Here is a 576,716-nt window from a genome sequence, read left to right as displayed (position 1 = left end):
ACATACGATGGATTCGACAAACGATGGATCGTTTGGAACGAATTACCATCGTATGTTGAGGGACCACTGTATAAATCAGTCTGATAGCACCATATGATATAAATAATGAACTGTGTGTCAATTGTGGTGCAACACTTAGGATAAGAAATGCATAAGCTGGTGCCTGCAGCAGGGGTGGACACAGACAGCATAGGGTCCCTGTGCAAAGAATGTACCTGCCCCCCCTCCCCCCCAAAAGAAAAAAAAATTGCACTGCAACTCACATTAATCTGCAGAATTAGGTGGCATAGTTTCCCCACATTAGGTAGCAGTTTCCCCGCATTAGGTAGCATAGATTCCCCACATTAGGTAGCAGTTTCCCCCATTAGGTAGCATATATTCCCCACATTAGGTAGTAGATTCCCACTTTAGGTAACATAGTTTCCCCACATTAGGTAGCAGTTTCCCCACATTAGGTAGCATAGATTCCCCACATTAGGTAGCATAGATTCCACATATTAGGTAGCATAGATTCCACACATAAGGTAGCATATTTTCCCCACATTAGGTAGCATAGATTCCCCACATTAGGTAGCATAGATTCCCCACATTAGGTAGCAGTTTCCCCACATTAAGTAGCATATCCCTCCACTCCCTACACACAGACAGACACACACACACACAGACACACACAAAGACTAACGTACCTGTCCTGCACAGTGCTTCTCCTCTTCGGCGGCGGCCTGACGAGTGACATCACTGACGTCCTCCTGCGCGGGTCTGCGTAGTGACGTCACTTGCGTGACGTCCCCCGTCAGACCCGGGTCGGCCGGCTGCAGACTCACTGTCTAAACTGTCCTCACACGCTGGTCCTCTATGTCCGCCCCTGGCCTGCAGTTCACCAGCAAACCTCTAGCAATAGTGAATTTTTAAAACACCAACACAACTGGAAGGTTTTTATGAGTTAAATTGGTATGCTTTGTCGGTCTTCTGCAAAAACAAGACAAAAACTAAAAATAACAACAACATAATCTAAAGATATTGTGATAAGGAAATCCATCTCAGCCGAGCCACATTATGGGTCTGTGCAACAAGTTGAGCTCTAAAATGATAAAACCAACAGAGTGTATGACCAGATAACGTCTGACTACAGGAATCCAGTAAAACTTTGACTTCTTTATTATTGCATATTCACATATGCCAACGCTTTTCGGATCTCACAGGGTTCTTAGATGGGGTTTACTATACACTAAAACTTAACACACATTAATAGTAAAAATAAAAATTTAAAATAGGTCACATGACTATTACATCATCTCGAAATAGCCTGCAAAACCTGGAGGGGATTCCCCACTCCTGGACTCTATTGGCAAATCTGATCTTTGTGGTTTAGCCTACAAATCCACCTGGATTTATCCTAACTATTGTACACACCGATAGGGAAACCTCTGAGGGAATGGGAACAGCCTACATACATTTTTTTTTTTTGAAAAAACTAATATTATTATTATTATTTTTTTTTTACAAATAAAATAAAATAAAATAGAAAAAAATAGGGTATATGCAGCATCTAAAATGATATAACCAATAGGGTGTACCGGATTAAAAATGAGGACAGTAAATAAAATAATAGCTCTGCATTTGTAGCAAACAAAGGTTTCCTTTGACACCCAAATATTATGAAGCCAAATCTGCTCATATGTGATTGTTGTGTTGATAATCCCTTCATATTCTCCACCATGTCTGTTTAAGAGAATATGGACACCGTGGAGGTTCCTGAGATAGAATGGCACAGATACCCCGATGGACTGGCTCTGTTACAGCGATTACATGAACATTGTCTTAGTCATGAGGACAAAAATAACCATGAAATATTCTTCTGGAGAAGTTTCAAGGCCGAGTCCATAATTTAGGGCCACGATGTTGCTACCGTATTTTTCGCCCTATAAGACGCACTTTTTCTTCCCCAAAACTGGGGGGAAAAAGTCGGTGCGTCTTATACGGCGAATACACCCCTATCGCGGCGGTCCCTGTGACCATCAACGGCCGGGACCCGCGGCTAATACAGGACTTCACCGATCGCGGTGATGCCCTGTATTAACCCTTCAGACGTGGCGATCAAAGCTGACCACCGCGTCTGAAGGGAAAGTGACACTAACCCGGCTGTTTAGTCGGGCTGTTCGGGACCGCCACGATTTCAACGCGGCGGTCCAGAACAGCCCGACTGAATAGCCGGGTTAGTGCTTACAGGACACCGGGAGGGACCTTACCTGCCTCCTCGGTGTCTTCTCCGTTTATGGATCCCCTGTATGGCCGGCGCTCTCCTTCCTCGTCATCACTTCGTCGCGTACGTGCGTCGGCGTGCGTAACGACGTGATGGCGGCGACGGAGAGCGAGGATACCCGGCCGGCAGCAGAGACGTTCCGGAGCGACGGGGACACGGCAACAGCGATGGAGCGACATCCAGGGCAGCGGTGACGGGTCCGGAGCGGCGGGGACACGTGAGTATTACCTCCTATGCAGTGGTTTTCAATCTGCGGACCTCCAGATGTTGCCAAACTACAACTCCCAGCATGCCCGGACAGCCAACGGCTGTCCGGGCATGCTGGGAGTTGTAGTTTTGCAACATCTGGAGGTCTGCAGGTTGAAGACCACTATTGGGTTCAAAATCTTTATTTTTTTAGATTTTGCACCTATAAATTGGGTGCGTCTTATACGCCGGTGCGTCCTATAGGGCGAAAAATACGGTAATTATCAAAATGTTCATTTTGTTTCAAAAGTTTCATGATATTTAATAATAGAACCCGATGCCTTAGGTCTTTGTTATTTATTTTTTTTTTTTATGGCAGATTGTATTTTTCTGGCTAACACAGCACTACACTATTTTTTATGTGCTGTTAGTGCCTTTCTTTATGTATACATAATCTAGGTAATGTATGCACTATAGATATACAGAACACTTTTTATACAGGTGTAATCATCTTTCTATTTCAATGTAGATAATGTAAGAATTATTCACTCTTTTATTTATATTTATATTACACTATTACATGTTTATATTCCCATATTACAGTAAAAAAATAAAAATAATTAGGGGTTGTCTGATGAAATTGTTGTTTACAGTATTGTCCCCAGCCTGTCTAATCAAATAAAAACTTTAAAGGGGTATTCCATGAAAAAGCATTTTATTTTTTTTTATATCAACTGGCTCCAGAAAGTTAAACAGATTTGTCATTTATTTCTATTTAAAAAAAATCTTAATCCTTCCAGTACTTATCAGCTACTGAAGTTGAGTTGTTCTTTTCTGTCTGACCACAGTGCTCTCTGCTGACACCTCTGTCTGTTTCAGGAACTGTCCTGAGCAGGATAGGTTTGCTATGGGGATTTGCTGCTACTCTGGACAGTTCCCGCGACAGGTGTCAGCAGAGAGCACTGTTGTCAGACAGAAAAGAACAACTCAACTTCAGCAGCTGATAAGTACTTGTAGGATTAATATTTTTTTTTAATAGAAGTAATTTACAAATCTGCTTAACTTTCTGGAGCCAGTTGATATGGGAAAACCAAAACATTACTTTTAGTTTACTTCTAATAAATATATGCCATGGCCTGTGTAGTCAAATTCTAGAAAGATCTTGTTATTAATAAAAGAAATGATTGTGATGGACTATATTTGAGAAGGTAAAAATGAGATAGAACAACATAAAGCAGATAAGTCAGCAAGCACTGCTCACCCACAGAATCATCATGTATCTGGACAATACAGGTTCCTTTATGGCTGCCATAAAGCAAATACAGCATTCCACCGTAAGAATGTTCTGCCAACAGTGACAAGTAGTGGCGGTAATAAGATAGCGTGCGAATGCCTCGCTGCTGCACAACCTGGACGGCCCTACACTAGACAATGCATTACAAGAGTCTCCAGTCATCTGTCTTTAAAGGGGTACTCCGGCCCTGAGACATCTTATCCCCTATCCAAAGGATAGGGGGTAAGATGTCTCACCGTGGGGGGTCCCGCCGCTGGGGACCCCCGTGATCTTGAATTCACCACTCACCTGTTTGAGCTGTATGCCGTGGTGCCAGCTCACAAACAGCCGGTTGGCAACCACGGGGCCGGAGTATCGTGACGTCATGACTCCGGCCCTGTGTGACATCACCCCCGCATGATGTCGCCCCCGCTATGCAAGTCTATGGGAGGGGGCGTGACGGACGTCACGCCCCCTCCCATAGAATTGCATAGCGGGGGCGGGGGGAGACATCACACAGGGGCGGAGTCATAATGTCACGATTCTCCGGCCTCGTGGTCGCCACCCGGCTGTTTGTGAGCTGGCACCACGGCATACAGCTCAAACAGGAGGGTGGCGAATACAAGATTGCGGGGGTCCCCAGCAGCAGGACCCCCGCTGTGAGACATCTTATCCCCTATCCTTTGGATAGGGGATAAGATGTCTGAGGGCCGGAGTACCCCTTTAAGCTGAAAATTAGGTAGCGAGACAATTGTACTACGTTCAAACAGTATAATATGTGTTTATTAAAGAAAAATCATTCACATGTAGCAGAAATAATTCCGCCTCCAGGGCATCCTGCACATTTCTAATCACAGGGTTTTGACCTTAGGCTAAGTTTCCACTTGGGTTTTTTTCTGGCAGTTTTTGGAATACCGCCACTGCAGTTTTTGAGCCAAAGCCAGAAGTGTATTCAAAAGGAATAGGAAATATAAAGGAAGGACTTATACTTCTCCTCCCTTATGGATCCTCTTCTGACTTTGACTCAAAAACTGGCAATATGTGGCAATATTCCAAAAACTGCCAGAAAAAAAACCCAAGTGGAAACTTAGCCTTACCGATGTGTGAATACGTCTGGATTTGCTGTGGAGATGAAAATTTTGAAGTGTATTTTCTTCCACCATAGTGAGGCGGATTTTTTACCTCATTAAAGCACCAGATATGGGGATAGAAGCTGTGGACAGACGGGGCCTTGCGATGCGGGTGCAAAGTGTTTGGGGGGCTGCACTGAAGGTGTTGGTCTTAATTTCCCCTGGGGCATTCCATAATGTAGGTGCCAGGTATAGGGGAGATCTGAGGTGCCCTGATGACCATGTGCGGAATGATAACACCAAACACAGGAGGTTCTGATCAAATAAAGGCACCCTCCCTCTTTACTTAATCTTAATGCAATAAAGTTCTACAATTTTTTTTGTAGAGATAAGGCAGCACAAGTGGTAGGTGTCCAGAGCAAGCAGCACCCTGTAATAACCCTAAGGCGAGGTCTTTGTCTTCCTTCTGCTCTGTAACTTTGCACATTGGCAGTTACAGTGCATTTACTTTTATTATCCATGGGGGGGGGGGGTACTTTAAACTGTTTGGCTCCTGGCAGGGTCCCTGAGACTTGTAGTTCTGCGCGACATTGCAATGTTCAAACCTATTGGATATAGACATTTGAGATGTAGTTCTTCCAGATAGTTGGATGACTAGGCCCTGCCCGAAGCCCAATAGGTCCTAGATGGCAGTGAGATCCTTGTGATACTTCTGCTTCTGGCTAAAGAAAGGTGTAGACCTCTCGGCTACTGACACTCAAAGAGAGGTATCCTTTTTGGACTTTGGACATGTATTGGTAGTCCAGGACCATTCTGCATACCGGGTTTGGGTTATGGCTTCACACTGGTCCAGGGTAGTCTTAAAGGGGTACTCCTCTGCACAGCGTTTGGAACAAACTGTGGTGCCGGGAGCTCGTGACATCATAGCCACGCCCCATCATGACATCATTGCCCTGCCCCGCCATGACATTACACCCCACCCCCTCAATGCAAGTCTATGGGAGGGGGCGTGACAATTGCTGCCTTTCCTGGTAAGTTCGATTCCTGTAACCTGAATGATACTTGCAGACTCTGGATTTCTGCCCAGTAAGTTCAGACACTTAGTTCGCGGAAAATTCATTTATACGAGCCAATATTTAAATAAGACCTTTTCAGTCCGGGACGTTCACATGCGATTTTTACGAAACCATCTTGGCAGCTCCTCAGCCACCTGTGTAGTCGAGAATCTCTAGTGTGTAAGAACCAGCCTTGTTACTATGGCGCTTAAAGGTGAAGTTACACCTGCCAAATATGGTTTCCATTTCATTGGCTGGAAGGGCGCAGAAGGATTTTATTAGTCTCTTTATTATCGATCATAAATCAAAAAGAGAACAGCCATAATATTTTACCTGTTCATCGTAACATAAGAGAATTTTATTAGAACTGTGGAGCTACCTCTTTTGTGAATGCAAGCGGAAATCTCAGTTTTTCACAAAATATCGGCAAATTTACGGTAATAAGGTACAGTTACACAATAAAATAATTATATTTAATATTAGGTTTATTAATTAGACAAAGATTTGCCACAATTATTAATAGGCCCGGGCACTTTAATTACATTCAGCATCTTATCAGCTTGTTTTATATTATTATCACTAGTCTTAAAGGGTTACTTGGATACTCTAGCGTTCTGAACGTTTTGTTGAGAACGCTCGGAGTCGGAGGCCGTGATCGCAAAGTCACGCCAAGCCCCTCCACTCTTTTCTATGGGAGGGGACTTGTCGGCCAACATGCCCCCTCCTATAGACATGAATGGAGGGGGCGTGGCGTGATGTCATGAGGGGGCGTGTCCGTGACATCACAACCACTGCTGCAGGAACCCAGCATTTGATTATAATGCCAGGTGCTGCAGGACGTCGCGGGGAGCCCCAGCAGTGCGACCCCCACGATCAGACATCTTATTCCCAATTCTTTGGATAGGGGATTAGATGTCTAGTACCCCTTTAATGAATTTGCACCAAAGTGTAAATTTTAGATTTTTTTTTACTTGTAGCTAATTATTTTATTTCACTTCTAGGCAGAGCTATAGCTAGCTACCACAGGCAAGCCCAGAGAGTTGCACCCCCCCCCCCCCCCCCACACACACACACATAAAAAATTAATTTAAAATGAAAAGTTAAAAAAGTTATCATACAGACTATAACTCAGAAGCAGTACAGGATAACTAATGTAATGTATGTACACAGTGACCTCACCAGCAGAATATTGAGTGTAGCTCTGGAGCATAATACAGGATGTAACTCAGGATTACGGGAAGTAGCGCTCTCCCGACCCTTACAGAAACTGCAAGATGTCAGTGAATAGTAAAGTAGTCTCAGGATTAACTAATAGTACGGGATTCTTGAAAAGGTCCAGATCAGGGATCCTGGAGGTCGTCAGATCCTTTTACTCTCACCTCTTGGGAAGGAAGGATCTAGATCGAGATAAGATATCAGCTTTCTTGGCTGAAACCGTCCCTGAACCAGGAGTAGACCCCTCTCTTGACGTTTTGACAGAGATGATCTGGGAAGAGGAAGTCAGGATGGCGATTGATGGGCTTGCCCTCAAGAAGTCACCCGGTACAGATGGCTTAACATCTGAGTTCTATAAGACCTTTAAGGACACTTTGGTTCCCCTCTTGACTGAGGTATTTAATGAGTGTTTCTCCTCGGGCACTCTGCCGAAGTCAATGAGGAGGTCAGCACTGATCATCTTGTCAAAGGGTAAAGATACATCCCTCATTGAGAATTGGCATCCCATAGCACTTCTCAATGCGGACAGAAAGATTCTGGCTAAAGTACTGTTTAATCGGCTGGTGAAGTTTGCACCCCGGCTCCTTTCGGGGGCTCAGCATTGCTCTGTTCCAGGCCGCAGTACATTTAGTGCTGTGCTCAGTGTCCGAGAGGCAGTGGAGCAGGGTAGGGCTGGCCACAGGAAGGGGTACTTGCTTTCCTTGGATCAGGCAAAAGCATTTGATTGGGTTAACCATGAGTACCTCTGGTCTGTTCTTCTGAGATATGGCCTGCCGGGGGGGTTGTTAATTGGCTTACAACCTTGTATGTAGTGAGAGTTTCCCGCTTGTGAATGTGTGAATGGTTGGATTGGCCGGTCTTTTGAGGTTGGGTCTGGCGTTTGTCAGGGTTGTCCTTTGAGCCCATTGATGTGCGTGTTTGCAATTGATCCTTTCATTAGGAGGATTGATTGTGGACCATTGGCGGGGGTGAGAATGGACCTGGTGGTGCCGGAATTGGCTCTGAGGGCGGTAGCGTATGTTGATGATGTTACCGTGTTTGTCTCCTTACAAGAGGATAAGTGTGAGAGTCTCTGGCTTGGAGGGGGAGATCCTGGTTTTGATCTCCCGTACGCCGTTCCAGAGCCCCAAGAATCTGCAAAAGTCCTCGGCATCGAATTTGGCCAAGGGGATTACCCCAAACAAAAATGGGACAGCAGGCTTAAGATCGCCGCTCAGAAGGTGGATCAGTGGAAGGGTTGGTCTTTGACCCTCCGGGAAAGGGTTAACATTATCAAAACATTCCTGCTCCATTTGTTGATATATCTGGGCAGTGTATGCATGTTGCCAGAACCTCTCTGGACCCGGGTCTACAGTGTGTTCTTCCAAATGTTATGGGGGAATAGACTGAACCTAGTGAGGAGGGAGGTTACTTAATGTACGAGGAGACTAGTGAATACCTTTCTTAATATTGCAAACCTCTAGAGGGCTCCTCCGTAAGTATCCTCCTGTAGGGGATTGTTTTGGCCTTTCTTCCAGGAATGGGAGACAGGAGGGCAAGTGAAGGATCTTCCTACACCACATGGGCATCTCCCGGCTTATGCTACCCCAGTTCTGAAGGTTATTTGTCTGTGGAGTCTGGGGATGTGGGAGATTAAAACACTGTCTAGGAAATTCCTTGATAAAAGGGTCCTGTCTTCTCATTTCCAGAGGCCATTGGCGCTCAAGGATTGCCCAATCTGGATGTTGGTTTAGGGCTTTCGAATTCTATCAGGATCCCCTTGAAGTTTTGGGACTTGACTTGGCGCTGCTTCCATGGGAAACTGTGTGTGAGGGACAATCTGAAGTGCAGGAGCTCTGAGGACCGGGGATGTCCCTGCGAAGAGTGTGGAGGCATGCTGGAAAGCATGGAGCATTTTCTGCTTCATTGTCCCTTTAACACAGAGGTTTAAAACAGGGTGGGTGCTTCCATCGGTTTGCCTAGGCTGGCCAGTCTCTCCTATGCGAAATGGGCCTATGGGGCATTCAGAAACATTGAAGGCTGGGACCGGTGCACTTTATTCCTAGTTAGCTCAGTGGTCAGGTATTTCACGTGGAATGCATGGTGTTTAGTATCGACGCAGCGTAAAATCCTCCCTGTGGGTGAGGTGGTTGGGAACATATTGGGTGACCTGGTGAAGGTGCGTTCTCTGGAGTATGAGAGGCTGGGTGCTGGCAGGGCTTCTTGTCTGTGGAGGGGCTTTGCCTTTAAAGTGCTTTACCCTGTTGTCTCCTTCCCTGGTGGTAGGCTGATGCTGGCACATTAGTCTTTTAGTTTTGTGCTGTAGGTATATAGTAATATAGGGCTTGCAGGCGCTGAACTTGGGCTTCGTGTGGCTGGCAAGCATCATTGTTGTTTGTTTTGTAAAGTTTGTACTATTTTTGTATATATTTCCGTTTATGTATCTATCTATCTATCTATATATATATATATATATATATATATATATATATATATATATAGTGTTTCTATATTTAATGTTTGTATATATTAGCATATATATTAGCATATTATTATTTTTTTCTAGGGGTTGGTTTATCACATTGTGTTGGGGTATAGTTTAGGTTGGATGGTGGGAGAAAGGGGGGAGGGGGTTTCTATGGGATTCTATATATACAAAAAAAATCCTGTACTGTTTCATGGACGTCTGTTATCATGTATTGGCAGCATGGGATGCGGGACCAGCTCAGGGCCAAAAAATTTTAAAAAAATTGTATTTTCCGTGTGTGGTATTTTGTTGGTTTGTGACACAAATTAATTATTGATTATTTATTTATTTTGGGTGAGAAAAATGCAACCGGGCCAGAGGGTTTTAGTTTAATTATTAGTATTAAGGTTATAATTATTATTATTATTATTAAGTATTGTTTAGTAGTTTATATTTGTGGGGTTGTTGTCATTGTGGTGTGTTTGGTGAGAATGTGGCTGGACCAGGAAATACTTTGATAGACATTTAACCCCTTCATGACCCAGCCCATTTTCACCTTCATGACCTGGGCATTTTTTGAAAATCTGACCACTGTCACTTTAAACATTAATAACTCTGGAATGCTTTTACTTTGTTTTTTCGTGACATATTCTACTTTATATTATTGGTAAAATTTCACTGATATTTGCATCCTTTCATGGTAAAAAATCTAAAAATTTCATGAAAATTTTGAAAATTTTGCATTTTTCTAACTTTGAAAGTCTCTGCTTGAAAGGAAAATGGATATTCCAAATAAATTACATATTGATTCACATATACCATATGTCTACTTTGTGTTTGCATAAAAAAATTGACAAGTTTTTACTTTTGAAAGACACCAGAGGGCTTCAAAGTTCCGCAGCAATTTTCCAATTTTTCTCAAGATTTTCAAAATCGTAATTTTTCAGGGCCCAGTTCAGGTTGGAAGTGGATTTTAAGGGTCTTCATATTAGAAATACCCCATAAATGACCCCATTATAAAAACTGCACCCCCAAAGTATTCAAAATGACATTCAGTAAGTGTTTTAACACTTTAGGTGTTTCACAGGAATAGCAGCAAAGTGAAGAGAAAATTCTAAATCTTCATTTTTTACACTCGCATTTTCTTGTAGACCCAATTTTTGAATTTTTACAAGGGGTAAAAGGAGAGAAATCACCCTAAAATTTGTAACCCAATTTCTCTCGAGTAAGGAAATACCTCATATGCGTATGTAAAGTGTTCGGCGGGCACAGTAGAGGGCTCAGAAGGGAAGGAGCGACAATGGGATTTTGGAGAGTGAGTTTTTCTGAAAGTGTTTTTGGGGGGCATGTCCCATTTAGGAAGCCCCTATGGTGCCAGAACAGTGGAGCCCCCCACATGTGACCCCATTTTGGAAACTATACCCCTCATGGAATTTAATAAGGGGTGCAGTGAGCATTTACACCCCACTGGCGTTTGACAGATATTTGAAACAGTGGACTGTGCAAATCAAAAATTTTATTTTTCATTTTCACAAACCATTGTTCCAAAAATCTGTCATACACCAGTGGGGTGTAAATGCTCACTGAACCCCTTATTAAATTCCATGATGGGTGTAGTTTCCAAAATGGGGTCACATATGGATATTTATTGTTTTGCGTTTGTCAGAACTGCTGTAGCAATCAGCCACCCCTGTGCAAATCGCTTCAAATGTACATGGTGCACTCTCCCTTCTGGGCCTTGTTGTGCGCCCCCAGAAGGGAGAGTGCATATGGGGTATCTCCGTAGTCGAGAGAAATTGCATTACAAATTTAGAGGGTCTTTTTTCCCTTTTACCTCTTGTGAAAATGAAAAGTATAGGGCAACACCAGCATGTCAGTGTAAAAAATTTATTTTTTTACACTAACATGCTGGTGTAGACCCCAACTTCACCTTTTCATAAGGGGTTAAAGAAGAAAAAGCCCCCCAAAATTTGTAAGGCAATTTCTCCCGAGTACGGCGATACCCCATATGTGTCCCAAAACTGTTGCCCTGAAATACGACAGGGCTCCAAAGTGAGAGAGCGCCATGCGCATTTGAGGCCTGAATTAGGGATTTGCATAGTGGTGGACATAGGGGTATTCTATGCCAGTGATTCCCAAACAGGGTGCCTCCAGCTGTTGCAAAACTCCCAGCATGCCTGGACAGTTAATGGCTGTCCGGCAATACTGGGAGTTATTATTTTGCAACAGCTGGAGGCTCCGTTTTGGAAACAGTAGCGTACCAGATGTTTTTTTGGGGGAGGGGGGGCTGTGTAGGGATATGTGTATATGTAGTGTTTTTCACTTTTTATTTTAGGTTAGTGTTAGTGTAGTGTAGTGTTTTTAGGGTACAGTCACATGGGCAGAGGTTCACAGCAAGTTTGCCGCTGGAAGTTTGAGCTGCAGCGCAAAATTTGCACCATCTCAAACTTGCAGCACTCACTGTAAACCTCCGCCCATGTGAGTGTACCCTGTACATTCACATTGGGGGGAGGGGGCAAACATCCAGCTGTTGCAAACTCCGAGCATGCCCTTTGGCTGTCCGTGCATGCTGGGAGTTGTAGTTTTGCAACAGCTGGAGGAACACTGGTTTGGAAACACTAAGTTAAGTAATAAAAAAGTGTTTTGCAACCAAACTTAGTGTTTCCAAACCAGTGTGCCTCCAGCTGTTGCAAAACTACAACTCCCAGCATGCATGGTCTGTCAGTGCATGCTGGGAGTTATAGTTTTGCAACAATTGCAACAGCTGGAGGCACTGAGGTAGGAAACGGACAATGTTTCCCAACTAGTGTGCCTCCAGTTGTTGCAAAACTACAACTCCCAGCATGCCCAGACTGCCCAGGCATGCTGGAAGTTGTAGTTCGGCAATATCTGAAGGATCAGATGTTGCCGAACTACAACTTCCAGCATGCTTGGGCAGTCTGGGCATGCTGGGAGTTGTAGTTTTGCAACATCTGGAGGTCCACAGTTTGGAGACCACTGTATAATGGTCTCCAATCTGTGCTCTTCCAGATGTTAGAGAACTACAACTCCCAGCATGCCTGGACAGACTGAGCATGCTGAGATTTGTAGTTTTCCAACATCTGGAAGAGCACAGATTGGAGACCATTATACAGTGGTCTCCAAACTGAGGACCTCCAGATGTTGCAAAACTACAACTCCCAACATGCCCAGAAAGCCAAAGGCTGTCTGGGCATGCTGGGAGTTGCAGTTTTGAAACTCCCAGAGGCAGCAGTGAGATCGCTTTACGGCTCGGACGGGTAAGTGACGCCGGGGACGGGTCAGGGACACTTAGCAGAGCGGTGTGTGTCCCGATCCCCGTGATCGGGACTCACACACTGCGCTGCTATGTATTCTGATAGCGAAACGCTGCTGTCAGCTAGTCAGATTTGACCAGCTGATAGCAGCGATCGCTGGGGGGGGTGGGGGATGAAACCCCCCGTGGTCGCATGGTAAGATGGCTGGCTATCAGTGATAGCCACCATCTTTCCGGGCGCTGGGGGATACCGCGAGTAGCGGCAAAAATGTTCATGACGTACCTGTATGTCATGGGTCGGGAACACCTTGCCACTCATGACGTACAGGTATGTCATAGGTCGGGAAGGGGTTAAGGACTTATATGGACTCATTACTTGTATATATTGTATGTTGTTTGTATTATTGTTATGGTGTTGTTTATAATTGTTGTAATGTTTTATATTTTTAAATAAAAGATCTATAGGATATAAATCGAGATTTTCCTAGCTTGTGACGGAAAATATTAGTTATATGAAGACAGGAGGCGAGTATCTTATGCATTAATCTTTCTTTATTAATGCCCATAGCAGAAAAAATTCACTATTCAATGTAAAGAAAATGAACAGAAACTCAAACTACAACTCCCAGCAGTCCTAGGGCCACAGTGACCACTCCCAACCCTGTAGGCCCTATATAAGGACTGCCTCATAATAAATCTTCCTCTTTCTGTATGCGAATTGCCGCTGCATCGGAACCAAGAATTCCAAGCGGACGTCACCGTAATCCACCAGACTCGTCGACCAACCGGCCCGGCATCACAGCTTCCGGAGGCAAACTGGGGAACTTCAACTTCGTCCCAACGGGGACCCTAGATAAACTAAACGCATTCGACCAACAGGTCATCCGTGCACAGGAACCAGCTGCCGTGATCAGTACCCTGAAAAGAAAATGTAGAAACGTAATAGGGGTGGGTAGGGAGGGAAGATACTCGCCTCCTGTCTTCATATAACTAATATTTTCCGTCACAAGCTAGGAAAATCTCGATTTATATATCAGACAGGAGGCTCATATCTTATGCAGGTTCAAAGCATAAATACATACAAACATAAGCAAAAACATCATAAAACCGACATGGAGACATGTTCCTCCGGTCTGAAGTAGAAATGGCGAAAGGTAGACTCAGAAGACCAGTCGGCCGCCATTAAAAGATCAGCAAGGGAACCACCCGCCGTGACCACTTTAGTGGCCATAGCTCCCCTGGACGAGTGTGCCCCAAAAAGGGACACGTCTATGCCCGCCATCTCCATGGCGGATCGGACCCACCGCGCCAGAGTTGCGGAGGTGACCGGATGATGAGGCTTGACATAAGAGACAAGGAGTTGAGAAAAGTCGGGAGAACGTAGCTCGGCAGTGAGCGACTCGTAAGTTTGAAGGCAACGAACAACGCAGAGACGAGGATGTGCCGGAAAATAAGGGTAGAAAACTGAATGTAAACCCGTTTTGGTCCTTCGCAATACCGAGAAGTTTACACCTTGAGGCGAGAATTGACGCCTAGAGATGTCCAGGGCTTTAACATCCGAGACTCTCTTGATTGAGACCAAGCATAATAGGACCGTAAGTTTGTAGGACAACAGGCGCAAGGAAAGCGCCTCATTGTCCTCCCATCCAGAGAACATATCAAGCAATCGGGAAACATCCCAAGTGGATTGATATTTAGGACGTGGAGGACGCTTAAATTTGATGCCTCGCAACAACCTACACACCAACGGATGTTTGCCGACCGGCAATGAATCCACAGGGTAGTGATAAGCGGAAATTGCCGACCGGTACACATTGATGGAGCTGAATGATTTACCGGATTCAAAAGAATCCGCCAGATAATTCACCACTATAGATATAGGTGCTTGTACGGGATCAACCTGTCGTTGATCACACCAACGCACCCAAAGTCTCCAGGCTGAGCGATACGCCGATCGAGTCCCGGGGGCCCAGGCCAGGGCGAGGAGGTCCCTAGCTGATTGAGAAAGGTCGCCGTCTGTGTCTGGCACCCTGAAACCAACCACACTAGGAGAGTCAGGTTGCCCTCCGCCACCAGAGGGTGGATACTCCTGGTTGGGTTGGAAAGAATCTGCGGGAAAATCGGCAGTAACCTGGGACAATCCACGGTCATCCCCAGAAGGAGGGGAAACCAAGGCTGTGTCGGCCACCAGGGGGTGATCAACACAATTGTCGCCCTCTGGTTCGCTAGGTGTAGGAGAACCTTGGGGATCATGGAAAACGGGGGGAACGCATAATGAGTCCCCTCTGGCCATACTTGGCGAAAGGCGTCGACCGCAGCTGCCTCTGGGTCCGGCCGCCAGCTGAAGAATCGAGGTAGATGATGATTGAGGCGCGAGGCAAAGAGATCTATGCTCAACGGGCCCCAAAGGAGATTCAGCTGAAGGAAGATGGAACGATCCAGACGCCAGTCGCTGGAGTCTAGGAGATAACGAGAATTCCAATCGGCCACCGCATTGGAAACCCCCGGAATATATTCCGCCAACGGCACAATGTTGCGGGAGAGACAAAAATGCCAAAAATCCCTTGCGATGTCGGCAAGGATTTTGGATCTGGTGCCCCCTAGGCGGTTGACATACTGCACCGCCGCAACATTGTCCATGCGTAACAATACGCAGCAATTGGACACCTCCGACAGGAAACTCTTGACGGCAAACGACGCCGCCAGAAGTTCTAAAGCATTGATGTGAAGGAGGGATTCCTCCGAGGACCAGGTCCCTCCCGTAGCGGCATCTACGAAACGATCGCCCCAGCCTATGCGGCTCGCATCCGACTCTAGAATGAAGTCCGGATTGGAGTTGAAGATCGTCCTGCCGTTCCATTCGACGGCATGGCGTAGCCACCACCGCAATTCTGCCTTGGCCTCCGCATCGAGGGGTATCTCGTCTGCATACTTGAGACCTTGTCGTAGATGAAGGATTTTGAGTCTCTGGAGGGCCCTGTAGTGTAGAGGGGCCGGGAATATGGCCTGAATAGAGGCCGCCAAGAGACCCACCAGGCGAGCCAGGGTCCGCAAGGACAAATAGCCTTTGCGCAAAACTGCCCTGATCTCTTTGCGAATGAGAGCCAACTTCGCCTTGGGTAAGCGCAATACAGCCTGATTGGTGTCCACCAAAAAACCCAAAAATTCCAGCTCCTGGGCTGGGGCAAGAACTGATTTCTCGTGGTTGATTAGAAATCCCAGTCCCTGTAACAGGGAAATCGTCCACCTCAAGTGGAGAGAGGCTTGATTTTTTGAGCGAGCCATGATGAGGATGTCGTCCAGATAAATGATCAGACGCACCCCTCTGCTCCTCAGGGAAGCCACCACTGGTTTCAAGAGTTTGGTGAAGCACCATGGGGCAGACGAGAGACCGAAAGGAAGGCAAGTAAATTGCCACATCCGATCTCTCCAGAGGAAACGGAGTAGTTGTTGTGAAACCGGGTCCATGGGAACGGTGAGATAGGCGTCCTTTATGTCCACCTTCACCAGCCAGTCTCCCGTTTGCAGAAGGTCCCGAAGGCAATGAATGCCTTCCATCTTGAAATGTCGATAGGCGACATGCTGGTTGAGGTCCCGAAGGTTTATCACGGGGCGGAATCCGCCTCCTTTTTTCTTGACAAGGAAAAGGTTGCTGACAAACCCCGGGGATGACGGACTGACTTCTACGACCGCCCGTTTGGACAAAAGGTCTTGCAGCTCTTTGTCTATGAGAATAACATTTTGTTGTGAAAACCGGATGGGAAGTGGTATTACGCCCAGCTCCGGAGGGGTTAGAAGGTCTATGTGGTAACCCGTTATAGCAGTGAGAATCCACGCGTCTGCCGTAATCGCAGACCAGGCGTGGATAAAATACTGTAGACGGCCCCCCACAGGAATTCGTGACAGTGGAATGGGTGGAACACTTACCGGTAGGTGGGCGAGATCGGGGGTATCCTCTGCCTCCACGGCCGCGCCACGGTCTGCCTCTGGGAGGGAAGAATGGCTGCGCCACTGGCATGGTATAGGAGGGTGGAGCCTGGGGATACAGAGGTGGAGCTGTTGTCCTAGGGTATGGCCTGTATGAAGAGGTCCGGCCGGCAGAACGGCCCCTATTTCTGCCGGCCCGGGGAAAAACCTTGTTGGCTCCTGATTTCTTTAGTGAGGTTTGGGCCTTGTCCAGACTATTGAAAAGCCCAACGAATTTATTAATATCCTTAACCAGGTTATCCCCAAAAAGCATACCCTCTGCCGAGGGTCCTGGTTCAGTCTCGGCTAGGTGGGTCAATTGCGGGTCAAGCCGCATAAGGATAGAGTGCCTGCGTTCAGTAGAACACGCTGTATTGGCGCTGCCAACAAGACATATGGCCCTTTGGGCCCACCCGCGGAGTTGGATCAGATCTACGGGTTGATCTGCCGCCGCAGCTTGTTCTGAAAGGTTCAGGATCTTTGTGAGTGGGCCCAATAGGTCTAAAATACGATCCTGGATGGTCTTTAGAGACCGTTCTATGCCTTTTTTCGGGAATTTTCAGGTATTTGGCTAGTATAGGGTCTACCTCTGGGGTAGCGACCACTTTCTTTGGAATGAAAGGTCTGGGGCATTCCGCCCGTAATTTGTTACGGTTAGTCCTTTCAATGGCCCTACGTGCCCAGAACTCCACATACTGGGATACATGAGGTAGCGCCAGAGTGAGGGTGGGATATCGCGTCTGGGTGGAAAAGTGGTTCACCTAGGGCATCTAGGATTACCTCACCCTGTGGTTCAGGGTCGGCGTTAGAGGTGAACGCCGAGGGCCCAGCATCCTCATCATGGGAATCAGACTCGGAGACCGAAGTCTCGCCCGATTCATTATCTGAATCCTCGTCCGAGGGTTCTACATATGAATCGGGCTTGGCCCGCCTGGCGGACCTCTGCCTCTTTGGTAACTCCCTGAGGCCCAGGGGTAGTTTAGAGTCTGTAGGATGCATGGGTCGGCAGTCCATGGGGGGAGCTGCCTGTGGCATATTATTTACTTCCCCTGCCGGGGAGTCAGAAGCCGCAACTGTATGCTTCCTTTTCTGGGAGGCTTTACCCTTTTTTGAAGGCGGCTCATCGCTGTGGGACAGCGGCATAGGGGTCAAAGACAGCACCTGATGGGGGCCTGCTGGAGCAATAGCTGAGGCCAGGGCTGCTTGAACGGACCTATTAATGAGTTCTTGAATTTGGGATGCACTCATGAACTGTGCTGTATCTAAGGTTAATTCATCCCCCCCAGTGGGAGCAGATGTGGAAGCATCAGTCATGGTAACTAGTTGTAATATCTGCTAGGATAGGGGAAACTGACAGTCTAACAAGTATCCTGACAGTTATTAACTAATAACAGTCTATTAACTATTGAGCAAACTGAGCTTACTGAGCAGACAAGTCCAGGCTCCGATCTCCTCACCGTTAGCACTGCACTGGCGCTACGGTGGGAGGAGAGCCGAAGATAGAGAAAAAACCAGGGACGAAGTCTCACGAGACTACGTCTCCTGGAACCACTATTGGCTCCGGCAGGGACTGCCCACTGATACGTCAGTTGGGTCCGCCCTTAGAACCAGCAAGGGCCGCGCCGAAAGACGCGGCCTGACGCGAGGACCCGCCCCCCGCGCGCGCGCGAAAGAGCGAAGAAGAAGGAGGACGGGAAAAAAGGCGCAAAGATAAAATGGCGGAAGGAGACAGAGAAAAACGGGGAGAAGGTAATAGAGGGGGAAAAAGGCCCCGCGAAATGTCGCCACAGGTAGCGAAATATCGATATATTAATAATAATAACGAAGTACATAAAAAAGTATATATATGAAAATAGATAAAATATAATAAGAATATAATAATATAAATAAAATATAATAAAATATATCACTACATAGCGAGGGAGAAGGGCCAAGGTACCTCCTCCAGGCTATATAAGCGCCAGACAAAAACTGCAAATATAGATTAAGAATATGGAATTACTTATCTGAAATCTGCTATGAGCAGAAAGAAAGAGGAAAATTTAATATGAGGCAGTCCTTATATAGGGCCTACAGGGTTGGGAGTGGTCACTGTGGCCCTAGGACTGCTGGGAGTTGTAGTTTGAGTTTCTGTTCATTTCCTTTACATTGAATAGTGAATTTTTTCTGCTATGGGCATTAATAAAGAAAGATTAATGCATAAGATATGAGCCTCCTGTCTGATATATAACTCAAGATCAGCAGAGAACAAATAATGTAATGTTTGTACACCAGTGATTCCCAACCAGGGTTCTGCGGGCTCCAGCAGACAAATTAAAAAATACTTTTTTTTTTTTTAAATCTCCCGCCCCGGCCGGCGCCTGTGAATCACAGTGGCGCAGGGGGGGAAGGGAAGCCTGCGTGCGCATTGCGTGTACGTGCACACTGCGTACACAGTGTCCCCCTCCCCCTGTGGCACCATAAGTGAGTCACAGGCGCGCAGGTTGGAAAGGGGATAAATGTATTGGGGATGGTGCGTCGGATTCTTCCCGGCCCCCCGGATTCTACCCGGCCCGCCTGATTCTACCCTGCCCGCCTGATTCTACCCGGCCCCCCGGTTTCTACCCGTCCCACCTGATTATACCCGGCCCTCTGAATTCTACAAGCCCCCCCGGATTCTACCGGGGCCCCCCAGATTCTACCCGCCCCCCCTGGATTCTTCTTGGCCCCCCGCAGAAGAACGTTGAAAAACAGCTCAGCTTAATTAAGGTAATGCACCCTCTCCCCTCTGTCACCCCTGTCCACCCACCTTTGTCACTCCTCTGTTACCCGCTTTTACCCTTGTCCACTGTCACCCATGTTCACCACACCTCTGACCACCCCCTCAATCTACTCCCCCTATCACCAATGTCCAACCCCCAATATTCACCCCTCTATCCCTTTGTCACCCCTGTCCACCTCTCTTTCACCCCCTATGCCCCCCTGTAACCCATGTACACTCTTCTACACCCCTCTGTCACCCATGTACACCCTTCTGTCACCTATGTACACCCCTCTGTCACCCATGTACACCCCTCTGTCACCCATGTACACCCCTCAACACCCCTCTGTCACCCATGTACACCCTCTGTTACCCATGTACTCTTCTCTACCGTCCTGTCACCCATGTACACTACTCTTCACCCCCAACACCCCTGTCACCCATGTACACCCCTCTATCACCCTCTACACCCCTGTCACCCATGTACAGTCTTCTACACCCCTCTGTCACCCATGTACACTCCTCTACACCCCTCTGTCACCCATGTACACCCCTCTGTCACCCAGGAAGAAAACAGTGGGGGCGTGGGCAACTTTACAAGTGACAAGAAGGAATATGCGAATATTCACATATGCACATATGCGAATATTCACATATACAAATAATCACATATGCGGAAAAAAAGAGAATATTTGCAATTTCGAATATGTAGCAAATATATTCGCAATATTCCCGCTCAACACTATTTGTCACCCATGTACACTCCTCTACACCCTTCTGTCACCCATGTACACCCATCTATCACCCATGTACACCTGTCTACACCCCTTTGCCACCCATGTACACTCCTCTACATCCCTCTGTCACCCATGTACACTCCTCTACACCCCTTTATCACCCATGTACACCCCTCTGTCACCCATGTACACTCCTCTACACCCATCTGTCACCCATGTACACTCCTCTACACCCCTCTGTCACCCATGTACACTCCTCTACACCCATCTGTCACCCCTGTACACTCTTCTACACCCCTCTGCCACCCATGTACACTCCTCTACACACAGGGGTCAAGTCCTGGAAAAAAAAGTGAGGGAACTCACCCATGATTTCCACTCAAAGGCTGGTCCTGCAGGACACCTGTTAATGGGCATGGTCTTCCTGCTGTGGAAAAAGTGCAGGAACTCAGTTCCCACACGTTCCTGCAAGACTTGACCCCTGTCTACACCCCTCTGTTACCCATGTACACTCCTCTACACCCCTCTGTCACCCATGTACACCCTTCTGCCACCCATGTACACTCCTCTACACCCCTCTGTTATCCATGTACATTCCTCTCCACACCTATCACCCTTGTACACTCCGCTAAATCCGTCTGTCACCCATGTACACTCCTCTACACCCCTCTATCACCCATGTACACTCCTCTAAAACCCTCTGCCACTCAAGTACACTCCTCTACACCCCTCTGTCACCCATGTACACTCCTCTACACCCCTCTACCACGCATGTACACTCCTCTACACCCCTCTGTCACCCATGTACACCCCTCTGTTACCCATGTACACTCCTCTCGACACCTGTCACCATTGTACACACCTCTACACCCCTCTACCAACCATGTACACTCCTCTACACCCATCTGCCCCCATGTACACTCCTCTACACCCCTCTGTCACCCATGTACACTCCTCTACACCCCTCTGCCACCCATGTACACTCCTCTACACCCCTCTGTCACCCATGTACACCCCTCTGTTACCCATGTACACTCCTCTACACCCCTCTGTCACCCATGTACACTCCTCTACCACCCATGTACACTCCTCTACACCCCTTTGTCACCCATGTACACTACTCTTCACCCCCAACACCCCTGTCACCCATGTACACCCCTCTATCACCCTCTACACCCCTGTCACCCATGTACAGTCTTCTACACCCCTCTGTCACCCATGTACACTCCTCTACACCCCTCTGTCACCCATGTACACCCCTCTGTCACCCAGGAAGAAAACAGTGGGGGCGTGGGCAACTTTACAAGTGACAAGAAGGAATATGCGAATATTCACATATGCACATATGCGAATATTCACATATACAAATAATCACATATGCGGAAAAAAAGAGAATATTTGCAATTTCGAATATGTTGCAAATATATTCGCAATATTCCCGCTCAACACTATTTGTCACCCATGTACACTCCTCTACACCCTTCTGTCACCCATGTACACCCATCTATCACCCATGTACACCTGTCTACACCCCTTTGCCACCCATGTACACTCCTCTACATCCCTCTGTCACCCATGTACACTCCTCTACACCCCTTTATCACCCATGTACACCCCTCTGTCACACATGTACACTCCTCTACACCCATCTGTCACCCATGTACACTCCTCTACACCCCTCTGTCACCCATGTACACTCCTCTACACCCCTCTGTCACGCATGTACACCCCTCTGTCACCCATGTACAACCCTCTGTTACCCATGTACACTCCTCTCCGCACCTGTCACCCTTGTACACTCCTCTACATCCCTCTGTAACCCATGTACACTCCTTTACACCCCTCTATCACCCATGTACACTTCTCTGTCACCCATGTACACTCCTCTACACTCTGTTACCCATGTACACTCCTCTCCACACCTGCCACCCTTGTACACTGCTCTACATCCCTCTGTAACCCATGTACACTCCTCTACACCCCTCTATCACCCATGTACACTCCTCTGTCACCCATGTGCACTCCTTTACACTCCTCTGTCACCCATGTAAACTCCTCTACACTCCTCTGTCACCCATGTACACTCCTCTACACCCCTCTGTCACGCATGTACACCCCTCTGTCACCCATATACACCCCTCTGTTACCCATGTACACTCCTCTCCACACCTGTCACCCTTGTACACTCCTCTACATCCCTCTGTAACCCATGTACACTCCTCTACACCTCTCAATCACCTATGTACAGTCCTCTACACCCCTCTATCACCCATGTACACTCCTCTACACCCCTCTATCACCCATGTACACCCCTCTGCCACCCCTGTACACTCTTCTACACCCCTCTGCCACCCATGTACACTCCTCTACACCCAGGGGTCAAGTCCTGGAAAAATAAAGTGAGGGAACTGACCCATGATTTCCACTCAAAGGCATGGTCTTCCTGCTGTGGAAAAAGTGCAGGAACTCAGTTCCCACACGTTCCTGCAAGACTTGACCCCTGTCTACACCCCTCTGTTACCCATGTACACTCCTCTACACCCCTCTGTCACCCATGTACACCCCTCTGCCACCCATGTACACTCCTCTACACCCCTCTGTTATCCATGTACATTCCTCTCCACACCTATCACCCTTGTACACTCCTCTAAATCCATCTGTCACCCATGTACACTCCTCTACACCCCTCTATCACCCATGTACACTCCTCTAAAACCCTCTGCCACTCAAGTACACTCCTCTACACCCCTCTGCCACCCATGTACACTTCTCTATACCCCTCTATCACCCATGTACACTCCTCTACACCCCTCTGTCACCCATGTACACTCCTCTACACCCCTCTGCCACCCATGTACACTCCTCTACAGCCCTCTGTCACCCATGTACACCCCTCTGTTACCCATGTACACTCCTCTACACCCCTCTGTCACCCATGTACACTCCTCTACCACCCATGTACACTCCTCTACACCCCTCTGTCACCCATGTACACCCCTCTGTTACCCATGTACACTCCTCTACCCCCCTCTGTCACCCATGTACACCCCTCTGTTACCCATGTACACTCCTTTCCACACCTGTCACCATTGTACACTCCTCTACACCCATCTGCCACCCATGCACACTCCTCTACATCCCTCTGTCACCCATGTACACTCCTCTACACCCCTCTGCCACCCATGTACACTCCTCTACACCCCTCTGTCACCCATGTACACCCCTCTGTTACCCATGTACACTCCTCTCCACAACTGTCACCATTGTACACTCCTCTACACCCCTCTGTCACCCATGTACACTCCTCTACACCCTTCTGCCACCCACGTACACTCCTCTACATCCCTCTGTCACCCATGTACACTCCTCTACACCCCTCTGTCACCCATGTACACTCATCTACACCCCTCTGTCACCCATGTACACCCCTCTGTTACTCATGTACACTCCTCTATACCCCTCTGTCACCCATGTACACCCCTCTGTTACCCATGTACACTCCTCTCCACACCTGTCACCATTATACACTCCTCTACACCCCTCTATCACCCATGTACACTCCTCTACACCCATCTGCCACCCATGTACACTCCTCTACATCCTTCTGTCACCCATGTACACTGCTCTACACCCCTCTGTCACCCATGTACACTCATCTAAACCCCTCTGTCACCCATGTACACCCCTCTGTTACTCATGTACACTCCTCTACACACCTGTCACCCATATACACTCCTCTACATCCCTCTGTCACCCATGTATACTCCTCTACACCCCTCTATCACCCATGTACACCCCTCTGCTACCCATGTACACTCCTCTACACCCCTCTGCCACCCATGTAAACTCCTCTACACTCCTCTGTCACTCAATACACCCCTTTGTCAGCCATGTACACTCCTCCACACACCTGTGACTCATGTATACTCCTCTATACCCCTCTGTCACCCATGTACACCCCTCTGCCACCAATGTACACTCCTCTACACCCCTCTGCCTCCCATGTAAACTCCTCTACACCCCTCTGTCACCCAAGTACACCCTTTTGTCAGCCATGTACACTCCTCCACACACCTATCACCCATGTACACTCATCTACACTACTCTGTCACCCATTTACACCCATCTATCACCCATGTACACCCCTTTGCCACCCATGTACACTCCTCTACCCCCTCTGTCACCCATGTACACCCCTCTGTCACCCATGTACACCCCTCTGTTACCCATGTACACTGCTCTCCACACCTGTCACCCTTGTACACTCCTCTCCATCCCTCTGTTACCCATGTACACTCCTCTACACCCCTTTATCACCCATGTACACCCCTCTGCCACCCATGTACACTCCTCTACACCCCTCTGTCACCCATGTACACCCCTCTGTTACCCATGTACACTCCTCTACCCCCTCTGTCATCCATGTACACCCCTCTGTTACCCATGTACACTCCTCTCCACACCTGTCACCATTGTACACTCCTCTACACCCCTCTGTCACCCATGTACACTCCTCTATCACCCATGTGCACTCCTCTACACCCATCTGCCACCCATGTACACTCCCCTACATCCCTCTGTCAACCATGTACACTCCTCTACACCCCTCTGCCACCCATGTACACTGCTCTACTCCCCTCTGTCACCCATGTACACCCCTCTGTTGCCCATGTACACTCCTCTCCACACCTGTCACCATTGTACACTCCTCTACACCCCTCTATCACCTATGTACACTCCTCTACACCCATCTGCCACCCATGTACACTCCTCTACATCCCTCTGTCACCCATGTACACTCCTCTACACCCCTCTGTCACCCATGTACACTCATCTATACCCCTCTGTCACCCATGTACACCCCTCTGTTACTCATGTACACTCCTCTACACACCTGTCACCCATGTACACTCCTCTACATCCCTCTGTCACCCATGTATACTCCTCTACACCCCTCTATCACCCATGCACACCCTCTGCTACCCATGTACACTCCTCTACACCCCTCTGCCACCCATGTAAACTCCTCTTCACTCCTCTGTCACTCAATACACCCCTTTGTCAGCCATGTACACTCCTCCACACACCTGTCACTCATGTACACTCCTCTATACCCCTCTGTCACCCATGTACACCCCTCTGCCACCAATGTACACTCCTCTACACCCCTCTGCCTCCCATGTAAACTCCTCTACACCCCTCTGTCACCCAAGTACACCCTTTTGTCAGCCATGTACACTCCTCCACACACCTATCACCCATGCACACTCATCTACACTCCTCTGTCACCCATTTACACCCATCTATCACCCATGTACACCCCTTTGCCACCCATGTACACTCCTCTACCCCCTCTGTCACCCATGTACACCCCTCTGTCACCCATTTACACCCCTCTGTCACCCTTGTACACTCCTCTACATCCCTCTGTCACCCATGTACACTCCTCTACACCCCTTTATCACCCATGTACACCCCTCTGTCACCCATGTACACTCCTCTACACCCCTCTATCACCCATGTACACCCCTCTGCCACCCATGTACACTCCTCTACACCCCTCTGTCACCCATGTACACTCCTCTACACCCCTCTGTCACCCATGTACACCCCTATGTTACCCATGTACACTCCTCTCCACACCTGTCACCCTTGAACACTCATCTACATCCCCCTGTTATCCATGTACACTCCTCTACACTCCTCTATCAACCATGTACACCCCTCTGCCACCCATGTACACTCCTCTACACCCCTCTGTCACCCATGTACACTCCTCTACACCCCTCTGTCACCCATGTACACCCCTCTGCCACCCCTCTATCACCCATGTACACACATGTACACCCCATGTACACTCTTCTACACCCCTCTGTCACCCATGTACACCCCTCTGTCACTCATGTACATCCCTCTGTTACCCATGTACACTCCTCTACACACCTGTCAACCATGTACACTCCTCTACACCCCTCTATCACCCATGTACACCCCTCTGCTACCCACGTACACTCCTCTACACACCTGTCCCCCATGTACACTCCTCTACATCCCTCTGCGACCCATGTAAACTCCTCTACACCCCTCTGTCACCCAAGTACACCCCTTTGTCCGCCATGTATACTCCTCCACACACCTGTTACCCATGTACACTCCTCTACACCCCTCTTTCACCCATGTACACCCCTCTGCCACCCAATGAGCACTCCTCTACACCCCTCTGTCACCCAAGTACACACCTTTGTCAGCCATGTACACTCCTCCACACACCTGTCACCCATGTACACTCCTCTACACTCCTCTGTCACCCATGTACACCCCTTTGTGACCGATGTACACCCCTCTGTTTTGTTGGGAAACACTGTTGTACACAGTGACCCCAGCAGCAGTATAGTGAGTACAGCTCTGGCATATAATACAGGATGTACTGGATCAGTACAGGATAAGTAATGTAATGTATGTACACAGTGACCCCACCAGCAGAATAGTGAGTACAGCTCTGGGGTAAAATACAGGATATAACTTAGGATCAATACAGGATAAGTAATGTAATGTGCATTGAACCTTGGCACCAGGATGAAGACCAGGGCCAGGGCTCAATACATCACAATGACACTCAGCCTATCACTGGCCAAGGCCGACGATTAGCTGAGTTGCAGTTTGATGCATTGACCATGGGCAACAAGGAAGAAGAAAGCAGCGGAGGACTGGAGTGGCGATGCAGGGGCACCAAAAGAGCAATGCCAGGTAAGTCCAGTTTCTTTTATATCATACTAGCTGAGTACCGGCACTGCCTGGTTTTTCCTACCTAATCCTTGTAGGGGAGGAAAAGCAAATGCTGTCATATGCTGTCCTCAAATCCTGACCCCCATATCCCCACCTCATGTCCTACCCCAAATCCCCTCCTCTTATTCCGACCTCATATCCTGTCCTAATATCCCATCCTCATATCCCGTCCTCATATTTTGTCCTCATATTTTGTCCTCATATCCCGTCCTCATATCCCATCCCCATGTCCCACCTCATATCCCGACCTCATATGCCATCTTCATATCCCGTCCTCATATCCAGACCTCATATCCCATCTTCATGTCCTGTCCTCATATCCCATCCTCGTGTCCCGTCCCCATATCCCAACCTCATATCTTGTCCTCATATCCCGTCACCATATCCGACCTCATAACCTGACCTCATATCCAGTCCCCATATCCCACCTCATATCTTGTCCTCATATCCTGTCCCCATATCCGACCTCATAACCGGACCTCATATCCAGTCTCCCATATCCCAACCTCATATCTTGTCCTCATATCCCGTCCCCATATCTGACCTCATAACCTGACCTTATATCCAGTCCCCATATCCCACCTCATATCTTGTCCTCATATCCTGTCCCCATATCCGACCTCATAACCGGACCTCATATCCAGTCTCTCATATCCCACCTCATATCCCATCCCAATATCCTGTTCTCATATCTAATCCTGGTTTCTAATCCTCATATCCCATCCTCAGGTGGGGCTGAGTTGTGATGAAGATATTGTAAACTGAAAATAAAAGGGGTGTGGCTTAAAGGGTGGGTGTGTCTTTTCAAGATGGGGCATGGAATGCGGGGAGGGTGCAGCTTGCCAGCCGGACTGAAGCATTCACCAGGAGATGCAGAATGGAGCTTGTGGAGTAAGGCACCAGCAGTCCTTATTACTAAAGTTATAGGGGTCAGAAGATGACAATTTTAAACGTAAACATTTTCCTGCATGTAGTTATGATTTTTTTCAGAAGTCGACAAAATCAAACCTATAAAAGTAGGGGATCATTTTAATCGTATGGACCTACAGAATAAAGAGAAGGTGTATTTTTTTACCAAAAAATTTACGATGTAGAAACAGAAGCCCCCAAAACTTACAAAACATTTTTTTTTTCAATTTTGTCTCACAATTATATTTTTTTCCATTTTGCCGTAAATTTTTGGGTAAAATGACTGATGTCAATACAAAGTAGAATTGGTGATGCAAAAAATAAGCCATCATATGGATTTGTAGGTGCAAAATTGAAAGAGTTATGATTTTTTTAAGGTAAGGAGGAAAAAATTAAAGTGCAAAAATGGAAAAACCCCTGGTCCTTAAGGGGTTAAACTAGGGACTGGGGGGGAGGGAACCTACAACATAGAGGGGGAAAATAGTCTATACAGAGAGGGGGGGAATCATTAATGTACCTAAGGGTTGGAGCAGAGGGAAGGGTTAGAATAGTTAATAGGGATAGGCTTCATAGGAAGAAAAAACATACACCTTTGAATTGCATGTAGACTAATACCAGAAGTCTAACCAATAAAACTGACAAACTGGAGTGGTTGATGTCTGAGGAGAATTATGGCATAGTGGGTATATCAGAGACTTGGTTAGACGATAGCTCTGACTGGGCGTTCAACATACAGGGTTATAGCCTATTCAGGAAGGATCGGACAAAATGGAAAGGGGGAGGAGCTTGTCTTTATGTGAAATCGAGTCTAATGTGTGGAGTCACTATGGGTAGAAATATATGGAGATGAATATGATATGGAACAGGAAAAAGCAAATATATTAAACAAATTCTTCTCCACTGTATTCACAGTGAAATAGGTGAAATACAGCAAGATAAGATAAATTCCCCAGTACAGGTCACCTGTCTAACCCAGGAAGAAGTACAGTGCCGCCTACAAAAAATCAAAATAGACAAATCTCCAGGTCCAGATGGCATTCACCCCCGTGTTCTAAAGGAATTAAGTAATGTAATAGACAGACCCCTATTTTTAATATTCAGGGACTCTATAGTAACAGGGACTGTTCCACAGGACTGGCGCATAGCATATGTGGTGCCAATATTTAAAAAGGGGTCAAAAGGTGACTCCAGGAATTATAGGCCTGTTAGTTTAACCTCCGTTGCATGTAAATTGTTTGAGGGTTTTCTAAGGGATGCTATTTTGGAATATCTTGATAAAAATAAATGTATGACTCCATATCAGCATGGCTTTATGAGGGATCGGTCCTGTCCAACTAATCTGACCGGCTTTTATGAAGAGGTGAGCTTCAGACTGGACCAGGGGCAATCGCTGGATGCCACATGATACCGTGCCACATAAAAGGTTGGTGCATAAAATTAGAAGGATTGGGCTGAGGGAGAATGTGTGCAAGTGGGTAAGTAACTGGCTCAGTGATAGGAAACAGAGGGTGGTTATTAATGGTACTTATTCTGATTGGGTGACTGTTACTAGTGGGGTACCACAGGGTCCGTCTTGGGTCCTGTTCTATTAAATATATTCATTAATGACTTTGTAGAGAGGTTGAATAGTAAAGTAGCAATCTTTGCAGATGGTACTAAACTCTGTAAAGTGGCAAACACTATAGAGGACAGTGCATTGTTACAAACGGATCTAGATAGGTTGGAGGTTTGGGCTGGGAAGTGGCCGATGAAGTTCAACACTGATAAATGTAAGGTTATGCACATGAGGAAGAATAATCCGGGCTGGGATTATGTATAAAATGGGAGAACACTTGGGAAGACTGACGTGGAAAAGGATTTGGGAGTCTTAGTTAACAGTAAATTTAGCTGTAGTGACCATTGTAGGGCAGCTGCTGCCAAGGCAAATAAAATCATAGGGGCATAGATGCCCACGACAAATAAATAATTCTACTGCTGTACAAATCACTAGTCAGACCACACATGGAATACTGTGTACAGTACTGGGCACCAGTGTACAAGAAAGATATAGTGGAGCTAGAGAGGGTTCAAAGACCCGGCAACAAGAATAATACGGGGAATGGGAGGACTACAGTACCCAGAAAGATTATCAGAATTGGGTTATTTAGTCTAGAAAAAAGAAGGCTTAGGGGAGACCTAATAACTATGTATAAATAGGGGGCAGTACAGAGATCTCTCCCATGATCTATTTATACCCAGGACTGTATCTATAACAAGGGGGCATCCTCTACGTCTAGAGGAAAGAAGGTTTCTACACCAGCACAGACGGGGTTCTTTACTGTAAGAGCAGTGAGACTGTGGAACTCTCTGCCAGAGGAGGTGGTCATGGTAAACTCTGTAAAATAATTTAAAAGGGGTCTGGATGCATTTTTGGAGAATAATAACATTACAGGTTGTGGATTCTAGATCTACATCAACTCAGTAGGGACTCATTCAGGTTATTGGTTGAACTTGATGGACTCTGGTCTTTTTTCGACCTTATGAACTATGTTACTATTATGTTTTGCTATACACATCTTTATTCCCATTGTGTGTATTGGAACTAAACCAAAAAAGGGAGGAAAAAAAGCAAATTGGACATAATGTCACACCAAACTCCAAAATTATTGGCACCCTTAACTTAATATTTGGTTGCACACCCTTTGGAAAAAATAACTGAAATCAGTCCCGTCCAATAACCATCAATAAGCTTCTTACACCTCTCAGCCAGAATGTTGGACCACTCTTCCTTTGCAAACTGCTCCAGGTCTCTCTTATTGGAAGGGCACCTTTTGCCAACAGCAATTGTAAGATCTCCCCACGGGTGTTCAATGGGATTTAGATCTGGACTCATTGCTGCCACTTCAGAACTCTCCAGCACTTTGTTGTCATCCATTTCTGGGGGCTTTTTGACTTATGTTTGGGGCCATTGTCCTGCTGGAAGACCCAAGATCTCGGACGCAAACCCAGCTTTCTGACATTGGGCTGCACAGTGTGATCCAAAATCCGTAATCCTCAGATTTCATGATGCCTTGCACACATTCAAGGCACGCAGTACAACCCCAAAATATCATTGAACCTCCACCATATTTCACTGTAGGTACTGTGTTCTTTTCTTTGTAGGCCTCATTCCATTTTCGGTAAACAGTAGGCAAAAAGCTCTGTCATGGTCTCATCTGTCCACAAGACGTTTTCCCAGAAGGATTTTGGCTCACTCAAGTTCATTTTGGGCAAAATGTAGTCTTGCTTTTTTAAGTCTCTGTGTCAACAGTCGGGTCCTCCTGGGTCTCCTGCCATAGCGTTTCATTTAATTTAAATGTTGATGGATTGTTGGCGATTACACTGATCAGTGGAACCTGATTATCTTTGGAACTTGTTTGGGGTTGCTTATCCACCATCCGGACTATTCTGCGTTGACACCTTTCATAAATTTTTCTCTTCCGTCCACCTCCAGGGATATTAGCTACAGTGCCATGGGATGCAAACTTCTTTATAATGTTGCGCACTGTGGACAAAGGCAAATCTAGATCTCTGGAGATGGAATTTTGGTTCTCAAGTCCACAGACAGTTCTCTTCTTCTCTTTTTGTTGTCCATGCTTAGTGTGGCACACACAGACACCCAATGCAAAGACTAAGTGAACTTCTCTCCTTTTTATCTGCTTTCAGGTGTGATTTTTTTATTGCCCACACCTGTTACTTGCCCCAGGGGAGTTTAAAGGAGCATCACATGCTTGAAACAATCTTATTTTTCCACAGTTTTGAAAGGATGCCAATAATTTTGTCCAGCCCATTTTTGGAGTTTGGTGACATTATGTCCAATTAGCTTTTTTTCCTCCCTTTTTTTGGTTTAGTTCCAATACACACAAACGGAAATAAACATGTGTATAGCAAAACATGTGTTACTGCAATCCTTTTCAGTGAGAAATACTTCATTTTCTTGAAAGATTACAGGAGTGTCAACATTTACGGCCATGAATGTATATGGTGGCACTGACAGGCAGGTGGGGGGGCAGCAGGCCGGTGGGGAGGATTACCTTGGTGGGTGGCAGCAGTGGCAGGTGTTTTCAACATGAGGCCTGCTGCCTGGTGCCACGACATTCAGCAGCAGCTCAGGAGGGCCCAGGATGCGATGAGGCACTGACGAGGGCGCATGCAATCTGCCGCACGCTCCTCTCTGCCGGCTTGCCGGGAACTGACGTGACGTGACATCCCACTGGCCAGCTCTACTCCCTGGGAGGTAAGCAAGTGTGTGCCTCTGCTCCTTTACAGAGGCACAGTTGCACCTCAGGCGACCAAGCCCGCCCACTGCAGTGGCCGCCTTGGTCCTGGGAAAAAAAAAAAAGGGGTACCATGTCTGTGCACTCTTTATTTACAGAGGCTGTAGCTGTGCCTGAGGCAACTGCCTCAGTCACTTCATGGCAGCTATGGCTCTGCTTCTAGGTTTTATCTCAAATAGCAACGGCCAAGGTTGTGTGGCTGACAAATTCTGTAAGTTGTGTTATTCAGTCAAGATATGTTAGTTTTATTCAGGGTCTGTATGTTGTCAGTCATGTTTTAGAAGTATATGAGTCCTTTTGCAAAGCGAGATGGACTTGCTGTGTCAGGCAGCACCCAGGTCGCTACTCCTGTTATTACTCATCCACACAGGCTGCTGAGATTAAACGTAGCACTGGAAGGATGAGGCAACTCATAGTCAGGACTAGCAGGTGGTCAGGATTGGCGGCACATATGTGTGGTCAGGAAAGGTAACAGGAGGTCAACAGGCAGGCGGCACAGAAGCAAGGTCAGGTCACGCAGCGGAAAGTCAGAACACAGGCAGGGCTAAACACAGTAATGCTTTCTCTTGGGCACTAGGCAAGAGATAGAGGGAGGTGCACAAACTTATAAAGAAGCTACAAGTGCAATCACTAATTAATGGCGCACTGGCCCTTTAAATCTCAGAGTTCCAGCACACGCGCGTCCTAGGAGGCGGGGGCATGTGTGCCGGGGAATATAACCAGCAGAGAAGCCAGCAGGAGCAAGGGATAAGTATCGGCCCGAGATTCGCATACGGGCGCGTCCCGCGATGCAAATCCCGGGCCCGCTGGAGGAAGGAGGAGGAAGAGAGCACTCAAGGCCAGAGTGAGTGGCCAGAGCGCTCGCCGCAACTAGGGGTAAAATGCTAAAAAGCACATGCTTGAGTTAGTCTGGCCTTGGCCAGGAAAGTGAAAGCAAGTGTATCTACAGCTCTCACATTTTCAGTGGGAGTTTACTTCCAGCTACAATTTAGCACAAGGCCACAAAGCTGCAACTTTTCTAGCCTGTCCCGCTACAGGGGTATTGCCACCAAAAGCAGTAGCATAAGGACTAAGGTATGGGTATCCTCTGGGCCAGCGTAGTCAAGTGACGGACTAACATCTGGGGATCGCCTTCTGGATGTCCTCAAAGATAATGGTGTTTCATAGCAACTGAAAGAAACATAGGTAAGGGAGGGGATCTTTCCATATTGTACCACAACACTCACCCCCCCATAAAGGCCCCTGAAGCATGCAATCACATATTATTAGACTGTAGCTAGTGCCAAAGTACAGCATTACACCAAATCCTAACTAACCTTGGACAAGTGTATCCTGAATACCGCGAGGAACAAGCCAGGGCAGAAACTCTGTAACCTCTAAAGCAGCATGCATTACAAGGGGGAAGCAAGTCTAGTACAAAATCTTAGTCTCAAGTCAAGTTATAAATCCTAGTCACAAGTCTAGTAGTCTTGCAAGTTTTGCAAGTCTAGTAAAGTCTTAAGTCTTCAGATTCAAGTCTCATCCCATAGGAGCAATAAAGAATAAGCCATGCCAGGCACATCATAAGCCTTTGAGTTTTGCATGTACCACCAGGGATAGGGAGTCAGTTTACATCTCAGGAGGACTAATTCTTCAAGTCAAATTACTCCAGGACTGTGACAGTGACACGTTACCAGGTACTGCTAAACTACCAAGTATATATCAAGAAGTATGCTCATTCTGTATGGGATTTGCCCCACAAGTAAATAACAAGTTCTCTATAAATCCTGGCTTTTGAGGTATTCTTTTCCTGGGACCTTGATACCTATATTATTTTCATTGAAGTAGTTGTTTGTGGGAACCATCATCTAATTCTAGGGTTGCTTCGCTCTTGCCACCCATACACTATGTCCAATCATTCTTTAGCGGGTATGGGATGGTCAAAGTCAATGTAGAAAATATATTCTGATGGAATCAATGGCCAAAGCAAGAAGAAGAAGACTTTTAAGGTTAAAAATACCATGTGGTTGACAGTTGATAAAATAAAGACAACGCGGTTCAAAGGTAATATGTCACTCTCTATGTGGCATTCTTCATACTTAGAGTCCCATGGCAAAAAAAAATGTATGCAAATGTTAAAGAACAAACAGATTAAACCAATGCGCACCTAAGTGCTGTTATCTTCTTTAAAGATGTTGATAATAAATGGAAAAAAGGTTTGCTCACCTTATGATGTTGTACTTTGAGCACAACACCATGAATCCCTTAATTTCCACATGCAGTGGTATGTCGAGGACTGCAGCCCTCATACAGCTGGTGGGAGACGGTCTTCACACTGTGGAAATGGGAAAGAAGATTCTTCTCCAATAAAAAGGAGCTGCAAGCGGCGCTCTCCTCTCAGTTTTCCAGATGTCAGGTATATTTAGGCCAGGGGTGTCAAACTCAAATTCATCGGGGGCCGCTTCAGCAGTTTGTTCACCCTCAAAGGGCTGGTTGTATCTGTAAGTCCCCCCACATACCGTATATGCCGGCGTATAAGACGACTGGGTGTATAAGACGACCCCCATATTTTACAGTTAAAATGTAGAGTTTGGGATATACTCGCCATATAAGACTACCCCTCCTACTGCAATGTACAGTACCTTGTAGTTCCCCCACATTAGGTAGGTGTTACGCCGAGCACTCCGGGTTCCCGCTCCTCCCTGGAAGGGCTCGCAGCGTTCTCCTGTTCGCAGCGCCCCGGTCAGACCCGCTAACCGGGATCGCTGCGATAATGTCCCTAGCCGTGATGCGATCTGCGATCCGCTTACCAGACTCGTTCCCCGTCTGTGCTGTCCCGGCGCGCGGCCCCGCTCCCTAGGGCGCGCTGGCTCTCTAAGATTTAAAGGGCCAGTGCACCAATGATTGGTGCCTGGCCCAATCTGTGTAATTAGCCTCCACCTGCTCCCTGTCTATTTAACCTCACTTCCCCTTCACTTCCTTGCCGGATCTTGTTGCCATTGTGCCAGTGAAAGCGTTCCTTGTATATCCCAAGCCAGTGTTCCTGACCTCTTGCCGTTGCCCCTGACTACGATCCTTGCTGCCTGCCCTGACCTTCTGCTACGTCCGTCCTTGCTCTTGCGTAATCCCTTGTACCACGCCTATCTCAGCAGTCAGAGAGGTTGAGCTGTTGCCGGTGGATACGACCTGGTTGCTACCGCCGCTGCAAGACCATCCCGCTTTGCGGCGGGCTCTGGTGAATACCAGTAGCAACTTAGAACCGGTCCGCCGGCACGGTCCACGCCAATCCCTCTCTGACACAGAGGATCCACCTCCAGCCTGCCGAATCCTGACAGTAGATCCGGCCATGGATCCCGCTGAGGTGCCGCTGCCAAGTCTCGCTGACATATCCACGGTGGTCGCCCAGCAATCCCGACTGATCGCCCAACAAGGTCACCAGCTGTCGCACTTGACTGCCATGCTACAGCAACTTCAGTCACAGCTACAGCAACAACCATCTCCTCCGCCGGCTCCTGCACCTCCTCTGCAGCGAGCGGCCGCTCCTAACCTCCGCTTGTCCCTGCTGGACAAATTTGATGGGGACTCTAGACTCTGCCGTGGTCTCCTGTCTGGGAAGGCCCTGTCATGGGCCACATCACTCTGGGCACCTCTCTCACAGTATCCTTTGCAATCTACCCCTGTGCCTCCCACCAAGGAGGCTATGCAAGTGGATCGGTCTCGCCTGACCCATGAGGAGAGGACTCGCCGCAGAGATAAAAATTTATGTCTGTACTGCGCTAGTACCGAACATTTCTTGGTGGATTGCCCTATTCGTCCTCCACGTCTGGGAAACGCACGCACCCAGCTCACGTGGGAGTGGCGTCTCTTGGTCTGAAGTCTGCTTCTCCACGTCTCACTATGCCCGTACGGATTTCTCCTTCTGCCAACTCATCCTTCTCAGCTGTGGCCTTCTTGGACTCTGGTTCTGCGGGAAATTTTATTTTGGCCTCTTTTGTTAATAAGTTCAACATCTCTGTGACCCGTCTCGCCAAGCCACTCTACATTTCCTCGGTCAACGGAGTGATATTGGACTGCACTGTGCGTTACCGCACAGAACCCCTGCTCATGAGCATTGGACTGCATCACGTAAAAATTTAACTTTTTGTTTTGCCCAACTGCACCTCTGAAGTCCTCCTTGGTCTGCCATGGCTCCAACGCCACTCTCCTACCCTTGACTGGACCACCGGGGAGATTAAGAGCAGGGGTGCTTCTTGCCACAAAAAATGCCTCACGTCTGCTCCCAGTCCCGTCAGTCAAATCTCAGTGTCTCCTCCTTTAACTGGTCTCCCCAAGGCCTATCAGGACTATGCTGTGTCTCCTCCTCATAGCCCCCGTCCTGGTAACACTCTGCCCCGTGCCAAGCTTCACCCTCTTCCCCCCCTCCCCACTCCCACGCCTTCTGGTTTGCCCGCGCTTGATGAGGTTTCCCGGGACTTCTCCACCATCTGGAAAGAGACTCAAAAATCCCTCATACAGGCCTCATCCCGGATGAAGAAGCATGCCGACAAAAAAAGAAGAACTCCTCCTGTCTTTGTTCCTGGAGACAAAGTGTGGCTCTCCGCCAAGTATATCCGCTTCCGTGTCCCCAGTTATAAACTGGGATCACGTTATCTTGGACCCTTTAAAATCAAGTGCCAAATCAATCCTGTCTTCTACAAACTTTTTTTCCCCCTTCTCTCCGTATTCCTAAAGCTTTTCATGTCTCTCTCCTTAAACCGCTTATCCTTAACCGCTTCTCTCCCAAGGTTGTTGCTCCTACTCCTGTCTCCGGGTCCTCAGATGTCTTCTCGGTTAAAGAAATTCTCGCGTCTAAGACGTCTAAAAATTTCTTGTAGATTGGGAGAATTGCAGCCCTGAGGAGAGGTCATGGGAACCCGAGGATAACATTCTTGACAAGGACCTAATTCACAAATTTTCAGGTTCCAAAAAGAGGGGGAGACCCAAGGGGGGGGGGGGGTACTGTTACGCCAAGCGCTCCGGGTTCCCGCTCCTCCCCGGAGTGCTCGCAGCGTTCTCCTGTTCGCAGCACCCCGGTCAGACCCGCTGACCGGGAGCGCTGCGATAATGTCCCTAGCCGTGATGCGATCCGCGATGCGGGATGCGCCCGCTCTCGATTCGCATCCCGGCCCGCTTACCAGACTCGTTCCCCATCTGTGCTGTCCCGGTGCGTGCGGCCCCGCTCCCTAGGGCGCGCGCACGCCGGCTCTCTAAGATTTAAAGGGCCAGTGCACCAATGATTGGTGCCTGGCCCAATCTGTCTAATTAGCCTCCACCTGCTCCCTGTCTATTTAACTTCACTTCCCCTTCACTTCCTTGCCGGATCTTGTTGCCATTGTGCCAGTGAAAGCATTCCTTGTGTATCCCAAGCCAGTGTTCCTGACCTCTTGCCGTTGCCCCTGACTACGATCCTTGCTGCCTGCCCTGACCTTCTGCTACGTCCGACCTTGCTCTTGCGTAATCCCTTTTACCACGCCTATCTCAGCAGTCAGAGAGGTTGAGCCGTTGCCGGTGGATACGACCTGGTTGCTACCACCGCTGCAAGACCATCCCGCTTTGCGGCGGGCTCTGGTGAATACCAGTAGCAACTTAGAACCGGTCCGCCGGCACGGTCCACGCCAATTCCTCTCTGACACAGAGGATCCACCTTCAGCCGGCCGAATCCTGACAGTAGGCAGCATGTTCCCCCACATTAGTAGGCAGCATGTTCCCCTACATTAGGTTGGCAGTATAGTTCCCCCCACATTAGGTAGGCAGTATAGTTCCCCCCACATTAGGTAGGCAGCATGTTCCCCCACATTAGTAGGCAACATGTTCCCCCACATTAGGTTGGCAGTATAGTTCCCCCCACATTAGGTAGGCAGTATAGTTCCCCCCACATTAGGTAGGCAGCATGTTCCCCCACATTAGTAGGCAGCATGTTCCCCCACATTAGGTTGGCAGTATAGTTCCCCCCACATTAGGTAGGCAGTATAGTTCCCTCCACATTAGGTAGGCAGCATGTTCCCCCACATGAGTTGGCAGCATGTTCCCCCACATTAGGTTGACAGTATAGTTCTCCACACATTAGGTTGGCAGTATTGTTCCCCCCACATTAGGTTGGCAGTATAGTTCCCCCCACATTAGGTTGGCAGTATAGTTCCCCCCACATTAGGTTGGCAGTATAGTTCCCCCCACATTAGATAGGCAACATGTTCCCCACATTAGTTGGCAGCATGTTCCCCCACATAAAGGTTGGCAGTACAGTTCCCCCCACATTAGGTTGGCAGTATAGTTCCCCCCACATTAGGTTGGCAGTATAGTTCCCCTCACATTAGGTAGGCAGTATAGTTCCCCCCACATTAGGTAGGCAGTAAAGTTCCCCCCACATTAGGTAGGCAGCATGTTCCCCCACATTAGTTGGTAGCATGTTCCCCCACATTAGTTGGCAGTATAGTTCCCCCCACATTAGGTTGGCAGCACCCCCCTTCCTCCCTCCCCACAGACATACAGCCTCCAGCCATATACAGTGTATGGCTGGAGGCTGTATGTCTGTGTGCTGCCCCCACTGTGATCCAGTCACCGCTCCTCCGGCCCGGGGTCACAATCTACTGCTATGGCCTATGGACCATAGCAGTAGGTGCCAGGACCGGTCGAGCGGTGACGGAACGCTGAAGAGAAGAAGATAACGCACCGATGGTCACTTACCAGGCCCGGCCAGAGAGCATCCTCCTGCGATGATCCTGCCGTCCTCTTTGTCCTCCCGCGTCTCTATGGTTGTACGCATGGGACGTCACTGACGTCACGTGCGTACAACCATAGAGGCAGAGGACCGAAGGAGGATCGCTAGAGGGCAGACGTTGGTGAAGGCTGGCGGCCGGCGGCGACTACGCGGACCACATGACGAGGTCTGGCGGGCCGGATTCAGGCCGCGAGCCTTGTGTTTGACACCCGTGATTTAGGCAATTAGCAAGTAACCGACAGGAAACGGACTTGCTAAAATACTCAACAAATTAAAAAAGGTTTATTGGCTATGCACATGCGAATGGACAATGCGTTTCGAGGGGCAGGACCCCCTCTTCGTCAGGTCCTCTGATTGGAGGCTAGGTGTGACCTTTTTATATCCACCTGAGCCCGCGAAAATCATACAATAATAATAGTAACATAAATACATCCAATTAAATACCATTCTGATATGATAAAAATGATGTCCATGAAGATAAAAAATCATTAAAATCTTATACACCATTATAATACTTGATACAAAGTGATAAAACCATAGCTTCACATTGCAAGCCGCAAAAATACTGGGCGGTCCGCTTTCGGAGCGCTCACCCGTGGCTGTGCACATTGAGAAGCCTTTTTCTTTTTTTAATGGTTTCAATGATTTTTTGATCTTCATGGACATCATTTTTATTATATCAGAATAATATATCAAAAGGTTTTTTTTGATGAAAGGTACCCTTTAAAGATATAGATCAAAGACAGAGCTGGAGACATTTGAGGCTACAGCCACCCTAACAGTGTTCAAAAAATTCAAAGGTGACCCTGCTCTGGGACCAGTGGCGTTGCTAGAGTTGGTGTCACCCGGTGCGGTAGAAAATGGTGTCACCCCCATACGTACCCCCTCCCCCCAGTAAGTTTTTAGTCTGTTGTGACAGACACCACTGTTGTAGCGCATTGTGAGAAATTCCAGTATAAATAATCAGATATACCAGTTGCCACAGAATGGGAAACTGTTAAAGAAGTTTTCACCATTGAAATATACAGCTCCCAGAATTACTTAAAGGTGTACTCCACTGGAAAACATTTACTTTTATATCAACTGGTGCCAGAAAGTTAAACAGATTTTTAAATTACTTCTATTTAAAATCTTAATACTTACAGTACTTATAAGCTGGTGTATGCTCCACAGGAAGTTGTGTAGTTCTTTCCAGTCTGACCACAGTGCTATTTGCTGACACCTCTGTCCATGTCAGGAACTGTCCATGTCAGGAACTGTCCAGAGGTGTCAGCACAGAGCACTGTGGTCAGACAGAAAAGAAATTAAAAAAGAAAATAACTTCCTGTGAATCGCTTATACAGCAGCTAATAAGTACTGGAAGGATTAAGATTTTTAAATAGAAGTAATTTACAAATCTGTTTAACTTTGTAGCACCAGCTGATTAAAAAAAATGTTTACCAGTAGAGTACCCCTTTGAGCAGTGGTGAGGTTATGCTGGGAGTTGTAGTTTCACTGACCTAACTGTAGAACTGACAAGTGACTACAGCTCTGATAGGACATAGAGAGGAGAATGTACAATGATATCAGTGACTACAGGTGACGTCTTCTCTATAATGAGGAGAATACACAATGATATCAGTGACTACAGGTGACGTCTTCTCTATTGTGAGGAGAATACACAATGATATCAGTGACTACAGGTGACGTCTTCTCTATTGTGAGGAGAATACACAATGATATCAGTGACTACAGGTGACGTCTTCTCTATTGTGAGGAGAATACACAATGATATCAGTGACTACAGGTGACGTCTTCTCTATTGTGAGGAGAATACACAATGATATCAGTGATTACAGGTGACGTCTTCTCTATTGTGAGGAGAATACACAATGATATCAGTGACTACAGGTGACGTCTTCTCTATAGTGAGGAGAATACAAAATGATATCAGTGATTACAGGTGATGTCTTCTCTATAGTGAGGAGAATGTACAATGATATCAGTGATTACAGGTGACGTCTTCTCTATAGTGAGGAGAATCTACAATGATATCAGTGATTACAGGTGACGTCTTCTCTATAGAGAGGAGAATGTACAATGATATCAGTGACGTCTTCTCTATAGTGAGGGGAATACACAATGATATCAGTGATTACAGGTGACGTCTTCTCTATAGTCTTCCCTTATCTAATTCAGATGGTACATACCTCCAGGACTTGTTCCAGCTAAAACTTCTCTCTGCAGAATGTGACGCCCAGACGTCTCCTCACTATGTCAGCGGATTCTCATCCTCTATATGAAAACAATTATTATTATAAACCTGACAGACACTGTATCCTCTAAATATAATACTACTATACACTACACTCTTTGATTATAAACCTTCCATACACCATACCCACTGAATATAATACTACCAACCACACACTGTACATTCTGAATATAATACCAACACATACTGTACCCTCTGAATATAAATCTGCCACATACTATACCCACTGAATATAGTACTACCACATACTGTACCCTCTGAATATAATACTACCACAAACTGCGCCCTCTGAATATAATACTACCACAAACTGCGCCCTCTGAATATAAATCTGCCACATACTGTACCCTCTGAATATAAATCTGCCACATACTGTACCCTCTGAATATAAATCTGCCACATACTGTACCCTCTGAATATAAATCTGCCACATACTGTACCCCTGAATATAATACCGCCACATACTGTACCCTCTGAATATAAATCTGCCACATACTGTACCCTCTGAATATAAATCTGCCACATACTGTACCCTCTGAATATAAATCTGCCACATACTGTACCCCTGAATATAATACCGCCACATACTGTACCCTCTGAATATAATACTTAGAGATGAGCGAACTTACAGTAAATTCAACTCATCACAAACTTCTCTGCTCAGCAGTTGATGACTTTTCCTGCATAAATTGGTTCAGCTTTCAGGTGCTCCCGTGGGCTGGAAAAGGTGGATACAGTCCTAGGAGACTCTTTCCTAGGACTGAATCCACCTTTTCCAGCCCACCGGAGCACCTGAGAGCTGAACTAATTTACGCAGGAAAAGTCATCAACTGCCAAGTCGAGAAGTTCGTGATGAATCGAATTTACTGTAAGTTCACTCATCTCTAATAATACTACCACAAACTGCGCCCTCTGAATATAATACTACCACAAACTGCGCCCTCTGAATATAACGTTGGCATACAGTGCACCCTCTGAATATAATACCACAACCGCAGTAACACCCCTCAACATCCGTTAGCTGATGCTATTACCACGGGAGGGGGGTATTGGTGGTGTTGCTAGTGGATGATGGGGGTGCTACTACTGGGGGGGGGGTGTTGCTGGAGGATGATGAGGGTGCTACTGGCCATCCCCCCTGGCAGTATCACCCCCATCATCCATCCGCAGGATCATCCTCCTGGCAGGAGCACCTCCATCATCCACCATCAGGATCTGCTGATGGAGGTGCTGCTGGGGGGGGGGGGTGTGTTGCTGGTGGATGATGAGGGTGCTACTGCCAGGGGGGGGAGCATTAGGTAGGCAGCAGTGCCCCCACATTAGGTCGGTCGCAGTTTCCCCACATTAGGCAGCATAGATTCCCCACATTTGGTACCAGTTCCCCCACATTAGGGATGTACCAGTTACCCCACATTAGGGATGTACCAGTTACCCCACATTAGGTAGCAATTTCCCCACATTAGGTAGCACAGATTCCCCACATTAGGTAGCAATTTCCCCACATTAGGTAGCATAGACTCCCCACATAAGGTAGCATAGACTCCCCACAGGTAGCATAGACTCCGCACATCTGGTAGTAGTTTCCCCACATTAGGCCGCAGGTTCCCCACAATGGGTCAAAGTCTCCCCACAATAGATCGCTGGTTATACACCCCCCCCCCCCCCCACACACACACACACAGTCAGAGAGACAGACACACGCACACAGAGTCACATACACACACACACACACAGTCACACACACAGTGTCACACACACACAGTCACACAAGCATAGATAGAGACAGACACACACACACAGTCACATACACACATACAGTCACACACACAGTCACACACATAGTCTCACACATAGTCTCACACACACACAGTCTCACACAAGCATAGATAGAGACAGACAGAGAGACAGACATACACACTCACCCATCCAGCGCAGTGCTCCTTCTCACCGGGCGCCGTGCGAGTGACGTAACTCACGTCCTCCTGCGCGGCCATGCGGTGTGACGTCAGGCCGGCGCAGACGTGGGAGCGGAGGACGGGCACAGTGCTGGTGAAGGTGAGGGGAGGGTGATGACGGACGGGCGCAGAGTGAAGGTGAAAGAGGGGGGGGGTGATGACGGACGGGCGCACCGCACACACAGCGCAGGGGGGGGGGGGGGGGGGGGTGGTGCTGACGGATGGGAGGCCGGTCGGGCACAGATGGGGGGGGGGGGGTTGGGGTGCTGCGGAGCGTCTTGGTGTCACCCCATTAGATTGGTGTCACCCGGTGCGGGCCGCACCCCCCGCACCCGGGTCGCAACGCCACTGTCTGGGACACCCAAACAGTGTTCAGAAAATTAAAAGGTGACCCTGCTCTGGGACACCACATCCAAGACTTCCCCCAAAAGGTACTGCCATTGGGTACTGCTTAATGCAGTGCCAAAGGACCCTCATATCTTTGTCATTTAACCCCTTAACGACAAGCGCCATAAATGTACGTCCTGGTGACGTGGTACTTAACGCACCAGGATGTACATTTACGTCCTAGGCATAACCATGGGCATCGGAGCGATGCCTGGATCATGCGCAGCAGGTCCCGGCTGCTGATCGCAGCCAGGGACCCCCGGTAATGGCCGACATCCACGATCCCGTGGATGTCCGCCATTAACCCCTCAGATGCCGTGATCAATACAGATCACAGCATCTGCAGCATCACGGTCACTTATTTTCCCTATTTCACCCCCAAAAAGTGTTAAAAAATTTTTTTATATACATATTTGGTATTGCCGCGTGCATAAATATCTGAACTATTAAAATAAAATGTTAATGATACCGTATGGTGAACGGCGTGAACGTAAAAAAAAAAAAAGTCCAAAATAGCTGCTTTTTATAACATTTTATTCCCCAAAAAATTAATAAAGATTGTATTAAAAGTATTACATAAGCAAATATGGTATCAATAAAAAGTACAGATCACGGCGCAAAAAATGAGCCCACATACCACTGCTTATACGGAAAAATGAAAAAGTTATAGGTCTTCAAAATAGGGGGATCTTAAACATACTAATTTGGTTAAAAAGATTGTGATTTTTTTTTAATCGAAACAGTAAAAGAAAAGTATGCTATTGCAGGTATCATTTTAATTGTATTGACCCAAAGAATAAAGAACACATGTCACTTTTACCATGAATTGTACGGCGTGAAAACAAAACCTTCCAAAATTTGCAAAATTGCGGTTTTCCTTTTAATTTCCCCACACAAACAGTATTTTTTTGGTTGCACCATACATTTTATGGTAAAGTGAGTGATGGCATTACAACGGACAACTGGTCGCGCAAAAAACAAGCCCTCATACTAGTCTGTGGATGAAAATATAAAAGAGTTATGATTTTTTGAACGCGAGGAGGAAAAAATTAAAACGTTAAAATAAAATAAAATGCGTCCTTAAGGGGTTAATGAAGTGACCAAGTAGGAAATCAGAGTACATCTTTTGCGACTACTGTTGCAAAAGTACAACTCCCAGCATGCTCTGGTTGGGAAACACTGTCTTAATGCAATGTAAATGCACAATAATTTCTGCAAATGTACGATTGCTACCTACGAGGAGATGAAGTCTGGTCTTGTTTCTCATAGATCATAGAAAAAAATAGCATTTTGTAAAAAAAAATAGATTTTGTATTTCTCAATAAAAAGTGAGCAAGTAGAAAGCTATGCGCCTGTAAACATAACAGGTGGTTTCACTGTAACCGAATGTCGACTTGCTCCGTTGCCCGGCACACACTCCCTATTACGTAATTCTCTCTCATCAGTTAACAACAACTGGGAAGCTTCTCATTTATATGGTTTCTATAATAAATTTTCAGATAACACCAGCAAAATGTTCTAAATTTATTACTGAAATTTGTTTTAGGAAAAGGTCTGATATAACTAAATACCATGTATAATACTGATTTTATTTTATCACATAAAATATATACACATTAGTTAAAAAAAGAAAGAAAGAAAGAAAGAAAGAAAGATGAACTAATGAATGACAACCATTAACAAGGGGATTGTGGGAGATTTATAAAAATTAGACAAAGAAATTAAAGTTAAGAAATATAACCTTAAAAGTACCTTAAAGGGGTACTCCTGAGGAAAAAAAAATGGAAAGGTAAACATATTTGTACATTTCTTCTATTTAAAAAAAAACTTAAAGGGGTACTCCACTGGTCAGCGTGTGGAAAAAACTGTTCCGAACGCCGGCGCTGGGAGCTTGTGATGTCACAGCCTCGCCCTGTCATGCTGTGACGCCCCACCCCCTCAATGCAAGTCTATGGGAGGGGGCGTGACAGCCATCACTTTCTTTCTTTGCCTAGAGCTTATAGAAAGCATTATTGTGTTTGCCCTGCCGTGTTCTGACCTTCTGCTCCGTGACCTGACCTTGCTCCTGTGCCGCCTGCCTATTGACCTCCTGCTATGTTCCTGACCACGCACCTGTGCTGCCTGCCCTGACCTTCTGCTATCCTGACATCTAGTTGCCATATCCCTTCTGGAGCCGGGAGCTCGTGACGTCATAGCCCCACCCTGTCATGCTGTAAAACCCCACCCTCTCAATGCAAGTTTATGGGAGGGGGTGGGGTGTGACAGCATGACGGGGCGGGGCTAGGAGGTCATGAGATCCCGGCTCTAGCGGGAGCTCCCGGCTCTAGCTCTGAGCAGTGGAGTACCCCTTTAACAATTTCTGTACTTATCAGCTGCTGTATACTCTAGAGGAAGTTGTGTAGTTCTTTCCAGTCTGACCACAGTGCTCTCTGCTGACACCTCTGTGAATCTTCTTCCATAATTACTTTATTTTTCATATTACACTGCTGGATACTGTCCGCACAGATCTGATCTGTATGTATTCTTATGTTGGATGAAGAGATTTTAGTATATATCAGTGTTAATCTAACCCACATTTTGCATGAATACTACTGAATACATTCTATTTCCACTTATATAAAATCTATATGATGATTCTGTAATTGCACGAGCTCCTCCTGTCATTGCCTTGTCAGGACTATATGTTATTTGTCAGAAGACACTCTATGGGTAAAATTAACAAAGAGCACTTCATGTACCTTCACAAGAGCTATATCGCCGGCCAATGTGTCAAAGCTATTTTCAGATTCTCAGTTACACACTCGCTGTATCTCGTTGTGATAACGGGGAAATGGAGGCCGCTGATATATAGCACCTGAACACGGGGCAGCGATGTGTCGGGGCATGGCAGACATCAGTCACACTTACTAAGGCATTGCCAGTGCTTCTGGGAAAATCACTTACAGCAAATGTGGCACTATAGTGCTGTATAACGATTGTACGCAGATACGTGGAATATTCCTGTTTATTTTTGTTACTTTGCTTTACTGATAGCAAAATAAATTGGGGAGGTGCAAATATTTTAACTTCTGTAGACATTATTAAAATTGGGTAGACCTGCTATGGTCTTCTAGGTTTTCTTATCTGCTGAAGCTAGATTGAGTCACTATGACCGACTATTAAATGTTGGCAGCATCCAAGAGCTTAATACAAGTGGCTGCTGAAGAATTATTATCACTTCAGTAGGTGGATAAAAAGTTTTGCATAGCAATATATTTCAGGTTCAGAGAAGCACTCCAGCTCATTTTTGTTTAGCTTATATAGTGGAATATGGGCTGTTATTAGAGAATAATTGTAACACTCACGGTAGTAGTGGATCAGCTGTACCTGTGGGGATGATGACGTGGGCCGTACCAGGGAGCCGAGCCTAAGGTGCCGCTGGTTTTCTGCAGAGCCTGCCGTAAAGCAGGATGGACTTGCTGTGGCAGGCGGCACCCAAGTCGCTACCGCTGGTATGATTCGTCCACACAGGTTGCTGAGATGTAACGAAGCACAGAAGGGATATGGCAACTCGATGTCAGGATAGCAGAAGGTCAGGGCAGGCGGCACAGGTGCGTGGTCAGGAACTTAGCAGGAGGTCAATAGGCAGGCGGCACAGGAGCAAGGTCAGGTCACGGAGCAGAAGGTCAGAACACAGCAGGGAAAACATAATAACGAAGCTCTAGTCAAACAAAGATTTGGAAAGGAGTGGTGGGAGGTACAAATACTTATAACAGAGATATAGGTGCAACTGATAATTAAGGGGGCACTGGCCCTTTAAATCGAATTGCACCAGCGCCCCCTAAAGGATAGGTATGTGCATGCATTGAGGAGCCGGAGACAGCGTGGGGTAAGGAGATGCCCAGGACTCACATGCGGGCCAGTCCCGCACAGCGAGTCCCGGAGTAGAATGAGAGACCAGGGCGCTGCTCGGAACAATAATGTAGATGCTCTTGTACATGCCAGGTACTTACCTGTTTTAGTTATTGTGGCAGGCATGGTTTTTAACCTTTTCTGATTACAATTACATCACTGAAGCCTACATTTCACGTAAATCCTCTGGCTGAGGGTGTGGTAATTGATCACTACACCTGGTCATCTAATTAGCCTACTAGTGCTGGAGTTTACCCAGGTGAAATCATTAGACTCAAGTAGGTTGAGGTCAGTTCACATCATGTGCAGTTTTTATGCATTTTCTTATTCAAATTACTTTTTTTTTATGATCAAGTAGTTTTAACTATAATCACAATTGAGGTTTTCTTACAAAGATTTGAATTTTTTTCAGGCTCTGCTCTCATGTTGAATTTCTACTACATTTTTCATATGCTTTTATTGCCTTTTGACTGTTCCCACTGTGATTTTCTAAAATCTCTGTAAAGATGACAAATTTTTACAGTGATTTGCAATATAGGGTTATTTATCCTGCACAGTGAATGACATAATAATAAATATCCAATGCCAGAACTGCTGTTTTTTGGGTACCTTGCCAATCTTTAAAAAATAAAAAAAAATAAAAAATATCAAAAACATGTATGTATCTCAGAATGGTACCAATAAAAACTACATGTCACCCCATGGTAAATAAATTCTCACAGAGAACCATGAATGAAACATTTTTTTTTTTTTTTTTACACAAAAAAAATGCTGCATCCTTAAAGGAGTATTGCAGTGAAACATAACTTATCCTGTATCCAAAGGGGAGGATGCCTCCAGCTGTTGCAAAACTACAACTCCCAGCATGCCAAGACAGCCAAAGGCTGTTGTTGTAGTATTGCAACAGCTGGAGGCACCCTGGTTGGGAAACACTGGTGTTACTTATGGACAAGCTAGGTCTGTCAGAGCAAGAGTGGCACTTGGCTAATAGAAGAGTTCCGAGAAGGAAGCCCTGTCTATGGTGTGACGTCCATATACCCCAAATACGTATCCAAGGTTAGACAACACCTTAAAACCAAGGTACAGATAACCAAGTGTGTGAGCTAACAAATTGCATTAGAATAAAATAAAATTTAAACGGAGAAAACATTCTATAGCAGAAAAGTGTGCTTATACATATATATATATATATATATATATATATATATATATATATATATATGTCCAGGTGACTAAAACAGCTTTGCATAGCTTCCAATATGGCAGACTATTGCTATAGGTCACAGCTCTGGAGCACAAACTGCTGCATTAGTAGCAGGGACATGCACACATTGACAAGAAAGGGGGCTTGAGCCCTGCCCTTTTGACACTGGGCAATGAGGCATCATTACGTGGGCATTTAAATGGGTACTCCGGCCCTAAAACATCTTATCCCTTATCTAAAGGATAGGGGATAAGATGCCTGATCTCGGGGGTCCCGCTGCTGGGAACCCCTGCAATCTAGCATGCAGCACCCGCCTGTGAGCACTGCAGGAAGAGCTGGAGGCTCCAAGTCTTATGCCTCCCGACCATGCGGACGGAGTATCGTGATGTCACGCCCCGCCCCCTCAATGCAAGTCTATGGGAGGGGGTGTGACGCCCCCTCCCATAGACTTGCATTGAGGGGGCGAGGAATGACATCACACGAGGCGGAGTCGTGATGTCACGATACTCCATCCCCGTGGTCGGGAGGCATAAGACTTGGAGCCTCCAGCGCTTCCTGCAGTGCTCACAGGTGGGTGCTGCATGCTAGATTGTGGGGGTCCCCAGTGGTGGGACTCCCACGATCTGATATCTTATATCCTATCCTTTGGATAGGGGATAAGATGTCTTAGGGCCGGGGTACCCCTTTAAATAATGAATTATGAGAAGTGCCCTTTTTTTCACTTCAGGCCCGGCCCCTAAAAATGTCTGTGCATGTCCCTGACTAGTAGGGAAAATGTTGTGTGGTCTATGTAAATAGGAGCATATGGAAAATCTCAACATTGTAACAGTTTTTTAGGCAGAATTCTGCACTGTACTTAATAAAGGCTCTCTATATGGCCACAGTTCCATAGTAATGTTCTGGCTCGGTTTAACTGGCCTTGAGGCGGTTTAGCCCTATAAATAGTTAGAATCTGTTTAGTATATTTGCAGTCACCCAATGGAAATGTACACCAAAGTCCAATCGCACAATTCCCTTAATCCTGGCTTCCTGGCCTGCGTTTATGGTCACCTGTAGACCACCATTAATGGTCCACTCCAGGCCACAGCTGGTTACATATGGTTCGGAAGTGTCTGGGAACAGCAATAACCCATGGATATTGTAGAAGCTCCAACACTTGATCTAGCCCGTGCATCTACAGTATTACTTTTATGTAATTGTCAGTGTTTCCCTTTCTGGAACACATCACAGGGCAGGGACGAACGGGCCCCTAAAAACAGACTTACGCTTACAATTCAATAATGTTTTTTAATTTACATTTTATAGCCGCTGCAAACCCACCAGGCTTAGATTTCAATAGTAATATATGTTCCATATGTGGGACGCGCACAGTTTAACCATGGGATTCCAACTCATTAAAACAGAGACATTCACCTAACACTTATTCCACAAGATTCACACGTGCGCCATGCCAGCGGGGTTATTAGTCCGTGTATCAGTATCTTCAATGAATTGTGTTTCCATAAACATGGCTCGGTGTAGTAGTGATGTCATCGATATATTAGGCTAGATGAGAGGGTGTAAATGAAATAATTTGTATGCTGCCGTGATGGAGGCTTTAGTCAGGCAGCTCTTTCCAAACTATTTCCTCGAGGCATTCACCATCTTAGGCTGACTTCACGTTGCTTTCGAGGTTACTGTCAAAGATATATGATTGTAAATAGTCCTGATGAATACCTCCAGTGGGATCCACTGATCTGTGTCCTTGCATAGACATACAGAGGGTGAAATAAGTATCGGACACGTCACCATTTTTCTCACTATATACAGTTTCTTTGAAACAACAAAACCTGCTTATTTCTGGTCTTTTTGAAGTTCTACACAAGTGTTCTTGGCTCTTGGACAGCTCTTCTGATTCTTCTTCTCTCCTCTATTGTGAGGAGCACATGGTCGAGGCAAATTTATGGTGAAATTATTGTCTTTCCGCTACCGTATTGTGGCCCCAACAGTGCTCAGTGGGACATTCAGAAGCTTAGAAATGCACCTGTAACCAACGCCATTGTAATGTTTTACAACAATTAGGTTGTGAAGGTCTTGAGATGGGTCTTTGCTTTTACCCATCATGAGATGTGTGGTGGACCACCGGCGTATGGCGGGACCACGGGTGTAGCGGTGTAGGTGGTGGGGTCAGATGGTATTAACTCCTGGGGCAAGATGTTGTTAACCCCTAGTGTTCGTGATGCCAGAGTGATTTTCGGGTACAGGAACCACACGAACAGTATCTCCGCTATTCCAATGGCTAGTGGTGAAAGAATAGTCCACGACCAATTATGGTTTAACAGAGGCTTTGCTGAGTTTAAGACAGATGGTATTATCTTCACAGCTAGGCCAGATTCCCAGAGAGGTGGCCAGGAACACAGAAGCTCCTCGCAGCTTGCGGAGACCAATTGTACTTGTAATAGACTTGAGACAATTATCTTAAAGCTTAACTATATGCAGGACTTGACTATTTGTAGTGAAAGCAGACATAGACTTTTGACTTTATGGAATGACTGTAGCGTTATGGCCTTCCAGATGCTGGTCACTGGTATTGAGACATCTGTACTGGCTGGTTCTCAGTAAAAAAGAGAAGAGAGTGAATTGTAATGGCCGCCTCTTTATATAGTGGAGGGCTGGTCTAAGCTGCGGGTCATATAAAAGCTGGTGCTGTCTGGGAGAACATGTGACAACATATCACGTGACTGTATAACATGACATGTGACAGACTTACAGGTCCTTGAGACAACCTCTCACAGGTCCTCTGCTCTATCTATACATTAGGATCCTGTCTATACATTAAAGCAGTATACACAACATTTTGGAAACAACAGGGGGAGACCCTGCAGGGGAGCCCCCAGGTTACTGAGGATCTCAACCTGACAGGGCCTAAGGATAGTGCAGGACCATGTCCTGTACTGGGACATTACAGATGTGTCTTGTGTGACACCTTGGCAATGAGACCTTTTTTGTAGCCAACAGTTGGGAAATTATTTAATTTGCACTGACAAGGGGCTAGATTGCTTTTTAATTGTTAGATTTTAGCTATTGTCTTGGCTTTCCATGCCTTGATGCACCTTTTTTATTTGCTCAAAACTTGTTCACTGTGTCATTTCACTTTATTACGCATAATTTAATTTCTGAGCTTATTTTTTTTTTGTTTTCTTCCTATGTAAGGATTACTTGGGTTGTTACCAACATCTAGTGAAAATTTTATGTCTATAGCACTTTTGGAAATATATTTAGTGAGAAAAATGGTGACGTGCTCAATACTTCATCTTGTGATAAACATCACACTATGCAGTAAACATTACATATTTACTACCAGAACACTTTTTGGCATATGTCGGGTTAGTTATGCCCCATATTTATGTTATATATGCTGGGAGCTTTTCAGGCAAATATGCCGAATGGAGAGGAAAAAAACATTATGTGAACAGACCCTCAAAAACTAAAGCCGGTTGTATTTGACTCTATACAAAAATTTCCATGGGACAATAATGTACCAATTTCATGGCAGCAGAGCTACATCAGCCATGTGGTTAGATTACACAGGTCCTGGGGGAAGGGGGAAATTCACCGACCACCTCTGTAGAGTTGCTCAAAAATAGCTCATAAACAGCGTAAATGCTAAATAAGCTTTAAAGGGCACTCTCATTAAAATTATTTTTGCTATTGCACTCCTTATAGTAAATAAAAAATATTTCTAATGTACTTTGTTTAAAAAAATGAGGTTTTCTATGTTTTATTTGTGTTAAAAAAAACTACCACTAGGTGTCTCCCTATTTGTCCAGAGCGCATTTTCCCAGATTTTTTGCACAGACTTTGGACTCCTGCTGGCCTGGCAGAAGTTTTAAGGGGAACTCCCCTAGAAAAAAAAATTCTAAATTAACTGGTGCCAAAACGTTAAAAATGTTTTTAAATTACTTCTATTTAAAAATTGTAATCCTTCCAGTACTTATCAGCTGCTGTATGCTCCACAGGAAGTTCTTTTCTTTTTTAATAGTTTTTCTGTCTGTCCACAGTGCTCTCTGCTGACACCTCTGTCCATGTCAGGAACTGTCTGGAGCAGGATAGGTTTGCTATGGGGATTTGCTCCTACTCTGGACAATTTCTAAAATGGACAGAGGTGTCAGCAGAGAGCACTGTGGTCAGACAGAAAGGAAATTAAAAAATAAAAAGAACTTCCTCTGGAACATACAGTAGCTGATAAGTCCTGGAAGGATTAAGAGTTTTAAATAGAAGTAATTTACAAATCTGTTTAACTTTCTGGCACCAGTTGATTAGAATTTTTTTGTTCAGTGAAGTACCCCTTTAAAATCAGGAAATGCTGAGGGGGGTGTGTGCTGCTTTATCCAATCATAGCTCATCTCACACACTGAACTGCTCTGGGCTGTGTGTAGCAGAGTGAGGGAGGAAGTTCTCCCCTGTATGGCTTCAGATGATGTCACGCCTGCTGGGGAACGCCCCTTCCCAGTCTGTGAATCTGACTGAGCAGAAAATACAGAGCAATATCAAGGTAGAAAACTAAAAAATAATAAAAAAATAAAGGCAGGGGGTGGTTTATTATGATGGGGGCAGTGACCTGGGAGGATTAAAAATGTAACAGCATCATGAGAGGTACTCCACAAAAAAAAAAAAAAAAAAAAACATGGCCTTAGTCTGTTCAAGATTTTACCCAGCAGAGCAGTGGTTTGTTATTGCCAGCCATATGGAGTTACCAAGCTGTCTCCGTTACCAGGGTGCCTACTAGTGGTCACATTGATGTCTGAGAGTTGTGGTTATTTCTATTGTCAATAAATGAAAATAATCTAATACTGGAATATTTACCAATTACAGCTACGTCAATGGTCAACATCATTGGTAGGTTAGATGTTCACACCGGTGTGGTGCTCTGCGACGCCCATTGTTGCTGTGGTGATTTGTCTGTGGGCTGGTGTGGCCCAGAGCCGGGAACTTGGTCACTGGCCACTGGGTCTTTTCCCCTATAGACGGCGGTGGGCCCAATTGCTCAGAAAACACAAATGGCTCCTCGTATGGTGTTACCTTGTGAAGATTTGATCTATTAGAACACCTTTAATGTACTCACTTATATTAATGCTTCTATCTAGAGCCCCATGGTTTCCTGTAAAAATCAGAATAGGAATACAGTATCATTTTTAGAATGTGCTACTTTCACAGATGTTGCTAATCCCGTTTGTCATGACCGCCAGAACTTGTGTCTTGAATATACTTTTTGAGTGCTGATCTAACTTTTTACAACTTTTCCACATGTTAAATCGATACATCTTTCCCACCATGATAGTATGTGTTACCATTCGAATATTTTATAAGGTATTAAATTGGTTTAAGCTGAATTGTGTAAGGAAAATGAGTTTCCTATTGGAATTAGTCATAAAGCAGTCAAGCTGTTGTGGTCAGGGACCACTTTAAATTTACTTCTGCTCTTAGGTGATAGAGTCACCACGGCTCCCCGAATACCTCAACTTCTTTTATTCACCCTGTATATTATACAACCATGGAATTCGAGAAGTTTTATTCCTTTTTTATTGTTTGTTTGTTTTTTTGCATGAGCGTTTTTCAGTAAACTTTATATATTTTTGAAATTTTACTTACAGAGAATCCTTTCATAGACAGCAGTGCAGCCTGTGGCTCTCTGATAGTATTCCTGCCCTCCATATAGTAGGTTCTAAGATAGAGATGTAGTGAAAAAAAAAGGTTTGGCAAAATGACATATAGTTGGAACCCTCCAGGAATGTCAGAGTCATAGACGGATCCCTGCATCACTCTAAACATTTATGGCGCGGACAGGTGGTAGTTCCTGCACAGAACCATAAATGTGTGGTAAGGGGATGGTGCATGATCTGAGGCTCAACATGTGCCATCACTTTGGAAGGTATTTTGTGAAAGAGAAAAGGAAGACCGGAAGATGGCACCTTGAGTGTTACCCTAAAAATAGAGTGCCCCCTTTCAGGGGTTAAATATATGTAGTGCCAATGAATATTAGATACAAAAAGTAACCTTACCATTAGGCTCTCGGAGTCCCCAAAATAATTATCAGTGGAGGCCAATAGACTTTATACCATATGGCCAATGATGCGTTTTGGGATTATAACCCCTTTCTCAGATTGGCATGGGGGGTTCTCTTAAGGTACAGGGTAAAGGAAGTTCACACCAACTTGAGACTACGAGAAAAGGTGACAAACAGTTTAGAGAGTCTCTAGGGGTGGCTACGACTAGTTTCACTCTTAAATAACTTTGAGTTGTATTTTAAAGATACAGTCCAATATACGTTGATAATTCTAAAAAGGGATTTTCGGGTTGACTTTCCCAGATGACTAAGGCTGTTTAGAAGTTTTCTGTTACTGCCAGTACTATGCGCTACTACTTAGTAACAAAGTATGGAAGGTAAAATACAAATAGAGAAAAAGAAACACAGCCGCACATCCACCATTTGTATTTTGATCTACTTGCTTCTCAGCATAAATTCAAAAACTGACAGGTTGTTATTATACATTTTGATCAAAAAAAGTACAAGCCCACTCGCCACATCAAGGCAACCTATTCAGAGTGGGTCCCTGATTTATGCTTTGGCTGTGAGGTGGTGTGGCCCGGAGCCAGGGGCTTGGTCGGGCAGCAGTGGGGTTGCCTGGCCACTGGGTCATCCCCCCTGTGGGCATGGTGTCGCAGTGGCGGTGGTCGCCGCCCGCCCAGGCGGCGACCACCGCTACTGCAACACCATGCCCACAGGGGGGATGACCCAGTGGCCAGGCAACCCCACTGCTGCCCGACCAAGCCCCTGGCTCCGGGCCACACCACCTCACAGACAAAGCATCACAGTAACAATAACCACCACTGAGCACCACACCAGTGTGAACACCTACATGTGCTCCTGCAGAGAGAATGCTAGGAGGAATCCCATGTGCAATCTCCTGGTAATTAAAAACGCTTGGGCCGAATGGGGGGAGTGGAGTGCTGGCTTTGAAAGAGGGGCGAGACTACAATTGTCCCTCTGTGGGCATGGTGTCGCGGTGGCGGTGGTCGTCGCCCGGCACTATGCCAGTGTTAGGTTAGGCACCCACTCTGAAAAGGCTGTCTGGGCATGTTGGGAGTTGTAGTTTTTCAACAGCTGGGGGCACTGTGGTTGGGAAACACTGCCCTATAGTATGAATACTTATACACTAAAACCTATCTGTTGTACAAGTTCTCCCTGTACATATGCTGTACTTCTTGTATAAACTATACCTTAACACTGTACTTCATTTTTCCATTAGTGTTTTGTCTGTAGAGAACTCGCTAGGATAAGATGCCAGAAAACCCCTTAAGTCCCAGTCTAAACAGTATAAAAGTAAAACTGTCTGAAAACTGCATAGAAGTAATTGGGAAAGACATGAATACTTCTCGACATCACACATTTGGCTGCTATAGCAAAATACTATAAAGGATAAATGCAGGAAAAATGTCAAGTGTAAGGTAGTGTTTAGATGTGGTATTTAGCCCCGTGATGGGCTACAGGTACAGTATGTGCACAATATGATCTCACAGGCAAAACAAGTGTATTTTTGTTGTATAATGGGTCATTTCATTTTGACTATAACCTGTTATCTGAGTATAGCTATAGGTTATAAATCAATATATTATTCACATATTACCATTTGCTAAATAGTTACCCCATTTATTGCTAAGAATAAAAAATTTAAGGCATTAAAATCTTTGGAATAAAAACTGTCACACAGACATGTCACAAGTTTTGATCAGTCGGGGTCTCAGTGCTTAAATCCCAGATATAGGGGGAGATTTCTCAAAACCTGTGCAGAGGAGTGATGCAGTTGCCCATGGCAACCATTCAGATCGCTTCTTTCATTTTTAAAGAGACCTGTGAAAAAGGAAAGAAGCAATCTGATTGGTTGCTATGGGCAACAGCACCATTCTTCCTCTGCACAGGTTTTGATAAACCTCCCCCATAGATCGGCAGCGTGCTTTACTCCTCGGATCGGCACTCAGTCCCTCTGATTGTGGTAGTTGGGCTCCATAGACTTGCAATCAGCCAGACTGAGTGCCAAGCCAGGGAGTGAAGTGCGTGTTTCACTTGGCTATATCTGGAGATCGGTCAGTGTCTCAGCACTGAGAGCTTGACTTATCTGAGTATAGCTATAGGTTATAAATCAATATATTATTCACATATTACCATTTGCTAAATAGTTACCCCATTTATTGCTAAGAATAAAAAATTTAAGGCATTAAAATCTTTGGAATAAAAACTGTCACACAGACATGTCACAAGTTTTGATCAGTCGGGGTCTCAGTGCTTAAATCCCAGATATAGGGGGAGATTTCTCAAAACCTGTGCAGAGGAGTGATGCAGTTGCCCATGGCAACCATTCAGATCGCTTCTTTCATTTTTAAAGAGACCTGTGAAAAAGGAAAGAAGCAATCTGATTGGTTGCTATGGGCAACAGCACCATTCTTCCTCTGCACAGGTTTTGATAAACCTCCCCCATAGATCGGCAGCGTGCTTTACTCCTCGGATCGGCACTCAGTCCGTCTGATTGTGGTAGTTGGGCTCCATAGACTTGCAATCAGCCAGACTGAGTGCCAAGCCAGGGAGTGAAGTGCGTGTTTCACTTGGCTATATCTGGAGATCGGTCAGTGTCTCAGCACTGAGAGCTTGACTAATTAAAACTTTTTACATGTTGAAAGAGGAAGGGGGGGGGGATTACCTACCTGCTGAGAAGACCTACCTATATATTTGGGAACTTCATACCCTTTCCCACCCAAACCAACTACCTCTCTCAATCATCCTGCTTACCTACCTACTAAGCAGGGCACTGAGGTAAGCATTAATTGGGGCACTATGGGTAGGGAAAAAGTTGAGGAATGTCCTAGAAGCTTATGATAGTCTATTTGGCATATTCTGTGTAGATTAGTCATGGTTGAAAATACTTAATTGCAGTAGACGCGTTTCAGGGTACTTAGATATTGACCCTTTCTTCAGTAGGTCGATATCTAAGTACCCTGAAACGCGTCTAGGAGGTGGATGCCATCTACATGTGCGTCTTTTCACTTGGCAGTTGCAGATCTAATCTAGTATACCTCGCAGAGGATTTATGCGGCTAACACTTACGGCTCCTATTCCATCTCCACTCCGGTGAGGCCGTTGTTCCAGCAGAGCTCTCAGTGACGTCACACGCCAACTCCACGAGGCCGAGATACTGGAGCGCATCAGAGAACCGGCAAACAGCTCTTGTCCCAGATCGGGTACTAACGTGGACTGCCTAACATCAGATACCGGTGAGCACATAACCCTTATTCTTAAAGCGCTTCTATAATCCTGTGCGCACAGATGGGCAGCTTAAACAACAGGTCCGGTGCAGTCCGGACCAGCTACTATCATCACCGGCAACATCTTTAGTCAGCGCCTGCCAGCGCAGACAAATATTGGCTTTTATAGTTATAGAACTTTTAATATCTCTGCCGCAATCCTGATACACTTTCATATCAGAAGGACAATACTGCAACATTGTTTCATAACAATTGCCATTCATCTTTATTGAAAGAACAGTTTTGTGATACATTACTAAGTGACATTTATACCTTTACAGTGAACCATTTCTTGCTAGATATTTTTACTTGTTATCTGCTATATGAACGCACATTAGAGGTATCAGTAATTATTTTAGTGTATTTTATTTTATTGTCTGATCCCCCCATAGGGCCCTGTGAGGGGATCTTCTTAATAATACCACAATTTTTATAATTAATGTGATATTATAATAAATACTACTGTTAATTGAAGCACGATCTGTCCCATTCATTATAAATACTATATACACTCTCCTTGAGGTTTTGGGTAAACATTTTGCTACTGAACTTTTTCCTCTTGCACCTAGGGTATAGGTGCCTACCCAATTTAACCTCGGATCAGTGTATTAATTGTGAGCTGCACTTATCCTTTTTCTTTAAATTTGATTTGTAAATTATTTCTATTTAAAAATCTTAATCCTTCCAGTACTTATCAGCTGCTATATGCTCCACAGGAAGTTATTTTCTTTTTAAATTTCCTCTCTGACCACATTGTTCTCTGCTGACACCTCTGTCCATGTCAGGAACTGCCCAGAGCAGGAGAGGTTTGCTATGGGGATTTGCTCCTATTCTGTACAGTTCCTAAAATGGACCGAGATGTCAGCAGAGAGCACTGTGGTCAGACAGAGAATAAATTCTAAAAGAAAAGAACTTCCTGTGGAGCATACAGCAGCTGATAAGTACTGGAAGGATTAAGATTTCTAAATGGAAGTAATTTACAAATCAGTTTATCTTTCTGGCACCAGTTGATACATTTTTTTTCCAGTGGAGTACCCCTTTAATGATGTGGTACAATTTTTTGCCCCTTATATAGTGGTGTTAGTGGTGATACTGGGCTCTGAATAGTGGTTTTATTTAGTAGTTTTATTTTTTAAACCCCATTCCTTTTTAAAATAATGCGTACACCCCTGGTGAGTAGCATGCACATGCCGCATACATCATGGGCCAGATTGGGAGGGGGGGGGGGGGGGAGAAATAAGTTGCCCTGCCCTGGGTGCAGCCAGCTAATGCCACGCCACTGACTCTATACTAACAATACCTTAGAGGAGAAGTCTCATACCTCGAAGTACAGAAAAATGTATCCCCTATCCATAGCCCCCCCCCCCCCCAATCTCTGCTCTGGGGGAGGCCCAGGGCTCCATACAGGAGATCGAGGTGGGCCCCAGCAGTCGGACCCCCCAAAATCTAAAACTTATCCTCTATCCTTCAAATAGGGGATACGTTTTTCTGTACTACCAGGTATGAGACTTTTCCTTTAACCCCTTAAGGACCCGGGGTTCTTCCATTTTTGCAATTTCATTTTTTCCTCCTCCCCTTTTAAAAATCATAACCCTTTCAATTTTGCACCTAAAAATCCATATGATGGCTTATTTTTTGCGTCACCAATTCTACTTTGCAGTGACATCAGTCATTTTACCCAAAAATCTACAGCTAAATGGAAAAAAAGATCATTGTGCTACAAAATTGAAGAAAAAACGCCATTTTGTAACTTTTGGGGGCTTCCGTTTCTACGCAGTAGATTTTTTGGTAAAAATGACACCTTATATTTATTCTGTAGGTCCATATGATTAAAATGATTTTGTTGTACTTCTGTAAAAAATCATAACTACATGCAGAAAAATGTATTTGTTTAAAATTGTCATCTTCTGACCCCTATAACTTTTTAATTTTACCACATATGGGGCGGTATGAGTACTCATTTTTTGTGCCGTCATCTGAAGTTTTTAGCGGTACCATTTTTGTATTGATTGGATGTTTTGTTCGATTTTTATTCATTTTTTCATGATATAAAAAGTGACCAAAAATTTGTTTGGCCTGAGACATTACATCACTAGTCAGGTATTCAAAGGGAGCTTGCCTGCTTCAATGGGTGGAGCACTGGATGACAATTCCACAGGGCTGCAGGTAATTGTAGTTTTATGAACAGCCCGCATAGCTCAGGTGTGCTACAAAGGGAGGGGTGACTGATGTGTGGGAGGGAGAAAAGTGAAAACTTACAAACAAGGGAGCCTGGGATTTGCAGTTGGAGGGAGGGAACGCCAACAGGAAATAGCCAGTTCACGAAAAGAAATCAGCAGCATTATGGTGGACTCACAACATGGCCATTTAGCCCAAGACAAGTATGGATCCTTTCTAAGCATGTCCATTACTGTCCGTCAGGTAAGTACTAAAATCACCTTATGGTGGATAACCCCTCTAACTCTCCCTACAAACCAAATAAAATTGGATATTTAGCTTGTCGTACGTTGTAACATTTTCCAGAGAGGTCGGCAGCCTGTTCATCCTCAGCATCTGCCGAACCCTAATTACAATCTATACCAAACACTAACAATGTCAGTGTCCTGGGATGATTGGAACAATGTTTACATTAATTCCAGCACAAGATATACATTGTTTCAATGGGAAAAGCTCCACATTAAACTATGGCTTGCAGAAATACTTATTCCTTCCAGAGGAAGTGGACCCAAAGCCAACAAGATGTTTGCAAAGGCCCGGGTTGTCTCTGTAGATCTGCCAAGACTCATGGATCTAATTTATATCAAGGCTTAAACTGTAGGACTGGCGCAAGAAGAGTAAAAATATGATTTGTTACCTCGTTTTCATATGTATGTCTCAAATTTTACAAAGTCTTAACACCTAATGCAGGACGTAGTAATGAAGTTTATATGCTACGAAAACAGGTCACGGCGTGGACTTAGTACATAATGAAAATGCGTGTTTCTATCCTCCAGATCATGCCTGATAGAACCCTTCCTAACTACAACAATTATTTCTGCACATCAGAAGGACATGTGTTAACCACAGGGCTGTAAAACTCGTGTTACTTGGACTGAAGTCTGTTACATAACAAGCAGAGCAAAAAAAAAAGTCTTATTAGGAGGCTATGGCGAAGCTTCAGCATATACATTGGATACAACACAAATATATTATATTGTTGGCTATTTGGGTCCAAAATGAATTTTAAAGGGGTTGTCCAGGAAAAAACTTTTTTTTATATATATCAACTGGCTCCAGAAAGTTAAACAGATTTGTAAATTACTTCTATTAAAAAATCTTAATCCTTTCAGTACCTATGAACTTCTGAAGTTAAGGTTGTTCTTTTGTGTTTAGGTGCTCTCTGATGACACGTGTCTCGGGAACCGCCCAGTTTAGAAGCAAATCCCCATAGCAAACCTGCCAGTATTATTAGGCACATTAAAAGGGTACTCCGCCCCTAGACATCTTATCACCTAGGATAGGGGATAAGATGTCTGATCGCAGGGGATTGGGGGGTAGACATGAATGGAGGGAACGTGGCGTGACATCATAAGGGGGCGTGGTGTGACCTCCCATTTCCTCATAAAGCCCGAAGGGCTACTGACTCTATACTAATTATACCTTACAGGAGAAGTCTCATACCTCGAAGTACAGAAAAACGCATTCCCTATCTGCAGGGGCTCACCACAATCTCCTGTACAGGGCCTCTTGATGCGCCGTTATCCACCATAAGGTGATTTTAGTACTTATCTAACGGACAGTAAAGGACATTCTTAGGAAGGATCCATGCTTATTTTGGGGCTAAATGGCTGTTGTGGTCCACCATAATGCTGCTGCTTTCTTTTTGTGAACTGGCTATTTCCTGTAGGAGTTCCCTCCCTACAACTACAAATCCCAGGCTCCCTTGTTTGTAAGTGTGAGTTCACTTTTTGGACTTATGGGATAAGCATAAGGCTATCCTTCATATAAAATAGGGCCAGGGACTATTGATATGATTCAGAATATTGGGCAGGCTAGATGGACCAAATGGTTCTTATCTGCCGACACCTTCTATGTTTCTATGTTTCTAAGATCTTTCATGTAATATGTCTGGTTATAAAACTTAGACTTTTATAAATATATGACTAAAATTGTATTAGTGAGTGACAAAAATAAGATTAAAACCCCAGTGACTATATTAGTCACTAATATAAGATGCATGAGCATCATAGACTGGGGTTTTAATCTTATTGTTGTAACTCACCAATGCAATTTTAGTCATATCTTAATACAATTCTAAGCTTTATAACCAGATATATTGTTACATTATGCGCTCCGGCCGCACACGCTGGCCGTGAGCGCATGGTCCTGTTACCTGCTGCTGCCGGCTCCCAGTCCATCACTCACATGGTGCTTCTCCTGCCGCAGCCTCTGCCTCACTGCTCTGGCACATGTGTCCCCGTCCCCTAGGGTGTGCGCGTGCCGGAGCTTTAACATTTAAAGGGCAAGTGCGCTCATTTGTGTGATTCGCTTGTGGCTCATTTATATATTACTCCACCCTCCTCACTCCCCTGACGGATCTTTGTTGCCTTGAGCCTGAAAGAAAGCATTCCTGTTTCTGCCTTGCCATGTATCTGATCCTTTGTGACCCGACCTTGCTTCTCTGCCGCCTGCCTATTGACCTCCTGCTACGTCCTGACTACGCAACTGTGCCACCTGCCCTGATCTTCTGTTATCCAGACTACGAGCTGCCTTCTCCCTCCTGTGCCTCGCATCTCCTCAGCCGCCTGTGTGGTCGAGCCGTGCTAGGGGCAGCGACATCCATCCCGCTTCCTGGTACGGTCTGAGTCATCTGCCACACAGGTCCAGCAGATCCACATCCACCGGGGTTCCTGTCTTCTGAAACATGAGTGTTACACATATTACACTATACATTGTCTGGTCCCGTACCTTGTTTGTCTGGGGGCATATATTGTTGGTATTTGATTATAAGAAAGAGAATGCTGAGAAGGGATCTCTAAAGCACAGGAAGTGTCAGCTTATTGTGAGGCTCAGTGTCCAGAGTGAAAACTGCAAGATTTCAGGATCATTTTTTAATATAGATACTGACTTGGAATATAAAAAATAAAACACATATATTTTTTAACTAAACAATAAGCCAATAAAAAAAAATTACGAAGACATATTCCCTTTAAGTCAGCCCAAATGTCTGTCCATGTCCACTCAGTCCAGCAAGGACCAAGAACCAGAACAAGTTACGTGCAACCATCAGCGGATTTGTTTTGGATGTGCGTCTCCAAGTTTTGAGGGTGTTTCTAATCATTGCTGAGCATTTTTAAATCCCATTGTTTGGACTGCGGAAGATCAAATAATATTTCTATTTCTCTTGACTACTGTCTCAGTGTATACTCTGTGCACCGAGCCTATCATGTGAGACACCTGCAAGCTTTGATTCCAAGAGCGGTGAGCTAATCTGTTTCTTTTTTCCAGTATCTCATAATCGATATAACACAAAGTTGAACCACAATTTCATCCTTTAAAAACTCCTGAATACAGTCAAGAAAAATATTCTCCCATTCTTCTTATAAACAGCTAGTTACAGATTGTAATTGTTCCGTTGTGGCAAATTTAAGTACCAAAATATTTTAATTAAAAAGATTTTTTGTGCAGGTATGCTGTGTTTAGACACTTCCAAGGAGAAATAGACAAGCATACAACATAATATTTTGAAGTTTATTCTTCCACTAGCTGAGTACCCGTCGTTGCCCGATTTTTCCTTTCTAATCCTTGTTGGGGAGGAAAATAAACAAAGAAGAAAGTTTTTGACCTCATATCCCGTCCTCATATATTGTTGTCATATCCCAACCCCATATCCTGTCCTCCTTTCCCGACCTCCTATCCTGTCCTCATATCCCGTCCTCCTATCCCGGTCCTCCTATCTCGATCTCCTATCCCGACCTCCTATCTCGACCTCCTATCCCGACCCGTAATATGTGTACCAGGTATTGAAATATCTCCAGCCGTACAGAAGTTATGTGAGAACATACATTTCCCATTGATTTGCATGGGACTTTAAACAAAAACCCAGACACTCACAAATAAGGGTAGTTAAGGGTTAAATTAACTAACCTATATTTTAAGTGGACATATAAGTATCATGTGACCAAGTATTATCGAAATATCTCCAGCCGTTTGGAAGTTTTGCAGCAATATATATTTCCCATTGACTTGTATGGGACTTTAAACATAAACCCCACCCCTGGCAAATGGAGGTGAGTAAGGGTTAAATAACCTATCCTATGTTTGTTGTTGACATATAAGTAACATGTGTGCCAAGTTTCATGGTAATATCTTTAGCCGTTTGGACGTTTTTGTGGAACATTCATACATACATATATACACACATTGGCCTTCATTTACTACTAGCTGAGTACCCGGCGTTGCCCGGTTTTTCCTTCCTAATCCTTGTTGGGGAGGAAAATAAATAAAGGAGGAAGCTTTTGACTTCATATCCAGTCCTCATATATTGTTGTCATATCCCGACCTCCTATCCCGTCATCATATCCCGACCTCCTATCCCGACCTCCTATCCCGTCCTCCTATCCCGACCTCCTATCCCATCCTCCTATACCGTCCTCTTATCCCGTCCTCTTATCCCGACCTCCTATCTCGACCTCCTGTCCTGACCTCCTATCCCGACCTCCTATCCCGTCCTCCTATACCGTCCTCTTATCCCGTCCTCTTATCCCGACCTCCTGTCTCGACCTCCTATCCCGATCTCCTATCCCAACCTCCTATCTCGACCTCCTATCCCGTCCTCATATCCCTTCCTCCTATCCCGTCCTCCTATACTGACCTCCTACCCGACCTCCTATCCCGACCTCATATCTCGTCCTCACATCCCGTCCTCCTATCCCGACCTCCTATGCCGACCTCCCATCCCGTCCTCATATCACTACCTCCTACCCTGACCTCCTATCCCCGTCCTCCTATCCCGACCTCCTAACCCATCCTCATATCCCGTCCTCATATTGCGACCTCCTATCCCGACCTCCTATCCCGACCCGTAATATGTGACCAGGTATTGAAATCGCTCCAGCCCTACGGAAATTATATGGGAGCATACATTTCCCATTGATTTCCATGGGACTTTAAACAAAAACCCCGACCCTCACAAATGGGGGTAGTTAAGGGTTAAATTAACTATCCTATATTTTAAGTGGACATATAAGTAACATGTGACCAAGTATTATCGAAATATCTCCAGCCGTTTGGAAGTTATGCAGTAACATATATTTCCCATTGGCTTGTATGGGACTTTAAACATAAGCCCCGCCCCTGGCAAATGGGGGTGAGTAAGGGTTAAATTACCTACCCTATGTTTGTTGTTGAGATATAAGTAACATGTGGCCAAGTTTCATGGTAATATCTTTAGCCGTTTGGAAGTTTTTGTGGAACATACATACATACATACATACAAACACACACACGTTGAGTTTTATATATATATATATAGATTGCAAACATGTTTTGTCAGGTTGTGCGCCAGAAATTCTGTCTGCGCCCGATTTTGCGCAAGAATTGAAAAAACCAGACTAACTCTCCATTTTGCGAAGAAAACACGAAAAAGGGGCGTGGCTTTTGGGGAAAGGGGTGTGGTCTCAGAAAAGGGGCGTGTTCCCAACATTTTCACAAAAACCCAACATATTTACTAAAGTTTCCACATTAAATGTAGTGGATTTGAGATGAGGAAAACCGGACAGATCAGAGCATGTGTAAAAAAAAGCAAAGTGTAGGGAAAAGTGGAAAATGTAGGGAAACCTTAGTAAATACCTCGGGAAAAAAATTGTAGGGAATTAAAACCCACAAAGAAACCTACACAACACTCTAAGTAAATGAGTGCCATTGAGTTTTATATCTATAGATTACATAAAAGCACTGACAATACACTGTGGAAAGTTGCAGAGGAACACTCAAACGCGTTTCGAACACACCATTCACTCTATGAACAAGAACTCTGTTCTAAATGTGTTTGGTAACTCTGAGTGGATGTGCATAGTGTTTTGTCAGTGCTTTTATGTAATGGAAACATAAACTTTAAGATTTTATCAGCTGAGGGCATGAGATGGTCTGTTACCTCCCGGAAGTATGTGAAGAAAGCGAGCCGCCTGTGCACTGTTTGGACCATTATTTTTCAATTGAGCTTGAACGGGCCTTTCACGAGTACATAGTGTGCTTAGGAACTCTATAATGGCCATCACCCTGATCTAGAACAGGGACAGTTATGTTAGAAACTAAAATAGCTGAAAATGGCTAGAATATTTATTGACAGATTAAAACACTCTCAAACTGGGAAAAAATTTTTTTAATTATACCCACCTTCTCTGGTCCCCAGGCAGATCTGTCCTGACAATCCCCGTCCCAGCTGAAAAGCGATTCCTTTTTTTCGGTTGTACTTAACAAGAGCTCCGGCTCAACCAGTCACTGGGTGTAGCACTGACTGACCTTAGCATGTGATTGGCGAGTGGGCACTTCCTGCATGTTGATGGGAGGACAGGAAGTGATTCTAAGCTGGGACTTTCCAGATGGATTTGGTGGGTGATCAGGACAGGTATGTATCTTTATTTTTTTCACTTTTAACCTGGCAAGAGTTTATACACCAGTTATGTGACATGGGACAATCCCTTTAAGAATCACGCAGTATGGTGCAAGAATAGGAGTGCAACATTTCCATCCAGTTGTCTAACGTAAATAACAACGTGAAGTGCTGGCACCACTATACACTGTAATAGTAATATACTGTACAATGCCTAAGTAGCAATGCGTGCCACAGTACGTAACAACCACCATATAGTGCTAAAATTATACCAGTATACTGCATACTGTAGTTTCCAACAGTTTTGGAAAAAGAGGGCAGTGCCCACCTTAGCAGATGATGCTTGGACAGGGTTCTTGCATCCCTGGGCATTTTGTGCATGTTCCTGGGCATGATGGGGGTGGTTCCAGGCAGGCTGTAAATGTCCTAGGATTATGCATGGTTCAAAAATAAAAATCTAAGAACCTATATTGCTATACAAATAATATTAAAGGAAAAATGTCATTCTGTTCACCCGCAGCCAATACAAGCCAATACACTGGGTTATAGAGCTGGTGAATAGTGTTGAGCGGCATAGGCCATATCCGAATTTGCGAATATTCGTGAATAAATGGACGCATATTCGTAATATTCACGTGTTATTTTCGCGTATGCGAAAATTAGCATATGGGAAAATTTGCATATTAAGAAACTAGCATTAGTGAAAATTCGCATATGCAAATATTCGCATATGCGAAAATTCACACGCCAGACTCGCACAGTAGTATTAGAGCCTTCTTTACATCACAAAAGCTGGAAGCAGAGAGGGATGATCACTCTGATGTAAACTGTGGAAAAAAAAAAAACGAGTATTCGTAATTACGAATATATAGTGCTATATTCGCGAATTCGCGAATATGCGATATTCGCGAATAAGATTCGCATTGCGAATATTCGCGAGCAACACTACTGGTGAACAGCTTTAAAAAGAGGGGTCACTTACCTAAATGATGCAGTGGATTAAAGTTCTGCCTACCCTTTAGCTGCATTGCTACAGTGTTGTTGTGCACAGTGGAGGTAGAGAACCAGCTCGCCAAGCTCCCCTGACTCCTCTATACACAGTGCTATCCCCGCCCATCTGATAAATATTCAAATTTTTTTCACTAGGACATGATTGCGAAGAAATTAGAACATTCATCAGATGGACGGGTGTGGCACTGTGTATAGAGGAGGCAAGCTTGTTTTCCGTCACCATTGGGCACACAATACAAGTAGCAACGCAGCTACTGGGAGGTAGTGTTGCTCACGAATATTCGCAATTCGAATATTATTCGCGAATATCACATATTTGCGAATTCGCGAATTTCGCGAATATAGCGCTATATATTCGTAATTACGAATATTCGTTTTTTTTTTCTCTTCACAGTACACATCACAATGATCATCCCTCTCTGCTTCCAGCTTGTGTGGTGTAAAGAAGGCTCTAATACTACTGTGCGAGACTGGCGTGCGAAAATTCGCATATGCGAACATTAGCATATGCTAATCTTCGCATATGCGAATTTTCGCGAATACTAATTTTGTATGGGCTAATATTCACATATGTTAATTTTCGCATACGTGACTTTTCGCATATGCGAAAATAAAACGAGAATATAACCAATATGCGAATATTCGCGAATATATGACGAATATTCATCCATATATTTGCGAATATTCGCGAATTCGAATATGGCCTATGCCGCTCAACACTACTGGGAGGCAGAACTTTTAATCTGCTGGACCGATTTATGTAAGTGACCCCTCATTCATCTAGTATAAACCAGTGTATTGGGTTTAGTGCCGGTAATCAGTCTGTCAGTTTCCCTTTAATATAAACTGTGTGGCACTTAGGATCTTTAAAAGCCATGACATCTATGACAAGGGGAATTAGTGTCACCCGCACTTACCTGTTGGTAACCTGAAAACGATTCTTACCTATCCCCGATCTGTGGTCCCATTCCTCATCTTTTTTAATCCAGTGGCAAGCTTGGTGCACGGCAGGAGCACGGGGACCTCAGCACTGTCAGCATGCTCCTGGAGGACCACTCATGCATCAAGCCTGCAGCTGGAATAAAAAGCATAACAAATGAAAGGGACCACGGATCGGGGATAGGTAAGTATCGTTATCATCAGTGTCACCTACATGTCACCTACCAGCATGCACTGATAGGTTAGTGCGGGTGAAACTGATGACAGTTTCCCTTTAAGCAAAGCCAGCCAATGCACTCTTACCAACAGTACTGATTTTTGGGGCACAATCCTGTGAACCGGACCAAGGCAGGGTGTGTACTAACTCTGTTCACATATGGGCATTAGGAGGGCATTTCACTTGGTCTGGGGCATTCACAGATGTTCAGTGATTTCCATGTTGGTAAGTAAGCTAATGAATGCTGTAGAATATACAGGCTGCACACCTCTTAGATATATTTAAATTGATTCAATAGTCATGTGATCGTACATCCTTATCAGGTAGTTGTCTGCGATCTGATTAATGATCGTCTCCTTGTGAGGAGTCTGAAGAGCTCACAATGACTCCATCACTTTCCCATCCGTCTTCATGTGATGATTTTATGACTCATTTCAGATGATTTTATGAGTTTTGAAACAGATAATAAAAATATATGAAGTGTTGGTCCTTGAAGCTCCGTCTGCATGGTGTCTGCTGAAATGTAAAACCTTTTAAAGTAAAACATAACATCTATAGAATGCCTAAAAGTCATATTGAATTAAATATTTAAAGTACACTCTAATGACTGGAATTGGTCTCAAAATATATCTAACTTCCCTGAAGGGGTTCTCTTAACCCCTTCCCGACCTATGACATACCTGTACGTCATGGGTGGCAAGGTGTTCCCGACCCATGACATACAGGTACGTCATGGATATTACTGCCGCTACTCGCGGCATCCCGCAGCGCCCGGAAAGATGGTGGCTATCACTGATAGCCAGCCATCTTACCGTGCGACCACGGGGGGTTTCGTCCCCCACCCCCCCCAGCGATCGCTGCTATCAGCTGGTCAAATCTGACTAGCTGATAGCAGCGTTTCGCTATGAAAATACTTAGCAGTGCGGTGTGTGAGTCCCGATCACGGGGATCGGGACACACACCGCTCTGCTAAGTGTCCCTGACCCGTCCCCCGGCGTCACTTACCCGTCGGAGCGGTGTCCCGAGCGGTCCCGGCGTCCTCCGTGCGGTCCTGGCTGCGCTGCGTCCCGGAGGTGAGTTTGCAGCAGCAGTGCGGCATCTTCATTGGCAGCAGTGAGATCGCCGTAAAGCGATCTCACTGCTGCCTCTGAGAGTTTCAAAACTGCAACTCCCAGCATGCCCAGACAGCCTTTGGCTTTCTGGGCATGCTGGGAGTTGTAATTTTGCAACATCTGGAGGTCCACAGTTTGGAGACCACTGTATAATGGTCTCCAATCTGTGCTCTTCCAGATGTTGCAAAACTACAAATCTCAGCATGCTCAGTCTGTCCAGGCATGCTGGGAGTTGTAGTTCTCTAACATCTGGAAGAGCACAGATTGGAGACCATTATACAGTGGTCTCCAAACTGTGGACCTCCAGATGTTGCAAAACTACAACTCCCAGCATGCCCAGACTGCCCAGGCATGCTGGAAGTTGTAGTTCAGCAACATCTGATCCTTCAGATATTGCCGAACTACAACTTCCAGCATGCCTTGGCTGTCCGGGCATGCTGGGAGTTGTAGTTTTGCAACATCTGGAGGCACACTAGTTGGGAAACATTGTCCGTTTCCTACCTCAGTGCCTCCAGCTGTTGCAATTGTTGCAAAACTATAACTCCCAGCATGCACTGACAGACCATGCATGCTGGGAGTTGTAGTTTTGCAACAGCTGGAGGCACACTGGTTTGGAAACACTAAGTTTGGTTGCAAAACACTTGAAAGTTTATTACTTAACTTAGTGTTTCCAAACCAGTGTTCCTCCAGCTGTTGCAAAACTACAACTCCCAGCATGCACGGACAGCCAAAGGGCATGCTCGGAGTTTGCAACAGCTGGATGTTTGCCCCCTCCCCCCAATGTGAATGTACAGGGTACACTCACATGGGCGGAGGTTTACAGTGAGTGCCGCAAGTTTGAGATGGCGCAAATTTTGCGCTGCAGCTCAAACTTCCAGCGGCAAACTTGCTGTGAACCTCTGCCCATGTGACTGTACCCTAAAAACACTACACTACACTGACACTAACCTAAAATAAAAAGTAAAAAACACTACATATACACACACCCCTACACAGCCCCCCTCCCCCCAAAAAATGAAAAACGTCTGGTACGCTACTGTTTCCAAAACGGAGCCTCCAGCTGTTGCAAAATAATAACTCCCAGTATTGCCGGACAGCCATTGACTGTCCAGGCATGCTGGGAGTTTTGCAACAGCTGGAGGCACCCTGTTTGGGAATCACTGGCGTAGAATACCCCTATGTCCACCCCTATGCAAATCCCTAATTCAGGCCTCAAATGCGCATGGCGCTCTCTCACTTTGGAGCCCTGTCGTATTTCAGGGCAACAGTTTTGGGACACATATGGGGTATCGCCGTACTCGGGAGAAATTGCCTTACAAATTTTGGGGGGCTTTTTCTTCTTTAACCCCTTATGAAAAGGTGAAGTTGGGGTCTACACCAGCATGTTAGTGTAAAAAAATAAATTTTTTACACTGACATGCTGGTGTTGCCCTATACTTTTCATTTTCACAAGAGGTAAAAGGGAAAAAAGACCCTCTAAATTTGTAATGCAATTTCTCCCGAGTACGGAGATACCCCATATGTGGGCACAAAGTGCTCTGGGGGCGCACAACAAGGCCCAGAAGGGAGAGTGCGCCATGTACATTTGAGGTGATTTGCACAGGGGTGGCTGATTGTTACAGCAGTTCTGACAAACGCAAAACAATAAATATCCATATGTGACCCCATTTTGGAAACTACACCCCTCACGGAATGTAATAAGGGGTGCAGTGAGCATTTACACCCCACTGGTGTATGACAGATTTTTGGAACAGTGGTCTGTGAAAATGAAAAATAAAATTTTTGATTTGCACAGTCCACCGTTTCAAATATCTGTCAAACGCCAGTGGGGTGTAAATGCTCACTGCACCCCTTATTACATTCCATGAGGGGTATAGTTTCCAAAATGGGGTCACATGTGGGGGGGTCCACTGTTCTGGCACCATAGGGGCTTCCTAAATGGGACATGCCCCCCAAAAACCCTTTCAGAAAAACTCACTCTCCAAAATCCCATTGTCGCTCCTTCCCTTCTGAGCCCTCTACTGCGCCCGCCGAACACTTTACATACGCATATGAGGTATTTCCTTACTCGACAGAAATTGGGTTACAAATTTTAGGGTGATTTCTCTCCTTTTACCCCTTGTAAAAATTAAAAAATTGGGTCTACAAGAAAATGCGAGTGTAAAAAATGAAGATTTAGAATTTTCTCCTTCACTTTGCTGCTATTCCTGTGAAACACCTAAAGGGTTAAAACACTTACTGAATGCCATTTTGAATACTTTGGGGGGTGCAGTTTTTATAATGGGGTCATTTATGGGGTATTTCTAATATGAAGATCCTTAAAATCCACTTCCAACCTGAACTGGGCCCTGAAAAATTAAGATTTTGAAAATCTTGAGAAAAATTGGAACATTGCTGCGGAACTTTGAAGCCCTCTGATGTCTTCCAAAAGTAAAAACTTGTCAATTTTTTAATGCAAACACAAAGTAGACATATTGTGTATGTGAATCAATATGTAATTTATTTGGAATATCCATTTTCCTTTCAAGCAGAGACTTTCAAAGTTAGAAAAATGCTAAATTTTCAAAATTTTCATGAAATTTTTAGATTTTTTACCAAGAAAGGATACAAATATCAGTGAAATTTTACCGATAAAATAAAGTAGAATATGTCACGAAAAAACAATCTCGGAATCAGAATGATAAGTAAAAGCATTCCAAAGTTATTAATGTTTAAAGTGACAGTGGTCAGATTTTCAAAAAATGCCCAGGTCATGAAGGTGAAAATGGGCTGGGTCATGAAGGGGTTAAAGGGGTACTTCGGTGGAAAACTTTGTTTTTAAATCAACTGGTGCCAGAAAGTTAAACAGATTTGAAAATGACTTCTATTAAAAAAAATCTTAATCCTTCCAGTACTTATTAGATGCTGAATACTACAGAAGAAATGATTTTCTTTTTGGAACAGAGAGCTCTCTGCTGACATCATGAGTACTGTGCTCTCTGCTGACATCTCTGTCCATTTTAAGAACTGTCCAGAGAAAATCCCCATAGCAAACATATACTGCTCGGGTCAGTTCCTAAAATGGACAGAGATGTCAGCAGAGAGCACTGTGGTCATGAGGTCAGCAGAGAGCTCTGCGTTCCAAAAAGAAAAGAGTTTCCTCTGTATATTCAGCAGCTAATAAGTACTGGAAGGATTAAGATTTTTTAATAGAAGTCATTTACAAATCTGTTTAACTTTCTGGCACCAGCTGATTAAAAAAAAAAAAAAAACACATTTTCTATAGCGCAGATAAATGTATGAAATATGTCGGTGTGTCTCTGACCTATGCTCTTTATAGCTATATTCTGATATTGGAAGAAGGGCTTCTTCATTGTTATCTGACAAAGTTCAATACATAGCATGGCCCTTCCAGAGATCATTCCAGTTAAAAAAAATATACAAGATGCTCCAGCCTGATGGACAGGTACAGATGTTAGGGGCGATATCACCCGGCGAATATTATTATTACTGTCTGGAAACATAATAATCCACTGAGGGAATTATCTCAAATATCTATCAACAGAGTTCTCCTGGTAAACCATGAATTCATCCTGTTACATGATGGTCGTCCCTTTGGGAATATGCATCTTATTATTTTAAGTGGTTTTTAGACACTCTTTGCATGTGGGTTTATTTAATATATGGAAAGGTTAAAATGAAGCATTACTCACCTGCCTGATCTTTCACAGCTGCTGTTCCACCGATTCCTAACTGATCTCCTCTTCATGGTCCTCAATATACGGGAAATGGCCGGAGATGCCTACTCTATGTCAATTACTGGTTGCCTTGGATGATTGGGGGGGATTTGTGTGTTGAGATGATACCTGGGGCAGAACTACCACAGTAGCAGCCATAGGGGGTGCTATAGGGCCTACAATTCCTGGGGCCCAAGCCAAGAATACAATGTCCAGCCAGGCTCCGAATAGAACAGGGGGTTGGTTACATGTTTTTATATTTTATTTAACTCATGGCTATAGAGGAGGGGGATGCCTGAAGAAGTATGGGCCATAAATGTATTAGTATTCTCTGCAGTCTGTGGGAATAGCCATAATGGTGGTCTGGATGATAAAGAAGAGAACATCTACAGTCAGAGAAGAAGTCACCCAATGGAATCACCAGATGAAATGTTTATCAAGTGTTTTGCGACCTAGTCTGATCAGTATAACATGGTTGGAGGAAAAAGTTACTATGGGGACTATAGGGATAGAATAAGGACTAGTGATAAGCAGCAGGGGCCATATTCGAATTTGCGATATTTCGTGAATATATTGACGATTACTATGTTCGCGAAATTCGCATATGCGCTATGCTCATTCACATAAAAATTTGAAAAAAAAAAAAATGAATATTCGTCATTACGAATATATAACACTATATTCTAAATATTCGCTTAATCGCAAAGTGCCGATATTCTCAATAGAAATTCGCATTACGAATATTTGTGCTCAACACTAATAAAGACATGGAGATCAGCAGGTGCCCCTAAATATATCACCAGGCTGCATGGAAGAACATGACTGAGCCAGAGCTGACTTGGGTTGGAATTAGCAACTTAAAGGGGTACTCCACTGGGCAGCGTGGAACTTAATGTTCCGTGCACTGTTTTCCACTCTGTGGGGGTTGCCACGCCCCCTGGTGATGTCAAGACCACGCCCCCTCAATGCAAGTCTTCTCCCATAGACTTGCATTGAGGGGGCGTGGGCGTGACATCACGAGGGGGCGTGGCAACCAGCAGTGCGAAAGACAGTGCTCGGAACATTTAGTTCCACGTTGCCCAGTGGAGTACCCCTTTAAACAGGATTAAAGTTCTCTGGGAGAACCAAGGCTAGCTAAAATTCTGCAGGCAGCCTTCCTGCCAATAAATAAATGTACTACTAGTTGGCAGCAAAGAATAAAGTTTAACCATTGCATATCTTAATATAGACAATCTACAGCCATTCTACAACCTAAATACTTCAGCATATTGTAGGTGGGTACAGGGGCACTGCAATAATGCCTAATTGGGAACAACCTAACAAATACTAGTTCTGGCGATGCACTGTTAATACTTACACATCTTGAAAAGATGTGTAAGTGTAAATGAAAAGGTTTATTATAACTGGAGGGGGTCATACATTTATTTATTTATTTTTTTACTTGGAACACTCTAGTTGGCCAAATATAGTGTAGCTAAAAAAGGGTCTCTCTCACTCTGGAGGACCCTTTCTGTCCTGATCGCCAGGGACACTTCATGATCAGCTTATTGTTAATTGGGTACTCCGGTGGAAAATAAATGTTTTCAAATCAAGTGGCAGAAATTTAAACAGATTTGTAAATGACTTCTATTTAAAAATGTTAATCCTTCCAGTACTTATCAGCTGCTGTATGCTCCAGAGGAAGTTTTATAGTACTTTTCTATTTGACCACAGTGCTCTCTGCTGACACCTTTGTCCATGTCAGGAACTGTCCAGAGCAGAAGCAAATCCCCATAGCAAACCTCTCCTGCTCTGGACAGTTCCTGACACAGACAGAGGTGGCAGCAGAGAGCACTGTTGTCAGACTGGAAAGAACTACCCCTTTAACCTCTTACGGACCAAGGACGTACCGGTGCGCCCTGAGTCCTTTCCCTTTCTATAACATGGCCCCGCGTCATAGCGGGTCGGGCCCGGCTGTTGTTAGACCGGGACCCGTGGCTAATAGTGCACGGCAATGATCGCGATGCCGTGTGCTATTAACCCTTCAAAGTTGAATGCCGCGTCTAAAGTAAAAGTAAATCACTGCCGGTTAGCTCAGGGGGCTGTTCGGGATGTCCGCGGCGAAATTGTGGCATCCCGAACAGCTCTGGGACACGAGGAGGGTCACCTACCTGCCTCCTGGTGTCCGATCGCCGAGTGACTGCTCAGTGCCTGAGATCCAGGTATGAGCAGACAAGCGGCAGAATCATTGATCACTGGTTTCCTATGAGAAACCACTGATCAATGTAAAAGATCAGTGTGTGCAGTGCTATAGCCCCCTATGTGAGCTATAACATTGCAAAAAAAAGTGAAAAAAAGTGAATAAAGGTCATTTAACCCCTTCCCTAATAAAAGTTTTAAAAAAAACTGTGTAAATAAAAATAAAAATAAACACATGTGGTATCGCCGCATGCAGAAATGTCCGAATTATAAAAATATATAATTAATTAAACTGCACGGTCAATGGCGTACGCGCAAAAAAATTCCAAAGTCCAAAATAGTGTATTTTTGGTCACTTTTCATATCATGAAAAAATGAATAAAAAGCGATCAATAAGTCCAATCACTAAAAATCACGGTGCAAAAAATGAGCCCTCATACCGCCCCATATGCGGAAAAATGAAAAAGTTATAGGGGTCAGAAGATGACAATTTTAACGTATACATTTTCCTGCATGTAGTTATGATTTTTTTCAGAAGTCCGACAAAATCAAAACCTATATAAGTAGGGTATCATTTTAATCGTATGGACCTACAGAATAAAGAGAATGTGTAATTTTTACTGAAAAATGTACTGTGTAGAAACAGAAGCCCCCAAAATTACAAAATGGTGTTTTTTTTTTTTTTTCAATTTTCTCTCACAATGATTTTTTTTTTCGTTGCGTCGTAGATTTTTGGGTAAAATGACTGATGTCATTACAAAGTAGAATTGGTGGCACAAAAAATAAGTCATCATATGGATTTTTAGGTGCAAAATTGAAAGAGTTATGATTTTTTAAAGGTAAGGAGGAAAAAATGAAAGTGCAAAAACGGAAAAACCCCTGGTCTTTAAGGTGTTAAAAGAGACCCTTCCAACAAGTGCCAATTGTCCAAAGCACAGAACAAATTTAAGAGGGCGCCATTATCCTATTGCTTATTTCTAGCCCCTATGATAACTTCATGGAACATTGTGATGCATAGATAACAGGGGATGTAGTGTTACCCTCAAATATTTCTGTCTGTCTAACAGAAACCTCAGGAAATGGAATTTCTTGGTTGCCTGTATCCTGCCGTGTGTCATCCATGTAGACAACTACTTGGTTACTTGCAGGTTCTTCTGTGTGGGTGGAATCATCCTTAGATGTGGACAGACACCTACTTTTATTCTCCAGTTCTCAAAATACTATAATGCCAAATTAAACTTTTTGACTACTTGTTGGCCAACCTTACGGAATGAAAACATTGATCTAAAAGTATTGCTATAAAAGCTATAGAACTCGGATGTACTTCCACAGAGGAAAAAAAAAAGTAACATCACACCCTATTAGGCTGATGTGAGGCAGATACCATACGGGAACGTGTTGTTAGTCAATGTCAGCAGGTCGCTCGCTTGACCAAAACTGCTGATGCAGTCAATTGCCAATGTATGTGTGACAACTCCGTCTTTCTCCAACTCCTTACAAGTAATATCCTGTCTGCAGAATAGTTACATAATTCATCACAACCGATGCCGAACAATGTCATCTTCATCTGGGTATAAACTTGGATACAATGCAGAACCTAAGGATTATTCACTTAAGATCTATCTAGCGCCATGGCCCTCAGATGTTGCGAAACTTGCCGGACTGCTGGTGTAAGAAAAAATAAATGGGATGTCCTGGGCAAGTCAATTCATTGCAGTCACTATTACAATCGAGATGAGGTTACGCTCATTCCTTAACTATTTTTTTTTTCTGCATAAGGCTATGTTTCCACTTGTTTTTTTTTTTTTTTCTGGCAGTTTTTGGAAAACTCCTACTGCAGTTTTTGAGCCAAAGCCAGAAATGTTTTTAAAAAGGAATAGGATATATAAAGGAAGGACTTACACTTCTCCTCCCTTATGGATCCACTTCTGACTTTGGATCAAAAACTGCAGTGGCAGTTTTCCAAAAACCACCAGAAAAAAAACTAATGGAAACTTAGCCTAAAGGAGTCAATAAAACTTAGAAAAACATGATAAAGGAGACTAAAAATGTGCGGTGTCCTGGTGCGGAACACCCTTGTCTACCTGCCCTGTTAGGTGGATGGCAGCTTATGTGCCCGCTTCTCGCCCACAGCTCACTGTAGTGTATTTTGTCACTTGTCTTTAGTGCATTTTCATTGTATAGTGTAATTGCAGTCTATTGTCAAGGAAAGAGTTAATATTGTCACCTTAGTCACACCAGCCACTAGTCTACACCAAACCCCTGCCTGCCACAAATGCAAACCTACTAATCAAGTTTGATCCAGACCAAGGTAAAACAATGACCCCGAGATAAAAAAAAATTATATATATATATATATATATATATATATATATATATATATATATATACTGTTATCCATGTATCAATTGACCGTATACAAAAACACATAGTATGGACAAAAGGATTGGGCCACCTACACTTATACTAATAGGAGCTTTTAGGAAACCCCCTTCTTAATCCCCTTCTTCATTAATATGGAGTAAATCCTAATATTTTCAGCCACAGCTGCTTCCACTCTTCAGCCAAGACTTTCCACAAGATTTTGAGGTTTTTATGAAAATGTTGAACAAGAGGGCATGGCTCCCAATCTTAGTTCTAGTTCATCATAAAATTGTTGGATGGGATTGAAGTCAGTGATCTGTGCAGCCAGTCAAGATCTTCCACACTAGACTCCCCCATCCATGTCTTGATGTATCTGGCTTTGTGCAATGGGGCGCAGTCATGCCTGAACAGAAAAAAGAGCCAAACCCAAACTGTTCCCAAAAAGTTGGAATTGACGATTGTCCAGAATGTCTTGGTATGCAGAAGTATTTAGATTTTCCTTCAATGAAACAAGGCCAAACCCTGATAAACACCATATATCATTATCTCTCCTCCACCAAACCTTAAAGGGGTACTCCGCTGCTCAGCGTTTGGAACAAACCGTTCCAAACGCTGGAGCCGGCACCGGGAGATCGTGACGTCATAGTCCCGCACCCTCATGACATCACTTCCCGCCCCCTCAATGCATGTCTATGGGAGGGGGCGTGACGTCTGTCACGCCCCCTTCCATAGACTTGCATTGAGGGGGCAGGGTGTGACATCATGAGGGGGCTATGACGTCACGAGCTCCAGGCGCCGGCTCCAGCGTTCGGAACAGTTTGTTCAAAACGCTGAGCAGCGGAGTTCCCCTTTAAAGTTGGCACAATACAGTTGGGCAGGTAACGTTCTTCTGGCATTCACCAAACCCAGACTTGTCCATTGGACGTCCAAATAAAGAAGGATGATTCCCCACTCCACCAAAGTCTAGTGGTAGCCTCAGGGGTCAAGTCCTGGGAAAACAGTGCGGGAACTCTTCCACTCAAGGGCTGGTCCTGCAGGACTCCTACTAATGGGAATAGTGTTCCTGCTGTGGAAAAAGTGCAGGACCTCAGATCCCAAGCGTTCCTGCACGACTTGAGCCCTGGTTAGCCTGCTTTACACCACATCCTCTGACTTTGTTTTGTTTTTTGGTCATATAAAGCTTGCACGCAGCTGATCAGCCATGGCCAAATCATGAAGATGCTGGCGTGCAGAATTTTTGTGCTGATTTTATTGCAACATAAGGTTTGGTCTCTGCAGTTATGGAGTCAGCAGAGCATTGGCGACTTTTATCCCAGCCGTCAGACACCAACATACCCCACCCCAAACCGACCCCCCTCCTGCGCGATCCGAATACCACTTTGAGAATTACCTGTGCTAGCACACCTATAGAGTCACATATCCCAAAAATCTGCTTGCCTGCACGCTCCCTTAGGCCTTGTTCACACTGCAAAACTTCCAAGCGGAATCCGGCGGAAAACTTCTGCTCTGGAAATTCTATTGCAGCAGAGTCCCATTGTTTTCAACGGGATTCTGCTGCTCCGTGCATCGGGCAGAATTTCTCTGGCAGGAAATTCCGATTCAGGTGTCTGCTACAAAAATGTACATGTTAATTATTTCGGCGTCTGTGGAGACTGCGCATTTCTGAGCCGTTCTAGTGCTGGTGGAACATGCAAATATGCGTAATGCCTGCCCTTGTTTTCCAGGTGGACATTTTGCACATTTTCCGCCATGTGAACATACCCTTAGGGGGATCTCACTGCAAAGAGATGAATACAGCTCCAAATGAACACAAGGATTAATCGATTTTGAGTAAGTTAATAAAGTCACTCACTAGTGCAGTGTTTCCATACCAGGGTGCCTCCAGCTGTTGCAAAACTACAACTCCCAGCATGCCCGGACAGCCTTCGGCTGTCCGGGCATGCTGGGAGTTGTAGTTTTGCAACAGCTGAAGGCTCCCTGGTTGGAAAACACTTCACTAGGTGATAATGTCGTTGTTGTTCTGGAATTACTTCCGTTACTTCCTCGTGCAGAGATGGCAGCATTATATAAACTTAGCACTGTGGCCAGATGTCTGATATTGTTCTAGTTTTTGTAAAAGTCATCCGCCGTGTCTACTGCGAAACTCTCGACTTGTCATGTCTGGTGAAAGCCTGTATTGTCTCCTGACTCATCTACAAACAGGAATGCACTGTTTACATCTCAAACATATTTATTTGCGCCGAGAATTTCCCTTTTTTTTCTCCTACAAGACTCCGTCCTTCTCATGAAGAGGGTTATGGCGTGTGTATACAGCTGCATACATAAATCTAAAGACTCCGGTTGATCTTTTTGTATTTACTTAAAAGGTACAGTAAAACAAATGGCCTCCGTGCATGTCAAAAATGCGAAATAACTTTGGTCGCTCCTGCGAATGTTGCTTTAAAGTTCATCCTTCTCCCGAGCTATGCCGTACCCTACACAACCCTGCCGAATTCTACCGGGGGATTCAAAATTGTAGTAAAAGTAACCTCCGTGGAAAATGGCCAGTGACCGGAAAAAAAAAAAACTAGGCCGGGTTGTGTGGAATGGTATGACGTATTTTACGATAAATCTGTCGTAAGCCATTCAGACTGCATCTTCTTCAGGAAACTGACGGCAAACCAAAACACGGGGAGAGATCTATTAAAACCTGTGCAGAGGAAAATTTGAGCAGTTGCCCATAGCAACCAGTCAGATTACATCTTACATTTTTCAAAGGCCTCGCTAAAAATGAAAGAAGTGATCTGATTGGTTGCTATGGGCAACTGGTCTACTTTTCCTCTGCAGGAGTTTGGATAAATCTCCCCCTGAGAGTTTGGCATTGATGTGCAAGTCCGACTGGAAGAGTACATGATGGGGCGACCTTTCACCACAGTGAGAAGGTCAACCCCACAACGTTAGAATTTGGGGCTTAGAAATACTATGTACTCTCATTGAATTAATGAGTTACAGTCTCTTCGTTTTTTGCCAAGGACGCTGTCCCTTGTCGTTCCTGCCTATGCATATCATAGGTACGGCCAAAGATAGACTATCAGCAGGATAATCACTTTCCCGATACTGTAATCAAACTCTACCAGTAGGTTGGATTGGCCGTGTCAGAAACAACGATTCTCCAATGTTACGCTAGCCTCCATGATCACTAGATCTAACACCTTGTGACTTCTTTCTGTGGGGGGCTACATCAAGGACTCAGTTCATCTGCCATCCAGTCACATGATCTGGAAGACCCAACACAAGGCATCACATAGACAGTGGAGTCCATACTCGAGAAGATGCTGGCAGCGTCTGGACGGAACTTGACCACCGCCTAGACATCTGCCCAGGGCTAGCTCCACCTATAGGCAAAAAAAGCAACGTGCAACTAACCTAATAAGGGGCATGGAACATCTTAGCTATGAGTAAAGATTAAAATAATTACACTTGTTTAGTCTTGAGAAGAGATGTTTACGGAATTATATGATCAATGTATATGAATGGCCCATACAACAAATATGAGGAAAAACGGTTCCTGGTTAAAACCCCTCAAAGGACAAGGGGCACGCCCTCTGTCTGGAGAAGAAAAGGTTTAGTCTCCAGGGGCAACACACTTTCCTTACCTTAAAGGGGTATTCTAGGAATTTATTTTATTTGACTATGCTACAGGGGCTGTAAAGTTAGTGTAGTTCATAATATAGTGTCTGTACCTGTGTGTGATGGTTTTCTCACAATTCTTCTGTGATTTTCACCCCAATATTTATTTTTAACAGCATACAAAATGACTGTTGTCTCAGATTTTTCCAAGGTTGCAATGCGGCTGAGACCTGACTCACTAGTCAGCTGATGACAGGGAGCCTGTCTGCTTCAATGGATGGAGCGATCGCTTGGTGGGAGAGAGATCAATCTGTCTAATGCAACAGCAGCAACAGCTGTAGGCACCCTGATTGAAAACCACAGGTCTTTTTAATGGATGCAGCTCATTTATGTTTCAATGGGTGGGGTTGCTGATGTGTGGGAGGGAGGAAAATGGAATTGTGGGATTTGTAGTCAAAAAAGAAAAGTCAAACAGGAAATATCAGTTTCCAAATGCTAGTCACATTGTTATGGTAATCTCACAACATAGCCATTTAGCCCCAAGACAAGCACAGATCCTTCCTTAGCATGTCCATTACTGTCTGCCAGGTATGTACTAAAATCACCTTATGGTGGAGAACCCCTTTAAGAACTGTGAATTTATGGAACAGTCTACCTCGGGAATTAGTCACAGCAGGAACAGTTGAAAGCTTCAAAACAGGGTTAGATACATTCCTAGAGCAAAATAAGATTAATGCGTATGCTGAAATATAAAATCACATCCCTTCCCTTCATCCCACCATACCCCTTCCCTTCCATACCTTGGTTGAACTTGATGGACGTATGTTTTTTTTCAACCATACTATGTAACTAACTATGTAATGGACTGAGTCAAGGGGGCAGCCTAGGGTGGCAAAAATCCTTGTATCAGCCCTGCATCTGCCATATCACCAATGAAATCACTAGGTACGTTCACACATACAGGATCCTGCACAGATTTGATGCGCAGTATTTGTAACTGCAGATTAGAAGCTGTGATCAGTCATTTAGTTTACATTCAAATCTGCAGCAGAAAATCCTGTGCATCAAATCAGCCTATGTGTCAATGTACCCTAAACATTTGTAGTATATACTGTAGATAAAACTTGAATAGATAATAGCCCTCATTTACTAAGAGTGGAATGTAGTTTTTTTCGTAATTTTTTTTCTCTCTCAACAAGTATTTTTCCATGGTATTTACTAAGTTGGTGCTTTTCCCTACATTTTGCTTTTTGTACACATGGGATTTCCAAAGCTCAAATCCACCATATGTTATGTGGGAACATTAGTAAATTTGTATCATCTTTTCATTTTGACAGGGACATGCACGCTTTCCAGGGCCACCATCCATTTTCCGGAGGCCATGCCACTTTTCCAGGTTTTTTTGTGTAAAAGTGGAAAATTGTTCAGGTTTTGGGGATTTTTTTAGATGCAATATCTGGCGCAGGCAACATGCGACACAATGTTGGATTGTTGGATTACCTTTAGTAAAAATGAGGGAAAATGTGTCTTTTCAGGATTTTGAACCAGAAGTTGTAGGCTACCTTCCAAGACATATGGTACATCAATGGACCCCAGAGATAACTGTAGTTTAATAAGTGTGGACATGCTAAAATACTTTGGAAGACATCTGTGGTGAATTTAAAAGATTATAAATTTATTGTACCATAAATTATTGACCTACATTACAATTGTTGTGCTAGTGCAGCAAAAATGAGCACCACCCCTGCCAAACCCAAGGCCCACTTTCTAGGCTTTAATACTTCCGGTCCTTTATCCCTTATGTAACAGGGAATTGGAGGTGTCTATCTACATCCCTGTGGTCCCTTACCCTTGTTACCTCTCTGCGCTCGGCTGACTGATTTTGAGCCTCTGCTACCTGGGATCTGGGGTACATTTCTGTGGCAGTGCCTCCACCCAACGAATCCTCTGGGGCCTGAATTTTGAGGTCCCATTGGGAACATCTTCTGACACAAAGCTAACTTGAAACTAACTTTGTATTGCATAAAGGAAAACAACCATGCAAAACATAATAAAACAGAACAGTAAAATATAGTATAGCACAGTGTTTCCCAATCAGGGGGCCTTCAGCTGTTGCAAAATGTTCATATGCCTTTAAATGTTGTTACCAAGTCATGTAACCAGGGAAGGTGTCAGTGTCCAGGTGACTTGTGGTTGACCTATGGGAGTCTTCCAAACTGCTCCCTTAAAAACAAGGGAGGAGCTAGTTAGTTTCAGTTTAGACCTTGTTGAGCTACAGTAGAGTCAAGACCTGAGAGTGTCTGGTGCTCTGAGGGAGACCTAGGCCTAACCACGCAGCCACGCTTCAATCACCAAGTGCCCCTTCAGGTGAACGTCAAAGCCTGGTAAGCAACCACAGGGGTGAAGTCTAGTCAGTCATAGTCAAGTCAGTCAAGTCTGCTAAAGTCAGCGTTGGTCTGCATAATTCAGTCCAAGTCCACTACAAGTCCCAGCGAGTCCCTGGTCATCTCCTTGGGGCTAACGGAGTTGTAAAGACTATTCCATCTGTTTGCCTCAGTAAAGCTGCCGTTGTTCCATAACTTTGCATCGGAGTGATTATTTGCCCCGCGCCTAGCCCAGGAACCAGTAGCCATACCTCAGGTGATGTAGAGGATAACCACTCTCTGGCGTCACGAACACAAGCGGTTATTGCCATCTGCCCCTAGGGTAATAACATCTGTCCTTCATCACACCCTCACTACACAGTGTTACTAGAAGTAGGATGAAACTCTAAAAATGTCAATAAAAAGGAGATTAAGATCTTTTATATGTATGTGAGTTGAGGGTGCCCTTTTGTGGAACAGGGAAGGAAGGGTTTCAGGCCTACCCTTCCATAGGCTGTAAATCAGGTCAGTCCAGCTTTAAGTTTCCTCTTCACTATTCACAAAGGAAGACAACTACCTCCTATAGCTTGTTACCATGTAAATCAATTTTAAAAGGGGTACTCCGCCCCTAGACATGTTATCCCCTATCCAAAGGATATGGGATAACATGTCTGATCGTGGGGGGTCCCGGCTGGATCTCTGGGCTGCCGCTGTGGTGTTACAGTCACGGAAGCCTAGGGCCCATCCCATGCCACGGCGGAGATTGCGGGGGTCCCCTGTGGTCAGACCACCACGATCAGATATGTTATCCCCTATCCTATAGTTGACAACATGTCTAGGGTCGAAGTACCCCTCCCCTTTAAACCTTTAAAGAGACTTGAGTTATCAGTCAACCGAGACATCTACATGTAGACTGCATAAAGGGGTACACCAGTGGAATTTTTTTTTAAATCAACTGATGCCAGAATGCTAAACAGGTTTGTAAATTACTTCTATTTAAAAATCTTAATCCTTCCAGTACTTATCAGCTGCTGTATGCTCCAGAGGAAGTTCTTTTCTTTTTGCATATCTTTTCTGTCTGACCACAGTGCTCTCTGCTGACACCTCTGTCCATGTCAGGAAGTAGTGGCGTTGCCAGGGTTGGTGTCACCCAGTGCAGTAGAAAATAGTTTCACCCCATACCTACCAACACCCCCCCCCCAAGTAGGTTTTTAGCCTGTTGTGACAGACGCATGTGTAGCGCATTGCGAAAAATTCCAGTATAATAATCAAATATACCAATTGCCACAGAATGGGAAAGCACTAAAGAAGTTTTGACCATTTAAAACTACAGCTCCCAGAATGACTGAAGCAGAACTTGCAAGTGACTACAGCTCTGTTAGGACATAGAGAGGAGAATACACAATGATATCAGTGACTACAGGTGACGTCTTCTCTATAGTGAGGAGAATACACAATGATATCAGTGACTATAGGTGACGTCTTCTCTATAGTGAGGAGAATACACAATGATATCAGTGACTACAGGTGACGTCTTCTCTATAGTGAGGAGAATACACAATGATATCAGTGATTACAGGTGACATCTTCTCTATAGTGAGGAGAATACACAATGATATCAGTGACTACAGGTGACGTCTTCTCTATAGTGAGGAGAATACACAATGATATCAGTGATTACAGGTGATGTCTTCTCTATAGTGAGGAGAATACATAATGATATCAGTGATTACAGGTGGAGTGATTACAGGTGACGTCTTCTCTATAGTGAGGAGAATACACAATGATATCAGTGATTACAGGTGATGTCTTCTCTATAGTGAGGAGAATGCACAATGATATCAGTGACTACAGGTGACGTCTTCTCTATAGTGAGGAGTATACACAATGATATCAGTGATTACAGGTGACATCTTCTCTATAGTGAGGAGAATACACAAGGGTATCAGTGACTACAGGTGACGTCTTCTCTATAGTTAGGAGTATACACAATGATATCAGTGATTACAGGTGACATCTTCTCTATAGTGAGGAGAATACACAATGATATCAGTGACTACAGGTGACGTCTTCTATATAGTGAGGAGAATACACAATGATATCAGTGACTACAGGTGACGTCTTCTCTATAGTGAGGAGAATACACAATGATATCAGTGACTACAGGTGACGTCTTCAATATAGTGAGGAGAATACACAATGATATCAGTGACTACAGGTGACGTCTTCTATATAGTGAGGAGAATACACAATTATATCAGTGATTACAGGTGACGTCTTCTCTATAGTGAGGAGAATACACAATGATATCAGTGACAACAGGTGACGTATTTAATATAGTGAGGAGAATACACAATGATATCAGTGACTATAGGTGACGTATTCTCTATAGTCTTTCCTTATCTAATTCAGATGGTACATATCGCCAGGACTTGTTCCAGCTAAATCTTCTCTCTGCAGAATGTGACGCCCAGATGGCTCCTCTGATCCTCTATATGAAAACAGTTATTATTATAAACCTGCCAGATACTGTATCCTCTAAATATAATACAGTAGAATCAACGGACACTCTCGAGGAATAAAAAAGTATTCGCTATTGAGAGATGTCCCTTATTGGGAAAAAGGCTCAAAATTCTTCCTAATTGACAGAATACTGTTCTGTACTCACTCCAGAGTATAATTACCTATAAAGCATGATAAATAGCAATATTACAGTTACCTTATTACCTTACCTTATCTCCCCCCATGCATCATTTCATACCCCCTTTTATACCCTGTGCCATCTTATTCCCCTGTGCCTTGTGCCAAATTATCCCTCCTTACCCCCTGTGCCACATCATTTTCCCTTGATCCCCCCTCCCTGTACCATTTAATTCTTCAATAAAGCTGCTTGTAACGAAGTGCTGGACCCTCCGTACATACTCTCTTCAATATTGGATGCCTTGCCGGGCACCGGTCCGAGCATCGTAGATCAGGGAAGGTGAGCTGGATCACTCACTTGTTTGTACCATTTCATTCCCCCTTCATTACCCTCTGTGAAAATGTATCACCCCCCCCCCCCCCTTTATGAAGTGGCAAAGGGGGATAAAGGGGGAATAAAATGGCACAGGGGGTGGTAAAGACGGGGTGATGAATTTGCAAAGATGGCTATGAAAGGGGGAATTAAATAGCACAGGGGGGATCAAGAGGAAATGATGTGACACAGGGGGTAATAAAGGGGGGGATGATTTGGCACAGGGAAATAAAGTGGCACGGGGGAATCAGGGAAGAAGGAGGTTGAATGATGTGGCTGACGGATGCACAAAAGCTGGTGCTGGTGCTTCTGCACGGATGCAGCGGGGACCTGGGCCCCTTACTGGGGTATTGGCTGTACCCCCTGACAGCGGCCCTGTGTACAAGGTAGGGTCGAAACATAACCCTGGTTGTCCCTTATTGCAGGTGTTTTGTCCTCTAATGCAAGTGTTTTGTCTCCTATTGTCCCCTATTGGGAGTGTTTTGTCCTCTAATGGGAGTGTTTTGTCCCCTATTGTCCCCTATTGGGTGTGTCCGCATCCGCTATTGGGAATGTCCCCTATTTGGAGGTCGCAAATACATTAAGTATTATGGGACTCTGCCGGCGATTAAAAACTGTCCGCTATATGGAGGTGTCCACTAAGGGAGATTTCACTGTACTACTATACACTGCACTCTTTGAATATAAACCTTCCATACACTGTACCCTCTGAATATATATCTGTCACACACCTTACCCTTTGAATATAATAGTACCACACACTGTACCCACTGAATATAATACTACCACACACTGTACATTCTGAATACAATACTACCACACACTGTACCCTCTGAATATAATACTATGACAAACTGTACCCTCTGAATATAATACTACCACACACTGTACATTCTGAATACAATAATACCAAACACTGTACCCACTGAATTTAATACTATGACACACTCTACCCTCTGAATATAATACTACCACACACTGTACATTCTGAAAATAATACTACCACACACTGTACATTCTGAATATAATACTACCACACACTGTACTCACTGAATGTAATACTATGACACATTGTACCCTCTGAATATAATACTACCACACACTGTACATTCTGAATACAATACTACCACACACTGTACCCACTGAATTTATTTCTATGACACACTGTACCCTCTGAATATAATACTACCACACACTGTACCCACTGAATTTAATACTATGACACACTGTACCCTCTGAATATAATACTAACACAAACTGTATATTCTGAATATAATTACCACACACTGTACCCTCTGAATATAATACTAACACACATTGTACATTCTGAATACAATACTACCACACACTGTACCCACTGAATTTATTAGTATGACACACTTTACCCTCTGAATATAATACTACTACACACTGTACACACTGAATTTAATACTATCACACACTGTACCCTCTGAATATAATACTACCACACACTGTACATTCTGAATATAATTACCACACACTGTATCCTCTGAATATAATACTTCCACACACTGTACATCCTGAATATAATACCAACACACTGCACTCTCTGAATATAATACTACCGCACACTGTACATTCTGAATATATTACCACACACTGTACCGTCTGAATATAATACTGACACACACTGTACATTTTGAATATAATACTACCACACACTGTACATCCTGATTATAATACCAACACATACTGCACTCTCTGAATATAAACTTTCCACACACCATACCCTCTAAATACAATGCTACCATAAATTGCGCTCTCTGAATATAATGTTATCACACACTTTACCCTCTGAATAAATTACCACACTGTGCCCTCTTAATATAACCTTGCCATACAGTGCACTCTCTGAACACAATACCATAACAGCAGTAGCACCCCTCATCATCTGTTAGCTAATTAACACTGGAGGGGGGGATTGGTGGTGTTGCTGGTGGATAATGGGGGTGTTACTGCTGGGGGGGTGTTGCTGGTGGATGATGAGGGTGATACTGCCCCCCCGGCAGTAGCACCCCCATCATCCATCAGCAGGATCATATACCTGGCAGTAGCACCCCTATCATCCAAGGGCAGGATCATATACCTGGCAGTAGCATCCCCATCATCCACCAGTAGGATCTGCTAATGGGGGTGCTTCTGCTTGGGGGGGGTGGCTAGTGGATGATGAGGGTGCTACTACCAGGTGTGGAAAAGCACTAGATAGGCAGCAGTTCCCCCACATTAGGTAGGTAGCAATTTCCCCACATTAGGTAGCATAGATTCCCCACATTAGGTAGCAGTTGCCCCACATTAGGCAGCCTAGATTCCCCACATTAGGTAGCATAGATTCTCCACATTAGGTAGCAGTTTCCTCACATTAGGTAGCAGTTTCCCCACATTAGGTAGCACACATTCGGTAGCAGGTTAGGATAGTTTCCCCACATTGGGTAGAAGTTAGGATAGGTAGCATAGTTTCATTAGGTAGCAGTTAGCATTAGGTAGCATAGTTTACCCACATTATGTAGACGTTTTCCCACATTAGGTAGCAAAGTTTCTCCTCATTAGGTAACAGTTTTCCCACATTAGGAAGCATAGACTCCCCATATTTGGTAGCATAGTCTGTGCTATCGGACGGGTGGCCGGACGCAGCTGAATACCAGGGGGGTGGGGGTGCTGAGCATCATGGTGTCACTCCATCATGCTGGTGTCACCTGGTCACTTCCCCACTGTCAGGAACTGTCCAGAGCAAGAGAGGTTTGCTATGGGGATTTGCTCCTGCTCTGGACAGTTACTGACATGAACAGAGGGGTCAGCAGAGAGCACTGTGGTCGGACAGAAAATACATTCAACAAGCAAATAACTTCCTCTGGGTCATACAGCAGCTGATAAATACTGAAAGGATTAAGTTTTTTAATAGAAGTAATTTACAAATCTATTTAACTTTCTGGCACCAGCTGTTTTTTTATTTTTTATTATGTTTTCCATCGGAGTACCCCTTTAAGAGTTTTTTCTCCTGAGAACATCTCAGAAAACTCTATTTGGTGCTGTGCCTCCCTACCCTTCTTCTCTCATCCCTGTCTACCAACCTACCCCTCTGTCTTCACATATTTATCTATGGCAATTGTCCTTTCTAATCACAAATTCTTACTTCTTATTAAGGAAGATTCATTTTGAGGATTGAACAAAGTACCTGCATCAAAGAAAAATGCTATTAATATGCCTGTCTAAAGGTTTGGTATCCACCATGCATTTCTAGACCTGATCAATGGTCTAAGGCCTACGACCCCAAACTGTGGACCTCCTGCTGTTGCACATGCTAGGAATTGTAGCTTTGCAAGATATGGAAGTCCACAGTTTGATGACCACTGGTCTTCGGGGTATAGACACTTATGACTGATGATACTGAGATTGTAAACAATATATCTAACTGGCCTTGTGGCTTCCGGAAGGTTTTTCCCATGTGAGGTATAATGGCCACAGTCATGAGTTTTTGCTTTTTTGCTGGACAAGATCTAACCTAGATCTATTATCTTCCTAGGTTCAATCTAGACTTGTCACGTCCATGGGGAAGATGATGAACTGAAACATTTTGCAATATGATTGTGTAATGTCATGTACAATAATAGGTAAATAATATTTCGGTTCTCCCCATAGGTCTCACATGATGTGGTCTAACCATTATTGGTCATGCATAGGAAAAAGTGTGCAATTTGCAGGAACCGGTGACCAAAATAACATTAAAGGACAACTGTAGTGGTCAAAAATCCCTGCCCAAATGTTCCCCAAACAAAAGCTATACAATTCAGTCAATTAGTTCTATTTACCTATATGCAGCCGTTTCTGAGATATTAGAGTTGCCAGCATAGCCCAGTAGTCCTGCGTCCGTCCCCTATTCATTACATTGCAGCCGCCATCTTGGGGACGGAGATCTCTTCCTCCCAGCAGTGTTTATGCTCCCCCTAGCCTCTGTCAGCTCCTCCCTGCTTATGCATATGCATGAGCGGGTGCTTTGTGAGGCAGCCATAGGCTCATCCTCAGAAACGCCCCTATCTGTAAGATTGAAGCAGGGGGAGAATGAGGACGTCCACAGCTCCTCCCCCCTCCCCTGCTCTGTCTACATAGGACCTCACTTATCACGGGGAGGATTCAAGTTATCACGGGGGAAACACAGAGCAAACCACAGAGCAGGGAGGGGAGGACGTGTGTGTGAAGGAGACATATTACACTGCACGGGCTGGTGGTGTATACAGGGAATAAATATCATACTGGGGGGGGGGGGGGGGACTACTGAATGACACATGCTGGGAGTTGTAGTCCCTGTTATGTGTGTGTATGCCAGTGTTTTCCAACCAGGGAATGCTGGGAGTAGTAGTTTTGCAACATCTGGAGGCACCCTGGTTGGGAAACACTGGTGTTTGAACTACAACTTCCAGGAGACTACAGATATACAATATAGGTGTTGGTGAACTACAACCCCCAGGAGACTACAGAGATACAATATAGGTGTTGGTGAACTACAACCCCCAGGAAACTACAGAGATACAATAGAGGTGTTGGTGAACTACAACTCCCAGGAGACTACAGAGATACAATACAGGTGTTGGTGAACTACAACTCCCAGGAGACTGCAGAGATACAATAGAGGTGTTGGTGAACTACAACTCCCAGGAGACTAGACATACAATATAGGTGTTGATGAACTACAACTCCCAGGAGCCTACTGATACAATAGAGGAGTTAGTGAACTACAACCCCCAGGAGACTACAGAGATACAATAGAGGTGTTGGTGAACTACAACTCCCAGGAGACTACAGAGATACAATATAGGTGTTGGTGAACTACAACTCCCAGGAGACTACAGAGATACAATAGAGGTGTTGGTGAATTACAACTCCCAGGAGACTACTGAGATACAATAGAGGTGTTGGTGAAGCAGAAAGCTGTCAGGGCATGCTGGGATGTGTAGTCTTGCAACAGCTGGAGTCATCTCTGCAACTCCAAGCATGCACATACAGCAGAAAGCTGACAGGGCATGCTGGGATTTGTAGTCTTGCAACAGCTGGAGGCAGCACTGGAATTCCCAGCATGCCCGAACAATAACTGGGCATGCTTGGAGTTGTAGTTGTGAAAAAGATTGAGGACCCCTATCAGGACAGTTTTAAAGACAAACAATTATGTTTTTTACCATTTTTACTTTCACTCTCCACTTTCCAGTGCCAACACTGTTGATTCTAGCTATGGAGACTGTCTGTCTATATAGTTAGGATCTAACATGAGCACGGAGGCAGCTGCTTCATCACTGGACAGGAGCCAGCATGGGGAGGGGGAGATAAGCAGAAGGGGAGGGTATACGCATAGGGGAGGGAGATGTGGGCGTTACAATATAAAAATTTGCTCGGGGGATAGAACAAGGGGAGGGCAGCATCTTGCATAAGGCATGATGGGAGATGTAGTTTTACTTTCACTTCTCCTCAGTAATTCGTGTGCTAATAACAGGAGAACGGCTGGGCCAATTTTGACGAGGGAGACATTGTTGGAAAGGTCTTTCAAAGAGCTATTAAAAAAAGTTTTTTTGCCCAGCACTGCAGATGTACTTTAATTTTGCACATTTCCTAAGCTGGAATATGTTATACTGTAGGATCAAATTTGTCAAACACTTAGAAATTACAGATGTGCTTTGTTCTTTTATACTCTCATAGAACAAAACAAATCTTTAATTCCAAAATGTTTGACATACTTGATTCTATAACATTGGAAGGAAAATACGCAGCAGCAAATTTGCAGCAAAAAATGACAGGTGTGACCCGAGTAGGGTCACACGTGTCATATTTTGCTGCAAATTTGCTGCTGCGTATTTTCCTACCCATTGAAGTCAATAAGTAGCAAAATGCACAGCTGATTTTGCTACCAATTGACTTCAATGGGTTGGGAGATACGCAGCAGCCAATATGCAGCAACATATGCTATGTGTGACCCTAGCCTTAAACTATATCTTCTTGCCTTTAAAGGGGTACTCAGTTGATAGACATCTTATTCCCATAGTAACCAATCACAGCTCAGGTTCAATTTCTTTAACTGCTCTGGAAAAAAATGAACCTTTTCCGTGATTGGTTGCTATGGGCAAAGTCGAAGCGGCGCTCAATTGGTTGCTATGGGCAAAACCAGACAGTTGTCCTCAGATAGAATGATATATCTGGACTATAGGGGGGGATTTATCAAAACCTGCATAGGGAAAAAGTGTTCCAGTTACCCATAACAATCAGATCGCTTCTTTCATTTTTTAAAGGGCTTTTCAAAAATGAAAGCAGCGATCTGATTGGTTGCTATGGGCAACTGTTCAATTTTTCCTCTACACAGGTTTTGATAAATTTCCCCCATAGTGTCTACTACAGTGCCCAAATCAGAGGGGGTTATTAATGAAGCCTTTTACCCTTGTCTTCCTGGGTAAATTTGTTGCAATATTTTGTCACAGTGCGTTTTTTTGTGACTTTTAGTGTGAGTTTTCATATACAGTGACCCCCCCGAAATTCGATGGCCCCGACATACGATCATTTCAACATACAGTGGCCTTTCAGAGGCCATCGCATGTTGAAGGCAGCATCATTGATGCTTTTGTATGTCGGGGCCATCGCATAAACGGCTTTCCGGCAGCGCGGACTACTTCAGCTGCCGCCTGATAGCCGTTTACGGTGCCCCGTGTGGTCCACTGACGATCACTTACCTGTCCTCGGGGCTCCGGCACGTCCTCTTCGAGATCCCCTCCATCGTCGACGCTCTCCATTGTCGTCATGATGTCGCTGCACACGCCGTCCCGTCATCCAATAGGAGCGGCGTGCGTAGCGACGTGATGGCGAGGATAACAGGGAAGCAGAGGCCTTGCCGGAGCGTCGGAGACAACCCGGGGACGCATGGAGGGCGACATCCAGGGCAGCGGTGACGAGCGGGGACGGTCCGGAGCAGCGGGGACAGGTGAGTACAACTTCCTATATCAGTGGTCTTCAACCTGCGGACCTCCAGATGTTGCAAAACTACAACTCCCAGCATGCTCGGACAGCCGTTGGCTGTCCGGGCATGCTGGGTGTTGTAGTTTTGCAAAATCTGGAGGTCCGCAGGTTGTAGACCACTGTCCTATACTTTACATTGCACGGATCCCTCAACATACAATGGTTTCAACAAACGATGGTCCATTTGGAACGGATTACCATCGTATGTTGAGGGACCACTGCACGTACATTCGTGTGTTTTGCTGTGGTAGACATGTTTTGAGTTGAGTTTTTGCAGTGGCCAGGAAATTCTGAAACTGCGACTTTTTAAAAAAGTTGCATAATCTGGCGCAAAGCACCCGAAAGGGCGCAAATCACCACCAAATAAAAAAATAAAAAAAACAGCATACAAGCTTACTGTGGACAGCATTATTAAAAAGTTGCACAGGTTAAAAAGTTGCACAATGGAATGCATGGGGTACTGATGTAAGAAATGTGATCAGCACCAGATTTATCACAAGCCTTGTACCATGTAAAACATCTGGTGCAGGTACACGGTTTCCACCACATGATTTAATGGAGTAAAAAGACGTTCATCTACACACTTTTCATGATTACCCAGAATGTCTAATAAGAGTCCAAGACCCAAGACCCAAGACTGCCGGTGACTTTGTGTGACCCTACCCTTACAGTGCCAGAACAAAAACCTCATAAAAGTCTTAACCACAGTCCAACAATATCCGTGGCAGACTCGAATCCCATTAAAGTCCAACCACAGTGCCACCATAACAGTGCCAGGCCAAAAGCTTGATTATAGAGGCATCAACAGAGCCCTCATCAGTGCAGGTCCTAATGCCCCCTATAATACCAACTAGAGTAGACTTACTCTCTAACAGTGCTCCGATAAGTATACTGTACACCACAGAACACAATTGGAATTATCTGTGGTGACACGGGGGTGCAAGGAATTCTTATCACTTTTCCTTTTTTCTGAGCCGGTGTAGATGGTATTACACACAGTACGGAGCAGAGTAGAAGGGATGCAGTGTAACCCTTGGGAGCCCTGTTGCCTTGCTGTGACTTGATTGATATACACATTATATTTGAGACTGGAAGATACCCCACGCAGACAGGGTTCTGACAAGGTCCAATTACTATCACCACCAGGGCTTGACTCACCGATGTACGGGGAACACTTGCAGAATGGCGGGGCTGACTTGAGAATATATTTTCTTTAGGCTTCCCTCAGGATTCTCCACACACTTCTTCCACCTCCTTTCCACACTGTGCTCAGCACTGGTCTGGAAGTAAACTCCAACTAGACTTGGGCAACTCTTTCCCCACTACACTATATAGAAGAGAACATGGGGGTTCTCATTGGGCAGACAGGTTCACCTGATTATCACTGCATCTCTTACTTAGGGTACGTTCACACTATTGAATTTCCGTGAGCGGTGATCCGCGGAAGACCCATTCACACTGATGTTAAGGTTCACTGGTGGTAATTCACGCAGTGTCAACGTACCCTTAAAGGCACAGTACATGAGTAACATGATGAACATAACAAATACAAGAGCAGCAGGCATGCCCAAGGAGATCCACAGCCCTCAGGACAGCCTTACGTGCTGGGACACCACATATCCATAATGCCATCTTTGGTGTCAGCCAAAGTTTTCCATTCAATGTATGCAGTGTGTACTTGGAAGCTCCCCACTTCTGTGCTCCCAACTTGGGCTTAAATGTAACTTCCAGCAGTGAAGTAAAGAAGTATACAGAAGTCTTTTGACACATGCATCTCTCTCTATGATCGCCAGTAGCACATGATGAGCATTACTGCTGACTAAATTGACTCCCAAGGCAAGAAAAGCAGCTACACCAGTGGTCCCAAACTATGGCCCTCCGGATGTTGCAAAACTTCAACTCCCAGCATGCCCGGACAGCCACCGGCTGTCCGGGCATGCTGGGAGTTGAAGTTTTGGAACATTTGGAGGTCCACCACTTGAGACCAATGAGCCACACCATCAGTCAATGTCTTTCCTGTCTTTGTCTTAGCGTTGCTAGCTCAGATAGCGCCAATCGTTTACAAGTAGCCCTGTCGAGTGGGAAATATGGAAATCATTTGTTGGCCGAAACGGAGAGAAAAGAAATGATTTTAAACTTACATGGAGGACACTATCTCTGAGGCAATGTAATAGATCAATGTCAAGAATCCGGAACGTATAGTCAGACAGACAAAAGACAAAAGTGTCAAGAGGTCAAAAACAGGATGTCAAGTAGACACCAAAGACTGTGAAGAGACTCATAGGTCAATCAAGATGAGGGATGAACATAGGATACTGGAGGAGGAAAGGTCCTGACTAGTTGCACAGGTCGGAGCATTAACCCCTTCCTAAGGCTGGGTTCACACCACGTTTTTGCTATACAGTTCCCGTATACGTTTTCAATTTGAAAACCTTACGGAACCGTATTGAAAAAAGTATGCATTGACTCTCCATTGAAAACCGTATGCCAAACGATGCATCCGTTTTGTGTCTTGTACGGTTTTGTTCATTTTTTTTCCTGTACCCAAAACCGCAGCCTACCACGGTTTTTGGTCCGGGTAAAAAACCATATTAAACCGTATACTTTTTTTTTTAAAACATGGGAGCCATACAGAACTGTATGTGTGTACAGTTCCATCCGGTTTGCACCATACAGTTTTTGACTTTGCAGTTCTTTTCCTAGAATTTCAATCAAACGAGTGGAACTTCATTCATGACGGTTTTTAACATTTTTTATACAGTTTAGTCCCGTTTTGAGGAATCCGTTTTTCATCAAAAACCTGATACGGGAACTGTATTGCAAAAACGTGGTGTGAACCGAGCCTAACTCGTTGTTACGCCGAGCGCTCCGGGTCCCCGCTCCTCCCCGGAGCGCTCGCTTCACTCTCGCTACCGCAGCGCTCCGGGCAGCTCCACTGACCCGGTGCGCTGCGATACCGTCTCCAGCCGGGATGCGATTCGCGATGCGGGTGGCGCCCGCTCGCGATGCGCATCCCGGCTCCCGTACCTGACTCGCTCTCCGTCTGTCCTGTCCCGGCGCGCGCGGCCCCGCTCCCCCTAGGGCGCGCGCGCGCCGGGTCTCTGCGATTTAAAGGGCCACTGCGCCGCTGATTGGCGCAGTGGTTCCAATTAGTGTGTTCACCTGTGCACTCCCTATTTATACCTCACTTCCCCTTCACTCCCTCGCCGGATCTTGTTGCCATTGTGCCAGTGAAAGCGTTTCCTTGTGTGTTCCTAGCCTGTGTTCCAGACCTCCTGCCGTTGCCCCTGACTACGATCCTTGCTGCCTGCCCCGACCTTCTGCTACGTCCGACCTTGCTTCTGTCTACTCCCTTGTACCGCGCCTATCTTCAGCAGCCAGAGAGGTTGAGCCGTTGCTAGTGGATACGACCTGGTCACTACCGCCGCAGCAAGACCATCCCGCTTTGCGGCGGGCTCTGGTGAAAACCAGTAGTGACTTAGAACCGGTCCACTAGCACGGTCCACGCCAATCCCTCTCTGGCACAGAGGATCCACCTCCTGCCAGCCGGCATCGTGACAGTAGATCCGGCCATGGATCCCGCTGAAGTTCCTCTGCCAGTTGTCGCCGACCTCACCACGGTGGTCGCCCAGCAGTCACAACAGATAGAGCAACAAGGCCACCAGCTGTCTCAACTGACCGTGATGCTACAGCAGCTACTACCACAGCTTCAGCAATCATCTCCTCCGCCAGCTCCTGCACCTCCTCCGCAGCGAGTGGCCGCTTCAGGCCTACGACTATCCTTGCCGGATAAATTTGATGGGGACTCTAAATTTTGCCGTGGCTTCCTTTCTCAATGTTCCCTGCACTTGGAGATGATGTCGGACCAGTTTCCCACTGAAAGGTCTAAGGTGGCTTTCGTAGTCAGCCTTCTGTCTGGAAAAGCTCTGTCGTGGGCTACACCGCTCTGGGACCGCAATGACCCCGTCACTGCCTCTGTACACTCCTTCTTCTCGGAAATTCGAAGTGTCTTTGAGGAACCTGCCCGAGCCTCCTCTGCTGAGACTGCCCTGTTGAACCTGGTCCAGGGTAATTCTTCCGTTGGCGAGTACGCCGTACAATTCCGTACTCTTGCTTCAGAACTATCCTGGAATAATGAGGCCCTCTGCGCGACCTTTAAAAAAGGCCTATCCAGCAACATTAAAGATGTTCTGGCCGCACGAGAAATCCCTGCTAACCTACATGAACTCATTCATCTAGCCACTCGCATTGACATGCGTTTTTCCGAAAGGCGTCAGGAGCTCCGCCAGGATATGGACTTTGTTCGCACAAGGCATTTTTTCTCCCCGGCTCCTCTCTCCTCTGGTCCCCTGCAATCCGTTCCTGTGCCTCCCGCCGTGGAGGCTATGCAGGTTGACCGGTCTCGCCTGACACCTCAAGAGAGGACACGACGCCGCATGGAGAATCTCTGCCTGTACTGTGCCGGTACCGAACACTTCCTGAAGGATTGTCCTATCCGTCCTCCCCGCCTGGAAAGACGTACGCTGACCCCGCACAAAGGCGAGACAGCCCTTGATGTCAACTCTGCTTCTCCGCGTCTTACTGTGCCTGTGCGGGTATCCGCCTCTACCTTCTCCTTCTCTACTATGGCCTTCTTGGATTCCGGATCTGCAGGAAATTTTATTTTGGCCTCTCTCACCAACAGGTTCAACATCCCGCTGACCAGTCTCGCCAGACCTCTCTACATCAATTGTGTTAACAATGAAAGATTGGACTGTACCATACGTTTCCGCACGGAGCCCCTCCTAATGTGCATCGGATCTCACCATGAAAAAATTGAGTTTTTGGTCCTCCCCAATTGCACTTCCGAAATTCTCCTTGGACTACCCTGGCTTCAACACCACTCCCCTACCCTGGATTGGTCCACTGGGGAGATCAAGAGTTGGGGCCCCTCTTGTTCCAAGGACTGTCTTAAACCGGTTCCCAGTACTCCCTGCCGTGACCCTGTGGTGCCTCCTGTAACCGGTCTCCCTAAGGCCTATATGGACTTTGCGGATGTTTTTTGCAAAAAACAAGCTGAGACTTTACCTCCTCACAGGCCTTATGACTGTCCCATTGACCTCCTCCCGGGTACTACTCCACCCCGGGGCAGAATTTATCCTCTCTCTGTCCCAGAGACTCTTGCTATGTCTGAGTATATCCAGGAAAATTTAAAGAAGGGCTTTATCCGCAAATCTTCCTCTCCTGCCGGAGCCGGATTTTTCTTTGTGTCCAAAAAGGATGGCTCTCTACGTCCTTGCATTGACTACCGCGGTCTTAATAAAATCACTGTAAAAAAACGCTACCCCCTACCTCTCATCTCTGAACTCTTTGATCGCCTCCAAGGTGCCCACATCTTTACCAAACTGGACTTAAGAGGTGCCTATAATCTCATTCGCATCAGAGAGGGGGATGAATGGAAAACGGCATTTAACACCAGAGATGGACACTTTGAGTATCTGGTCATGCCCTTTGGCCTGTGCAACGCCCCTGCCGTCTTCCAAGACTTTGTTAATGAAATCTTTCGTGATCTCTTATATTCCTGTGTTGTTGTATATCTGGACGATATCCTGATTTTTTCTGCCAACCTAGAAGAACACCGCCAGCATGTCCGCATGGTTCTTCAGAGACTTCGTGACAATCAACTGTATGCCAAAATGGAGAAATGTCTGTTTGAATGTCAATCTCTTCCTTTCCTAGGATACTTGGTCTCTGGCCAGGGACTACAAATGGATCCAGACAAACTCTCTGCCGTCTTAGATTGGCCACGCCCCTCCGGACTTCGTGCTATCCAACGTTTTTTGGGGTTCGCCAATTATTACAGACAATTCATTCCACATTTTTCCACCATTGTGGCTCCTATCGTGGCTTTAACCAAAAAGAATGCCAATCCTAAGTCATGGCCTCCTCAAGCGGAAGACGCCTTTAAACAGCTCAAGTCTGCCTTTTCTTCGGCTCCCGTGCTCTCCAGACCTGACCCATCTAAACCCTTCCTATTGGAGGTTGATGCCTCCTCTGTAGGAGCTGGAGCGGTCCTTCTACAGAAAAATTCTTCCGGGCATGCTGTTACTTGTGGTTTTTTTTCTAGGACCTTCTCTCCAGCTGAGAGGAACTACTCCATCGGGGACCGAGAGCTTCTAGCCATTAAATTAGCACTTGAGGAATGGAGGCATCTGTTGGAGGGATCAAGATTTCCAGTTATTATTTACACCGATCACAAGAACCTCTCCTATCTCCAGTCTGCCCAACGGCTGAATCCTCGCCAGGCCAGGTGGTCTCTGTTCTTTGCCCGATTTAATTTTGAAATTCACTTTCGGCCTGCCGATAAGAACATTAGGGCCGATGCTCTCTCTCGTTCCTCGGATGCCTCGGAAGTAGAGCTCTCTCCGCAACACATCATCCCCCCTGACTGCCTGATCTCCACTTCTCCAGCCTCCATCAGGCAAACTCCTCCAGGGAAGACCTTCGTTTCTCCACGCCAACGCCTCGGAATCCTCAAATGGGGTCACTCCTCCCATCTCGCAGGTCATGCGGGTATCAAGAAATCCGTGCAACTCATCTCTCGTTTCTATTGGTGGCCGACTCTGGAGACGGATGTTGTGGATTTTGTACGAGCCTGCACTGTTTGTGCCCGGGATAAGACTACTCGCCAGAAGCCCGCTGGTCTTCTTCATCCTCTGCCTGTCCCCGAACAGCCTTGGTCTCTGATTGGTATGGACTTTATTACGGACTTACCCCCATCCCGTGGCAACACTGTTGTTTGGGTGGTCGTTGATCGATTCTCCAAGATGGCAGATTTCATCCCTCTTCCTGGTCTTCCTTCAGCGCCTCAGTTGGCAAAACAATTTTTTGTACACATTTTTCGTCTTCACGGGTTGCCCACGCAGATCGTCTCGGATAGAGGCGTCCAATTCGTGTCAAAATTCTGGAGGGCTCTCTGTAAACAACTCAAGATTAAATTAAACTTTTCCTCTGCATATCATCCTCAATCCAATGGGCAAGTAGAAAGAATTAACCAGGTCCTGGGTGATTATTTACGCCATTTTGTTTCCTCCCGCCAGGATGACTGGGCAGATCTTCTACCATGGGCCGAATTTTCGTATAACTTCAGAGTCTCTGAATCCTCCTCCAAATCCCCATTTTTTGTGGTGTACGGCCGTCACCCTCTTCCCCCCCTCCCTACTCCCTTGCCCTCTGGTTTGCCCGCTGTGGATGAAATATCTCGTGATCTTTCCACCATATGGAAAGAGACCCAAAATTCTCTTTTACAGGCCTCATCACGCATGAAGAAGTTTGCTGATAGAAAAAGAAGAGCTCCCCCCATTTTTTCTCCTGGAGACAAGGTATGGCTCTCCGCTAAATATGTCCGCTTCCGTGTCCCTAGCTACAAATTGGGACCACGCTATCTTGGTCCTTTCAAAATCTTGTGCCAGATTAATCCTGTCTCTTACAAACTTCTTCTTCCTCCTTCTCTTCGAATTCCTAATGCCTTTCACGTTTCTCTTCTTAAACCACTTATCATCAACCGTTTTTCTCCTAAGTTTGTTTCTCCCACTCCTGTTTCCGGCTCCTCGGACATCTTCTCCGTTAAAGAGATACTGGCCTCCAAGAAGGTCAGAGGGAAAACCTTTTTCCTGGTCGATTGGGAGGGTTGTGGTCCCGAAGAGAGATCCTGGGAACCTGAGGACAATATCCTAGACAAAAGTCTGCTCCTCAGGTTCTCAGGCTCTAAGAAGAGGGGGAGACCCAAGGGGGGGGGTACTGTTACGCCGAGCGCTCCGGGTCCCCGCTCCTCCCCGGAGCGCTCGCTTCACTCTCGCTACCGCAGCGCTCCGGGCAGCTCCACTGACTCGGTGCGCTGCGATACCGTCTCCAGCCGGGATGCGATTCGCGATGCGGGTGGCGCCCGCTCGCGATGCGCATCCCGGCTCCCGTACCTGACTCGCTCTCCGTCTGTCCTGTCCCGGCGCGCGCGGCCCCGCTCCCTAGGGCGCGCGCGCGCCGGGTCTCTGCGATTTAAAGGGCCACTGCGCCGCTGATTGGCGCAGTGGTTCCAATTAGTGTGTTCACCTGTGCACTCCCTATTTATACCTCACTTCCCCTTCACTCCCTCGCCGGATCTTGTTGCCATTGTGCCAGTGAAAGCGTTTCCTTGTGTGTTCCTAGCCTGTGTTCCAGACCTCCTGCCGTTGCCCCTGACTACGATCCTTGCTGCCTGCCCCGACCTTCTGCTACGTCCGACCTTGCTTCTGTCTACTCCCTTGTACCGCGCCTATCTTCAGCAGCCAGAGAGGTTGAGCCGTTGCTAGTGGATACGACCTGGTCACTACCGCCGCAGCAAGACCATCCTGCTTTGCGGCGGGCTCTGGTGAAAACCAGTAGTGACTTAGAACCGGTCCACTAGCACGGTCCACGCCAATCCCTCTCTGGCACAGAGGATCCACCTCCTGCCAGCCGGCATCGTGACACTCGTGCATCCTATCTGCCTTGTTCCCACAGTCAGCAATACCTGTGCCTAATCGGCCACGTATTGTACAGACTGAAATGGGGGGAAAATAAATGGCAACTAGCTCAGTCGGCTGATAGGGTCCAGATCAGCTGGGAGCACAGATAGAGGTTGGACGTCCTACTTCCATCTGTGTGATCAGCGCTTCTTTACTGCCCCACAGCCTGCGGTAATGGAGCAAAAAAGTTTCATCATAGATTTTTATGGTCAAATAAGGGCTGTCATTACAAAGACAATACCTGGCAAAAAAAACAAGCCTTCATATGGGTCTGTAGATGGAAAAAAAGAAAGTGTTATGGCTATTAGAAGGCGAGCAGGAAAAAAGTGCAAAAGTAAAAAAAAAAAAAAAATGATGTTCTCTACTACACACTCAACAGTATACTACACACCAGTGGTATAATGATCATGGTCACAGCAGTCGCAATCATGATGGAGCTCCCTGGCACCGTCCACTATGAGAACTAGGCCACTGACTGCTGCCGCACTACCTGGCTGATCTGCCAGCACCAGATGCTTTAAAGTGTCATTAACAAAACTTTTTATATAATGTAGATAATACCATTATATGTATATTTGTAATATACATTGGTTAAAAATGTGTACATTCTTGTTCCTACAGCTACTGTCTGTGTGTTTCTGTGAGGAGTCCAAATACAGGAAATGTGGGTGGACAAGCATGGCTCTGTACACTGAGGACAAGCAGGACTCTGTACACTGAGGTCAAGCAGGGCTCTGTACACTGAGGACAAGCAGGGCTCTGTACACCAAGGACAAGCAGGGCTCCGTACACTGAGGACAAGCAGGGCTCTGTACACTGAGGACAAGCAGGGCTCCGTACACTGAGGACAAGCAGGGCTCCGTACACTGAGGACAAGCAGGGCTCCGTACACTGAGGACAAGCAGGGCTCCATACACTGAGGGCAAGCAGGGTTCTGTACACTGAGGACAAGCAGAGTTCTGTACACTGAGGACAATCAGGGCTCTGTCCACTGAGGACAAGCAGGGCTCTGTACACTGAGGACAAGCAGGGCTCTGTACACTGAGGACAAGCAGGGCTCTGTACACTGAGGACAAGCAGGGCTCTGTACACCGAGGACAAGCAGGGCTCTGTACACCGAGGACAAGCAGGGCTCTGTACAATGAGGACAAGCAGGGCTCTGTGCACTGAGGACAAGCAGGGCTCTGTACACTGAGGACAAGCAGTGCTTTGTACACTGAGGACAAGCAGGGCTCTGTACACTGAGGACAAACAGGGTTCTGTACACTGAGGACAATCAGGGCTCTGTACACTGAGGACAAGCAGGGCTCTGTACACTGAGGACAAGCAGGGCTCTGTACACTGAGGACAAGCAGGGCTCTGTACACTGAGGACAAGCAGGGCTCTGTACACTGAGGACAAGCAGGGCTCTGTACAATGAGGACAAGCAGGGCTCTGTGCACTGAGGACAAGCAGGGCTTTATACACTGAGGACAAGCAGGGCTCTGTACATTGAGGACAATCAGGGCTCTGTACACTGAGGACAAGCAGTGCTTTGTACACTGAGGACAAGCAGGGCTTTGTACACTGAGGACAAGCAGGACTCTGTACACTGAGGACAGGCAGGGCTCTGTACACTGAGGACAGGCAGGGCTACACCTACAATGATAAATGCTTCACTTACACCTACAATGATAAATGCCGGCCATAGTGCTTAATAATATCTGTCACATAGTGACAAACAGCACATATTACACAGCGGCACTATTGTAACATTAGGAATTACAGGGGAAGTCACCAACCCACACCTCCTAACAGCACAATCTCTAAGGGGATTTTCTGCATGTCTGTTTTATAAAATTTTTACTCTTATAATTATTATGTTATTTATTATTGTACTAGGTTTCACTTGGTCCCACCATTGTATAGGTTAAATAAATATTGTCAATTTTTACCACAATATGGTCTGATCATACTACTTACTTGTGATTAGAGATGAGCGAAGTTAGAGTGATTCGATTCGTCACAAACTTCTCGGCTAGGCAGTTTCTGACTTAAGCCTGCATAAATTAGCTCAACTTTCAGGTGCTCCGGTGGGCTGCAAAAATTAGATACAGTCCTAGGAGAGAGTCTCCTAGAACTGTATCCACATTGGGCATTTGGGCATTTTTTATGGCATTTTTGGAATTCCAGCCATACATAGTATATGTCTACTTATTATGACTATTTATACTATGTTTAGATTTTTTGAAGAGGAATAAATGTCTTGCAAAGAAAAAGAAAACAAACAATTGACAAGCTGCTAAACCCAGTCATCACCCATCTCCACCACTTTGGGAGCACAATATATTTTACATGGAATTTTCTCTGAGGCAATTTCCACAATAACATAGTAACATAGTTCATAAGGTTGAAAAAAGATCAGAGTCCATCAGGTTCAACCTATATCCCTAATGAGTCTCTATTGAGTTGAGTTGATCCATAGGAAGGCAAAAAACCCTCATACTAGCGGTAAAAATTCCTTTCTGACTCCAAATATGGCATCAGAATAAATCCCTGGATCAACGTTCTGTCCCTATAAATCTAGTATACATAACCAGTAATGTTATTACTCTCCAAAAATGCATCCAGACCCCTTTTATTTTCTTTTACAGAGTTTCCCATGACCACCTCCTCCGGGAGAGAATTCCACAGTCTGACTGCTCTTACAGTAAAGAACCCCCGTCTGTGCTGGTGTAGAAACCTTCTTTCCTCTAGACGTAGAGGATGCCTCCTTGTTATAGATACAGTCCTGGGTATAAATAGATCATGGGAGAGATTTCTGTACTGTCCCCTGATATATTTATACATAGTTATTAGGTCGCCCCATAGCCTTCTTTTTTCTAAACTAAATAACCCTAATTCTGATAATCTTTCTGGGTACTGTAGTCCTCCCATTTCCCGTATTACTCTGGTTGCCCGTCTTTGAACCCTCTCCAGCTCCACTATATCTTTCTTGTACACTGGTGCCCAGTACTGTACACAGTATTCTATGTGTGGTCTGACTAGTGATTTGTACAGCGGTAGAATTATTTCCTTGTCATGGGCATCTATGCCACTATTGATGCACCCCATGATTTTATTTGCCTTGGCAGCAGCTGCCCGACACTGGTCACTACAGCTAAATTTACTGTTAACTAAGACTCCTAAGTCCTTTTCCACGTCAGTCGTCCCAAGTGTGCTCCCATTTAATACATAATCCCAGCCTGGATTTTTCCTCCCCATGTGCATTACCTTACATTTATCAGTGTTGAACCTCATCTGCCACTTCTCAGCCCAAACCTCCAACCTATCCAGATCCATTTGTAACAGTGCACTGTCCTCTGTTGTGTTTACCGCTTTACAGAGTTTAGTATCATCTGCAAAGATTGCTACTTTACTATTCAACCCCTCTACAAGGTCATTAATAAATATTTTAAATGGAATAGGACCCAATACTGACCCCTGTGGTACCCCACTAGTAACAGTCACCCAATCAGAATAAGTACCATTAATAACCACCCTCTGTTTCCTATCACTGAGCCAGTTACTTACCCACTTACACACATTCTCCCCCAGCCCAATCCCTCTCATTTTATGCACCAACCTTGTATGTGGAATCGTATCAAATGCTTTGGGAAAATCCACTTATAGAACATGCAGCGATTGCCCCTGGCCCAGTCTGGAGCTCACCTCCTCATAAAAGCTGATCAGGTTAGTTGGACAGGACCGATCCCTCATAAAGCCATGCTGATATGGAGTCATACATTTATTTTTATCAAGATATTCCAAAATAGCATCTCTTAGGAAACCCTCAAACAATTTATATACAACCGAGGTTAAACTAACAGGTCTATAATTCCCGGGGTCACCTTTTGACCCCTTTTTAAATATTGGTACCACATTTGCCATGCACCAGTCCTGGGGAACAGTCCCTGTCACTATAGAGTCCATGAATATTAAAAATAGGGGTCTGTCTATTACATTACTTAATTCCTTTAGAACACGGGGGGGAATGCCATCTGGACCTGGGGATTTGTCTGTTTTGATATTTTGTAGGCTGCACCGTACTTCTTCCTGGGTTAGACAGGTGACCTGTACTGGGGAGTTTATGTTATCTCGCTTTATTTCACCTGGCATTTCATTTTCCTTGGTGAATACAGTGGGGAAGAATTTGTTCAATATATTTGCTTTTTCCTGATCCCCGTTTATAATTTCTTCCTCATCATTTTTTAAAAGGCCTACACTTTCATTTTTGACCTTTTTGCTATTTATATAGTTAAAGAACATTTTGGGGTTAGTTTTACTCTCTTTAGCAATGAGTCTTTCTATCTCTATTTTTGCAACTTTTATCTGTTTTTTACTTTTTTTTACATTTTTCTCTATAGCTTTTTAATGCTTCTTCACTGCCATCCTGTTTTAGTAGTTTAAATGCTTTATTTTTGTCATTTATTGCTCCTTTAACATTTTTATTCATCCTCATTGGTTTTCTTTTATTCCTGACCCTTTTATTCCCATAAGGTATATACATCTTACAGTGAGAATTTAAGATATTTTTAAAAGTCTCCCATTTAATGTCAGTATTCTTGTTTTTGAGGACATTATCCCATTTTATATTGTTAAGGGCTTCTCTAAGTTGATCGAACTTAGCCTTCCTAAATTTCATTGTTTTTGTGGCCCCTCGAGAGATTCTCTTATTGAAGAACAAGTTATAATATATTATGATCACTATTTCCTAGGTGTCCTTCTACTTGCACATTAGTTACTCTATCAGGTCTGCTGGTTAATATTAAGTCTAGTAGGGTGCCCCCTCTGGTAGGGCCCTGCACCATTTGGTACAGATAATTGTCTTTAGTTATAGTCAGAAACCTGTTTCCTTTATGAGATTCACAGGTCTCAGTCTCCCAGTTTATATCAGGATAGTTAAAGTCCCCCAATATTATCAAGTCATTTTGATTTGCTGCCTTGTTTACTTGCCTCAGTAATTGATCTTCTGCCTCTTCCATTATATGTTTGATGGCTTATAGCAAACCCCTATCAGAATTATTATTTTTTTATCTCCATTTATTTCTACCCATAATGACTCCACATTTTCGTTTCCCTCCCATATATCCTCCCACAGTGCGGCCTTCTGATTGAACTTTACATAAAGACAGACTCCTCCCCCTTTCCATTTTGTCCGATCCTTCCTGAATAGACTATAACTCTGTATGTTGACCGCCCAGTCACAGCTCTCATCCAACCAAGTCTTTGTTATACCCCCTATGTCAAAATCCTCCTCAGAAATGTTCAACTCCAGTTCGTCAGTTTTATTGGACAGACTTCTGGCATTAGTTAACATGCAATTCAATGGTGTATGTTTTTTTTCCCTATGATGCCTATCCCTATTAACTATTCTAACCCCTCCCTCCGCTCCTCCCCCAGGTACATAATTAAATCCCCCCCCCCTCTATCTACACTATCTTCCCCCTCTATGTTGTAGGTTCCCTCCCCCCAGTCCCTAGTTTAAACACTCCTCCACCCTTCTAGCCATCTTCTCCCCGAGCACAGCTGCACCCTCCCCATTGAGGTGCAGCCCGTCCCTAAGGTAGGGCCGGTATCCGTCAGCGAAGTCGGCCCAGTTCTCCATGAACCCAAATGTTTAGTTTTCGAAGGAGAACATTTTGTATGGAGAGATGACTGCAACAAGACGACTTTAACTTTTGCAGACATTTCTGTAATGTCATCACTGATCATATTCAGATCATATATATATTTTTAATAACCTAGCTGAGCTGAGTTGTCCCTTGGCACAAGCCTTTCACATTTCTTTTGGTATAGTGTCTGGATACAAGTGCCCAAGCCAAAAAATTGCCCACTCCCCTGTGGTGCCAATATCTGACCGTGTCTATCCTTGACAATGCCTCTCACTGTAATTATCACAACTACATACAGTGCTGGACTGTAACAACTGTATTCTTCTATCCAAATACAACTGTATTCCTCCATCCCAACACAACTGTATTCTTCCATCTCAATACAACTATATACTGCCATCCCAATACAACTGTATTCTTCCATCCCAACACAACTGTATACTGCCATCCCAACACAACTGTATTCTTCCATCATATTACAACCGTATACTTATATCCCATTACAATTGTATACTGCCATCCCAATACAACTGTATTCTTCCATCCCAACACAACTGTATACTGCCATCCCAATACAACTGTATTCTTCCATCCCAACACAACTGTATACTGCCATCCCAACACAACTGTATTCTTCCATCATATTACAACCGTATACTTATATCCCATTACAATTGTATACTGCCATCCCAATACAACTTTATTCTTCCATCCCAACACAGCTGTATTCTTCCTTCCTAAAACAACTGTATTCTTCCATCCCAATACAATTTTATTCTTCTATACCATTTCAACGGTATTCTTCTATCCCAATACAACTGTATTCTTCCATCCCATTACAGTTGTATTCATCCATCCCAATACAACTTTATTCTTCTATCCCAACACATCTGTATTCTTCCATCCCAACACAACTGTAGTATTCTATCCCAATACAACTGTATTCTTCTATCCCAACACAACTGTATTCTTCCATCCCAATACAACTGCATTCTTCCATCCCAACACAACTGCATTCTTCTATCCCAATACAACTGTATTCTTCTATCCCAATACAACTGTATTCTTTCATCCCAATACAACTCTATTCTTCCATCCCAACACAACTGTATTCTTCTCTACCAATACAACTGTGTTCTTCTCTACCAATACAACTGTATTCTGCTATCCTAATACAATTGTATTCTTCTATCCCAATACAACTGTATTCATCCATCCCAATACAACTTTTTTATTCTGTCACAACACATCTGTATTCTCCCATCCCAACACAACTGTAGTCTTCTATCCCAATACAACTGTACTCTTTTATCCCATCACAACTGTATTCTTCCATCCCAATACAACTGCATTCTTCCATCTCAACACAACTGCATTCTTCTATCCCAATACAACTGTATTCTATCCCAATACAACTGTATTCTTCTATCCCAATACAACTGTATTCTTCTATCCCAATACAACGGTATTCTTCTATCCCAATACAACTGTATTCTTTCATCCCAATACAACTATATTCTTCCATCCCAACACAACTGTATTCTTTTATCTCAATACAACTGTATTCTTCTATCCCAATACAACTGTATTCTTTCATCCCAATACAACTCTATTCTTCCATCCCAATACAACTTTATTCTTCCATCCCAACACAACTATATTCTTCTATCCCAATACAACTATACAAGGATCTGTACAATGGTACAAGGATCCCAATACAGCTGTATTTTTCTCCACCAATACAACTGTGTTCTTCTCTACCAATACAACTCTATTCTTCCATCCTAATACAACTGTATTCATCCATCCCAATACAACTGTATTCTTTTATCTCAATACAACTGTATTCTTCTTTCCCAATACAACTGTATTCTTTCATCCCAATACAACTCTATTCTTCCATCCCAATACAACGTTATTCTTCCATCCCAACACAACTGTATTCTTCTATCCCAATACAACTGTACAAGGATCTGTACTGGGACCATTTTTGTTTAATATCTTCATTAGTGATATTGCAAAAGGTCTTGATGGTAAGGTGTGTCTTTTGCTGATGACACAAAGAAATGTAACAAGGTTGATGTTCCTGGAGGGATACGCCAAATGGAAAAGGATTTAGGAAAACTCAAAGAATGGTCAGAACTCTGGCAACTGAAATTTAATGTGGATAAGTGCAAGATAATGACACCTGGGGCGTAAAAACCCTTGGGCAGAATATAGAATATTTGACACAATCCGGACCTCTGTATCTGAGGAAAGGGATTTTGGAGTAATTATTTCAGAAGACTTAAAGGTAGGAAGACAATGTAATAGAGCAGCAGGAAATGCTAGCAGAATGCTTGGATGTATAGGGTGAGGTATAAGCAGTAGAGAGAGAGAAGTGCTCATGCCGCTGTACAGAACACTGGTGAGACCTCACTTGGAGTATTGTGCGCAGTACTGGAGGCCGTATCTCCAGAAGGATATATATACTTTAGAGAGAGTTCAGAGAAGATGCTAGTACATTGATTTCAGGATAAAACTTACCAGGAAAGGATAAAGGACCTTAACATGTATAGAAGAAAGAAGAGACAGAGGGGATATGATAGAGACTTTTAAATACTTAAAGGGAATCAACACGGTAAAGGAGGAGAGCATATTTAAAAGAAGAAAAACTACCAGAAGAGGACATAGTTTTAACCCCTTAAGGACCCGGGGTTTTTCCGTTTTTGCATTTTCGTTTTTTCCTCCTTACCTTTAAAAATCATAACTCTTTCAATTTTGCACCTAAAAATCCATATTATGGGTTATTTTGTGCGCCACTTATTCAACTTTGTAATGACATCAGTCATTTTACCCAAAAATCTACGGTGAAACAGAAAAAAAAATCATTGTTAGACAAAATTGAAAAAAAACGCCATTTTGTAAATTTTGGGGGCTTCCGTTTCTACACAGTACATTTTTCGGTAAAAATGACACCTTATCTTTATTCTGTAGGTCTATATGATTAAAATGATACCCTGCTTATATAGGTTTGATTTTGTCGTGCTTCTGGAAAAAATCATAACTACTTGCAGGAAAATTTGTAAGTGTAAAATTGTCATATTCTGTCATATTTTTCCGCGTACATGGCGGTATGAGGGCTCATTTTTTGCGCCGGGATCTGAAGTTTTTAGGGCTACCATTTTTGCATTGGTAGGACTTATTTCTTTGCGCGTACGCCATTGACCGTGCAGTTTAATCAACGATATGTTTTTATAATTCGGACATTTCCGCACGCGGCGATACCACATATGTTTATTTTTATTTACACAATTTTCTTTTATGGGAAAGGGGGGGTGATTCAAACTTTTAATAGGGGAGGGGTTAAATTATCTTTATTCACTTTTTTTTCACTTTTTTTTTGCAGTGTTATAGCTCCCATAGGGACCTATAACACTGCACACACTGATCTTTTACATTGATCAGTGGTTTCTCATAAGAAACCAGTGATCGATGATTCTGCCGCTTGACTGCTCATGTCTGGATCTCAGGCACTGAGCAGTCATTCGGCGATCGGACAGCGAGGAGGCAGGTAGGGATCCTCCAGCTGTCTTGTAAGCTGTTCGGGATGTCCTGAGCTAACCGGCATGTTTTCACTTTCACTCTAGACGCGGCGTTCAACTTTTAACGCCGCGTCTAAAGGGTTAATAGCGATCAATGCCGTGCGCTATTAGCCACGGGTCCCGGCCGTTGTTAGAGGCTGGGCCCGACCCGCTGTGGCCCCCCGTTATAGATCGGGAGCAGACTCATGACGTACGCGTACGTCGTGGGTCCTTAAGAGGTTAAATTAGAGGGACAAAGGTTTCTGCAGTAATATCAGGAAGTATTATTTTACTGAGAGAGTAGTGGATGCATGGAATAGCCTTCCTGCAGAAGTGCTCGCTGCAAATACAGTGAAGGAGTTTAAACATACATGGGATAAGCATAAGGTTATCCTTCATATAAGATAGGGCCAGAGACTATTAACAGGATTCAGATTATTGGGCAGACTAGATGGGCCAAATGGTTCTTATCTGCCGACACATTCTATGTTTCTATGTAGTCTTCCATTCTATTACAACTGTATTCTCCATTCCCAATTAAATTGCGTTCTTCCATCCCAGTACAACTGTATTATTCCATCCCAATACAACTGTATTCTTCTACCCCAATACAACTGGATTCTTCCATTCCAGTACAACTGGATTCTTCCATCCAAGTACTGCAGACAGAGGTCACTGTTAGCCCCTCACAAGCTAATTAAATTATATTATATTTTGATTAAATTAGTTCTTTATTTTTAATTATTTAAGTACTAGCTGAGTACCCGGTTTTTCCTACCTAATCTTTGTGGGGGAGGAAAAGTAACAAAGGAGGAAGCTTTTGTCCTCATATCCCGTCCGTAAATCCTGACCCAATATCCCTTCCTCATACTCCGACGTCATATCCTGTCCTCATCCTGTCCACATATCCTGACCTCATATCCCGTCCTCATATCCCCACCCCATATCCCTACCCCATATCCCGACCTCATATCCCATCCTCATATCCCGTCCCCATATCCCCACCCCATAGCCCGTCCTAATATCCCGACCTCATAACCTGACCTCATATTCCGTCCCCATATCCCGTCCACAAATACCGACCTCATATCCCAACCTCATATCCAGTCCTCATATCCCGACCTCATATCCCGTCCTCATATCCTGTCCTCATATCCCGTCCCCATAGCTAATCCTCATTTTTAATCCTTATATCCCGTCCTTAGGTGGGGCTGCATTGTGGTAAAGATATTGAAAGAATGAAAATAAAAGGGGTGTGGCTTAAAGGGTGGGCGTGTCTTTGCAAGATGGGGCATGGAATACCAGGAAATGCAGAGCGAAGCTTGTGGAATAAGGCACCAGAAGTCCTATATACTTGCAGGGGACTTTACATATGGGGGTAGGTTAGGGGTTAATTTAACTATTATATTTTTTTATTTGACATATAAGCAATATGTGTACCAGGTATTATTAAAATGTCTCCAGCTGTACGGAAGTTACGTGGGAACATAGATTTCCCATAGATTTGCATTGAACTTTAACCAAAAACCCCGACCCTCACAAATGGGGGTAGGTTAGAGTTAAATTAACTATCCTATATTTTTAGTGGACATACTGTATAAGTAATGTCACCAAGTTTTATCGAAATATCTCCAGCTTTTGGAAGTTATGCAGTAACATATATTTCCCATATACTTGAATGGGACTTTAAATAAAAACCCCGCCTTTTGCAAATGGGAGTGAGTAAGGGTTAAATTACCTATCCTATGTTTGTTGTTGACATACAAGTAACATGTGGCCGAGTTTCATGTTAATATCTTTAGCCATTTGGAAGTGATGCTAGAACATACACACATACATATACACACAAACACTGGCCCTCATTGACTATTGCAAACCCGACATGTTTTGTCGGGTTGTGCGCCAAATTCTTTTGCATTGCGCCAGAAATTCTGTCTGCGCCAGATGTTGCGCCAGAATTTGCACCAGAATTGAAAAAACCCTGACTAACTCTCCATTTTGCTTAGGAAACCCGAAAAAGGGACGTGGCTGCTGGGGAAAGGGGACGTGGTCTCCAAAAAGGGGCGTGATCCCAACATTTTAACAAAAACCCAGCATATTTACTAAGGTTTCCACATAAAATGTGGTGGATTTGAGCTGAGGAAAACCGGACAGATCAGAGCAGGTGTAAAAAAAGCAAAGTGTAGGGAAAGTGGAAAATGTAGGGAAACCTTAGTAAATAACATGGAAAATAAATTGTAGGGAATTAAAACCCACAAAGAAACCTACACAACACTCTTAGTAAATAAGGGCCAGTGAGTTTTATATACATAGACTATCTAAGTACCCGGCTCTGCCCGCTTTTTCCTACCTTATCCTTGTGGGGGAGGAAAAGCAACAAAGGAGGAAGCTTTTGTCCTCATATTCCGTCCTGAAATCCAATCTCCATATCCCCTCCTCACTTCCTGACCCCAAATCCCCTCCTCATATTCCAACCTCATATCCTGTCCCTTATATTTTGTCCTCATATATAAACCTCATATCCCGTCCCCATATCTAGACCCCATATCCCGTCCTCAAATCCAGACCTCATATCACGTCCTCATATCCCATCCTCATATCCTGTCCCCATATCCCAACCTCATATCCGGTCCCCATATCCCATTCCCACATCACGCCCTCATATCCCATCCACAAATCCAATCCACATTTCTAATCCTGCCCTCATATCCCTTCCTCAGGTGGGGCTGCATTGTAGTAAAGATGTTGTTAGCTGAAAATAAAAGGGGTGTGGCTTAATTGGTGGGCGTGTCTTTGCAAGATTGGGTATGGAATGCGGGGAGGGTGTGGCTTGCCAGTGACTGACGCATTCACCGGGAGATGCAGAGCGGAGCTTGTAGAGTAAGGTACCAGAAGTCCTATATATATGTAACTTGAAACAAAAACCCCATCCTTCACATATAGGGGTAGGTTAAAGGTTAATTTAACTACCGTATATCCCGGCCTATAAGATGACTTTTTAACCCCGAATTTTCTTCTGAAAAGTCGGGGGTCGTCTTATACGCCGGGTATTGAGGTCCGGGATAGGAAAACTTCTGATTATCTGCCCGGGCCGGCTCCTGTGTGTGGCTGCAGGCGGGGGCCGGCCAGAGCAAGTAAAAACTAATACTGTATACTAAAAACCAGGGTGCCTCCAGCTGTTGTGAAACTACAACTCCCAGCACGGCAAAGGCTTCTATTCTGGGGGGCAATTTCACAGTAAGCTAATTCACCTGAAAAAATATGTTTTTAGGAGTGTGTGAGGAAACCGGAGTATTTGGTATAAATCCACAACCCACCATACAAACTCAGATGTTTGCAAATGTCCTTGGGCGGATTCGTCCCCAGGACCCATTGCTATCAGGCAACTGTGTTAAGCACTTCAGTGGCGATAGATGAATGGATGGATGGATGGATAGATAGATAGATAAGCAAAAGGGGTAGAGCAGCACAACCTCCAAAGAGAGCGACGGGTGCAGGCGGTAAAGGTCCCAGGTCCAGGGTCCCATAGATATCCACTCCAAAAAACAAGAAGCCGCAGCACTCCAGTAAGGTGAATAAGATTTATTGACCCAACATCAGGAACAACGTTTCAACTGCCCAATTGCAGTCTTTCTCAAGCTTGAGAAAACTGCAATTGGGCAGTTGAAACGTTGTTCCTGATGTTGGGTCAATAAATCTTATTCACCTTACTGGAGTGCTGCGGCTTCTTGTTTCTTGTTTTTTGGAGTAGATAGATAGATAGATGGATGGATGGATGGACGGACGGATGGATAGATAGATAGATAGACAGACAGACAGACAGATAGATAGATAGACACCACTGAATTCATCCTGCAGAACCAGTCTGGTGCTGATGACTTTTGGAAGAATTTCTTACTCTATACTATATTCTATACTTACATAAACCCGTTATTACAATGATTAATTACTAACTAATACGTGGCATCTTACTGTGCCACAATGTAGCCAATAACAATGAATGTGAAAAATGACCCTTGTCTACAGCTCGGAAGGTCATACAAGGATGTTTACAGGAACTACATATGAGAAATAAATCTATACATTGCCAGCGAGAGATTTGGGCTGTCAGGAACAAAGAAAGTTTTGTCTCTACATTCCACAGATGCTCATTTGGAAATTATTAATGTTCTGAGAGATCTTTTAGGAGAATCAGAATATCTGAAAATTATCTATTGTATCTATTTATCTATCTATTGTAATGTCAGCGCTCCGGCCAGACACGCTGGCCGTGAGCACTCTCCTGCCTTGTCCCCGCTGCTGGCAGGGCCGGGATTTGCATCGCGGGATGTGCCCGCATGTGAGTCCCAGCCCATCACTCACCTCCCTGGTCTTCTGTGTCCTCAGCCCCGGTGTACGCGCCCCTGCCTCCTAGGGCACGCGTGGACCGGAGTTAATACATTTAAAGGGCCAGTACACCCTTAATTAGTGTTTTCACCTGCACCTTCCCTGTGGGGTATCTGCACCTCCCACACATCCCTGCCAGATATTTGTTGCCCTAGTGCCTCAGAGAAAGATTGTGTGTTCCAGTGTTCCTGTTTATCAATGTCCATTGTTCTGTGTCCTTACCCCGCTACTGTGCCACCTGCCCTGTCCATCCACTATCTTGACCACATCTTGTCTGTATCCCTCTGTGCCATGCTTTATCGCAGCAACCTGTGTGGATGAGTCGTGCCAGGGGTAGTGACCTGGGTGCCACCTGCTGCAGCAAGACCATCCAGCTTTGCGGCCGGCGCCTTAGACTCCACTCCCTGGCATGGCTCACATCCTCATTCACACAGGCCCAGAGGACCCACCACCTGCCATGAGCCTTGCAGTAAGATCCGGCCATGGATCCCACTGGGGTGCCTCTGCCAGATGTTTCAGATGTCTCCACCGTCGTGGCTCAGCAGTAGCAGCGGTTAGCACCTCAAGCGCAACAATTGATCAACTTTCTGCTATGGTGCAACAGCTTCTTGCCGCTCAGCAGCAACAACAGCAACCGCAGCAGCCACCTGTGCCTGAGCCTCCTCCTGTGTCAGCTATTTCTTCCGGATCAAGCTTCACTTGTCCTTGGCCTCAAAGTTTGATGGAGATCACAAGCTGTGTAGAGACCTTGTGACACAGTGTTCTATGCATCTTGAACTCATGGCCAATCAGTTCCCTATGGAGCATGCTAAAGTGGTTACTCCTCTCTGGGATCGTAATGATCTGGTCTCCCCGAACCTGCTGGCCTTCCTTGCAGAAATCCGCAAAGTATTTAAAGAACCCACGCGAGCCTCCTCTGCCGAGGCGGCTCTTATAACTCTTTGTCAAGGTAATTCCTCTCACACACTAGCTTCTGAACTGGCTTGGAACGATGAAGCCTTGTGTGCCACCTTTAAAAATTGACTTTCCAGTAAAATCAAGGATGCTCTCGCTGCACGAGATCCTTCGACTAATCTCAGTGAACTCATCCATTTAGACACTCATATCGACGTGCGTTCTGCCGAGAGGCAGGAAAAACTTCATTTGGAAAGAGAACCTGCCCCGAACATGGCAATTTCTCCGACTGGCTCCTGTGTTCCAACTTCCACCTTCTTTGCCTCCTGCTGAAGAGGCTATGGAGGTGGATCGCTTTCACCTAACGCATCAGGAAAGATCCCATCGATGCAATGAGAAGTTGTGCTTATATTGTGGCAGTCTGAAGCACTTTCTCAAAGACTGTTCTATACGTCCTCCGCATCCTGGAGAATGCTTGCATCTTGGACAAGTAAGAGTGGCGTCCCTAGATATGAATATTACCTCTCCTCATTTGACCATCCCAGTACAGGTCATTTCTTCTGCCAAGATGTCTTTCAGTGCTTCTGCTTTTTTGGATTCTGGTTCTGCTGGCGACTTCATTGGTGCCTCCCTGGTTCAGAAATTTCGCCTTCCAGTGTCCTGTCTTGCCAAGCCCTTGTACATTTCCTCTGTTAATGGACAAAATTTGAACTGTAAAGTGCTATATAGCATAGGACCTTTCATCCTGCAAGTAGGAGATTTGCATAAGGAAAAAATAGAGTTCTATGTGCTGCCACATTGTACTTTGGAGCTTCTTCTTGGTCTTCATTGGCTTCAATGTCATTTTCCTCAACTTCAATGTCATTCTCCTCATTCTCCTCACAGTTTTGCAAAAATCATTGTCTTGTGCTGATCCAGTCTAAAACTCTTTCTTCACCTCCTCCTAGGCCTGCTAACAAAAACTTCAGAGCTGACACTTTCCAGGTCCTCCAATGTTACATGTTTGAATTCCACGCCAAGGCATAATATTCCACCAGTCTCCTGTAGCTTCAGTCTATCTTGAACAAGTTCCACCTGGAAAATCTTTTGTGCCTGCCTAACTGAGACATAAAGTCTCGAATTGGGGACATTCTTGTTTGCTGCCCTGTCACCCTGGTAAACGGAAGACTCTTCTACAGAAACCTGCGGGCCTCTTACAGTCTTTGCGCATTCCTGATACCCCTTGGTCTCATAGTGTTAAGAACTTTATTATCGATCTGCCACCCTCCTACACTCCGGAACCTTCTAAATTCCAAGAAGAGGGGGAGACCAAGGGGGGGGGGGGGTAATGTCAGTGCTACGGATGTACACACTGGCCGTTAGCGCTCTCCTGTCTTGTCCCCGCTGGTATTCGCATTGTGGGACGCGCCTGCATGCGAGTTCCAGCTCGTCACTCACCTCCTTGGTCTTCTGTGTCCTCAGCCCCGGCGTACGTGTCCCTGCCTCCTAGGGCATGTGTGCACCGGAGCTCATACATTTAAAGGGCCAGTATGCCCTTAATTAGTGTTTTCCCTGCACCTTCCCTTACAAGTATCTGCACCTCCCACACATCCCTGCCGGATCTTTGTCTTTGTTGCCCTAGCGCCTGAGAGAAAGCTTGTGTGTTCCTGTTTATCCTTGTCCCTCACCCTTGTCCTGTGTCCCTACCCTGCTACTGTGCCAACTGTCCTGTCCATCCACTATCCTGACCACATCTTGTCTGTATCTTTCTGTGCCATGCTTTATCCCAGCAACCTGTGTAAATGGGTCGTACTAAGGGGATGCCAGGGTATATCTCATATCTATCTATCTATATATCTATCTATCTATTTATCTGTTTATTCATCTATTTATCTCATATCTATCTATATCTATTATCTCTATCTATCTTTCTAGCTATCTCATATCTATCTATTTCATTTCTATATATCTTTCCTAGCTATCTATTTATCTATCTTTCTCATCTCTATCTATCTCATATCTATCTATTGATCTTAAATTTTACAATGCTTTATGAGGTAGGTTAGCAGCAAGAAAAGTTTTTAGAGAGATCAGTGCTGGTCAACTTACCTAATGACTTCATCCAACACCCGAGGGCTGCACTTCACATACAACTTCCACGTGTAGCAGAGAGGTGACCACAAATGTACAATCTCTCTCTGTTAACATTACAGAATCTCTGCTCGGAAATTCGAGAATTTGGGAACCTGTCACAGGGAGCGTGATCCTGGCACACTGGAATTTTCTCGGAATCACTCGGGCATTTCAGAGAAATCCTAGTTTAAGGAAGCCGCTAGGACCTGGGTAAGTAGTCATGGTAACAGTCCCAGCGGCTACTTCCCACCTAGTTGGCCCTGAGTGACTCGTCTCTCCCTATCTGTGTTAAGGGATAGATGTGTCATTCAGTGCTGGCGGCCATTGGGACTGCTCCGATGACTAGGTGTGTGGGTCCAAGCGGCTTTTTGGAAGTTTGATTTCTCTGAAACGCTTAGGTGGGATTGTTACTCCTGTACCTGTCTTATGAGCAGCTGTACTTTGAGCAGCATAAAACAGGTGACGGTACCTTTTAAAGCAACTCTTTAAGGGACAGTGACCAATTATTCACTTTTTGTGACCAATTGTTCATCTGCTTAACAAGAGTAATATTCCACTCTACGATAAATAGACTGAGTTATAACTGGATTTGCACAGAAGTTCAGAAAAGTTCTAAGTTCTTTCCATGTTATCCAATTATACGGAATTCTCATTCCTGCACTCCATCTCATAGGAACAAAACTTTTGGATAGAGGATTATTGGGCTTAAAGGACATTATCAGGTTCAAGGGGTACTCCACTGGCCAGCGTTCGGAAGTAAATCTTCCGAACTTTGTTTTCGCACTTCGGGGGGTTGGCCATGCCCCTCATGACATCCCGTTTACGCCTCCTCAATGCAAGCCTATGGGAGGGGGTGGGACGGCCGTCATACCCCCTCCCATAGACTTGCATTGAGGGGGCGAGGACGTGATGTCATGAGGGGTGTGGCTAACCCCCGCAGTGCGAAAACAGTGTTCGGAACATTTACTTCTGAATGCTGGCCAATGGATTACCCCTTTAACTTCTCCACCCTGTCATGTGACATTACCATCTACCTCCCTGAGGGGCTATTACTCCTAGCTAGCCTGCAGTACAACTCTCAACATTCCCTGTGTGTATCATATTAGGTCTAAAACTTAGCAAGGATGAAATCTGCACTGAGTTTGTATGTTCTTCTTGTTTTTCTTCTCAATTGAACATTCTAATTGATTCCTATAACCTATCTACCCCAATGTATATGTATCTGAGGAAGGGAAATTGGATGATGTACAATGCTGCAGAATATGTTGGTGCTATATTGGCAGTGGAAATAAATACAATAAGGACTATGAGGCTGCTTGAGGGCAAGTAGGAAAATAGTAAGGGCCCAACCCCCAATATGAAGAACACTGTACAATGTTATTTTGATCACTGCCCATGGGAACGTGATAAGAGACACAGAGGTCAGTAGGTGAAGTTTGCAAATGTTCTCCGTGTGTTTACATGGTAGATAGGCCATGTCACATATCATCAAGTACATGAGGCCTTCACACAGAGCTCCTGAACCTAATGCTACTATTCTTGGGTTAGTAATCTGGTAATTCTCAGACCACCTACAGTATAGGCCACTGGCAACACCTCTCAGAGACATCACTTCTGAACATCATGAATCCTCTTCTCCACGAAGAGCCAAGGATCAAATTGATACTAAAGGATTTTATGACTCTCACTTTAAGATAACAACCTACAGCCCTGCACCCTAGTAACAAAAATCAGAAAATAAATTGGCCTCACATCACGTCCTCACCTATCGTTCTCAAATCCCGTCCTCACTTCCCATCTTCATTTCTTGACTTCAAATCCCGAACTCACAACCCGTCCTAATATCTTGTCTTCATATCTCGTCCTATTATCTCGCCCTCATACCCTGTCCTCATACCCCGCCCTCATACCTCGTCCTCATATCCCAACCTCATATCCCGTCCTTATATCCCTTCCTCATATGTCATCCTCATATCCCCTCCTCATATCTCGTCCTCATATCTCATCCTCATATACCGTCCTCATATCCCATCCTTATATCCCGTCCTCATATCCCATACTCATATCTCATCCTCATATCCTGTCCGTATATCTCATCCTCATATCCTGTCCTCATATCCCGTCCCCACATCTCGTCCTCATGTCCCAACCTCATATCCCGTCCTCATATCCCTTCCTCAAATGTCATCCTCATATCCCGTCCTCATTTCTCATCCTCATATCTTGTCCTCACATCCCGTCCTCATATCTCATCTTCATATCCCGTCCTCATACCCTGCCCTCACATTCCGTCCTCAAATCCTGTTCTTATATCCCCTCCTCATATCTTGTCCTCATATCCCGTCCTCATATCCTGTCCTCATATCTCGTCCTCATATCCCATCCTCATATCTTGTCCTCATATCCCGTCATCATATCTCGTCCTCATATCCCGTCCTCATATCCCGTCCTCATATCCTGTCCTCATATCTTGTCCTCATATCCCGTCATCATATCCCGTCATCATATCCCGTCCTCATATCCCGTCCTCATATCTTGTTCTCATATCCCATCCTCATATGCCGACCTCATATCACCTCATATCCTGTCCTCATAGGCGTAATATCCTGACCTCATATCCCGACCTCGTATCCTGTCCTCATATTCCGTACTCATATATCGACTTCATATGCCATCCTCACATAGTTACATAGTTACATAGTTACATAGTTAGTACGGTCGAAAAAAGACATATGTCCATCAAGTTTAACCAGGGAATTAAGGGGTAGAGGTGTGGCGCGATATTGGGGAAGGGATGAGATTTTATATTTCTTCATAAGCATTAATCTTATTTTGTTCCAGGAATGTATCTAATCCTGTTTTAAAGCTGTTAATTGTTCCTGCTGTGACCAGTTCCTGAGGTAGACCGTTCCATAAATTCACAGTCCTCACGGTAAAGAAGGCGTGTCGCCCCTTGAGACTAAACTTTTTCTTCTCCAGACGGAGGGAGTGCCCCCTCGTCCTTTGGGGGGGTTTAACCTGGAACAGTTTTTCTCCATATTTTTTGTATGGGCTATTAATATACTTATATACGTTTATCATATCCCCCTTAAACGTCTCTTCTCAAGACTAAACAATTGTAACTCCTTTAATCGCTCCTCATAGCTAAGATGTTCCATGCCCCATATTAGTTTAGTCGCGCGTCTCTGCACCCTTTCTAACTCCGCAGTGTCCCTTTTATGGACAGGTGACCAAAACTGAACAGCATATTCCAGGTGAGGCCGTACCAATGCTTTATAAAGGGGGAGTATTATGTCCCTGTCCCTTGAGTCCATGCCTCTTTTGATACATGACAATATCCTGCCGGCTTTGGAAGCAGCAGCCTGACATTGCATGCTATTCTGTAGTCTGTGATCTACAAGTACACCCAGATCCTTCTCTACCAGTGTCTCTGCCAGTTTAATCCCCCCTAAGACATACGACGCATGCAGGTTATTAGTACCCAGATGCATAACTTTACATTTATCCACATTGAACCTCATTTGCCAAGTGGATGCCCAGACACTTAGTCTATCCAAGTCATCTTGTAACTTATGCACATCCTCTATAGACTGTACCGTGCTACAAAGCTTGGTGTCATCTGCAAAGATAGAAACAGAGCTGTTAATACCATCCTCTATATCATTGATAAATAAATTAAACAACAGCGGTCCCAGTACTGAACCTTGGGGTACACCACTAATAACCGGGGACCAATCAGAGTACGAATCATTGACCACCACTCTCTGGGTACGATCCATGAGCCAGTGTTCAATCCAGTTACAAACTAAAATTTCCAAACCCAAAGACCTTAACTTACCTGTCAGAAGTCTATGAGGGACAGTATCAAACGCTTTAGCAAAATCCAGAAACACTATATCCACAGCCATTCCTCTGTCAAGGCTTCTACTCACCTCTTCATAAAAGCAAATTAGATTGGTTTGACAACTTCTATCCTTAGTAAACCCATGCTGGCTATCACTTATAATACAATTATCCCCTATGTATTCCTGTATGTAATCCCTTATAAGTCCTTCAAACAATTTACCCACAATGCACATTAAACTTACCGGTCTATAGTTTCCTGGGGAAGACCTAGAGCCCTTTTTGAAGATTGGCACCACATTCGCCTTGCGCCAGTCCCTTGGCACAATACCAGACACCAGAGAATCTCTAAATATCATGAACAGGGGTACAGATATTACTGAACTTACCTCTCTAAGAACTCTTGGGTGTAGTCCATCCGGTCCTGGGGATTTGCTTACATTTATATCACTTAACTTACCTTGTACCATCTCTACATTAAGCCAGTTCAGTACATTACATGATGTGTTACCAGCACTGACCTGGCCAATGTCAGCTCCTCCTTCCATAGTATATACAGAACTAAAGAACCCATTCAGTAGCTCCGCCTTCTCTTGATCGCCTGTGACAACCTCCCCATTATCATTATTAAGGGGTCCTACATGCTCTGTCCTTGGTTTTTTTGCATTTATATATCTAAAAAAATATTTAGGATTAGTTTTGCTTTCTTTGGCCACCTGTCTCTCATTTTGAATTTTTGCTGTTTTTATTACATTTTTACAGATTTTATTAAGCTCCTTGTACTGTTTAAATGTTATAGCTGACCCATCAGATTTGTATTTTTTGAACGCTATTTTTTTGTTGTTTATTGCTCTTTTAACATCATGTGTCAGCCATGTAGGATTTAGTTTAAATCGTTTATATTTGTTCCCCTTTGGTATATATTTAGCTGTATAGTTATTTAGAGTTGATTTAAAGATGTCCCATTTACCTTCTGTATCAGTATTTGAGAACCCCTCCCCCCAGTCTATGTCCTGTAGTTCAGCCCTCAGCCCAGGGAAATTTGCCTTTTTAAAGTTATATGTTTTTGCCTTCCCCGCCTGTCTTTGTTTTCTACATTTTAAGTCAAAAGTAACTATATTGTGGTCGCTATTACCAAGGTTTTCCCGCACAGTTACATTACCAATCAGCTCTGCGTTGTTGGAAATGATCAGATCCAACAAGGCATCACTTCTTGTTGGGTCCTCCACAAACTGGCCCATAAAATTATCCTGCAATAAATTTAGGAATTGTCGCCCCTTTGTAGTTTTAGCCAACCCCGGACCCCAATCTATATCTGGATAGTTAAAATCTCCCATTATTACCACTGTACCTGCCCGGACGGCCCTCTCTATTTGTTTATACAGCCGACCTTCTATCTCTTCAGTGATATTAGGGGGTCTGTAGATTACACCAAATACTATTTTTTCAGTATTTCCCTCCTTTTGTAATTCTACCCACAATGATTCCAAATCCTCAGAATCATCACACACTATGGCATCGTTCACATTGACTTTCATACCACTTCTTACATACAGACAGACTCCACCACCTTTTCTGTTCATTCTATCCTTGCGAAACAATGTAAACCCCTGCAGATTGACAGCCCAGTCATGCGAGGAGTCCAGCCATGTCTCAGTGACCCCAACTATATCAATATGTTCCTCCAGTATCAAGGCCTCAAGCTCCCCCATTTTATTTGCTAGGCTTCTGGCATTTGTGAACATACACTTTACATTTCCATCCTTTATGTTATTGGGGTTAATGGGATTCAAGGGTGTAAGTTTTATTTTCCTATGAAGCCTAATCCTATTAACTATTCTAACCCCTCCCTCCGCTCCACCCCCAGGTACATTTATAATTCCCACCTCTCTATCTACACTATCTTCCCCCTCTTTGCTGTAGGTTCCCTCCCCCCAAGTCCCTAGTTTAACCCCTTAAGGACCGGGGGTTTTTCCGTTTTTGCATTTTCGTTTTTTGCTCCTTGCCTTTAAAAAATCATAACTCTTTCAATTTTGCACCTAAAAATCCATATGATGGCTTATTTTTTGCACCACCAATTCTACTTTGTAATGACGTCAGTCATTGTGCCCAAAAATCTACGGTGAAACGGGAAAAAAAATCATTGTGAGACAAAATTGAAAAAAAAAAACGCCATTTTGTAACTTTTGGGGGCTTCCGTTTCTACGTAGTACATTTTTCGGTAAAAATGACACCTTACCTTTATTCTGTAGGTCCATATGATTAAAATTATACCCTACTTATACAGGTTTGAATTTGTCGCACTTCTGGAAAAAATCATAACTTCATGCAGAAAAATTTATACGTTTAAAATTGTCATCTTCTGACCCCTATAACTTTTTTATTTTTCCGTGTATGGGGCGGTATGAGGGCTCATTTTTTGCGCCGTGATCTGAAGTTTTTAACGGTATCATTTTTGCACTGATAGGACTTATTGATCGCTTTTTATTCATTTTTTCATGATATAAAAAGTGACCAAAAATGCACTATTTTGGACTTTGGAATTTTTTTGCGCGCACGCCATTGACCGAGCGGTTTAATTAATGATATATTTTTATAATTCGGACATTTCCGCACGCGGCGATACCATTTATGTTTATTTTTATTTTTATTTACACTGTGTTTTTTCTTTTATGGGAAAAGGGGGGTGATTCAAACTTTTAATAGGGAAGGGGTTAAATGATGTTTATTCACTTTTTTTTTGCACTTTTTTTTTGCAGTGTTATAGGTCCCATAGGGACCTATAACACTGCACACACTGATCTTTTACATTGATCACTGGTTTCTCATAAGAAACCAGTGATCGATGATTCTGCCGCATGACTGCTCATGCCTGGATCTCAGGCACTGAGCAGTCATTCGGCGATCGGACAGCGAGGAGGCAGGTAGGGGCCCTCCCGCTGTCCTGTCAGCTGTTCGGGATGCCGCGATTTCACCGCGGCTATCCCGAACAGCCCACTGAGCTAGCCGGCATGCTTTCGGTTTCACTTTAGACGCGGCGTTCAACTTTGAACGCCGCGTCTAAAGGGTTAATAGCGCGCGGCACAGCGATCAATGCCGCGCGCTATTAGCCACGGGTCCCGGCCGTTGTTAGAGGCCGGGCCCGAACCGCTATGACGCGGGGCCACGCCGTGGCCCCGCGTTATAGATCGGGAGTGGACACATGACGTTCCAGTACGTCATGTGTCCTTAAGGGGTTAAACACTCCTCCACCCTTCTAGCCATCTTCTCCCCAAGCAAAGCTGCACCCTCCCCATTGAGGTGCAGCCCATCCCTACGGTAGAGCCGGTAACCGACAGCGAAGTCAGCCCAGTTCTCCATGAACCCAAACCCTTCCTTCCTACACCAGCTTCTGAGCCACTTGTTTACCTCCCTGATCTCCCGCTGCCTCTCTGGTGCAGCTCGTGTTACTGGTAGTATTTCAGAAAAGACTACCTTGGAGGTCCTTGCCTTAAGCTTGCGGCCTAAGTCCCTGAAATCATTTTTAAGGACACTCCACCTACCCCTTACTTTGTCATTGGTGCCAATATGTACCATGACTGCTGGGTTCTCTCCAGCCCCGCCCAACAACCTGTCAACCCGATCCGCGATGTGCCGAACTCGTGCGCCAGGCAGACAACACACTGTTCGGCGATCCCGGTCTTTGTGACAGATTGCCCTGTCTGTCCCCCTAATAATTGAGTCCCCCACCACTAGTACCTGTCTGGCCTGCCCTGTACTCCTCCCTCCCTTCTTACTGGAGCAGACACCCCCCTGGCGGTCAGAGGCGGTATCCTACTGCAGTTCTGCTAGCTCTGTAATGGCATCCCCCACATCTGCCAAGCGGGCAAACTTGTTGGGGTGTGCCAGTTCAGGACTAGCCTCCCTGACACTTTTTCCCCTACCCCTCTTTCTAACTGTAACCCAGCTAACTGCCTGACTGTCCTGCAACTCCGTCCCACTGTCCTCCCCCACCTCTATTCCCGAGAGTGCCTGCTCAGTGAGCAGGAGACTCCTCTCCATGGTGTTAATTCTTCTCATTGTTGCCAGTCGCCCCTCTAGATGCAGGATCTGGGCTTCCAAACGGACAACTAGCACACATCTCGCACAACAATATGCACCCTCAAACTGTTGTTCAAGGATTGCATACATTGAACAGGATGTACATTGGACTGCATTTTCCAACATGGAGGCCATCTAATTATGGGGATTTCACAAATGTATAGGAAAAAACAGACAGTCAAAATTACACTGAAAATTTTTTGTAGACCTTGTGGGTTCAAAAATTAAAACTCACAGCGATCTCAACCTCCTGCTTTCAAACTCCAGTTTTTGAAACTCCTCTTTCACGCCCCCTCTTACACAGCAACACTCAGAAAGAGCAAGCTCTCAATAAGAGTCCCAAGCTAAGATTTATACACCTGTACCCAATCTACTCCTCCTCCCCCTAGAGGTGGAACAGAGAAAAAAAAAAAAAAAAAAATGAAAAAGGGTGTTTAAACTCTAACAGTTATCCCACTATGTGCAAAAGAGAAAAACTTACCCAAAATATGAATGTGGGCTATAGGCAGTTGCACCCACTCCACAGATTCACTCCGCACAACAGATAATCACAGTTTTTGAAACTCCTCTTTCACGCCCCCTCTTACACAGCAACACTCAGAAAGAGCAAGCCGTCATAATATCTTGTCTTCATATCCCATCCTCATATCCTGCACTTATCTCTCATCCTCTCATCCCGTCTCCCACACTAACTATTCTCTGCACCTGCCAGATAGTTGAGAGAAGAAAAAAAACACCCTAACAAATGGGGATGGGTTAGGGTTAACGTAACTACTATATTTTTAGTTTACATATATTTTAAGTAGTGTCACCTATAAGGCAATATAACAAAGAATATGTTGCCGAGGCCACCGACAGGGAAAATTCAACACCAACAACAAAAGCGTCAGCAACAACGATGTATGAAACATTACAAAAGTTTATTTATTGAGAATAAAAAAATGCATCATAGCAATTAAAAAGCACAGTGTACACAGCTGGAAGAAAAGGCAGAAACATACAGGCTCAAGGTAAGGGGTATATGAATGCAAAGAACACTGACAAACGTTGCATAAACAAGGGACTCACATGAAAAGATGCAGACCATGCAATAAAGTTCAATATTTGAGTACAAATGCAACAGCAGTCAGAAAGAATTACAGAGGTATATTACCACAACCAAGCCATGTAGTTACCTGCACCTACCCCAACGCACGTTTCACGCCAATGCGCTTCGTCAGGGGGCGTGGCTATTCCTGGATACAGGTATTCTATTTATATGGTGGACTGACCTATCCCTAACTAGTGACCATGAAAGACATACAAATGCACCGATCGTTATCTACCGCCTAGAGGAAGTGGTAATATGCAAAGCCATACCTAGTTCAAAGGAATGAAAAACTAGCGCCATAATGGTGCCGCGCGATCCCGGAAGTGACTGCAGCCATGTGATCGTATCGGTCACATGACCGGAGACACGCCCGTGTGATGACGCGGAGGTAAACAAAGTCCTGTGTGTCAATAATGAGCGCCGGGAGGATGGAAGCAAAACATAGCGCGAGGCGCATGCGCATGTGTGTTCAGACCGAACTTAGACAAAGTGAAGAGTGCAAATAGTGCTGAAGTGGAACATGCAGTGCAGGTGAAAAAACAGTGAACAACAGGTGCACCATACAAAATATTAAATATTAACAAGTTAATACCTACCTGAGGTGATTGCTGTGTAAAGAAAATTAATTATAATGTGTGTAGCCAATGACTGGATGTGACTAGATAAAGTGTATGTCAGTCGAATGTGAGTGAAGAGAGTGAACGTGGTCTAAGGATAATGTGAATGTACTATAGACTGTGTGTGACTATGTGAAGGTGAGATAAGTGCCATAAGTGAACGTGGTGTACGGATAATGTGAGTGTAATATAGACTATGTGTGGCTATGTGAAGGTGAGATAAGTGCCATGTGTTAATGTGAATATAACATCACACAGCATAGTGGACAAGTAATAGAATGTGGTATTAAACCACATCAATAGTGAATGAATAGTAAACAATTCATTATTGAAATATAAATATATTTAAAAAAATATATATAAAGAAATTCTCTATATATATAAAATAAAAAATTGTAGATGAATTATTCTATAGAGAAACGAATACATGTACACACATATATATATATAAAAAAATATAATATTAAAATCTGTAAGGGTGCATGAAGAATCAATGCATCTAGACACATACAAAAAAGTGCAAATGCAGATAGTGGATGCCGCCTAGGCGCAAATAATACATGGCTCGGTTGCTGATTAGTAAACATATTGGCGGCAAGAAGATATGGGGTGCATTGTACAATGAACAGTCCAGTGGGAAATGGTGCCCATCCAGCATGGAACTCTAGAAATAAAGAGAATAAGAGACAAAAGAGAGAAGGAAATAAAAATTAAAATAAGATTATTAAAAACCTATAAAACCAGAAATAAACGACTGGGAGCAGACCAAAAATACAGAATACACGTGTGATGGTTATATGAAGGGGGCATAACTAATATAGTCATTGAGTCCGGCAGGTTGCATGGTTTTAAGTTTCACAATCCATCTGATTTCCCGTTGTGCCAACAATTTTCTCCACTCACCTCCTCTGGGACTGATGAAGATCCTATCTATTCCTCTGAACCTGAATCCTGTGGGATCACTGTTATGGTGTGTCTTGAAGTGTCTGGGAATGACGGTAAGACTGGATAAATCCTCTTGATTACTGGCGGCTGCTATGCCTAGAACATGTTCCCTAATACGTCTTCGGAACTCTCTCGTGGTCATGCCAATGTAAATAAGTCCACAGGGACATGTTGCATGGTAGATAACTCCGACAGTGTTACATGTGATATTATGTGTAATCCTGAAGTTCTGTTCGCCACTAGAGTCAAGAAAATGGGTATCATCAGCCACATTTTTACATGCCACACATTTGCCACATGATTTACAGCCCCAACGTGGGCCCTTATTGTCAGGTATCACTGTCATAGAGGGTCCTGTATAGTGGCTATGTACCAGATTATCTCGAAGATTCATAGATCTTCTATATGTGACAGATGGATACTTCTGGATATACAATTTGAGGATAGGGTCCACCGTCAGTAGATCCCAGTATTTGCCCAATGCATTTCTCACTTCATTAGATTGTGTATGGAATGTGGTGATGAACCTCACCTGATCATCCTTGTTGTTCTTGGGTCGAGTTTGGAGTAGCGTGTTCCGGTTAGCAGCTTTGGCTCTGAAATAGGCTCTCCGGATAGCATGTTCTTCATAGCCACGGTCACGGAATCTTTGACTTAATTCTCTTGCTCTTTTCTCAAACGATTCTTCAGTCGAACAAATGCGACGTATGCGTAGGAATTGACCAATAGGGATACTCTGAATGAGTTTCCTAGGATGGGAGGAATTGGCATGAAGAAGTGAGTTAGTGGCCGTACTTTTCCTGTATAGATCCGACTGTATGACCCCACTATCATCTACCTTAAATGTAACATCTAGGAAGTCCATGTTTGTCCGTCCGTACTTGAAAGTAAGTTTGATGTTCTGATCATTTCTGTTGAGATCTTCCATGAATAGGTTCAGTTCTTCCACCGTACCTTTCCATATATTTTAAGTAACGTGTACCAAGTTTCATTAAAAGATCTACAGCCATTTGGAAGTTATGCTGGAACATACACACATACAAACATACATACATACACATGTTATATATATATATATATATATATATATATATATATATATATACATTACATAATAAGGAGACTGTTACTTCAGAGTTTGTTTCCAAGTTTAATAAATTGATTTTCGATGTAGTTTATAAGGTCGAGAATACATTTAAAACAAAGAGAAATTTGGCCATGTGAATGGGCCCTAAGGGGGGTTAGGGATAAGGGTTGGATAAGGGTTCAATGTATTATGGATGAAGATATCTGTTATTTCGCAATAACCCTATAGATGGTGAAAGTTAAAACCCCAAATTAAAACAATGATTGAATGGAGTTTACTTTGTCTAAGAAAACAATGTGCAAGTAAAACAAATACTGTGGTATTTCCTCCTCTGCTGGTCGCATTAACAACGTGGTCGATATTTCGGACAAAGTAAGTTGTGAAAATCTGTTAAATCGCAGGTCGCCATTATTTACATGGGGGTCAGTTGATTCTGGTTCCAGGCTGATGATGGTAACGCTTTGACTCTGGTGACAGGACTTTCTTTCCATTGAAGGATAATTATTTAAGTAATGTGTTTGGAGTTTTCTTGACCAGTGATAAATGAGCGAAAGAGCTGAAGGTCCCAAAGTAAAAGCAGCCCTGCATTTCCCCAAAAAAAGACAAACAAGCAATGTCCTGTGTCAGGTCTAAAATAGAAGGACTAAATGGAGGAGCTCAAGTGCTTTCCTGAGAAACACCACAAGGGGGTCTCCTCATCTAATAGGTTTCCTCACAAGGACTCCGTACGCCACAGCCTCCTCATCCATCATCTGTCGCTGGGCTGATGGCTGGAGGCTCAGACTAAAAGAAGAGAGATTGTCTGTCCTCGTAGAACATAAACCAAATATCCTGCGCTGAACAAACACAACTCTGAGAATCAGAAGAGGGGAACGATAGGAGAACGCGCTTCTATGTACTCATCCATGAACCCATAAACAATAACAGCTTTTATAGGTTCTGCACAGTCATTTACAGACACAATGAGATGGATTTGCTAAAAGGTGTCATTTCAGTCACAGGAGATGAATGGTTTCCCGAGGGTGAAAAATGACTCTCGGCCGAGTTATTTCAGGCAGTTAGTAAATCACTTTTGTTGGATAATATTGGGACTGGTTAAGAGCTTTGTAAACAGGGACAACAAAATGAAGGGGGGGGGGGGGGGTGTCAAAAGCTATCATCCTTGAACAAGACCCTCAATCTCGTTCAAGATGGCCACAGCTGGCTCCAAGTGTACGTGGCACCTTGGGTATGAGAGTCAAAATGCCCATTCCCCTCACCCACCATTTACCTTGTCTTTGGCTGGACAAGTTCATTGTATGTTTATCCTGATTGGCATGGGCCACCACAAGCCCTACTGGCTCTGGCATCTAGACATGTTTGCCTGGTGACTAATGTGAACCCTGATAAACCCTCACAGGATTTTAAGGGTATGACTTCGCTATTCCAGGCACAGATTTCATTGGTTTTCTACATTCCTTCCAAGTGTACATGGGTCCTTGGGTAGGAGAGTCCCAATGCCCATTCCCACCCCCACCCTCTACTTTACTTTTGGCTTGACAATGCATTGTATGTTTTATTTAGATTAAAATTGGCCGCCACAAGCCCTATTGGCCCTGGTGGCTGATGCCATTCCTAAAGAGACAGTCTATGGGTATAAATTTAATTCTCTACTATTCCTAACACAGGTTTCATTTTTCTACATTCTATGATGTTCCTTCCGTGTTGCCAGTGGGACATGATAACCACAGGGATGTTTTTGCACATTGTCCATATGAACAACATGTCATCACTTAAAGGGGTATTCCAGGAAAGTATATTGTTTTATATCTCAACTGGCTCCAGAAAATTAGACAGATTTGTAAATTACTTCTATTAAAAAATATTAATCCTTCCAATAATTATCAGCTGCTGAAGTTGAGTTGTTCTTTTCTGTCTGGCAAAAAGGGCTCTCTGCTGTACATCTCTGCTTGTCTTGGGAACTGCACAGAGTAGGAGAGGTTTGCTATGGGGATTTGCTTCTACTCTGGACAGTTCCTGAGACAGGTGTCAACAGAGAGCACTTAGACAGAAAAGAACAACTCAACTTCAGCAGCTCATAAGTACTGAAAGGATTAAGATTTTTTTATAGAAGTAATTTACAAATCTGTTTAACTTCCTGGAGCCAGTTGATATATAAAAAAAAGTTTTTTTTTACTGGATAACCCCTTTAACATTGTCAACAAAGTATGTCAGAGACGACCGGTGAAGTTTATTTTAATAACTACTAATCTCTAAGGTGGAGATTTATCAAAACATGTCCAGAAGAAAAGTTGCTGAGTTGCCCATAGCAACCAATCAGATCGCGTCTTTCATTTTTTAGAGACCTTGTTAAAAATGAATGAAGCGATCTGATTGGTTGCTAAGGGAAACTGGTCAACTTTTCCTCTCCCCTAAAAGTCGATAAACCCCTTTATGGACAATTTGTGTCTACCGGTGCCCAGTAACCCCACTACTCCCACTGAAATGACCATCATGAGCAATTTTGGATAAAAGATTTGATGCTCATCATGGTTTCATCATATTTTTACTGTAGGTGGCAGCAAAAACTCAAATGGAACTGCAATGTGCAGCAATCCCGATATCAAATGTATGAAGGAGCTGTTAAATGATCTGCGCATTTCAGGTCACATGACCAGATGTGTATAGTGTTCTATTACTGTAGAAGAACCCACACAGATAACGTCTGTGAATAACGTAATGAAACTCATTTACCATTCTAATCTCCATACATTTTTCCCATTGACATCTCTAGGGAATGTAAAATAAATATACGCTGCAAATGTAATGAATTGAAAACACATTGATGAAAACATTCACTAGAAGAAAATCAAAGCTGAGCAATAAATAAATGGAAAATCATATTTTCCATGTACTAAAATGTAGCAAAATGTGTGTGGTGCTGCATGTAGAAGTATGGATAGAAACTAAAACCCTTCCCTTCAGGGCACCTTGACTTTATACCAGTGTTTCCCAACCAGGATGCCTCCAGCTGTTGCAAAACTACAACTCCTAGCATGCCCGGACAGCCAACGGCTGTCCGGGCATGCTGGGAGTTTTAGTTTTGCAAGAGCTGGAGGCACCCTGGTTGGGAAATACCGCTTTATACTGTCTACAGAACTTACTTTTCAACTTGTTAAAGGGGTACTCCACTGGAAAACATTTTTTTTTATTTAAATCAACTGGTGCCAGAAAGTTAAACAGATTTGTAAATTACTTCTATTTAAAAATGTTAATTCTTCCAGTATTTATCAGCTGCTGTATGATCCACAGGAAGTTATTTTCTTTTTAAATTTCCTTTCTGCCTGACCACAGTGCTCTCTGCTGACACCTCTGTCCATTTTAGGAACTGTCCAGAGTAGGAGAAAATCCCCAGAGAAAACATATGCTGCTCTAACCAGTTGCTAAAATGTACAGATGTGTCAGCAGAGAGCACTGTGCTCTTGATGTCAGCAGAGAGCTCTGTTTTCCAAAAAGAAAAGAAGGTCCTCTGTAGTATTCAGCGGCTAATAAGTACTGGAAGGATTAAGATTTTTTAATAGAAGTAATTTACAAATCTGTTTAAATTACTGGCACCAGGTGTTTAAAAAAAAAAAAGTTTTCCACCAGAGTACCCCTTTAACGGGGCTCTTTACTTTAGACCATTACTACCTGATAGAAGGCTCCATTGAGAATATGTTAAAGGATATTGCAGTATTTTTTCTTAAGCCTTTGATAGGTGTCAGCAGAGAGCACTGTGGTCATGATGTCAGCAGAGAGCACTGTGGTCATGATGTCAGCAGAGAGCACTGTGGTCATGATGTCAGCAGAGAGCACTGTGGTCATGATGTCAACAGAGAGCACTGTATCCCAAAAAGAAAATTATTTCCTCTGTAGTATTCAGCAGCTAATAAGTACTGGAAAGATTAAGATTATTTAATAGAAGTAATTTACAAATCTGTTTAACTTTCTGGCACCAGTTGATTAAAAAAAATAATAAAAAATAATAAGTTTTCCACCGGAGCACCCCTTTAAGATTCTCTAGCCCTTTATGTATCAGCACACACCTTTCTAATAACCAAGAACATCTAAGATTCCAGAACTGATGAAGAAGTGTCATTGATGCCAGAGTTTTCCAAATGTAGGGTCATGAACCCAGCTGTCCCCCTCACCCATTGCCTCCCTCTGCTTCCCTTGTAGATTGTAAGCTATTGCAGGCAGATCCCCTTTTTCCCTCTATATAATTCTGTTATTAACACTGCTTCACGTTTGTGTAATTTAAAGGGCTACTCCGCTGAAAAAAAATATTATTATTATTTTTAATCAACTGATGCCAGAAAGTTATTCAGATTTGTAAATTACTTCTAGTAAAAAAAAAACTTAATCCTTCCAGTACTTATTAGCTGCTGTATACTACAGAGGAAGTTATTTTCTTTTTGAATTTCCTTTCTGTCTAACCACAGTGCTCTCTCCTGACATCTCTGTCCATGTCAGGAACGGTCCAGAGCAGGAGAGGTTTGCTATGGGGATTTGCTCCTACTCTGGATAGTACCCGACATGGACAGAGGTGTCAGCAGAGAGCACTGTGGTCAGACAGAAAGTACATTAAAAAAGAAAAGAACTTCCTGTGGAGCATATAGCAGCTGATAAGTACTGGAACGATTAAGATTTTTTTTTTTTTACAGAAATAATTTACAAATCTGTTTAACTTTCTGGCACCAGTCTCCTAAGACTGTAACCACCGTTTCCAGCCCACCGGAGCACCTAAAAGCTGAACTGATTTATGTAGGCCAAAGTCAGCAACCGCTGAGCCGCGAGGTACATGCAGATTTGAAGTACTGTAACTTCGCTCCTCTCTAAAACTGAGCTCTGGAATCAAGAGTGTTATAAATAAATGAATAAATTATAATAATTTTTTAATAATAATAACAACAACAACAACAATAATAATAATAATAATAATAATAACGATAATAATAATAATAATAATTTAATAATAATTTAATAATACTAATGATAATAATAATAATTTAATAATGATAATAATAATAACTATTTAATAATAATAATGATAATAATAATAGTAATAATAATAATAATACTTATTATTATCATTACTACTACTACTACTACTACTAATAATAATAATAATAATAATAGCAATTTAATAATAATAATGATAATAATAATAATTATTATTATTATTATTGTTATTATTATTATTATTACTACTACTACTTAATAATAATAATAATAATAACAATCTCTGCCTCCCTTCTGCGCTGTTAGTGCACTGCAGCAATGTCGCCCAACCGCCCTCATTGTCTGCAAAACCAATAGTTCTCAGAGCACCTGTCTGTACCCTCCTAATCTACACGACCCGCGTGCCCCAAATAGATATATATATATATACGTTGCGCCTGTCATTGTCTCGCCGTCCAATCCCCACAAAAGGATTTATCGATTGTGGTAAAACAAATCCCAGGAATCTCTTCATTGAGTCATTAAGCCAATAAAGGCGTCACCTTCCCTTCCATTGTGTCTCTGGCTTCGCCCCCATAGGCTTCTCAGGTACCTGCACAGAGCAAAAAAAAGAAAAGGGAAATTATAAAATAAAAGAAATCCTACAGAAAAAAGCGCAAAAGTCTTTAGGATTGAATCCGCTGACAAGGACAAACTGCCTTATTCTTCAGCTTGTCTGGGGCTGTTAGTTGTTGTGTAGAATAAGCCTGATTGAGGTCATGCATGCAGCCACTTTGTAAACTGATATCTAAAACCACCAGCTATGCTTTGCATAGGGGCGCACTCGAATTCCTGTCAAGCCATCTCTTAGGCTGCTGCTTCCAGCTTGAATGCCTTAATGAAACTCTGAGGGTCTGAGTGGAAATAACAGATCTGCTGCAGCCGGGAGCGCAGGCGAAGGGAAACGGGGGGCTTTCCTATGTGTGCAGCCGACTGGTTAATCTTTAGACTGCAAATGAGGAATAGACAATAGATGGTGGGCTTCTCGGCACTAAATATAATATATCTATTGGAGCTGAAGACATCACAAGGGTGAAATCCAAATTGTGCAGCTGGACAACTTCCCCACCACTTCTCCTCTTCTGCCTTTCGAGGAAACTTCACCTACATATACCGAATATTTTAAGGAATTCTGCAACGGGATGGCATCTGGAATTTTCTTCGCCCTTTGCCTCGCGTTGATGGCGAGCGTAGAGGGAAACGCGCAGAGGAAAGGGACGGACGGCAATGGGAGACGATACAACCGCATCCAGCACGGGCAGTGCACCTACACCTTCATCCTCCCGGAACATGATGGGAATTGTCGCGAGGGCACCACCGCCGCCGCCACCGACCAGTACAACACCAACTCTCTGCAGAGGGACGAACCGCCAATGAATCAGGATTTCCCGTCCCAGAAAATCCAACATCTGGAACATGTGATGGAAAATTACACTCAGTGGCTGCAAAAAGTAAGTGACCCCACTCATTTTCGGACGTGGAGCTGCACCTTTAAGAAGGTTTGGAATGCTTTCTTATTTTGCTAATAATAGTGCGAAGGAGACGGGATAACAGCGTTTTGAAGTTTTGTTTCTTCGACCGGTCTTGGGTTTCACTTGATGGTTACTGTGTGTCTTATGCTTGGAGTTTGGAGGGGTGCACCAGGAGTGACTCCGGGAGGAGCAGCGATTATAAATAATGTCTTATCTCTATATATAGAGCGGCAAATGTCACCAAACATACCTGGGGCACAGGATCAGGGCAGGAGGTAACCTTTGGGAAGACTCGTGTATGAGCCGGAGGTGGATGAAGGGGGCTCATTGTGATCTCAGGCTGATCAGTACTGGAACGTTTAATAATGGCAGCAGAATTAAAGGGGACAGAAGCTTTTCGGGTCAGGGCTGCACTGGATCAGCTGAGATCGGAGGCGTCACCTCAGGGGTCTGAAACTGTGGCCCTCCAGATGTTGCAAAACTTCAACTCCCAGCATGCCCAGACAGCCGTTGGCTGTCTGGGCATGCTGGGAGTTGAAGTTTTGCAACATCTGGAGGGCCACAGTTTCAGACCACCGCATTCCATGGTGCTCACTAATATCTATGGGGTTAAGGCATGAAACACAATGGGGGGAGATTGATCAAAACCTGCCCAGAGGAAAAGTTGCCCAGTTGCCCATAGCAACCAATCAGATCGCTGCTTTCATTTTTGAAAAGGCCTCTGAAAAAGGAAAGAAGCGATCTGATTGGTTGCTATGGGCAACTGGGCAACTTTTCCTCTGCACAGGTTTTGATAAATCTCCCCCCAATATGTACTACTAGAGGCATAGGGGGAGATTTATCAAAACTTGTGCTGAGGAAAGTTGCAGAGTTGCCCATAGCAACCGATCAGATCGCTTCTTTCATTTCTAACAAGGCCTCTGAAAAATGAAAGAAGCGATCTGATTGGTTGCTATGGGCAACTGGGCAACTTCCCCTCTGGACAGGTTTTGATAAATCTCGACTAGAGAGGAGTCCTGATGGAGAATGTCATCTGATGCTTCACAGAAGACAATAGAGAATAGCTAAACAAAATCTGAGGATATAGCACCAACATTGGCTGTAGCAATGTACAGTGTCCAACAGTCCTCGTAAGTTAGCGACATCTTTTTCTGTACACCCCAATTACATTTTAATATGCATTTGAAATAAAAGTGAAGTTTTAGGGAGGGTGCTTCAAATAGGGTTTTGCACCCCCACCTGGAGCAGCCTCTAGGTGTGGGGTTTGGATATTATCTTTTACGTACGTCACTTCTGCAATATGTTACTACAACAATACAGTCTGTGTCTGTAGATGAATGTAGCAGAGCAGTGTTTGCCGTCTGGTATAGCACATGGTACAGTATGATATCTGAGGTACTGCACTGGACTGGAGAGCCATGCTTTCTGAAATTAGATCTATCTATCTATGAGATATATATATATATATATATATATATATATATATATATATATATATAGTAGTAATCTATCTATCTATCTATCTATTATATATAAACAGGAGAATACAGCAGAACACTGCTAGCAGAAAGATACAGATAAAACATGAAATGCTATACAGCTATAGTGCAGAAAATGAATACATTGAAGTGCTTTGCTCACCATATATATATATATATATATATATATATATATATATATATATATATATAGTAGTAATCTATATATCTATCTATCTATTTATTTATCCCAGATTTAGTTTTTCTCCCCATTTGTGATTCTATGGATAATCTCATATCCCATCTCATATCTATCTATCTATCTATTATCTATCTCATATCTATCTATCTATCTATCTATCTATCTATCTATCTATCTTTCTATCTAATATCTATCTATCTCATATCTATCTATCTATCTATCTCATATCTATCTATCTCATATCTATCTATCTATCTACCTATTATCTATCTACCTATTATTTATCTATTCATCTCATATCTATGTATCTCATATCTATCTATCTATCCATCTCATATCTATCAATCTCATATCTATCTATCAATCTCATATATATCTCATATCTATCTCATATCTATCTATCTATCTATCTATCTATCTAGCTGATATCTATCTATCTATCATCTCATATCTATCATCTCGTGTCTATCTGTCTATATCTATCTATCTATCTCATATCTAGCTCTCTCATATCTATTTATCTATCTATCTGATATCTATCTATCATCTCATATCTATCATCTCGTGTCTATCTATCTGTCTATATCTATCTCATATCTATCTAGCTGTCTGTCTATATCTATCTCATATCTATCTATCTCTCTCATATCTATCTATCTGATATCTATCTATCATCTCATATCCATCATCTCGTGTCTATCTATCTGTCTATATCTATCTATCTATCTATCTATCTCATATCTATCTATCTCTCTCATATCTATCTATCTATCTGATATCTATCTATCTATCTATCACCTCATATCTATCATCTCGTGTCTATCTATCTGTCTATATCTATCTCATATCTATCTAGCTGTCTGTCTATATCTATCTCATATCTATCTATCATCTCTCTCTCTCTCTCATATCTATCTATCTATCTATCTATCTATCTATCTATCTACAGTATCTATCGCACCTGATAGCCTAGCCTGTATATAGTCTTCTCCTCCCTGTATGTGCAGTGACAGGTCTTATCTATAGACTATAATAACCTGCCATCATTCCCCCTGAGCAGTCAGTCAGGTCAGCGCTGGTACATGGACTGTTTCCTACCATCAGACCTGTGTATACAGACATGTTATCCCCATATACATTAGCATTGTAGTGTAGGAGGCCTCTACACATATGTAAGCTGTTAGGTACTATATATAATGATTTGTGTAGCTGCAGGCATGTCATTGCTGTAATAGCTTTGACGCCTGACCCTGCATGTTTTACCGTATGGTCTGCAGGTTACACTCAGCTATGGTTACTAGTGGCCACTAGGGACCTACTGAGATTTCTGTTTTGTATGTTAAAAACTTACACATCTAAGAACATGGCTGTAAACTTAAAGGGGTATTCCAGGCCAAAACTTTTTTTATATATATATCAATTGGCTCCGGAAAGTTAAACAGATTTGTAAATTACTTCTATTAAAAAATCTTAATCCTTTCAATAGTTATTAGCTTCTGAAGTTGAGTTGTCGTTTTCTGTCTAACTGCTCAATGATGACTCACGTCCCGGGAGCTGGGCAGTTCCTATGGCGATATTCTCCCATCATGCACAGCTCCCGGGACGTGACATCATCACTGAGCAGTTAGACAGAAAACTTCAGAAGCTAATAACTATTGGAAGGATTAAGATTTTTTTATAGAAGTAATTTACAAATCTGTTTAATTTTCCGGAGCCAGTTGATATATATATAAAAAAAAGTTTTGGCCTGGAATACCCCTTTAAGTTTACAGCCATGTTCTTAGATGTGTAAGTTTTTAACATACAAAACAGAAATCTCAGTAGGTCCCTAGTGGCCACTAGTAACCATAGCTGAGTGTAACCTGCAGACCATACGGTAAAACATGCAGGGGCAGGCGTCAAAGCTATTACAGCAATGACATGCCTGCAGCTACACAAATCATTATATATAGTACCTAACAGATTACATATGTGTAGAGGCCTCCTACACTACAATGCTAATGTATATGGGGATAACATGTCTATATACACAGGTCTGATGGTAGGAAACAGTCCATGTACCAGCGCTGACCTGACTGACTGCTCAGGGGGAATGATGGCAGGTTATTATAGTCTATAGATAAGACCTGTCACTGCACATACAGGGAGGAGAAGACTATATACAGGCTAGGAAGGCTGTCCGGGCATGCTGGGAGTTGTAGTTTTGCAACTGCTGGAGGCACCCTGGTTGGGAAACACTGACATAGGGACAATGGCCGCCAGATACAGCAGAACAGCAACCGATCAGAGCCCCCCATGATATCACAAGCTGACCCAACATGTTAAGAAAATATTTGCTTTCCCTCTCGCCTTTGCATCTGTGAATTTTTAAAGGACACATTTGACCCTTAAAATTAACTGTATCCAGATTATACTCCGCATGGCTGGGGGGGGGGGGGGGGGGGGCTGGGGTGTAGAGTTTAACCCTTAGTGGGGGGGGGGGGATTCACTGTTAAGCATAATTTACATAATAACAACTCTTATTATTTATTTTCTATATTCATTTTCATCATTACTTATATTTCTTTTTTTTTTCTTTTTATATAGTAGTCGTTCTGTCTATTAATTTAACATATATTTATCTGCCTATCTAATCTATTATCTATGTCATATCTACTTATTCATCTATATATTTGCTTATTCATCTATCAATCTTCTATCTGTTACACGTGTAGATTAACACCTGCCATTACCTCCAGTACTTGCTGGCAGCAGGAGCAATGGATCCATGCCGGATTTTAGTAGTTTGTGGCTGCTGGAGTAGCTTGTGCCTCCCAATGCTGTTTTAATAACCATCTTCCTCTGTGCAGGTTCTGGTGATTTTGCTCTGTTTTTCAGTCTGACTGTTCTCTCTGTCTCTGTGTCTCTGTATGTTGTCTGAATAGTTTCTGTATGGTGTTGGTGGTCAGTATTTTAGTTGTTGAGATTTTTTCACGTTCGTTGTTTTCGTAAATCACTTTGCAAGTACTACTACCCCCATCATTGACAATAGAGATGAGCGAACTTACAGTAAATTTGATTTGTCACGAACTTCTCGGCTCGACAGTTGATGACACTTCCTGCATAAATTAGTACAGCTTTCAGGTGCTCTGGTGGGCTGGAAAAGGTGGATACAGTCCTAGGAGACTCTTTCCTAGGAATGTATCCACCTTTTCCAGCCCACCGGAGCACCGGAAAGCTGAACTAATTTATGCAGGAAAAGTCAGGAACCGCCGAGCCGAGAAGTTTGTGATGAATCGAAGTTACTGTAAGTTCGCTCATCTCTAATTGACAATCATCCTAAGAAAGTAGCTGTGCGATCTCTGTTCCTGTTCACTGTAGCCATCATCAGACAGTGGTTGCTCCACCAGCCTGAAAACATTACTGTTCCTATCAGCCACGATTATTATGATGATTAGTGCTCATTATTTCTCACTTTTGACAAGCTTGTTTGTATTTATTGTGCATTTACTGGTGAGTCTTCCTATCCTGCTCTACCATTAAAGGGGTTATCCAGGGAAAAACTTTATATATATATATATATATATATATATATATATATATATATATATATCAACTGTCTCCAGAAACTTACAGATTTGTAAATTACTTCTATTAAAAAAATCTTAATCCTTTCAGTACTTATGAGCTGCTGAAGTTGAGTTGTTCTTTTCTGTCTAAGTGCTCTCTGATGACACCTGTCTCGGGAACTGTCCAGAGTAGAAGGAAATCCCCATAGCAAACCTCTTCTACTCTGTGCAGTTCCCGAGACAAGCAGAGATGTCAGCAGAGAGCACTGTTGCCAGACAGAAAAGAACAACTCAACTTCAGCAGCTGATAATTATTGGAAGGATGAAGATTATTTTTATAGTTGTCATTTACAAATCTGTTTAACTTTCTAGAGTCAGGTGATATATATAAAAAAAAATGTTTTTTTCCTGGAATACCCCTTTAAGACCTGGGGGTATCTGAGTACGAGGAACCATTATTAGGAACTAGGAAGATGGCTTCTATAGGTGAAGTCTGGAACTACAGTCTAGTGACCTGTTAGTATTTGTTACATTATCAACTTTCTATGTATCTATTTCTCTCATATCTATCTATCTATCTATCTCATATCGATCTATCTATCTCAGATCTATCTATCTCATATCTATCTATCTGTCTATCATCTATCTATCTCATATCTATCTATCTATCTATCTCATATCTATCTATCTATCTATCTCATATCTATCTATCTATCTCATATCTATCTATCTCATATCTATCTATCTATCTATCTATCTCATATCTATCTATCTATCTCATATCTATCTATCTGTCTATCATCTATCTATCTATCTCATATCTATCTATCACATATCTATCTATTTATCTATCTATCTATCTATCTATCTGCCTGTTATAGCTTAGCAAAGATTTAGCATATATCGTTTTCAGCCATATACTGCATATGTTATTTGTTTTTATGGTAAAGCTGGATTAGCCAATATAGTCAGTATTATATATTTATTTTCCACCTAACTTTCTGAAAAAAATCTGTCTAGTTATGCACGGATATATCCTCCCCCGTTGTATAACTAGACATCTTTGCCTTTCAGGATTCCAAAAAGGATGAATTCCAACCCAGATTATTATTCCATTTTTTCGAGTTTTTGGCTCTGTAGGCATTTGAGATTTTTTAATAAAATAAAAAGGGCTTCAAAGTGACAGGGTTGAACCCCCACAGCTGGAGCTTCACCCTTCTCAATTGTCATCATACACGGAGCTTGATTTGCATTAACCGTGTGTTGTTGTGTCTAAGCCCCGTATAATGAAAACCTCCATCTGACTTGTTATGAATTGAAAATGATCCACCGGGGGTTAATAGCGTTTGATCTGTCCGCTTGTGTTTATAAGCCGGCGTGATGAAAACTGACACAACATTGCCTGACTGGCACTTCAAGGAACGCACCATGGGAAGGGACTGTGCCGAGGTGTTTATACTGTTCCACAGTTCTGTAATGACATGAAGTGAATATTTGGCAGCACAGTAAATGGAATTGTTTACGTTATCCTGATAGCTAATGGTGCGCGGCGCTTTTAGGGGATAGCCACCACCTCGCCACTTGGAACATAATAGATTGCTTGCTGGTTGGACGCTGGGTGATGGGATTGTCAGTTCATTTTACATCAAGCTTTATCTGCAGTGTATATAATGCTGTTGGAATCGGTTCCATGCTGAGCCCCGCGGTGTCTGGAAACGTCAGCTCTCAGGACACCACCAGGCATCGGGCAGATTGTTGTTGGCACTTCGACTTGTATTTTGACAGTCAGATATCAAATCAAAATCACATTGAGGAACCAGTTGGTTGATTACATTGTTCTCAAAATGGAAACAATGTTTCACTATCTGTTACATGATATGAGCGTGATATATATATATATATATATATATATATATATATATGTATCATGTGTAATTATCAAACAAAAGAAAAGGGTTTTAACCATGGCACAGCTGACACAAAAGCTTCAATCGCGCACATTCCCTAAGCCGACTTCTTTTAATGTTAAAGGGGTACTCCGCCCCTAGACATCTTATCCCCTATCCAAAGGATAGGGGAATAAGGTGTCTGATCACTAGGGTCCCGCCGATGGGGACCCCTGCGATCTCCCTGCTGCACCCGGCGTTCGTTTAGAGCGTCGGTTGTAGCGCCGGAGGCTCCTGATGTCAACGTCGTGCCCCACTCGTGATGTCGCGGTCACGCCCCCTCAATGCAAGTCTATGGGAGGGGGCGTGACGGCTGTCATGCCCCCTCCCATAGACTTGCATTGAGGGGGCATGGCCGTGACGTCACGAGCCTCCGTCCTGCATAGCCAGTCATCTGGCAACGGACGTCTGGGATGCTGCAGCCGAGATTGTGGGGGTCCCCAGCGGTGGGACCCCCGCATACATCTAATCCCTTATCCTTTGGATAGGTGATAAGATGTTTAGGGGCGGAGTACCCCTTTAACAGCAGTGAGTAACCTTTCCAATGCAGTAAGTAATAAATAAAGAAAATCGGAGCACTCACCAAGGAATATCTCAATTGCTTTGTTTTATTGCAGATAACTTATAATCTTATAATGATACATCAATAGCAGTCGGCTGAGGGGTGTTGTATATGCAGGGTAAATCACGGAGGCAACAGGCTGTTTCACGTAACTTTGCTGCTTTTTCTGGCCGTGATAAGAGCCAGAGTCCCATGAAAGTGTGTGCTCAGAAATTACTGGTGCAGCAGCCTCCCTTTTTTTTTGCAATGGGATTCTGATGCACTGTGTGCACACTGCTGAATTTCCACTGCAGGAAACTGGAATTCTGAACTCCGAACTCTGTCAAAAGAAATATCTTGTACATTCTACACTGCTCAAAAAAATAAAGGGAACACTAACACATCCTAGATCTGAATGAATGAACTAATCGTATGAAATACTTTCGTCTTTACATAGTTGAATGCGCTGACAACAAAATCACCCAAAAATTATCAATGGAAATCAAATTTATCAACCCATGGAGGTCTGGATATGGAGTCACACTCAAAATCAATGTGGAAAACCGCACTACAGGCTGATTCAACTTTATGTAATGTCCTTAAAACAAGTCAAAATGAGGCTCAGTAGTGTGTGTGGCCTCCACATGCCCGTATGACCTCCCTACAACGTCTGGGCATGTTCCTGATGAGGTGGCGGATGGTCTCCTGAGGGATGTCCTCCCATACCTGGACTAAAGCATCCGCCAACTCATGGATGTCTGTGGTGCAACATGGCATTGGTGGATAGAGCGAGACATGATGTCCCAGATGTGTTCAGTCGGATTCAGGTCTGGGGAAGCCAGTCCATAGCATCAATACCTTCCTATTTCAGGAACTGCTGACACACTCCGGCCGTGTGAGGTCTAGCATTGTCTTGCATTAGGAGGAACCCAGGGCCAATCGCACCAGCATATGGTCTCACAAGGGGTCTGAGGATCTCATCTCGGTACCTAATGGCAGTCAGGCTACATCTGGCAAGCACCCAAAGAAATGCCACCCCACACCATTGCTGACCCACCACCAAACCGGTCATGCTGGAGGATGTTGCAGGCAGCAGTACGTTCTCCGCGGCGTCTCCAGACTCTGTCACATGTCACATGTGCACAGTGTGAATCTGCTTTCATCTGTGAAGAGCACAGGGCGCCAGTGGCAAATTTGTCAATCTTGGTGTTCTCTGACAAATGTCAAATGTCCTGCACGGTGTTGGGCTGTAAGCACAACCCCCACCTGTGGACTTCAGACCCTCATACCATCCTTATGGAGTCTGTTTCTGACCGCTTGAGTGGACACATGCACATTTGTGGCCTGCTGGAGGTAATTTTTCCGGGCTCTGGCAATGCTCCTCCTGCTCCTCTGCGGTCCTGCTGCTGGGTTGATGCTTTTCTACGGCCTTCTCCACATCTCCTAATGTACTGGCCTGTCTCCTGGTAACGCCTCCGTGCTCTGGACACTACGCTGACAGACACAGCAAACCTTCTTGCCACAGCTCGCATTGATGTGCCATCCTGGATGAGCTGCACTACCTGAGCCACTTGTGTGGGTTGTAGACTCCGTCTCATGCTACCACTAGAGTGAAAGCACCGCCAGCATTCAAAAGTGACCAAAACATCAGCCAGGAAGCATAGGAACGGAGAAGTGGTCCGTGGTCACCACCTGCAGAACCACTACTTTATTGGGGGTGTCTTGCTAATTGCCTATAATTTCCACCTGTTGTCTGTTCCATTTGCACAACAGCATGTGAAATTGATTGTCAATCAGTGTTGCTTCCTGAGTGGACAGCGTGATTTCACAGAAGTGTGATTGACATGGAGTTACATTGTGTTGTTTAAGTGTTCCCTTTATTTTTTTGACCAGTGCATTAGTGGAATCCTCTTGGCAGAACCAGGAGTGGAACCTACAAAAATGACTGACCTCGATACTGCTCTACGATCCAACACAAATGTCCTACACAGGTACTGTAGGTTTAATGGTGTAATTGTGCCAGCTCAAATGAAGTGCCTATGACTGAGCTGTAATACTGTGGTATCCTAAAGTTTTGTTCACTACTGACAACTGTTTTAGTCTGGGTTCACATATGTCCGGTGTCCGGCACAGTTTTCCTCCGGCATGCACCGGAGGGAAACTGCTGCTAGAACTGATCCCATTCATTTGAATGGTACAGTTTACAAACATCCAGCGTCTCAGTTTTGACGCCGGATGGTTAGACACACCGGAGGGCACCGGACAGGGGAAAGCAGCTTGCTGAGTGCCACACAACTGACGGCAAGCTGTCATCGGTTGTGGCATCAGTTACGTCAATATGTATGTCGTATGCCGTATGCCGGACATATGTGAACCCAACCTAAGAAATCCAAAGTAACAGATCAAAATTGAAATATTAGAGGTATTTTTTTTTCCATGATGTGATGGCATATGATAGAAACCTTTAAAAGGGTATTCCAGGCAAAACCTTTTTTTTATATATATCAACTGGCTCCGGTAAGTTAAGCAGATTTGTAAATTACTTCTATTAAAAAATCTTAATCCTTCCAATAGTTATTAGCTTCGGAAGTTTTCTGTCTAACTGCTCAATGATGATGTCACGTCCCGAGACGTGAGTCATCAGAGAGCAGTTAGACAGAAAACAACAACTTAACTTCAGACGCTAATAACTATTGGAAGGATTAAGATTTTTTAATAGGAGTAATTTACAAATCTGTTTAACTTTCCAGTGCAATTCAGCGCAGATAGAAGCCGATCTTCCGAGGGGCCGGGCACCGGTGACATGGACAGAGGTGTCAGCAGAGAGCTCTGTGGACAGACAGAAAATAAATCCAAAATAGAAAAGAATTTCCTCTGCAGTATTAAGCCGCTAGTAAATACTGGAAGGATTAAGAATTTTTAATAGAAGTAATTTACAAAGAAACCAGAGAGTAGAAGTATCCCCCTCGAAAGAAAAGAAAAAGACAATCATATTTAAAACATTTTACTTTACACTGTGCTGGTCAAGTTCTTACCCAGAATCACATGACTGCAAGACAACAATGCTAACCATTGAGATGCTCCTACCATAGTCCTAAACATCTGTGGATAGTGGATCATCTCTAATGACTGTCATAAAAATTTTATGGTTCCATAATATATGTAGAAAAATGTCTCCATAAGACCACCAGACCAGTTTTTCACTTTCACCATACACTATGAATGCTGACCATCTTCTTTGAGATGACTTGAAGACCATTTTTTATTGAGTGGTTGTCTCAACGAGAATTTGTTGTCCTGTTTCCACAAGTGGTCTGGCATGCTCCTAAAGTGGGCCATAAAAATTAGATTGGACCTAGATTAAAGTTGACCGAACCAATTTCAGGGAAACTGGCCAACCATCTAATATAGTGGCCTTCAACTTTCCCTTGATAGTAGATATTCAGGGAGAGAATGATCAAGCATGTACATTGATGACAGATTTTCACTTTAACCACACACTATGAATGCTGACCATCTTCTTTAAGTTGACCACCCCACTTGCAGACCGTTTTAAATTGCAAACTTGCCCAGTCGTCTCAACGAGGATGTGTTGTCCTTTGTTTCCATCAGTGGTTTAGCATGTTACTAAAGGGGGCCATAAACATTAGATTGAACATAGATTACAGTTGGTCAAACCAATTTCAGAGAAATTGGCCAACCATCTAATGCATACAGTGACCTCCAACTTTCCTTTGATGATAGATGTCTGGGAAGAGAACAATCAAGCATGTAGAGTGATGACAGATTTTAAGTCAACTATGTAAACCATTGAGATGCTCCTACCATAAGTCCTAAACATCTGTGGATAGTCGATCATCCTTTAATGACCATCATAAAAATGCAATGGCCCAGAACTATCTAATCTTAGACCAATACACAACTTCCATAATATATGTAGAGAAATGTCTCCATAAGACCACCAGACCAGATTTTCTACTTCCACCACACACTATGAATGCTGACCATCTTCTTTAAAGGGGTACTCCGCTGAAAAACATCTTATCCCCTAATCAAAGGATAGGGGATAAGATGTCCTATCATGGGGATCCCAGTGATCTCTGGTGTGGCACCACAGTCATCCGTGTATGGAGCGAACTCTGCTCCATACCAGATGACTGGCAACTACAGTCGCCAAGACCCCTCCATTCATGTCTAGCCATCACGCCCCCTCCCATAGACATGAAAGGAGGGGGCATGGTTTGACGTTACAAATGCAGAAACTCCAAGCTTCCATGTTCCGGATGTTTTTCGGTGGAGTACCCCTTTAAGATAACCACCCCTAAAAGATTTGTTGTCTTTTGTGTCCACCAATGGTCTGAAATGTTCCTAAAGTTAGCCATAAAAAATTTGATTTAACATAGATTAATGTTGGCTTAACCATTTTCAGTGAAATTGGCCAACCATCTAATATATACAGTGACCCCCTAACTTGATGGTAATTGTCTGGGAAGAGAACATTCAAGCATGTTGAGGGATGACAGATTTTCACTCCCACCACACACTATGAATGATGACATCTTCTTTGAGATGACCACCCTAGTTGAAGACAATTTTTCATTGCAAATATAGAAAGTCGTCTCAAAGAGGATTTGTTGTCTTTTGTTTCCACCAATGGTCTGGCATGTTCCTAAAGTGGCATGAAAGAAAATCAATATGGCACTCCCTTCGGATAGGTGCACAAGTAGGAATCCCTTTCCGTATCAAATCTTCGTGAATAAACCTGGCACTCAAATTTATGATGCGTAATAAAATGTTATGGTACAATTTATTGTTAACGTTTCGGTCTTTCCTGAACTTCATCAAAACATGCCGGCCGAGTGTCGTGCTGTACGAGAATGTTGTGGTGACCTACATCACCGCCACATTCTCCTATTCTCCTACAGTATGGCACTTGGCCGTTTACTTTCATTTCTCCTCATTCCTCTCCGCAGTCTGAAACGACCGAAAGCAGGACCAAAACGTTAACAATAAATTGTATATAAGACAAATAGACACAGATACTAGTCCGGCACTGCGTCCCACCTGGACCCGTACTTCACCTCCAATCAACCAATAGCTCTCAATATATTAGAATACGACGTGGTGTTCAGACTAAAAGTTCAACAATAAACATAGGCATCCAAGAAAAAAAGAATGTCAGCACAAGATACAGGATGATAGACATAGGAGGGGGGTACCACAAGGCGACAGCACTGTTTAGCTTGCTAACAAGCTTCAACGGGCTTCTTAAGAGGCCCGTTGAAGCTCGTTAGCGAGCTAAACAGTGCTGTCGCCTTGTGGTACTCCCCATGTCCATCGTCCTGTATCTTGTAATATGTGAGTATTGCTAATAAAGAAGAAATAGACCAGAAGATTGGTGGGTGTCGACATTCTTTTTCTCTTAGATGCCTAAATTGTATATAAGGACTGCACAATAAAATCTGATTACACATCATAAATTTGAGTGCAAAGTTTATTCACGAAGATGTTCCTAAAGTGGGCCATGAATATTAGATTAAACATTAAAGTTGGCCAAAACAAATTCAATGAAACTGGCCAACCATCTAATGGATGCGAGTGGTTGTCTCAAAGAGGATTTGTTGTCTTTTGTTTTCACCAATGGTCTGGCATATTCCTAAAGTGGGTCATAAACAGCACCTTGAATATAGGTTAAAGTTGGCCAAGCCAATTTCAGTGAAATTACCCAACCATCTAGTGTATACGATGACCTCTCGATGACTCTCCATTGGATATCGGAGGAAAGAACAATCAGGGATGTTCAATGAACAGTGTCTGGTGATGAACAATTTTCATCTGTAGACAGTTTATCTAGATTCTTCAGATAATGTTTGTGTCCTATACCGTAAGAATTGGAGGTGATTTAAGGCCCTGTCCTCCACAGAGATGGTTAAGATATTCTTGTCTGGTCCTAGATCAACTGTATTACTGATTCTGAGTCATTCCTGTAAATGTTTCAATGGTTTTATTCCAAATATAATTGTATCCAATGTTCGGTTTGGCTGAATATTTTCAGTGGGAATAGGTATTTCTTTTCTCGGATACAAAAGATCATAATAAAAACTAATAATTTCATCTCCGTATCTGGGAACCATTAGACCTATTTTTATCTATCTTCTCCGAAGAAGAAACTAAATTATAATAACTATTAATTGATTGGAGGAAATGAGCGGAGAGAACACACATGGGGATAATACAGGATTCCAAGAGAGAGAAGGAAAGGGAATAAAGAAGAATCATTGTGTACTTTTTGTCACAGATAAGAGACATTTTCCATGTCTAGATCTGGCTGTCATCATGCGACAAGCTTGGAGGAACATTCTCTTGGAGATATCGTATGGTCTCACCACAAGCCATAATAGGACATGCTTCATGTACAGTTCACGTTGCAAGTGTCTCATCTTCATGTCTTTGCATTCCTTGTGTTTCATTTGAGTAACCAAACAATGGAGATGATAATGTTGTATATTCCTTACATAGTGAAATGCAGATAGAATTTCATTTTATGTAGGGGACACAGACCTCAAGAAATAAACAGGGTAAGCCGAAGTGCTTAGATGAGGAAGGAGCAGTACTGAGGGGCATTCATGGCTTGTTCTGTATAGTCTATTAAAGAGAATTAGGATAATACTGCGGCATATTATGGACCGTATGTGCAGATGAAACTCAATAGTTTTACAAAAATGACTTTAGATGAGATCATTGGGAATGACTCTTGCTTTCAGAAAAGATGAATTGTGAACTTCTCCAACCAAGTCAAAGAAGATGTGATTTTTTTTTTTTTTTTTTTTTACGGTGGGGTACTCCGGCGGGGGAAAAAAAAGGATCAACTGGTGCCAGAAATTTGTATATTACTTCTATTTAAAAATCTTAATCCTTCCAGTGCTTATCAGCTGCTGTATGCTCCACAGGAAGTTCTTTTTTTAATTTTATTTCTTTTCTGTCTGACCACAGTGCTCTCTGCTGACACCTCTGTCCATGTCAGGTACTTTCCAGAGCAGGAGCAAATCCCCATAGCAAACCTATCCTGCTCTGGACAGTTCCTGACATGGACAGAGGTGTCAGCAGAGGTGGTCAGACAGAAAAGAAAAAAAAAAAGAACTTTCTCTGTAGTGTACGTCAGCTGATAAGTAATGGAAGGATTAAGATTTTTAAATAGAAGTAATTTACAAATCTGTTTAACTTTCTGGCTCCAGTTGATAAAAAAAAGAAAAATTAAAATATTATCCCCCGAAGTACCCCTTTAAGGACATATTCAAAGGAAAGGTTCCCCTTTTATAAAGTAATATCGGCCCATCATAAGGCACAAGTTGCCTCTGGCTTGTTATTATCTATCTGGAAATGGGCCTGTAAGAGTTGGTATTTGAGGGGTTCCCCTTAAAGCTTTACTTTTCTTTGTCTTGTACAGTACAGAGGCACAAAATGCTTTGCGGTTACAACTCTCTTCTATGAAGTTAATATAAATGGTTGCAGTTCACTTAAGGTGGCACAAATGCTTGAATATTCCAGAACAGCCTTTAAAGAGGTACTCCAGGGGAGAAAATGTCTTTATATCAACCAATGCCAGAAAATTATACAGATTTGTAAATTACGTCTATTTTAAAATATTAACCCTTCAAGCACTTATCAGCTGCTGTATGCTCCAGAGGAAGTTGTGTAGTTCTTTCCACAGTGCTCTCTTCTGCCACCTCTGTCCATGTCAGAAACTGTCCCAAACAGGAGAGGTTTGCTGTAAGGATTTGCTCCTGCTCTGAACAGTTCCTGACATGGACAGAGGTGGCAGCAAAGAGCATTGTTGTCAGATTGGAAAAGACTACACACTTTCTGATGGGCGCAAAAGTTGAGTAATCAAGTACATTGCTTAAAGGGATTGTCTGCTTTGGCCGATTTCTTTTTGTTTAGAAACATCACCCCAGCTATTAGCTAATCTTAGGCTTCCTGTGTCCAGTAATAAAATGTAATCTGTGGGTAAATTGATAACAAGAGTTCAATCCAACTTCAGCGCCACCACAGGGGAAATGAAGTATTACACAGTTCTTATTGAAATCAGTGGGCTGTCCATGAAATGCACAGACTTGTTGGGACCACCAGACCAAGTAACATCTACTCTTTCTTGGAAACACAATTTCAATCTGTTAACTCCTTAAAGCGGTTCTCCATGTTGGATGATACCTATGTATTAGAAAAGCCCCTTGAAAATAAGCAGATCACAGATTGTCCACCTTCTAGGACTCACCCATTCATCAGACGTAATCTGTGCATAATCCTAGCAGCAAATGGTGAATTACTCGACAGCCCCGCCACAGGAGAAATTAGGTGTTACACTGTGCCCATTCAAATCAATGGGTTCCATAATGGCCAGGACAGACCAGATCCTCCAGAGATCTTTGTAACTGCCCAACACAGAGATTAGGGTCTACACACCCACTGATGGGGAGAGATTTATCAAAACCTGTCCAGAGGAAAAGTTGCTGAGTTGCCCATTGCAACCAATCAGATCGCGGCTTTCACGCTTCAAAAATGAAAGACACGATCTGATTGGTTGCTATGGGCAACTCAGCAACTTTTCCTCTGGACAGGTTTTGATAAATCTCCATGGACACCAAATTTAGGACCCAGAATCAGTCCCTGCTCTGTCTACACCAGTGGTCTCAAACTGTGGCCCTCCAAATGCTGCAAAACTTCAACTCCCAGCATGCCCGGACAGCCGTTGGCTGTCCAGGCATGCTGGGAGTTGAAGTTTTGCCACATCTGAAGGGCCACAGTTTGGGACCACTGGTACACATAGTATGAAACTCTGTTAAGTTGGATAATACAATGAATCTCATCTCCTCTCTTGTTTTGATCATCAACCTTCTAATTGTCTTATTCCCTTCACTTAGGCAATACATTCTTTCATTTTGTTCCTGGTGATCATTCTTTTCCTATTTTCCCATACATGTTCCTAAACATCACTGTCTTTTTCAATGACCTTGGGCCGCCCAGAATGTACCCAAGATAGGATAAAGGTTTAGACTTCTTATTTGTCCTCTAAGTGAAAGTTAAGGCTTTGGTCAAGGGGGTCCACTTGTTTGTTTTCCTTTCCATCCATCGTTTCTCGAACGTCTTTGCCAACATCATTGTCCCTTTCCTTCTTCTTTATTATCCAGCTTTCTCATCCATCAAAAGCCATAAAAGAGCCCTTGAATGAAGAACAATCGCCTCAGCTCTCCATTGACAATATGGGAATCCCTTAGCTTAGCGCCATGTTACGTCTTGCCATAGACTTTGTGAAACTCTCAGCTCTGGTGAAATCATCAATAAGGGTGCATTCACACGGCCGTTTGCTCCCGTTCCGTTTAAAAAAAAAAAACGGATAGAAACAGCTGATCAAATGGGTATCCATTTTGAAGTGTTTGTAACTGTTTTTAAAAACTGTTTTGTTTTTTTTAAATGAAAAAATCAGCCACCTACAGACTCCTGCAGCCAGGACTACTACTACTCCCATTATGGAACAGACTTGTTTCCATGGTGGGAGTAGTAGTTCCTGGCTGCAGGAGTCTGCCATCCGCTAGGGAGGCTACATTAGTGCTTGTACTACTACCCCCATCATGGAACAGACTCTGTTCCATGATGGGGGTAGTAGTACAGGGGCTGAGGGATTGATCGCACCGGGTCTCACTTCTGAGACCCGATCCGATCAGAAGTTATTAAGCAGGGGAGCGGGCGGCATGGTCCGCAACCCTGCTATCACCGATGTATTTTACTTTCATTTCTAAATTCTCCGCGGGGAGCTCTGAATGGCCTGTACTGAGGAGCCAATCAGGGCTCCCCGCAGAAATTTTTAAAGTGGACAATTTATATTAAAAGCGCTGTGGGGGGCAAGATATATAGCGCTATATATCTAGCCCCCAGCGCATTTATAAAGATATAACCCCGCCAGTGCAAAAATATATACCCCCGCAGTATATATGTGTGACCCCCACCAGCGCATTTATAATGTAACCCCCGCCTGCGCCTTTATAATGTAACCCCCGCCTGCGCCTTTATAATTATATACCCCCCGCCAGCTCAATTATCAATATATACCCCCCCGCAAGCGCATTTATGTGACCCCCCGCCAGCGCATTTATGTGACCCCCCACCAGCGCATTTATGTGATCCCCCACTGGCGCATATGTCATTATTGCAGCGCGATGTATGAATAGTATTTTACTGGCAGAGCATCGCACCAGCCGCTGCCAGCGCGATGCTGCTGATAGAATACTATTCATACATCGCGCTGCAGGGGAATATTATATAGAAGTGCAGTGGGGCCAAGCTGGGAGTTGTAGTAGTGAAACAGAGGGAGGCACCCTGTATTGGTGAACTAAGGGCGGAAGTCGGCCTCCCCAGCAGGCATCAGTGACGTCGTGCCTGCAGGGGAAGTTTGCCTGGTAAGTGAGCACACTACCAGGCAGACAAAAAGGCATTTCTAAGATTATAAAAAAAAATTTAAGGCAGAAAAGGGGTTAGGGATAGATGGGCAATAGGCAGGGATTGAAAAGAAGAAAAAAAAAGGATGGTGGGAGCTACTCTTTAATGATTCTCGTTTTTCCAAAGGAACATTTTGTATTGATGTTGTATCTACTTTCTGTACACAGGGACAACAATGCATGGAGCGTTATATGATCATTTATGTTCCAGTACTGTACTTGTTTGATTGTTTTTCTTTTATTGAAGTACTTACATCCATTGTACTGTTTTTTTTTCTCGGGTAACTATATTTACCAGTGTGGCTTATAATTTAAGTGAATGCACATGTTCTGGTTAGCTAATTTAATAGGCATGTTGTCTAATTTTGCCTGAATTCTACATGGTTTTTGTTAAGAGTTATTCACATTCACACATCAATCATTTCCGAAAGTTATAAGGAGAAATTTGGCAAAAATTAACTTATCCCCTATCCAGAGGATAAGGGATAAGAAGTTGATCATGGGGGGAGGGGGGGGGGGGGACTCCCGCTATCTCATGATCGGACCCTGGCACTTAGTGAGGAGAGCGTGCTGCAGACGGCAAGCACTCCATTAATTTATATGGGAGCGCTGAAAAGACCCGAGTGCATCCGAGGCATCATCCGCGCTTCCATAGAAATTAACTGGTAGACGACACACGTTCCTCACTGAGAGAGGTGGGGTCATGTATCGAAGATCATGGGCGCGTCACAGCGGTTGCCCCCCCCCCACAATCATCTCCTTATTATCCCCTAACTTTTGCTGGAGTTCTCCATTAAATTATACTATAACCATATCTGGGATTTTCTTAACCTGGGGCAAGAGTTTAGTTTGCTGCCCTAGGCCTGTATCTTAATGCACAGGGAAAAGAAAAGGACATGTTGGTACCCCAATGGCAACTGGGGAACGTACCCCATAACCACCCAGATACAACAGTATAACAGAGGACCTCATAGCAAAGACATTGGGACCTCCTCCAAAGCTTGTTAGCACCATTATATCCCTTATCACCTGAGAACTAAAGATTTAAAGGGGTACTCCGGCACCAACACATCTTATCCCCTATCTTAAAGGATAGGGGATAAGATGCCTGATCGCAGGGGTCCCGCCGCTGGGGACCCCTGTGATCTTGCATGCCACACCCCGTTAAAATCAGTCCCCGGAGCGTGTTCGCTCATGGTCTGATTTCTGTCGATCATGGGGCCGGAGCATTGTGATGTCACGGCTCCGCCTTGTGTGATGTCACGCTCCGCCCCCTCAATGCAAGCCTATGGGATAGACTTGCATTGAGGGGGCAGGGAGTGACGTCACATGGGGGCGGAGTCATGACGTCACGATCTTCCGTTCCCGTGGTCAGGAGCCAGATCCTCCAGCGCTGCCAGAAGCAGATACAGGTGGGTGCTGCATGCTATATTGCGGGGGTCCCCAGTGGCGGGACCTCCGCGATCAGACATCTTAACCCCTATCCAAAGGATAGGATAAGATGTCTAGGGGTGGAGTATCCCTTTAAATGGGTTTTCCTACTAATGAAAAAGATGGCTTCCTGGTGATCTCCAGCCTGTACAGTGAAACCTCTTCTAAGACAACAATTCTAAAAAGAAAAATATATGGTCCAGTGTGGTGGATAATAAAAATGTTTAGATTTATTTGTACTAGACATACCATGTTCTTGACCCTAGACATGTCATCCTGTGTGTCTTGTGCTCTGGATTATAAGGAAGTGTAAATGGTGATAGGTGAATCAATTCAGATTAGTTCTAAATTTCTCAGAAACATTTGTATTCAATATGATTAGATTTTTTGTGCGATTGTTTTGCTTGGAATCTTGCTGAGTGGTCAGACATATGCCGTATGCCTGGGCGCTCTGCCCTGGAGCCATAATAATAATACTCACCTTCTCCCTGCTCCTGTCTGTGGCCAAGCAGAGGCCGGCATCTTCCTCTACAGCCTCTAGTAACCATTTAGTGATCCCTAGAGCACAGCAGAGTTCCCTCTGCAATGCTCTAATAATAACAAGTATTTTTTATAAAGCACTGCATTTTGATATCAGCTCATGCCCCTAAGCAGTAAAAAGCAATGCACTGTGTATCACCACTTAAAGGGGTACTCCACTGGAAAACATTTTTTTTCTAAATCAACTGGTGCCAGAAAGTTAAACAGATTTGTAAATTACTTCTATTTAAAAAACTTAATCCTGCCAGTACTGATCAGCTGTTATATGCTCCACAGGAAGTTATTTTCTTTTTGAATTTCCTTTCTGTCTGACCACAGTGCTCTCTGCTGACACTTCTGTCCGTGTCATGAACTGTCCAGAGTAGAAGCAAATCCCCATAGCAAACCTCTCCTGCTCTGGACAGTTCCTGACATGGACAGAGGTGTCAGCAGAGAGAACTGTGGTCAGACTGGAAATACATTTTTTTAAAAAAGAAGAGTTTCCTGTGGAGCATATAGCAGCTGATAAGTACTGGAAGGATTAAGATTTTAATAGAAGTAATTTACAAATCTGTTTAACTTTCTGGCACCAGTTGATTTAAAACAAAATATTTTTTCCAGTGGTGTACCCCTTTAACTTCTTATACTCCATGGGCTGAGCCCCCTGCACCTGACTCAAGGGATATAGGGCCAAATTGGAATTGGTCTAGAATCCCAAACATATTTAATTGCTCAATTTCTGTGAAACGTCCTGAACTGTCCTGAAATCTTGGAAGGTTCACTTATCAACAAGTGCAACTAAAGTGAAAAAATGCTGGACCACATATTCCTCTTTATAAGTGTCATATGGGAGCAAAATCCAATTCAGAAGACCACCCTAATTCAGGACAGATTTTTCTGCAATTGATTTTCAGATGTTGTATATATTTTGTATGGTAGCATTTTATTTTAGGAGTCATAGAAAAGAGGCAATTCTGAGCCACGGAACAGCAATTGCAATAAAACAGTAGAAATCTAGGAGTGCAGTGATTCCAGCGATGTGGTATGGGGGGGGGGGGGGCTAAACGCGTGAATAAAGATTTGCATATGCAGTAGATGTGTAGAAAAAATCACGAAGCACTCACCATCCTTCTATTACTTCCTGCTTTATTGCACTTCATCTGTATAGACACTTGAAACAAGGCTGGGTTGTGCAGGGAGGGAAGACAGGTGCGGGGGGGGTTATCGAGACGACAGAACTGTTTTGCGTCAAATGACGGTTCTTCCGGCCTCCTTGGAGGCCGGAAGAAGCGTCATTTGACGCAAAACAGTTCTGTTACCTTGATGACCCCCCGCACCTGTAACATTATGTATATTCGATTTATAGGGACAGAAAGTTGATGCAGGGATTTACTCTGATGCCATATTTGGAGTCGGGAAGGAATTTTTACCTCTAGTATGAAGGTTTTTTGCCTTCCTCTGGATCAACTCAGTAGGGACTCATTAGGGTTATTGGTTAAACTTGATGGACTCTGGTCTTTTTTCAACCTTATAAACTATGTTACTATGTTACAGATGAAGTACAATAAAGCAAGAAGTAATAGAAGGATGGTGAGTGCTTCGTGATTTTTTTCTACACATCTACTGCATAGTGTGGGGGACACTGATCAGTTTGACGCCTACCATGCCCGGATCCGCCCTGCTGTTTGGCCGAAATCTTTGATTTTCTGTATATGCTAATTAGGTGCTAACTGGCACAGGCAGAGTAGCGGGCACTCTGACGTCAGCGCCGCTTGTCCGCAGCACCGCCCAGCTTATCAATATTCCTCCCCTCCCTCCACCTCTTCCTCTTCTCCCTGCTCTTTAACCTCTTCAGGACGCAGGGCGTATGGATACGCCCTGCATTCCGAGTCCTTAAGTCCTGAATTCATTCAGCAGGCATCGCGGCATATCGCCCAGGGGGGTCATTATGTCCCCCCATGTCTGCGATGGCAATTCAGCCCAGCGATCTGTGGCGGATTCCGGGTCAATCAGGTCTCCAGTGACCCGGTGACCCGGAATTACTGGCTGATCGGGCCGTCTCCGACTGTACCCTAAAAACACTGCACTACACTAACACACAATAAAATAAAAAGTAAAAAACACTACATATACACCCCCCCTACACCCCTACACAGCCCCCCTCCCCAATAAAAATGAAAAACTTCTGGTACGCCACTGTTTCCAAAACTGAGCCTCCAGCTGTTGCAAAACAACTACTCACAGTATTACCAGACAGCCACTGACTGTCCAGGCATGCTGGGAGTTTTACAACAGCTGGAGGCACCCTGTTTGGGAATCACTGGCGTAGAATACCCCTATGTCCACCCCTATGCAAGTCCCTAATTCAGGCCTCAAATGCGCATGGCACTCTCACTTTGGAGCCCTGTCGTATTTCAAGGCAACAGTTTAGGGTCACATATGGGGTATCTCCGTACTCGGGAGAAATTGTGTTACAAATTTTGGGGGGTATTTTCTGCTTTTACGCTTTTTAAAAATGTAAAATGTTGGCGCAAACAAGCATTTTACATTTTACATATGCAAAAGTCGTGAAACACCTGTGGGGTATAAAGGTTCACTTAACCCATTGTTACGTTCCTCAAGGGGTCTAGTTTCCAAAATGGTATGCCATGTAGGTTTTTTTTTGCGGTCCTGGCACCATAGGGGCTTCCTAAATGGGGCATGCCCCCAGAGCAAAATTTGCTTCCAAAAAGCCAAATGTGACTACTCCTCTTCTGAGACCTGTGGTGCGCCAGCATAGCACTTTTCACCCCATATGGGGTGTTTTCTGAATCGGAAGAAATTGGGCTTAAAATTTTGGGGGGTATTTTCTGCTATTACCCTTTTTAAAAATGTAAAATTTTTGGGAAAACAAGCATCTTAGGTACATTTTAATTTTTTTTTTTTTACATTTGCAAAAGTCATGAAACACCTGTGGGTGTTACATTCCCTGAGGTGTCTAGTTTCCAAAATGGTATGCCATGTGTTTTTTTTTTTTTTGCTGTTTTGACACCCTAGGGGCTTCCTAAAGGGGACATGCCCCCAAAAACCATTTCAGAAAAATGTTCTCTCCAAAATCCCCTTGTCGCTCCTTCCCTTCTGAGCCCTCTACAGCACCCGCCAAACACTTTACATAGACATATGAGGTATGTGCTTACTCAAGAGAAATTGGGCTACAAATACAAGTAAAAATGTTCTCATTTTACCACTTGCAAAAATTCAAAAATTGGGTCTAAAAGAACATGCGAGTGTAAAAAATGAAGATTTTGAATTTTCTCCTTCACTTTGCTGGTATTCCTGTGAAACACCTAAAGGGTTAAAACACTGACTGAATGTCATTTTGAATAATTTGGGGGGTGCAGTTTTTATAATGGGGTCATTATATCGAGTTTGAAAATTTTGTGAAAAATTTGAAAATTGCTGCTAAACTTTGAAGCCCTCTGGTGTCTTCCAAAAGTAAAAACTCATAAATTTTATGACCCAAACATAAAGTAGACATATTGTATATGTGAACCAAAAAAATGTTTTTTTGAATATCCATTTTCCTTACAAGCAGAGAGCTTCAAAGTTCAAAAAAGGCTAAATTTTCATTTTTTCATCAAATTTTGGGATTTTTCACCAAGAAAGGATGCAAGTTACCATAAAATTTTACCACTATGTTAAAGTAGAATATGTCTCGAAAACACAATCTCAGAATCAGAATGATAAGTAAAAGCATTCCAGAGTTATTAATGTTTAAAGTGACAGTGGTCAGAATTGCAAAAAACGGCCGAGGCCTTAAGGTGAAAAAGGGCTAAGTCCTTAAGGGGTTAATGAAGAGGGAGAGGCGGAGGGAGGGGAGAAATATTGATGAGCTGGGTGGTGCTGCGGCCAGCGGAGCTGACATCAGAGTCCGAAGTAACCCCGCCTGTGCCAGTTAGTACCTAATTAGCATAAACAGAAAACCACTGGTTAGTGCGGGGGGAGCAAGCTGACAGTTTTCCTTTAAGAGGATCATCCATGTGGTGGTTGTTTCCAGCAGGTCTCAATGTGCATATGTATCCTTATTACTTCAGACCCTGGATATCTAGGTGACCTAATTTTGTTATGGTAACATGACCAGATGTATAAAATAAGTATAAATTATGAGATCATCTGATACTATTTTATCAGAGCTATTTATTTCTTCAAATGTTTGGTTCCCTTTTGGCTATCTCTTTATTCGATCCTCCTCTCCATTATAGTCAGTCAATAAAGAACCTTTAAAAGGACATGCCAAGCCTGATAAATACAATAATAGAATTATTGACCTTAGAGTTTTAAGCAGAAGAATTGGATATTAAATCATTAAAATGGGATAAACAAAAACATGTCTGCCATAGATGGGGAGTCTTGTCTCCTGCTGACACTGGCTCCCAACCAACACAACACTCAATGAGCTTACACAGCTAATCCATTTATCTTTGCTGAAAACACAGACGCCAAGTCATTGCTACTTTATTTTTATGCAAATGCAATTAGATGAAATATTCCATAATGGCTGCCTGGGAAGCTTTTTACATGCCATAAAGTGACATTGAAGTCATAATTACTCCATTAAAGCATACCAAATATGGTTCCACACGTCAGATTTCTTGTATGGGTGGTAATGTGTCTTGTTACTATGTAAAAGTATTCTTCAGGAAAGAGTTGACTATGAAAATCCTAAACCTTCTAGAGTTGTAAAGAAAGAACAGATAAGGGGGCACAATGTGGTAAGGAACAGTAGACGGCTTAAAGAATCTGTTGACTACTTTATTGTGAAGACTTGCAGACACTAGACGTCTTTTTTTTCCCATGACATTCCATGCCTTTGTAGTGTTGAAACATTGAAGAGATATGATTAACTCTCAGTAAATTGGTGATCCTCGAAGTGTGGGGAAAACCTCGGCCGTGAGGTGTCCTACAGTTCATGATAATTTTCGGCATGCCACCCAAGAGCCTCAGATTCTGATGGAGGGATTTTAAGCTTAGATTGATTCTAATTTCTTCTGTATAGATAAGCACAGCAAAGGCATCTAGAAGACTGGGACCACAGTGGTGGTCTCTGGGACATCATGACTCCTACTTACATTGGTACCATTATGGGGCACAGTAGGAGATTTGGATGTAAATCCCTGGTGAGGCCTCAAGTGATTTAACTTCCAAGATTCTGGTTTCATAAACTCTGCTCTTACTATTACTTACAGTCTGTTAGAGCTGACCATTGAAACATTCCCTTACTGAGGGCAGTTTTCCGAAGGAACATTTTGGAAGACTTGTGCTTATGCCCAATCAGAACAAGCAGAGCTGCCGATAAATGCTTCAGACCAAGGGAAAACAGCCTTAGCCTGAGATGCCAGATTAGCTTGATTTATTATTTGGTAATCTGTGAATACTGTCCTTATCCTACTGTAGCTTTATGGTCCTGGAGTCCTGGCTCGATACATCCAAAATATAGACACAATATTGGTTCTTTAGCTCCACAATAAGGATGCTGGACACTATAGACTCTGGACAATATGGACACTGATGGGCTTTATGATGGCATAGGATGGCACCGTGAAGAAGGTTAAGAGGATAAAAAGGTAAGAAATCTCTTATTAATAACAGTGGACTGTAGGTATTATGTTGGCAGTAGACCTAACTCTTTCTTTGTCCAATACATCACAAGATCTGAAGGACATGGTACACTATTTGGTACTATGTCAACATAGGACGTGTACAATGACTTATTGGGTGCACAGTAATTTAATATTTGGGCACCATGTATACACTGACTTATTGATTGAATAGTAATTGACTATTTGGGCACCATGTGTACACTGACTTATTGAGTGCATAGCAATTGACTATTTAGGCACTTTTTACGAGATGTGGACTATATTTGTCCCAATACCTAGTCGTTATAGCACTATATAGAAAATGTTGGATATGATGTTGACCCAGGACAATAATATGTGATCACTGGCAACATGAACATAGTCGTTGACTCTTGGCTTTTTGTGTATGATGGCATCATTTGGCATGATGTGGGCAACCTTTGACTCTTTAACTATATAGACACTGTTTGCAATGTTAACAAAGTATATCATTTTCTAGGCACCAAGACATGAATAGAATGAAGTTTAAAAATATTTTACCCCTCACTTCTCTCTTAGAGAAAAGTCCTTTATGAAAAGTCTCCAAATGGATTCCAAGTATTACGGTTTGTCAGTAATTCTCCTCTGGCTCTACTTATCCGTTAAACTTGTTTATTTAATGTAATTGTTGTACCATAGAATGATGAACAGCACATCCTAAACGTAATGCAACACCCATTACATTACCCCTATCTCTAATGTGGTTTCAAATCGATGCTAATTTTTGGGGAATTATGTTCATTTTGTTCATGGCCTTAGTTGTTTATTCAGATGTACGAGCAATCACACCATGATGAATGGGGCTATTGGTATTGTATTTATTTGTTCAGCTTCTAAAGAAATTGTCCTCATTTCAAATCGCCATTAAAAAATATAGTATTTTACTTTTAATAGCTTTTTTTTTTTTTTTTACGCTAAACGATGTTTCGTTAAGTCACTGTGAATTAAGATACCAATATGGCTTCTACTATTATTACTAACTACCAGAACTAATACCTGATCATTTAGTTTGGGTAAAAGTTACGTTATATTGTTGTTACTTGAACTGGAAAGTTCTTTCCACAATTACACTGATCAAATCTAAGTTACCAAGTTAGATTGAGGTAATGGTCCAATTAAAATGCAATGTAAATAAGCAGAAGAACGCAGCAGACCAAGTCTAATTCGATCATATTTTCTTCAGCTACAATAGGAAGTCATGCTGTGCGATAGTCAAGCAATGTTACCTATGAATCGGCTGAACTAAACTTAATACGTGCTGTCAGCGCATTGTTACGACTCGATTGCGTAGGATGTACAGTTTTCGGGAATTACCAAATGTCGCCTTTTTCTTGGGAATAGGAGGAAAATGTAGTGGAATAATATTTTAACAAATTAACTGTCTGCCTTTGCTTGTTTTTTTTTTTTTTTTTGTGAATCGATGATAGAGACCTTGTGCTGATAGTAAATTAGAAAAGCATTAATTTGTTTGTTTATTTATTTGCTTATCAAATTTTTCTTCGAATCAGTACCGGGGTGAAAGGGGGGGGGGGGGGGTTATCTATTTGTATGGTATGCTGGCACTACAATGTCAAGAGCAATGTCGGACCCCATGATGGCCAATGTTATAGCCTTTTTCCAGGAACATATAGACACAGTCTGTAGCATAGGCTCAATAAAGGGATTCAGATATTGAGTAATATTACTGCAAAAAGGCACAGTTTGTGGCACTCACCCACTGTGTAGTAGATGAAACAAGTACTTTATTACACTTGCTTAACCTGTTAAGGACGCAGGGCATACAGTGGGGCAAAAAAGTATTTAGTCAGTCACCAATTGTGCAAGTTCTCCCACTTAAGATGAGAGAGGCCTGTAATTTTCATCATAGGTATAGCTCAACAATGAGAGACATAATGAGAAAAAAATCCATAAAATCACGTTGTCTGATTTTTAAAGAATTTATTTGTAAATTATGGCGGAAAATAAGTATTTGGTCAATAACAAAAGTTCATCTCAATACTTTGTTATATACCCTTTGTTGGCAATGACAGAGGTCAAACGTTTTCTGTAAGTCTTCACAAGGTTTTCACACACTGTTGCTGGTATTTTGGCCCATTCCTCCATGCAGATCTCCTCTATAGCAGTGATGCTTTGGGGCTGTCGCTGGGCAACACGGACTTTCAACTCCCTCCAAAGGTTTTCTATGTGGTTGAGATCTAGAGACTGGCTAGGCCACTCCAGGACCTTGAAATGCTTCTTATGAAGCCACTCATTCATCGTCCTGGTCCCTTAGCAGAAAAACAGCCGCAAAGCATGATTTTTTCACCCCCAGTAGGTATGGTGTTCTTTGGATGCAACTCAGCATTCTTTCTCCTCCAAACACGACAAGTTCTGTTTTTACCAAAAAGTTTTACTTTGGTTTCATCTGACCATATGCCATTCACCTAATCCTCTTCTAGATCATCCAATGCTCTCTAGCAAACTTCAAACACGGCCCGGACATGTACTGGCTTAAGCAGGGGGACACATCTGGCACTGCATTATTTGAGTCCCTGGCGACGTATTGTATTACTGACGGTAGCCATTGTTAATTTGGTCCCAGCTCTCTGCAGGTCATTCACTAGGTCCCCCTGTGTGGTTCTGGGATTTTTGCTCACCGTTCTTATGATCATTTTGACACCACGGGGTGAGATCTTGTGTGGAGCCCCAGATCGAGGGAGATTATCATTGGTCTTGTCTGTCTTCCATTTTCTAATAATTGCTCCCACAGTTGATTTCTTCACACCAAGCTGCTTGCCTAATGAAGATTCAGTCTTCCCAGCCTGGTGCAGGTCTACAATTTTGTTTCTGGTGTCCTTTGACAGCTCTTTGGTCTTGGCCATAGTGGAGTTTGGAGTGTGACTGTTTGAGGTTGTGGACAGGTGTCTTTAATACTGATAACAAGTTCAAACAGGTGTCATTAATACAGGTAAGGAGTGGAGGACAGAGAAGACTCTTAAAGAAGAAGTTACAGGTCTGTGAGAGCCAGAAATCTTGTGTGTTTGTAGGTGACCAAATACTTATTTTTCCAAGGAATATACCAATTTATTAATTAGAAATCCTACAATGTGATTTTATGTTTGTTTGTTTTTCTCATTATGTCTCTCATGGTTGAGGTATACCTATGATGCAAATTACAGGCCTCTCTCATCTTTTTAAGTGGGAGAACTTGCAAAATTGGTGGCTGACTAAATACTTTTTTGCCCCTCTGCACTTTCACGCCCTCGTCCTGTTAAAGTGTGCTCACGAGCTAAGCACGCTTCAAACCCGGTGGGTCTCGACTGCTGTCATCAGTCATTACCCAGGGTTAATGCCGGACACTGCCGATCGGGCCGAAGCTCGGCATTAACCCTTAAGACGCTGCAATCACAGTTGATTGCGGTGTTTAAATCGAAAGTAAAAGTATCCCGGCAGCTCAGCAGATGTCCGGGCATGCTGGGAGTTGTAGGTTTGCAACATAAACTTGTGATTATATTGCAACGAGTGGCGTTCAGCTGGGCACTATATGGACTCTCTATGAGCACAGAATAGCAATATGTAGACACAATTATATCTTGCATTATATGCAGTTTTTTTTATATGCAGTTGTGTTAACACATGTAATTACACTTTTCAATACAATTGGGAGCATAGGACCCTAATATCTATAATGTCTATGGCCTTTTTTCCAACCAATGTTCCTCCAGTTGTTGCAAAACTGTCCAGACATTCTGGGAGTTGTAGTTTTGCAACAGCTGGAGGCACACTTGTTGGGAAACACTGGTCTATGAGCACTAAATCTTACCTGTATTGATACATTGTTGCAAACTATAAGGACAGAAGCTGCTCCGAAAATTGTCTAGATTGGATACAACCAGGTTTTGGAACAAATTCAATTTATTTATATAAAATTAAACTTTTGCCCAATATTATGCTGTAGTACTTGTACTTGCTTTATGTACTTTACTAGTGCTATATAAAAAGTAACATAAAATATATATATATATATATATTTTTTTAAAACATCTTTGTTTTCATATACAAGATTACTTTGGTTCGGTCTGTGAAAAATGTGCGGTGGAAACCAGATTGCAGCTTAAGCTGCCAACCCCGACGTTAAGGAATGATTTATGTGCAATTAGATGACGGACTCATTTAAACAAGGAAAACCACTTATTTCTCCATGTCACTCTCTTACTGAATTTTTACAAAGGATCACACATCTGGCTCGACTAAAAGAGAGCGAAGTGAAATGTGTGTGTATGTGTGTGTGGAATAGGTATATGCGATGCTAACAAATGTATCATTCATTTAACTTTATGTTGGGTTTTGTTAAGAACAAAAAATACAGTGATCCCTCAACTTACAATATTTCCAACACACAATGGTCTTTTCTGGATTATTGTAACTTGAATCCAGATTAAACATACAATGCTACAGACAGTCCAGATCTGTGAAACATGTTAAAGGGGTACTCCTGTGAATTTTTTTTTTTTAATCAACTGGTGCCAGAAAGTTGAACAGATTTGTAAATTAGAAGAAAAGGAAAAAAAAGGGTGCAAGTGCAGCTCACAATTAATGTGTAGACACTACCTGAGGTCAACAGGGCATGCAACTATACCACAGCTGCAAAAAATAACGAAATATGTATAGAAAAATATTGCCCGGACCTTCCAAGGTAGTGTGATTTGATTGAATAGACAATAGATAACTGGGTCGTACTCCAATAATAATTCAATGGTTATTTATTTAAAATGTATAGTGCATTACTCCTCACAGGGCCCTTGTGAGAAAAAACACATATAATAGATGTACAAAATTAGATATACAAGATTAAACGATCTTAAAATGTAAAAATATTATAAAAATATATCACTGGCATATAAAATAGCTCTATGTAGACGAATTCATATAACGTCTTTAGGGTATTGTGAAGATATAGTATAAATGTCCTTTTGTGTGGCAATAATAAATCAAAGTGGATACTCTGTTACCGGTCCTGGATGATGTGGCTCTGTTAGCTCCCGTGCCCAGATAGCAGTCAGCGGTCTTAGATAGTACTGTGGCTTTAACTCTCAAGGTCCAGGTGTTATGCGGTAGTGGTCGTCCCAGGCTGGTGGCACTGGCAGGCGCCGATGGTGTATTCGCCGGGAGGCCGTGCGCAAGCAAGCGCCGATGGAAGATTTGTCAGGAGACCAAGCGCTGGCGGGCGCTGATGGTATCGATCTCCTCACCGCTGGACTTGGAAGCCGGAGACTACACGCTGGGTAGATGGAGCTTGCCTCGTGTAGATGGCGTGTGACGTCAGCTTGAGCCGGAGCTGACCAGGTAAAATCAGGACCAGACACTAGTCTAGATCGACTAGTGCGTAGGAGATCCACAATGTGATGAATTTGCTCCGTGAGCTATAGCTTATGTTCATGAAGAGCATAAATGCCAGTGAGCAAGATTAATGTACAGGACTAGACGCGTTTCAGGGTTCTCAAATACGACTACTTTTCTCAGTAGCCTGGGACGACCACTACCGCATAACACCTGGACCTTGAGAGTTAAAGCCACAGTACTATCTAAGACCGCTGACTGCTATCTGGGCACGGGAGCTGACAGAGCCACATCATCCAGGACCGGTAACAGAGTATCCACTTTGATTTATTATTGCCACACAAAAGGACATTTATACTATATCTTCACAATACCCTAAAGACGTTATATGAATTCGTCTACATAGAGCTATTTTATATGCCAGTGATATATTTTTATAATATTTTTACATTTTAAGATCGTTTAATCTTGTATATCTAATTTTGTACATCTATTATATGTGTTTTTTCTCACAAGGGCCCTGGGAGGAGTAATGCACTATACATTTTAAATAAATAACCATTGAATTATTATTGGAGTACGACCCAGTTATCTATTGTCTATTCAATCAAATCACACTACCTTGGAAGGTCCGGGCAATATTTTTCTATGCAGATTTGTAAATTACTTCTATTAAAAATCTTAATCCTTTCAGTACTTATGAGCTTCTGAAGTTAAGGTCGTTCTTTTCTGTCTAAGTCCTCTCTGATGACACGTGTCTCGGGAACCGCCCAGTTTAGAAGCAAATCCCCATAGCAAACCTCTTCTAAACTGGGCGGTTCCCGAGACACGTGTCATCAGAGAGCACTTAGACAGAAAAGAACAACCTTAACTTCAGAAGCAAACCTGCTTAACTTTCTGGAGCCAGTTGATAAATAAAAAAAAAAGTTTTCTCCTGGATAACCCCTTTAATTTATTTATTTTACAAAGCACAGCATGCTCTAGATATGGCATCTTTTATGGCATTTTGTCTGTTGGCCTCACTTTAAAACTGTAAAAATGAAGGAAAAACACATACAAAATTGATCATTTCAAAATAATTTAAAAGTTAATAATAATATTAATAATAATACTAATAATAACAACTACAACAATAGTAACAATGTGTAGGAGGCCTACCAGAGATTATTCTGTTAATAAGACAAACCCTATAACAACAAACAGAAAATACTTTCAAATGAGCAAAATAATATTGTGAAGAATCCTTTCCGCACGCAAACGTTTTGTCATGAGGAAGTGGAGGCTTAATTCGGCACATTCCCCGGCTAACTCTGATGGCTGCAGCTCTGTGTATACTTCTATGGGAACACAGGCAGTGATAGAATTTAGAAGGAAACTTTAAATTAGTAAATTGTAATGATGAGTGAATCGATTTGTCATGAACCTGATCTGGTCTGACTTTTAGAATTGTTAGAATTGTCAGCTGCACATCCATGATGAGAATCTCCGGTTCCACCATATCCCAGCGGTGATCTATTGCATGAGATCTGGTGACTGTGGAGGCCATTGGAGTCATGTGATCTCATTGTCCTGTATGAGATGATGTCATGTGACCTCATTGTCCTGTATGAGATGATGTCATGTGACCTCATTGTCCTGTATGAGATGGTCATGTGACCTCATTGTCCTGTATGAGATGATGTCATGTGACCTTATTGTCCTGTATGAGATGATGTCATGTGACCTCATTGTCCTGTATGAGATGATGTCATGTGACCTCATTGTCCTGTATGAGATGATGTCATGTGACCTCATTGTCCTGTATGAGATGATGTCATGTGACCTCATTGTCCTGTATGAGATGATGTCATGTGACCTCATTGTCCTGTATGAGATGATGTCATGTGACCTCATTGTCCTGTATGAGATGATGTCATGTGACCTCATTGTCCTGCATGAGATGAAGTCATGTGACCTCATTGTTCTGTATGAGATTATGTCATGTGACCTCATTGTCCTGTATGAGATGATGTCATGTGACCTCATTGTCCTGTATGAGATGATGTAATGTGACCTCACTGTCCTGTATGAGATGATGTCATGTGACATGGGGCATTATCCTGCTGTCCACTGTGGTCATAAAAGAATGGACATGGTCAGTAACAATATACAGGTACGCTGTGGTGTTTATACCAGGCTCAACTGGTCCTAAAGGGTTCAAAGTGTGCCAAGAAAATGTCCCCCACACCATTACACCACCACCAGCCTGAACCGCGGACATAAGACAGGATGGATCCATCGTATTGTTTAGAACAAACTCTGACCCTGCCATCTGAATGTCACAGCTGGAATCGAGACTCCTCAGACCAGACAATGTTCTTCCAGTTTTATATTGTCCAGTTTTAGTGGCCTCTGTGATTTGTAGTTTCAGTTTTATGTTCTTAGCTGACAGGAGTGGCCCCCGCTGTGGTGGTCTTTGCTGCTGTAGCCCATCTGCTTCTAGGTTGGACCTGTTGTGCAGTCAGAGATGGTATTCTGCATACCTTGAATGTAACCAGTGGTTATTTAGATAACTGCTACCTTGCTGTCATATTAAACCAGTCTGCCCATTCTCCTCTGACAACTGCGCTCACTAGAGACTAGAGATGGGTGTGCGTGAAAATGCCAGTAGATCAGCAGTTTCTGAAATACTCTGACAAGTTACTTCTGTCCCCTTCTTCCCTATTCTTATGCTCGGTTGGAAATCATCTAGTTGTCTTGACCACATCTACATGCCTAAAAGCATAGAGTTTCTGCCGTGTGATTGGCTGATTAGCTATTTTTGTTAACAGGGAATTGAACAGATGTACCTGATTAAGTGGCCAGTGAGTGTAGATCACAAATCATGTACTTTTTATTTTTCTCATATCTATCTATCTATCTATCTATATATCTATCTATAACAGTGTTTTCCAACCAGTGTGCCTCCAGCTGTTGCAAAACTACAACTCGCAGCACTCCCAGTAGTAGAGTAGTAGTTTTGCAACAGCTGGAGGCACACTGGTTGGGAAACCCTGATTTATCCTTTATCTATCTATCTATCTATCTATCTATCATCTATCTCATATCTATCTATCTATCTATCTATCTATCTCATATCTAACTATCTATCTTTCTCATATCTATCTATCTCATATCTATCTATCTATCTATCTATCTCATATCTATCTATCTATCTTTCTCATATCTATCTATCTATCTATCTCATATCTATCTATCTCATATCTATCTATCTATCTATCTATCTCATATCTATCTATCTCATATTTATCTATCTATCTCATATCTATCTATCTATCTATCTATCTCATATCTATCTATCTATCGTCTATCTCATATCTATCTATCTATCTATCTAGACAAAGAATAAGTTGGCCAGCACTATTGATTCCTAACTATTATATGGACCTGGCTTGCAGGTGCAGGCTGCTGGGCTAAATATACAGCAACAGGAGAATACAGCAGCACACTGCTAGCACAAAGATATAGATAAAACATGAGTAAATAGATAAAACATGAAAAGCTATACAGCTATGGTACAATAAATGGAAATATAAAATTATGAAGTTATGAAATAGTGAGGTACTGACTTATCCTTTGTATGTATTGTACATACGGGGGAGTGGCTGCCTCCATGTTGGCTCTTGCACCCCACCCACCTCTATTAGGTGTATATAAGGTGTCTTGGATGTTTCAGGTCCTGCAATGCCTGCTGTACTGTTCACACAGAGGCATATTCATAGTGTAGGGTCCATCCCAATGAGATCACCTTACCGTGGTGGGACGGTCCATGCTATTTGGCAACCAAATTGCAAGCTAAGTACCTCATAATTTCATAACTTCATAATTTTATATTTCCATTTATTGCACCATAGCTGTATAGCTTTTCATGTACTCTTTGTGCTAGCAGTGTGCTGCTGTATTCTTCTGTTGCTATCTATCTATCTATCTATCTATCTATCTATCTATCTCATATCTATCTATCTATCTCATATCTATCTCATATCTATCTATCTCATATCTATCATCTATCTATCTATCTATCTCATATCTATCTATCTATCTATCTATCTATCTCAAATCTATCTATCTATCTCATATCTATCTATCTATCTCATATCTATCTATCTCATATCTATCATCTATCTATCTATCTCATATCTATCTATCTCATATCTATCTATCTATCTATCTATCTATCTCATATCTATCTATCTCATATCTATCTTCGATATATATCATATCATATCATATCTATCTATCTATCTATCTATCTATCTATCTATCTATCTATCTATGTACACATACGGAGGAGTGGCTACCTCCATGTTGGCTCCTGCACCCCACCCACCTCTATTAGGTGTATACAAGGTGCCTTGGATGTTTCAGACCTTGCATGCCTGTTGTACTGTTCACACAGAGGCATATTCATAGTGTAGGGTCCGTCCCAGAATGGGGTCACCTTACCGTGGTGGGACGGTCCACGCTATTTGGCGCCAAATTTGCAAGCTAAGTACCTCACTGTTTCATTATTTTATAATTTCATAGTTTCATATTTTCATTTATTGCACTACAGCTGAATAGCTTTTCATGTTCTATCTATATACTCATGTTTTATCTATATACTCATGTTTCATCTATATATCTTTGTGCTAGCAGTGTGCTGCTGTATTCTCCTGTTGCTATCTATCTATCTATCTCTGAATACATGAATTGGGAAGGTTCTGAAGCAATATCGTAAGCGTGAAAAATTCTCCACAAGAAATGATCTGTAGCCAACATTTCTGACACTTGGTAACTATCTCATACATGTAACAGTATCACATGGCTCTTTAATTTCAGTCACATGATGTGTAGATTACATAATCGTTACCTTACCATGAACGCTTACTCGGCAGGACGGTGTTATAGGAAAGTTGGCTGACATTGAAGCAATCAAAGACCTGGAATGAAGTGAACAACACAGCAGGGGTAAAGTACATGGTGTATAGTGAAGAAGAATATACAAGCAGACATAGGACATACAGCAGGAACATGTTAAAAAGCAATTTGAGAAGGAAAAAAAATACATTTTGTTTTGTATTTCATTTCTTGCTAAAACCTTCCCTAACCCTACAGTAGTGACATTTTAATATTAAAATAGCCGGAGATGAACACTGGCGGCGCATAATTATAGTAAAGGAATAAAAAATGATTTGTGGGCCGTAACTCAAGATTCGAACCCTCGTACTAACATTTTGGTCACTTTTGGAATCCAGGCCAAATTCCAGTAGTTTATGTAAAAATTTTGTCAACTTACTTTGGCTAAGACATTAAAGACTCTATTCTATTCTGACATTTCTTGAAATTGCATATAGCCGCGACCCTAAATATAGCGTGCGATTCAGTAATTGACGATAGGAGACGTGATTATGGATGGATTTACCACTGTGTCTGAAATAGAATGGGGGGAGGGGGGGGGGTAGATGCCATAAAATGTTGTTATATTTAGAATTGCCTCTTGGTAGAATCGTACAGTAAGATTTAGTTTGCTGTCCTATCAATGTATCTAAACATCCATGTTCTGGCTACTCGTAGGACCCAGTTTCACCTTCTATTATCCAACAGTCCATTGATTTTAATAGGAATGATGCAATGCTTCTTCTCTCCTGTGGTGGCGCTGCACTGGAATTAAACACTTTGTTTTAGGTTCCATCAATGATTGTACCTGATTACTTTGATACCTGGCAGTGGAATTTACTTGGTTGGGTGGGATGCAGATGGAGTATGTACCCTGGATACTGGAAACTCACCAATAAGCCACTGTTGCCTAAAGTAGAGTGGCTTGGTGTCTCCCCGGTATCCAGGGTACATACTCCATCTGCATCCCACCCTCCCAGGTAAATTTCACTGCTAGGTATTAAAGTAATCAGGTACAATTATTCATGGAACCTTAAAACAAGTGTTTAGTTCTGCCATAGCGCCACAACAGGAGAAAAGAAGCATTACATCCTTCCTATTAAAATCAATGGACTGTTAGGGTAATTAAAGGGGTACTCCGGTGCTTAGACATCTTATCCCCTATCCAAAGGATAAGGGATAAGATGCCTTACCGCCGGAGTCCCGCCGCTGGGGACCCCCGTGATCTTGCACGCGGCACCCCGTTTGTAATCAGTGCCCGGAGCGTGTTCACTCCTGGTCTGATTACGGTCGACCACAGGGCGGGCGGCGTGTGACGTCATGCCTGCACCCCCATGTGACATCACGCTCTGCCCCTCAATGCCTGCCTACGGGAGGGGGTGTGACATTGAGGGGCAGAGCGTGACGTCACACGGAGGCGCAGGCGTCATGTCACACGCCGCCCGCCCTGTGGTTGCCCGTAATTAGACCCGGAGTGAACACGCTCTGGGGACTGATTACAAACGGGGTGCCGCGTACAAGATCACGGGGGTCCCCAGCAGCGGGACTCCCGCGGTCAGGCATCTTATCCCCTATCCTTTGGATAGGGGATAAGATGTCTAAGCACCGGAGTACCCCCTTTAAAGGGGCTCCAGAAAGTAACAGATTTGTAAATTACTTCTATTAAACAATCTTAATCCTTTCACTACTTATGAGCTGCTGAAGTTGAGTTGTTCTTTTCTGTCTAAGTGCTCTCTGATGACACATGTCTCGGGAGCTGTCCAGAGTAGAAGCAAATTCCCATAGCAAACCTATTCTGCTCTGTGCAGTTCCTGAGACAAGCAGAGATGTCAGCAGAGAGCACTGTTTCCAGACAGATAAGAACAACTCAACTTCAGTAGCTGATAATTATTGGAAGGATTAAGATTTTTTAATAGAAGTAATTTACAAATCTGTTTAACTTTCTGGAGCCAGTTGATCTAAAAAAAAAGTTTTTTTTTTCCTGGAATACCCCTTTAAAAAGGTAAAACTGGGTCCTACAAGTAGCCAGAAGGCGGTCAGAGCATAGAATAGAGGTCCATATATATATATATATATATATATATATATATATATATATATATATATATATATATGAAAAAGCTGAAGTTTTATTCCAACACTGATGGTGGAATAACACTTAAAGGGGTACTCCGGTGGAATTTTTTTTTTCCCAAAATGAACTGGTACCAGAAAGTTAAACAAATTTGTAAATTACTTCGATTGAAAAACTTAATCCTTCCAGTACTTATCAGCTGCTGTATTCTCCAGAGGAAGTTGTGAAGTTCTTTTCAATCTGACCACAGTGCTCTCTGCTGACACCTCTATCCATGTCAGGAACTGTCCAGAGCAGGAGAGGTTTGCTATGGGGATTTACTCCTGCTCTGGACAGTTCATGACATGGACAGAGGTGTCAGCAGAGAGCACTGTGGTCAGACTACAAAAAAAAAACTTCACAACTTCCTCTGGAGCATACAGCAGCTGATAAAGTACTGGAAAGTTTTGTATTCTTTAATAGTAAAATTCTGTTTACATTTCTGGCCCCAATTCACTTGAAAAAATTGTTTTCCACCGGAGTACCCCTTTAAACTATTTATATATTTTGATACCGCTGATCTTTGCTGTAACCACATTCTGGCTGTTTGGCACCCTGGTTGCTCGTCTTGCATGGAGGATGTTGTCTAGTGCTGGTTCTTCTACAACAGTGGTCTCCAACCTGCGGACCTCTAGATGTTGCAAAACTACAACTCCTAGCATGCCCGGACAGCCAACGGCTGTCCGGGCATGCTGGGAGTTGTAGTTTTGCAACATCTGGAGGTCCGCAGGTTGAAGACCAATGTTCTACAATATCATGTGGGTCCTACAAGTAGTTATCAATTGGTAGAAGGTAGGTTCAATGTGTACGGACAACCTAATGCCCCTGTATTAGAGAGTTTTGGGCTGCACCATGCATTGTCCATAGTAATCTCTTCCATCCTGTGTTACAATAGACTCCTAATGCTGCTCATCGGAAGACCTCTATTTCGCCTTCCTTGCCCCATTGTATGACATAACAATGGCCGTCCTTTACACTGAAGAGTGGTTGGTCTTCTTTAGAATTCCAGAAGTGAATCTTTCTTCTCTATTCTCTCCATTAATAGTCCCTCTTGTTTCCAGACCTTGGTTTCTTTCCTTTTTTATTTTTTTCCACAAATCCACCGCCCTGAGGTCATACGCTGGCACATGCTTTCTGAAGTCCCTGCCAGTATCCTGACATATTTGGTATCATGCTGTAACCTTAATCTTGATAAATCGAAGTGATGGTTGGAAAATAAAATCCTCATCATCTTGGAATCATAAGATTAGATTTGTTGACACGCGGGTTTTGCACATGATGGTTGTAGATTCGAGGCCAAATAAAGTACATTTCATTCCAGGACTTAGAAGTTTACGCACTTCATATCCATTTAATCTGGCTTTACTTTCTGGTGCTACTTCTAATTCCCAAATGCCAATGTAATGACAAGTTGTTATAAGAAGTTCCTCATTGCTTTTTTTTTTTTTTGAAGGTCAAGAGATGGTTCAGAATAACCATTTGGTAGTCGGCTATGCTTAAAGAGTACCCGTCACCAAATAAAACTTTTAATATAGTGTTCCTTGTGTAATTAGCAGGCACTTTCCCATTCATTTGCTGTTAAAATTATCAACATAAATATGTTTAAAATGTAGTATAAAAAAACATCCACTAGGTGGCTCTGTTCTGTTTCCTGCCACAATTAATACTGTACAGTGAGTTCGGTCTCCTCCCGGCCTGGCAGGAGTCCGAATCCAGGAAGTGTTTCTCTGCATGGAGCTTTATTGTCAGCTGCACAGAAAGTGAAAGCTCCACAGATTCTCGCAGAAAGCCACACAGACTGACAGCTGTGTAGCCTCACTGATCTCTGCACAGACTGAAACATGCACAGAGCCTGAGGTCTTCTATTTATCACAGCACTACAACATGAGGGTGGAAGTGGTCCCCCAGCAGGCTTCAGTGATGTCATGCCTGCTGGGAAACGCCTACTTTCTCCTGCTTTGAAATTGCCCTATGCGAGGAAGAATAAAGGTATGATACACAGCTTGTTAAAGCTTGAAATTGTTTTTAAGAGCAGGAGAAGTGTTAGGAGTGGGATGTCCAGTACAGGTACACAGTCCTGTACTACCTGCAGGCCCTGTCAGGTTGAGTCTCTCAGTGACCTGCAACGACTCCCCTTGTTCTCCTGTTAATTTAGTAAATGTGGTATATGTTCCTTTAAGAGCATAGACAGGATCCTTATGTCTATATAGTATACAGGACATGTGGAGGTCTCAAGAACCTGTGAGTGAGTTGGTTACATGTTATGTTAAGTCACATGATCTGTTGTCACATGTACTCCCAGAGAGCACCAGCTTTAACCTATGACCCACAGCTTGACCAATTGGCTTTAGTCCAGCCCCCCCACTATATAAAGGGGTGGCCATATTAATTCACTCTCTTGAGTTATGTGCTCATAGCTGCAACATCTAAGTCTTTGCTGAAGCAGCTACCAGAGATCTCAGGACAAGTGTTCAGCATCTGGAGTACCAAAAAGCTACAAGTCTCTCAGTAAGTCTGCAAGTCTATGTCTGCTGTCACTACAACTAGTCGAATCCTGCACATAGTCAAGTCAAGTCTAATTACAAGTCAAAGTCAAGTTTATCACAAGTATTGGTCCAGCAAGCTGCGAGGTCCTCTGGGTCCTGGCCACCTCTCTGGGAATTCTGGCCTTAGCTGTGAAGATAAGTACACCTGTCTTCTACTCAGTAAAGCCTCCATTTACCCCTAACTGGTTGTGGATATTTTATTCACTTCTAGTCCGTGGGATAGTGGAGAATCCGGGTGTGTGGTATTCCGGAACCCGAAAACCACACTGGCGTCACGAACACATAGGGTTTAATACCATCCAACCCCCGGGGTTAATAACATCTGATCCCACCACTCTCACTGCAACATCCGTGGTCCCGCCATTCACTGCAGTGGCGCACCACAGGAGTAGTTAGGAAACATAGCCTGAGGTAGTTGATAACAGTATAGTTGGTGGCAGGTACTTTTTTATTTATAGACTTATGAATGTAGAAACTAGGCAGCACTGCTAGATTCCCTTATGGCCTACGCTCAATGGATGCAGGTCAATGCTAAAGGCTGTGAGGTCAAATTAAATAAGGTTGTAGTCTAGAGGTGCTAGTAAATAATGTAGGCCGAAAATGTATTTAAAAAAAGTAAGTGCTAAGCACTAAAAAGAATCCTGCACTCACGGCTCGACAGATGACTTCAGATTCCAAGCGTGGATGGACCGGACAAGGCTGCAGTTCCAGCAGCCTCGTCCAGTCCATCCACGCTTGGAATCTGAAGTCGTCTGTCAAGCCGTGAGTGCAGGATTCTTTTTAACGCTTAGCACGTACTCTATTTAAAAAATGTATAGACTCTTTAAGAAGTTGTTTGGGAAGAACTCCCCCAACATTGAGTAGCTTTTTTCCAGTAGAGTTTCCCATATAATTATAGAGTCTAATATAATACTTATAGAAATATCTCATAGGAAAACATTAATTCTGATACTAAAACAGCTTAATGTTTCCTTTTAATCCCTTTTTGGATCGTACTAGTAATCCAAATTGTATGGATTTTGGCATTAAGTATGTATCTAGAATTCATGGCGCTATTTCATTTAGTCTAGAATTCTTATGTAGAAACACTGTGGTCTTTTTGATGAGTAATGAAATGCTCAACCACCCAGTATGCATTGTCCAGGCTACTACATAATAGCCGGCTCTACTTGTACTCTGGAGCATGAACTCTGGACCTGTCCCACTAGCAGGGGGTCTACTCGAGAGAGAACACAAAATCTTTATATAGATCTACTACACAGGCTATTAATACAATGAAGCATCTATATTCAACACATGGTGATGGTTTCAAGAACTCAAATCTTTTTCAATTTCTATATTTTTCCTATACATATATTGTGTCGAAAATGCAATCTGAACATAGTCACCCTATATTGATGATGGGGGTTGTAGTACTTGATATGTCACATGAGTGTGCAGTTCTTTAGAATGCACTTTAGTTTTAGGAGGAAGATGTACTTGATCACTAGTCACTGCCCTTTGTGAATTGTGCTTCACACCCAGACTTGTATCTTTTTACAGTTTTGTTACTTTCGTGCTATCCATATACTTGTAGGTCTACTTTGGTACTTTGTTGTACATGTCTCTTGAGGATGTAGACTGAATTTGTGATGCACTAGCTTGTGCCCTAGTTTACTAAGCAAACTGACTAGCATCTTCAGGGTGGTGAACTCTAGTAAATGTGCAATATTGCACTCCACTTAGGGTGCGTTCACACGGCCGCCTGTCCCCGTTTTTTTCCCCGTTTAGGTTACGTTGTTGCTGCTTGTAAACGCATTACAAACGGTTGTAAAATAATCCCATTGATGTCAATGGGATTTGTTTACAATGCTTTCACATCCGTTTGCATCCGTCTCCGTTTTTTATTTTTTACGGGAAAAAAAATGGTGCATGCCTTATTTTTTTCTCCCATCAAAGAAAAATGAAAGAAAAAAGGGATACAGTAAATTTAACAGTGAAGTCTATGGAAAACTGAGGAGTCTTTAATGTCATCCGTTTGCATCCGTTTTTTGATCCATTTTTACTCTGTCACTCTGGCCGTGGTCCTGCCCCCTCAGCTTGATTGACGACATCATTGCTCGCCTCCTTAAGCAGATGCAGGACCTGGTAGGTATAACTCCCCGTGCAGGGTACTACTTACGGGACAGCTGGGGAGAACTTTATAACTTCATATCCTCACCATCCTTGGGCCGTTTTTGCCCCCAGGGATGGCGAGGATAACGTGGTAAAATCTGCTGCTTGGTTCCCTTTACCAAAAGGGTGCCAACAATTCTGTCCACGTCAGCACAATATTTCAACTATATTATATTAGAATGTAATAAGCTGTTTTAATGTATTATGTTCATTTGTTTGACTTTTACATAGGGGACGGTGAAAGTGTCTTAAGGTGATGTTGACCCCTTGGTAATGGTCCTTTCTGCCCTCCCTATAATAGAGCTCTAATAATTGGAGGATACTGATCCTGGTTCTTTTCCTCCTAATTTATCTTTTTTAATATGTAGCATAGTTTCATAGTGTTTATTGAGTTATTATGGTTACGTGACATCATTACGACATCATTCCTCACAATTGTCTAGAATTGCTTGACTGGTTGAATGCTCGACTGCCCTGGAGTAGCTCTGGATAAGATTTTGAAATAGTTCCGAAAGATAAGTGAATTTTAGATTTGGTTTCCTTCCCATAATTATTAATCTACGGATGTGAAGTAATATCTTTCATGTTCAGACAGAATTCTGCAAATATATTTACCTTTCTTTAGAAGCTTAATACAATGACTGGCTTACTTAACACATGCAGCCACAAAGACTAATCCTAGACATTACAATGTGTTCTTGTTTGCTTTTAGTATGCTGGACTGTTCATTGCATCCGCCAGTTTGATCTGACAAGTAGTGTCCCATTTACTTGTATTTAAGCCTCTGGACAACATCCACTTGGAGTTATTTTGGAACATTAAAGTCTGTTGAATATAGTTCTATTATTTCAGCCCAAATCTGTTCCAGTCACCATTGGCTTCACTTCTCTTTCTTGTTATATGAATCATAAAAAGCACTATGGTAAATCATTGGTAATTCAGGTCGATCCTGTTAATATTCTAGTTTATTGGATGTACTAATACATTTAATAGATTGAATACTGTTACTAACGGCATTAGAGGGGATTTTTTTGTAAACAAATATTCTTAGAATATGCAAATGTGTGATCAGTGGGAGGGTATGATCACCAGGCACCCAAGTGGTCTGCCGGATGAAGGGACGGGGTTCGACAGTATTCGGCATTGTTTCTGACTTAACAACAAGTGGTTGCAGTGTTCTAGTGAGGTGATATTTGGGGCTTCTTGGAGCATAAAACATCCCAATTTATAGTAATTAAACATTTTCTGTTATTTCCCACAAAATCCCTTACCACTTAAAGGGGTACTCCGGTGCTCCAGCGTTCTGAACATTTTGTTCGAAACGCTTGAAACCAGAGGCCGAGATCGTGACGTCATGACCCCACCCCCTCGTAATGTTGTCACAAGGGGTGTGGTCATGACATAACGACCACTGCCGCAGGAACCCGCCATTTGTTCAGAACGCCGGGTGCTGCGGGAGATCGCGGGGACCCCAGCAACGAGACCCCCATGCTCTGACATCTTATCCCCTATCCTTTGGATAGGGGATAAGATGTTTAGCAGCGAAGTACCCCTCAAATGGTCCAAATGATAATGTGTATCTGGAAGCCAGAGTAAACTTTCTGGTCACACATGCTTAGTTGATACACAAGTAACTATAGAGGGGGAGCTGTTTGTCTATGAAAACAGTAGATGATGGGAACTAGGAACTAATGTGTGAGGATCAGCAGTGAGGGAGCACAGTATGCAGTGCACAATAATGGAGATGTGCTCTTCAGTAATCAGGGCGATACAGGTAGAGGAGGACAGCCTGGGGTAGATGTCAGCAAAGCATGATGGGAATTATAATCTACCCATATAGGCTGCTGTTAAAGCCATGCCAACTCATGGAGGCAAATCCTCACAGTATGGAGCCAAAATCAGAAGTTGAGATTACTTTTGAAAAGGTCACAACTTTTTTGGGACTTATTGAGTATTTACTTTTTAATCATTCCAAAAGATAATCCCTAAATTGCTGGCAACAGGGGGCACCTCCGCCATTCAGCTGTTGGGCACCCAGACTATACAGTACAGCGGCTAGGAGCCCTACACCATCCATTGTATAGTGGCAATGCTGGGTAACTGCAGCTTAGCTCCCATTGAAGGGAATAAGAGCTGAACTATAATTACCCAAGTGGAGTTTTACTGCTATTTATGTTATCCATTCCAAGCCCAGCTAATAAAGACGTTACAGGCAATAACATCAGCAACTGCTATATTTTACATATATAAAACTGTTGTTGGCATTTGTGAGTGTGGGGGTGTATGGTTGGCAATGACAACTTCTCACACAGTCCAGGAGTAAAGTCCAAACGTAGCTTTATATTAAGTCCATTAAACGTTTACGAGACTAGGAAGAAAATAAACTTCTCATGTGGGATCTACCTGAACTCTGAGGCAGGTTTTTCCCATATTTACACACATGGTGAGTATAGTACTCACTTGGGTCAGCCATGTCCATGTGGACTAGAAGCATGGCACAGACTGAACTCATTTCAGACTTTTTATAGCCCAATAATGATCCCGGCACTTTCACCTGAGTGTGTCTGAGAACAATTTGGAAATTCTGTACTGGAGGAAGAGTGGGCCCACTTCCAACCACTCTACTATTCCATAAAAATCTAGGCCCATAACAAAACTCTTATCAAAGTCTAGCAAACAAGATTTTCTGATGAAACCCCACTTTCCAGGTGTGGTGATGGTGTGATGAGGGCAGATGGAATTATCCTAGGGGCAGATGGCATTAATCCCTTACATAGTTACATAGTTACATAGTTAGTACGATTGAAAAAAGACATATGTCCATCAAGTTCAACCAGGGAATTAAGAGGTAGGGGTGTGGCGCGATATTGGGGAAGGGATGAAATTTTATATTTCTTCATAAGCATTAATGTTATTTTGTTCCAGGAATGTATCTAATCCTGTTTTAAAGCTGTTAATTGTTCCTGCTGTGACCAGTTCCTGAGGTAGACCGTTCCATAAATTGAAAGTCCTCACGGTAAAGAAGGCGTGTCGCCCCTTGAGACTAAACTTTTTCTTCTCCAGACGGAGGGAGTGCCCCCTCGTCCTTTGGGGGGGTTTAACCTGGAACAGTTTTTCTCCATATTTTTTGTATGGGCCATTAATATACTTATATACGTTTATCATATCCCCCCTTAAACATCTCTTCTCAAGACTAAACAATTGTAACTCCTTTAATCGCTCCTCATAGCTAAGATGCTCCATGCCCCATATTAGTTTAGTCGCGCGTCTCTGCACCCTTTCCAACTCCGTAGTGTCCCTTTTATGGACAGGTGCCCAAAACTGAACAGCATATTCCAGGTAAGGCCGTACCAATGATTTATAAAGGGGGAGTATTATGTCCCTGTCCCTTGAGTCCATGCCTCTTTTGATACATGACAATATCCTGCCGGCTTTGGAAGCAGCAGCCTGACATTGCATGCTATTCTGTAGTCTGTGATCTACAAGTACACCCAGATCCTTCTCTACCAGTGACTCTGCCAGTTTAATCCCCCCTAAGACATACGATGCATGCAGGTTATTAGTACCCAGATGCATAACTTTACATTTATCCACATTGAACCTCATTTGCCAAGTGGATGCCCAGACACTTAGTCTATCCAAGTCATCTTGTAACTTATGCACATCCTCTATAGACTGTACCGTGCTACAAAGCTTGGTGTCATCTGCAAAGATAGAAACAGAGCTGTTAATACGATCCTCTATATCATTGATAAATAAATTAAACAACAGCGGTCCCAGTACTGAACCTTGGGGTACACCACTAATAACCGGGGACCAATCAGAGTACGAATCATTGACCACCACTCTCTGGGTACGCTCCATGAGCCAGTGTTCAATCCAGTTACAAACTAAAATTTCCAAACCCAAAGACCTTAACTTACCTGTCAGATGTCTATGAGGGACAGTATCAAACGCTTTAGCAAAATCCAGAAACACTATATCCACAGCCATTCCTCTGTCAAGGCTTCTACTCACCTCTTCATAAAAGAAAATTAGATTGGTTTGACAACTTCTATCCTTAGTAAACCCATGCTGGCTATCACTTATAATACAATTATCCCCTATGTATTCCTGTATGTAATCCCTTATAAATCCTTCAAACAATTTACCCACAATGCACGTTAAACTTACCGGTCTATAGTTTCCTGGGGAAGACCTAGAGCCCTTTTTGAAGATTGGCACCACATTCGCCTTGCGCCAGTCCCTTGGCACAATACCAGACACCAGAGAATCTCTAAATATCATGAACAGGGGTACGGATATTACTGAACTTACCTCTCTAAGAACTCTTGGGTGTAGTCCATCCGGTCCTGGGGATTTGCTTACATTTACATCACTTAACTTACCTTGTACCATCTCTACATTAAGCCAGTTCAGTACATTACAGGATGTGTTACCAGCACTGACCTGGCCAATGTCAGCTCCTTCTTCCATAGTGTATACAGTGTATTTGTGACGCCAGGGCATGGTTTATTGTTACGCCGAGCGCTCCGGGTCCCCGCTCCTCCCCGGAGCGCTCGCTACACCCTCGCTACTGCAGCGCCCCGGTCAGATCCACTGAGAGGGTGCGCTGCGATACCGCCTCCAGCCGGGATGCGATTCGAGATGCGGGTGGCGCCCGCTCGCGATGCGCACCCCGGCTCCCGTACCTGACTCGCTCTCCGTCGGTCCTGTCCCGGCGCGCGCGGCCCCGCTCCCTAGGGCGCGCGCGCGTCGGGTCTCTGCGATTTAAAGGGCCACTGCGCCGCTGATTGGCGCAGTGGTTCTAATTAGTGTGTTCACCTGTGCACTCCCTATGTATACCTCACTTCCCCTGCACTCCCTCGCCGGATCTTGTTGCCCTTGTGCCTAGTGAAAGCGTTCCCTTGTGTGTTCCTAGCCTGTGTTCCAGACCTCCTGCCGTTGCCCCTGACTACGATCCTTGCTGCCTGCCCCGACCTTCTGCTACGTCCGACCTTGCTTTTGTCTACTCCCTTGTACCGCGCCTATCTTCAGCAGTCAGAGAGGTTGAGCCGTTGCTAGTGGATACGACCTGGTTACTACCGCCGCAGCAAGACCATCCCGCTTTGCGGCGGGCTCTGGTGAACACCAGTAGTAACTTAGAACCGGTCCACTAGCACGGTCCACGCCAATCCCTCTCTGGCACAGAGGATCCACCTCCTGCCAGCCGGCATCGTGACAATAGATCCGGCCATGGATCCCGCTGAAGTTCCTTTGCCAGTTGTCGCCGACCTCACCACGGTGGTCGCCCAGCAGTCACAACAGATAGCGCAACAAGGCCATCAGCTGTCTCAACTGACCGTGATGCTACAGCAGCTACTACCACAGCTTCAGCAATCATCTCCTCCGCCAGCTCCTGCACCTCCTCCGCAGCGAGTGGCCGCTTCCGGCCTACGACTATCCTTGCCGGATAAATTTGATGGGGACTCTAAGTTTTGCCGTGGCTTTCTTTCACAATGTTCCCTACACTTGGAGATGATGTCGGAACAGTTTCCTACTGAAAGGTCTAAGGTGGCTTTCGTAGTCAGCCTGCTCTCTGGGAAAGCTCTGTCATGGGCCACACCGCTCTGGGACCACAATGACCCCGTCACTGCCTCTGTACACTCCTTCTTCTCGGAAATTCGTAGTGTCTTTGAGGAACCTGCCCGAGCCTCTTCTGCTGAGACTGCCCTGCTGAACCTGGTCCAGGGTAATTCTTCCGTTGGCGAGTACGCCATACAATTCCGTACTCTTGCTTCTGAACTATCCTGGAATAATGAGGCCCTCTGCGCGACCTTTAAAAAAGGCCTATCCAGCAACATTAAAGATGTTCTGGCCGCACAAGAAATTCCTGCTAACCTACATGAACTCATTCATCTGGCCACTCGCATTGACATGCGTTTTTCCGAAAGGCGTCAGGAGCTCCGCCAGGATATGGACTTTGTTCGCACGAGGCGTTTTTTCTCCCCGGCTCCTCTCTCCTCTGGTCCTCTGCAATCCGTTCCTGTGCCTCCCGCCGTGGAGGCTATGCAAGTTGACCGGTCTCGCCTGACACCTCAAGAGAGGACACGACGCCGCATGGAGAATCTCTGCCTGTACTGTGCCGGTACCGAACACTTCCTGAAGGATTGTCCTATCCGTCCTCCCCGCCTGGAAAGACGCACGCTGACTCCGCACAAAGGTGAGACAGTCCATGATGTCAACTCTGCTTCTCCACGTCTTACTGTGCCTGTGCGGATATCTGCATCTACCTTCTCCTTCTCTACTATGGCCTTCTTGGATTCCGGATCTGCAGGAAACTTTATTTTGGCCTCTCTCATCAACAGGTTCAACATCCCGGTGACCAGTCTCGCCAGACCCCTCTACATCAATTGTGTTAACAATGAAAGATTGGACTGTACCATACGTTACCGCACGGAGCCCCTCCTAATGTGCATCGGACCTCATCATGAAAAAATTGAGTTTTTGGTCCTCCCCAATTGCACTTCCGAAATTCTCCTTGGACTACCGTGGCTTCAACGCCATTCCCCAACCCTGGATTGGTCCACAGGGGAGATCAAGAGCTGGGGTACCTCTTGTTTCAAGGACTGCCTTAAACCGGTTCCCAGTACTCCCTGCCGTGACCCTGTGGTTCCCCCTGTAACCGGTCTCCCTAAGGCCTATATGGACTATGCTGACGTATTTTGCAAAAAACAAGCTGAGACTCTACCTCCTCACAGGCCTTATGACTGTCCTATTGACCTCCTCCCGGGCACTACTCCACCCCGGGGCAGAATTTATCCTCTGTCTGCCCCAGAGACTCTTGCTATGTCTGAGTACATCCAGGAAAATTTAAAAAAGGGGTTTATCCGCAAATCCTCCTCTCCTGCCGGAGCTGGATTTTTCTTTGTGTCCAAAAAAGATGGCTCCCTACGTCCTTGCATTGACTACCGCGGACTTAATAAAATCACGGTAAAGAACCGCTACCCTCTACCTCTTATCTCTGAACTCTTTGATCGCCTCCAAGGTGCCCACATCTTTACCAAACTGGACTTAAGAGGTGCTTATAATCTCATCCGCATCAGGGAGGGGGACGAATGGAAAACGGCATTTAACACTAGAGATGGACACTTTGAGTATCTGGTCATGCCCTTTGGCCTGTGCAACGCCCCTGCCGTCTTCCAAGACTTTGTTAATGAAATTTTTCGTGATCTCTTATATTCCTGTGTTGTTGTGTATCTGGACGATATTCTGATTTTTTCTGCCAACCTAGAAGAACACCGCCAGCATGTCCGCATGGTTCTTCAGAGACTTCGAGACAATCAACTTTATGCCAAAATGGAGAAATGTCTGTTTGAATGTCAATCTCTTCCTTTCCTAGGATACTTGGTCTCTGGCCAGGGACTACAAATGGACCCAGACAAACTCTCTGCCGTCTTAGATTGGCCACGCCCCTCCGGACTCCATGCTATCCAACGTTTTTTGGGGTTCGCCAATTATTACAGACAATTTATTCCACATTTTTCCACCATTGTGGCTCCTATCGTGGCTTTAACCAAGAAGAATGCCAATTCTAAGTCATGGTCTCCTCAAGCGGAAGACGCCTTTAAACGGCTCAAGTCTGCCTTTTCTTCTGCTCCCGTGCTCTCCAGACCTGACCCATCTAAACCCTTCCTATTGGAGGTTGATGCCTCCTCAGTAGGAGCTGGAGCGGTTCTTCTACAAAAAAATTCTTCTGGGCATGCTGTTACTTGTGGTTTTTTTTTTTCTAGGACCTTCTCTCCGGCGGAGAGGAACTACTCCATCGGGGATCGAGAGCTACTGGCCATTAAATTAGCACTTGAGGAATGGAGGCATCTGCTGGAGGGATCAAAATTTCCAGTTATTATTTACACCGATCACAAGAATCTCTCCTATCTCCAGTCTGCCCAACGGCTGAACCCTCGCCAGGCCAGGTGGTCTCTGTTCTTTGCCCGGTTTAATTTTGAAATTCACTTTCGCCCTGCCGATAAGAACATTAGGGCCGATGCTCTCTCTCGTTCCTCGGATGCCTCGGAAGTAGAGCTCTCTCCGCAACACATCATTCCTCCTGACTGCCTGATCTCCACTTCTCCAGCCTCCATCAGGCAAACTCCTCCAGGGAAGACCTTCGTCTCTCCACGCCAACGCCTCGGAATCCTCAAATGGGGTCACTCCTCCCATCTCGCAGGCCATGCGGGCATCAAGAAATCCTTGCAACTCATCTCTCGTTTCTATTGGTGGCCGACTCTGGAGACGGATGTTGTTGATTTTGTGCGGGCCTGCACTGTCTGTGCCCGGGATAAGACTCCTCGCCAGAAGCCTGCTGGTCTTCTTCATCCTCTGCCTGTCCCCGAACAGCCTTGGTCTCTGATTGGTATGGACTTTATTACAGACTTACCCCCATCCCGTGGCAACACTGTTGTTTGGGTGGTCGTTGATCGATTTTCCAAGATGGCACATTTTATTCCTCTTCCTGGTCTTCCTTCAGCGCCTCAGTTGGCAAAACAATTTTTTGTACACATTTTTCGTCTTCACGGGTTGCCCACGCAGATCGTCTCGGATAGAGGCGTCCAATTCGTGTCAAAATTCTGGAGGGCTCTCTGTAAACAACTCAAGATTAAATTAAACTTTTCTTCTGCTTATCATCCTCAATCCAATGGGCAAGTAGAAAGAATTAACCAGGTCCTGGGTGATTATTTACGGCATTTTGTTTCCTCCCGCCAGGATGACTGGGCAGATCTTCTTCCATGGGCCGAATTCTCGTACAACTTCAGAGTCTCTGAATCTTCTTCCAAATCCCCATTTTTCGTGGTGTACGGCCGTCACCCTCTTCCCCCCCTCCCTACTCCCTTGCCCTCTGGTTTGCCCGCTGTGGATGAAATAACTCGTGATCTTTCCACCATATGGAAAGAGACCCAAAATTCTCTCTTACAGGCTTCATCACGCATGAAGAAGTTTGCTGATAAGAAAAGAAGAGCTCCCCCCATTTTTTCTCCCGGAGACAAGGTATGGCTCTCCGCTAAATATGTCCGCTTCCGTGTTCCCAGCTACAAATTGGGACCACGCTATCTTGGTCCTTTCAAAATTTTGTGCCAGATTAATCCTGTCTCTTACAAACTTCTTCTTCCTCCTTCTCTTCGTATTCCTAATGCCTTTCATGTTTCTCTTCTTAAACCACTCATCATCAACCGTTTCTCTCCCAAACTTGTTTCTCCCACTCCTGTTTCCGGCTCTTCGGACATCTTCTCCGTAAAGGAGATACTGGCCTCCAAGAAGGTCAGAGGGAAAACCTTTTTTTTGGTCGATTGGGAGGGCTGTGGTCCTGAAGAGAGATCTTGGGAACCTGAGGACAATATCCTAGACAAAAGTCTGGTCCTCAGGTTCTCAGGCTCCAAGAAGAGGGGGAGACCCAAGGGGGGGGGGGGTACTGTTACGCCGAGCGCTCCGGGTCCCCGCTCCTCCCCGGAGCGCTCGCTACACCCTCGCTACTGCAGCGCCCCGGTCAGATCCACTGACCGGGTGCGCTGCGATACCGCCTCCAGCCGGGATGCGATTCGCGATGCGGGTGGCGCCCGCTCGCGATGCGCACCCCGGCTCCCGTACCTGACTCGCTCTCCGTCAGTCCTGTCCCGGCGCGCGCGGCCCCGCTCCCTAGGGCGCGCGCGTGCCGGGTCTCTGCGATTTAAAGGGCCACTGCGCCGCTGATTGGCGCAGTGGTTCTAATTAGTGTGTTCACCTGTGCACTCCCTATGTATACCTCACTTCCCCTGCACTCCCTCGCCGGATCTTGTTGCCCTTGTGCCTAGTGAAAGCGTTCCCTTGTGTGTTCCTAGCCTGTGTTCCAGACCTCCTGCCGTTGCCCCTGACTACGATCCTTGCTGCCTGCCCCGACCTTCTGCTACGTCCGACCTTGCTTTTGTCTACTCCCTTGTACCGCGCCTATCTTCAGCAGTCAGAGAGGTTGAGCCGTTGCTAGTGGATACGACCTGGTTACTACCGCCGCAGCAAGACCATCCCGCTTTGCGGCGGGCTCTGGTGAACACCAGTAGTAACTTAGAACCGGTCCACTAGCACGGTCCACGCCAATCCCTCTCTGGCACAGAGGATCCACCTCCTGCCAGCCGGCATCGTGACATTTATCCTCTACGCCACCTGAAGATATACCACTGGATCCTGAGCTAGGCACAGGGGCAAATAATGACTCTGACGCCAAGTTACGGAACAACAGCAGTTTTAATGAGTCTGACCGATGTAACAGTCTATACAGCTTGGCTTGGCCCAAGGAGCTGACCACTGACTTCAGAGACCACAGGGCTCACTGGGACTTTTAGTGGACTTGGACAATTTGATGCAGGGCCAAGATACTAACTTAAGACAAACTTGACTTGGACTGACTATGTCAGACTTCACCCCATTTGTAGCTTACTGTACCAGGTTTTGACTTTCACTTGTGGGGCAGTAGACTTGTGGATTGGTGGCTGCGTGGTAGACTTTGGGCTTTCTTAGGACACCAGACACTCTCTCAGGACTTGTCCTCACTGTAGCTCAGCAAAGACTCAAAAAGAAAAAGGGCTTATATGGGGAGACCTATATATCTGGAGGGGTCCTATATGTCACCCTGTAGGTCACATGGTCACTGGTAGCTTCCTTGGTTACAATCACATGACAACAGTACTCAAAGGCATAGAACAATTATGTACATTGCATTGGATAACATATAAATTATTTAACTATTCAGGGCGCACAGGTGAAGGGGAGGCCCAGGGGTCACGGAATGGAGTCTGCCTGACAGGACAGCAATGGTACAGGGATGTAACTCCTGTACTGGGCCACCTCACTGGATTCCTTTATCTCACCCAGTTAATGAATGTGGGGGCTCATGCTGTGTAGAACATTATGCAACACTTGTCTCACTACAAAAATGTCCGACACCACCTCAAATGGTTCCAATGTTGATGCAGTGTAGAATACTAGAATGCTGTATTTTTTTACAATGTTTTACACTGTTTTATCTGTCAACAAAACATCCATAGCTATATACTGTGTGTCACAGGTCCATGAGCACAAGCTGGCATATTGTCTTTCATGCCGCATAGCACGCATTCATGATACGGCCAGTAATGAGGGATTCTTGTTATGTAGCAAGGCCCCGAGAGAAGACCTGTCATCTTTTTAATGATGGCCTTACACATGGTATTGTCATCAGCAGTTTTACTCCCTGAGGAAGCCAAACGGCGAAACGACGTTGGGGTACTGGTGTTGTGTAGGTAGGTACACTGTCTATGTCTCCCAGCCTGTGCTTTGTGAGTGGGGAAGCCTTATGGTAATGCTGATACTCTGTGCTCTAATTGCACACCATTACTTGCCTTTCCCCTTTCTCCTGACCACTCGCTGGAGGCTATGTATGCAGTGACCTCCTTATTTAGGTTAGCTTTGTTTTTTGGTGCAATCTTTTACATGACTGTTATGTGTAACTTATAATTATTGTTATACTGGTGGCCCTACTCTGTAGTTAAGAATAACTATGTCATATTTTGCACTTTTGCATTTATACTAACCAACAAAATACTACCTGCCTTACCAACTCCTTTTTTGTCTGGCTATACTGTCCCTTTTAATTGTTTTTATTAAATGATGTTCTCAATAAAGTTTACTATTTATGTATAAAATTGGTGTTCCAGTGTGTATATAGGATTTTATTGTTAGTCATCAACACACTCGACTTTAAATATATTGGTATTATTTTGCCCTTTCTTTGGATTTATTATCAGCAGTTATAGCCAAACCCAGGAGTGGAACCAATACAGAAAAACACTATAATGGAAAGATTTGCACCTTTTCCTGTGTTGTAGACCCACTTTTGGTTTTGGCTACTGACCAAAATGAGCTCCAAAATTAGGACCTAATACTAAAATAGTAAATAGTAAAATTATCTCCCATCCATATAATAGGGGATGACTAACTAACTGCGGTGGATCCAGCCTCTGCACCCCCTTAACCCCCATCGCTAAACCCCCCTGACCCCGCCCCCCCCGCTCAATTTTGAGTACAGGGAACCAAATCTCCCGTCAGCATGTCACCCCTCCATTTATCCTCTATGGGAGCTTTGGAGTACAGTGTGCATGGTTCCCATAGAGGATGAATGAAGCAGCAATATATTATATTATTAGCATTTTATTTTGACGGGAGACTCAGGTCCCCATTCTGGATGTCATCGCTTCTGACCTCTAGATCAGTTTCTTATCCCCTGTCTTTTTTAGCTGGGTTCATATATATTATTTTGTTGAGTATTAGGTCGTCATTTTAAAACTCATTTTGGTCAGTAGCCAAAACCAGGAGTGGGTCCAAAACACAGGAAGAGGTGCAAAACTTTCCATTATAGTTTGTCTCTGTATCGTTCTATTCCTGTGTTTGGCTAAAACTACTGATGACAATACCATGTGTAAGGCCATCATAAACAGATGACAGGCCTTCTCTCGGGGCCTTGCTACATAATAAGAATCCCTCATTACTGGCCGTACCATGAATGCGTGCTATGCGGCATGAAAGACAATACGCCAGCTTGTGCTCATTGATCTGTGACACACAGTGTATAGCTATGGATGTTTCGATGACAGAGCAACCAGTGGGAAACATCGTGAAAAATACAGTATTCTACTATTCTACACTGCATCAAGATTGGAACCATTTCAGATATGGGAACTGATTCTTCCATTAAATGGAGCTGTGGGACACCCACGTGCATAACTGTTCATTAATTCTCTATTGGAGCCATACATTCTGTACTCGCGGCTCCCATAGAGGTTGATTGTAATGGCAACACGCTAGCGGAAGATCCTGTTCTTGAGATCGCAACAGGGGGGATGTGTCTGGGATCTAGGGACCTGCAAAGACTGCACCACCCCACGATCAGATAGTTATCCCCTTCCCTCTGGATAGGGAATATAAATTTACAAGATGGAAAACGGCAGAATGGCCGCTCTGCAAATTTCTTGGTGGACATTGCGCAGACAGTGGGCGCTGGTAGAACATGCTGGCACTAGTGTGGTGTCTGGGGTGTTGCAAGGATTTTGCAGGGTCTGGTGGTATTAACCCTTACTTGTCGTGACGCCAGGGTGCGGTTTGCTTAGTATTAGAGGTCCTGCCACCAACCGGCCCACAAACGGCAGGGATAATAAATGGAATGTCCACAGCAGAATTTATGAGAACTGGAAACTTTTACTTGAACTTTTCTGCAACAGTCTTTACAAGTATACAGTGTCTCTCGAGGTAACCAGGATGCAGGTTCCTCACAGGCTTTGCTGGGACGGATAGTCTTTAGCTTTAAGCAGGCCACTGTGCAACTAATTATAAGATTTGAGTAGGATAGTAGTCACACAGGATTTGTAGGTTGAGCTTTATAACTAACGGTTTTAGTGGCTGCTGGTCCTTTAGGCTTTGGCCTAGTTGAGATGCATGAAGATATGCTTGCTTTGGATCTGGGAGATAAAAGAGTGAATTAACAGATTACAGCCCCTTATATACTAAGGGGGCTGGACTAATCCCATTGGCTTCAAAACCTGTAAGTCCTGAACCCAGAGAACTCTGAGTACATCACATGACATTAACACATGACCCCGGAAGGTCCTTAATATCTATACAACCATTATAAGATATCATGTGACCTGGGTAGGTCCTATACATTTGTACACTATACAAAAATACATTTATATGAGGTGACCAAGGGGCAAGCCCTGCAGGAGAGCCCTGTGGAATGGAGGGATTCTAGCTGAGGGGACTTTACACAGGGACAGGACAAGGTCCTGTACTGGGACACCACACTAGGACCGCTTGGACAGTAGTGGTGCTAATTCTGAAAGAGAGAAGTCATGTTTTTCTAATATTGAACAACCCCTGGTTTAGTAGAGTCAGAAAGGCTATATTACTATGACACAGTGAGTTTTATTTAAAGGGGTATTCTAGAAGTTTTTATTCTTTTGACTATGCTACAGGGGCTGTAAAGTTAATGTAGTTCATAATATAGGCCCTCATTTACTATTGCAAACCCGACATGTTTTGTCGGGTTGTGCGCTAGATTCTGTCGCATTGCGCCAGAAATTCTGTCTGTGACATAATTTGCGCCAGAACTGTAAAAACCCCGACTAACTCTCCATTTTGCTAAGAAAAAACTAAAAAGGGGCATGGCTCACGGGAAAGGGGCGTGGTCTCCAAACAGGGGCGTGTTCCCGACATTTTCACAAAAACCCAACATATTTACTAAGGTTTCCACAGAAAATGTAGTGGATTTGAGCTGAGGAAAACCAGACAGATCAGAACATGTGTAAAAAAAAAAAAAAAAAGCAAAGTGTAGGGGAAATAAAGTAAAACGATATGCATATTATAAAGCAATGAAGCACAAGTAATGGCCTCCTGTAGACAGGCCACCTGTCCCCTGATACAGATCATTGATCCTCTTCTTAGCCAACTTGTAACAGCGAGTAGCGGACACACTGTTCCTTAATCCTATTACATGTAGTTATTTAATGACAGCTCCTCATTTGCAGAAAATATGCGCCCCCCCCCCCCCCTCCTCCTCTTCAGAACTTCAGGAATTTTTTCTCCTTACCTTGAACGTTAAAATCGTGGCTGATTAAGTCAGAAAAAGTTTTGGCCGAACCTCACCATTTCCTGCAGTAAAGTCTCTAATAAATAGATCCTGTGGTTCCGCCGCTCATCTGGTAACATTCGGAAAATGATCGCGAATGTGCAAAAAGCGACTGAATAATTGTGAATAATTGACATTCAATCAGGAAGGAAAATAACACAAATCTACATCTAAAACCTCACTGGATAGAATGTATGTTACATGTCAATAGCACATTTCTAATAAAGACTGTATAAATAGTGACGGCATCACTGGGGAATTTCGCCATCGATGTTTATACAGGTATCTGCCAGGGCTAATATCAGATTGTGGTCTTAGGCCCCATACACATCATATTTTACCACTATGAGCCCATTGTCGGATGGAGGCCCCCATCTGGTCTGTATACATTAGTATACCACAAAAAGTTGAGTAGGAAAGAAAGTGGTAGGCAGAGGCGTCACTTATAATTTCTAGGCCCAGATGCAAATCCTGCAACGAGGCCCTATGTGCCTTTTCTAATACCGATCTCTTATGGGGCAAATGTGCTTTGGGGCCCCCTTAGGCAACAGGACTCCAGTGCGACTGCTACCTCTTCATCCCCTATAGTTATGCTCCCTGGTGGTAGGCTACACTTACATATCCAGGGTTCCAAATTATAAACGTGCCCGTTAATCGGATACCAAACAAGCCAATGGATGATCCAAGATATGGCGTTCTACAACAAGTCTTCCCAGCTGCTGTAGCACATCATAGTACCCAGCTAAGGCTAGATTCACATCTGAAACTAGCTCTATGATTATGGTATACATTGGAAATCAGTCAACCTGTACAGTGGGAATCAAAAGGTTGGGCACCCCAGGTAAAAATTTGTATTAATGGGTATGGGTGTGAATCGCCAAGAAATTGTCGATACGATTCGAATCGCAATACCAGTGTGGCAATTCGATATATATCCCGATATATCGCGATACCGTCTAGGTGGCGATACATCGCGATATATCCCGATTCTGTCTAAAAAAACAATGTCTTTCACACTTCTATTAAAACTTTATTTATTTATTTTTTTATACACTTTATTAGTCTTTTATGAATCATTGGATTCCTCAGACAGATGAATAGAGTTCTATTGAACTCCATTGATCTGCAATCCATTGATAGAGCCTGGTCCAGCCAGGCTGTATCAATGACAGAGCCACAGAGAGCAGGGAAGCAGAGGTAAGCCCTCCGGCTACCTCCACAGTGGATCGCCCGCCCGCAATCGCACTGCGGGGGGGCGATCCACCCCACTAGAGCACCAGGGAGCAGTCACAGATCCCTTTAGATGCCACTGTCAGCTTTGACAGCGGCGATCTAAAGGGTTAATAGCCAGCCACGGGCGATCGCCGCATGCTGGCTATTAGCGGCGGCCCCCGGCTACTGAAAACAGCTGGGGGCTGCAGAGTATGGAGTGGGCACGAGTCGGGAGCCCGCTCCATACACACTGCAGAGCACCGCATGCTGGATATTAGCGGCGGTGATGCATCAGCGGCCCCCGGCTACTGAAATCAGCCAGGGGCCGCAGAGTACGGAGCGGGCACGAGTCGGAGCCCGCTCCATACACCCAGAGCGACGCCGCGTCACATCCGGCTGACAAAATGTGGAACTTGTATCTCCTGATGCCCGGGACATGCTGTTCTGGGCGTCAGGAGATACAAATTCCACATCCCTAAAAGAATCGATTCAAAAATATTTTGAATCGATTCAGTATCGGCAAGTGAAAAATCACGATAATCGCGAGAATCGATTTTTTCTTACATCCCTATTAATGGGCATAAAGAAGCCAAGGAAAGAAGGAAAAATCTCCAAAAGGCATCAAATTACAGATTAGACATTCTTATAATATGTCAACAAAAGTTAGATTTTACTTCCATCATTCACACTTTCAAAATAACAGAAAACAAAAAAATGGTGTCTGCAAAAGTTTGGGCACCTTGCAGAGTTAATATGTTGTACTGTCCCCTTTGGCAAGTATCACGGCTTGTAAACGCTTTTTGTAGCCAGCCAAGAGTCTTTCAATTCTTGTTTGAGGTATCTTTGCCCATTCTTCCTTACAAAAGTCTTCCAGTTCTTTGAGATTACTGGGCTGTCTGTCACGCACTGCTCTTTTAAGGTCTATCCATAGATTGTCAATTATGTTGAGGTCAGGAGATTGTGAAGGCCATGGCAAAACCTTCAGTTTAAGCCTCTTGATGTAATCCCTCGTGGATTTCGAGGTGTGTTTAGGATCATTATCCATTTGTAGAAGCCATCCTCTCTTTAACTTCAGCTTTTTCACAGATGGCATCAAGTTAGCATCCAAAATTTGCTGAAATTTTATTTCATCCATTTTTCCTTCTACTCGTGAAATGTTCCCTCTGCCACTGGCTGCCATACAATCCCAAAACATGATTGATCCACCCCCATGCTTAACAGTTGGACAGAGGTTCTTTTCATTAAATTCTGTTCCCCTTCTTCTCCAAAAGTACCTTTCCTCATTTCGGCCAAAAAATTCAATTTTCACCTCATCGGTCCACAGAATTTGTTTCCAAAATGCATCAGGCTTGTCTATATATTCATTTTCAAAGTTCAAACGTTGATTTTTGTGGTGAGGACATAGAAGAGGTTTTGTTCTGATAACTCTTCCATGAAGACCATATTTGTACAAGCATCTCTTTATAGTGGAATAGTGTACCACAACTCCAGTGTCTGCCAGATTTTTCTGGAGGGATTGTGCAGTCAAACGTGGGTTTTGAATTGTTTTTCTCACAATCCTGCGAGCTGTTCTGTCTGATCTTTTTCTTGGTCTTCCAGATCTTGCTTTAACTTCCACTGTTCCTGATGACTGCCATTTCTTAATTACATTCCGAACAGAGGATATTGACATCTGTAAATGTTTTGCTATCTTCTTATAGCCTTCTCCAGCTTTGTGAGCGTCAACTATTTTCAGTTTCAAATTTCTAGACAACTGCTTAGAAGAACCCATGGTGCGGATTGTTGGGGCAAGGTGATGATTGAGAACAATCCATGACACTGGCAGGTCTCAGCTTTGCAAAGGGGGCAGTGCATGCTATAAATTCTGCAGGGTGCCCAAACTTTTCCAGACACCATTTTTTTGTTTTCTGCTATTTTGAAAGTGTAAATGATGGAAATAAAATCTAACTTTTGTTGACATATTATAAGAATGTCTAATCTGTAATTTGATGCCTTTTGGAGATTTTTCCATCTTTCCTTGGCTTCTTTATGCACATTAATACAAATTTTTACCTGGGGTGCCCAAACTTACCGACACACAGAATACTATAACATTTTGTTCATACTAAGGATTCAGTGTACTGAAAATAGTCTAAAAAGTGCCAACATTTGACACAATTGTAAGCATATACAGGGAAGTTTATCAAAACCTGTGTAGAGGAAGAGTGGGGCAGTTGCCCATAGCAACCAATCAGATTGCTTCTTTCATTTTTAAAGAGGCCTGTGAATAATGAAAGAAGCGATCTGATTGGTTGCTATAGGCAACTGCAATGCTCTTCCTCTACACAGGTTTTGATAAATCTCTTGTGGGACTTAGAGCTGTGGGCACCAATACTTTTGAGTCTCATAAAAAAAAAAAAAAAAAAATATATATATATATATATATATATATATATATTTGGAGGGGTATTTATAAACTGGCGGCAGAAGTTATCAGGCTGTTCGAAAATCTGGTGGATGTTACCACTGTCTATTCAGTCTGCACCACTTTTTAGGTGGTATAGTTAACTCTAGAAATGGTTAGCTGAACTCTATAAAAAAAAGTTCTGGTTCTGACCAAACTAGTACTGTCCAAAGCTGTACTTCATTAATATCCCATAAACCAGTGTTTCCCAACCAGGGTGCTTTCAGCTGTTGCGAGACTACAACTCCCAGCATGCCCGGACAGCCGTTGGCTGTCCGGGCATGCTGGGAATTGTAGTTTCGCAACAGCTGGTTACACCCTGGTTGCGAAACATTGTCATAAACACTAAGATCCCTAAAATCCCTGTATAACACTGTAAGGTCACCTAGCAGTACATCTATGTACTTCTGAGCTGTTTTTAAAGGGGTACTCCGATGGAAAACTTTTTTTTTTTTTTTTTTAACCCCTTAAGGACCGGAGGTTTTTCCGTTTTTGCATTTTCGTTTTTTGCTCCTTGCCTTTAAAAAATCATAACTCTTTCAAATTTACACCTAAAAATCCATATGATGGCTTATTTTTTGCGCCACCAATTCTACTTTGTAATGACGTCAGTCATTTTGCCCAAAAATCTATGGTGAAGCGGGAAAAAAATCATTGTGCGACAAAATTGAAAAAAAAACGCTGTTTTGTAACTTTTGGGGGCTTCCGTTTCTACGTAGTACATTTTTCGGTAAAAATGACACCTGATATGTATTCTGTAGGTCCATACGATTAAAATGATACCCTACTTATGTAGGTTTGATTTTGTCGGACTTTTGGAAAAAATCATAACTACATGCAGGAAAATTAATACGTTTAAAATTGTCATCTTCTGACCCCTATAACTTTTTTATTTTTCCGTGTATGGGGCGGTATGAGGGCTCATTTTTTGCGCCGTGATCTGAAGTTTTTAACGGTACCATTTTTGCATTGATAGGACTTATTGATCACTTTTTATTCATTTTTAAATGATATAAAAAGTGACCAAAAATGCACTATTTTGGACTTTGGAATTTTTTTGCGCGCACGCCATTGACCGAGCGGTTTAATTAATGATATATTTTTATAATTCGGACATTTCCGCACGCGGTGATACCACATATGTTTATTTTAATTTTTATTTACACTGTGTTTTTTTTTATTGGAAAAGGGGGGTGATTCAAACTTTTAATAGGGGAGGAGTTAAATGATCTTTATTCACTTTTTTTTTCCACTTTTTTTTTGCAGTGTTATAGGTCCCATAGGGACCTATAACACTGCACACACTGATCTTCTATGTTGATCACTGGTTTCTCATAAGAAACCAGTGATCAACGATTCTGCCGCATGACTGCTCATGCCTGGATCTCAGGCACTGAGCAGTCATTCGGCGATCGGACAGCGAGGAGGCAGGAAGGGGCCCTCCCGCTGTCCTGTCAGCTGTTCGGGATGCCGCGATTAGCCGCGGCTATCCCGAACAGCCCGACTGAGCTAGCCGGGAACTTTCACTTTCACTTTTAGCCGCGCGGCTCAGCTTTGAGCGCGCGGCTAAAGGGTTAATAGCGCGCGGCGCCGCGATCGGCGCTGCGCGCTATTAGAGGCGGGTCCCGGCTTCACTATGACGCCGGGCCCGCCATGATATGACGCGGGGTTACTGTGTAACCCCGCGTTATATCAGAAGAGAAGGACCAATGACGTACCGGTACGTCCTTGGTCCTTAAGGGGTTAATCAACTGGTGCCAGAAAGTTAAACAGATTTGTAAATTACTTCTATTAAAAAATATTAATCGTTCCAGTTCTTATTAGATGGTGGATACAGAGGAAATGATTTTCTTTTTGGAACACAGAGCTCTCTGCTGACATCACGAGCACAGTGCTCTCTGCTGACATCTCTTTCCATTTTATGAACTGTCTAGAGCAGGAGAAAATCCCCATAGAAAACATATGCTGCTCTGGACAGTTCCTAAAATGAACAGAGATGTCAGCAGAGAACACTGTGCTCGTGATGTCAGCAGAAAGCACTGTGTTCCAAAAAGAAAACAATTTCTTCTGTAGGATTCAGCAGCTAATAAGTACTGGAAGGATTAAGATTTTTTAATAGAAGTAATTTACAAATCTGTTTAACTTTCTGGCACCAGTTGATAAAAAAAAAATAAATAAATAAATAAAGTTTTCCACCGGAGTACCCCTTTAAGGCAACATGTATGGCTATTAACCTCTTAAGGACCCATGACGTATGCGTACGTCATGAGTCCCGGTCCTGCGATATAACGCTGGGTCACACGGTGACCCCGCATCATATCACGGCGGGCCCGCCGTCATAGTGAAGCCGGGACCCGCCTCTAATAGCGCTCGGCACTGATCGCTGTGCCGCGCGCTATTAACCCTTTAGCCGCGCGCTCAAAGCTGAGCCGCGCGGCTAAAAATGAAAGTAAAAGTGCCCGGCTAGCTCAGGGAGCTGTTCGGGATCGCCGCGGTATAATCGCCGCATCCCGAACAGCTGTAGCACAGGAGGAGGTCTCTTACCTTCTCCTGTGCTGTCCGATCGCCGAATGAATGCTTCAAGCCTGAGATCCAGGCTTGAGCATTCAATCGCCGAAAACACTGATTGATCCATTCCTATGGAGATGGATCAATCAGTGTAAAAGATCAGTACATGCAATGTTATAGCCCCCTATAGGAGCTATAATATTGCATAAGAAAAGTGTAAAAAAAATCATTAACCCTTTCAATTATCCCTTCCCCTAATAAAAGTTTGAATCACCCGGCATTTCCAAAAATAAAAAAAACATTATGTAAATAATAATAAAAATAAACATATGTGGTATCGCCGCGTGCGGAAATGTCCGAATTATAAAAATATACTGCTTTTTAAATCACTCGTTCAATGGCGTACGCGCAAAAAAATTCCAAAGTCCAAAATAGCGCATTTTTGATCACTTTTTATACCACAAAAAAGTGAATAAAAAGTGATCAAAGAGTCTGATCAGAACAAAAATAGTACCGCTAAAAACTTCAGATGACGGTGCAAAAAAAATGAGTCCTCAAAGCGCCCTGAACACAGAAAAATAAAAAAGTTATAGGGGTCAAAAGATTACCATTTTAAACGTATAAATTTTCCTGCATGTATTCATGATTTTTTTCGGAAGTGATACAAATTCAAACCAATACAAGTAGGGTATCATTTTAACCGTATGGACCTACAGAATAAAGATAAGGTATCATTTTTGACAAAAAATGTACTGCGTAAAAACAGAAGCCCCCAAAACTTACAAAATAGTGTTTTTTCATCAATTTTGTCGCACATTGATTTTTTTTCCCATTTCACCGTATATTTTTGGGTAAAATGACTAATGTCATTACAAAGTAGAATTATTGACGCAAAAATTAAGCCATTATATTTAATTTTAGGTGAAAATTTTTAAGAGTTATGATTTTTTAAAGTTAAGGAGGAAAAATTGAAAATTAAAAAACGGAAAAAGCCCGGGTCCTTAAGGGGTTAAACGTATAGTACCCAGTGGTTATTAACAGGATGAATAAAACCACACTGCACTAGAAGATTTTTATGCTTTTTAAAATTAATGTACAAGAAAATTTGTAGGCAGATGTCTGCTGGTGTTTATGTGCACACACAGGTATCAGAACAAGCAATGGCTTTTCCCTCGTGATCCAAAAATTATATTTTTTTGTGGAAGTTGCAACAGGTTTTCTGCTGTAAAGTGAAGAAGTGGTGTTTTTTTTACAAGTTGTAAATAATGATTCCTATTTTGGGGCATAGCAACAGGAGTGGTATCTAAGAAAGGTCTCAAAACTGACACAAAAACCTCTGTTCGGCTTATTCAGTTAGTGTAAAACAAAAAATAACCTGTCACACTTAACTTTCAATTAAAACAGATTTTTGCACTGACAAAACAGATGCAGAACACTCTCTGCTGCTTTACTACAATTATTACAGTATATATGTTTGGTCCTACTTCTATCTCTGTTGTTCACTGTATACTGTCCCTCACAGACATCTTCACCTAATACCTACTAGCTCTAAAATGGCTGCTGAAGCTATGTGCACAGGCTTTTATAGTGGCTCTGGCATCATGTTAAAGGGGAACTCCGTTGAAAACATCTTATCCTCTATACAAAGGATAGGGGATAAGATGTTAGATCGCAGGGGTCCCGCCGCTGGGGACCCAAGCAATCCCCAGGCCAACAGCTTGCAACTTCCGCGTTCGTGATGTCACCCCATGCCCCCTCCATTCATGTCTATGGGAGGGGTCATGATGGCTAGTACATAGCCATCATGCTTCCTCCCATAGACGTGAATGAAGGGAACATGGCGGCTGGCATCACCAGTCATCGAGCACGGAGCAGAGTTCGCTCCATGCACCGAATGACAGGGGTGCCGTGCCAGAGATGGGGGCAGGACCCCCGCGATCTAACATCTTATCCCCTATCCTTTAGATAGGGGATACAATGTTTTCAGTGGAGTACCCTTTTAAAGTTCAAGTTCTATCTGAACCAAACTTTTAGCAAAGTTCTGACTGAAATTGGGTTCTTCAGGTTCGGTTTGCTTATCTCTGATTAACAATAGAGCTTTTTTGCCACATAGTATAGAAAATTTTGCACAATTTAACCGCTGCACACTTGCCTAGCCCTTTTTTCTGAGGCCAGGCGCCTTTTTTAGAATAATTTGTGAACAGGGCGCTAGCAAGGTAAAATTAATTTGAAAATGTGTGTGACGCACCACCAAAACTAGCGCAAAGTACACATAGAAAACTATGAATTCTGTTTCGAATATCCCCCAAATATGTTTGCAAATATACCGAATGTAATCACTTTAATCATAAATGGAGGGCTAGTTTCAGATGTGAACTTAGCTGAAAACTGATGACCCTGTGGGGGCAGGACATGACGAAAGGTTATGATGCTTATTATTACTAGACTAAACTGTGTGGGGAAATTAGACAAGCAGGGAATGCTGGGAGCTCTGCAGCCAGTTTAAGTGGGTTGTTGATGGTCTACAGCAAATAGTGGCACTTGACATTTGTTCCCTTTAGTGTTAGGTCAGTGTGGCACCTGCCTGTGCTTGGTGCAAGGAGTTGCAGTACTAGACATAACCACAACCATATGTTTGGCGCTGTGTCTAAATAAACAATGAAGACACTGTGCTCCAGTGAGCTCCTTCATTCAGCTGATTGGGGGAGGAGTCACACATATTATATTCCTTATTCTTTATTCATGTAAATGAGAGGAAACCATGATGGAGATTTTCCATGGAGAGCGAAGCTCTTACTATAACAAGTAATAGGCAATCCCAGTCTGTTAGCGATTATCGGCAGAACTGCGCCATTTTCCTAATCACTTTGATCCCATTTGGATAATTTATTGTGTACTTGATCCTACATGGAGGGGAATGGAGCTCTTGTCTTCTTGGATTCAGGACTGAACAGCTGCCCATACTTTACAATGGAAGCCTTTTTTCCGCTATTTTTGGACAACTACTAAATGTTCCTCTTACAATGAATGTGCAATTCTGTTCAGAAGATAAAAAACCAAAATTACAGGTTTTGGGTGAGATGCACTGAAATTTTATCCACAAGGAATTCCTCTGCTCATGTAGGGATTAGTGGTTTGTAATGAAGGGGGAGAGGGGGAGGGCGTCGGGAAAATGCTTCAGTCTGTCCTTAGCCACAGACATAGACATTTACATCATTATTGATTTGGAAGCGATGTATTATGTGGATCAGGATAGAGATTTCTCTGTGGCCTTTACTCTGTACATGTCTATATTACTATGTTTATCAGTTACTACTTAAAAAAACTAAACAAAAACAAAACAAACAAACATGAATTTGTACTGTATTTATATATGTATATATATATATATAGTTTCTCCAAACGACTAGATCACAGTCCATGCAATAGAAGAAGAATGGCGCAGAATTTATTCCTTCATGTCCAACAAAACAGCAACGTTTCAGCTCCTCAATGGAGCTTTTTTCAAGCAACTCATGCTTGAAAAAAGCTCCATTGAGGAGCTGAAACATAGCTGTTTTGTTGGACATGAGGGAATAAATTCACCGTTATTTTTTGTATTTTTTGAGTGCTGAGCCATTCTTCTTCTATATATATATATATATATATATATATATATATATATATATATATGCCGAGACCCCTAATTTCAACCCAAAATCCCAGGAAAAGTTATTGACTCGAGTATAAGCCTAGGGTGGGAAATACATCATCCCCCCTGTCATCATCCAGACCCCCGTCATTAACATCCTCATCATCATCACCGCCTGTCATCATCCAGACCCTCATCATCATCACCTGTCATCATCCCACACATCCCCCCTTCATCATCCCCTTGTCATCATCCCCACCCCCCTTCATCATCCCCTTGTCATCATCCCCACCCCCCTTCATCATCCCCTTGTCATCATCCCCACCCCCTTCATCATCCCCTTGTAATCATCCCACACCCCCCCTTCATCATCCCCTTGTAATCATCCCACACCCCCCCTTCATCATCCCCTTGTAATCATCCCACACCCCCCCTTCATCATCCCCTTGTAATCATCCCACACACCCCCTTCATCATCCCCTTGTAATCATCCCACACCCCCCCTTCATCATCCCCTTCATCATCCCACACCCCCCCTTCATCATCCTCTTGTCATCATCCCATACCCTCCCCCTTCATCATCCTCTTGTCATCATCCCATACCCCCCCTTCATCATCCTCTTCTCATCATCCGCCCTCAGTGGTCTTCAACCTGCGGACCTCCAGAGGTTTCAAAACTACAACTCCCAGCAAGCCCGGGCAGCCATCGGCTGTCCGGGCTTGCTGGGAGTTGTAGTTTTGAAACCTCCGGAGGTCCGCAGGTTGAAGACCACTGCGGCCTTCGACATCATCCAGCCCCCTCTCACCCCCCTTTAGTTCTGTACAGTACTCACCTCCGCTCGGCGCTGGTCCGGTGCTGCAGGACTGTCCGGAGAGGAGGTGGTCCGGTGGGATAGTGGTTCCGGGCTGCCATCTTCACCGGGGGCGACTCTTCTCCGCGCTTCCGGCCCGGAATAGAGGCGTTGCCTTGACAATGACGCAGAAGTACGTTGGCAATGAACGTACCTCTGCGTCGTTGTCAAGGCAACGTGACTATTCTGGGGCCGGGCCCGAAGCGCTTAGAAGAGGCCTCCCCGGTGAAGATAGCAGCCCGGAACCCCTATCCCACTGGACGACCTCCTCACCGGACAGCCCTGCAGCACCGGACCAGCCCCGAGCGGAGGTGAGTACTGTACAGAACTAAAGGGGGGTGAGAGGGGGCTGCATGATATCGAAGGCCGCAGTGGTCTTCAACCTGCGGACCTCCGGAGGTTTCAAAACTACAACTCCCAGCAAGCCCGGACAGCCGATGTGTGTGTGTGTATATATATATATATATATATATATATATATATATAATAATTAAAAAAAATATATATATATATATACATTAACTTTGTAAATATATACTGTGGTGTCCCGGTACCGTATTGCATACCATACCTTGTATGGCGGTACCCAAAGTTAGAGTTACTACGTTCAGGTATTGTCCCCCAGGTGGGACAGCCTGTGGTCACCACTTTTGTAATGTTTAAATGTATATATTTAATATAATGTATATTAGTATGCTTACCTTGATAGGGTCGCAGGACCTTCGGTCATGTGACTATGTTAATTCCTTCATGGTATGTTGGAGGACCTTTGGAGGTCCTTGGGTCACATGTTTACCCATAACTCTTTGTACAGAAGATTGTCAGTTGTTAGGGACCAGTGAGCTTAAGTCCAGCCCCTGCCCATATAAGGGAGCTGTAGCCAATGATCACTCTCTTGGGTTGCTGCTCTCGTGGATGCCGGACTATTAGGACGGATCTGCGCAACTTACAAAGACAAGCTAGGCCAGAAGCCTGCCGGCCTCAGCCTGAAACTAAACCGTGAGTTAAAATCTCAATCCCCGCTAAAGCTAGCTTGATTACTGAACCGAATCTAAACCCCTAAATCCAGTGGATCAGCGCAACAATTACCTTCCTAAGCTCAATAGGTCCCACGAGGTCCCAACCACTTGTCAAGCTCTAATAGACTTTGTTATATGGACTGTTCCTGTTCTTTATTGCCTAAAATCTTCAGTAAAAGTTCAGACAAGTTTCTGCAAATCTCCGGTTGTGGACAATCAATTATTTCCTATCTCCCTATCGCTATTGGGAAGGGTGGCGGTAGTACAAGCATACAGAGAATAGCCCTCACCCTGGCGTCACAAATAGAAGGAGTTAAGCAAGCACCCTTTAGTAACCGCACAGCTACACCCCCATATACCCTACAGCCCCCAAGCTACCACAATACCTTATCACGTACTACACTCCTTTACTTCAGTTTTCTTACCTGCAAACAGTGCTGGAGGCATGGATGTAGCTTCATTGGCCTTCTGCATGCTCTTCTGTGTCTTCTTGGTCAGATGCAGAGGCGTATTGTTATGCACTTCTCCAATGTTCGCACATCTATGTAAAGTTTACATTGTTCATATACTCTTAATGCCCTGATAAATTTGAATTTTGCTGTCAGATAGTGGTTGTCTTGCGACAAGATCAAGAGTTCGCAAGCTTTTTGCTATTTGAAACTAGCCCATAGGCTTATAACCAGGGGGTAGGGTTGCCACCTGGCCGGTATTTTCCTGGAACAGCCGGTATATAAGGCCACCCTGCCGGTATTTTTATGTTAAAAATACCAGCAATGCAATGGACGGTATTTATCCAATCAATCCTCCAACTCCTGGAATGTTGAACCATAACCTATACCAGTGTTTCCCAACCAGAGCGCCTCCAGCTGTTGCAAAACTACAACTACCAGCATGCTCGGACAGCCAAAGGCTGTCCGAGCATGCTGGGAGTTGTAGTTTTGCAACAGCTGGAGGCACCCCTGATTGGGAAACACTGACCTATACTATATACTACTATATAGTCCAACATGCTGGGAGTTGTAGTTTTCGTTTGGGGCAGCTGCTGAGCCAAAGGCTGTATCAAGGCATGCTGGGAGTTGTAGTTAGAAACTGACTTTAACTCCCCCAAAAAAGTGATCAAAAAGTCACATCAAAACTAAAATTGTACTGTGAAAAACTACAGATCGGGGCGCAAAAAATGAGCCCACATACAGTCCCATATAAGGTGAAATTAAAAAAAAGTTATATGTGCAGAGGAAAAGTTGCTGAGTTGCCCATAGCAACCAATCAGATCGCTTCTTTCATTTTTGAAAACACCTCTGAAAAATGAAAGAAGCGATCTGATTGGTTGCTATGGGCAACTCAGCAACTTTTCCTCTGGACAGGTTTTGATAAATCTCCCCCATAGGGGTTAGACTAGGACAAAATTTCCCCAGCATATATATCCTATGATATTATGCATACATAATTAATTATGCAAATTATCATGGCCGGTATTTTTTTTTTTGCAAGACAAGTGACAACCCTACCAGGGGGTCAAGTCCTGGAAAAAAGAAAGTACAGGAGCTCACCCAAGATTTCCATTCAAGGGCTGGTCCTGAAGAACTCATGCTAATGGGCAGGGTGTTCCTGCTGTGGAAAAAGTGCAGTAACTCAGTTCCCACGCGTTCCTGCATGACTTGAGACCTGTTTATAACATGGGGCACCCTACAAAATTACAGGTCCTTTTATCAGTTCTATTTCATCCCAACCCTGTGAGAGTGAATCCTGTTTTCTGAGGAGTCTAGGCTTAGCTAACATAGTGTAAGGAGGTCAGGATCGGCCTAGCGCCCTTTTCTCTAGAGTAGGCCCCCTGGGTATGTTTGGAGCTCAGCCCCTGCTGTATTTTGCCAAGCACCCTGCAGATTGGGCATCGCAGAGCTTCAGAGTATAGCAATTGTGAGGAACTCCACCAGGAGCCAAATTGTGTGAACCCCCCACCTGGTTTGGTGGCTTAAAGGGGTACTCCGGTGGGAAACTTTTTTTTTTAAATCAACTGGTGCCAGAAAGTTAAACAGATTTGTAAATTACTTCTATTAAAAAATCTTAATCCTTCTGTACTTATTAGCTGCTGAATACTACAGAGGGAATTATTTTCTTTTTGGAACACAGAGCTCTCTGCTGACATCTCAAGCACAGTGCTCTCTGCTGACATCTCTGTCCACTTTAAGTACTGTCCAGAGTAGGAGAAAATCCCCATAGCAAACAACATATGCTGCTCTGGACAGTTCCTAAAATGGACAGAGATGTCAGCAGAGAGCACTGTGGTCATGATGTCAGCAGAGAGCACTGTGTTCCAAAAACAAAATGATTTCCTCTGTAGTATTCAGCAGCTAATAAGTACTGGAAGGATTAAGATTTTTTTTTTTTTTAATAGAAGTGATTTACAAATCGGTTTAACTTTCTGGATCCAGTTGATAAAAAAAAAAAAAAAAAAAAAGTTTTCCACCGGAGTACCCCTTTTAATCCAAATTATATGCTGTTAGCTGTGGTACCTGACACATCTACAGCCAAATGTACCATCATTTGTGAAACAATAAAAGCAATGTATTTCCATATGCGCCTTTTCTTAGCTGAATGAAGCCCTGGGAGTCGGGCCTATACATGTATGTACTATATAAACATACTGGGGATCCTGCAGAATAGTAGCATTTGTCTGACAGATTTGCTTTTAATGCCCCTGAATATATTTATACAAAATGTCTGACACTTTTTGCTGTATTTAGACTGAGCCATTTAGTCTACACCATATCTAATTATATGCAGAGGGATTGCCAGTATTCCATGAACATAGGTGGTAATTGACTTCACTGCAGTCTCCGTAGTTACAAGTGAACATTACAAAAATTACTATTTACATAAAGAATTCCTTGAACCACTTTTTCCAGCCATTAAAGGTATTATAATGTATGGAAACATGTTCTCCAACACAAAATCTTAACTTCATAACTCTAATCTATTATATCGATAAGGAAAGTTGGGTAACTTCGATAAAGAGCTTGTAGTACCACTTTGGGAATGATAATTCTTAAAAACATTGCAGATTTTAGTTGATCCACCAGTTTGTTCTCCAGGAGATAAGGCGCCATCAGAGTCATCTGGCAGCAGCTTACCTCCCCTTGCCTAATTCACAACACATGAACATTTGGAGACAAATAATCATGGGTACGGGATGGATAGGAGAGACAGCTGTTGGTCCAACAAACATTCAGCCATCAACTATTGAAGGTGTATAGGCACCTTTACCGAATTAGTATTGTTCCACCAACACTTATCCCTGAAGTCCAACTGCTGAGGTGATTTTGAGAACAGGGGTCTTGAGTCTTTCGTCAAAATGAAGAAGTGGTCGTGCACTCTATTGACTTTCTATGGGGCTGCCAAAGATAGTCGAATAAAGCACTTGGCTGTCTTGGTCATTCCTATAGACGATAAATAAATTCTGACAAATTTTCTTCTACGTCTATGCAGAGGATTAGGAATTATTTATCAGAAAAACTAAGATCCAACTTCACAAAAGAAAGAAGAAAAAATGAATCAATGAAAAATGTTATTTTTAAAGGGGTACTCCGCCCCTAGACATCTTATCCCCTATCTTAGGGGATAAGATGTCAGATCGCCGCGGTCCCGCTGCTGGGGAGCCCTGGGATCGCAGCTGCGGCACCCCGCTATCATTACAGTACAGAGTGAGTTCGCTCTGTGCGTAATGACAGGCAATACAGGGGACGGAGCAGCGTGATGTCATGGCTACGCCCCTCGTGATGTCACGGCCCGCCTCTTTCAATACAAGTCTATGGGAGGGGGCATAGCAGTCGTCACGCCCCCTGCCATAGACTTGCTTTAAGGGGACGGGCCGTGATGTCACAAGGGGCGGAGCCATGACATCACGCTGCTCCGTCCCCTGTATTGCCTGTCATTACGCACAGAGCGAACTCACTCTGTACTGTAATGATAGCGGGGTGCCGCAGCTGCGATCCCAGGGCTCCCCAGCAGCAGGACCGCGGCGATCTGACATCTTATCCCCTATCCTTTGGATAGGGGATAAGATGTCTAGGGGCGGAGTACCCCTTTAAGGTAAAAAATACTAATTGGTGTTCAAGGGTAGAAGAACCTATTCATGTTAAGAAAGATTACCCCACATTCTAATTTTATTCAGGTACCACTGCTTTAGTTTAATTAAATATGGTGCTCATCTCCAATAGTATTGCTGTATTATATAAAAAAAAATTGACACTTAAAGGGGTACTCCACTGGAAAACAAAAAATTTTAAATCAACTGGTGCCAGAAAGTTAAACATATTTGTAAATTACTTCTAGCAAAAAATCTGAATCCTTCCAGCACTAATCAGCTGCTATATGCTCCACAGGAAGTTCTTTTCTTTTTTAATTTCCTTTCTGCCTGACCACAGTGCTCTCTGCTGACCCCTCTGTCCATTTTAACTGTCAAGAGCAGGATAGGTTTGCTATGGGGATTTGCTCCTACTCTGGACAGTTCCTAAAATGGACAGAGGTGTCAGCAGAGAGCCCCGTGGTCAGACAGAAAGGGAATTCAAAAAGAAAAGAACTTCCTGTGGAAAAAATATCAGATAATAAGTACTGAAAGGATTAAGATTTTTTTAATATAAGTAATTTACAAATATGTTTCACTTTCTGGCACCAGTTGATTTAAAAAAAAAAAAAAAAGTTTTCCAGTGGAGTACCCCTTTAAGAAGATAACACAGACACATATCTGTCAGAGCAGAGACTGACAAAATACAGAACCTTGGAAGAAGCTATGAGGGAGTCTGACACTGACAAACAGCACAGTCTGTCCCAGTACTCAATATCCACAGCATAATTCTTCCTAGGAAATATATTATTTATTTCCTTTACTTCCTTTACTATTATATTGCCAGACAATTCCTCCATGATCTTTATCTTATATATACTCCTTTTAACCTTATTGTTTTGGAATTGTAAGAACAATCCAAACTTCATTTTGTGTTCAACTTAGTAGCTGTAAAGGACCATGAGTCAGGCTCCGACTTATCAAAAGTAACAAAAGTGTAAGTTGTCCTTATCTAGAATTCCCATTAATGGTCATTAGGAAATGCAAATTCTTCCCAAATGTTGATGAATCTTTGGTTTATCTCCTTTCTTTTAAGTGATGGATTTGTGGCTTTATTTTATTCAAAACCTTTTGCCATGTATCACAATTAAAAAGCTGACAGTGGACATTAAGACCAAGTCTAAGGCAACAAATTGCCATGAGAGTATCGGTCAAGTATGTGGCGGTGACATTTTTACAGAAATAGTCAATTTGTTGTATTTTTTTTTTTTTTTTTTAGTTCAGATAGAAGTCCACTTTTCCAACTAGAGGCTGACTTCAATGAATCAGAGTTCACTAACATTAAAAGAAACAGCTTCGGTGCTGGCAGACCCTCAGAACAGTCCAGACAATGCGCTTTGGCAAACAACATTGCTCTTCGCCCTGTGAGACCAGAATTGGTGGTCTCATGTTCGTATATCCAAAATATGCATAAAAAAGCAAGTAATGGGGCACTCACCTGTTATAGTGTCCGAAATACACTTTATTCCATAAATACAGGAGTGTAGATATACACGAGACAGGTGCAGGGGTCAGATGACAAATGTGAGACGAGGGAGTAGAAAAGGAAGGGCTACAATTGTTTCACATTTAGTTAGCGCTTCATCCCGCCCAAACATGGTCCGGACGAAGCGCTAACTAATCGTGAAACAATTGTAGCCCTTCCTTTTCTACTCCCTCGCCTCACATTTTTCATCTGCTCCCCTACACCAAACTTGGGCTGGACAAAGCGCAAACTAGTCATGAAAAAATTGTAGCCCTTCCTTTTCTACTCCCTCGACTCACGTTTGTCATCTGCTCCCCTACACCAAACTTGGCCTGGACGAAGCGCTAACTAATCGCGAAACAATTGTAGCCCTTCCTTTTCTACTCCCTCGCCTCACGTTTGTCATCTGCTCCCCTACACCAAACTTGGCCTGGACGAAGCGCTAACTAATCGCGAAACAATTGTAGCCCTTCCTTTTCTACTCCCTCGCCTCACATTTGTCATCTGCTCCCTTGCACCAAACTTGGCCTGGACAAAGCTCTAACTAATCGTGAAACAATTGTAGCCCTTCCTTTTCTGCTCCCTTGCACCAAACTTGGCCTGGACAAAGCTCTAACTAATCGTGAAACAATTGTAGCTCTTTTTCTACTTCCTCGACTCATGTTTGTCATCTGCTCCCCTGTCTTGTGTATATCTACACTCCTGCACTTATGAAATGAAGTTTATTTCGGAAGCTACATCGGATAGGCGCTCCATTGCTGTTATTTTTTTTTTTTTTAATGAATTTAGAGTTCAATGGATTCTTGGGAATGTCAGCCTTATGCCGGCTCAACCAAACTTAAGATCATTAAAAACAAGGGTCTGTTTGCCGCTCCCCATACCCCCCTTCCTAAATAAAATTAATCACCTGGTTATGGTAATTTATTCATTTTATATATTTGTATGCAGAAACATGTTGTTCATGTTCAATACAGAACAATGCAGGTCTACTTGGTAGATTAAGGAGCTGAAGATCAGCCATAATGTTTCACTCCCCTTAACCTCACCACCAGTGTCATCACTATGAATGGTGATAGAGGACTCCATTTTAATACACACATATGCGTAATTAGTTGAGAAAATATCACTCAGCCTTTCTAGAGGTTATTCATGTATCCCCATCTGTCTGGTGAGATCTAAGCCTACTTAATTGGAGAACGTCTAACACAGGGGAGCCATTTAGATGGAATTGGCCCTACGTGACATAAAAGACAATACTCGGCATTCATCCTACAGATGTTCTATGTATATACTTGAGTGATCTCATTAGCTCTCCTTGTCTATGTCCAATATTCAATAGTCCACTGTCTCTTCATTCTAGATCACTAGTGAGAAAGGAGCTACTTACGCTCAATGGTGTCCCATAGATGAAGGTCTGGAGTGCTAAGGTGCCATGAATATTGATTGCGGGGACTAACACTCGGCATGAATGGGGTAGTTCGGGGTATTTAAGGAAAATTACTTTAGGGAGCGAGGATTAAAGTCTTAGTATTAGAGGAAATAGGAACAATAACTACTGCAAGTTTTATGGTAGGTGACTAAGTAGAGTAAAATTCTGTTTATTATTACGACAATTTTCTATTTAGGAAGTTGTACATCCTTTAATTTCCTTTAATAAGTTGCTGGTTAGAAAGGTCATAGAGGTAAGAATTATGGGGCTTTAAACTCTAGGGCCCCCACTCTGTCTAACAGCCAAATGCTCATTAAACCAGCAGCTATTTTCCTGCCCTCCCAATAGAGGGGCCTGCCCGATTTGGCCAAGCTTGCATGGGTTCTCATTAGGGGGGAGAAAGCTGCAGTCAGATACCCCTAATGGTGGCTTATCTCTCTTCATAACAAAGGATTCAGGCATTAAAACTCAACATTCCCAATCGTATTCTCCAATATCTTCTGTTGGGGAGTGTTGGTAATCTCCCCAACATGTACTGCCTTGGAAATCGGCTCCATTCAGACATTGGAAGAATAAAGGGTTGTCATGTTCAAGAACTGCGCTTTTTTAAGCTCCATTGGGATTATGTCATGATCTTACAATACTTGTGCCTTGTAGCAGGATGAATGCATAGAAACTACATAGATCAATACATTGGAGAATAGAATATAACCTCTGCTACTTGTGTGCACACAGCCTGCACTATATCACAAGTGTATTTTGCATTAACACACACCACCTCTTCTGGTTTCCTTTATGCAGTCGGGATTTGCCGTGACCTCTTTTAACCAGAAAATGTTTGTTTGTTTCCAGATTTATCACTGACTTTCTGATTGGAACGGTCAGGCCTCATCTCGGTATCAGACAGGAAATAAACATTTACATAAATTAATTGAGATGGGAAACCATTGGGCCGGAGATGTCACATCGTGAGGAAATGGAAGAAGGTTGTGGATATTTTCCCTCTGTTGTTCCGTCTATACACATTAGCCTGTCCTTGGGGGATCCCAATATCTTCTTATATTTTTCCTGGGTGATGAGTGGTGAACTGCTTAATTATTCCCCAAAATAAATAGCCTGGAGCAGTAACCCTTACCCTTCTAACTGCATCGTAACATGCACAGTTGATCACAAGATCCTTGACTTGTCTATGGACAAAGTGATTGGGAACAGTGCAATGTACTGTGTGATATAATGTTTTCTTCTGTGGAGTTCTTTGTGGGCTATTAAATTATAAATGTAAAACAAAAATAGAGAAACTGAAACATAGCCGCACATCCACCATTCGTATTTTGATCTACTTCTCAGCATAATTTCAAAAACAGTTTATTAGTATACATTTTCATAAAAAAGTACAAGCCTACTCGCCATGTCAATGCCACCTTATCAGAGTGGGTCCCTAACCTAACACTGGCGTAGCCCCGGTCGGTGACCACTTACCCCGTAACACCAAGCCCACAGGGGAAATAACCCAGTGGCCAGGCAGCCCCACTGCTGCCCGACCAAGCCACCAGCTCAGGGCCACACCACCCCACAGACAAATCATCACAGCAACAATGGCCGCCACAGAACACCACACCAGTGTGAACACCTACCATATGCTCCCTGCCGGGGGGCTAGGAGAGTGCTAGGAGGAAACCCTTATGCAGTCTCCTGCTAATTAAAAATGCCTGGGCCGAATGGGGTGTGTGGAGTGCTGGCTATGAAAGAAGGGAGAGACTACAAATGTACAACACAAATAGAGAAACAGAAACACAGCCGCACATCCATAATTTGTATAATGATCTGATTGCTTCTCAGCATAATTTCAAAAACTAACAGGTTGTTAGTATACATTTCCATCTAAAAGTACAAGCCCTCTCGCCACGTCTATTAAATGATAACTTTTGGCCAATGTATTTAAATGACAAATTCAGCTCCCATCCGTAGATGGAAGAATAGTAACTTTTCCTCTTCTATCTAAGAAGCAAGTATTGCCATCTGCTGCTGGATCCCTTCCAATGTTGATAAATAGCAATGGCTTTGACTCTGGAAGAGTTAACTCAGTTCCCATGGAGTGGAATTTATCACATTTCTGGAATTAATTGATAGATAAGCCCCCCTTCCCATCGCATTTACCCTAATCCTTTAGGAGATGGCACAATCCTCGGTGACAGGCTGCAGAGCCTGGGCTTTTTCTTGTGTTGTCTTAACATTTACAATAGGTTTTGGGATCCCAGTTTTATTAGAAAAGAGTGTGTACGTCCACTACATCTGGTGAGTTCACCCATGCCGGCTGTATACAGTAGTTATTAGGCTGTGGAATGAATAGCAAATAGCTTTCACAGAAGAGAAATATAGAAATAAAAGAATATTTCAGAAACAACGTCAATGACACTGAGAGCTTTATAATGTATAAATGATCTATTGGCTACTGTATGTTATAAAAAGACGCGTGATGACATATTATATCATTACAGGGTTATATCATTGTTGTGGCAGAATTCATAGAACATGGTGACAGGACAATATTTTTTCAGTTATTTATTTAATTATTTATTTGTTTGTTTGTTTAATTCTATTTAATTTTTTATGAGGCTTGTTATATTTTTAAGTTTTTAATTTTTATAGTTGGCTACTGTGATGGCCTTCAGTGGCAGTCACCCAGTCTTATCCATGTAGGAGACCAAGAATATATTCTTAAAGGAGTAGTCCGGTATTGAAAACGTTACCCCTATCCTAAGGATAGGGGATAAGTTTCAGATTGCGGAGGGTCCAACCGCTGGGCCCCTCCACGATCTCCTTTACGGGGCCCCTGGCTCTATGGCCAGATAGCGCACGATGCAGCGGCCAACACTCTATACAGTGCTATTGCAGAACCAGAGAGTGCTGAAGGCAGCGCTCCGGCTCTGCCATAGCGCTGTATTGAGGGGGAGTGGGTCAGCCACCGCTTTGTGCGGTGGTCGGCACACGCTATCTGGCCGTAGAGTCGGGGGCCCCATATAGGAGATTGCAGGGGGCCCAGCGGTTGGACCCTCCGCAATCTGAAACTTATCCCCTATCCTTAGGATAGGGGTTACATTTTTCAATACTGGACTACTCCTTTAAGAATATATTCTTGGTCTCCTACATGGGTAAGACTGGGTGACTGCAACTGAAGTCCATCACAGTAGCCAACTATAAAAATTAAAAAATTAAAAATATAACAAGCCTCATAAAGCCTTGGGTAAAGGGATACGTTTTCAATACTGGAATACTCCTATAAGACCTCAACAAAGGAAAAACTCAGATTCTGTAATGAATTAAAGGGCGGGAGCCCCACGATCAGACATCTTATCCCCTATCCTTTGGATAGGGGATAAGATGTCTAGGGGTGAAGAACCCCTTTAAGGGCAAACATACCATAGCATACCACACCATATAGGTAGTGGTCTCGAACTGTGGCCCTCCAGATGTTGCAAAACTTCAACTCCCAGCATGCCCAGACAGCCGTTGGCTGCTGGGGGTTGAAGTTTTGCAATATCTGGAGGGCCACAGTTTGAGACTCTTGCCCTGGCGAATAGCAGATGCCGCTAGTGAAGGTAGCATCTGCTCTCATTTTTCCCTACAGTGGCCCCTACAGGAGAAATATGGTATTACATGCCAGTCATTCTAATCTATCGGCAACCATATACTACTTGGCTGAGCTAAGTCCTCCAGGGCAGAAGCTGCTCTTTCAATAGGGTCTCTGCTCTGGCTAACAAAAGGGGAGACCCAAACACATTTCCCATATGTTCTAACAGGGCATATAGAACATATGGGAAATGTTAGAACATATGGGAAATGTGTTTGGGTCTCCCCTTTTGTTAGCCAGAGCAGAGACCCTATTGAAAGAGCAGCTTATGCCCTGGAGGACTTAGCTCAGCCAAGTAGTATATGGTTGCCGATAGATTAGAATGACTGGCATGTAATACCATATTTCTCCTGTAGGGGCCACTGTAGGGAAAATTGAGACCAGATGCTACCTTCACTAGCGGCATCTGCTATTCGCCAGGGCAAGAGTCTCAAACTGTGGCCCTCCAGATATTGCAAAACTTCAACTCCCAGCAGCCAACGGCTGTCTGGGCATGCTGGGAGTTGAAGTTTTGCAACATCTGGAGGGCCACAGTTTGAGACCACTGCTCTACCACTATATGGTATGGTATGCTCTGGTATGTTTGCCCTTAAAGGGGTTCTTCGCCCCTAGACATCTTATCCCCTATCCAAAGGATAGGGGATAAGATGTCTGATCGTGGGGCTCCCCCCCGCTGGGTACCCCCAAGATCTTCCTGCTGCACCCGGCGTTCGTTTACAGCATTAGGTGCAGCGCCGGTGGCTTGTGACATCATGGCTGCGCCCTGCTCGTGACATCACAGCTACGCCCCCTCAATGCAAGTCTATGGGAAGGGGCGTGGCGGCTGTCCCCATAGACTTGCATTGAGGGGGCGTGGTCATGACATCACGAGCGGGGCGTGACCGTGACATCACGAGCCTCCACTCCACATCACCAGTCATCTGGCACAGAGCGAAGTTCGCTCAGTTCACCGGATGTCTGGGTTGCCGCAGCCGAGATCTTGGGGCTCCCCAGCTGCGGGACCCCCGTGATCAGACATCTTATCCCCTATCCTTTGGATAGGGGATAAGATGTCTAGTGGCGGAGTACCCCTATAACCCTCACAGTGACTTGTTTGGGTTAGCGAGCATAAAGTATGGTGGAACATAAGGGGTTTGTTAGACTGTAGTCTTGGCTGCAGTTCCCACCAGGCCCATCTTGTCCCAACCCCCTATAGCTACAACTCTGCTTCCAATATAATCTATCAACCAACGTAAGGTGCCCAATAAAGACATTAGATGACTCTCAGTTGTGGTTCATGTAATTTATCCCATGTTCCCAGCATCCTATGTAAGATTATACCACAAGCTATATCTGTACTTTTGGGGTAGATCGCACATTGTGGAAGAATTCGCTTTGTAGTGGTGTTTATAGGCTGGAGGCCCCATTCCAGATATCACGGATACTCTTAATTTCCATGTTTCAATGTGTAGATTTGCATCCATTTCCATATCATTTTTTGCACTACCCCCACGGCTCGGAGCGTATAGGAAATTTTGTCTTTACCGAGCCTGTCATAACACATTAAAACCATATTGCAAGCTGACAGTGGTCCAACGTTCCTAAATCCATAGCATTCCTATAAAGCCCGGCGGACACCATAATTCTCTTTGCTTTGGCGATTCGGGCTCCATAATCCCCAGTAATTTACAGAAGCCTTAGGATAAGCCGATCTCCTATCTCCTTTTATACGTTTCTTATAGCGCAGTGAACACAATTTTCTTCATTAGTGAGGTTGAAGTATATGAACCTTGACTGATTGGATCCCTATAAAAACAACATTATCTCAATGGAGAAACTCTTAGCCTAAACCGGGCTTCAGCATTGTGGATACATTCACAGATCTCAGCGGGAAATCTGTATTTCTGGAGGGTCTTTGGCAGCGGCGGAGGCGTCCATAGACTTGATGAGATCAAGCTGTGTGGTTTTGTGGGTTGAGAGTCGGAGGTGCGAAGTAATGTACTGGTGGTTACGGCCCTTTAAAAATCTAAATCAAATGAATGAGAAGAGAAGTATAACTGTTTCATAAGGAAAATCCCTTTTGCCTCCAACTCTTTTTTTGATCCTTTTGTTCTTCTTGCACTGGGTTTTGCCTGAGCCTGAATAGGATTTTGTTAGGTTAATTAAACATATACTATATACATTTAGTTTTAGCTATATATATATATATATATATATATATATATATATATATATACTATATACATTTAGTTTTAGCTATTTTTTCAGGGGATTTTAATGTTTTTTATTAATTTTTTTATGTTTTTTTTTTTCGAGACAACAGGTTTTCTTCTACAGTATGTAAGAATATAATGGTTTGATAAAGTGTGTTGTCTATTGGGTTATAGGGTATGTTGACACTATAGAATCGAGCGGAGATTCCATCTGGCTGCCCTGTACCTAGGCTTGCCACCTGGCTGGTATTTTACCGGCACGGATGGTATTTTGGCTACCCTGACGGTATTTTAATATTAAAAATACCGGCCATGCAATGGCCGGTATTTATTCAATCAGTCCTCCAACTCCCCAGAATGTTGCACCATTTACTATACCAGTGTTTCCCAACCGGAGTGCTTCCAGCTGTTGCAAAACTACAACTCTCAGCATGCCCGGACAGCCGTTGGCTGTCCGGGCATGCTGGGAGTTGTAGTTTTGCAACAGCTGCAGGCACCCCTGGTTGGGAAACACTGACCTATACTATATACTACTATACAGCCCAACTGAGCTACAGGCTGTTTCAGGGCATGTTGGGAGTTGTAGTTAGTAACTTACTGCAACTCCCGAATTTAATACAAATAGCGATCAAAAAGTCACATGAAAACAAGAATGGTACTGTTAAATACTACAGATTGGGCGCAAAAAATTAGCCCACACACAGCCCCGTATAAGGAGAAATAAAAAAGTTATAGGGATCAGAATAGGACAAAATTCCCCCCACATGTGTATCCTGTGATGTTACGCATATATAATGAAGCATGCAAATTAGCATGGCCGGTATTTTTTGGAAAAAAAAGGTGGCAACCGTACCTGCGCCATCACCATTGACGGCAATGCAGAGGAACATGTTCATTCTTTCGGCAGATCTCTCTGCCGCTGAAATTTCGCAGAAGACCCATTCACAGTAATGCAAAGGTTCACAACGTAAAATTCCGGAGTGCAATTCTGCACATGTAAATTCCGTAGTGTGAACACATGCCATATAAAAAATTCAAGCAAGTGTCCTAGCTAAGGATTTTTTGGCATAGAGTTAAAGGTGACTCTGCTCTAAGAAGAGACTCTGTTATCCATTCTGGAGATTGCAGGGGGTCCGAGCTGTTGGACCCCCCCCCCCTCCCCTTTTAACCACACACACATATGATTTTAAATAGAAGAAATTTACAAATCTTTTTAACTTTCTGCCACCATTTGATTTAAAAAAAAAAATGTTTGAGTACCCCTTTAAGTGTCTGAATGGTCAGTTCCCTTGAGTACTCCTTTAAAGTTCTAAGAGATATGGGATAACTATTTGATAGTGTACGTGTGTGTGTGTGTGTGTGTGTGTGTGTGTGTGGTTGGGGGGGTCCAACTGCTGGGACCCCCTGCAATCTCCAGAATGGGCAACAGAGTCTCCCCTGAGCAGGAAGCCACCTTAGCTCTAGTCATTCTCCATGGGAACTGCTGAAAATAGCTGAGAACAGCGTTCAGATATCTTTGGTGGCTCCCATAGAGCACAGCCAAACATTCATGTGTTGTATATGTGGAGAGAAGGGGTAAGCTGCAGCCAGACAGCTCTGAAACCAGTTTATCCCTCCTAGAAAAATAGGGTCTGACTGTCGAAATCCAACATGTCAGGTCCTCCTCTACACTGACATCCACCTCAGATAGCCAGATGGACCTGCCGAAAGTGGATCTAAGGTGTAGGGGCCTACTGTCTGTAGCCTATGACATTAGCCTATGAGAGCTGTAGCCTATGAGAGCTAGCCTATGATAGAAAAGAGACTTGTGCTGTCGGGTGGAACCTAAAAGCAAAGTGTTCCCTTCCACCACTGATCTACCTCATAGCATACTAGGAGGGACCGTGCTCATAGTTGCAAAACTACAACTCCCAGTTGTATGCATATATATCTATCTATCTATCTATATATATATATATATATATATATATATATATATATATATATATGTAAAGTGGACCCTCAACATATGATATTAATTGGTTCCAGGAAAACCATCATATGTTGAAACCATCATATGTCGAGTACATATGTCTATGTAAGAATGATAATTGGTTCTGGGGCCTCGGAACCATTGTATGTTGAATACATATCTCTATGGGAAACTGCTAATTGGTTCTGGGATGACCATTGTATGTGGAGTGTATGGGGAGTGTTTAACAAACCAGGGTGCCGCCAGCTGTTGCACAACTACAACTCCCAGCATGCATGTACAGCCATTGACTGTCTGGGCATGCTGGGAGTTATAGTTTTGCAACAGCTGGAGGCACACTGATAGGGAAACATTGATGTATGGGGTGTATAGTGTGTCTATGTATTGTATGTGATGTGTGACATCGCATACAGTACTGTGCAGTTCTTTAAATACGTTCATGGGGGACAGAATGTCCTCCATTACCATCCTGCCGACTACAGCTCTATAGGAAAGGAAGGGGAGGGCAGCCAGCAGCTCATTGGATGCCTGCAGCAAGATGCTGCAGGCTATTGGCTATGGCTGCACTGGGGGGGCGGGGCTTACACGGAGCTCACAGTGGAAGCCTGCGTGAGTTAGCAGGACAGCATGTGAGTAACAGGAGGCAGAACGGGGCACACGGGGCACATTATACAACTATCTGTCAGTTACTGAAGTTGTCAGCGCTGTCAGATAGCTGTTTGTATGATGGCCCCGACACACAGCAGCATCATATGTCGAGGCTGCCTTCAACATACGATGGGCTCTGAGAGGCCATCATATGTTGAAATGATCATATGTCGAGGCCATCATAAGTCGAGGGATCACTGTATATAGATATGTATATATATATATACCAAGTACTGGGGTTGTGGTTTAACAAAAGCTGGAGGCACCCTGGTTGAAAAACACTGCTTTAGTTTTTTCTTTTTTAATGAAGCAGAATATGGCTGCTGGTTAGTTAGGGTTAATATTCGGGCTGGTAGGAAGCTGTTCTGTAAAACCATAACTCATCACAAGTGGGTAGATTACCTGCCGTCCTCCATACAATCCATCATCTCCCTCCCGGAATATTTCTCATTCCTACCTGTAACCTCTAATCCTTCTGTAGTAAGCAGAATATGACATAGGTTAACACGTTACCTATGCTCTGCTGACATATATAAATCATAAGCGGCCTGCTCCAGCAATTATATATATACGTACTTCTCACCAGTCTGAACGGCAGAGGTGTTGTTGTTGGTATATATATGCACAAAAATCTAAATTTTTTTACTTAATTCTACAATTGTTAACTAATGCGATTTCTAGTGGGTCTCAGTTCCACCTAAGTCGACTACATCTGCTGCATAATATGAACCAAAAGTAAGTGCATGTCCTGTAAGGAGAAGAAAAATCCTTTTACATTGTTTAACTCAACCCCAATTTTGTGTGAGAGAAAAAAGTGCTAAACTTTAGTATGTATAAGGAATAGGAATCCATCAAGCCTATATATATATATATATATATATATATATATATATATATATATATAGTGGCAGTGTGGCAAGGAAAGGGTGTATTTCCTTGGCTGAGGAGTACACAGCCCGAGCTATGAGTGGCTCAAAGAGTGACATGAATTGTGAGTAGAAGGTTGCAGGGGACATATGCTTAACCGCCTGAGGGAAGCTCAGCGGTTGTTAGTCAGGAAAAGCTGATCTGTTTAGTCAGTGACCAGACGGTCTAGGATTTTGTTTTGTTCCTGCTTTTTGTTTATTTCTTTCCCTGCAACCTGTCTAATAAAACTGGCAAGGGTCCAGATTTGCATTATAAGCATTTGTTTGCTGGTTTATTGAGAAGAAACGCATCCTGTGGCGTGGTCCAGGACGATCCCAGAGCTAATCCCCAAGACGGACTGTCACGATATATATATATATATATATATATATATATATATATATATATATATATACACATATATGTGTATATATATATATATATATATATATATATATATATATATATTAGTTAGGAGTAGGTATTACAGGTATTACAAGATACTGCAACTACCGATGATTTTGCTTTATATATATATATATATATATATATATATATATATATATATATAATTTATAGATAGATATGCATTCATTCCTTTTGCATTTATTGAGATGTTTCAGAGTTTATGGTGTTCACTAGAGATGAGCGAACTTTTCAAAAATTCGATTTGGCCGATTCCCCAAATTTTCCGAAAAAGTTTTGTTTTGATCCGAATATTTTTGCGGCAAATCTATTTAAAAAAAGGCTATTTCTAGCCTACATGCAGTCTCTATAGGGGTATAGAACACTTTGCTGTGTTATAAAACACATATGGAGTGTGCTGGGGTAGTGAAATAATACTGTTATTCAGAATAACATGCAGATTACCGGCATCGCTCTTAGAATCACTGCCGCACAGCAGCACAATGACAGAGCCTGGTGGTGGCATCAGTGTCAGGAGACCATATAGTGACTGAATGACACAGCGAGGAGGTGTTGGCAGCATGAGGAGACCATATAGTGGCTGAATGACACAGCTTGGATGAGGCTGAAGCATGAGGAGACCATATAGGGACTGAATGACACAGCGATGAGGTGTTGGCAGCATGAGGAGACCATATAGTGGCTGAATGACACAGCGATGAGGTGTTGGCAGCATGAGGAGACCATATAGTGGCTGAATGAGACGGCGTGGAGGTGTTGGAAGCATGAGGAGACCATATAGTGACTGAATGACACAGCGAGCGTGGAGGTGTTGGCAGCATGAGGAGACCATATAATGGTTGAATGACACAGCGTGGAGGTGTTGGCAGCATGAGGACACCATATAGTGACTGAATGACACAGCATGGAGGTTTTGGCAGCATGAGGAGACCATGTAGTGGCTGAATGACACAGCTTGGATGAGGCTGAAGCATGAGGAGACCATATAGTGACTGAATGACACAGCATGGAGGTGTTGGCAGCATGAGGAGACCATATAGTGGCTGAATGACACAGCTTGGATGAGGCTGAAGCATGAGGAGACCATATAGGGACTGAATGACACAGCGATGAGGTGTTGGCAGCATGAGGAGACCATATAGTGGCTGAATGACACAGCGATGAGGTGTTGGCAGCATGAGGAGACCATATAGTGGCTGAATGACACAGCTTGGAGGTGTTGGAAGCATGAGGAGACCATATAGTGGCTGAATGACACAGCTTGGAGGTGTTGGCAGCATGAGGACACCAACTTAAATTCACCTACTTTAAAAGTAGACAGTATAAACCCTGTTCCAAATAATTATGCAGATGATATATTTCTCATTTACCTAAATGATTGATGTAAATAACAGTCATCATAATTCTCCTATTATCAACTATTAAGAGTACAATTCAAAATTTATTGAACAAACCTCCGAATGATAACAATATTTTTTTTAACATAAAAAACTTACAATGCACTGTTCCAAATTATTACACACAGTAAGTTTCAAAACACTTTATAGGTTGTAAAGAACTGAAAATTGTCGTTTGTTGTATTTGCGGCATATTTACTGAAATCAAAAGCTATTTCAGTCAAACTTTTACAAAATGTTTTACTTTTTAAACATTTTAACAGGTCACATTACATTTTAACATAGGACCCCTTATTTGATAGCAGCTTCACAAGTCTTGCATCCATTGAGCTGGTGAGTTTTTTGACATTTTCTGCTTGAATTTGTTTGCAAGATGTCAGAATAGCCTCCCAGAGCTGCTGTTTGGATGTAAACTGCCTCCCACCCTCATAGCTCTTTTGCTTGAGGATGCTCCAAAGGTTCTCAATAGGATTGAGGTCAGGGAAGGATGGAGGCCACACCATGACTTTCTCTCCTTTTATCCTCATAGCAGCCATTGATGCAGATGTATTCTTTGCAGCATGAGATGGTGCATTGTCATGCATGAAGATGATTTTATTACAGAAAGCATAGTTCATCCTTCTGTACCAGGGAAGAAAGTGGTCAGTCAGAAACTCCACATACCTTGCAGAGGTCATCTTTACACCTTCATGGACCCTAAAGGGAACAACCAGCTCTCTTCCCATGATTCCGACCAAAAACATAACTCCACCACCACCTTGTTGGAACAGGGTGGCGTCCACCAACCATCCACTACTCCATCCATCTGGACCATCCAGGGTTGCACGGCACTCATCAGTGAACAGGACTGTTTGAAAACTAGTCTTCATGTATTTTTCTTCCCAATGCAGCCGTTTCTGTTTGTGAGCATTGGTTAGTGGTGGCCGAATAGAAGGTTTATGCACAGTTGCAAGACTCTACACTTTGATGTCCGTGGGAATCCAGAGGCACCAGCAGCTTCAAATATCTGTTTGCTGCTATGTAATGGTATTTTAGCCGCTGCTCTCTTGATCCGATGCATGGATAGGGCAGAAATCTTCCTCAATGTGCCTTTATCTGCACAAACCCATCTGTGCTCTGAATCAGCCACAAATCTCTTAATAGTGTGATGATAACGCTTAAGTTTTCGTGAAATATCTAATATTTTCATATCTCATCAAAGGCATTGAAGTATTTCACTCTTTTTGCCAGCAGAGAGATCCTTTTTCTTCCCCATATTGCTTGAAAATGGTGCTTTGCCTAATAATGTGGAACACGCACCTTTAGTAGTTTTTCCTTAAATTGGACTCACTTGGCAATCTAATTATTACAGGTGTCCGAGATTGTTGTCAGTGATCAAAAGAGCCCTGAGACACAACGCCATCCATAATTTAAATAAAAAAAAAAAAATATTTAATCTTTGTGACACTTAAACAGAATTTGCATAATAATTTGGAACAGGGTGTAGATTGGTCACTATTGGTTTTAAATACCTTTCATGCACACTATGTATATAGACTATGATTAAGAGCAAATGGGGTGCTAGAAACGCGTCAGACTAACTTTGACTTGCAATAGGTGAAATAAGTACTAAAGATGTCACCATTTTTCTCACTATATACTGTTTCTTTGAGATGACAGTACCTGCTAATTCCAGGTCTTTTTGAAGTTCTCCAAAAGTGTTTTTGGCTCTTGGACAACTCTTCTGATTCTTCTTCTTCTCTCTCCTCTGTCAGGTATATTGTGAGGAGCACCTGGTCAAGGCAAATTTATGGTGAAATGATTGTCTTTCCACTTCTGTATTATGACCCCAGTAGTGCTCACTGGGACATTCAGGAGCTTAAAAATGCCCCTGTAACCAACGACATTGTTATGTTCTACTACAATTAGGTTTTACCCATAATGAGCAATAACATATTTGCGGTGGTCCGACTTGAAAGCCACACCCCTCCCACAAAGCCACACACCCTTCTTTTTTAGATCCTTTTAGTGCATCAGTCTGGCTTGCAAGTCACTCCCATTCCCATGAAGCCATGTCCCCCTTCTATTTTTGACCTACAATCTCTTCATCACCTGAGGACAGGATATGAGGTTGGGATATGAGGTCCAAATTTAAGGACAGGATATGAGTATGGAATATTAGGATGGGATATGAGGATAGGATATGAGGATAGGATATGAGGACAGGATATAAGATTTGAATATGAGGTCGGGATATAAGGTCCAAATGTAAGGATAGGACATGAGGATGGGACATGAGGATGGGATATGAGGTCGGGATATGAGGATGGGATATGAGGTCCAAATGTAAGGACAGAATATGAGAATGGGATATGAGGACAGGCTAATAGGATGGGATAAGAGATCGGGATATGAGTCTGGATATAAGGACGGGATATGAGGATGGGATATGAGGAGTGGACAAGAGCTTTTCTTTTCCCACAAGGTTTAGGTAGGAAAACCAGGGCAACGCCAGTTGCTAGTTTTTTTTTATACAAAATTGAAGCTAAAGGTATTGTGTAGGCCAGTGGTCTCCAAACTTTGGAGACCAAAGAACACTGGTATAGGCCACAGAGTACTATGGATGCTGTATCACAGATCTGAACAACATATTTATGACACAACCTGGGCACAGATACAATGGAAAAAGATCATATGCCCTAGTTCCCTGTAAATCTGTAATTTTTTACTTGATAAAAGAACAAAAATCCCCATGTGATAACCTTGTGTAATATAAGAACACATTGTATGCCTTGCTGAAAAAGAAAAGAATGAGTGATTATGAAATGTTATCTATGTGAAATCTGTAACATTTATTGTGGAATGGGAAAGCTTTCCTGCAGCCTCCATTCAGGTATTCAGCCCTAGTTTTCCTTAAATATTTACATTGTAGTCATTCCAGTAATGAAAACCGCTGAGGAAAGCAAATACACGAGCTTTTAGAGATACCGATGCTTTGTCAATAATTACTAAAGTGACTTGTTATAGGAAAGCCAGGGGATATTTTTACTGACTGCCATGTGTGAGACTTCATTACTGGAGCAGATGGAACCATCATTCTTGGCCCTGGGCATGCGTCTTAGGAAATTGTAAACAAGTCTTTTCTCGTATTAGGTTTGCTTCCTAAATGCTTCAGGAAAGTACGTTTTATGTAGAGGAAAGTGGGCCAAGAATACATCTGCGGGCTGTATGGGAGCAATCTCTAGAAGTAGTAGTCGGAGTAGTATCAATTATGTAAATGAAAAATATCTCTCCGCACAGTACGTTAAAGGGTTTGTTCCATTATTATCTTTTTTAAGTCAGACAAAACCAAATTTTTCAGTTGGATTTTAAATATATGAAGACAAAAGAGGTAGGGAGGCACTCGAGTCTTCAGCAATATACCTTTATTGAATACTGGTCATTACAATGCCTGGCCGGGCCAGGCATTGTAATGACCAGTATTCAATAAAGGTATATTGCTGAAGACTCGAGTGCCTCCCTACCTCTTTTGTCTGGATGTTGATCTATTTTCTGGATGAGCACCGAGAGTAAGCAACGCAAAAGGGTCTGTGAGTAGTGACTGAAGTACGAATTAAGGCCTCTTTCACACTATGAAATAGTTCCGTTTAGGAACTTCCGTCACCAGTTCCGTCACTATATCGGCGAAACCCGGCCGTTACAAAACCCCTGACGGCCGTGGCTAAATCGCATTGCAGCCTATGGGGTTTTCTAACTGCCCGTTTGCACCCTTATATGCCCGTAATTCATTACGGGGGTGTTATACAGTGACGGGACATCGTGGCGGAAAAATGATTGCATGCAGTAATTTTTCCGCCACGGTGTCCCGTCACTGTATTACGCCCATAATAGGCTGCAATGCGATTTAGTCATGGCCGTCAGGGGTTTTGTAACCGATATAGAGACGGAACTGGAGACGGAAGTTCCTAAACGGAACTATTTCATAGTGTGAAAGCAGCCTAAGTCCAGTAGTGGCAGTGCCAACAATGAACTGTATTCTCTATTATGCTATTTAAAATATATCACTATAACATACTTATGGCGACCCATTAGGACACATAACATAGAGACAGGGTCGTGACATAACGACAACGTCCCCCATGAATTCACACCACGCCCCCTCAAGGCAATGCAAGTCTATGGGAGGAAGCGAGGCAACTGCCACGCCCCCTCCCATAGACTTGCATTGAGGGGGCGTGGCCGTGACATCACAACCCCCGCCACCGGTTCCAATCATTCGGAACAAAATGTTTTGAATGCCGGGGCAGCGGAGTACCTCTTTAATGGAATCCAGGATAATATAAAGCAGTCAATAGGGAAGAATCCAGTAGAACTCCTTATGATAGTACCTGCCAGATTTACTATGCAGAACCCAACAATGAGATCCCGGTTCTTTTGCTTGCTGGATTACACCAAATCTGAGCCGTTCATCTCAAACAAGTTTTATTAAACATTGTACAGTTTAGAAGAGCCAATACTTTGTGGTGATCCTTAATGATTTGACCTATTTTATCTCTCGCCGTCGGGTTAACAAGACAGAGGCCTTGCTGTATCGGAATGAGCCTATTCAAAGGGCCTTCATTATAGTTTAGTTGCATGCTTGAGTAGGGAAGAAAAGGATTTAGGTCTTGGATCATCTCAGTGTGAGATTTCCTTCAAATTGTAAAGTCTAAACTCTTTCAGGGGTTTTAGGTCAGAATATGGATAAAAATGCAAAACAGTCTGGACCGGTTCCCACAATCACGCACCCCTGTAGATGATCCGGGAGAGTGGTCTCTGCTGCTGTCGGCGCTTTTCATGAACACTTTCTGCAGCTTAGGCAGTAGAAGAGATAAGACACCTTCAGGTCCTCCTTACAGATCACTCATCAGAGATCGACTATCTATAATGGACGGCTCCTGTGCTGCCAATAGAAGTCGTCTCCCGGTGCCGAGCTCCAGCGCTGTTCTGCAGCATGTTTTATAGAGCTTGGTTAAGTAAACATCCTCAAACAAATCAACCAGAGAGAGCTTAAAATAAACAGTGCTACTGTGCCAAGATCATAATTGCTTGCACATTGGACTCTTTACCCCCCCCCCCCCAAGGAACCGGCCTTCACATCTAAAACGGTTTTCTCGTCGTGACCGTAATTGTTTTGAAATCACAGCTTCCCAAGTTCTGAAGGATGTTTACATTTTTGGAATTTTTGTCAGCAGATTATACAAGACCCTCACTCTCAAAATACATATTTCCCAATGCAACGCACTATGGATGAATTGACTGAACCCAGAAAATGTTATGTTCACAAAACCGGACGTTTTCGTTGAGAACATAAATACAATAAAGCCTCAGGAATATATCTGTATGATACAGACTACTTCATGCTAACTAGAACCTGTAGTACCTAAGTTATCCAAGTACCAACATGTTCTAATATGAGACCACCCCAGGGCCTGTAGACATGCAAATTATTTCTTTCTTTTTTTTAAATCTTCCGGAGGATCTGATGGTTATTTCGATCATACCAATCCTTGAAACATTATTGTTGCTTAGCAACAGCACACTACTGTAGGTAGGCCCATAGTAGGAACAAAGTTGGGCTCTGCTTGGATGATGGTTCAAGTCACCATGCCATCAGTATGGAGCCTTCGGCTGTCCGGGCATGCTGGGAGTTGTAATGTTCAAACAGCTGGATGCACCCTGGTTGGGAAACACCGCTGTAGATTCTTGGAAACCCTTTAAAGGGGTACTCCACTGGAAAAAAAAATTTTTTAATCAACTGGTGCCGGAAAGTTAAACAGATTTGTAAATGACTTCTATTTTAAAATCTTAATCCTTCCAGTATTTACCAGCTGCTGTATAATACAGAGGAAGTTCTTTTCTTTTTGAATCTCTTTTCTGTCTGACCACAGTGCTCTTTGCTGACACCTCTGTCCGTAGCGTGAACTGTCCAGAGTAGGAGATGTTTGCTATGCAGATTTGCTCCTGCTCTGGACAGCTCCTGACATGGACAGAGGTGTCAGCAGAGAGCACTGTGGTCGGATAGAAAAGAAATTCAAAAAGAAGAGAACTTCCTCTGCATTATACAGCAGCTGATAAGTACTGGAAGGATTAAGATTTTATAATAGAAGTAATTTACAAATATTAAGATTTTTAAATAGAAATAAATTACAAATCTGTTTAACTTTCTGGCACCAGTTGATTTAAAAAAAAAAAAAAAGTTCCACCGGAGTACCCCTTTAACCCATTAAGTGCCATAGGCTTCCTACCTCAGAGCATGGAAAGCAGGTACTAATCCTGAGGTAATGGTAGAAAAGATAAAGTGGTCCGGCACTAACAGGACTAAGGCTATAGGTAACTAAACTGTGACAGTGGAGAGCTTTAGGAACCCCAGAGATGGCGTTGACTAGTGTTGCTCGCGAATATTTGCAAATATAGCACTATATATTCGTAATTGCGAATATTCGTTTTTTTTTTATTTTATTTTTTCCACAGTACACATCACAGTGATCACCCCTCTCTGCTTCCAGCTTGTGTGGTGTAAAGAATGCTCTAATACTACTGTGTGAGACAGGCGTGCGAATTTTCGCATATGCAACAATTTGCATATGCTAATTTCTGCATATGCGAATTTTCGCTTATGCTAATTTTCGTATATGCGATTTTTCGCATACGCGAATTTTCGCACATGCGAAAATAAAACGCGAATATTACGAATATGCGAATTTAGCGAATATATGACGAATATTCGTCCATATATTCGCGAAATATCGCAAATTCGAATATGGCCTATGCCGCTCAACACTAGCGTTGACTACAGTGGTGCAAAATCCAACAGAGTACATGTACAATTCCAATAAAGAAGACAAGGCTGCACTCACCATCCAATGGAACTTAATTAGAGGATACCAGGCATGTCAAGCAGGTGTGGTGGTGGAGGCGGGGGACGTGACCGGGACAGACTGTTTCACGCTCTCACAGCGCTTCTTCCAGCCGGTATACCGGCTGGAAGAAGCACTGTGAGAGCGTGAAACAGTCTGTCCCGGTCACGACGTCCCCCGCCTCCACCACCACACCTGCTTGACATGCCTGGTATCCTGTAATAAAGTTCCGTTGGATGGTGAGTGCAGCCTTGTCTTCTTTGTTGGAAGTGTACAGGTACTTATCCTGTTGTAGTCCTCCAATGACATGGAAAAGTCTGCCTATTGGCGTTCACACTGGTGTCCATAGGTTGTAAAATAAAATCTGAAGAAGTTATATCTACTGTATATGACAGTTGCTGAGTATTATATTTCTTTCGTGAGCTTCCAATTATGAGCAGCCCTAACACAAAGTGGCATGATGGGAGTTGTAGTTATGCAACAGCTAGACGCACACTGGTGGGGAAACCCTGATATAGACCCTAATGTGCTACAATATTGTATTTGTATTTAACCGGCGTGTTACCGTACCCTCTTCTAAATCAGCTTGCACTGTACCTATTATTGACGACTTTTCCTCCCTAGATACAAAATGACTAAGAATGAAATAGTAAATTGTACTGAGCTGCCAAGCCATGACAGAATCCTCAGGTGTAATTCACTCACAGTCACTGTAGCTTACGGTGTTAATAACTTTTCCACCTGTTTTACATCTTTCCACCGACTATGGGATTTCTGTTGATATATAGCCAACATCTAAAACCCCTACAAAAGGAAGTAAAGTGCAGCAAATATTTCCGAAAATTTATAGTTACAAGCAAAGAGAAAACTTTTATTCTATAGCTACAATATTGGTGTAATCGGTTGTAAAATATAGAATTTCCCTATCTTATATATCAAAAGGGGTCCCTAAAGGTGTGGGGTCCTACCTCTAGGAAAACTGTGAGATGTTTTCTACCCCACAGCGGGTATTAGATGGAAGATCTCTTCCCAGCAAAATAATAATAAATTGTAAGGGGGAATATAAGGCCCAAGGGAAGTGCTTTAAGATGTAACCTTTGTTATTTCCTTAATAAAATATACCAAATTTTGTGACCCATTAAAATAACAAATTAAACGTAAGTACCAATTGTACCAATTGTTGCATGCCCAACGCGTTTCTACTGCGTAAAGCAGTTTCCTCAGGGGGATGGTGTTGGCACAATTACGGTAGTTATCAACTGTATATTTAGGTTAGATAACCAAGTATAAATTGTGCTAAATGGGTCAACGACTCCTTACTGAGAGCATAGCCATAGCATCCAGACAGACACTCAAGGGATAGGTGGCTGTAAAACTATATAACAGTGGTCTCCAAACTGTGGACCTCCAGATGTTGCAAAACCACAACTCTTAGCATGCCTGGACTACTATACCATAGTCATACTTTCAGTCTTTCCTGATAAGTTTTAGGCCTTCTCCATTTTAGGCCACCATCTTTGGGCTCAATCTATTTTACCACATATGTGGGGGAAATTTTGACCTATTCTGACCCCTATAACTTTTTATTTCTCCTCATACGGCCTGTATGTGGGCACTTTTTTAACAGTACTATTTTTGATTTGATGTCACTTTTTTATTGCTTTTTTCTATTAAATTTGGGAGTTGCAATTGGTTACTTACTACAACTCCCAGCATGCCCTGATACAGCCTGTGGCTCAGCAGTTGCCCCAAATGAAAACTACAACTCCCAGTCCCAGCATGTCGGACTATATAGTAGTATATAGTATAGGTCAGTGTTTCCCAACCAGGGGTGCCTCCAGCTATTGCAAAACTAGAACTCCCAGCATGTTGGACCATATAGTAGTATATAGTATAGGTCAGTGTTTCCCAACCAGGGGTGCCTCCAGCTGTTGCATAACTATAACTCCCAGCATTGTTGGACCATATAGTAGTATATAGTATAGGTCAGTGTTTCTCAACCAGCGGTGCCTCCAGCTGTTGCAAAACTGCAACTCCTAGCATGCCCGGAAAGTCGTTGGCTGTCGGGGCATGCTGAGAGTTGTAGTTTTGCAACTGCTGGAGGCGCTCTCGTTGGAAAACACTGGTATAGGTTTTGATGCAATATTCCAGGAGTTGGAGGATTGGTTGGATTTTTAATATAAAAATACAGACAGGATGGCCATAACACTGTCTTTGCTGGTAAAATTCCGGCCAGGTGGCGACCCTAGTGCTAAACCAGATCTCACCTGGAAATAGGAAATCCACCCGCACGGATGGTCTGGAGCAAGACCACAGCAGCAATGCAAAACAAACAAAGGCTTTCAGCTGGCCAGATCCCTTAAAGGGGTAGTCAGGGCTGAAAAACGTATCCCCAATCCTAAGGATAGGGGATAAGTTTCAGATCGCGGGGGATATGACTGCTGGGGCCCCCCGGGATCTCCTGTATGGGGCCCCGGCTTGCTGGCCAGATAGCGGGTGTCGATCATAGCACGAAGCGGCGTCCAACACGCCCCCTCAATACATCGCTATGACAGAGCCAGAGATTGCCAAGGGCAGCGTTCCGGCTCTTCTAGAGTTGTATTGAGGGGGCGTGCCCGCCGCCACTTTGTGCGGTGGTCAACATGCCCCCTTCCTGCGGGCTGCCGGGGCCCCGTACAGGAGATCGTAGGGGGCCCCAGTGGTCGGAGCCCCCGTGATCTGAAACTTATCCCCTTTCCTTTGGATAGGGGATATGTTTTTCGGTACCAGATATCTCCTTTAACACAATAGGCTTTATTTCAAATCTTTAAAAGCTTATTCCATACAAAGAGAGACATGTTAAAAACTCTGATGCGTTTTGACCATAGTGGTCTTAATCATGATCTATGACTAAGACCACTATGGTCGAAACGCGTCAGAGTTTTTAACATGTCTCTCTTTGTATGGAATGAGCTTTTAAAGAAATAAAAGAAGGCCTATGGTTTTAAGGAATCTGGCCAGCTGGAAACCTTCATTTGTTTTGGCAATATCTTTATGTTGGTGAGGTGTCTAGGACTGAACATGGTATTCCAGATTATAGAGGCCTATACAGCCCTACAGTATATCTGCTGTCTCTCTTACATTTTATTATTTTTATGCTGTGATTTATTCATTTATACCTTGAATCATTTTTGCTCACTTAAGAGCTTTTGTGTTCTGTCTAAATCATGTTGTAAAGTGCGGAGAAATATGAACAATCTGCAAATTAGGAATCATTTATTGAGTCTGTGTATCACCTGATGCTTTCCTATTGCCTGATTTATTACGAGGCGCACTCCTCTTAAAGGGGTACTCTGGTGGAAAACTTTTTTTTTTTTTTAAATCAACTGGTGCCAGAAAGTTAAACAGGTTTGTAAATTACTTATATTAAAAAAATCTCAATCCTTCCAGTACGTATTAACAGCTGTATACTACAGAGGTTGAATTTGAAGCTGAAATCTATGATAGCTCAGAGCTAGCAAACATTTTAGAAGCACGGAGCAAGGACGGCTGCACTGCCTGATTTCTTAATGGGGTATTCCGGTGGAAAACTTTTTTTTTTTTAATCAACTGGTGCTAGAAAGTTGAACAGATATGTAAATCACTTCTATTAAAAAATCTTAATCCTTCCAGTACTTATTAGCAGCTGTATACTACAGAGGAAATGCTTTTATTTTTGGATTTCTCTGATGTCACGACCACAGTGCTCTCTGCTGACCTCTGCTCTCCTTTTTAGGAACTGTTATGAGCAGCATATTTGCTATGGGGATTTTCTCCTGCTCTGGACAGTTCCTAAAATAGACAGCAGAGCTCAGCAGAGAGCACTGTGGTCGTGACAGAAGAGAAATCCAAAAAGAAAAGCATTTCATCTGTAGTATACAGATAAGGGTCAGATCACAGGAGGTCTGACCCCTGGGACCCGCAGTGATCTCGACAAGAGGAACCTGAGTCTCAGCTTGTAATGGACTAAGTTGCATATGTTCCCAGTCGCTCCTGTGGAGATGCCAAAAATAGTCAAGTGCTGTATTCTGCTATCTCTGGCTGCCCCACAACCAATAAGTAGAGTTAAAGCACACATGGGGCTTTATTTCAAGGTAAGACTTGACTCTTCATTCTGTAATGGCTCCGATACACTGCTCACACTGCTTCTTACTCTCTCTCCACTTACTTTTCTCCCATCTCCCACTTCGCCCCTCCACTGTGTAGACTGTGTAGGCAGTATGTATCTGATCCCTCAGTGAGTTGCACAGACAAGACAGTTGCACAGACAGTTAAGCTGTGTTACTAGACAAAGTAGCCCAATAAAAGGAGACAGTGGCATTTTTCTCTGCTAAGATATATTACAAAGTTTTGTACTTTAGCTTTTATTTATCCAAAGTCTGTCGAAACATCGGCGACAATTTAATCTCAGAAGCCAAAGTAATTGCAAATACAGATGTGATATGATATAAAAGAACTACACTGGAGGCTGTAACTGAGGATCGGCTAATGAAAAGGAAAGAAACTGTAAATGAGTCGACTTTTTCTGCTGATTATTTACATTACACGTGGTGCGATATACGTGACCCTTCATGTTAATGACGAAGCCTAAAGATCAGTCTAATCCTCATCTTCTGTGTTATAATCCAGCCAAGTCCATGAGAACGCTCACAGCCAAAATAAACTGGATCGAGATTGATGGAGTGCAGGAATTTCTTATGCGAGAAGAACATCAGATCTGAAATGTTGAATTTCTAAATTGATAAAGTATACAGAAAACACAATGTTTCAATAAGCTTCAAGATTCTGTGTTCACAGTGAGATATACGCAATTACCCTCTTACAGCAGCAGGATCTCAACTAATGGAAATAAAACTACAAGGTACAGCAAGTCTTTTAAGGACATAGCAGAATTAAAGGGGTACTCTGGAGGAAAAAATTGGTTTTCAAATCAACTGGTGCCAGAATGTTATACAGATCTGTAAATTTCTTCTATTTAAAAATCTTAATCCTTCCAGTACTTATCAGCTACTGTATTTTACAGAGTAAGTTGTGTAGTTCTTTCCCGTCTGACCACAGTGCTCTCTGCTGACACCTCCGTTTCAGGAACTGTCCAGAGCAGGAACAAATCTCCATAACAAACCTCTCCTGCTCTGGACAGTTCCTGACAGAGGTGTCAGCAGAGAGCACTGTGGTCAGACGGGAAATAACTACACAACTTCCTCTGTAGTATACAGCAGATGATAAGTACTGGAAGGATTAAGATTTCCGAATTGAAGTAATTAACAATGTACAATGACACCAGTTGAATTGAAAACCTTTTTTTTCTCCAGGGTACCCCTTTAAGTACTATTGTGTAGGACTAAAACTTATTATTAACTTCTTTATGTATCCTATAAGTAGTGTTGAGCGGCATAGGCCATATTCGAATTTGCGATATTTCGCGAATATATGGACGAATATTCGTCATATATTCGCTAAATTCACATATTCATAATATTCAGGTTTTTTCGCATATGCATAAATTTGCATGTGCGAAAATTTGCAAATGCGAAAATTCCCATATGTGAAAATTTCTGAACTTTATAGCAAGTATACCAGTGTAACTTGATAGCAACAGCAGAAGGGAGGGATGAATATTCGCAAATATTCTCATATGCGGATATTCGCCCGGCGGTCTCACACAGTAGTATTAGAGCCTTCTTTAGACCACACAAGCTGGAAGCAGAGAGGGGTGATCACTGTGATGGGTACTGTAAAAAAAAAAAATACAAAAAAAAAAGCAAATATTCGTAATTTTGAATATATAGTGCTATATTCGCGAATATTCGCAAATTCGTGAATATGCGATATTCGCAAATAAAATTTGAATTGCGAATATTCGTGAGCAACACTACCTATCAGGACCTGACACATAATAATACACAATGGCCCTGATTTACTATTGTAAACACAACCTTTTTTGTCAGGTTGTGCGCCAGAAATTCTGACTGCGCCAGAATGTGCACCCGAATTTGCGCCAGAATAAAAAATAAAAAAACAAAGAACTCTTCATTTTACTGAGAGAGCCCTAAAAAGGGGTATTGCCGCCTGGAAAGGGGGTGTGGTCACCAAAAAGGGGGCGTGTACCCAACATTTATTCACAGAAAATGTGGTGGATTTGAGCTGAGGAAAACCCCACAGATCAGAGCATGTGTAAAAAAAGGAAAACGTAGAGAAAAGCACAAAATTTTGGGAAACCTTAGTAAATACTGTTAAAAAAAAAAAAAACACAAAGAAAACTACTCTCCGCTCTTAGTAAATCAGGGCCAATGTGTTTGCATATTGTTTGGTGGATGCTGAGAATCACCAAGTTGATAGAATGCACATGCAATCCTAAAAGACTAAATATGAGCTAGTTGTAAGCCAGGTCAAGATAGAAGCATGTATGCCGGCTGCCAGGTCTGTGCTGGTGGGAACAATCTGATAGAAGGCTGACTTAGTTCTAGTTTAGAATAAGAATGTTTAAAAAAAATTGTCTTGTCCCGGGAGATAAAGAACAAGGATAGGCTACGAATAGCTGGACTAGGGTAATTACCAAATGGCCTTCAATGCCTAGATGGCATGGGGTCATACATGTTAGATCAGTGTTTCCCAACCAAGAAGCCTTCAGCCATTGCAAATCTACAACTCCCAGCATGGCCGGACAGCCTCCGGCTGTCCGGCCATGCTGGGAGTTTTAGTTTTGCAGCAGCTAGAGACACCCTGGTTGGAAACACTGATCTAAAATGTATGACCCAATGCCATCTACAGTTTGAATACCTTTTGTTAACAACCCTTGTCCAGCTTCTCATTCTCTCTGCACTTACTTTTCCCCCCACTCTTCCTCCTCCCCTCTGTAGACTTGTTTAGACAGTATTTTATCTGATCCCTCAGTGAGCTGTACAAACAAAAGGAATTGAGATGTGTGAGCTGCACGAACAATATGAATTGAGATGCGTTACTAGAGTGAAGTTTAGAAACTAAGGTGTAATCCAGCTCCCCCCCCAAATAGGCACCCGGACCTGACTTGGAGTCATCCCACAATATTGTAGAGAAAAAAGGAAATGTCCAGCTCCAACTCCTGAACAGAACTCTTCATTCAGTTGCCATAGGAAACATCAAACAGACTCAGGTAACCTGATGCGTTTCGGCCTCAGAAGGCCTTAGTCACACCAAGGCCTTCCGAGGCCGAAACGCCTCTTGTTACCTGAGTCCGTGTGATGTTCCCTATGGCAACTGAATAAAGAGTTCTGTTCACAAGTTGACGCTGGACATTTCCTTTTTTTTCGCCACAATAGAGTGAACTTTAGTACACATAGATGAAAGTAGCCTGAGAAAGAGGCATTTTTCTCTGATAAGATATATAACAATGTTCCTTACATTAGCTTTTATTTATGCAAAGTTTGTTGAAACATCTGCAATAATTTAAACCCAAAGGTCGACACAATTGTGGATACAGATACCACATGATAGAAAACAACTTCACAAGAGCCCCCCCCCCCCCTCATATATACATATATATATATATATATATATATATATATATATATATACCTGGCCAAGTGTCCATGTGTTCTCAATGATGAGAGATAAAAAAGATGTTGCCACACTATCATGATGGTGGCTTATCTTCTCAAGAACAAACTCCTCCGCAGTGCCATCACAGGAGAGATTAAGAATTACACAGTTACTTGAAATGAAAAGGCAGTCTGCATATTCTAGGGATACTTAAAGAGATGCTCTTTAAATCCAATCAATGATCTCACCTATAGTTGTGGGGCTACCCTCTACTAAATGGGCACTGTCAGAATCAAACACTTTATATGTTAAACATCTTGGCAACACATCAACCTTTTTAATATACTTCATAAAAAAAGTGTATCTGCTTTTACAGAAAGCACGGCTTATAAAAAAAAGACCACTAAGGGTCCCCATACCATCCAGAACATATAGAGCATCATCTTTGTCCCAGCTGAAACACAGGCTGGGAAAAAGTCCAGTAAGTAAGGGTGGGACTAGCACTCCTCTGTGCTCACTCCTATCCTATCACACTACAGAATGAAAACAGAGAGGAGGGGGGTTACAGAGCAGCCTGCAGTGATTGGATGAAGAGACTCAGCACAACACAACAGACTCAGGGAGGAAGTGAATGCATGGTGAGTAAGGGCGGGCTCAGTGCTTGCCTCAGACACGCCCCTTCCTAGGCAGTGGATTTCAGAATGAGTTAGCAGCAGAACAGAGGGATTTGTGAGCCAAATACAGAAGCTGGACACATAAAAAGACATGTAAAGAATTTACATGACCCTGTGAGTAACATATAGAAGCATTATTTTTGCTTGGTGTGCTTTAAAGAGGCATTCCGGCCTTATATGGTACATCTTATCCCCTACCCAAAGGATAGTGGATAAGATGTATGATCGCAGGGGTCCCGCTGGGCGGGACCCCTGCGATCATACATCTTATCCCCTATCCTTTGGATAGGATATAAGATGTATAAGGCCGGAATACCCCTTTAACCTAGAGAATTGTGATTTCTACACAATCCCTTCAAACCTTGAGTAAATGCTGCCCGATAACATTCAGCTCCATTTGTAAAGTGAGTCCTCTACAGCATATTACAGGAACCTTCTCTACGAGCTGTGAATCTGCCAATGCTTTGCATTGGATAGGCCTGCAGGCCCTGCTGTAAACACATGGAGGCCAATATGGATTTCATTATTTGCGTTACCCTCTGAGACACGTTGTGGAGGACCGTTCTTTTTTATTTTTTTTCAAGCTGTTATTTTAATGGATAATGGAGATCTAAAAGCAGAAGATATTGTTTAATACAGAATAAGTATGTGCCATAGAACCTATAGCCAATACTATGACTATTGCTGGATTGTTTCACACGGTGCGGCTATACACTCCAGCTGGAGGTCTGAGGCCTGGATGTGGCCCACATGGGGATTTTACTTGGCCAAACTTTTATTGTATTTAATGATTGTATTTTAGTATTATTCATATATGACAATGAAAAAACACAATGCTTCCCCCCATGGTCTTACCAATAATGTTTTTGCGCGGTATAATTTATTATGTAACTAAGTGTATTATATTATTATTTTCCTTGTGTTATATAGTGTATATACAATAATAAAGGTCTGGATAGTAATTGTAAAACAGCATTTATTTTATAGATGATCATAAAAAATAATTGCACGCTATAAATCCTGGATCTTGTATATACACTGGGTCTGCGATTGTCATACAGCAGAAGAGGTAAATTTACAGGTTCCAGTATTCATGGCAATGAACAGAATACATTTTATTGAAATATCTGTTGGATATGCTACATGCAGCCTTTAATATGGTTTCTTCTGTATCATATAGTATATGGAAGAATAGTGTTGAGCACGAATATTCGTAATGCAAATGTTTATCGCGAATATCGGCACGTAGTGATTTCATGAATATTTAGAATATAGTGCTGTATATTCGGAACGACAAATGTTCTGGCTTTTTTTTTTCACATGCAAATTTTTATGGGAATTTTCCATAAAATTAAGTGAATGAATATAGTGAATATGTGAATTTTGAGAACATAGGACGAATAATTGTCAATATATTCGCTAATTATCGCAAATTCGAATATGGCCCCTGCTGCTCATCACTATGGAAGAGGGCCTATTGGCCCTTTGCTCTATTGGCCCATTGGCACCTGAAGTTACAATATGAATTGGATCCAGGATTAGAGATGAGCGAACTTACAGTAAATTCGATTCGTCACGAACTTCTCAGCTCGGCAGTTGATGACTTATCCTGTGTGAATTAGTTCAGCTTTCAGGTGCTCCCGTGGGCTGGAAAAGGTGAATACAGTCCTAGGAGACTCTTTACTAGGACTGTATCCACCTTTTCCAGCCCACCGGAGCACCTGGAAGCTGAACTAATTCATGCAGGATAAGTCATCAACTGCCGAGCCGAGAAGTTCGTGACAAATCGAATTTACTGTAAGTTCGCTCATCTCTATCCAGGATGATCAATGTATATTGAAACCATTTTATGTTGAGACCATAACTCTATGGAAACCTGAGAATTGGTTCTAAAGCCCCCCAAATGAGGATTAAAGAAAAATAAGTAGATAAAGCAAGTCCTTCCATATAAAAGTAAGAAAGATCTGCTGGAGCTGTAATCACTGTCTATGTAGAGGACAGGAGCTTCTTCAGGGTCCTGTACAGTACACAGTGTCCTAAAAAAGTAACATGGAGCCGCCCTCACCTGGTATCCAAAGGAGAAGCTAATCCTGGGACAAGTATAGAGTAGTACAGAACCTGTAATACCTGCCTGTACTGTAGGGGGCGCTACCAGACACCAGTCAGTGCATGCACTTCAGTAATACAGGGGTTTTACCAGTGAATGCCATTCTGATTGGTCAGTTCTTTCAGCCATTGACACATTTCACAGATCTGGACTGTCCATAGCATTGTATGTTGTGTGTGGTCTCAAGTTACAATGGTCCAGAAATGACTATTATGTGTTGAAAATATTGTAACCTTAGGCCACTGTAAGTCAAGGGACCAGTGTATATATTGCAATGTTCTGTAATCCTCTGTAAATATATATATATATATATATATATATATATATATACATATATAGTGCAGTGCAGTCAGTGCAGTGCTCCCTTGTTCTTGTACAGAATATATTGTGCTCTTTTACTCCATATATATCCGTAAATCATTTACAGTACACAGCCCTATTTAGGTAAAACCATAAATTATCAGGGTAGAGATAGCAATCTCACCTGATCTCTGTTGCCTGTGGGGGCCCACTGTCACATTAGAAAAACACAGTGCTATAGATAGCACATGGTGGGTGGGGATGGGGGGCATACAGAGCATTGCGACCAAAAAGCTTCAAGTGAAGCCTCTGTATATTGATAATAGGAAATGATTGTTTTGTCTCATTTTTGTGTTCTTTCAACATTTAAATGACAAACATGCCCAAGTTATTAAATTAGTTCATGCATGCGAATCTCTTCATTTTTGGCTGAACTTCCTAGAATGCAATTTACATTTACAGTCTATTTGGGTTCCCGGTTTAGCTTACATCAATTTTGGTCGGTTATTGAGATTAGATAGATGTTGAGAACAGTTGGTAGCAGCATCTTATTGTTCTCTCTTCTCTGTGGTGAACTTAAAGGGGTGGTCAAAACTGATATGGGGGGACTGGGTGAAATAGCTTTCAGGCAATCAATAGGTTGGGCATGATCATTCCTCTTAACCTCAACATCTGGCATCAGGTCCCAATTGGGTTACACATTTAGAAGAGTGTTCAATATTGCAGCTATCACATGTGTACAGAATAATGGGGCCAATAACCACATGACTTTGTAGGTAAAACTACCATATTACCAACAAATATTTTCCAGCATTAGCAACTGCATGTTGGCGTGATTTCATCCAGATGTGGTAGCTGCACTGTTGAGCCTTATCTTTAAGTACCCATACACCTTAAACAGCTGTCAGCCAAACATCTGTTTACCTGATTCCTCTTGTGGTGGCTTATCTTACAGAAAACAAAAGGATTGGGAAGTTGGAGGAAAGTCGGGAGCCCTCTTTACACATTATATGATCAGTCAGTCCCACCAAAATCTGCGCGTTGGATGACTTTTTTCCCTAAAGTTTACAATGGCCTTTACCCATCAGAGCGTTGTCTATTTCAATCAAACCTATTAACTCAATTATTTAAATCTAAACTATATGGACAGCTTTTCTTGATGTTACCTGACATGTTCCATACAAATTGGGGAAAAACTTTGTTTAAATAACTTTTATCTATCAATTATTTTACATGTATTGCTTGGCCAACGTCAAATGTCTTAAACTGTTCAGATAATTTGGTACGACCGATATTCTTTAGATGACAATTTAAGGCTTTGTTAGGTTTGTCATCAATGGTGCAGTTGGCACCCAGCAGGAATGTACCGTAAATCTTATCCCGAAGGCCTTCAGTGATCTTGGCACTAAGGATAACCAAATTAAATTTTATTGACATCTTCCTCAGTGTCCAAGTTACCAGCACCCTTTAGGACCATTATTGTCATTTTTTAGCAAGTAGATAACATCAACCTACCATAATAGAAGTGATGTGTTTGTAACAATAACAATCTTTTGGATTGATGCCCTTCCTTGGGCTATATTTTGTGTAACTCTCGGCCTAGTACAGTTGTGAATCCATCACAAAATGAAGCCCGAGGGATAATGCCAGCCCGAATATACAATTTCCTAATCGTCTACAAAATTGGAATGTTATGGATCATTCTTGGGGGATGGGGAGGACCTCCCAGACTGGCACCCATAATGCTTGTCTGCCTGTAATGTCCCAAGTGGGCAACACAATGACCCTAAAATAACAACTTAGAGTGGAAACATATTTTAAAAATATTTGAAATCTATGTGTACATACTACTGACCAGATGTTTTAGACTTGGAGATCATAGAGATATGAGTAGTCTTTACGTAGAACAGGAAAACATCTTCTCCTCTATGGCCAGCTTTACACAAGAGAACGTCTTTTTAGTAGCCTGTATATGCTGTGCTTTTGGTTTCCTTTATTTTGACCATATAATAGAGTCTATTTACCCATCAACTTTTCATTGTATCTGCTGTCATGAATGGTAAGAGCCCATTCGAGAGACTTCCTTGTCTTCTGACTTTTGATGATGACCTAAGGGCCCATCAGATGAATTCACTGAGATCTATAGTCGGACACAGGAAGTAGCAAATTTCACATACAACAGGACTTAAGGACTTAATATAAAAGCTAGAAATAAGAAAATGTTAAAGTGAGAAGATACATATTTTTCTTAATCTAAATGTACTTTGTACACACTATTGTACTGTTTTTTAACACTTTTCTCACAATAAAAAAATATTTCTAGTAAAATAAAACCTAGACTGTTATTTGGCCTGGACACTTTTGGTTTTTGGTTGGTAATTAGATTTTTAGAGCATAAGGACAATTGGTGGTGTCCCAGGACTTGTAATGAATTTAGCTCAGGAGGCTTTTTGTCTCACTCTCGGTGTTCTGTAACATTATACGCATTGTTCTTTTATCTCACACTTAAGGAGAAGTGTTAATGGAAGTGCTTTGACATTGCATTTATTGGGGAAGAAAGCCGTCTGGAGGAACATTTCTTTGAAGGCAAAGGTTTTGTCCTTTTCACTTAGTATCCAGACAACCAGAGATATTCTGAACGAAGAGTCCAAGGCGCATCTTGAAGACTACAGGACATATTATGTTACTGGCTGGAAAACTAAGCAATTCGGAAATGATAAATCCCGAGGTCATACATTAGCTTAATTAAATAATTTCCTGTTCTGCCTATCAAGTGAAATACATAGAATTTGACCCTCCAATGGGGAATATAAAAACATAATTGCTGTGCGAGGCTTGGAAAACACTTACAATTTGTAAGAAACTCATTGAATCCTGATAAAATGTTATCATTAATATTACACATTCAACATTAACCCGTTTGTGTCTTATATTTTACATTTTTTCAACTCTACTTTTGTTGACTGTTATTTTGTTTGTTTAGAGCACTTGAATATAGTCACAAATGTACAAAATCAGTCTGAACTGTAATAGAGTAAACTTGAAGATGACTAATAAGGATCATGCATGATAAATAAATATTATTCTGGGGCCTGTAAAAAATAATAGGAAAAAATGCATACTTATCAAGCTCCAGTTTGCTACTAGCCCCCCCGCAGCTCCTATCCAACTCTTGGGTCCCTAATTTTAATTTTTTCTTCCTGCTTCCAAGAGGAGCACTTGGTGTTGGACCAATCACTGGCTGAGACTGAACAATGAGGCTAGACCTGCTAGAGCGAGAGTGTGTCCCCCCCAATACACATGCAACTTCATCCTAAGGGTGAGATTTATCCAAACCTATGCAAAGAAAAAGTTGCCAAGTTGCTTATAGCAACCAATCCAATTGCTTCTTTCATTTTGCAGAGGCCTTGCTACAAAACAAAAGAAGAGAGCTGATTGGTTGCTACTGGGCAACTGGGCAACATTTCGTCTGGACAGGTTTTGATAAATCTCGCCCTAAGTGTGCATGTGTAGGAGGGGAGCAAGCTGTTGCCAGACATCTTTGGTAGTGGCTTATTTCCTCAAGCACAAAAGGATTTTACAATTGAAGTCTAGCATGCCCGATCCTTTTCTACCCTATTAACTGCTGTTGATACCACAAGGCTACTATATATATACATATATATATATATATATATATATATATATACAAATGTAGCCAGCCTCACTGCAATCTCTGATGAATTCCCTGAAGAATTTTTACAGAACTCGTAAAGTTGAGTTAAATTATGTCAACATGTTGCACAAACCTAATTTTAACATTACTCCTCAGTTACTGGACCCAATGCACTATAAAACAAAAATAATATTAAAATAATAATAACAATCTCTGGTGCATTAGGATATCCCAACATTGTTGTGTTAAAGGGGTAATCCACTGCCCTAGCGTTCAGAACATTTTGTTCCGAACGCTGGGTGCGGGCTGTGGGGATTGTGATGTCAGGAAAAGCCCCCTTGTGATGTCACATCATGCCTCCTCAATGCAAGTCTATGGGAGGAGGCGTGGCATCTGCCATAGACTTGCATTGAGTGGGCCTGGCGTGACATCACACGGGGCATATCCTGACATCACAACCCCCGCAGCCCAGACCCAGTGTTTGGATCAAAATGTTCCAAATGCTGGGGCAGTGGAGTACCCCTATAATGCATTCAAGATTACTATGGCTATATTTGTATTAGAAGGATGACCGGTCCACTTAAAATCAGTGGGTTCAGACAACACTTTTCTTATGGGGTGGCCACTGGCCAGCTCTAGAGTCCACTATCCCACATAGACTATGCCAAACCTATTACCAATAAAGTAATTTCTTTTTTTACTTCATGTGGGAGTTTAGCTCAGTAGAGATTAGCAAACAGTAGTAAACATCAATAGGAGACAGTGATATAATTCATCTTCTGCTCCTCTTACTTTTCTAATACAGAAATATACAGCTTGTATTCACGTTGGCACGAGGCAAAATCTGCTTGTCAAATAATAATTAAACACTTTAGTTTGCCCTCCCTTTACAAGTTGCCTACTACTGGACACCTGACAAGGTGGAGAGCAGTACAGACCTTAGGATTTCAGGCAAAGTTCCTCACATGGACTCTCTAGGTAGACTAACTCTCCCTTAGTTTTAAAGCTCAATGTTGAGCTGTTTTCAGCACCTGTGCTGTTGTGGGCTCGGGTGAAAACTTGGAGTCACCCCAGGAAGCAGAATGACAGTCCCCACTACCAAACCTGCCTTTCCATCCATAAAAAAAAGCTTAATCTTGCCAGGTATTTAACTCTTTCCCCCATTATGCGTTTCCTGAGTAAGATATGTGCTTTCTGGAAAATGATGTCCACATACGACAGGTTCCTTGGAGGAATAAAACGATCCCTGACCTCACCTGTCACCATCTCAGTACAAGACCAGAATGCTAACTAAGGACTAGGAGGACATAGATTACACATCGTTAAACTTTGTAGATATGAACTGATTTGTTTTTGATCTTTGAAAGAACTGATCAGTGGGTGCAAACCTTAAGACAACCTCAAATAACCTTATAAAATTATATGTTGCTATAGTTGGCTAGCGTAAGTATTTTCCTAATCAAGGAGTCCTGAACCTATAGACTCCTACAGCTTAGCAAGTCCTGGAGAAGGCTGGTTGTGTCACGATGCCGGCTGGCAGGTAGTGGATCCTCTGTGCCAGAGAGGGATTGGCGTGGACCGTGCTAGTGGACCGGTTCTAAGCCACTACTGGTTTTCACCAGAGCCCGCCGCAAAGCGGGATGGTCTTGCTGCGGCGGTAGTGACCAGGTCGTATCCACTAGCAACGGCTCACCTCTCTGGCTGCTGAAGATAGGCGCGGTACAAGGGAGTAGGCAAAAGCAAGGTCGGACGTAGCAGAAGGTCGGGGCAGGCAGCAAGGATCGTAGTCAGGGGCAACGGCAGAAGGTCTGGAAACACAGGCAAGGAACACACAAGGAACGCTTTCACTGGCACTAAGGCAACAAGATCCGGCGAGGGAGTGAAGGGGAAGTGAGGTGATATAGGGAAGTGCACAGGTGTAAACACTAATTGGAACCACTGCGCCAATCAGCGGCGCAGTGGCCCTTTAAATCGCAGAGACCCGGCGCGCGCGCGCCCTAGGGAGCGGGGCCGCGCGCGCCGGGACAGAACAGACGGAGAGCGAGTCAGGTAGGGGAGCCGGGGTGCGCATCGCGAGCGGGCGCTACCCGTATCGCGAATCGCATCCCGGCTGGCAGCGGAATCGCAGCGCCCCGGGTCAGAGGACGTGACCGGAGCGCTGCCGCGGGGAGAGTGAAGCGAGCGCTCCGGGGAGGAGCGGGGACCCGGAGCGCTCGGCGTAACAGGTTGCATATGTTACTATTTCTTACTGGGCATATGATCACAATTATTACAACCATATAAAGTCTTTGGCCAATTTTATTTTATTATGTCTTGAGTAGAGATGAGCGAATCGAATCTGACAAATCTGAATTTATTATGAATTTAAGGAAAAATATGATTGCGCAAATCGCTTCATTAAACTCCATTTAGTGCAGTCCAGGCTCCAGTGGCCGGGCATCTAAAATGGCGGATCCACATGTGAGGACATGGGGCATGGAATCCTGGGAATGCGGGAACAAGGGTAGGCGGGATGACCCTGAATCACACGCAGCATGCAGCCAGCCACCCCTGTGATGTCACAGCTCTATATAATCGGCAGCTATCTTGCGGCTAGTCACATCAGCGTTCTATTACAGAGAGAGAGGGACAGACAGCAGTGTGTGTTGCTCAAAAAAACATTTTTACAGCAGCGATCCACCTCCCAGTCACATCAGCGTTCTATTGCAGAGAGAGAGGGGGACAGAGAGCAGTGTTTTGCACAGAAAAGCTTTTTTTACAGCAGCGATTCACCTCAAGCCCAAATCCAGCCTAGAAGTACTGATGGGTAAGGGAGTGAGATTGAAAGAGATTTTGGGTGTAGTACACAGCGACTGTGTGCTGCAGCACTGGTGTGTACAACAACTGAAAAGCTAATAGTAGCCAGCCAGTTAGGGTGAGCAGAGCACTAAAAGCATATTGTCCTCTATTAAGTGCAACCTGTGCATACATCTAAGCGGTGTACCATTTTGTTCCGGTTAAAGTCTTAAGGGCCTATATACTGCAAAAGGCCAGCTTAAAAGTATACACCTGCTGGTGTTGTAGACAAATACTGTTTTTAAGCGTACTGGAGCGCATTGTCCTCTCCTCATAAGTGTACACCACATATGTAAATCTAAGTTGTGTATCACTCTGTTCCTGTTAAAGTATTAAATGCGCACTGTCAGATACAAAAACTTTTGATATGTTGTAAAGCATGCAAAACCAATAGTTTTTCAATTGCGTTCATTAGAAAATTTTCAGTATTTCATACTGAAAAAGACAGTCAAACAACTGCCCCCCCCCCCCCAGTCTGTTTGGACACATACTAGTCCTGCTGTGTCCATGCAGAAAGCATACTAAGGGAGGGGGCGGAGACCTGCACAATGAGGCCATGCCCCCTCCCTTTGAGAGGAATTCAAGCAAGTGAGATAAATTAAGTGTAATAAAAACATAAATAAAGGTGCTAGACACATAATTAGACTTACATGGTCAGGATTAGGTACTGAGTGATATATAAAAAAATATTTAGTTGGATCTGACAGGTACGCTTTAAGGGCTTAGATACTGTGTAAGGCGTTGTGTTGTAGACAAATACTGTTTTAAGTGTAGTGAAGCGTATTGTACTCCTCTCATATACGCACTAAGTATGTCAGGCAGAGAAGTGCCAAGACTTGCACAGAAGAGTGGCAGAGGCCTAAATTCATCAGGCAGAGGTCGCAGCAGACTAGGGGCGAGTGGCAGCAGGAGTTGCAGTGAGAGGCCTGAGCTCCCGGTATCAGCTAGCGGTCGTGTCTCGACCAGCAGCCTATCTGACGTCATCGATTGGTTAACACGGTCATCCACTTCATCGCAAGTGACATCTGAAACCCCCAGTGAACCCAGTGGGTTCCTCAGATACAACCCTCAGTTGGCATGGCCCGGGAAATTTGCATGCACTTCAGCCACTCATACACCGCAAAGCACACCCTCCTTGAGCTGCAGCGGTATCTGCCAGCATATTTTGATTTGCGACGTTTCCAAACGTTGGAATTCCCCCTCCATATGTTGGACTGACTATATGAACAGAGAAAAGCCATCACCGATTTCTTGATGATCCAAGCGGATAGGGGGACTCCCCTGTATAACTTCAATGTCAACCGATGGCTGGTCAGGGCATTGGAGACGTGGCGCCTACATCTCACGGCCACATGAGCCCTGTGGGGGCTGAACTGGAGGAGTAGGGGGAGGGGCACAGTGGAGCCCAGCGAGATGGACATTTTTCTAGTCATCTGACAGGAGAGGAGGAGAAAGAGGAGGTTACGAGGATTACGAGGAAGGGTTACGAGGAAGACGAGAGGGTTACGAGGAAGACGAGACAGTGGACCCAGACAAACATGGCAGTATGCAGTGGAGATGGAGGCAGGGAGTCCCTCCGAGTCACTTGCACAAATGGTATGATGCATGCTCACTTACTGCCGAATTGTCACCATTCGGCAGCGGGATGACTTCTGGCACTCCACCTTATTGGACCCTCGCTACTGGCACAAAATGGGGGCCTTTTTTTTACACCCACTGAGAGGGAGGACAAACTGACCTACTACTGAGACATCCTATTTAGTCAGTTGGCCAATGCCTATCTGCGCCATTGTCCATCCTCTCGCAGGTCTGATTCGGCGGGGCCCTCTGTGCTCACCTTCCACTGCCAATGCTGCTGGGGAGTGGTGGGGTGGCAGGAGCAGTACCAGCTCCATCAGCAGCAACCTGAGTCTACAGTCGCTTATGAGTAGTTTTCTTCACCCGCATAGTGAGCAACTGATCATCAGCAGGTAGACCTGGAGCAGGACCTGAACCAGCAGGTGGTGGCATACCTTGCCATGACCATGCCAAAACACCTTGAAGATCCGCTGGACTTCTGGGCAGCCAAATTTGATTTGTGGCCGCAACTAGCAGAGTTTGCCCTGGAAAATCTGTCCTGCCTGGCCAGTAGTGTGCCATCAGAGCGGCTTTTTATTGTGGCGGGGGCCATAGTAACCCCAAGGAGAACTCGTCTGTCCACGAAAAATGGGGAGAGACTGACCTTTGTGAAGATGAATTGTAGATTGACCATGGTGCCACACCAACACTTCACAAATATGGACAAATACAAAACATATTATAGGTGCTGCTCCCCAGTTACAGACATTCCTCTGCATCAGACCACAAGTACGTATTGAGGATATGCATTAGCTAAAACTTAACTTTTCTTAGAATAAAATATATGTACCCCAACATTTTTTTAAATCAAACAAAAGGAAAGGTGTGCAAAAAACACCATGTGCCACCTAAACCACCAAGTATTGATGTGATGCAAAGACCTCTAAAAGGGAACAACATATGGTCCATTGTAACCGTTGGGGCTAAAAACATCCCCTGTAAGGCCCTACTATCGCATTATTATTTCCCTTCTTGGCAAGTGTTACTCGCCCCAAAAAGAGCGGCCCCACACAAGAACCTCTCCATATTTCCACCTACAAACACTGCCATTTCACAGGGTTTTTAGGTGGAAATAGAGTTTCCTGTGTGAAGCCGCCATTTTTAGGGCGAGTAACACTTGCCAAGAAGGGAATTAAAGGAGTAGTCCAGTCCTGAAAAACGTATCCCCTATCCTAAGGATAGGGGATAGGTTTGAGATTGCGCGGGCGGGGGGTCCGACCGCTGGGGCCCCCCGCGATCTCCAGTACGGGGCCCCGGCAGCCTGCAGGAAGGGGGCGTGTTGACCACCGCACGAAGTGGCGGCCGACACACACCCTTAATGCAGCGCAATGGCAGAGCCGGAGAATGACGAAGGCAGCGCTCCGGCTCTTTCATAGAGTTGTATTAAGTGGGCGTGTCAGCCGCTTCGTGAGGGTGTCAACACGCCCCCTTCCCACGGGCTGTTGGTGCCCCATACAGGAGATCAAGGGGGGGGGGGCAGCGGTTGGACCCGCCGCGATCTGAAAGAGAGAGGTTCCTGTGTGGGGCCACCCTTTTTAGGACGAGTAACACTTGCCACGAAGGGAATTAATAATGCGAGAGTAGGGCTTTACAAGGCAAGTTTTTACCCCCACCGGTTACAATGGACCATACATTGTTCCCTTCCACCTTTTAGAGTTCTTTGCATCACATCAATACTTGGTGGTGTAGGTGGCTGTCACGATCACACCCTATCGATCCAGCTAAGACGCTAGAGAGAGTGTGATGGTGCAAGGGTTAAAGCTGCCAGACCTCTGGGTATCCACTACAAGTCCCAGCAAGTCACCAAATTAACCCTTAGATAAACGTGTTTTACCAGAGCCTCCTTCAGAAAGGTGAGCTCATATATTTAGAGACCAGAGCTGATTAATTAAACATTTAATCTGATAAAAGGTATCACAGTGCTGACTATATAAAAATACAGAAACAAATGACATACAGTTACAAAAATATATAAAGAGTTTAGCAAGACAAGTTCACAAAACAAAAGATGAAGTTCTTACAGCATGATGGTATCAGTCCATGAGAGTGAGAGTCCAGCTGTTCTTAGGATGGTCTTGTCAGCTTGTTGCACAGCATTGAACACCCCGAGTCTAGCATTGTTAAATATTATATATCTGCCTTTTTGGAGGGAGACTCCATTCCCCCCTCCCCTCTGATCCCACCAGGGGGCATCTCTGTCTCTGGCCCTCTTATCTGGTTGATTATATGATAGGACCAGAGTGCATGACTTCAAAGGAGATGTAAACAAACAGCTAGACCCCCAATAAAATGCAATACACAAAACACAGACTGAATGACCTCTCACCCATGTCTTGGATGATCCATCACACACAGTTATAATTATAATACACATGTAGGATTTTAATAATCAGGCCTTGGGCCTGACAGTGGCACATGGTGTTTTTTGCACAACTTTCCTTTTGCTTGATTAAAAAAAAAAAAAAAAAATCGGGTACATATATTTATCCTAAGAATAATATTAAAATTAAGTTTTACGTAATGCATATCCTCAATACTTACTTGTGCACACTAACACTTTTGCAAAAGAGACGGTTTTCTTCTGCCTACCTGCCTCAGCTACTATTCTGATCCTGCCACCAGCCTGATGCCACACATCTGATGCCAAGTTCTCCTTTTTTCACCCAACTTTGTCACCAGGTACTCGTTTTCACTTTCAGTACTCCTGATACTGCTGTCCAGGCTGTCTCATACTGCCATCATATGTTTTCCTCATGCTGATGCCTGCTCCAGGCTGTCTCATTCTGCCATCATATGTTCTGATGCTGATGCCACCTCCAGTCTGTCTCATTCTGCCACCATATGTTCTCATGCTGCTGCCACCTCCAGGCTGGGTCATTCAGCCACTATATGGTCTCCTAATGCTTCTGCATCCTCCACGCTGTGTCATTCAGGCACTATATGGTCTCCTCATGCTGCCACCACCTTCAAGCTGTGTCATTAAGCCACTATATGGTCTCCTCATACTGATGCCACCCTCAGGCTTTGTCATTGTGCCTCTCTGCAACAGTGATTCTAATAGCGACACCTCTAGTCTGCATGTCACATTGAATAACAGTATTATTTCACTAACCCAGCACACACCCTATGCATGTTACAGCAAGGCAAAGTGTTCTACACCCCTATTGAGGCACTCTGTAGACCACAAATAGCCGTTTTTAATACAGATTTGCCGTGAATAAATTAGTACCGGACCAAATTTTTTCGGAAAATTCGTCAAATGAGCTGAATCCAATTTTAAAAAAATTCACTCATCTCTAGTCTTGAGAATTAGAGAATACTCTATGTATTCAATAAGACCATAATGATAACATAGAGATTGTAGGTTTACAGATATAGCAATGGGATAATCGCTTGTTAAGTGCATGCCATTCCATAATCACTGATACATTCTTTGTTCTCAAAACCGCAATATAATTGGAAACAGTGTTTTGGGAGAAGCTATTTGGTGCTTATCTTGATTAATGTGTTTAATTGTTGATAAGAGTGAAAGGTCACATGATATGCATGTTAAATGTCTGCGAGCTGACGGAGCACAAACATGACCTGACAGTGCCATCACACTCTGTTCCCTTTAAGGATTAAGACTAATCAATCGCTTAGAGTAGGATAGTAACCTGATTTGTGAGCCTTGTGTACTCCCTGTACTTTAATATGTTTTTAATGGGTTTTAGAATGCAAAAGACTTAAATGGTCACTGTCAGATACAAAAACTTTTGATATGTTGTAAAGCATGTATAACCAATAGGTTTTGCAATTTCTTTCATTAGAAAATGTTCAGTCCAAGTATTTTAATACTTGAAGATCCATGTCCGGGATCGAAATGCGTTGCAAATAAAACCCTATTAAAATACTTGGGGACCAGCGCCTTCATTTAGAGGAACTCTATTTCCAAAAATTTCCATTTTGCACTTCCACCGGATAGACTGAGGTCACACCGGGAAGTTACTAGTGGCAGCAGTCCGGCCCTTTCTCTCTCCAGACGCTACTGTAGGTGTTGTGCCCTGAGCGCAACACCTAAGGGTAAGAACACATCTTTGTCTCCTTTTGGACACACCCGCTAAACGGTCCCCACTAGGGGCGCACCTCTTGTTGCTTTTTTCTCCTTTCTATATAAATTCAAAGCATCATCTTCTTCACACTGATTTTAATATCCTATTTACACTACGGAATCTCTGCCTGACAGAACAATCAGGCGCTAGAATCGCTCGGAAATGCCCAGTCTCCTATGCATTTCGGAGCGGAGTCACGTTCATTCTTTCGGCAGAGTCTGAATTCGGAATTTCGTTGTGCAAATTCCGTCGTGTGAATAGCGCAGCAAGATTCCATCGAAACAATATGAGGCTGCTGCCCTGTATTTTCTGCATCACAATTCTGGAGCTGAATTCTAAATATGTCCAATCTAAATGAAAACTAAACAGGTTATATTTATCTCCAACACATAATAAATTTGGCGCACACAATGCATTCCACCATTTTAGCTAAATTTCTGCCACAACTATGATGCATTTTGCTTCCTTCAGTGGGCTCAAACTGTGGCTCTCCAGATGTTGCAAAACTTCAACTCCCAGCATGCCCGGACGGCCAACGGCTGATCTGATTGGTTGCTATGGGCAACTCAGCAACTTTTCCTCTACACAGGTTTTGATAAATCTCCCCCGTTGTCTTTTTATTCACAAGAATTCTGGCCACTGGAAACTATAAATGACAGAAGTAATCTCCATCACTATAGAGCGTGAGTCATTATGTTCTTCTCGGCCCCTAATGTAAGTGTCTGGAGTTTATTTCACTGTTTGTTCTGCCCCATTGAATTAGTGACTAGGAAAGTTCTATGAAAAATCTCAGCACGTAAACCGGTTCGGGATATGACAGATTATTCCAAGATATATGTGGCAATTAATTACTGTGTAATTACTATCAGGAAGACGTCTGGGATAATGACTTGCAGGTTACTGTTTCTCTAGAACTGGATGCAAAGCGTGGGCCTTCAAAGAGTACTGTGGAAATGTTACTCATACAGCAAATAATGCCCAATTGTCTAAAATTTTAAGGGGTACTCTGACGGAAAACAATAAGTTGTCTAATTGCGGGGCCCCCCAATGGGGACACCCGTGATCTCCGCTGCGGCACCCCTGTCATCCGGAGCGAACTCTGCTCCATGCTGAATGACTGGCGACCACAGCCCCCACGCCCCTCCATTCATGTTCATTCATGTCTACCTACTAGCCGCCACAGACCCTCTCATACACAAACGAAGAAAAAAGTACACCATATAGCACACACCCGATCTCATGAATATAACCATCTTTATTGATTTAACACAAGACATCATTTACAACATGTCCAATCAGACAAATCCCTGTTAAAAACATTTAAAAGACACATGAGTGCCTCTCCCAGGGCACCTGTATGTATAGCGTCTCCTGCACTGCCTCAAAAACCATATTAGTGGCTATTTGCAGAGAATACCAATTCCAGAACAAATACAAATGTATAAATCTACCCCCACTAACAGATGTTAACAATAATACGACCTGACAATCAGCAATCCCACAGTTAAATGTAGGGGTAGGATGGATACTGGAGGTGCAAAAGTCAGACGCAGTAAAGTTAGTAATGGTGAATCAGGTGTCCTCCTGAACCCCACACGTTCCGTCACGGGGTAGCACCCCAGTACTAATGTATTGTAGCTGAGCCTGCTTGTGTTTTAGTGTCTTACACCCCCTACCATAGACATAAATGGAGGGGGCATGGCATGACATCACGTACACAGAAGCTCCAAGCTTCCGTGTTCCGGATGCCGCCACTGCCGGCCCGGAGATCGCGGGGGGCCCTAGCGGCGGGACCCCTGTGATCAGACATCTTATCGACTATCATTTGGATATGAGATAAGATGTTTTCCGGTGGAGTATCCCTTCAAAAGAGAAGGTTTCATTAAAGTGTACGCTATCTAAGGTTTAAAAATTCCAAGGTTTAAAAACTTTTGACATGTTATAATGACATGTCAGAAGTTTTAATCAGTGGGAGTATGGGTGATGATACTCTTCCCCCACACACTCGCAAAAACTAAGCTTAGCTGAGAGCTATCCCCCCCCCCCCATTTCTGCTTGGTTCTCCCTAAAAAGCCAAATGAGTGGTGTACAGAGGTCATGGGCTGTTCCTGAGGACTACTATAGTGTAATCCCAGATTTGCTATCTAGTGGCTTGCTGGCATTGTTACACTGCCTCAACATGTTTTAAAGGGTTACTCCACCCTAGACATCTTCAAAAAGCATAGGGGATAAAATGTTTGATAGCGGGGGTTTGGCTGCTGGGACCCCCACGATCTAGGGCCTGGCACCTCGGTGTTCTGAACATTATGTTCAAAATGCTGGTTTCGGGTGCCTGTGGTCATGATGTCATGCCCCCTACGTTTATGTCTATAGGAGGAGGCGTGACGGCTATGGTCGCGTGATAGGGGATACGATGGATAGGTGGTGGAGTACCCCTTTAATACATTGTCCTACTTAGTATTAAAGGGGTGCTCTGCCCCCAGGCATCTTATCCCTAATCCAAAGGAGATAAGATGTCTGATGGTGGGGGTCCTGCCACTGGGGACCCCCGCAATCTCCGTGCTGCACCCAGGGTAGTTTAGAGAGTTGGGTTCAGCACCTGAGGCTCGGCATGTCACGGCCACACCCGCTCATGATGTCACGGCCACGCCCCCTCAATGCAATTCTATGGGAGGGGGCGTCACGAGCGGGGTGAGACTGTGGCGTCATAAGCCTCCGCGTGGCATCTCCAGTCATCTAGAATGGAACGAAGTTTGCTCCGTACATTGGATATCTGGGGTGCCGCAGCCGAGATCTCCAGCTCAGACATCAGACATCTTATCCTCTATCCTTTGGATAGGGGATAACATGTGTAGGGGCAGAGGGGCTTTTATTGTGCATGTTATATTATTACATACAAATTCTGCAAGATTCTTACAACAAATAGGTTTCCTCCTGCTGGTGTTTCCAGGCGACCCTGTCTCAGGTACAAAAAACTAGAACCCATGGGTCTTCATCTAAGCATCTGGCAGAATGTTTTAAGACTTAACATAGCTAAATAATCATCTCTGACATGAACTACATGTGTAATCTCCATAGAAGTCTCCTTACGGGAAAGCATTTTATGTCAAGATGGACGGAATCGAGTAGGGTTTAAGAGTTTAAGTAGATGTTCCATTTAGATCTAACAATTACAATTTGTCATGGTTGAAGACGTTTAGCTTTAAAGCATAGTTAGATTGCAGTCCGTGTCTGTCTTAGTATTGCCACAGCGGCATCACATTCTCTAATTGGCACGTCTCCATGCTGGCAGCCTGGGAATAACACTGGCATTCTATAGCTGTGCACTGACCTCAAAATGGGCCCCGGTTTCACTGTAAGACGAGTTTTTTCTTTTTCAGGGAAAGATGTATCAAGGCTATTTATGTTAATGTACTTATTATTTTCTTGCAGAAATGTTCCCTAGTCTAGTACATTAGGCTTTATCTTTTAATATGAAACTTTTTCTGTAGTTTAAGAGTTTTATGATGTTGCTAAAGTTTCAAAATCTTTCATAAATCCAGAGCCCCGAACAGCATTGTGAATTACCGAACATTCATCTAGTGTGACCCATAAAGACCCTCTGCCAAAAATCACTGCATCAGAGGTGACAACACAAAGGTTTGTATGAATGGAATCTGTCCCAGCAGTCAACACATCTTATTTGCTGCAAAGTTATTAGAAGTAACTAGCAGAGAATCTGCTAGAAATATTATTACTGAATGGCATTCCATATGAAGTTTAAATTGGAATACCTAGAAAGAGTATGAATAAGTAGGGATTAGGGTTATTCAGCTGAGGGTTGACCTAAAAACTGTATATACATATATCCCGGACTCAGTATACAGTTCCGTCTACTGATTTGAATATACTTAGGAATCCTATAAGAGACATGGATATTCAACAGCAAAACAAAAGGTTGCATGAACATAGAAGCAGATATTTATTGTAAGAGCAATTCGACTATGGAACTCTCTGCCTGAGGAAGTTGTCATAGTGGATGCACTCAAAGAATTTACAAGGGGCCTGGATATCTTTCTTGAGTGAAATAATATTATTGTAACAATACCAGTTGGTCACAAGATGGCAGAAATTGACGTCACTTTTCCTGGGTACCTTCTAGTACTCAAATACCCCCAGGACTTACAGTAGAGCCAAACTGTGTAACAATCAGACCCTTGCAAGAACAAATATATGAAATCTCATCAGTATATGAAAGAACCTGAAGGATGATGGTAAAGAATTATGGCACCAATGAATTATGAAGATTATGGTCAAGATGGAAGCAAATAATGAACAAACCTATAAAAAAAAAAGTAGCTATCCTCGAATGTTTCCCAAGGTCTATCCTTGTACAGTGACCATAACACCAGACAACACTGACCCTCACTGACCCCATAATTTCCTTAATGGAAAATGAAATCTACAAGAGTAATAAAAATAGGATCCAGAGACAAAAACGACTGAGCAGTACAGAATGGCTGAGCAGTACTGAGCCAAGGATTAAATGAAAAAAGGTTAAACGGGCAAAAACAACATCAACTACATAATACAGGTACAAGGATTCACAGGAATCCAGAACCAACTGGAATGACTTAGAACAAAACTAGGCAAGAACTACAATAAATACTAGGTTCTAAAGTACAGAAATACTCTATAATGCGCACCACACTGCAAAAGTCATGGATCTTTGAAACTAGGGTAAGCAAGCAAAATTATGGTTTGACAGATTTGAAATAGGGTAGGACTTTTTGCCTATAATAATGACTATTGGTTTCTGCCTTTTGCCATCTGTCTTTTTGACACCCTTTGGATCAGAATGATAGGCTGCACTGAATGGACTTATGTTTCAACAATATAAACTATTTACTCTAAGATAATGGGACATTTGGCTTGATGAAACCGTTCTAAAAAAGATTAAATGGGTTCCCTATGTTTTCAATAATCTATACAGCGGTCCCTTAAAGGAGTACTCGGGAATATGAAAATGTATCCCCTATACTAAGGATAGGCGATAAGTTTCAGATTGCAGAGGGTCTGACCACTGGGACCCTCCGCGATCTCCTGTACGGGGCCCTGGCTCTCTGGCCAAATAGCGCTTGTCAACCACCACACGAAGCGGCGGCCAACATGTCCCCTCAATGCAGCTCTGTGGTAGAGCCAGAGATTGCTGAATGCAGGGCTCCAGCTCTCCCATAGAGTTGTATTGAGGAGGCGTGTAAGCCGCAACTTTGTGCGGTGGTCAAACACACCCCCTTTCTGCGGACTGTCAGGGCCCCATACAGCAGATCGCAGGGGGTTCCCAGCACTCAGACCCCCCGCAATCTGAAACTTATCCCCTATCCTTAGGATAGGGGATAAGTTTTCATATCTCTGTTTGTCAAATCATTGTTTGTTAAAACCATTGTATGTTAGCACCATATCTCTATGGAAAACTGGTAATTGGTTCTGAAGCCCCAAAATGTTATTAAACAGGAAAAAGTGACAATTAAATAAAACATAAGCAGAAAACTAATATAGATAAAGCAAGTCCATACATATAAAAATAAGAAAGATCTGCTTGGAGCTGTAATCACTGTCTATGTAGAGGACAGGAGCTTCTTCAGGGTCCTGTACAGTACACAGTGTCCTAAAAAAGTAATATGGAGGCGCCCTCACCTGGTGTCCAAAGGAGCAGCTATCCCTGGCACAGGTAAAGAGTAGTACAGAACATGTAATACCTCCCTGTACTGTAGGGGGGCTCCACCAGACACCAGTCAGTGCATGCACTTCAGTAATACAGGGGTTTTACTAGTAAATGCCCATTCTGATTGGCCAGATCTTTCAGCCATTGACAGGATTTGCAGATCTGGACTGTCTGTAGCATTGTATGTTGTGTATGGTTTCAAGTTACAATGGACCAGAAAAGACTATTGTGTGTTAGAAATATTGTAACCTTAGGCCATTTCAAGTTTGGGGATCACTGTAATAAGCTGCAAACAAACAGTGGAAGGCATTTAGTTGAGAGGGAAGTGTGGTGGACCACCGGTGAATGGCGGGACCACGGGTGTAGCGGTGAGAGTGGTGGGATCAGATGGTATTAACCTCAGGAGCAAGATGTTTTTAACCCCTAGTGTTCGTGACACCAGTGTGGTTTTAGGGTTCCACAACACCACACACCCAGCTTCTCCGCTATCCCAGTTGCTAGTAGTGAAATGAGAATCCACAACCAGTTATGGTCAAACAGAGGCTTTACTGAGTATAAGACAGATGGCATTATCTTCACAGCTAAGGCCAGATTTCACAGAGAGGTGGCCAGGACCCAGAAGGACCTCACAGCTTGCTGGACCAATATACTTGTAATTAACTTGACTTGAGATTGGACTTGACTTGACTATGTGCAGGACTTAACTAGTTTCAGTGACAGCAGACATAGACTTGAGACTTACTGGAATGACTGTAGCTTTTGGGGTCTTGCAGATGCTGATCACTTGCACTGAGATTTCTGGTGTTTGCTGTGCTCAGTAGCAGTTAGAATCTGAGATGAATTGTAATGGCCGCCCCTTTATATAGTGGGGGGCTGGACTAAAGCCCATTGGTCAAGCTGCGGGACATAGGTTAAGCTGGTGCTCTCTGGGAGAACATGTGACAACAAATCATGTGACTACATAACATAACATGTGACAGACTCACACAGGTCCTTGAGACCTCCCACAGTACCTCTGTACTACCTATACATAAGGATACTGTCTAGGCATTAAAAAGTGATATACACAACATTCTGTAAACAACAGGGAGAGACCATGCAGGGGAGCCCCCCAGGTCACTGGAAAGGTAGTACAGGACCATGTCCTGTACTGGGACATTACAGAAGCATATTTATTAGGATGCTTCCACACTGCACAGTCCTAAACAGAGTATATATTTAGTATGTTGTATGTAGGTTCCCATGTGGATACAATAAACTGTATATATATAGTTGGGATCAGAATGTGCACAGTAGCAAACAAGATTGGTGGTAATCTTGCAAGATGGTCTTGATTTTAATGCATAGTCAAGAGAAGTGTTTCCATGTGACAGCTAAAGAACACGGACATGATATTAGAAGATCAAAGTTAGTCACCATAAGGCCCAAATCAGACATAAATTCAAACAAAGAGGTATTTGGAAAGTCTTATCCTCTCAGGTGTGTAAAGGAACCTTTGGAAGGTCTCTTGACTAGTAAGAATATTAAGATTGTAACAGTATATAAAATGCATTTCTGTATCTTGACATCAAGAGGAATACATCAGCATCTGTACATTATCTACAACAGTATAAGAAATAGATCAACATGGTTTGCATTATATTATTGGATAGATAACAATGATAAAGCTGGAGATCAAAAAAGACCTACACCAAGCAAGGTCCTGCCAACAAGATGGTGCTGCGTTCCGTTCTGAACTGTATTTAAGTAAATGGAATTAAATAGATCCTGACTAGTCCACAGCACTTAGATAGATTATCTTGTAGTACGTGATACTGTATATTTTCATAAAAGCCGACACAATGTTTCACCATGTGAGATTTATATTACCTTATCCAGCCTGCGGCCAAACGTGTACTTACTTTTCTATATAATAGAAATAATAAAGTGCATAAGTTATATAAGTGCAGATCGTCCGTCAGGTTTTGTGCTCGTAGTTCATGTTTATACTATAGGGCAGTGTTACCCAATCAAGTCGCCTTCAGCTGTTGCAAAACCAGGGGTCAAGTCCTGGGGAAAAAAGTGTGGGAACTCACCTAAGATTTCTACTTAAAGGGCTATTCCAGGAAGAAAAACTTTATATATATATATATATATATATATATATATATATATATATATATATATCAACTGGCTCCTGAAAGTTAAACAGATTTGTAAATTACTTCTATTAAAAAAGCGTAATCCTTTCAGTACTTATGAGCTTCTGAAGTTAAGGTTGTTCTTTTCTGTCTAAATCCTCTCTGATGACACCTGTCTCGGGAAACGCCCAGTTTAGAAGAGGTTTGCTATGGGGATTTGCTTCTAAACTGGGCTTTTCCCGAGAGGATTTAGACAGAAAAGAACAACCTTAACTTCAGAAGCTCATAAGTACTGAAAGGATTACGTTTTTTTAATAGAAGTAATTTACAAATCTGTTTAACTTTCTGGAACCAGTTGATATATAAAAAAAAAGTTTTTTTTCCTGGAATACCCTTTTAAGGGATTCTTGCTAATTGGAAGTGTTCCTGTTATAGAAAAAGTGCAGAAACTCAGTTCCCATGCATTCCTGCAGGACTTCAGCCCTGTGCAAAACTACAACTCCCAGCATGCCCTGACAGCCGTTGGCTGTCCGGGCATGCTGGGAGTTGTAGTTTTGAAACAGCTGGAGGCACCCTTGTTGGGAAACACTGCTATAAAGGACGACAGCCCCATAGACTTACATTTTGAGGCTGTCCAGGTCACATGACACGGGGCTGGAAGAGAATTACATTTCTCTACGCTTGTTCTTGTGGTCGGTCTGACTCCAACTCCAACCGATCAAAAATGTTGATACGTCTCTTTGACATATCGATTTTTTTTTCATGGCAGTGCCTAATTAAATGGGCACAGTCAGATTCAAAAACGTATATGTTGCACATTTTGGCAAAACATTAATCCTTTCTAATATACTTCAAAAATGTGATTTTCTTTTTATAGAAATACAGTAACCCCCCGAAATGCGATGGCCCCGACATATGATCAAATCGACATATGATGGCCTCTCAGAGGCCATTGCATGTCGATGTCAGCATCGACATACAATGCTTTTATATGTCGGGGCCATCGCATTCACAGCGCAAAATGCTTAAGCTTCTGTCGGATAGCAGTTTAAGCATCCCACACAGGTTTACTTACCTACTCCCGCTGCTCTGGGTCCACTTCGCGATCCTCTGGAGTCTTCTGCATCTTCTCCAGGGTCCGGGCCTCGCTTTCCGGCATCGTTATTACGTCGCTGCGCACGCCGGCCCGGTGCAGCAACATAATAACGTCACCAGAAAGCAAAGCCCGGACACCGGAGAAGATGCGGAAGAAGCCGGAGGATCCTGAAGAAGATGCCGGAGCAGCGGGACAGCATCGGGAGCCCCTGGGAGAGCATCGGGAGCGGTGAGGACGCGGTCCGGAGCGGCGGGGACAGGTGAGTATTAAATGCACTTTTTACATTGCACGAATCCCTCAACATATGATTACCATCGTATGTTGAGGGACCACTGTAATAGCTTATAAAATAAAAAGACCACTAGGGGTCCCCATACCACCCAGAACATAATCCTGTCCGGCTGCAGCATCATCCTTATCCCATCTGAAACACAGGCTGGGACAAAGTCCAGGAAGTGAGGGCGGGACTAGCACTCCTCTGTGCTCACTCCTGTCCTATCAGACAGCAGCATGAAACTAGAGAGGAGGGGGTTACAGAGCAGCCTGCAGTGATTGGATGAAGAGACCCAGCACAGCAGACTCAGGGAGGAAGTGAATGCATGGTGAGTGAGGGCGGGTTTAGTGCTTGCTGCAGACACGCCCCTTTCGAGAGCAGCGGATGACAGAATGAGCACCTGATAAGTACTGGAAGGATTACGATTTTTAAATAAAAGTAATTTACAAATCTGTTTAACCTTCTGACACCAGTTGATTTTTAAAACAAATTTCCACCGGAGTGCCCCTTTAATTCAAATAAATGGGGTGCCCATGTTATGCTCTGAAAGGCTAACTCTGCAGTTATCATTTTACAGCATCTTGGTGGAGAGGTGACCGTATGGAGGCTATCAGTCTATACAAATATGAAGTTTAGGGAACCTCTGTCCTGTATTTTAGAGTTTTTCTTATAGGGAGTAGGTTTTTAGTTCCTTGTTAATAATTCGAATAACATTCTGTGTTTTCTACATAAAGTTCTGTTCTTCTTCTGAAATTTATAGCAACTGTTTTCCAAATTACATGATGGGACCGTAGATAGCGAGCGATATCTTGCCAATGGACCCGCCAATGACCCTAATGAATCTCGGGATATTCTTAGCTAGAACAGGAAATAAGTTCTTTCTGTGGAAACGATCAGGTCTGATATCCAGAACGTTTACATTGATTCTCCAGAGCAAGACATTAAAATGTCCAGAAAGTCACAGAAGGGAATGGATGGAGACCATTTGTATCTTCTGAAATAATCCAGAAATTTCATGGATTATGTTTATAGTTGAGCTTGTCACTGATTCTTTTAATAAAAGTTTAAGTTTTATCGTCCTTGGGACCGATCCAACGAACACTGGATCCTACCTGAACATTATTAGTTGTACTGTTTGTTTGAATACTACAGAGAAAATTATTTTCTTTTTGGAACACAGAGCTCTCTGCTGACATCATGACCACAGTGCTCTCTGCTGACCCCTCTGTCCATTTTAAGAACTGTCCAGAGTAAAAGAAAATCCCCTTAGCAAACATATGCAGCTCTGAACAGTTCCTAAAACGGACAGAGATGTCAGCAGAGAGCACTGTGGCCATGATGTCAGCAGAGAGCTCTGTGTTGAAAAAGAATATAATTTCCTCTTTAGTATTCAGCAGCTACTAAGCACTAGAAGGATTAAGATTTTTTTTAATAGAAGTCATTTACAAATCTGTTTAACTTTCTGGCACCAGTTGATTTAAAAAGAAAGTTTTCCACTGGAGTACCCCTTTAATACATTTGGCACATTTTAATCCATTGTACAATAAATCTTTCTCCACATTTCTACCTTCAGTACATCTAATATACATCTAATATCTAATCATCCCTTGATAAAATTTGTGGTAACGAAATGTATGTCGGGGCTGGCAGGATCCAGGTCTTATAAGATGGGTAAGATATATTCATTGCCACGGATCAATTACCATTTATAGTGGGGAAGTGCATTAGAAAGCATGGTAGTCACTGGAGCCTGTGTACCAGCCGTCACCAGTAGGGGCACACTGCATTTTATATTACTATCTAGTGAGACATTGCATATAGCTGATCCCACCTTCTAAGTACAATATTGTGATCTATACTGTTTGACACCTTCATCCTGCTTTTATAAGTGGTCTGTCTTATAACATCTGTGTTTTAAACCATTTTAATATTGGATATAAATAAAAGTGACGTTTTTTGCAATGGCAATGCTTGGTTTCTCTTTTGCGGATAATGTCTTTTTTAAAGGGGTACTCCGCCCCTAGACATCTTATCACCTATCCAAAGGATAGGGGATAAGATGTCTGATCGCGGGGTCCCGCTGTTGGGGACCCCCGCAATATTGCATGCGGCACCCACCTGTTTCTTGTCCGGAAGCGCTGGAGGGTCTGGGTTGCGACCACAGGAACGGAAGACCGTGAGATCAGGACTCCGCCCCCCGTGTGATGTCACGCCCCGTCCACTAAATGAAAGACTATGGGAGGCGGCGTTCCGTTCCTGTGGTAGCGACCATGCCCCCTCCCATAGACTTGTATTGAAAGGGGCGGGCCGTGATGTCACGAGGGGCGGAGCGCCGGCCCCTGTATTGCCCGTCATTACGTGCAGAGCGAACTCACTCTGTGCTGTAATGATAGCGCAGTGCCGCAGCGGGGATCCCAGGGCTCCCCAGCAGCGGGACCGTGGCGATCTGACATCTTATCCCCTATCCTAGGGGATAAGATGTCTAGGGTCGGAGTACCCCTTTAAGTGTCTAGCTGACATTTATGTGTCTAGCTGACATCCACTGCTCAGGAAGAGGCATGTCTGAGACAAGTATTGAGCCCACCCTCACTCATTATGCATTCACGTCCTCCCTGAGTCTTATGTGCTGTGCTGGATCTCTTCATCCAATCACTGCAGGCTGCTCTGTAACCCTCTTCTCTTTTTTTTTTAGACAAGAGTCTGACAGACAGGACAGGAGTGAGCACAGATGAGTGCTATTCCTGTTCACTTCCTGGACTTTGTCCCAGCTTGTGATTCAGCTGAGACAAAGATGATGCTGCAGCCATACAGGATTATGTTCTAGATGATATGGGGACCCCCTAGTGGTCTCTTTTATAAGCCATGATTTCTATGAAAAAGGAGGTAAAAATGTATGAACTATATTAGAAAGATTAATATTTTGTCAAGATGTACAACATATAAATAGTTTTTGAATCTGACAGTGCCCATTTAATAGGACATCTTTTCACTATACAATGAATAAGCTTCATGTATTCAAAGCTGGAAATCCCTTTAGTTGGTGAAAATTATAAAATGTATTTGTGCTTGTGAGCCCTCACGGGCAGGATCCTCTCTCCTCTGTATCAGGCTGTCCTTTACTTTGTTCATGTCTATTGTGCTTAATTTTATGTTGTGATATATATTTTAATCCCTTATGTATGTACAGCACCGTGGAAATAAGGGTGTTCTAAAAAATCAATTAAATAAATAAACAAATAAATGCCTAGTATAATTACTATTAATAATAATACTACCGTATATACTCGAGTATAAGCCGACCCGAATATAAGCCGAGGCCCCTAATTTTACCCCAAAAACCCAGGAAAAGTTATTGACTCGACTATAAGCCTAGGGTGGGAAATACATCATCTCCCCCATCCTCATCCAGACCCCCGTCATCATCATCCCCCCCCTTCATCATCACCGCCTGTCAATCCCTTCATCAGTGGTCTTCAACCTGCGGACCTCTAGATGTTGCAAAAACTACAACTCCCAGCATGCCTGGACAGCCATCTGCTGTCCGGGCATGCTGGGTGTTGTAGTTTTGAAACCTCTGGAGGTCCGCAGGTTGAAGATCACTGCGGCCTTCGTCATCATCAGGAGCATTGATCCCTGTGCGACGTCGTCAAGGCAATGTCACTAGTCCAGGGCCCGGACCGAAGCACGGAGAAGAGCCGCCCCGGGGAAAATGGACAGCCCAGAACGACTAACCCTCCCCACCGGACGGTCCCCGCAGCATAGATGGCCCGGACCAGCTCACCCTAACTTCCCGCCGAGGGGAGGTGAGTTCAAAACAAAAGGGGGGGGGGGGGGGCTGGATGATGACGAAGGCCGCAGTGGTCTTCAACCTGCGGACCTCCAGAGGTTTCAAAACTACCACAACCAGCATGCCCGGACAGCCGATGGCTGTCCAGGCATGCTGGGAGTTGTAGTTTTGCAACTTCTGGAGGTCCGCAGGTTGAAGACCACTTATAAAGGGATTGACAGGCGGAGAGTTCACTCAAGTATAGGCCGAGTGGGGCGTTTTCAGCATGAAAAATTGTGCTGAAAAACTCGGCTTATACTCGAGTATATACGGTAATACAAAGTATAATAATGATAATAATAATAGTAGTAGTAGTAGTAGTAGTATTAGCAGCAGCAGCTGTTGCTGTTGTTAATAAAAATAATAATAATTTAATACAAGCTCCCACTACAGCCATAGCATATCTATACTTACAATACAAACACTTTCAAGTAATTGTTACTCTTAAAAAATGAAGAAAAATGTTTTTATGATATGAACCATAATATAATCCTGCCTCGGCCCCTTGGTGTCAGATTAAGCCTTTTACTTGCCAAATATCACAGGAATTACATTATTTTTAGCTTCGAGTTCAGCTGAAATGTTGCAGACTGATCTGTGGTCACCAAAGAAAATATTTGCATCTGTTGTTTTTGTACAAGTAAATATGCAGAATGTGTCTGGAACCTTGTAACCGCTGGAAGACTAAGGGGACAGGGGACTCCTCATGTAACATGTCCCACAGATTTATCACCTACACCGTGAAGAGGACAAGAACAGGGACAAAGTGATCAGTCCTAAATATTTCACAACCAATGGGGACAAAGCAAAATGTAAGGTATGTATTAACAATGCTTGTTCCTTACATAATCCTGCACAACAGGTTACAAGGCCCTTAGTCGATCTTTTCGAACTTCTCTGCCAAATAGCCTTAGGCCCATGGTTTTTGGCTGCACAAAACATCACAGTCCTGTAGAGAGGTCTCCTGAGCCCCCGTTGCTCTTGGATGACTGCTTTTCGTATATAGTCAACTGGGAACCTGTTGTGGCGAAAATCACAAGTTCTGCATACGTAGAACTTTATCGAGTGTTGAAAGCATGCATTGTAATTCCATGAACAACAATAGTCCATGCCAGAACGTATATGGCTTCCATGAGATCTGGCCTCCCAATGGGTGATCTTGGGTGGCGGAGAAACCACTGGTCCTGGGTCTACGAAATAAAAATGGTTTGTAGTAGGAGTCCCCTACTCTAAATCATACTGCACCTTGGAGGCCTCCAAAATTCTACATATGAGAAGATCTTCTTGTGATGACATGGTCCTCTATCTAGGATCCAAGTATTAGCCAGAACCCACCCTATGTCTCCCTTTAATGCACTTAAAGGGGTATTCCAGGAAAAAACTTGCTTTTATATATCAACTGGCTCCAGAAAGTTAAACAGATTTGTAAATTACTTCTATTAAAAAAATCTTAATGCTTTGAGTACTTATGAGCTTCTGAAGTTAAGGTTCTTTTCTTTCTAAGTGCTATCTGATGACACGTGTCTCGGGAACCGCCCAGTTTATATGAGGTTTGCTATGGGGATTTGCTTCTAAACTGGGCGGTTCCCGAGACAGGTGTCATCAGAGAGCACTTAGACAGAAAAGAACAACCTTCACTTCAGAAGCTCATAAGTACTGAAAGGATTAAGATTTTTTAATAGAAGTCATTTACAAATCTGTTTAACTTTCTGGAGCCAGTTGATATATAACTTGGATTAAGATAGTGGTCTCCAAACTGTAGACCTCCAGATGTTGCAAAACTTCAACTTCCAGCATTGAAGTTGTAGCTTTCAAGATTTGTATTTTTGCGAATTCATCCACATATCACACTTGATAAATTTCTGACTACTGCATGCACAAGCTGAATAAAAAATTGCAAAAACCACTTGAGATTCAGGGATGTTAAAAATTTGCTCAATTTTTGCACAAAGTGAGAAAAAATAAGCGAAAAATATACAGACGAAAAAACTATGATACATCCCCCCCACAATGCCCATCTGAAGTCATGTACTTTGGCGACATGGAATAAACTTTGCTTCACGTGCACATTTTCTATAAAAAGTGTTTTCTAATTTTTTTTTCACATCCAGGTATTTCTTACCCATATTAGGATTGTTCACCTAATACCAATACAATAAGGCTATGTCCACCCGGAAAATTTCTGGTGAACATTCGGCAAACAGCGGGCACTTGGACCACTCAGAAATGCGCCATCTCCATAGACAGCAATGCATTTCCAAGTAGATTCTGGATATAGAATTGGCAGGGCCGGTCCTACAATGGGTCTCGGTGGATGGACTTGGTGGACCCAGGCAGCACCTTCACAGGGCTGGCACATTGCCGCCCCAAGAAGATTTTTGACCCCTTTGCGACCCATGACAGACCTAGTCCGTCATGGTGATGCTTAGGGTGTATGGAGTGGGCTCTTGACTCCAGTACACTCCATACACGGTGACCTCCAACTGATTTCAGTAGCTGGGGGCTGGCGTTAATAGCCGACATGCGGCGATTGCCGCGGGCGGCTGATAATCCTTAAGATCACCGCTGTCAAAGCTGACAGCGGCATCTAAAGGGACCTTTAATCTGTCCCTGGTGGTCTAATGGAGTAAATTGCGGATTTCACGGGGGGGGGGGGGGGAGTGATCCACTGTGGAGATAACTGGAGCGCTTACCTTTTCTTCCTAATGGTCCATGGCTCTGCATTTGATGGAGCCTGGCTGGACCAGGCTCTACCAAATTATTGCAGATCACACAGATCAATGAAGTTCTATGGAACATCACTGTTCTGTATGAAGAATCTACAAATCTACTGATTCCTCCTAATAGTACCCTAAGGGATTAATATAAAGATTTGCGCACACTTTGATTCTATTGATCGCTGTTTCCCAGCTACCGTTGTGATTGAGACTCAATTCTTCAATTTGAAAACTAGAGCAAAAGCCTTTCCAGATCTGATAATGGAGGAAAGTTCTTTAGTTGAAAGTAAGAAAATACTTTCTGTTTTTAGACTCCCTGGTAGATATTCATCTTGGAAGTATTTTGTTTTGGCAAAAGCGATAAGATAAAGATGCAGTCTCTAATTCGGAGAAACAAACAGATTTTTCAGAGAGATGAAAGAGAAAATTCCAAAGCAAATGTTATTTAGACTCCCTGTCATGATAAGGAACGAGCACAGGCCGCTTTTTATTAGCAATACATTGGTTGTCTTTTATATTGGTGTTATATTTTAGGGTTATATCATAGAGCCTAGGTCCTGTCGACCTCCAGTTGTTGTAAAACTACAACTCCCAGCATGCCCAAACAGCCAACGGCATGCTGGGAGTTATAGTTTTGCATAGAGGATCATAGTGTTTGCACTGAGGATCATATGATTCACCGGTTATCATGTCATCAGTGTACGAAGAAGCAGCAGGGCGGATGGTATGTGGATTGACAGAATAGACAAAATTTGCAATTTATCTTGGTTACCCTTCTACGTAGACTGTGATTCTGTGATGCTGGCGCTTTGAAGTCTAGAAGAAGATGAGCACAAATTGCGTAACTGGTTTTGATCAGATCGGATATCAAATTACTTTCACTGCTGTAGACTTGGATGCTGTTTATAAGAATATCCCCAACATCAAAAATGTTCCCCTCTCCAAAGGACAAAGGATAGAATGCTAATGGGTGAGGGTCTGACTTCTCGGACCCCCACCGATTCTTGGAAAGAAAGAAAATGGAGTGTAGTGAGAGTGCATGGCCACCACTCCATTCAATGTCTATGGGGCTTCTGGACAATGCCAAGCACCGAGATCAGCAATGTTCAAAAGCCCAATAGAAACCTAATTATTACAACTCTATACATACTATACAACATTTTTTATGTGATTCTGCATTGACAAGCTTAAAGGGAATAATGCTCATGGCCTCAACTGTCACTAGCTACAAAGGCTTAGGCCATGTTCACATGGTGGAAATTTAGCGGAATGTCCACCGGGAAAAAAACGTTTTCTTGGCAGACTTTCCGCAAATAGCGGCAGCTGGCTTGAACATGCCAGCACTAGGACCACTCTGTGACGTAGGGTCTCAATAGATAGTAATGCAGTTCCGAGTGCATGTCAATTCCTTTTGTGTTAGCCGGAATCTGAATTTCGTCAGCAGGAAATTCCACTGTGTGCACAGTGCAGCAGAATAACATTGAAAACAATGGGACTACAACAGAATTTCGAAGTGGAATTTTTCAACCCGGTTCCACTTGGAAAATTCCTTGTGTGAACATGGGCAAAGAGGAAACGACACCTAGTGCAAACTGTCCTAAGATTTGGCTAGCATTATGACAATTTCGGCAGAGCCTAATCTTGATGCTGGGGTATGAAATTTCTTCTTGGCCAGTCTAGGGATTGATTATTAAAGAGTCTGGTATGGGATCTGATAATTTAAAAGACTGGGGACTGATGATTTAGGGGGCATCTGCTCAGGGGTCTAAATGTATAGCGGTCTAATAATTTAGGGTTTTAGGATATGGCAATTTATGGGTCTGTGTATTGTGTGTGGGGGTATTTAAGAGTTTGCTGTAGGGACCAACTATGCTAAAGATATTAAAGGGGTATTCTGAAGAGAAAATATAATATTAAAAAGGGCTTAGGATGAAATAATAAGGAAAGATCCTCTGACGGTGCTTGTCCCTACTGCTGAGTGCTTCTTGCTTTCTTCTTGACACTTATTAAATGCTCTTTTTAGTCAATCTCAGCCAGTGGTTGACTGAATGCTGATATTGACAATGCTACCTAATGTGGGGAAACTGCTACCCAATGTGGGGAAGCTATGCTACCTAATGTGGGGAAACTATGCTGCCTAATGTGGGGAACTTATGCTACCTAATGTGGGGAAACTATGCTACCTAATGTGAGAGAACTGCTACCTAATGTGGGGAATCTATGCTACCTAATGTGGGGAAACTGCTACCCAATGTGCGGAAACTATGCTACCTAATTTGGGGAACCTATGCTAGCTAAAATGGGAAAACTATGCTATCTAATGTGGGGATACTATGCTACCTAATGTGGGGAACCTATGCTACCTAATGTGGGGGAACTACTGCCTACCTAAAGCTTTTCAATCCAAGAATTTCACTCTTGGACCCTGGCAGCACAATGTCTTTGGCAGGCCCTGTCCTCAGCTAATGAATGATAGCACTCTAAACGAAAGTGCACATAAGCATACATAAGCATATAATTAACGATAAAATTTAAGTCTTATCAGGATGTCTAAAGTCTTTACCCCGTGTTAGTAAGAAAACTTCTCTTGTTGGGATGATTTGAAGGTGTTCCATTATGACCATCTTTGTCTATATCATGGGTGTCAAACATGCGGCCCACAATGAATATTTTTGCTGCCCGAGCAGAGCCAGTGGTTGCACGGCGGATCCCCCCATCGCTATTAAGGACATCCCTGTGTCCCGAAAGATGTTTTAGGGACACAGGGATACCCCCGTCAATTCTCAGTGGCTCAGCGTTAGGTTTAAAAGCGCAGGGGCCTCCGGGAGATAGTGCACCCGGGACGTCACTGACCTCCCGTGCGTGCGCCCATAGCAACAGAGGCACGGAGGAGCGGAACATGGAGGTGGAATACATGCGCTGGCCAGCATGGTAAGTGACCAGCAGCACGACAGCTTCGGTGCTCAGACCACCACTCCTCTGATCCCGGGACCTACTGCTATGGCTGGACCGGAGGAGTTGTGGTCAGAGCACTGAAGTGGGGCAGTACACAGGCATACAGTCTCCAGCCATACACTGTATATGGCTGGAGGCTGTATGTCTGTGGGGGAACTATACTGCACCTAATGTGGGGAACTATACTGCACCTAATGTGGGGAACTATACTGCACCTAATGTTAGGGAACTATACTGCACCTAATGTGGGAGAACTGTACTGCACCTAATGTGGGGGAATTGTACTGCACCTAATGTGGGGGAACTATACTGCACCTAATGTGGTGGAACTATACTGCACCTAATGTGGGGAACTATACTGCACCAAATGTGGGGGAACTATACTGCACCTAATGTGGGAGAACTATACTGCACCTAATGTGGGGAACTATACTGCCAACCTAATGTGGGGAATTATACTGCCAACCTAATGTGGGGAACTATACTGCCAACCTAATGTGGGGAACTATATTGCCATCCTAATGTGGGGAACTATACTGCCAACCTAATGTGGGGAACTATACTGCACACCTAATGTGGGGAACTATACTAAACACCTAATGTGGGGGAACTATACTGCACCTAATGTGGGGGAGCTATACAGCCAACCTAATGTGAGGGAACTATACTGCCAGCCTAATGTGGGGGAACTATACTGCACCTAATGTGGGGGAACTATACTGCACCTAATGTGGGGGCCTCGTATTGACGTTCACTCACGTCACGTCACGCTCCCAGAATTTAAGGGCTGGCGTTACTACGTCCTTTTTTGGATGCGGCCCACATAAACTTAAACCTTGTTTTTTTTTTGGGGCCAGGTTAGCATTTGAGTTTGACATGCTTTGTCTATATGAATGTCAAAGAGAAGAGTTTCCTCAGGAGCCCCACTATGAGAGCCTATGCAAAAAGTGGGTCTTGCTGTGGAGTGGAGCCTTGTGCAGAATTGTTTTCTCAATCCCGATCCAGCTAGATTTCCAGCCATTAACGCCCACTCCCTTAAGGTGTATGTTTCACTCCTGCCAGTTCCCACAACATGTGTGTCCAATTCCGCCTGGTAACATAGCATGTGTGTCCAATCCTGCCTGGATGTTGTGGGACCCGCTGTATGTATGTGACATCCCCCTAAACCTGCCCCCAAAAGACTAAAAATCAACTGTTCCCACAAGTTTCATATTTGGTCCTGCGGGACACACAGGATCCCAAACCCATTGTGGTTCACTATTCTGGAGCACTCAGTGTGATAATGTATTATATGTCCCCTTATGTCCCCACGAAAAGACACCTGGTATTTCTACAACTCTGTTAGACCTCCCCCCTTTAAAGCATTAAAGGAGAACTCCAGAACATAAAAATTGTCCCCCATAGTGCCGGCAGTAAAAAAAATAAAGATGTACATACCTTCCTCCGCTCCCACGGGGCCTTCGGTAACCGGCTCCGGCCTCCGCCGTGATCCTCTTCCTGGTTGCCGGTCGGAGAGTCTTACTGTGCTCAGCCAATCACCGGCCGCATTGAAGTCCCGACTCGGCCGGCGATAGGCTGAGTGGCAGTGTGACGTTAATTTTTAATGCCGGCAGTATGGGGGACAATTTTTATATTCCGGAGTTCTCCTTTAAATACTCTTAAAAGTTCTTCTGGGTAATTTTTTTTAAGATTAATAGTACTGACAAGGATGTAACCGCCATAAAGATATAGAGAAGGTTCCAACACAATAGCAGGGTGGTTAGGCACTGCTAACTTCTCTAGTGTAAACCCTTACGAACCTAGACTGCAGGGGTGACCTCTGCTCGTTCTCAAGGGGGTGCTTATCCAGAACATTTCGTGCAGTATTGATAAATAATCCAAAATAGAAACAGATAACTCACCTATTTGTCGCGTTATTCTTCTTTATTAACTTGGTGCAGATATAAAACAGTGCAGCGGGGTAGACAGACAAATGATCAGCGGGATCTGTACCTGACGGCAACAGCCATTTCCTGCGTGACTACGCACTTCCACAGGCCGGTACCGGCCTGAGGAAGTGCCTAGCGATGCAGGAATCCACTGTTGCCACAGGTACATATCCCACTGATCGTTTTTCTGTCTCCCCGATACCGGCCTGAGGAAGTGCGTAGTGACACAGGAAATGTCTGTTGCTGTCAGATACAGATCTCGCTGATCGTTTTTCTGTCTGCCCTACTGCACTGTTTTTTATCTTCACCAAGTTAATAAAGAACAATAGCACTACAAATGGGTGAGTGCTATCTGTTTCTATTTTAGATTAGATTAAGAGAAGGCATTTCGGGCCAGTCATAAAAATTCACTTCTTCACATTTTTTATTTGCAAATGTCCAATATACATAAAAAACAACCAATGCCATAGTATTTCCTATTACCGTCCAGCTTTTTCAATTTTTCTGCCTTTACCTGGTTCGTAAAATTTTTATATGTTTGTATTTTTGTACCGTGTCTGCCAAATTAATTTATTAATTCAGGTCTATTTCTAGTGTAAAAACGTCAGATAAAGTTGAGTAGAAAAACACATACTTTGTATGCATTTCAGATCAACTGCACTGAATATCCCCCAAAGTGCAGTGAGGGCTTGGCAGCCTCTCCAGTTGGGGGGAATCAAAGTTTAGAAGAAACCCAGAGTTCCCTCCCCTACATAACACCACTGGCGGCATGTCAAAGTTTATTGAGACATGAGCCAAACATGAATTCAATAACAATGGAAGGTTACTGTAAGCAGAATGTAAGATATATCACTGTGATCTGTGTGACCACATGTTTGGAGTCAACCATCAGGGCTGAACGTGGTGCGAATGAAACCCAAATACACTTATTATATATATTGGACATGATTTTTCTGCGAAGTTAGAAACAGAAACAGTAAAACTTCATGACTGCTGTGATTTCTTTATTTTATTTCTTTATTTTATTGTTTTTGTGAATAACTGTGTTCATACTAACACTGTTTTTTCTTTCATCATTTTTAAGTTGTGTTCTATATCTTCAAAGTTTTGAGAATATTGATTATATATTTTGGGGTTTTTTAGCATTTGATTTGGAAGTTTCTCTACTCTATTACAATATGATGTCTTTTGAGTCCCCCCTGTTGTTATCAGGTATTTCCTTGTTGGTGTTTAGCTGTTGTGTGTTTGTTGTTTGCACTTTATCTGATTTATTCTGCGAGACTACTACTCCTTGCTAAACTTCTACTGCCATAGGCCATTGCCATTTGCTTATGTATTTGATACAAACTTGTGTGATTTTCTTGACGATTCTTGGTGGGTTTTTAATATTCTGCCCTACCATAAGTCCTGATGGCATCTGAGTATTGGGAGTCATTGTGAGGAACCAGGAAAGAAGACTGCTAACCTGGTTCTTCAGTCTACTAACCCGTCCTCATTGTTACAGGGACAAGGAACTGAAGTACGTGATGACAGTGCGTATGTTGGTGCTATATAAGCAATGGGAAATAAAATAAAGCAATAACAGACATTGTACAACAATAGACTATTTTTATCTTCTACAAAGGGTAGAAATGGGGGTGAAGACAAGTGCAAGGACCTTCCTGAGTATGAAATAAAGTAGCTTCATTTTTAGTTTTCTAAGGGGACTTTTTCCTCTGACATGTTGACACCTTTATACAATGAAGCCTCTTTGAAACAATAACCAAAAATGTCATTAAAAAATGTGATCATCTTGATAGGGGGGCTAAATTGCATAATATATGGTAAATCCGAACATCCGTCACATGACATTTGGACTGGTCTATCCAGTGGTTTTACTGCAATACATGCTATAGGGAAAGTGCAGGGAAAATAATTGTTTTAGGGGTCAGAAGAGGACAATTTTAAGTATATTCATTTTCTTTCAAAAAGTTCAAATTAAAATAAAACAAATCCCATATAAATTGGGTATCATTGTAATCATAATTGCCTACAGAATAAAGGTAGCATGTAATTTCTTAGCATAAAGCGCACTGTGTAAAAACATAAAACCCTAAGTATGTTAAACTGCGGGGGGGTTGTGTCTCCATAAAAAAAAATTGTGGGAGGGGGGGGGGGGCTTTACCATTGATTTTGTGGTACAATGAGCAATGCCATTACAAAGTATAATTGATTCCACATAAAACAAGCCTGCATATAACCTAATTGGTTAAAAATTCTAAAATCTATGGTTATTAAAAGATAAGGAGGAAAAATCGAAAATGCAAAAAGGAAAAAATTGCTGTGTCCTCTAAGAGTTAAAGATCAAAAATTTTCAAAAATAACACAAAGGAAAGAATTAAGATAAATAAAAATGTGGACCTGGCTTGGAAGGCAATGTGTTAATAAATATACCACAGATTACCGTGTGCGAGTCAGAATGTCTCCAGATCGAAATAAAAGTTTTTTTTTTATAGACCCTGTATTTGGCACTATTATAGAATTCATATTGGATTAAAGGTTTTGGAATTTTCTTAGTCAGAAATAAACCAGACTGATATTTCTATTATTAGAACCCCAAAGTGTGAAATACCTGTAGGGCAACTATATTGAGAACAGCTGAAAATATGGACTGCAGCTAAGAACTGTCTGCATTTATTGGGGTATGGTATAGAAAGCAAGTACACAAGCAGACAAATTCACTTTACTAATATTCATTTTTTATATGGTCTGTATTAAAAAAAATTGAGAAACTCTACTTTATAATCTGACCTTCCTTACATCCTTCTATAGCAAAACAGAATGACCGTAAATTCAGGAGTTAGTCCGGCGCAGAGAGGAACCATCAGGGAGCCAGATACAATCAATGGATTTATTAGATGCAACGCGTTTCGCTGCGCATGCGCAGCTTCATTCATGCCTGATGAAGCTGCGCATGTGCAGCGAAACGCGTTGCATCTAATAAATCCATTGATTTTATCTGGCTCCCTTATGGTTCCTCTCTGCGCCGGACTAACTCCTGAATTTACAATCATTCTGTTTTGATTCTACTTCTACCCAGGAGGGCTGCAGCGGACCAATACATATATTCATTCTATGCTTTACCTTGTTGTGTGTGGGCGCACAACCAACTTTGGTAAGTGGCTTGGGAATTACCTTCCCCTTCCCCCCACTAACAAGACCTGCTGATCCCGCACATGAGGCGCCTTCATCCCTCTCTCTATATCCTTCTATATAGGAACACGATGAGGGAAGAAGAAGGTGAAGCCGGGAAGTGATGCCCGCGCTGCTCTGTGTCCGGTGAAATCTGTAAAGGCTCTGGAGTCAACGATAGTGGTAGATCCAACTTTATTTCGTTCACACAACGCGTTTCTGGATGTAAACCCTTTCATCAGGCGTGATCACGCCTGATGAAAGGGTTTACACCCAGAAACGCGTTGTATGAAGGAAATAAAGTTGGATCTACCGCTATCATTAAGAAAGTTGGATCTACCACTTCTTCCCTCATCTTGATTCTATGCTTATGCTATCGGTTTGGGAAGCTGCAGCAGCTTTATTCATTTCTACATGCCTTTGTAAGTGTTGTGCCGGAACTAGCACAACCTTTCCGGGTGAGCACGTTTCCTCTCTTCATGCATCCCCGTGCAACACAGTTGATCCAACACAAGGAAGCACCTTTGTTTTTTGTCTTTCTATATAGGAAATAATAGAAAATATATGACAAAGGTACAGACCTGTACAGACCATTTTGTAAGTTTCAATACTGGAGGGAATTTTTACCTAAAGTGAAAGCGAAAATAAATATTACCAGTCAGTTGTCCTCTTCTGTAACTTTATTGACCTGTTGCAGCTCATACAATGTTGAAGGGTTACTCTGGCCAAAGACATCTTATCCCCTATCCAAAGGATAGGGGATAAGATGTCTGATTGCAGGGCGGGCCCCCCCGCGATCTCTGTGCAGCACCCACATTCTATGCCGGGCTGCTGCTCCGGTCTAGGAAACTTCTGTGTTTCCGGGACTGGAGACGTGACATCACGCCACGCCCCCCTCATATTGTCATGCCACGCCCCCTCCATTCATGTCTATGGGCATTGTGTGACGTCATGTCTCCAGTCTCAGAAACACAGAGGTTTCCGGGACAGGAGCAGCAGCCCTGCATGGCATGTGGGTGCTGCACGGAGATTGCAGGGCCCCCACGATCTCTGTGCAGCACCCACATTATATACAGGGCTGCTGCTCCAGTCTGGGAAACCTCTGTGTTCCCGGGACTGAAGATTGAAGAGGAAATAAGATGTCTTTGGCCGGAATACACCTTTATCAACTGGTGCCAGAAAGTTCCTGACACTGATAGGTAGCGGCAGAGAGCACTGTGATTAGACTGGAAATAACTAAACAACTTCCTCTGGAGCATACAGAAGCTGATAAGTACTGGAAGGATTAAGATTTTTAAATAATAGTAATTTACAAATCTGTATAACTTTATGGCACCAATTGATTTGAAAACATTTTTTTTCTCTCCAGAGTGCCCCTTAAATTTCCAATTCTTTAAGCCTGCTGTTTGTTGGGATGTGAGGTAAAAATTGGTTTAATATTAAAACCAGTAGTCAAAAGAAATGTAGCAATTTCTCAGTGGAGCTACAATTCACAATCCTAAAGGGCATTTTGGTGACAATTAGTGTTGGGGCGCGAATATTCGCAAGTAAAAATATTTTTTTTCACAGTACACATCACAGTGATCATCCCTCCCTGCTTCCTTGTAAACAAGGCTCCAATACTAGTTACTGTGTCAGATTGACGGGCGCCCAAAAATTTGCATATGCATATTGATCCCTCACTTCTTTTAGCTCTTTTATCACTCGATATTGCGCATGCAAATTTTATGGTGAATGCGCATGCAAATTTTATGGCGCATAGTGAAAAAAGGCTGCGGATATGCAAATGTTGTGAATATTCATCCATTTATTCGAAAAATACCGCAAATTCGAATATGGCCTATGCCGCTCAACACTAGTGACAATATGATTGATGACCTATCCACCACCAGTGATCACCTGTTCTGCGCCCGACACTACACAGTGAATGGGGTCAGAAGCCCTGTGCCCTTCATTGTATAGTGGTGGCAACAGATAACTGCAGTTCAAGAGCTGAGACGCAGTTACCTGGCACCACCACTATACTATGAATGGTGCAGTCCAATTCAGAGTGTAGTATGGGCACCAAAAAGCAGATTGGCAGGGATGCCGCTGATTAAAGGTTGATGGCCTATCCTGTGAATAGGCCATCATTTATAAGGCTTCGCTAAACCCCTTACATTTTTATGTTAATAGTATTGCACACTATTAGGCAGGATACAGCCCATTGGTGACAATTTATCAGCTGAACATCGCTCGTTCGAAACTTTGCAACGTCTATTTGAAAGGTGGGCATTGCGTTATGGTGTATTCGCTCTTCTCCTTGTTTGTGTCCACCATTTGGGATACACTGCTCTGCACCCCGATATGTATGGTCTTTCAGACATATATAGATATATATTAGATATGTCGTCGGTTTGACACTCTCTGCTAGTGTTGGGCGCGAATATTCGCAATGTGAATATTTATCGTGAATATCGCATATTCGCGAATTTGTGAATATAGCGCTAAATATTCGCAATTACAAATATTCTCATTTTTTTTTCACAGTACACATCACAGTGATCATCCCTCCCTGCTTCCAGCTTGTGTTGTAAACAATCTCCAATATTAGTTACTGTGTCAGAACGGCGGGTGGCCGAAAATTTGCATATGCAAATTTTCATGCATATTGATCCCTCCCTTCTTTTACCTCTTTTATAACGCGATATTGCGCATGCGCATACGAATTTTATGGCACATAGTAAAAAAAAGGCTGCAAATATGCGAATTTTGCGAATATATGATGAATATTCGTCCATATATTCGCAAAATATTGCAAATTCGAATATGGCCTATGCCGCTCATAGTTACATAGTACGGTCGAAGAAAGACATATGTCCATTCAGTTCAACCAGGGAATTGAAGGGTAGGGGTGTGGCGCGATATTAGGGAAGGGATGGGATTTTATATTTCTGCATAAGCATTAATGTTATTTTGTTCCAGGAATGTATCTTATCCTGTTTTAAAGCTGTTAATTTTTCTTGCTGTGACCAGTTCCTGAGGTAGACTGTTCCATAAGTTCACAGTTCTCACGGTAAAGAAGGCGTGTCGCCCCTTTAGACTAAACCTTCTTCTCCAGATGGAGGGAGTGCCCCCTCGTCCTTTGGGGGGGGTTTAACCTGGAACAGTTTTTCTCCATATTTTTTGTATGGGCCATTAATATACTTACATACGTTTATCATATCCCCCCTTAAAGGGGTATTCCGCCCCTAGACATCTTATCCCCTATCCAAAGGATAGGGGATAAGATGTCAGATCGCCACGGTCCCGCTGCTGGGGAGTGCGTTCTGTGCGTAATGACGGGCGATACAGGGGCCGGAGCAGCGTGACGTCATGCCGCTGCCCCTTGTGACATCACGGCCCGTCCCCTTAATGCAAGTCTATGGGAGGGGGCGTGACGACCGCCACGCCCCCTCCCATAGACTTGTATTGAAAGGGGCGGGCCGTGACATCACGAGGGGCGGAGCAGTGACGTCGCGATGCTCCGGCCCCTGTACCGCCCATCATTACGTGCAGAGCGAACTCGCTCTGTGCTGTAATGATAGCGCGATGCCGCAGCGGGGATCCCGGGGCTCCCCAGCAGCGGCACCGCGGCGATCTGACATCTTATCCCCTATCCTTTGGATAGGGGATAAGATGTCTAGGGGCGGAATACCCCTTTAACCCCTTCCCGACCTATGACATACCTGTACGTCATGGGTGGCAAGGTGTTCCCGACCCATGACATACAGGTACGTCATGGATATTACTGCCGCTACTCGCGGCACCCCGCAGCGCCCGGAAAGATGGTGGCTATCACTGATAGCCAGCCATCTTACCGTGCGACCACGGGGGGTTTCGTCCCCCTCCCCCCCCCAGCGATCGCTGCTATCAGCTGGTCAAATCTGACTAGCTGATAGCAGCGTTTCGCTATGAAAATACTTAGCAGCGCGGTGTGTGAGTCCTGATCACGGGGATCGGGACACACACCGCTCTGCTAAGTGTCCCTGACCCGTCCCCCGGCGTCACTTACCCGTCGGAGCGGTGTCCCGAGCGGTCCCGGCGTCCTCCATGCGGTCCCGGCGTCCTCCATGCGGTCCTGGCTGCGCTGCGTCCCGGAGGTGAGTTTCCGGCAGCAGTGCAGCATCTTCATTGGCAGCAGTGAGATCGCCGTAAAGCGATCTCACTGCTGCCTCTGAGAGTTTCAAAACTGCAACTCCCAGCATGCCCAGACAGCCTTTGGCTTTCTGGGCATGCTGGGAGTTGTAGTTTTGCAACATCTGGAGGTCCACAGTTTGGAGACCACTGTATAATGGTCTCCAATCTGTGCTCTTCCAGATGTTGCAAAACTACAAATCTCAGCATGCTCAGTCTGTCCAGGCATGCTGGGAGTTGTAGTTCTCTAACATCTGGAAGAGCACAGATTGGAGACCATTATACAGTGGTCTCCAAACTGTGGACCTCCAGATGTTGCAAAACTACAACTCCCAGCATGCCCAGACTGCCCAGGCATGCTGGAAGTTGTAGTTCAGCAACATCTGATCCTTCAGATATTGCCGAACTACAACTTCCAGCATGCCTTGGCAGTCTGGGCATGCTGGGAGTTGTAGTTTTGCAACATCTGGAGGCACACTAGTTGGGAAACATTGTCCGTTTCCTACCTCAGTGCCTCCAGCTGTTGCAATTGTTGCAAAACTATAACTCCCAGCATGCACTGACAGACCATGCATGCTGGGAGTTGTAGTTTTGCAACAGCTGGAGGCACACTGGTTTGGAAACACTACGTTTGGTTGCAAAACACTTGAAAGTTTATTACTTAACTTAGTGTTTCCAAACCAGTGTTCCTCCAGCTGTTGCAAAACTACAACTCCCAGCATGCACGGACAGCCAAAGGGCATGCTCGGAGTTTGCAACAGCTGGATGTTTGCCCCCTCCCCCCAATGTGAATGTACAGGGTACACTCACATGGGTGGAGGTTTACAGTGAGTGCTGCAAGTTTGAGATGGCGCAAATTTTGCGCTGCAGCTCAAACTTCCAGCGGCAAACTTGCTGTGAACCTCTGCCCATGTGACTGTACCCTAAAAACACTACACTACACTGACACTAACCTAAAACAAAAAGTAAAAAACACTACATATACACATACCCCTACACAGCCCCCCTCCCCCCAAAAAATGAAAAACGTCTGGTACGCTACTGTTTCCAAAACGGAGCCTCCAGCTGTTGCAAAATAATAACTCCCAGTATTGCCGGACAGCCATTGACTGTCCAGGCATGCTGGGAGTTTTGCAACAGCTGGAGGCACCCTGTTTGGGAATCACTGGCGTAGAATACCCCTATGTCCACCCCTATGCAAATCCCTAATTCAGGCCTCAAATGCGCATGGCGCTCTCTCACTTTGGAGCCCTGTCGTATTTCAGGGCAACAGTTTTGGGACACATATGGGGTATCGCCGTACTCGGGAGAAATTGCCTTACAAATTTTGGGGGGCTTTTTCTTCTTTAACCCCTTATGAAAAGGTGAAGTTGGGGTCTACACCAGCATGTTAGTGTAAAAAAATAAATTTTTTACACTGACATGCTGGTGTTGCCCTATACTTTTCATTTTCACAAGAGGTAAAAGGGAAAAAAGACCCTCTAAATTTGTAACGCAATTTCTCCTGAGTACGGAGATACCCCATTTGTGGGTGCAAAGTGCTCTGAGGGCGCACAACAAGGCCCAGAAGGGAGAGTGCACCATGTACATTTGAGGCGATTTGCACAGGGGTGGCTGATTGTTACAGCAGTTCTGACAAACGCAAAACAATAAATATCCATATGTGACCCCATTTTGGAAACTACAGCCCTCACGGAATGTAATAAGGGGTGCAGTGAGCATTTACACCCCACTGGTGTATGACAGATTTTTGGAACAGTGGTCTGTGAAAATGAAAAATAAAATTTTTGATTTGCACAGTCCACCGTTTCAAATATCTGTCAAACGCCAGTGGGGTGTAAATGCTCACTGCACCCCTTATTACATTCCATGAGGGGTATAGTTTCCAAAATGGGGTCACATGTGGGGGGGTCCACTGTTCTGGCACCATAGGGGCTTCCTAAATGGGACATGCCCCCCAAAAACCCTTTCAGAAAAACTCACTCTCCAAAATCCCATTGTCGCTCCTTCCCTTCTGAGCCCTCTACTGCGCCCACCGAACATTTTACATACGCATATGAGGTATTTCCTTACTCGAGAGAAATTGGGTTACAAATTTTAGGGTGATTTCTCTCCTTTTACCCCTTGTAAAAATGAAAAAATTGGGTCTACAAGAAAATGCGAGTGTAAAAAAATGAAGATTTAGAATTTTCTCCTTCACTTTGCTGCTATTCCTGTGAAACACCTAAAGGGTTAAAACACTTACTGAATGTCATTTTGAATACTTTGGGGGGTGCAGTTTTTATAATGGGGTCATTTATGGGGTATTTCTAATATGAAGATCCTTAAAATCCACTTCCAACCTGAACTGGGCCCTGAAAAATTAAGATTTTGAAAATCTTGAGAAAAATTGGAAAATTGCTGCGGAACTTTGAAGCCTCTGGTGTCTTCCAAAAGTAAAAACTTGTCAATTTTTTAATGCAAACACAAAGTAGACATATTGTATATGTGAATCAATATGTAATTTATTTGGAATATCCATTTTCCTTTCAAGCAGAGACTTTCAAAGTTAGAAAAATGCTAAATTTTAAAAATTTTCATGAAATTTTTAGATTTTTTACCAAGAAAGGATACAAATATCAGTGAAATTTTACCGATAAAATAAAGTAGAATATGTCACGAAAAAACAATCTCGGAATCAGAATGATAAGTAAAAGCATTCCAAAGTTATTAATGTTTAAAGTGACAGTGGTCAGATTTTCAAAAAATGCCCAGGTCATGAAGGTGAAAATGGGCTGGGTCATGAAGGGGTTAAACGTCTCTTCTCAAGACTAAACAATTGTAACTCCTTTAATCGCTCCTCATAGCTAAGATGTTCCATGCCCCATATTAGTTTAGTCGCGCGTCTCTGCACCCTTTCCAGCTCCGCAGTGTCCCTTTTATGTACAGGCGACCAAAACTGAACAGCATATTCCAGGTAAGGCCGTACCAATGCTTTATAAAGGGGGAGTATTATGTCCCTGTCCCTTGAGTCCATGCCTCTTTTTATACATGACAATATCCTGCCGGCTTTGGAAGCAGCAGCCTGACATTGCATGCTATTCTGTAGTCTGTGATCTACAAGTACACCCAGATCCTTCTCTACCAGTGACTCTGCCAGCTCAACACTACTATCTACTTATATTTAATTTACCCTTTTCCCACTGAATGTTTACCGGGATGTCACTTGATACCGCCCTGTCGTGCGCCTCAATCAGAAATGCTCATTACCATAAATGACTATTTGGAAGTTAAGTGAGACTTTCACATCATCCGTAAGTATTTTAAGCCTAACGGCCCCTGGATGTGGAGTCGGCAAAGCTTTTGATGATTCATTTCGGAGGGGGGGTAGAGATTGACATGGGAAGTTTGCTCATTTAATGGCTGCTTGATTCTTTGCACCTAAGCACTTTACATGTCAGTGATGTGGAATAATATAACATTATTGGCGTTGCTGGAGGTTCTGCCCTGATTGTTGGATTCCTGTGGTGACTGTGTGAAGTTCTCAGACACTGTGCACATTTATTCATCGCAAGTCACACACTACGCGCCTTTGTCTGGGGTCGCCACAAGCAATGTTTCTCCGGCAATGCTTCTATCATGTAATTTTACCAAATTGTGTTGATAATTATTATTATTTTTTTTTTTTATTCTCTAATAGAGATGAGGCTTTTTTGTGTCTGTTAAAGACGTGTAGCCTGTAACGCGACGGTATAGTTCAAAATCTGTTTTTCCCAACCAGAGTGCCTCCAGCTGTTGCAAAACTACAACTTCCAGCATGCCCGGACAGCCAAAGGCTGTCCGGGCATGCTGGAAGTTGTAGTTTTGCAACAGCTGGAGGCACCCTGAATGGGAAACACCATATGGTATGATTGTATTTCAACATATCATGAGCAGAGGTAGCAGTCCCACCGGGGCCCCAAGGCACATCTGCCCTATAAGAGACCAGTATTATAAATAGCACAAAAGGCCCTAATTTTGCATTTGGGCCCAGAAGCTACAAATGACACCTCTGTCCGTAATAAAACAAAACAAACTAGTGTTGAACACAAATATTCGTAATGCAATTTTTTATTGCGAATATCGTCTCTTTGCGATTTAGTGAATATTTAGAATATAGTGCTATATTTTCGTAATGAGGAATATATATATATTTTTTTTTTTTTTTTTTTTTTGGGGGGGGTTCACATGCAAATTTTTATGCAAATTTCCCATGCAAATTTTTGCATTGGAAAAAAAGTGGACGAACATAGCGAATATGCGAATTTGGCGAGCATAGGATGAATAATCGTCAATATTTTCACGAAATATCGCAAATTCTAATTTGGCCCCTGCCACTCATTACTAAACAAAATTTAAAGGGTAGCTCCCACCATCACTTTTTTTCTTTTCTGTCCCTGCCTATTACCCATCTATCCCTAACCCCCTCCCTGCCTTTAATTTTTTTTTTTTACATATTAAAAATGCTTTTTTGTCTGCCTGGTAGTGTGGTCACTACCAGGCAGACTTCCCCAGCAGGCACCACGTCACTGATACCTGCTGGGGACGGCACTTCCGCCCGTAGTTCAGCTATACAGGGTGCCTCCAGCTTTTTCCCCACTGCAACTCCCAGCTTGCCCTGACATCTATTGGCTGTCAGGGCATGCTGGGAGTTGTAGTGGGGAAACAACTGGAGGCACCCTGTATAGGTGAACACCGGAGCACATCACCCGCCGCGCAGCCCGCAAACCCCCCCGCCCCCGGCCCGTCGCGCCACTCAACTCACTCCCCCTCCCTCTTAGTTCACCCAGAGTACTCCCTCCACAGCGCGCAGCCCGCAACCCCCCCCCCCCCCCCCCCCCGGCGCTCCGCTCAACCCACTCCCCCTCAGTTCACCTATACAGTGTCCCTCCAGGCTTCCCCACTAAAACTCCAAGGGCATGCTGGGAGTTGTAGTGGGGGAACTGGAGGCATACTGTATAGGTGAACAGTATACATAATACAGTGAACATAATACTTTACCTTGTCCCCGAGCCTGCGCGCGTCTTCTTCCTTCAAAGCGCTCGCTCCCGCCTGTCTGATTGACAGGCGGGAGCGAGCACAGGAGTGATTGAATTTCGACTCGTTGCCAGGCTTCAACGAGTCGAAATTCAGTGGTGACGTCACTGCTGAATGCATTCGGCCACTAGGAGGGCGACCCCTAGTGGCCGAATTTAAAAGTGATTTTAAACTGTTTTAAAATCACTTTTTTTTATTAAAGTATATTAGAGATATGTTGTAGTACTGAAGTACTACAACATATCAATTTTTTGTTTTCATGACAGTGCCCATTTAAGATTTTTCTCTTAAAGTTCCCACAGAATCCCATATTCATTTATACAAAACTGAAGACATTCAAGGTCAACTGGGGCAAAAGGTTAAACAGATTTGTAAATTACTTCTATTAAAAAAAATCTTAATGCTTCCAGTACTTATCAGCTGCTGTATGCTCCAGAGGAAGTTCTTTTCTTTTTGAATTTCTTTTCTGTCTGACCACGGTGCTCTCTGCTGACACCTCTGTCCATGTCAGGAAATGTCCAGAGCAGGATTGGTTTGCTATGGGTATTCGCTCCTGCTCTGGAAACTTCCTGACATGGACAGAGGTGTCAGCAGAGAGCACTGTGGTCAGACAAAAAATGAATTAAAACAGAAAAGATCTTCCTCTGGAGCATACAGCAGCTGATAATTACTGGAAAGATTCAGATTTTATAGAAGTAATTTACAAATCTGTTTAACTTTCTGGCACCAGTTTATATATATATTTTTCACTGGAGTACCCCTTTAATACAGAGTGGCTCCATAGATTTCTATGGGTGACATAAGTTACAGTTTCTGAGACCCAGTGTAAAATCCGTAACAGGCCTACTATGTCTTCTATGTGCCATTTATAGTACTAGTGTCTTCCCATGGGGCATAGGCTTGTTGAGGCCCCGATGTGACTGCTACGTCTGCACCCTTTATAGTTACACCCCTGTGTATCGTGTTCTGTACAGCTGGAAGCTTTCACAGGGTCATATTACAACAGTAGATGAACTATCATAGTTTATTTATTTGCTATATAAGGTGATGATTCCTCTGTGCTTGCTCCAGAGCTGTAATCTGTGACTACAGTTTAGCTACAGTGCCTACAGAGAGTCCAAGGTAGTCTAAGACACGCCTCCTGCCTCCACATTGGTTCAGGGATACAGATGTGGAAGGTGGGAATCCTGGCAGGGTTTCCCTTAGTCTTCCAGTAGATAACCCACTTCGGCACTTAGAGCGCTGCACCGGCGGTGTGATGACATGGGAGTCGGGTGTAGCTTCGTATTTAACTTTCATAAAAAGTGGTAATACATAAAGGACTACGCGTTTCGGAGGGGCTCCCTCCTTCCTCAGGTTAGGTTGAACCTGAGGAAGGAGGGAGCCCCTCCGAAACCACTTTTTATGAACTTAATAACTTTTATTAACTTAATAAAAAGTTAAATATTAAGCTACACCCGGCTCCCGTGTCATCACGCTGCCGGTGCTGCGCTCTAAGTGCCGAAGTGGGTTATCTACTGGAAGACTAAGGGCACCCCTGCCAGGATTCCCACCTTCCACATCTGTATCCCTGCATTGTCCACCACATTTTTTTTCCCTATATCCTTCCACATTGGTTCAGGCTGCTGCTTTCTCCCGCCTCCCTGCAGTTCAGCCTCCTCTGATTGGTTTCTGTGTATATACACAAGTGTGCCACAGGACAATGTATGTTTGCATGTCTGTGTATCTGGAATAGGAACGTGAGTTTCTGAGCCCACCGAGAAAACAGGGATCATCTCTATACATTGCTGACACATTTTTTGGCTCTCTAGAAACAGTGAAGTATACAATTTAACAAACAGAGTAGCATAGTATTTTATCATTTTGATCTCTGGCAATAGATTTTTAAACATTCACCGCGATCTCCCATACGGGGCCCCGGCTCTCTGCATAGAGAGCGCGTGCCGACCACCGCACAAGGCGGCGGCTGACACGCGCCCTCCATTTACTGCTATGGGAGAGCCGAAGCGCTGCCTTCGGCAATTTCCGGCTCTCCCATAGCAGTGTATGGAGGGGGCGTGTCGGCCGCTGCTTCGTGCGGTGGTCAACACGCCCTCTCTAACCAAAGAACCGGGGCCCCGTACGGGAGATCGCGGGGGACACCAGCGGTCGGACCCCCCACGATCTGAAACTTATCCCCTATCCTTAGGATAGGGAATACATTTTTAAATCCCGTAGTTCTCCTTTAACTAAGAATGCATAATGACATGTGTTCTCTGGCATTCACGGCTGCTTGTTAAATTAGATCAGCTAATTAGCCTCACTCCCTTGATAAAGTAAGCACGGACTGATGAAACGTCGGGGTGCGGATGGCTAGCGGAGTGAAGTCAAAATTTGTAAAATTCTACCCAAACCTTATTGTATAAGCAAGCAAATGTGTTACCCCCAAACATTGGGGTAATGAGTATCCCAACCTCTAGAATTTCAAAAATATCCTTATATTGTCCCATCAAAGAAACCAAATATGATAGCACATTATCCACCTCGTGATATTTTGCAATTTTAAAGCAATAAAATACCTAAAAAAATCAGGCAGTGGCCAACCCCCTTCGTGCTCAGTTAACGTTAACGATAAATATTTTATTCAAGTTCGTTTCCTGCCCCATAGTAGTGAATTTAGTAGGGAAATAATAGCTTGGAATAATTTTTCAGATACCCACACTGGCGAGGCATTCAGTACAAACAGGATCTGAGGAAGTTACATCATCTTAATGATTGAGGCCCTATCTGCCATTGGTATGGGGAGTCTAAGCCATGTGTTAATTTTAGTTTTCATTTTATTTAGAAAAGGATATAGGTTCTGATCTGGAAAGAGGGCCGGATTTATTCCAACCATTACCCCCAGATATTCCTCAATAGTATTATTGGGCTCCATAACATTCAGCCAGGCCCCCAGCCCACTATTAATCATGTCAAAGGGTATCATGCTCGACTTGGAACGGTTAAAATTACCAAATCTTTCAATGAACTGCATGACTTTTGGAATCAATTTATCAGAATTTTGCAACTTAAGAAGAAGATCATCTGCGTACATTAGAAGTTTGCTACTCTTCCCTTGTAAGCCAAACCCCTCTATCTCCTTCGTCTGCCTAATAGCTATTGTGAGGGGTTCAATAAACAGAAGGATAAAAGGGGAGGGGGGGCAGGGGACACCCCTGTCTGGTCCCTCTCTCCAATTTGAATAGTTTTGTCTGATTCCCGTTAACCATGACTCGCGCTGAAGGATGATCATAAAGGACCTTAACCCATTCCAAAAAACTACCGCCCAACCCAAACCTCTCCATCGCATGCCAGAGGTAGCTCCATTCCACCCTGTTGAAGGCATTCATGGCATTTATCAACAGGATGGAACGGAGCTCTCCGCCGGCATCTGAATATTAGCAAATAATTTGCTTAAATTATCATGAATATAACGTCCCGGCACAAAACCAGTTTGATCTGGCCTGATGATTTTATTACAGACTTTAGCCAATCTCATTGCCAATACTTTGGTGACAATTTTGGCGTCTGAATTTAAAAGGGAGATATATCTGTATGAGTCAGTTCTGAGAGGGTCATTACCTTTTTTTAATAGCAAAATTATATGCACTTCACGCAAAGACTTACTGATTCATTACTGATTCAGGATTCATTAAAAATATTTAAGAGAGCCAGCAGGAGCACCTCCCTGAATTCCACGTATTCCCCAAAGGGAAGGCCATCTGATCCTAGAGCTGAATCATTTATGGCTGTGATCTCTTCCAGACCAAAACATGGCACTTCGTATTTAAAAAAAATAATAATAATAATCATTTATAAGTGACCCATTCTCCACATTCTCAGTGGCAAAGCTCCTCAAAATATTTTTAAATAATTTGTTGAATCTGTTCTAACTTATTGACCACCTCGCCTCTCTCAGTACGAAGGGCCCTGATATATGTTTTCTGTTGTTGAATCTTAATAACATTTGCTAAAAGCTTACCAGGGTGCCCCCTTTACAGAACCATATTTGACCCTGAAAGAAGAGCCTGTGCTGGGCCTTTAAGTTTACAAAATTAGTGAGCTTGTCTTGGGCTTCTTTCATCGAAGCAAATTTCTCAGGCCCAGGGTCCAGTGCATGCTCTACTTCCGCATCCCTTACTCTCTGTCTTAGAACCTCTTCCTCTAACCTAAAACATTTCTTTTTATATGAGATCTCCCTAAACAGAAGGCCCATCAAGAAGGCCTTCCCAGTGTCCCAGACTAATTGAGGGGAGGCTGAGCCGATATTGTTCTCAATAATTAACTTTAACTCTTTTAAAATTTGATCCTTTCTGTCAATGATAGCCAGCCAGTGTGGGTTCAGACGAAAAGCTTTACTAAACCCAGGCCTATCTTCCACTTTAATATTCATTATCAGTGGGACATGATCTGAAACTGTTCTACTCCCATATGAAATTTTATTTATAAATTTTAAGGCCCCAGCATTACAGAATGCCAAGTCGATCCGCGAGGCAGTTCTATATGAGGCACTATAGCAAGAGAATACCCTATCATCTGAATGCAATTCCCTCCAGATATCTATCCAATGTAATTCTGAAATGACACGACTGAGCTGAGATTGTTTTCCCTGTGATGGATTTGACAGTGCCTCCCCACTCCACTTGTCCCTAACCAAATCCATTGGTCAGTTGAAATCCCCTAGTAGGTAGAGGGGAAGATCCTTCCACCTCCTTAAAAAGGTCAAAAGTGGTATAACTGTTAAAAGGGGGGGGGGGGGTGTTTATGTAAAAAAGGCTAAAAGCATCTCTTGTTGCTCGACTAACAGATATAAAAAGATATATCTGCCTCGCGGATCCACCACAGCCTTTTTTTTTCAGTATACTTAATTGATCTATGCCGAGTAATGTGAACAAAAACGCATGATATTCCAACCCGGACCATCTTTTTTAAATCTTGAACGCTGTTTCTGAACTGGCATGAGTCTCTGAAAGACAAACTATAGCTGGCAAGACCATTTGCCTGAGAGAAAGTGGTCCCATTGCCTGTTTTCAAAGCCCTCACTGTCCAACCATGTGGCAGCTTCCTGTGACGTATTAAAAAAAGATACTTTGTCCTTATATTCAACCCTTGGCTTTGATGAATACAGCAGGGAGAACCAGATCCCGGCTGCTCCCATCCGCCGTTTACATTCTTTAAAGGAAACTCTGGCCCACTTTGTCTCTTCAGAGAAATCAGGATAGATAGCGATTTTATTATTATCCAACATGATTTCTCCTTGTTCCCTTTATTTCCGTAGCAGTAGATCCCTGTCTTGGAAGCACAAAAATTTTACCAAAACAGTACTTGGGGGCATACCAGGTAGGGGGGTTTCGCAGGAACCCTGGCACGTTCTATAGCAAAATTAAAGGAAAAAGTTTGGGAGCCAAAGATGTCTAGCAACCACTTAGTACAAAAGCATATTAGATCTCCTTTTCCAAGCCCTTCAGGGAGGCCAATTATTCTGACATTGTTCCGCCTTGCTCTGTCCTCCATATCAGCCAGCTTTTCCTGCATTTTAAGTTTTTTTTCTTTTAGATCGTTTGATGACAACTTTATGGTGGCAATTTCTTGTTGGAGGGTAGAAACTAGATGCTCCATATCTGACAGTCTCGGTCTAATCTTGTGCATATTGTCTCTTATAAACGTAACCTCAGTTGCCAAAGAGTCCATTTGCATTGTCAAGTATTTTAAAGCACAATTACTTGCTCTCACTTCATTAGGAATAGATTGTCAGACCTGGGGACCTTCTGACTCCTCCTGGGGGTTTTCCTCCTCCTCCCCCACACCAGAGATGTTCTAGTATTGCGGCCTTTAACTGTAGCTGGCGATGCTTTAAGAAACGTATCTATTTAGTCAAAAGCATTGTGTGTCTTAGGTGGGCTCCCTCGACCTTCGTTGATTTTGTTTAGGAGGCATATTGTTAGTCTGTACCATTTTACAAGGAAGTTGATCTTTTAGCGGTGCCAATCCCCCTTTGTTGTATGCAGTTTGGTTTGAGACACTGAACTGATTTAGGTAGGAATCAACTGGGATTGACTGAGATGGGACTGTGAATGCACTCAGTATGGGTCCCAGTCATCTGGTGCAGGATTTGTCCCAGCGACTGTCTCACGCTCCTGGGGCAGCCAGATCTGCGCCACCCCATCGTGGCCGCACCAACCCACCTCGCTGGGCATCTGGCCAGTTCCATTGGGCAGGCACCTGCTCCCTGCCGTTGCCCGCCCGTGGATCGCCGCCCTCCACCGCAGCTTGGTAGCGCTGCAGACCCCAATCTACGTCCATCACCACTGCGCGCCGTGTCGGGCGGACATACTGGCGGGGGGGAGGGGGTACAAGGCAGGATCAGAGCCAGGATCATAGGTGAGAGGGAGGTGGTGGATGGGGAGGGAGGACACGCTCCCAGCATCCTACGTCATGACGCACCAGGTGACTTAGCCAAAGGATTATCTGGTGGGCCAAGGCTTTGACACAAAAATGGGCCAGGTCCAGCACATGAGAACCCCATTTAGAGATGACATTGGGACTAATCACTCGCTGATTCACAAATAACCTATTGGATCTTGTTGATGTTGATATACGTACAATAATAATTAGGGATCTCCCGATACCATTTTTTTAAGACTGAGTACGAGTACCGATACTTTAATTCTAGTACTCGCCGATACCAAGTACGAGTACTTTTATTTTAAAGGGAATCTAACACCAGGGTGACCCGGTTTCTGGCGCTGCTTACCTGCTGATATGTGGTTTCCTTGTTGTGTACAATGGAGGCGGCTGCTGTAGTATGAGCCAAGATTTCTCTCTTCTCCATTGGGCAGAACAGGGAATTTGCATTGGCAGTGAGCAGCGGTAGAAACCAGGTCACCTGCTGTAAGATTGCCTTTAATAGTAGGTAGTAGCCCCTAGTAGGTAGTATAGTTAAATGCAGACATTAGTAGCAGCCCCCCTGTAGACCGCAGCTGCACCCCTGTACACCGCAGCCCCCCCCCCTTGTAGACAGTGCCCCCTTGTAAACAGCAGCCCTCCCTTGTAGACAGTGCTCCCTTGTAAACAGCAGCAGACCCCCCCTTGTAGACAGTGCCTTCTTGTAAACACCAGCCCCCCCTTGTAGACAGTGCCCCCTTGTAAACAGCAGCAGACCCCACTTTGTAGACAGTGCCTCCTTGTGAACAGCAGCCGCCCCCCCCTTGTAGACAGTGCCCCCTTGTAAACAGCAGCAGACCCCCCTTGTAGACAGTGCCCCCTTGTAAACAGCAGCAGCCCCCCTTGTAGACAGTGCCCCCTTATAAACAGCAGCAGCCCCCTTGTAGACAGTGCCCCTTGTAAACAGCAGCACCCCCTTGTAGACAGTGCCCCCTTATAAACAGCAGCAGCCCCCCCCCTTTTAGACAGTGCCAGTGCCCCCTTGTAAACAGCAGCAGCCCCCCCTTGTAGACAGTGCCCCCTTGTAAACAGCAGCCCCCCCCCTTGTAGACAGTGCCCCCTTATAAACAGCAGCAGCCCCCTTGTAGACAGTGCCCCTTGTAAACAGCAGCACCCCCTTGTAGACAGTGCCCCCTTATAAACAGCAGCAGCCCCCCCCCCCTTTTAGACAGTGCCCCCTTGTAAACAGCAGCAGCCCCCCCTTGTAGACAGTGCCCCCTTGTAAACAGCAGCCCCCCCCCCTTGTAGACAGTGTCCCTTTGTGCCCCCACGGTAGTTGCTCACCTCCAGTTGCTGCCCCGCATCCCTGTTCTGCGTCCATATCATAGCCTCCTATGGAGGAGCATGTGACATATACGTCACTCCTCCTTCCTCCGTAGCTTTATGCTGGGCGCAGGGGAGGAGGTAGAGTGACGTGAGTGTCACATGTTCCTCCATAGGACGCCATGATGCAGATGGCAGAACGGGGATGCGGATGGCAGAACGGGGATGAGGACGGCAGAACGGGGATGCGGACGGCAGAATGGGGCAGCAGCCGGGTATCGGGACATCCCTAATAATAATAATAAAAAGATTTGGGTGTTATTAAATGTGACTAGGCGAATATTCTGCATAGATGGAGGGTGGGATTATTTTCTTATGAATTATTATGCTTTAAAGTACATTATTGAATTCTCCTCATGCTTATATATCTTAAGACAACATTGTTTTGTGGATATTTATACAATATGGTCTTCGTGGCTTTGTATAGTGAGCAAATATGTATCCAAAGTGCTGACAGGGGATTTTACACAACTAAAAAGTTTGTTTGCTTACACAAATCTTCTCTTTGCTAACTGGAAGGTTTAAAGAATTGTAGTTAGAATTCCCATCATCCATTTATGTGCCACATTTACAATAGTTTGGCTAATCTCCCTTTCACTTTAGACTGTTTTCATTTGTTCAACCAGATGTCCTCAAGATGCAAGTAAAGTCTTTGGTGTTTGTCCATGAACTATAACAGGCAACAATGGCATATGGAGCCATTCCAATTTCTCTTCATGCATAAATACGTCTCAGAACGTCTCCGAATGTTTAAATTTGTTACGGTATGTTAATAATAAAGCCTTACCTGCATCCGGAGCGCTAAACTTTACAAGATGGGGCTGATTGTAAGGTTCCGTTTGGTCGCCTATTGCAGTCAAGCAAAATGTGCTCAATATTTCACTGACACTAAGTGTTCCATTTGTGCGTGCGTCTTGTTATTTATTGTAATAGTGATTAATAGGAATAATGAGGGTTGTATTTTGGAAGTGATTTTTATTGAGAACAAACACCAAGGACATTGCGGGTTAGATCAATGTTCGTCAAGACAATGGGGTCGTCCATCTATTTCAGTAGGGACGGGTAATATCACTATGGTAACAATACAATGAACGACTTGATGTTCGTCCAACATAAACACAAGTACATAATGGAATATTCACTTCTACCAAGGGATCTTTAAACAAAAATTAATAATCGACAAAGTAAAAGCCAAGTAAGTGCAAACGTTTTTGAATTGAATTAATGTAAGGTTCTGCACATTGGGAGGAAAAATCCAGACTGGAAATATGAATGAGAAATCCCTACGTACAACTGATATGGAAAAGGACTTGGGAGTTTTAGTCAATGTCAAATTTACCTGTAGTGACCAGTGTCAGGCAGCTGCTGCCAAAGCAATTAAAATCATGGGGGGCATTAAAAGGGGCATAGATTCCCCCAACACGGAAATAATTCTACAGCTGTACAAATTGCTAGTCAGACCACACATAGAATACTGTGTACAGTACTGGGCACCAGTGTACAAGAAAGATATAGTGGAGCTGGAGAGGGTTCAAAGACGGGCAACCAGAGTAATACGGGGAATGGGAGGACTACAGTACCCAGAAAGATTATCAGAATTCGGGTTATTTCATTTAAAAAAGGCAGTATATATTAAGGGGCAGTACAAAAATCTCTCTTCCATTACCTATTTATACCCAGAACTGTATCTATAACAAGGGGGCATTCTCTACGTCTAGAGGAAAGAAGGTTTCTACACCAGCACAGATGGGGGATCTTTACTGTAAGAGCCTATGGAACTCATGGTGAACTCTATAAAAGAGATCAGGAGGGGCCTGGATGCATTTCTGAAGAGTAATAACATTACAGGTTATGGATACTAAAAGAAGATACAAAGAAAATCTGACATCACCTTTAAAATTACCCATGGTTTATAATAAGTACTGGGTAGTAAAGTCAAGAGGAAAAAAATGATGGAATTCAATACTGTAAAAACAATATCAGTATAATCTAAATGTTACATAAAAAAGTAAACAACCTAAATTGACAATATGTAACACTGAGTGGTTCTTCTTGTCCTCCAGTTGTAGATACAGTATGATAAGATCTTCAGCTGGTGGGTTTGTTGGGTTTTCTAGACATACCATGCCGAGTGTTGTAGAAACATGGTCCATCCCTTATCAATTTTCTACGGTTCAAATTTCTTCTATCGCTTTATGTTCTCCTATTTACGCTGTCTGCAGTCAACCCAGTAGGGTCCAAATAGATAACATCTTGTTCCAGTGATATACGCTTTCACAACAAACAAGCCATTGTGTTTGGAGAGGCCAGTGTATCTGATGGAATAATGTAATGTATACTCCTGGGTTGGATTTTCCGTGTTGTACATTCCTTTAAATATGGTGCATGTTTTTCATTTTGTCACAACATATTAAAGTCTGCGATCAATGTGTAAATATTGTTGTAAGAATATATTTGGTGGAAAAGTAACATAGCTACATTTAATCTCTTGTTGAAGTACCACGTCCTTGTGATATTTACACGTGCTGACAAAACTGCGAACAAGATCAGTGTATTTGTTGATAAGGTAAGGAGGGTAAAAAAGCAAATGGAACTAATCTGTGGTAAAACCTTATATGATGTTAAAAGTCCGGTCACGAACGTATACCACAGGCATTCTGGGATCATGACCAAAAAAGTGTATGAGTCTCAGATGGTCACTAATGTGATGACTGAAAGCAGTGAACGGCCATCAGTTTACATTAAAATTGTTGTATCCCCTTAAATACAACTGTAAAATATGATCTGGGATAAAATCATAAGGGTCACATTTCATTTTGAAGAATGATCTCAGATTTTTTTTTTTCTCTCTTTTCTGTTCATTCATATTGTGTAAATTTTGCTGAGTTTATGCAAAAATTCTATTGTTCTCTTTGCATGCATCAATATGCAAAAAATATTATTATTAATATTCCAATTTTTGCTGTTTTGTAGGAGGATATAATCTATCTATTTATCTATTTATCTATCTATCTATCTATCTCATATTTATCTATCAATCTATCTAAATCTCGACCTGTGTTTATGGGACTTCCAGTACATTCCTTGATCGCGTTACTTGCAAAGCTTTGGCATATATCTTTAAGAGGTATTCTGGAACTATTTTAATACTGATGGCCCTACCTTATGATTTTCCATCAATATCTGATTAGTGGGGGTCCACATTGATCAGCCTGGTGCCAGAGCTGATAGTAGTTGCCAAACTTATAAAATGACCTTTGTATTTCTAACTCAAGTGTCAAGAAGGTGGGAATAAGCTTCTCAAATGCCACAGCCTGACACACCTTCCCGCTTGCCCTTTTGAGTGCAAGAAAAGAGACTCGCCAGGCTGTGGCACTTGAGCAGCTGGGCACCACCTGCTTGACACTTGGCTGAAAAACAAAAAAGGGATTTCAAAAAGGTTTGGAAACCACCATCAGCTTCAGGAAAGGTATAGTTTTCTTTTATACCCTAACTGCTATTGAACAGCAAATACAGCTGAAAGATCCCCTTTAAGTGCCAAGTCATATGATGCACACAGCTGCCCTGGTCCTAGATTGTACAGTAATGTACTGTAGGCTATTAGATTTACTGGAGTTGATGTAAATGTTTAATTCTAAGTAATGCTTGGTGGAATAGACAGAGGTACGTAAATAAGAAATAATAATAAGCTGAGACACTTTTTACAGATATATATGTGTTTATCATCTGGGAAATAATGTTATTTTCTTTTGTTAGATTCAATAACTGGAAAATATTAGGTAAAGAAAGTTGTATTTGTTGTAGACGATGGCCTTTATTTACTATTGTAAATCTGACCTGTTTTGTCGCATTGTGCACCAGAATTTGCGCCAAAAAATGTAAAAACTCGAACAACTGTCCATTTTACTCAGAAAACCAGAAAATGGGGTATGGCTGCTGGGAAAAGGGTGTGCGGCTGCCAAAAGGGGCGTGCCCCCAACATTTAAAAAAATTCCCAATATCTTTTAGTAACGTTTTCACAGAAAATGTGGTGGAATTGAGCTCTGGAAAACTCCACAGATCAGAGCATGTGTAAAAAAAAAAAAGCAAAATGTAGGGAAAAGTGAAAAACATAGGGAAACATTAGTAAACACAGTGAAAAAATACTTGTAGGGAATTAAAGCCCACAAAGAAAACTCCACTCCACTCATAGTCTGAAATTAAACATAAAATTACTAATACACAAATAATATCGCAAATCTGAAAAAGTAACTGCACCCTTATAGGGGAGATTTATCAAAATCTGTCCAGAGGAAAAGTTGCTGAGTTGCCCATAGCAACCAATCAGATCGCTTCTTTTTCAGTGGCCTTTTCAAAACTGAAAGAAGAAATCTGATAGGTTGCTATGGGCAACTCAGCAACTTTTCTTCTGCCCAGGTTATGATAAATTTCCCCCATAAACTTTATTGCATAGGACTGTAACTTGATGTCAATCATTTAGACCCCACTTGCTTAATAAACATTACTTTACCATAAGAGTATGTTCACACTATGGAATTCAGTGAGGAAAATCTCCAAAATTGGTGTTTATTGTCAAAGCAATTTGCTGAAATAAAGTCTCATTGACTTAAAGGAGTACTCCGGCGCATACTTTTTTCCTTTTATCCCGTCCGGGCTGCAAAATAAAAGAAAACACACTTTCTCTTATATGCCAAAGAGCCCCCGGAGCTCCGGTACACTCCGGTACAGGTGTTCGGTCCCCGGGCTGTATTCTTCTTACTTCCTGTTAGCCCGACACGTCACACGGAGCTTCAGCCTATCACCAGCCGAGGCGGGACATCGGGATAAAAGGAAAAAAGTGCGCGCCGGAGTACTCCTTTAATGGCTTTTACTATTGAATTTCGATGGAAGATTGAAGATGATAAATCTTCCACCAGAATCCGAATCCTCATCGTAATTTCTGCCTCAGGACTTCCGCTGTGTGAATACAGCAGAGGAAAATCCATTGATGTCAATGAAAGTGTAATGCAAGGCAGAATCCACGAAGAATTCCTTGCGAACATTCCTATTAAGCAACACAGTTTTTAATTAATGTCATAAAGAAAATTCAGAATAAGGATATGTTCACATGGCAGAATTCCGTGCGGACATTCCGCTGCAGTAGAGTGTCATTGATTTCAATGGGATTCTGCTGCACTGTGCACTCGGCAAAATTTACATGGCAGAGGTTTCTGCAATGGAAATCCCATATTTCAGTTTCCAAAGAAACAATAGACATATATTTTCTTTCTGCAGATTTCACTTGGAAATGCATTGCTGTCTATGGAGACGGCTCATTTCCAAGCGGTCCAAGCGCCGGCATGTTCTGCTGACACCCGCTTTCTGCGGAATTTCCGTCCGGAAAATTTTTATCCAGACATTCTGCCATGTGAAAATAGTGTGAGAACAGTGCCAGAAATACTGAAAGGGTTACAAAATGATCTCAAGGATTCTTTAAATGGGCACTGTCCTTAGAACTAATTTTTGCTATTGCATTCCTTATAGTAAATAAAATAAAAAATATCTAATGTTCTTTGTTTAAAAAGAATTAAGCTTTCTATGTTTTATTTGTGTTTAAAAAAGCTGCCACTATGTGTCTCCTTACTTGTCCAGAGCACATTTACCCCTCTTGCACTGACTTTGGACTCCTGCTGGCCTGGCAAAAGTCCAAAATCAGGAAATGCAGTCTGGAGTGCTTAGGGGGGTGTGGGGGGGGGGGGGGGGGAGGGTGCAGCCTTAGCCGATCATAGCTCATCTCACACAGAACTGCTCTGGGCTGTGTGTAGCAGAGTAAGGGAGGAAGTTCTCTCCTGCATGGCTTCAGATGATGTCACGCCTTCTGGGGAACGCCCCTTCCCAGTCTGTGAATCTAACTGAGACTGAGCAAAAAGTATAGAGCAATATCAAGGTAGAAAATTAAAAATAAATAAAAATAAAGGCAGGGGGTGGTTTATCAAGATGGGGCAGTGAACTGGGAGGATTATAACATTTAACAAGATCATGACAGGTACTCTTTAAATGAAGCCATTATTTTGGAGGATGAATGGAACTATGTAGAAGAGTGGTCTCAAACTGTAGCCCTCCAGATGTTGCAAAACTTCAACTCCCAGCATGCCCGGACAGCCGTTGGCTGTCCGGGCATGCTGGGAGTTGAAGTTTTGCAACATCTGGAAGGCCACAGTTTGAGACCACTGATGTAGAACCTACCTAGAAGTTGAAGGCCAGCTAACATGTGCAAAAGAAAAGCAAAAAATCATCCAGGAAGTCACAAAATAATCCCGGAAGAACATGTGGAAGACGACGGTCCATCTAAGTGAAGGTCGGTTTTCATAACTTCAAAGAAAGGAAATATGGAATTCATGAACAGGGAGGAAACCAAAGTTATCTGGATAAATGAGTCAACAGTAAAGTTCTCAAAGAGTTTTGTTTGGGCAACTACAAATAATTTGGATATAAAAATTCAGCCGAATCCAAATTTTATTTTCCCAGGGATTTTTGAGCACAAGATACAGAGACTTTGCTATAAACAGGATTATTTTGTTAATTCTTTCCTCCAGTTGTCGGTATTCAGTATTATACAATTAAATGGAGACTCATTTTCCTATTGTAATAATGCTTTGAGGCGGTGTTCCATAATCTGTGGCTCACCGGCTATTGCACCTCTGTAACTCCGAGCGGGCCATGACATTCATTCTATATTCTATTCTTATACGAAAAAGTGGGATTTCACTGTATCCAAGTGATCAATACACAGCTGGAGTATAATATTGAGGAAAAAATATCCTCACACTTCTACCACCATCCTGTCATAGAGAAGAATGTTTTTAGAAATATTTTGTTAGTTTTAGCAGAAAGACGCAGTTGCACGGACTGAAGTACATAGCAGCGCAACCAGGGCTCAAGTCCTGTAGGAATGGGTGGGAACGGAGTTCCTTTACTTTTTTCACAGCAGGAACACTGTTCCCATTAGCAGGTGTCCTGTAGGACCAGCCCTTGAGTTAAAATCCTGGGTGAGTTTTTTCCCAAGACTTGACCCCTGACTGCAACGTACGTAGGAGCTGTCCTGGGGATGGTGCTGCAGCACATTCAAGGGATCAGGGCTGAGTATAGTTGAGCTGCAGTACCAGGCGCAACCTCACTTGTCTGGGGGTCGCTATACAAGGTACACCAATGAAGGGGGTGCGGCACCTCATTGAGCTCTGTTGTGTCTTTCTTCTGCTGATCATGGAAGTCAAAGGGGTACTGATGTTTCTAGCGATAGTGACAAGATATACGTAGGTTTATAATTCTTTACTGGATTTCACACACGTGATCATGACAATAGGCTCTTTGGCAGTGTTGAGAACAGATACCAGTCTCTTTAACAGGGTACCAAACAATCTCCAAGATGTAGCCAAGAGCAGACTTTCTGTAGTGCCCTGTATTGTTCAAGGAATCACTAATTGTTGCCAATTTGCGTTGCATTCACCAAGGCGTGGTTGTGGATTTACACAAATGGACATGGTCACCTATGCAGTGGATTTACCACAGTGTACCCCTGTTAGCAGGTGTAAATTGTAGTGGTAATCTACGCCAGTTTGGTGCTAGCATTTCTTTCTGAGGCTTCATTTACCTCTTAATAAATCTAGTGCGATTTTACATTGGCGGAGGTCTACTTAAGACCGGCATATGAAACGTTGTTCTTAGTATATCCCATCAAGTGGTCTGGTTAACCAAGTACTTCAGACTCCCTCATACACTCTGTCAAGGAGCAATGACTTATGATTCAGGCCTCCATGGTTCAGACAGGCTATGTTTATTTGGGCTGTAAGTGTTGGTATTCAGGATCATGGCACTGCTGATGCTGTGTTGGCTCACATTGTATCTTCCCACTCTGTTGGTGTCAAGGCTGGCGGTGCTGCACCGGAACTCTGGCTTCCGCGGATGGTGTGATAAGCATAGAGCTTGCTGCTGATGTTGGGACTCCAAAACTAAAGTCAGAACACTCTGTCTTCAAGGACACAGACACAGGAAAACTAGTCCCTACTATAGTCCTACTGTAAGGAGCACCTAGTTCTGCTGAGCATTGTAGTGCAGGAGACTGTGAAACTCCTTCCGGACACTGAATCAGTGGTGGGCACTATACAAGAGCTACAGGACCACCTTGATCCTACACTGATGGTTTAGCCTAAGAATAGAATGTAATCTGTATGACCAGCTTTATATATATATATAACTTTTCTACATTTATGGTTATTTTTAATGGTAGCAGTTTTGAAATGCCAGGGGATGACTCTCACATTCTATGGAATTTTTAAAGGGACTTGACAGCTTTTTTCCCCCCCACAGTATTTCCTTTGTTTGTATAAAGGGTATTATATCCTGTATAACAAATCTGTCTCCCAAGAGTGAGCAATATGTCTTGGTGATATAACTCTCATACAGACATCTGCTTCTGCTTCAGAGGATGGAGGAAAGCCACTACCCAAGGCTCAGTAGAACTGTAATAAGCCATAAACGTGCTAATGATTATGCAGCTTATACTAAGGGCTACTGCACATGGGCACGAAGCCTGGACTATAGTACATGAAGATCGTATGGACCATTAGCACAAAGGTGCACGGCCTCCATGTGCTGCTAAATAGGGCGTCATATTATTAAGGTATTTTCCCCTTGAAGAAAAAGGGTGTGCCACCACGTGAACCTGGAAGCCACATTGGAGAAACTAGGTACTGCCCTGTTATGGAGCTGTGTGCATGAGGCCTTACGCTTTATCATCTGCAGGATCCCCTCTGTGTCTGAATGTACTGCTCAGGAGACAATAATATGCTTTTACATTTTCTTTTCTTTCCTGGGAAATTAAGGTTCTATAGAAAAGCCAATGCAATATATCAGTGACCTGCAGACAGGTATCCTTTGAAGTATACTTCTAATCCTAAATGAAATTTATAATGAGCTCCAGAATCCCTGAGTTCAGTGATAGCATTTGGTCATTTCCCATGAAGATTAACCATTCATTCTCTAGACCTAACTTTCTGAGAAGTAATTGTCTATAGACGGCCATACACATTAGCTGTAATATTACAGTTGAACAACCATTGAATAAACAGTTATCTGATGAAAAATTATTCTCTTGATGCAGTCCATAGACATATGTGTCTGTATTGGCCATTATAGTGGTTACTACTGGTCATACATGATCAATGACATTGGGCAAAGGGTGAACATTCTTTTACTGATGGTTGATGTAATGGCTGGTTGTGCCTTACACAAAGCACTGGCAAGGGCCAGCTCTGCCTATAGGCAAAATAGGCAGCCGCCTAGAGGGCCCTCTTGATGGGGGTGCCACTCTGCCCGCCTCAAGAAAGTTAGACAGCCATTATCTCTACCAGCTCAGCCAGCAGCACCACCATGACCCCCCTCTAATGTGTGGCACCCCAGTAGTAAGGACATTACTTAAGGAGGGGGCTTTTTACAGTGTGTCACCCCAGTAGTAAGGAGATTACATGAGGAGGAGGTTTGTTACAGTGTGTTACCACAGTAGTAATCTAATTACATGAGAAGGAGGTTTGTTACAGTGTATAACCCCAGTTGTAACGTGATTGCATGGGTAGGAGGTTTGTTACAATGTGTCTCCCCATTAGTAAGGTGTGACATGTCAAAGGGCGGGCCAGTGGGTGGAGTCAGAGGACAGCAAAATTCCCTTTTGCCTAGGGTGGCAAAAATCCTTGCACCGCCCTGAGTACTGGTGACCATCATACAAAATAACTGAAACATTACCACAAATCTTCAAAATTGTAGTCAAGCATTCATGCATTCTCAGTTGAGAGAGGAGGGGTAAGCCTTTGCCAGACTACAATTGCACTAAAAATTGGCCATGCTTAATCCTTCTCTCTCTCAAGAGTTGGGAGGCTGGTCTCACTGAAAATGGTCGATGCACCCAACTTGTCTAGTTTGTTTGGTCGCCTTAAGATCTACTGTTGTCACTAATATTAGCTCTAATAGAACAAATGTATTTGTTAGAGTCGATCAGATAGTCCATTCCACTCACTCCCTCAGATCTCCCAAGGATCAAGAACCGTTATAGAAGCATTATTCTCTTCATGCCTGTAGAGTGTGACTATGGATTCGGTATCATTGGCCAAATAAACAATGTCCTGCACTGTGACTAACAAGACTGACCTCCCATAAGTTTATAGCCTATAGGATACACATTTTAATAAATGAATTAATAAAATTAATTAATTAATTTATTGCTGTTAAACAAGAAGAAATTCACCAATAATAAAAAAAAAAAAAAAAAAAAAAAAAAGAATCCCTGATGAGTCCCAGGGCATAAACCAAATCACAATAGCCCTTTGGTGGGTGACCTCCTCCGGGAAACAAAATCCTTTATCAAGGGACCCTCTAAAAAGTAACTTTTATTTACTTCCTTTAAAAATTGGGGAATAATCCTCCAATGAACCTAGCCGTCTCTCACACCATTTAGCACCCAGTGGTTCTTAACCTTGTTGGAGGTACTGAACCCCACAAGTTTCATATGCGCATTCACCGAACCCCTCTTAATTGGAAAAATTAAATGTGATTTTTTCAAATTCAAGACATAGGTTTTATATATTTAAGTATATATTTATACATAGATGCACAAAATGAACAAAACCATTAAGAACAAAGAACAATACCATGAAAACCTGATTTTCACACAAAAACATAATGAATATTTACTGCAAATCAGTGACTTCTGCTGTTGTCTTTCAGAGACCAGTTCAGAAATGTGCAGCTTTACCTTGGCAAGTGCCACTCTCATGTCATTTTCGCAACAATGGCAGTGTTCCCCTACATTAGGCAGGCAGTGTTCCCCCCACATTAGGCAGGCAGTGTTCCCCCCACATTAGGTTGGCAGTGTCCCCCCCCCCACATTAGGCAGGCCGTGTTCCCCCCACATTAGGCAGGCAGTGTTCCCCCCACATTAGGCAGGCAGTGTTCCCCCCACATTAGGCAGGCAGTGTTCCCCCCACATTAGGCAGGCAGTGTTCCCCCCACATTAGGCAGGCAGTGTTCCCCCCACATTAGGCAGGCAGTGTTCCCCCCACATTAGGTTAGCAGTGCCCCCCCCCCACATTAGGCAGGCAGTGTTTCCTCCACATTAGGCAGGCAGTGTTCCCCCCACATTAGGCAGGCAGTGTTCCCCCCCACATTAGGCAGGCAGTGTTCCCCCCACATTAGGCAGGCAGTGTTCCCCCCACATTAGGCAGGCAGTTTCCCCCCCACATTAGGCAGGCAGTGTTCCCCCCACATTAGGCAGGCAGTGTTCCCTCCACATTAGGCAGGCAGTGTCCCTCCCACATTAGGTAGGCAGTGCCCCCCCCACATTAGGCAGGCAGTGCCCCCCCCATTAGGCAGGCAGTGCCCCCCCCCCAACATTAGGCAGGCAGTGTCCCCCCAACATTAGGCAGGAAGTGCCCCCCCCCCCACACATTAGGCATGCAGTGTACCCCCCCCACCCACCCACATTTGGCAGGCAGTGTCCCCCCCCCCCCACATTATGCAGGCAGTGTCCCCCCCACATTAGTCAGGCAGTGTCCCCCCACATTAGGCAGGCAGTGTCCCCCCCACATTAGGCATGCTAGTGGTCTTCAACTTGCGGACCTCCAGATGTTGCAAAACTACAACCCCCAGCATGCCCGGACAGCCGTTTGCTGGGAGTTTTAATTTTGCAAAATCTGGAGGTCCACAGGTTGAAGACCACTGATGTAGGCAGTGTTCCCCCACAGACATACAGCCTCCAGCCACATACAATGTATGGCTGGATGCTGTATGCCTGTGTACTGCCTACTTCAGTGCTCCGACCACCGCTCTGGCAATAGCAGTAGGTCTCGGGACCGTGGTCGGAGCACCGAAGATGACGTAACGCTGGTCACTTACCAAGCTGGCCAGCGCACGTCTTCCTCCTTCTCTATCCTCCGGCCCTCGGCGCCTTTGTTTCCATGGGCGCACGCGCGTGCGGCAGCCCTGCGTTTTTAAACTTAACACTGGGCCTCAGGGAGTTAAAAGTGATGGGGGGAATTGCCCCGTTGCTACAGGACAGGCAAACACCGTCTCTGCTCAGGGCCCCAAGCAATTGCTTGGTTTGCCTGTCCTGTTGTGACCTCCCCCGCCGAACCCCCGGGACTGACTCACCGAACCCCTGGGGTTCGATCTAACCCATGTTAAGAACCACTGATCTAGGTATTATATTGGAAGTGAGGTAGACAGTCAATCGACATTGGGCTTTTAACTTTGCATATGTTGAGTTTATTGGAGGATTCTTCCATAATTTTAAAGGGAAGTTAATGAAAGTTACTTTTCAGAGGGTTCCTAGATATAGGGTTTTTTTCCAAGAGGAATATTACCCCCCAAAATGGCTATTGTAAACAAGAAGAAAATACACAAAGAAGGGGCTAGTTTCTCTCCCTACTTGTATTTCAGTAGGGGAAGAGAACTTTCATTGATGGCCTTTCAATAGTTTATCTATGGGGCAGACTAGTAGGTCAATAATTTGTCATAGGTAGATGTCTGACCTGTCTCTCCTAGCAAAATCCTTGATCCATTAAAGGAGATATCCAGTGCTGAAAAACGTATCCCCTATCCTAAGGACCCGCGATCTCCTGTACGGGGCCCCAGCAGCCCACGGGAAGGGGGCATGTTGACCACCGCACAAAGCAGTGGCTGATACACCCCCTCAATACAACTCTATGGCAGAGCCGGAGCGCTGCCTTCGGCAATATCCGGCTCTGCCATAGCGATGTATTGAGGGGGCGTGTCGGCCGCCGCTTCGTGCACCCACTATCTGGCCAGTAAGCTGGAGCCCCGTACAGGAGATCGCGGGGGGCCCAAACTTTCGGGCCTAGACCAGTGATGAACAGGCAGCAGCACTTAACCAAAAATTGTATCCCCTCTACTGATATCCAATTTCCCGGACCCCCAACAATCAAACCATCATGTTCCATTCATATTGCAGTAAATCATATACCCAAGCTGGTTACCTTATAGCGGTTACGGGATTACTATACACAATCTTCCAGGATGTGATGACAGAAGAAAAGTTGGAAGCATTATTATCATCCAAGCTCATCATTTATATGAATTGCAGCACTTATCCATCGTGACCCGCGAAGCCATTCATTTTCTGGAAATTACAGTATAATGACAGATACAATACAATTCAGGATTCTAAATGGAACGCTTGTGATAAAAGCTGAAAAATAATATTTGATAAAGGAAAAAGCCTCAACACGTATATGTCTCATGCTGAAAATGATCCCTTCATCCATAAAAATAAATGGTATTTTCTTTCAATATTCTTGTAATTTCTTCCTTGGATCTGAGCCTGTTCGGCTGTAAAAAGCCCCAAATTTCCAAACCTTTGCTCCTTAATCCCCAAGGCGGCTCTTCTAAAGACAAAATGATTCTGATGGAAAAAAAAATAAACTTGCACTATCTAATTCCACATTTCTTTCTTTTTTCTAATTTTTTTTTGACAAAATTAAACCTAGAAGAATATTATTAAACTAAAGGTTTGGGCTATTTGTGATTTTACATGCAACCTGGCACAATCCATATCCGAGACAAGACAAAGTTGGGTGGATAATGCTGATCCCAATATATCTATTCCTAAGGTTACTATTTTGACTACCACCATAGCTTTGACATCTTTTGTCTTCCAGGGACTGAACAATTAACCCACCAAAATGTTAACAGAGCCCCATTCTGCCAATAAGACCATTAGTAGAAAATGAGGTTGTGATTTTTGTTATACTCTCGTCCATTCAGTGCTCTCCCCACATTACTCTGTACACTTCATCTCCCTAAGCCATTTCTGTGGCTCATTTTGCAATGGAGCCTTCTACTCTTGGTCCCCATAACCACTTATTTAGTTACTACATTAATTGCTATAATGTTGCTGAGGAATATAGAGAAGATGGGGTCCTATTGCAAAAATGGTAAATGCAGCCCATTATGCCATCACATTCCACCCATTTGGGATTAAGCACAGAAGTTTGACTAGGGGGGAGAGGTAAGAAGTCCCCTGTGGGTAAATCACTCTGGACATTCTTTAAATAGCATGTTCTGATGGTGTTAGGGCTTCTTAGGAAATGCACTGACTCCATAGGCCACATTGCATTTCCGAGCAGATTCTGCCTAAGGGTCGTGTCACACGGAATGGATCTGCGGCATATTTTACGCTGTGGATCTGCCAATGATGACCCTACAGTGTGCCTACAGCTGGGCGTGCTTGTATCGCCAATCCGCCGATACGAGCAGACACACAGCGATCACAGTGTACTCTACTCGCACACAAAGCAGCTGCTCTCGGCCTAGCTCAGGGAGCAGGGGAAGCGACCGCAATGTCTGTGAATATACTGCGCATGCGTGAGGCAACTTTATGATCGCTATGTGTCTGACCGTAGCGGCATATTGGCACTATGAGCAGGCAGGCACAGCTGGAGGCACACAGTAGGGTCCAACATCGGCGAATCCGCATTGTAAAATACCCCTACCTACCTCTACCCTAAAGAATGAACGTCTTCATTATTTTCAGAGGAGAGCAGAATCAGAGTTTTCACATTGGAATCATTTGACACGGGGATTCCGCCATGTGCACGGCGCCGCAGAATCGTATTGAAAACAAGAATCCCATTGAAAACAACCGGTAGATTCAGTTCGGAAATTCCGCCTTGGGAACATAGTCTTAGCCTTACTCCTATAGTTGCCAGTGTTACATAAACGTGGTCACAGTTACTGTATATAGCAGAATTATGGGTGACATATTGGGGGAGATCTATCAAAACCTGTGCGGAAAAAAAGTGTTGCAGTTGCCCATAGCAACCAATCAGATGGATTTTTTTAAAGGAAGGAAGTGATCTGATTGGTTGCTATGGGCAACACCTCAACTTTCTCTTTGCACAGGTTTGAATTATTTCCCCAACTTCTTTTTATCCTTCCCTACACACTTCAATGGGTTTCCCATCCAAAATGAATGTAGCATTTTTCACAGTGTATAGCCAATGACAAGTGAACAGCCCATAGGTTAACATTAGCTCATGCTATAGTCTTCAAAATATGGTAGTGATATTGGGGAAGTGTGGTGGCCCAGTACAGGAGTTGTCCTCGTGTACACGTGTCCGTCCTGTGTGGTGGATTCCCTTTCAGTGTTCCCCTGGCTCCACGTCCCTCCTACAGACTCTAAAGTGTTAATAATGTCTTATGTTATATGCTGGTTATATTGTTGTTAAGCCAGTTCAGTTGTAAGCTGAGGTACAGTCTAGTGAAGACCTGAGAGTTGTCTGGTGTTCCTGAGGGAGATCAAGGCCTAATCACGCAACCACGCATCTACTACCAGTAACCCCTGCGGGTGAAAGTCAAAGCCTGGCGGTAAGCACAAATACAGGGGAGAAGTCTAGTCAAGATAGTCGTGTCAATTACTCAAGTCAGTGTGGGTTGGATTACTCAGTCCAAGTCTACTACAAGTCCCAGTGAGCCAACAAGCTCCCTAAAGTTCACTGAGCATATCCTTGGGCCTGAACTGAGCTGTAAAGACTTTACCATCTGTCTGCCTCAGTAAAGCTGCCGTTGTTCCATAACCTTGCATCGGAGTGATTATTTGCCCCACGCCTTGCCCAGGAACCAGCGGCCATACCGCGGGTGGTGTGGCGGATAACCACGCCCTGGCGTCACAAACACATAGGGTTAAAACCATCTGCCCTAAGGGTTAACAACATCTGCCCTTCCGACACCCTCACCACAGAAGATTTGTCAAATCCTGTCCAGAGAAAACGTTGCCCAGTTCCCATAGCGACCAATCAGCTTGCTTCTTTCACTTTTAACAAAGCCTCTGCAAAATGAAAGAAGCCATCTGATTGGTTGCTATGGGCAACTGGGCAACTTTTCCTAAGTAAATACACTTTTGTGAAAGTGGCCTAACTCTTAAGTATTTACTCGAACAGACGCACCAGGGGAACGGATAGATCGTCTTGCATTAGTCTCCAAACTGTGGACCTCCAGATGGTGCAAAACTACAACTCCCAGCATGTCCCAACCACTTCTCAAGCTCTAATAGACTTTGTTATATGGACTGTTCCTGTTCAATATTGCATAAAATCTTCAGTAAAAGTTCCGACAAGTTTCTGCAAATCTCCAGTTGTGGACAATCAATTATTTCCTATCTCCCTATCACTCTTGGGAAGGGTGGCGGTAGGGCAAGCGTACAGAGAATAGCCCACACCCTGGCATCACGAATAGAAAGGGTTAAGCAAGCACCCTTTAGTAACCGCACAGCTACACCCCCATATGCCCTATACCCCCCAAGCTACCACACTAGCATGCCTGGACAGACAACAGCTGTCCGGGCATGCTGGGAGTTGTAGTTTTACAACAGCTGGAGGTCCACAGTTTCACCACCACTGCCCTAATGGTTCTTGTTTAATTTTTCAAATATTTTAATTGAGAAAAATCAAATGATAAATACTCATCTAGTGAATATGACATTGTTTATGGGCTGTGTTCTCCTTAATGTCAGGTCCAGTTGAAGGGGTACTCTGCTTGGAAAGTTTTTTTTTTTTTTTTTTTATCAACTGGTACAAGAAAGTTAAACAGATTTGTATATTACTTCTATTAAAAAATCTTAATCCTTCCAGTACTTATTAGCCGCTAAATACTACAGAGGAAATTATTTTCTTTTTGGAACACAGAGCTCTCTGCTGACATCTCTATCCATTTTAGGAACTGTCCAGAGCAGCATATGTTTGCTATGGGGATTTTCTCCTACTCTGGACAGTTCTTAAAATGGACAGAGATGTCAGCAGAGAGCACTGTGCTCCTGAGTCAGCAGAGAGCACTGTGTTCCAAAAAGAAATTCATTTCCTCTGTAGTATTTAGCAGCTAATAAGTGCTGGAAGGATTAAGATTTTTTTATAGAAGTAATTTACATATTTGGTTAACTTTCTGGCACCAGTTGATTTAAAAAAAAAAAAAAAAAAAAGTTTTCCACCGGAGTACCCCTTTAAGGATCTTAATTGAACAATTAAAGGACTGTCATATATATTTAGAAATCCTACGATAAGATTCCTTGTGCCTCTATAATGCTGCAATATAATACCTGGGACGGAGGACGCAGCGCGGTTACATACGCACCGATCTGATAAACTCTGGTAACATGGCTCACTTTTCAAGGGCTCAGTGTTGTCATGATATTTGGGAAAAGGCTTTCTCAAAGTTATGACACCAAATGCGTGCGAGTTATCGTAACCTAAACACATGTCCTGTTTATTTATACATTTAAGTCCATGTTTTACTGTCCAGTCTTCCCATGCATCGCCCCCACCACAGGGATAAATCCCAGCAGTGGGCTTCTTGTGATTATTTTCAGGGTCTTTTCCAGGGGGGGGTCGGGGTGTTATGGGTGCGGTAAGTGACATTTAATGGATATTGACATATTGCAGTGACAAGTAACACGTTATGAGCCGTGGTGGTCCAGGAGCTGAGAGCCACACTAGACGCTATGCCCCCTGTGCTGTGTATAGGGAATCTCATGGACTTTTTATCAGGTTTGTTTGGGAAATGTATTATTGTTGGTTTAGGTCAGTGGTTTCCAAACTGTGGCCCTCCAGCTGTTGTAAAACTACAACTCCCAGCATGCCCGGACAGCTGTTGTCTGTCCAGGCATGCTGGTGTGGTAGCTGTGTAGGGCATATGGGGGTGTAGCTGTACGGTTACTAAAGGGTGCTTGCTTAACCCTTTCTATTCATGACGCCAGGGTGTGGGCTATTCTCTGTACGCTTGTCCTACCGCCACCCTTCCGAAGAGCGATAGGGAGATAGGAAATAATTGATTGTCCTCAACCGGAGATTTTCAGAAACTTGTCGGAACTTTTACTGAAGATTTTATGCAATATTGAACAGGAATAGTGTTGCTCGCGAATATTCGCAATTCGAATTTTATTCGTGAATATCACATATTCGCGAATTCGCGAATATTTGCGAATATAGCACTATATATTCGTAATTACGAATATTCTTTTTTATTTTTTATTTTTTTTTTCACAGTACACATCACAGTGATCATCCCTTTCTGCTGCCAGCTTGTGTGGTGTAAAGAAGGCTCTAATACTACTGTGTGAGACTGGCATATGCGAAAATAGAACGAGAATATTACGAATATGCGAATTTAGCGAATATATGATGAATATTCGTCCATATATTCGCGAATTCGAATATGACCTATGCCGCTCAACACTAAACAGGAACAGTCCATATAACAAAGTCTATTAGAGCTTGATAAGTGGTTGGGACCTCGTGAGTCTAAGGAGCTTAGGAAGGTAATTGTTGCGCTGATCCACTGGATTTAGGGGTTTAGGTTCTGTCCAGTAATCACACTAACATTAGCGGGGATGGAGATTTTAACTCACGGTTTAGTTTCAGGCTGAGGCCGGCAGGCTTCTGGCCTAGCTTGTCTTTGTAAGTTGCGCAGATCCATCCTAATAGTCCGGCATCCACAAGAGCAGCAACCGAAGAGAGTGATCATTGGCTACAGCTCCCTTATATGGGCAGGGGCTGGACTAAAGCTCACTGGTCCATAACAACTGTCAATCTTCTGTACATAGAGTTATGGGTAATCATGTGACCCAAGGACCTCCAATGGTCCTCCAACATACCATAGAGGAATTAACATAGTCACATGACTGAAGGTCCTGCAACGCTACCAAGGTAAGCATACTAATATACATTATACTAAATATATACATTTAAACATTACAAAAGAGGCGACTAGGGGCTGTCCCACCTGGGGGACCCGACCTGAACATAGTAACTCTGACTTTGGGGACCAGTATACAAGGTACGGTATGCAATACGGTACCGGGACACCACACTGGGAATTGTAGTTTTATAACAGTTGGAGGCAGAAGCGTAACATGTAGCTTCATGGCCCCAATGCAAAATCTAGAATAGGGCCCCATGTCTATTGTGTAACATGTATAATACTGGTGTTATGGGGTAGAAGTGCCCTTGGGCCTCCTTAGGCACCAGGGCCCCGGTGCAACTGCTACCTCTGCACCCCCTATAGCTACGCCTCTGACTAGTGGGCCACAGTTTGGAGACAACTGGTGTAGGAAGGGGTGTAGCTATAGAGGTACCAGTGGTAGCCATCGCACCGGGGCCCCAAAGCACATCTGCCCCATAAGATACCAGTAATATAATTGGCATATGGGGCCCTGTTTCAGATTTTGCATTGAGGCCCAGAAGCTATAAGCTACACCTCTGGGTGTAGGCAAATGATTCGTTCATTCTTCAGGCAAAATTCTGCTGGACTGCTTTGCTGTCTATAAGACTCATCCGCCTAGTCCTACCGCCAATCTTCTCAGCGGAGCCTGCTGTAAGCAGACATTTAAGCGGAACTTTAATGGCTGAACAGGGGCATAACTATAGAGATAGCAGAGGTATCCTTCGCACTGGGCCCTGGTGCCTAAGGGGGCCCCAAAGCACATCTGCCTCATTAGAAACCAGTGATATAATTGTCATATGGGGCCCTGTTGCAGATTATGCACTGGGACCCAGAAGCTACAAGCTACGTATTCTGCGGCTGAATGTGAATGAGCCCGTAGGCCTAATGACCAGAAATATTGCAGTTTTTATTTTGGTTTATTTTAAAATATAGACCAGTGTTTCCCAACCAGCGTGCCTCCAGCAACGATAACTTCCAGCATGCCCAGACAGCCCGTGGAGGCACACTAGTTGGAAAACACTAATATAGACAGTAAAATGGAAAATTAGAAAAAAAAGCATCACCAAAAATTATTTAAAAAAATTTTGATATAAGAAGCTTGATTTTAATAGGACTTTTCCAAATAGGAATTTTCTGATGACACCTTCCCTTTAACCTCTTAAGGACCATTTTGGCCTTAAGGACTCAGACAATTTAATTTTTACGTTTTATTTTTTTCCTCCTTGCCTTCTAAAAATCATAACTCTTTTATATTTTCATCCACAGACTAGTATGAGGGCTTGTTTTTTGCGCGACCAGTTGTCCTTTGTAATGACATCACTCATTATATCATTAAATGTATGGCACAACCAAAAAACACAATTTTTGTGGGGAAATTAAAACGAAAAACGCAATTTTGCTAATTTTGGAAGGTTTCGTTTTCACGCCGTACATTTTATGGTAAAAATGACATGTGTTCTTTATTCTGAGGGTCAATACAATTAAAATTATACCCATTATTACATACTTTTATATTATTGTTGCGCTTAAAAAAAATCACAAACCTTTTAACCAAATTAGTACGTTTATAATCCCTTTATTTTGATGACCTCTAACTTTTTTATTTTTCCGTATAAGCAGCGGTATGAGGGCTCATTTTTTGCGCCGTGATCTGTACTTTTGCGCACTGCCGCAGATGCTGGGATCTGTATTGATCCCGGCACCTGAGGGGTTAATGGCGGACGCCCGTGAGATCGCGGGCGTCCGCCATTGCCGGCGGGTCCCTGGCTGCGTTCAGCAGCCGGTATCAGCCGCGCATGACACGGGCATCGCTACCAGAAGGCACACTACAATGTGCGAGTTGCAGTATACTCGCACACCACGGGAGCTCTCTGCCTAGCTCAGAGCAGGGAGAGCATCCGCGATGTGCAAGTACACCGCGCACATCGATGTAGTGTGTCTGCTCGTAGCGGCATATTGCCGCTACCAGCAGGCACATGTAAAGCCAGCATAGAGCGGGGCCTTCACCAGCGGATCCGCAGCTAAATACGCTGTGAAAATCCACGCGTGTGAACGTACCCTTAAGGTCAAACACTGATTTGAATGGCAGATGTGTCCAGCTAATTTGCATACTTTATTCCCATGGAGCACTCCATATGCCAGTTTGGTGGTCTTCATGAGGAGATTCACTGCCCTCTTATTTCCACCATAAATATAATGTGATAACAGGAAAATATTTAGAACAGGTTAAATCTTTGGAGGTACAAACGTCTGATGGCAATCTGCCCATGCCAAGATTTCCACCCCAGATGTAGTTATGGCTCGAAGCTATCAAAAAGGCAACCTAAAAGCAGACAGAATGTCAAATTTACCCTAGAATTTGAAGGATCCATTCCTTGGACTTTCATCCACTACCCTACAGAAATCCATATCCATAACCAGACAGAACATTAAATTTACCATACAATTCGAAGGATCTATGCTTTGGATATTCATCCAGGGCACGAATCCTTAAAAACTCTATGGTAAATTTGACATTCTTTCTGGTTTCGGGTTTTTATAGGGCATTGGCTAGGTAAGGGTCTTTTAGTGCCTTTGAGCCAAGGCTACAGCTGGGGGTAATTTGCTGGTATGGACAAATCAGATGTTTGTAGCTACAAAGATTTCACCCATTCTCAGTATTTTGTTGGATGTTGAACGAGATGGGTAGTATGTCTCCTTGAAGAAACAGTCAATCTGGATTATGGAGTCCTGCAAACCATGCAATGCATGCAATGGGGAAAAAGTATGCAAAGTAATTCTCTTCTGGAAGCAAGTACCCATCTTAATTTACTCCACCAATTGAGAGGAGTCCCGCTTAGCAATCGCAACAAAGACATCACACACAAGTTAAAAATCAACAAGTTGGGGCCAACTTTCAAAGGGGAAAAACTCAACAGCAAATCCCATACTAAGCCATTAGAGTGAGTGGGAATGTTTATCCTGTCTGACACCAGAGAATATATGGACTCTGTCTGTCTTCTTCCTAGCCTGGCCCCTCCCCCTCTTACCGCCTGTATGCTCCACCCATGACAGGCCTCGCCCTCTCATCTCTGCCTGTTCTTGCAGTACAATATAAATGTGCAAATAATTGGGATCTACTGATCATATTTTGGAAATAAAGAAATGTCTTCCAGAATGTAAAACTAATTGTTTAGGCAAAATAGCCAAAAATGGGAAAACCATACAAAGAATTTGCACTTTTCTAAATTTACCTTTTAGGTCATGAGACCTAAGATATTCCATAGCCTTTTCCATTCCAGTCCTAAGTAAAACAAAAGATGACTAGTAAGTCATCCCATCACTGTAAAGTGTATCATGTGAGAAGCTCGGCTTAGCTTTTCTTTGACAAACTCCACCTTGCTAGATCGGGAGTTGGGATCCCAATCTGTGTCCTCACCGCCGGAGCTGTCTACACACATTAGCAGCAGTAAATCTCTATCCAAATAGTTACAAAACAGCAAACACAGAAGGCCAGACAGTGATCATAAAGCTCTTCATTACTACAACAGCAATAAACCTCCCAGAATATTGTTAAGACATTGAAGATTATCCTGTTTTTACTATGACCTCAACCAAGACACAAGATGCAAGGAAACAAAGTCTTTAAAATGACATTAACAACTAAAAAATGCTGACAATCAAACAGGACAATTATATATGTTATTGTGTATGATAATAATAATAATAATAATAATAATAATAATAATATAAACCTTAGTGGACATTATAAGAATATTACAAATCAACAAGACGTTTAACAACCATTTTCTCAATGTAGCGATTAAAGGGGTACTCCGGTGGAAAACATTTTTTTTTTAAAATCAATTGGTGCCAGAAAGTTAAACAGATTTGTAAATTACTTCTATTTAACCCCTTAAAGGGGTAGTCCAGTGGTGAAAAACTTATCCCCTATCCTAAGGATAGGGGATAAGTTTGAGATCGCGGGGGGGTCCGACCGCTGGGGCCCCCTGCGATCTCTCTGTACGGGGCCCCGGCTCTCGGCCCAGATAGCGGATGTCGACCCCCGCACGAAGATAGCGCCCACAATACATCTCTATGGCAGAGCCGGAGATTGCCGAAGGCAGAGCTTCGGCTCTGCCATAGAGTTGTATTGAGGGGGCGTTTCGGCCGCCGCCTCCTGCGGAGGTCGACACGCCCCCTTCCCGCGGGCTGTCGGGGCTCCGTACAGGAGATCGCAGGGGGCCCCAGCGGTCGGACCCCCCGCGATCTGTAACTTATCCCCTATCCTTAGGATAGGGGATAAGTTACTCACCACTGAGTCACCACTGGACTACTCCTTTAAGGACTCAGCGTTTTTCCGTTTTTGCATTTTCATTTTTCCTCATCACCTTCTAAAAATCATAATGCTTTCAATTTTGCACATAAAATTCCATATTATGGCTTATTTTTTGCGCCACCAATTCTAATTTATAGTGACATCAGTCATTTTACCAAAAAATCCACGGTGAAATGGAGAAAAAAAATTAATTGTGCGACAAAATTGGAGAAAAAATGTCATTTTGTAACTTTTGGGGAATACCGTTTCTACGCAGTGCATTTTTCGGTAAAAATGACATCTTATCTTTATTCTGTAGGTCCATACGGTTAAAATGATACCCTACTTATATAGGTTTGATTTTGTCGTACTTCTGGAAAAAATCATAACTACATGCAGGAAAATTTACACGTTACAAATTCTCATCTTCTGACCCCTATAACTTTTTTATTTTTCCGCGTACGGGCCAGTATGAGGACTCATTTTTTGGGCTGTGTTCTGAAGTTTTTATTGGTACCATTTTTGTATTGATCAGACTTTTTGATCGCTTTTTATTCTTTTTTCATGATTTAAAAAGTTGCCAAAAATACGCTATTTTGGACTTTGGAATTTTTTTTGCGCATACGCCATTGACCGTGTGTTTAATTAACGATATATTTTTATAGTTCGGACATTAACGCACGCGGCAATACCACATATGCACACACTGATCTTTTACCCTGATCCCTGCAAAGCCATAGCTTTGCCTGTAGCTCAGGCTTGGAGCAATCAAAAACCGATCGGACGTGACGGAGCAAGGTAAGGGGTTCTCCTCTCACTTTCTAGCTGATTGGGACATCGCAATTTTATCGCGATAGTCCCGATCAGCCCCACTGAGCTGCCGGAAAGCTTTTACTTTCGTTTTTGATCGCCGCGTCTGAAGGGTTAATAGCGCGCGGCACAACAATCTGTGCCGCACGCTATTAGCCCAGGGTCCCGGCTATCATAACCCGCCGGGATAGACCTGGTATGATGCTGGGTCACGGCGTTACCCCGATTTAAATACCGAGACCGAGCGCAGGGCCCTGCGTCCTTAAGAGGATTAAAAATCTTAATCCTTCCAGTATTTATCAGCTGCTGTATAATACAAAGGAAGTTCTTTTCTTTTTGAATTTATTTTCTGTCTGACCACAGTGCTCTCTGCTGACACTTCTGTCCATGTCAGGAACTGTCCAGAGCAGGAGAGGTTTGCTATGGGGATTTCCTCCTACTCTGGACAGTTCCTGACATGGACAGAGGTGTCAGCAAAGAGCACTATGGTCAGACTAAAAAGTATTCCAGAAAGAAATACAACTTCCTGTGAAGCATACAGCAGCTGAAAAGTACTGGAAGGATTAAGATTTTTAAACGGAAGTAATTTACAAATCTGTTCAACTTTCTGGCGCCAGTTGATTTAAAAAAAAGAGTACCCATTTAAACTAAGACAGTGGTCTCAAACTGTGGCCCTCCAGATGTTGCAAAACTTCAATTCCCAGCATGCCTGGACAGTTAACGGCTGTCCGGGCATGCTGGGAGTTGAAGTTTTGCAACATCTGGAGGGCCACAGTTTGAGACCTCTGGACAGAGCAAAATTCATCATAGTTGTGGCAGAAAGTTTGCCAAAACAGTGGAATGCATTGTTCGTGCCAAATTTATTATGTTGGAGATAAATATAACCTGTTAAGTTCTTAGTTTACATTTAGATTGGACATATTTAGACTATTAAAAAAAAACAACTGGTGCATCTTTAACCCCTTAAGGACCGAGCCCTTTTTCACCTTAAGGACCGGAGCGTTTTTTGCAATTCTGACCACTGTCACTTTAAACATTAATAACTCTGGAATGCTTTTATTTATCATTCTAATTTCGAAATGGTTTTTTCGTGACATATTCTACTTTAACTTAGTGGTAAAATTTTATGGTAACTTGCATCCTTTCTTGGTGAAAAATCCCCAAATTTGATGAAAAAAATGAAAATTTTGCATTTTTCTAACTTTGAAGCTCTCTGCTTGTAAGGAAAATGGATATTCAAAATAATTTTTTTTTGGGTTCACATATACAATATGTCTACTTTATGTTTGCATCATAAAATTTATGAGTTTTTACTTTTGGAAGACACCAGAGGGCTTCAAAGTTCAGCAGCAATTTTGAAATTTTTCACAAAATTTTCAAACTCGCTATTTTTCATGGACCAGTTCAGGTTTGAAGTGGATTTGAAGGGTCTTCATAGAAATACCCCATAAAAGACCCCATTATAAAAACTACACCCCCAAAGTATTCAAAATGACATTCAGTAAGTGTATTAACCCTTTAGGTGTTTCACAGGAATAGCAGCAAAGTGAAGGAGAAAATTCAAAATCTTCATTTTTTACACTCGCATGTTCTTGTAGACCCAATTTTTGAATTTTTGCAAGGGGTAAAAAGGAGAAAATTTTTACTTGAATTTGAAACCCAATTTCTCTCGAGTAAGCACATACCTCATATGTCTATGTTAATTGTTCGGCGGGCGCAGTAGAGGGCTCAGAAGGGAAGGAGCGACAAATGGTTTTTGGGGGGCATGTCACCTTTAGGAAGCCCCTATGGTGCCAGGACAGCAAAAAAACACACATGGCATACCATTTTGGAAACTAGACCCCTCAGGGAACGTAACAAGGGGTAAAGTGAACCTTAATACCCCACAGGTGTTTCACGACTTTTACATATGTAAAAAAAATATTTTTTTTTACCTAAAATGCTTGGTTTCCCAAAAATTTTACATTTTTAAAAAGTGTAATAGCAGAAAATTCCCCCCAAAATTTGAAACCCAATTTCTCCCGATTCAGAAAACACCCCATATGGGGGTGAAAAGTGCTCTGCTGGCGCACTACAGGTCTCAGAAGAGAAGGAGTCACATTTGGCTTTTTGAAAGCAAATTTTGCTCTGGGGGCATGCCGCATTTAGGAAGCCCCTATGGTGCCAGAACAGCAAAAAAATAAACACATGGCATACCATTTTGGAAACTAAACCCCTCGGGGAATGTAACAAGGGGTAATGTGAACCTTAATACCCTACAGGTGTTTCACGACTTTTGCATATGTGAATTTTTTTTTTTTTTTTACCTAAAATGCTTGGTTTCCCAAAATTTTTACATTTTTAAAAAGGGTAATAGCAGAAAACACCCCCCAAAATTTGAAGCCCAATTTCTCCCGATTCAGAAAACATCCCATATGGGGGTGAAAAGTGCTCTGCTGGTGCACTACAGGTCTCAGAAGAGAAGGAGTCACATTTGGCTTTTTGAAAGCAAATTTTGCTCTGGGGGCATGCCGCATTTAGGAAGCCCCTATGGTGCCAGGACAGCAAAAAAAAACAAAAAACACATGGCATACCATTTTGGAAACTAGACCCCTCGGGGAACGTAACAAGGGGTTAAGTGAACCTTTATACCCCACAGGTGTTTCATGAGTTTTGTATGTGTAAAAAAAAAATTTTTTTTTTTTACCTAAAATGCTTGTTTTCCCAAAAATTTTACATTTTTAAAAAGGGTAATAGCAGAAAATACCCCCCAAAATTTAAAAGCCCAATTTCTCCCGAGTACGGCGATACCCCATATGTGGCCCTAAACTGTTGCCTTGAAATACGACAGGGCTCCAAAGTGAGAGCGCCATGCGCATTTGAGGCCTAAATTAGGGATTGCATAGGGGTGGACATAGGGGAATTCTACACCAGTGATTCCCAAATAGGGGGCCTCCAGCTGTTGTAAAACTCCCTGCATGCCTAGACAGTCAGCGGCTATCTGGCAATACTGGGAGTAGTTGTTTTGCAACAGCTGGAGGCTCCGTTCTGGAAACAGTGGCGTACCAGACGTTTTTCATTTTTATTGGGGAGGGGAGGGGCGCTGTGTAGGGGTATGTGTATATGTAGTGTTTTTTACTTTTTATTTTATTTTGTGTTAGTGTAGTGTAGTGTTTTTAGGGTACAGTCGCACGGGCGGGGGTTCACAGTAGTTTCTCGCTAGCAGCTTGAGCTGCAGCAGAAAATTTGCTGCAGCTCAAACTTGCAGCCGGATACTTACTGTAATCCTCCGCCCATGTGAGTGTACCCTGTACGTTCACATTGGGGGAGCGAACATCCAGCTGTTGCAAAACTAGAACTCCCAGCATGGACGGTCAATCAGTGCATGCTGGGAGTTGTAGTTTTGCAACCGCTGTAGGCTCCGTTTTGGAAACAGTGACGTACCAGACGTTTTTCATTTTTATTGGGGAGGGGGGCTGTGTAGGGGTATGTGTATATGTAGTGTTTTTTACTTTTTATTTTATTTTGTGTTAGTGTAGTGTTTTTAGGGTACAGTCGCACGGGCGGGGGGTTCACAGTAGTTTCTCGCTGGCAGTTTGAGCAGCGGCAGAAAATTTGCCGCAGCTCAAACTTGCAGCCGGATACTTACTGTAATCCTCCGCCCATGTGAGTGTACCCTGTACGTTCACATTGGGGGGGGGGAGAAACATCTAGCTGTTGCAAAACTACAACTCCCAGCATGTACGGTCTATCAGTGCATGCTGGGAGTTGTAGTTTTGCAACAGCTGGAGACACACAGGTTGTGAAACACCGAGTTTGGTAACAAACTCAGTGTTTTGCACCAAGTGTGCCTTCAGCTGTTGCAAAAGCTACAACCCCCAGCATGTACGGACAGCGGAAGGGCATGCTGGGTCTTGTAGTTATGCAACAGCCGGAGGTATACTACATTGGCTGGGGATGCTGGGGATTGTAGTTATGCAACAGCTGGAGACACACTGGTTTACTACTTAACTCAGTGTGCCTTCAGCTGTTGCAAAACTACAACTCTCAGCAATCACCGACAGCCAACGGGCATGCTGGGAGTTGTAGTTATGCAACCACCAGATGTACCACTACAACTCCCAGCATGCACTTTAGCTGATTGTGCAAGCTGGGAGTTGTAGTTACACAACAGCTGAAGGTACACTTTTCCATAGAAAGAATGTGCCTCCAGATGTTGCAAAACTACAAGTCCCAGCATGCCCATAAGGGCATGCTGGGAGTTGTGGTGGTCTGTCTCCTGCTGTTGCATAACTACAGCTCCCAGCATGCTCTTGTTGCATGCTGGGAGCTGTTGCTAAGCAACAGCAGGAGGCTGTGACTCACCTCCAACGATCCACACTGCAGGACTGTCCCTCGCCGCCACCGCTCCTGAGGCCCCGATTCCAACAGGGATGCCGGGGATCGGGGTCCCCAGCACCCGGGGTCGTCTTCCCGCACCCGCTCACGTCCTCCGGAAGATTTATTTATTTGTTCATTTATTTATTTAATTATTTATTTATTGTATGTGCTTTTTTTAATTTTTTATTGTAAAGTGCTACGGAATCTTTTGCGAAAAATTATTATTAAAGGGGTTATCCAGGAGAAAACTTTTTTTTCATATATCAACTGGCTCCAGAAAGTTAAAAAGATTTGTAAATTACTTCTTTAAAAAAAAATCTTAATCCTTTCAGTACTTATGAGCTTCTGAAGTCAAGGTTATTCTTTTCTGTCTAAGAGCTCTCTGATGACACGTGTCTCAGGAACCACCCAGTTTAGAAGAGGTTTGCTATGGGGATTTGCTTCTAAACTGGGCGTTTCCCGAGAAGCGTGTCATCAGAGAGCACTTAGACAGTAAATAACAACCTTAACCTCAGAAGCTCATAAGTACTGAAAGGATAAAGATTTTTTTTAATAGAAGTAATTTACAAATCTGTTTAACTTTTTGGAGCCAGTTGATATATAAAAAAAAAGTTTTCTCCTGGATAACCCCTTTAATAATAATTTTTCGCAACAGATTCCTTAACACTTTACAATAAAAAATAATATATATATATATATATATATATATATATATATATATATATATATATATATATAAAAAAGTTTTTTTCCTGGATAACCCCTTTAACCCCTTAAGGACACATGACGTACTGGAACGTCATGTGTCCACTCCCGATCTATAACGCGGGGCCACGGCGTGGCCCCGCGTCATAGCGGGTCGGGCCCGGCCTCTAACAACGGCCGGGACCCGTGGCTAATAGCGCGCGGCATTGATCGCTGTGCCGCGCGCTATTAACCCTTTAGACGCGGCGTTCAAAGTTGAACGCCGCGTCTAAAGTGAAGCCGAAAGCATGCCGGCTAGCTCAGTGGGCTGTTCGGGATAGCCGCGGTGAAATCGCGGCATCCCGAACAGCTGACAGGACAGCGGGAGGGCCCCTACCTGCCTCCTCGCTGTCCGATCGCCGCATGACTGCTCAGTGCCTGAGATCCAGGCATGAGCAGTCATGCGGCAGAATCATCGATCACTGGTTTCTTATGAGAAACCAGTGATCAATGTAAAAGATCAGTGTGTGCAGTGTTATAGGTCCCTATGGGACCTATAACACTGCAAAAAAAAAGTGCAAAAAAAAAGTGAATAAACATCATTTAACCCCTTCCCTATTAAAAGTTTGAATCACCCCCCTTTTCCCATAAAAGAAAAAACACAGTGTAAATAAAAATAAAAATAAACATAAATGGTATCGCCGCGTGCGGAAATGTCCGAATTATAAAAATATATCGTTAATTAAACCGCACGGTCAATGGCGTGCGCGCAAAAAAATTCCAAAGTCCAAAATAGTGCATTTTTGGTCACTTTTTATATCATGAAAAAATGAATAAAAAGCGATCAATAAGTCCTATCAATGCAAAAATGGTACCGTTAAAAACTTCAGATCACGGCGCAAAAAATGAGCCCTCATACCGCCCCATACACGGAAAAATAAAAAAGTTATAGGGGTCAGAAGATGACAATTTTAAACGTATTAATTTTCCTGCATGTAGTTATGATTTTTTCCAGAAGTCCGACAAAATCAAACCTATATAAGTAGGGTATCATTTTAATTGTATGGACCTACAGAATACATATCAGGTGTCATTTTTACCGAAAAATGTACTACGTAGAAACGGAAGCCCCCAAAAGTTACAAAACAGCGTTTTTTTTTAAATTTTGTCGCACAATGATTTTTTTTCCCGCTTCACCATAGATTTTTGGGCAAAATGACTGACGTCATTACAAAGTAGAATTGGTGGCGCAAAAAATAAGCCATCATATGGATTTTTAGGTGTAAATTTGAAAGAGTTATGATTTTTTAAAGGCAAGGAGCAAAAAACGAAAATGCAAAAACGGAAAAACCTCCGGTCCTTAAGGGGTTAATATAATGAGGGGGGAAAAAATTCAATATTAAAAAAATAAATAAATATATATATATATATATATATATATGTATATATATATATATATATATATATGGATATGCTTATTTTTATTTCCACATTATTATATTTTGTTAACGTCACCATCATTATTTTATCTTTACTTTGTGTTTTTTCTTCCACATTGATATACATATAGATTTTATTCTCTACTAATTGGCTTAGGCACATCATTTATCATTGCAGGTTAAGTGGCCTATAAAATATTGTTAAGGTAACTTTATATTTCACAACAAGGAGCCTGTAGAAAGAAAAAAAAATAGCTAAAAGGAAATCCATTAAGAAGCCCTCATAAGTCAAAGAGGGGCAAACCATCTGTAAAATAAATGTTTACTTTTCCCATGGGCAGATTCTGAGCCGGCACTTTGAAATAAATAGAAAAAAAACCTTGATTGTAAAATAACATGTTATCATTCCGGAACGCGACAACAGCGATAACATTAAAAGGCCTCGTACCCACCGATGTACAGGATATAATCCGCATAGGTTTATGCCATTACATTTTCTGGTTTTAAGTCACTTTCGCAATTAGTTGTTTTTTGGGGGGGAATTCTCTCGCATCAATTTCTATTTCCCGTAGCTTATATAGTGCCAACATATTCCACAGCTCTGTACAGCCCACACAATTCCCCATCTCAGACACACTGGGGCTTATTCCATGGGAAATCAATTAAAGGGTTATTCCGGCCTATGACATCTTATCCCCTATTCAAAGCATAGAGAATAAGATGTCTGATCGCGGGGGTCCAACTGCTGGGCCATTATGCCCCCTCCCATACACATGAATGGAGGGGGTGTGGCGTGATGCCACGTCTCCGTCTGGGAAAACCAGACTGAAGAAGTACCTGGCACAGAATGCCGGGTGCTCCACGAAGACCGCGGATGGACCCCCACAATCAGACATCAGACAGATAAGATGTCTAAGACTGGAACACCCCTTTAACTTATCAGTATATTTTAGGAGTGAGGGAGGAAACTCATACAAACATGAGAACAAACTAAATGTCATCCTTAGTAAGAGTTTACTATTGTAAAGTTCAAAAAAGCCCGAACAACTCTCCATTTTACTCAGAAAACCCTAAAAAAAAGGGTGGGGGCGTGGCTGCAAGGGAAAGGGGGTGTGGTCGTTGAAAAGGGGTTTGTCCCTGCCATTTTTTTTAAATCCAATCATATTTACTAATGTTTCCACAAAACATGTGTTGAATTTGAGCTCTGGAAAACCCAACATCAGAGAGCAGTATTAAAAAAGCAAAAGGTAGAGAAAAATTAGTAATTACCGTGAAAAAATAAAAACTATATTCCACTCTTAGTAAATCGGGGCCATAATGTACTTCTAAAGACAGTGCTCACATTTTTAAGGCGTCCTTTCAGAAAAACGTACAGTAAATAAAATGCTTGCTTTTATTTTCATTTTCAGGCTAGGTCTCCACACAGTTTTTTTTTTCTGGCTTTTTTTTATTTTTATATCTGCCACTGCAGTTTTTTGAGCCACAGTCAGAAGTGGATCCAGTAGGAAGGGAAATATAAAGGAAGGATGTATACTTCTCCTTCCTCATAGATCCACTTGTGACTTTGGCTCAAAAACTGCAGTGGCAGATATCCATATAACTGTAGAAATCTAGCCTTAAAGGGGTACATTTTGTTCAGAACGCTCAGAGTCGGAGGCCTTGATGGTGACATCACTCCTCGTGATGTCATGTCACGCCCCTTCCATTCATGTCTATGGGAGGGGGCGTGTTTGCTTACACGCCCCCTCCCATAGACATGAATGGAGGGGTCATGGCCGTGACTTCACGACCACTTTGAGTTTGTTTGGAACACCTGGTGCTGCAGGTGATTGTGGGGGGGCTCCAGAAGCAGGACCCCCGCAATCAGACATCTTATCCCCTATCCTTTAATTAGTGGATAAGATGTCTAGCAGCGAAATACCCCTTTAAGACGATAAAAAAATTAAGCTGTTGGGATCTACAGTGATCATCTCTGAAGGTAATCCTGGCTGCAAGTGTTTAATTTCCCTGCAGCGCCGCCACAGGGTAAATGAAGCATTACACAGTGACCATTAAAATTAAAGGGGTATTCCGGGCAAAAACATTTTATCCCCTATCCAAAGGATGGGGGATAAGATGTCTGATCATCACGGTCATCACGCCCCCTCCCATAGACATGAATGGAGGGGGCGTGGCGCGACATCACGTCCCCAATCCCGGAAACCCGGAGGTTTCCAAAACTGGAGACGCAGCTCCCGCATAGAAAATGGGTGCTGCAGGGAGATCGCGGGGGGCCTGCTGCTGGGATAGGGGATAAAATGTTTTTGCCCAGAATTCCCCTTTAAGGGGATTCCTATGTAATGTATGGACCATCTAGGTCCTCCAACAAGACACTCTTTGTAGATGTTCTCCATAGATGATGACCCTGAACAAAAGATTCCCCTTTATCAATTCTCTTTATTAAATTCCCTAAGAGGATATCTCACGAAGGCTTTTCTGAACCAGAACACTCCTCCATATACAAGACAAAGCAAAATCCCTCCTGTGGTTAGTGGATTCAACCAATAGAGCATTCCAAACAAGAACATGTATGAGACACGATTCTCCATGAGGACTTCCAAAAACATGAATCATCGGCAAAGAACAAACGTTGCACTTGATTTCTCTTGGGAACAGGAAATATATTTTCTTTTCCAAACATCTAATTCTAACAAATTACAAATTATCAGTTTCCTTTCCCCTTGGCCCTTGGTCCATGATGACCTTGTTACAATTCATCAAGTGAATAAACCTTAATGTCCGGGTTATATAGAAGACTAACTCTAAGGAGCTGAAGGCAGATTTACTGGATGCACAGTGATCGGCATCTATGCTCTGTATACATTCACATAATTATTAGGTAAATGTGCTCGTTGAATACGGCTCATACACTCAGTCATACCATGCACACGCTACAGCACTTACACGGTACACACGGTCATAGCTTATACGGTGCTTCACGCATCTCGGTACACATGTCCATAGCGTTACACGGTACAGACGCTCATAGCATGCTGTGTTATACATTTGTAGTATTCATGTTATGTGACCACACAGCATTCTCTCAGGGCATACATACTTTAGATATAATACGATAATGTAAGTTTGATTGCAGCATGTTACACGGGTCATTAGCTTGCATCACTTGCACGTTCACGACCACGCATGATGCTTAGTTCGGTTACACACAGATGTCGATGCTAGAATTTACAGACATACTCCTGACGGTCCCGTCACATCGATACATTCAACAATACACTCTCACTACTATTGCCGTCACCCTGCGCAGGTGTTAGACGTTGTAACCACACACGTGTCTTCCACACGTCTGTTAGTTCACCGGAAGTTCCGAATACAACCACTTTCTAATGGTGTGATGTACGCCACCAAGTCAGTCTCACTCATTGCCACCACACAGTATCACGGGCATATGCCACCACGCAGTTATACTGGTTTCCCGCAGCTGATAGGTTATACAGGTTACTGGAGTAGTTGCACCCTGGTAGTCACCAAGTCAGTATCACGATCACATGTTAGCACTATACGTTGACATCTGATAGTCAGCCTCTTCAATAAATTGTCGCAGACACGTCTCAAGCAAATAACATCATGACACATATGTTGGGACACATTCCCAACATACGGTACACCTTCAGAGCAACATCATCTCGACAGACAGATGGTTGTTTACCCACTATGCCTGCCACGTCCGGTGAGGGTGGCACCACACAGTTAGTTGCTACTGACACGTCTTCAGAGCAATAAGTATACGACACACAGGTGGTTGTTTACCTGTTATGCCTGCCATGTCTGCAGGGGTCGGTATGACGCAGTTAATTGCTACTGACACATCTTCAGAGCAATAACTATACGACACATAGGTGGTTGTTTACCCGTTATGCCTGCCACGTCCGCAGGAGTTGGTATCACGTAGTTAATTGCTACTGACACGTCTTCAGAGAAAGAACCATACGACACAGGTGGTTGATTTACCTGTTATGCCTGCCACGTCTGCAGGGGTCATTATGACATAAATAATTGCTACTGACACGTATTCAGAGCAATAACTATACGACACATAGGTGGGGGTTTACCCGCTATGCCTGCCACGTCTGCAAGGGGAGGCACTTCACAAGTTATTGTTACTGACACATCTTCAGAGCAATAACATTACAACACACAGGTGGTTGTTTACCCTTTATGCCTGCCACGTCTGCAGGGGGAGGCACCACGCAGGTTATTGTTACTGACACATCTTCAGAGCAATAACATCTTGAGTCATAGGCTGTTGTATACCCGTTATACCTGTCACGTCAGCAGAGGGATGCACCACGTAATTGATGCTACTGACACGTCTTCAGAGCAACAACATCACGCTTCACAGGCTGTTGTATACCCGTTCTACCTACCACGTCTGCAGGGGAGGGCACTGCGTAATTGTTATTACTGACACGTCTGCCGAGCAACTACATCACGACACGTAGGTGCTTGTGTATGCTTCATACCTGCCACACCTGCAGGAGCATACACTGCGAAGGTATTGTCACGGACACGTTTGTTTTCACAGAAATAATTTCATGACACACAGGTGGTTGCAAAGAACGGAAATATAATAAATAAGATAAAATTAAAGAGCCTCAGGTCCATAGCCACAATGACAATGACGCAACGTAGGATCTGACACGTCCATATTCACAATGGTACGCGGGATCTGTTTAGTCCACAGGCATGATGGTTCACGTACAGAACCCTAGCGCCTATGGGCATGTAGGTTGCGCAGGGACTGGTCATGTCTACAGGCATGATGGCCATGTAAGGATCGGTAAATCGCAGCGGGACGTCACTCCCAAGATCACTGAGTGGGCAGCTAATCAGTTGAAGGTATGGTTTAGTCAGGCAAGTTGCTTATTCGAGGGTAACTGATTACAAGAGATATGGCTCCACAAGGTTATCATCACCAGGTCTGTCAGGTAGCATGCTGTGTGTCACTTTTTAACAGTTTATTTTTGCCCCCTTTTTATTCCTACCAGGTTCATTTTTGCCCACTAAAGGCGTGCCCTCCATCGCGTTCATTGGGCACAAATCTGACCGTTAGGTTTAGTGTAATGTTTCCATACAGGTACGTATGTATTACTATAACCACGAGCACGAGTGTGAAGCCCCGAACACAAGTGGGAAGCCTAGTGGCTGAATTTGTGTGAGGGGCGTGAGTATCTCCGCCCCCCCCCACACGTCCAGGCGGGGCGTCTTGTAGAGATAAGTAGGGGCGGGGGTATATAACACCCCTGCTCCTAGGGGAGGGGCGTTCAGGATGTCCGTAGGACCCCTCCCAACCCTCCCTCTTTTTCAAATAATCACTACAGGGCATGCCCACTAAAGGCGTGCACCCCGTCGCGGTCATTGGGCACAAATCTGACCGTTAGGTTTAGTGTAATGTTTCCATACAGGTACGTATGTATTACTATAACCTCGAGCACAAGTGTGAAGCCCCGAACACAAATATATATATATATATATATATATATATATATATATATATATTTATTTATTTATTTACACCAAACATGGTTAATTCAACTCTGTGCAGGACTGTATTTTTCATAGTATGACTTCCAATATGAATAGTATGTATAGAGTGACTTCTAATATCTATAGTATGTATAGTGTGACTTCTAATATGTTTAATATCTATAGTATGTATAGTGTGACTTCTAATATGTTTAATATCTATAGTAAGTATAGTGGGACTTCCAATATGTTTAATATGTATTGCATGTATAGTTTGACTTCCAATCCTCTTACATATCCTGATGTCCTTTTATAGCTGGAGAACTACATAGTGGACAATATGAAATCTGAGATGGTCCAGATGCAGCAAAATGCAGTTCAGAACCAGACCGCAACCATGTTGGAAATAGGAACGAGCCTTCTGAGCCAAACTGCGGAGCAGACGAGGAAACTTACAGACGTGGAAACACAAGTAAGTGAGCGTGTAAGTGTGCAAAAATCATTGGCCCTGCTTATAATACCTGTCCATGGGTTGTGTCTGGTACTGCATCTCAGCTGTAGAGAAGAGAATGAGGCTGAGCTGCAATACCACATACAGCCTGTGGACAGGTATGGCACTGTTTTTGAAAGAAAGCAGCCAAAACAGAGAAAACAATGGGACTCTGTTGCAACAGTTTTTCCGCCGTGTGAACATAGCCTCATGCAGACATAGCAGAAGATGTGCGGCTGTGCGTGGCTAGTAGTAGCGGCCACTATTTTGAGGAATTTTTATTTAAATGAAACTCAAAAATTTTGATACATTTTTGGGAAATTTGGAACAAATTCAATAACATTTTTGCTTATCTCTAGTTCATGGAATAGTAAATATCAGAAGAGCCCCCATTTAATATTTTACTCTCATTCCTATACACACCCCTGTAAATGTAACTTAGAAAATGTATCCTGAAGATGGAAAAGTGAAGTGGATGGTGGCGGCGTAGAGCGCCTTCCCTTGTTCTAGTTCTATGCCAGTCATTAGGTATAGTGAATGTACCATTCATCTGTGGGTTAAGGTCACCACGTAAACTAAACAACATTTCAGTTCAAATAAACATGGGGGCTGATAGCTGCGGGCGATATGCCTTATCTAAATACATTACTCGGGTCTATTAATCCTTCTTTGAACTGAATTATTAATTTCCTATTGAGTGCTCTTGTGCGTAGATTTATTTTGCTTGTGGAAATACTACACTGGCTTCAGAGTAATTGCTGCGACATTCACACTAATTCTCAATGAAGACAAACAAGCAGCAATGTTTTCGTCTTTTCTTAGCTGAACGAATTTCTTGCTAAGAAAATGTAAAAAAAATGTTTTCAAGGTAGCAATTAGATAGAAATAAATACAATAAACCCTAGATACAATAGATACAAGAGATGCATACTTATAATAATAATAATAATAATAATAATAATAATAATGCTCATAATACACATTCATACTCAATAGTCATACAGCAGCCTTCATTTTCTTACATCACAACTGAAACCATGTGTTTCATTACAGTAACTTGGTCATGTGATCACCAGTCTGATTTTTCAAACTTTTCAGTGCTTAAAGGGGTACTCCGGTGGAATTTATTATTATTATTTTTTTCAAATCAACTGGTGACAGAAAGTTATACAGATTTGTAAATTACTTCCTATATAAAAATGTAATCCTTCAAGTACTTACTTATCAGCTGCTGTATGCTCCACAGGAAGTTGAGTAGTTCTTTCCAGTGTGACCACAGTGCTGACACCTCTGTCCGTGTCAGGAACTGTCCAGAGCAGGAAAATCCCCATAGCAAACCTCTTCTGCTCTGGACAGTTCCTAACACGGACAGAAGTATCAGCAGAGAGCAATGTGGTCAGACCGGAAAGAACTACACATTTTCCTCTGGAGCATACAGCATCTGATAAATACTGCAAGGAAGACAATTGTTATATAGAAATAATTTACAAATCTGTATGACTTTCTGGCACCAGTTGAATTGAATACATTTGTTTTTCACTGAAGTACCCCTTTAAAGTGTCAGAACAGGATGTCAGTTCTGGGTCAGCTGACTTCCTGTGAACTACAGGATGATGTAATCGCCTACTAAATCCTTCCTACCAGCTCTCAGACCCCTCCCTATTCAGCTCCATATGTATGTTGCTTCTGCTGCTATCTCTATGGGATCAGGATCTATAGTAAATAAAGAACCTCCCCCCGAGGAGGTGTTCACACACTGCATGTTTACATTTTCAAAAAAATCTGATTTGTCCAAAATGAACTTCTTAGGATCCATTTCAGATTTGTTTACTTTCTGTCCCTGTTCACAGAGCAGCCCGGGGGTAAATGGTAATGTTGTTTGCATTGCAGCTTCCATTCACTACATTCACCCGATCCAGCCATTCAATGTATTGTACAGGAGCAGGAACATCTGCCCTTTGATAGGAGTCCCCGCTCCTGTATACACTTTAGGTGATATTCACAGAGCAACAAGTGGACATTCTAATGAGGATCTAAATCAAAATGAATCATAGATTGGCCGATTCGGACCCCAACCCTTTTCGGGAGATCTGCACATCTCTATTTGGGAAAAACACAGCTATGTTTTTCTTATCCTGCAAAACATCTTTAAAAAAAAATAAAAAATTAGTGTCCCACGACTATAAACCATAATCCTCGTTTTCTAATCAAATCTACAAAACTATCTATGACTGCCGGATGATGGATTTTTGGACGGCACTGTAATAGTCATTGGTTTCCAAGCAAAATATGAGAACTCTATTATTAAAATATGGATTGTTTAACCCAAACAATTACGCAGAATGTGGGACTCGGAGCGCAATACGCCAACGACAACCCATGCCGGTCCCAAGATTTAACACGCGTTTTGGTTTTCTTTCAACAGTCTGGTTCAATCTGAAGTTGCAGCAATTATTTGATCATTTAGCAAAAGCAAATCCGATGTTTTTTTAGTTCCCCGGATCCCTCGGCTACATCAATACTGCCCAACTGTAGATTTAGTCGTACGAAACCCTTGTGCAAAAATAAAATACGACAATCAAACCTGACAGGTCTCCCAGGCCAATGTGTCATCAAATGAAGCTTTCTCTAGGACCACCGTGAAAATACCAGGGGAGATGGAGAACTGCAGGTTTATAATAACATTTACTTATGGTTCAATGACATACAGTCTTAGCCGTAAGACTCTCTTACACTATCACACTGGGCTTGTTTGCTTTCCATCACATTTTGTTAGACTAGGTTATATATTTTCATGCTTCTATCACTAATAATGTAAAACGACAATTTTATATATCGCAGTTATTTTTTCTCTTTTTTTTTCCAGGTTCTCAACCAGACGTCCAGACTAGAGATTCAGCTGTTAGAAAACTCATTATCGACCTATAAACTAGAAAAACAGCTTATTCAGCAGACGCACGAAATTATCAAAATCCATGAAAAAAACAGGTAATCCCATCTCCGTCATGATGTATAACATTAGCTAAAGACAATGATTAAAATATAGTATATCTCTATCTATCTACTGTATCTATCTATCAAATAAAATAAAATAAATTATATATATATATATATATATATATATAAATATCTCTCTCAAAGACACATTTGCGAGCACTAACACTTTGTCACATGTTACTTCTATACCTCACATACAACATTTCTGTCTCTTTGGTACATGTTACTTATATGTCAAATAAAAATATATGATAGTTAAATTAACCCTAACCTACCCCTTTATGTGAAGGATGGGGTTTTTGTTTCAAGTCCCATGCAAGTATATGGGACTTCCGATACCTTACTCCACAAGCTCCGCTCTGCATCTCCTGGTGAATGCATGAGTCCAGCTTACATCATCAGCAGACTACCACTTAGACTTTTGTGATGTAATCTCTAGCTGTAATCCCTTCTACCTTTTATTAGAATGTTATTATCAGCAGCGGCAGTTTACTGCTTAGGCCAGAGCTGCTTATATGATGTAATTCCTTCCTTGCTTTGATTCTTTCTGCGCTCATGGAACAGTGCAAAGCAAATGGATCAATACCGTACTGTAAATTACCCCCCAGCACAGTGAAAGCCTGTTCTGTTCAGTTTGTTCTTTTTTAGCAGCACCATGTCATGGCATTGCAGAGAGAAAGAAGTAGGTGCTGTCCTGTGATTAGGCCAGATGAGGAATGGAAAGGAAGTGCCTGTTAGAGTAATGCTAGAAAATAGCCTAGCTCTAGTCCCATCACATTAACCCCTTAACGACGAGCCCCATAAATGTACTTCCTGGTGAGCTGGTACTTAACGCACCAGGACGTACATTTGCGTCCTAAGCATAACCGCGAGCATCGGAGCGATGCCCGGATCATGCTCGGCAGGTCCCGGCTGCTGATCGCAGCCAGGGACCCGCCTGTAATGGCGGACACCCACGATCCTGCAGATGTTCACCATTAACACCTCAGATGTCGTGATCAATACAGATCACGGCATCTGCAGCATCGCGGTCACTAAAATGGATGATCGGATCGCCCGCAGCGCTGCCGCGGCGATCTGATCATCCAGCACGGCAGACGGAGGTCCCCTCACCTGGCTCCGCTGCCTTCCCGGTGTCTTCTGCTCTGATCTGCCTTCCCGCAGACCAGAGCAGAAGATGACCGATAATCCAGATCAGTGCTGTGTCCTATACATAGCACTGAACAGGATTAGCAATCGAGTGATTGCTATAAACAGTCCTCTATGGGGACTATTAAATTGTAAAAATAAAAGTAAAAAAAGTAAAAAAATAAAGTAAAAAAAATGTGAAAAAACCCTTTCCCCCCAATAAAAACGTAAATTGTCCCATTTTCCCTATTTCTCCCCCAAAAAGTGTTAAAAAATTTTTTATATATATATTTGGTATCGCCGCGTGCATAAATATCTGAACTATTAAAATAAAATGTAAATGATCCCGTACGGTGAACGGAGTGAACGGAAAAAAAAAAAAAAAAAAGTCCAAATTAGATGGATATGGATAAAAAGTTCTATATAAGCAAATATGGTATCAATAAAAAGTACAGATCACGGTGCAAAAATGAGCCCTCATAACACAGCTTATACGGAAAAAAGGAAAAAGTTATAGGTCTTTAAAATAGGGGAATTTTAAACGTACTAATTTGGTTAAAAAGTTTGCGTTTTTTTTAAGCGCAACAGTAATGGGAAAGTATGTTATCCTGGGTATCATTTTAATCCTATTGACCCAAAGAATAAAGAACACAAGTCATTTTTACCGTAAATTGTAGGGCGTGAAAACAAAACCTTTCAAAATTAGCAAAATTGCGGTTTTCTTTTTAATTTCACCACACAAATAGTATTTTTTGGGTTGCGCCATACATTTAATGGTAAAGTGAGTGATGGCATTACAACGGACAACTGGTCGCACAAAAAACAAGCCCTCATACTAGTCTGTGGATGAAAATATAAAAGAGTTATGATTTTTTGAAGGCGAGGAGGAAAAAACAAAAACGTAAAAATTAAATTGTCTGCGTCCTTAAAGGGTAGCTCCCACCATCCTATTTTTTTTTGCTAGCCCGTCCCCCCTCCCCTGCTATGGCACTAGCCCGTTCACTCCTCCCCCCCAACCCCCCCCCCCCCCCTCGCCCCGCATACCCCGTTCCCTCATTACACTTTCAGTTACTGCAGTGTCCGGCAGCGGGTGTGCATGGACAGCGGCGGCAACAAGGCGACGGTGGCGATGTGCGGGAGGAGTGGCCTCCCAGCCAGTGGCCGGGGAGCCAATGCACTCGCTCCCGCCTGTCTGATTGACAGGCAGGGAGCGAGTGCAGCCTAACTGAAAAAGGACTGATTGCCACTCCAAAATCAGTCCTTTTTCAGTGGCCGGTTTTTAAATGTAAATTAAACCTTTTTAATGAAAAAAAAAATAATGAAAGTATATTAGAGATATGTTGTAGTACATAAGTACTACAACATATCAAAAAATAAAGTTGGTGACAGTGCCCATTTAAGGCCCAAATTGCCTGCGTCCTTAAGGTTAAATGTAGAGAATGATAAACAGCTGTGCCCCATGAAATAGACTCCCAGGGCCTCAATAATAGCAGTGAGAGCACTAAAATCACCTTGTCATCTTGACAACTCTAAAGGGTTAAAGAGATACTCTGGTGATTTAGCCCTATGCAAAATCTGCTTAGGTGGGAGGGTTTTTTTTTTTCACTGTCCCCCTCCCAGAGCGAGTTCTAAATGGGGTTTAATCACCAGAGTACCCCTTTAATATAACAAAACCAGGAAGGTTTTTAAAATTCTTTTGAAAGCACAAATAACACCTTCAGAGATTACTGCATTATAAGGTTAGCTCCCTCTAGTGGAGGCTATAGGTTGTTATAATGTTGTGTTTTAAACCTTCTATTTGCCCTTATGAGTTAATTTTATCAGAGTCTGGACCAACTGGAGGATTGTTTGGTACTTTTTTGGGCCAGTCCAAGTTTGGCTTAGTGATGTCAGTGATTATTGTGTGATATAAAGAAAAAAGAACATATATTACATGATAAATGAATTTATATTAATTTATCATGCACTAAATAATATATTATTATGTATTATGTTGTTTTACAATTTATTTAGGCTTTTCATACTTTTTTCTTTCCATTTCCCATGGTAAGACTAGTACTGAGATCTGTTTAACCTACTGATAAAAGTGAAGACAGTACCAGACTGGGATAGTAAAGGAAAGATTTAGTGATATTGTTTGGTACATTAAAGACAAGAATAATGTGTTCATAATTGATTTCTCATGAGGAATCTGTTTAACTGGAAATTACACAAACCAATAACTTTCAATAAGAAAAATTGGCAAGAAATTATAAAACGTGCAGCCAAGACTATGTCTGCCCACGGTGTGATCCAGACAGTTTTCTTTATTGTCTATTCTATTATTGTTAAATGTTGCCACTTTATATGAGATTTTTCAGGTTTTATTAAGATAAGATGTAAAGAAATATAATTTTATGATAGATAGATAGATAGATAATAGATATGAGATAGATAGATAGATAGATAGATATGAGATAGATAATAGATATGAGATAGATAGATAGATATGATATATATATATATATATATATATATATATGAGATAGATAGATAATAGATAGATAATAGCTAGATAGACCAATAGATAGATAAATAGATATTAGATAGAGATAACCTTAAACTCCTTTGTTTTAATTTAATATCTGACTGTTTTCAACATCAAAGACCATTCAGTGTCACGTTAGAATTCCTCTGCTATTGACTTCATTGCTTCCCCCTTGATGAACTTAGCTCAGAGAAAGCCATGATGCATGTTTACAAGTTTTTTTCATGTGAACGTACCCTAATAGGGTCACTAATACACCTTATTAATAGTACTGTTCACCTCATATGAACCAAAGGGACATTTTGGGTTCCCACAAACTTCAAGACCAACAGTAGGTGTGACGACTTTTGTAACCTCTATACAGTGCCCCCTCTCCAAAACAATCTGATCACAAGTTGTCCGCTGTTAGTGTGGTATCCATGAGTACAATGAGTGTCACGGTGTAGGCCAGCTGTTAGGAGCAGTTCTACAGATATGTATGTCATGTATAAAAAGAGGCATGGACTCAAGGGACAGGGACATAATACTCCCCCTTTATAAAGCATTGGTACGGCCTCACCTGGAATATGCTGTTCTGTTTTGGTCGCCTGTTCATAAAAGGGACACTGCGGAGTTGGAAAGGGTGCAGAGACGTGCGACTAAACTAATATGGGGCATGGAACATCTTAGCTGTGAGGAGCGATTAAAGGAGTTACAATTGTTTAGTCTTGAGAAGAGACGTTTAAGGGGGGATATGATAAACGTATATAAGTATATAAATGGCCCATACAAAAAATATGGAGAAAAACTGTTCCAGGTTAAACCCCCCCAAAGGACGAGGGGGCACTCCCTCCGTCTGGAGAAGAAAAGGTTTAGTCTAAAGGGGCGACACGCCTTCTTTACCATGAGGACTGTGAATTTATGGAACGGTCTACCTCAGGAACTGGTCACAGTAGGAACAATTAACAGCTTTAAAACAGGGTTAGATACATTCCTGGAACAAAATAACATTAATGCTTATGCAGAATTATAAAACTACATCCCTTCCCCTCATCCCCTTACACCCTTCACTTCAATTCCCTGGTTGGACTTGATGGACGTATGTCTTTTTTCAACCATACTAACTATGTAAGACTATGTAAGACTATGTAACGTGGCCAGCTGATGTGGCTAACCTGATGCCCCCTGTGTGTCCAACAACCCTTTCTTCAACTGAATTGTCCCCTTAGTGCAAAATGCAGGAATGAGACTTCTGGACACGAGGATTATGTGAAACTTGAATGAGTTACTGTGCACAGATAGTACAATGCAGTTGTTTTAGCACAGTGTGGAATGTTATAGTCTTTGATGCAGAGTAGTTGGTCACCGTCCAAGCAGATTTACCGAGAAGTGCTGTAAGCATGGGTAAGTGTAGTGACCAATACAGATGGAGACGGAAAACAGTTTCATGAACTTCTCTACTAGTGAGGATCTACACAAGTTGGCTTATAGTGGTGCAACACAAAACCTTGTTGTGGCACAGTACCCGAAGGGATATTTTCAATGATATGATAGCCACCCAGCACTAACTCCGACCTTAGGTCACTGAAGAGATTAGTGTATGCAGAGGAACCATTGTTTAGCGTTATTTTTCTCAGACTCAGGCAAAGATCCTTAGAGTTGAAGACTTGAAGCACTTTATCCTCACAGCAAGGACTGAGACAAGACAGTGACTTGCTTGTGGATGGTTCTAACTCATGCAGGATAAATCTTAGTAATATCACTTTTTAGGCCTAGGTGTAAGTATACACTAGCTAGAGTAGAGCTAGAAGATGTTGTTATGGTCAGAGCTAAACCTCAAATAGTTTTTAGGTCCACCCCTCTACTGGAAGAGGGGCCTGGACTAGGTACTCTTCCCACAGACCTCATTGGAGTCATAAGCTAGGGAGCATCATGTGACCAATGCATCATTCATCTGATACAACAGTAATACAAATTTTAACTTTCATACTCTACAGTGTAGGCTGTTGATGTAGTGCAATGCACAAAAGCAGATTCATGCAGTTTGCAAATGGCAGTGACAGCAGGGTATGTGGACTTTATGGCAGCTGTAATGAAAGGAAGTCAATTGACAGTCTCTTGTACAATATGGTCTTCCTTAAAGACTAGAAACTGCATACAGAGGTATGTGAGGTGGGAGCACAGGGCACAGGGCACACTGCACCCCAAGTGACAGATGTCTGAGGATTAGAGGGTAGCTCAACTAAAGGAGTTAAATTTCTTTCCTCTAGTGCTGAGGTACTAGTCTGGCCTGGCCAAATGTAGGTATGGGGGTGCTGCCAAAAACATTAGTGCAATACTGTCCACTACAGTAGAACACTCTTTAGCCATACAATTGGTGTTGGCATGGCCATCATTTGGTGTTTGGCTTTATCCATTAGTCGACAGCAGCTCATGCCGAATCCTATTGGTGTTCAGCCGGTGACATCAGATGAATGCCAGAGGCCCAGAGAAATGGAGAGCCTATAGCTTGTGTAGAGTATTAAAGGGAGAACTGAGCAATACATACTATCTATTAGCTTTCATCTTTAATAAAGTTTATTTGCCCCTTCCACCATCCCACATGTGAGTTAGCTCCCCCTTTTTTTGTCTAGAATGGAAATGTGTGAAGTGGGGGAGTTAATTATATAACCCTGCCCACAAGGGGGCACCCTATTAAAAACCTGCATCTAAACATCCCTGACCCTAGGCTTTTCTCCCAAGCTTAGGGTCATGGTTAGGTTAGTTTCCTGTCTTATCCTGACCTCAATCAGTATAGTAGGTGATAAAAACTTTCCATTTTCTATGTAGTAGGACGTGCCATACTCCAGACATATGTTGTTCATTAATGTTTCTCAGTATCACAATGAGTCTCTGTCATTTGCAGTGATAAAACAATGGATCCCCATGTATATTTCCATACCGCTCATAAGAAATCCAGAATAGGGCTGAATGTGCACGTCTGCCCCACATCCAGACAAAAGCCGCGCACACAAAAGATTGGCAGCTGCTCACACTAGGTGCTTTGTCCTGGGGACGTGTAGAAGGATCAAAGCGGAAAATTCTCTCTTGCAGAACTTGTTGGCGATTCTTCCTATCACCCCGTTTTTTTGTGTCTTGTCACTTGCTGTAAATGCTTATAACACAATCTGCTGGCTCTTTGTCTGGGATCACAGTTCAGTAATCCAGGCTAGAAATTTCAGCTTTTTATTAAGTTCTATGACATACACTTGGGATGGATTTTTATCAATCCTTACTGCTGATAAATGGTGTGAAAGGTCACACATTCCTGCACAGATTGGTGTGCAAAATGAGGCTTGCTCAGAAATCTGCAACTTATTTTTGGGCCAGATAACTGGCATGTAAGCCTTGATAAATCCCTCTCCCTCCCCCACTAAGGTATATACACCAGTGGTCTCAAACTGTGGACATTCAGATGTTGTAAAACTTCAATTCCCAGCATGCCCGGACAGCCAACGGCTGTCCGGGCATTCTGGGAGTTGAAGTTTTGCAACATCTGGAGGGCTAAATTTGAGACCACCGATGTAGACACTGGATTCACATTTGTCCGGCAACCGGCATAGCTTCCCTCCGGTGTTTACTGGAATAAAACTGATGCTAGAAGTGATCCCATTCGAATGGGACAGTTCAAAATCATCTAGCGTCCATTTTGACGCCGGATGGTTGGACACACCGGATGGCACCGGACAAGGGAACAGAGCTTGCTGTTGTCATCGGTCATGGCATCAGTTGCGTCGCGATCTAGGCTGAGTTCACCTATGCTGGACGCCGGACATTTGTGAACCCAGCCTCACACACTCATATAAGCTTGTTTGTTGGACATCCCATTCGAAAACCAAGGCAATAGGCCCCTGTTCCCACAATAACAGCTTCCACTCTTCTGGGAAGACTTTTTCAAAAAGTCTTCAAGTTATTCTGTTGAAATCTTAGCTCCTTTAGCTCAAAGAGCCTTTGTAAGGCCAGTAAGATGGTCAGGCTAACAATTTGTGTTTTAGATCGTTACAGAGGTGTTTGATGGAGTTAAGATCGGGGTCTCTGCAGACACTTGAGTTCCTCTACAACAGACCTATCGAGCCAAGCCTTTATCAACCTCACTTTCTGGAATGGACAAGAGCCACCCCCTAACTGTAGCTTTCAATGGAAATAAGCATTCAAACCATAGAAAAGAAACTCCACACCATCATCCCATCTCCATTAAATTTAACAGTAGGCACCATACGTTCTAAGGAGTAGTATACTCCAAACCCAGATTAATCCACCATTACAGAGAATACATTTACAGAGTGCTCCAGAATCCAGTGGTGTAGAGTAAAGTTGCCTTACTCCAGCACCTGCTTTTCTCCTGGCATGGTGACCATAGGCTTGTGTGTACTTGACGCTCCCAATGCACAATTCTTCTGCTGATGTCACATTCAGAGGCAGCTTGAAGCTGTGTAACAAATGGTAGTGTTGAGCGGCAAAGGCCATATTCGAATTTGCGATATTTTGTGAATATATGGACGAATATTTTTCATATATTCGCAAAATTCGCATATTCGCGGCCTTTTTTTTTGACTATGCACCATAAAATTTGCATGCGCATTCACCATAAAATTGGCAAGCGCATGCGCAATATCAAGTGATAAAAGAGCTAAAGGAAGGGAGAGATCAATATGCGCGATAATTTCGGGTGCCCGTCAGTCTGACACAGTAACTAGTATTGGAGCCTTGTTTACAACACAAGCTGGAAGCAGGGAGGGATGATCACTGTGATGTGTACTGTGAAAAAAATGTGAATATTCGTAATTGCTAATATTTAGCGCTATATTCGCAATATTCGTGATTTCGGGAATATGCGATATTCGCGATAAATATTCCCATTGCAAATATTCACGCCCAACACTAGTGAATGGTGCAATTTTTACGCATTACACAATTCAGCAGTCGGCAGTAGAGATGAGTAACATTCTGAGGCGATTTTTCTCAGAATTGTATTTATCTGAATCTGATTTTTTTTTTAAGTTTCAGATTTGGGGGAATTGCAATGTTAGCAATGCCGCTAACATTTGTTGGGCTGGGCGCAAAGCAAATTTGTGTCACCCAAAAGTAAGTGGTGATGCTTAGGGCATTTCTGCTTACACTTACAGCTTTGCTCTGCCCCCAATGAATGTAACGGAGCAGAGAGGCAAACTTTTGTCATTTGAGAGTAGTCCTTGCTCCTGTACACATGTGAATGCCCATCAAAGTAGATTAAATTTGATGGCCACTTTGAGTAAATACTCAGAACTCAGCTAATTTTTAGTCAGCAGACTCACTCTGTGAGTCTGTGTTCTACTACTTCATTGGTCGGAAAAAGAGAGAAAAATTAACACGAAAGCGCCCCTGGTGAAGTATGTTAGGCACAGGTTTAGAGATACTGATTATAACACTCACCCTGTGGTGTTGCGCTCAGAGCACAACATCTGAATGTGCATGTAGAATAGAATGGGGTCCTGCAGCTTGGTTCCGCCAATCCAAGATATCATCAAATTAGAAAGAATCTGAAAGGCTGCACTTTTTTTGGATGCAGACTTTTCCCAAAAAATTGCAACCTTTCAGATTCTTTCTAATTTCCGTAGCATTTGAGGACACATGAGGACACATGGTTTGACAGCAGTAGTGCATGGACCAGGTTTTCAAAAATGCAAGTCACTGGGGTCTGGCGCTTTGAAAAAGTTCAGTTTTTATGCCTTTTCTGCTGCCTACACTACCTGGTTAACCAAGGCAGATCTAGCAAATCAAGAACTTGTGGCAAAGATGGCATCACAAATGATACCAGATTATGTGCCTATGCATATTATGTGCTATGAAAGGGCAGTTGTCAACAATGAGCTCATACGTTGGGTGAAAAGACTTACTGCATTTCGGTCGGGTTGGATTTAATGATGCCATCACCCACACTCCAATTATGAAGACAGGACTAAGCTAAGCACAACCTGTACATCTATGAGTAGGTTCAGTGCTAGGTGTAAGTGTAAGGTGTGGTTATCTACACTGACACGACCACAGACCAAATTAACAATAAATAGTTGAAACCACATTCAACCAAAATTCATTTTCACTGTAGCCTGTCAATGAGATTTTAGGCACATACTATATAGTCTTTGGGCTGCCATTAGAGTTGAGTGAGCTTTCCAAAAGTACAGCTCGACAGCCTCCCTTAACTTTTGGCGGTGATATGGTTTCAAGTAGTGAAAGGGTTAACTCTTTTGTCACAGTAAACCAGCAAATCTGTTGGTTTACTGTAATTTCTTGCTGGGCTGAGTGCTATGCACCAGTCCAATAAGGAAGAAGTTAATTAGCGCTACTAAGCAGTGTTAGTTAACTTCTTGGGGGGGGGGGGGGGGGGGGATGTATACATTATACAGACAGTTAAAGGTGTACTATGGCACTTTTTATTATTAATCCTCCATGCCTGGGCTGCAAAATGAAACAAAACAAACTTTAACTCACCTGCCTACATTCCCCCCATTGCTCCGATATTGGTGTCCTGTTCTGCAGTCCATGTCACACTGCTCGTCCGCAGCAATGTCCCACAACGGGGGAATGTAGGAAGGTGAATTAAAGTTTGTTTTGTTTAATTTTGCAGCCCGAACACGGAGGATTAATAATAAAAAGCACCATAGTACTCCTTTAAGAAAGCCATACTAACCACCTTGTTTCTGGTCCCGGCCTCTTCTTGTGTAGTCCCGCCTCTAGTGATGGTGTCATTAGGGGGCAGAGCTAAACATTGAGAGACCCGGACCAATGATAAGATATAAGATAATTATCACTTTCTTCACTGTATACATTATACATATATTATGCATATACCCCCTTCCCCCAAAAAAGTCAACTAAGCAGCCCTAATAACTCCTTCCTTGCTGGGCTGAGCTGTACATACAGGTACCAGCGGCTGGCAATGTTCGGAAGTTCATCCAGCCGCGAACCCTCCCAATGTTAGGATCAAATCTGAGTTCGGGGGGGGGGGGAACGACTTGGCTCCATTAACTCTAGCTGACATCTATCGGCTAATACAATAAACAACTTCTAGTTCTGCTCATTTCTTCTATTTATGTCTTCCCCACCCTTACGCTGTCCTAAGAAAAAGTGTCAGTGTTGCCCAAAGCAGCCAAAAGCCAACTCTAATAATTCTTATACATGAGGCCCATTGTGGTTTTTAGCTGGCGCTTCTATTCGCTCCTCCTCATTCACCAAGTTTCCAGATTCCTTGTGGTCATTTTTATTACACCACTTGCTTTATTGTGTTGTACTATTGAAAACTTTAATAGACATTATTGAAACAGGAAACTACAACATTTAACCCCTAGAGGACCAGAATATATATTTCGTTTTTCCCTTCTGGCATTTCAGTCATAACTTTTTTTTTTTTTTTTTTTTTTTTGTTCCATTTATCTTTGAGGCTTTGTTCTTTTTTTTTCTTACAGTACCAGTTGTACTTTACGTAGGTGCCATTTTTTCATACATATACATTAGCATTCCATTTATGATTTTTATTTGGTAATGCTGCATGAAAAATTGGCTTTTAGGTTATGCTATACATAGTCATTATACACAATTTCACATAAATGTATATCATTTAATGTTTTTAGGAATGTATTTATAATAAAGTTTATTTATAGTAAAAAAATGCATATTTTTGCTTTACAGATTTTCTGTTCTAAAAGTTTTTATTGATAGAATTTCAAACAACAAATAACAAATAAATGGACAAAAAATCAGCAAATACAACTTTACATTGCTAAAAACATAAAATTATATAAAATAATTTTTTTATATGCATTAGCATTTAGTGGGAATTTTATATATTTACATATTGATGCATTAGCCGAAGACCCAGTGCTGTCTGCCTATACTAGTTTAAAGCCTACAGAGGTATCAATGAGGAAATCTCTGCCATCAACAGTGGTGTGTTTCCCATACTTTCACACTTTCAAAGAAATGTTCCAGGTACTTTTACCAGTGCCAATCCTGTCTGTGCTTAATTCCTGGTTTTCATCCTTTTATTGTTTCTAATTCCCTTGTTTAGTTTTCACACACTGCATGCAGTTCATGGAGAAGGAGGGACATTCCCTTGCTTGCCCTCTCATCTCATGTGGGATCTTCCTCCCTCCCTCCTTAGAGCTGATAACTGGTGGCTCTGTGAGGCTTTATGACATGCCCCCCAGCTCAAAGCACTGGTGGATAGACAAGACAGGAGCCTGCACAGAAGCCCACACTTTCTGTATTTTGTCTCAGCTGAGAAACACAGGCAAAAACAGCAAGGACAAGTAGGTGTTCTGGACAGAGGCAGGACCCCTAGTGGTAAGAAGTATAGAGTGTTTTTGCCCAGTATATATTGCAAATATTCATATAGGCCCTTATTTACTAAGAGTGTTGTGTAGGTTTCTTTGTGGGTTTTAATTCCCCACAATATATTTTTCACAGTATTTACTAAGGTTTCCCTACATTTTGCACTTTTCCCTACATTTTGCTTTTTTATACACATGCTGTGTTCTGTAGGGGTTTTCCTCTGTGAAAACCTTAGTAAAAATGTCGGGTTTTTGTGAAAATGTCGAGAACACGCCTCTTTTCGGTGACCCCACCCCCTTTTCCTGATGGTCACGCCCCCTTTTCAGGTTTTCTAAGCAAAATGGAGAGTTAGTCAGGGTTTTTTCAATTCTGGCGCAAAATCTGGCGCACATCCCGACAAAACATTTCGGGTTTGCAATGGTAAATGACAGTGCCCACTTAATGCTAATTGTGACAATTACAGGGCTAAACTTTGAGAGGAGATTGGTGGTTTTGCCAATTGTCATAAGTGAGGGTATTACAGCCATTCCTTCACTCCTGACCACAACGGCACACTTGCAGTGCCAGCACGATCAACATGAAGTAGAGTAACCCTACTAATCTCAAAACCCCCAATGGCTGCTGCTCAGGACGATCATACTCACCTTATATCCTCAACCCATAGCAAAAAAAAAAGGAATGAATTACAGTTTCTGAGAATTTGCTGAAAGTTTTATACAATTGATCATAAAAAGCCAGGGAACCGTTTGAAAAACATATAAAAAAAATGTAAGATAATTTAGAAAAACAGTAATAGGAAATGAAAATGATAGACATCTTGATTCTAATCAATTGTATGAAATCATATAGCGCTGAATACTGATATAAAGGCAGAAGTGTCCCATACTTGTCACTACCAATATAGCCAGATTGTTTTTTGTTTTTTATTTACAAAAATTAATAAATAAAAGGTGTCTGCTATTTTCTAAAACCAGCATCATTTCTGTACACAGTTGTGTCTGGGATCATAGATCGACCACCATGACATAAATGGCGCTGAGCTACAATACCCGTAGATAAGACTGGTGCTGTTTTTAGAAAAAGAGCAGACACCTTTAAAAAAAATATATAAAGAATATATATATATATATATATATATATATATATATATATATATATATATATATAAACAGTCTGGCTATATTGATAGTGACAAGTATGGGACGTATCTGCCTTTATGTCAGTATTCAGCTCTATATGATTTCATACATTTGATTAGAATCTAGATGTCTATCATTTTAATTTCCTATTAATGTTTACCTAAATAATATTACATTTCTAATATGTTTTTTCAAACGGTTCCCCGGCTTTTATTTAAATGATCAAATCTATAAAACTCTCCGCTTCTATGGAAGAATAACATCAGGATCTGGATACTTTCAGGGAGTAGGACCATTCAAGGCCAATACAAATATCATTCCTATTCCACAAACTAAAATTATTCCCCTTATCAATGATGACTTCAAAAACAGCTTTCATTTCCATCCAAATCCCCCGAAGGCACCAGATAAATGAACGCCATTTCTACATAATCACCCACTTGTAACTGGAACTGATAGTTTTTTTCGCTCATGAAAAATGATAACAGTCTGAAATAAATCCCGGATAATTATTTTGGCAAATCATACAATAGAACACGTTCAGCAAACTGTTCGCTTTGGACATGGATGAACATTCAATATTTAGATTCAAAACTAAAGTTGAGCTAATATCATTTACATTGTGTATAGAGACCCATTTGTTATATGGACTGTCTACCCCCATCTTTGTTATAATTTATAATTTGTTATAATTTAATATATGGAATGTCTTTGTATTCCTTATAGGATTCTTTGAGATATAGAATCGATCATCAAAATTTAGTGGGCGTCCAACTTTCAGCATATTTGATGATCAGCTGAATAAAGGATCTACGTGCAGCTCTACAACTGGATCAGTGCCATACTTATAGTTGTGGCTGTGCCTGGTACTGCAGCCCACTATAGCTCAGTCTCATTTAAAGAGGTACTCCGGCGCTAAGACATCTTATCTCTTATCCAAAGGATAGGGGATGAGATGCCTGATCGCGGGGGTACCACCGCTGGGGACCCCCGTGATCTTGCTCGCAGAACCCTGTTAGAATCAGTCCCCAGAGTGTGTCCGCTCTGGGTCAGATTACTGGCGATCACGGGTACGGAGCATTGTGACGTCACGGCTCCTCCCCTGTGTGACATCACGCTCTGCCCCCTCAATGCAAGCCTAATGGAGGGGGCGTGACAACTGTCACATGGGGCGGAGCCATGACACCCCCTCCCATAGGCTTGCAATGAGGGGCGGAGCATGATGTCACACGGGGGCGGAGCCGTGACATCACAATGCTCCATCCCCATGATCGCCAGTAATCAGACCCTGAGCCACCACGCTCAGGGTCAGGGTCTGAGCAGGACCCCAATCAGGCATATTATAGAACTAAGCTGTAGTACCAGGTTGAGCAACAACTGGATATACAGAGTTGTTCCCAGGCTGTTTCCAATGGAGTGTTATATATAGCTGAGAGTTTAGCACAAATCAGTTCTGGGCAAAATTTCACAAAAAAAAAAAAATATTTGTATTTGTTGAATCTGAAAAGTTTGTGATTCATTTAGTCTCTGCTCCTGTACACTTACCAGCCCAGAAATTTTACCTCAACTGTATGCATGGAGACTTCACTACATTCGTTGGGACAGGCACTCTGCACCTGTCCCAGCAGTGGTGTACTGTACTGGAACAGGGACTCTTACCTTTGACAGGAGTCCCTGCTCCTGTACATACTTTGCATGAGCAATCTCAGGGCTGTCAGATTACTTTGGGATCTGAATTGGAAGCAGAATGCTAAACAAATCTGACAGTCAGATTCATTGTCTTTGACCAAAAATTTATCTTGAGATCAGAGGAATAATTTGTAGCTTATGGGCTGCGACGCAAAATCTGCAACAGGGCCCCATGTGCCAATTATAATCCTGGTCTCTTATGGGGCAGATGTGCTTTAGGGCCCCCATAGGCACCAGGACCCTGGTGCGACTGCTACCTCTAGCTACACCCCTGCTTGGGATATTTGCTTATCACTAGCTATAGTCTTTTTAGGAATGATGGACGTTGGTCCCCACTTATCTAATATTTTAAGCATTAGCCAACAATGTCAATGTGTTTCAAGGGGGTAACCAACTTTAGACAAGGCTTTTTTAGATTGTTCCATAGAAAGTAAGTAGTTTGCAAACAAGTGTTTTGTTCGTTTACAGTATTGCCGCAGGAGAAAGAAAAGAGGAAAATTATGTACAGATGCATTAATAATAATAAGAGGGATAATTTACTATTGTCCTGTCTGTAACTTCTGCTTGTGTCGCTGCCTCGAGCTCAATAGTGTTTTGCACGCCATAGAACAGCAGAGAGGACTCTCATGGCAAATCTGTGCTGTGTGAAGACAGTGAGTAGTTAGAGTGCTACCTTACACTGTATAATAGAGGGGCATGAAGACAGCTTTAGGGTATGTTCACACAGCGGAATTCCGCAGTGTGAACATAACATTAGTGTGAATGGGTCTCCGCAAGACCTGCTCACACTGCGGAATTTCAGCGGTGGACAATTCCGGTGCTGAAATTGTTCAGCGCAAAGAAAGAACATGTTCATTCTTTGCGCGGAAGTCCGCGAGCACTGCATAGCCGTCAATGGTGATGGCTCAGTGCCGCGCGGTCCTACCGCCGCCTGCCAGTCTGACTCTCCGCTGAATTCTCTCGCTGAACTGTAGCGTGAACATACCCTTAAATGGAGGTAATGTCTGAGCATGAAAAGCAGAATATGTCCCTTGTAGTATATTGATTGTCGGGAGAGAAAAAAGAAAACAGGGGGCGCTCCCTAGTAACATATGTCAAATAGTGTGCACCCTCCACCACAGCAAAGTGATATACTGACCTGCTGAGCTGCTACACCTCGGTGTACAACTCTATAGGACGATGGATTGGGTGTATAGAAGAAAGGCACTCCGACCAGAAACCGAACTCTAAGAACAAAGTCTATCAAAGCACAGCCGCAATAGAGACTAAAAACAGTCTAGGAGGTACAGCACAGAGACTTGGAGGTAATGAAGACCCAGGGTAGCACAGAACAACATTATTTTATTTATATTTTTTACAGTAAGGACTTAGTTCAAAAAATAAAATAATGTTGTGCTGTGCTAGCCTGGGTCTTCATTACCTCCAAGTATCTGTGCTGCGCCTCCTTGACCGTTTTTTATCTACCGTATTTTTCGCCATATGAAACGCTCCGGCAAATAAGAAGCACCCAATTTTAAAGGATGAAAATCTAGAAAAAAAAGATTCTGAACCAAATGCAATGTAAAGTATGGGACAGTGATCTTCAACCTGCGGACCTCTAGATGTTGCAAAACTACAACTCCCAGCATGCCCGGACAGCCAACGGCTGTCCGGGCATGCTGGGAGTTGTAGTTTTGCAACATCTGGAGGTCCGCAGGTTGAAGACCACTGGTATAGGAGGTAATACTCAGGTGTCCCCGCCGCACCGGACCCGTCACCGCTCGTCACCGCTGCCCTGGATGTCGCCCTCCATCGCTGTTACCGTGTCCCCGGGGTGTCCCTGTCGCTCCGGAACATCTCTGCTGCCCGGTATCCTCGCTCTCCGTCGCCGCCATCACGTTGCTACGCACGCTGCTACGCACACCACTTCTATCTCCTGACAACGAAGGAGAGCGCCGGCCATGCATGGGATCCCGGCACGGAGCAGACACCGAGGAGGCAGGTAAGGGCCCTCCCGGTGTCCTGTAAGCTGTTCGGGACGCCACGATTTCACCGCGGCGGTCCCGAACAGCCCAACTGAGCAGCCAGGTTAGTGTCACTTTCGCTCCAGACGCGGCAGTCAGCTTTGATCGCCGCATCTGAAGGGTTAATACAGGGCATCACCCCGATCGGTGATGTCCTGTATTAGCCGTGGGTCCCGGCCGTTGATGGCCGCAGGGACCGCCGCGATAGGGGTGTATTCGCCGTATACGGCCGTATAAGGCGAAAAATACGGTATATTGTGGGCAACATAATAAAAATGAAAAGTAACTTATTTACATCCATTGTGGCCTTACCTGGAAAGGATTAGACACATATAGATACTTTCTAATAAAATGAAAAAGCTGGAAGACGCCACTGCAGGAACTGTTTTTCAAACAGGTGGTAGGTTTATTCACCCATGCAATACAAGTGATGCGACGTTTCGACCTCAGCTGAGGTCGAAACGTCGCATCACTTGTATTACATGGGTGAATAAACCTACCACCTGTTTGAAAAACAGTTCCTGCAGCGCCGTCTTCCATCTTTTGCATTTTATTGGAATTTTGACCATGGTCAGGCCATTGAAGACTGAGCATCCACTCACTCGTAAAAGTCACCACTGTGCTCTATCCATCCTGTGTTTTTTTTCTATAGATACTTTCCTATATTTTTAGTAGTTTGCTAATTTATTTATTTGTTGCATATTGCCTAAAAAAATACCTAGACTATATAAGATATATAGAAGGACCTCAAAAGAATAAGATGATTTTTGGAGATGCCTTTTGCCCTGGGTAATATAAAGGGGTCTCAAATAATAAATAATCTCTCACAATTCACTAATATCATATTTTACGTAAATGTGTATGATTATTTGTAGTAGGCCCAGCTGTGTTTATTTGTACAGGGCTCAAGTCCTGCAGGAACACGTGGGAACTGAGTTGCTGCACTTTTTCTACAGCAGGAACACCTGCTGTAAATTTACACCATTATGTTCACTGTGCTGCATAATATAGGTAAGAAAAGGGGCATGGCACATAAAGAAAGGGGGTTGAGGCCTAAAACCTAGAATAGACAATGCAAACTTAGAATAAATAGTCTACCGATTCACCAGACGTATCTTCTATTAAAACAAATAAACACACACACGAAAAAAAAATATATACTAACACCATTGGTGTTGTTGGCCCATAACAAAGTCCACTTGCAGCATGCTGAGGTCTGGCTGTCCAGATTAAATAATATAAGTATTAACACATTATTAAAGGCAACAAATCATCAGAGTTTACCATATATAACACTTTGCAATATTTTATATATGGTAAAATTTGTATCCTCACCACTCCTGGGGGACATATTTGCCACCAGGGATGGTGAAAATATAAAGTCCCCCCAGCCGCCCTGCAAGTAGTCCCCTGGGTGGGGACTTATACTTACCAGCAACCATTGCTCCCCCGACACTCTGGTTGTGCCCCCCCCCATCGGCTTGATTGACAGCTTGCGTCATCGTTCTGCTCCCTAAGCGAAGCGACAGAACCCGATAAGTATAACTCCCCACCCATGGGACTACTTGCCGCGTGGCCGGGGGTGCTTTATAATTTCATCTCTCCACCATCCCTGGGGGCAAAAAATGTCCCTCGGGGATGTTGAGGATACAGATGTTACCATATATAATGTGTTGCCAAGTGTTAAATATGGTAAAATCTAATAATTGCTTCCTTTTAACCTTTTTTAGCTGTGATTCCGATTTGTCAACTACAATAAACAAATCAAAGCAAGTAAACAAGCAATACATTAAAAAAAAACTGCAAACCCCAACACAGTACAGGCTCAGTAGATATCATAAAATTCTGGGCTGAGGCCACCCATGCATGCTCTTCACTCCAATTCATTTAGATTCATCATAAGAGAGAATTGGAAAAAATGACTAATATTTAGTTATTTCACTATACCCCCAATTTTACCCACAACCACTTCTTTTGCTTCAATTCTTTTAAGCGAATGAATAACTTAGCCGAGCAAACTAATGCTATAAAGCTGAATGTCTGGTACCCAGACAACCCACATTCCATTTTTAGAGTGCCCTGGACATCGAGCAACTTGTGTGTTCTGGAAATCTGTTTCCTTTTACACAGATTAATAAAGCAAACATGAAGTAACCAGTCAGACAGGCGAAGCTTTCATAAATTTTCACACTAGCACAATTCAGTTCTACATGAATGTCCTAGTCAGGTGATAACCCGTCCCCATATGTTACAGGAAACAATGCTTCTGGACCTATCAGACGGGCCTTTCCGAGGAAAACACATTAAATCACCATGACCGGCATAAAATACATAATTCTTCATGGAAATATAAAACATAAAATAGAAACATAAATCTTATTTTGAACTCGATAACTTGTCCTTATAGGTAACAATAACATTAAAACAGTGTATATATCTCAATACAAGCGCTGTAGGTCCTTTATGGGTCTGAATATATAGATAATAATTTATTTACCCTAAAAATTACTAAACAGTTTCTGATATCTAGGATGTATCTAGGTATAGACATTTGGTATGTACTTGGCCGGTGCCCCATTTAATAGCCACCAGCACCAAGCAACTTCATTGTCTGGTTCATGGTATATAGATAAAAGACTACAGGAGCAAACTGAAAAGCGTGGTGGACATCATTGTTGGCAAATGACCTTCTAGACAACAATAATGGCTCTTTCAAAACACTTTATGATGTCCATCTGGAAAGCTTCAAATAAATCTATAGTACGCTATTAACCAGACAGAAGACAAAAGTGTAATGTCCGTTTTTGTGTTTTTCTATTTTTCAGTTTTGGTGTCTGTTCAGACACTGGGTTGTGTCTGGGCAGTTTTCTTTGCTATTCTCCCTGGCTAGAGAATAGTTAATGCTATTAGCCAATGGCAGCTTGGGTGTGGTTTTAAAATCTGAGCTCTGCAGGTATTTTCTGCTGTTGATTAGTTCTTACTCTGATTATGACTGTCTGTCTGTTAATATCTGAGTTTTTACCATGGTTACATTCCTGTTATGATTATGATATATATATAGATTTAGTCTGCTTGTTTTTTAGTACATCTGCCGGTTTTTAGGACTATGTATGTCCGTCCTGCTTAAACCTTGTTGTCTTGGTCTGTGTTCACACTGTTAGTCTTGTGCTTGTACCCGTGCTTAGTATTTAGTATTCCTGCTTAGAGTCCTGACCCATATTCCTCCATGTTATGGAGTTTGGTTTTGTATTTTCCTGTTTTGTATCCTAACCTGTATTCCTCCATGTTTTGGAGTTTGGCTTTTGTGGAGTGTGCCTGCTGGCTTGGAGTCTATTTGGCATTGGTATTGATGTCCCTCCATGTTTGGAGTGGGGAGTCTAGTTTGTTCTTTGTTTGTGTACAGTGTCCAATGTTCTATGTTTCCTGACCTGTTTAGTGTTTGACATTCAGTTCATCTGTTCATCCCCTGCATCTCCTGGTTTTGTCTGCTGTATACTTATTCCATATCTAGTCTTGTTCATTTATTCACATCTGCCACTAATCTTGATTAGGGTTTCTGAACTGCATGTTAGTACACTATATCCTGCCCTGTTTGTATATTTATATCCTTCCTGCTTTATCTGGTGGTTTGGTTGTTTACCTGTTACGTTTCTGACCTGTCCCTGACTATGTACTGTATTATTTTTGTACCTTTATGCCCGTTGCACTTAACACAGGAAGGGACTGGCCCCAAGTTGTCAATCCGCCATTTAGGGCGGATGGGCAAGAAGGCAGGGAGAGTGTTTCTAGGGACAGCTTAGGGCTCACTCTCCCTGTCCACCCCCGGTCATGACAAAAAGAGTTCCCTTTTGGCAATATTTGGCTGCTATATGTCAAAGTTGCAATTTTATTTTTCTTGCAGGGCATAATGTACCATACTGAGCTATTATTTGCAGAGGCATCTAGATAAAAAATATGAATACTGCCAAAGTATACATTTTGACAACATTGTAGTCTAGATGTGATAGATGCCATTAAGTGGTATCCATTAAATGTATACATCTGAGGTACATCGGGAAGTCCTACTGTTGAGTCCAACCTGTTAACTCACACTGCAGAATATTGTGCAGAAAAAAAGCCTAATGCTCTGTTTGCTCTGTCCGTCATAGAACACAATCAATGTTGCCACGATGGATCATCTTAGAATCAAAATGATGCCTACTGAGACCCCATTGAGAAAATGAAGACATAAGTTCTGTGAAGGCTTTGTTGTTTCTCCAGCAATAAAAGAAATGATCAAAAAGACACACTTTGTATGATAAATTTGTCACCCACTAATACTCGCAGAAGTTACTTTAATTAAGTCATTAATTCATTCATTCCTTTTTATTGTTACTTTTGAATAAGAAGACTTTTTTTTAAAAGAACATATCATGTTGTGATTTCAGTTGATATCATGCAGTGGTCAGGAATTTATCATGCGTGACTTTTTAGTTTGTCACATAATTTGGCGCAACTGCGCTAACTGATGTGAAAATCTACACCACACCTGAGTTGGCTTACAAACTGACCATGGATAGCATTTTCCAAAAAGTCGCACATTTGTCGCAGGAAGCATCATACAAAGTGGAGCCCTTGGGGAAGGAATGAAGCAAGAGCATGGACCCAAGGGGACAATCGTTTTGATTTTGCTTGAAGAGACCTCCCCATAAGTTTTTTTTTGGTGGAGATATAACCTCAGGACCACTTCTTCCTTGTACTTTATTTCTTAAAGGGCTACCCTTATACATCTTATCCCAGCATTCGTTTAGAGATTCTGATGCAGTGACGGAGGCTCGTGACGTCACGGCCATGCCCCCTCAATGCAAGTCTATGGGAGTGGGCATAACGGCCTTCACGCCCCCTCCCATAGACTTGAATTGAGGGGCCGTGGCCGTGATGTCATTAGCAGGGTGTGACCATAACATCAAGAGCCTCCTCCCCACATCGCCTGTCATCCGGCACGGCGAAGTTCGATCTGAGCATGGGATGTTAAGGGGAGGGGGTGCTGCAATCGAGATTGCGCGGGACCCCCGCGATCAGACATCTTATCCCCTATCTTTTGTATAGGGGATAAGATGTCTAGGGGCAGAGTACCCCTTTAAGTCTCATTCTATATCCTCGTGCCTCATTCCTTGGACATGGAGTGTTATGTGAGGAACTTTTCACCACTAGGACAAAAAAATTTACATCATCAGGAGAATTCCTCTTCATAGACCCTTCTGAAATGTAGACATGGAAGGACATTTAATAGAGTGCAAAGTGAATTGACTAAATGCCTGTATGGGTTAAATAGACACAAATGAGTAAATAATAGATCATACAGAGAATACCCCTGTACATGTGCACATATTTTAATGGATTTTCATATATATAGGCAGGGGGTAGGCCTCCCCATTAATGGCAGCCCCATAAATAGGCAAACAACTCTCATAAAAGTATTTGATTTAAGTATGTTTCCATATTGTATTTCATTTTACAGAACGGCCATGTGTTCTTAGTGTTATTGTCTCCTGGATGAAATTTCTGGGTTCCTTAGTCATGGCTTGCTGTTATAGAAGGTAGGAAGTCCTCACAACAGGGGGCTTACAGTATAATTGTACTGTACGACTAAAGATTTATAGACGCCAACGTTACGGGACCATTCTGCCGAGCAGGTGCCACTGCTTGATGCCCGATACACCTGGAAATTGTTATGTATGGATTATAACTATACGGACATAGGTCTCTTTAAGCCAGTGGTGCCCCCGCTGGGACTGTAAACGAAGAATGAAATGAATGTGTTTGCTTATAAATAATAAATTACAGTTATAGGTGTCTTATGTTGTCTTTTTCCTACTGGGATATTGTTTTGGATGTCTGGAACTTTTGGATTTATAGTGAATGAATAGTACACCAGTGGATTGTGTATCATATCTACATACAGTAAACCATAAAATATGGAATCTTCTAGGCTTTTATGCTAAGAGTTATGTGCAGGATTAGGTAAACTTCACGTTCCTCCTATGTAAGTTATTCCTATTTATTATATCTCTGTACTGGCCCCAACAATGACTGAAGATGGTCCTGGTCACTACTAAAATAAATCCACCAATAAAGCAACTAATATTAGTGATCTTATTGTGTAAAATTATCCTCAATAGTTTACAAAGTTAGAAAAAAAATAAAAAGGAAAAAAGGCCTTTTAAGTTAATGTTATAACCCAACTGTTTCCGGACTACTGCCTGTCATCCTGTGCCTTGTAGTCCATCTGGACTGACCCCTGCTTGACTTCAACTACCCCTGTCTAATGTTGTACTGTTTTCTGGTTTTGACTCTGACCTACCTGACTCTGTTCTATCTGTCTATTTCTCAGATTGCAGTACACCTACTATGTGCTCCCTACTCTGTTCCTTTGTTAACCCTTAGTGTCCTGACCTGTTCCCTGACCTCTGTATTGATTTTGTTTTTGTTTTGTTGACATTACTACATCTGCACCTATCCAGCATAGGGACCATCATCCAGATAGGGGGTCTGTTGCTTAGGGCAGAGCATCAGGGCCCATAACAACCAATCACAGCTCACATAGGCTGGCCCTGATAAAACTGGTGGGCCTTTTTGAATGCTCTTGAGTATATATTGGGGCAATATTCATTAAGAGCTAACTTGAAGGATATATGAATGGACAGTACAGAGATCTTTCTAGAATCTTTTTATACCTAGCTCGGTAAACCATGACAAGGGGGCATCCTCTACATCTAGAAGAAAGAAGTTTTCACCATCGTCATAGACAGGGATTCTTTACTGTAAGAGCAGAGAGACTATGGAACTCTCTGCCATATGATGTTGTGACGTCTGACTCTATAAAAAAAAAGTTCAAGACGGGGAGGCTGGATGTTTTTCTTGAAAAATATAATATTACAAGTTATGGATGCTAGATTTATGGGGCTATAATGTTGATCCAGAGATTTATTCTGATGTCATATTGGAGTCGGGAAGGAACTTTTTCCTCCAATATGGGGCAATTGGCATCAGCATCAAGGGGGTTTTGTGCCTTTCCCTTGATCAATACAGTAGGGTTATAGGTTGAACTTAAAGGGGTACTCCGCTGATCAGCATTTGGAACAAACTGTTCCGAACGCTGGAGCTGGTGCCCAGAGCTTGTGACATCATAGCTCCGCCCCCTCATGACATCATGTCACGCCCCCTCAATGCAAGTCTATGGGAGGGGGCGTGATGGCTGTCAAGCCCCCTCCCATAGACTTGTATTGAGGGGGTGGGGCGTAATGTCATGAGGGGGCGGGGCTATGATGTCCCAAGCTCCCAGCTCCAGCGTTCGGAACAGTTTGTTCCAAACGCTGAGCAGCGGAGTACCCCTTTAATGGACTTTGTGTCATCTTTATAAACTATGTATCTATGTAACTATGCTTAGTGGAGGGCCTTAGAGGCAGGTTTAACACATGGAACATCTTTTTTGTTGTTCTTCGTAGCCCTTTGTCATGTGTAGCCCATTCAAGCCCTGCACTGGGCAAAATGCAGGATCATGGTTTTTCCTTTAAGAAAGCTGCTTGATGGTCTTATTACACATATGGAGCTTCTTTATATATCTCATTATCAGCAATTGTCTTATATAGTAAAACAGCTGGTTTTGATATATATGAGTATTACGGGAGGAAGGGTGAGCTAGCATGTCGAGAAGAGAGTGTCATCACTTCAGAGAGCGCTGTGACAGTCCTCTGACTGATGTCAATGGACTTGACTCCAAGTCTCCATGAAGAAATAGTAGTCGGTGATCGTAGCTACAGCATTGCATTTCTACAAAGCACGTCCTGTAACTTCAGAAATGAAAGGTAATACGAATTGTGTTGCAGTTTGTCATATTTTGGAGAACATAATAGAGGATAATAGCAAGCCAGAAAAAAAATAGGACTCCAGGGGAACTTCCAACATTAAACTTGTTCTCATCACGGAACATAGGAAAAAGCTTCCAATTTAAGACGTGAATTCAAGGTCGAAAAAAAAAAAAGATTTATACATTCCAAATGCAAAATGGTTCTCCATTCATAGACTTTTATAATAATAATTTTTATTCATACATTATAGTGCACACATATTCTGCAGCGCTGTACACAGCTTGTCATCACTCGAAATGGTCTTTGTTCTCACACTGGGGCTCACAATCTAAATTCACCTATCAGTATGTTTTTGGAGTGTGGGAGGAAACCGGAGAACACCCACACAAACTCAAGGAGAACATACAAACTCATTGCAGAGATTGTCCTTGGTCAGGTTTGAACCAAGGAACCCAGTGCTATCGGATTCTGTCCATAAACACTTATCTCTTATCCACAGGATAAGGATAATTGTCTGATTGTGAGGGAAAGAAATTCAAAAAGAAAACAACTTCATGTGGAGCATACAGTAGCTGATAAGTACTGGAAGGATTAAGATTTTTTAATAGAAGTAATTTACAAATTGTTTGGAGGTCACTGAGGACCTTGCTGCACGCAGCGTTAGGGGATATAGTTCCTTGAGTGCTCTCCCAATTTCCTTGCCTTGTTGTTTATTAATTTACAAATCTGTTTAAAGGGGTTCTCCGGTGCTTAGACATCTTATACTCTATCCAAAGGATAGGGGATAAGATGCCTGATCGAGGGAGTCCCGGCGCTGGGAACCCCCGGGATCTTACATGCGGCACCCTGTTTGTAATCAGTCCCCGGGGCATGTTTGCTCCGGGACTGATTACCGGTGACTACAGGGCGGGCGTCGTGTGACGTCACGCCCCGCCCCCGTGTGATGTCATGCCCCGCCCCTCAATGCAAGCCTACGGGAGGGGGCGTGATAGCTGTCACGCCCCCTCCCGTAGGCTTGCATTGAGGGGTGGAATGTGACAATACACAGGGGCGGGGGCTTGACGTCACACGTCGCCCGCCCTGTAATTGCCGGTAATCAGACCCGGAGCGAACATGCTCCAGGGACTGATTATAAACGGGGTGCCGCGTGCAAGATCCTGGGGGTCCCCAGCGGCGGGACTCCCTCGATCAGGCATCTTATCCCCTATCCTTTGGATAGGGGATAAGATGTCTAAGCACCGGAGAACCCCTTTAACTTTCTGGCACCAGTTGATTAGAGAAAAAATATTTTCCACTGGAGTACCCCTTTAACACCCTTGACTATAATGGAGCATAGTAACAATACCATACACATCCCACAGACAGGCGTAGTGTTGTTTCTAAAAGAAGTCAACCATAGCTTGTGTCTGTTTCAGCTCCTCTTCTTTGAAGTAAGTGGCATTTAGTCACAACTCCAAACACACAACCCATGTAGAGGTGCGGCACTGGTTTTGGAAGAAAGCAGCCATGTTTTTTTTTTTTTTTTTTATCCTGGACAACGAAAGAGCAGAACTCAGAGCTCTCTTTCCATCTGTCCCAGACACCAATCTGGAGTTTCGTATTGTAACACGTTGACCCTTTTTTTTTGTGCAGCTTGTTGGAGAACAAAGTTTTGGAAATGGAAGTCAGACATAAAGTTGAACTGGATACACTGAAGACGGAGAAGGAGACATTACAAGGTTTGGTGTCCAGACAGAACCACATCATTCAGGAGCTGGAGAAGCAGCTGACCAAAGCCACCACCAACAACAGCATATTACAGAAGCAGCAGATGGAGCTGATGGACACCGTGCACAACCTGGTCAAAGTCTGCTCCAAAGAAGGAGGTTGGTAACATTTCAGCTTTAGTGAGTCTATATATGTCAGGGTTTCCCAGGCAGGGTACCTCCAGCTGTTGCAAAAATACAACTCCCAGCATGCCCGGACAGCCTTTAGCTGTCCGGGCATGCTGGTTGTTGTAGTTTTGCGACAGCTGAAGGCATCCTAGTTACCAAACACTGGGTTAAAATGCTCCAGTTTTACTCTTTACTTACTGCTGATCCTGTCTGTCTTAAGTCCTAGTTTTCATCCTTTTATGGCTCCTTATGTTTGCTTACACTGCATGCAGTTCACTGAGGAGGAGGGGCATTTTCCCGTTTGCCCTCACATCTCATGTGGGAGCTTCCTCACTCATACCTGGATGCTCTGTGCACTTAGGCTCTGCAATATGCCCCCGACTCACACAGCAGGCTGATTGACAAGACAAGAGCCTGCACAGAGCCATGCTTGTCCTGCCCACACTGTATTTTGTCCCAGCTAAAACACACAGCCTTTGGCTGTCCAGGCATGTTGAAAGTTGTAGTTTTGCAACAGCTGAGGGCATCCTGGTTGGGAAACACTGATCTGGAGGGTGGGGCTTAAAAATATCCAAGGACCTCAGTCAGACACAGCATGAAAAACTGCAATATCTTACTACAGTTACATACCACTAAGGCTATGTTCACACAGCGGAATTTCCGAGCAGAATTACGCAAGACGATTGCGCTCAGAAATTCAGCTGAAGCAGAGTCCCTGTTAGCGGCAAGGAGGTAGTAGATCTGCTGAGCCTCTGTGAATGATGGCTTGGGCCATGTCAGGGAGCGGAGTCTAAGGTGCCGCTGGTTTTCACCAGAGCCCCCCGCAAAGAGGGATGGACTTGCTGTGGCAAGCGGCACCCAGGTCGCTACCCCTGTCATGACTCATCCACACAGGCTGCTGAGGAGAAAACGTGGTACAGGAAGAATATGGCAACTCATAGTCAGGATAGCAGAAGGTCAGGGCAGGCAGCACAGTAGCGAGAACAGGGACGTAGCAAGAGGTTAGTAGGCAGGTGGCACAGGAGCAAGGTTAGGTCACCGAGCAGGTAGGTCAGGAACACGGTAAGGCAAGACACAATAAATGCTTTCACTAGGGCGCTGGGCACACAAAGATCCGGCAAGAGGTAGAGGGATGTGCACATACTTATAGAGAAGGGACAGGTGCAAACACTAATTAAGGGTGCACTCTCCCTGGTGTGAGAACACAGAGTAAACAGAAGAAGGAGGAGGTGAGTAACGGCCCCTTCAATGTTTCTGCAAATTCTGCTTAGAAATGCATTGCCGTCTGTGGAAATGGCTCATTCCCAAGCAGTCCTAGCGCATTCCAAGCAGTCCTAGCGCAGCCGAAACAACCAAGTGTGCGGAATGTCTGCCTGTTTTTTTTCCGGGAAGACATTCTGCCCATTTTCGGCTGTGTGAACATTGTCTAATGGTCTCATCTTAGTAAAGTTGCAACTCTATATTAGTCAGTAATATATGGCTGAATGCCATTTGCCAAAGGGATTATCTAACTAACTTTAACCTATCTGAAGATCATAAAAGGGGTACCCAGAAGTAAAAAGAATATTTTCAGACCAACTGGCACCAGATGCTTAAACGTATTTGTAAAGTACTTCTATTTAAAAATCTTAATCCTTCCAGTACTTATCAGCTGCTGTATGCTCCAGAGAAAGTTGTGTAGTTCTTTCCAGTCTGACCACAGTGCTCTCTGCTGACACCTCTGTTTGTGTCAGGAACTTTCCAGAGCAGGAGAAAATCCCTATACCAAACCTCTCTTGCTCTGGAAAGTTCCTGACACAAACAGAGGTGTCAGCAGAGAGCACTGTGGTCAGACTGGAAAGAACTACACAACTTCCTCTGGAGCATACAGCAGCTGATAAGTACTGGAAGGATTACGATTATTAAATAGAAGTAATTTACAAATCTGTATAACTTTCTGGCACCAGTTGATTTGAAAACATTTTTTCCTCTAGAGCAGTGGTCTCCAACCTGCGGACCTCCAGATGTTGCAAAACTACAACCCCCAGCATACCCGGACAGCCTTTGGCTGTCCGGGTATGCTGGGAGTTGTAGTTTTGCAACATCTGGAGGTCCACAGGTTGGAGACCACTGCTCTAGAGTACTCCTTTAAAGGGGTACTCCGGTGAAAACCTTTTTTCTTTTAAACCAACTGGTGGCAGAAAGTTAAACATATTTGTAAATTACTTCTATTAAAAAATCTTAATTCTTCCTGTACTTATTAGCTGCTGAATTCTACAGAGGAAATTATTTTCTTTTTGGAATGCTCTCTGATGACATCACGAGCACAGTTCTCTCTGCTGACGTTATTATAATAATAATAATGCTTTATTTATTTATTGTTATCCTTAGTGTGATTTGAACCCAAGTCCCCAGCACTGCAAGGCAGCAGTGCTAACCACTGAGCCACCATGCTGCCCTTAGCATACATCTGCTATGCATGGTTGCTAAAATGGACAAATATGTCAGCAGAGAGCACTGTGCTTGTGATGTCATCAGTGTTCCAAAAAGAAAGGAATTTCCTCTGTAGCATTCAGCAGCTAATAAGTACTGGAAGGATTAAGATTTTTTAATAGAAGTAATTTACAAATATGTTTAACTTTCTGCCACAAGTTGATTTAAAAGAAAAAAGGTTTTCACCGGAGTACCCCTTTTACTCAATGCCTTAGCCAACTGTGCTATCTACAATATTTCCCCTCCCTATATGACTGACATTTCATATATTGAATTCATTTGTACATTGACTACATTTCACCATGTAGTAATACATCAAGGAATGGCGCTTACTACATTCGAGAAAACAGACTTGAGCCGTATAATTTATCAGAACTAACTTAAGGTCAATTGCATAAATTCATATACCCCCTTATCTTAAGAAATATAGAATTATAAATATGATATGCAGCATAACACAGTAAAAATAATATATCTAGGTCACCACCTAAAAAACAATAACTCAGCAGACATAAGTAGCGAGGACGTTGACATCTTTTGTTCCAGGAAACCATCCAAGTAGCTTATGAAAGTATTACCATGTGTTTTACATTGTGTTTGATAAAGGCAAATTGCTCATGTTAAACTGTCACAATGATAGATTCATTCAATCAGAACACAATGAAACACCCCGCAAATGTTTATAGGTCGTAAGATCCGTAACCGCTAGAGCCTGCTGGTATACAGCAATGCATGGGACTGTCTGTCGGATTGTATAGGGTATACACTAATGCACAGAAGGACTGGAAGATGAGGTCAGGTCATATTTCACGTATGTAAGCATTCATGGCATGAAATCCGGAACAAGGCATCTATTACTACTTACGTATATTACATTGTTTTACTAAAATATATAGTATTTCATGTGTATGTTATATGATAGATGGATAGATAGATAGAAACAAGAAAACAGCAGCCACTGATGTGAAATATATACCGTATATACTCGAGTATAAGCCGACCCGAGTATAAGCCGAGACCCCTAATTTCAACCCAAAATCCCAGGAAAAGTTATTGACTCGAGTATAAGCCTAGGGTGGGAAATACCTCATCCCCCCCTGTCATCATCCAGACCCGTCATTAACATCCTCATCATCCCCTTGTCATCATCCCACACATCCCCCCTTCATCATCCCCTTGTCATCATCCCACACATCCCCTTATCATCCCACACATCCCCCCTTCATCATCCCCTTGTCATCATCCCACACATCCCCCCTTCATCATCCCCTTGTCATCATCCCACACATCCCCTTATCCCACACATCCCCCCTTCATCATCCCCTTGTCATCATCCCACACATCCCCCCTTCATCATCCCCTTGTCATCATCCCACACATCCCCTTATCATCCCACACATCCCCCCTTCATCATCCCCTTGTAATCATCCCACACCCCCCCCTTCATCATCCCCACCCCCCTTCATCATCCCCACACCCCCCCCCCCCTTCATCATCCTCTTCTCATCATTCGCCCTCAGTGGTCTTCAACCTGCGGACCTCCAGAGGTTTCAAAACTACAACTCCCAGCAAGCCCGGGCAGCCATCGGCTGTCCGGGCTTGCTGGGAGTTGTAGTTTTGAAACCTCCGGAGGTCCGCAGGTTGAAGACCACTGCGGCCTTCAACATCATCCAGCCCCCTCTCACCCCCTTTAGTTCTGAGTACTCACCTCCGCTCGGCGCTGGTCCGGTCCTGCAGGGCTGTCCGGTGAGGAGGTGGTCCGGTGAGGAGGTGGTCCGGGCTGCTATCTTCACCGGGGGCGCCTCTTCTCCGCGCTTCCGGCCCGGAATAGAGCCGTTGCCTTAACAACGACGTATCTGCGTCGTTGTCAAGGCAACGTGACTATTCTGAGGCCGGGCCCGAAGCGCTTAGAAGAGGCCTCCCCGGTGAAGATAGCAGCCCGGACCACCTCCTCACCGGACCACCTCCTTACCGGACAGCCCTGCAGGACCGGACCAGCGCCGAGCGGAGGTGAGTACTCAGAACTAAAGGGGGTGAGAGGGGGCTGGATGATGTTGAAGGCTGCAGTGGTCTTCAACCTGCGGACCTCCGGAGGTTTCAAAACTACAACTCCCAGCAAGCCCGGACAGCCGATGGCTGCCCGGGCTTGCTGGGAGTTGTAGTTTTGAAACCTCTGGAGGTCCGCAGGTTGAAGACCACTGCGGGTGGGGGAGTTCACTCGAGTATAAGCCGAGGGGGGTGTTTTCAGCACGAAAAATCGTGCTGAAAAACTCGGCCTATACTCGAGTATATACGGTATGTGAAATATGACATGTTTTACCTTGCAATACTGCTATAGTGAAAAATAGAGGTTCTTAGCTTACCATTTGGCCAAATCGTGTACCATCCCACCACAATAAGTGGGATGGTACACAATATCTGGCCAAATGGTAAGCTAAGAACCTCTATTTTTCACCATAGCAGTATTGCAAATAAAAACATGTCATATTTCACATATAGTTTTGTGCTATCAGTGGCTGCTGTTATCCTCTTGATTGTATTTGTAGTTTAGCCGCAGCAGCGTGCATCTGTATACTTATTTCATACAATAGTTGTATATTAGGATGTGCTGACCAGTTTTTGGTTTTTAGATAGACAGATAGATATAAGATAGATAGATAGGAGATTAATAGATGATAGATATGAGATAGATAGATAGATGATAGATATGAGAGATCTGAGTTAAAGGGGTACTCCCGAGGAAAACCTTCTTCTTCTTTTTTTTTTTTTTTTAACCAACTGGTGCCAGAAAGTTAAGCAGATTTGTAAATTACTTCTATTAAAAAATCTTAATCCTTCCAGTACTTTTTAGGGGCTATATACTACAGAGGAAATTCTTTACTTTTTAGATTTCTCTGATGTCATGACCACAGTGCTCTTGGCTGTCCACTGCTGTGCATTTTAGGAACTGTCCATAGCAGGAGAAAATCCCCATAGCAAACATATGCTGCTCTGGACAGTTCCTAAAATGGACAGAGATGTCAGCAGAGAGCACTGTGGTCATGACATCAGAGAAATCTAAAATGTAAAGCATTTCCTCTGTAGTATACAGCCCCTAAAAAGTACTGGAAGGATTAAGATTTTTTAATAGAAGTAATTTACAAATCTATATAAAGTAGAAAAAAGATGGTGGCTATGGCACCTAACGGTCTATTAAAAAATGCAATGAATAGAATTATAAGAGGTCCCACAATTATCCAAGAAAATGTATAGTGGTAGTTCATATACATGAAAAATGTCCTGCGTAACAGTGGTGCCTGGACAGAATAAATGCAGTACAAAAAATACCAGTAATAAAGAAAAAGGGTCCGGCAACTCACAGTAAGACGCTAGCTGCTAGTCGACACGAGGTCCGTCCATGGGGCAGGAGAAAGTGAGGGAAGCTCAGGAGGCCTCCTGAGCTTCCCTCACTTTCTCCTGCCCCATGGACGGACCTCGTGTCGACTAGCAGCTGCCGTCTTACTGTGAGTTGCCGGACCCTTTTTCTTTATTACTTGTAATTTACAAATCTGTTTAACTTTCTGGCACCAGTTGATTAAAAAAAAAAAAAAAAGTTTTCCACGGGAGTACCCCTTTAAAAGATACAACGAACAAAAGATAGATAGACAGATATTTATGTATGAGATAGATATGAGAGCGAGATCTAAGAAAGATATATAGACAGATGGATAGATATAATAAGTATAGGTTGATACATACATAGCACAATGGATAGATAGATAGATATTAGAAAGATAGATAGATAGATAGATATGTGTAATCTGAGATAAAAGATACATAGAACGATAGATAGATAGATAATAGTAAATATGATGCAGCACTCCACAAGTTGCAAAAAAGGTGGTTTTATTCCATCATGTGCATAGACAACGTTTCACCAGCCTCACGCTGGCTTTTTCAAGTGAATCATAGTGATACTGGTGGGTATTTATAGACCGCCCACCAGGTCATGTGACATAGGTAATACATGATTGACATATGTAAACAAAGAGGTCATCAGAGAACATTGTGCAATCAATATCATATATATACAGTGTTACATACATATATAAACATCCGATAATCATCTGATATAGAGATACCGGTATTAAGCATAATAAATCAAAGTGCACTGGTAGTGATCTGTAATTACGTGACGAGATGTGAATGCCTTCCGGGGTCCTGCCGCGACGTATCCCGATCACAGGCGCCAAAGCGCCGGAAGTGGTGTGCGCATCGCTGTAGAGTAGAAGCATTTCCGGGTCCGGATGGGACATAACACCAGGAGCGCGTCCTCGCATCCATGGCAACCCGACTCCGGACCGAGACGTCTTCACTGTTGCAGTGGTGTACAGCAACTCTAAAGCTTAAAGGGGCCAGTCAGGCAGAGCACTAAAAGCCATTGTCAGCTGCTATTAGTGCTTAATAATACTGTACTGGGCTCTACTACACAGCAATTCTGTACTGCTGCAGTTGGATGTACAACAACTGTAAAGCTAACAGGGGCCATTAGGGTGAGTACGAAAAGGTATAGCCACCTGATTACAGTGCCTAATACAGATTGTGTAGCAGAGTTTATTGTCCTCTTATAAGTGTAACCTGTGTGTACATAGGTGGTGTACGTTTTTTTCCCCTGAAAAACTAATTTTGGCCTAGTTACTGTGAAAGGCCAGCCAAAGTTACCCAATTTTTTCTGTAGCCTTATACAGTTTGTAGTGGAGCGCATAGTCCTCCTCTCATAAGTTTAAACTGTACGTACACCTATGTGGTGTCCTTTATATATTTTCCTGTTAAACTAATTTGGTCCTAGTTACTGTGAAAGGCCAGCCAAAGCTACACACTTGTTTCTGTAGTCTAGTAGTGGAGCGCATTGTCCTCCTCTCATAAGTGTAACATATACACACACAGCTGGTGTATAAGATTGTCAGTCAGAGAAGTGCCAGGATGTGCACAGAGGAGTGGAAGAGGCCTAAAATCATCAGCCTGGGAGCAGTCCCTGTCCTCCCATTGCCTCTGTCCTATGCTGTTCCTTCCCCCACAGAAGTATCGTATGCTGTGGGTTCAGCTCCTGAGGCCGACACTGTTGAGGAACCTGAGGAGGACATCAGTGACGTGTAGACACTAGTTGATGATGATGAAGCTGATCGCACTTGGGAGCCGGGTGCAGAGGGGGCTTCATCATCATCAGGAGAAGAGGGTTGCAGGTTGCTGAGCCAGCAAGGTGGCATGGTTGGCAGTCAGCATGGTGGCAGAAGTGTCTGGAGTCAAAAGTGCCTGGGTTAGATGACCTGCTTTGCGGCAGCCTACCATCCTGGGAGGTAGTGGAACAGGGGTTCCTGGAGTAGCAGTCAATCAGTGCAGACTGTTGGGGGGAAAATCAGCTACTCGGCGGTGTGGCAGTTTTTCATCAACCATCCGGAAGATGTTAACCTGGCTACTAGCAAGATGTGTCAGCAGAAGGTGAAGCATGTTGGCACCACGGCCCTGCGTCAACATATGCAGCATCACCGTAAAGCGGCCTGGGAGAACCGTGGCGCCAATGTGGTGGTCCAGCCTGCTGCACCACCCAGTGGCACGCCACTCCCTGTTTCAGTCAGCCAGGGCTCCACCCCCTCAGCCGAAGGGAGCTGTGTGTCATACCCTCCTTCTGTCGCTCCAGTTGCTCCTGCTCCTCCTACTTCGAGTCAGTCATTCCACCAGCAATCCATCAACGAAGCCATGTCCAAGAAACAACAGTATGTGCCCACTCCAACAGTGCAGAAGCTGAATGTGCTTTGGTCCAAGTTGCTGGTGTTGCAGTCCCTCCCTTTTCAAGTGGTGGACTCTGCACCTTTCAGAGAACTGATGGCTTGTGTTGAGCCAAGATGGAGAGTCCCAAGCCGACATTTCTTTGCAAAAAAGGCAGTACCAGCCCTGCACAATTTTGTGGAAGAGAAGGTTGGCCACTCCTTGAGCCTGTTGGTGTGTACCAAAGTGCTAACTACGGTCAGGGACAATACATGTCCTTTATGGCCCACTGGGTAAATGTGGTTCCTGCACATCCACAACAGCAACTTGGACAGGTCATGCCGCTTCCGCCTCCACGATCTCAGGCCGTTGGTCCTGTGACAGTGTGCGACTCTTCCTCCTTATCCTCCACCGTGTCCTCAGCCTCCACTCCACGTACAAATCTCAGTGCCCCTCCAGCATACCATGTGTGCAGGGCAAGGTGGTGTCACACTGTTCTTCACATAGTTTGCCTTGGTGAACAGAGTCACACAGGGGAGGAACTGCTAAAAGTCATTCATCAAGAAATCGAATCATGGCTTACTCCAAGAAAGCTGGAAGTTCAGTCACTCGTACACCGCAAAGAACACCCTCCTTGAGCTGCAGCGTCAGAACGGCATCCCCCAACATCCAAAGCATAGAGGATAAGATGTCAGATTGCGGGGGTCCCACCACTGGTGACCCCCGGGATCTCGGCTGCAGCACCCCACTGTCACACAGAGCAAACTCATTCTGTGTAATGACGGGCAATAAAGGGGCAATACAGGGGCCGGAGCATCGTGACGGAGTGCCATCACGCCTGCTCTCATAGACTTGCATTAAGGGGGCGGGCCATGACGTCACGATGCTCCAGCCCCTGTATCGCCTGTCCTTACTCACAGAGCGAGTTTGCTCTGTGCAGTAATGAAAGCAAGATGCTGCAGCCAAGATTGCGGGGTTGCGGGGATAAGATGTCTAGAGGCAGAGTATTCCTTTAATGTCAACCAGTGGCAACTCATACGTAACACCTGCCGTTTGCTCAGGTCCTTTGAGGTAGCCACATTATTAGTCAGTCACCAGGATTACAGGATGAACAAAATCATTCCACTGCTTCATTTTCAACAACACCTGTTGTAAACAATGGCTGGTCAGGGCACTGGAGACGAGGCGCCTACATCTCACGGCCACATGAGCCCTGTGGGGACTGAACTGGAAGAGGAGGGGGAGGGGCACAGTGGAGCACAGTTTAGGTTTCGCGAAATGGCGTTTTTCTAGTCATATGACAGGAGAGGAGGAGCAGGAGCAGCCAGAGGAGCTACAGGGTGATGAGGAAGACGAGACAGAGAACCCAGACACATCATGGCTGTATGCAGTGGAGATGGAGGCAGGGAGTCACTTCAAATCACTTACACAAATGGCACGATGCATGCACACTTGCTTGCGTAGTGACCGCCAAATTGTCACCATTTGGCAGCGGGATGACTTCTGACTCTCCACCTTATTGGACCCTTGCTACCGCCACAAAAGGGGGGCCTTTTTTACACACACTGAGAGGGAGGACAATTTGACCTACTACAGAGACATCCTACATAGTCAATTGGCCTATGCCTATCTGCGCCATTGTCCATCCTCTCACAGGTCTGACTCGGGGGGCCCTCTGCGCTCACCTTCCACTGCCATGGCTGCTGAGGAGGGGTGGGGTGGTAGGAGCAGTACCAGCTCTATAAGCTTCAGCCTGAGTCTACAGTCGCTGATGAGTAGCTTTCTTCACCCGCATAGTGAAGCTACTCATCAGCAGCAGGAAGACATGGAGCAGGACCTGAACCAGCAGGTGGTGGCATACCCTGACATGTCCATGCCAACACACCTTGAAGATCCGCTGGACTTCTGGGCAGCCAAACTTGATTTGTGGCCGCGACTAGCAGAGTTTTCCCTGGAAAAGCTGTCTTGCCCAGCCAGTAGTGTGCCATCAGAGCGGATATTTAGTGCGGCGGGGGCCCTAGTAACCCTCAGGAGAACTCGTCTGTCCACGAAAAAAGTGGAGAAGCTGACCTTTGTGAAGATGAATCAGGCATGGATCAGCCAGGATTTCCACCCACCAATGCCTGATGGATCAGATTAGATTGACCATCGTGCCACACCAACACTTCACAAATATGGATAGTGCAAAACAGATTTAAGGTACTGCTCCCCAGTTACAGAAATTCCTCCGCATCAGACCACAAGTAAGTCTAAAATGTAACTTTTCTTAGGATAAAATAAATAGACCACAATTTTTTTTATATATCTAAGAAAAGGAAAGGTGTGCAAAAAACACCATGTGCCACCTACACCACCAAGTAATGATGTGATACAAAGACCTCTAAAAGGTGGAAGAGAACAACGTATGGTCCATTGTAACCGGTGGGGGTAAAAACTTCCCCTGTAAGGCCCTACTCTCGCATTATTAATTCCCTTATTTGCAAGTGTTACTTACTCTAAAAAGGGCGGCCCCACACAGGAACCCCTCCCTATTTCCACCTAAAAACAGTATTATTTCACTAACACAGCAAAGTCCCTATGCGAAGGAAAAGTGTTCTACACCCCTGTTGAGGCTCTCTGTAGCCCAGAAATAGCCGTTTTTAATAGCGATTTGCCGCAAATAAATTCGGACTAAACCAAATTTTTTGTGAAAATTCAGCGAATTGGCCGAATAAAATTTTCCAAAAATGTGCTCATCTGTAATGCTGACCAGTTTTGTGTTTTTAGATAGATAGACAATCAGGTAGGTAGCCATGCCCCAATGCATATTCTGCTATTCAGATCTATTTGTTTCCATAGTTACAGACTACAAACAAAGGCAGTGTAGTCTGAATTTAGAGGCATTCTCCTTTTCATCTGTCCCCTACTTTTTAGTTATCTGCAAAATGCTTGTTAGCCAGTAATATGGAACACATAGAAGGTAGTTATATTTAGTGTAGCAAGATCCAACTACACAAGGTTGGTTTTTAGTCTGTTACCATGGATACACATTAACCGAAGATACAAATTGCTGACATGTTTTAATTAAGACTATTTGCAAACAAATTAAAATGGCTATGAAGGTGGGAGGTAGCAGACCTCTATCGGCCCTTACATTTTTGCAAAGTCTTTCCCTGGCCAAAATGGTTGGAAGTAGACAACGATAGCTTGTAGATAAATGCAGAGTAAGTGGAAAGAAGACAGACATTGAAAGAGACAAGGAAAGAGGCCTCTCAATATGATCAGAGTCAGATAGATGACATCTCACAGACATTGTAAGGAGAAAGACAAGATGAAATGTGTAGAACATAACAACACTGGTCTTAGTCCAAGTGTGAATGTCTCTGCACTTCTTCTGGCGAGATATTACTCTGAACAGGGTGTAAAGACCAGATAGTGATTTACTGTTTGTATCAGAGCCTGAAGAAGGGCTGAGCAGACTTGACACATTTCATTTGTTGGACCCAAGTGAATGTTTTGTATCATTTATTTTTTTTTAAAACCACAAAATACTTCTAAAGCACAGGCAGTCTCTTTACTGAGAGCAGCTGATCTGCGCCCAATACCTTTCACAACAGTAATAAATATTATTAGGAGCGAAGAAGAAGATCAGAACCAGAACCAACTAGGACCTTTATTATACGTATAACATGTATACAAAAAAGAAGGTTGCAGCAGCACTCTTGGTCAAAAAACTGAGGCTCTTAGCGCACTTTTTGATCAAAACACGGAGGTGGTCTCATTTCGGATGGGACCCTAACACTCATTCCACTCACCTCTGCTGGGCATATGGCCTCTGACTGGGTGACATGTTGGATCCACTATCAATTTAAAAAACCTCCTGTGAATAGGGAGGGGTGCATGGCTACAGAGAGTGCCACTCACCCTAAATTGATCAGCAAAAACAAAAAGATAAATAGTTAGCACAACTACCTAATAAACGGGTGCACGCTGCTTTGGCAAATACTAAGTATACAAAAAAGAAGAAAGGATCCCATCCGAAATGAGGCAACCTCCGCGTGGTGGATGGGGGACACATTTTGATCAAAAAGTGCGCTAAGAGCCTCCATTTTTTACCAAGAGTGCTGCTGCAACCCTTTTTTTTAATATACTCAGTATTTGGCACAGCAGCGTGCACCCGTCTATAAGTTGGTTGTGGGGGCTATTTTTCCTTTGGTTTTTGCTGTATAAGTAAAACATACTTTGCTTAAAGGGATATTCCAGAGGATAAAAAATGTTTTTCAATTCAACTGTTGCCAGAAAGTTATATGGATTTGTAAATTGCTTCTATTAATCTTAACCCTTCCAGTACTTATCAGCTGCTGTATGTTCCAGAGGAAGTTGTGTAGTTCTTTCCAGTCTGACCACAGTGCTCTCTGCTGACACCTCTGTCCGTGTCAGGAACTGTTCAGAGCAGGAGCAAATCCCTCTACCAAACCTCTCCTGCTCTAGACAGTTCCTGACACGGACTGAGGTGTCACCAGAGAGCACTTTGGTCAGACTGGAAAGAACTACACAACTTCCTGCAGGATATACAGCAGCTGATAAGTACTAGAAGGATTAGAACTTTAAATAGAAGTAATTTACAAATCTGTATAACTTTCTTGCTCCAGTTAATTTTGAAACATTTTTCCCCTCCAGAGTACCCCTTTAAAGGGGGTAGTCTAGTTTAAGAATCCCATTTGCAAACAGGGAGTTTCACTTTCACTATCAGGATAGAGCATATATAGCTAATCAATGGGGGTCAGACTGCTGGGACAAGAGCAGAAGTCAATTGTTCCCTTAGGGGGAAGTGGTTTCCAAACTGTAGCTCTCCAGACGTCGCAAAACTAAAACTCCCAGAATGCAGATCTTATTGCACAACTTACTGTCAGGAAAGAAATGAAATTGTAGCCGCAGTAAAGATTATAGAATGCTTTATTTACCAAGTTTTGTTAGGGTGAGTAGGGGGATCCTTTGGAAAGGACATTTTTCCAGGGGTTTCCTTAAAAACGTTGGGAGCCACTGGTTTAGTAAATACCATGGAATAGCTTGAAGCTCCCACTTACCAGTAAAGCCGCCAAACAATGCTAAGAATGTCAAAGTCCTGTTAGTGAACTCCTGGACCTGTCACGTGTGACAATAAGGCCGTGTTGACAAACAGTCTCCCTTTGTAGGTCACAGAATCAATCCAGAACGGCGTGAAAATATACGTAAATGGAAATGACAGAAAACGTTGGGATTAATGCCATGCATCACATGTGCATTGCCCGGTATATAAAAGTATAGCTATACAGCCTTCAGGTGTGCTGTCACGTCCCTCAATACATATGAATGAAGCTTTTGCTACGTCTATTGTGAAACAGTTTAAAGGATGCTCAAATATAACAATTACCAGAGATCTTTCATTTTATTTTATTTTATTTGAAATTAAAAATTTGGAAGAAAAGTAAAATTCTTAAAAAAAAAAATAAATAAATAAATTCAAATGTTTTATAAACAAAACCAATCTGCCTACCAAGATAGTATGTCGTGCCGTAGTACAGTTTTCCCTTACATCTGCATAGGCTTCTGTGTGACCTGAATCCCTTAATAGCTTTCGAGGGCCCTACAGCTTTGGTATACGTGACAGCTTACAATGATCTGGTCCATTGCTATTGAAATGTTTTTTTTTACTTTCCCACCGGGCAGTGTTGACTCATGTCAGAGCAGAACATTCACATTTTACTATGGATTCTCATGAGAGGTTTCATTGTAAGCAATGCCATATCATTGTTCCTTAACGTAGCTTGGTGTACAAAATGGTACAGATGAGTTTGTCATTGGCTGAAACTAAATGTCTATTAGTTGAAGCAGTGCTTTTTAAACATTGTGCCTCCAGCTGTTACAAAACTACAACATCAAGCATGCCCTGACACCATACCTGGTGCATGTCGGGACGGTGGCGGTGGGGAATCGGTAAAGTGAGTAACTTGGTTTATTGAAAATTATCAGATTTACCTGCAGTCCTATGCACAATACGTTAGACGGAGATGTGCCAAATACCTAACTCCTCTTATAATGCTTCTGACAAACCCAGCACTGCTACATCTAGAAAATAAGTTAAAAGGGTACCTTGTAGGAAAAAAATAATTCTAAGCAACTGGTGCCAAAAAAATTATACAGATTTGTAGACTACTTCTGTTTATAAATCTTAATTCTTCCAGTACTTATCAGCTGCTGTATTCTCCAGAGAAAGTTGTGTAATTCTTTCAAGTCAGACCACAGCGATCATTGCTATTACCACTGTTCATGTCAGGAACTGTCCAGAGCAGGAGCAACTCTTCATATGAAACCTCTCCTGCTCCAGACAGTTCCTGACACGGACAGAGGTGGCAGCAGAGAGCACTGTCGTTAGACTGGAAAGAACAACAAAACTTTCTCTGATAAGTACTGGAAGGATTAAGATTTTTAAACAGAAGTTATTCAAAAATCTGTTAAACTTTCTGGCGCTGGTTCATTTGAATTTTTTTTTTCCTGTGGAGTACCCCTTTAAAAACTCCCTCTTAACAGTTAACCGCTGCTAAAAACTATGTAACTCACATAAAACTGAACCTATGAGAATCTTTCAGTCTACTAATCTCCAGTAGATCCACAAGTCGGGTATTTTACGAAGTCAACAACAATTTTATGTGAACAAAATAACTTTTTACATTTCCCCGGTGGCCGAGCGCAGAAGAGGAGCCTATAAACCAAGTGGGAACGTAACAATCCCATAAAATACTCAACATGTATCTGTATCTTTACAAGCAACTCAATCCCCGACATGATAACGTTTACACATTTCTGACTGGAAAAAAAAAATCTGAATTATTTCCGAATTATTTCGGAGGTTTACCGTGTTATTCTGACTTTTTTTTTAATTAAACCACCCATGAACTTTGGGAAAGACTTCTAAATTTTTTGCAGACTGTCTAGAAAACTCCAATATATGCTCGGCTTTAGGCAGATCCCCCGAGCTGAAGGTTTGTGGTAGGTGACACCGTGACCGTAAGTGTTGCTGCTGTGTTTACCGTGATCCATTGACACCTGGTCATCATTTCCAAGTATTATACAGATAAATGTCTAATTCCCTCCTTGGAGGAAACAAATAAGATACCACACATATGTCTACGAAATGCTGCAATAAAAAACAGATGCCGAGCGTCTATAGGAAAAAAGAATGTATCCACCGTTATATCCTTGGAAGAACGTCTCCTAAAGATACTGACACGTTACTATGGAATGTTCATCCCTACGGAACGTATTAATCTGGTTAAAGTTTCCTCCCGTGGGGACGTCTCCTTAAACACACGATAACATATATGATTGACTGTACATAGAGTTGCAACTTTACTATGATGAGATGGGGACCATCTACAATAGGTTCAGTCTGTCTTCCGGTTATTATAATGTATTATATTATTGTAGCTTTACATGTAGGGTATGACGGAGGTCTCTGAACTCACCCCAAAAAATTATTTTGAAGGCTCACCCACTAGATTAGTGTTTTCCAACCAGGGTGCCTCCAACTGTTGCAAAACTACAACTCCCAGCATGCCCGGACAGCCAACGGCTGTCCGGGCATGCTGGGAGTTGTAGTTTTGCATCAACTGAAGGTGAAGGTGAAGGTGAACGTACGGGTACACTCACATGGGCGGAGGATTACAGTAAGTATCCGGCTGCAAGTTTGAGCTGCGGCAAATTTTCTGACGCAGTTCAAACTGCCAGCGAGAAACTACTGTGAACCCCCACCCGTGTGACTGTACCCTAAAAACACTACAGCTCTCCACCGCCGCCTCAGTGCACGGACTCGTGCGGACACCACGAAGACGAACAATAGAAATAGAGGAATGTCCAGCACAAAGCACGATGCAAGGTGTAAATTTATTGAAGATACACACAGCAAACAGCAACACGGATCATGGAGTAAAGTGACGCGTTTCAGCAACCTTAGTCGCCTTAGGTATGACTAAGGCGACCAAGGTTGCTGAAACGCGTCACTTTACTCCATGATCCGTGTTGCTGTTTGCTGTGTGTATCTTCAATAAATTTACACCTTGCATCGTGCTTTGTGCTGGACATTCCTCTATTTCTAAAAACACTACACTACCAAAAAATAAAAAGTAAAAAACACTACATATACACATACCCCTACACAGCACCCCTCTCCAATAAAAATGAAAAACGTCTGGTACGCCACTGTTTCCAAAACGGAGCCTCCAGCTGTTGCAAAACAACTACTCCCAGTATTGCCAGATAGCCGTTGATTGTCCAGGCATGCTGGGAGTTTTGCAACAGCTGAAGGCACCATGTTTGGGAATCACTGGCGTAGAATACCCCTATGTCCACCCCTATGCAAGTTCCTAATTTAGGCCTCAAATGCGCATGGCGCTCTCACTTTGGAGCCCTGTCGTCTTTCAAGGCAACAGTTTAGGGCCACATATGGGGTATCGCCGTACTCGGGAGAAATTGTATTACAAATTTTTTTGGGGGTATTTTCTGCTATTACCCTTTTTAAAAATGTAAAATTTTTGGGAAACCAAGCATTTTAGGTAAAACATTTTTTATTTTTTTTACATATGCAAAAGTCGTGAATCAGCTGTGGGGTATTAAGGTTCACATTACCCCTTGTTACGTTCCCCTAGGGGTCTAGTTTCCAAAATGGCATGCCATGTGTTTTTTTTTTTTTTTTGCTGTTCTGGCACCATAGGGGCTTCCTAAATGCGGCATGCCCCCAGAGCAAAATTTGCTTTCAAAAAGCCAAATGTGACTCCTTCTCTTCTGAGACCTGTAGTGCGCCATCAGAGCACTTTTCACCCCCATATGGGGTGTTTTCTGAATCGAGAGAAATTGGGCTTAAAATTTTGGGGGGGTATTTTCTGCTATTACCCTTTTTAAAAATGTAAAAAGTTTGGGAAACCAAGCATTTTAGGTAAAAATTTTATTTTTTTTTACATATGCAAAAGTCGTGAAACACCTGTAGGGTATTAAGGTTCACTTTACCCCTTGTTACGTTCCCCGAGGGGTATAGTTTCCAAAATGGTATGCCATGTGTTTTTTTTTTTGCTGTTCTGGCACCATAGGGGCTTCCTAAATGCGGCATGCCCCCAGAGCAAAATTTGCTTTCAAAAAGCCAAATGTGACTCCTTCTCTTCTGAGAATTGTAGTGCTCCAGCAGAGCACTTTTCACCCCCCATATGGGGTGTTTTCTGAATCAGGAGAAATTGGGCTTCAAATTTTGGGGGATATTTTCTGCTATTATCCTTTTTAAAAATGTAAAATTTTTGGGAAACCAAGCATTTTAGGTAATTTTTTTTTTTTTTTACATATGCAAAAGTCATGAATCACCTGTGGGGTATTAAGGTTCACTTTACCCCTTGTTACGTTCCCCGAGGGGTCTAGTTTCCAAAATGGTATGCCATGTGTTTTTTTTTGCTGTCCTGGCACCATAGGGGCTTCCTAAAGCGACATGGACATGCCCCCCAAAAACCATTTGTCGCTCCTTCCCTTCTGAGCCCTCTACTGCGCCCGCAGAACACTTTACATAGACATATGAGGTATGTGCTTACTCATGAGAAATTGGGTTTCAAATACAAGTAAAAATTTTCTTCTTTTTACCCCTTGCAAAAATAAAAAAATTGGGTCTACAAGAACATGCGAGTGTAAAAAATGAAGATTGTGAATTTTCTCCTTCACTTTGCTGCTATTCCTGTGAAACACCTAAAGGGTTAATACACTTACTGAATGTCATTTTGAATACTTTGGGGGTGCAGTTTTTATAATGGGGTAATTTATGGGGTATTTCTAATATGAAGACCCTTCAAATCCACATCAAGCCTGAACTGGTCCATGAAAAATAGCGAGTTTGAAAATTTTGTGAAAAATTGGAAAATTGCTGCTGAACTTTGAAGCCCTCTGGTGTCTTCCAAAAGTAAAAACTCATACATTTTATGATGCAAACATAAAGTAGACATATTGTATATATGAACCAAAAAAAATGTATTTTGAATATCCATTTTCCTTACAAGCAGAGAGCTTCAAAGTTAGAAAAATGCTAAATTTTCATTTTTTTCATCAAATTTTGGGATTTTTCACCAAGAAAGGATGCAAGTTACCACAAAATTTTACCACTAAGTTAAAGTAGAATATGTCACGAAAAAACAATCTCGGAATCAGAATGATAACTAAAAGCATTCCAGAGTTATTAATGTTTAAAGTGACAGTGGTCAGAATTGCAAAAAACGCTCTGGTCCTTAAGGTGTAAAATGGCCTGGTCCTTAAGGGGTTAAAGGGCGACTCAGGTGGAATTTTTTTTTTTAAATCAACTGGTGCCAGAAATGTAAACAGATTTGTAAATGACTTCTATTAAAAAATCTTTACCCTTCCAGTACTTTTTAGCAGCTGTATGCTACAGAGGAAATCCTTTTCTTTTAGAATTTTTCTTTTTTGTCTTGTCCAAAGTGCTTCTGCTGACACCGGATGCCCGTCTCAGGAACTGTCCAGAGCAGCATAGGTTTGCAATGAGGATTTTCTCCTGCTCTGGACAGTTCCTGATACGGGCACCAGGTGTCAGCAGAAGCACTGTGGACAAGACAAAAAAGAAATTAAAAAAGAAATAAATTTTCTCGGTAGTATACAGCTGATAAAAAGTAATGGAAGGGTAAAGATTTTTTTTTATAGAAGTCAATTACAAATTTGTTAAAATTTCTGGCACCAGTTGATTTAAAAAAAATAAAAAATAAATAAAAAAAACTTCCTGGATACAGCAGCTGTTGAAGGGATACTCCTGTGGAAAACAATGTTGTTAAAAACAACTAGTACAACTAGCTTTAAAAAGTTCTGTATCTTACCTTTATTCTTGCTCACAATTTCCCAGCAGGAGAAAGTGTGTGTTTCCCAGCAGGCATGACATCACTGAAGCCTGCTGGGGGACCACTTCTGCCCTCATGTCGTTGCAGTACTGTGATGAATAGAAGACCTCAGGTCCGTGCAGATTTAAGTGAGGCTCTCCTGCAGCTTTCCATCTGTGCAGCTTTCTGTTAGAATCTGTGGAGCTTTCACTTTCTTTGCACTTCCTGAGTTTGGACTCCTGCCAGGTCGGGAGGAGACCAAACTCACTTTGTTAATTGTAGTAGGGAACAGAACAGAGCCACCTAGTGGCCACTTTTTATATTACATTTTAAACATATTTATGTTGATAATTTAAAAAGCAAGTGAATAGGAAAGTGTCTGCTAATTACACAAGGAACACTATATTAAAAGTTTTATTTGGTGACGTACTCTTTAAACAGATTTGTAAATTAATTTTATTAAAAAAAATCTTAATCCTTCCAGTACTTATCAGCTGTTGAAGTTGACTTGTTTTTTTCTGTCTGACAACATTGCATATCTTTTGGATATGTCTTCAAGTGGATATGTTTTTTCGATAGGTCTTCAGTAGATATGTATTTTGGATATGTCTTAAGGATATATCTTTTGGATATGTCTTCAGGTGGATACGTATTTAGGATATGTTTTCAGGTGGATATACCTTTTGAATATGTCTTCAGGTGGATACGTATTTAGGATAAGTTTTCAGGTGGATATACCTTTTGGATATGTCTTCAGGTGGATATACCTTTTGGATATGTCTTCAGGTGGATATACCTTTTGGATATGTCTTCAGGTGGATATACCTTTTGGATATGTCTTCAGGTGGATATACCTTTTTGGATATGTCTTCAGGTGGATATACCTTTTTGGATATGTTTTCAGGTTGATATACCTTTTGGATATGTCTTCAGGTGGATTTACCTTTTTGGATATGTTTTCAGGTGGATATTCCTTTTGGATATGTCTTCAGGTGGATACGTATTTAGGATATGTATTCAGGTGGATATACCTTTTGGATATGTCTTCAGGTGGATACGTATTTAGGATAAGTTTTCAGGTGGATATACCTTTTGGATATGTCTTCAGGTGGATTTACCTTTTTGGATATGTTTTCAGGTGGATATACCTTTTGGATATGTCTTCAATTGGATATATCTTTAGGATATGTATTCAGGTGGATATACCTTTTGGATATGTCTTCAGGTGGATACGTATTTAGGATATGTATTCAGGTGGATATACCTTTTGGATATGTCTTCAGGTGGATACGTATTTAGGATAAGTTTTCAGGTGGATATACCTTTTGGATATGTCTTCAGGTGGATTTACCTTTTTGGATATGTTTTCAGGTGGATATACCTTTTGGATATGTCTTCAATTGGATATATCTTTAGGATATGTATTCAGGTGGATATACCTTTTGGATATGTCTTCAGGTGGATACGTATTTAGGATATGTATTCAGGTGGATATACCTTTTGGATATGTCTTCAGGTGGATACGTATTTAGGATAAGTTTTCAGGTGGATATACCTTTTGGATATGTCTTCAGGTGGATATACCTTTTTGGATATGTTTTCAGGTGGATACGTATTTAGTATATGTCTTTAGGCGAATATGCCTTTTGAATATGTCTTTAGCTGAATATGTCCTTTGGATATGTCTTTAGGTGGATAGTCTTTTGCTGAGCCTTGTGCTAGCTGTGCTCCGTACTGGTCCTCCAAAGGGTCAAAAGTTGATAAATATTTTGTCAATATATATATTCTTCATTGATCCTGTGTGTTGGAATTACAATACAAAGATAAGAAGCCCTATGACAGCCATTCATTTGTCTTCTTTTTTCTTCCCTCTACATTTGAACCACTGTAAAGTGAACCTATCATCCCGAACCAAAAATAGTTTGGGTGGTCTCCGGTGGCTTATTTTTTTTACACCCCACCAGCACTGATTGATGGATTTCTTTTTTTACTTAAACAGGGAGAGAATCAATCAAGGCTGGTGGGGTAGGGGGAAGCTGGCAGGTTCAACCCCAATGAATTGAGGTTAAGATGGTATGAAAGATAATATTAGGAAGGGGATATAGATTGGGATGCTTTGTTTTTTGGAATGGCAAAAGGGGGGGGGGGGAGGGCACATCATGCGGCATCAGACATATTTACCCATTGGTTTTTCTGCAATGAACACAAATAAGTAAAAAAAAACTACATTAGGTTTTAGTAGATGGATTTCAATTACATACATAATTTTGTAATTGTTTTAGGAGAAAAAGTCATGAATACTAAAAAGTTTTTAATATTTTGGTTTAGTGCCCCAACAATCTCCACCTTGTCAGTTATTGTCTCCAGGATCATTACAATATGCACTGATCCCTGCAGCATAAATAACTTGGTTTATGAGAAGATTTATTATTATTAGCGCTGCTGCAGAAACCGAGAGACACCGAAGGGATAAGTCACCAACACAATAAAAATAATTCTAGAACCAAAGGGGTAAAATCTGAGAAACATGCAGGAAATGTATCACCATGAGGTTCCATTTATAGTAAATGCATTATACTGGCAGGACATGGAGTTGGTCAAAATTGTGCAGGGTCTGGTTCAGACCGGTCATAAATAGTCAATGTAATGACCCTCAGACTGAAAAAACTGGACAAGGAAGTTCTCAAGTCCCTAAAGTCCTATTGTGAAAAAATATACTGTCCCAATCAGTCTTTCCTGAGTCCTCCTGGTCTCGGCACTGACAGATGGACTGAAACCAATAATTTCTTGCCATAATTGTTCCAAAGGGGGTTGAAGGTTTAATACAAGTCTCTGAGCTTCTAGGTTATGTAACTCTACGGTAATGTCTTCTTCAAGGTTTTATCTCAGCGCAGACGACTTCTTTAATCTAAGAGGCGCCAAAGTGCTCAACTGATCTAGACAGGTTCATAGCCATTCAGATGTCCAGGTGATACATACATAACGCACATTGGCCTGTCTGCACCTCTCTCTATCTAAGCAGGGGATTATCTATATATATATATATATAAAACTCAACCTGTATGTGTATGTGTGTATGTTCCAGCATCACGTCCAAACAGCTATTAACATGAAACTTGGCACACATGTTACTTATATGTCAACAACAAACATAGGATAGGTGATTTAACCCTTACTCACCCCCATTTGCCAGGGGCGGGGTTTATGTTTAAAGTCCCATACAAGTCAATGGGAATACTTGGTCACATGTTACTTATATGTCCACTTAAAATATAGGATAGTTAATTTAACCCTTAACTACCCCCATTTGTGAGGGTCAGGGTTTTTGTTTAAAGTCCCATGCAAATCAATGGGAAATGTATATTCCCACATAACTTTCATACTGCTGGAGATATTTCAACAACTGGTACACATATTACAGGTCGGGATAGGAGGTCGACATAGGAGGTCGACATACGAGGTCGACATAGGAGGTCGACATAGGAGGACGAGATAGGAGGACACGATAGGAGGACCGGGATATGAGGACCGGGATAGGAGGACGGGATAGGAGGTCGGAATAGGAGGTCGAGATAGGCGGACGGGATAGGAGGACGGGATAGGAGGACGGGACAGGAGGTCGGGGTAGGAGGATGGGAAAGGAGGACAGAATAGATGGATTGGATAGGAGGACGGGATAGGAGGACGGGAAAGGAGGACGGGAAAGGAAGATGGGAAAGGAGGACGGGAAAGGAGGATGGGAAAGGAGGACGGGAAAGGAGGACGGGAAAGGAGGACAGGAAAGGAGGTCAAGATATGAGGACGGGATAGGAGGACGGGATAGGAGGACGGATAGGAGGACGGGATAGGAGGGCGGGAAAGGAGGTCGAGATAGGAGGACCGGAAAGGAGGTCAAGATAGGAGGACGGGATAGGAGGACAGGATAGGAGGACGGGATAGGAGGTTTGGATATGAGGTCGGGATAGGAGGTTTGGATATGAGGTCGGGATATGATGATGGGATAGGAGGTTGGGATATGACAACAATATATGAGGACGGGATATGAAGTCAAAAGCTTCCTCCTTTGTTTATTTTCCTCCCCAACAAGGATTAGGAAGGAAAAACCGGTCAACGCCGGGTACTCAGCTAGTCCTATATAAATTTCAAAGCCACAAAAGATATCTGGAAACAAAACAATATTTTTAAAATATTGTATGCAAAGTTTCTTCATTTTTATATTAGATCTATTTCACATATAAAAAGAATTATACTTTAATGATAGACATAGGGGGTGGGAAGTATTATATATGTATCCCCTATTCACAGGACAGGGCCCCCGCGATCTCCAGAACAGGGACAGTCTTTTATCTTTATCTCCAGGCCCCACATTTTAAAATAAAATGGTCTTGGTAGTGACGGCCCACTCAGCCAATCACCAGCTGCCACTAAGCCAATCACCGGGAAATCCCCTCGGCCAGTGATTGGCTGAGCGGCTGAGACCAGTTCATCTCGGAATGTGGGAGCTGGAGCGCTCGAAGATAAGATAGGGGATACAACTTTAATACCCAAACACCTTTAAAGTGTACCCGTCACTTAGAAAACTTTTAACATGTCCTAGTGAAAAGTTTTGATCGGTGGGGGGCTGATTGTTCTGCCAATCAGGACATCGAGCCGGGAGAAGTCTGCACTGCTGCATGTTCCTCTCCCTGCATTGTGTCACAGGATCGAGGCGAACCATAGACTAACATTATAAAACCTCCTCGATCATGTTACACAGAGTCAGGAGAGAATGCCCTGAGTGCGAACTTCTCCCGGCTTGTGCTCCTGAACAATGGTGGTCTGAACACTGAGACCAATCAAGATTTTTTCCAAATAACAGTGCACATTAAAATAATCCCTCAACTGTGCACGGGCACTCTGGGTTTATGTAGAGATGCAGGCACGTGAGGCTGCCCCGTGCTTTTCACTAAAATCTATGCCAGCATGGAGCTGGTGTAGATTTTAGCTACACTTTATGCCTGTTTGCAGGCATAAATTATAATACATTTGGTGCATGAGTCACTCCACACCTCCTTCATATGATGCCACTCCCACTTTGTGCCATACCCCACCTACTTAGTGAGCGCAGCACAAAGTGTTAAAAAAGTATCAAGGTGTAATGTATATCATTGTGCAAACTTTTAGAAAAAACACAAAACATCGGTCTCCAGAATGATAAATCCCCCCCCCCCGCCTTGAAGGGTTCCTGTCGCTAAATAAACTTTTCTAAACTAACTCAGACTATGTTCCCTAACCACTCCTAACATAACCCCCCCCCCCCCCCTCCCCCCTGTAAAAATCCCTCTTCTTGCTCAAACAGTGAGCTGTCGGCAGGAGGATGTGAGCGTGCCCCAGCAGGCACTACGTCACTGAAGCCTACTGGGGGGACCTCTTCTTCCATCACTTTGCAGAGGAGAGCAGCGGGGGCTGTGCGAATGAGCCTGAATTTGCAGAGCCCTGCTTGTCCTCACTGCACAGAGCCCCGCTTGTCCTCACTGAACAGAGCCCCACTTGTCCTCAGTGAACAGAGACCTGCTTGTCCTCAGTGTACAGAACCCTGCTTGTCCTCAGTGTACAGAGCCCTGCTTGTCCTCAGTGTACAGAGCCCTGCTTGTCCTTGGTGTACAGAGCCCTGCTTGTGCTCAGTGTACAGAGACCTGCTTGTCCTCAGTGCACAGAGACCTGCTTGTCCTCAGAATTACAGAGCCCTGCTTGTCCTCAGTGTACAGAGCCCTGCTTGTCCTCAGTGTACAGAGCCTTGCTTGCCCTCAGTGTACAGAGCCCTACTTGTCCTCAGTGTACAGAGCCCTGCTTGTGCTCAGTCTACAGAGCCCTGCGGGGTAAGCGAGTGAGCACAGCGCTCCTGCCTGTCTAATTGACAAGCAAGGAGCTGCGCTGAGCTGGTCATGTGCTCAGCCAGCGGTCTGCAACTTCAGACTCACTGCCAGGCCAGCGTGAGTCCGAAATCAATGCAAAAGCTTGAAACCAGGGACTGCTAGGGAGACCCCTAGTGGCCACATTTTAAAAATGTAAAAAGACATACAAGGAAGCACTATATATATATATATATATATATATATATATATAGAAAATGAACAGTGAGTGAATAGCCTGAAACCATTGAAGTGGAACGTGTGTTTTTATGATCTGTTTTTATTACATACACCATAGTCAGCATTTTGTCTAGTGGGAAAGCGAAGTCTAATATTGTTGTTTTATTATTGCTGATTTTCTAATAACAATGAGCTTTCATCTAATGTATACTCTGTGCTTCTAAATATTAATGTTGGAATCGGAAGAGGCACAACATCTCACATAGGTCTGGTCAGGACTTTCTCTTCCCATGATAAAGTCTTTGTTATTTCTGCTGTATATAAGGTGCCGTTGTTTTTTTGTACCCTGCCGTGGGATAACTTGGCGCCTCCATACAATGTATAAGACAATACAAAAATGACATCAATTCCAGATGTTAATTTACTGTATGGAACAGTCAAAGGGGAAGATGTTCTTAAACATTATCCATCTCCAGGTCCAAATCACAGTTATGGCCGGAGAATTTCCTCTTATATGTGACATACGTCTGCCTCCCACTATTGTTCTGAGCTAAGACAGGATTGAATACAGAATATCTGCAAGACATAACAAAACCAACAAAGTGGATTCTATCAGTCACCATACAAATTACCTATTCTTTCAGCTGCAAAAAAGTGAATTTGCAACATCTGGAGTGCAACAGTTTGAGACCACTGTTCTACATTTAGGCTCCTGAGGGTAGATTGGTAATTTATCACACATTGATAGCCTATCCTAAGGATACAACAGAGTGGAGCTATTTGTCACCAGGCAGTTTTGTCTAGGATATGCATGGAATAGTATGGGAACAGGTCTTTTCTCCTTTACCATATTATGCTGACAGATCAACAACTGTAAGACTTTTAGATCCCTCCTATGATCCATTAAAGGGGGTTATCAACCATAAGGTAATTTTATTACGTACCTGGCAGACAGTAATGGACATGCTTAGGAAGATCTGAGCTTGTCTTGGGGCTAAATGGCTATCTTATGCTATTACCATAATGCTGCGGCTATCTTTTTGTGAACTAGCTATTTCCTGTTTGAGTTCCCTCCTTCCAACTACAAGTCCCATGAATTCATGTTTGTAAGTGTGAGGTCATATTTTTCTCCCTTCCACACATCAGCCACCCCACCCATTGAAACACACATGTGCTCCCTTCCATGCAATAGACCAGTGTTTTCTGACCAGGATGCCTCCAGCTTTTGCAAAACTACAATTCTTGCAGAATGATCTCCCTCCCACCCAGCGGTCGCTCCACCCATTGAAGCAAACACAGGCTCCCTCTGATCACCTGACTAGAGATGTAATGTCTCGGGCCACACTGCAACCTGGGAGAACCTGAGACCACACTCATTTTGTATGCTGTTAAAACTAAACATTGGGGGAAAAAATCACAAAAGAATTGCGAGAAAACCATCAAACACAGGTACAGACACTATATTATGAACTAGACTATCTTTACAACCCCTGTAACATAGTCACTTAAAAAAAATGCCTGGAATACCCCTTTAAGTATATTAAAATGGTCATATTCAGTGATATCAGATGCCTGGTTGTGTACGTGAGTGTTATGCAGGAAATCTTAGGTTTTCTACTGCTATGTATCATTTACCGGCAGCAGCACACGTACGCTGTTCTATTGATGAGTAGATGGGAGTTTTTGCTTTATTCCACATTTTTCTTCGGTTTACGACATCCTTCCTCTGACTACAAAGGTTTTCTAGAAAGTCCACTTAAGTTGAAATGAAGCAGAACCTTGGTCTTGTCATGTTACGGGTTGTGATCAGCATCCTGTGGATTCTCAGTCTTATTGAGGTCTTCAGGAGCCGGACATGAATGGTCAGTGTGGTCCGAGGCCTATAATAAACCATTTGTCCCATCTGGCGATCACATTTCCACTAGATAACTCAGTGTAGACACAATGACAGATGCTGCTCCTATATACAGTATTTACTCAGACACCTGCAAAGTTTGCCAAGCACTTATGTCATGTCAGTAAATAACAATGGATGGGACAGCATGTGTGAACTTTTCGGAAATCACCTTTTTCAGGCTGGGTTCATGCTAAGTTGTTTGGTCAGTATTTTTAGACCAAACCTGTGTGGGTTCAAGACAGAAAAATCTGAAAATCTTTTCATTAGGGTATCCTCACACTGCCTAAAAAATATGAGTGTATTCATTCCATAATTCCATGCATACTTTTGTCCATAAATTAAAAATCACCCATTTTTTTGGCAGGTTACAGACAAAAAATATTTCTGAAAATATGGTCGAAACTAAAATACACCTGTAATTTTTAGAAGCAGTCTGAATATACCCTTATTGTTTTTCTATGTATTCGTTCCATGCTTTTGACCAAAAATGCTGACCAAAATATTGACTAAAATATTGTGTGTGAACCCAGCCAAAGAGCGTCAAGAAGAAATCGAAAAGGAGTTTTGCCCTTACTACCTAGGTTTTTCAAAGGTTCTAAATACAGAATAGTCAAGAAAATTTTAGGTATTATTACCTAAGTATCAGACTGACCATAGATAGTTAGATGGATGGGTAGATACTGTAGATAGACAGTGACTACAAGTCCCAGCAAGGCAACAGGCTATCCTTGATCACTCTGCACTTGCCTCTGCACTAAAGTCTGTACTTTGACAAATTTAACAACTTCTGCCTCAGTAAACATAGTTATCTGTAACCTAGTGCCGGCGTATTCATTACCCCGCGCCTGGCCCTCGGAATGTGGAGGTTAACATTGCCCTGGCGTCACAAATTGCACCATACACCAATATTCAGCCACCCCACCATCATCACCAGGAGATGCCACAGATAGATATAGAGAGACAGACAGACAGATAGATATGAGATGATAGATAGATAGATAGATAGATAGATAGATAGATAGATAAAAAAGGATAAGTTGGCCAGCACATACTGATACCAAACTATTGCATGGACCCGGCATACAGGTGCACGCTGCTAGGCTAAATACACAAAAACAGGAGAATACAGCAGCATACTGCTAGCACAAAGATACAGATAAAACATGAAATGCTATATTGCGACAATGAAAAAATGAAAAATTGAGGTGCTTTGGTCACCATTTGGCCAAATAGTTTGGACCATCCCACCGCGATAAGGTGGCCTCATTGGGATGGAGCCTACACTGTGAATGTGCCTCTGTGCAATCAGTTACCAGGCTTGTAAGGTCTCAAACATCCAGGACCTTATAGGATGGGTAGGGTGCAGGAACCAACATGGAGGTAGCCACTCCCCCATATGTATAACACAAGAAAGGATAAGTTGGCCAGCACATACTGATACCAAACTATTGCATGGACCCGACATACAGGTGCACGCTGCTAGGCTAAATATACACAAACAGGAGAATACAGCAGCACACTGCTAGCACAAAGATACAGATAAAACATGAAATGCTATGTTGCTACAATAAAAAAAATGAAAAATTTAGGTGCTTTGGTCACCATTTGGCCAAATAGTTTGGACCATCCCACCGCGATCGCGGTGGGATGGTCCAAACTATTTGGCCAAATGGTGAGCAAAGCACCTCAATTTTTTATTTTTTTCATTGTAGCAATATAGCATTTCATGTTTTATCTGTATCTTTGTGCTAGCAGTGTGCTGCTGTATTCTCTTGTTTGTAGATAGATAGATATGAGATAGATAGATAGATATGAGATGATAGATAGATAAATAGATAGTTAGATAGATATGAGATGATAGATGGATAGATAGACAGACAGACAGATAGATAGATAGATATGAGATAGATAGAAGCCCTGACCACTATAGAGGATACGTTGTAAATTGATTGGCCTCCAGTCTTTGCACTCAGTGTTCTGCTGACCACAGCCTCTAATACCCACTGGGCAGGTTTTTAATGGACCCTAAAAAAGTTTGAACTTTTATTATTTATAGGTGAGTTCATTCCGGAATTTTTTCTTCTTTCATATTCATTTGATATCACTGCATTTGTCAGGTTTTTGCACCACCATAAATTTTTGTACCTCTCTATGGTTCATTGTTTGGATCCTCCTTTTGGTTTTTGATATTTTTTAAAAAGCAAAAGTGCCTGCCCAGTTATCTCCTAGCCCAGTGTAAATTGATTGGTGTAGACCTACAGATGACAAGAAGGATATTCACCTAAACCATTGTCTTCTTCTCTCGCTTCCATTGAATCTACATCTTATGTTTTTATTTTTTTGCAGTTTCCATAAAGAATTCGAAGAGAGAAGAGGAAAAACCGTTCCGAGACTGTGCAGATCTCTATCACGCAGGGTTCAACAAAAGTGGTGTATACACCATATATATCAACAACGTATCTGATCCCAAAAAGGTAAAGACTTTTACTATATCTAGAAAACTGAGCCCTGTTCCCACATCTCATTCACGTTTTACTAAAAAGCAGTGTTTCCCAATCAGTGTGCCTCCAGCTTTGGCAAAACTACAAGTCCCAGCCAACGGCTGTCCGGTCATGCTGGAAGTTGTAGTTTTGCTACAGCTGGAGGCACACTGTTTGGGGAACAATGTCTTATCTATATATATGTATATATATATATATATATATATATATATATATATATATATATATAATAATCCTAGACGCAGATTATTTACAGGACCTTCAATGGAGCAAAACTACCCAGCAGTAAATGATAGTAAAACATGACTGTCACTTTGTGTATGTTATGTCCATTCACTGACAGGGCCTATAAAATCAGATCTCACCGAGGGGAATACTAATGTAACTGGATTCCGAAAAATACCAAGGTAAAAGTTCAGGAAAACCTACCTAAAACATCCAACTTGTTTGACTTTGCTTTGAACTTTAAAAGTTCTATCCTATTTCTTCTTACTACCTTTTATACAGTTTTTACCTTTTATACAGTAATATATATGTGTATATATATATATATATATATATATATATATATATATATATATACTAGCTTAGTACCCGGCGCTGCCCGGCATTTCCTTCCTAATTCTTGTTGGGGAGGAAAATCAACAAAGGAGGAAGCATTGAAGCATTTGACTTTATATCCCATTCTCATATATTGTTGTCATATCCCAACCCCATATCCCGACCTCCTATCCCGTCCTCATACCATGACCTCCTATCCCGACCTCCTATCCTATCCTCCTATCCAGTCCTCCTATCCCATCATCCTATCCTGTCCTCCTATCCCGACCTCCTATCCTGTCCTCCTATCCCATCATCCTATCCCGTCCTCCTATCCCGACCTTCTATCCCATCCTCCTATCTCGACCTCCTATCTCGACCTCCTATCTTGACCTCCTATCTCGACCTCCTATCTCGACCTCCTTTCCCGACCTCCTATCCCGACCCGTAATATGTGTACCAGGTATTGAAATATCTCCAGCCGTACAGAAGTTATGTGGGAACATACATTTCCCATTGATTTTTATGGGACTTTAAACAAAAACCCTGACCCTCACAAATGGGGGTAGTTAAGGGTTAAATTAACTATTCTATATTTTAAGTGGACATATAAGTAACATGTGACCAAGTATTATGGAAATATCTCCAGCCGTTTGGAAGTTATGCAGTAACATATATTTCCCATTGACTTGTATGGGACTTTAAACAAAATCCCCGCCCCTGGCCAATGGGAGTGAGTAAGGGTTAAATCACCTATCCTATGTTTGTTGTTGACATATAGGTAACATGTGGCCAAGCTTCATGTTGATATCTTTAGCCGTTTGGACGTGATGCTGGAACATACATACACACATACATACACACACATACACACATACACACACATACACACACATACATACACACATACACACACACACACACACACATACATACATACACACACACACACATACATACATACATACATACATACACACACACACATACACACACATACACACACATACATACACACATACACACACACACACACACACATACATACATACACACACACACATACATACATACATACATACATACACACACACATACACACACACACATACATACATACATACACACATACACACACACACACACACACACACATACATACATACATACACACACACACACACACATACATACATACATACATACACACACACACACACACGTTGAGTTTTATATATATAGAAGTAGTTATACCCCCCCCCTCTAGCTCTATCTGTATACTGCTGCTGATATCGCTATGAGATCAGTATATATGGTAGTTACACAAAAAAAGAGAGGAAGTCGGCACTACTGAGCTTGTGGATTAGAGTCACTCGCAATAGTAAAAAGGCAGCAGTCCCATGTAATATCTAATAATACCACAGTGTCTCCGGGTGCTCACTTGATCAAAGAACAGGTCCATGCAAAACAACATCAAGTATAGTTGTGAATAAGACAATGGCACTTTCTATGTACTGTAGAAAATAATCCAGCTTCTTTATTTAGTTTCAAAACATCAGGCCATAAAAACGAGGAAGCAGAATGAACGGATATATGGTAGTTCTACACCTTCCCTGCCAGCTCTATATGTATACTGCTGCTACTAACTCTCTGGTATCATGATATATATAGTATTTACATACATCTTTCCTGAGGTTGGGTTCACAGTTCATAGTTCAATGTATAAATCATAAGCAGTGAGCTTGTGAGCTCCAGCTTTTTATGTCATTGTCCTGCCAAAATTGTGAATTCTGTAAAGTATGCAGTCATAAAGTCAAACAAACATGTCTACTCATTGGACAAGATGAGAGGGTTCGTTATCATTCACTTGTGGCTACAAGACCTGATAGAAAAAGCAGCTGACTACGGCATGTGCAAGGGCTTCTCCAATTGGCCAGTGGCAGCTTTATGTTTGCTATTGAAACCGATTTCTGCAGCAAAAAACATGTGGTGTGAAGCTCCTTTCCCATTGACTTATACGGGAGGCAGGGAACTGTGCAGAAAAGAAGTGACATGTCACTTCTCCTCTCCATGGTTACACGCTGAAGCACTCATTCAGACAAGTTGGAAACTTCAGTACCTGTCCAGAGCAGGAGAGGTTTTCTATGGCGATTTGCTCCTACTCTGGACAGTTCCTGATATGAACAGAGGTGGCACTGTGGTCAGACTGGAAAGAACTACACAATTTCCTGTGGAGCATACAGCAGCTGATCAGTACTGGAAGGATTAAGATTTTTTAAATAGAAATAATTTACAAATCTGTTTACCTTTCTGGAACCAGCTGATTTGGAAAAAAAAAATATTCTTCAAAGTACCCCTTTAATTTTTGCCAGAAGATTTCCCTTAATATAAACTAATTTACAGAACGCAATACATACAACTCTTATTTCCTAATACAGTGACCCCCCCGACATACGATCATTTCAACATGCGATGGCCTCTCAGAGGCCATCGCATGTTGAAGGCTGCATCAACATACGATGCTTTTGTATGTCGGGGCCATCGCATAAACGACTATCCGGCAGCGCAGACTGCTTCAGCTGCCACCGGATATCCATGTACGGTGCCCCGTGAGCTCCGGTGACGATCACTTACCTGTCCTGGGGGCTCCGGCACGTCCTCTTCGGGATCCCCTGCATCGTCGGCGCTCTCCATCGACGTCATCACGTCGCTGCGCACGCTGTCCCGTCATCCAATAGGAGCGGCGTGCGTAGCGACGTGATGGCGGCGACGGAGCGCGCAGATGTGGGGGAAGCAGAGGCATTGCCGGAGTGTCGCGGACAACCCGGGGATGCGGTGACAGCGATGGACCGCAACATCCCGGGCAGCGGTGAGGAGTGGTGACGGTCCGGAGCGGCGGGGACAGATGAGTACAACTTCCTCTAACAGTGGTCTTCAACCTGCGGACCACCAGATGTTGCAAAACTACAACACCCAGCATGCCCGGACAGCTAACGGCTGTCGGGGCATGCTGGGTGTTGTAGTTTTGCAACATCTGGAGGTCTGCAAATTGTAGACCACTGTCCTATACTTTACATTGCACGAATCCCTCAACATGCGATGGTTTCAACAAACGATGGTCCATTTGGAATGGATTACCATCATATGTTGAGGGACCACTGTATACTCATTATTCCAATTCCTTCCTCGAGAGATGACCTAGGGGAGCGCAGCTGCAGAGGGGATTACTTCTGTCTCCTCTCTGGAAGAAGGCAACATCCATACAATCCATTCCTTGGCACATACTCCTCGCCCGTGTGAGTTGGCAGAAACCCCTCCAGCAGCTGCGGCCAGGGACCGGACTATTACGAGTATATTAGCAAATTAGAGTTATGTGTTTATTTAATAGAGCTGCATTGATGCCCTTCCAAAGAACCGCTTCAGTCTTAGAAGAACTCGGGCATCACTAAACGTGGCTCATTGCCCATTACCACTTCTGGCCCTTCCATTTGTAACACCTGCTTTATACTTTACCGATCCACAAATAAACTCTTATAAATTACACGTTTTCCAAACTCCAATTTCAAAAGACGCCTCGGTTTCTAATAAGAGGCGGCTGGTTTTACTATGTGTCCACTGTCGGCACACTGTTTTATTACACAACGATTGTTGCTTATTTAGGATAATCTGAGAAAGTGTCAAAAGGGCAGTTGGATTATGGGGAAGTGTGTTTTGTGCACGCTAGATTTAACATTGTACCAACACATGAGCCCCCGTGCGTGGAGCCTGGTAGAAGAAGCCGCTCGGCTAATAAATCAGGCCAACATATGGAAGCCTGGGACTTTCCAAGTATTTATACGCTGAGATGTAAGCAATGGATGGGCTCATATATTTGTACCACCCAACCACTTCTTAAATCCCCCTGGATTATATCCAGAATTGTAAACCAAGGAATGAACACTAAATACAGTAACTTCTATAAAGGCCACCAAGTAGTCACTAGTCTACAACAACATGGCTGCCTTACCCGCATTAGCAAACTTTAAGATATCAAGCATGGCAGATTTGTTTTTGTTCTTGATGATTTCAAGATCAGCGCAGATCAGGAAGTTCTTGTTTGGATGTAGTGAAGGTTCTAATAAAGAGTTCATTGGAAATTCAACACAGTATTACCGTATATACTCAAGTATAAGCTGAGTTTTTCAGCACGATTTTTCGTGCTGAAAATGCCCCCCTCGGCTTATACTCGAGTGAACTCTCCGCCTGTCAATCCCTTCTCAGTGGTCTTCAACCTGCGGATCTCCAGATGTTGCAAAACTACAACTCCCAGCATGCCCGGACAGCCATCGGCTGTCCAGACATGCTGGGAGTTGTAGTTTTGAAACATCTGGAGGTCCGCAGGTTGAAGACCACTGCGGCCTTCGTCATCCATCCAGACCCCCCTTTAGTTTTCAACTCCACTCCCCTTGGTTGGGAAGGAAGGGTGAGCTGTTCCGGGCCATCTATGCTGCAGGGACCGTCCGGTGGGGAGGGTTAGTCGTTCTGGGCTGTCCACCTTCACCGGGAGGTCCTCTTCTCCGCTCCTGGCCGGCCCCGGACTAGTGACATTGTCTTGATGACATTGATGACATTGTTACTATGCATGAACGTCCCTGTGCATCATCGTCAAGGCAACGTCACTAGTCCGGGGCCGTCCCGGAGTGGAGAAGAGGGCCTCCCGGTGAAGATGGACAGCCCGGAACGACTAACCTTTCCCATCGGACGGTCCCTGCAGCATAGATGGCCTGGAACAGCTCACCCTTCCTTCCCACCGAGGCGAGGTGAGCCAGGTGTTTCAAAACTACAACTCCCAGCGTGCCCGGACAGCCGATGGCTGTCCGGGCATGCTGGGAGTTGTAGTTTTGCAACATCTGAAGGTCCGCAGGTTGAAGACCACTGATGAAGGGATTGACAGGCGGTGATGATGAAGGGGGGGAATGATGACAGTGGTCTATATGATGACAGGGGGGATGATGACAGGCGGTGATGATGAAGGGGGGATGATGACAGGGTGATGATGAAGGGCGGATGATGACAGGGTGATGATGACAGGCTGATGATGAAGGGTGGGATGATGAAGGGGGGATGATGACAGGGTGATGATGACGGGGATGTTAATGACGGGGGTCTGGATGATGATGGGGGAATGATGACATGGGGGGAAGATGTATTTCCCACCTTAGGCTTATAGTTGAGTCAATAACTTTTCCAGGGTTTTTGGGGTGAAATTAGGGGCCTCGGCTAATATTCGGGTCGGCTTATACTCAAGTATATAAGGTAGGTCTCATTTAGTTCTCCAAATACACAGAGAATTTATCATTCATGACAATAAGGGGGGGGGGGGGAAATGCCACCAAATGTTTCTTTATTGCTTTCACACATGTTGATGATGTCACTGTTTTTAGACCAGTATGAACTGTGTTCATTTGTATACAGATCTGCCCTCTAGTGGTGACAACACTCAGATAAGATTTTTATATCAACTTGTGTTTAAAAAACAAACAAAAAAAAACCAGGGGATTAACACTATGGGCCTCATTTGCTTAGACTTTTAAGAGTAGATTTTATAGTTTTTTTATGTAGCATATGTTGTGCCCCAGAATTTATGACAAAAAATCCAAAAAACCCTACTAACTAGACACTTTTTTCGGAAAACCCTACAAAGGGGCATGTTCATCAGGGAAAACGGGACTGTCTAAAAACAAAAACAAAAACTACATTTTCAAAAGAAAACTACAAATTTACTAATGTATCCACATAAATTGTGGTGAATTTGAGCTCTGGAAAACCAGATAGCTCAGAGCATGTGTAAAGAGAGCAAAACACAGGTAAAATTGCCAAATGAAAGACACAATAGTAAATACTAAAGAAAAATACACATAGAAAACTACACTCCTTTCTTAGTAAATAAGAGCCAATGTGCGAAAGAAATGGAAACATTTTGCCTACTAATGGTGGGTGGACTACCAGGAGGGGTCCTGTGCATGAAAACGTGACAAAGCTTTATTACTTTGCATCATTGGCTCAAAGGCTGCAGCAAAAAAAAATAAAAAAATCCTGGAATACTCCTTTGAAGGGTGTAAAAAATTGTGTTTTATTGTTTTTGACTACACCCTGTTCCAAATATTATGCAAATAATATAAGTGTCACAAAAATTTAATATTTTGTTTTTCAGTTTAACTCATGGATGGCATTGTGTTTGAGGGCTCTTTTGATCTCAGAAAACAATTAGTAATGAGGGGCAGGGGCCATATTCGAATTTGCGATATTTTGCGAATATATGGACGAATATTCATCATTACGAATGTATATCACCATATTCTAAATATTTGCAAAATCATGAAGTTCCGATATTCGCTGTAATAATTTGCATTTCAATTATTAGCACTCACCACTAAAAACAATCTCGGACACCTGTGATAATTAGATTGCCAGGTGAGCTCAATTAAAGGAAAAACTACTAAAGGTGGATGTTCCACATTATTAAGCCGAGCACCAAAAATGTAATTGTACTCTTAATAGTTGATAACAGGAGAATTATGCTGACTGTTATTTACATCAATTACTCAGATAAATGAGAAAAATATAATTTGCATAATAATTTGCAACAGGGAGTATTTATATAATTTAAGACAACTTTCTGAGATCGGAATACCACTTTAAGGCCAAAATACCAGAAACAGAAGCAAAATAACAAACCTGGAAAACACTAATAAATCTGGATTAGGCTAAAGCCAGAATAATTACCTTCAAATGTCAGTTTTTTTTGTCTGGAGCCAAGAGGTATGTTCTAGTTGAAGTCTCTGAATAAGTCTACAGGGTACTGCTATCAGGAATTGGTCAATGCCAATAGACTTTCCAAGGAAAAGACAGTATGGCATCAGAGTCTTCCTGGATAAAACATTAGTGGCAGGTTTTCCAGGGATATAAAGATTGGACCATTTGTTCCTATTAGTGGGCTAGAGTTAAATGCATGTACTAAAGACGGGCACCACTGTGAAGGTAAAGAATGAGGTGCTACCAGTGGCTACAAACAAAACTGTGAATCAAAAGAAGGAAAAGCTAGCCACTATATAAGGATGCACACCACAATGTGTACTGTAAAAGGATGCATTGTTAAATGGGCACTGTCATTTGCAAAAACTTTTTTTTATATGATGTAGATAATAACATTATATGTACTGTATATTTGTAATATACATTGGTTAAAAATGTGAATATTTTTGAGGGAAAAATGTTCTATGCTTCTTACCACTAGTGGTCCCTCAACTGTCCAAAACACTGTCTTGTCCCTGCATCTATTGCCTGGGGGAAGACAAGCAGAGCTTTGTGCAGGCTCTTGGCTTGTCAATCAGCCTGCTGTGTGAGTCAGGGGCATGTCACAGAGCCTCAGTGCACAGAGCTCTACCTGTCCTCAGTGTACAGAGCCCTGCTTGTCCTCACTGTACAGTGTGCTGCTTGTCTTCAGTGTACATAGCACTGCTTGTCCTTAGTGTACAGAGCCCTGCTTGTCCTCAGTGTACAGAGCCCTGCTTGTCCTCAGTGTACAGAGCCCTGCTTGTCCTCAGTGTACAGAGCCCTGCTTGTCCTCAGTGTACAGAGCACTGTTTGTCCTCAGTGTACAGAGCCCGGCTTGTCCTCAGTGTACAGAGCCATGCTTGTCCTCAGTGTACAGAGCCCTGCTTGTCCTCAGTGTACAGAGCCCTGCTTGTCCTCAGTGTACGGGAGTCCTCCTTGTCCTCAGTGTACAGAGCCCTGCTTGTCCTCACTGTACAGGGCACTGCTTGTCCTCAGTGTTCAGTGCCCTTCTTGTCCTCAGTGTACAGAACCCTGCTTGTCCTCAGTGTATAGAGCCCTGCTTGTCCTCAGTGTACAGAGCCCTGCTTGTCCTCAGTGCACAGAGCCCTGCTTGTCCTCAGTGTACAGAGCACTGCTTGTCCTCAGTGTACCGAGCCCTGTTTGTCCTCAGTGTACCGAGCCCTGCTTGTCCTCAGTGTACAGAGCCCTGCTTGTCCTCAGAGTACAGAGCACTGTTTGTCCTCAGTGTACAGAGCCCGGCTTGTCCTCAGTGTACAGAGCCATGCTTGTCCTCAGTGTACAGAGCCCTGCTTGTCCTCAGTGTACAGAGCCCTGCTTGTCCTCAGTGTACGGGAGTCCTCCTTGTCCTCAGTGTAAAGAGCCCTGCTTGTCCTCACTGTACAGGGCACTGCTTGTCCTCAGTGTTCAGTGCCCTTCTTGTCCTCAGTGTACAGAACCCTGCTTGTCCTCAGTGTATAGAGCCCTGCTTGTCCTCAGTGTACAGAGCCCTGCTTGTTCTCAGTTTACAGAACCCTGCTTGTCCTCAGTGTACAGAGCCCTGCTTGTCCTCAGTGTACAGAGCCCTGCTCGTCCTCAGTGCACAGTGCCCTGCTTGTCCTCAGTGTACAGAACCCTGCTTGTCCTCAGTGTACAGAACCCTGCTTGTCCTCAGTGTACAGAATCCTGCTTGTCCTCAGTGTACAGAGCCCTGCTTGTCCTCAGTGTACAGAGCCCTGCTTGTCCTCAGTGTACATAGCCCTGCTTGTCCTCAGTGTGCAGAGCCCTGCTTGTCCTCAGTGTACAGAGCCCTGCTTGTCCTCAGTGTACAGAGCCCTGCTTGTCCTCAGTGTACAGAGCCCTGCTTGTCCTCAGTGTGCAGAGCCCTGCTTGTCCTCAGTGTACAGAACCCTGCTTATCCTCAGTGTACAGAGCCCTGCTTGTGCTCAGTTTACAGAGCCCTGCTTGTCCTCAGTGTCCAGAGCCCTGCTTGTCCTCAGTTTACAGAGCCCTGCTTGTCCTCAGTGTACAGAGCCCTGCTTGTCCTCAGTGTACAGAGCCCTGTTTGTCCTCAGTTTACAGAGCCCTGCTTGTCCTCAATTAACAGAACAGTTAGGTGTAAGCTTTTAGGAGTGAGGTATGATGTTCCCAAATGAGATGTGAGGGCAAGAAAGAAAATGCCTCCTCCTCTGTAAATTGCATGCAGCGTGAACAACTTAAAATGGGAATTAGGAGCTATAAAGGGATGAAAACCAGGATTTAAGGCTGACAGGTTCACCACCAGTTAAAGAGTGATCCTTTAACATTATTTTTTATCTCATGACAGGTACACTTTAACCCATTTTTTTCCAACTAGGATGCATCCAGCTGTTGTAAAACAACTCCCCAAAGGCTTGTCAATCAGCCTGCTGTGTGGGCTAGGGGCATGTCACAGAGCCTCAGTGCACAGAGCAGTCAGGTGACAGTACTGAGGAGTGAGGGAAAAAGTTCCCTCATGAGATGTGAGGGCAAGCAAGGGAATGCCCCCTCCTACTCAGTGAACTGCATGCAGTGTGAGCAACATAAGGAGCCATAAAGGTTAAAAAACAGGATTTAAGACAGACAGAGTAAACCTTTGCAACAGCTGGGGGCACCCTGGTTGGAAAACACTGCTTTGATCTCTCCTTGGAGACATAGTAGTCAAAAACTGCTAATTCTGTCCCAAAAATAAAATGACACCTACTTTTGACAAATTAGTGCAATTAAATTATTCACCAGTCAACAGTGATACTGTAAGCACAATGTAAATGTGTGTTACACAGATGTAAATGAGCCTAGGGCTTCTGGGATAAAGCTTTTCCCATGATTTGGTTACCACGTCTTGTGAATAACAACTAGGCTTCCCCAGTTAATGGTCGCAGTCTCCTTATCTAAGTTCATTCTTGCATAAATGCTAATATGCATTCAGTTATGTGCTACAAAATGAACCCAAAACATCCAAAGTACGAATTATAAAGCTGAATGAATTAAAAAAAATGGATACACTGCATTCTAAATGGACTCGCTTACTGGAACCGACAATTGTATACGGAATAGTCATCTATTACAGACAAGGACCTGGGATGAAAACTGTTCTGCCCTTCTTTTATTTTTGGCAAGAAAAGTAAGGGCAAAAGGCTCAAGTGCACTACAAAGCCAAAATACTTCAGCTCTGGAGTTCTTTCCCTTGGCTAAAGAGTGAGAATTGACTGCCAATTTCAAAATAACAGAGCTTTATGGTGCCTAGGAAATACTGCCATACTGTGCCCTAGTAATATCAAATATACTGCCTGATAGTAGTGCTTATATAATGCCAGGGTAATACTGCTCAGGTTCCAGGTTCTTGTTTAAGATTTAAGATCACAATGCACCAAATGTTAAAATAGCACAGGTCTACAGTGCCTAAGTAATAATGCCATACAGTGCACAAGTAATACCAACATATACTGTATAAATAGTAGCGCTTATACAATGCTCCATGCTTAGGTTCCATTTTCTTTTCCTAGGTTTAAGATTGCCATTCCCCTTCCAATTCCAAAGTAACAGAACTTTGTGGTGACTACGTAATACTACCATACTGTGCACTAGTTATGCTGATTAAGTAATATTACTTATATAATGCTAAGGCAATACTGACATATACTACATTATGATGCCTGGGTAATACTGCTCAAGTTATAAGTTCCTTTTCTAGGTTTGGGATCACCATGCACTTCAGTACCAAAATAACAGAGCTATATAGTGCCTAAGTGATACCGCCATGCTGCATACTAATAATTCTGATTAAGTAATAGTACTTATATATTGCCTAGGTAATACTAACATATATTGCCTACAATATATGCTTATATCCTGCCTGCTTTGTATTGCTTAAAGGGGTACTCCCATGGAAAACTTTTTTTTTTTTTTTTTTAAATCAACTGGTGCCAGAAAGTTAAATAGATTTGTAAATTACTTCTATTAAAAAAATCGAAATCCTTCCAGTACTTTTTAGGGGCTATATACCACAGAGGAAATGCTTTACTTTTTAGATTTCTCTGATGTCATGACCACTGTGCTCTCTGCTGACTTGTGCTGTCCATTTTAGGAACTGTCCTGAGCAGCATATGTTTGCTATGGGGATTTTCTCCTGTTCTAGACAGTTCCTAAAATGGACAGCAGAGGTCAGCAGAGAGCACTGTGGTCATGACATCAGAGAAATCTAAAAAGTAAAGCATTTCCTCTATGGTATATAGCCCCTAAAAAGTACTGGAAGGATTATGATTTTTTTAATAGAAGTAATTTACAAATCTCTTTAACTTTCTGGCACCAGTTGATTTAAAAAAAAAAAAAAAAGTTTTCCACGGGAGTACCCCTTTAAATTCCAGGTTCTTTTTTTTGGCAGGACATCACTACAATGCATGCACGAGCCCTGTCTACGGATGTAAGAGCCACTGTTTGCATCCTTTATGACAACCTTGTTTGCCTATGGCAAATAGGTCATGTGAAAAGGGGTATCCCAACGAGATAACCCATTTCATTAATGCATTATAATACATTATCTTCCCAAAAGATTAATTTTATATTTTTCTTATCTATTTTAGGTATACTGCAATATGGAAACTGCGGGTGGGGGCTGGACGGTAATCCAACACAGAGAGGACGGAACAATAGATTTCCAGCGAGGATGGAAAGAATATAAAGTGGTAAGTGCCAAAAACTAGGTACAAAAATAGTAGTGTTGTGGGAGCCCAGGAAATAGAAATTTGAGGGATCGTCAACATTGTCTGGTCTCAGCCCCAGTTAAGATTCGGCTGCCTGGCTTACAGAGCAGGAGCTACACACTTCAACAGAACCAGCCTGCCTGAGTCCGGTATGGTCATCATCTGTGCCCGGACTACGGTGGAGATAGGATAGGCACATAGCAGCGAGGGAAATTCATGCTTGTGGATTTACTATGGTCAGTGAATTGTGGAGGAACAAGCAACCGTCCCCCTGGCTTTTGCGAGCATTATGAAGTACTAGTGGTTATATTGCCCCCCCCCCCCCCCTCCCCATACATTGATTGTTAATATTCAAGTGTGGTTTTTGTGGGAGCTACAGCATTATAATTTTTTCATTGTGCTACACACGGAGCTAAATAGGGGCCATTGTTGAGGAGGAAAATCTTTGTATACATTAGCCAACGTTATTTTGCATGGGCAGTTTTTGGTGTACTCTAATCCGGTGCATTGCCGAAAAATGTGATTTGCCATAGAATGAGATGGTCCGCCTCCATCACATCCTATTGGCTCACTCTTGTCACGTGACATATTTAAACGTCACGCATCGATGCGCACAGCAGTGTCAGTTTGGCTATCACAGGGAGAGGATCTCCTCTCTCTGTGATAGCTGAAGCTGCACGGAGCTCTCATGGCCTCTGTGGCCCGACAGAAGTTCACACATGTATGCAGCTCATACGGCTGGCTCATATACATTTACTGTTGATCCACAGCACTATCGGGATCCCGATGCCCGATGGCGCTGTCATCAGTGTGCGTCCCCGCGAGCGCCCCATGCCCGCAGCTCTACTTCCCGTCCCCCGCAGCTCTACTCCCCGTCCCCCGCAGCTGTACTCCCCGTCCTCCGCCGCCCGCAGCTGTACTCCCCGTCCCCCGCAGCTCTACTCTCCGTCCCCCGCAGCTCTACTCCCCGTCCCGTTAACGCTCAGGGAGTGGGGAACAGAAAGTAGAGCATCGGGCGCAGGTTAAGTTATTCGCGTAGTGCTACTTTACCTGCGCCCGATGCTCTACTTTCTGTTCCCCGCTCCCTGAGCGTTAACGGGACGGGGAGTAGAGCTGCGGGGGACGGGGAGTAGAGCTGCGGGGGACGGGGAGTACAGCTGCGGGGGACGTGGAGTAGAGCTGCGGGCGTGGGGCGCTTGGGGGGACGCACACTGATGACAGCGCCATCGGGCATAGGAATCCCCATAGTGCTGTGGATCGCTCCCTGAGCGTTAACAGGGGACGGGGAGAAGAGCTGCGGAGGACGGGGAGTAGAGCTGCGGAGGACGGGGAGTAGAGCTGCGGAGGACGGGGAGTAGAGCTGCGGGGGACGGGGAGTAGAGCTGCGGGGGACGGGGAGTACAGCTGCGGGTGACGGGGAGTACAGCTGCGGGCGTGGGGCGCTCGCGAGGACGCACACTGATGACAGCGCCATCGGGATCCCGATAGCTCTGTGGATCAACAGTACATGTAATAATAGAGTAAATGTATATGAGCCAGCCGTATGAGCTGTGTAAATGTGTGAGCTTCTGTGGGGCCACAGAGGCCATGAGAGCTCCGTGCAGCTTCAGCTGTCACAGGGAGAGGGGATCCTCTCCCTGTGATAGCCAAACTGAGACTGCTGTGCGCATCGATGCGTGACGTTTAAATATGTCACGTGACAAGAGTGAGCCAATAGGATGTGATGGAGGCGGACCATCTCATTCTATGGCAAATCTCATTCTACGGCAATGCACCGGCATCCAGGACTCACAATTATCTTTGGAGGTGATATTAAGCATTTAGGTCTAACGGGACTTCAACATACCACTGGAGACCTCCCACAAAGAAGAAAACCCACAGTTATTTCTTTGTGTTTCTATTTAACTTTGCTTGCTATGTGATATATGTCTGTTCATTGGTTATGATATATAGAATGGAATAAGTTATTATACAGATTCCTCCACCGTACTACCTGGGCTAAAAATTGTAACCTCTGATGAACCATAAATATACGGGGAAACGCGTCGGGTGTAAAAAGGGTGAATTATAGGGGATTGAGTAGAGTCTTCTTATACTGAGACCTGTGACTCTGTATTCATTTTATAGTGATTATTGACATAGATTTTAATTGTTTTCAATAAAAGTTGTTACATTTTAGCTAATTTTTGGTTGGTCTTTTGATAGTAATGAGCTAAATTGGATTTGTGGTCCATATTTCAGTGATTGTTTGGTAGACAGGCTTGATCGCTCAGGTCCCGCTGCTCCTGCCTCATAACATCACAACTGCGTCACCGCCCCTCCATCACCAGTGTGTCACCCCAATAGTAAGGCGGGGCATGTCAATGGGCGGGTCAATGGGCGGAGTCAATGGGGCAGCAAAATTAGCTTTTGCCAAGGGTGGCAAAAATCCTTACACCAGCCCTGATCAAGAGTATATGTTATAAAAGGTACAAAGGTAGCAGCTACACAAGGCCAAAAAGTCTCCCAGCCAAGCCAAATGAGAAGGCTCAGTATTAGTAATGCACATGGTAGAATGGGGTTTGTCACGTTTGCAGTGGGCCATGGAACTTCAAGATATGCTGCTATAGATTCCTCACCTTGTAAGGCTTGGTTCACATAAGTCCGGCATCTGGCATAGGTGACCTCAGCCTAAATCTAGACACAATTGATGACAAGTTGTATGGCATCCAGCGTCCATTGTTTCTGGGCAATGGACAGGGGAATGCAAGCTGTGCTTCCCTGTCTGGTGCTCTCCGTGGTATCCAACCATTAAAATTGAGACTCTGGACGATTGTGAACTGTCCCATTCAAATGAATGGGATCAGTTCTAGCATCAGTTTCCCTATGGTGCACGCCTGATATATGTGAACACAGCCTAAGAATTCTGCACAGTATAAACTTCCATTCCATATGTATGGTCCGAGTCAGGATATGTACAGGAGCATTGCAAGAATATATGGAGGACATCCAGAAAATAATTCACATTTCACCCATTCATAGTATAAAAGAAATTTACAATAGGTCATGAAATGTAAGAATGGACCAGGAAAACATGGAAGCGTTTGCTGCCAAGGATTTGCTCCAACATCCCACTCAGGAAGCTTAATTTTTCAATCTTCTTTGGTGAATAGCTGAACAGAGAGTTCTTCCTTTTGGCACAACCAAGTCGAGACAACTCTTGTTGTTATTCCACTGCTATGAGGAAATTAATTCAACCAATATATTATATATTTTTTTTCTCTCTAAATGTATATTTCCTTTCTAGACTGTACAGGTTTGCTGAAGCTGAATGCTGATCCAGCAAATCTCTGTAGCTTCTGTTATGTAAGCCATAATGCAGGCATGAATATAACCTCTGATTTACAGTATTGACAGACTGGTATTTGCCACATAAGAAACAGTTTATCTTCATTTTTTTTTTGTCATATTTGGCTTAAAGGGGTACTCCGGGGAACTAAACCCATATCTCATTCTTTCCCTCTTACCAACCTATGTATTTGTCTAAATATCATTCATTAGCTATATAGAGCAGTTTCCCTCTTTCAGCTGTCACTTATATGCAACAAGTGAGAGGAAAATGTCATTTTCAGATCCACTTTGTCTTCTCAGTGAGACCTAGCCCCCTCCCTTCAAGACAACACCACCTGATTTCTGTCTGATTTCTGTTTGGTCTAGAGCGCTGGCTTTACAACCACACCTCCCCTCCCTGTCTGAGAGCTTGTGAGCTGTGAGAGAAGAGCAGTAAAGATTCTCAGTCCCAACTGAGCACATAGCTGCTATTTTCCTGTGTAGATCTAATCACTGATTGCTGCTATTCAGACTACAGCATGATTTATTGCTGGAGGAAGGATAGTCTGAAAGAAAATACATTTACAGTGTGTGAGCTGCAGTGTAAGCCTGCACACAGATAGTGAAAGAAGTTGGCTGACAGCCATTACACAGAGCTGCGCTGACTTCTGGGAGTAGTAGTCTGTGCTGCAAATAAGGAAAAAGTATTTAGGAGACATCAGGGTCCAGAGGAGCTGCAAAAACCACATGAACAGGTATTGTGGTGGCTTCGGGGAATTTTTATGATTCTTAACTTCCCTGGAGTACCCCTTTAAATTTGAATTTGAACAGATTCCATTCTAACCATCTGTTAAGCCATGTTCAGATTTTTTTTTTGCAGAATCTCTGTGCAGGTTGAAGAAAGTATCTACACCTACACAGCTTTAAAGGGGTACTCCACCCCTAGACATCTTATCCCCTATCCAAAGGCTCGTGACGTCATGACACGACATCACGCCCCCTCCCATTGACTTGCATTGAGCGGGTGTGGCCTTGATGTCATGAGCGAAGCATGGCTGTGACGTCACGAGCCTCCGCCCTGCATCGCCAGTCATCTGGCCTGGAGCGAAATTCGCTCTGTGCAGCGGATGTCTGGGATGCTGCAGCCGAGATCGCGGGGGTCTCAAGCAGCGGGACCCTTGCGATCAGACATCTTATCCCCTATCCTTTGGATAGGGGATAAGATGTCTAGGGGTGGAGTACCCCTTTAACCTTAAAAAGACAAGCTCAGCTCTACTACATCTTCATTGATAGTCCCAGGATTTCACAGCTCATATAGATCAGTTGATCATTCATTATAATCTCCTTTCTATTCTTTTCATGGGAAATTTGACTGACGTCTCCTTTGGGTCTGGGATAAGCCGCTGGGGCTCTGCCAAATTCTGGAATTTTGATGAACTAAACACAACTTAGCAGCCTTTTATGTGATATCTGAAGCCGGATCATCTTGGTAGATTTTGTTCTGTAACAGTCAAAGGTTGCCAGTCCCTTGCTTAGGTCATCCCCAGGCATACGATCTCCAATGATGTCAGCCAATTTTGTCATTGAGCTTTAAGCGTTCCCTGGCAATGCTTAATTTGATGTCTTTCTCTGATAGTTTGTGAACTTAACTTTGGAGCCAGTTCTGTCCTATACTAAGCACCATTAGAAGCAATTATGGTACAGCCGATGTCTGTTTTACATTATTTGATACATTGTGCTGCGTCGTATTACTTTTAGGAATCATCATTGTAGTTGGTACGTTGCCATGAAATATAGACTGACTAGTCTTTAATGCTTGAGGTAGAAACCTGACTCAAGGAGAATAAGCAGATGTCGGTAGATCTAAAGATTGCCATATATACTATAGTCATGGTTGACAAATCACAGAACATTTATTATTTGAGACGTTAATGTATCTATAGATATAATTCTTCAAAGGGGGGGGGGGGGGGCTTTCTTTCCTAGATACAATCTCTTTTTTTAACATAATTGTCCCAAAACAAAATTGATATTCTAGTTTCTTTCTGATCTCCAGCAACCACCTGTGGTCTGTGGTGGAACCTGGCAGGAAGGTTTAAATTGCTCTACAGCGCCACCACATAAAAAATTTATTATTGCACATTTTCCATTTTAAATGGTTATTTCCACCATATAACATTGAAGAATGTTACAATGATATACCAAATCACTATGATTGGCGGGGGTTAAACCTCTGGAAGCCTTGATCCATAAAATGAAGAGGATATGGAAAGTCTTCTGCAGAATGCATGCAACTAAACGCCTGCCCTACCTAAGTAGAGTACAACCATCCCTCCCATCACTCATATATATATATAACATTGACAATTTTTCTGGACATGGGACACAGTGACAGCTTTTATTAACTGTATAACATTCAGTTTAACTTGGATAACCTTAATATACCTGTTTATCAAAAACCGAGGTGGATGAAGCTCTCTGCCATCGACTTCTTCACCACCAGCTGTGACTTGGGAAATTGAGGCACTAAAACAAAACAAAACAAAAAAAAAAAAAAATGATCAGACACTTACATGAATAAACCACCATCACCACAACCTGAAAGAACCATAGAAAATTAAAGCTTTATCTGTTCGGCCAGCGGCAGGATACTGGTGAAACTAAAAGCACAGTATTCGGTTGCTCGAGACTAGCGCCAGAAGCTCTATTTAAGTCTATGGGACTTCCGGGACGGAACATCAGGCAGTCCTGCTGATGATGTGAGTATCGGCACTAGTCTTGGGCAAAAGGATAGCACTTATTTTTTATTTTTTTTTGGAACAAAACATGTATAAGATTACAAAAGTACAAAATGGGGATATAAACAACACATAGAAGGACAAGGGGTATGTGGGTGAGTAGATATATTATTTACCAATTCTGATAAGTCTATGGTAGTAGTATGGAAGTAGGGTCATATATCTAGTCACTGGGTGGGCTAGTCTCTGCGTGGGCTAGCCACCCCCACCCAGCACAGCCAACCAACCACCACACTAAGCAGCCTAATAAGCTGCATCCAAGGCCCCTAGTACCTTAAAGCGTAACACTCATTACCTAATCCTGACCATGTACCTCTATTTTTATGCCTCTATCACCTATTTTTATTATTAAAAAAATACCTCTTTTCATTAATTTCCTCTCAGAGGAAGGGGGCATGTCCCTCCCTTGAGGTGGTGGGAGGTGATTGGTGTGTCGGCTCATTGCAACCTTGTCCGGGAGTTATCCCTTGTCCATGACTCATGGACAAGCTGATGCTGCTGCAGGACTGGTTAGTGTCCCAGTAGGTATGGGGACCCCTGGTGATGGGATTTTCAGGGGCTGTTTTCTTTATTAAATATTCTACATTTTTTAAACAACCATATTACATAAGGTCTTTAAGTTTAATCAGTAACAACATATAAAAAGTTCTTGGGTCTGACAGTGCCCATTTAACTGGTCCATACCCACCACCAAAGGGATGCTAGCTGGTCGGGCTGTTAAACTCTGTCTAACCCCTGAACTGCAAAAACATGCAGTTTGTGGCCCCTATGTGTAAACGACCAGGTACCATCCAAACTGGCCATTCCGACCGATTGAAGGGAACAGTCCTGTAGTCACTACATAGGGGGGGAGTGTTGCCGTGCAGGGGAAATCAGTAAATAAATCTTAATACTTTTTAGGTGCTGCAGCCGCAACCTTCTAAAGCTGCGGATTGTAGCCATCCACTAAGGGTCTATACACACACGGCGGAATTTCCGCTGCAGCAGAGTCCCGTTGAATTCAACCGGATTCTGCTGTTGTGTGCACAAGGCGGAATTTCCGTGCCCAGATGTTTCCAGCACGTAAATTCCTTTTCCCATGTCCACACAAAGAATGAACGCGTTCATTCTTTGTGCGGATTCTGCACAGAATGCAAAACCGTCTATGAGATGGCGCATTCCATGCGGTCCTAGCGCCGGCAAATTCTGCCAACACCCTGCACTGTACGGAATGTCCGCACAGTGATTTTTCGTGCAGACATTCTGCCGTGTGAACGCGGCCTCAGGGATTCCGCACTCCCATTCACACTTCTGAATTTCCGCAAGCGGAAATTCAGAAGTGTGAATGGGAGTGCGGAATCCCATAGAAGTTTATGGGATTTAATTTGAGGCGAAAATTCTGCTGTGTGAAGAGACCCTATGAATATGAAAAAAATAAGCCAACACCAAGGCAGGAGATGTATGGTTATATCTGTCACTCTCCCGTATCTGCAGAATACAGATACAAACTATAGTAAGGACTAAATATAATTGTATTAAAGGAGAAATCTAATCTCTCCAGCACATGAGTCATTGTAACAATAAACTCTCACATCAAAAAGATTTCAAACTACTTTGTAATAGTTGAAGTGAATTTGTGCTACATTGTAAGAGATACTATCAGCCGAGAGATGAATTCATGTTTTATATGGGGGTAATTACTTTAATAGCCGCCCATAGACTCCCATTACAGGTAACTAAAATGTCAGGCTGTCTGCTCTCCAGCTGATAAGACACTTGTATTCATAAAATAACACAGGGGATGTGTTAACGCTCCCAATTCGGGAAAATTACATCAGTCTCTCAATGAAAACATTGATGGCTCTGTACAGGTGGCGGCTTTTATGTTCTGTCTTGCATTATATTTTGCCATGATGTTAGCAAAATCGAGGCAAAAATAGCGCTTTTTTTTTTTACTACAATGGCACAATTTATGCCACAAATTGGGGTCAACCACCTGGCAACATTGGGAATGTCGGCCTCACTAATCAAAACTGGCAAAAACGAAACCAGCCCGGTTGCCCATAGCAACCATGTACAGCTTTCATTTTTTCCAGAGCAGCTTCACTTTAAATTGGTTGCTATGATTTTTCTTTATTAGAAAGTTTTGACAATTGAAGCAACCTGGCCCAGGGAATCATCTGTCTGCTTTTTCCATAGCAACCAACCACAGCTCAGCTTTCATGTTTCCAGAAGAATTTAAAAAAAGGAAAGCTGAGCTGCAATTGGTTGCTATGGGCAACAAAGACAGTTTTCGTCTCGGACAGATTGATACATCTGGGAAAGTGTGTTATTGTTACGCCGAGCGCTCCGGGTCCCTGCTCCTCCCCGGAGCGCTCATGGCGTCTCTCTCCCTGCAGCGCCCCGGTCAGACCCGCTGACCGGGAGCGCTGCACTGACATTGCCGGCGGGGATGGGATTCGCACAGCGGGACGCGCCCGCTCGCGAATCGCATCCCAAGTCACTTGCCCGTCCCGGTCCCCGGCTGTCATGTGCTGGCGCGCGCGGCTCCGCTCTCTAGGGCGCGCGCGCGCCAGCTCTCTGAGACTTAAAGGGCCAGTGCACCAATGATTGGTGCCTGGCCCAATTAGCTTAATTGGCTTCCACCTGCTCCCTGGCTATATCTGCTCACTGCCCCTGCACTCCCTTGCCGGATCTTGATGCCTTGTGCCAGTGAAAGCGTTTAGTGTTGTCCAAGCCTGTGTTACCTGAACTCCTGCTATCCATCTTGACTACGAACCTTGCCGCCTGCCCCGACCTTCTGCTACGTCTGACCTTGCCTCTGCCTAGTCCTTCTGTCCCACGCCTTCTCAGCAGTCAGCGAGGTTGAGCCGTTGCTAGTGGATACGACCTGGTTGCTACTGCCGCAGCAAGACCATCCCGCTTTGCGGCGGGCTCTGGTGAACACCAGTAGCCTCTTAGAACCGGTCCACCAGCACGGTCCACGCCAATCCCTCGCTGACACAGAGGATCCACTACCTGTAAGCCGAATCGTGACAGTTATGTTTAGTGCAGATCCAACACAAATTCCTCCAATATAGGCAGAGTCAGAGAGGCGCTTGAAACCAAGGTAAAGGTAAAAACTTCTACTTAATTCCCACATTGCAACACGTTTCGCGGAGGTTCCGCTTCATCATGATGCCTGATGAAGCAGAACTGTCACGATGCCGGCTGGCAGGTAGTGGATCCTCTGTGCCAGAGAGGGATTGGCGTGGACCGTGCTAGTGGATCGGTTCTAAGTCACTACTGGTTTTCACCAGAGCCCGCCGCAAAGCGGGATGGTCTTGCTGCGGCGGTAGTGACCAGGTCGTATCCACTAGCAACGGCTCAACCTCTCTGGCTGCTGAAGATAGGCGCGGTACAAGGGAGTAGACAGAAGCAAGGTCGGACGTAGCAGAAGGTCGGGGCAGGCAGCAAGGATCGTAGTCAGGGGCAACGGCAGGAGGTCTGGAACACAGGCTAGGAACATACAAGGAAACGCTTTCACTGGCACGATGGCAACAAGATCCGGCAAGGAAGTGCAGGGGAAGTGAGGTGATATAGGGAAGTGCACAGGTGATAACACTAATTGGAACCACTGCGCCAATCAGCGGCGCAGTGGCCCTTTAAATCGCAAAGACCCGGCGCGCGCGCGCCCTAGGGAGCGGGGCCGCGCGCGCCGGGACAGGACTGACGGAGAGCGAGTCAGGTACGGGAGCCGGGGTGCGCATCGCGAGCGGGCGCTACCCGCATCGCGAATCGCATCCCGGCTGGAGGCGGTATCGCAGCGCCCCGGGTCAGTGGATCTGACCGGAGCGCTGCAGTGAGGAGAGTGTAGCGAGCGCTCCGGGGAGGAGCGGGGACCCGGAGCGCTTGGCGTAACAGTACCCCCCCCCTTGGGTCTCCCCCTCTTCTTATAGCCTGAGAACCTGAGGAGCAGACTTTTGTCTAGGATGTTGTCCTCAGGTTCCCAGGATCTCTCTTCTGGACCACAACCCTCCCAATCCACTAAAAAAAAGGTTTTCCCTCTGACCTTTTTAGATGCCAGAATCTCTTTGACGGAGAAGATGTCCGAGGAGCCGGCAACAGGAGTGGGAGGAACAGATTTGGGAGAGAAACGGTTAATGATAAGTGGTTTAAGAAGAGAAACGTGAAAGGCATTAGGAATACGAAGAGAAGGAGGAAGAAGAAGTTTGTAAGAGACAGGATTAATCTGGCACAAAATTTTGAAAGGACCAAGATAGCGTGGTCCCAACTTATAGCTAGGGACACGGAAGCGGACATATTTAGCGGAGAGCCATACCTTGTCTCCAGGGGAAAAAATGGGAGGAGCTCTTCTTTTCTTATCCGCGAACTTCTTCATGCGTGATGAAGCCTGTAAGAGAGAATTTTGGGTCTCTCTCCATATGATGGAAAGATCACGAGAAATTTCATCCACAGCAGGCAGACCAGAGGGCAAGGGGGTAGGGAGGGGGGGAAGAGGGTGACGGCCGTACACCACGAAAAATGGGGATTTGGAGGAAGATTCAGAGACTCTGAAGTTATACGAGAATTCGGCCCATGGTAGAAGATCTGCCCAGTCATCCTGGCGGGAGGAAACAAAATGTCGTAAATAATCACCCAAGACCTGGTTAATTCTTTCTACTTGTCCATTGGATTGAGGATGATATGCAGAAGAAAAATTTAATTTAATCTTGAGTTGTTTACAGAGAGCCCTCCAGAATTTAGACACGAATTGGACGCCTCTATCCGAGACGATCTGCGTGGGCAACCCGTGAAGACGAAAAATGTGTACAAAAAATTGTTTAGCCAACTGAGGCGCTGAAGGAAGACCAGGAAGAGGGATGAAATGTGCCATTTTGGAGAATCGATCAACGACCACCCAAATAACAGTGTTGCCATGGGATGGGGGTAAGTCAGTAATAAAATCCATACCAATCAGAGACCAAGGCTGTTCGGGGACAGGCAGAGGATGAAGAAAACCAGCGGGCTTCTGGCGAGGAGTCTTATCCCGGGCACAGATAGTGCAGGCTCGCACAAAGTCCACAACATCCGTCTCCAGAGTCGGCCACCAATAGTAGCGAGAGATGAGTTGCACAGATTTCTTGATGCCCGCATGACCTGCGAGATGGGAAGAGTGGCCCCATTTGAGGATTCCGAGGCGTTGGCGTGGAGAAACAAAGGTCTTTCCTGGAGGAGTTTGCCTGATGGAGGCTGGAGAAGTGGAAATCAGGCAGTCAGGAGGAATGATGTGTTGCGGAGAGAGTTCAACTTCAGAAGCATCCGAGGAACGAGAGAGAGCATCGGCCCTAATGTTCTTATCGGCAGGCCGAAAGTGAATTTCAAAATTAAATCGGGCAAAGAACAGAGACCACCTGGCCTGGCGAGGATTCAGCCGTTGGGCAGACTGGAGGTAGGAGAGGTTCTTGTGATCGGTGTAAATAATAACTGGAAATCTTGATCCCTCCAGCAGATGCCTCCATTCCTCAAGTGCTAATTTAATGGCTAGAAGCTCTCGATCCCCGATGGAGTAGTTTCTCTCCGCCGGAGAGAAGGTCCTAGAAAAAAAACCACAAGTAACAGCATGCCCGGAAGAATTTTTTTGTAGAAGGACAGCTCCAGCTCCCACAGAGGAGGCATCAACCTCCAATAGGAAGGGTTTAGATGGGTCAGGTCTGGAGAGCACGGGAGCCGAAGAAAAGGCAGACTTGAGCCGTTTAAAGGCGTCTTCCGCTTGAGGAGGCCAAGACTTGGGATCGGCATTTTTTTTGGTTAAAGCCACGATAGGAGCCACAACGGTAGAAAAATGTGGAATAAATTGTCTGTAATAATTGGCGAACCCCAAAAAACGTTGGATAGCACGGAGTCCGGAGGGGCGTGGCCAATCTAAGACGGCAGAGAGTTTGTCTGGATCCATTTGTAGTCCCTGGCCAGAGACCAAGTATCCTAGGAAAGGAAGAGATTGGCATTCAAACAGACATTTCTCTATTTTGGCATAGAGTTGATTGTCACGAAGTCTCTGAAGAACCATACGGACATGCTGGCGGTGTTCTTCTAGATTGGCAGAAAAAATCAGGATATCGTCCAGATATACAACAACACAGGAGTATAAAAGATCACGAAAAATTTCATTAACAAAGTCTTGGAAGACGGCAGGGGCGTTGCACAGGCCAAAGGGCATGACCAGATACTCAAAGTGTCCATCTCTGGTGTTAAATGCCGTTTTCCATTCATCCCCCTCTCTGATGCGGATGAGATTATAAGCACCTCTTAAGTCCAGTTTGGTAAAGATGTGGGCACCTTGGAGGCGATCAAAGAGTTCAGAGATGAGAGGTAGGGGGTAGCGGTTCTTAACCGTGATTTTATTAAGACCGCGGTAGTCAATGCAAGGACGTAGAGAGCCATCTTTTTTGGACACAAAGAAAAATCCGGCTCCGGCAGGAGAGGAGGATTTACGGATAAAGCCCTTTTTTAAATTTTCCTGGACGTATTCAGACATGGCAAGAGTCTCTGGGGCGGACAGAGGATAAATTCTGCCCCGGGGTGGAGTAGTGCCCGGGAGGAGGTCGATAGGACAATCATAAGGCCTGTGAGGAGGTAGAGTCTCAGCTTGTTTTTTGCAAAAAACATCCGCAAAGTCCATATAGGCCTTAGGGAGACCGGTTACGGGAGGAACCACAGAGTCACGGCAAGGGTTACTGGGAACCGGTTTTAGGCAGTCCTTGGAACAAGAGGGCCCCCAACTCTTGATCTCCCCAGTGGACCAATCCAGGGTTGGGGAGTGAAGTTGAAGCCAGGGAAGTCCAAGGAGAATTTCAGAAGTGCAATTGGGAAGGACCAAAAGTTCAATCCTCTCGTGATGAGGTCCGATGTGCATTAGAAGGGGCTCCGTGCGGAAACGTATGGTACAGTCCAATCTTTCATTGTTTACACAATTGATGTAGAGGGGTCTGGCGAGACTGGTCACCGGGATGTTGAACCTGTTGACGAGAGAGGCCAAAATAAAATTTCCTGCAGATCCGGAGTCCAAGAAGGCCACAGCAGAGAAGGAGAAGGCAGATGCAGACATCCGCACAGGCACAGTAAGACGTGGAGAAGCAGAGTAGACATCAAGGACTGTCTCACCTTTGTGCGGAGTCAGCGTACGTCTTTCCAGGCGTGGAGGACGGATAGGACAATCCTTCAGGAAGTGTTCGGTACTAGCACAGTACAGGCAGAGATTCTCCATGCGGCGTCGTGTCCTCTCTTGAGGTGTCAGGCGAGACCGGTCGACCTGCATAGCCTCCACGGCGGGAGGCACAGGAACAGATTGCAGGGGACCAGAGGAGAGAGGAGCCGGGGAGAAGAAACGCCTCGTGCGAACAGAGTCCATATCCTGGCGGAGCTCCTGACGCCTTTCGGAAAAACGCATGTCAATGCGAGTGGCTAGGTGAATGAGTTCATGTAGATTAGCAGGGATTTCTCGTGCGGCCAGAACATCTTTAATGTTGCTGGATAGGCCTTTTTTAAAGGTCGCGCAGAGGGCCTCATTATTCCAGGATAATTCTGAAGCAAGAGTACGGAATTGTACGGCATACTCGCCAACGGAAGAATTACCCTGGACCAGGTTCAACAGGGCGGTCTCAGCAGAAGAGGCTCGGGCAGGTTCCTCAAAGACACTTCGAATTTCCGAGAAGAAGGAGTGTACAGAGGCAGTGACGGGGTCATTGCGGTCCCAGAGCGGTGTGGCCCAAGACAGGGCTTTTCCAGACAGAAGGCTGACTACGAAAGCCACCTTAGACCTTTCAGTGGGAAACTGGTCCGACATCATCTCCAGGTGCAGGGAACATTGGGAAAGAAAGCCACGGCAAAACTTAGAGTCCCCATCAAATTTATCCGGCAAGGATTGTCGTAGACCAGAAGCGGCCACTCGCTGCGGAGGAGATGCAGGAGCTGGCGGAGGAGATGATTGCTGAAGCTGTGGTAGTAACTGCTGAAGCATAACGGTCAGTTGAGACAGCTGTTGGCCTTGTTGCGCTATCTGTTGCGACTGCTGGGCGACCACCGTGGTGAGGTCAGCGACAACTGGCAGAGGAACTTCAGCGGGATCCATGGCCGGATCTACTGTCACGATGCCGGCTGGCAGGTAGTGGATCCTCTGTGCCAGAGAGGGATTGGCGTGGACCGTGCTAGTGGATCGGTTCTAAGTCACTACTGGTTTTCACCAGAGCCCGCCGCAAAGCGGGATGGTCTTGCTGCGGCGGTAGTGACCAGGTCGTATCCACTAGCAACGGCTCAACCTCTCTGGCTGCTGAAGATAGGCGCGGTACAAGGGAGTAGACAGAAGCAAGGTCGGACGTAGCAGAAGGTCGGGGCAGGCAGCAAGGATCGTAGTCAGGGGCAACGGCAGGAGGTCTGGAACACAGGCTAGGAACATACAAGGAAACGCTTTCACTGGCACGATGGCAACAAGATCCGGCAAGGAAGTGCAGGGGAAGTGAGGTGATATAGGGAAGTGCACAGGTGATAACACTAATTGGAACCACTGCACCAATCAGCGGCGCAGTGGCCCTTTAAATCGCAAAGACCCGGCGCGCGCGCGCCCTAGGGAGCGGGGCCGCGCGCGCCGGGACAGGACTGATGGAGAGCGAGTCAGGTACGGGAGCCGGGGTGCGCATCGCGAGCGGGCGCTACCCGCATCGCGAATCGCATCCCGGCTGGAGGCGGTATCGCAGCGCCCCGGGTCAGTGGATCTGACCGGAGCGCTGCAGTGAGGAGAGTGTAGCGAGCGCTCCGGGGAGGAGCGGGGACCCGGAGCGCTTGGCGTAACAAGAACCTCCGTGAAATGCGCTGCATTGTGGGAATAAAGTAGAAGTTTTTACCTTTACCTTGTTTTCAAGCGCCTGACTCTGACTCTGCCTATATTGGAGGAATTTGTGTTGGATCTGTTGTCTGTGAAAGGTGGAGCGGCTGCTGGTACTTCATATCATATGCATTCTGATCCATGGTTGTACTTGGATGCAGTACAACCCTACTTGGTAAGCACAAATTCACATTCTGCATTACCCGTATACCTTGTGATATCACACTACAGAGCGCCTCCTGCTCTGTTTTTTTATTCATGCTTAGTGCAAGGCTTACGAGGGTGGACCATGACACATTAGGGGGAATTAAAAAAAACAAAAACAAAACTGTCCTGCTTCCTCATAACAACCAATCACAGCTCAGCTTTCATTCCTTAACAAGCTCTGGTAAAATTAAGCTGTCATTGAGTGTTATGGAAAAGCAAGACAGTTTTTGTTTATTTCTCTCAGTGATTCAAAAACATCTCGGTGTCATGCTCCACCCCTCAGGCTCTGCAGTAGGCACGACACAGTGTATCAGACTGTTTCTTTAAAACCAGTTCATTGTTCACAACTTACCTACCATGGTATTAAAATAAGTATGGTACCCCATACTACATATGACCTCAAGTACCCTTCTCTAAAATATTGGATATAATCTGATCTTCAGCGATGGCATACTTTACCTGCAACATAAAAAAAATAAAAGAACGCAATAGAAGTGTGCAGGGTGTAGTAGTAAAATCATACTCAACAGATTATATTGCCCTAAGGCTAGAATCTAGCCATAGGACAATATAATCTGTTGAGTATGATTTTACACAGGCATTGGGCTCCGACCCATTCAGGGTTCATTCTTTTTTTTTTTTTTTTTTTGCACCGAAATGGGTCAGAGCACAACTACCACCACCTGGTCCCAACAGATCCCATTGACTTGAATGGGGTCCATTGGATGTCTGGTATAAAAGATCAGTCATGTAGTACAAATTGTTCTGTGCATTTTTTACAATAAATATTCAAAACTTTTCATGCCTAAGAAATTTACATCAGAACTAGTACCCCACATGATCCTATTTTCCTTTTCTTTTTGCAAATTTCTTTTTTTTATATAGGTAGATGTCACTTGATCAAATGTCCAGCTTTCCTAAGCTACAATATCCCTTACAAACGTTCTTCTTTCTACTAAAACATAATGACATTACTGAGAAAAGACCATAGAGAGCCTGGAAAGGGTACTCCACTTTAGATCAACTTATTCCCTATCCACAGGACACTGGATAAGTGTCTGATCACAGGGGGTCCGACCTCAGTGACTCCCAACACCCACCCACTCCCAATCTCCGGAACTCAGCCCCGTCTCTCACTTCTAAACATTCTTTCTCCCCGTTGAGCACTCCACAACACCAACCCCACGTTCCGAGAGGGCCTCCTTGTGCTGAACAGTGACAACCTGCTCAGCCAATTACCAGGGAGCTTTATTTATTTATTTATTTGCTTGTTTATTTATTTATTTTATATAAAATATATTTTATCTGGGGTTTCCATGATTTTATACAAACTAGGCTCTGCTTGCAATTTCCATATTTTGTTTTTGTTTAAAAGCCAAAAATACATAAAAGACATGAAAAATGGCCATATTTCATTACAAAAAAATGTTTTGCTTGTATTGTGCCAATTAAATTCTGCAAGTTATTACTTCAACTTGCTTATAGCTTCTTGCTAGGCATTTCACAATCTTTACTTCTGAGCCATGCCTGCAATTATACAGTGTCCATTCATATCGTTGTGCTGTAATTCCCAATAGTAGTATGCAGGTTGGATTACGGAATGACAAGTCACTAGGTGACCATATATAAAGTTATATGAAGTCAGTAACCAAGGCTATATACCATGTTTCAGGAGGAAGAGCAGCTCTCGGGTACAACATGCTGCTCCAACGCTGCATAGACCAGTGGCCTCCAAACTGTGGACCTCCAGCTATTGCAAAACTACAACTCCTAGCATGCCCGAACAGCCGCTGGCTGTTCGGGCATGCTGGGAGTTGTAGTTTTGCAATAGCTGGAGGTCCACAGTTTGGAGACCACTGGCCTGGACCAACAGCTATATTATTAAAGACAGGCCTGTCAATTCAATGTGAAATGTAAAATAAGTCATTATGACCTTGTAAAAAATCATTAAAGAATTACATTTTTTTTATTTATTTTTTTGGGTTCTCAGAAGATAAATGTGCATTTTCTGCTGCTTTCTTTCTCTAGGGGTTTGGCAGTCCATCTGGTGAATTTTGGCTGGGGAACGAGTTTATTTTCGCAATAACCAGCCAAAGGCAGTACTCGCTGAGGATTGACTTAATGGACTGGGAAGGCAATCAGGCGCATTCACAGTATGACAGATTCCACATAGGAAATGAAAAACAGAATTACAGGTAAGAAACGCTGTGGTGTTACCGAGTTATATATCAATCCGCAAAACAGCTCGACATTCTCTCTCTCTCTCTCGTAATTACTCTAATAAAATAAGAAACCTCCGGAGGATCGAAACATAAAGTATGGAAATTCATTAAATGTACATGACATAACTCACAGAACAAAGCAAATACAACTCTGTAGCAGGGACAACACTGTACATCCTAATGGCATTCTATGGGCACATACACAGGCAGAGCAGTGAGGGGTGGAGTGCCAATCAGGATCTTTCCCCCTCCCCTTGATCATTATTTTATAGTAAATTAATATATATATATATATATATATATATATATATATATATATTAATTTACTATAAAATAATGATATATATATATATATATATATATAGAGAGAGAGAGAGAGAGAGAGAGATATATATACACATATATTATCATTTTTATTTATTTATGTGTTTATTTGAATGATGAATAATACACACAAAAATACTTAAATACATTTTCTATATACATTTCTTGCTGTTTCCAACATCTATACTTGTCTTCCATTACATATTAAAGGGGTATTCCAGGAAAAAAAAACTTTTTTTATATATATTAACTGGCTCCAGAAAGTTAAACAGATTTGTAAATGACTTCTATTATAAAATCTTAATCCTTTCAGTACTTATGAGCTTCTGAAGTTAAGGTTGTTCTTTTCTGTCTAAGTGCTCTCTGATGACACGTGTCTCGGGAACCGCCCAGTTTAGAAGCAAATCCCCCATAGCAAACCTCTTCTAAACTGGACGTTTCCCGAGACACGTGTCATGAGAGAGCACTTAGACAGAAAAGAACAACCTTAACTTCAGAAGGTCATAAGTACTGAAAGGATTAAGATTTTTTAAGAGAAGTAATTTACAAATCTGTTTAACTTTCTGGAGCCAGTTGATATATAAAAAAAAGGGTTTTTTTTTTGCTGGAATACCCCTTTAACCATTGTTTAGTTCTGGTAGATAAGAATCTATCCTGATCATCAAAAACTGCACATGTTGTAAGGGCTCATTCAAACTACGGAATCGACACAGAGATTCCATCTGTCGCCAGATCAGAGATGAGCCATCTCTATAGACATTAAAGGGGTACTCAGGTGCAAAGCTATTTTTTTTTTTTTTTTATCAACTGGTGCCAGAAAGTTAAACAAATTTGTAAATTACTTCTAATTCAAAATCTTAATTCTTCCAGTACTTATGAGCTGATCTATCCTCCACAGGAAGTTGTATTTCTTTCTGGGGTTCTTTGTCAGTGCTCTCTGCTGACACCTCTGTCCATGTCAGGAACTGTCCAGAGTAGGCGCAAATACCCATAGCAAACCTCTCCTGCTCTGGACAGTTCACGATACAGACATAGGTGTCAGCAGAGAGCACTGTGGTCAGATTGAAAAGAACTACAGAAAGAAATGCAACTTTTTGTGGAAGATACAGCAGCTGATAAGTACTGGAAGGGTTAAGATTTTTAAATAGAAGTAATTTACAAATCTGTTTAACTTTGTGGCACCAGTTGATTTAAACATTTTTGTTTTCCACCAGAGTACCCTTTTAATGCATTTCCAAGTGCAGTTCATAGAAACATAGAAACACATAGAAAGATAAGAACCACTTGGCCCATCTAGTCTGCCCAATATTCTGAATACTATGAATAGTCCCTGGCCCTATCTTATAGGAAGGATTTTGCCAAAAGAATGAACATGCTCACTCTTTCGGTAGAGTCTGGGATCTGGTATTTCCGCTGCAGAATTTTGGTAGTGTGAATGGTGCAGCAGAATGGCATTGAAAGCAGTGGGAGGCTGCTGCACCATATTTTCTGCAGCAGAGCTCCAGAGCGGAGTTCCACTTGGGAAATAGGCAATGTAAAAGGGATTAATGGCATCCTAGCATGACCGGACAGCCGTTGGCTGTCCGGCCATGCTGGGAGTTGTAGTTTTGCAACAGCTGGAGGCAGCATGGTTGGGAAACACTACTCTTCGATATAAAGTTTTTGGGGGGATCCCTTTACATATTTTCCTGCATTTTATTATGTCCTAGTACATTTTTTTTTCCAATTTTATTTTTTATGGAAAGATTTTATATGTTAAAATTTATGTTAATAATTTATGTTGATTTCATGTTAATATTTTCTGTTGATTTTCTGTTAATATTTTCTGTTAATATTTAATGTTAATTATAAAATGTCCTAGTAAATTTTACCCAAAATAGTATTCTTTTTTTTTGTGTGCATTGAGCTACTTTGGAATAGCTGGCATAAGTAATTGCTTCTCCTAGAGTCCTTAGCATTTTCTGTATAATTTTTTTCCTTTAGAGAGAGGTGAAATGTCGGCTCATGTTCCTTGTGATTCCCTGACCTGCGGTCTCTTGTCTGACGGTCCTACAAGCCTCTTCACAGTGTCAGACATGACTACATCAATTGGAGCTTAAAAGGATGGAGCAGTCAAGTTTCCCCCGCTCTGTATTTAACATACCCCTCACTTATCTGATTCTAAGCTCTTTCTTCGAGGTATCAAGTAACAGTCACTTGAAAACCAATAAGCCATTTCCATCCTGAAGGGTTTACATCTCCCCTTTAATAATGTCGACTTTAAAAGACAATTTATTCTCCTCCCTATTCTCATACAATAATGACTTTCCCTGGTGAAAAGGTTACTATAGGGACCCAAATCTCCAGGCGTCTATGAAGGAACAATTTTTTCTAGCTTCTCATGGCTGGTTTAAAAAAAATTCTATGAAAAATGCTGACTTAAGAAATCACGGCACGTCTGGAACATGGATGTGAATTTAGAAATATCTAGCCCTTTTGAACGGTTACTAAGAAACTGATGTTAAGAATCTTTGTGGGTGTTTGGCGCAAATAAGATAGTGATAAAGCTGATAGACGTGTGAGCATTATGCTAATATGGTCACTGCTTGCCTCGTTCTATTGCTTATGTGTATAGGATATGCATGGAATATTGGCACGTCTTCTACTGAGCAGAATGAAACCTTTGTCAATTCAAAATTTACTAGTGTTCAGTGTGAATATTCTAAATGCAAATTTTTTCAGCGAATATTGGCACTTCGCGATTTCGCGAATATTTTGAATATAGATATATATTCGTAATGACGATTTATTCTTTTTTACCCGAATATGCGAATATGCAAATATTCGTGAATATCGGCACTTCAGAGGACACTGATCCCTCCCTTCTTTTAGGTGAAAGATATAACCACGCATGCGCACCATGCGAATTTCATTACGAATTTTAGCATGGAACAAATTAAGAGCGAATATGCAAATAGGCCAAATATTCGTTCATATATTCGCAAAATATTGTGAATTCGAACATGGCCCCTGCCACTCATCACTAAAATTTACTAAGAGATGTATTAAAGAGAAGAAAAATTAATGGCCTATCCTTAGGATAAGCCAACTGTAACACTACCTGTCCATGCCCGCTGTAGAACTGAACATCCTGGTGGGCACAGTCATTTAGTTACCTTTGTTCCTTTTGCCACTGATATTAAATGGGAAAAAAAAAAAATCGAATCAACTGGTGCCAGAAAGTTACAGACTTGTAAATTACTTCTTTAAAAAAAATCTTAATCCTTCCAGTACTTATCAGAAACTGTATGCTCCAGTGGAAGTTCTTTCCTTTTTGAATTTGTGTAGTTGTGTAGTTCTTTCCAGTCTGACCACAGTGCTCGCTGCTGCCACCTCTGTCCATGTCAGGAACTGTCCGGAGAAGGAGAGTTTCACTTTGGGCATTAGCTTCTGACCTGGCCTACTCCTGGATTCTGCCTTTCTTTGTTCTCCTGGTTCTGATCTGGGGCTTCTTCTGTCCACGCTTTAGTACAACAGTATGTCCATGTTATCTTATGACCATGATCATGTTCTATGCTCCAAATTACATTCCTGGTTCCACAATCCTGTTTTACACTCCATGGTCGGCATTTATCATTGTAGGTGTAAGTGAAGCATTTATCATTGTAGGTGTAAGTGAAGCATTTATCATTGTAGGTGTAAGTGAAGCATTTCTCTACACATTTTTTGTGTGCTGGTAATGTGAAGGAGCACCAAATTTATTAAATGGTCACAGAGCATTTGATAAATTTTGTGCAGATCACATTTTCTGAAATTTCTCTCTTCACATGAACCAAAAAGCTAAGTCTAAGCTGGTGTAGTTTTAGAGACTTTTCAGTGGCTTTGCACCTTTTTTGTGCCTTTTCAAAAAAAGGCGCAGTTGATAAAACCCTTCCATATCATGTGTATTGCCAGAATCAGTGGATTGTAACTCCAAATCAGCAGAAATGTGTAAACAAAAAGGCACAAAAAAAGGCTCAAATAAACCATGCTTGCGCTTTTTTTGCACCTTTTCTAGGCACAAAAAACAGTCTAAAGACAATTATAAATGTCGGCCCATGTTCTTGTGCTGGATACACAGTTCCAGAACATGATCCAATCTGATCTTGTATCTATATTTTCAGCACTGCTGCAGTGCTTCTTCGGTTGTCAACTGATAACAATTCTAGGGAATATGATCTAGGGATCCTCCTAAATCGATACCTCCTGGCAGGGAGGGTGATACCAGATGAAATTTTAGACACCACACTACAGTCATCTCAGTACCAATCCAGCTGCAGCTACTTAACTCTACCTAATACACACTCCAAGCATGATCGAGAGATGCCTCCGGCCTCTAGGTTGTCTGCCATTACTTCCTGTGGAAGGGCCAGCTAAGATGGCATGTTTTAGTACGTGTGTGTTGTGGCAATAACAATTTACGATTTTTGATGCCAGGGTAACGTTGACCTCCACGCTCCAAGGAACAGTGACTTCCTGGGCCAAGCGCTGGGGTAATAATGACCACAGATGCAGGGTTACAGAAACTACAAATTTTTTGCAGAAATGTACAGGAAGAGTTCAAACAGTAGTGCAATGTTCACTAGAGTATTTTGCAGGGATCACAGTTGGTTCAGGGCACTACAATAAAGGACCTCAGACTTTTACTCTTAAACCCAACAGCCCAGCAAACTTATCCAGCAAACGGGTCAAATTTGGCAGTGAGATTAACGGGTTGGTAAGAGACAAAAGCAAATTATCTGCAAAAAGGCTGGATTTATACTCGGTAGAGCCAATCCTCACTCCCGAGACATCCACATGTTCTCTAATTGATGCCGCCAGGTGCTCCATCACCAGGGCAAAAAGCGCTGGAGAGAGGGGGCATCCCTGGCGAGTGCCCTGTCTAAGAGAAATGGGCTATGGAGTTGTTGAGGAAGTTTTAGATAGGTGTTGGGGTAGAGTAAAGAAGGTGTAAGATTTGAACAAAAGGGCCAGAGATGCCAAACTTAGTTAATACCAAATACAAATAAGACCAGGTAACAGTATCAAAGGCCTTCTCAATATCTAAGGCCAAGGCCAACATAGGAGTTGACAAAGTATGAAACCAATGGATAAGGTTCATAATTTTCTGAATATTGTCTGGAGCCTGTCGTCCCGGAATGAACCCCACTTGGTCCATATGTATAAGTGATGCAAGGAAGGCATTAAGACGAGAAGCGAGGATAGAAGTAAGAAGCTTGGAATCTACATTAAGAAGAGAGATAGGGCGATAGTTAGCAGGAAGAGATTGGTCCTTAAGAGGTTTAGGCAAAACAGTAATAAAGGCATCAAGAAATTCAGGGGAAAGGGAGGAGCCAGACATGAGAGAGTTGAAAAAGGAAACGAGGTGCAGAATTAAAAGAGAGGACATTTTTTTAAAGCACACAGCAGAAAAGCCATCAGGACCGGGGGACTTGCCAAGTTTAAGATGATCAATCGTTGCCTCCACTTATTCAGCAGTTATTGGTGTGTTCAAGCTATCCCGGTCCGTAGCAGCAAGAGAGGAGAGAAAGAGAGTCCAAGTAAGAAGTGAGTGAAGAAGAAAAATTTGGGGGGGAGAGTAGGAGCAGTATAAAGTTGGGAATAAAAAGAGGAAAATGATGAATATATACGGTCAGGATGAGAGGTGCGAAGACCAGGAAGCAGCTGGATGCTGTGAACACGATTAAAGAAGGTAGTTTTCTTAAGCATAGCTGCCAACAAGCGATCTGGCTTATTAGCCGACTTTTAATATGTGGCACCAGTCCACCTAAGCACCTTCTCTACTTTTGTGGATAATAAGGCATCCAGCTGTGTCCTTGTATCAGCTATAGATTTATAAAGATATGGAGAGGGGTCCTGCTGGTGGGAATAAGACAACTTCAATAATTTGGCCTCTAAGGCCGTTTGGACTCTTATCCAATTACGCTTAATACCCGTAGCAACGGGAATCAAATGTCCTCGCATATAGGCTTTATAAGCCAACCGCTTTCTGAGGTGTTCCGGGGGGGGGGGGGCGCTCCACTAAGGCAATACGTTCCTGGCCTAATATATCTCGGACCTCCTGTAGGGTGCAAACCTGGTAAGTGCGGTCATGCAACCGAAAGGACAATGAAAAGGGGAAACCCCATCTATATTTGGCCTGCTTCCGCTGCAACGCTAGTGTTACCGGACGAAAGTCCCGGCAGCAAACCAATGTAGATGAAGCCAGGTCGGAGTAGAGGTGGACCCCAGGTAAAGCCGGGAGATTTACCCCAGGTAAAGCAGTTAACAGCATATCACACACCTCCGGGTAGTGTAATTTCAAAATGACATCCCAAGGCAGGTTGGGGTTTCTAGATTTAGCAAGGGCCCTGTGGATACGGTCAAATCTGAACAGCTCCGGTTGTTGAGGGGTCAGCTTGTAAAATAAAGAGGTTACCATTTTCATGACATCCAGTTCAGATTCTGGTAGCCTTCAAATCCGTAATTTGGCCCACCAGGACAGATTCTCAAGGACCTCTAGTTTCATCTCAAAGACTCGCAATTGGGCCGCATGGTCATCCAGGTCGCTTCGGTCATCCTCCGCTGCATCTGCCAAAACGTCCAGCTTTGCTTCTGTGTCAGATACTCGTCTTCCCAGCTCCTGTATCTGGGATGTGAAGTCTTTCACTGCTTTGGCTAGAGCTGTGTGGAACAGTTGCTTAATATTCCAAAACATGGCTGCTGGAGTGATGTCTTCGGTCTCTAGGGGATCCTCCCCCTCTGATATGCCTGCTGAAGAGGCCATGCGGGAAGCTGCCATATTGGACCGGGTGCTGGACCAGAATAAATCCGGTATAGATTGGGAAAGGGCTTGCGAATAGCAAAGTGACCCTTTCCTGCTGGACCGGGACATGCTCGCTTGGTGGGTGGAAGGTTGTGGTGGAGCTGATAATCAGCATGTAGTGAGGCTAATTAGACACGAGTGGCACAGAGCTCACATAATCTGCGTCCTTCCCTGTGAGCTGCGCACATGCGCCCCAGGGGTTGTTTAACTTTTAAGAGATTTGGGAGCTGACAGAAACTGACTCTCCTCTTCACATAGGTATCCAAAATCAGGGCTTACCACCAGGTGAGAAGTGTAGATTTATGGACCAGAGTTGCTTGAGGCTTTCTATCTCCTATTACCCTACTTCTTGGCTAATGAGGTCCGTGGGCTTCCTTGGCTCTTCTCCCCACTGCAGACTTGCTTCTAACTGGAATGGATGTCCTGGTCGGCGGGATACTGTAAAGGGTGCTGTAGCTCTGAAGCAATGTAGTGCAGCAACTGAAATTTCTTTAGGCCTGTCCTCATGTGGTGAGGTACAGGTCCACATCAGAGGTCTGGAGGTGACTTCCACTCTTTTCCCCTCCTCTGGCAAACTCCACCCAGTCTAGCAGTTTTGAGGGAGGCAGGGCCGGCGCTTAGGTTAGCTAAAGCAAGCATGTGATCCCCTAAGCATCCTCCTGCATAGACAAGTTAACCCCTTAGGGCACAGTAGCATAAAAGTACATAGACAATATAATACAAGGCAATAAATAACACATTTACACCTGAGTAGTGGGCCCTGAGAAGACATGCTAGGTGACATTCACCTGACTGGTCAGGAAGACAGGTGTGTCCCGCACCGGGACACCACACTTCCCATCTTGAATTCCCCATAAAAACTTCTCTAGTAGTTTACCTGCAGTAGTATATAAAACACATCATGACATCTCCATGGGTGAAGCAGCCAGATGACAATCATTACTCTACCTTATCGAAAAACCCAACTATACGTCTATTGCAGTGCTCTGAAACTGTGGCCCTTCACGGCTGTCTGGGCATGCCGGAAGTTGGAGTTTTGCAACATCTGGAGGGCCACAGTTTCAGACCATTGGTCTATTGGAATGTCCAGCTGAAATATGGTCAACATTATAGAGGATGAGATGAGATATCTTTTAAGGAGCAATTTTTTAAAGCTTTTTTTACCCGTCTAGACATTGGGGAAATGCTAAGACAATGCCCGTCAGCTTCCTGATAAGATTCTCATTTTTCAACTCAGCTTCATGGACTTTTCGAAAAGCCAAAGAACATCCACAGTGTATTGACACAGATGCCTTGGCATCCATATAAATACAAGTTGTCCACAAACAGTATATGCCAATTATTCTTCTGGGCCTCTTCTATGGTTACAGTCCATTGATGCCAGTAAACAGAAATTGTGTTTATGCTGGAACGGTTTCTCTAATATTTGTAATATTTTTACATAGAAGAATTTGTTTTAATTTCTAATACGCATAAACTCGAAGGCCTAAAGTTTGGATAAACAATTTCCTCTCACTTATCACAATAAATCCCTCATATAACATCTTTGCTGAAGGTTACAAAGTCGACCCGAGAAATGTTTCTTTATGAACTCATGCTGTTTGTTACATCATTTTTTTCCCTGTTATTTGTATTCTTTCACTGTGATTTTCTGTTAGTTTTTACAAAAAAATCTCAGGATTAAGGCTTAAGCTTTTGTTTCGAAGCCAAGTGAAGTAGTATGAGACTTGGATTCTGTTGAAACTAGGAAATATGCTATAAATTGGTGATATCTGATATATTGTTATGTTTTAATTTTGCATGATTGTATGCATGGGGAGATAGGGATTTCATTCTGCCGCAGATATCAAAAGGATGACAAAAAGTTCACAATGTGTGCAGATCCTGATATACAGTGTGAAGCTTTTTACCTCAGCCACTTGAGCTGCATACATCCCTTTATTCCTAATTCACAGGTTGCTTTCATTGCCTGCCATGTTACAGACCCAATAGAACTGCAGCACATTCCCCAGTCACTATCAGGGCCGGCTCTGCCTATAGGCAAAATAGACAGCCGCCTAGAGCGCCCTGTTGACGGGGGGGCGCCGCTCTACCTGTCGCCAGAAAGTTAGACAACCAGCATCTGAACCATTCACTCAGCCAGCAGCATGAGTTGGAGGTTTGTTACAGTGTGTCACCACAGTAGAAAGCTAATTACATGAGGAGGGGGCTTGTTGCAAAGTGTCACCCCAGTACTAAATTTGGGGAGGGCCCTTGGGCAGAGTCAAGGGGGCTGCAAAATTAGCATTTGCCTAGGGTGGAAAAAATCATTGCACCATCCCTGGTCACTATAACTAAAAAACAGTTAATGTACACTATATCTACCTCTCTTTATTTCCCTCTCCACCATTAGTACATTTCTACATGCTGCTTAAAGGAGTACCCGCAAAACTTATCCCCTATGCAACCCCTGCAATCACCTGTACGGACCCCAGCTCACCTGCCAAGTAGCACGTGTCAACCATCGGACAAAGCAGCGGCCAACACGCCCTCTCAATGCAGCTCTATGGTAGAGCTGGATATTTCCCGAATGCAGCGCTCTGGCTCTCCCATAGAGTTGTATTGAGGAGGTGTGTTAGCCGCTGCTTCGTGTGGTGGTTGAACACCCCCCCCCCTTCCTGTGGATTGCAGGGACCCTGCACGGGAGATCGCGGGGGTCCCAGCGGTCGGATCCCTACGATCTGAAACTTTTCCCCTATGCTTAGGATAGGGAATAAGTTTTCATATCCCCGAGTACTCTTTTAATGCTGAAGCTGCTGTAATCTCAGGACTTTATTAACTAAAATGTTCCCATGATAGACTCACAGACCGGCTTCAATTGCATATTTGTGTAAAATATTCTATCTATCTATTTGTATTCTTTTATATCTTTCTATCTATCTATCTACTATTCTCTCGCACAGTGGCGTTGCTAGAGTTGGTGTCACCCGGTGCGGTAGAAAATGGTGTCACCCCCATACGTACCCCCTCCCCCCAGTAAGTTTTTAGCCTGTTGTGACAGACACCACTGTTGTAGCGCATTGTGAGAAATTCCAGTATAATAATCAGATATACCAGTTGCCACAGAATGGGAAACTGTTAAAGAAGTTTTCACCATTGAAATATACAGCTCCCAGAATTACTTAAAGGGGTACTCCACTGGAAAACATTTACTTTTATATCAACTGGTGCCAGAAAGTTAAACAGATTTTTAAATTACTTCTATTTAAAATCTTAATACTTACAGTACTTATAAGCTGGTGTATGCTCCACAGGAAGTTGTGTAGTTCTTTCCAGTCTGACCACAGTGCTATTTGCTGACACCTCTGTCCATGTCAGGAACTGTCCATGTCAGGAACTGTCCAGAGGTGTCAGCACAGAGCACTGTGGTCAGACAGAAAAGAAATTAAAAAAGAAAATAACTTCCTGTGAATCGCTTATACAGCAGCTAATAAGTACTGGAAGGATTAAGATTTTTAAATAGAAGTAATTTACAAATCTGTTTAACTTTGTAGCACCAGCTGATTAAAAAAAATGTTTTCCAGTAGAGTACCCCTTTGAGCAGTGGTGAGGTTATGCTGGGAGTTGTAGTTTCACTGACCTAACTGTAGAACTGACAAGTGACTACAGCTCTGATAGGACATAGAGAGGAGAATGTACAATGATATCAGTGACTACAGGTGACGTCTTCTCTATAATGAGGAGAATACACAATGATATCAGTGACTACAGGTGATGTCTTCTCTATAGTGAGGAGAATACACAATGATATCAGTGACTACAGGTGACGTCTTCTCTATTGTGAGGAGAATACACAATGATATCAGTGACTACAGGTGACGTCTTCTCTATAGTGAGGAGAATACACAATGATATCAGTGACTACAGGTGACGTCTTCTCTATTGTGAGGAGAATACACAATGATATCAGTGACTACAGGTGACGTCTTCTCTATTGTGAGGAGAATACACAATGATATCAGTGATTACAGGTGATGTCTTCTCTATAGTGAGGAGAATGTACAATGATATCAGTGACTACAGGTGACGTCTTCTCTATAGTGAGGAGAATACAAAATGATATCAGTGATTACAGGTGATGTCTTCTCTATAGTGAGGAGAATGTACAATGATATCAGTGATTACAGGTGACGTCTTCTCTATAGTGAGGAGAATCTACAATGATATCAGTGATTACAGGTGACGTCTTCTCTATAGAGAGGAGAATGTACAATGATATCAGTGACGTCTTCTCTATAGTGAGGGGAATACACAATGATATCAGTGATTACAGGTGACGTCTTCTCTATAGTCTTCCCTTATCTAATTCAGATGGTACATACCTCCAGGACTTGTTCCAGCTAAAACTTCTCTCTGCAGAATGTGACGCCCAGACGTCTCCTCACTATGTCAGCGGATTCTCATCCTCTATATGAAAACAATTATTATTATAAACCTGACAGACACTGTATCCTCTAAATATAATACTACTATACACTACACTCTTTGATTATAAACCTTCCATACACCATACCCACTGAATATAATACTACCAACCACACACTGTACATTCTGAATATAATACCAACACATACTGTACCCTCTGAATATAAATCTGCCACATACTATACCCACTGAATATAGTACTACCACATACTGTACCCTCTGAATATAATACTACCACAAACTGCGCCCTCTGAATATAATACTACCACAAACTGCGCCCTCTGAATATAAATCTGCCACATACTGTACCCTCTGAATATAAATCTGCCACATACTGTACCCTCTGAATATAAATCTGCCACATACTGTACCCTCTGAATATAAATCTGCCACATACTGTACCCCTGAATATAATACCGCCACATACTGTACCCTCTGAATATAAATCTGCCACATACTGTACCCTCTGAATATAAATCTGCCACATACTGTACCCTCTGAATATAAATCTGCCACATACTGTACCCCTGAATATAATACCGCCACATACTGTACCCTCTGAATATAATACTTAGAGATGAGCGAACTTACAGTAAATTCAACTCATCACAAACTTCTCTGCTCAGCAGTTGATGACTTTTCCTGCATAAATTGGTTCAGCTTTCAGGTGCTCCCGTGGGCTGGAAAAGGTGGATACAGTCCTAGGAGACTCTTTCCTAGGACTGTATCCACCTTTTCCAGCCCACCGGAGCACCTGAGAGCTGAACTAATTTACGCAGGAAAAGTCATCAACTGCCAAGTCGAGAAGTTCGTGATGAATCGAATTTACTGTAAGTTCACTCATCTCTAATAATACTACCACAAACTGCGCCCTCTGAATATAATACTACCACAAACTGCGCCCTCTGAATATAACGTTGGCATACAGTGCACCCTCTGAATATAATACCACAACCGCAGTAACACCCCTCAACATCCGTTAGCTGATGCTATTACCACGGGAGGGGGGTATTGGTGGTGTTGCTAGTGGATGATGGGGGTGCTACTACTGGGGGGGGGTGTTGCTGGAGGATGATGAGGGTGCTACTGGCCATCCCCCCTGGCAGTATCACCCCCATCATCCATCCGCAGGATCATCCTCCTGGCAGGAGCACCTCCATCATCCACCATCAGGATCTGCTGATGGAGGTGCTGCTGGGGGGGGGGGGGGGGGGGTGTTGCTGGTGGATGATGAGGGTGCTACTGCCAGGGGGGGGAGCATTAGGTAGGCAGCAGTGCCCCCACATTAGGTCGGTCGCAGTTTCCCCACATTAGGCAGCATAGATTCCCCACATTTGGTACCAGTTACCCCACATTAGGGATGTACCAGTTACCCCACATTAGGGATGTACCAGTTACCCCACATTAGGTAGCAATTTCCCCACATTAGGTAGCACAGATTCCCCACATTAGGTAGCAATTTCCCCACATTAGGTAGCATAGACTCCCCACATAAGGTAGCATAGACTCCGCACATCTGGTAGTAGTTTCCCCACATTAGGCCGCAGGTTCCCCACAATGGGTCAAAGTCTCCCCACAATAGATCGCTGGTTATACACCCCCCCCCCCCCCCCCCCCACACACACACACACAGTCAGAGAGACAGACACACGCACACAGAGTCACATACACACACACAGTCACACACACAGTGTCACACACACACAGTCACACAAGCATAGATAGAGACAGACACACACACACAGTCACATACACACATACAGTCACACACACAGTCACACACATAGTCTCACACATAGTCTCACACATAGTCTCACACACACACAGTCTCAGTCTCACACACACAAGCATAGATAGAGACAGACAGAGAGACAGACATACACACTCACCCATCCAGCGCAGCGCTCCTTCTCACCGGGCGCCGTGCGAGTGACGGAACTCACGTCCTCCTGCGCGGCCATGCGGTGTGACGTCAGGCCGGCGCAGACGTGGGAGCGGAGGACGGGCACAGTGCTGGTGAAGGTGAGGGGGGGGGTGATGACGGACGGGCGCAGAGTGAAGGTGAAAGAGGGGGGGGTGATGACGGACGGGCGCACCGCACACACAGCGCAGGGGGGGGGGGGTGCTGACGGATGGGAGGCCGGTCGGGCACAGATGGGGGGGGGGGGGGTGCTGCGGAGCGTCTTGGTGTCACCCCATTAGATTGGTGTCACCCGGTGCGGGCCGCACCCCCCGCACCCGGGTCGCAACGCCACTGCTCTCGCAGATGACATGAGTAGGGAGGAAGTAAAAGGCTGCACTTGTGCTGCATACATGATTTCTAATTCACTAACAGTAAGTTGCTTTTATTGCCTGCCATGTTACAGACCCAGTAGAACTGTAGCCCAATCATTAGTCACTCTTGCTACAAAACTGTTAACTTACAATCTATCAACCTGTTTTTCCTTACCTCTCCACCATTTGCACATTTCTACATGTTGATTAATGCTGAGGCTGCTGTAATCACAGGACTTTATTAACTTAAAAGTCTCCATTATATACTCAAAGACAGACTGCAATTGCATATTTAGGTAAGATATCCAAGGAATTCTATTTATCTTTCTATCTAGGTAAAACGGAATTCAGCAGTACTCCGGTATCTATCTATCTATCTATCTATCTATCTAACTACCGACCTACTTTTGCATCTGACAGAAGTAAGGCGGAAGTAAAAGGCTGCAGTAAATCTCTTTCCATTATGCCCCATAGAATTAGTGGAGTGTGCAGCCTGTAAGTAAATAAAGCAAAGCACAAGAGAAAAAAATTGCACACTGCGGTGAATATCTTAATTTAGCAGCATGAGCACAACACTTAAAGGGGTAGTCCAGTGGTGAAAAACTTATCCCCTATCCTAAGGATAGGGGATAAGTTTGAGATCGCGGGGGGTCCGACCGCTGGGGCCCCCTGCGATCTCTCTGTACGGGGCCCTGGCTCTCCGCCGAGATAGCGGGTGTCGACCCCCGCACGAGGCGGCGGCCGACACGCCCCCTCAATACATCTCTATGGCAGAGCCGGAGATTGCCGAAGGCAGCGCTTCGGCTCTGCCATAGAGTTGTATTGAGGGGGCGTGTCGGCCGCCGCCTCGTGCGGAGGTCGACACGCCCCCTTCCAGCGGGCTGTCGGGGCTCCGTACAGGAGATCGCAGGGGGCCCCAGCGGTCGGACCCCCCGCGATCTGCAACTTATCCCCTATCCTTATGATAGGGGATAAGTTGCTCACCACTGAATCACCACTGGACTACTCCTTTAAGTCATTCCAGAAGGAGCCCTTCCCTTCAGCAAGCCTGAGAAAATATGCATTTGCAAAAAAATAGATGTAAGGTAAAAGACTCCAAATTAATACAGATATCACTTACAGCACTGTCATGTTAAAGGGGTACTCCAGTGGAAAACATTATTTTTTTTTTTTAAATCAACTGGTGCCAGAAAGTTAAACAGATTTCTAAATTACTTCTATTTAAAAATCTTAATCCTTTCAGTATCAGCTCTTGTATGCCCCAAGAAGTTCTTTTCTTTTTGAATTTATTTTCTGTCTGACTACAGTGCTCTCTTCTGACACTTCTGTCCGTTTCAGGAACTGTCCAGAACAGGAGAGCTTTGCTATGTGGATTTGCTCCTTTTCTGGTCAGATCCTGACATGGACAGAGGTATCATCAGAGAGCACTGTGGTTAGACAGAAAAGAAATTAAAAAAGAAAAGAACTTCATGTGAAGCATACAGCAGCTGATAAGTACTGGCAGGATTAATAATTTTAAATAGAAGTAATTTACAAATCTCTATAACTTTCTGGCACCTTTTGATTTAAAAAAAATGGTTTCCACTAGAGTAACTCTTTAACCCCTTAAGGACCAAGGACGTACCGGTACGTCCTTGGTCCTGCTCTCCCGATATAACGTGGGGTTACACAGTAACCCCGCGTCATATCACGGCGGGCCCGGCGTCATAGTGAAGCCGGGACCCGCCTCTAATAGCGCACAGCGCCGATCGCGGCGCCGCACGCTGTTAACCCTTTAGCCGCGCGCTCAGAGCTGAGCCGCGCGGCTAAAAGTGAAAGTGAAAGTTGCTGGCTAGCTCAGTCAGGCTGTTCGGGATAGCCGCGGCTAATCGCGGCATCCCGAACAGCTGACAGGACAGCGGGAGGGCCCCTACCTGCCTCCTCGCTGTCTGATCGCCGAATGACTGCTCAGTGCCTGAGATCCAGGCATGAGCAGTCATGCGGCAGAATCGTTGTTCACTGGTTTCTTATGAGAAACCAGTGATCAATGATGAAGATCAGTGTGTGCAGTGTTATAGGTCCCTATGGGACCTATAACACTGCAAAAAAAAGTGGAAAAAAAGTGAATGAAGGTCATTTAACTCCTCCCCTATTAAAAGTTTGAATCACCCCCCTTTTCCAATAAAAAAAAACACAGTGTAAATAAAAATAAAAATAAACATATATGGTATCACCGCGTGCGGAGATGTCCGAATTATAAAAATATATAATTAATTAAACCGCTCGGTCAATGGCGTGCGCGCAAAAAAATTCCAAAGTCCACAATAGTGCATTTTTGGTCACTTTTTATATAATTTAAAAATGAATAAAAAGCGATCAATAAGTCCTATCAATGCAAAAATTGTACCGTTAAAAACTTCAGATCACGGCGCAAAAAATGAGCCCTCATACCGCCCCATACACGGAAAAATTTTAAAGTTATAGGGGTCAGAAGATGAAAATTTTAAACGTATTAATTTTCCTGCATGTAGTTATGATTTTTTCCAGAAGTCCGACAAAATCAAACCTATATAAGTAGGGTATAATTTTAATCATATGGACCTACAGAATAAAGATAAGGTCTCATTTTTACCAAAAAATGTACTACGTAGAAACGGAAGCCCCCAAAAGTTACAAAACAGCGTTTTTTTTTCAATTTTGTCGCACAATGATTTTTTTTTCGTTTCACCGTAGATTTTTGGGCAAAATGACTGACGTCATTACAAAGTAGAATTGGTGGCGCAAAAAATAAGCCATCATATGGATTTTTAGGTGCAAAATTGAAAGAGTTATGATTTTTTAAAGGCAAGGAGCAAAAAACGAAAATGCAAAAACGGAAAAACCCCCGGTCCTTAAGGGGTTAAGACCTGGATTAACCCCTTCAGTAGACACCCCCTTTAATAGAATATTGTACATCGGTCCTCATCATACTGGCCAGCATTTATCCTTGTCTTTAGACGTTTTTTTGTGTCTAGAAAAGGCGCAAAAATGGTGCAAGCAGGGTTTATTTGCGCCTTTTGGTTCACAAATTTCTGCTGATTTTGAGTTGCAATCCAGTGATATTGTCCGGCCAATGACTCTGATACAGAAGAATTTCAACGAAGAACATGTTACGAAGACATTTGTATTAGGCTTCTGGTTCTAGGTAAAGAAGGCGACACCTTCTCAGTATAGCCGTGCCAGCTGGTTAACCGTGGTATTTAGTAGTTAAAGGCTAAGTATGCAGCAAATATGCTTACCATGTGTGATGATTGCTAAATAATAAGATTTGTATATAACAAAAGTCATGCAGTGAAATAAAGGTCTTGTCCTTAAGAGTTTGGCAGTGGACGCGAGTACTTGGCCTGCGTACGGGTGGTAATCAGAAGTTCACTACATGATTCACAAGTGATGCCAGGGGACCAGAAATATGTCGAGCAGTCTGTTTATATTTTACAGAGTGGCACATAATTCTTCTTGGCACTTGGATTAACACTGTATAAACCTATGAAATTCCAGGCCCGTTCTCATCTAAAACAAATAGCAAGATCAGGGCATGATGGGAGTTGTAATTCTTCAGCAGCCGGAGAGCCACATGTTGGAATACACAGGTCTATTAGATAACGCCCCCTACTGTAAATAAGTATATTAGAAATCACTGATGAGTTCAGTAATGATTTCAATAACTCAACCTATGTATGTACAGTATATATGTATGAGTCCAGCATAACTTCCAAATGGCTGGAGATATTTTGATGAAACCTAATACACATGTTACTTATATGCCAGGTAAAAAGAATGTAGAATTAATTCAACCCCAACCTAATCTCTTATGCTAGGGTGGGGGTGTTTTGTCTGAAGTCGCATGCAAGTCTATGGGACGTCTGCTAATGATGCCTTAGATTTCTTTTTTTGCAGAGAGAAATGGTGGAGATTTATCAAAACCTGTTCAGACAAAATGTTGACCAGTTGCCCATAGCAACCAATCAGATTGCTTCTTTTATTTTTCAGAGGCCTTTTTTAAAAATGAAAGAAGCGATCTGATTGGTTGCTATGGGCAACTGGTCAACTTTTCTTAATCTCCCACAATCTTTTGATGTCTGGGCAGCTGCAATGACAAGTGATGCTCGGTTCACCTTTTTAGCCCAAAAAAAAATGGATGTATTTTTAAAATAATAAATGTTATATGTTATTGAAACGATAGTGAGCCAAAAATAGAGCAAAATATTTCCCCCAAAAACTGACTGCTGTAAGAGGCTTAAAAATTGCCCTGTTCTTAATTTTACTGAGATACCGAATATACTCAAGAATAAGCAGAGTTTTTCAGCACGATTTTTCGTGCTGAAAACACCCCCCTCGGCTTATACTCGAGTGAACTTCTCCGCCGATGGCTGTCTGGTCATGCTGGGGGTTGTAGTTTGGCAATATCTGGAGGTCCGCAGGTTGAAGACCACTGAGTGATTGACAAGCGGTGATGATGAAGGATGGGGGGAATGATGACGGGGTGATGATGAGGGGGGATGATGACAGGGTGATGATGAAGGGGGGATGATGAAGCGGTGATGATGAGGGGGTGATGATGACGGGGTGATGATGAGGGGGGGATGATGACGGGGTGATGATGAAGGGGGGATGATGACGCGGTGATGATGAGGGGGTGATGATGACGGGGTGATAATGAGGGGGGGGAATGATGACGGGGTGATGATGAAGGGGGGATGATGACGCGGTGATGATGACGGGGTGATGATGACGGGGTGATGATGACGGGGGTCTGGATGATGACAGGGGGGATGATGACATGGGGGATGATGTATTTCCCACCATAGGCTTATAGTCAAGACAATAACTTTTCCTGGGTTTTTGGTGTGAAATTAGGGGCCGTGGCTTATATTCGGGTCGGCTTATACTCGAGTATATACAGTATTCAAAAACTGGCTAATTCTGAGGAAGTATTAACTTAGACAGATAGGGGGATATTTATCAAAACCTGCCCAGAGAAAAAGATGTCCAGTGGCCCATAGCAACCAATCAGATCGCTTCTTTCATTTTGCAGAGGCCTTGTTAAAAATGAAAGAAGAGAGCTGATTGGTTGCTATGGGCAACTGGGCAAATTTTCCTTTGGACAGATTTTGATAAATCTCCCCCATTGTATGAATGCACCATCTTATGTATGATTGCACCATCTTATGTATGATTGCACCATCTTATGTATGAATGCACCATCTTATGTATGATTGCACCATCTTATGTATGATTGCACCATCTTATGTATGATTGCACCATCTTATGTATGAATGCACCATCTTATGTATGAATGCACCATCTTATGTATGAATGCACCATCTTATGTATGATTGCACCATCTTATATATGATTGCACCATCTTATGTATGAATGCACCATCTTATGTATGAATGCACCATCTTATGTATGATTGCACCATCTTATGTATGAATGCACCATCTTATGTATGAATGCACCATCTTATGTATGAATGCACCATCTTATGTATGATTGCACCATCTTATATATGATTGCACCATCTTATGTATGAATGCACCATCTTATGTATGAATGCACCATCTTATGTATGATTGCACCATCTTATGTATGAATGCACCATCTTATGTATGAAAGCACCATCTTATGTATGAAGGCACCATCTTATGTATGATTGCACCATCTTATGTATGAATGCACCATCTTATGTATGATTGCACCATCTTATGTATGAATGCACCATCTTATGTATGATTGCACCTTCTTATGTATGATTGCACCATCTTATGTATGATTGCACCATCTTATGTATGAATGCACCATCTTATGCTCTCTACTCTGTTTGCACCACCTTTTATCTGACTGATTTAAAACCAAACATTTTTTGGTACATATTATCATTATTTGTTGTTTTTTTTTGCACTGTTTAAGCCCGCTTCATGCTCCCTTTAAAAAAAAAAAAAGTGGCAAACATGGTGCAAAAATGTAAAAATCAGGTGTAAACTATTTGCACCACACATTTCAGCCAGATTTTGTGTAGAATATGTGGAAATAAAACAGTACAAAGAATGCAAGCGCTCTCTATATTGACAGCTTCCCTGGCTCCGCCTCTCAGCATTGATTGACATCTGCAACATCCAATCTGGAGAGATCTAGAGCTGTCAGTAATAGCTGAGAAGGGGATCAGGGAAGCTTTCAATACAGAGAGCTCTAGGGGCGCCTTTCGGCTGTGGCGCTTATAGAAGAAAGGGGGGGGGGGGCATAACAAATATCAATATGGGCATCTATTTATGTCCCCCTAGGTCTGGTGTTTATTTTCCATTACTTTCCATGAACCATTGGACAATACCCCCCTCCATTAATTTGCTGACAATGCAGTTCCCTGGAGAGAGGAGTTCTGCACAGTTTCTTACCAATAGTGAAAGGAATGGGACAAACCAGGATGGGGCCCCTCACTTCATGGGCACCATAGCAGCCACAAGATCTGACACTATGGTACGTACGCCCTTGCCATAACTGCAGCCAGGACATCAAAAGACATTTTCTTGGTCATGCAACCCGAAACACAAGGTATCATTACACTCTCATCCCCGACCTCTGTATAGAGCTGTCAACAGTTTCGCTAATATACTTTGTTTAAAGGGGAACTCCTGTGGATGGAAACAAGTGGAAAACAAATATTTTCAAATCAATTGGTGCCAGAATGTTAAACAAATTTGTAAATTACTTCTATTTCAAAATCTGAAGCCTTCCAGTACTCATCAGCTGCTGTATGCTCCAGAGAAAATTGTGTAGTTCTTTTCAGTGTCAGGAACTGTCAGGAACTGTCTAGAGTGGGAGGAAATCCCCATATCAATTCTACATAGACAGAGGGGTCAGCAGAGAGCACTGTGGTCAGACTGAAAAGAACTACACAACTTCCTGTGGAGCATACAGCAGCTGATAAGTAATTCCAGCAGCATACAGCAGCTGGATATAATTTACAAACCTGTTTAACTTTCTGGCACTAGTTGATTAGAAAAACATTCTTCCCCACCGAAGTTACCCCGAGGAAACAGTGGACACTACAGGTCAGTTAAAAATGAGTCTTTACAGGATTTACTAAATATATGTTATAGACATGGCAATGTCCAATTATCATGGACTTTTTCCCTACCGTTTTTTCCTACCTTATCCTTGTGGGGGAGGAAAAGCAACTTAGGAGGAAGTACTTGGCCTCATATCCCGTCCTCATATCCCATCCTCATATCCCGTCCTCATATCCAGACCTCATATCCCGTCCTCATATCCAGACCTCATATCCCGTCCTCATATCCAGACCTCATATCCGTCCTCATATCCGGACCTCATATCCCGTCCTCATATCCGGACCTCATATCCAAACCTCATATCTCTTTCCTCCTCTCCGGTCCTCCTTCTCTGTCCTCCTATCCCGTCCTCGTATCCCGTCCTCCTATCCCGACCTCCTATCCCGTCCTCCTATCCCGACCTTCTATCCCAACCTCCTATCCCATCCTCAGGTGGGGCTGAGTTGTGATAAAGAGATTGTAGGGTTAAAATAGAAGAAGGTGTGGTTTTGTGGAAGCGGGCATTACTTGCAAGCCGGACCAATGCACAAAAAAGGGTAGAAAATTAAAGGAGTGTGGCTTAAACGGTGGGTGTGGCTTTGTGAGATGAGGTGTGGCATGCGGGAGGGGTGTGGCCTGACTAACGCATTCTCCAGGAGATGCAGAGCAGAGCTTGGAGTAAGGTACTAGAAGTCCTATATACTTGCATGGGATTTAAGACAAAAACCCCATCCTTCACATAAGGAGGTAGGTTAGGGTTAATTTTACTATCCTACATTCTTACTTGACATAAAAGTAACATGTGTACTAAGTTTCAACAAAATATCTCCAGCCATTTGGAAGTTATGCTGGAGCATACTTTTCCCATAGACTTGCATGGGACTTTAAACAAAAACCCCGACTGTCACAAATGGGGGTGGGTTAGTGTTAATTTATCTATCGTATGTTTGTTGTTGATATTTAAGTAACATGTGACCAAGTTAGATGGCAATATCTTCAGCTGTTTGGAAGGGATGCTGGAATATACATACACACATATACACACACACACATACACATACATACACACATACATACATACATATATACATACACACACATACATACATATATACATACATACATATATACATACATACATATATACAGACATACACACATACATACATACATACACACATACATACACACACATACATACATACATATATACATACATACATATATACATACATACATACACACATACATACACACATACATACACCCATACATACATACATACATATATACATACATACATATATACAGACATACAGACATACACACATACATACACACACACATACATATATACATACATACATATATACATACATACATATATATACATACATACACACATACATACATACACACAAACACATACATACACATACACACATACATACATACATACATACACACACATACATTCACACATACATACATACACGCATACATACATACATACATACACACACATACGTTCACACATACATACATACACGCATACATACATACATACATACAGACACATACATACACACATACATACACACATACATACATACACACACATACACATACATACATATACGTACATACATACATACACACATACATACATACACACATACATACATACATACATACACACACATACATTCACACATACATACATACACACATACATACATATATACATACATACACACACATACATACACATACATACATATACGTACATGCATACACACATACATACATATACGTACATACATACACACATACATTCACACATACATACATACATACACACATACATACATATATACACACACATACATTCACACATATATACACATACATACATACATACATACACACACATACATTCACACATACATACATACATACATACATACATATATGTACATACACACATACACACATACATACATTGGGGGAGATTTATCAAAATCTGTCTAGTGGAAAGATGCTGAGTTGACCATAGCAACCAATCAGATCGCTTCTTTCATTTTTCAGAGGCCTTTTCACAAATGAAAGAAGCAATCGGATTGGTTGCTATGGGCAACTCAGCAACTTTTCCTCTTTACAGATTTTGTTAAATCTCCCCCATTGATATATATATATATATATATATATATATATATATATATTTATATAAAATATTATTATTGTCAATATCTAATACAATGTTTCCCAACCAGGGTGCCTCCAGCTGTTGCAAAACTACAACTCCCAGCATGCCTGGACAGCCGAAGGCTGTCCGGGCATGCTAGAAGTTGTAGTTTTGCAAGAGCTGAAGGTGCCCCAGTTGGGAAACACTGATCTACTATATTGGCAATGTATCCGCACTCTATATTGTTCTCCATATTATCTCGCTTCAGCGTTCCATCCTGACGCGTACACGCTGCTCTGCTGAGCTCTACATTACGGAGGTATTTTTGGGCCCCGCTCCTGTGGTATGTTGTAATGAAGGCGGCGATGATGGAAAGATGGGTAATAGTTGGGATATTTCCTGCGTCAAGGCTTAGGTTACATGTTCATATTACGTTACACGATGTAGGGTGGACACTGAGATAGTCGTGCAGCTTAGGAAAATGATAACAATAGCCAAAGCAAGGTCAAATAAACCTCCAGTGCTTGGAGCGTAGTGTAAGATACACATAAAGCGGAGCGGATTTTGTCATCTGCGGGATATTATATTCAGCGTACTGCATTTTCATATCACCATGCACAAAAAAATGCTTAACAAGGATTTCCACTTAAAACATAAAATTGGCCACTTATAAATAAATCCTTTTTTATACCACACAGTGGCATTCATCTTCAGACCACCCTCACCCCCTACTACCCCCACCAGCACCACCAGTGCCCAATCAATCCCATGCTAAAATCATGCAGACAGCATGGTAAACCTTACTTTCCGGGACATCACAATTAATTGCCTATTTACAGGATAGGCCATCAATTGCTGATTCGCAGGGTGCCAACAGCTGGCATCCCAGTGGGCCCCCACATTATACAGTGAATGGTGGCATTCATTGTATAGTGGTGACATTGGATAACTGTAGCTCGGCTCTTAGTTACGTTAAAGGGGTTAACCACCATAAGGTGATTTTAGTACTTCCCTGCCAGACAGTAATGGACATGCTTAGGAAGGATCTGCGCTTGTCTTGGGGCTAAATGGCTATGTTGATAGATTAACATAACACTGTAGCTATTTTTTTGTGAACTGGGTATTTCCTGTTGGACTTTGTTCTCAAACTACACATCCCATAGTTCCATAGTTTGTAAGTGCGAGACACATCAGCCACCCGACCCATTGAAACACAAATGAGTTGCATTCCATTCAAAAGACCAGTGTTTTCTAGTCAGGGGGCCTCTAGCTGTTGCAAAATGATCTCTCTCCCCCGCAGCATTCGCTTCACCCATTGAAGCAGAACAGACTCCCTCTGATCACCTGACTAGTGATGTCACATCTCAACGCACTCTAACCTGGGAAATCCCGAGACATGAGTAATTCTGTATGGTATTAAAAATAACTATTGGGGCGAAAATCACAGAAGAATTGCGAAACCACCATCACAGGTACAGACACTATACAGTATTATGAACTACACTAACTTTACAGCCCTTGTAGCATAGTCAAATAAAGAAATTCCGGGAACACCCCTTTAATGAGAGCTGAGATGCAGTTACCCAATACTGCCACAATACAATTATGGTATTGTTCACTGTATTATACGGAGCTCTGAACAGCTGACCCATGGGGATGCCGGCCAGGTGTCCCATCCTGTGGATACACCATCAGTGATAAGGTTTTGGATAACCCATTTAAGCTAAAGCTTCTTTAAGATGGTTCTCAATCATAATGTCCCGAAAAACCTCCTAAAAGAGGTACTCTGGTGGAAAACATTTTTTTTTTTTTCAGATCAACTGGTGCCAGTAAGTTAAACAGATCTGTGAATACTTATATATAATCTTAACCCTTCTAGTACTTATCAGCTGCTGTATGCTCCACAGTAAGCTATTTTCTTTTTGAAATTCCTTTTTGTCTGACCATAGTGACACCTCTGTCTATCTCAGGAACTGTCCAGAGCAGTAGAGGTTTTCTATGGGGATATGCTTCTACTCTGGACTGTTCCTGACATGGACAAAGGTGGCAGCAGAGAGCACTGTGATCCGACTGGAAATAACTACACAACTTCCCGTGGAGCATACAGTAACTGATAAGTACTGGAAGGATTAATATTTTTTTATAGAAGTAATTTACAAATCTGTTGTACTTTTTGGCACCAGTTGATTTGAAAAATAATTGATTGCCACCAGAGTTTCTTCTTAAGCCTCTTTAAAAGTGTTAATTCAAACTTAGCTCTTCATGGAATTTGCCTACTTATTGGACCCTCACCTACCACCAAAACCATACTCTCCACACACTCTAGCCAGGAATTCAGCCATTTCTATAACCCTCACACTATGTGTGAGGCTACTGTGTGTGTAGCAGACAGGGGTGTAGTCAAGAATGTGTAGTGGGAGGGAGTTGGCTTCATTCCTAGTGTACAGCAGGAACAGGAAGTCTGTTACGGGATGTACTCTAGACAGGAAGTTGGCCTATTAAAGAATACAGAGCAGACAGTTTGCATTAAAGGGGTATTCTGTTTTTTTTTTTTTATTTGACTATGCTACAGGGGCTGTAAAGTAAATGTAGTTCATAATATAGTGTCTATACCTGTGTGTGACTGTTTTCGCACAATTCTTCTGTGATTTTCACCCCATTATTTATTTTTAACAGCATACAAAATGTCTGTTGTCTCAGATTTTTCCCAGGTTACAATGCGGCCGAGACCTGACTCACTAGTCAGCTGATGACAGGGAGCCTGTCTGCTTCAATGGGTGGAGGGATCGCTTGGTGGGAGAGAGATCAATCTGCAACTAATGCAACAGCTGTAGGCACCCTGATTGAAAAGCACAGGTCTTTTGAATGGATTCAGCTCATTTATGTTTTATGGGTGGGGTGGCTGTGTGGGAGGGAGGAAAATGGAATTCTGGGATCTGTAGTCAAACAGGAAATACAAGTTCCCAAAAAGCTAGCCACAGTGTTATAGTAATCTCAGAACATAGCCATTTAGCCCCAAGACAAGCGCAGATCCTTCCTAAGCATGTCCATTACTGTCTGCCCGATACGTACTAAAATCACCTTATGGTGGTTAACCCCTTTAAAAGTGCAAAGAGCAGTAAAGACCAGAAAAAAGGTAGTAAAATAACTTTATCAATATATATGTTAATTTATTAGACAGTGGAAAATAAGTGCCTTTGTCAGAAAACCCCTTAAAATAAAGAGGTTTTCCACTTTTAACAATTCACACTTGTGAAAGGACGCCTAAATAATAAACTGACCACAAAGGATCCAGAGTGATCAGTTGTAATTTGAGGGAATCCCTAGTGCTCAGTTTACCTTTAGCGCCGCCACAGGAGAAATTAGGCATTGTACATTGCCCATTTTCATCAATGGGTTGTAAGTGTAATTCCTCCTGAATTCTCCGCTCCAAATTAATGCGCATCTCCTCTGCCCATTGACTTTAATGTTATTTCCGCTGTCCTGTTCACTTTGCGGAAATTCTGCTAGCGGAATTCCGACGCCGAATTCCGTTCCGCTTGAAGAAAGAACATGTTCATTCTTCAAGCGGAATCCGATAGCAGAAATCAATAGAAGTCAATGGTAAAAACAAATTCCGCCCGACATCGTTTTCACGTGGAATTTGTGCAGAATTTGCGTGGAATTAGCGCGGAAATGGCTGAAAAACCCTTCACTTCTTTCTCCCCCATTTCCGCGCGCAATTGCACGCGTAATTCCACGCAAATCTAGTGCAAATTTTACGCGAAAATAAAATTATTTTTTTCCGCCCGTAAATTTTTCGACATGAATTCCTCTTGATGAACGCACCCTAAGGCTGGGTTCACACCACGTTTTGTTAAATACGGTTCCCGTATACGGCTGGGAGGAGGAGGGGCGGGGCTTAATCGTGGCACCCGCACTCAGCCGTATTCGGGAACTGTATTTAATGTATGTCTATGAGCCGACCGGAGTGGACCGCAGCCTCTGGTCGGCTTCGTTTTCGGCCGTATGCGGTTTCCCGACCGTAGGCAAAAACGCGGTCGACCACGTTTTTGCCTACGGTCGGGAAACCGCATACGGGCGAAAACGAGGCCGACCGGAGGCTGCGGTTCACTCCGGTCAGCTCAAAGACATACATTAAATACGGTTCCCGAATACGGCTGAGTGCGGGCGCCGCAATTAAGCCCCGCCCCCCTCCTTCCAGCCGTATACGGGAACCGTATTTAACAAAACGTGGTGTGAACCCACCCTAATGTAGGGCAAGGCAGGTCCTCCAGAGCAATAGATGACTATCCTGCACAGTAGACACTAACTATATGCGTGTTTCCCAAGCAGTGTGCCTCCAGCTGTTGCAAAACTACAATTCCCAGCATGCCCGGACAGCCAACGGCTGTCCGGGAATGCTGGGAGTTGTAGTTTTGCAACAGCTTGAGGCACACTGCTTGGGAAACACTGCTATATTACATAAACATAAAGTTCAAAATTGATTAAAATGTTATGAAGAATAGACCTATAAGGTGGCCTGTTGGAGTTCCATCAAAGTTTTAGTGATGCACGTAGGACCCCTGGTAGGTAGTGTGAGCAGAGCCTTATCTGAGGCTGAGGTGCAGTTATTTTGGCCCATATCTGAGCAGGAAGAAATCACACATATTTAAAGAAGAATGATTGATGACCTTATTACCCCTGTGCGGCTTCAGTTCTCGCGCACCTCGCTGAGCCTCTAAGCTGTACTGAGTGATGTCTCCACTAAATGACAGGACCAAATGGGCGACATTTACCACAGTGACAGCTCCTCAACATAGGAGGCGTGCGCTGGATTACTTATTTCTATTGCAATTTCTATTGCAAACATTTTGGGAATTTACAAACTGGCACTTGAACATTTGTATGAAACATTTTCTTCTCTATGTTTTCTCCAAAAATAGATGTTTTGTTTTACATATACAGTGACCTACCATGGCCCCGACATACGATCATTTCAAGATGCGATTGCCTCTCAGAGGCCATCGGATGTTGAAGGCAGCATCATTGATGCTTTTGTATGTCGGGGCCATCGCATAGACGGCTATGTGGCAGCGCAGACTGCTTCAGCTGCCACCGGATAGCCATTTACGGTGCCCCGTGTGGTCCGCTGACGATCACTTACCTGACCTCGGGGCTCCGGCGCGTCATCTTCGGGATCCCCTGCATCGTTGGCGCTCTCCATCGTCGTCATCACGTCGCTGCGCACGCCGTCCCGTCATCCAATAGGAGTGGCGTACATAGCGACGTGTTGGCGGCGACGGAGAGCGAGGATGCCGGGGAAGCAGAGGCCTTGCCGGAGCGTCGGGGACACCCCGGGGACGCGGCGACAGCGATGGAAGGCGACATCCAGGGCAGCGGTGACAAGCAGTGACGGTCTGGAGCGGCGGGGACACGTGAGTATAATCTCCAATACCAGTGGTCTTCAACCTGCGGACCTCCAGATGTTGCAAAACTACAACTCCCAGCATGCCCAGACAGCCGTTGGCTGTCCGGGCATGCTGGGTATTGTAGTTTTGCAACATCTGGAGGTCCGCAGGTTGTAGACCACTGTCCTATACGGATCCCTCAACATGCGATGGTCTCTACAAACGATGGTCCATTTGGAACGTATTACCATTGTATGTTGAGGGACCACTGTACATATATATATATATATATATATATATATATCTTAAAGCTGGAGATAGTTTAATAAAACTTGGTAATATTATATGTCAAACAAAAATATAGTAGAGTTAAATGAGTCCTAACTTACCCCCATTTGCAAGGGTCGGGGTTTGTGTCTTACAAGTCTATGGGACTTTCGGTAGCTCCTCCACAAGCTACTTTCTTCATCTCCCGGTCGATCCAGATTGCAAGCCACGCCCTTCACTCAATCCATTCCTCCTCCTAAAAGCCACGCCCCTTCTATCTCCGCCCTGTTTTTTTGTTTTGTTTTGGCTCAAAGCCGAAAACACCCTTTTTGCCCGATACACCCACATCACAGGTTCTCCGCCCACAATCTCTTCATCGCAGTTCAGACACAAGCCCAACATCTCCGGGTGAATGTGTCAGTCCTGCTTGAAAGCCACACCCCCTCCCACAAGCCACTCCCCTTCCCACAATTCTCACTTGCAAAGCCACGCCCCATTTTATTTTCATTCTACAAATTCTTCATCACAGCTCAGTCTCACGTGAGGTAGGGATATAAGAATGGGATATGAGGTCGGGATATGAGGACCAGATATGAAGTCGGGATATGAGGACAGGATATGCAGATGAGATATGAGATTGTGATCAGGGGTGTATCTATAACGGTAGCAGAGACAGCAGTCGCACCCGGGCCCGGTACCTAAGGAGGCCCGGTACCTAAGGAGGCCCCAAAGCACATCTGTCTCATAAGAGACCAGTATTATAATTGTCTCATAGGGCCCTGTTTCAGATTTTGTATCTGGGCCCAGAAGCTACAAGCTACACCTCTGGTTGTGATATGAGGTCAGGATATGATGACCAGATATAAAGTCGGCATATGAGGACGAGATATAAGGATGGAATATGAGGAGAATATTGGGCAACACCACTAGTATATGCTTAAAAATAGAATTTTTTGACGCCTACAATAGGGTGTATGGAAATTGATTTTGATACAGGTCCTTGTAAACCTGTTTTTAAAGCAACAAATACATTTATAGGATGTCATGGATAGGCTGATAATCTCAGCTGGTGATTTTCCCGCATTAAGACATTAAAGGGGTACTCCGGTGGAAAACTTTTTATTTTTATTTTTTTTAAACGAACTGGTGCCAGAAAGTTAAACAGATTTGTAAATGACTTCTATTAAAAATAATCTTTATCCTTCCAGTACTTATTAGCAGCTGTATGCTACAGAGGAAAATCTTTGCTTATTGAATTTCTTTTTTGTCTTGTCCACAGTGCTCTCTCTGCTGACACCTCTGTCTGTGTCGGGAACTGTCCAGAGCAGCATAGGTTTGCTATGAGGATTTTATGCTGCTCTGGACAGTTCCTGATATGGGCATCAGGTGTCAGCAGAGAGCACTGTGGACGAGACAAAAAAGAAATTCAAAAAGCAAAGCATTTCCTCTGTAGCATACAGCTGCTAATAAGTACTGGATAGGTAAAGATTTTTTTTAATAGAAGTCATTTACAAATCTGTTTAACTTTCTGGCACCAGTTGATTTAAAAAATAAATAATTAAAACATTCTACCGGAGTACCCCTTTAAGACTTTCTTATTGATTCAAAACCCCGGCTAAAACATGATGAGCAGTCAGTCTAATGGATGGGAGTGTTGTCCCTATAGATACAATATTTCTGCGCATTCAGTGTACAGTGCCATTGTTTTGAGTAACACTATCTCCTGAACCTAAAAAACAAAACAATAAAAGCAGTTTTGCAAAACAGAATATATTAAGTGCACAAAACCACACGGGCCAGGGTGACATCTAATAGTGCGGAACAAAAGAAAAAAAACATTTATAATTCATGATTGTTTTTTTTAGCATTTCCTATTAGAAAAGTTAACAATTAGAATAAAAAAATAAATCAAACCACATTTAAATGGGCACTGTCATATTTAGACCCCAACCAATCAATAAAGTCGGCAGAAATGTGTTCTCTCCCAGGTTTGTATCACATGACAGACATTATGGACAGTGGGGCAAAAAAATATTTAGTCAGCCACCAATTGTACAAGTTCTCCCACTTACAAAAATGAGAGAGGCCTGTAATTGTCATCATAGGTATACCTCAACTATGAGAGACATAAGGAGAAAAAAAATCCATAAAATCACATTGTCTGATTTTTAAAGAATTTATTTGTAAATGATGGTGGAAAAAATATTAAAGGGGTACTCCGGTGGAAAACCTATATTTTTTTTTTTAAATCAACTGGTGCCTGAAAGTTAAACAGATTTGTAAACGACTTCTATTTAAAAAATCTTTATCCTTCCAGTAATTTTTAGCAGCTGTATGCTACAGAGGAAATTCTTTTCTTTTTGAATTTTTTGTCCCTTTTTTGTCCCACAATGCTCTCTGCTGACACCTGATGCCTGTATCAGGAACTGTCCAGAGCAGGAGAAAATCCCCAGAGAAAACCTATCCTGCTCTGGACAGTTCCTGACATGGACATCAGGTGTCAGGAGAGAGTACTGTGGACAAGACAAAAAATAAATTCAAAAAGAAAAGAATTTCCTCTGTAGCATACAGCTGCTAAAAAGTACTGGAAGGGTAAAGATTTTTTGTTAAATAAAAGTCATATACAAATCTGTATAACTTTCTGGCTCCAGTTGATTAAAAACCTTTAAAGGGGTATTCCGGGCAAAAACATCTTATCCCCTATCGAAAGGATAGAGAATAAGATGTCTGATCGCTGGGGGCCCACCGCTGGGACCCCCCGCGATCTCCCTGTAGCAGCCCGCATTCTATGCGTAGCTGCGTCATTCATGTCTATGGGAGGGGGCGTTGCGGCCGTTACGCCCCCTCCCATAGAAATGAAAAGAGGGGGCGTGGCGTGACGTCATGTCCCCATCTCGGAAGCCCGGCGGTTTCCGAAACTTCAGACGCAGCTACGCATGGAATGTGGGCTGCTGCAGGGAGATCAGACATCTTATCCCCTATCTTTTCGAAAGGGGATACGATGTTTTTGCCCGGAATACCCCTTTAACCTTTATTAACCTATTATCACTGGATCTGGAGCAAGGGCCCTGCTCAGATACCAGCTCCTGTATTTATTTATTTGCTATTTTATATGAAACCAGCTACATGGTATTTCTCTATTTATATTTAGGTATTATACACCTTACTATATTCAGTTCATTCCTTGAGGCCTGATTTCCATTTCACTAGCTTTTATTTCTCTCGGCACTTTGGGTATAGGACAACTCTGTACCTCGGGCTGAGCTTAGCCTACCATCATGTAGTCTGTAGCCACCCAGTTTACATTTTATTATGGAACATGCAAGTCAAACTATAGTAAAGTCATTAGGATATAGACATATGGGGGGGGGGGGGGGGATTTATCAAGGCATTTACACAGTTTTTTTGTGTATATTTGTCACCAAAATGTGTGATTTGTTTGTGCGACTTTTAGTGGCACGCCGGCCTGCACGATTTTTCACTGAACAGATGTTTTACAAGAGATCTGCTTTTTACTTTGCAGTGGTCAGTGATTTATGATGTGCGACTTTTCTAAAAAAAAAAAAAATCGCAGATTAGTCGCACAGCCTTCAATTACACAAAAAACCTACCCCAGAACAGACCTGGCTTACAAAACTAGCTTTCAAAAAGTCACACAAAAGTTGCAGAGAAGGGGGCCATACAGAGTGGTGTACTGAAGTGAAATTTCACAAAGATGTGTACTAGCCCCATATTTATCACAGGCCCTGCACCATTTAACCCCTTAACAACCAAGGACGTAAATTTACGTTCTGGTGCGGTGGTATTCAGCGCACCAGGACATATATTTACGTCCTGTACATGAACGCGAGCATCGTAGCGATGCTCGGATCATGTGCGGCTGGTCCCGGTTGCTGATCGCAGCCAGGGACCCGCCGGTAATGGCCGACATCCGTGATCGCATGGATGTCTGCCATTAACCCCTCAGATGTCATGATCAATACAGATCACGGCATCTGCAGCTCTGCGGTCAGAAATATGGATGATCGGAACGCCCGCAACGCTGCCACAGCGATCCGATCATCCAGAACGGCGCATGGAGGTCCCCTCACTTGCCTATGCCACCTTCTACGGTCTTCTGCTCTGGTCTGAGATTGAGCAGGCCAGAGCAGAAGATGACCGATAATACTGATCAGTGCTATGCCCTATGCATAGCACTGAACAGTATTAGCAATCAAAGGATTTTTTTTTTCTCCTCTCTCTCTCTCTCTCTCTCTCTGTGCCAGAAGGTGGGGTGGGGGGTATTAATAATGAGTAGGTATACTTTTCGAATGCAGACTAGTATAAGCATGGCTATATGGCCTTCTTCCTTTGATTGGTGTTGTTATGTATATCTGAATCGTATACTGTAATTTTTTTAATTTTATATTTAAAAACAATAAAAGATATTTAATAGAAAAAAAATAAAATAAAAAAAAGGGATTGTTATAGATAGTCCCCTATGGGGACTATTAAAGTGTAAAAATGAAAGTTAAAAAAAATAAAAATAAAAAATAAAAATTAGAAAAATCCCCTTCCCCAATAAAAATGTCAAATGTCCTTTTTTCCCATTTTACCCCCATAAAGTGTAGAAAAAAAATGTATACACATATTTGGTATCGTCGCGTGCGTAAATGTCCTAAATATTAAAATATAATGTTATTGATCCCATATGGTGAACGGCGTGAATGTAAAAAAAAAAAAAAAAGAAAAGCACAAAATTGCTGCTTTTTGTCACATTCTATTAAAAAAAAAAAATGTAAAAAAATGTATAAAAGTTTTATATACATAAATGTGGTATTAATAAAAAGTATAGATCATGGCACAAAACAATTGGCCCTCATACCGCCACTTATATTGAAAAATTTAAAAGAATTCAAATTAGAAGGATTTTAAGCATACTAATTAGGTTAAAAAGTTTGCAATTTTTTTTAAGCGCAACAATAATAGAAAAGTATATAATCATGGGTATCATTTTAATCGTATTGACCCACAGAATAAAGAACACATGTCATGTCATTACTGTAAATTGTAAGGCGTGAAAACAAAATCTTCCAAAATTTGAAAAATTGTGGTTTCCTTTTAAATTTTCCCACATAAATAGTATTTTTTGGTTGCGCCATACATTTTATGGTAAAGTGAGTGATGTCATTATGCAGGACAACTGGTCGCGCAAAAAACAAGCCCTCATACTAGTCTGTGGATGGAAATATAAAAGAGTTACCATTTTAAGAAGAAAACGAAAATGCAAAAATAAAATTGGCCTGGTCCTTAACCTCTTAATGACGCAGGGCGTATGGATACGCCCTGCATTCCGAGTCCTTAAGGACGCAGGGCGTATCCATACGCCCGTGGGAATTCCGGTCCCCACCACTAGCCGGTTGGGGACCGGAGCTGGATGCCTGCTGAAATCGTTCAGCAGGCATCCCGGCATATCGCCCAGGGGGGTCATTATCACAATTCAGTCCAGCGATCTGCGGCGATTCCAGGTCAATCGGGTCTCCAGTGACCCGGTGACCTGGAATTACTGGCTGATCGGGGCCGTCTCTGACGGTGGGGTTTTTTGCTGTTCTGGCACCGTAGGGGCTTCCTAAAGGTGACATGCCCCCCAAAAACCATTTGTCGCTCCTTCCCTTCTGAGCCCTCTACTGCGCCCGTCGAACAATTAACATAGACATATGAGGTATGTGCTTACTCGAGAAAAATTGGGTTTCAAATACAAGTAAAAATTTTCTCCTTTTTACCCCTTGCAAAAATTCAAAAATTGGGTCTACAAGAACATGCAAGTGTAAAAAATGAAGATTATGAATTTTCTCCTTCACTTTGCTGCTATTCCTGTGAAACCCCTAAAGGGTTAAAACGCTTACTGAATGTCATTTTGAATACTTTGGGGGGTGCAGTTTTTATAATGGGGTAATTTATGGGGTATTTCTAATATGGAGACCCTTCAAATCCACTTCAAACCTGAACTGGTCCCTGAAAAAAAGCGAGTTTCAAAATTTTGTGAAAAATTGGAAAATTGCTGCTGAACTTTGAAGCCCTCTGGTGTCTTCCAAAAGTAAAAACACGTCAATTTTATGATGCAAACATAAAGTAGACATATTGTATATGGGAATAAAAAAAAAATATTTGGAATATCCATTTTCCTTACAAGCAGAGAGCTTCAAAGTTAGAAAAATGCTAAATTTTCAAATTTTTCATAACATTTTGGGATTTTTCACCAAGAAAGGATGCAAGTTACCACAAAAATTTACCACTATGTTAAAGTAGAATATGTCACGAAGAAACAATCTCGGAATCAAAATGATAACTAAAAGCATTCCAGAGTTATTAATGTTTAAAGTGACAGTGGTCAGAGTTGCAAAAAATGGCCGAGTCCTTAAGGTGAATAAGGGCTCAGTCCTTAAGGGGTTAAGGTCAAAATGGGCTTGGTCCTTAAGGGGTTAAAGGATAAGTATCACAAAGAAAAATGTATCCCCTATCCTTTGGATAGGGGATACGTTTTTCTTCGTGATACTTATCCTTTAATTAATTTGGTGCATGTACACTCCAACTACACCATGAAAACCTGTGTATATAATCAGTGCTCCTACACTGACTTTGATAAATCTCCCCCATAGTGACGTAAGGCAAGTCAAAAAATATGCGGGGTACATTTCATGTACCATGGGCTGTTTAAAAAAAGTTCACTTTCTGGTGAATTCTGGGTGGCAAATGTTGCATAAAAGTAGTAATAGATACTACAGTATTTATAGAATGATATGCATAGGACATCATCAGTAGGGTCTATGGGGTTGTTTGTGAATCAGCCCATGAGAAATAGGCCCAAATGGTAAGTGATTGACTCCAAAGTCACCAGTCAATGGAACATTTGGGCCCATAGATGCGTCATAGTCTGGGTTCTCTGGAGGATCCATCGGACCACTGGTGGGCCAATCCTACCCTCTTTAGTAACACCAAGTTAGCAATGATAACATAATACTCAGCTTTTTTGTCTTCACCCTCTTAATATATTTCCTTGACATACTCAGCTCGGCTGTCATCAACCAGCATTAGCGGATAAATGGGTTTGTCTTGGTAAAACAATGATTTCAGTTTCCTGTGTTTATTTGTTTTAAAATTCGGTTCCATTTGATGAAAATTCAAGTGTTTGAGTTGAGAGTTTTCGGCAGACATCAACACGGCATCACTTGATATCTTGTTAACAACACAGTAGTATTACCCCATAACAAACCACGTCAAAACACAAGAGCCGATCCGTAGAGCGAGAAGAAGCCATGACATATGGTCCCACTATTCTCTTGTTTATTATTCCAACATGGTATAATCCTCCATCTGACTACGATTATTGCAGATTGCACAATGGCACATAAAATTAATTTCACGTAAGGCATCGGTTCCATCTTAATGGGAGAACCCCTGTAACCTATACATTCTCACAGACGCTACAAGAAATAACCTCTGTAAAATGAGAGTTACCTAGAGATATAACGTGTGCTCTTATGAATCCACAACAGTGGTCTTCAGACTGGGGACCTCTATCGATACAGTGGAAGCCGATGTCCATCCATTCTCTAAGGCAGTGGTCTCCAAACCATGGAACTTCAGATGTTGCGAATTGAGAATTTGTTGAGAATTAGATCTCTCAGCAATCATGAAAAGAGCGGCAGCGTGCAAGTTGGACCACCATGCCATTTATTCTTTATGGGACTTCCATACATTGCCGAGTACTGAACTTAGCTATGTTTGAAAGTCCCGTGGAAAGTCAATAGAGTTGTAGCCAATGCCTATTTATTCCCTAAGGCAGTGGTCTCCAAACTTTGGACCTCCAAATGTTGCAAAACAACTACTCCCCGCATGCATGAAATGAGTGGCAGCGTGCAAGATAGACCACCATTTCATTTATTCTTTATGTGCCTGAACTCAGCTATGCTTGGAAGTCCCATGAATAGTCAATAAGTAGCTGATGCCGATCCATTCCCTAAGGCAGTAGTTTCCAAACTGTGGACCTCCAGATGTTGTAAAACTAGATCTCATGAAAGGAGCGGCAGCATGCAAGTTGAACCATCATGCCATTTATTCTTTATGGGACTTCCGTACATTGCCGAGCACTGAACTCAGCTATGTTTGAAAGTCCCATGGATAGTCAAAAAGTGGTAGCCGATGCCGATCCATTCCCTAAGGCAGTGGTTTCCAAACTGTGGACCTCCAGATGTTGCAAAGCTATAACTTCCAGCATGCCCAGTCAGCCAATGGCATAAGGCATCAGTTTAGAAATCTGTATCTTAATGGGAGAATCTCTTTAACTTATACAGTCTCACAGACTCTACAAGAAACAACTGTAAAATCGGATTTACCTAAAGATATAAGTGTGCTCTTATCAGCCTACAGCAGTGGTCTCCAAACTGTGGACCTCCAGGTGTTTCAAAACTACATCTCCCAGCATGCATGAAAGGAGCAGCAGTGTACAAGCTGGACCATCATGCCACTTATTCTTTTGGGAACTTCCGCATATTTCTGAGCACTGAACTCAGCTATGGTCTAAAGTCCCATGGATAGTTAATAGAGTGTCAGCCGATCCATTTCCTAAGGCAGTGGTCTCCAAACTGTGGACCTCCCAATGCTCAAAAGTACTACTCCCAGCAAGCATGAAAGGAGTGGCAGCGTACAAGCTTGACCATCATGCCATTTATTTTTCATGGGACTACTGTACATTGCCAAGCACTGTACTCAACTATGTTTGGAAGTCCTATGGACAGTCAATAGAGTGGTATCCGATGCCGATCCTGATCCATTCACTATGGCAGTGGTCTCCAAACTGTGGAACTCCAGATATTGCAAAACTACAACTCCCAGCGTGCATGAAAGGAGCAGCAGCGTGCAAGCTGGACCGCCATGCCATGTATTCTTTATGGGACTTCTGAACATTGTTGAGCACTAAACTATGCTATGTTCAGAAGTCCCATGGGTAGTCAACAGAGTGGTAGCCAATCCATTCCCTAAGGCAATGGTCTCTAAGCTTTGGACCTCCACAACCCCTAGCATGCATGAAAGGAGTGGCAGCGTGAAAGCTAGACCGCCATTCCATTGATTCTTTATGGGACTTCCAAACATTGCCAAGCACTTAACTCAGATTTGTTTAGAAGTCCCATGTATAGTCAATAGAGATGCTGAACCATCAGAGGTTGCAATGCTAAAACTCCCAGCATGCCCGGACAGCCGTTGGCTGTCCGGGCATGCTGGTAGTTTTAGCTTTGCAACATTTGGAGGTCCAAAGCTTGTTGACCACTGGCCTACAGGGACTATATTGCGGACTCATATAGTACATATGTTCAAAAAACAATAAAAATGCTATTATTTTGGGAGGAAAAAGTTTACTCCATAGTCCTGTTTACGCTGGCCCCATTCTAGGACTTCTTTCTATAGTAACCTTACGCTGTGCGAGCTGTTACATCACTTATACAGTCTAAAATAACATAGACTTTGAAGACCATCGGCGATCTGCAGCTTCAGCTCTTTTCATCTATCCCCCAAAGTCTTGTTATGTTGATACAGTAAATTGCAGCCAAAATCTTGGAGGTGTTAAATGGCTGTTATCATTTCCAGCTGACTACTGTAATGAAACACTATAATTCCTAGGTGGCTTTAAGCCTCGGAGCAATGTTCCATTAATGACATGTAATGTTTTTCGGCAGCGTTAATTCGGAGCTTACTGTACATGCTTTCTAATGACTTATGTTTCTGTTCGTAAACCACAAGGTCATGCGAAGAAGTAAAAAGCGACTAATAGAGATGAACTTGACTAATCACAGCCTAATGGCAATAATAGTCAAGGTAGCGGGTGCCAAGATATTCCAGAAAGTGATTGGAAAATATCTGACTAGACAACAGTGCCACTCTAGTCTATAGCCTCTGTCTGGTATTGCAGCTTAGCTCATTTTTTTATGGGCAAGAGTTGGGGTGCATCCGAGTGAAAAAAGTTGCATTTTTTTTTTAATTTAACGCAACATCTTTAAAGGGGTTTTCTCAACATAAAGTGACTTTAGTACTTACTAGACAGTAATGGACGTGCTTAAAAAGGATTCGTGCTTGTGTTGTTGGTGAATGGCTGTGTCCTGAGTCCCCCATAATGCTGCTGACTTGTTTGTGTGAAACAGCTATTTCCTGTTTATGTGCCCTCCCTCCAACTACAATTCCAAAGAATCTTTGCTTCTAGGTGTGAGGTGACTTATCTAACACATCAGCCACCCCATCCATTGCTGCACACTTAGGCTCTCTTCCAGGCATGCTGCACTTGAAACTAAAATTCCCTGCAGCCCGGTGGAAAATGATCTTCAACCATTGAAGCACTGCCATGCTCCCATTCAACACTTGACTAGTGATGTAATTTCTTGGGCTTGCACTGCAACCTGGGAAAAGCCCAAGACAACACTCATTTTGTATGCTGCTAAAAATGCTAAAACCCCTTTACATTGATGAAAGATACTTAGGATAGGCTTTAAATTTATGGCTGGTAAATGTGTGACCCAAAGGATCCCCACATATGAGCAAAAGAGGCCATGACAGTGCCTACATTGTGGCTGCGTTTGGTACTGCATCCTTGTCCTGTTAACTTGAATGGACTGAGCTATGGTTCTAGATAAGTATAGAAAGAATACTGGCATCCTGGTTATCTTCAATGAAATGTAGCTTTTTCTAAAGCCTAAATGGCGCAAATGTGGAAAAACACATGATTCTGCTCTTGTCATATATGATACTACAATGCACTCTTATTAAGAGATGTCTGTGGTCAATACAAACCTTTGCTCTTTTTAGTATTTTGAAGACATTGCTTGTCTTGTCTCAATATTAGTTTTATGCAGTTCCTAACTATTCACATACATGGTTTTAGGCAATTCCTAACTAATCACATACATATTCGATTCAAGCCAAAGGTTTAGTCTCATTTTAAAAACCTGTTTTAAAATAACCTACTTGGAAACTTTGATTAAATACAAAAAAATCCAATTTGGGATTTCCATCTAGTGCTTGGCGGGGAGATCGGCCATAGAAAGTATCCCTCATTCTGGAGGACCTGGAATGAATGATTTCAATAGGCACAGTGTAATACTCGAGTTCTCCAGTGGTGGCACTGTAGGGAAGATGATTGTTTGGGGTCTCGGCAGCAGGATGTAGGAGTGGATAGAGTTTGGCACTAGGACTGAGACACTTCTGCATAAATCATGAAACTTCTACTGTTCCCTATAAAATGTTCAGATGGATTGGGAAATTGGAAAAGCTGGAGTACAAATTGCTTTAATCCCATGCTAACAGTTCTACATGAAAACTTCACTTTAAAGAACTGTATCAGAACTTCTGAAGATAGGGTAGGAAGGCTTAAAGGGGTACTCCGCTGCTCAGCGTTTGGAATGTCATAGCCCCACCCCCTCATGACATCACGCCCCCTCCCATTGACTTGCATTAAAGGGGTATTCCAGGCAAAAACTTTTTTTATATATCAACTGGCTCCGGAAAGTTAAACAGATTTGTAAATTACTTCTATTAAAAAATCTTAATCCTTCCAATAGTTATTAGCTTCTAAAGTTTTCTGTCTAACTGCTCAATGATGATGTCACGTCCCGGGAGCTGTGCATGATGGGAAAATATCCCCATAGGAGCTGCACAGCTCCTGGGACGTGAGTCATCAGAAAGCAGTTAGACAGAAAACAGCAACTCAACTTGCAATGTCAGGCTGCTGCTTCCAAAGCCAGCAGGATATTGTCATGTATCAAAAGAGGCATGGACTCAAGGGACAGGGACATAATACTCCCCCTTTATAAAGCATTGGTACGGCCTCACCTGGAATATGCTCTTGAGTTTTGGTCGCCTGTACATAAAAGGGACACTGTGGAGCTGGAAAGGGTGCAGAGACGCGCGACTAAACTAATATGGGGCATGGAACATCTTAGCTATGAGGAGCGATTAAAGGAGTTACAATTGTTTAGTCTTGAGAAGAGACGTTTAAGGGGGGATATGATAAACGTATATAAGTATATTAATGGCCCATACAAAAAATATGAAGAAAAACTGTTTCAGGTTAAACCCCCCCAAAGGACAAGGGGGCACTCCCTCCGTCTGGAGAAGAAAAAGTTTAGTCTCAAGGGGCGACACGCCTTCTTTACCATGAGAACTGTAAACTTATGGAACAGTTTACCTCAGGAACTGGTCACAGCAGGAAAAATTAACAGCTTTAAAACAGGATTAGATACATTTCTGGAACAATATAACATTAATGCTTATGAAGAAATCTAAAATCCCATCCCTTCCCCAATATCGCGCCACACCCCTACCCCTTAATTCCCTGGTTGAACTTGATGGACATATGTCTTTTTTCGACCGTACTAACTATGTAACTATGTAACTTCAGAAGCTAATAACTATTGGAAGGATTAGGATTTTTTAATAGAAGTAATTTACAAATCTGTTTAACTTTCCGGAGCCAGTTGATATATATATATATATATATATATATATATATATATATATATATAAAAGTTTTGGCCTGGAATACCCCTTTAAGAAGGCTTGACCATGATAACACGAGGGGCGTGGCCAACCCCCCGCAGCGCGAAAACAGCGTGTGGAACATTTAGTTCACAACAATGGCCAGTGGAGTACCCCTTTAATAGCTGATCACATGTTACTTCCTGCTTCTTCTTTGCGCTGTGTTGCTGGGGACCTCGGTCTGAGACATTTTATTTATGGAAACGGAGTGAGGCAGGAGAAATGGAAGCTGAAATTGCGCTGTCAGGGAAGGAGGTAGGATGGATCTAAAGTAATGATAGCAAACTGTTTACTCCTGTACAAAGTGCACGCAACGCATTTCAAAACCCATTCTTTTTTTTTCATCAAACATTATTATTTATGAAATATCTGAATCTCTTGGGGACACCATTTCTGCTCCTGGCCCCCTAAACCTATAGGTCCCATAACAGTTGCCTGGCCAGAATCTATTGGGGGTACACCATTGGTAGCAAACACAATCTGATAATTGCCTTTACTATATAATGGCTTTACCGTTCTTACATTTACCATTCACCTATCCAGCGGAATAAGCCCAAGATTTAGTAGGGATTATTAGAGTGCTTTCTAATGAGAACGCTCACAATCTATCTACAGCAGAGAGGTTGCAGAAGGGAACAAGAGACATTTGTAAATCATATTTATGAGTATAGCCAAGCCCCACTCCAGACTCTTAAGCAAACATTTTAATGCTAAAATAAACCAAATGAAAAATAAACTGATACGATCTATAAAGAGTAAGTAAAACAAGCAGTAATGCTTCATTAAGTCCTTGTGTATTCAGGTGATTTTTTTAAGACTGTTTTGAGACATTTGCAGTGAAGCTCTTGGAATAAATCCCCTTACATCATATTTCTTGTGTTCTCTGCTTACGGATACAGTCATTAAGAAAGTTCTTCAGTATGGAGGCTTCCGGAGGATCACCTGAAGTAAACATCCAGAATGAGGCCTAATCGAGCTCCTGGATCCCAAAGCGAAATGTGTATGATGTGCTGTTTAGTAATACTCCTACCTGGTGGGGCCAATCAGAAGAGGGTACACCCTCCATCTTTATAGAACACTGTTATAGAAACATAGAATGTGTCAGCAGATAAGAACCATTTGGCCCATCTAGTCTGCCCAATATTCTAAATACTATGAATAGTCCCTGGGCCTATCTTATATGAAGGATAGCCTTATGCCTATCCCTATCTTATATGAAGGATATCCTTATACCTATTCCTGTCTTATATGAAGGACAGCCTTATGCCTACCTCTATCTTATATGAAGGATAGCCCTTGTACCTATCTATATCTTATATGAAGGATAGCCTTATACCCATCTCTATCTTATATGAAGGACAACCTTATGCCTACCCCTATCTAATATGAAGCATAGCCTTATACCCATCTCTATCTTATATCAAGTATAGCCTTATACCCATCTCTATCTTATATGAAGGATAGCCCTTATGCCTATCCCTATCTTATATGAAGGACAACCTTATGCCTACCCCTATCTAATATGAAGGATAACCTTATGTCTAGCCCTATCTTATATGAAGGATAGCCTTATACATATCCCTATCTTATATGAAGGATAGCCTTAGGGTGCGTTGACACAGCAGAACACACGCTAAATCTCCACTCGCGGAATTCAGCGAGCGGAGATTCAGCCTGGCAGCCACCGTCGGCGTTAGGACTCCGCGGCACTGCGTCGTCACCATTGACTGCTATGCAGTGCTCGTGGAATTCCGCACAAAGAATGAACATGTTCATTCTCTGTGCGGAAAAATTTCAGTGGCGCTAAAAATTGCTCAGTGTGAATGGGTCTCGCGGAAACCCATTCACACTGATGCAAATGTTCATAAGTGTGAACGCACCCTTATGCTTATACCATGCATGCTTAAACTCCTTCACTGTATTTGCAGCTACCACTTCTGCAGGAAGGCTATTCCATGCATCCACTACTCTCTCAGTAAAGTAATACTTCCTGATATTACTTTTAAATCTTTGCCCCTCTAGTTTAAAACTATGTCCTCTTGTGGTAGTTTTTCTTCTGTTAAATGTACTCTCCTCTTTTACTATATTGATTCCCTTCATGTATTTAAAAGTTTATATCATATTCCCTCTGTCTCGTCTTTCTTTTTAGTTTAGTATCTTCTCTGAACTCTCTCTGGAGTATCTATATCGTTCTGGAGATACGGCCTCCAGTACTGCGCACAATACTCCAAGTGAGGCCTTACCAGTGTTCTGTACAGCGGCATGAGCACTTCTCTCTTTCTACTGCTTATACCTCTCCCTATACATCCAGGCATTCTGCTAGCGTTTCCTGCTGCTCTATGATATTGTCTTCTGAGTCTTCTGAAATAATTACTCCTAAATCCCTTTCCTCAGATACTGAGGTCAGGACTGTCAAATATTCTATATTCTACCCAAGGGTTTTTATCCCCCAGGTGCATTATCTTGCACTTATCCACATTAAACTTTAGTTGCCAGATTTCTGACCATTCTTCTAGTTTACCCGAATCCTTTTCCATTTGGCATATCGCTCCAGGAACATCAACCCTGTTACAAATTTTTGTGTCAACAGCAAAAAATACCTTAACATTAAAGGGGTACTTTGCTGCTCCATGTTTGGAACAAACTGTTCCGAATGCTGGAGCGGGCGCCGGGAGCTCGTTACATCATAGTTACTCCCCCTCATGATGTCATGCCCTGCCCCATCAATGCAAGTCTATGGGAGGGGGTGTGACAGATATCACACCCCCTCCAATAGACTTGCATTGAGGGGGCTGGGCGTGACGTCATGAGGGGGCGAGGCTATGATGTCACAAGCTCCCGGCGCTGGCTCCAGTGTTTGGAACAGTTTGTTCCAAACGCTGAGCAGCGGAGTATCCCTTTAAGCGCCTCTGCAATATCACTGATAAAGATATTAAACAAAATGAGTCCCAGTACAGATCACTGAGGTACCCCACATTGTGAACTTTGTTTTTATATAATGTTTTCATTGGAAACAGAAAAGGTCGGAGGAGTAGTAATTGGTTGTGTCTCAGCGTGTCATGTGACTTGCATCGCAAAAGAAGGTGACTACTGTATGTAAAATAGTGATGTCATTTGTTTTTTTTTTGTAATTTGTTTTGAAAAGAAATAGTTAAAAAGAGTGCAGAAACTTTTTGAGCATCCCTCATAAACACAGGAAATATCATCAGTAAGGTCTAATAAATTAGTTGTGAGTTATCCCATAAAAAATAGATCATAGTGGGAAGTGTTTGGCTTCAAATTCATCTCTAAGGGTGCATGCACACCACGTTTTCACGCTACGGTTGCTGGATATGGCGGGGGGAGGGGAAAACCGTACGCTCCCGTAGCCCAGCCGGACCGACACCCTAATCCATTGACTTTAATGAGCCAACCGGAGTCACCGTTTTACTCCGGTCGGCTCATGTTTGACCCGTATCCGGTTTTCTGACCCGACCTCAAAACGTAGTATACTACTGGGGTACGGGTGTGCACGGTTTTCCCCTCCCCCTGCGGATCCGGTACCCGTAAAGTGAAAACGTGGTGTGCATGCACCCTTAATGAGGATTTCTTCTAGAGGGTCTTTGGGAGACCTGTTATATTAGTGATCCAAATATTATCAGAACCTGGGCCTTCTAGGAGACCTTCAGGTGTCTGGTGTGCCAGTTGGATCTTATACCAGCTCTATTCCTTATGTCATATTACAAATCCATGTCATGTGGTTCCACAATACCTCTGATCCATTCCTCTGTGTGCATCCAATCTTAAGCAAAGGCCCTAGAGGGTATTTCCTCATGCATTGTTATTATTATTATTATTATTATTATTATATTTTTGTTATATTATGGAAGTATTCTTTCCAAAAAGTATTGCCTAAAGGTCTGTAAGGGTGTGGTCACATATGCCTGGCAATCCAGTAAAGTTTACCTTTTTGACTACAGCATTTTTTAATCTGGCTACTTGACAGGTCCAACATTAAGCCCATAGGTCTGACATCTTGCATCTTTTGAGCTAATGGAGTGCCTGAGAGACACCAGGAACAACTCACTTAGCTTTTTGCATTCAGTAATACAAACTAGGGTGGCTTAAAGGGGTACTCTGCCCCTAGATATCTTATCCCCTATCCAAAGGATAGGGGATAAGATGTCTGATCGCGGGGCTCCCGCTGCTGGGGAGCCCCACGATCTCTGCTACGGCAACCCAGATATCCGGTGCATGGAGCAAACTTCACTCCATGCTGGATGACTGGCGATGTTGGGCCCATGACATCACAGTCACGCCCCGCTCGTGACGCCATTGCCACACACCCTCAATGCATAGACTTGCATTGAGGGGGTGTGGCACAAGCCTCCGGCACTACACCTGATGCTCTAAACGAATGCCCGGTGCAGCGGCGGGACCCCCGCGATCAGACATTTTATCCCTTATCCTTTGGATAGGGGATAAGATGTCTAGGGGCAGAGTACCCCTTGAAGATTGGTGGACATGTGTGAATATACCTTAGTATTGGTATTGCTAGACTTCTGCTTTTGCCATTTTTGGACGACAGTTGTGCATGAGAGTTCTCACAAACAACACAAATACATCTGATCTAACCAAGAATCTGAGCATGACCTATAACCACTAAGTACTGACTATGGAACACAAATTTGACAGGACAGAGAACGGTGCTGGTGTGGGCTATGAGGCACAGGGATAGGAATTCCTAGAATATTTTCTACTATCCAGGAGGAATAGTCAACAAAACATTTTGGTTTAATGACCATTATCTAAAATTCCAGACAAGACATTGATGTGATTTAATTGAAGCATTAACACATTAGGAAAGGGGGTGTTGGAACACATTTTTCATGTTGTCTATATATTTATGTATTTTACTCGATGAATTCCACCGAGGACGCCTAAATGAATGCATCATTTGGAAGCGACTAAGTTCAAGGCTACTTTTCTGGCAAACTTGTAATCTCAATGTCACTATTTGGGGCCCCCCGGTGTGATTACCTCTATGTTATTGAGACTTTATTTGGGCCAGCTGGCATCTATCATCTTTAGGAGTTCAACTAAGCATAGACTGTGACCTGATAATGAATCCCCAGTACAGTAAGTGCTCAACAACCGTGACCTCTGACTAATTCATCGCATTAATGAAATGTTGCATTCTATTGTGCTTTTTACATCAGGCATGCCTAAAATATCTGCAACCCAAAAAGATTCTGGAGACAAAGAAAACAATTTGTTGAGGGCTCCAATTATGCAACTTCTTTCAAATATTTTTTTTTTTTTTTTTTTAATAATTCAATTTTGATTTTCAAATTTCATTTTAAAGCTACATTTTAAAAAATGTCTCCAGAGTTAGGAGCGGATAACAACTTTACTAATTGTTTGGTTTGCAATGTAGACTTTGTGGCTTCTGTAGAATTAGAAAGGAGTTCATTAGGGGAAGTGTATGTTGTGTTTTATACACTTTTAATTAACAGAGGAGCCATAAACGTAAAGCAATTACTATGGCGTCTAATTAGGATGGTACCGTAAAAAGAGACGAAGGTAGATTCTGTATGATTAAAGGGACCTTTTATGTGTATTCTGGAAATGTGGCAATTTTATTTAATGAGATTAGAAAAAAATATATGACTGTCCTGTCATTAGGAGACATATTACAGCAGTAGACACAGAGTTACCAAGTAACTTTGGAAGAAAACCAAATTGTTATTCTTTTCCATACATTTTTTTTTCTTAAATTGTATAGCTTCGTCTATTCACTTTTTATTTTTTTTTCTTCTTCTATCCATCATTAACATCAACATCCTAAAATCCTTAAGGAAACTGAAAAAGTATTTTCTGATTGTAAATTTATTTAGATATTTTATTTTAATCAGTACCAAGAAAAATTAGTAAAAAAAAATTCATAAAATACATATTTTTTTCAGTAAAGGCATTAAAGGGGTGTTCCCACAAAGGATACCTATCCACACTTACCACAGGAGGTCCCTTGTCTGCAGTCAGACATGGAAGCTGCCATTCCATTCAGTGATGAAGATAGTAGAGAACAGCACTCAGCTGTCTTAATTTTGTCCATAAAATTAAATGGACCCCTGTTCTTGTGATCAGTGAGGGGACCTTCACCAATCAGACATTTATCACCTATCCTGTGGATAAGTGAGTAAAGTCCTTTGTGGACCTATATACTACTAAATTACCTCGGCATGGGGTGCTGCTGCAGTGACTGTTCCATGAAAGAGGATGTCCAGCATAAGAAACAACCTGTGTATGGTGTCAAAAAGTATTATATAGCATCTTACTAAAATAATGTTTTTAGGCATAGTGCAGATATCTGTGCTCTCTCCCTTGTAAGCTGTGATGTCATGTCCCCTTCTCCTTCTGTCAGCATGAGATTAAGGCAGTGATGTAAAGAGGGGGGGCACTAGTATTGCAGCTAATTAGATATGAGACGCATTAGATAAGGCAACAGGAAGCCGTTCTCACAGTAGTTTCTATGAGAATGGACTGACTGCTGCATTATCTAATGAGTCATAAATCTAATCAGCAGTAATACCAGCTCCTCCTTCACCTCACTAGAATGGTATGCATTCTGTTGAGTAACTTGAGTATGTAAACAACTACAAAAATTAGTAAATATATTTAAAAGGAAAAATGAATGCTTCATGTCCAGTACTACCAGACTTTGATGTACAAATCTTTTGTACAACACCCATAGACATATATTGGCTCATACAACACCTCCTTTTAATCCAAGGTCATAATGAGATGTCATATTCCCCTACCTGATGTATTATGAAAGTATACCTCCTTTGCAATGCTGCTATGAAAGAGTATGCAACACGATATGGCAGCACGCAGAATGTTAAGGCTCAGTAATACAGTACCATAAGAACACTATGTGCAACTCTGCAGGCTTTTTGCACTCAACTCAACAGTCCAGATGAACCATCATAAATCTTTACCGAGTCTCTAGTTAACTTCATCCTTGCAAAAGTAAAAAAAAAAGTAGAGAATGTGGATGGGGGGGGGAGGGGGGGGGGGAGGCAAGCTCAATAATACCAGATTTCACATAGCCTTAAGTACTTTCCACCACAGTTTTGCTTTTCAACAGTTCATTTGTGTTGTTGTCAGTCTGATTGTCCACAGTGTTTGTTTTCCTTGTATCCGTAGATTTACAGTCGAGTAATTGTAAGCATCTGTGCACCGAGCAGCCACTTCAATGGGCCGGATCGGTGACCGGTTATATGCTGACAATACATTTTTGTAGGTTCTTATGTGCTTTCTTTACAGGCTACAAATGATGGGACAGATTTACTAATGATGTTTGTTACTGTGTAAATGTAGACCAGACAATATGAGGATGCACCAAATTTATCCCAGGGGCTTAGGTTGCATGATGACTTTGGCACATCTTTAGACTCTTCTAGCTTAATACCACCTATCACTTGGCTTGGATTTTGCACCATTTGTTTTGCAGCTCATGCTATGCCCTGTCCAATAGGCCAGAACAATCTAATGCCACGTCACATTCTCTTGTTGAGCAAGGCTCAAAAGGTGTCTTACAGTGTCTAAAGCACTTAAAGGGGTACTCCACCCCTAGACATCTTATCTCCTATCCAAAGGATAGGGCATAAGATGTCTGATCGCGGGAATCCTGCCGCTGGGGACCCCCACAATCTCTCCTGCAGCACCCGCTTGTCATCAGCTGCACAGAGGAAGATCGCTCCGTGCTGATGACTCACGATACAGGGGTGATGTCACGACCCCTCCCCTTATGAAGTCAAGCTCCACCCTGTCAATGCAAGTCTATGGGAGGGGGCGTGACAGCCTTTGGATAGGGGATACGATGTCTAGGGGCAGAGTACCCCTTTAATGATTGCGGTGCACGGCATGTATTCCAGTTTTTGAGCCAGAATTCTGGCTCATTCAAAAACTATACTGAAATTCTATACTGAAATTCTGGCCTATGGCTCTTGGTTTTCCGAAAAAATTAGACCTGCGTAGAAGTAGAAAAAGAACATTTACATGTACCCTGCCAATCTGAAGAACGAGTGCATTACCCCAAAACTGTATACAATAAAAAATAAACTTTATCTTCACATCCATGGTCTGGTTGTGCTATTTCATGGACATCCAAGCACCTGGTTATAAGGTCAATTTTATTCCTCTTCAAAAAGTTTCCTAAGAATTAGGCTCAGTCATCTACCAGGCTGATGGATAAGGCAGTTCTACTGTCTTCTCCGCTTGGTGCTCCTGCTCATGCTTTATTAATACATAGTCATAGCAGGGCTGCTATACAGGCTTAAGTAAGTGGCATGCTGGGCATTGTAGTTTTGGAACAGCTGGAGGCACTCGGGAGGGGAAACACTGGGATAGAAAAAAAAAATTTAGGCCATGGTCAATTTCACCAGGTTAAAAAAGTGTCAAAAAGGAGTGAGACCTGATATCATCAACTTGTCAAGAGTTGACAGGAACGCTTTAAAGGGGTACTCCAGTAGAAAACAAATGTTTTCAAATCAACTGGTGCCAGAAAGTTATACAGATTTGTAAGTTTCTTCTATTTAAAAAACCTTAATCATTCCATAACTTATCTGCTGCTTTATGCTCCAGAGGAAGTTGTGCAGTTCTTTCCTGTCTGACCACAGTGCTCTCTGCTGACACCTCTGTACATGTCAGAAACTGTCCAGAGCAGGAGCAAATCCCCACTGAAAACCTCTCCTGCTCTGGACAGTCCCTGACACAGAGAAAGGTGGCAGCAGAGAACACTGTGGTCAGACTGGAAAGAACTACTCAACTTCCTCTGGAGCATACAGCAGCTGATAAGTACTGGAAGGATTAAGATGTTTATATAGAAATAATTAACTTTCTGGCACCAGTTGATTTGAAAACATTTGTTTTCCACCAGAGTACCCCTTTAAGGCATTACATAACTTCATGATAGAGTAAGTTAGATCCAAATGCTAATAAAGTACCTTTGACATGTTAATACCGGTCTTGTTCTGGCCGTGTCCCTAGTGACAGCAGAACCGAGCAGACAGTAGATATCTATCATTGTGCTTATCATGTTGTGAAAATGTTATACGTATTTTGTTAAGGGAGACTAAAAGTCTCCCCATAATGTGGCAGCGGAGCGGCGGACATATCTGCGGTGACTGGAAATGCGTTGAGGTTACACAGAACTGTTGTCTTAAATATGACTATGGATTCTTATAAATCTTCCAGAGGAGAATAATTGCATCATAATTTTTTCTTGTATGTTGACAGGGATTGTTTAAGTGGAAACGTAAGATTTGGTTCATCTGAATTTGTTCTCGACCACAAAACTTGGGAAAGAGTTAGACAAATATCTTTATTTTTATTAGACTTTTTAATTTTTTTTTTTATTTCAATTTCCACGTCAATGATGATTTATGGGCTCGGACTTTTTAGGTTTAAACTAAAGGCAAAAGTCAGATATTGTAAAACATGTAAGTGTGGCGGCCCCTTCTGCTCTAGAACGTACAACACAACTTATATATATATATAGACTAGCTGAGTACCCGACATTGCTGGTTTTTCCTTCCTCATCCTTGTTGGGGAGGAAAATCAACAAAGGAGGAAGCTTTTGACTTCATATCCCATCCCCATATATTGTTTTCATATCCAACCCCATATCCCGTCCTCATATCTCAACCTCATATCCCGTCCTCATATCCTGACCTCATATCCCATCCTCATATCCTGACCTCATATCCCGTCCTCATATCCCAACCTCCTATCCCGTTCTCCTATCCCGTCCTCCTATCTCGACCTCATATCCCGTCCTCCTATCCAGACCTCATATCCCATCCTCGTATCCTGTCCTCATATCCTGACCTCATATCCCATCCTCATATCCCATCCTCGTATCCTGTCCTCATATCCTGACCTCATATCCCATCCTCATATCCCATCCTCGTATCCTGTCCTCATATCCTAACCTTATATCCTAACATCATATCCCATCCTCATATCCCGTCCTCATATCCCATCCTCGTATCCTGTCCTCATATCCTGACCTCATTTCCCGTCCTCATATCCCATCCTCGTATCCTGTCCTCATATCCTGACCTCATATTCCGTCCTCATATCCCATCCTCGTATCCTGTCCTCATATCCTGACCTCATATCCCATCCTCATATGCTGTCCTCATATCCCATCCTCCTATCCCGACCTCATATCCCATCCTCGTATCCTTTCCTCATATCCTGACCTCATATCCCATCCTCATATGCTGTCCTCATATCCCATCCTCAGGTGGGACTGATTTGTGATGAAGATATTGTAAGCTGAAAATAGAAGGGGATGTGGCTATGTGGGACTGGACGTGATTTGCAAGCCAGACAGATGCACAAAAAAGGTAGAGAATAAAAGGGGTGAGGCTTTACAGTGGGCATGTCTTAGTGAGATGGGGTGTGGCTTTCAAGCCGGACTGACACATTCACAAGGAGATGCAGAGCGGAGCATATGGAGTGTAAGGTACTGAAAGTCCCATATACTTGCATGGGACTTGAAACAAAAACCCATCTTTTATATAAGGGTGTAGATAAGCGTTAATTTAACTATCATATATTTTTATTGGACATATAAGTAATATGTGTACCAGGTATTATTGAAATATCTCCAGCCATACAGAAGTTTTATGGGAACATACATTTCCCATAGTTTTGCATGGGAAACCCCGACCCTGACAAATGGGTGCAGTTAAGGGTTAAATAGCTTATATTTTAAGTGGACATATAAGTAACATGTGACAATGATGTAACATTGTGATAAGTAACATGTGAGTATAATCAACATATCTCCAGCCATTTGGAAGTTGGCTAAGCCCTTGTTTCTACAAAATCCTCCACATCAGCGCCCACGTGCCCCAGATGCCAGCCATACAAATACTCTTCTTTTCTTCTCTTTTTTCTTCACATAACTTAGTTGCTTGATCTCTATTGAAAAAATAAACAAACAGAACCTTCTTAAGAGGCTACTGCGCTATTAGGCCGGCGGTAATGAAAGGGGCTGCTATTTCTCAACCTGACACCGGCTGATTTGTGAATTATTTTGTCTGGTCTTGTGAATCGGCGATTATTTTAGTTATACGTAAAAAACCTCAGCGCACAGTCTGAATGGTGTCACAGCCTGTGTCAGTACAAATAAATGGAAGCCTCATGTAGTCCCCATGTCCTACTACTGCTACCAGCACATGGGATTTCTGTAAACATTTGGGATTATCCGGAGGGCTAATAATAGCGCGGCTCTCATGGGTCGTACAGCGCCCACAGCCGCGCCTTTACCGGTGTCAAAACACAGCATGTTACCAATCAACTCCGATGTCAGCTAATAGCCAGTGTCAGCACTCTCGGCTCTTTACCTGCCATCTCTCACCACCTACTACATCGTGTCTTACAAATGATCTACAGCGTCCATGACGTCCGCATAGGGGGATATTAATGGGAAACGGCGTTTTATTTCGGATGCTTTCCCATTAAGCCTGTGCCAAGGTGTCAGGATAGGCTTTTGATTCATCGTGGGGATTACAAAAAGTAAAGTACAAAAATAACAAATCCTAAAATTACTCAGACCTATTCGCTATACTACATATTTATTGATGTCTTGGTTTGTGGTGAATTATTTATCAATAGTTTTACTTTAATCACACTGTGTGCTCATCTTTTGGCTTTTTTTTCATTTATTTAGTACGTTAGTAAGTTAGTTATTTTTATTTAAAGTGGTACTCCACTGGAAAACTTTTTTTTAATTACTTCTATTTAAATCCTTAATCCTTCCAGTACTTATCAGCTGCTGTATGCTCCACAGGAAGTTCTTTTCTTTTTGAATTCCCTTTCTGTCTGACCACAGTGCTCTCTGCTAACACCTCTGTCCATTTTAGGAACAGTCCAGAGAAGGAGCAAATCCCCATAGCAAACCTCTCCTGCTCTGGACAGTACCCATATGTGTACTGAATTGCTAAATAAAATAAAAAAAATAAAAATAAAAAAAACATAAATACACAATATATAAGGGGAAAAAATACATGTATTATTACACCTACAACAAATACAACTTTACACTTTTAGTACAAGAAGGTCATTGTGTGTAATTACACCCTTATTGGGAAAGTTTTGAAAGTCTAGGTGGCGATTCTGCTGACAACAATTATTAAAGGGGTACTCCAGTGAAAAACTTCTTCTTTTTTTTTTTAAATCAACTGGTGCCAGAAAGTTAAACAGATTTGTAAATGACTTCTTTTAAAAAATCTTAATCCTTCCTGTACTTATTAGCTTCTAAATTCTACAGCGGAAATTATTTTCCGTTTGAAACACAGAGCTCTCTGCTGACATCATGACCACAGTGCTCTCTGCTGACATCTCTGTCCATTTTAGGAACTGTCCAGAGTAAAAGGAAATCCCCATAGCAAACAAACATATGCTGTTCTGGACAGTTCCTAAAGTGGACAGAGATGTCAGCAGAGAGCACTGTGGTCATGATGTCAGTAGGGAGCACTGTGTTCAAAAAGAAAATAATTTCCGCTGTAGTATTCAGCAGCTAATAAGTACAGGAAGGATTAAGATTTTTTTTATATATATATATATTTTTAATAGAAGTAATTTACAAATCTTTTTAACTTTCTGGCACCAGTTGATTAAAAAAAAAAAAAAGTTTTTCACCGGAGTACCCCTTGAACGCTCTTTTCTGTCCAGCTCAGGCTGTCATGATGAGTTCTTGCAGCCTTGACTCGAGTAACTCAAACAGTAATTGTGATCCATATAGTAATAGTGCCCTAATTGTGCACTGACACCCCACTTACAAACAACTACCAACATACACTTATGTACCACTGTTCTCAATAGTCCCCCTTTCTCACAGACTGCTTCCCATGGGCCCTTTTCTCTTCTTTAGCCCCTACTTAACATGCCCCCTGCTTTTTTATAGAATGCTCCTCATGCCCCCTACTTTACACAGCCTGCTCTTCCTTCGTTCCCATGACTCCCTCATTTTAACACATTCTGCTCCTCCATTTCTTCTAGTTTCCCCCAGTTCAGACAGACACATGGATAAATGTAAAGAATATAAAAATCATCTACTTCTGTATTCCCTCTGTACCCGTGCCATACCCCATTCATTTCATTTTTGCACTGTATCTGTTTTTGTTGCCGGACTGGAACTGAGGTAGACCCCAATTTTTCAGTCTGGCTATAAAAAGAGGCAGGGAGCAAAAATGACCCGATCGGAGACACTAGCTGACTTCATCTGGCTTATCAAAATGAATGGGGTACGATGTGGGTCCGGTCGGGATACGGCAGCAATCAGTTTTTTAAATTCTTCTGCCGGATTTGGCTGCCGTATACCCTAAAGCATATACAGTGGTCCCTCAACATACGATGGTAATCCGTTCCAAACGGACCATCGTTTGTTGAAACCATCGTATGTTGAGGGATCTGTGCAATGTAAAGTATAGGACAGTGGTCTTCAACCTGCGGACCACCAGATGTTGCAAAACTACAACACCCAGCATGCCCGGACAGCCGTTGGCTGTCCGGGCATGCTGGGAGTTGTAGTTTTGCAACATCTGGAGGTCCGCAGGTTGAAAACCACTGGTATAGGAAGTTGTACTCACCTGTCCCCGCCGCTCCGGATCGTCACCACTTGTCACCGCTGCCCTGGATGTTGCCGTCCATCGCTGTTGCCGCGTCCCCGGGGTGTCCCCGACGCTCCGGCAAGGCCTCTACTTCCCTGGCATCCTCGCTCTCCGTCGCCGCTCTCCGTCGCCACCATCACGTCGCTCCTATTGGATGACGGGACGGCGTGCGCAATGACATGATGACGACGATGGAGAGCGCCGACAATGCAGGGGATCCCGAAGAGGATGTGCCAGAGCCCCAAGGACAGGTAAGTGATCGTCAGCGGACCACACGGGGCACCGTAAACGGCTATCCGGTGGCAGCTGAAGCAGTCTGCGCTGCCGGATAGCCGTTTATGCGATGGCCCCGACATACAAAAGCATCGTATGTTGATGCTGCCTTCAACATGCGATGGCCTCTGAGAGTGATCGTATGTTGAAATGATCGTACGTCGGGGCCATCGTAGGTCGGGGGGGGGGGGGGGGTCACTGTACATTTGTATTCACTAGCGGATTCCCCATCCTGGCACCAGAGTAAGAAGATCATCTTATTGCAGTAGTGAAAATATCGGTCCAGGGTGGGCTTGTGGAGGTTTGTGGGTTTAGTGGGGAGCTGAGTACAAGGTAGTGCCCCATTATATACCTGCTGAACCTTGGCACTAGGGGCACATCCATCTCTCAGAATTCTGGATGCAAAAAAGCAACGTTACTGGACATATCTCAGTAGGAATTGTCCTACTGCCTCTTGTTGAGTGTTTACATTATCATTACTACTTGTGTAGCATTCAGCGACATATTATTTATTATACTTGGTCCGTGTAGTCCGGCTGTGGACAGATGACGCTGACTCTACACTGCAGGACTGTGCCTTTCCATACATGATTCGGAGAACACCCTTCAGTCAGCGCCAGGAAAGTTGTTTGTTTTGTCTGCAATGAAAAATGAGAATTGTTAAACTCTTAATACACAACATGGCCCCCGAAACGCCCGTTAATCAACACGCCGTGTCCTTACACGTATCCAAAACGTCAACATACAGAGGGCGATGTACGGTATGTATAAGTGAAATGCCCAGTGACCATGCGATAAAACAGTGTTTCCTAACCTGCGTGCCTCCAGCTGTGGCAAAACTACAACTCCCAGCATGCCTGGACAGCCAAAGGCCTCCAGTGATGCCAGATTTACGATAATTTATGCTGGAAAACTAGATAGATAAATAGATATGAGATAGATGATATAAAGATATGATATAGATGGAAAGATGAATAAATATAGGATAGATACAGTAGATTTATATATCTAGTACAGACAGATATACAGTGATCCCTCAACTTACAATGGCCTCAACATACAATACAATGGTCTTTTCTGGACCATCGTAAGTTGAAACCAGACTCAACATATAATGAATGCTACGGACAGTCCAGATCTGTGAAACGTGTCAATGGCTGGAAGAACCGACCAATCAGAATGGGCATTCACTGGTGTAACCCCTGTATTACTGAAGTGTATGCACTGACTGGTGTCTGGTAGAGCCCCCTACAGTACAGGAAGGTATTACATGTTCTGTACTACTCTTTACCTGTACCAGGGTTAGCTTTGGACGCCAGGTGAGGGCGACTCCATGTAACTTTTTTAGGACATTTTGTTTACTGTACAGGACCCCGAAGAAGCTCCTGTCCTCTACATAGACCAGGGTTTCCCAAGCAGGGTGCCCCCAGCTGTGGCAAAACTACAACTCCCAGCATGCCCGGACAGCCTTTGGCTGTCCGGGCATGCTGGGAGTTGTAGTTTTGCCACAGCTGGAGGCTCCCTGCTTGGGAAACACTGACATAGACAGTGATTTACAGCTCTCAGCAGATCTTTCCTACTTTTATATGGAAGGATTTGCTTTATCTATATTAGTTATCTACTTATTTTTCTTTAATCCTCACTTTTTCCTATTTTTGGATGACATTTTGGTGCCTTCAGAACCAATTACCAGGTTTCCATAGAGTTCTGGTCTCAACATACAATGGTTTCAACATACAATGGTCGTCCCGGAACCAATTAATATTGTAACTTGAGGGACCACTGTAGTAGATTGTATAATTTGTGCTTAGTGTATATGCAGTATTCATTCCAATCATAATATATACTGTAGGATCATGAATGTAAACACTTGAAATGATTTTCATTCACAATCGGGGGAGATTTATCAAAACCTGTGCAAAGGAAAAGTTGCCCAGTTGCCCATAGCAACCAATCAGATCGCTGCTTTCATTTTGCAGAGGCCTTGTTAAAAATGAAAGTAGCAATCTGATTGGTTGCTATGGGCAACTCAGCAACTGTTCCTTTGCACAGGTTTTGATAAATCTCCCCCGATATCAATTCCTGGCGTCTTTTAGAAAACAGGACCTGGCATTGAGGGACATGTATCAATAATGGTGTAGCAATGTGTGATTTTATGTATGTTTTTTTTTTTTGCCTCAAATGGAGCATATTTGCGCCAAAATTATCAATTGTCGTACGCACGTTTGTAATTTCGCCACAAATGTAGCCCTACGAAAGGCGCAGACCCCGGAATTCCGGCCAGTAAATCTGACTTTGGGACATTCTATTGTTGCAGCTATTTTCTCTGTCACTTTATTCATGGTGTAGATTTGCGCCTAAATGAAGGTATTTGCGCCTGAACTTGCGCCAAATCGAAAAGTCGCAAATAATGAACTCCAGACCAAAGAATGATTGTAACTGAAATCACGACTAACAAAGTGAAATCAGTGATTTTGTTCTAAACCATTTGGCGCAATTGTTTGTCGCAAAAAAGTGACATAAAAGGAAATTTGAGACAAATCACAGTAGAAAAAAAAAACAGGGTAAAATCCTTCATACATACCCCCCCCCCCCCCATTGTCCTCAGTAATTCCTCCACTTTCCCTCGGTCCTGGGTTTCATTCCTGAGTCCTGTTTCATCTCAAATGTTTTTATATTCTCTCCATAAACTTCAGCTCTCTTTATTTTTATATTCTTTTTACCAACATGTTAAACAAGTCCCAAACTAAATGACTATATGTCGTCTTGTACCGAGCTATTGTTATATATTGTTTGTGCTGAGTTCTTGCTGTAATGGTTTCTATGTCCGGTTTGTCCATTTATTGTACCAGGACCCTTAATTGGGGGGTAAAAAATCCATTATTTTCTAATTATACAGAAAATGGCTTATCTTTTGTCTTCTGGTCTATTCTAGATTATACTTGAAAGGTCACAGCGGAACCGCAGGAAAACAAAGCAGTCTGATCTTACACGGGGCGGATTTCAGCACAAAGGATGCGGACAACGATAACTGTATGTGCAAGTGTGCGCTCATGCTTACCGGAGGTGAGTGTAACATTCAAAGCATTACAGGTTTAATAAGTCTTCCAGTTTTGTTGGTGGACAATATAATAAAGTATGGTTTGTTGCATGACAAGGTGCAAACCAAGGAAAAGGACAGGTCACGATTGCCACATTTCTAAGCCCCAGCCGTATTAGCAATTCTCCAGGGTTAAAGGGGTACTCCGGCGCTAAGACTTCTTATTCCCTATCCATGTTCGCTCCGAGGCTGATGAATGGCGATCACGGGGCAGGAGCATTGTGACATCACGGCTCCGCCCCCGTGTGATGTCACGCCCCCTCCCAAAGGTTTGCATTGAGGGGGCGGAGCGTGAAGAACATGCTCCGGGGGCTGATGGTAACGGGGTGCTGCATGAAAGATCACGGGGGTCCCCTGCGGCGGAACCCCCGTGATCAGGCATCTTATCCCCTATCCTTTAGATAGGGGATAAGATGTCTTAGCGCCAGAGTACCCCTTTAAAGTAAGACAACCCATATAGCACATATAGAAAATAATGGCAGTATGAACCTTTAAAGCATACCTGCCATAGCTGGTGACTCTTCAGGATAAGCTGCCCTGTGTGTGTGCATGAGGAGCAGCACTATTTCTGGTTATTATATTACTGGTGTATGGCATATTTTAGCAGATTTCTGCTCTGCAGGCTTTATCCATAATTTGCACTTCTCCTAGAGCTGGTGGGTAGAGCTCCCTCTCCCTCCTCTCTTAGACTTGTACTAGCTTGTCTTGTAGACTCAGGACAAAGCTGAGCTGATTTTCAGAGTGGAATACAGTCTCACGGGAGAGGGGGCAATGGAAGAAGCTTGAGAACAGGAGAAAGAAGCATTTTTGTCCAATAAGATATATGACAAAGTTTCTTATATTCACTTTTGATCTATGCAAAGTTTGTTCAAATAACAGTGCATATTTAAGCCTCTTGGAACCAATTTTGGTGACACAAACAAATTACAAAATGAGGTGTCAAAGTTGTGCAAGAAACATGAATTTATGCCTTATGCCTTAACCCCTTCTTGACCACCAATGTGCCTTTTTACATTAGTCAATAAGTGTTTTAGGCTTTTGGAAAACAGTGATTTTATGGTGCTCTAGACTTAGCAGAATACAATGAAAAAGAACAGTAGTACAAGATGTGCTGCATGCAGGACACCAATATCGTCTGACAGACCCCAATAATTGTTGTGATGACAGAATGACTTATTTTTGCCATGTTGCACTATTTCTCTGGGATTTGTGATGGAATCTATGACACATATGTTAACAAGACATTGAATTATAGAAAAGGAATGGAGAAAAGGTGGCGAACACCTAGTGAAGCCTGCAAAACTAGGGGGTTAAGAGACAGGATAAGAGAGTGAACCCTTACCAGATGTGGTTGTGCTCTGGGCACAACACCACTAGATGTATATGTTATAGGTTGAGGGTCAGAGGCCACAAGGATCGTCCGGACATTCACAAATAAGATGCAAATAATGGATACAGTGAACAAGTAGTAAAGAGATCAAGATAAACCTTTATCGTAAAGTGACGCATTTCAAGCTCGAACCAAGCTCGATGGAAAATTTGGTTCAAGCTTTAAACATGTCACTTTACAGTACAATAAACAAGAAGTTTTCTTCACTATCTCCTCATATCTTTGGGAGAAGCGCTGTCAGGAAAATCTTCAGCTATCAATGAAGGACGTTCCAGGATTCATATGCAAGTAGGTTTTATTCTGTACCAGTACAGGAGACAAGAATAGAGCTTACATACCTCAGCTATGATGACATGTGTACTTTTCTAAAACTCCCAGCATGGGAACAGCTTTTTATAAGAAGGCGTTATGGTTAAAGGGGTACTCCGGCCCCAAGACATCTTATCACCTATCCAAAGGATAGGGGATAAGATGTCTGATTGCGGGGGTCCCGGCGCTGGGGACCCCCGCAATCTAGCATGCAGCACCCACCTGTAAGTAGTGCCGGAAGCGCTGGAGGTACGCAGTCTTTTGCCTCCCGACCACGGGGACGGAGTATCCTGACGTCACAACCAGGGCTGTTTGAAGGAATTTGGGGGCCCCAAGCAAAATGGACATGGAGGCCCCCCTCCCCCTTGATGTTCACGCACGTCACGCTCTAGGGCGTGCGTCAGGACATAGTAATACCGGCCCTTGAATTCTGGGAGCTCGACGTGAGCGAACGTCGATACGAGGCCCCCACATTAGGTGCAGCAGTGTTCCCCCCACATTAGGTGCAGCAGAGTACCCCCCACATTAGGTGCAGCAGAGTTCCCTCCACATTAGGTAGGCAGTGTTCCCTCCACATTAGGTAGGCAGTGTTCCCCCACATTAGGTGCAGTATTGTTCTCCCCACATTAGGTAGGCAGTGTTCCCCCCACATTAGGTGCAGCAGAGTTCTCCCCACATTAGGTGCGGCAGTGTTCCCCCCACATTAGGTAGGAAGTGTTCCCCCCACATTAGGTGCAGCATAGTTCTCCCCAAGTTAGGCTGGCAGTGTTCCCCCACATTAGGTTAGCAGTGTTCCCCCACATTAGGCTGGCAGTGTTCCCCCACATTAGGCTGGCAGTGTTCCCCCACATTAGGCTGGCAGTGTTCCCCACATTAGGCTGGCAGTGTTCCTCCACATTAGGCTGGCAGTGTTCCTCCACATTAGGCTGGCAGTGTTCACTCACATTAGGTAGGCAGTGTTCCCCACAGACATACAGCCTCCAGCCATATACAGTGTATGGCTGGAGACTGTATGCCTGTGTACTGCCCCACTTCAGTGCTACGACCACTGTTCCCCCGGTCCGGCCATTGCATTAGTTCCGGGACCGGAGAAGCGGTGGTCGGAACACCGAAGATGACGTCCCGCTGGTCACTTACTAAGCTGGCCAGCGCACGTCTTCCTCCTCCTCGATGCTCCGGTCTTCTGTGCCTCTGTTGCTATGGGCGCACGCACGGGATGTCAGTGACGTCCCAGCGTGCGCTATCACCCGGCGGCTCCTGCGTTTTTAAACTTAACGTGGGGCCGCAGAGAGTTAACGGGGGGAATCCCTCAATCAGACATCTTATGCCCTATCCTTTGGATAGGGGACAAGATGTCTTGGGGCCGGAGTACCCCATTAATACTTCTGCATTATCTACACTTAACATCTTAATTTACAGAGCACCGTATTTTACACTTTATCTTACATGATAAGGAACTAACTAGTCTCATTCTTGCATAATAAGCATTGATTCAAGCTAATACATTAACCATTGCAATTCTGGATACATATGTATAGCAAATCTGTTATATAAGATATAATACACGTAAGCGCTGATAAAGGTTTTATTATTTTTTTCTTTATGACTTGTTCATGGTCTCCGTTATTTACAAGACATTAAATTGTCCTTTGAAACTAGTGAGTCGCCATGATGATGCACTTTGCCCATATAGTCGTGCTGAGGGTACCTCAATGCTGGCATTGTACTAAGCACGCCCACACTGTTATCATGCTGCAGGTAAATTATTACTATCTAGCACTCAGCCATGTCTATACATAGAAGACACATTGTAAGCGGCGGTCATCTTCTACAAGGGATTAATACAACAGCCCCTTTGTTTCTTATAAACCTCATTTTCTGTTTTCATTGGCCGCCGTCATGTGCCATTAACAGTTCCTGTCGTTCATCTTTGAGAAGTACTTTGAGAAATGTCTTTGGGAGGAGAGAATAAACATTTACATTATTACTTATTGTGTTATTCATTCCCCAAGATTTGCTTTGAAGAGCCGATTGGCTTTAATATTAGCACAGAAATATGGCCATTTTCGGGGATTTTCCTACACCCTTATGTCACTGACGTGAATTCGCTCACTTTCCGCCGTAATCATTTTTTAAGTATTTCCGATGGAGAATTCCCCTGATGCCTCGTTGGTCCTTCTATCTGACATTGGGCTGATGTAGTCAATGAAAGACGTGTGTGTGAGAAAATATACACTGATTGTAATACTAATGGACCTCTAAAGCCAGAGCAGAAGGGAAAGGAAAATACAACCTCTTTAACACTTTATTAACACTTTAGAAGTGCGTCCGCACTATTTTTTTTAATAGTAAACACTGATTAAAAATAACTTTACTAACCACTAACAGGTGAAGCGGGTATCATCTCAAAATATGTATCTTAACCCCTTAAGGACCACAGGTTTTTCCGTTTTTGCACTTTCGTTTTTTCCTCCTCACATTTTAAAAATCATAACCCATTCAATTTTACACCTAAAAATCCATATGATGGCTTATTTTTTGTGCCACCAATTCTACTTTGCAGTGACATCAGTCATTTCACCCAAAAATCTACGGCGAAACGGAAAAAAAAATCATTGTGCGACGAAATAGAAGAAAAAACGCCCTTTTGTAAATTTTGGGGGCTTCCGTTTCTACGCAGTACATTTTTCAGTAACAATGACTCCTTATCTTTATTCTGTAGGTCCATACGATTAAAATGATCCCCTACTTATATAGCTTTGATTTTATCGTACTTCTGGAAAAAATCATAACTACATGCAGGAAAATTTATACGTTTAAAATTGTCATCTTCTGACCCCTATAACTTTTTTATTTTTTCACATATGGGGCGGTATGAGGGCTAATTTTTTGCGCCGTGATCTGAAGTTTTTAGCGGTACCATTTTTGTATTGATCGGATTTTTTGATCGCTTTTTATTCATTTTTTCATGATATAAAAAGCGACCAAAAACACGTTATTTTGGAATTTTTTTGCGCGTACGCCATTGACCGTGCAGTTTAATTAATGATATATTTTCATAGTTCGGACATTTACGCACGCGGCGATACCACATACGTTTATATTTATTTTTATTTACATGGTGTTTTTTTATGGGAAAAGGGGGGTGATTTGAACTTATTTAAGGAAAGGGTTAAATCACATTTATTAACTTTTTTTTTTACACTTTTTTTTTGCAGTGTTATAGCTCCCATAGGGACCTATAGCACTGCACACACTGATGTTATAACCAGTACACTGCAAAGCAATAGCTTTGCAGTGATCAGGGTTATCGGCGGTCGATTACTCAAGCCTGAATCTCAGGCTTGGAGCAATCAATCGCCGAGGTAGTCCTGATCAGCCCCGCTGAGCAGCCAGGAAGGTTTTACTTTCGGTTTAGACGCGGCGTTCAACTTTGAACGCCCCGTCTAAAGGGTTAATAGCGCGCTATTAGCTCCGGGTCCCGGCATCAGATACATGCCGGGACTGAGCCGATATGACGCGGGGTCACCGCGTGACCCCGCGTTATATCGCGGGAGCCGGCCAAGGACATAAATATACATCCTTGGTCGTTAAGGGGTTAAAGATCCATCACATGACATTTGGTTGGGTAACCTGGCCACACAGGGGGATATTTATCAATGTTTGCTTATGTATTCCTTTTTTAGTAATTTTTTTCTTTTTTTTTTTTTTTTATTACATTTTTTTTTTGCTTATGTGCGACTTATTTATTAACTGCTTTCAGCCTGTTGAGAAATTTCTTTCATGTAAGCAAGTTTTTCTTGTTTTGCTTTGGTAGTAGCTTTTTCTGCTCCATGTCTGAGCTGGAGTAAATTTAGTAGGTTTTTTTCATGCAATGCGACTTTTTTGCGACTTTCGCACCTGATAAATCTCTGACCACTGCAAGTCAAAAATCACTTTTTGCTTTGGTAAGCAAGATTTTTATATTTTGCTTAGGACACTGAACAAGCAAAAAGTTGCAGAAAAAAGAGCGTAGGTGCACGTGCGACAATTTTGCGACAATTTTATGCAAAAAAAAACTACTAAATGCTTTGATAAATGTCCCCCATAGTGTCTAAGGCTGCATTCACATCTCGTTTTTGCAATACGGTTGCCGTATCCGGTTTTGTGTCCCGGTCTAAAACCGTATCTAACCTGTATACGGTTATTTTAAAATGGAGTTCTGTGGTAACCATATTGAACCGTATGTGCCTACGTTTACATCCAGTTTGCGCAATACTATTTTTCATTTTTTTGGGGGGGGGGAAATTCAATAAAAAAAGAACTTTATTTAAAATGTTGACAAACATAAAACCGTATCCGTTTTTTTTTTTTCAAGGAAAACGTATTAAAACATATGCAAACGGACATCCGTTTTCAAACCGTATACGGTTTACAAACGTGAGGAGGCATATACGGTTGCATACGTTTCGGTCCGGTTTCGAGACATACGTTTTTTGTACATAAACGGGATACGGGACCCGTATTGCAAAAATGAGATGTGAATGCAGCCTAAGACAGCTTGCATCCAGCTGTTGCAAAACTACAACTCCCAGGATGCCTGGACAGCTTTGGCACAAAAATGCTTCCCCATTGCCTTGTATAAAGACTCTCAGAGACCACTTTTGGGTAGTGTACATTTTGGTGAGAGAGATAGCCCTCAAAGACGTTTCAAAAGTTTTTTTTATTAATTGACAAGGACACCTAAACTAAATTCAAGGAAAGTAAAGGGTGGACACATCTGTAGATCTTCCTGTGTTTAGCATAATGATCATTTTTGGGGTCTGCCTGTATATATAGATGTCTTTAACATCTCTAATCTTTCTTGTCATCAACAAATGATAAGTAACTGCCAAAGGCAGTGTATCTCATCCAGTGTGCCTCCAGCTGTTGCAAAACTACAATCAAAGGCTGTCCGGGCATGCTGGTAGTTGTAGTTTTGAAACAGCTGGAGGAACCCTGGTTGGGAAACACTAGTGTAAGGTATTAGCAACTAATCTCCGGGAATACCTTTCTTATAAAATGCCCTTGCTTTATTCATTAGAAAAATAAAAGCGTTTTCTATAGTCAGGGAGTCTGGGACAGTCAGAGAGGTGTGGCGCTGGGTCCACTGTACCCTGGGGCCACAATGCCTCTCTCAGCAGACGTATGCTGCACCTCCTGTGTGTGTAATTAACAGGGCTCATACGCAAGTGTGGTTCACGTGGTGAGTCTCTGTTCAGTCCCGAAGTTGTGTGATGACGCAAACTTTGGGAACGCCCAGAGACTCACCGTGCAAATGGCACATTGTGCGGGAGCCCTGTGTGTCAATTATAGTGTCAGTCACTTTGATGGGTCAGTCACTTTGATGGGTCAGTCACTTTGATGGGTCAGTCACTTTGATGGGTCAGTCACTTTGATGGGTCAGTCACTTTGACAATATTGGATCCTCTGATTGTAAGGTAAGCAGCTTGTCTAGGCCTCAGTAGTACAAAGCATCTACCATTACATCTCCTACACTGTAATGATCATGATTTGACTCTGCTGAACCTGTCTCAGGCTACACAAAAAAGCTGTAAAGTGGGCAGCAGAGAACAGGAAGAATCAGCCTATTTTGTGGGCTCCAGATCAGTGTTTGTCAAGCATCCGGCTGCCAGGGCATGCAGGAAGTTGTAGTTTTGAAACAGTTGGAAGCACTTTGATTAGAAAACACTGATCTAGAGGCCATGTTCAATATTTTGTAGGATATATATGTAGATATAAAGAAAAATTTAAAAGAGTAACAAATTATTAACAAATATAATCTATAATATCTCAGTTAACGAGGTACTCTGGTGGAAAACTTTTTTTTTTTTTTTTAAATCAACTGGTGCCAGAAAGTTAAACAGATTTGTAAATTACTTCTATTAAAAAATCTCAATCATTACAGTACTTATTAGCTGCTGAATACTACAGAGAAAATTCTTTTTTTTTTTTTTTTTTTGGAACACAGTGCTCTCTGCTGACATCTCTGTTCATTTTAGGAACTGTCCAGAGCAGCATGTGTTTGCTATGGACAGTTCCTAAAATGGACAGGGATGTCAGCAGAGAGCACTGTGGTCATGATGTCAGCAGAGAGCTCTGTGTTCCAAAAAGAAATTAATTTCCTCTGTAGTATTTAGCAGCTAATAAGTACTGGTAGGATTAAGATCTTTTAATAGAAGTAATTTACAAATCTGTTTAACTTTCTGGCACCAGTTGATTTAAAAAAAAAAAAAATTTGCACCGGAGTACCCCTTTAATGAGACGCACCAATGTTCTAAGCCACACATTTTAACCAACCTAAGATCCATAAATATTATAGTTGGAATTTATCAGGTCTTGCATCTCAGACCATAAGTGGTATAAAGTTTTTTTTTTAATTGAGCAAAACAAAGCTTCTGCACAAATTTCCAACTTAACCCCTTAAGGACTGAGCCCTTTTTCACCTTAAGGACTCGGCCATTTTTTGCAAATCTGACCACTGTCACTTTAAACATTAATAACTCTTTTTAATAACTCTTTTAGTTATCATTCTGATTCCGAGATTGTTTTTTCGTGACATATTCTACTTTAACGTAGTGGTAAAATTTTTTGGTAACTTGCATCCTTTCTTGGTGAAAAATCCCCAAATTTGATGAAAAATTTGAAAATTTTGCATTTTTCTAACTTTGAAACTCTCTGCTTGTAAGGAAAATGGATATTCCAAATATTTTTTTTTTATTCACATATACAATATGTCTACTTTATGTTTGCATCATAAAATTGATGAGTTTTTACTTTTGGAAGACACCAGAGGGCTTCAAAGTTCCGCGGCAATTTTCCAATTTTTCACAAAATTTTTAAACTCGCTTTTTTTCAGGGACCAGTTCAGGTTTGAAGTGGATTTAAAGGGTCTTCATATTAGAAATACCCCATAAATGACCCCATTATAAAAACTGCATCCCCGAAAGTATTCAAAATGACATTCAGTAAGCGTTTTAACCCTTTACGGGTTTCACAGGAATAGCAGCAAAGTGAAGGAGAAAATTCACAATCTTCATTTTTTACACTCGCATGTTCTTGTAGACCCAATTTTTGAATTTTTGCAAGGGGTAAAAAGGAGAAAATTTTTACTTGTATTTGAAACCCAATTTCTCTCGAGTAAGCACATACCTCATATGTCTATGTTAATTGTTCGGCGGGCGCAGTAGAGGGCTCAGAAGGGAAGGAGCGTCAAATGGTTTTTGGGGGGCATGTCACCTTTAGGAAGCCCCTATGGTGCCAGAACAGCAAAAAAACCCACATGGCATACCATTTTGGAAACTAGACCCCTCGAGGAACGTAACAAGGGGTAATGTGAACCTTAATACCCCACAGATGATTCACGACTTTTGCATATGTAAAAAAAATATATATATTTTTTACCTAAAATGCTTGGTTTCCCTAAAGTTTTACATTTTTAAAAAGGGTAATAGCAGAAAATACCCCCCAACATTTGAAGCCCAATTTCTCCCGATTCAGAAAACACCCCATATGGGGGTGAAAAGTGCTCTGCTGGCACACTACAGGTCTCAGAAGAGAAGGAGTCACATTTGGCTTTTTTGAAGGAAATTTTGCTCTGGGGGCATGCCGCATTTAGGAAGCCCCTATGGTGCCAGGACAGCAAAAAAAAAAACACATGGCATACCATTTTGGAAACTAGACCCCTCGGGGAACGTAACAAGGTGTAAAGTGAACCTTAATACCCTACAGGTGTTTCACGACTTTTGCATATGTAAAAAAAAATAAAAAAATTTACCTAAAATGCTTGGTTTCCCAAAAAATTTACATTTATACAAAGGGTAAAAGCAGAAAATACCCCCCAAAATTTGAAGCCCAATTTCTCCCGATTCAGAAAACACCCCATATGGGGGTGAAAAGTGCTCTGCTGGCGCACTACAGGTCTCAGAAGAGAAGGAGTCACATTTGGCTTTTTGAAAGCAAATTTTGCTCTGGGGGCATGCCGCATTTAGGAAGCCCCTATGGTGCCAGGACCGCAAAAAAAAAACCACATGGCATACCATTTTGAAAACTAGAGCCCTCGGGGAATGTAACAAGGCGTTAAGTGAACCTTAATACCCCACAGGCGTTTCACGACTATTGCATATGTAAAAAAAATTTAAAAAAATTTACCTAAAATGCTTCTTTCCCCCAAAACTTTACATTTTTAAAAAGGGTAAAAGCAGAAAATACCCCCCAAAATTTGAAGCCCAATTTCTCCCGAGTACGGCGATACCCCATATGTGACCCTTAACTGTTGCCTTGAAATACGACAGGGCTCCAAAGTGAGAGCGCCATGTGCATTTGAGGCCTAAATTAGGGATTGCATAGGGGTGGACATAGGGGTATTCTACGCCAGTGATTCCCAAACAGGGTGCCTCCAGCTGTTGCAAAACTCCCAGCATGTCTGGACAGTCAACGGCTGTCCGACAATACTGGGAGTTGTTGTTTTGCAACAGCTGGAGGCTCCGTTTTGGAAACCGTGGCGTACCAGACGTTTTTCATTTTTATTGGGGAGGGGGGCTGTGTAGGGGTATGTGTATATGTAGTGTTTTTTACTTTTTATTTTATTTTTGTGGTAGTGTAGTGTAGTGTTTTTAGGGTACAGTCACAGGGGCGGGGGGTTCACAGTAGTTTCTTGCTGGCAGTTTGAGCTGTTGCAGAAAATTTGCTGCAGCTCAAACTTGCAGCCCGATACTTACTGTAATCCTCCGCCCATGTGAGTGTACCCTGTACATTCACATTGGGGGGGACATCCAGCTGTTGCAAAACTACAACTCCCAGCATGCGCTGACAGACTGTACATGCTGAGAGTTTTAGTTTTGCAACAGCTGTAGGCACATTGGTTATGTATCACAGAGTTTGTGACCTTACTCAGTGTTTCAAAACCAGTGTGCCTCCAGCTGTTGCAAAATTATAACTCCCAGCATGTACGGTGCATGGTGTAAGGTGACTGCTGGGAGTTGTAGTTTGCAACAGCTGGAGGCACACCGGTCGTGAAACACTGAGTTAGGTAAAAAAAAAAAAAAGTTTCACAACCAGTGTGCCTTCAGCTGTTGCAAAACTACAACTCTCAGCAGTCACCGACAGCCAACGGGCATGCTGGGAGTTGTAGTTATGCAACCAGTAGATGCACCACTACAACTCCCAGCAAGCACTATAGCTGTTTGTGCAAGCTGGGAGTTGTAGTTATACAACAGCTTAAGGTACACTTTTCCATAGAAAAAATGTGCCTCCAGCTGTTGCAAAACCATAAGTCCCAGCATGCCCATAAGGGAATGCTGGGAGTTGTGGTGGTCTGCCTCCTGCTGTTGCATAACTACAGCTCCCAGCATGCCCTTTTTGCATGCTGGGAGCTGTTGCTAAGCAACAGCAGGAGGCTGTAACTCACCTCCTGCTGCTGCTCCATCGCAGGCTGTCCCTCGCCGCCGCCGCCGTCGCTCCTGGGGCCCCGATCCCAACATGGACGCCGGGGATCGGGGTCCCCAGCACACGGGGTCGTATTCCCGCACCCGCTCACGCCCTCCGGAAGAGGGGCGGAGCGGGTGCGGGAGTGACACCCGCAGCAGGCGCCCTGATTGGTCGGCTGGTAATCCGGCCGACGAATCAGGGCGATCGTGAGGTGGCACCAGTGCCACCTCACCCCTGCAGGCTCTGGCTGTTCGGGGCCGTCAGAGACGGCCCCGAACAGCCAGTTATTCCGGGTCACCGGGTCACTGGAGACCCGATTGACCCGGAATCGCCGCAGATCGCTGGACTGAATTGTCCAGCGATCTGCGGCGATCGCCGACATGGGGGGGGGGCATAATGACCCCCCTGGGCGATATGTCGGGATGGCTGCTGAACAATTTCAGCAGGCATCCGGCTCCGGTCCCCAACCGGCTAGCGGTGGGGACCGGAATTCCCACGGGCGTATGGATACGCCCTCGGTCCTTAAGGACTCGGGATGCCGGGCGTATCCATACGCCCTGCGTCCTTAAGAGGTTAAAGGGGTTATCCAGGACAAAACTTTCTTTTTTATATATCAACTGGCTCCGGAAAGTTAAACAGATTTGTAAATTACTTCTATTAAAAAATCTTAATCCTTCCAATAGTTATTAGCTTCTGAAGTTGAGTTGTTGTTTTCTTTCTAACCGTTCTCTGATGACTCACGTCCTGGGAGCTGTGCAGTTCCTATGGGGATATTCTCCCATCATGCACAGCTCCTAGGACGTGACATCATCATTGAGCAGTTAGACAGAAACTTCAGATGCTAATAATTATTGGAAGGATTAAGATTTTTTAATAGAAGTAATTTACAAATCTGTTTAACTTTCCGGAGCCAGTTGATATATAAAAAAAAAAAAAGGTTTTGCCTGGAATACCCCTTTAACTACACCAGAAAATTGGAATGCAGCCTTAAAAGAGAACATTTTAGGTCACAGATGGACACCAGGGGGGAGATTTATCAAAACCTGTGCAGAGGAAGAGTGGTGCAGTTGTCCATAGCAACCAATCAGATTGCTTCTTTCATTTTCCACAGGCCTCTTTAGAGGAAAATGAAAGAAGCAATCTGATTGGTTGCTATGGGCAACTGTACCACTCTTCCTCTGCACAGCTTTTGATAAATCTCCCCCCAGGACCTGATAGGTGAGAACACTTAGAGGTAAGAGCTATTTTTTTATTTTTTTTAAGCTCTATGTGACATTTCATAGAGCAGAAGAAATAAAAGCATCAGAACACTGTTCTCCTCACCTATCAGGTCCGGGGCTGGTGTGTGAGGCAACTGGAATCTAAGAGGCTCTCTTTAGTAACTTTTCTTTATGTAGTTATATCTATAAAAAAGTGATGACTAAGGAGTAACATCCGAAACGCGTCAGGGTATATCTTTTTAAGCATTACTGTAATTTAGGAAAACCTCTGAGATATCAAACATTTTAATTAGAGATGAGCGAACTTACAGTAAATTTGATTCGTCACGAACTTCTCGACTCGGCAGTTGATGACTTTTCCTGCCTTCAGGTGCTCCGGTGGGCTGGAAAAGGTGGATACAGTCCTAGGATACTCTTTACTAGGACTGTATCCACCTTTTCCAGCCCACCGGAGCACCTGAAGGCTGAACTAATTTACGCAGAATAAGTTATCAACTGCCGAGCCGAGAAGTTTGTGACGAATCGAATTTACTGTAAGTTCGCTCATCTCTAATTTTAATCATTAATATGGAAGTGTCAGCACAACTGTGACGGTGGTGGTGCACATGGTTGCATCAAAGCCAAAAATGCAGTGTACCGAAGTTTTTAGCACTCACCAAGAATTATGTAAGAAAGTGGTGTTTATTCACATCTGATCACAGAATGGGTACAGAAATGAGGCTTTTTGGCACAGCAGGCCTTCCTCACCTGTCACGCGTCCTGCCTGTACCCATTCTGTGACCAAAAATTTGTAATTAGTCAGGGTCTCAGTACTGAGACCCCCACCAATCTTTAGATATAGCTGGGTTAATTTTATGGTACGCATCACTCCGCTGCTTAGCAATAACTTTGATTCATTGCAGGAGACAGGCTTCATTATAAGCCTATAGAGCTGCCGTGCTTTACCTCAGCTATGTCTAGAGCAGGGTTTCCCAACCAGGGTGCCTCCAGCTGTTACAAAACTACAACTCCCAGCATGCCCAGACAGCCTTCGGCTGTCCGGGCATGCTGGGAGTTGTATTTTTGCAACAGCCGAGGCACCCTGGTTGGAAAACACTGGTCTAGGGATTAGTGGGGGTCTCAGCAGTTAGACCCCCAAACTTTTAATATGTCTGCATGACATGTGGAGGTTTTTTAAATCACAGTAATGCTTTAAAGGGGTACTCCGGTGAAAAACTATTTTTATTTTTTTTTTTCATATCAACTGGCTCCAGAAAGTTAAACAGATTTGTAAATTATGCAAAATTAGAAAAAAAAACAGAGGGCACAGTCAAAATTTATCAGACTCAGATCCAAATAACATAACACAGCCCCATTCGTGTTCAGTAGCCGAATCTGCTAAGTGTAAATTACTTCTATTAAAAAAATCTTAATCATTCCAGTACTTATCAGCTGCTGAAGTTGAGTTGTTCTTTTCTGTCTGACAACAGTGCTCTCTGCTGACACCTCTGTCTGTCTCAGGAACTGTCCGGAGCAAGAGAGGTTTTCTGTGGAGATTTTCTCCTACTCTGGACAATTCCTGAGACAGACAGTCAGGTGTCAGCAGAGAGCGCTGTTGTCAGAAACGAACAACTTAACTTCAGCAGTTGATAAGTACTGGAAGGATTAAGATTTTTAAATTAAGTAATTTACAAATCTGTTTAACTTTCTGGAGCCAGTTGATATGAAAAAAATGTTTGTTTTTTTTTGTTTGTTTTGTTTTTTACTGGAATACCCCTTTAAAGGGGTACTCCAGTGAAAAACTTTTTTTTTTTTTTTTAAATCAACTGGTGCCAGAAAGTTAAACAGATTTGTAAATTTCTTCTATTAAAAAATCTTAATCCTTCCTGTACTTATTAGCTGCTGAATACTACAGTCGAAATTATTTTCTGTTTGACACACAGAGCTGTCTGGTGACATCATGAGCACAGTGCTCTCTGCTGACGTCTCTGACCATTTTTAGGAACTGTCCAGGGTAAAAGTAAATCCCCATAGCAAACATATGCTGTTCTGGACAGTTCATAAAGGGGACAGAGATGTCAGCAAAGAGCACTGGGGTCGTGATGTCAGCAGGGAGCTCTGTGTTTCAAAAAGAAAAGAATTTCCGCTGTAGTATTCAGCAGCTAATAAGTACAGGAAGGATTAAGATTTTTTAATAGAAGTAATTTACAAATCTGTTTACCTTTCTGGCACCAGTTGATTTAACCCCTTAAGGACAATGGCCGGGACCCGTGGCTAATAGCGCGCGGCATTGATCGCAGTGCCGCACGATATTAACCCTTTAGACGCGGCGTTCAAAGTTGAACGCCGCATCTAAAGTGAAAGTGAAAGTGTACCGGTTAGTTCAGTGGGCTGTTCGGGATAGCTGTGGCATCCTGAACAGCTTACAGGACAGCGGGAGGGCCCCAACCTGCCTCCTCGCTGTGCGACCGCCGAATGACTGCTCAGTGCCTGAGATCCAGGCATGAGCAGTCAAGCGGCAGAATCATCGATCACTGGTTTCCTATGAGAAACCAGTGATTAATGATAAAGATCAGTGTGTGCAGTGTTATAGGTCCCTATGGGACCTATAACACTGCAAAAAAAAAAGTGAGAAAAAAAGTGAATGAATATCATTTAATTTAACCCCTCCCCTATTAAAAGTTTGAATCACCCCCCTTTTCCCATAAAAAAAAAACACAGTGTAAATAAAAATAAACATATATGGTATCACTGCGTGCGGAAATGTCCGAATTATAAAAATATATCGTTAATTAAACCGCTCGGTCAATGGCGTACGCGCAAAAAAATTCCAAAGTCCAAAATAGGTCAATAAGTCCTATCAATGCAAAAATGGTACCGTTAAAAACTTCAGTACACGGCACAAAAAATGAGCCCTCATACCGCCCCATACACGGAAAAATAAAAAAGTTATAGGGGTCAGAAGATGACAATTTTAAACGTATTAATTTTCCTTCATGAAGTTATGATTTTTTCCAGAAGTACGACAAAATCAAATCTATATAAGTAGGATATCATTTTAATCGTATGGACCTACAGAATAAATATAAGGTGTCATTCTTACCGAAAAATGTACTACGTAGAAACGGAAGCCCCCAAAAGTTACAAAACTGTGGGTTTTTTTCAATTTTGTCTCACAATGATTTTTTGTCCCGTTTCACCGTAGATTTTTGGGCAAAATGACTGATGTCATTACAAAGTAGAATTGGTGGCGCAAAAAATAAGCCATCACATGGATTTTTAGGTGCAAAAGTGAAAGAGTTATGATTTTTTTAAAGGCAAAGAGCAAAAAACGAAAATGCAAAAATGGAAAAAACCCCGGTCCTTAAGGGGTTAAAAAAAAAAGTTTTTCACCGGAGTACCCCTTTAATGCTGAATATAGAAACAAGGTTTTATGGACTTTGTAGTGCTGCATTTTCTTGACATATCTGCTATAGAAAATTAATAGCTCTGAAAGTTCAAACCCCCCCCCCCATCTAAAATTAAAATAAATGCCCTGTACTTGAAAAGGTCTTTGATTTACATGCAATATACCACTCGACTCCAATAGACGTGATGTTGTCCGTATGCCCACGTTAAAGTAAGTTATGGCATCCAGTCCTTCCATGGAAGGCAGAAGAACAATTAGAATGTAGGATTCTAAAGACGTGTTCAGATGTGTAATTATTGAGCTGTTCTGGATGCACAGTGAGGAATAGCATACACGTACTGAATAACAAACCCCGCAGAGGAATGACTGTGGGTATTGATGGACGGAGAGCAGGCCGTGTCACAGCTACTTACACATAGCCTGACACTCTGCAGAAATATCTTTGATGTCCTGTATGCTAAGTCCGAGGAATCAATCTATTCCATCACGTTGTTTACAGTGATGTATTGTGTTATGTTAGCGGCTCAATACAGATAACAGAACATTATGTTAAGCAAACTAGGTATCAAAATATTGCATCACTTGGTGTATTATACTCAGACCAATTATATAATCAGGAACCATTACATAAATATTATTGTTATGTATACAAATCTACACAACACGCACCATGCCTGTGCATTTGTTACTGTGGTTGGAACATTGAAGGCCCTGATCTGATGTTTAAGCTCCTTTAGAAATTGGAGAATAGACAAAAAAAAAAAAACTATTGAAATCTAGTTTGAAAATTAAAACATAAAGGGAAATAAATAAACAGTGTTGACAATAAAAAAAAAATTGTTGCTCAAAGCAACCAGTCAGCTCAGGTTTTATTTTAAGAGAGGTCATTAAAGAGGGCTTGTGGCCAACCCAACAAAAAATGAGATGTTACTGCCATTTAATAGCTCAGGGCGTCCTGATCACACAACATTATACAGTTTATTGATATGTCTTCCCTTTTCCTGAGATATTAGAGTTTAATGTTTGTCTGACAATTCAGAGAATCAGTAAACTTAATTTTAATAATGGTAGTGATCAGGTAATGGGCGGGGTTATACTTCAGGGGGGTGTATGTTGTACATTGAGAATGTATGCCTAATACACACCCTGACTGTATATAATCCTCCCATCACCTGAGGCCAGCTGATGTGCTGCCAGTCAGCCCCAGGCCCATTGCTGAACCTCCTGTCACCCTCTCTTCTGCTACACCTCCTGTCACCCTCCCTCCTACTGTACCTCCTGTCACTGCTGTCACCCTCCCTCCTGCTACACCTCCTGTCACCCTCCCTCCTGCTACACCTCCTGTCACCCTCCCTCCTGCTGTACCTCCTGTCACTGCTGTCACCCTCCCTTCTGCTGCACCTCCTGTCACCCTCCCTCCTGCTGCACCTCCTGTCACCCTCCTTTCTGCTGCACCTCCTGTCACTGCTGTCACCCTCCCTCCTGCTGCACCTCCTGTCACTGCTGTCCCCCTCCTTTCTGCTGCACCTCCTGTCACTGCTGTCACCCTCCTATCTGCTGCACCTCCTGTCACTGCTGTCACCCTCCTATCTGCTGCACCTCCTGTCACTGCTGTCACCCTCCTATCTGCTGCACCTCCTGTCACTGCTGTCACCCTCCTATCTGCTGCACCTCCTGTCACTGCTGTCACCCTCCTATCTGCTGTACCTCCTGTCACTGCTGTCACCCTCCTATCTGATGCACCTCCTGTCACTGCTGTCACCCTCCTATCTGCTGCACCTCCTGTCACTGCTGTGACCCTCCTATCTGCTGTACCTCTTGTCACTGCTGTCACCCTCCTATCTGCTGCACCTCCTGTCACTGCTGTCACCCTCCTATCTGCTGCACCTCGTGTCACTGCTGTCACCCTCCTATCTGCTGCACCTCCTGTCACTGCTGTCACCCTCCTATCTGCTGTACCTCCTGTCACTGCTGTCACCCTCCTATCTGATGCACCTCCTCTCACTGCTGTCACCCTCCTATCTGCTGCACCTCCTGTCACTGCTGTCACCCTCCTATCTGCTGTACCTCTTGTCACTGCTGTCACCCTCCTATCTGCTGCACCTCCTGTCACTGCTGTCACCCTCCTATCTGCTGCACCTCGTGTCACTGCTGTCACCCTCCTTTCTGCTGCACCTCCTGTCACTGCTGTCACCCTCCTTTCTGCTGCACCTGTCCTGTTCTTACCTAACTGTGGACAGAACCAATGCGCAGTCACTACCTTCAATAATGAACTGATCGAACACAGCAGCAGATAAGCTTATATTTATAACATATTAAATCATAGCCATCTGCTTGACTGATGTCAGAAATATTTAATAGGGTTGTGTGTCCACCCCTAATATGTTAATGTTGAATAGTACACCTGATGATTTCCTGAATTGTCAGACAAATTATACCAACAAATACCAATAGGAGGGTATATCAAGAAACTTGTTAAAGGAAATCTCTCATCAGTGTCGCCTGCACCAACCTGTCGGTACCGTCAGGTAATGCAGGTGACACTGATGATAACGGTACTTACCTTGTCCCGTTCCATGCAATCGTTCTCCGGTAATCCTCTTCAGTATTTTCAGCTCCTTCAGACGTGACTTGGAGCATGGGTGGAGCTTAGTGACATCCCCACTGCTGTTCTCTGCTGGGTCCCTCTGCTAGCAAACAGCAGCTGTGACATCCCTAAGCTCCGCCCATGCTCCAAGTCAGGCACGGAGCTGAAGATACTGAAGAGGATTACTGGAGAACCACAGCACGGAACGGGACCAGATAAGTACCGTTGTCATCAGTGTCACCTGCACAACCTGTCTGTACCAACAGGTAAGTGCAGGTGACACTGATGACAGATGTCCTTTAAACAGGTACCCCTGGGAGAATGATTGGTGTAGTAGTGCTGCTCCTGGCCCAAAAAATGGGACATATGCTGGTGCAAAAAGAAATTCTACCAAGGCTTCTTATAGGTTAAGAATATATTTATTTCAAGGACAAGCACATTCACTCATTCAACACCTCTCTGGAACAAGAACAGCACAACACAGAGTTCTTATAGCAGATTATCTGGAACTGTTCATGGGGAATAGAAGTATTTACTAGAACAAAAAAAAGGAAAAACAAAAGTAACGGATCACTCCTGTTATGACCTGTGTCCAAAGGCAGGAGAAACGGTGTTACGCCGAGCGCTCCGGGTCCCCGCTCCTCCCCGGAGCGCTCACGGCGTCTCTCTCCCTGCAGCGCCCCGGTCGGTCCCGCTGACCGGGAGCGCTGCACTGTCATGGCCGTCGGGGATGCGATTCGCACAGCGGGACGCGCCCGCTTGCGAATCGCGTCCCAAGTCACTTACCCGTCCCGGTCCCCTGCTGTCTTGTGCTGGCACGCGCGCGCCAGCTCTCTGAGACTTAAAGGGCCAGTGCACCAATGATTGGTGCCTGGCCCAATTAGCTTAATTGGCTCCCACCTGCTCCCAGACTATATCTGCTCACTGCCCCTGCACTCCCTCGCCGGATCTTGTTGCCCTTGTGCCTAGTGAAAGCGTTCCCTTGTGTGTTCCTAGCCTGTGTTCCAGACCTCCTGCCGTTGCCCCTGACTACGATCCTTGCTGCCTGCCCTGACCTTCTGCTACGTCCGACCTTGCTCTTGCCTTATCCCTTGTACCATGCCTATCTCAGCAGTCAGAGAGGTTGAGCCGTTGCCGGTGGATACGACCTGGTTGCTACCGCCGCTGCAAGACCATCCCGCTTTGCGGCGGGCTCTGGTGAAAACCAGTAGCTACTTAGAACCGGTCCACCAACACGGTCCACGCCAAACCCTCTCTGACACAGAGGATCCACCTCCAGCCTGCCGAATCGTGACAGTAGATCCGGCCCGGGGATGCGATTCGCACAGCGGGACGCGCCCGCTTGCGAATCGCATCCCAAGTCACTTACCCGTCCCGGTCCCCTGCTGTCTTGTGCTGGCGCGCGCGGCTCCGCTCTCTAGGGCGCGCGCGCGCCAGCTCTCTGAGACTTAAAGGGCCAGTGCACCAATGATTGGTGCCTGGCCCAATTAGCTTAATTGGCTCCCACCTGCTCCCAGACTATATCTGCTCACTGCCCCTGCACTCCCTCGCCGGATCTTGTTGCCCTTGTGCCTAGTGAAAGCGTTCCCTTGTGTGTTCCTAGCCTGTGTTCCAGACCTCCTGCCGTTGCCCCTGACTACGATCCTTGCTGCCTGCCCTGACCTTCTGCTACGTCCGACCTTGCTCTTGCCTTATCCCTTGTACCATGCCTATCTCAGCAGTCAGAGAGGTTGAGCCGTTGCCGGTGGATACGACCTGGTTGCTACCGCCGCTGCAAGACCATCCCGCTTTGCGGCGGGCTCTGGTGAAAACCAGTAGCTACTTAGAACCGGTCCACCAACACGGTCCACGCCAAACCCTCTCTGACACAGAGGATCCACCTCCAGCCTGCCGAATCGTGACAAACGGCTTCAGTCCCGGTCTTCCTTAGCGGGGAGGCGGTGGATGGGACAGGGGGAGTCTCAGATGCCGGCCACGGACCATATCACGCCCACTGGTTCATTGTCAGGCCTGACGAAGCACCAGTGGACGTAATACGGTTTGTGGGGGGCGTCTGAGACTCCCCCGTACCATCCACCGCCTCCCTACTAAGGAAGAGTGGGACTGAAGCCGTTTCTCCGGCCTTTGGACACAGGTCAGAGTGATCTGTTACTTTTGTTCTTCCTTTTTTTGTTACAATTGAAGTCACACTTATACAAACATGAGCACCTCAAGACAGTTGATTGGTTCCCTCTAGTCCCATTAGGCAGTTGCTGGATGTGCATAAGTAACCCCCTATTGCTCTTACTGCCCTGTATTCACACTATTAGTGCGGTTTTCTTTAGTACCAGTGCCGTTTCACGTTTTTCCTTTTTTCTTTCTATATGGGATCAGAATATTTACTAGAACAGACTTGTTAGAAGATGTGATTTAAGGTGAACATAAATGATGACTTTTCTCTATGTAGACAAGGGAAGATTAGAAGCTGTCAGATTCTGCTAGTTTACTTATTCATGAAGAAATAATAGAAGGGGGAAAAAATCCAATATATTCTCAATCCCTCTGGGAGGAGGAGTCTGGTAGTCCCATAGACTCGACATGGAGGCCGACTGAGATAAGGAAGCCAAGAAATATCCAATATCTATGACTGTGAATTAACTTTCTAAATATTTTAAATATGAGAAGTTATAAATTGATGTCTTCGCATCAATGAAGGATTAACTATCATTTTTCTTGTTGTCGGCCCAATCTCCCTAATTGCGCAATGAAAACATACTGATCTATAGGACAACAATAAAGAAGCCAAATAATGTGATATAAATCTCCCTCCTTGGACTTTATTGTGAAGTGTTACCTTAGAAGATGGAATCCAAATGGATTATTCAGGAGATCAGCGCCGACATGTCCATATGATATCTCCCTAACACAATGGGCAGCGTTCACAGACAGTGTACACATAATGAACTCTCATGGCAGCCGGCCCTTTGTCATTGCCAAGGAGATAAATGATATTCCGTCAGATTAGATGAATTACCTCAGAATAAAATTCCACACAAAGAGTAGAGAGACGGGGAGCTTAGAGTTTGGGGTCCATAGAAGGATCTTTAGATTTCTTAGAAACAGAATAACTGTGTTGTGTCTTTTGTATCCGGAAAATCATTTCTCATTATAGTAAAAAATCTGAGTTAGGAAGCTTGAAACATCATTCATCATATTTTCTTTTTTACTTTTGCTTTATTTAATTTTTTTTTATTAACCCCTTAAAGGGGTACTCCGCACCCCAAGACATCTTATCCCCTATCCAAAGTATAGGGGATAAGATGTCAGATCGTTGGGGTGCCGCTGCTGGGAACCCCTGGGATCTTGGCTGCTGCACCCACCTGTACGGCTTCCACCACACACCGGCAACGCTGGAGGCTTCGGATCCCGACCACAATGGCGGACGAGCGTGATGTCACGACTCCGCCCCATGTGAAATCATGCCCCGCCCCTCAATGCAAGTCTATGGGAGGTCCGTCACGCCCCCTCCCATAGACTTGCATTGAGGGGACAGACGTGTCGTCACACGGGGGCGGGGTCCTGACATCACGGACTTCCGTTCCCTGAGTCGCGACTCAGACCCTCCAGCGGTTCCGGTGAAAAACCAGGTGGATGCCTCATGCAATAATGCGGGGGTCCCCAGCGGTGGGATCCCCACGATCAGACATCTTATCCCCTATCCTTTGTATTATAAATTATAAAAATTATAATTTAATTTTTGAGCCCATTCCTGTTGATTTCTATGTATGTATGAATTACTTAGGTTGTTACCAACATCTGGTGATACGTTTATGTTAATAGCACCTTTGGAAATATATTATCTGTACAACATCTGTACTTACCTTCCTTGCTCCCCCACTGTTTCTCCTCTTGCTATTCTTCCTCCTTCCAATGACAATTATTAGTCCCGTCACTGGGCTGAGTAGGAAGCAAAATGTCATCAGAAGTTAAAAGAATGTGAGCACAGCCACGACCGGAAGCTCTACAAGCTGGAGTAGTGGGGGAACGGGAGAGGTAAGTATACCGACTTATTTTATTTTCAGTACACAGGGAGTCAATAATCCTCTAGTCCGGTTTACTCCTTTAAGTTATTTAAATCCTCATTTAGGTCTATAATGCATTGACTCATGTTGTAATATTGTTTCTTCACTCAGGTTGGTGGTTCGATGCCTGTGGTCCCTCCAATCTTAATGGAATGTATTACGCGGCCGGGCAAAATCATGGGAAATTGAACGGCATAAAGTGGCATTATTTTAAAGGTCCAAGTTACTCATTACGCTCAACAACAATGATGATTCGACCATCGGACTTCTAATTTAGAAGAGCAGGACAATGACATACAGATACCTATGGGAGATTTCTCTTTTCAGTTGAATGACTGAAGACGTGACTTACCGTACATCCACACATCAAAGCTCTTTGGTATGGATTGCTGATCTCAGGTTGTTGGCAGAACTTCACCATTAGAGGTGCTGGGATTTTGGCAAATGGCTCGAAACTTGGATGATCTATTATGGACGTGTTCTTCATGTTCTTCACCATTTTTATCATTTTATCCAAGAACTTGGCTGGCGTAAGAAAATATGTATGGAAGATGAGATTTACAGACAATTTCAAGGATTAAAAAGGATTTAAAATTTAAGTTTCAACTACCCTATCATCAAAAACGTGGAGTGAACAAAATACTCCACATATATGAACATTCTGGATTTTTTTAAAGGATTTCTACAGTAAACCATTTACATATTCAGGAAATAGGAAACTGTACATCAAGCAGTTCAATTTTATACAAAATGTGCCTTTTCTTATTATTGTGTCACAAAGGTGCTAGTAAACCAATGAACAATCTTAACAGAACCCTCTGACAACTTAGTAGGTTCATCTATAGCCCTTTGGAAAAACAGCAGAAGACGTAATGGGATACCAACGTGCAGTGTAAAAGTAATATTCTATAGCTCTTTAGGTTACAATAAAACCTTAAACGTATTCTCCCGCACAGGTTGTATAGAACACATACTCATTAAGGGAGACTGCACCATCTTGCGACTTTAACATTTATATACTAAATAACAACCAAAAAAAAAACATCCTAATATTTCTATAGTTTACATATATTTTTACATCACAAATTTTTAGTTAAACAATATTGTTAGCACAAATATTAAGCTAAAACAATATTTTCATTTCTCATTAAACAAACCAGAAGTATTATGGTACTGGCAAAGGTTATAATGGTACGCAAAGTAAACTCAGTGTAAAGACTTGTTTTATCCTTTAGTGTTTTCATAGCTTTGTTTGCTATTATTAAGCCTTAGTATCCATGTATGAAGTATGGGTGTATGATGTATTGTATGCATATTTTAGGTACAGGTACAAAGAAAAAAAATGTGACATTCAAAAACAGCATTTTCTGAGTATACAACTTCTGAATGAACTATGTATTCTGAAGGGTTTTTCTTTCCGAAATCTACACAATAAATTAAGAAATGTTTTTTTGTTATAGGAATGTTTGTTTATGTTTAAGAAACCTCCAGTCACATATAATATAGTTATTATGTATGTATGTGCAGCAGAGTCCAGTACAGTATTATCCATGTAGCTCTGAAATAGTGTGCAGAACTCTAAAAGGGTACCAAGTCTTACTATTTTATCATACATGCAATAATTAATGCAATTATTGGAACTGAGTAAGAAGTGGAACCCTGAGGGGGTTATGCAGGAATACAAAAGCAGAACTAATTTCTTCAAAAAACAGCATCACCCCTGTCCTCAGGTTGTGTGTGATATTACAACTTGGCTATAGTAATTTCAATGGAACTAAGCTGCAATACCACACACAACCTGAGGACAAGTGTGGTGCTGTTTTTTAAAGAAATCAGCTCAGTTTTTCTAACCTTGGATAACTAAATTAACTCAGTTGACACACAGTAAAGAGCATCTATAGAATGTTTATGTATTTCAGACTCCATATGCTAATTACAGTGCCTCTTGGCTTATTTAGCCAAAAGATATACATAATCATGGCCTCTTGGACCAATCATGCTGATATCTTTAAAGCCTAACGCCACTGATGGTCCCGGCGGCAGAGTACCTGTTTAAATCTCCTGACAAAAATAAATACGTAGTGAGAATGGACCCTTGGACTTGCCCACTGCTAAAACAATCGATACGGATTGACCAGAAGTCCCATGCAATTCTGCGAGACTTCCGTCGAATACAAATTCGGACCACTTAGGTCTCAGGCTATGAAGTTGCCAGGAGATTTAAACAGGTGTCCTGCCGTTAAACTAACATCAGAGTTATCCATTAAGTGATGCCCTAAATGGGACAGAAGCAAGCTGAAGAAAGTACAATGAAGTACATATCAATTGTAGTTACTCTCATATCAGATTCCTTCTATAGTGAACATCTTCACAATTTTGTTCCTGCCACTACGAGATAGAGTTTAGAAGCTTACTGCATACCATATACACTGAGCTCAATAATAAGACAGTATACAGTAAACACCCTCTAGTGTTGGCTGCAGGCAGTCAGAATATTATCATTTGACTCTGTCTTTGGAGTGGAATTGGAGCTCTCTGGCATAAAGAAAATGATATTTAGCTTATGATTTCAGTATAAACTGTTTTATTATTGAGTTCTACATAATCAAACAGAATTCATTAAAGGGGTTATCCCAAGATTAAAATGTATCAACTTGCCCAGAATATGTGATATGTATTTGTTTGACCAGGGTCTTATCTCTGCGGTTCATACAAGAAAATGGCAATCTCATGTCCTCAGTTGTGAGCGGATTGGTGGTCGGGCATGCACTCTCCCACTACGCAGTGCTCCACTCTGCTGACACCTCTGTCCATTTGAAGAACTGTCCAGAGCAGGAGCAAATCCCCATAGCAAACCTATCCTGCTCTGGACAGTTCCTGGCATGGACAGAGGTGTCAGCAAAGAGAACTGTGCTCAGACAGAAAATAAATTAAAAAATAAAAGAACTTCCTCTGTAGTAAACAGCAGCTGATAAGTACTGGAAGGATTAAGATTTTTAAATCGAAGTAATCTACAAATCTGTTTAACTTTCTGACACAAGTTGATTTTAAAAAAAAATTTCCACCGAAGTATCCCTTTAAGGGTATGTTCACATGGCAAAATGTCAGCCCGGCAAATTTTCAGCTTGACATTCTGCAAAAATTGCCAGGACTAGGACTGCTGAGCCCCCCACTGATCAGGAGAACAAGCAGGGAGAAGTGTGCAGTAATGCGCTTCACTCCCCAGCCTACAGTGATCTCCCTCCGACTTCTCACATTGATGGATCTAACTGCAACATAAAGTTATACGGTTATCATTCACTGTCATTATAAAACAGTATTCTCCAAACTGTGGATCTCCAGATGTTGCAAAACTACAACTCCAAACATGCCCAGAGTTTTGCAACATCTGGAGGGCCACAGATTGGGGACCACTGTTTTAGAATATTTGTAGTGTATTTTAGACACTTTTCTCCAAAAGGGAAATTGATTTTAGGAAAACTTGACAATAAATTCTATGCAATTGATAAACATCTGTATATGTTCCTTTATTGAAATGGTTTGTATGGGAAATTGTGGTAAAGTTTAATCTCTATGAAATAGTTTTTCTTTTGCTTTGTTTTCTTCTTAATTTTCTTTTCTGCCTAAAAATTAAAATGAAATTACATTAAAATCTTGGAAAAAAAACTATACAGCATCTACAACTGAGCATTGTGGACTAAACAGACATAAAAAGCATCTATGTTTCATTATGTCCTATTATGGTGTCAAGCACATATTCCTGCCGGTACGGGAAGATGTCCACAGAATTATTCTAGTACTGGACAACAGAGATGTTCAGTAACAGGAACGTTATACAACAGGTGGTGACAATGGGACGTGCATGGAACTATCTAAATAGTTTGTAGCAAGAAGGTGGAATTTTTTTGTGAAAATAAATGTTTTGTAAACAGAAAAAAATGATCACAAACAGACTTGTGTGTTCTCCCCGATTCTGTTTTCATTTTACACAGAATTGAATTATTATTTTTTTTAATAATACAAAAGTTAACTTTTATGACATCTGTTTAATAAGGGGAGTGTGAGGCTGTGAAACTGCAGCTGCACTGGAACAGGGCCGGTGAGTATGTTACTTTTTATTTTAAGAACAATACAATACAAGAATTATTTTAAGAACATCTTGAGCCCAAAAAAAATTTTTTATGGGGGTGCAGAGGAAACAAATTAAAGGGGTACTTTGATGGAAAACAAATATTTTCTAATCAACTGGTGCCAAAAATGTATACAGATTTGTAAATTATTTTTATTTAAAAATCTTAATCCTTCCAGCACTTATCAGCTGCTGTATGCTCTAGAGGAAGTTGTGTAGTTCTTTTCAGTCTGACCACAGTTCTCTCTGCTGACACCTCTCTGATTTTCATAAATTTGTTTTGCACCGGAGTACCCCTTTAAGACACATTTATCTAGATCCACCACATGGAATACTATACAGTATTTTGTGCATGGTGTGGTCTCTCAGCCATAAACTTATATTTGGGGTTCTTGCTCATCATTAGTTTTTCTTATTTTTTTGCTTGTCAGCAAATATGTAGGGGAATTAAACCAAAATCGCTTGTGTGTCCATATAATGTACTGTATTACAAGCAGATGAATTCTATCTATTTAATCTAGGTCACAAAAAAGCATATAGAAAAAAGTTTTTCTAAGAAATATAACTTTTTTAAAAGGTTGTCCAAACAGTCCACAGTATAAAAGAATGCAAAATGGCACTCACCACTTGCTAAAAGCTTCTTACTGCTTTATTTTCTACAGTGCATAGAGTTACTAGCAGGGGGCATACTAGCGGATAAACAGAGGCATTCCTGGGACATCTGTTTTGTGTGTGCCCATGCACTTCCGCTGCTGGATCATTGGCTAGAGGAAGTGGGTGGAAATAAGAAGTGGTGAGTGTTGGCTTAGCTTTCTTTTAAGTCTGCAGATGAAATACAGTATTACAAGGTCCCTTTTATAAACAAAAATTCTAAAGGGTTTTCTATAAAACCTATTTTCAACTGTCTAATAAATGAACATATAATGGTAATGTCATGACCGACTGAGGAGACAGGGAGAGTGAGCCCTAAGCTGGTAGAGTAAGCCTAAGCTGCAATAAACTGTGGATCGACAACCATGGTGCCGGTCCCTTCCTGAGCTAAAGTGCAGTGGGCGTGAAAACAAATAATATACATAGTCGGTCACAGGCCAGAAACATAATAGGAAAACTACCAAACAAGCAGATATACCAGACAGAATATATAAAGGCAAACAGGGCAGAATATAGTGAACTAACAAACAGTTGAGAATCTGGACTCCAGATAAACAGCAAATATGTATAAATGAACTAGACAAGGTATAGAATGAGTAAACAGCAGAAACCAGAAAATGCAGGGGATGAACAGAAGAACTTAATGTTACACACTTAACTGATCAGGAACATAGAACACTGTTCATACTGGACTCAGATAACTAACAAACAGATTAAGTTCAGAGGACACAGATCAGTGAGTAAGTATAGTGGACATTATAGACCAATGGTGAAGCACAGAGGAAACACTAGATCAGTGATCATGTACTCTATGATCAGTGCATGTACTATAAACTCTAAAGATCAGAAAACAACTCTGAAGGAATATGGAAAGTGGCACCAGAGCAAGTGGGTAGGCTGGTGATTCTGTCATGACCGACTGGGGGAACAGGGAAGCCCTAAGCTGTCCCTAATAACACTCCCCCTGCCTACTTGCCCTTCCACCCTAAATGGCGGATCAATAACCACGGTGCCAGTCCCTTCCTGAGCTAAAGTGCAGTAGGCGTAAAAACAAATAATATACATTGTCACGATTCGGCTTACAGGTTGTGGAACCACTGTGTCAGCGAGGGATTGGCGTGGACCGTGCCGGTGGACCGGTTCTAAGTGGCTACTGGTGTTCGCCAGAGCCCGCCGCAAAGCGGGATGGTCTTGCTGCGGCGGTAGCAACCAGGTCGTATCCACTAGCAACGGCTCAACCTCGCTGACTGCTGAGAAGGCGTGGGACAGAAGGACTAGGCAGAGGCAAGGTCAGACATAGCAGAAGGTTGGGGCAGGAGGCAAGGTTCGTAGTCAATATGGATAGCAGGAGATCAGGTAACACGGGCTTGGACAACACTAAACGCTTTCACTGGCACAAGGCAACAAAATCCGGCAAGGGAGTGCAGGGGAAGTGAGGTGATATAGCCAGGGAGCAGATGGAAGCTAATCAGGCTAATTGGGCCAGGCACCAATCATTGGTGCACTGGCCATTTAAGTCTCAGAGAGCTGGCGCGCGCGCGCCCTAGAGAGCGGAGCCGCGCGCGCCAGCACATGACAGCCGGGGACCGGGACGGGTAAGTGACTTGGGATGCGATTCACGAGTGGGCGCATCCCGCTATGCAAATCGCATCCCCGCCGGCAATGTCAGTGCAGTGCTCCCGGTCAGCGGGTCTGACCGGGGCGCTGCAGGGAGAGAGACGCCGTGAGCGCTCCGGGGAGGAGCAGGGACCCGGAGCTCTCGGCGTAACATACATAGTTGGTCACAGGCCAGAAACATTATGAGAAAACTACCAAACAAGCAGATATACCAGACCGAATATATAAAGGCAAACAGGGCAGAATATAGTGAACTACAAACAGTTCAGAAACTGTACTCCATGTAAACGGCAAATATGAATAAATGGATTGCCACGTGGACGCAGATGTTTGACTCAGAAATCGAGGTATGCCAACTGTAGCTTCAGGACTGCTAGAACATTAATGCTCCCAAGGCTAGGAAGAATTACGCAAAAACTGCCCAAACACAAAAACCAGTGTCTGAATAAACCACAAGACATAAAAAAAATAAAAACTAATAAACAGACATTACAGGTAAATAAAGTTATTGTATTAACTTTCTGTGGTCCTTCATGCTTTCCTTCTGCTTTTGACACAAACCGCTTTGTTGTCTTCAATAGGTCAACTTCCTGTCTGGTGTACATTATGTAACAGACTTCCTATTCCTGTGTACACTATAGCCAGGAATTCAGCCTACTCTATCAAAAGCAGAATGAAAAACCACAGAAAGTTAATAAAATAACTATCTACCAATATATGTTCATGTATTAGATAAATATGTTGGTCTTCCCCTTTAATTAGAATGAAGAGATTCTATATTATATTTTAAACTTTGTATCACTTAAATATTTTACAGTTTTATTTATGGCTTTTGCAGAAGGACACTTATTTTGCTGTAATAGTTTATTAAAAAGAAATTACAATATCCTTAGAAGTCTGACTGTATAATCGTCTGGATTAACTGTACTGGCGAGATCAGGTTCTAAGGACTTTGTATTGCGTCTGCCACAGAAAAGAAAGCAAAACATGGCTTATGTGGACAAAGAGAATGTAATGCCATAGGACTGCAGTCTTCTTCTGTTTAGAGGGATGCATCTTGGTATATCGTTCAGAGATTTATGTAACTTGTATAAAACATTTATATCATCACAGTTTTACAATTTATGTACAGAACTAATCTACAAATCAAATACATAACATTACTTATCCTAAACAGAATTACAGCATGTATTCTGCTGCAGAGCTGCATTCACAATTCTTTCAGTTGTCACTTTACAATCTGCTGCTTAGCTAAGCTCCTGTAATATAGACACATTTCCCCTGCATCAGATGTCTCTATATGTCTCTCAGGTGTAAAAGTAACCCATCAAAGTATGAAGATCTCCAGAGTAAAGTAAAGCTTTTAAAATGCTGCTCCCATTAACTTCATTAGTAGATGCCCCCACCCCTTAATGCAAGTTTATGAGAGGGGACGTGGCAGTCGCCACGACCCCTCCCATAGACTTGCATTGAGGGGGCATGGTGTGACGTCATGAGGCCCGCAGCCCGCACCCAGCGATCGAAACAAAATGTTCCGAACACTGGGGCAGTGAAGTTATTTTTTAAGGCAACAAGAAATGCTGCGATTTTTCAGCTTTGAAATTGGACTTCACTGGAACTTGACTTCAATGTGAACTTTAGCACGTAAAAATGCGAAAAATCATCACTTCTTGTCTGCACGTTTTTCATCTACTATTGAAGTCAATGGGAGCAGCATTTTCAAAGCTGACACCAAATGACTTTTGGTGTGGAAGTTGGCACAGTTTCTGGTTCAAAAACCACATGAACCTCATTTTTTTGTTGTTATGTAATGTATACAAAAAAAATTATTTCTTACTAAACTATTTATTTTTTGCAGACTTTTTAGATAGATTACTTATTTCTTTAAATCACATTATTAAGGGATTACTATTTAACATCAGGAGTCTAGTTGTCTCTGCCACCTTTATAAAGAGTCTGGTTGTCCTAGCCTCCTCTTTGGAGGGTCTGAGGCCTCTATCTTCTCTATAGGGAATCTGATTGACTCTTAAATCTCTATAGAGAGTCCCATTATGGCTAAGTTTCCACTTGGGTTTTTTTCTGGCAGTTTTTGGAAAACTGCTACTGCAGTTTATGAGCCAAAGTAAGAAGTGGATCCATAAGGGAGGAGAAGTTCTTCCTTTATATGTCCTATTCTTTTTGAATACACTTCTGGCTTTGGCTCAAAAACTGCAGTGGCAATATTCCAAAAACTGCCAGAAAAAAAACCAAGTGGAAACTTAGCCTATCTCTGTCTTCTTTATGGAGAATATATTCACATTTATATATATATATATATATATATATATATATATATATATATATATATATATATATATATATATAAAGGGAATTAACAACACTCTTGAGGTATCCAATGAAAATATAGTAAATGGGTGCAAGCTAATACCAGCGATAATGTCCATTAAAAAGATATCCAAAAAAGTTCAAAAGCAGCACTCCATAATAGTGAAAAATCTGTGAAATGTATTCCATAAAAAAATGGGAAGGCTATATTTATATTTATTTATGTATTGAGAGAGATAGAAAATGAAGTTGTGCATACTATATCTGTCTTCTTTATGGAGCATTAGGTTGTAAATAAATATATATATATATATATATATATATATATAGATATATAAATATATATATATATATATATATATATATATATATTAGAACAGGACCCTTCAGTCTTTCCAGTTTAGTTGTCCTTGCAGCATGCAGTCCTTTATATCAGGTTCTTAGAATAAACATAAACTTCTGAGCCTCTCATCAATCTCGCCTATTCAGTCCAAAAGTCAGTCTTTTTTGTGCAGTGTATAAATGTCCAGTATACCACAGACAAGCTGATCTACTTCAGAGCAACTCCTCTCTGCTGCTGTCTGGCAGTGCTCACACATCTGTTAGGTCAGGTTCAGGACTCCAGCACATGCCAGGAAATTGGAGTATAGGAGAGATTTAAAGAACAATTGTAGTAGTACACTTTTATATATGCCCGTGCCTCAAAATTAAACAAAATAAACTCATACGTACCTTCCTACGTGCTGACGTCATTCCACTTCCTGGGGAACGGGGGCGCCGCAGAGCTGTCGGCGTATCACCGGCCGTAGCGATGTCCCGCCCCGGTCGGTGATAGGCTGAGCCCACTGTCATGTAAGGAGCTCTGGCCGCCTTCTTACATGGCAGTGGGCTCAGCCTATCACCAGCCGGGGCGGGACATCGCTACGGCCAGTGATACGCCGACGGCTCTGCGCGTCCCCGTCCCCAGGAAGTGGAATGACGTCAGCACTGCGGGACCGTGAGGCCTGTGCCGGACCAACGGGGGCTTGTAGGAAGGTATGTATGAGTTTATTTTGTTTATTTTTGAGGCACAGGCATATATAAAAGTGTACCACTACAGTTGTCCTTTAATCTCCAGAACCTTCAGTAACCCCGAAAACCCAGACCCAAACTCCAGTCTTATGTCACTGAGGCAAGAAGCCTCAATGATACACATATACCATCCACCATTTTACCAGCTGCTGCTTGATTTATATAAATAAGATAAATATAAAAAACGTAGGCAGCTCATTCCTTCTATGATATAATTTGTTGCTTCTTATGATTCATCTATAATTTATGCACAATACAAGTAATTACATTTTTTAGTGGTGCATTTTGCAGAGAATTTCACAATCACTAATAGATTCCAGTGAATTATGATGAAATCTTAAAATATGCCATATTTTTTTTCTGTGTTATTGTTATCTATTTTACTTTAACATATATTTTTTGTTTCCAATAAATCAGATTTTTAATGGAATTTTTAAATGTCTGATGTTTACGTCAGAACACAATTTATCAGCCAACGTGGCCCACATCCAGAAACGTAGATCAAGTTGCATGAAGGCAATTTCTGCAGAAAACGTGTCACATTTTATGTCCAAAAAGTTTAACATAAAACCTCACTGCATTGATCCAGAGGTAGACAAAAAAAAACCCTTATGAGGCTGATAATAATTGCCCCATGAGCGCAGGGTCACACGGGGCGCATCAGCAGCATATTTAACGTTATGGATGCGCCAATGTCTGACACAGAGGGACTGCAGTGCAAGCTCCCGACTGTGGACAGTTAGCTCTGTGTGTCCACTCATAGAAGCAGATTTCCACAGCAAGAAATCCATCACTACAAGCGAAGACACAGAGCTACCCTGCCACAGCCAGGAGCTTGCTCTGCAGTCCCTATGTGACTGCCGTCGGTGCATCCGTAGCGTGAATATGTGCCGTGGGCACCCCGTGTGACCCTGTCCCAAATGAGGAAAAATTCCTTCCCAACTCCAATATTGCAGCTCAGGGACAAGGAGGAGTGACCGCCATGTGTGAGTACACTGCGCATGCGCACGATAACTTACAGATCCCTGTGTGTCTCCTCGTAGCAGCAGATTGTGGCTACGAGAAGACAAAACAGGACACATGAGTACAGCAGGAGGCACACATTAGGGACGGTCAGTAGCACATCTACAGCATCAAATATGCTGCGGATGCCCTACATGTGATCCTACCCTTAAATTTAATTTGCCATTTCTGTGCCCAAGCCTCCAGCTTCCCCAGATCCCTCCGTAATATTATATACAATCTATGAGAGTAGAACTACTAGTAATCCCTGTCACAAGGAAATAAACACAGAAATAATAGCAAGCTATTCAAAAAGTATACAACCTACAAAAAACTCACTATTAAATAAATAAGCTGTAAACATAATAATGGTAAATGCCTCATTTTTATTAGATATTAATAAAGAAATAAAAGAAAGGAAATCCCCCCTTAAACAACATACACACATGGGACAAGTTAAATAAGGATGTTGGGGGTACATCACATGGTTACATAACATATATTAGTTCATATCCAAAAAGCCTACTACCTGTACTAATGATTCACAGAAATCTGCTGTTCAGCGATTATCTAGATGATATTCCTTAAGATGCTTTTGCGCCAATATGCACCCAACTAGTTAGGAAACAGGTGATCTTCTTTTTGCAATATCCGACAACCCTAAAGATCTTCTGTTCTGACTGTTCTTCAACAAGCTTCCAGGATTCAGCTTTTGAATGTCTATTTTTTTTAAGATATTCCTTTCACTTTTGCCTCTTACAATTGTGCTGTCAAAAAAATGTTATTTAAAAAAAAACATCCACAGCTTCGCTAGGTCTAATCTACAACTGATCTTCTTATGAAATCTGATCAGATTAGTCTGACAGAATCTATCCTACATAAACCCACATTAGTGCTGTGTTATTAGGTTATTTTTCATTAAGATATTTCAGAATAACAGCTCTCAGGCAACTCCCAACTCCCAAAAATCTTACCCATAACAGATGTTAAACTTACAGGCCTATAGTTTTCAGAATTCCTTTCAATCCCTTTTTAAATATTGGCACCACATTGTCACGATCACACCCTATCGGTTCAGCCAAGACGCTAGAGAGAGTGTGATGGTGCAAGGGTTAAGGCCACCAGACCTCTGGGTATCCACTACTAGTCCCAGCAAGTCACCAAATTAACCCTTAGTTAAACGTGTTTCCACCAGAGCTGCCTTCAGAAAGGTGAGCTCATATATTTAGAGATCAAAGACCAGAGCTGATTAATTAAACATTTAATCTGATAAAAGGTATCACAGTGCTGACTATATAAAAATACAGAAACAAATGACATACAGGTATAAAAATATATAAAAAAAGTTTGGCAAGGCAAGTTCAGAAAACAAAAGATGAAGTTCTTACAGCATGATGATATAGCAGTCCATGAGACTGAGTTCCAGCTGTTCTTAGGATGGTCTTGTCAGCTTTTTGCACAGCCTCGAACACCAACTTTGAGTCTAGCATTGTTTTAAATATCATATCTGCTTTCTTGGGAGGGAGACTCCATTCCCCCCTTCTCTCTGATCCCACCAGGGGGTCTTCTCTCTTCCTGGCCCCCTTATCTGTGTGATTATATGATGGGACCAGAGTGCCCCTTACATCCTGCTGCTTCAAAAGAGCCTTTGACTTCAAAGGAGATGTAAACAAACAGCCAGAACCCCAATAAAATTTCAATACACAAAAGGATACACCGTCTGAATGACCTCTTACCCATGTCTTGGATAATACATCACACACAATTATAATTTATAATACACATATAGGATTTTAATTATCAGGCCTTGGGCCTTTAAGTATAAGGAATATGGGTCTGTCTAGTATGGTACACAAAGGGGTATTCCAGGAAAAAATAACTTTTTTCTTTATATCAACTGGCTCCAGAAAGTTAAACAGATTTGCAAATGACTTCTATTTAAAAATCATAATCCTTTCAATAATTAACAGCTGCTAAAGTTGAGTTGTTCTTTTATGTCTGGCAACAGTGCTCTCTGCTGACATCTCTGCTTGTCTCACGAACTGCACAGAGTAGACGAGGTTTGCTATGGGGATTTACTTCTACTCTGGACAGTTCCCGAGCCAGGTGTCATCAGAGAGCACTTATACAGAAAAGAACAACTCAACTTTAGCAGCTCATATGTACTGAAAGTATTAAGATTTTTTATTAGAAGTAATTTACAAATCTGTTTAACTTTTGGGAGCCAGTTGATACGTATAAAAAAGTTTTTTCCTTGATAACTCCTTTAATTCCTGCAAAACTCTAACCGCATAGAATAAAATATGCAAAATCATATGCATAGAATAAAACATGCAAAATCATATGCATAGAATAAAACATGCAAAATCATATGCATAGAATAAACACACTAACAGTATGCATGGAATGAAACATGCTAACAAAAAAAAACATACTAACCATATGCACTGAATAAAACGTGCTAATCATTTGCACAAATGAAACACGTTACCGTATGCATGGAATGAAACGTGCTAACAGAATAAACAAGCTAATCGTATGCACTGAATAGACACGCTGATGGTACGTACAGAATAAACATGATCATTGTATGCACAGAATTACACGTGCCAAATGTAAGAACAGAATAAAGCATGCTAATCGTCTGCACAGAATAAAAACACGCTAACCGTATGCACAGTAAAACAGGCTAACCGTATGCCCAGAAAAAAACACGCTAACCATATGCCCAGAATAAAATATGCTAACCATATACACAGAAAAAAACAAGCTTACCGTATGCACAGAATAAAATGCTAACCGTATGAATGCTAAGTACGCATTAACATATCCACATGAATGTATGAATGTAAAGAATGCTGTGAATGTACAATATGCTATGAGCGTATGTGCAGCATAAAGGTATGTACCGTGAATGCTACAAATGAACAGAAAAACAGTAACTCCATGAGCGTATATCCGATATGAATGTTATAAGAGTATGAACGGTAGAAATGCTACAAACTTATAACAGTATGAGTACTACAAGTGAATGTACAGAATGAATGCGCGTATGCACAGGCCAAAGTCCGCAAGCGTACGCACCGCACCAATAATATGCTTAACACTATAATGACATACACTTGTGTGGTAAGCCTGGGGGTATAGGGTAGTTGGGGTGTTGCTGTTTGATATAATAAAGGGCGCTGTTAACCCTTGTCACTCGTGATGCCAGGGTGAGGGTTAAACTCTGTAGTGATGCTGGGCCTATCGCCACCCTTCCCAAGATCGATAGGTGAGTGTAAAATAAATAGATTGTCCACAGCAGTGCTGAACTTAAAACTTGCAGGAATCTTTACTGAAGATTTTCTGTATATGCAGTAATGGTAACAGTCCAGATAACAGAGTCTTTACAAACAGCACAGCAGTGATTGACAGATGCTTAGGACCGGAAAGTTCCCTTTAGATTTTTAGGACTGTAGTTGCATAGATCCGCCGGATTTAGGGGGTTGGATTAGGTCTGGAGATCTTGCGGAGATAGCGGGGAATTGTAAGAACTATCCGTCACTAACGCAGGTCTAAGCAGCAAGGCTTTGGGACTAGTAATTTGTCTTGTAAGCTGCGGAGGTCCTACCTCGTCCAAAGTCAGCAACCCAAGAGAGGGACAATATGGCGCAGCTCCCTTATATGGGCAGGGGCTGGCCGGTTTGGATTGGTCCAATCAGCTGTCACTCACCGTTACAATGGATTGTGGGTGATCACATGTCCAAAACCACCAAAGGTCCTTTAGCAAAAACCATAGAGTTCTGCAACCCGGTCACATGACCCACAGGTTCTGCAACGCTAAACAGTGAGTAATACCATATACATTTATTTAGATAGATAATATTTACAAATATTAAAGGACATCTGCAGCGTGATTAACACTTATCCCCTATCCACAGAATAGGGGATAAGTGTTTGATCGCGGGGGGTCCGACCGCTGGAACCCCCTGTGATCTCCTGTATGGGGTCGCGGCTGTCCCGTGCAGGGGGCGTGCCAGCAGCAGCATGACGTTGCAGCCTGCACGCCTCCTTCATACATTTCTATGGGAGAGGCAGCGTTCGTGCCTCCCATTCTCCCCCCATAGAACTGTATGGGGACGGGGAGGAGAAGGGGGGTCACCGTCGACCTCTAGCTCGACGCTACGTCACCATGAGCGCTAATGGCAGTGCCCCGTTAGGGAGATCGAGGGGGGTCCCAGCGGTTGGACCCCCGCGATCAAACACTTATCCCCTAACTTGTAGATAGGCGATAAGTGTATATAGCGCTGCAGTTGTCCTTTAAGTGACTAAGGGGTGACTAGGGGTTAAATGAGGAAAGCGAACCCCGACAGTCCTAGGGACTCTAACTTTGGGGACTAATTACCAAGGCACAGTATGAAATAGGGTGCCGGGACACCACACTTGTTATACATGTCCCCCCCTCCCCTCCTACAATAGCATGTGTAACCTGTATACTAAGCATGGAAATTCTATATTTTGTTTTGTCAAAGTTTCCTTGAGTTAAAGAGTTTGCTCACCATCTGAGGTTACATACGGAGACCTTGAATGTATGCGTTTTATTAATTGTAGATATAAGCCAATAGAAATGAAAGGGCAGCTGTGATATGACAAATGCATTAACTCCTTTACTTCTGAGTAACTAGAGATATGACATATAAATGTTATAAGTGTAAGTACATGACAAAATTATAACTCCTAAATTACATCTAGCACTAAAATAGGCTGAAGTGTGGCCTGCGGCCAGACGTCCCGCCCGGAGACAGCCGACGGGCTGTGCGAGACTCCCAAATCACATCACCTTGCGCCGGCTACACTAGCGCTAAACGTGCCAGGGATCCAAAAATGATAAATACTAACTACCAGCCACAGAAAAGTGCGCAGAACAAAATACTGTAATGCGCCCGGCAGGCAGAGGAGCCTAGACCAGAACAGCGCAGCACCCATCTGTACTTCTGTAATGCTGGCTGAGAACGGCCCCAGCCCCAAGCCAGACACCGGCATTCAGAACTTCACCTACTGTAAGCTGCAGCCCATGCATGCAATCTGAATGCTGCGTATTGCAGTGAAGGAGGTACCGCTCCGCAGATATGTGGGCTCCCTGAAGTGGTTCTTACTGAATTGACTCCCGGATGTAGCGGGTTACTTCTTTAAATGTTGTTTCCCAGAGTGTTACTTCATGAAGAGTCCGGTCTCTAGGAAGGAGCGTGGATTGCGGTGGGAGCAACACTCTGGGAAACAACATTAAAACATTAAAAGAAGTAACCCGCTACATCCGGGAGTCAATTCAGTAAGAACCACTTGCAACCTCTGGAACACCACTTCAGGGAGCCCACGTATCTGCAGAGCGTTACCTCCTTCACTGCAATACACAGCGATCGCGCTGTAACAGCATTGCCGGGGGATCATTACACTTACACCGCAACCACCGATTTTTATCAGCAACCGTCCTATCTACAGGTCAGTTTGTAACTTGTGTGTATAATACAGCGCTTAAAATTCAATTATTTTTCAGATTTTTAAATTACTTCTATTTACTTCTATTAAAAAATCTTAATCTTTTCAGTACTTATGAGTTGTTGAAGTTGAGTTGTTCTTTTCTGTTTAAGTGCTCTCTGATGACACCTGTCCCTGGAACTGTCCAGAGTAGAAGCAAATCCCCAAAGCAAACCTCTTCTACTTTGTGCAGTTCCCGAGGCAAGCAGAGATGTCAGCAGAGGGCACTGTTGCCAGACAGAAAAGAACAACTCAACTTCAACAGCTGATAATTATTGGAAGGATTAAGATTTTTTTAATAGAAGTAATTTTACAAATCTGTTTAACTTTCTGGAGCCAGTTGATAAATACATATATTTTTTTTCCTGGAATACCCCTCTACTTTTATTACTGAGGGGATAGTCCCAATCTACGTCACTATTTGTTGGTGAAAATTGGCCTTTCAGAAGTTTGATGTTTTTGTAGCCCCACTAGTAGACATTTTTATAGGACAAATAATTATTATTTTTTTTTTTATAGTCACTACCTACTTTGGATGTTATGTTTGGCATTCCCTCTTGTTTAGTCCTGCACTATCTCAGGGTAGTTGAAATCTCCCATAATAATGACTTTACCCTTCTTTGCTGCCATCTATTTGTCTTAGTAGGTTTTCTTATTAGTAGGTAGGATATTATTATTACATAGTTACATAGTTAGTATGGTTGAAAAAAGACATACGTCCATCAAGTCCAACCAGGGGGTTGAAGGGAAGGGTGTAAGGGGATAAGGGGAAGGGATGTAGTTTTATAATTCTGCATAAGCATTAATGTTATTTTGTTCCAGGAATGTATCTAACCCTGTTTTAAAGCTGTTAATTGTTCCTCCTGTGACCAGTTCCTGAGGTAGACTGTTCCATAAATTCACAGTCCGCACGGTAAAGAAGGCGTGTCGCCCCTTTAGACTAAACCTTTTCTTCTCCAGACGGAGGGAGTGCCCCCTCGTCCTTTGGGGGGTTTAACCTGGAACAGTTTTTCTCCATATTTTTTGTATGGGCCATTAATATACTTATATACGTTTATCATATCCCCCCTTAAACGTCTCTTCTCAAGAATAAACAATTGTAACTCCTTTAATCGCTCCTCATAGCTAAGATGTTCCATGCCCCATATTAGTTTAGTCGCACGTCTCTGCACCCTTTCCAACTCTGCAGTGTCCCTTTTATGAACCGGCGACCAAAACTGAACAGCATATTCCAGGTGAGGCCGTACCAATGCTTTATAAAGGGGGAGTATTATGTCCCTGTCCCTTGAGTCCATGCCTCTTTTTATACATGACAATATCCTGCCGGCTTTGGAAGCAGCAGCCTGACATTGCATGCTATTCTGTAGTCTGTGATCTACAAGTACACCCAGATCCTTCTCTACCAGTGACTCTGACAGTTTAATCCCCCCTAAGACATACGACGCATGCAGGTTATTAGTACCCAGATGCATAACTTTACATTTATCCACATTGAACCTCATTTGCCAAGTGGATGCCCAGACACTTAGTCTATCCAAGTCATCTTGTAACCTATACACATCCTCTATAGACTGTACCGTGCTACAAAGCTTGGTGTCATCTGCAAAGATAGAAACAGAGCTGTTAATACCATCCTCTATATCATTGATATAGTACTGAACCTTGGGGTACACCACTAATTACCGGGGACCAATCAGAGTACGAATCATTGACCACCACTCTCTGGGTACGATCCATGAGCCAGTGTTCAATCCAGTTACAAACTAAAGTTTCCAAGCCCAAGGACCTTAACTTACCTTTCAGACGTCTATGAGGGACAGTATCAAACGCTTTGGCAAAATCCAGAAACACTATATCCACAGCCATTCCTCTGTCAAGGCTTCTACTCACCTCTTCATAAAAGCAAATTAGATTGGTTTGACAACTTCTATCCTTAGTAAACTCATGCTGGCTATCACTTATAATACTATTACCCCCTATGTATTCCTGTATGTAATCCCGTATAAGTCCTTCAAACAATTTACCCACAATGCACGTTAAACTTACCGGTCTATAATTGCCTGGCGAAGACCTAGAGCCCTTCTTGAAGATTGGTACCACATTCGCCTTGCGCCAGTCCCTTGGCACAATACCAGACACCAGAGAATCTCTAAATATCATGAACAAGGGTACAGATATTACTGAACTTACCTCTCTAAGAACTCTTGGGTGCAATCCATCTGGCCCTGGAGATTTGCTTACATTTACTTTACTTAACTTACCTTGTACCATCTCTACATTAAGCCAGTTCAGTACATTACATGATGTGTTACCAGCACTGACCTGGCCAATGTCAGCTCCTTTTTCCATAGTGTATACAGAACTAAAGAACCCATTCAGTAGCTCCGCCTTCTCTTGATTGCCCGTGACAACCTCCCCATTATCATTATTAAGGAGTCCTACATGCTCTGTCCTTGTTTTTTTTTTATTTATATATATCTAAAAAAATATTTAGGATTAGTTTTGCTTTCTTTTGCCATCTGTCTCTCATTTAGAATTTTTGCTGTTTTTATAACATTTTTACATATTAGTGTAGGATGATCTTTTGGCATGAGTATGCATGAACCTGATGCTGGTTTCTACACAGTCTTCTCCCTCTATATTGTAGTTTCCCTCCCCAATTCCTTCTAGCCATCTTCTCCCCAGGCATAGCTGTACCCTCTTCATTGGGGTGCAGCCTGTCCCTACTGTAAAGCTTGTATCGGCCCAGTTCTCCATAAACCCAAACCCCTCCTTCCTAAACCAGCTCCTGAGCCACTTATTTAGCCCTCTAATCTTCTACTCTCTGGGGGCACATGATACAGGTAAGATTTCAGAAAATACTACCTTGAAGGTCCTTGCCGCTTACTGCCTAGGTCCCTGAAATAATTTCTAAGGACACTCCACCTACCTTTTACTTTGTCATTGGAGCCTATGTTCATCATGACCAATGGTTCTACTCCAGCTACTCCCAGTAATTTGTATACTGGATCCGCAATGTGCCGAACTTGAGAGCCAGGCAGACAACACACTTTCGATGAACCCGGATTGTGTGACAGATTGCCCTGTCTGTCCCCCAATAATTAAGTACCCCACTACAAGCACCTGCCCTTCTCTCCTACTCCACTTCTTACTGGAGCAGACACCCTCCTGGCTGTCAAAGGCAGTGACTTGGTGCAGCACTGCCATCTCTGAACTGACATTCCCTCATCTGCCAACTGGGCAACCTTGTTGGGGTGTGCCAGATCAGAACTAGCCTCCCTGACACTTAAGGTCCTCCAACCATGGACCCTATAGCTTTCACATTGTCTTCCATTATGGTGGATAACACACTTCTTACCACTTACATAACAATAGTGGGCCTAGTAGTCACAACCATGACCAAGCCACTGAACAAAGGGTGCCTACAAGCCTCCCTCCCCATAGGTTAAGTCCCTCCCTAATAATGGGGCAGAGCAGTCCTATATTGTCTCTAAAACAGACACTTTTCTCCATCTTCCAAATAAATAAGCATACACTCTTAGCGAAACCCAGCATGCAGATTTAGGGAGCATTCAGGGGACGAGTAGTTGGGAAATGAACATTTAGCCTAAAATGAAAGAAGTGAATTTGTTAATAAGCTCTTTCTCTGGATTGCACATTTAATAGTTTACTATTATTTTATTATAATTGTGTCTACCATCAGCGGTGTGAGCGGCATTGGCATCTCGCCTTGGCACATGCCTCTATGGCTCTCCACCAATTATATAGAGATATTCGATGTTGACACTTTCTTTTCAGCTTTGCTCCTGTAGTGCATATTGTAGAGTTTTCTTTGATCCTCTGGTTCTTTAGCATATTTGATTTAATCCAGTTTATGTCCAGTCCCATTGATACCAAACTAAAGGAATTTACTGTACTGTGAATATATTCTAAGTGCATATGGTAATGTTTGGAAATTGAACTGGAGAGGGAGGAGAGCAGACACAAGACAGTCTGCAGGGGAGGCTCCCATACGGTGTGTATAGTATAAGTAGAGAAATAATATACAGCTCATAAAGTGGAGAAGTGTCACGATTCGGCTGGCTGGAGGTGGATCCTCTGTGCCAGAGAGGGATTGGCGTGGACCGTGTCGGTGGAACGGTTCTAAGTTCCTACTGGTTTTCACCAGAGCCCACCGCAAAGCGGGATGGTCTTGCAGCGGCGGTAGCAACCAGGTCGTATCCACCGGCAACGGCTCAACCTCTCTGACTGCTGAGATAAGCGCGGTACAAGGGAGTAGACAAGAGCAGGGTCGGACGTAGCAGAAGGTCAGGGCAGGCAGCAAGGATCGTAGTCAGGGGCAACGGCAAGAGGTCTGGAACACAGGCTAGGAACACACAAGGAAACGCTTTCACTGGCTCAATGGCAACAAGATCCGGCAAGGAAGTGCAGGGGAAGTGAGGTATAAATAGGAAAGTGCACAGGTGAAGGTACTGATTAAAACTCATGCGCCAATCAGTGGCGCACCGGCCCTTTAAATTGCAAAGACCCTAGGGAGCGGGGCCGCGCGCGCCGGGACAGCACAGACGGGGAACGAGTCTGGTAAGCGGGTCGGGATACGCATCGCGAGCGGGCGCGTCCCGCATTGCGAATCACATCCCGGCTGGGGCCATTATCGCAGCGCACCCGGTCAGTAGGTCTGACCGGGGCGCTGCGAACAGGAGAACGCTGTTAGCGCTCCGTGGAGGAGCGGGGACCCGGAGCGCTCGGCGTAACAAGAAGCTATAGAAGAAAACCTAAGCAAAACTGTTAATAAAGAACAATGGTGAAAACTTTTCTTTGCACCATAATAAATACAGAGCAAGACTAAAAATGATTTTGAATGTGTCCTTAGCCTTCACACAGGACAGTCTGCAAAGGGAGGATTACATAGGGCATGTGCAAGTAAAAAGATAAATACAGCTCAAACAGTGTAGACTGTCAAAGCAAACCTAAGCAAAAATGTTAAGAAAGACCTATGGTGAAACCTTTTCTTTACAACATAATAAATACAGAGTCTACTCTTAGGGTTAAACCCTTAGGGTTAAACAGTTCTGACAGCTCTCTCTGTTTTGTTTTGTTTTGGGTTACGCCCAGCTGTCTGGACTGGTCAGCTGACCTTGATGTGAGCAACTGATCTTGGCCTGTATAAGAGGGCAGTCTACTCACAATCCTTGCCTGCTATAGATCTCTGTGTACTCCTAACTAGCATTTATATTTTATCTGTTATATCTGGCATTTTGACCCCTTGGCTCTGCTCTCTGACTCTTCTCCTGGTTTTGCAAATTGGTTTATCTGTAACCTCTTGGTATCGACTCGGGCTGTGAACAGCGACTTATTGTGTGTATGTTTAGTTATTATTTCTGTTAGTCTGAGTGATTCCATTCTGTGTCCTGACCTCAATCTGCATTATTGTTTATTATTTTGACTGAACTGCCCAGTAGGGACCGTCACAGTGGTTACAGACCCGCTACCTAGGGCAGGTACGTAAGTAGGGAGAGATAGGGGGAGTGGGCGAGAATAGTGTGCACTCCTTCCCTGCCCAGACGTGATGTTATAGCAGGCCAACATATCTGCATTTGCCTTGTTATTGCATAATGGAAGCTATTTCTGCTTTGGTGGAGCAAATGCAGGGCTTGACTCAGCTGGTCCATGATTTAGCCGAAAGACTTCAGCAATATGAGTCTTCTCAATCTCAGTCAGCATTAGTCCAGACCTTGATTCAGAGGTTGCAAGATCAGGAGCAGTTGGTTCAGAGCTTGCTAGCCAGAATTCAGGAGCAGGAGTCTGCCCGAACTCAGGTGTCATCTGTTTCTGCTTCCACTACTGTGGAGCCACAAGTTAGTCTCCCTGACTGATTTTCTGGTAACTGCAAAATGTTCAAAACCTTTTGTTAGAGCTGCAAATTTTATGTCAGATTTAAGCCTTACACATCTGGTACTGAGACCCAGATAGTGGGTATAATTATGTCTCTTTTGCAAGGGTGTCCCCAGGAATGGGTATTTTCCCTTGTCCCGATACTCCGGGTTTCCCCTCAGTGGACGCCTTATTTGCGGGATAGGGTCTCTTGTATGCTGAACCGGACCGTGCTGCGTACACTGAGAGTCAACTGCGTACATTAAAGCAAGGTAGCAGACCAGTAGAGGAGTACTGTGCGGATTTTAGAAAGTGGTGTGGTGGCCTCCAACTGGAATACTCCAGCCTTGATTTGTCAGTTCAGGCTAGGGTTATCTTACACCTTAAAGGACATGCTTGTAACTTATCCCTCTCCTGACACCCTTGACCAACCCATGACTAAAGCTGTGCATTTGGATAGATGTTTGTAAGAACGCAAACAGGAGTGCTCTTCATCCTTTGTCTCTCCTGTCCTGCTTGATTCCTCTCCCGTCTCTAAATCAGTGCCAGAGGATGAACCTATGGAGATAGGGTCCATTCGTACCCTGGAAGAACGCAAGAGGATTCATCAACTCTATGGCCTGTGTTTTTACTGTGGAGAGGAAACTATTTTCATCGGATCCTGTATCAAGTGTCCGCGGCCAAGTGGTAATCAGGGAGGCCACTTGGGCGCACATGTATGTCATGTCCCTCAGAGAACTACGCCTGACAAAGTTCTTCTTGGGGGCATTATTTCATCTTCAGTGCAAACTAATGTTATACCTGAGATTGTCTTAGAACCAGTTTTGCAGCAGCCTCGGACAAAATCTGTTTGTTGTGATATCTTAAAGTGTACCTGTCAGATCCAACAATTTTTTTTAAATATATCCCTCAGTACCTAATCCTGACCATGTACATCTAATTTTTATGTGTCTAGCACCTTTATTTATTTTTTTATTACACTTTTAATTTAGCTCACTAGTCTGAATTCCTCTCAAAGGGAGGGGGCGTGGCCTCACAGTGCAGGTCTCCGCCCCCTCCCTCAGTATGCTGTCTACTCACATCTCCCCTAGAATTAGCAAAACTACAACTCCCAGCTTGTCCTCACTGACAGTGGCGGGACACAAGCTGACAGTGGGAGGATTTTTCCTCTAGCTGTGAGCCCTGCGCTCACAACTGTCAATCAAGGAAGTGTGTCCATGACATAGGTGATGACGCATGGACACAGCAGGACTAGTATGTGTCCAAGCAGGCAGGGGGGGCAGTTGTTTGACTGGCTTTTTCAGTATGAAATACTAAACATTTTCTAATGAAAGCAATTGCAAAACCTATTGGTTATACATGCTTTACAACATATCAAAAGTTTTTGTATCTGACAGTGCCTATTTAAGCAATAAATGTTTAGAGAATAATCATGTGGAATTGGAGTCTGAAAAGAGTGAAGATGATTGTGAGGACACCAATGAGTGGTGTGACATTGAGGATGAGGATACTGAATGAAGAAATTGATGATTCATCCATACCTCTTTACTCTCCAGTCCAGTCTCCAGTCCAGTGGCCCTTCCTAAAATGGGGGGTACTGTCAGAACATGTGGGGTTAAACGCCTCTGACAGCTCTCTCTGTTTTGGTTTGGTTACGCCCAGCTGTCTGGACTGGTCAGCTAACCTTGATGTGTGAGCATCTGGTCTGGGCCCAGATAAGCTGGCAGTCTACTCCCAATCCTTGCCTGCTATCAGGGGCGGACACAGACAGCAGAGGGCCCCTGTGCAAAGAATGTGCCTGGGCCCCCCCCCCCCCCAGCACTGTGCCCCCTCATGTACTTAGACCCCACCGGAGGGCCTCCACTTACCCCGCACGTGTAGTGTCGCCACTTGCCTTGTCCACCACAGGTGGATGGAACGGCTCCTGAGGTAGGCTCCGGGTGGCCCCTGTCCCTCTCAGTGTGCGGCCCAGGCCCCGTGAGTATTCCCCCGGGTCAGCCTGACCCGTATCTAGCTGGGAGGCAGAGGGCAGTGCTCCCCTTTACACTCGCACCCCTGGACTTAGCACAACCCCCCTTGGCACCCCCTGGTTCCTTGGCTCCTTAGTAATAGAAGTGACTTACAGGCAGGGCCAGACTGGGACCAAAAATAGGCCCAGGCATTTTAAAATAAACAGCCCATTTTTATGGTGGGGGTCTGACTCATGGGACCCCCACCAATCACCTTGGTTCAAGTGGCTCCTCAGATGTTGGAAAGCTGCAACTCCCATCATGTCTGAAGTGACTACAGCTGATGGGACAGTCAGGAGACTACACAATGATATCAGTGACTACAGCTCTGATGGGACAGTTAGGAAAATACACAATGATATCACTGACCTGAGTGACGTCTTCTCTGTTGTCTTTACTTTTCTTCTTCAACTGGTCCAGACACCAGGATTTCTTCCATCTTCTCTGCAGAGTCTGACACCTGGACATCATTGGTTCCTTAATTTGTCAGTAGATCCTCATCCTCTGTATGATGACAATAATCATTATAACCTTGCCAAATACTGTACCCTGAATATAATACTGCCAACCACTGTACCCCTGAATATAATGCTGCCAACCACTGTACCCCTGAATATAATACTGCCAACCACTGTACCCCTGAATATAATACTACCACACACTGTACCCCTGAATATAATACTGCAAACCCCCGAATATAATACTGCCAAATACTGTACCCCTGAATATAATACTGCCAACCACTGTACCCCCGAATACTGCCAAATACTGTACCCCCGAATATAATACTGCCAACCACTGTACTCCATGAATATAATACTGCCAAATACTGTACCAACCACTGAATCATCCCATACACCCCACGCACTCCATCCTCAGTCTCCTTATCACCCCATACACCCCACGCACCCCATCCTCAGTCTCCTCACCACCCCATACACCCCACGCACCCCATCCTCAGTCTCCTCATCACCCCATGCACTCCATCCTCAGTCTCCTCATCACCCCATACACCTCACGCACCCCATCCTCAGTCTCCTCATCACCCCATGCACTCCATCCTCAGTCTCCTCATCACCCCATGCACTCCATCCTCAGTCTCGTCATCACCCCATACACCCCATGCACTACATCCTCAGTCTCCTCATCACCCCATGCACTCCATCCTCAGTCTCCTCATCACCCCCATACACCCCACGCACTCCATCCTCAGTCTCCTCTTCACCCCATATACCTTAAGCACCTCATCATTATTACACAGCTGACACCCCCCCCCCCCCCCCCCCGGTCCTTCTCATCAGGGCTGCCATCAGAAATTTTGGGGCCCCTTACACAGGTCAAGGCCCCCTTCAACCCCTCCCCGCCCCCAGGTAATTTTTAGATTGCATATACTTACCAATGCTGTGCCATAGCACAGAATTGATCAGTGTTATTGGTGCTACCTTACTACAGGCTGTTGAAGCTTTCTGCACTAATGGAGCACAGATCAGACGAGCCGGAGGCAGATAGGTACCCTCCGCTGACTTGATCGGGACACCACAATTTTGCTGTGGTCCTGATCAGCTCCTCTGGGCTATCTGGCAACCTATTTTCATACTTTTAGATGCTGCAATGAACTTTGATTGTGGCATCTAATGTGGTTAATGCTGGACATCACCTTGATTGGTGAACTCTGGCATTAGCCACATGTCCCAGCTCTAACCAACCGGTTATGAAGCATAGAACTGGAGGGGGGCAGGACGTACATTTACACCCTGCAACCTTAAGAAAATACACATATACAGCCCCATATGCGTACACAGCCTCTATACAGCGCCAATACACACATATAGTCATGGCCGTAAATGTTGGCACCCCTGAAATTTTTCTATAAAATTCTCACAGAAAAGGATTGCAGTAACACAGGTTTTGCTATACACATGTTTATTCCCTTTGTGTGTATTGGAACTAAACCAAAAAAGGGAGGAAAAAAGCAAATTGGACATAATGTCACACCAAACTCCAAAAATGGTCTGGACAAAATTATTGGCACCCTTTCAAAATTGTGGATAAATAAGATTGTTTCCAGCATGTGATGTTCCTTTAAACTCACCTGGGGCAAGTAACAGGTGTGGGCAATATCAAAATCACACCTGAAAGCAGATAAAAAGGAGAGAAGTTCACTTAGTCTTGGCATTGTGTGTCTGTGTGTGCCACACTATGCATGGACAACAGAAAGAGGAGAAGAGAACTGTCTGAGGACTTGAGAACCAAAATTGTGGAAAAATATCAACAATCTCAAGGTCACAAGTCCATCTCCAGAGATCTAGATTTGCCTTTGTCCACAGTGCGCAACATTATCAAGAAGTTTGCAACCCATGGCACTGTAGATAATCTCCCTGGGCATGGATGGAAGAGAAAAATTAATTACAGGTGTAAACGAAGGATAGTCCGGATGGTGGATAAGCAGCCCCAAACAAGTTCCAAAGATATTCAAGCTGTCCTGCAGGCTCAGGGAGCATCAGAGTCAGTCAACATTTAAATGAAATGAAACGCTTATGGAGGGGACCCTAGAGGACCCCACTTCTGACACTGAGACATAAAAAAGCAAGACTACATTTTGCCAAAATGAACTTGATTAACCAAAATCCTTCTGGGAAAACGTCTTGTGGACAGATGAGACCAAGATAGAGCATTTTGTCCACCAGTGACATATGGTGGAGGTCAATGATGTTTTGGGTTGTTTTGCTGCCTCTGGCACTGGGGGCCTTGTACAAGACATCATGAAATCTGAGGATTACCAACGGATTTTGGGTCGCACTGTACAGCCCAGTGTCAGAAAGCTGGGTTTGCGTCCGAGATCTTGGGTCTTCCAGCAGGACAATGACCCCAAACATATGTCAAAAAGCCCCCAGAAATGGATGGCAACAAAGCGCTGGAGAGTTCTGAAGTGGCAGCAATGAGTCCAGATCTAAATCCCATTGATCACCTGTGGAGAGATCCTTAAATTACTGTTGGGAAAAGGCGCCTTCCAATAAGAGACCTGGAGCAGTTTGTAAAGGAAGAGTGGTCCAACATTCCGGCTGAGAGGTGTAAGAAGCTTATTGATGGTTATAGGAAGACACTGATTTCAGTTATTTTTTCCAAAGGGTGTGCAACCAAATATTAAAGGGGTAGTCCAGTGGTGAAAAACTTATCCCCTATCCTAAGGATAGGGGATAAGTTTGAGATCGTGGGGGGTCCGACCGCTGGGGCCCCCTGCGATCTCTCTGTACGGGGCCCCGGCTCTCCACCGAGATAGCGGGTGTCGACCTCCGCACGAGGCGGCGGCCGACACGCCCCCTCAATACATCTCAATGACAGAGCCGGAGATTGCCGAAGGCAGCACTTTGGCTCTGCCATAGAGTTGTATTGAGGGGGCGTGTCGGCCGCCGCCTCGTGCGGAGGTCGACACGCCCCCTTCCCGCGGGCTGTCGGGGCTCCGTACAGGAGATCGCAGGGGGCTCCAGCGGTCGGACCCCTCGCGATCTGCAACTTATCTCCTATCCTTAGGATAGGGGATAAGTTGCTCACCACTGAGTCACCACTGGACTACTCCTTTAAGTTAAGGGTGCCAATAATTTTGTCCAGACCATTTCTGGAGTTTGGTGACATTATGTCCAATTTGCTTTTTTTCCTCCCTTTTTTGGTTTAGTTCTAATACACACAAAGGGAATACACATGTGTATAGCAAAACATATGTTACTGCAATCATTTTCTGTGAGAAATACTTATTTTTCTGGAAAAATTTCAGGGGTGCCAACATTTACCATTATGACTGTATATGGCACTGAATACATAATCTGAGACTTTAAAACCTCACTTTTAATACTTCTTCTAAAAACCATATATCAAAAAAGAAAGTGAATAGAACTGTATTTATACATATATGCATCTATTTCCGGCCACCATCTTAGTAGCCATATTAATACTAGCCGCCTGTTCACACCGACCATATATGCACACTTGCCTGAGTGAACATCCAATTTTCAACATCAATGTGTTAGTCTTATATACAATCATGTGTTCCATGTCCATCGCAGGAATCCTTGTCAGTTATTTTATGTATTTGCATGTATTCAGAATTAGTAGTGTTAGTTTTGTAGTCACACTCATTATTAGTATATTATTGAGAGTTTTAGCACACTCCAAAACATCAATGTATAAATCCTCTCTCTGGCAGACTACAATCTCAGTCTCTTACTGCATGCTATCAAATGAATTGCATTTAACCCATTCAGTGCATACAACATAACTGTTCTTAGGACATCTTCATATCTGCAGGTACTACTAGTTACACAATGCCCACATTCTAAGATTAGTCACATGAAGTAAACAAACAATCCTCCACATTAGTGTGAAACAAAACCTGTTATCCTGATTTTGCTTCCTAATTGGCTTTTCCTTTTTCTTTTAGACTCTATACGTTTCCGGCTGCCCCACTATATAGACACACACTGCCATCATACACACATATACAGCCACTATACATAAACACTGACACTATATAAACACACACTGCCATCATACACACATATACAGCCACTATACACAAACACTGCCACTATATATACACACACTGCCATCATACACACATATACAGCCACTATATACACATACACTGCCACTATATATACACACACTGCCATCATACACACATATACAGCCACTATATACACATACACTGCCACTATATATACACACACTGCCATCATACACACATATACAGCCACTATATACACATACACTGCCACTATATATACACACACTGCCATCATACACACATTTACAGCCACTATATACACATACACTGCCACTATATATACACACACTGCCATCATACACACATATACAGCCACTATATACACATACACTGCCACTATATATACACACTGCCCCTTTATACACACATTGCCATCATACACAGCTTCTATATACATATACACTGCCACTATATAGACACACACTGCCATCATACACACATATACAGCCACTATATACACATACACTGCCACTATATAGACACACACTGCCATCATACACACATATACAGCCACTATATACACATACACTGCCACTATATAGACACACACTGCCATCATACACACATATACAGCCACTATATACACATACACTGCCACTATATAGACACACACTGCCATCATACACACATATACAGCCACTATATACACATACACTGCCACTATATAGACACACACTGCCATCATACACACATGGCCACACACTGCCATCATACACACATATACAGCCACTATATACACATACACTGCCTCTATATACACACACTGCCCCTGTATACACACATGGCCATCATACACATACACAGCTTCTATATACATATACACTGCCACTATATAGACACACACTGCCATCATACACACATATACAGCCACTATACATAAACACTGACACTATATAGACACACACTGCCATCATACACACATATACAGCCACTATATACAAACACTGACACTATATAAACACACACTGCCATCATACACACATATACAGCCACTATATACAAACACTGACACTATATAAACACACACTGCCATCATACACACATATACAGCCACTATACATAAACACTGACACTATATAAACACACACTGCCATCATACACACATATACAGCCACTATATACAAACACTGACACTATATAGACACACACTGCCCCTGTATACACACATATACAGCCACTATATACACATACACTGCCTCTATATACACACACTGCCCCTGTATACACACATGGCCATCATACACATACACAGCTTCTATATGCATATACACTGCCACTATATAGACACACACTGCCATCATACACACATATACAGCCACTATATACACATACACTGCCACTGTATATACACACACTGCCATCATACACACATATACAGCCACTATATACACATACACTGCCTCTATATACACACACTGCCCCTGTATACACACATGACCATCATACACATACACAGCTTCTATATACACATACACAGCTTCTATATACACATACACAGCTGCTATATACACACACAGCCATCATATACACACATGCACTGCCCCCATACACACACACACACAGCCATCATACACTGCCCCCATACACACACATACACACACACACACAGCCATCATACACTGCCCCCATACACACACATACACACACACACACAGCCATCATACACTGCCCCCATACACACACATACACACACACACACAGCCATCATACACTGCCCCCATACATACACACACACACAGCCATCATACACTGCCCCCATACATACACACACACACACACACAGTAATCATACACTGCCCCCATACACACACACACATACATACACACACACAGCCATCATACACTGCCCCCATACATACATACATACACACACACACACATACACACACACACACACACACAGCCATCATACACTGCCCCCATACATACATACATACACACACACACACACACACACACACACACACAGCCATCATACACTGCCCCCATACATACATACATACACACACACACACACACAGCCATCATACACTGCCCCCATACATACATACACACACACACACACACACACACACACACAGCCATCATACACTGCCCCCATACATACACACACACACACACACACACAGCCATCATACACTGCCCCCATACAAGTTAGTACCTGTGTGCAGAGTAACCTGCTGCTCCGCTCCTCTATTGCAGGAACTGGGCAGGAAGAGGAGGGACACGTGAGCTGACGTCACTGGCCAGCTGCTACTAGCAGGCCCTGCTGGTAACTGAGAGCCGCGCACAGGCAGGTCTCATACCAACTGCAGCCCCTGACATTTTAAAGTGACAGTGTGCTGCCCTCCGGACGGCGCTCGCTCCAGCCCCCGCTGGCCAGTCTGGGCAACAGACAGGGCAGGGCTGGAACATAAGAAAAAAGAATATGATGTGGTCAGTCAGTGTACAGTAAGGCTCCCACCCCCGTCCCCCCCCCCCCCCAGCCGTCAGTGAGTGACAGTCACTCACTGACTCGCAAGAAAGAGTGTAGGGGCCAGTCGGGCCTCCCTGAGGGTCCGGGCCCCTTACTGGGGTACCGGTTGTACCCCCCTGATGACGGCCCTGCCTGTCCGTCTCGCCCGGCCGGTTTAAAGGTAAATTACTGCTGTCAGCGGCAGGTCCGGGACCTGTTGCTGCAGCATTTAGTATGAAGTACTGGCAGGGGGCCCTGCAGGGGCCCAGACTGTGAGGCCCAGGCTGTGACCTGGGCCACTAGGTGGGCCCCCTAACACGCTGGGCCCCTGTGCAGCCGAACCGGCTGAACAAGTGATATGTCCGCCCCTGCCTGCTATAGAACTCTGTGTACTCCTAGCTAGCATTTATATTGTATCTGTTATATCTGGCATTTTGACCCTTTGGCTCCGCTCTCTGACTCTTCTCCTGGGTTTGCAAATTGGCTTATCTGTAACCTCTTGGTATCGAGTCGGACTGTGGACAGCGACTTATTGTGTGTATGTTTAGTTATTATATTAGTCTGAGTGATTCCATTCTGTGTCCTGACCTCCGTCTGCATTATAGTTTATTATTTTGACTGGACTGCCCTCACTTATTGTAAGTAGGGATCTTTGGTTGTCCTGACATGATAGGAGTTGCAGTTTTGCAACAGCTGGAGGCACACTGGTTGGGAAACACTGGTCTCAGGTGTCAGTCAGAACTTCTATGATAGAAATAATTAACTCTGCCACACGTTAACCTCCACACTTTGTTTTGCAGTCTATTAATTCTATATAATAATGCATCACTTTTGAACGTCTTGACATTTTCCTCCTACTTATGCTTAAGATTAGAAAGTCTTATTGTTATCCTTGCTTTTCTGTATTGATGAGAGTACCCGGTGACTACTTATCCTCTGTTTTGTAAATGTCTTTCTCTTCATTCACGTCTGTAGTGGGCGGATCCATGATAGCCTTTTCTTGCAATTCATTGCCATTTTTCTTTCCCAGGATCTTTATTTAAATGGGCCCCGAATTCATTACCAGCCACACAATTCCCAGCCTGACGGGGACAAATTACTCAACACTTTGCTGACTAATCCATCAATACGGGTGGGTATCTTTCATGTCATGCATTTTAGATCTTGAAGCAGCCCATGTTGGTAATGGTGAACTGTGGGAGATGCACCCATTGTTACTAGGCTACAAAAACGATTACAAGCCGCAAGCATGAACATTTATTTAAATGGGCACTGTCAGAATAAAAAAAAAATTATATATTTGATCTTGGCAAAACATTAACCTTTCTAATATACGTCATATAAAAATGTTTTCTCCTGTTTACAGAAATCATGGCTTATAATAAAGACCACTAGGGGTCCCCATATCATCCAGAATATAATCCTGTACAGCTGCAGTATCATCTTTGTCCCAGCTGAAGCACAGGCTGGGACAAAGTCAAGGAAGTGAGGGTGGGACAAGAACTCCTCTGTACTCACTCCTTTCCTATCAGATTGCAGCATGAAAACAGAGAGGAGAGGGTTACAGAGCAGCCTACAGTGATTGGATGAAGAGACTCTGCACACCACAGCAGACTCAGGGATGAAGTGAATGTATGGTGAGTGAGGGCAGGCTCAGTGCTTGCCTCTGACACGCCCATTTCTGAGCAGTGGATGTCAGAATGAGTGAGCAGCAGAACAGAGGGATTTGTAAGCCAAATACAGATGCTAGACACATAAAAAAGGATGTAAAGCATCTACATGACCTAGTGAGAAACATATATAGGCATTATTTTTGGACCAGTATGCTAGTATACCTAAATGGTTTTCATCACTTTGTGCTAATTTTTACAGTTCCACAAATATTTTTTAGAGCTTATGTATTGTACATTTCTTATTCATTTGTGAATATTTGTATAAAGCACTTTAAAGCTTTAAGGACTGGGAATTGTGTTCACACTTCATTTTTCCCTGAATTGGGGATATACAGGGTGGGCCATTTATATGGATAGACCTTAATAAAATGGGAATGGTTGGTGATATTAACTTCCTGTTTGTGGCACATTAGTATATGTGAGGGGGGAAACTTTTCAAGATGGGTGGTGACCATGGCGGCCATTTTGAAGTTGGCAATTTTGAATCCAACTTTAGTTTTTCAATAGGAAGAGGGTCATGGGAAACATCAAACATAATGGGAATTTCACAAGAAAAACAATGATGTGCTTGGTTTTAATGTAACTTTATTCTTTCACGAGTTATTTACAAGTTTCTGACCACTTGTCATAAAATGTGTTCAATGTGCTGCCCATTGTGTTGGATTGTCAATGCAACCCTCTTCTCTATATACTGCTATATACTACTATATACACCGCAGGAGAAATGCTAGCACAGGCTTCCAGTATCCGTATACACTGCTATATACTACTATATACACCACAGGAGAAATGCTAGCACAGGCTTCCAGTATCCGTAGTTTCAGGTGCTGCACATCTCGTATCTTAACAGCATAGATAATTGCCTTCAGATGACCCCAAAGATAAAAGTCTAAGGGGGTCAGATCGGGAGACCTTGGGGGCCATTCATCTGGCCCATGACGACCAATCCACTTTCCAGGAAACTGTTCATCTAGAAATGCTCGGACCTGACACCCATAATGTGGTGGTCACCATCTTGCTGGAAAAACTCAGGGTACGTGCCAGCTTCAGTGCATAAAGAGGGAAACACATCATTATGTAGCAATTTTGCATATCCAGTGGCCTTGAGGTTTCCATTGATGAAGAATGGCCCCACTATCTTTGTACCCCATATACCACACCATACCATCAATTTTTGTGTTCCCACAGTCTTGGAGGGATCTATCCAATGTGGGTTACTGTCAGACCAATAGCGCTGGTTTTGTTTGTTAACTTCACCATTCACATAAAAGTTTGCCTCATCACTGAACAAAATCTTCTGCGTAAACTGAGGGTCCTGTTACAATTTTTGTTTTGCCCATTCTGCAAATTCAGTGCGCCGATCTGGGTCATCCTCATTGAGATGCTGCAGTAGCTGGAGTTTGTAAGGGGGCCATTTGTGAGTAGCTAATATCTGCCGAAGGGATGTTTGACTAATGCCACTCTCCAGTGACATGTGGTGAGTGCTACGCTGTGGGCTCTTGCTGAATGAAGCTAGGACAGCCACTGATGCTTCTTCATTAGTGACAGATTTCATGCATCCACATTTTGGCAAATCCAACACTGAACCAGTTTCTCGAAACTTAGCAATCAGTTTGTTAACTGTAGCATGGGATATGGGTGGTCTCGTAGGGTGTCTTGCATTGAAATCTGCTGCAATGACTCGGTTACTGCGTTCACCAGACATCAACACAATTTCTATCTGCTCCTCACGTGTTAACCTCGACGACATGTCAATGGCTGTAAACAAAGAGAAACTTGTAAATAACTCATGAAAGAATAAAGTTACGTTAAAACCAAGCACACCAGCGTTTTTCTTGTGAAATTCCCAATAAGTTTGATGTCACATGAGACATGACCCTCTTCCTATTGAAAAAACTAAAGTTGGACTCAAAATGGCCGACTTCAAATTGGCCGCCATGGTCACCACCCATCTTGAAAAGTTTCCCCCCTCACATATACTAATGTGCCACAAACAGGAAGTTAATATCACCAACCATTCCCATTTTATTAAGGTGTATCCATATAAATGGCCCACCCTGTACATTGTAAAATTCCTCTAAGGGTAAAAACACATGATGCGGCTGCATTGTGGTTGTGTTGCGGGCGGCCATATGCAATTAGTAGTTCTAAAATGCTGCCAGTTATATTGTTAAATAGCTAAAACTGGCAAGTATTTAAAAAAATGCAGATTAATCTAAGTGCAGTTTAATTTATTCTAGTCTATGGGGACAGCCATCTTGCAGTCTCTCTCCTCTTTTATTGGTACCAGTAGAGATTCTTTACATTTAAAGCAGCCAAATGGCCAAAGGAACCTGAAGTCTGAAATTAACTCAGTGACTTCCATAGGAAAATGTTGTGGGCATGCTATGTGACCTGTGTACATACCACTGTGCAAAGAGATGTTAAGCTTTCCCCATCACCTATTGTAAACTGTGGATAATGTGTTATCCGCATCTAGATTCATATTAGAGGTGATGCCATTAAAGGGGTATTCCAGGCAAAACCTTATATATATATATATATATATATATATATATATATATATATATATATATATCAACTGGCTCCGGAAAGTTAAACATATTTGTAAATTACTTCTATAAAAAAAATCTTAATCCTTCCAATAGTTATTAGCTTCTGAAGTTTTCTGTCTAACTGCTCAATGATGATGTCACGTCCCGGGAGCTGTGCATGATGGGAGATCATCCCCATAGGAACTGCACAGCTCCCGGGACGTGAGTCATAAGAGAGCAGTTAGACAGAAAACAACAATTCAACTTCAGAGCTAATAACTATTGGAAGGATTAAGATTTTTTAATAGAAGTAATTTACAAATCTGTTTAAAGGGGTACTCCGGTGAAAACCTTTTTTCTTTTAAATCAACTGGTGGCAGAAAGTTAAACAGATTTGTAAATTACTTCTATTAAAAATCTTAATTCTTCCAGTACTTATTAGCTGCTGAATGCTACAGAGGAAATTCCTTTCTTTTTGGAACACTGATGACATCACAAGCACATTGCTCTCTGCTGACATCTCTGTCCATTTTAGCAACCATGCATAGCAGATGTATGCTAAGGGCAGCATGGTGGCTGAGTGGTTAGCACTGCTGCCTTGCAGTGCTGGGGACTTGGGCTCAAATCCCACTCAGGACAACAATAAATAAAGCGTTATTATTATAATAACATCAGCAGAGAGAACTGTGCTCGTGATGTCATCAGAGAGCATTCCAAAAAGAAAAGAATTTCCTCTGTAGTATTCAGCAGCTAAAAAGTACAGGAAGGATTAAGATTTTTTAATAGAAGTAATTTACAAATATGTTTAACTTTCTGCCACCAGTTGATTTAAAAGAAAAAAGGTTTTCACCGGAGTACCCCTTTAACTTTCCGGAGCCAGTTGATATATAAAAAAGTTTTGGCCTGGAATACCCCTTTAATAGTAATCTTGCCTGTGATGATAGGATAAAGACTGATGAGAAATGATCCCTTCAGAGATGGGACACTGCTGCGGGCAGTGATTGGCTGAGCCGACAGTTCCTGCACCGAATGCTTGTTTGGGGACGGGTCTTAGCTGAACGGGAGCTCCGGGACACCAGCAGAGGACCAGGGCTTGGTAAGTATTGTATTTTTTTCTCATGTTTGATCTGTTCTACTCACAAAGTATATGACGAACCAAAATCATTGGTTGCATTATAAGAAAGGCCAATATGTATCCTTAAAAAACATACAGAAGGATATTCAACTTTTAAATCCATGAAGGAAATCAACATGGTACAGAAGGAGAGGAGATTTAATAGAAGAAAATCTACCACATAGGACATAACCTTCCTGCAGAAGTGGTAGCTGTAAATACAGTGAAGGAGTTTAAGCATACATGGGATAGACGTAAAGCTATACTTCCTATACGATAGGGGTAGGCATAAGGGTTATCCTTCATGTAAGACAGGGATAGACATAAAGCTATACTTCATATAAGATAGGGGTAAGAATAAGGGCTATCCTTCATATAAGATAGGGATAGACATAAGGCTATCCTTCATATAAGACAGGGATAGGCATAAGGATATCCTTCATATAAGATAGTGATAGGCATAAGGATATCCTTCATCCTTCATCTAAGATAGGGCTGGGGACTATTCATAGCATTCAGAATAGATAGGCCGGATGGTACTTATCTGACCGAGCAGACTAGATAGGCCAGATGGTACTTATCTGCCGACACATTCAAAATTACATTAATGACTAGGGATGATCGAATTGCTTAATTCAACTCCATTTAGTGCAGTCCAGGCTCAGGGGCATCTAAAATGGCGGATCCACATGTTAGGACATGGGGCAAGGAATCCTGGGAAGGCGGAAACAAGGGTCGGCGGGATAACCCTGAATCAGATGCAGCATGCAGCCTATCAGCAGCCAGCCACTCCTGTGATGTCACAGCCCTATATAATCGGCAGCCATCTTGCGGCCAGTCACATCAGCGTTCTATTACAGAGAGATAGGGACAGACAGCAGTGTGTAGCACAGAAAAGCATTTTTACAGCAACGATTCAACTTTCAGTAACATCAGTGTTCTATTGCTGAGAGGGACAGAGAGCAGTGTGTTGCACAGAAAAGCTTTTTTACAGCAGCAATTCACCTCAAACCCAAATCCACCCTAGAAGCACTGATAGGGAAGGGAGTGAGACAGAGAGAGAGAGAGTGCAATTTTGGGTGTAGTACACAGCGACTGTGTGCTGCAGCACTGGTGTGTACAACAAATGAAAAGCTAATAGCAGCCAGTCAGTTAGGGGACTAAAAGCACATTGTCCTCTATTAAGTGCAACCTGTGTATACATCTAAGTGGTGTACCATTTTGTTCCTTTTAAAGTCTTATGGGGCAATATACTGTGAAAGGCCAGCCAAAAGTACACACCTGCTGGTGTTGTAGACAAATACTGTTTTAAGTGTACTGGAGCGCATTGTCCTCCCCTCATATGTGCATACCACATATGTACATCTAAGTGGTGTACCATTTTGTTCCTGTTATAGTCTTAAGAGCCTAGATACTGTGAAAGGCCAGCCAAAAGTACACACCTGCTGGTGTTGTAGACAAATACTGTTTTAAGCGTACTGGAGCAAATTGTCCTCACCTCATAAGTGCATACCACATCTTTACATCTAAGTGGTGTACCATTTTGTTCCTGTTAAAGTCTTAAGGGCCTAAATACTGTGAAAGGCCAGACAAAAGTACACACCTGATGGTGTTGTAGACAAATATTATTTTAAGTGTAGTGGAGCGTTTTTTACTCCCTTCATATACGCACTAAGTATGTCAGGCAGAGAAGTGCCAGGATGTGCACAGAGGAGTGGCAGAGGTCACAGCAGGGTAGGGGCGAGTGGAAGCAGGAGTCGCAGCGAGAGGCCTGAGCTCCCGGTATCAGCTAGCGGTTGTGTCTCGACCAGCAACCATTCTGCCGTCATCGATTGGTTAACACGGTCATCAACTTAATCACAAGTGACATCTGACACCCCCAGTCAACAGTCGGTGGGTTCCTCAGACACAACCCTCAGTTGGCATGGCCCGAGAGCAGTCCATTTTCTCCCATTGCCTCTGTCCTATGCTCTTGCCTCCCCCCCAGAAGTATCTTATTCTGTGGGTTCAGCTCCACCATTTAGTGAGGACGATCTACTAGAGGACAGTCAGCAGCTACTGCCCAGCCAAGAAGTGGAGGAGACATCCGTCTCTTCCTCCGCTAGGCTGTCAAGTAGTGATGAGGAGAGTGGCGTGGGATGTGGTATTGCGAGCGTTCAAGCTCCTGAAGCAGACACTGTTGAGCAACCTGAGGAGGACATCAGTGACGTGCAAACATACCTCGATGATGATGAAGCCGATCGCAATTTGGAGCTGGGTGCAGAACAGGCTTCATCATCATCAGGAGAAAAGGGTTGTAGGTTGCCCGTGAGGCAGCTGCTTCCTTTACTACAACACATGTTGAAAACGATGGCTGGTCAGGGCACTGGAGACGTGGCGCCTAAATCTCATGGCCACATGAGCCCTGTGGGGGCTGAACTGGAGGAGGAGGAGGGGGAAGGGGCACATTGTAGCACAGTTTATGTTTTGCGAGATGGGCAATTTTTCTAGTCATCTGACAGGAGAGGAGGAGGAGGAGCAGGAGCAGCCAGAGGAGCAAGAGGATTATGAGGAGGGTGAGACAGAGGACCCAGACACACTGTGGCAGTAGGCAGTGGAGATGGAGGCAAGGAGTCCCTCCGAGTAAATAGCACAAATGGCATGATGCATGCTCACTTGCTTACGTAGTGAACACCGAATTGTCACCATTTGGCCGCGGGATGACATCTGGCTCTCCACCTTATTGGACCCTCGCTACCGGCACAAAAGGAGGGCCTTTTTTACACCCACTGAGAGGGAGGACAAACTGACCTACTACAGAGATATCCTAGGTAGTCAGTTGGCCGATGCCTATCTACGCCATCGTCCATCCTCTCGCAGATCTGACTCGGGGGGGGCCCTCTGCGCTCACCTTCCACTGCCATGGCTGCTGGGGAGGGGTGGGGTGGCAGGAGCAGTACCAGCTCCATCAGCAGCAGCCTGAGTCTACAGTCGCTGATGAGTAGCTTTCTTTATCCGCATAGTGAAGAAACTCAGCAGCAGGTAGACCTGGAGCAGGACCTGAACCAGCTGGGGGTGGTATAGCTTGACATGAGCATGCCAACACACCTTGAAGATCCGCTGGACTTCTGGGCAGCCAAACTTGATTTGTGGCCACAACTAGCAGAGTTTGCCCTGGAAAAGCTATCCTGCCCAGCCAGTAGTGTGCCATCAGAGCAGGTGTTTAGTGCGGCGGTGGCCATAGTCACCCTAAGTTGAACTCGTCTGTCTACGAAAAATGTGTAGAGACTGACCTTTGTGAAGATGAATCAGGCATGGTTCAGCCAGGATTTCTACCCACAAATGCCTGATGCATCAGAGTAAATTGACCATGGTGCCACACCAACACTTCACAAATATGGTTAGTGCAAAACACATTTAAGGTACTGCTCCCCAGTTACAGATATTCCTCTGAATAAAACCGCAAGTAAGTATTGAGGATATGCTTTACGTAAAACTTAACCTGTTAATAATATTTTTAGGATAAAATATATGTACCCCAATTTTTTTTTTTTTATCAAATAAAAGGAAAGGTGTGCAAAAAACACCATGTGCCACCTACATCACCAAGTATTGATGTAATGCAAAGACCTTTAAAAGATGGAAGGGAACAACGTATGGTCCATTGTAACCAGTGGGGTAAAAACTTCCCCTGTAAGGCCCTACTCTCGCATTAATAATTCCTTTCTTGGCAAGTGTTACTCACCCTAAAAAGGACGGCCCCACACAGGAACCTCTTCCTATTTCCCCCTACAAACATTGCCATTTTACAGGGTTTTTAGGTGGAAATAGAGTTTCCTGTGTGGGGCCGCTATTTTTTGGGTAACACTTGTCAAGAAGGGAATTAATAGGGCGAGAGTAGGGCCTTACAGAGGAAGTTTTTACCCCCACCTGCTACAATGGACAATACATTGTTCCCTTCCACCTTTTCGAGGAAAGTGTTACTCGTCTTAAAAAGGGCAGCCCCACACAAGAACCTCTCCCTATTTCCACCTAAAAACACTGGGAAATGGCAGTGTATGTAGGTGCAAATAGGGAAAGTTTCCTGTGTGGGGCCGCCCTTTTTTGGGCGAGTAACACTTGCCAAGAAGGGAATTAATAATGCGAGAGTAGGGCCTTACAGGGGAAGTTTTTACCCCGACCGGTTACAATGGACCATATGTTGTTCCCTTCCACCTTTTAGAGGTCTTTGCATAACATCAATTCTTGGTGTAGGTGGCACATGGTGTTTTTAGTACACCTTTCCTTTTGTTTTATTAAAAAGAAAAAAAATTGGTCCATATAGTTTATAAGGAGCATATTATTAAAAGTTAAGTTTGACGTAATGCATATCCTCAATACTTACTTGTACACACTAACCCTTTTACAAAAGAGTCCGTTTTCTTCTGCCTACCTGCCTCAGCTACTATTCTGATCCTGCCACCCGCCTGATGCAACACATCTGATGCCAAGTTCTCCTTTTTTTAACCCACCTTCACTGAGTACTGGTATTGCCACCCACCACCCCACTCCGGGTCACTTTCAGGACTCCTGATGCTGTTGCTGCCACATCCAGACTATCTCATTCTGCCACCATATGTTCTCCTCATGCTGATGCCAGCTCCAAGCTGTCTCATACTGCCACCATATGTTTTCCTCATGCTGCTGCCACCTCCAGGCTGTGTCATTCAGCCACTATATGTTCTCCTCATGCTGCCGCCAACTCCAGGATGTGTCATTCAACCACTATATGGTCTCCTCATGCTTCCGCCACCTCCAGGCTGTGTTATTCAGCCACTATATGTTCTCCTCATGCTGCTGCCAACTCCAGGCTGTTTCATTCAGCCACTATATGGTCTCCTCATACTTCTGCCACCTCCAGGCTGTGCCATTAAGGCACTATATGGTCTCCTTATGCTGCCGCCACCTCCACACTGTTACGCCGAGCGCTCCGGGTCCCCGCTCCTCCCCGGAGCGCTCGCTACCCTCTCCCCGCTGCAGCGCTCCGGTCAGATCCACTGACCCGGGGCGCTGCGATTCCGCTTCCAGCCGGGATGCGATTCGCGATGCGGGTAGCGCCCGCTCGCGATGCGCACCCCGGCTCCCGTACCTGACTCGCTCTCCCTCGGTCCTGTCCCGGCGCGCGCGGCCCCGCTCCCTAGGGCGCGCGCGCGCCGGGTCTTTGCGATTTAAAGGGCCACTGCGCCGCTGATTGGCGCAGTGATTCCAATTAGTGTCTTCACCTGTGCACTTCCCTATATCACCTCACTTCCCCTGCACTTCCTTGCCGGATCTTGTTGCCATTGTGCCAGTGAAAGCGTTTCCTTGTGTGTTCCTAGCCTGTGTTCCAGACCTCCTGCCGTTGCCCCTGACTACGATCCTTGCTGCCTGCCCCGACCTTCTGCTACGTCCGACCTTGCTTCTGTCTACTCCCTTGTACCGCGCCTATCTTCAGCAGCCAGAGAGGTTGAGCCGTTGCTAGTGGATACGACCTGGTCACTACCGCCGCAGCAAGACCATCCCGCTTTGCGGCGGGCTCTGGTGAAAACCAGTAGTGACTTAGAACCGATCCACTAGCACGGTCCACGCCAATCCCTCTCTGGCACAGAGGATCCACTACCTGCCAGCCGGCATCGTGACAGTAGATCCGGCCATGGATCCCGCTGAAGTTCCTCTGCCAGTTGTCGCCGACCTTACCACGGTGGTCGCCCAGCAGTCACAACAGATTGCGCAACAAGGCCAACAGCTGTCTCAACTGACCGTTATGCTACAGCAGTTACTACCACAGCTTCAGCAGTCATCTCCTCCGCCAGCTCCTGCACCTCCTCCGCAGCGAGTGGCCGCTCCTGGTCTACGCCTATCCTTGCCGGATAAATTTGATGGGGACTCTAAGTTTTGCCGTGGCTTTCTTTCCCAATGTTCCCTGCATCTGGAGATGATGTCGGACCTGTTTCCCACTGAAAGGTCTAAGGTGGCTTTCGTAGTCAGCCTTCTGTCTGGAAAAGCCCTGTCTTGGGCCACACCGCTCTGGGACCGCAATGACCCCGTCACTGCCTCTGTACACTCCTTCTTCTCGGAAATCCGAAGTGTCTTTGAGGAACCTGCCCGAGCCTCTTCTGCTGAGACTGCCCTGTTGAACCTGGTCCAGGGTAATTCTTCCGTTGGCGAGTATGCCGTACAATTCCGTACTCTTGCTTCAGAATTATCCTGGAATAATGAGGCCCTCTGCGCGACCTTTAAAAAAGGCCTATCCAGCAACATTAAAGATGTTCTGGCCGCACGAGAAATTCCTGCTAATTTACATGAACTTATTCACCTAGCCACTCGCATTGACATGCGTTTTTCCGAAAGGCGTCAGGAGCTCCGCCAAGATATGGACTCTGTTCGCACGAGGCGTTTCTTCTCCTCGGCTCCTCTCTCCTCTGGTCCCCTGCAATCTGTTCCTGTGCCTCCCGCCGTGGAGGCTATGCAGGTCGACCGGTCTCGCCTGACACCTCAAGAGAGGACACGACGCCGCATGGAGAACCTCTGCCTGTACTGTGCTAGTACCGAACACTTCCTGAGGGATTGTCCTATCCGTCCTCCCCGCCTGGAAAGACGTACGCTGACTCCGCACAAAGGTGAGACAGTCCTTGATGTCTACTCTGCTTCTCCACGTCTTACTGTGCCTGTGCGGATGTCTGCCTCTGCCTTCTCCTTCTCTACGGTGGCCTTCTTGGACTCTGGATCTGCAGGAAATTTTATTTTGGCCTCTCTCGTCAACAGGTTCAACATCCCAGTGACCAGTCTCGCCAGACCCCTTTACATCAATTGTGTAAACAATGAAAGATTGGACTGTACCATACGTTTCCGCACGGAGCCCCTTCTTATGAGCATCGGATCTCATCACGAGAGGATTGAACTTTTGGTCCTCCCCAATTGCACCTCGGAAATTCTCCTTGGACTTCCCTGGCTTCAACTTCATTCCCCAACCCTGGATTGGTCCACTGGGGAGATCAAGAGTTGGGGTCCCTCTTGTTCCAAGGACTGTTTAAAACCGGTTCCCAGTAACCCTTGCCGTGACTCTGTGGTTCCTCCAGTAACCGGTCTCCCTAAGGCCTATATGGACTTCGCGGATGTTTTCTGCAAAAAACAAGCTGAGACTCTACCTCCTCACAGGCCTTATGATTGTCCTATCGACCTCCTCCCGGGCACTACTCCACCCCGGGGCAGAATTTATCCTCTCTCTGCCCCAGAGACTCTTGCCATGTCTGAATACGTCCAGGAAAATTTAAAAAAGGGCTTTATCCGTAAATCCTCCTCTCCTGCCGGAGCCGGATTTTTCTTTGTGTCCAAAAAAGATGGCTCCCTACGTCCTTGCATTGACTACCGCGGTCTTAATAAAATCACGGTTAAGAACCGCTACCCCCTACCCCTCATCTCTGAACTCTTTGATCGCCTCCAAGGTGCCCACATCTTTACTAAATTGGACTTAAGAGGCGCCTATAACCTCATCCGCATCAGAGAGGGGGATGAGTGGAAAACGGCATTTAACACCAGAGATGGACACTTTGAGTATCTGGTCATGCCCTTTGGCCTGTGCAACGCCCCTGCTGTCTTCCAAGACTTTGTTAATGTAATTTTTCGTGATCTGTTATACTCCTGTGTTGTTGTATATCTGGACGATATCCTAATTTTTTCTGCCAATCTAGAAGAACACCGCCAGCATGTCCGTATGGTTCTTCAGAGACTTCGTGACAATCAACTCTATGCCAAAATTGAGAAATGTCTGTTTGAATGCCAATCTCTTCCTTTTCTAGGATATTTGGTCTCTGGCCAGGGACTACAAATGGATCCAGACAAACTCTCTGCCGTCTTAGATTGGCCACGCCCCTCCGGACTCCGTGCTATCCAACGCTTTTTGGGGTTCGCCAATTATTACAGGCAATTTATTCCACATTTTTCTACCCTTGTGGCCCCTATCGTGGCTTTAACCAAAAAAAATGCCGATCCCAAGTCTTGGCCTCCTCAAGCGGAAGACGCCTTTAAACGACTCAAGTCTGCCTTTTCTTCGGCTCCCGTGCTCTCCAGACCTGACCCTTCCAAACCCTTCCTATTGGAGGTTGATGCCTCCTCAGTGGGAGCTGGAGCTGTTCTTCTACAAAAAAATTCTTCCGGGCATGCTGTCACTTGTGGTTTTTTTTCTAGGACCTTCTCTCCGGCGGAGAGGAACTACTCCATCGGGGATCGAGAGCTTCTAGCCATTAAATTAGCACTTGAGGAATGGAGGCATCTGCTGGAGGGATCAAGATTTCCAGTAATTATTTACACCGACCACAAGAACCTCTCCTACCTCCAGTCTGCCCAACGGCTGAATCCTCGCCAGGCCCGGTGGTCTCTGTTCTTTGCCCGATTTAATTTTGAGATTCACTTTCGTCCTGCCGATAAGAACATTAGGGCCGATGCTCTCTCTCGTTCCTCGGATGCCTCAGAAGTTGAACTCTCTCCGCAACACATCATTCCACCTGACTGCCTGATCTCCACTTCTCCTGCCTCCATCAGGCAAACTCCTCCAGGAAAGACCTTTGTTTCTCCACGCCAACGCCTCGGAATCCTCAAATGGGGTCATTCCTCCCATCTCGCAGGTCATGTGGGCATCAAGAAATCTGTGCAACTCATCTCCCGCTTCTATTGGTGGCCGACTCTGGAGACGGATGTTGTGGACTTTGTGCGAGCCTGCACTATCTGTGCCCGGGATAAGACTCCTCGCCAGAAGCCCGCTGGTTTTCTTCATCCCCTGCCTGTCCCCGAACAGCCTTGGTCTCTGATTGGTATGGATTTTATTACTGATTTACCCCCTTCCCGTGGCAACACTGTTATTTGGGTGGTCGTTGATCGATTTTCCAAAATGGCACATTTCATCCCTCTTCCTGGTCTTCCTTCAGCGCCTCAGTTGGCTAAACAATTTTTTGTACACATTTTTCGTCTTCACGGGTTGCCTACGCAGATCGTCTCGGATAGAGGCGTCCAATTCGTGTCTAAATTCTGGAGGGCTCTCTGTAAACAACTCAAGATTAAATTAAATTTTTCTTCTGCATATCATCCCCAGTCCAATGGACAAGTAGAAAGAATTAACCAGGTCTTGGGTGATTATTTGCGACATTTTGTTTCCTCCCGCCAGGATGACTGGGCAGATCTCCTTCCATGGGCCGAATTCTCGTATAACTTCAGAGTCTCTGAATCTTCCTCCAAATCCCCATTTTTCGTGGTGTACGGCCGTCACCCTCTTCCCCCCCTCCCTACCCCCTTGCCCTCTGGTCTGCCCGCTGTGGATGAAATTTCTCGTGACCTTTCCATCATATGGAGAGAGACCCAAAATTCTCTCTTACAGGCTTCATCACGCATGAAGAAGTTCGCGGATAAGAAAAGAAGAGCTCCTCCCGTTTTTTCCCCTGGAGACAAGGTATGGCTCTCCGCTAAATATGTCCGCTTCCGTGTCCCTAGCTACAAGTTGGGACCACGCTATCTTGGTCCTTTCAAAATTTTGTGTCAAATTAATCCTGTCTCTTACAAACTTCTTCTTCCTCCTTCTCTTCGTATCCCTAATGCCTTTCACGTCTCTCTTCTTAAACCACTCATCCTCAACCGTTTTTCTCCCAAATCTGTTCCTCCCACTCCTGTTTCCGGCTCCTCGGACATCTTCTCTGTCAAAGAGATCTTAGCTTCTAAAAAGGTCAGAGGGAAAATTTTTTTTTTAGTGGACTGGGAGGGTTGTGGCCCTGAAGAGAGATCCTGGGAACCTGAGGACAACATCCTAGACAAAAGTCTGCTCCTCAGGTTCTCAGGCTCTAAGAAGAGGGGGAGACCCAAGGGGGGGGGTACTGTTACGCCGAGCGCTCCGGGTCCCCGCTCCTCCCCGGAGCGCTCGCTACCCTCTCCCCGCTGCAGCGCTCCGGTCAGATCCACTGACCCGGGGCGCTGCGATTCCGCTTCCAGCCGGGATGCGATTCGCGATGCGGGTAGCGCCCGCTCGCGATGCGCACCCCGGCTCCCGTACCTGACTCGCTCTCCCTCGGTCCTGTCCCGGCGCGCGCGGCCCCGCTCCCTAGGGCGCGCGCGCGCCGGGTCTTTGCGATTTAAAGGGCCACTGCGCCGCTGATTGGCGCAGTGATTCCAATTAGTGTCTTCACCTGTGCACTTCCCTATATCACCTCACTTCCCCTGCACTTCCTTGCCGGATCTTGTTGCCATTGTGCCAGTGAAAGCGTTTCCTTGTGTGTTCCTAGCCTGTGTTCCAGACCTCCTGCCGTTGCCCCTGACTACGATCCTTGCTGCCTGCCCCGACCTTCTGCTACGTCCGACCTTGCTTCTGTCTACTCCCTTGTACCGCGCCTATCTTCAGCAGCCAGAGAGGTGAGCCGTTGCTAGTGGATACGACCTGGTCACTACCGCCGCAGCAAGACCATCCCGCTTTGCGGCGGGCTCTGGTGAAAACCAGTAGTGACTTAGAACCGATCCACTAGCACGGTCCACGCCAATCCCTCTCTGGCACAGAGGATCCACTACCTGCCAGCCGGCATCGTGACACACACTGTGTCATTCAGCCACAAAACGGTCTCCACATGCTGCCACCACCTCCACGCTGTGTCATTCTACCACTATATGGTCTCCTCATGCAGCCACAACCTCCACACTGTGTCATTCAGCAACTATATGGTCTCCACATGCTGCCGCCACCTCCACGCTGTGTCCTTCAGCCACTATATGGTCTCCTCATGCTGCTGCCAACTCCAGACTGTGTCATTCAGCAACTATATGGCCTCCTCATGCTGCCACCACCTCCATGCTGTGTCATTCAGGCATTATATGGTCTCCTCATGCTGCCGCCAACTTCAGGCTGTGTCATTCAGCCACTATATTGTCTCCTCATGCTGCCGCCAACTCCAGGCTGTGTCATTTAGCCACTATATGTTCTCTTCATGCTGCTGCCACCTCCACGCTGTGTCATTCAGCCACTATATGGTCTTCTCATGCTACTGCCAACTCCAGGCTGTGTCATTCAGCCACTATATGGTTTCCTCATGCTGCCGCCACCTCCATGCTGGGTCATTCAGGTACTATGTGGTCTTCTCATGCTGCCACTAAGTCTAGGCTGTGTCATTCAGCCACTATATGTTCTCCTCATGCTGCCGCTAACTCCAGGCTGTGTAATTTAGCTACTATATGGTCTCCTCATGCAGCCGCCACCTCCATGCTGTGTCATTCAGCAACTATATGGTCTCCTCATGCTGCCACCACCTCCATGCTGTGTCATTCAGCAACTATATGGTCTCCTCATGCTGCCACCACCTCCACACTGTGTCACTCAGCCATTAAATTGTCTCCTCATGTTTCTGCCACCTCCAGGCTGTGTCATTCAACCATTATATGTTCTCCTCATGCTGCCAACACCTCCACGCTGTGTCATTCAGCCACTATATGCTGCTGACACCTCCACGCTGTGTCATTCAGGCACTATATGGTCTCCTCATGCTGCCGCCACCTCCATGCTGTGTCATTCAGCCACTATATGGTCTCCTCATACTGATGCCACCTCCAGGCTCTGTCATTGTGCTGCTCTGCGACAGTGATTCTAATAGTGATGCCTCTGATCTGCATGTCATACTGAATAACAGTATTATTTCACTAACCCAGCACACACCCTATGTGTGTTTTAGCAAGGCAAAGTGTTCTACACACCTATTGAGGCTCTAAGAAGTAGCAGTTTTTAATAGTGATTTGCCGCAAATAAATTCTGACCAAAACAAATTTTTGGGGAAAATTCGGCGAATCAGATGAATCAAAATTTTAAAAAAATTTGCTCATCTCTATTAATGACCTTTGATCCTCCTGAAAGAGTTAACATGTGACATAAAAAATAAAACAAAAAAAGCTGAAAAGGAACTTGATTGAAACAATAAGCAACTTTCTGGCAATATATTTAATGCACGTGAATTTTAGCCTGAAGTTTTGTGTCACTTTCCTCACCCCTCTACATGTGTTGTGTATTATCCGCAATCTACAGGAAAAAAAATTGGATGAACTTGAGATGTCAGGAGGATGCGCCAGGACATTTTGACAGAATGTCCATCAAAATTGTTCATCAGTTATCATCCATTGTATTCAGTTATTTCCTCAATTTTTTCATGACCTGTTATTGCTGAATAATGGGTGTCAGAATGCAGGAACATAAATGTAGTGTGAAAGGGGCCTAAGAGCGAATAGTAAACCTGCGGCTCCATTTTCTCAGATGATTATTTCGATTTTCTTTCTGACCCAGAGCATCAGCGCAGACCCTGCAGGATACAAGAAAAACATAATTTCCACTGTTGCAGAGCATGTGAATGTTTGCAGACATTATTGAAGCAAGAGTTCAATAACTAGAATTACCAGCCATTCTGCGGAATTATCCATGGTTCAGTGAGCTCAGAAAAAGAGGAAGCCGGGCTCCAATGAGCTGAAAAGAGAGCTACGTGCATTCAGGGAGGAATGTAACTCACTTATAGCAGCACAACAATGACTAACACTCAACGAATAGCACAGGACATGTTCTCTTTATCTTTACACCTAGATCATTCTATAACTGAAGTTCTGCTTCACTGCACCCTATAAGCTTCCTGACGCTACGCACTTTGTATTATTGACTTGTAGTAATAAACTGACAACATAAATATCAAGAGTGTTCTGGCATTAAAACATAATAAAGGAAAGAAAAAAAATACAAATCTCATTCAGATTAACTTGTGTTTCACAGATTACAAATGACAGAAGTCTAACTGTTCAGGGAGTTTTATAGAGGATACTTAGTGCAGATAGATAGATAGATAGATAAATAGGAGCTATAGCAGTATGTTCCAAGCAGTGTGTCTCCAGCTATTGCAAAACTACAACTCCTTGCATGCCCGGACAGCGAAAGGCTGTCATACCGAAGATCGGTAACTTAAAGGATTGTCTGGTGAGAGCCGACGTGTCCACTCCAGGACCCAGACAGAGCTTTATCACCTCTATGAATCCTGGATCATTTCCGTGCAGATCCTGTATAAATTGTCCACTCATGCACAAAGGGAACACATTTATACATCCAGGGACAGCAGTTGAATATAAAATCAGACATTATTTAAAGGAGTTCTCTAAGCTAAAACGTTTAACCCCCGCTTTGCCCGGGCTGTAAAACTATATATACGATCCCCCGTTGTTCCGATATCGCCGTCCCGTTCTCCGGTCCCGGTCTCTTCCACTTCCTGCGGGGCAGTGACTTCACTCTGCGCTCAGCCTATGAGCGGCCGCAGCAATGTCCCGTCGCGGCCGCTGATAGGATGAGCGCAGAGTGAAGTCACCGACCCGCAGGAAGAGGAAGCTGACAGGGACCGGAGCACGGGCGGCGATATCGGAACAACGGGGGATCGTAGGCAGGTAAGTGAAAGTTTATTATGTATAGTTTTACAGCCCGGGCACAGCGGGGGATAAAAGTAGTGGAGGGGGGCGGTCAGCAGGACTTGGGGTATGCTGGCAGTTTAATGAAGGGAGCTGCAAGTTTGGAGCGGAGTGTTGTTTCAAACATGAGTGCTCTTGGTGCGCGGGGGGTGGCAGGCACGGGTGGGAGCAGTTGACCAGGGTAGGACGGGAGCAGTTGACCAGAAGAGGGGTGATGCCGGTTCGGGTGGAAAGGAAGGAGCCTTTCCTCGTCCTGTACCCAAATAGGGCGGCGGTGGAGGTGTTGCAGCTTGGTTTTATCAGAGGGGATTCAAATTCAGTGTTCAGGGGTGGTGCCTTCCGGGGGGGGGGGTTGTGTTGTACGAAATTTGGTGTCGGAATTGGCTCAGCTCGCGGTGGTGGAGGAAAAATTGCTCAAAGAGGTGTCTTTTGGGCAGGATGGCTGGGCCGTTTGATTTTCTGCTGTTGCTGGGGTTGTGGGTCTCTCCTTTGGGGTTGGTTCCCAAGAAGGAGCCCAATAAGTTTCGCCTGATTCACCACCTCTCATATCCGGCGGGGGGGTCGATGAATGATGACATGGATACGGCAACTGAGGCAGTCGGAGCGATTTAGGGTTTATATTCATCCTCATTTGTTGTGAGTGGTGTCCCTGTTTGTCATTTTTGCCTGTCATTTTTGCCTGTATTGTTTTATTTTTCTTGTCTTTGCAGATGCTGGCCCAAGATTGGTGTGGATCGTCGGCCAATCTTATGTCACTCGGGGTGGGGTGTGAGCGGAGGTGCGCCCGGCTGGCCGTCAGTTGGGTTTTCAACGCTCTGAGGTGCATGTCCATTGGCTGGGAAAAGGAGAAATGCGTTGTTGTTGGGATGGGTTCATTTTTTTGTCAGGATGGATAGGCCCCTGGATGTGCTTATGGTTCACTTGAGGAGGAATGATTTAGGGTGTCGGCAGTCCCGTGACTTTATAATGGGTATTAAACTTGACCTGCGGCGTCTGTGGTCCTCCTTTCCCGGGTTAATTGTCATGTGGTTGGAGATCGTGACTAGGAGGAAGTGGAGGCAAGCTCTGTGCTGGCTTTGAATAAGGCGCGTATTAAGGTGAACAAAGTGGTTAGCAAATTGCGGGAGATTGTCGAGAGAGCAGTGGTATTGTGGAGGAACTGCCAGAAGTAAGTGGGTCACTTCTGGCTCTTGTGGCGAGGTCAGGAGTGGGATCTGGAGGCATCAGTGGACAACATGGTGATTTTGGATCGGAATGTAGAGGTGGACTCAGACTGGTTCCCAGCCTGACGATGAGGTCTCTGGGGCATGGGGCCCCAGGGAGGGTTTTGGGCTGCATAATTGGTGTTCCTGGGTCAGGTGATCTATGGCCAGTAGTCGGTAGCAGGCCCTTTGTTCGTAAGAAGGTGCCTTAATACAAATTATTATTATTACAATGTTTTGATATGTTGTCCATAAAATTGGGCTGCTGTGGCCAATTTCCACCAACACCTTGTCTCAGTTGTTATTGGGAAGGGGGCAATTGAAGGTGTGGGGGAGGAAAGTTTTGGGTGGTGGTGGTTGGTGGGGATCATAGCAGATATAATATAAACTAGTCAAGGAAGCATTTATTGCATGGGTTAAGCTAAGGGGGGCTAGTCACATGTAAGGGTGGGGCTAAAAGTGGGTTAAAAGGATGGAGGAGGGGCAAGGGATCCCAATTGGTGCATGGTCAGGAGCGAGAGAGAGAGAGAGATAGAGAGAGAGAGAGATAGAAAGAGAGATGGGATCTCTCTAAACTCAGGGTTCAGCTAGTTAGACCAGTGCAGTTCTGCTGAGGTACAGTAAAGTGAAGAGCTGTGGAGTCTGTGTGATCCAGAAGTAGGCCTTAGGCCTAGTCCTGCAACCACACTTCTACTGAAAGTTAACCCCTTCATCTGTAGTGAAAGTGAAAGCTGCAAGGTATGAACTAAACCAGTGGGGAAAATACAGAAGTCCAAGTCCAGTCAAGATAGTCAAGTTTGCCAATCACTTAATTAAAGCGTGACTGCCTCAGTCAGGTCAATTACAACTACAAGTCCCAACAAGCCGATAAGCTTCCCTAAGTTCAAGCTGCATCTCCTTGGCTCCTTGGTGCTGAACTGAGCTGTATAGACTGTAACAGCTTGTCTGCCTCAGTAAAGAGCCATTGTTCTGTAACCTTGCGTCTGAGTGATTATTTGCCACGTGCCTGGCCCAGAAATAATCGGCTATACCTCGGATTGGCAAATAGGTAAACCATGCTCTGGCATCACGATCACAAAGGGTTAATAACATCTGCCCTTCCATACCCATCACCCCAGATAGATAGATAGATAGATATGAGATAGAAATGAGATAGATAGATAGATAGATAAAGGAGAAAGGCCCGCAGCACACAAAACTGTTCAGTTCAAAAACTGGTGTTTATTCCATCCTCAGCAAGAAATACAAAAAAAGTGCAATGTTTTGGTAGTCTCACACCACCATCATTTAGATATTTGTGTCATCATATTTAGCTATGTTCATTATAGATTATTTGTTATGTTAGGTTTTGGGGTCTTCTTCCTATATTTACTAATGATCGAGGTCAGGACTTACCTACGGGAGTCACATGACTTGTTTTGTTTACGTGAGAGGATGACGTTTCCGGATGTCAATATCCTCTGTTTGTAATGTAATTGAGAAATGGAAGTCATCAGGAACAGTGGAAGTTAAAGCAAGATCTGGAAAACCAAGAAAAATATCAGACAGAACAGCTCGCAGGATTATGAGAAAAACAATTCAAAACCCACGTTTGACTGTACAATCCCTCCAGAAAGATTTGGCAGACACTGGAGTTGTGATAAACTATTCCACTATAAAGAGATACTTGTACAAATATGGTCTTCATGGAAGAGTCATCAGAAGAAAACCTCTTCTATGTCCTCACCACAAAAATCAGCATTTGAACTTTGCAAATGAACATATAGACAAGCCTGATGCATTTTGGAAAAAAGTTCTGCGGACCGATGACGGGGAATCCACGGGGGATTACATCAAGAGGTGTAAACTGAAGGTTTTGCCATGGCCTTCACAATCTCCTGACCGCAACATAATTGAAAATCTATGGATAGACCTTAAAAGAGTAGTGCGTGACAGACATCCCAGAAATCTCAAAGAACTGGACGACTTTTGTAAAGAAGAATGGGCAAAGATACCTCAAACAAGAATTGAAAGACTCTTAGCTGGCTACAAAAAGCATTTACAAGCTGTGATACTTGCCAAAGGGGGCAGTACAAGATATAACTCTGCAGGGTGCCCAAACTTTTGCAGATGCCATTTTTTTCTTTTCTGTTATTTTGAAAGTGTAAATGATGGAAATAAAATCTAACTTTTGTTGACATATTATAAGAATATCTAATCTGTAATTTGATGCCTTTTGGAGATTTTTTCATCTTTCCTTGGCTTCTTTATGCACATTAATACAAATGTTTACCTGGGGTGCCCAAACTTTTGATCCCCACTGTAGATAAATATGATAGATAGTTGTGTGGTGTCCCGGTACTGGACTCGGTCCAGTACCTTTGTCGTAAGTCCCCATAGTCAGAGTTCCTTCATGCTGTTAGGGCTCTCTTGGCGGGTTAACCCCTAGTCGCCTCCTAATGTCATTAAAAATGTATATATTTAATATATTTTAGTACAGTGTATTTAATGTACAGGACCTTAGGTCATGTGATCACTAATAATTGTGTTATGCTAAGATTTAAGGACCTTTGGGTCATGTGATTAGGTCATGTGATGTAACCATAAGGCCTTGGTTTAGGACTGACACCTTTGGGGAGCAATAAGCTTTGATCTTGCCCCTTCTGTATATAAGGGCACTGTATCCACTTAATCTCTCTCTTAGTTCCATACTACCAAACTGAGCAGATCTGGGATCACAGCTACAAGACAAGCTAGGCCTGAAGCCTTCCACTTCAGCGCATTATAAATTGCGAGTTAATCTAACTCCATCCTACCAATTGTCACGATGCCGGCTGGCAGGTAGTGGATCCTCTGTGCCAGAGAGGGATTGGCGTGGACCGTGCTAGTGGACCGGTTCTAAGCCACTACTGGTTTTCACCAGAGCCCGCCGCAAAGCGGGATGGTCTTGCTGCGGCGGTAGTGACCAGGTCGTATCCACTAGCAACGGCTCACCTCTCTGGCTGCTGAAGATAGGCGCGGTACAAGGGAGTAGGCAGAAGCAAGGTCGGACGTAGCAGAAGGTCGGGGCAGGCAGCAAGGATCGTAGTCAGGGGCAACGGCAGAAGGTCTGGAACACAGGCTAGGAACACACAAGGAACGCTTTCACTGGCACAATGGCAACAAGATCCAGCAAGGAAGTGCAAGGGAGGAGGTTAGATATAGTCAGGGACCAGGTGGGAGCCAATTAAGCTAATTGGGCCAGGCACCAATCATTGGTGCACTGGCCCTTTAAGTCTCAGGGAGCTGGCGCGCGCGCGCCCTAGAGAGCGGAGCCGCGCGCGCCAGCACATGACAGCAGGGGACGGGAACGGGTATGTGACCTGGGATGCGATTCGCGAGCGGGCGCGTCCCGCTGTGCGAATCGCATCCCCAACGGCCATGACAGAGCAGCGCTCCCGGTCAGCGGGACTGACCGGGGAGCTGCAGGGAGAAAGACGCCGTGAGCGCTCCGGGGAGGAGCGGGGACCCGGAGCGCTAGGCGTAACAGTACCCCCCCCCTTAGGTCTCCCCTTCTCTTTATCGGGTAACTGCCTCCCCTGGGATGAGGACACCGGGAAAGGATGGAGGGATTCCTCAACGGCAGGCAGAACCGCAGGAGTAGGAATGGGGAGAGAGGGCAGAGGGCGAGACCTGGCACGGGGCAGTGTGACACCAGGACGAGGGCCATGAGGGGGCACAGAAGCTTGCCTGATGGAACTGGGAGGGGGGGAGGGGCATTTCCTGTGGCAGGCAGAGTCCTTAATGACCTTAGGGGGACCGGATACAGGAGGAACCACAGGGTCACGGCAGGGAGTACTGGAAACCGGTTGAAGGCAGTCCTTGGAACAAGAGGGACCCCAACTCTTGATCTCCCCAGTGGACCAATCCAGGGTTGGGGAATGGTGTTGAAGCCAGGGTAGTCCAAGGAGAACTTCAGAAGAGCAATTAGGAAGGACAAAAAATACAATCTCCTCGTGATGAGGTCCGATGCACATTAGGAGGGGCTCCGTGCGGTAACGCACGGTGCAATCCAACCTGGCTCCGTTGACCGCAGAAATGTGGAGTGGCTTGACAAGACGGGTCACCGGAATGCGGAATTTATTCACAAAGGACTCCCGAATAAAATTCCCAGAAGCTCCAGAGTCCAGGCAGGCCACGGCTGAGAGGGGAGAGCTGGCTGAAGTGGAAATCCGAACAGGTACCGTGAGACGTGGAGAAGCCGACTTGGCATCAAGAGACGCCACACCCACGAGAGCTGAGTGCGAGCGTGCGTTTCCCAGACGTGGAGGACGGATTGGGCAATCCACCAAAAAATGTTCAGTACTGGCACAGTACAGACAAAGATTCTCTTCCTTACGGCGATTCCTCTCCTCCAGGGTCAGGCGAGACCGATCCACTTGCATGGCCTCCTCGGCGGGAGGCCTAGGCGCAGATTGCAGTGGAGACTGTGGGAGAGGTGTCCAGAGATCTAAGTCTTTTTCCTGGCGGAGCTCTTGATGCCTCTCAGAAAAACGCATGTCAATGCGAGTGGCTAGATGAATGAGTTCATGCAGGTTAGCAGGAGTCTCTCGTGCGGCCAGAACATCTTTAATGTTGCTGGATAGGCCTTTTTTAAAGGTCGCGCAGAGAGCCTCATTATTCCAGGATAGTTCAGAAGCAAGAGTACGGAATTGTATGGCGTACTCGCCAACGGAGGAATTACCCTGGACCAGGTTCAGCAGGGCAGTCTCAGCAGAAGAGGCTCGGGCAGGTTCCTCAAAGACACTTCGAATTTCCGAGAAGAAGGAGTGTACAGAGGCAGTGACGGGGTCATCGCGGTCCCAGAGCGGTGTGGCCCATGACAGGGCTTTTCCAGACAGAAGGCTGACTACGAAAGCCACCTTAGACCTTTCAGTAGGAAACTGATCCGACATCATCTCTAAGTGCAAGGAACATTGCGAAAGAAAGCCACGGCAAAACTTAGAGTCCCCATTAAATTTGTCCGGCAAGGACAGGCGGAGGCTAGGAGCGGCCACTCGCCGCGGAAGGGGTGCTGGAGCTGGCGGAGGAGATGGTTGTTGCTGCTGTAGCTGCGACTGTACTTGCTGTAGTTGTGACTGGAGTTGCTGTGTCATGGTGGTCAAGTACGACAGCTGGTGATCTTGTTGCGCTATCTGTTGCGACTGCTGGGCGATCTGACGAGCTTGCTGGGCGACCAGCGTAGGGAGGTCAGCGACAACTGGCAGAGGAACTTCAGCGGGATCCATGGCTGGATCTACTGTCACGATGCCGGCTGGCAGGTAGTGGATCCTCTGTGCCAGAGAGGGATTGGCGTGGACCGTGCTAGTGGACCGGTTCTAAGCCACTACTGGTTTTCACCAGAGCCCGCCGCAAAGCGGGATGGTCTTGCTGCGGCGGTAGTGACCAGGTCGTATCCACTAGCAACGGCTCACCTCTCTGGCTGCTGAAGATAGGCGCGGTACAAGGGAGTAGGCAGAAGCAAGGTCGGACGTAGCAGAAGGTCGGGGCAGGCAGCAAGGATCGTAGTCAGGGGCAACGGCAGAAGGTCTGGAACACAGGCTAGGAACACACAAGGAACGCTTTCACTGGCACAATGGCAACAAGATCCGGCAAGGAAGTGCAAGGGAGGAGGTTAGATATAGTCAGGGACCAGGTGGGAGCCAATTAAGCTAATTGGGCCAGGCACCAATCATTGGTGCACTGGCCCTTTAAGTCTCAGGGAGCTGGCGCGCGCGCGCCCTAGAGAGCGGAGCCGCGCGCGCCAGCACATGACAGCAGGGGACGGGAACGGGTATGTGACCTGGGATGCGATTCGCGAGCGGGCGCGTCCCGCTGTGCGAATCGCATCCCCAACGGCCATGACAGAGCAGCGCTCCCGGTCAGCGGGACTGACCGGGGAGCTGCAGGGAGAAAGACGCCGTGAGCGCTCCGGGGAGGAGCGGGGACCCGGAGCGCTAGGCGTAACACCAATTCTACGTGACTACTGAACCTAAACATACCCCTAAATTCAGTGGTACGGCATACAGCAAAAATCTAAGCTTATTTACTCCAAAGTCCCAGCCAACCGTTGAGGAGCCTAAGTCCCGATCCTCCTGTAAAGACTGTTTGTTATTCATCCTGCATAAAATATGCAGTAAAAGTTATTTCAAGTTTATTACAATTATTACAAGTTTGTGGACAATCTTTATTCCTCCCTATCGTTCTTGGGACGGGTGGGGAGCAAGGGGGGAGCAACGAGGCAATTGCCCCCCCCCCCTTCCCTGAGATTTCTGCCTCCCTCTCGATTTCTAGCATGGTGGAGCAGGAGCTGACCGCTCCACCATTCACTCATTTGCTTACCTTTCTCACGAGTCGCCTATCAACGGCAGGCCGGCGCTATGACATCATATTATCGCGCCGGCGCCTGAAGATCCCGTCACCGCGGCTCGCTGCTGACCTGTCGGCACACTGCGCTGTGAAGAGAAGAAGAAGAGAGCTGTTTGGCGGTGGAACATAAGTAAGTTTGTTTTAACTGTATGGCATTGGGGTCAGGGAGCAATGTAAAAACGTAGGGAGCACAGGAGGAAACATTTAAACTGAGGTCCCCATGACAGGGGGGCATTATATGTGAAGAGCACATAACAAGGGGTTCCCTGTCATGTACCACTCACATATAATGCCCCCTGTGCTGTGCCCCTCACATATAATGCCCCCATCCTCATCATGTGCCCTTCAAATATAATGCTCCTGTCATGTGCCTCTCACATATGATGCCCCCTGTGGGGCAGGACAGGGGGCATTATATGTGAGGGGCATGTCACAGGGGGCATTATATGTTAGGGGCACAGGACAGGGGGCAGTATATGTGAGGGGCACATGATGAGAGCATTATATGAGGGACACAGCACGGGGAATGAAATGTTAGGGGAGCATTACAGGGGCATTATATGTAAGGGGCACATGATGAGAGCATTTTTTGAGGTACACAGCACAGGGGGCATTAAATGTTAGGGGAGCATAATTGGGGCATTATATGTAAGGGGCACAGCAAAGGGGGCATTATATGTAAGGGGCACAGCACAGGGGGCATTATATGTAAGGGGCACAGCACAGGGGGCATTATATGTAAGGGGCATAGCACAGGGGGCATTATATGTGAGTGGCACAGCACAGGGGGCTTTATATGTGAGGGGCACAGGACAGAGGGCATTATATGTGAATGGCACAGCATAGGGGGCATTATGTGTTAGGGGCACAGGACAGAGGGCATTTTTATTATGTGGGGGAACAGGGCAGACATTATTATGTGGAGGGTGCAGGAAGGGTCATAATTATTATATATGTGGGGGCACAGGTTGGGGCACTATTACTATATGTGAAGGCACAGAGTGTTTTGCATTTTAGAGGTATGGTGTATATTGTAAAGGAATTTCAGGGGTGGTACGATTTTTATGGGCCACAATACATTACAGTATTGTATTCAGAGGGTGCACTGCACGGCAAGGATATATTCAGATGGTACAGTGTGTGGAAGTCAAATGTAGAAAGGAAGCCAGCTCACCCCTGGTCCGGATATCGAGCACGGAGAGAGTGCGGACTTGCACTCGCAGACAGTAAGGAATATGGAAAAAACTCCAGCTCAGGTGCAAATCAAATCAGTATAGCTTTATTTTACATCACGCCAGAAGCAACAGGTAACAGGTTGGAAGTGACGCGTTTCGGCCAGGTGCTGGCCTTAGTCATACAATGATTACACGTTCTAAGGATACCTATATATGGAGTGGGAGGTAATGAGGTGCAGTAGCAGGTGTGAAAGTATTATATTCAGAGAGTGCAGTGTGTGGTAGTTTTATACTCAGAAAGCGCAGTGTGTGGTAGTATTATATTCAGAGAGCGCAGTGTGTGGTAATATTTGTTACGATTCGGCTTGGCTGGAGGTGGATCCTCTGTGCCAGAGAGGGATGGGCGTGGACCGTGTCGGTGGACCGGTTCTAAGTTGCTACTGGTATTCACCAGAGCCCGCCACAAAGCGGGATGGTCTTGCAGCGGCGGTAGCAACCAGGTCGTATCCACCGGCAACGGCTCAACCTCTCTGACTGCTGAGATAAGCGCGGTACAAGGGAGTAGACAAGAGCAAGGTCGGACGTAGCAGAAGGTCAGGGCAGGCAGCAAGGATCGTAGTCAGGGGCAACGGCAGGAGGTCTGGAACACAGGCTAGGAACACACAAGGAAACGCTTTCACTGGCACAATGGCAACAAGATCCGGCGAGGGAGTGCAGGGGAAGTGAGGTATAAGTAGGGAAGTGCACAGGTGAAGGTACTGATGAAAACCTGATGCGCCATTCAGTGGCGCACCGGCACTTTAAATCGCAAAGACCCGGCGCGTGCGCCCTAAGGAGCGGGGCCACGCGCGCCGGGACAGCACAGACGGGGAACGGGTCTGGTAAGGGAATCGAGATGCGCATCGCGAGCGGGCGCTCCCCGCATCGCGAATCGCATCCCGGCTGGGAACATTATCGCAGCGCACCGGGTCGGCAGGTCTGACCAGGGCGCTGTGAATAAGAGAACGCTGTGAGCGCTACGGGGAGGAGCGGGGACCCGGAGCGCACGGCGTAACAGTATTATATTCAGAGCGCACAGTGTGTGGTAGTATTATATTCAGAGGGTACAGTGTGTGATAGTATTATATTCAGAGAGCACAGTGTGTGGTAGTATTATATTCAGAGAGCACAGTGTGTGGTAGTATTATATTCAGAGGGTACAGTGTGTGGTAGTATTATATTTAGAGGGTGCAGTGTGGGGTATTCAGAGGATACGGTGTTTAGCAGTATTATAATAATCATTGTTTTCATATAGAGGATTAGAATCCGCTGACAAATGAAGGAGCCATCTGGGTGTCATTTTCTGCAGAGAGAAGATTTAGCTGACAAAGTCACAGCGGTATGTACCATCGAAGCTGTCACCTGTAGTCACTGATATCATTGTGTATTCGCCCCACTATGTCCCATCAGAGCTGTAATCACTTATAAGTTTTGCAGTTTTCATGGGTGAAACAACAACTCCCAGCATAACCTTACCACTACTTAGGTCATACTGGGAATTGTAGTTTTAAATGGTAAAAACTTCTTTAGCGCTTTCCCGTTCTGTGACAATTGGCATATTTGATTATTATACTGGAAATTATTTTCTGCAGCGTGCTACACCACGGCCATCACAACTATACTGTCAGCCTAATGTGGGGGAACTACAAGCTAATGTGGGGGAACTATACTGTCAACTTAAATGTGGGGGAACTATACTGCCAACCTAATGGGGGGGGTGGAACTACAACCTAATGTGGGAGAACTATACTGCCAACCTAATTTGGGGGGGGGGGGAGAAACTACAACCTAATGTGGGGGAACTGTACTGCCAACCTAATGGGGGGGGGGGACTACAACCTAATGTGGGGGAACTATACTGTCAACCTAACGGGTGGGGGGGGACTACAACCTAATGTGGGTGAACATACTGCCAACCTAATGTGGGGGAACTATAACTTAGTGTGGGGGAACTATACTGCCAACCTAATGTGGGGGAACTACAACCTAATGTGGGGGGAACTATACTGCCAACCTAATGGGGGGGGGACTACTACCTAATGTGGGGGAACATACTGCCAACCTAATGTGGGGGAACTATGCTGCCTTCCTAGTGTTCAGGAACTGGGATTTATGCTGCCTACCTAGTGTGGGGGCACTATGCTGCATACTTAAAGGGGTATTCCACTGCCCTAGCGTTCTGAACATTTTGTTCCAAACCCTGGGTGCAGGCTGCGGGGGTTGTGATATCATAGCCACGCCCCTTGTGATGTCACACGACAGATAGGTAGATATGAGATAGATAGATATGGGATAGATAGATATATATGAGATTGATAGATAGATAGATAACATCAAATGATTCCACAGCACACAGGAGTTTATCCAAAAAAAAAAAAGAGAAGGTGATTTATTCCATTCCCAGTGTTACAAAATAAGTGCTACGTTTCAGCAGCCTCACGCCGCCATTTTCAAGCATGTTCAAGTGACTTATGGGAAGGGTATATATAGCCCCTCCCATTAATCAGTGTCTTTACATAATTATACATAATTTAACATCATAAAGTGCATATAAGGTATAATTTTCAAGTAAACACATTATAAAGTGCATCAGTGTACAGTCTCACATAAAAGATAAGTGCAAATTCAAAAACATTACAAAAATAAAGTGCCAGTGCATGTAATACCTTATAAACTAATCCACCTGTGTTTCATAAAAACAATAATAGCGATAATCGGTGGAGGGGGGCGTTGCACATATCATTGTAAACACAGTACATCGCATCTCCATGCTTGTCCTCCATATTGGCGTGGATCCTCTCTGGTGCGCAGCCGCGCACCGGATAAGCCGGAAGTTGTAGCTCCCATTTTCATCCAATAGTGTAGAAGCTTCACCGTAGTCACGGAAACTATTCAGTAGTGATTTGCGCATGCGCGCCCACCTCCTTTGCTCCCCAAGTCGCCATCTTAGATATGGGCAAGTTGCATAAAGTCCGTGCATATAAAAGATTAACCCATAACCCTGTCGGCGGTGCGTGAGCAGACACATCCAGAGACCATGGAGCCATCAGCACCACGGTCCCTGGAAAAAGCGGAACGAAGCACCGCACCAACCACATAGTCGGCGCGATGCTCCTCCCACTCAGTTGGCTACCCCGCACCGCCGCTCACAGTGTAGGGTATAGGGTGTCAAATCATTCATGCATAATATGGGACCTGTTGGAAGCCATAGGTGATAAGTATAGATACTCAGAGTATTCCAATGATATATACTATTTGGACGGGCATTATTAATGAGGATCTTGACTCTAAAGTAAATGGTTATGTGCAAACGCCTCCCCATTCCACATTTCTAGAAAAATAAAAGAGAAAAAAAGCGTTTAGAATATGTTACTGTCAAATGAACATCCTACTCGGATCACCGCAAACCCATTACCTTGAGGACCACTGCGGGGGTGCCCCAATCCAAATAATCCCACCATGTAGACTTAATCTCCTGATTTCACATCATCATAATAGTCTAAAATCTAAATAATGTCTCAGAAAAATACCATAAAATTGTGTAATTAATAATATCAATGTGATAAAATAATATGAATAAATCTTAAATATTAATCTAACTTATCTGGTATTATAAAATAAATTACAAATATTAGATATATTAGATTGACATACCAGGGGTTACTTTAAAATCTACATTTAGCCCTCTAGGTTTTAATGCGCCCAGTCTACAGATCCATTGCAGTTCACGTTTTTTTAAAAGTAAACTTCTATTACCACCTCTTTTTGGCACTGGGATATGGTCAATAATCATAAACTTTAGGTCTCTTTCTTTGTGGTTAGCCTCTGTGAAGTGCTTTGAGACTGGTAAATCCAGTCTCTTCTTCCGTATGGTGTAACTGTCACGATCCCGGCTGGTAGGAGGTGGATCCTCTGTGCCAGAGAGGGATTGGCGAGGACCGTGCTAGTGGACCGGTTCTAAGTCACTACTGGTTTTCACCAGAGCCCGCCGCAAAGCGGGATGGTCTTGCTGCGGCGGTAGTGACCAGGTCGTATCCACTAGCAACGGCTCAACCTCTCTGACTGCTGAAGATAGGCGCGGTACAAGGGAGTAGACAGAAGCAAGGTCGGACGTAGCAGAAGGTCGGGGCAGGCAGCAAGGATCGTAGTCAGGGGCAACGGCAGGAGATCAGGAACACGGCTAGGAACAAACAAGGGAACGCTTTCACTAGGCACAAGGGCAACAAGATCCGGCAAGGGAGTGCAGGGGAAGTGAGGTATAAGTAGGGAGTGCACAGGTGGAAACTAATCAAGGTAATTAGGAAGATTGGACCAGGCACCATCATAGGTGCACTGGCCCTTTAAATCGCAGAGACCCGGCGCGCGCGCGCCCTAGGGAGCGGGGCCGCGCGCGCCGGGACAGGACCGACGGAGAGCGAGTCAGGTACGGGGACCGGGGTGCGCATCGCGAGCGGGCGCCACCCGCATCGCGAATCGCATCCCGGCTGGAGGCGGTACCGCAGTGCACCCGGTCAGGAGATCTGACCGGGGCGCTGCAGCAACGAGGATGAGGCGAGCGCTCCGGGGAGGAACGGGGACCCGGAGCGCTCGGCGTAACAGTACCCCCCCCCTTGGGTCTCCCCCTCTTCTTGGGTCCAAAGAACCTGAGGAACAAAAACTCAACTCTTTCGTGAAGAGGTCCGATGCACATTAGGAGGGGTTCCGTGCGGTAACGCACGGCACAGTCCAAACTTTCATTGTTAACACAATTGCTGTAGAGGGGTCTGGCGAGACTGGTCACAGGGACGTTGAACCTGTTGATAAGAGAGGCCAAAAAAAAATTTCCTGCAGATCCGGAATCCAAGAAGGCCATAGTAGAGAAGGAGAAGGCAGAGGCAGATATCCGCACAGGCACAGTAAGGCGTGGAGAAGCAGAGTTGACATCAAGAACTGTGTCACCTTTGTGCGGAGTCAGCGTACGTCTTTCCAGGCGGGGAGGACGGATAGGACAATCCTTCAGGAAGTGTTCGGTACTGGCATAGTACAGGCAAAGATTCTCCATGCGGCGTCGTGACCTCTCTTGAGGTGTCAAGCGAGACCGGTCAACTTGCATAGCCTCCACGGCGGGAGGCACAGGAACGGTTTGCAGAGGACCAGAGGAGAGAGGAGCCGGGGAGAAAAAACGCCTTGTGCGAACAAAGTCCATATCCAGGTGGAGCTCCAGACGCCATCCGGAAAAACGCATGTCAATGCGAGTGGCAAGATGAATGAGTTCATGCAGGTTAGCAGGAGTTTCTCGTGCGGCCAGAACATCTTTAATGTTGCTGGATAGGCCTTTTTTAAAGGTCGCGCAGAGAGCCTCACTATTCCAGGACAACTCGGAAGCAAGAGCACGGAACTGAATGGCGTATTCGCCAACGGAAGAAACACCCTGGGCCAGGTTCAGCAGGGCAGTCTCGGCAGAAGAAGCTCGGGCAGGCTCCTCGAAGACACCACGGGCCTCAGCGAAGAAGGACTGGACTGTGGCTGTGGCAGGATCATTGCGGTCCCAGAGTGGTGTGGCCCCAGACAAGGCCTTTCCAGAAAGGAGACCACGGCAGAGTCCAGAGTCCTCATCAAATTTGTCCGGCAGGGACAAGCAGGGGTTAGGAGCGGCCGGTTGCTGCGGAGGAGTTGCAGGAGCCGGCGGAGGAGATGGTTGTTGTAGCTGCTGTGTCTGTGGCAGCAGCTGCTGTATCTGTGACTGAAGTTGCAGTGTCACGGTGGTCAAGTATGCCAGCTGGTGATTTCGCTGGGCAATCCGTTGGGCTTGCTGGGCAATCTGTTGGGCTTGCTGGGCAATCACCGTGGTGAGGTCGGCGACAACTGGCAGAGGAACTTCAGCGGGATCCATGGCCGGATCTACTGTCACGATCCCGGCTGGTAGGAGGTGGATCCTCTGTGCCAGAGAGGGATTGGCGAGGACCGTGCTAGTGGACCGGTTCTAAGTCACTACTGGTTTTCACCAGAGCCCGCCGCAAAGCGGGATGGTCTTGCTGCGGCGGTAGTGACCAGGTCGTATCCACTAGCAACGGCTCAACCTCTCTGACTGCTGAAGATAGGCGCGGTACAAGGGAGTAGACAGAAGCAAGGTCGGACGTAGCAGAAGGTCGGGGCAGGCAGCAAGGATCGTAGTCAGGGGCAACGGCAGGAGATCAGGAACACGGCTAGGAACAAACAAGGGAACGCTTTCACTAGGCACAAGGGCAACAAGATCCGGCAAGGGAGTGCAGGGGAAGTGAGGTATAAGTAGGGAGTGCACAGGTGGAAACTAATCAAGGTAATTAGGAAGATTGGACCAGGCACCATCATAGGTGCACTGGCCCTTTAAATCGCAGAGACCCGGCGCGCGCGCGCCCTAGGGAGCGGGGCCGCGCGCGCCGGGACAGGACCGACGGAGAGCGAGTCAGGTACGGGGACCGGGGTGCGCATCGCGAGCGGGCGCCACCCGCATCGCGAATCGCATCCCGGCTGGAGGCGGTACCGCAGTGCACCCGGTCAGGAGATCTGACCGGGGCGCTGCAGCAACGAGGATGAGGCGAGCGCTCCGGGGAGGAACGGGGACCCGGAGCGCTCGGCGTAACAGTAACGGTGCTGGTTCAGTCTAGTTTTGAAATCTAGACTGGTTTCTCCTACATAAAGCATCTCACACGGGCACCACAAGACATAGATGACAAAACTGGAATTACAGTTAAGATAAAATCTAATGTCATATTCTTTTTTTGTGTGTGGATGGACAAATCTTTCCCCTTTGCACATGTAGTTACAACTCACACACATACAGCATGGATAACATCCTTTTCTCTTGACCGTTAAATATTTTTGTGTATCATTTTTCGGAATAGCTACATCGGTTTTTACCAGCTTGTCCTTCAGATTAGAGCATCTGCGGTATGACATGAGGGGAGAATGTTCAAAATCAGGTACTTGTTTATGACAGTCCTTAATAACATGCCAATGTCTATGTATACTTTTAGCCACCAAGTTGGAGCATTCGCCATAGGTTGTTACAAATGGTATACATTTTACATTTTTCTTGTCATTTTTCTTCAGATTTTTCTTTATGATTGCCATTTTTTGTTTTTCCACCAATATTTTTGGATAGCCTCTTTCACAAAAACTGGCAGCCATTCTCTCCAAAGCTCTCTCCCTCTTATCATCTGAATCCACTATTCTATCCACTCTCAACATTTGGCTGTACGGTAATGATATTATCATCGCCTTGGGGTGGCAGCTGTCAAAGCGCAGTAAATTATTACAGTCTGTAGGCTTGCAATATATATCAGTTGAGATAGTCTCATTTCTTATCATTAATGTCACATCCAAAAAATTCACCTTTTCATCTGAGTACGTTAGTGTGAAACTGATGCCATCCGTGATGTTGTTTAAAAAAAAGTGGAACTCACATAATTGGTCTGCAGAACCTGTCCACAGGAGGAAGACGTCGTCAATGAACCTCCACCACCCCAGTACATGACTGAAGTGGTGGGATCCATAGACGACGTCCTCCTCCAACCCCGCCATATACAGGTTTGCGTAATTTGGTGCCACGTTGCTACCCATCGCGGTGCCGTTGCATTGAAGATAGTAGACATCATCAAACAAAAAGTAATTGCATTCCAACACGATCTTCAGTAGAGAAACTAAAAATTCAATCTTGCTCTCACTGAAATTAGATTTCATCAATACTTGTTTCACAGCCCTTATACCATTTACATGTTTTATTGAAGTATAGAGACTCACCACGTCCAGTGTTGCCATTATTGTGTTCTCCGGAATCTTCAAATCACGGATCTTGAATAAAAAGTCAGAGGTATCTTTAATGTAGGATTTGGTTGCCATCACATACGTTCTTAGTACCTTATCAAGAAAAATAGAAATGTGTGAAGTAATAGAGTTGCGTCCTGATACTATTGGACGTCCCGGCGGTTTTTCACGATTTATGTGAATTTTCGGTAGAAAATACATAATAGGTGTTACAGGAAAGTCCACTATTAAATATGACTTCAATTTTTCATCAATCAATCCTTCATTGAATCCTTTGTCTACTACCCCCCTAATTTGAGTTTCAATTTCATTCCTAGGATCCCTAGGCAATGGTTGGTATACCGTATTGTCATTTAATTGTCGCATGGCCTCTTCTAAGTACTGTTTTCGGTCCATGACCACGACCGCACCATTCCGAAAAATGATACACAAAAATATTTAACGGTCAAGAGAAAAGGATGTTATCCATGCTGTATGTGTGTGAGTTGTAACTACATGTGCAAAGGGGAAAGATTTGTCCATCCACACACAAAAAAAGAATATGACATTAGATTTTATCTTAACTGTAATTCCAGTTTTGTCATCTATGTCTTGTGGTGCCCGTGTGAGATGCTTTATGTAGGAGAAACCAGTCTAGATTTCAAAACTAGACTGAACCAGCACCGTTACACCATACGGAAGAAGAGACTGGATTTACCAGTCTCAAAGCACTTCACAGAGGCTAACCACAAAGAAAGAGACCTAAAGTTTATGATTATTGACCATATCCCAGTGCCAAAAAGAGGTGGTAATAGAAGTTTACTTTTAAAAAAACGTGAACTGCAATGGATCTGTAGACTGGGCGCATTAAAACCTAGAGGGCTAAATGTAGATTTTAAAGTAACCCCTGGTATGTCAATCTAATATATCTAATATTTGTAATTTATTTTATAATACCAGATAAGTTAGATTAATATTTAAGATTTATTCATATTATTTTATCACATTGATATTATTAATTACACAATTTTATGGTATTTTTCTGAGACATTATTTAGATTTTAGACTATTATGATGATGTGAAATCAGGAGATTAAGTCTACATGGTGGGATTATTTGGATTGGGGCACCCCCGCAGTGGTCCTCAAGGTAATGGGTTTGCGGTGATCCGAGTAGGATGTTCATTTGACAGTAACATATTCTAAACGCTTTTTTTCTCTTTTATTTTTCTAGAAATGTGGAATGGGGAGGCGTTTGCACATAACCATTTACTTTAGAGTCAAGATCCTCATTAATAATGCCCGTCCAAATAGTATATATCATTGGAATACTCTGAGTATCTATACTTATCACCTATGGCTTCCAACAGGTCCCATATTATGCATGAATGATTTGACACCCTATACCCTACACTGTGAGCGGCGGTGCGGGGTAGCCAACTGAGTGGGAGGAGCATCGCGCCGACTATGTGGTTGGTGCGGTGCTTCGTTCCGCTTTTTCCAGGGACCGTGGTGCTGATGGCTCCATGGTCTCTGGATGTGTCTGCTCACGCACCGCCGACAGGGTTATGGGTTAATCTTTTATATGCACGGACTTTATGCAACTTGCCCATATCTAAGATGGCGACTTGGGGAGCAAAGGAGGTGGGCGCGCATGCGCAAATCACTACTGAAGAGTTTCCGTGACTACGGTGAAGCTTCTACACTATTGGATGAAAATGGGAGCTACAACTTCCGGCTTATCCGGTGCGCGGCTGCGCACCAGAGAGGATCCACGCCAATATGGAGGACAAGCATGGAGATGCGATGTACTGTGTTTACAATGGTATGTGCAACGCCCCCCTCCACCGATTATCGCTATTATTGTTTTTATGAAACACAGGTGGATTAGTTTATAAGGTATTACATGCACTGGCACTTTATTTTTGTAATGTTTTTGAATTTGCACTTATCTTTTATGTGAGACTGTACACTGATGCACTTTATAATGTGTTTACTTGAAAATTATACCTTATATGCACTTTATGATGTTAAATTATCTATAATTATGTAAAGACACTGATTAATGGGAGGGGCTATATATACCCTCCCCATAAGTCACTTGAACATGCTTGAAAATGGCGGCGTGAGGCTGCTGAAACGTAGCACTTATTTTGTAACACTGGGAATGGAATAAATCACCTTCTCTTTTTTTTTGGATAAACTCCTGTGTGCTGTGGAATCATTGGATGTTATATACTGAAGGAGTCCTTCACCTAGACTCTGACCTCTGCGAGCACCTCTTCATTTATTTTTCTACATTTTTAAATTTGTAGTTGTGCTGTTCTGTTTGGGATTATCTAGATAGATAGATAGATATGAGATAGATAGATGATAGATAGATAGATAGATAGATAGATCCAAAATAGGCAGAAGCACACACAAGGTAGGTGAAAAACGTGGCAAAATTTATTGCATCATACCAGTGTAGAGAACAATGTTTCTGCGGCCTCTCGCCGCCATTTTCAAGCCCGGCGAGAGGCCGCAGAAATGTTGTTCTCTACACTGCTATGATGCAATAAATTTTGTCCCATTTTTCACCTACCTTGTGTGTGCTGCTACCTATTTTGTATATATATATATATATATATATATATATATATATATATATATATATAGCCTCAGTTTTGGTTGTGCTGCTCTTCAGTGAAGTTTAGATAGATAGATAGATTCTAAAACATATATATTGTTTTTAATTTAATGCACAATAAGAAAAAGAAGGAATTGAATACCTTCAGTTTATATTTCACTTGAAATGTAAAATGTTCAGCGTCTCTATATACAAATGAGTCTATTGTGCTGAGAAATGTTACAATTTCAGCAGGTCTGACTGTTTCTAGGGATATTTATAGAAGGTGAATTGTTCAGCTATTAGAAATAATGCTTTCTGATTAGATTGTCTCCTATCATGTTCAGGGTTCAATACAGCTGGATTGTATAAAAAAAAAAAAAAATTGTTAGATGACTGTGAGGTTTTACCACTAGAAATGAGCGAACTTTTCAAATATTCGGTTCGGCCAATTCGCCGAATTTTCCCAAAAAGTTTGTTTCGATCCAAACTTATTTGCAGTGAACCTATATTAATAAAGGCTATTTCTAGCCTACAGAGAGCCTCAATAGGGGTATAGAACACTTTGCTGTGTTCTAAAACGCATATGGAGTGTGCTGGGGTAGTGAAATAATACTGTTATTCAGAATAGCATGCAGATTACCGGCATGTCTTTTAGAATCACTGTTGCAGAGCGGCACAATGACAGAGCCTGGTGGTGGCATCAGTGTCAGGAGACCATATAGTGACTGAATGACATAGCGTGGAGGTGTTGGCAGCATGAGGACACCCTATAGTGGCTGAATGACACAGTGTGGAGGTGTTCGCAGCATGAGGAGACCATATCGTGTCTGAATTACACAGCATGGAGTTGTTGTCAGCATGAGGAGACCATATAGTGGCTGAATGACACAGCGTGAAGGTGTTGGCAGCAGGAGGAGACTATATAGTGGCTGAATGACACAGCTTGGATGAGGCTGAAGCTTGAGGACACCATATAGTGGCTGAATGACACAGCATGGAGGTGTTGGGAGCATGAGGAGACCATATAGTGGCTGAATGACACAGTGTGGAGGTGTTGGCAGTATGAGGAGACCATATAGTGACTGAATGACACAGCTTGGATGAGGCTGAAGCATGAGGACACCATATAGTGGCTGAATGACACAGCTTGGATGAGGCTGAAGCATGAGGACACCATATAGTGGCTGAATGACACAGCTTGGATGAGGCTGAAGCATGAGGAGACCATATAGTGGCTGAATGACATAGCATGGAGTTGTTGGCAGCATGAGAAGACCATATAGTGGCTGAATGACACAGTGTGAAGGTGTTGGCAGCATGAGGAGACCATATAGTGACTGAATGACACAGCATGGAGTTGTTGGCAGCATGAGGAGTCCATATAGTGGCTGAATGACACAGCGTGAAGGTGTTGGCAGCAGGAGGAGACCATATAGTGGCTGAATGAAACAGCTTGGATGAGGCTGAAGCTTGAGGACACCATATAGTGGCTGAATGACACAGTGTGGACATGTTGGCAGCATGAGGACACCATATAGTGGCTGAATGGCACAGCGTCGAGGTGTTGGCAGCATGAGGACACCATATAGTGGCTGAATGACACAGTGTGGAGGTGTTGGCAGCATGAGGAGACCATATAGTGGCTGAATTACACAGCATGGAGTTGTTGTCAGCATGAGGAGACCATATAGTGGCTGAATGACACAGCATGGAGGTGTTGGCAGCATGAGGACTCCATATAGTGGCTGAATGACACAGCATGGAGGTGTTGGCAGCATTAGGAGACGATATAGTGGCTGAATGACACAGTGTGGAGGTGTTGGCAGTATGAGGACACCATATAGTGGCTGAATGACACAGCTTGGATGAGGCTAAAGCATGAGGACACCATATAGTGGCTGAATGACACAGCTTGGATGAGGCTGAAGCATGAGGACACCATATAGCAGTGTTGCTCGCGAATATTCGCAATGCAAATTTTATTCGCGAATATCGCATATTTGCGAATTCGCAAATATTTGCGAATATAGCACTATATATTCGTAATTACGAATATTCGTTTTTTTTTATTTTTTTTTATTTTTTACAGTACACATCACTGTGATCATCCCTCTCTGCTTCCAGCTTGTGTGGTGTAAAGAAGGCTCTAATACTACTGTGTGAGACTGGCGTGCGCATTTTCGCATATGCAAATTTTCGTATGTGCTAATTTTTATATGCTAATTTTCGTATATGCAAATTTTTGCATATGCGAAAATAAAACGCGAATATTACGAAAATGCAAATTTTGAGAATATATGACGCGAATTCGAATATGGCATATGCCGCTTAACACTACCATATAGTGGCTGAATGACACAGTGTGGAGGTGTTGGCAGTATGAGGAGACCATATAGTGACTGAATTACACAGTATGGAGGTGTTGGCAGCATGAGGAGACCATATAGTGGCTGAATGACACAGCGTGGAGGTGTTGGCAGCATGAGAACACCATATAGTGGCTGAATGACACAGCATGGAGATGTTGGCAGCATGAGGAGACCATATAGTGGCTGAATGACACAGCCTGGATGAGGCTGAAGCATGAGGACACCATATAGTGGCTGAATGACACAATGTGGAGGTGTTGGCAGCATGAGGAGACCATATAGTGGCTGAATGACACAGAATGGAGTTGTTGGCAGCATGAGGAGTCCATATAGTGGCTGAATGACACAGCGTGAAGGTGTTGGCAGCCGGAGGAGACCATATAGTGGCTGGAGGACACAGCTTGGATGAGGCTGAAGCTTGAGGACACCATATAGTGGCTGAATGACACAGTATGGAGGTGTTGGCAGCATGAGGAGACTAGTGTTGAGCAGCATAGGCCATATTCAAATTCGCGATATTTCGTGAATATATGGATGAATATTCGTCATTTATTCGCTAAATTTGCATATTCGTAATATTCACATTTTATTTTCGCATGTGCGAAAATGCACATATGCGAAAACTAGCATATGCGAAAATTATCACAAGCGAAAATTCGCATATGCGAAAATTCGCCCGCCAGTGTCACACAGTAGTATTAGAGCCTTCTTTACACCACACAAGCTGGAAGCAGAGAGGGATGATCACTGTGATGTGTACTGTGAAAAAAAATATTCATAATTACGAATATATAGTGCTATATTCGTGAATATTCCGCGAATATTCACAAATTTGCGAATATGCGATATTCGCGAACAACACTAGAGGAGACCATATAGTGGCTGAATGACACAGTGTGGAGGTGTTGGCAGCATGGGGAGACCATATAGTGGCTGAATGACACAGCTTGGAGGTGTTGGCAGCATGAGGAGACAATATAGTGGCTGAATGACACAGCATGGAGGTGTTGGCAGCATGAGGAGACCATATAGTGGAGGAATGGCAAAGCCCGAAGTGGCCAGCAGCATGAGTAGGCACTAGGCCTTCACAATCCCTAAGATTAAAAGATAAATTTAGAAATTTATACTGAAGATTTTGGATAGCTGGTGCTACCTACCATAACAACATTTTTATTCTCAGACCCAGGCACAGCAGCGGCATCAGTAAACCATATATTGCCTGAATGACACAGCCTGGAGTTGGCTGGAGTACACACCAGGGCTTCATCCCGTAATCCAGGCGACATACAAATAATGTGGCTTCCTCAAAGGGCCTCAGCAAACGGCAGGTGTCACGTATGAGCTGCCACTGGTTCACATTTAAGTTACACAGGGGAGTACCCCTATCTGCTTGGATCATCAAGAAATCAGTGATGGCTTTTCTTTGTTCGTGTAGTCCGTCCAACATATGGAGGGTGGAATTCCAACGTGTGGCAACGTCACAAATAAGACTATGTTGTGGGATACCGTTCTGACGCTGTAGCTCAAGAAAGGTGTGCTTGGCGGTGTACGAGTGGCTGAAGTGCATGCACAGTTTCCTTCCTATTGTTAGGATGTCTTGCAAATGGGGTGAAGACTTCAGGAAGTGCTTGACAACCAGATTGAACACATGTGCCATGCAGGGCGCATGTTTCACACTTCCTTGTCGCAGCGCGGACACAATGTTCTTCCCGTTGTCGGTCACCATGGTTCCCATTTCCAGATTTCGTGGAGTAAGCCATACTAGGATTTCTTGACAAATGAATTTTAGAAGTTCCTCCCCTGTGTGACTCCGTTCGCCAAGGCAAACCATGTGAAGAACAGCGTGACACTGCCGTGCCCTACACACATGGTACGATGAAGGGAAACTGAGATTTGTAAGTTCAGTGGAGGCCGAGGACACGGTGGAGGATGAGAAGGCGAAGTCTTGTATTGGTACATTTGACCAGAGCATTTCTAAAATACAGGGAATGCTAAGGAGATTTTGAACGATTCTAACAGCAGATGAGGATCTTAAGAAAGTAATTACATCGAATCCATCAATAACTTACCGGCGCGGACGAAACATCAGAGAACAGATAGGGAGCAGTCTGTATCAAGAAACCCCTCAAACTACACGGCTGCAGTCATCAGTTAAAGGTTCACATCAGTGTGGGGGATATGGATTTTGTAAATACTTGCCAAGCATGAAGGAATTCATGAATCCTGTGGATAATCAAATATACAAAATTAATGATTACATAAACTGTCGGACTACTGGAGTCATATATGTAGCAAAATGCCCTTGCCCCAAAATTTACATCGGGAAGACATATCAAGAACTGAGGAGACATATCTCCAAACATATTAGCACTATAAATACAAGTGCAGATACGCCCCTTTCTAGACATATGTGAGATAGTCACATGGAAGATCCCCTTAAGTTGCAATTTTGTTGCATAGTGCATTGTAAATTAGGACCAAGACGTGGAAATTTAAATCAGAAACTACTAAAAGAGGAAGCAAGGTGGATTCACCATCTAAAATTGAAGAATTCCTATGGTTTAAATGAGGGATTCACATTTTTTTTTGGGGGGGGGGGGCGATGTGTATAAGATTTTAAAACAACAATAGTGCGGTTTCTAAAATATGTGTGCCTACTCTAACTGTAGGCAAATAAATATAAAAGTTATGTTTTATCTTTAATCTTTAGTTATTGGATTGGAAAAATAGGGTATTAGTGATCACGCAAGTGAGCAATTGTAAATAAAGAGAAGGCGGAGTCGCACACTGTCACAGGACCAATTTCCTGAGAGCAAGAGCTTGGAGGAGGAAGCGGTGTGACCTGTCCAAGTTGCTGTTGCACATTTACCCAGTGGGCCATAAAAGACATGCATTGTCCCTGTCCCTCCACACGTCGGCGCTGCCGTGCACTTGAACACACCGACAGGCTCAAGGACTGGCCCACCTTCTCTTGTACAAACTTATGCAGGGCTGGTACTGCCTTCTTCGCAAAGAAATGACGACTTGGGACTCTCCACCTCGGCTCGGCACAAGCCATCAATTCTCTGAAAGGTGCAGAGTTCACCACTTGAAAAGGTAGGGACTGCAGCGGCAGCAACTTAGACAGGAGCATATTCAACTTCTGCTCCGTTGGATGAGTGGGCACATACTGTTGTCTCTTCTGCTCAATTTTATTTCATTTCTATTTACTTTATAACTTTTGTATCAATTTTCAACCTTCTCTCTATATTTCGGGCCAGGAAGTGAATTCCAGAAATGATAGTGTGATGCTCGTTTACATGTGGAAGACTGGATGCTGTGGACGGGTTCTGCTACTAAATGGTACATCCGATCTCCATATCAGGGGCAAGTGCCCTTCCCACTCTACCTCACCTAGGTGGAAAATGGGATTGTTGTACACCGGATGCCGTCCCCGATATGTGGGACTGCTTTAAGTGTACTGGAGCGCATTGTCCTCACCACATAAGAGCGTACTGTTAAAGTCTTAAGGGCCTAGATACTGTGAAAGGCCAGCAGAAAGTACACACCTGCTGGATTTGTAAACAAATACTGCGTACTGGGGCGCATTGTCCTCCCCTCATAATTGCATACTACAGTACAGACCAAAAGTTTGGACACACCTTCTCATTCAGAGTTTTCTTTATTTTCATGACTATGAAAATTGTAGATTCACACTGAGGGCATCAAAACTATGAATTAACACATGTGGAATTATATACATAACAAAAAAGTGTGAAACAACTGAAAATATGTCATATTCTAGGTTCTTCAAAGTAGCCACCTTTTGCTTTGGTTACTGCTTTGCACACTCTTGGCATTCTCTTGTTGAGCTTCAAGAGGTAGTCACCTGAAATGGTTTTCACTTCACAGGTGTGCTGGTGTGGAGGAGGAAGTGTGATGGTGTGGGGGTGCTTTGCTGGTGACACTGTTGGGGATTTATTCAAAATTGAAGGCATACTGAACCAGCATGTCTAACACAGCATCTTGCAGCAGCATGCTATTCCATCCGGTTTGCATTTAGTTGGACCATCATTTATTTTTCAACAGGACAATGACCCCAAACACACCTCAAGGCTGTGTAAGGGCTATTTGACCAAGAAGGAGAGTAATGGGGTGCTGAGCCTGATGACCTGGCCTCCACAGTCACCGGACCTGAACCCATTTGAGATGGTTTGGGGTGAGCTGGACCGCAGAGTGAAGGCAAAAGGGCCAACAAGTGCTAAGCATCTCTGGGAACTCCTTCAAGACTGTCGGAAGACCATTTC

The 576,716-nt window shown here is 43.5% G+C and overlaps 1 protein-coding gene and 1 long non-coding RNA gene across 8 annotated transcripts; one reads left to right on the top strand and one right to left on the bottom strand.

Annotated features, from left to right (window-relative positions):
- The first annotated feature begins 136,441 nt into the window (after nucleotides 1-136,441).
- ANGPT1 (angiopoietin 1) lies at nucleotides 136,442-504,851 on the top strand. Of its 7 annotated transcripts, none has more exons than XM_056522582.1 (9): nucleotides 136,442-137,343; nucleotides 331,413-331,568; nucleotides 334,453-334,574; nucleotides 360,880-361,112; nucleotides 390,521-390,648; nucleotides 402,630-402,731; nucleotides 419,931-420,097; nucleotides 478,358-478,488; nucleotides 501,036-504,850. In XM_056522582.1, the coding sequence occupies exons 1-9, from the start codon at nucleotides 137,035-137,037 to the stop codon at nucleotides 501,194-501,196; spliced, it is 1,509 nt and encodes a 502-aa protein (XP_056378557.1). In that variant the 5' UTR covers nucleotides 136,442-137,034; the 3' UTR covers nucleotides 501,197-504,850. The 7 variants fall into 7 exon arrangements, with proteins under 7 accessions (XP_056378557.1, XP_056378558.1, XP_056378560.1 ...); XM_056522583.1 differs by lacking the exon at nucleotides 136,442-137,343 and adding an exon at nucleotides 138,347-138,494 and having other exon boundaries at nucleotides 501,036-504,851; XM_056522585.1 differs by lacking the exon at nucleotides 136,442-137,343 and adding an exon at nucleotides 162,818-163,125 and having other exon boundaries at nucleotides 501,036-504,851.
- Nucleotides 504,852-553,513: 48,662 nt separating this feature from the next.
- Nucleotides 553,514-574,646, bottom strand: LOC130274348 (uncharacterized). The gene is made up of 3 exons (XR_008844336.1): nucleotides 574,500-574,646; nucleotides 558,447-558,559; nucleotides 553,514-553,627 (listed from the first exon to the last, which is right to left on the bottom strand). It is a non-coding gene; the product is annotated as an uncharacterized LOC130274348 (long non-coding RNA).
- Between the last annotated feature and the right edge of the window lie 2,070 nt (nucleotides 574,647-576,716).

Source organism: Hyla sarda, chromosome 5 (assembly GCF_029499605.1).
Source record: "Hyla sarda isolate aHylSar1 chromosome 5, aHylSar1.hap1, whole genome shotgun sequence".
Classification (NCBI taxonomy): domain Eukaryota; kingdom Metazoa; phylum Chordata; class Amphibia; order Anura; family Hylidae; genus Hyla; species Hyla sarda.
Note: the sequence above shows the minus strand (reverse complement) of the source record. Positions and strands in the feature narration are given on the sequence as shown.

Excerpts from the sequence above, each read along its gene's own strand:
- ANGPT1 (XM_056522582.1), top strand. The coding sequence starts at position 137,035 with ATGGCATCTGGAATTTTCTTCGCCCTTTGCCTCGCGTTGATGGCGAGC. Across the intron at positions 137,344-331,412 it reads ACACTCAGTGGCTGCAAAAA|CTGGAGAACTACATAGTGGA; the intron begins GTAAGTGACCCC and ends GTCCTTTTATAG. Across the intron at positions 334,575-360,879 it reads AAAATCCATGAAAAAAACAG|CTTGTTGGAGAACAAAGTTT; the intron begins GTAATCCCATCT and ends TTTTTTGTGCAG.